Source organism: Balaenoptera acutorostrata, chromosome 12, assembly GCF_949987535.1.
Source record: "Balaenoptera acutorostrata chromosome 12, mBalAcu1.1, whole genome shotgun sequence".
Classification (NCBI taxonomy): Eukaryota; Metazoa; Chordata; class Mammalia; order Artiodactyla; family Balaenopteridae; genus Balaenoptera; species Balaenoptera acutorostrata.
In genome coordinates, this window is record NC_080075.1 from 75824799 (window position 1) to 76401514 (window position 576716).

Consider the following 576716-nt stretch of genomic DNA (forward strand, 5'->3'; position numbering starts at 1 on the left):
CAGGCGGACTCTCAACCACTGCGCCACCAGGGAAGCCCGAGAGACTAATCTTTAAGTACCTACTTCATTTTATCCCTATGCCCAAACACCTGAAAATTTACCTCTTGGCTATTTTTTAAAATACAAATTCCCTCTCTTACCCACACAGTCATATGTCTGTTATGTCCTAGGCACTATGCTAGACACGTGATACACAGGTGACATATTCTCTATCCTTAAGGAGCTTACAGTCTGCTAGGGGCGGTTGGTACAGATACTAGTAGTAATGATTCAGTGGGTTAAGGGCTGTAATAGAAGGAACACAGTGTTGTTCAGAGTTCTAAGAAGGGAACCAATTAATTCTGTTTAGGAATGGAGGCAATGAGGGAAGCCTTCTGAGGGAGCTGGCATTTTATTTGCCCTTTGCCTCTACCTGGCTTTTCTACAGTCTAGTCCCACTTTACCAAAACTTTTTCTTAGTTGCTTGTGACCCTTCATATTATATCGTATCACTTTCACCACCTGGAGTATCTTTATGTGTTGAAATCTTGCTCATATTTCAGGAGTGGGCCTAGATTCTACACCAATAAATCTCCCGTACGGTATCATTCATCCTCAGAACTTAGCTGTATTTTGTACTGTGTAACATAGTAAATTACTAGTGTTATGTAAATCTTAGTAATTTATTCACGTGGGAAAGGGGATACAAAAGAAGTATTATATTTTATATTCCTTGCAGGAATTTAAAACAATGCTGGACGCATAGAAAATGCCTAATTCTTTTTGGTTTAATTGACATAGAACGCTGAAACATCTAAATCATCCTTTCATAGATTCAACAAATACATAGTAAGTGCCTACTGTACGCCAGGCACTGTTGCAGGAGTTGGAAATAAAGCAGCCAAAAAAACCCCAGAAAAAGTCCCTGTCTTCATGGAGCTTAAGTTCTTTTAGATGTAATGTGCCAGATTTCTGTCATGGTTGATCAGGGTTCAAACTATTTTTTTAAAGTGTTCTTTCTTTAAGCATTGCATGAAGCACTTTTATTAAAAATTTGCTAAGAACTCTCCTTTTTCCTTTTTGCTTTTCTTACATTTTCCATCTTATGAATAAAACCATGTCCATCAAGTATCCAAATCCTGTCATCCTAAATTTTATCCTCTTTATGGTGCATCTCATTCTAATTGTGCAGCATGTTCTGTTGATTTTTTTCTCCCTCTAAACTTGTCAAATATCCATCACCCCTTCTCCATCTTCATTGCAGCTGACTTAGTTTGGGCACTAATCCTTTAGTTTGGACTAGCGTAAAAGTCATCAATTTGAGGGAAAGTAAACATGGTCAAGACATCGTGTCTATCTTCAATGAGATTGTTATAACATACTTATATCACATTTACTAGGTGCCAGGGACTGTTCTGAGTATTTTACAAATACAGATAGACACTTTAATCCTATGAGAACCTTATGAGATAAGTTATTATTATCCTCAATTTACAGGCCAGGAAACTGAGACATAAAGTTAATTTGCCCAAGGTCACACAGCCAGGATTCAAAGGCAGGGAGTCTGGCTCCAGAGTTGATGCTCTTAATCATTATGCTTGACTTCTTGTATGGGTAGACGGACACACAAATGTCATTTCAGTGTAACATGGCATGTGTGACAGTTGAGTTCTGCATAAGGCACTGTAGGCGTACAGAGGAAGAGCATGTAGCCCAACCTCCGAGAAGCCTTCCTGAGAAACCTGATGCCTGAGCTGAGGCATCAGGATAGCAAAGGCCTTCCAGGCAGAAGGAACAACAGAAGCACAGATTGAGAAGTGAAATAGCATGACAGCTGCAAGGGAAAGTACAAGAAGTTCCGTGTCACTACAGGTCAAAATTTATTTAACAAATTAATTTGAGCAACTGCCACTTGCCAAGCACAGTTCTTGGCATTAGAGTTACAGCTGAGGACAGGACAGCAAGGTCCTGCTTCTCTTGGAGCTTACAGTTCAGTGGGCAAAGAGTAAACAAGATGTTATCTAGTAGTGGCCAATGCCTGGGTGACAGTATGTCTACTGGCATCACCCTGTAGTAGTAATAGCAAACATCTGCGTGTTAGGTACTATTTTAAGAATTAACCATTTAATTATCACAGCAATTATATGAGGTAAGAACTGTCATTGGTTCCGCTTAACAGAAGGGGAAACTGAAATAAGGAGTTGGTTAAGCAACTTGCCCGAGGTTACACAGCTAATGAGTGTTAGCTGGGGTTCTGTCTTGTGTCGCTTCAGAGCTTGGATTCTTACCTATCATTAAGGTGAAAGAGAAATTCACTTGCCCTTATTCAAGTTTTTCTCCCTTATTAATAAACATTTTTTAAACTACAAAATACTACAGAGAATAATATAGTGTGCATATTCCCACCATCCAGAATTAAATGCTAACAGTTTGTCATAATTGATTTTGTTCTTTTTTTAAAGAAAAAAAAAATTCTGGATAAGGTTGAAGTTCCCTTTCTACTCCTCCCTAGTCCCATTCCTTTTCTTTCTTGCCCAGAGGGAGCCACTTTGATGCCTTTGATGAACATCTTTCTTGTCTGTGTTTTTAATTTATTATTTGAGAAGGTAATAGTATGGGTGCTGAAGCCAGACTGAGTTTGAATCCTAGGTATGTCCATCCTTGGCTCTGTGACATTCTGCAAGTTATTTCACCTGTCTGCACGTCAGTCTATTTGTAACATGGAGGATAATGATAGCACTAAGCCCACGATGGTTATTGTGAGGATTATGTATTTGAGTCAACATATGTAAAGCACTTGGAACAGTACCAGGCACATAGTAAATGTTCAATAATTCTTAGTCATTACTGCTCTGATTATACAAATATTATATTTGTATGTACCCATAAAAATGGTTTTGGTTTTTAAAAAATGTATGTAAATGGAATTATTTTACATCTTGCTTTAAAATTTATTTTTAAATTGGAAATGCAGATATGTAGTTTAAAGGATAAAGTAGGTCTAGAAGCCTTGTTACACAAACCAGCAATCCCCTCATTTCCCCTCCTTCCCACAAAGAGAAAGTCTCCCCAGAGCCAATTGTTTTCAGCACCTGAAACTAATTATTTGGTATGCATCTCTGTATTTCTACATAATATTCTTATACGGCTGCTTTTTTATTTTCCAGTTTTTGCTGTTATCTTTTGATTTCCCACCCTGGAAGGGGACAGTCACACCTGCCACCGGCATACACCCACACTTCTTGTTTTCCTATCCTCCCAACTGGTTATCATTTTCATTAGATCATTATTCAGTATTTACATTATTGTAACTATGTAAAAACTATTGACAGCTGAGCTATTTAGTATATTATTTTCCTTTCCTGTACACTTTTTGGTTAATAAGTCTTTGTTATTATTTGCCTAGTTTTCTATGTATTAACCACAACTGGTCCGCAAATTCATCCCCAGTAGTCCAACTCTCTTTTTGGTATCTTCAAACAAATAAGGTATGCTAGTGTTTCATCTTCTTGAGAAAATGTCTCCTGGAGCATTCTAACCTTTTCCAAATTTGCATTGGCATGTACCAAGGTCTTGCACAGCCATTTTCTTGGGACCTTATTCGCTACCATCCTTTGCCTCTCTCTTACTGTCATTTGTATCCTGTGTTGCTGTTGAGAAGTCCAATGTTATTCTGATCCTTGACTCATTTTCCTGATACTGTTTTCCTTTGCCAAAGCTTTTAGAATCTTCACTCTTTCCCTAATGTTCTGGAATTTCACAGACATGTCTGGGTAGGTGTCTGTGGGCTAGAAATCCATGGGCTTCTCTACTCCGCAAACTCATGTCCTCATGTTCTGAGAAATTTTCCCGAGTTATTTCTTTATAATTTGCTCAGCTTTGTTTTCTTTGTTCTCCATTTCTAGAACTACTGTTACTCAGATATTGGCCTGCCTAGACTGTTCTCTAAATTCTGTAATTGCCTTTCAGGTTTTTATTTCTATATTTAATTTTTTTTAAAGCTATTTTGTTCCCTTGACTTATTTTAAGTATCATTTTGTTATTGTTTCATGGATGCAAAATCAGCTCATCTCTCTGAGGATATTAATAACTACTTTTTCTTCCTTAGTTTTTCTTCTACCTGCATAGACTCTTTCCTCCAAGTTGCTTTTCTTCTTTGTTTTAGCCCCTGTTTAGTATTACAGCCTTTTTTCAAATGTTTGGTAATTCATTGTTATCTGCTCCTATTTAAGAGTGGGAGACTAAAAAGCCACTTTCAGAACATAGGGAAAGTCTCTCCAGATAGGAGTGTAACAGCCTTCTCTGGGAAATACCATCAGCCCAACAGGAAAAAAGCTAAAGATAATAACATTTGGGGTTCCTTTATGAAACCATCTAGCCAGGGCACCTGCCAGAGTTGTATGGATTAGAAATAATAAATACAAAGTTGGATAAATGTAGGCTACTTTAATATTCTCTATTCTTTCGAGAACTGACCCTGAAACTGTGATTTTGTTGGTTATCCCAACAGAAGTCTCTTAGAAGGAATGCCTTCATTTTTAGATTATTTTTACAAATCATTTTGAGATTTTTGAATAATCATTTGTACTCCTTTTGTTTGCTCCCATCTTTGCCCTCCTAACCTCATTTTCCTTTCATTAGGCCAATGTATTAGCTACAAGAAATCAGAGAGAATTGAAGTGTTCTATGGAAGATTTTGCACTGGGGGCTTTTCCCCCTCTCAGGAGCAACAGTTATCTTCAGAGTGAGTGCTTGGAGGTGATGGAGTTAGGCTTTCTCCTTTTCTTTGACTTCTATTAATGCCAACTGTTTACCTGACAGCACCTCTTGTTCCAGAATCAGAAATGATTGGTCTGTGTAGGACCATTTGGGCTAATAGTCCTACCATTTGATGAATGGCTAATGTGGCAGGTCCGAAAGGTCACACACTAAAAGTCATGACACCGTGATTTTCTTACTGGAATTTTTATTTCTTTCTGAAATTCTGGCTATTTAGAACTCTTTCGGGTCAGTGTTTTGATTAACAGAAGAAGCATAGCTTCAGGGAAAGAAGTCCCATATTAGCTAATCCTCTCCTTCTCATCCCTGATGAGTTTCAAGCCAAGAAAGATGAAAGAAGCCTGGACTGGAGAAAAAAAGGTGAGTAAAGCAGAAAAACGTTTAGTGTTTTTCTTACATATGTGATGTCTTTTACAAGTTAAACAAAAATTTATCTTGGCCTTTCCCCCGCTAGCCATTTACTGGAGATAAGGAAGTTAGGATGTGACGATCCCATCCAGGTATCCATTACAGCAGTGTGTTTAATATCACACAGCATTGTGGATTAATCACTAGTGAGTTGCTAACAAAGTTTTGAATTTAATAGGCCAACATTTTTTGGGTTGTACTGGTTTTGGGAGGTAAGGGTCAAAAAGTCAGTTTGGAAGACTGAGTAGACTTGTTTAGAATTAAAGCTATATATGTATATATATATATATGGAAGTATAGTGGAAGATAAAGCTGTGTGTGTAGTTTGGGGTCTTGTTATGGAGGACTAGGCTTAACATATTTGTACTTTATCATGTGACAATCCTTGAAAATTTTTGAACAACACCGTGGCATGTTGAAAATGGAACTTTAGAAATATTAATTTGCCAGATACATACAAAATAGAAAATTTCTTTCTTCAAGATATGTGGACTGCCTGTTATATGCCAAGTAAGTGCTAGACACGGGAGTTAAAAAGCTAGGTAAAACAGTCCCTGCCCTTGGAAATAAATATTCAGTAGAAGATGGCATAGTAAGAGAAAAAAATGTTTTAAATTAGGTAAGTGCAATGATAATGGTTTAGCTTAGGTGCCATTGGAGCATAGAGGAAGGGAACTCAACTCACCTAGGAATTCATAGGAGGTTCTTCAGGTGGATATGATATTTTAACAGCATCTCAAAAAGTGAAGGAATATATGCAGTAAAAAACTGGGGGAGAACATTCCAGGAAGAGGGAACAGTATAACAAAGGTATAGAGACAGAGGCAAACATGTTAAGTTCAGGCAACTATGGGCACTTCTAGTTTGCTCTTTCTAAAGCAAAGTAAAGAAAAAAATAGTATTAGAGGTTAACAAGGACTTTATATGCCTTTCTTGTATTCCAGGTAAGGGATGCTGCAGGCCTGAACTTGGGAAGTTGAAAAAGGGACAGTTTGCAGAAAATGTAGAGTGATTGTATTTTGGGGATGAGGATAAAAGAGGAGCCTGGAATTGCTCTTAGGTTTCGGCCTGGGTAAGCAGATAGATAAGTAATGCCATTAGCTGAGAATGAACCGGAGAGAATAGCAACTCTGGGGTGAATGCAGTATTGGACATTTTTTAAATTTTATTTTATTTAATTAATTAATTTATTATTATTATTATTACTTTTTGGCTGTGTTGGGTCTTCATTTCTGTGCGAGGGCTTTCTCTAGTTGTGGCAAGTGGGGGCCACTCTTCATCGCAGTGCGCGGGCCTCTCACTATCGCGGCCTCTTGTTGCGGAGCACAGGCTCCAGACGCGCAGGCTCAGTAATTGTGGCTCACGGGCCCAGCTGCGCCACGGCATGTGGGATCTTCCCAGACCAGGGCTCGAACCCGTGTCCCCTGCATTGGCAGGCAGATTCTCAACCACTGCGCCACCAGGGAAGCCCAGTATTGGACATTTTGACATCCAGGCCCAGCAGACATTTAGATAAATACATCTGAAGCTTGGGAGAGTTCAGAGCTGGAGACTTTTGGGGTTAGCTGCCATAAGTGTTATTCAAACTGTGAATGTGAATCAGACCACTTAGGTGGTGCTTTAAAGCAGAATGAAAATGGTACATAGAGGAACAAAAATGTATAAACAGCACTAGAGGATGTCTCTTACAAAGGAGACTGATCATACCTTATCAAAAGCAGCACTACCAAAAGAGTGGTGTCACCAAACTCAAGGAGAAAATTTTATATTTAAAATGGACAACAGTATCAAATGCTCCAGTGGAGACCAATGAAATATATACTAAAACATTGCCAGTAGATATGACAGTTTGGTAATCTTTGTTGTTTTCAGGAAAAAGGGAAGGAGTGAGAGCATAACTAGAGAGGTACACAGGGTTGAGGAAAGGATTTTGATAAAAGTGAAAAAGACTGAGCATGTTATACACTGAAGGAATGGAGATGATGGTAGCAGTGGTGGAGGTAGCGAACATTTATTGCAAAGGTGCTGGATTCTGGGTCCTCTTCTGAGGGCTTTACACCTGTTAACTCATTTACTCTTCACATCAACCCTATGAAATAGATACTGTTTTCCTCATTTCACTGATGAGGAGAGTTAATCACAGAGATTGTTACTGATGCATGACTGACAGCTAGTAAAGAGCAGAAAGAGAATTTGAACCCTGGGATTCTGACACAATAGCGCAGTTACTTACCATTATCCTGTATTGCCTCAATAGCAAGGTGGAGGTCGAAGATTTGGAAGAGGTGATAATTAATGGATCAAGATTTCAGAAAAGATGGGGGGGGATAAAATCAGAAACATAGGTGGCAGTGTTGGTCTTGAATAAGAGTAAGGATTTTTTATTCTTGAATACCAGAAACTGGGGATACAGATGGACGTGGTAAGTTTGGGGACTGGATAGGATATCGTGAAGCTTAGGAAATTAATACCTGATTGTGTCAAACTTTTCCTATCAAATATTTATGTATGTATTGAATTTATACCTTTTTATTATAAAACATAACAGATATGGAAAATTGCTTAAAACAAATGTGTAGCTTATCATAAACTGTTATAAGTTGTAACCACCACCCAGGTAAAGAAAATAACACTTTGTCAGCCAAGCCAGAAGCTTTCCATGTGCTCCATTCCAATTAAAACCCTCTTTTTCTCCCCAAATGTAACCACTATTCTAACATTTATGATGATATGTTTTTGCCTTTCTTATAGTTTTATCACCTGTGTGTATTTCTAGACATTTAAGTTTTTCCTGCCTTTTTTTTTCTTTCGTCTTTAAAATATCTTAATCTACATTTAAGTTTTTCCTGCCTTTTTTTTCCTTTTGTCTTTAAAATATCTTAATCTACAGATTCCTCCTCCTTCTCTTTTTTCCTTGTCATTAGTTTGTTGAAGAAACCAGTTTTGACCTGTTGAATTTCCCAGAGTCTGGATTTTGCTGATTGAATCCCTTTGGTGAAGCTAACATGTTTGTTTGTCCTCTGTATTTCCCATAAATTGGTGCTTGGATCTAGAGCTGTGCTGTCCGATATGGTAGCCACTAGCCACATGTGGCTATTGGGCGCTTGAAATGTGGCTAGTCCAAACTGAGATATGCTATAAGTGTAAAATGCACACCTATTTTAAAGACTAATTTCAAAAATAATATGAAAATATCATTGTTTTCATATTGATTGTATATATATATATTTTTTTTTAAATCAATTTATTTATTTATTTATTTATTTTTGGCTGTGTTGGGTCTTCGTTTCTGTGCGAGGGCTTTCTCCAGTTGCGGCAAGCGGGGGCCACTCCTCATCGCGGTGCGCGGGCCTCTCACTGTCGCGGCCTCTCCCGTTGTGGAGCACAGGCTCCAGACGCACAGGCTCAGTAGTTGTGGCTCACTGGCTTAGTTGCTCCGCGGCATGTGAGATCTTCCCAGACCAGGGCTCGAACCCTTGTGCCCTGCATTGGCAGGCAGATTCCCAACCACTGCGCCACCAGGGAAGCCCCGTATATTTTAATGATAGTACCTTGGATATATTAAATGTATTAAAACATAATTTCTATCTAGTTCTTTTTTCTCTTGTGATGTGGTTATTTGAAAACACACGTGTGGGACTTCCCTGGTGGTCCAGTGGTTGGGACTCCGCGCTTCCACTGCAGGAGGTGTGGGTTCAATCCCAGGCTGGGGAACTAGGATCCTGCATACCACATGGTGCAGCCAAAACAAACAAACAAAACATGTGGCTTGCACTGTGTTTCTATTGGATAGCACTAATCTAGAGGCCTAATCAGATTCTGGTTTTATTTTATTATTTTGTGCGGGACTACTTTATAAGTGATAATGAGTGTGTTCTTCTGCTTGGAGGCACATAGTACCTGGTTGTCGTTCTTTTTGTGATGTTAGCAGTAATCGATACTCAACGCCTAGATACCTTAATTCATTAGAGTTTGCAAATGGTGAGTTCTAATGAAATCACTCCTTACTAATTTATTATTGCCTTGTCTATTATCCGGTTATTCAGTAGTGCAAATCATATAGGAAAGGTAGGATTATTGTTTGATTCTTTTTTTAAATTTTTTATTTATTTGGTTTCACCAGGTCTTAGTTGTGGCAGGCGGGGTCCTTAGTTGCAGCTCGCTGGCTCCTTAGTTGCGGCAGGTGGGCTCTTTAGTTGTGGCAGGTGGGCTCCTTAGTTGTGGCATGTGATCTAGTTGCGGCGTGCATGTGGGATCTAGTTCCCTGACCAGGGATTGAACCCAGGCCCTCTGCACTGGGAGCATGGATTCTTATCCACTGTACCACCAGGGAAGTCCCAAGTTTGATTCTTTACCTTTATTAACCAGTTTTAAAGATGAATGATGGGGGCTTCCCTGATGGTGCAGGGGTTAAGAATCCGCCTGCCAATGCAGGGGACACAGGTTCGATCTCTGGTCCGGGAAGATCCCACATGCCACGGAGCAACTAAGCCCGTGTACCAGAACTACTGAGCTTGCACTCTAGAGCCTATGAGCCACAACTACTGAAGCCCACACGCCTAGAGCCTGTGCTCCGCAACAAGAGAAGCCACGACAATTAGAAGCCCGTGCACCACAATGAAGAGTAGCCCCCACTCACTGCAACTAGAGAAAGCCCGCGCAGAGCGACGAAGACCCAACACAGCCAAAAATGAAAACAAATAAATTAATTAATTTAAAAGAAATGAATGATGTCCCCATCCACAGGTAAAGAATTTGTTTTCTTAGTATCATTATGAATTCATAGATTTAAGCCTATTTAATATATTTCAATGCACTGCCATTATTATGCTTATTCCTGCTAAAATGGTCCAATCTCTGGCCTGTGGGAACCTTTTCAAGTTGGTTCCTGAGTCCTCTGGACACAACCCTATTATATTAGTCTTTGTTAGCTTTTGATCTCTGTTGTGTCTGTAGCACTATCTCCTCTTTTGTTCCTGATATTGGCAATTCATGTCTTTTCTCTCTTGCTCTCTTTTTCTTTCCCTTGCTCAGTCAGTCTGTTTTTATTCATCTTTTCAAAAAACTAGTTTTAGGTTTCATGGATTTTTCCTATTTTTTCCATTTTCTCTTTCATTTTTCTGATTTCTGCCCTTAAGTTTATTTCCTTCCTTCTTCTTCTTTTGTGTTTAGTTTCTTAAACTGAAAGTTTAGATTATTGGTTTGAGACTTCTTTTCTTTTCTAATGTAATCACTTAATGTTAAAAATTTATAAGCACTTCTTTAGCTGCATCCCACACATTTTTGAAATGTTGTATTTTCCTTTTCATTCATTTCAAAATATTTTCTATTTTACCTTGAAATTTCCTCTTGACTCCTGGATTATTTAAATGTGTATTGTTTAGTTTGCAAATATTTGGAATTTCCCAGATTTTGTGTTAATGACTTCTCATTTAATTCTGGTGCAGTCAACATAGTCAGTATGATTTTAATTCTTTTAAATTTATTCTGGTTTGTTTAAAATTTGATCTGCCTTCATTAGTGTTTTATGTCGACCTGAAAAAAAATGTGTATTCTATCATCGTTGGATGGAGGGTTCTATAAATTTTAGTTAGATAACATTGGTTGCTCATGTTGTTTAGATCTTCTGTATCCTTGTTGATTTTCTGTCTACTTGTATTAATTACTAAGAGAGGAGTGTTGAACTCCCCAGCCATAACTGTAGATTTGTCTATTTCTCCTTTCAGTTCTGTCAGTTTTTGCTTCTTATAGCTTGACCCTCTATTGTTAGTTGTATACACATTTAAAATTGTTATGTCTTCTTGGTGAATTGAACTGCTTATCATTATGTAATATTCCTCTTTATCCCTTGTAATTATCCTTGTTCAGAGTCTTCTTTGTCTGTTATTAATATGGCTACTTCAGTTTTTTTTTAAATTTGTGTTTTTATGGTACATCTTTTCCCATCATTTTACTTTCCTTTGCCCTGGCCTGTCATCTTTCCATATATGTAACTTCCTTCTCCAACAAGAAAGATAGCTCCTTTATCCTGAATATATGTATTTATTTTCTAAATTCTTAATTATATAAAAGGTAGTTAGATAAGTTAGCCCATACTACCAAAAAAACCTCAAACTACTAAGTAGAGTTCAAATTCTGTTTATAGTGCTTTTTGTCTTTAGCCTGAGGGCATATAGTCTAAATACTGTGTTCAAAAGTTACTTCGGTTAATCTCCTCTATGCCCATCTACTCTGGTTGTGTTATTCTTTGAAATATAGTTAGGTTCTTTTGGGTTTTTTTGTGTGTTCAGTTTTAATGTCCCTCTTATTCTTGTTGTTTATGTGTTTTAGTATGTAAAACATTAACATATTTACAAAAGTCATGACTGTGCAAAATAGTTAGATCCAGAGAAGTATCACTGCTCCTATCCCTTCCACTATGGAAGGTAAACAACCTCATTAGTTTCTCTTTATCTGCCTGCTGTTTCTTTTGCTAAAATAAAGTTGCATGTATATTTTCTTATTTTCCCCCTTTATTCTTACACAGAAGGGAGTTGTTATAGATATTCCTTTGCACATTGCTTTTTTAAAAGAAACAATAGACTTTTGTGTGTGTGCAGTTTTAGGTTTAGAGAAAAATTGAGTGTAAAGTACAGAGTTCCCTTATATCCCCTTACCTACCACCCCCATTTTCCCATTATTAACATCTTGCATTACTGTGGTACATTTGTTACAATTTATGAGCAAATATAGATACATTATTATTAACTAAAGCCCATAGTTTACATTAGGGCTCACTCTTTGTATTGTACTTTCTATGAGTTTTGACAGATGTATAACGACACGTATCCATCACTGCAGTATCATTAAGACTAACTTCACTGCCCTAAAAGTCTCTTGTGCTCCACCTGTTCATTCCCTGCTCTCTGCCCAGACAACCACTGGTATTTGGAGTGATATGCTTTGAAGATGGAGGAAGGAGCCCTGAGCCAAGGAATGCAGGCAGCCTCTAGAAGCCGAAAAAGGGAAGGAAAAAAGATTTTTTTCTAGAGCTCCAGGAAGGAACACAGATCTGTTGACACCTTAATTTTGGCTCATAAGACCCATTTAGACTTCTGACCTCCAGAACCATAAAATAATAGATTTGTGTTGTCCTAAGCCACTAACCTGTGGAAATTTTTTATAGCAGCAATAGGAAACTAATACAGCTCCCTATGTGCACCATGCAGGGGCCGGACTAGCAGGACGTGGGGGTGGCCTCTGCTGTAGTTTGGATCTCACAGCCTTTGCTCCGCTGATCCTGGTCAGTTCTATGCATGTGCAACTCAGGATCTCAGACAGTAATTTAAAGGGCCTCATTCTCCATTCCCTACTCTTTGTGATCTTCTCCCTCACTGTCAGTTTCCCCAAAGCCCCCTTTTCTGCGTATCTGGATAGAAAGAGAAAAAATGTCACCATCACTGCTGCCATGAGGAGGCTGATTTATTACTGAGGCTCACCTGGGTTTGGGTCTGGAGGATGTAGAGAGACCATTTTTCTTCTGAGATTCTGGTTTCCCTAGTGTAAGCTGGGGGATATAGGTGATAAAAGGCAAACCAGGGAACTCACTACTATGTGGGTCATTGTTTGAGTTTTGAATTTCCCACTGAGTTCACATGCTTTGTTTATTTTTCAGAGCCCTTAGCAATTAATTATATTGTTTTATGTGGACTTTTAGTTGTAAACAGTGGGAGAGATACAGTGGAGTATGCTTACTCAGTCTTAACCAGAACCAGGAATGTCTTCATTTCTTTGTTACTTTAAAAAAATTTCCTGGGCTTCCCTGGTGGCGCAGTGGTTGAGAATCTGCCTGCCAATTCAGGGGAGACGGGTTCGATCCCTGGTCCGGGAAGATCCCACATGCCGCGGAGCAACTAAGCCCGTGAGCCACAACTACTGAGCTTGCGCACTAGAGCCCGCGAGCTACAACTACTGAAGCCCGCGCGCCTAGAGCCCGTGCTCCGCAACAAGAGAAGCCACCACAATGAGAAGCCTGCGCACCGCAACAAAGAGTAGCTTCTGCTCGCCACAACTAGAGAAAAGCCCGCATGCAACAACGAAGACCCAACCCACCAAAAATAAATAAATAAATAAATTTATTAAAAACAAAAATTTCCTGCCTTTTCTTCCCTTCTGTTTGTCTTAAGGCATTATCTATTTTTTTTAAAATAGACTCTTACGTTCTTTCTACTTTAGTGTACATTTCTAACATGATTTTTTTTCTGAGTTATTTCACATCCTTTGTAAGTTTTTCTGATTTTGGTTTACATTGTTCTTTCATTCTTCTATTATTTTTTTTGTTCTTTTGCTTGTTTTGAAATAGTAGGTTATAGTTTTCATGTATTTTGTAGGCACATTTCTCTGGAGGGCCTTTATTGCCTGTAGGGGTAGCTTTCTCCTTTTAAAGTTTTTTCTTGTAATATATTTATGTGGGATTTTCCCTCAATCCACACAAAAGTTCCTCATTTTTTATATGAAATTACTTTCCTTGAACTTTTACAAGGAAGCCTGAATTTTATGGCTCTAGAGCTCTCCCGTTATTTCTGTGAAATCTGCTTGCTTTGTTCCCCTCCCCTATTTTATCTGGATTTCTCTTTTGTCCCTGTGCTGTTCAATTTAGATTCTATCCCTAGTAGTTTTGTCTTAGTATGGGGTTTGGGCCTGAAACGGGGCTTTGGCTGATTCGTTTTGAGAATTTTCGCAAGGCTAGTAGTTCCCACAGAACACTTAGCCTCACCTGAGAACTAGAGGGTGCAAACTCCTCTCAATGTCAGGTGCTCTCGTCAGTGCCCCCCCTCACTCCCCGCCTGAGTACCTGTGCGGGTTCTTACTTTCCTTAGATGCCAGTGCCTCTCCTCTGCTTTCGTCCTCACACATGTACCACAGTCCCGTAGGTGTCAGCGGTTTGACCCCACTCACTTGGGATTTGGAGCTCTGGAGATTCCTTGTTACTTAGTTTTGTTTTAGATGCTATCCACGAGTCTTTGAATGTTTTACCCTGGTTTCTCTGTTTGTTTGTTTATTTATTTTTGGCTGCGTTGGGTCTTTGCTGCTGCGCGTGGGCTTTCTCTAGTTGCTGCGAGCAGGGGCTACTCTTTGTTGCAGTGCGCGGGCTTCTCATTGCGGTGGCTTCTCTTGTTGTGGAGCACGGGCTCTAGGCACATGGGCTTCAGTAGTTGTGGCACGTGGGCTCAGTAGTTGTGGTGCACGGGCTCTAGAGCGCAGGCTCAGTAGTTGTGGCGCATGGGCTTAGTTGCTCCATGGCATGTGGGATCTTCCCGGATCAGGGATCGAACCCGTGTCCCCTCCATTGGCAGGTGGATTCTCAAGCACTGCGCCACCAGGGAAGTCCCGGTTTCTCTGTTTTTAATGGTCAATTCAGGAAGATTTAAAAAACTGTATTGTCACTTGCCATCATCCTCCGCATTAGTTATTTCGATGTAAAGTTGTGCTCTTCTGCTAAGAGTGAGGGGTTCTAAGTAAGAAATTTAAGGGGGAGAAGTGAAGGTTTAGAAGTCACTGATGGAAAGAGGGAAGGGAGTTCTCCAGGAACAGATGAGAATAAGGTGAGGGCACAGGTGAGTGTGGGCGCCATGTATTAGCAGTGGTGCCAGCCTATGTGAATGTGGGTTTTCCCCCCTTGTAGGTGTCACCCCGAATGAAGCCTCAGAGGAGGCTGATGGTTGGATTAGGACTATAATTAGGCTTGTTGGTCCAACTGAAGGACCAGAATGTTAGGGGGATGAGGTAACTTTGGGGAGAGGAATTCCGTTCCTGGCTAAGAATGGAAATGAAACCAAAGTGGGGTTACTAAATTGGGAGACAATGGAAAGGATCTAAGGACTGAATGTCTGAAATGAAACTAAAGAGCAAATACAGTGGGAGGAGTCGTGAATGTATTGGATGGAGACTTTTGTCAGAGCACAGAGTTTAAGATTTCTTAGGTAGAACAGGTTTTTTTTAAAAAAAGGTCTAGCGTCAGGTGCAGTTTAATATGTTGGATCCCTAGTAAGTTATTAAATGCTCTCAAATTTCCAGTTTCTCAACAAATGGTAACTCAGTAAGCATTATTCCAAAATCCTATGTTGTCACAGTAGCTGAAGAGCCATCAGTAAAACCACAGGTTTAAGAAACTTTGGTGCTATTAATTAAAAAAACACATGAATAGCCTGAGTCATATGTCTATGGCTATCTATGTAGAGTACAGAGCTTTTCTAATGTCTCATTATGGCAAAAAAGCAAAATTAATTTTGATATGAGATAGCATTATTTCTAAACATTGTGTAGAGTTACTTTGCTTATATCTTAAATTTCCTTGGGAAAGTGTTGGAAATAATTACAAATTTCTATTTTAGCATTTTAATAAGTGCAAAGTATTTTAACAAGCCTTTGCAAACAGAATGTCCTTTTAAAAAGAAATGTGACAATCCACAAGTAACATTATACTTAAAATGTTACTGAAAAAGTTATTTGTGGTGGGAAGTCTCAAATTACTTCACATATTTAAAGGAAACATCAGTAAGCTGTCAGTTGTGTAGTTTACCATGGTTTAATAAAGAAATTTCTTTAATGAGATTGTTTTAAATGGAGTTTGTAACAAAGAAAGGAGTGATTGCCTATCACACTGTAAAAACTCAGTTTCACATCGTTGGAATGTTTTGTTTACACTTAATTTCCACATTGTTTGAACTTAAACATATATCCACAGAAACAAAAAAGCAGAAGATCATCAAAAAGCTCTTTGTTTCTGAGACATGCTCAAGATTTTATAGCTGGAATTGGATGAAACTTTGTCTCACTATTAACACAAATGTTAATCTAAACAGATATTAGATAGAAAATTTTTATGTTTTAATATATTTTAATGAGAATATTGGAATTAATGTGAAAGTTTTGAATTTTAAATATTGATGGGACAAATGATGGATGTCTTTGTTCTCTGCTGCAGCTGACTTGTTGAGAAGATTGTCATGTTATTCAAGATTAATAAAATACAAAATGCCCAAGAGTCTTTTCCAGAAATTGTCAGGTCACACTTTTGCAACTATCATTAGATGTGTGGGTTGGGTACTTTAGTTGTGTAGAATGGTTATTGTGTGATTATTTCCATTTTTTCATTGTTTTTACATTGCAGTGTAAGAGATGCTAAAGTCTTTTTGGAACTTAGAAAATTGTGGTGAAACATGTTTTGCTGTATTCAGGAAAAGTATTTTGTTCATATCAAAGAATACTGATCTCATGTCTTCTGCTACCATATAAAAATGTATCAATTTTTCTTAAGAAATATTTTGACAATTTTAAACTAGAATTTGCTTCAGAATATTTCACAATATTACCTTTACTTTCTGATGTGCTTCTTTCGAAGATGAAAGACAGAATGTATTGACCCCAGAATCCCATGTAACTATTTGAGCTTGTGTCATAATTTAGTAAAGAAAAAAAGTTTTCTAGATTTGGGAGGTGGGGGGCAATTTGTGGCCAAATAAGCTTGGAAAACCCTATCTTGTGTATCCACTTCAGTAAAATTGTAATGACTGTTACTGTGTTCTTTTTTTTTATATTGGAGTATGGCCGATTAACAATGTTGTGATAGTTTCAGGTGCACAGCAAAGTGACTCGGCCATACATATACACGTATCTATTCTCCCCCAGTGTTACTGTGTTCTTGACACAGAAGTTCTGTCATAAAGAAACCTGTTTAACTTTGTTAAACCCAGCATTTCCCAAATTTATTTAATCTCAGACCCTTGTACACGATTGTTTATAGCTGCATTATTAATGGTTAAAATGAGGCAGGAACCCAAATGCTGATCAATTGGTGAATGGTTAAACAAAATGTATCCATTTATATATATATATATATATATATATATATATATATATATATATATATATCCCTTCAATGGAATATTATTTGGCCATAAAAAAGGAATGTAGTACTAGTACCTACTACAACATGGGTGAATCTTGAGAACACGATGGTAAGTGAAAGAAGCCAAAAATAAAAGAACACATATTGTGTGATTCAATTTATATGAAACGTCCATAATAGGCAAATCCATAGAAACAGAAAGTAGATTTGTGGTTGCCATGTGCTGGGGGTGGGGGAAATAGAGAGTGATTGCTAATGGATACAGGTTTCTCTTTTTTTGGAACAGAGGAAAGTTTATTGCAGGGCCATGCAAGGAGACGGGTGGCTTGTGCCACCAAAACCCTGAACTCCCAGGTTTCTTTCTGAGATGATAAAAATGTTCTGCAATTAAATAGTGGTGATGGTTGCTCAACTCTGTGAATATTCTAAAAACCACTGAATTATATACTTTAAAAGGGTGCATTTTATCATATGTGAATTATATGTTAATAAAGCTGTTGTTTAAATAAAACCTATGAAAAGAAGATATAATAGCAAAACTAAGGAGAAATAAGGGCTTAAAATAGGGCAGTAGTAATAGAGAGGTACCAGAGAATGTAGGGAGTGAACTGAAGAGCTTCAAGGACTGATTTTTACCACCAGGGATGCAAAGTCGACAGGGCTGATGGATCCGGTGGTGCCTAGGTTTGCGCTAGCAGTGGCTAGCTTCTCCAAGAATGACGGAAATCTATACACACGGTAAATAAAAACCCTTTAACAAAAACTATTGTTTCTTTAGTCATCTGTAGATAACAGGGATGGCTAAAGCAGTGCACAAAATTGTGGCCTTGCCTTTATATTTTTCATAACTCAAAACATTTTTCATGCTGCCAATAGAATCTGGCTGTCACTACTCATCAGGGTGAGGTGCCCTGTGGGGGAAGGTAAGAGGACATGACCCCTGCCTGCAGAGAACGTAGTCTTATTGACCTAGTTTGATCCACTCAAAGGCTGTACTCACCTTTCATGAGGAAAGACACCCAGGTGACTTGCCAAGTGTTACATAGAGGGCAGCAGAGCACATGGATTATAAATTTGGGAAGATAAACACAGATTTTTGGATTGTCTAATTTTTGCCATCATGTGGAAAAGGCAGACTTCTTGGAGTTGGGTCCTCATTTTAGTCAGCTCTTTGACCTTCTACCTCCTTGGGTGGCAAGGTCATGGTATGCCCTTTGGGACTGAGGATGGTGCAGCCAGTGTTAATGCTGTTCTCCCCTTTCCTTTACTCTCCCTGACCAGGTTTATGGTCAGCAAGAAGGTAAGGAACTCCTTAAGACTTCACAGCAGAGTGAAGGCTCACAGGAGGAGTTTCAAATGAGGCAGAAATGATATCTTAGTCAGAGGCCTCTTTCTTTCCCCCAAAGCCAAGTTTCCTGTGTAAAGCCAAGCCTTCAATGGAGGAAGCCAGTGTGTTATTGAGACTCTAACCAGGTATTTCAAAAATTGCTTCTAAAGAGGACTGTATCTAACACAGAGCTGAATGTCTCTTATAGTCACAGAATTCTCTGTTTTCTTAATACAGGTGTCTGAGGTAGCTTGGGGAGGAGGAAGGAGCCTTAGTCTTGGAGCCATAAGAGCTACACAGTTCCAGGCAGCCTTGAAGAGACCGTATGATGTAGCACAGCCTCTCTGGAGGCCCACTGAGCAGGGTTTTGGATACTGATGTGCTTTAGACGGACTCTGCTTCACGTCTGGAACCTGTGGTCTCACCTGTGCAGCAGGGATAACCATCCTCTGCAGGATTGTGACGAGCATCAAATGCGATAGTGCATGGAGAACACCTGGGGCACAACTATTACTGCACAAATCACTTAACTTTCTTGATATTGTTTCCTCTTAAAGAGTGAAGATGATGCCCTATGCCTTTTAGGGTAGCTGAGAGGATAAAATGGAATAATGCATGCAATTATGTTATATATTATTGAGGTTTAATTAGAAAAGAACTTCACAAGGATCCTGGTAACCTATTGCAGAGTTTTGCACTAATACATGTATCCTTTTGTTGAACTAGAATTTTTTCTTCTTTATTGTTGTCTTTTTCATCCTTCTTGACCTTCCAAGAACACAGGGAAGTGGTGGTGTTCATTTGTTTCATGCAAATCTTCACGCACTGAAAGATATAATCCATTCACCCCTAGCCTTTAGGTTTTAAAAAAAAGTCTTGATTATTACTGGAAATCTATTTTCTAATTCAAAATTCTTTGTTACATTATTCTGAACCCTTTTAACTTCTCCATTGATTATGGTGTCCAAGATAGGAATTGATCTTTGAGAATTTCTCAGACTAAAATATAGGAGAAAGATTACTTTCTGTCCTTCATTCCCCATTAAAAAAAATATATATATATATATCTATATCTTTATTATAAAAGTAATGTCATCACTTTATATACATTTTGGAGAAGAGAGAAAGAAAATTGCCCACAATTCCATCAGTTCAATTAATAGTAGTTTTATGACTGTACATCTGGTCATTTTAATATACACATTTTACATATCTTTGTGTGTGTATATATATAGCTTATATATCATTATATACATATCTTACATAACCACAATCATATACAAATATGAATCTTCCTTTTTCCCCCCCTCTTCTAATGTTTTCTATATTGCTGCATGTCTTTAGTACCTGTCTAGTAGAATTATGAGGATTCAGTGCTTTAAGTGCTTAGCATGGTGTCTGGTAATAGTGTCAAGCGGGAGCTAGTTGTTATATGACTTTTTCCATAGTTTGCATTATTTCCTGATGGACGCCCAGAAGTGGATTTACTGGGTCAGGTACTCTTTAGGCTCTTGATACATGCCTGCCACATGGCTTTCTGAGACCCATTTCAGTTTACAGAGCCCTTGGTGCTACACAGGAGTTTCACTGCTCTTCATCAGCGCCCTTCACCCCTCCCTTTATTTTTAGGTTTAGGAAGCTCATTTAGTTAGGTAAAGATGTTACCTAATTATTTAACTTTCATTATTTAATAATTATCAATGTTGAACTTTTTGTTGTATGTTTCCTCTTTGCAGGGTCTGTTCATGACCTATTTAACAGTTGGAATCCCTTAACAGTTTCTAATTGAATTACATGGCCTCTTTAAGAAAGATATTAATCTTTTGTCATATGGACCGCAAATATTTTTCCTGTTTTCTTATTTTAGCATTGAGTTTTTTTTTTTTTAAGTTCTCACACACACACACACACAGTGTGATCCATCTCCTGTTTGTGGCTGTCACAATGAATTTCCTCACCATCCATGCCAGGTCTGATGGTAGTGCCTTGAGTCCAACATGAGAGACTCTGAGCCCCATGGTTACACGGGTGCCTAATAACAGCAAATACACATGCCTTCTATGGTAAGTACACAGACTCTTCATAGACCCAGAGAACATATTTCCTTTGATTTAGGCAAATAGAGTAGAGAAAGAAGGAGGTAACAAAACTATTGCTTGGTTTTTTTTTTGTTGTTGTTTTTTCCTAATGAATTTATTTATTTATTTATTTTTGGCTGCGTTGGGTCTTCGTTGCTGCACGCAGGCTTTTCTCTAGTTGCATCGAGCAGGGGCTACTCTTCATTGCGGTGCACGGGCCTCTCATTGTGGTGGCTTCTCTTTGTTGTGAAACACGGGCTCTAGGTTCGCGGGCTTCAGTAGTTGTGGCACGTGGGCTCAGTAGTTGTGGCTCACGGGCTCTAGAGCGCAGGCTCAGTAGTTGTGGCACACGGGCTTAGTTGCTCCGCGGCATGTGGGATCTTCCTGGACCAGGGCTCGAACCCGTGTCCCCTGCATTGGCAGGTGGATTCTTAACCACTGTGCCACCAGGAAGTCCAATTGCTTGGTTTTTATAATTTTAGCTTATAATTTAGCTTATAATTTTAGCTCTTCGTTATTGGAATCTTCTAGACATTCTTCATCCTTTCCTCTAGGACTGGTGTTGTGAAGGTACCAGTGCAGATATTTTTGGCAAGTGTGTGGTCCACTCATCATAAGGCCTCAGCCAAGTTCTCTGAGAACTCCCAGTCCCACCCACCCCAACCTACCTTCTTCCGATTTTTTTCTTGCAAGGAGGTACTAGGTCTTGGTGAGATTTGGGGATTAAGGGTGTGGGGCTCTTCCCTTGGGTAAAATGCTGGTAAATCTACCTTCTCCTACTAATCCGTTAAATCTAAAGTCTTTCCATGGAAGAGAGGGAGCAATCCCGTCTGGTGTTCTATGCTTTTGCCCTGGGCTTTGCGTGGGTATCCTTAGGAGAGCAAAGCCGATCTATACAACAGGTTAGAGAACAGCCTCAGGCGGGACTGAAGAAGGCAGGGAGGCCCCCCGACTGGATTTTAGAATGGCAGTCACAACTTGTTCTTCCTGAAGGAAGGGTGTTGCGTCTCTTCTCAGGCTGATGGCGTGGAGTTGCCATGTGGATTTGTCACAGTTCTCCAGGACAGCCTCTGGCACAGGAAGCAGACCAGGGGGAAGCTAACTTTTTGAAGTTTTCAGTTGCACAAGTGTAATAAGAGCACTTAAACTGAAGGGAGATCCTCAGAGACGATGCCAGAGTGTTTGCAAGTCCCTTTCAGCTTTGACCTTTAATTGCCCTTTATTCTTGCCTTTCAGCCCTGTACATTCATTCCCTCGCTGAGGAGTCCTATCCTTTATGATCACCAAGATGTGCATTCAAGTCTGTAACAGAGCCCAGACAGCTGATGGGAGAGGTGGCACAGGCCTGCACTGGGGTTTCTCATCTCGGTGGCAAGGACAGTGGCACACAGAGGCATTACATTGGCTTCCGAGTCTAGATCTATAAATATATTTATTATAACAAGAACTTAACAATAAACATATACTATGTACAACACCGTTACAGAGAACCCTGTTTTATGTCATTCACAGAAATAGCCAGTTTTGCTCCAGTGTGATAACTGAGGAGAGAACAGGATTTCAGTGTCGTCTGTGTTGAGTCTCGCTGACCACTAGCACCTCCTTTGGAGGTAGACGCCCACCAACGCTGACATGGCCCTGCCCCAGGCAGTTAGACACTTGTGCTCCAGTCCTTGGGTTCACACTTGCACCCTGTTTGACATAAATACTTTAAATGACATACAATGTATGTAGTTTTGTGCTTATTACTTTTTAAAAGAATAAATAATAATATTAAAAACTGCATAACGAAGCTCGGTATCTTGTCCAGGTGGGAGCCACACTTGTCGTGCTAGAAGTTGATGCCCGACATCGGGACTTTGTGTCATTAAATACTGAAAGATGGAGAGCGTGTCCTGTCCTTTTCTCCTTATAAGTGGTTTTTATGATGAAATGACGGCAAGTCGACTTACCAGGTATAAAAATGGTAAATGTGTATTTGGTACCAACTTCAGCGAAACAGCACAGCAGTGGCGGCTGCCTCCTTCGTGCCCTGGAATGGAAACTGGTCACCACGTGAGGTTTGAGGGTCTGAGGACTAGAGGGAAGGCCTTCCTCTGTGAGCCACGGGGTGGCCTCCCTTCTGGCCCCCCTGCTGGGGTTAAGATGCTACTAGAAGAGCGATTCTCCTCTTGCCCCTCAGGCCTTGGCTGTCACGGCTCGTCTGAGAAGGCTGTCCCCATCCTGAGAGCTCTTTGTGGCAGGTGCCTTAATATATAGCTATAAATATCAAAAATAGTCTCCTGTGCTTTGTAGACATGTATTCTCCCTCCTTCCCTTCCAACCTGGCCTGGGTCCTCAGCTTTACCTCATGGAGGGAGCTGAACTGGTATCACGAGCCAGAACTGGTTTCCTTCAGGAGCAGAGTTGTCTCTCTATGACAGTGCTTCCGCGAGGCACGGCTTTTACGGGGCTGTCTGGGAGTTACTTTTTTCTAAAAATAAAACGGGGGTATTCACCCCCCACCCAGGAGAGATCCTCTATTCTGAACATAGAAAAATTAGAGCAAATGCCCCACTCTGGCACTACCTACAAAGAGCTTTGGGAATTCCCGCGTTATCCCTCTCGTGGCCACCTCCTTCTCTCGGTACTTAAAAATAGCCTTTTGTTTATCAAGAAAATGCCTTGGAAATCTAAATAATTCATAAGGGATAAGAGAAAGCTAGCACAATCACCTTGTCCTTCTCCAGCAAAAGCATGGTAGGAAACCCTGTGAAGGGACAGACGGTTCTCCCTAGCTGTCCCCATGGCTGCCGCCGCTCCAGTCACATCTGGCTCCGCAAAGAGCCTGGACTTATCTTCGACCCAGTGGGGGACCAGCAGCCTCCTAGGCCTCGGGCCCCATACATAGTATTGTCCCTTGTTTTCCCTCGGCCACTGAAAGCGTAGATTGGTTAAAAACAAAAGTAGGAATCAAAGTGATAAGGACACTTTGATCTTATTCCAAGAGAGCCTGACGCCTAATATTGTCATAGGATAACTGATCTATGGTTGGCTGGGGATCAAGCTTGCCCTGCAGGAAGGAAAAAACGGCTTCTCTCTCCCAGTTGAAAAATATGTGAAACTATTGCACCGGGCAGAGTGAGCGCCTCCGTTCAGAGCAAGTGCCTCTGCAGGAGCCCCGAGGCCCAGCTCGCTCGCTCGGTCGCGGTTCCTGCTGCCCGGAGGCTACTCCCTCATTTTCCCCAAAGGCGAGGATGATTTCCTACATTCAATGTAGACGGTATTCAAAATGTGTAGCGTAGTGAGTTCCTTGATTGTGTTGGTCGGCCTCTTATTGGTGTTGCTGAAAGTTGATCTTTGTGAGTAGCATTTGCCTCACCAGATGTGTCTGTCCACAGTCTCGGCGTGGGCTTTCCGCTGATGTCAGCCACTTTGAATATATTTCTTTATCACGACGCAGCCGTGTCTGAACACGGGGCAGGGCATGTGGGGGAGGAGGGCCCACGTGTTGGTTGCAGGCTCATAGGCTTCCATGTTGCCCAGGGCAGGCCCCTCACTGCTAACAATGCCTCCAGTTGCATAAATCTTGCCATCGAGTACCACAGCACTGTCAGAGAAAGCGAGGAGAGACTTAGACACTGGATTTCCACCTGGGACCTGGAGATAGATTCCCGGCACCCTGTCCTGTCGCAGGCTGACTCTCCCCTTTTGCAAACGTCATGTGGGGTCTTGCTGCTCTTCTTTGCCCTCTGACCTCAGCGGGGGTAAGAAAAACACCTTTCCTCCAGGACCAATCAGGACGCCATGCTATACTACCCTCCAAGCTGTGGGCGACACTGATGCATACTGGGTGTCCCAGGACCTGCCCGGCTGACTCAGGTCGGCTGGGAGATGAGCAGCCTCTGTGTACAGGCGCTTGGCTCAGTTCACTGGGTCTCTATGGAGCATCTTTCTGGTGTTGCTGGGACAGAGCCTTCCTACCACTCAAATCCAGTTGGGAACATGACGCGCCGGAATGATAGCAGACAGGATAATAAGGAGCTAAGTTGTAACTGAGCATCAGTCACTCGACTGGGAATTTCACCCTTGCCCAGGTGCTCAGAGTCAGAACTTCCTGCTGTGATTCCTTCACACGTGTGACCTGATACTGCCGCCCGCCCGTGGCTGCAAGGGCCCCGTATGCTCTCTGCAGCGTCACGACGGTGGCCCGGGCACCTTCCCTGTGCCACACTCACGGGCTTGGTCAAGCTGTCTCGGGCAGCTCTCTGCTACTCTGCACTTACTATCTCACTGCATCCCAGTTACCCCTTCACACGGATGCCAAATCTATGCTTCCAGCCCCGAGTTCTCTCTCATTTCCGCTAATGGCCATTTCTTCTTGGCTGTCCCCTGAAATTGAACAGAAACCCTTCCAAAGTCTCCACCCATTTCTGAAAATCTGAGCCTGGACAGAACATGTGTATCTAGACGTCCTCCCAGACACTGAAGCCCCCAGCTGTTTCTCTTGCAGCTCCATGCCGTCTGGGCCCCTCACACTTCTCCCCTTGTGGCATATCCTTTCCCTGCTTCTCTTGCAAGACCCAGCTTAAATCTCCCCTCAGGCATCGTCTCTCCATGCCCACACTCCGACTGTCTTTATCACTGGACAGTATTCTCAGAGTTGCCCTGCACACGGCCACCATGCAGGATATGTGACATGAAAGCAGGGCTCAAGAACTGTAGCATCTTCATACTAATAGGGACTTAGCACTCATCTAGTCCAAGGGCGTGTTTCATAGGTAGAACTTCCCCAGAGAGGGGAAGTTATTTGCCCAAGGTCACGTAAGAGGTCAGTGGTAGACTGTGGCTTTCCTAGCTGTGCCACACAAACAGGAGGCACTCAATAAATGCTTCATGCTCTTGCCACACCGAGGATTCAGGGATCACCTCTGCACAGGTACAAGATGTCTTCAGGAAGGCTCTGTTATGGAAATGCTGCAAATGGGGTCTCTGCGGTTCCCAGTTTCTCCCTAGTTCCTCTTAGTCCAGGAAAGGGTGGGGCTAGAAGAGCAGGGTGTGTGTCTCGCTGCCCAGGGTGGTTAATTTTTCTGGGCCAGAGCGCCCCGGGAAGCAGGCCACACTCCGACCTCTACCTCTCTCTTCCTGGGGGGCTGGTCTGGGTGTGTTTCTGCCCAGTCAGCTGCGGGACTCCAGGGCAGCTGTGCCTTGTGCCTCACTGGGTCCAGCTCCAAAGAGCCATCAGGATCATGCGTGCCATCAGGGCACTCCCCCAAAAGCCACCTGTCCCATGTAGGGTATCACACAGCTCTGGCCTGTTGCTGCCTCTCGTCTGTGACCGGGCAGGCGGTCCTGGGGGGAAGCTGACCTCATAGCACCACCCTCACCTCTCACTGAGAGAAGGTGTGGCCTTAAGGACCTGGGGCCGGTGTCTGTAGGAAGCCCTTCCTGTGCAGCTTGGAGGCGGGGTCAGCTGGAGCTACAGGGTCAGGCTTTTGGGGCGCCTCACACTCTGCACGAACACCCACACCCGCGGCTGGCGGAGGCTGGTGCTGCTCTGGGCCCAGGCACCGCCTTGGTCATCGGATGGTGGTCAGTCATCATGCACCAACCCCTCCTGCTGTCCCTTCCCCCGCCCTCCTCCTCCCCGGCCCAGCCTCCTCACCTGCAGAACTGGCGAGAGTGATTCATGTTGGGACCCGCCTTAATGTTCCCTTTGTCAGGGTCATAGATGGTGGTGGCTCTGGCATAAGCCCCACCCAGGATGAAAACGAAGCCATTGAGGGTGACGGCGGGGGCGTACTTGTTGTCTGCAAGGAGAGCAGAGCAGGCAGGCAGGTCAGGGCCCTCCGCTGGGCCCCCTCCCCTCCTCCATCCCAGCAGGCCCTGCAGGGGACGGGAGCTGCAAAGACCTCCAACATCACTGGTTGGCCTGAGAACAAGGCTGGGGCCAGGAGCCACCTGGCACGGACCAGCTTGCCCTTTGTCCAGGGAGTGGGAGCTTCAGCTGCACCTGAGCTTGGGCCTCCCCTCCCCTCCCACCCCCCTGGATTGGGTCTGCAGAACCCCTGGGCTCAGCCCGCCCTCTGGGTTTGGGAATATTGACACCGACTAGAGCGATGAGGTGGGGCCGCTGCCCTGATCCTGGGCCGAGGAGGCAGCTGGTTCTCACCAATCATCGGGGACTCGATGAAGCTCCATGTGTTGGTCTGTGGAACGTAAGACTGGAGCACGCCTGCAGCTCGGCCCGCCTCGTTCACGCCCCCGAACACGTAGATCTTGCCTCCACACACTGTGGCTGCTGCCGAGTGCACTGCCTTGGGCAGAGGGGCCACCGCCTCCCATTGGTTGGTGATGGTGTCGTACCTGTTGAGAGGGGAGAAGAAGAGCCAGAATCAGAGATGGGCCTCATGCAGGGCAGGGGCCCCAAGCAAGGCAGCAGACACGGGGGAGCCCCACCACCCACTTCCTGCCCTCGGTGTAGCCCGAGATCACACAGTGGAGGGCACTTGGGATGAATCACTCAAGGCTACCCAGGATCTAGCCCAAACCGGCCCTCTCAGCCTCCCTCCTGAACCTCAGGGGGGCTCCTGTCTGTCTGTGGAAACCTCTATCAGCTCCCCAGCTTCCGGGCCTCTTCAGCCCTCTCTGTCCAGCTCAGTCCTACTCTTTCATTCAGCAGCCTGGCACTGGGCATCTCCTACATACACAGCCCATGGGCTGGAAACTGGGGGAATAGTGGCCTGGACCAAGGAAGGAGGTGGGAACAGAAGGAGAGGTAAACTGATAAGGTTTAGCATGAATTGATGTCTCATTTCAGGGAGTCGCTGAGGATGCCTCAGCGTCTCTGGCTTGGGAAACTGGCACTACTCATGGGACAGGGAATCGAGGTTGGGAGAGTTTTGGGGAGGAGGATGATTTTGGTTTTATTCATGGGAAGTTTAAAGTATCTGTGGGTAACAAATTGGGGATGTGCAGGGGTAGTTGGCATTTAGGTCTGGATTAAATATTCAGCTTTGGGATCATGGGCACATAGATGGAAACTGAAGACGAGGTAGTTCACAGGGAGCGTGTGGGGTGAGGATGGGTTGAGGACACTGAGGAGATGCCGGCCTGTATGAGGGGAGCTGAGAGGAGTCCAAGAGGAGTGGTGATGTGACAAGAGGCAAAGCTGCAGCACAGAGGATGTGACAGGAGGTCAGGAAGTCCCCAACAGGTCACTGGTGGTCATGTCAAGGGCACCATATGTAGAACGGGAGGTGCAGGGCTATTTGTGTATGGAGGAGGGAGCGGGAAGCCAGGCAGTGGAGCTGGCTGGTGGAGACGTCTCTTGGATGAAACTTTGCTGGGGAGATGGACAGAGAAGGTGGGACTTAGAAAGGACTATGGAGCTAAGAGGGGTTTTGCTGATAAATGTTTAACAACCAGCTCTCCAGGGAAGAAAGTCCTGGTGTGTAGCATTTGCTGATTTCTGTAATGTAAATCCTTTCATCATGGCTGATTTCAAGCTACCAATGGGACATCACTGAATGTGGGGTTGGGAAGAGATGCCCAGTAGTGCCCCAGGATACAGAATCTCCCCCACGTACAGATGCAGTGGACACATACAACCTCCAGAACATAGGTAGTAGTAAAATGTAGTAAAAAAATTAAGACAGTGATGAGTTTTGAGTATGGATTACCTTTGTTTTTAAATAATTTAATTCTAAGTTTATATGACTTAATTTTTAATAATCTCTGTAGCTAACAACTGACTTGCAGAGTTCCTGAAGATTTAACAGTGGGCTCTAATGAACCAGTATGAACCAGCTCCAGCACAGCATGGGTTTTATTTTAATTTGGGGGGGGAGTTTTAATTATGTTTACATGCTGATAGGAAGGAGTCCAAGTGGATAAGGAACGATGAACTATATATGAAAGAGAGGGGAGAGCTGATGATGGGAGGCTCCTGGTAGCTGGATGCAAATTGGATCCAGAGTAGACAGGGAAGTGGTGGCCATTTAGGCATGAGAGAGGAAGGCAAGGATGGCATGAGCATAAGGACATATGCAGGAGTAATGGCAGGAAAAAGAGAGAGTTCTTGATTGATGGCTCCATTTTCTCTGTGAAGCAGGGAGTCAAGTATTGGAGGAGTCTGTGGGGTAAGAGCCTTGAGGAGAGAGGTGAAGATGGGAGACGCACACTCTTGAGAGTGGGAGAAACGGCTGACAAGGGAAACACAAAAAATTCCCTGCACCATGAGGATCCAGTAGAGGTTGGAGGACTTCAATACACAGTGGGGCCAATCTACAAGACCATGTGATTTTCTCCACCAGCAATCAGCCCCCAGAGGGCAGGCGTGGTGATGGTAAAGGGTAGGATTGAACAGGCTTGACCAGATCTCTAAGATCTGTGGTGCAGGACAAAGTGGCAGAGTCAGAGGATGGAGAAGTGATAGAACATGAGTTCCAGGCAGGGCAGGGAAAACGTGAGAACAGACACAGCTGATGGCAAGAGTAGACTTGGCATTAAGCAAATGGGCCACTGAACCGGGATCTTTGAGGTCTTTCTTAGTGGGGCAGCTGTGTCTCTCAGTTGTTCCCTGAGGGCCACCCTCACAAGCATTCACTCTGGATCTTCCATCTACGGCTCACCACGCTGTTCACTGCTCTTTCGTGGGTTCTGGACCCAAGGCGGGGCCTCCGCCAGGGGCTTGCTGCACCACCACACTTGGGATTCTCCCAGCACACCTTTCCCGGGAAGCACACAGGGCCCACTTTTCCTTGTGAGCCTCCTTGGGGCATGAGCCATTGCATGGTCACAGCTAGGTGACCCAGGAAGATGGTATCTCCTAGCTGGTGCCCCTGGCTGTGAGACGTCCAGCTCTGTGCTTGCACAGACTCAGGATTTGAGAAGAAGCTCAAGTACCTGAAAGGGGAGCAGGGGCTGATTCAATTAAGCCCCAAACGAATGATACGTGGCTAATAGGCAATGGAATAAGTGCCTTTTTGGACAGTGGCAGAAGTTCAGATATCTGTTTTTTAAGCCGATGTGGCAGAGATCCAAAGAGCTCCTGCAGAAGGAGCTGGGAGACAGTGGAAGATTATGTGGCTGTTAGTCTTCAGGCTTTCGGTATAATGGCACATTCTGCCAAACGTGAATTTCTTGTTATTCCAGGTGGCTGATTGCCAAGCCACAAGCCCTCCCGTCAGCTCAATCTGTCAGCTTCCTGCTTGAGAAGGATATGCTAATGACATGCAAATGACCCCGCGGAGTGCGGCGCTCTGCTATCATTTATCCAGTAACCACAGCTACTGCAATATATTGCTATAAAGTATTAGACCCAGTTATTTATATAATGATATAATACAGGTTTGTATATTACACTGTTGTTTTAAACTATAATTATATAATCTTGCTCTAGTCCTGCAATACAGTAAGGTAATTATAATGCACCATACATCTCATTCATTATCAATATAAGAGCAATTTGTACCATTAGTGCTTCCTGGGGAACAAAGTGTCCTCGTGTCTGTCCCCATTCCCCCGACCTTCCTGTCACCCTGAATTCTCATCATTGCCACTGTGTGGCACAGAAATTGACTTGACCAAAGGGGGTCTAGCTATGCTCCTTGGGAAGCAGTGGGCACCCCTTCCATGTACCCACCACCCAAGAGTCTTCAGGTCTGTGTCCTGTCCATACAAGGACGGCTGACAGATCCCAGTGGACTAGGGAAGGCCTCAGGGCACCATGTCCTGGACTGCTCCTCCATCTCCTGGGCTTCCCAGGGTGGTCTTGCTCATTCTGTGCCCCAGCTGATGTTTTGCAGCGGAACAAAGGCCTAGCCAGCTGCCAGGGCAGGCTGGTACAGGCTGCTCCTGGGCATTGGCGAACTGCTCCTGGGCCCAACAGGAGTGGAGTTTGTTCCCCTTCTTTGTGCATTTGATCCTTGAACAAATCCCTGTATTTATCAACAAGTTTGCAAAATGAGTAATCAGCATCTTAGGAGATTAAAAATAGCTGACAAGAGCAAGACAGGATGACAGATCTCGCTCAGTTTACTCCTACATAGAAAATGTCTCATTTTCGTGTGTGTATAGTGGATCACAAACGAGTGGAACCTGGTGCTTCTGGAAAGCTTGGGGAGTGATGGGTGTGCAGTGGGTCCCACTGAAGGCTGTCGGCATCAGGGCTGAACCAGGTTCAACGGCAGTATTAATATCTTCATAATCACACGGGGATTCCCCATTATCTTCAGATCAATATGACAATTAAATGTTGTTACTGAGCCATCTCTGAGCTCCACTTGGGGGAGTTAAAAGCCCACAGTGAAAATCCAGAGCCTGTCTCACTCTGAAACCATCTTTGCCGTAACATTTATCAAGTGTCCAATTAGCCTTTGAGGGAAAAATACAAACTGAGGGGTTTGTGTGGCTCTACCGGCGAGAAGCTGTCACACGGGAAGATGTGCTTTTCCACGGCAGCTGATGACGGGGGCCGGGGGGTGGGCCAGGGTGCGGGAAGAATGTGGGAAGAGGGCTCCGGTGACCTGACCCGTGACCCCCTGGGTTGGAACTTGGGGCCAGTTCAGCCTAACTTGTCACTCTCTGGGGCACTAGATTCTCCAAAAGCAGGACTGCCCTGCAGTTTCCCCCATCCTGCTGCTGACTCACAAAGCTGTCTGAGCTCTTTCTACAGTTTCTCTCCAAGGTGTCTGTTCTCTGCATGATCCATTTCCCCGTCTCAAAGGAAAAGACTGTTTCCACCCAGAGAAGCGCCCGCCTCCAGCCTATTCCCCTCCTGCCTACACATGATCCCTCCACTAGGTGCAGCCAACTTTAAAGGGCCGAGGTGAGGAAGCCAGCCTGGAGCTTCCAGCAGAGGGCAGGCTTTATACACATGACTTACATTCTAGAATTCTAGAGAATTCTAGAGGGTTGGCCAGGCCTGTGTGCAGTGACCCTTCCCTGGGTTACATGCAGATTTCCTGGGATGTGTGGGAGGGAGGGAGGAAGGGAGCTCCCTCGTGTGTCACCTCCACGTGGCAGGAACATGAAGGCACAGCCACTGGCGTGGTGCACGTTTGGACCATTGGTTCCAGCTTAGCCCTACATCCTGGCCAGTCACTGGGCTGCTGCTTCCGGTCCCAGTAAGTTCCCTAACTGCCTGGTCAGGGCATCCAAGCCCATCCTGTGTTTTTGCACCATTGGCTCTCATGCCTCCAGCTTGTCTGGCCCCCTGAATGGGACAAGAGTGTCCCGTCTCGGTGGCTGGGCAGTTGTTACCCTTCCTGCTTCTACTCCACCATCCCCGGTCCTCTCCCTTTGCTGTGTGTGAAGAGCCTGGGACTATGGCCTTTAAATGTCCAGCCTCAGGACTTCCCTGGTGGCGCAGTGGTTAAGAATCTGCCTGCCAGTGCAGGGGACAACGGGTTCGATCCCTGGCCTGAGAAGATCCCACATGCTGCGGAGCAACTAAGCCCATGCACCACAACTACTGAGCCTGTGCTCTAGAGTCTGCGAGCCACAACTACTGAGCCCATGAGCCACAACTACTGAAGCCCCCGTGCCTAGAGCTTGTGCTCCGCAACAAAAGAAGCCACCGCAATGAGAAGCCCGGGCACCGAAACAAAGAGTAGCCCATGCTTGCCTCAACTAGAGAAAGCCTGCGCACAGTAATGAAGACCCAACACAGCCATAAATAAATAAATAAAAGTCCAGTCTCCAGTGGGTCTTAATTGGGTGGGGTTTGGGGAGGAGGAGTGATGTGCTTTTAGCTCTCGGGGAATGTGAGAGGACGCCCCTGTCGTGACTCTGGCCTCCTTACCTCTCCACGTGGTCCACGTTGCCTGCCACGCCAAGTCCCCCGAGGGTGTAAATCTTCCCATCATAGACAAGGCTATTGTGCCGACAGCGGGGGACCGTCATCCTGGAGACGAGGTTCCAGTTATCGAGCAGGGACATGTAGCACCAGACATCGGCCAGCGTCACCCCTGATTCCATCCCACCTGTGGGCAGTATGGGAGGTCCAGAGAGTGGGCAGGGAGTGAGGAAGGGTCCCAGGCTGTGCAGGCGCAGCCCCGGGGGGCAGGAGGAGAAGGCTTCCCCTGCAAAGTAGACACCTGTGGCCTTGGCCTTCCTTAACCCTGGTGTGGGGAGAGGCCCCCTGGGGAAGTCTGTGCCCGGTCCCCAGCCCAGCCCTGAGGGGCCTCACCTGAAAGGTAGATGTTGTCCCCGGCACTCACTACACTGAAGAACTCGCGGTCATAGAAAGGCAGTGAGGCCAGGGGGTACCACTTGTTGTTCTGCGGGTTCCAGCAGGTGACGGCCACCAGCGAGCGCTGGGTCATCCCCACCATCTGACGGCCCCCAACCAAAACGATGACCTCGGCCACACCTGCAGGGACACGGATGGGCACCCTTGGGATAGCCTGACACTGTGTCAGCATCTGTGCCTGGCGCCTCCTTGGGGGACCACGCAGAGCTGGGCTGACGGCATGGTGCCTGCCTTCGGGGGTTCGGGGCATATCCCGCCGTACCTGCTGAGAGGCGGGGCCGCGTTCGGGGCGTCTGCATCTCCTGGCGGGCGTGTGGCAGCATGTGGTAGCGTTTGGCCTCGTTGACCAGGTCCCGACACGCTTCCGATGACTTGATCAGCTCCTCGTTGTCAACCACGTTGAGCAGGTAGCTGGGGTGGATGAAGGGGAGGCGGACCACGGCCAGCAGCTCCGCCGAGTACTGCGGGGTCAAGGAGACATGGGATCTTCTTAGATTATAAGGTGGCGCCGCCTCTTGTGAGTCGTGTTGAGAAGGAAGAAGGGAGAGGTGTGGGACTGGGCAAAATGGGTAATTCGAGTGTGCGTTTGGCTCGGGAGTGTCGACACTGCTCACCCCAGCCTAGGCAGAGCTGACGGGCGCTCCCAGCAACAGGAGGCGAGGAGGGAAGGAAGGGGGAGGTCTGACCCTGGGGTGGACCATCCATCAGTCTCTTGAGCACCTTCTCCCTGACTCCACCCAGGTCGTGGGCCTCTGCTTCACACCAGGCTGCAGCGGACTGAAATGAGGATCCTGATCCTTGACGAGGTGGGGCAGGAGCTCAGGAAGGGGTGGGAGGGCCCAGGAGAGCGGATGGTGATCATCGAGCTTGCGAGTCATAACCATCAGAACCTGTGCCTCCCCGTCACCGGCAAACCCCTTTCGTGGCATCCCATTGGATGCCCTCACCTGCATTAAAGGCTTTTCATGGACTGATGTGAATCTCCCTCTTGTCTGTCAAACTCTTTGCTCATCACTGTATTTTAGTTTCATCCAACAACTAATTGGTGACCACTCTTTGCCACGCCTTGAGTGTGCTATTGGGGGTGCAAAGACCAATAAGACCTGGTCCCTGACCTCCAGGTATACACAGTTTAAGGGTGGGGAGGGGATCCATCGCATAAAAGGACTCTTCCCAAAGCAAGAGTCTAGTTAGGGGTTGTGGGAGTGCAGGAGAGGAGGCTCCCCAGAGTGGATGCCATCTGAGCCTGGTGTGGAAGGATTGCCAACTTTTCCAGGCCTAAGGCGGAGCGGGGGTGGGGTGGTGGGGTGGGGGGGGGAGGGGGAGGAGGAGGGATTCAAAGCACACGCAGAGGCATCGGAGTGTGAAAGAGAGTGTTGCATTTGGGGGATTCTATGGAGCTGGATGCAGAAGGCTTCTGCTGGGTGTTGGGCAGCAGACAGGGAGAAATGAGACTGGAGAGGTCAGCTAGGCACTGGCCTCCACTGACCTCCTGCCTTGTTTGCCAAGGGCTGTGTAGTGTTTCCTGCAGAGTGGATGGGAGCACTCATGAGGGGTTTTACTTTATTTATTTTTATTTTTAAAAGTTTTATTAAAAAAATTTTTGGGAGGCCGTGCCACGTGGCATGTGGGATCTTAGTTCCTGGACCGGGGATCAAACTCGTGCCCTCTGCAGTGAAAGCGCTGAGTCTTAACTGCTGGACTGCCAGGGAATTCCCTCATGAGGGGTTTTAAACAGAGAAATTACAGGACCAAACATGCTTCTAGGAAGACCACCAGGTTGCAGGGTGGGAATGAATTTGGAAGGAGGAGACTGAAGGCAGGGAAACCTCTCAGGAGATGACTGCAGTCATCCTGGTGAGATCAGGGGCCTTGAATGGGGAGAGAGAGAAGCTGGCTCTCGTAAGAGGAGGCACAAGTGGCAGTGGTGTGTGGCCAAGTGGAGGTGGAAGGTGTGGGAGGACTCTCAACTTCTGCCATGGGTAATGGGCAGAACTGAAATAAGGAACACAGCAAGATGTGTAGGTCTGGGGGTTTATGAATTAGAGGGGCTTGGGGGACATGGGCTGGAGGTGTCCAGTAGACAGTCAAAGGCAGAGGTCTGGGCTGGAGACAGATTTGGGCATTGTGGTGGACGGTGGTGGTCATTATTACAGCCGCCCAACCTGACCTCCTTCCTCTGAAAATGAATCTTGCCCCGTCCCCGCCTGATCAGTCAGAGGACCACCTTCTCCCGGGCCCAGTGGCTGGGGCAGGGGTGGAGAGCCATCTCTGCATCCTGTATCCACCCAAGGCTGTGGATGCCCGCGCCCGCCCCATCCCTCCCTCCCTCATGCCTCTTCTTGTTCCACACGCAACAAAGTAGCCCCTGTCATGTGTCACTCAGCTGCCTCAGCTGGTTTTGGGCTCCTGCCTCCCTGACTCCGTCCTCCCATTTGCTGCTCTCTGGGGGGACTTTGAGCTCTCCTAGGAGCTACCTGTGTGTCTGCACTAACTGCCAGGGGCGCCTCACACGTTAGAACCAAGGTAATGCCGTTCTAAGCAAGGCCGTCAGCCGGAGATCCTGCTGGGCTGTGCTTGACTTCCTGTAACTCAGGGGCCCTCCTGGGGACCCTGCCCTCTTTTCCTTCTGCCCTGGACTCCGGCTCTGATTTTTTCAGCTGTCCCCCCCGAGGGACTCACCCTCCCTCCCATCAGGCGAGCAGTGGTTTCCTGTCTCCAGCGTGGTTTCCACTTGTCCGGGTGCTCTCCACCCTCTCAACAGCCAGAGCACGGGTGGGGCTCCTCCTGCTGGGTCTGAGCTCACGGGAGCCCAGGGCACCCTGGCTCAGGCACACGCTTCTCTCCCTGCAGGGCCCTGGTGCTGCCCACCTGGCCCTGAGGCCTCTCGGTTGGCTTGGGTCTCCTTCAGGTGTAATGCCAGCCCTAGAGAACCCTCTAGTGCCCGATTTCTCATCTCTCATCCCCTTTCACCTCTCTGCACCCATGGGAGCTGGTCCAGCCTCCCTACCCGGGCCTGCTGGCTCTCAGATGCTCCCATCGCTGGTCAGACCAGGCAGCCCTGCCTCCGCTAACTTCCTGGCCCCTTGCTCCAGACACCATCCCTGTACTGTGAGGGAGAAGGGGCAAGCCGGGTGGGGGTGGGGCAGGCCCTACCTGGGCACGGGACACGGGGTCCTTCTTGATCCACTTGATGACGGTCTCGTACACTAGCTCCTCGGCCTTGGTGTTGAGGCTGTCATTGGCGATGTAGGCGATGAAGTCATCCTTGGAGATGTTTAGGATCTCCTCCTGGGTCGCCACCTCGGGGAAGATCTGCAGCGCAAAGGCCTTGGCCATGTGGTAGAGCTCGCCGCACTGCATGGCCTCGGCCATGGCCAGCACCCCCAGGCAGTTGCTGGCCGTCAGCTGCTTCTCTGGGGGCAAGAGCACAGGACGGGACCACTGACTGCAGGGCCCTGGAAGGGGTCACCATCACTCTGGATCCCTCTCTGAGCTCATGTCTTCGTGACCTGCCTTCAGCATTCAGAGTCCCCACAAGCCCATTTCCCGTGTTCCTGGATCTTCAGATCCATTTTCTGGCTTTTTCTCTGCCCCGGCTCATACTGACTTCCCCGGGGCCCCCCTCTGCTCCGGCAGGTCCCGGCAGAAGGACCGAGACTGAGGTGTGGAGTGTCAGTGCCAGGCTCGGACCTTTTTCAGTGCCTGTGAGTGAAAGAGGCCTGGGCTTGGGGGGGGGGGGTCACACTGAGGCCTGGGGGTCACACTGAGGCTTATGGTGTCTGCCATAACTGTGACAGGCACGGCTGGGGTCACAGCCTTCTACCTTAGAGTCATGGCAGCAGTGACACCCCTTATAAGCCCACCCACCACCTCCCATGGGTCTCGGCCTCACCCAACCTGACCTCCAGACCTGGGGTCAGTCTGGCCAGAGCTCCTGAGATCCGACTAATGGTTATTCTAGTCTAGACGTGTCTGGGTCCCAGGAGGCCCATCACTTTTGTGGGCCCAACTCAGGAGCTGTGGTTCCTGACTCTTCTAGATGGCTCATTCCCCCAAGGTCACATCTCAGGCCCCTGGCCATCCCCACCTGGCCTGCTCCCATCCCCAGCTCTCTCACTCCACACCCAGGCCGGTTCTGGTGACTCCTGTCTCTGTCCCTCCCTCTCCCTGCTCTCACCAAACTGGGCAGCTCCAAACTGTAAGTGAGTGTGTTCTCTGGGGTGGGTCTAACAGAAGCAACTTTGTTCAGTGTTCAGAGAGCAGGGCTGTGAGGCCAGGGCACAGGCTCCCCATGAACAGACCGTTCACGCAGCCTTCTCGGTCCATTTGTCCTCGCAAGGCTGCCCGGGGTCCCAGTGTGGCCTCTGCGGCCCTCAGAGGAGCAATGCAGAGAACATCTCTGTCCGCCAGTGAGCAGAGGCCTTTGTGCACAGTTATCCGAATTACCACCTTAAAACCGCTGTGGAATCCAGCTATCCCCCGAGGCGGTCTGGCCGGGCACGCACAGCCCTGCCCTCTCAATCCTTTGCTGCTTTTGAACTGTTTGCACATCAGCACTGTTCCCCGCGGCTCACCGAGAAAGGACACACAGACTTTGCAGAAGGTGTGGAACTGGAACTTGCTGGCTGCCTCCAGCAGGGTCTTGGCGTTGGCCGAGTCGATGACCAGGGAGCCCGTGTAGACAAACTCCAGCAGCAGCTCAAGGACGTCGGCCTGCAGGTTGGACAGGACGAGCTCCAGCTTCTCCCGGCCGCACTGGCTGCCGTCTTGCACCGACCTAGGTACAGAGACCAGGGTGTCCTTACCTGCCGCCCTGCGGCCACGGCGCCGCCTCCTCACAGGGCTAGGTCTCCCTGCACACCTCGGTCACGCCCTTCATTTTAGGACTCAAGGGACACAGCAATGACACACCTGAACCTAGCGACCTTACACGGGATCTGAAAGAGAAGAGTCTGACCAGAGATGCCCGGAAGAACAGAAAACCCTGCTTATCACTACTCGGCATGTCCATGCAAAAAAAAGATGCAAATCAAAAAGCATGAGCTGTGGATGGGGACGAGGACCAGGACTGGCCTCAAAGGGAAACAATACGGTTCGACTCCACTGCTGGCCCCAGCGTCTCCGCCAAACAAAACGTGGCCAGCAGGTCCCAGGCCCCGGGGCCTGTCTGCCTCTAATGGGAGAGGGTCCAGCATGACTGAGGCTCCCAAACGTCTGTGATCACAACCAATCCCTTGATTGCCCCGAAGGCTGAGGGCCCCAAGCCGTCCCGGAACCCCGACTCCAACCCCACCTCTTTCCAAAAACATATTGTTTCCTTTTAGGCATGGAAAGGAAGCCCTTCATGACATTGCTTGGAAACTGAGGACGAGACGAGATAGACGGACAGAATGGTTAGAGCCAGGAGGAGGGGAGGGAGAACAACCAAGGACTTCCGCCACAGACAGCCAGCAGCCATGACCTAGGACCTGGCCCGGGGCGGGGCCTCCTGCCACATGGAACACGGGGTCAGAGGTCAGAGTGGCCTGCGTGTAGAGTGTGCATCGGGCTTGTGAACTGGGGGAGCAGGGGAGGGACACAGATATATAAATATGTTTATATCTGGTGTCTACAGAAATACAAAACCATTGCAAAGGCTCCTAAGGCCTGGCAGCCGCGCCCTAAAGCTGGACCTGGAAGGAAACAGATAAGATGAAGCAAAAATAACACCAATCGAGAAGTGACCAAGAGGAGAAACACCCAGAGAGTTAAGAGGGAGGAGGCAGGGTTCTCAGAGGCGATCAGCTTGGCACGCGGTCTCGGCCGATCTGACCTGTCCTGCTTCCCGCACTGAGCCTGGTCCTGCCCGGGGGGCTGAGTTCAGCCATGTGCTGGGAAATGATCTCTGCATTCCTGGCCCTGCCTCCACACCCTGTCCTGAGGAGGCCAGGGGCCAAGACTCTTGCGACTGGTCCCTTGGATGCACCTGTGGCTGGCAGTGGGGGTGTGGAGTGTCCGGTAGCTGAGCAGGCTGGCCCCAGAGAGAGGCCGACTCCCGTGTAAGCAGGGAGTTAGGGGACCTGGGTGCCCCAGCCCTGCCACCGACAGGCGGGCAGCCTTGGTCCCTCTGGCCCTCAGGCTCCTTATCTGCAAAACAGAGGACTGAACTGGATGAGGTCCAAAGTCCCACAGAGTTCACATGACAGAGGCTGGAAAACACCTTCCCGGGAGACTCTGCTCTACACAACAGAACCTGGAATGCCACCGTTTGAGCAACATTCTCTCCGGTTAGGCACTGGCCTCCCACGGCTTTTACAATACAAATATGACCTGGCAGGGAACAGGTGAAGCAGTGAGCCTGCATCCAGGCCCCCCTCCCAGGGGTGCCACTCTGCACCTCCATGTAGGATGGCTCATCTGACCAGGGGCCTGAAGGCTTCATTCTGCCTTGAGCCCTGGGCAAGCCCAGAAAGCTGACCGGAAAGGTACAGGCTAAACAGAGGGTCTGAGCAGAGCCCCTTCTCAAACCCATAGATGTACACAGTGTGTGTGAATTTTAAAGTGTCTTAACACACCTAGTGTTCTGCTGTCAGGATGGAGTCCCATGCTTGGGTGACTTTGTTAAGTATAAAAATGGTTTATTATATGATCACTTGAAACCACAGACATTCTCCACACCACAGGCCTCCGGGGCCATCTGGTCAACCTCTTACTCTACTCTGCCTTCCTTCCTACCTGCCACTCTCTGGCCTCCACACCCTCACCCCCACGCCCTTCATGCTCTGCAGAGGTCACGTTGGGCCACAGCCAGGGCAGGGCTGATGAGGCCAAAGTAGGGCTGCTCCCCTTCTCCCAAGGCTCACAGCCACTGCTGACTCCCGCTCTGGCCAGCTCTCCAGTCTCCCCACGAGTCCTCAGCACAAAATCAGTGAAGAGCTGAGGTGGGACTTTAGGATGTGCACACACATGTGCACATGCACGCACTGAAATGCATGTGACTTGTGACCCTGAGAACCAAGGAACAACACTGTGAGGAGGGGTGTTGGGTAGATGGAAGGCCAGTGGAGCCCCTGGCCCCGAGTGAGAGGTCTGATGGGACCTGCATGGCTGCACTTGTGGGGAGATGTTGTCTTGCCCAGAGCCTGAGCCAGGGAGAGGGCCCTGGGGACAAGGTGATGCTCGCATGGCTAGGAGCCAAGGGGTTGCTTGGAGAGGCTCATGGGATGCAACCATTGCAGGTGCTGTCCAGGGTTGAAGAGGACCGCTGCTCCTGTGATGCTCGGCTGAGGCTCTGCCCCTCCAGACCCCCCAATTCCCATGGGGGCAACCTGTGGAGAGGAGGGGGCCGCTGGGCAAAAGACCTGTGGGGAGTGGCTGGAGGCCCCTGGGGCCAGATGCCAGACACTGTGAGCTGACCGACCATTCCTCTAGGAATGAGGAACTCTTTTGGACAGGATGGAGACTTTGTCACATGACTGAGTTCAAGATCTGGAGGAAGAGAGGCCCCCAACAGTGAGGCCTCGTGCAGCTCCCCTGCACAGGCATGTTTATGGTCCACACAGGCATTCTCGTGTGGCCGGACAGCTGTGGGGGCAGACGGAGGCCGGTGGCCACTCTCCAGCCCTGACCATCAGACTGTCTTGGGACGGGACCTCTGTGCTCCTTAGACCTCTTCCCTCTGAGCAAGGACCTCCTGGGAGGTATCGCCCTTGATGGGTGGCCCTGGTCACCAGTGGGGAGTTGTGTCCTCCCCAGGTAACCATTCTGTCCCTGTCCTGAGCTGGCTCTGGGGGTCTGAGCATCCCATTTCTCTCAGCCCCATGGAGTATCTGGGGAGCTGCTGGGCAATCAGGGTCATGACATGACCTTGGAGAAGGGGGGAGCAGGGCAGGATCGGGCAGCCCTAGCCTTATCAGGGTGGGGCTATGGACCTGACAACTGGGGGTCAGAGCATGGGAGTGAGGGTCAGGCTGGAGCTGCCCAGTCCACACAGGGCCCCCAGGTTCTATCAGAAGACTAAGACTTCCTGGGGTCACCTTCTCCCAAGATGGGGTGTGTCTCTAGGGTGTGGGACACAGCCTCTGCTTGGCAGGCCTAAGTCTGTGGATGTGCTGGGAATGCCTTAGCCCCAATATTAGGATGTTTGCGACCCCACCATTAACAATTCACTCATGTGGGATAAGAACTGCCTTCTCCAGAATTCAGGACAGAGTGCCTCATCTACCCCTCGCACACCTCAGTGATCAGATGCTTTCATTTTGCAAGCTGGACCTGGAACTGTTGGGGCAGTGGTGGGTGGGGACAGTCACGGAGCAGGGATGAATGTGTATGGTACCCTGCTCTGCTCAGGAGGGTGACCCCACCCTCCTGACGTGATGCCCACCCTGCCCCACGGAGGGGCATTCAAGCGTGTCATCAGCTCCGGGGCACAAACACAAGCACACACCAGACTCATTGGGTCTGAGGACTTTCCTGGCAATAAGTCTGGCTCATGTCATTCTGCCAGTATTAGAGATGTGTGACTATCTGCTCTTCTAGTCACACTGCTCTATTCTCCCAGAAAAAGGGGGCAGACTGCCACCCACAAATGCCCAGCTTCTCGGGGAAGGAGGGCAAAGGCATATGGCTTGACTACTGCATTAACGTCTGTTGGGCTCCCCTCTATCTCGGGTCTGTGCCACTCAATTAGAGAGATCCTTTTAGCTTCCTCTGGAGAGGGAGCTGGTGTGAGAAGCCCAGAGTCTACACGTGGGGCTTGTGAAAATCAACCTGCACGAAATCAGTTTGTCCATCTGTTTTCATTTACTATGAAAAGAGGATATAGTTCAAACACGTCGGTGGCTCCAACAGGCTTAGCGAGATGAGGGTTTCCGCTGGAAGGTAGAATGCCAGGTCTCTGTCCCATTTGGTGGGACCAGAGGGCAGTGCTCCTCTGGGGCTGGACATTTCCTCCCACACTCTCGGCAGGGAGGGCAGTGTCCCTGCTGTCTCTAAAGAAGAACAGTCCCGTCCCCTCTGATGGGGCCTGCAGCCCGCCCAGCCAGTGAGGGCAGCCAGTGCCCCTGGTGGCACCAACCATCCTCCAGAGCTCCTTGGCTTCTGGGGGACAAGTGAAGGGACTTCTCCTCCATGAGCCCAAAGAGAAAGTCCAGGGCAGACCTAGGTCCTGCTTGCTGGGGTTGAGAAGTGACTCTTGTGACTTGGGGGCTGCATCCCCAGGACCCCACTAGGTCTAGTCTGCTCAAACCTATCCTCCTTCCTTCCTGAAACCTGGAAGGAGGCTCAGCCCACAGTCTTCTCCTCCACTCAGTCCTCCTGGGGTTCCCCCTCCAGCTGGGATGCAGGTGAGGCCTGGTTGTTACGCAGCACTAGCCTTCACATTATCCAAAGACAGAGCTGCAGCTCCTTTTCCTGCCAGGTTTTCACCTGATTCATAGGGACTCAGATGGGGCAACAGATGGATGATGGGGCAGCCCAGCTGTCTCAGCCTGGGCTTTGCTTTGAGCTTCCCCATGGCCTTGTGCGCTCTTCTCCCGGCCTCCTCGAGCCTCTTCCAGCCCTCACTCAAGGGGACCCGGCCCCTCCTGGGTGTGAGGGAGAGGTCCTGCCACTTAGGTACCTGTCTCGGGGGGGATTGTGTCTTCTCTTGGGCAGATCCTGTGGCCAGTTTACAAGTGTTTCTAATAGATCCACACGCGTGCACGAGTACACACACACACTCTGCGTCTCTTTTCCTTGCATATCTGTCTACACTGTCAACACTGAGATTTTATTTCCCTTCCTTACAAACTTTGTGCACAAACAAAAAGTGCAGTTTTGTTCTTTCCTGGGTTAGCAAATGGATGATGGTAAGAGCATGAGCTTTGGAGTCAGACCTCAGTTCAAATCCCAGATCTACTGTTTACCTAAAGTTCTCTTGTCTCAATCTCTTTACCTGTAGAATGGGGGTACTAATGGCACCTGCTCCTCAGGGTCAGTGGGAGGGTTTGCAGGATGACATTAGACGTCTCAGCAAGTCTCCCTGTGGGCTGAGTCTTGCCCTTGTCAGAGGAAGAAGACTAGAGTTTGAAACTAAATAAGGGAAGACGAAGGGCAAGGAGCTGTTTCAGCCTCAGCAAAAGTATGAGCACAGGTGAAGGAGGAACAGGTGGACACAGTGGAGGTCGGCCTGGAGCCTGGAGAATGGGGCTCTGGGCAGGAAGTCTGCACGGCCACGGGGCTGGTGGGGTGGGGGGGCTGATGGGGGGCTTATGGGCCGAAGGGGAATCAGAGGCTGGTTCAGAGAGCACTCTGAGACCCAGCTCTCCCGCTCACCGTCCAAGTGTCATCTTTATGGATTGCAAGTCTGACCATGACACCCCAGGCTTAAAACAGAACCCCATGACCCGGCTCCCCCCTCCCACGCCGCCTCATTCCCTCTGTCTTCACCTCGCACTTGGCGTTGCAGGGACACCAGGTCACTTGCTGCCTTCAAAACCTGCTGTCCCGAGGACCTGCCTGGCCAATTCCCCTCTGGGTTCAAAACCCAAGCCAGATGCCACCTCTTCCCAGGGACCGTCTCCGAATGCCCCTCCCCCTGTAGAGTCAGTCACTCAGCCTGGGAACTCCAAACCTCCACTGCTACCCTCATCCTGCTCTCCCAGGCGCACTTCTTTACACTTTCTCCCCCACCAGACCGTGGGCTCCCTGAGGGCAGAGACCCAGCTCATCCAGTGATTCTCACAAGACCTGTACCTGGGAGGGGCTCCTGCTTGTCTGCTGGGCGAAGAGTAGGGAATGACTGCGCTCCCTAGGTCTGGCCTGCGGCTCCAGGTGAGGGCGTCCACACTGGGGCTGGGGCTGGGGCTGGGACAGGGTCCTCAATGGGGCCAAAGCGGTGAACGCATCACCCGCCCCAGGCTAGAGGTGGGAGGGAGTCCAGCCCGAGCCTCGAGGCCTGGGGGTCCCAGGACGGCAGAGGTTGGGCCCCCCACCTCTGACAGTGCTCACCTAGGCCCTCACGAAGGTAAGGACCAGCGTGTCATGTCCCACAGCTCGTCCCCACACCCTCTGCTCGTGTTAGTGCAGCTGCCTGAGAGGGAAGACCCTGCCTGGGGTTCGGCGGGCAGGGCCCTGTCTCCCCTGCTGGGCCATTTGGGCCACTGCACGTTAAGTCTCCAGGGTCACAGGTTTGGAGGCTCCACAGTCTCGAGGAGACTGAAATGACATGGCAACATCAGCTGCTACCCGATCACTAAGAATGTGAAATTCTTGAGGATTTTACACAGCCAGAAGGAAATCACCTTCCCGAAGAGAGTCTGCTTTCCTCCCCATGGAAGGAATCTGTTTGCAGCTATCGGCAGAGATGGTGACGGGTGCTCATGGTTAGGACGAGAGAAGTAAAATTTAAATTGGCTGCAAATGAAGCTTGTGATTTTGAACTGAAGGGGCGCCTTTGGGCTCTGCTGTGGCCAGCTCTCCCGCTGAGTGACCCTCCCGTACGCTGAAGACACAGCCCTGTCTCCGCAGACCTCAGACCTCTCTGGGTTCGGATCCATCCGTCTGGCTGCCTACCAGGTGTCTCTACTTGGGTATCTTCAGGCTGCTAAAACTCGACATGCCAGACGCTCAATGCATCACCTCCCCCTAGCTCTCCCCTGACCTTGGTCCATGGACCTGCCTGTCTGTGACTTCGCCCTTCTCATGTCCCCGTGCTTGCACTTGGGAAGCCCTGCCCATCCCCTTACTGTCACCCTGGGATGTCAGAGCAGGAAGGAAACCTGGACATCATTCGAACCAACCTCCTCTATTACAGATGAGAAAACCCGAGGCCTGAGGGAGAGGACGTGACTTGCCTGGGGTCATAGGATAAGTGGCAGAGTCAGATGTAGAACCCAGGTCTCCCAGCTCCCAAGAGGCTGCCCCCTCTCCTCCGGTGACAGCCTTTCAGCCCCTGCACCCATCTTTTCCCCTTAGGGTTACTGAGGCACATCCTGCAGTTCTCCTGCCTGAAGGTGGGCATCCCCACTCCACTTACTCTGACGGCCTCCACACCCTCAGACTGAGCCCAGGGCCCTAGCCTGGAGGTCAGGGCCTGTCTGCCCATCCCAACCTAGCTCAGCCTATCTCTGAGAAAGCCATCTCCCCATCCCCACTGCTCATGACTGTCTCTGTCCTCAATTTTTTATTCCGGGCAACCCATCCCTTGCCTGGAATATTCTAAAACATTCCAGAATATTCCTTGCATTCCAGAACATTCCCCACAACCCATCCTTTGCCTGGAATGTTCTTCCTCCTTTTTGGTCTGTCCAAGAAGCGTTTACTACTTTGGGTTCCCAGCTAGTGGTATCTCTTCTCTGTTGTGTGCAAGGTTTTGGTTTACATGTTAGGTCTCTGAAGACAGTCAAAGAGCTCCTGTGCTCTTCTTGCCCACATCTTTCTAGCCCAGGGCTGGGCCATTGCTCAGTGCCAACTTGTCCCTGCATCCTGCCACCGCTGTGCTCTCCAACTGATCTGGATCAGGGACCAAGGCCTAAGATGCCACATCTGCAATCCAGTGGCCAGTTGCTGGTCACTGTCAGTTGAGAATTTGCCAAGAGTGGCAGCACAAAGCCCTCCCTTGGTCTGAAGAAGCCACTGGCCGTGCCCCTTCACCCCAGAGCTCATGCCCCTGACCCCTGTGCTCGGACAGAGAGAACCCAAGCACTGGGGGTGGGAGACCCGAGCTGTCCGTGAGACTGGAAGTCACAAAGAGCCTGCCCCGTCCTGCGTGGCTGGGGCCAGCGCGGCTCGGCGGGGCTCGCACGCCGGGCAGCTCAGCTCTAAGTGAAAGGACACAACAGATTGGAAAGGAGATGCCAGCCAGTGTGCCATCCTGAAACAAAACACAGTCACTCTGGGGTTAGTTGGCAAGTCCAAACACAGCACTGGGAAGCAAGCAGAGGTTCTGTCCTCCCACTCGGAGCACAGTCCCGGCTCAGCGTCCGCCCCGGAGAGGCTGCAAGGCAAAATGAGCAGCGGCATTAATCTGCTGATGGGTGAGAGAAACAGGAGCATTACCCTGGGCCGGCCCCCTCGGCTGCTCTCCCTCACCAAGGCGCTAGAAGGTGGCCCCTAACGTCTTTGCAAGGGTATGAAGCAGACAAATTTAAAAAATCAACATAATGGAAAAAAAAAAAAAGATGCTCATGCACCATGAAGACTCATTCAGGTAGAAATAGCCAGGGCAGAGGGCAGAAGGGGAGGGGAGCAAAGGCTGAGAGAGACCGTGTTTAGGACACACCTGGTCTGTGCTCAGATAGCGCTGGTTTTAGGCTCCGAGTACAAGTATCAAGACATGCAGCGTGAATGAGGCTTTAGCTACAAGTCAAGTCTCCCCGACTCTGGCTGGGGAAAAGCGACCCCTTGGGTGCCTCGTGCTCCTCGGTGGGGGATGATCTGGTCGATGTGCTTTCCTGGCATTAAGTTCACTATCGACAGCAGTGACGATGGTGCTGGGGACCCGTGCTGGCCCAGTGGGGGCAGCGTGCAAGTGGTCCCTTAAAGTGGAGTCTGCAGTCCTCCTAATCTCAGGGAGGGCTTGTGAGCCACTGAGAAAGCGGGATCCTCGGGGGGTGGGGTGGGGTGTTGTCTACTGCTGGCAGAGGCCCCTGGAGACCAGCAAAGCTGTGTGGGACGGGCTGGGGACAGTGAATGCTCTGAGGCTGTGTGTGAGAGGGCGCTGGGGAGGAGGAGGAGGAGGAGGAGGAGGAGAGATGGCTACTGGCTCTGTGACAGGGAGTCACGCTTCAGGAACCTGCAAGAGAGGGGAGGAGAAAAGCGACACAAAAGCGTCCTACAAAGGAACAGACCCGACCACAGCTGGAAGGAAGGCAAACCTTTGAATCAGGTCCTTGAAATACAAGCTGCAGGAAGCTAGAACATTTTGGTGGACTTCAAACTCTCTGCCTTCAACAACAATTTTCAGGTCTGTAAACGCTTTCGCTCTGCGCTGCTGGTTCAATTCCTTCAACATTTCTGCAGAACAGAGAAGACAGACAGGGCCAGGTTCCCATTAAGAGTTTTTTTTTTTTTTTTTTAATTAAATTTTTTTTTTCAAGAAGTAGAGAAATAGGAGAATACTTGACACTGTTTCTTGGCAAGACTGGCTCAACACTGACAGTCAAAAGAAGTCACAAACATAATGCGTAAACAAGCAGCAACTGGGAGGGGCCACATAACCAAAGGAATAACGACTTTCAAAAGCAAAAAAACAAATACAGAAAAACGAAACAAACGCAAAAAAACCCCCCAAAAAAACCAAACCCAGAAATTGAAAGTCTGGGAGAAAAGATTCCCATACTGACAACCGGAAACAGAGAGAATACATCATCACAGACAACTAAAAACTGTAATTTAACTATGGAACAAGTTCTCCAAATGCCAATGAGTGCCGATGTATTTGATACCAAGTAAAGCATGGCATTGTGATGTAAGATGGGCTGGATATGGTTCAAAGGAATAAAAACCACAAAACCTGCAAAAACAACATCCCTTATGTTAGACACTCACAGCCATGGCTGGGGCGAGCTTCTTGGGGAGGGGCCCCCGAGAAAGCAGGGGTGAAGTGGGGGCCTGACGAGCACTTCCCTTTCACACTTCCAGAACAGATGCAGGGCTGGGGGGGTAGGAGGGGAAGCAAGCAAGGGGCAGGGATGGTCTGCACCTCCTCCCACTTCCTGGGTCATCTCAGGAGCCCCACCCTTCACCTGGGTCTTCAGCACAGGAGAGCCTGGCTTGCAGCCCCAGGAGGTCCGAGGAAGTGGCCTCAGGGGCCTTCCCACCCTGATGCACACCTACCTTTGCCTGGTGGCTTGGCCACCTGGGGCCAGCACAGAGAGTGCCCCAGGTCCATGGGCTCCGAACCTGGGGATGTCAGAAGCTTCTCCCAGACCCACATCAAGGCTCAGAATGGGGAAGGAGGAGAGCCTGACAGCTGCCTTGCTCAGTTTATATAAACTCTTTCACTTGCAAAGTTAAGGCCTTCAGATGAGCAATGCTCCCAACAGCCTCGCCCTGCCGGCCCGTCCCCCCACCCCACGGGACCATGGACAGAGCCTGCCCTTCGTAGTGCTGGTCGCCGGACATCAGAGGTCCAGATACTTGGGCCAGAATGACCTAGACTGTTCAGCAGGTGAATGGGAGAGGGTGGTCTGCAGAACTGAGCCCCACTCTCTAAGTCCCCCACCGGCACCTCAAGCCCTCCGAGTGGGTGTTTGCTGCACCCTAGCTGGTGTTCCGGAATTACCCTCCAGTGTGCCCTGCTCCAGCCTGACCCATCATCTCTGTCCTCTTGGGCCAGCATTGGGTGCCTGCCAAGATGCCCTGCGGAGCCCAGCTCCTCCTCTGACACTATGACTGTGGACAAGCCCCGGTACTTCCTGAGCCTCTGTTTCTATGTCTGTAAAATGGGGATGGAGGCTCCCATTTTATTCCCAGAGCTGGGTGAAGATCAGATGCTCAGGCCCGGGGATGGCCAAGGGCTTGTGGGCTTTGAGGTCAGCCAGGCCCTTCTTTGAGAGGACACACTGGGCTCCAGCTCTGCTGAAGACCAAGGAAGATGGTGGGAAGGGGTGGGCCCTGGAGCACACCCCACATGGGGGGCTGAGGTGTTCGGGCAATGCTGAATTGCTGTCCCCACCAACCCCACATCAGGCTGAGCTGGAGTCGCTGCAGGACACATGCAGGGGTGTGTGTCTTGCGGGGGCATTGGCTGGGGTCTCTAAAGGCTCCCCGTGGAGCCTGGAGCAAGGGAAACCAGCAGGACCCAAAGCACAAGTGGAGGGTGTGGAGGGCACCTGTGGGGTAGATACGGGGGAACAGACTCAAGGGCTGGGGGAGAGACAGAGATGTGATGGGTGGGCAGGAGGGGTCAGATCCCAAGAGCCTTGTGAGGGGGCTCGAGCTTAATGCTATGGGCACCAGGGAGTCAGCAGGGATTCTGTGCAGGGGGGGTACAAGGGTAGACTCCGGCAGCTATGGCAGAGGCAGGATGGGGGGCAGGAAAGCACCCTGCGGAGAGCTGGGCCTCAGAGCCAGGCCTGAGGGAGAACCTGAACTCTGCCTCCTATCAGTTGTGTGACCTTGGGAAAGTTACCCAGCATCCCCAAAGCCTCAGTTTCCCGCTCTGGTGAAGGTTAAAGGAGCTAGCCCGTGGTAAGCTGTTAGCCGTGGGCCCGGCACATAGTAAACACTCAACGGTGGTAGGTTTGATGTTTTTGTTGATGGTGGTGATCACTCTGCAATCCAAGTGAGAAGTGACAAAGGCCTGAATGACAACGGTGACGGAGGGACAGAGAAAGGCAAGTATTTAGGCCGTGGATGCCATGGCTATCCGTCCTGGAGGGACCGTGGCGGGGTGGGGGGTGTGTGAGGACCATGTCCGGGCTTCTGGGGGGGACATCGGGAAGGGAGGGGGTGATGAGTTGAGTTGTGGGCCTAGGGTTAGGGCCGTGGGATGCCTGGGGAGAGGTGGCAGTGGGGACATGCAGCACGTTGCTGGGGTGGATCCCACACAGGAAGAGCCTGCAGGGTCAGGCTGGGTTAAGGCTGAACTGCTGCGCTCACACATCAGCTCCAAAAAGAGCCACCAACTGAATTCATTCCCAAACCATGAGCCAGATGGATGATGTCATGTTTTTGAGTGAAATCCCTTGGGGGGAAAAAGAGTTCTGGGCTGGAATTCCTGATTTTTGTTCCAGCTTTGCCACTAATTGGCTGGGTGATCCTGGGCAACTTCCTCCAGCTTTTGGTGCTCAGTTCCCTCAAGCACCCATGGGCACCTGCTCTGGTGGCCCCAGTTGTCACGCTGCACTGAGTGATGGATGCAGCCCCACATGCCTCCTGAGTTAACTGTGCTCAGGACACTGGGAGAACACAGCGCTACACAGAACACCACTCCTTCTGGGCCCAAAGCACTCTGATTGTTTTGGAAGATTTTATTTCAAACCAAGTTTCCAGCAATGATTACATCTGCAGCCCCAGACCCAGCCTCAACGCCTGCTGCCCTGGGAATCTCAGGCCGGATCTGAGAGGTGGTGCTTGGAGATCCAGGTCATCATAACTGTAGGCTCTTTCTACTCTCATTTTGTGGAAATCTGGATTTAATAGCTGGGCAAGATTACTCAGTTTCAGAAGAATTTTTCAATTTATGAAAGGGCTCACCAGGGGATTCCTTTTCACAGCAGGGCCCCAAGTACATTCAAAGTATTGATCAGCTGGTATGTGCTTACTGTTGCCCCCTGAGTGCCCAGCTGGAGAGCTGGCATTTCGGGACATTACGACCAAGGATCCACAGAGGAAACCAGTATTGGCTCCAGGCACAAACTGCCCTCCTTCCCACCCCATATTGGCAAGGACAACTCCTTAATGTCTGAGGGGCTTGGAGACCTGTGGGTTCCTGGGGAAGCCTTTGGACCAGCCACGCTGGTGCCCAGGTTGGACAGTCTGCAAGCCTCAGGGCAGAGCTTGGCAGGGGCTGCGTTTTCAGAGAGGACCCCAGCCGCACGCATCCCAGCACCCTGCAGAATTTGGCTGCCTTGGGCTTATGAAGGAGGAGAAGTCTTGATCTCAAGGACCCTCCCTGTTGGCTGGTATCAGGGAATTGTTTTCTGGTCTTCCCTGCTGTGAGTGGGACCCCACACCCTTGCCTTGCCCACCCAAGTGGCTGCCCTGTGCCCTTTGCCTTGCCCCTCCTTGGGGAACTCCCCTGACTCAGACCATCTGGCAGAAAGCTCACACCCACCACTTTACTAGGCTTCTCCCTGACCCCTCCCCACCCAGTCCTGCCTCTTTTACCACCTAGAAATCTCTGCATCGATTCTCCACCAGCGCCGTCATCCCTCACCTGAGTCATTGCAGCAACCTCCAAGGCTGTCTGCCTGTTTCTGGCCTGTTCCCCTCCAAGCTCTCTCCATACATCAGCCTGACCATCAACCTCTGCTTTTTTTTGTTTTAAATATTTATTTATCTGGCTGCGCCTGGTCTTAGTTGTGGCATGCGGGATCTAGTTCCCTGACCAGGGATCGAACCTGGACCCCCTGCGTTGGGAGTGCGGAGTCTTAACCGCTGGACCACCAGGGAAGTCCCCATCAGCCCTTGCTTAAATAAACTTTGCAAGGCTGGGTAGTGGGAACAAGGCCCTCTGTGATGCCTCCCCCAACAACGCCCAGCTCCTCCCCTCCCCGGTGGGCCCTTCACTCCCCACTGAAGCCTCACTGCACCCCAGGCAGGTCCCCCTCCACCCTTCACTCATCTCTCTGCCCCTCTGCCCAGATCTTTCTTCATCCCTGCTTCTTCTGGCTAATTACCATTTTATCTTGCAACACCAGTTAAAGTATTATTTTGTCCCAGGCCTCTTTGCCTCTTTTCCCTATTCCTGCCAGATCCCCTTGCCCTCCACCCACCTCGGTGTCCTGTGCTTACTTATTTAGAGCATACTATGTAACTATTTATTTATATGGATGTCTCCTGCACTGCATTGTATTTTCTTTTTATTTTTATCTTCAACACTTAGCACAGGTCCTGGCGTGTATATATATAGTCCGTACGGTAAATTGCAAAAATTCTTTGCAGCCCCTCCCATCATTGAAGGGTGGAGTTATTTGCCCCACCCTTTGGATCTTGACCGGCCTTATGACTTGTTTTAGACCCCAAAACATGGTCGAAAGGACACCGTGAGTCTGAGCCACAGCCTCAAGAAGCTTTGCTTGCTTTTGCTCATTTTCTCGGGACCCCTGACACCACCACCATATAATCATGCCTGGGCTAGTCTGTTGGAGGATGAGAGATCACGTGGAGCAGAGGTGAGCCCTCACAGATGAGCCGCTTACACCAGCCAGCCCCTCACCAATATCAGCTGAGCCTGACCCAGATCAGCTGAGCCCAACCCAAACTGCATAATCTAAATAAATGGTTGTTGTTTTAAGCCACTAAACCTTAGAACTGTTTGTTATGCTGCAAGAGCTAACTGATATCAAAGGCATGAACAGATGATGAACTCAAGTGCTCAGAGAACTTCCTCTGTGTCAGTCTCTCCTTTACTGGTGCAGTTTGAAGTTAATTCTTTTTGTTGTTGTTGTAAGATTACCATCCTAATCATTTTTAAGTTCAGTAGTGTTAAATACATTTACACTGCTGTGCAATCAATCTCTAGAACTCTTCATCTTACAAAATTGAAACTCTGTACCCATTAAAGAACAACTTCCCATTCCCCTCTTTCCCCACCATCTGGCAATGACCATTCTACTTTCTGTCTCTAAACTCGACTACCCTAGGTATCTCATATAAGTGGAATCATACAGTATTTGTCTTTTTGTGACTGGCTTATTTCACTTATCATAATGTCCTCAGGGTTCATCCATGTTGTAGCATATGTGAAAATTTCCATCCTTTTTAAAGTTGAATACTATTCCATTGTATGTATTGATCACATTTTGCTTATCCATTCATTTGTTAGTGGGCACCTGGGTTGCTTCCCCCTTTGAGCTCTTGTGAAGAGTGCTGCTATGAGGCTAATTCTTAACCCCACACAGACATCTCTAAACACCCCTGTCTCAAACTCCATTATATGTGGTTAGGGTAAACCAGCTCTGTGGCTCCAGCAGCAAGTGGCATCAGAGGGAAAGGAGACACTAGGAAAGGTCTGCCTGGGGCTGGAGGCTTTGCTTAGAGGAGAGTGAGGCCGCAAACAGAACCAACACTGGAGATGAAGTTGCAGCCAAACTTCTGCATATTTTTCACCAAACGACACAAGTTATTTGTCAGAGACTAATGGGCTCGTTCCAGCTGGACCAGAAGGGCCGTCTGAGGTGGTAATAAAGAGGAAGAGATGTCAAGTATTAAAAGGCAACGAATTCAGTGGCTTTGCAGCGGAGTCCATTAAATCAGAGCCCCGAGAAAGGTTGTGCAGCCAAATAATTTTTTTCAGAGCTCAAGTAAGAACCCAGCTAGGTGATAAATGCACCCGACTCCACTAGTATTTATGACACCTATTTGATAAAGGACCCGAAAAAATTATAAACTCAGAGCAGTTGTGAAATATACTGAGATAGCACAGCGAAGACCCTCATGCACACCCAGAGGATAATTCATTCGGGACCAGGAGCCTGACATGCGCCGGCAACGTGGGGACCAATGATGGCTTCACACAAACAGAGCCTCCTGCTGCTTCTGCCATAGCCGGTCAGGGAGCGGTCAGGCTGCCAAGCCGGATGCTGCCCTTCTTCCTCCTCCCTCCCCCACCCATCAGATATACCCAGCTCCCCTTGCTCCGCTTCCAAAGAAGTACTGGGCTCAGAATCAGCCTGGAGAGCCAGCTGGGCTCCAGCTTCCTGGTAAGATGGGATAAAATCCGCCGTGGGCTGCACACCCAGCCTGAGTCGGAGGGATGGGCCTTCTACTGGGAAGTCACCCAGTCCCAATCCCACCAACCTGCGGGCAAACCCTCCCAGGAAACGGGGTTCTCTAGAGCAGGGAAGCGTGAAAGACTCAGGCTTCTTGCCTGACTTAGCATTTTAGTAAGGAGACCTTCTGGTTGTCCTGCTGTCCGAATGGAAATTTCTGCCATTTATCTGAAAGGGAACAAAAGCCCTAAGAAGAGTCACCCCCTCTCACCAGCCTGCCTTTTCTGTGTCGTCCAATGCTGGGTGACAGACCTATTTCTCAAGCACCAAAGGTCCTTTCTCTTCCTCAGTCCCTGCCCCAGGGCTGCCCACCAGTGGGTGCTCTCTAAGCATTTGCTCAGCAGAATGAAGCTTACATTTCAGTTGGAACATTCTTATGCCCTCCAAGATGATATAAAAATCATTGAAATTTTTCCCCTTCAGTGTCTTTGAAACCCACCTAAAACTAACAGAAACATCCCCCTCTCTTCCTCTGTCTCTTAGAGTCAAGGACTGACCAGAGGCAGCTGCCAGCCTGGGCATGGGGGCAGCATGACCCAGAGACCTAGATCAAGCTGCAGAATCACCATGACTGCCTCATCTACAGGCCCACCCAGGCAAGGAATGCCTGATCCCTCATTCCTAAACTCCTGCCCAGTGGCTCCCAGAGCCTTCTAGGACCTATTCGTAACCTTTGTTTATAGCTTCACTTCTATTCATGTCCCCACACACCCCTCAGCCCTTTCTCTAAGTTCATGCCCGCTATATCCTGTTCCTTCACTTTGGTTGTTTCTCTCTGCCCCTTTGGCCAACTTTCCCCCAACACTTGTTTCTTAGGGTCTCATCCATCCCCTAAGCCTCAGCTTAAATTCCATCCTATAAGAATTCTTACCGAGTTCCTGGATCACAGACCTCTCCTGTGGTCCCACGAGACTTTGTTGGTGCCTCAATTGTAGTAGAGATCCTTGGCTGCCTAATTTCAGAGGAATGTCTGTCTGTCTGTCTCCTTTCTAGGCTGTGATCTCCTGGAGCGCTTGCTTCTCTGCCCCCTCCCCCTCCCCCCCCCACCCCCCCTCGCCCCGACACCTGACACCATGTTTTCCACAAAAAGTTCCTTTCTGATTGGAATTCAGGGTGTGTTACAGACCAGATGCAGACATGTTCTGGGTGGTAAGAATAACTTCCCCAAAACATGATCCAGAAGAACCATTTGAAATGTCACACTTGTGTGGAATCAGATGGAAAGAATGCAAAAATCAAGCCCCTTCTAACTTCAGGAGACACCAGTGTTAATAATAATGATGATGACCCCACACTTCGTATGGCATGTATGGCTGCTAAAGCATGGTTACATTGATTAGATCCTCCTTGGGGAAGGATTTATCTATTCTGTTTAGTGCCAATGGCTTTGAAGAGCCTAAAAAGCCCTCTTGGGAAAGACTGACCACCCCACCAGCTCTGCTGAGCACAGGTGCAGCCTGGAGCCCTCAAGGCAACTCTTCAGAACAAGGGGCTTCACACACAGTGGCCAGAGAGAGGTGGTCTTCTCAACTTTCCAGGTTCCCAGCTGCCTGGATGGTAAGACCTGCCCACATGTAGGCCAATAACTGGCCACCTTCACTGACAGCTCTTGCCTTGTGACCTTGGGGTAGGAGGCAAAGGGAATGGTATTTTGTTTGGGGAGGGATGGGGGAGGCTGGGGGACAGAGTGTTAGGACCCCAGCACCAGCCTTGAGGAGCCTGGCCACAGGGTGGTCACTGCAGAAGTGGGGGCAGACCTTTGGCTGAGCAGGAAGGCCACTGGGCAAACCCTGAGGCTGTGGTTGGAGGGAAGTGCCTGGTTAGGTCAACACTGGCAGCTGTTAGTCCTTCCTGCCCCAGTAAAGAAGGTTCTGTCTGGCTCCTTCTCCTGCTTTGAGGTTGGAAGCTGAGGGGGGGAGGCGGGAATGCTCTGAGCAGGAGAGGGTGAAAATGTCATGGTGGGAGGGGGTCAGAGAACTCTCGGGAAAAGGCCAGGGCTTAGGAAGCTTGGGTGGGAAATGAGGTCAAGACCAGTGTGCAGAGAGCTCTGCAAGGAGCTGGGACTCCAGAGTGACACGCTGGAGAGGGGAGGGCTGATGCGCAGTGAATTAAGCCTCCAGGTGATTCAGGTCAGGATGCTGAAGGTGGGGTTCACAAGGGCCTGGTGGGAGGCCAAGGCAGATGAGCTGGGAGCAGTCAAGTGGTCAAGGATTTTGGAGGGAAGGTGGCCCCCTTCAGGGGCTAGAACTTGGTTAGAGCTCCCTCAGGGAGGCGGGTGCCCGCAGGGGCCTTTGTCCTCAGGATCAGGGGAGGATGAGACTGGGTCTGGCAGCAGGGACAGAGTTGAAATTGATGTCTGGGGTGGGGGTGGGGAGCACCCCCTCCCTCTGTGCTCTCATAATGCTCTGTGCCTCTGTGAACTGTGTTCTGCCTATAGTATATTTAGAGACACTGTTTCTTCTCCACCAGAGCGTAGATTCTTGGAAGCCGGGGCTGGTTCTTGGCTACAGGGACTAGAGTCAAGAGGCCAGGACAGATAGTTGGGGCCAAGTGAGAGAACCAAGTTCAGCACCTTGGAGAGCTCTAAGTGTCCAGGGGTCAGGGCAGAAAGCAGGGAGGGCTTTAGAGAGGTTAGGGGTGCCCTAGAGGAGGAGACTAAGTCCACAGCTGAATGAGGCTGAGGCGTGGACATCCCCTTTCAGAGGCAGACTCTGGGAACTTCAGATACCTTGTGTCTGTCCCATTCATTTATCCATCAAAAAGGTGTTGTCTCCTGTGTGCTGGTCACTGGGTGGGGTCCCAGGGACACACATGAATGCATATGTTCAGAGACCTGGGGAGCTGACTGTTTAACGGGGGACACACTAAGTAACTGTGATGCCGGGTGAGAAGTTTTAGTGGGGCACACATTGGGCAGAAGAGGAGCAGCGGAGGGGGCTGGCTCTGCCCCATGGAGAGCAGGGAGGCTTCCACGGGGCTGTGATGGTTAAGGGAACGCTGGAAAGATAAGTAGGAGCTGACCAGGTGGGCTGGGGGGGCAAGGTGTGAACCACATGTATGTACGTGTGTGTTTGAGTGAGTGGTGTGTATAAGTATGTGGGCAGGAACATATGGCGTGTGTGAGCATGTGATGTGTGTATGAGCACGTATGTACGCATGCATGTATGTGTACGAGCATATGTGTGTATGAATATGTGTGTTTGAGCATGTGGTCTGAGAGGCAAGCCCATATCAGGCTGTGAAAGAAACAAAGCCTCCTGAGGTCTTTATCCCACAGGAGACTGGGTGCCGTGGGTGGATTTTATGAGAGGGAGCGAGAGAGTCAGTTTTATCTCCTACACTCAAAAAGGCTGCTCAGAATCAACCGTGAGGGGTCCCACATCCCACACCGGGGCCCACATCTTCACACTGCACCCGCCCCCATCGCCCCCGGCCTTTTGCACACCATCAGGCATTCCCTTCTTCCCGATGGCCACTCTGCTCTTCCAACCCATTCTGATGCCCTCCTCTGAATTTCCCAGGTACACAGTCAACCAGCTGAAGCACATTTGTCAGGTACCTTCAAGCTGCAGGGCACAGGGCTGCGAGCTGGGGTCAGGGGTGGGAGCTGCAGAGGAGCCGGGGCAGTAGATGAGCCAGACCATCCCCGTCCTAGGGGAGAGTGAAGCTCAGTGGGGACACAAGGCGCCCATGGTGAGGAGCCGGGTAAGAGCTACATGGCAGTCAGCGGGGGTGCTGAAGTCCTCCTGAGGAGGGAGAGACGGGTGGCCCGGGGATGACCAGGAAGAGCAGGGGGTGTCGGGTGATGGCTAGCTATGTCACTGTGGAGAACCAAAGGCACACGAGGAGAGGTATTATTCTTAATTTAGCTCACAGTCTAACACAGGTTTACTGAGGACCTACTATGTGCCAGGCCCTGGACTACGAAGATGAAACCAGTTTCCATCCTCAAGGAGCTCACGGTCTGATGGGGGAGGTAGACGCTGCAGTGAACACAGGTGAGTTTGGTTGCTTGGCGTTGGAACCCCCTTTCTACTGGGGAGAAACCCAAGATGCCTGGGGAACTGGGCCTTGTCCCTGTGGGAGTAGAGTGGAGGCGGCTCTCTGGCAGCTGGCATGCAGCCGGGAGACCTGGGCTCGGCTGGTCTGATGCTCGTGCCCTGGGCTTGGAGGTTCCAGGGAGGAGTGCAGGGCCAGCCAGCGATGGTGACTGTGGTGACCGGCGGAGTCAGTGGCTCAGTGGCACTTGAGCACCGGCGGGGGAGATGTTGCCAGTGCAGAGTCCCAAGCAGACAGGCCCTGTTGGGGACCGGCCTGTGCTGCCTCCGTTCCTGCCCCAATTCCCAGCGCAACTCCTTAGCCTCAAATAAAGATCTGCTCTGCTGAACTCTGTCAGAGCTGTAGACTGTGGTTGGCGTCCCAGGACCCGAGTGGGACAGACATGCATGCACCCATGTTACACTGTGTCGTATGCGGCGTGATGAATGCCCCCTTAGCAGAGCCGCCGAGGGCGTGGGGGGAGCACAGGGTACAAGTGGGTGAGGGGAGGTCTGTCTGTGCAGAGGCCTGGAGCCCCATGACAGGCTGGATAAGCTGTGCTTAGAACCTATAGACTGTAGGCCTGGGAGGGAAATTTAGAAAAGCCGCTCCAGTTGCCTGGGGCACAGAGGGGTGGGATGGATGGGGGGCAAATGACTGGAGGTGGTGAGACCCTGCCCCGAGGGGTTGCTGCTATTGGGCAGGTGAACGGTGAGGGTGAGGCCTGGTCTGGAGCCTGGAGGACGGCGGAGGGGGCTCTGAGGTCTAGGGGAAAGCAGAACCACGGGGCTGTGAGAGCCCATGTAGGGTTGGGGCCGAGGGGAGGATCTCTGACCACCGTCCCTGACTTCGGAGCTCCAGGGTCCCCTACCTCCGGGTGAGGCCTGGGGCATGGCATTCAGAAACCAGGTGCTGGTTGCTGCTTCTGTTCCTTCTGCATCGTTGGACGAGCCCCTCGGACAGATGGTCTCCAGGCCTTGCCTCTGGGGCTGCGAGGACAGAGGCCCTCCTCTGATGAGGAGCCATCAGCCTTTGTGCTATCCTGGGCTCTGCTACTACCATTTCACAGCTTTCTGTTTTACCTTTCATTATCTTAGGGGCGAGACGTCAGATTTCTGAATACATGTGAGAATCTGTAGCTGGGGCCCGCCAGAGAATTTGAGTAAGGAGGTGTCAGTCCCGCGTGTACCCCCAGAGAGTCACGAACTCAGAGCTCAGCTAAGCAGTCATCCTCCAGCACAGCCCAGCCTCCAGCAGAGAAGGTGTGACTCCAGGTGCCCAGTCTAAAAAATGCGCCACCTGCTTTCTTCACCTGGGGCAAACGTGGAGGGTGCGGCCTACCCTCCACCCCTGGCCAGCAGGCAGCCCAGGGCAGGGGGAGCTCACAGGGGGCCCTGCTTCCCTCCTTCACTGCCCTGGAGTCCCAGAGGGGCCTGGGCTCTCTACCTGGACTGGCCACCGTGATGGCCCCATCCTGTTTCACCCAGAGGCCCTGCTGACCTGCCTTCCACCAGGCTCCTGGGAAGCCTGGGTGAGACAGCTGTCTGTGTGGGTGAGCAGAGGGGCTGGGTGGGGGAGAGGCGAGGGAGGGGCCCCAGAGCTTCTGCACCCAACACTGCAGACCCCAGAGGAGGGCGTGCTTTGGAAACAGAAGAGCAACAAGGACCCAGGTGAGGAAATGATACCTCAAATAAGGGATGTAGAGCCCAACAACCAGACACAGTCCCAAAGCCTAAATTGTCATGGGCTACATCCCGTGGAACCTTGCTCTGTCGCAAGCTTCCTGAAGGGAGTCCCTCAAAGGCTCCGGCCGGCTGGGCTTTGGGACAGTCAGCCCCCTGTCCGAGGAAGGGGCAGGACGGCCCAGAGAGGGGGAGGGAGGAGGTGCTGGGGAGGATGGGGGACCTGACAGGAGAGAGAGACAAGGAGCGGGGGACTCATGGCCCTCCCCCACGGTTCCAGCAAATAAATCAATCTTTTAAAAGGATTTGTGAGAATTAGTGACCCGGAGTTGGGAGTACAATCAGCTCAGTTACCCAGGTAAAGAAGGAAGTGAAACGGAAACCCTGGATGCCAGGGCCTGATGGCAGCTCAGAGCTCCGTGAATCGCATCGCAGGAGAAGAGAATTCACAGGCCGAGAGGACTTGGGGTGAGGAGGCAGCGCAGGAGCGTGCGTGCGTGTGTGAGTGCGTGCGTTTGCGGGAGATGGGGACCCCTCTCTGCCGCACTTGTCCCTCTATGTTCTTCTTGGAGGGGGTGTCTCTCTGTGGCCGTCTGCCCCTGGGTCTCCATCCGTGCTCACCCCTCCTGAGGGCCTGGGCAGGGTCAGGTCTGGGGCAACACGTCACCTCCTGTCATTTCAGGGGAGGTGAAAGCCTAGGCGATATTTCAATTTTCCTATTGCTGATGGTCTTTAATCGCCACCATCATTCTAGGAAAATTAGAAAATTAGCATAAATGAAGAAAGTGGGGCTGTGCCACTCAGGAGATCAGGGGCCAGCTGCAGGGCCAGAGGGCCAGGTCTGCCTTAGCATGCCTGGGCCAGCCCCGGTGTCACACCTGAGAGACACCATGGCCACCGGGGAGGAGTCAGTCCCAGCCCTGCCTTGGGTGGGCCCACTCTCGGTGCCCCATCTACCAGCCAAGTGCCCTGCACTCCTGCCTGTCACACTGGCCATGGGGTCCTGGTTGCACGCAGCCCGTGGACGAGGCACCCCAGTCCTGGTCCCCGGAAAGGTCTCCGGGTGGGCTCTCTTGACACCCCCTTCGACCCCGCCTTCTGCCTCCAGCTCAGGCTTCTCCCCCCAGCTCAGGCTTCTCCCCTGGCAGGCCCTCCCTCTTCGGTATGTGATCTTCGCCTGCTGAATTCTGTCTCTGGTTAGACTGTGAGCTCTGGTGCCTTTCATTCCCCGAATTCCCAGAGCCCGGCGCAGCCTCTGGAACCCACAGGACTGGGTCCCGGGGTGGCTCACGCATGCTGGGCTCCAAGTGGCGACATACACAGCAAGACCCTGATGCAGGAAGACAGTCCTATCTGGATACATGTGTAGGCCGTGCTCCTGGACCTTCTGGGTTGATTTCCCTGACACAGGACCTTTCACACTGTTCTCATGATTTCAGCTGAGCTGTTGGCTTTAATGATACCCCTCTCTGCCTGGTCACTTCCCCACAGGTATTTAGCCTGACAGTCTATTTTTCTTGAGAAGCTGAACCTATTAGACTCTATAATAAAGCCAGAGTACTGTTTTTACAAACTCTCATTGGAAGTAATTACCCAAGAGAAGCCGTCCTGCGCAGACAGGGCCGGGCTTCTGTCTCGGTTGCAGTTCTGGATTCTGGTGTACCCCTGCTCCGGGCAGGCTGGACACAGGGGGTGGGCACCCTGGGCACCTGCCACTGTGCTCAGAGGCTGACTGAAGGTGGGCACGAGGGGCGGCTCCACCCCCTTCATGGCACAAAGGCTGAGAAGCCCAGCCTAGCCCAGTCTCCCGCATGGGCTGTGTCCAGCAGGAATCAACCTACAGGAATGGAGTGTCTCTGTGTGCAGGTGGGGAGGAGACCAAGGCGACCCCGCTGTCCCACTTTCTGCCCTCGAGAGCCTTCTTGGCACGAGGTGCAACTGCACACTCGCTGGGGGGATGATGGCAGTGACGGGTAGTGAAGGGCGTGGTATGGACTTGGAGGGGCAGCTCCCAGCTGCTGTTTGGACAGGCTGCTCCCTTCCCTTCATCGGGTCCTCTTCCTCTGCAAGACCCGTCTACCCATCCCATGAGACCAGGTTCAGGTGCCGCCTTCTGTCCCACCACACTGGGCTCACTACAGAGCCAAGGTTATTTTCTCATCTCTCAAGCCCTTGGGTGTCCACAGATGGGACCCCAGTGTGGGGGACTGGGAGGGGCAGGGGGGGTGTTTGCTGATGGAGTGAATGGCTTTGACCAAAAGGGGAAGAAAGCAGGGTCCTGCGGGATTCAAGGGTTTGAGACCTGGCAGCCTGGCCACGTGGAGGGCTCCTGACCAGCTGGGTCTGCAGTTCCCAGTGATGACACAGAACCGGATGGAGAGTCCTCCTAGGCTCCAGCAGTAGCCTCCTGTTCGGGCCCAGGGATGGGGAAGGTGATGCTGGGCCTGACCTGGGAGTTGTCTCTGCCACCTGTGGGCCTGGAGCTTCTACAACTCTCCTACAGTGGTCTGGGCTGGCTCCTTCTTGGGGTGAACGTTGCCTTGGGTGGGTGGAGGTGAGGGGGAATCCATGGGGTAGGAGGGTCTGGGTGGGTACCTACAGCCCTGGGCCCAGGGAGAAGCATCCAGGCCCTGGGGCAGGCTGGGAAGAAGGCTTTCCCCAGCGCAGCTGACCTGGACTTGGGCAGGTCTGCAAATCAAGCTATAGAGCTCCCCGAGGCCTTGGGAATGACCGCATGTGTCCTAGCAAAGGTGGATCCAGGGCTGGCTGGAGTGGGCTGGCTGCCACCAGAAGCTGCTCCTTCAGCTCCCATCTTCTCCCCTCTACCTCCTGGAGGTTTTGAAACCAGCACTTCTCTCCTTCCTCAGGCTCTGCAGGCCAAGGTATGGCTGTGCCTGTCCCCTGTTAGCAAGACCTATGTTGTCTACCCTGAGCAGCTCTCTTACTGCGGTATGTCTGCACAGCAGGAGGAGACAGGAGCTTTCTGTTTCTCTGGCAGTTGCTGTGGAGGAGAACGTAATAGATTTTGATCACTGCTCTGAAAAGCTCCCACTGCTAAGAAAAGCTCTCAAAAGCAGAGCTTGGATCTGACTAGCCTCTGTACCCCAGTGCCTGGCATAGCTTCTGGCCCCAAACAGGTTTCAGGTAAGGTCTGAATAAGTGATTGAGGGAATGAATGAATAGTTGCTGGATCAGACAAGGTGTCACGGAATAGGATGCACTGAGCTGGGTCTTGAATGGATAGGATTTGAGCCAACAAATCCTGAGTCCTTCCGTGGAGGAAGTGTGGCCCCCAGAGTGCACGGCACAAGCAAAGGCACAGAAGTAGGAAAGCCCATGGAGGGACCAAGGACTCTACGGAGTCTGGGGCAGCGGGCTGGTGGACGGGCAGAGCGATGGCATCAAGCAGGGAGAGCGAGAAGCCGCAGAACCCTGGGAACAACTGCACCGAGTATGGTAGGCATTTCCAGATCTCCAGCATCTTTCTTCCCCCGGCAGCACCCACCAGGGAAAGAAAACCCTGCAATCCCCAGCACTTGGCTCTCTCCCAGCCTGAAGAGAGGGTGGAGGGAGGCGAGCAGGGCCATGTGGGCACTCTCTAGAGCACACTCTCTCCCTTGCCAGCACCCACTCTCCAGGCATCTGAGCAGTGACGGACCACCTGCCTGGAAGTCATCTAGAAGAAGAAAGGACCATGCACGTCATCCAGAACAGACGCAGGCCCACCCTGGAGCACTCGCTATTCCTAGGGGTGGATCAGAGGCCCAGGTGGTCCAGGGTGACTTGGGTGGCAGGGCCAGAAGGAGCAGGCGGGTCTCCAGGTGCTCTGGTTCTGCATGATGACACTGCACAGAGATGGTGATGATGAGGAAGGGCATGGCGACCTTTCACTGAGAGCCCGTGTGTGCTGAGATGGCCCTTCACACACGTCGCTGCTCTTAAGTTTCGAGTGTCTTTTACATATGAGGGAGGCGAGGTGAGGTGTCTCCAGCTGGAAGCTGAGGCGGGTTTGATCTGACACGGGCCTGCCCTGCCTAAGGCATCAGTTCTCAACCTTGGCCTGTGCATCGAAGAACTCATCTGGAAGCTTCAAAAAAAAAATACTGATGCCTGGGCCCCACCCCCGGAGTGGGTTGGGGGTGATCTAGGCACCAGGATTTTTAAAAAGCTACCCAGGAAATTTTAATGTGTAGCAAAGTTGAAAACTTCTGGTCTCCTGCCCCAGTGCTGTTGTTTCTGCTTTTTTGTTCTCATTACTGAAATCTCCAGAGCTCAACGAAATTTAGTGAAAAAAATAAAATAAAAATAAGGAATGACAGTTCGAAGAGCCAGGAATTTATGCAAATGAATGCAAATAAACACACACTTCCATACATATGTTTATGCAAATATTCTTGTGGTCCTTGCAAAGCATTCACCCGCCTGCAAGCAGCTGTCTGTGATTTCTTGGTGAGAACCCCGGGCAGGGTGCTCCGGTTAGTGACAGGTGGTATCACGACCTCCCAGAACAGATATCTCTATTAGCAAACTCGTCCTAGAAGTTCTCCACTCACAGAGCCCAGCTTTGTGCACCAAACCCCCGTCCCCAACTCGCTCAGGCCTCAGGGCTCACTCAAGGCCACAGACCAGGAGGGTTCAGGAGCAGTTGCCTGGTGGGTACCTCAAGGCCACCAGCGCTGTGGGCAGAGAGAGTGGGGGCCTGATAGCTGCTGGAGGACAGCTCTGATCGCCGAGGGCCGGGCCGGTCTAGGTGCACTGTGCCAGTCTAGGCGGGCTGGCCTGTGGCTGGGCACTCGACTCCGCCCTGTCAGTGGGTGCCCCATGTGTGCTGTCTGCCCAAATGGTCCTACAGCTCATTCGCATAAACCCAGTGGAAGACATTGGACTTCAGAAGACAACTTGCTTGGTCAAGATGAGAGACTGGCACTGCTCACCCACATCCCCTCAACGGGCGCTAACTGTGCCTCCTGCACTGGTTTGCAACCCCTTCTCCCAGGCCTTGTCAAACTGTTATGGCCTCTGTAACTTCAGTCTCCCTTGTTTTGCTGCCTCAAGGATAAGCCAGTTCTGCACCCCGCTGGCCTCTGGCTCTGCTCCCCGAGAAGGACCAAGAGCAGCGGAAACCTCAGAGCTTCCTTCCTGCAGGCTCAGCGCTCATCAGGACGTCCTCCCTAAGCTGGGCACACTCCGCCAGCGGCTGCCTGGGGTAGAGGGAGTTCCCCAAGGGGACCTGGGATGTGAGCCTGAAGATCCACCTGAGAACCAGGCCCCGGCACTTTGGGGTCCCAGCTCAGCCTGCTATGCACGGCCCTGGAAAGGTCACATCCAATTTCTTATTTCTCTCGCTGCTGAATCCAGGGGCTGGAGGCCATAGCCATTTGGGAGGCTTTGGGGAGGCAGAACGTGAGCTCTGTGAGGGCAGAGCATTCTGCTTGTTACGCATGGTAGGCACTCGCTACATGTTTGTCGGCTGAGGGGACAAATGAGCCTTCCCCCCACAACACCCATGCCTGACGACCTTCCCAGTTGTCCTTGTGACTTGTGCATGACTTGGGATGGGGGCGGTGTGGCCTGTCCCCATGAGGGTGCTCACCTCTGGGAGGGCACCTGTAGACAGTGCCCCTCATGGACCCAGTGCACAGCCCAGGTCAGGAAAAGCTTCCCGAGTTGAAAGGCCAATTCACCTGAGCACACTTCTCACTTTGGGTGGTGCTGGTGGTAGGGAGGTGGCAGAGGGGTGTCAATCCTTCCAGGCCGTGATGGAAACCCAGGGACTGGTGTTCCAGTGGGGTGCCAGAAGTCCATTCAGGTATGATTCTGTCTTAACACAGAGCTCTTACGACGATCTCCCCAGCAAGGACAAAAGCCTCTGAGCCCCTGGTGACAACCTACCCACCAAGCTCTTATGCGCCCTGGGAGTCCAGTCCAGTGAAGGGAAGTCTGCCACGCTGTGTTGGGAGACAGAGCTCAGCCTTACTGTTCATCCTCCCTCCACGTGCTGCCCTCAGGGGTCACTCTTAGTTCTTGTTGGTCCAACTATCCAAGAGAAAAAGGAGCTTTCACACTCGGAAAAATCTCTGCTAGAGTACCAGCTGGCTTCAGCTCAGCTCGCAGCCTCCGCGGATTGCTGCCTGGGCACCTGAGAGACCCCCTCCCCCGCCTGCTGCCCCCATCGGAGAGCACTATCTCCCTGCTGCCTGCTTCACTCTTGCTGGCTTGAACTGAGCTTGTAAAGGGCTTTTATTCTTTAATTTTATTCTTTAATTATTTCGGGCTAACCCTTCACCTCCTCAGCTTTTCTGGGCTGTTAGGGAGATTCTCTGTGCTTCCAGTCACTCAGTGGCTGTGTGATAAGGGACAAAGGAGATAAAGCCATCTCCTTTGGAGGAAATGGGGAGAGATTAGCCCTGGAGCCTCCATGGCTGGTTGGCTGTGGGCCTGGCCAATGAGTGGCTCTGTTCCATGGTAGGCTGTTGTCTTGAGGTACCAGCCTTCACCCATACGCTGACCCTAGGGCAGGCCAGCCATGGCTTCCCTCCTCTTTGTTGGAAACTGGCTGGAATGGTCAGAGGTGAAGGGAGGGCAAACAGCATAAATTTCTGTGGACAACCTGATCCACCAAGCTGACAGCCAACTAAACCAAGACTGTTAGGAAGCATCCGTTCCCTTCTCTTGGCTCTCTCAGCACAGATGTGCTGTGGGAATCATCTCACTCAGGTCCCAGGGACCCAGCGTGGGTCATCCAGAGTCTAGAGTTGAGAGGGTAGAACCAGTCCAGAGCCCAGGACCTAGAGCAAACTGAGAATTTACATCTAGAGCCCAGAGCTTAAAATCTAGAACTTTAAGCCCCAGCCAGAGCCCAAAGTTTAACACAGAGGCTAGATTACCAATTTAAAAACCTGAAGTTCAGACAACTGGACCCAGTTCTGAGAACCCTCCCAGTACCAGTGTGCTAGAAAGTTCCCTTCGCTGTCTCCAGCCCTCTGATTGGCACCTGACAGTGTGTGGAGAATTAATTATGGTCAGAGCTTTTCAACATGCAATAAAAAGCCTTTTAAACCATTCTGATGGGAGGTGATTAACTCTATTAAGTGGCATTATGGATCTTCCTATCTGTTGCTTTCATAAACATAGTTGTAGGCGGAATGTTTTATTATGGGCATAAAAATGCCCCACATTACAATGCATAAGCACATATTGATGTTATATTTCTTTACTGTGCTGCACGCCCCAATCCCCAACCACTCCGAAAAGAAACTACAGGTCTTAATAATTTATGCTCCAAGTTTTAACCAGGATTATCAATGGCAGCTTTTGAGCTTTCTCTTTTGGCAACACAATAGATCATAGTAAAAATGCACCGACAAGCGATGTGTCCGTTTGATTTTTTCCACCTGAATCAGCAGCCCAAACTCCAGACACAGCAGTTTAGGGCAAGCAGCACACTGAAGAATTTAAGTCTAAGCATTTAATCTGTTCTTTCCATAAATTTCTGCTGCTTGTGCTTTATAATGATTCTACCAGAGGAAGTTTATTTATATCGCAGATTTTCAGCCTCAGCACATTGAGAACACAACGGCGATCGCTCAGTCAATAGCTTACAGCCATGTATAATATCACTCCGGAAATCAAAAGCCCATTTGAAGAAAAGAAGCCTCAGATTAAAGTCACTTGAAGACATCAATAACTTGGAACTCGCTGAAGAGAAGTTATAAATATCCAGCCTGCGCATATGCAAATAGGCGTTCGCAGACGCGCCACCGCCCCGCGCGCCCGGGAACCTCCCGTGGTCCCTCCCTCCCCGGCGGCACGTGCGGGGGGCGGGCCCGGGCTACGTCACTGGGGGCGGGTCCTCCCCTCTCCCGGAGGCCGCGCGCCCAGGTCCGCGCGCGGGCACCTGCACCCCAGTCAGCGACCGGCTAGGTCTGGGTGTTGTGCTGGGCTTTACGGCCGGCGAGGAGTAGGAACCCAACCTTAAAACCCAAAGCTAGCCCCTTTCTGGGTCGTTTACCACGTGTCAGATGCTGGGTCTAGAGGCACTTTACATCTGCCGCCCTCAGCCATCTTACTGATTACTTAAGTCATGTATACCCAATGGCCACCCCGCCCCCCATCGGCTTCATCTTGTTGAGGGGAGGGGAGGAAGCACCCGCACTTTGAAAAGCCGCCAGCATGCATGCTTCCTGCTACCCCGCTGAGATGCACGGATTACGTTATCGCTTTTTATTCTCCCAGCAACTCTATGGCTGAAGGTCCCCATTTCACAGATGAGAAAAATGGGGTTCAGAGAGAGTCCCTGGCCACAGAGTGGCAGAAGCAAGATTTGAATCAGACTCTGCTTAATTCGAAGCCCTGCATTTATAATTTTAAGTTGCTGTAGTTCGTTGTTTCCTGCTTGCCCTAGCTACCTTTCTCAGGGCAGGGCAGGGCCTGCCCAGGGGCCTAGAGAGATTTAGGGGTCATTTGGGAAGGTGAGGCTCAGGGTCCAAGGAGCACCATAAACGGTCATGCTGTAGACAAAGGAGGGGGATGTGGGTGATCAAGGCTGGGTAGAGCTGGCTGCGGAGGCAAGCTGGAGGGCTGGCTAGTGGGCCTGCTGGGCAAGATCCTTGCAAGGGGCCCTGGGGCGGGATGGGAGGAGCCAAGGTGAAGCCCAGGCCTTGGATCTGGAGTCAGCTGGGGGCCTGGGCTCTGGACTTGTGGTGAGGGGACCTCAGACTTTCAGGAAGGGAAGGCAGAATGGACCCATTGGGAGGGGCCGGGACCCCAGGTGGTGCTGGTGAACTCAATGGCCACAGACCAGAAGCTGCACTACCCCCAGGTAACCCTAGAAATGGCCAAGGCCTCAAAATGGCCAAGGGCCTATATGGCCAAAGCCCCTGAGAGCACAACCACCCCTCAGGAGAAAGAGGAACTCTGCTCATTGCCGAGGAGCGTGACGTGGTCCTGCACAAGGTAAGGCTCCATCAGAGAGTGAGTTACCGATGGTCAGTGGGCCGTAATAAGATAATAAGGTTAAATCCTGCAAAAGTGGAGAGAATGTGACAAAGGGCGGAACATTTGAATTAAGTTATATAAAATCATAGAAGGTGACTGAAAACGGACAACTTTCTTCAGGATGACTTCTGCCTTAAAGACACCCTAACTCTGGCGCCACCTCGATGCCTTTACTCAAGCTGTCCCATCCCCCCAGGTTCCCACCCTGTGTCCACAGCACTGCCGTAAGGTTTATGCTTCAGTACTGTGAGCATAATCGATCACTTTCAGCTACACTCGTTCATTCCTTCACTCATTCCATTCACTCGTACATTCAACAAATATTTATTGAGCACCTACCATGTTCCAGGCACTGGGGATACAGCAATGAATGAAACAGACCCAAAGCCCTGCCCCCACAGAACACAGGTCCTAGAGGATCTTTGCTGACCTCTCTGTCCCTCCTTCTCAAGGGCTGGTGTGGTTCAGCGGGCTCTTGAGGGCTGGGCAGCACAGCCAGGCCGACAGGCATCCTCACTCATGCATTTGGCTGCAGGTGGTCCCAGCGCTCCCAGCAAATGGCTTTTCTGAGCCTCATGCTGCACTGACTCATCTTCTCTCTGCCCTTCTTCCTAGCCTGCTGGGGAGGTTGTTTCTTTGGAGATCCTTCCAGGCCAAAGGTCAGAGTGTGTGTGGGGTCTCTACTCCCAGATGGGGAAGACCACATCCTTCCAGATAAATGACCTAGTCCTGGGATGGGGATTATACACCCATGTTCCCCTCTCCCCCTGCTCCAATGCCAGGAGGACTCCAAGCCCAGCCACAACTAGAGCCTGGCAGGGTGGAGGACTGGCCCTCTGATGAACGCGGGCGGAGGCCTTGCACACGTGTGCAGGTGCGTCCGTACAGGTGAAGCCTTCTCAGGAGGGTCTCCTGGATGTATAGAACATTCAGAGCTTGGGCTTCTCTCCTTCCTATTGACTGACCAGGGCAGAGGCTGGCTGGATGCCCCTGATCAACCACCAACTCTCATTCCGGCCCTAATACTACCTGCTCCCAGGGGAGGAGCTGGATTCCCAGGGGGCTGGAGCCTCAAGGCTTGGGGGCTGGGGGACAGTAACCTGAGATCCTCTCCCCTTTTTGGCTGCAGGAACCAGCTCTTGTTGGGAAGGAATGCTCCGCTTTCCTGGAATCCTCTGCCCTTCTGGGAACTCTCGGGCAGGCACGTGCATACTCTGTTTTCTGTAGTTCCTCAGGAGGGCCCTCTGGTTTCTGTTAGGCTGCCACAGGGGTTCTGGGGATGGTTGCTGGGAATCCCTGCTGAGGCGACACCTGACTTTCCCCAAGGAGGATAAGCTGCCTCAGCTCGGGTGGAGGCCCCAGCATGAATCCGAAGAGACGGGGCCAGTGCCGGCTGAGGCAGCAGGCGGCAGGAGCTGGGGCTGACCAGAGCCACACCTGGGGTGGCTGGAGGGGGCAGTAGCCTCCAGTGACGGGTGAGGGAGCTTAGTGAGAAGTGAGGACCACCGAAGGGTTTTGACTAGGGCAGGGCCTGCTCAGACGGGCACTTTAGAGATGCTCTAACTGTGGAGTGGAGAGGGGGCAGTGAGGGGGCAGGCCTGGGGCCGGGGGGAGATGAGGAGGCCGCATGGCCGCCCAGGGAGCCCTGAGGGACGGGTGACAGAGCAGAGCGGGGGAGGTGAACAGACCACACTGAGGCTGACGGGGTGGGCAGGAGGGCCTGGATGAGGGAGAGGGTGTGGAGGGTCGGGTGGGCTGAGGTTGAAAGGCCCTGGTGAAGAACGGCTGACAGGCCTGAAGTCCTGCTGGAGGTTTGGGGCTCCCCAGCCCTGGGCACAGCTTGGGCCCACGTCTGGGCACCTCCTCGGGTCTGGCTGCACGGCAACCTGCCTCAGCTACCGTAGGGTCTCCGTGTCCCTGAACCTCTGAGACTCTGCATCCAGCTCCTTATTTCTCACACGGGGAGGCAGAGAGTCAGTGCGGGGGTGGGGGGAGGGCGGGGGAGGCTGGACTAGGCTGGAAGCCAGGTCCCTTCTGTGTTGTTCCAGAAAACATACACTTGCTGGGCATCCTCGTGGCCAGATCCAGAATTAGGTGCCGAGGATATAACAGTGCATATGGGGCAAAGGGCAAGGCTCTGGGACCAGACAGTCTGGGTTTCCATCCCAGCTCTGTCCCTGAGCAGTTGGATAAACATGGGGAAGTTACTTCATGTTTCTGAGCCCAGGTTTCCTCATCTGTAAATAAGTCATAACAGCACCCACTTCAGAGGTTGCTGTGAGAACTAAATGCGTCAACAGGAGTAATATGCCCAGAAGGGCACCTTCTAAGGGTGGCGGGAGGTAATACCCTCTATAAGTTCCTAACAGGCTGCTCACGTCGCACACGGCACACCTCCAGGGGGCGCCATTCACCTAGCATCATCATAGATGTCGTTATTGTGACAGTTTTCTGGTAGGTGGCAGGCAAGGGTCTTGAGAAAAGGGTATCTTTAAAAATTTCACATAAAGTTGCTAAATCTAAAGTCACTCACAGTCGAATGTGGAAGACAGACATGAAAATAGACCATCAAGATGCTTGCTGGTGAGCCGGGCGAGTGAAGTCTGCGCGTGCCGGGGTTAACTGAGGAGAGGATCTGATGGGCCTGAGCTCTGTTTCTGGCTGAGGCTGGTGCCTCAGAGTTCTGACTTGAAGGCTCGGGTGTTGTAGGAGCCCCAGCCTCATGGGAGGCCTGAGGCTGAGGACAGCCTTGCTCCCAGGCCCTCCGACCATCCTGTCCAGACTTTACTGCCACAGGTGAGGCCATGAGGCTGCTCTGAGAGGCCCAACTCCCTCTCCTCGGCCTCAGATTGTAAATGTTCCTCTCCGTCTGCGTTCAGTTCTGCCGTGGGAAAGGCAGGAGAACACAAAATAAATAACCAGAAGACCTCTGCACACCAGGCTCCCTTGGCTCTGCGGTGATTCCTGACTAGCTCATAATTCACCTCCTACATCCCACAGCAAGGCTGGCCCACAGTTCCTGAGGTGGGCCTCCTGCCTGGCCCACCTCCCCTGCTGTCAACCCAGGCAAAACCAAGTCCCTAGCCTCTATCTGTAGAGAGGACATGTGGCCTGGGCTGAGGACACCGCCCCCACCTCTGCTGCCACCCCTCTAATCAGCCATCAGTGGAGGTCAGACCCTGTCACCCCCAGACTTAGCAACTTGTGCTGATGGGGCATCTTCCCTGGTGACCAGGGGTGAGGGGTGATTTCTGAAAGGGAGGGGCCTTCCTCACAGACCCTTGCAGCTGAGGCTGGGGTTCGGCTCTGGTGGCACAGGCTGTTGAGCCCTGGAAGACAGAGACCCTCACCCCCGTGCTGGCCTTTGTCGGGGAGTGTGGGACCCTCGGCGGGAGTGAGCAGGGTAGGGGAGGAGGGGTGAGGGGAGGAGAGGCCAAGTGTGAAGGTCAGAGAAAGGGAGATCTGTGGGCCCTGGTTCCAATGGTGATGCCACCTGTACAAACCTCCCCAGGCACCTCCTGGGCCTTTTACCTCAGAGGCCTGATGATCCCTGAGGGCTTTTGTCCGGCAGCTGAGAGGCCAGGGAAAAAAATGCATCTTTAGCCTCTTGGCTTCTGCACCTGCCAGAGCCTGGAAGCCTCCAGAAGAAGGACACCCAGGTGACCAAGCAGCTCAGGTGAGCTGATCCGGCCTGTGTGGAGCCCGTCCCCTCCTCAGTGCTCCAGGGGAGGCTGGGCTCTGGGGAAAAGGAGATGCCAGCCAGGCCTGCAGCTCTGTCCTCGAGACCCCACAGAGTCCCCAGCTCCCTCCCAGAGAGGGCCAGTGCATTTTTCCGGCTCTGCTGAGCTCCTTCAAAGATATCAGCACATGGTTAATCTTCCTTCTGTTCAGAAATGCAGGGTAATTTGCTCGAGTGGGGATTTCTGCATATTTATACTAATGTCTGTGTTTAAAGCTTATGAGACAGAGAATTGCGGAGAGATGTCCATTAGCAATATATACAGGCTGCAATTATTTCTTTATGGTGTGTGGTTTGACTGCGGAATATTTTATTTCAATGGAAGCAGCAGGCTTTGCCTACTGTGTTTTCTTATGTGCCCAAAGAAATCAATACGAACAAGAAAGAAAAGAAAAGAGGCAAGAATAAAAGGAGTGTGACCTTTTAGGATTCTGGGAGCCTTGAATATGCTATTCCAGGAACTGCCTTCGTACTTGGAATCTAAATGCGTGCACCCAAGTGCGGGGAATTCAGTGCATTTAAGAACATGGATGAGAACTTGAGAACCTTCCCCAGGACAGAGGCGAAGCTCTCAATTCATTCACCCTGGATGAGCTGGTGGGGGCTGCTGTCAGAGACAAGCAGGAAGGGAACAAGGGGTGTCCTCAGAGGACCCCACTTCTGACCTCCAGCTCCTTTCCCCCATGTCCACCCCATGGACAGAAGCTAAGAAGGAGAGCAGGCTTTGATTTGAAACAAAATAAGCCTCAAGCTGGAAGGTTCACTGACCAAGGCTTTCTGGAATCTGCTTGGAATCTGGTAGAAACCAACTTTTTCCTGGGGTGGGGAGGAGGGAGGGAGAAGGAGCAGGACTGTTTCAGAACCAATGAGCTGAAATTTCCAGCATGTAGACCAGGAGGGAAGAGCCTTGCTGGGGAGTTTCGGTGAGTGGGGGCCCAGCCTGGGAGAGTGTGGCCAGGAGGCCGGGGAATCCCTCCTCTGCAGTCCCACCTGGTGCTCACCTCAGCTCCACCTCAGCGCCCACCCCTCCTCTCCTGGCCTCTCCTGTGACTTTTCCATATTGGTGCCCAAGAGCTTAAGGCAGACAAACGCCCAGCAGGCCTCACAGACAGATCGGACCCCCGTGCGCTCTGGAAGAACGCCTCAATTACCAGCCACTGGGAGGGAATCATTGAGCCTAAGGTGGTCCCCAAGATGCAGAAAGGGATGCTGTACTAAAGGGCTTTTTGGATAAGAAAGGCTGGACAAGCCGGGGTGGATGGTTGCAGACGGGTGACTTCTGGTTTTGTGCAGCAGCAAACCGGTGTTGACTTTTTCTTGCCTCCTCCTGGGCCCCCAGGGCCTCTCGGCCCTTCCCCTTCTGCCCTTACACCTCTCTGTCCTCCCAGCCGGCCCTCGGCACAGCTGGAGCATCTGGGCAGCACCAGTGGGGCCGCTGCCCGCCTCCTTCCTGTGGTGCCCTCCATCTCCTGGCCTCCACAAAGCCAGCTTTCATCTGCTGCCTCGACTTACCCTCGGTGGGGAGGCACCATTCTTTTCTGGCCTCAAAATAGTTCCCTGAAGTCAGTGTTGACTTCTCACTGCCTTCTTGCATAGAAATCTTTTCCAAGAGGCGCCGGGGTCCAGAAGAGGGACAGATGGTCCCTTTCTTTTTATAACACGGCCAGTCTTTTGAAGTGAAGAGCTATAAACACAAGTTTTGCCTTCAGCAGATGTTCTGTGGGCACAACAAGTATCACTTTGTGCTCTTCAGCAACTGTGAGCGGTGTTAGCTGGGGAGGAGACTGAAATTGGGCAGAGCGTCGGTATGTATTCAGGGGCCCAGGGGCCATGGCGTGACGGGCCCCGTTCCGTCTGAGCCAGAACTTGTCTTTCTGCTCAGCCAGTTACAGGTCTGTACTTCCTGGAAATGGTGTCTGCTCACCTTCCCTGAGCCCAAGGACCACCCAGCCCAAGACCCACCTGTGCAGTGGCTGGTTTTGAAGGGGTGGCCCTCTACCTGTGTTCTGTGCAGCTCTCCAAACTAATCCTAAGGCTGGGTCTAAAGGGTTTAAAAGCTGTGGGCCAGGGCGGATGCTCTTCAAGAGATCCACGGTTCAGTTTGATCACTTTCTCCCTTGAGCTATTTACCATACGTTGTCCAGTCCCGGTGGCTGTATTGGGGTGATTCAGGCAAGAATGGTCGGTCAGACATATCTGTTGAGCTCCCAAGGAGGTGAAGGCTGTGCTAGATGTCGGTGGGAAGCCAATTCCCAGAGCTCTACCCTGGTGGCTCCTCGTCCACTGGTGACCGACATATGAGGTGTCAATAACTACTTCTAAATGGATGTGCTGCTATTTGGTGGACTTCAAAAATTTCATTCATTTAAAAGGGCATAAGCTCAATAGACCTCATTAACTACAAGGATGTATCATCTTTGCACGGAACTGGCTCTTTTGTAGGATGACGGGCTCCGTTAACTTTATTGCGCTGGTAATACTTTGTATAACGTGTGGGAGATGTAGCGACAGGAAGGGATCTGCTTGACTCTCAAGCTCCAGCGGCTTCTGTGGTGGCCAGTGAATGCCCTGTCTTCGGCTTCCTGAAAGGGCCCAATGTGCCCCGTAATTAACTTTGGGAATTAGGTCCAGCCATCCAGTCACCCATCCATCCACACGACACTTTTGGGGATGAGGAAAGAACCCAAGAATCATCAATTTATATTGAGAAATATCAGATGCATGACCCTCGGGGACATAAGACAGCCACTGTGGGACTTGCCCATCCTTAGCCCAAACATGCCTAGTGACAATATAGGCTGCAACCGGAGGCTTCAAGCTGTGGTGCGGTGGAAAGGGGTGGGCATCGGAGGCACGCAGTTTTGATATGACTCCCTTCCCGTTCTACCACTTATGCTTGGGCCTTGATTATATACCCAGGCCTTGATTTTCCACCTATGAATTTGCCTCACAGGACAGCTGCAAGGATTACATAAATACAGAGTGAATAGATGACGAAAATGAAACATCCACTTCCCACTCTGTGCCCTTCTGGAAGGCTGCATCTACCAGCGTTGCCCACCAGCCCCCCTGGAATGGCTGAGACCACGCAGCAGGGCCAGCCTTACAGCCCGGGTTGGTGTCATTACTGCAAACACCCAGGGGGAGGCCACAAGTCTACTCATTCCCTGCCTTCTGGGACGAATGACATTAAGTTAGGAATTCTGGAGTCACTGCCCACACCAAAAAAACCTTGTCTCATAAATAGCTGTTGGTTAGTCTAAGAAGGTAATGAATGTCTCCATATAGAAGAAAGACTGAAAATATAGGCATTATTTTTGGATCAATGAGAATTTCTGAAAGCTGCCTGTTCGAATGGCCAGATGGTCCAAGAGCCTTAAGAATCACCACATGGCGGTTCCTAAACTTAGGGACCTGAGGTCCTTGGCAACAGGTTCTGGGGTTTGAGCAAGAGTAAGGCATCCTGGGCATGTGAACTGGGCCACTGTTTTGGTTCTCGAAGGTGCTCTGGACTCTAATGGACAAGCATGGCTGACCGCTAAAGGTGTTCATGCTTCTAGGAAGGAGCTGGGCTCTTTAAATGGCCTCAACTTACTGAAATAACCACAGTGTATCAGCAGTTTTGAAAGCCCCCAAGTTAAAAAACAAAAACAAAAACCACCTAATAATTGTAGAGACCTGGAGGGTGGGACTCTGCTCAGGGGAGCACTAAGCAGGCATTTCCAGGACAAGCCCCCAGCCACGGGGGTGATGGGGTGAGGGCCCGGAGCCCGAGTTACACAGCTTCCCCCTGTCATCCTTCCCTCTCCTTGCTGGACAGCGTCTCCTCCCCGTCACTCCCAGGGCCATCATGGACCGTGCCCATGTGATGCCATTATGACGTGGCCCCCCTTTAAGTGTGTGGGTGTCTTGTCCCTCCTCCTCCTCCCATTCAGGCCTGGTGGAGCTGCCGGTGAGCACAGCATTCTTGTGGCCCGTGACGCTTTGATCACAGTGGCCTGGCAGTGTGTGTCCCCTGGGCAGGGCCTGGAGAGGCACGGTGATCAGGCCAAGTGCAGCCAAGGCAGACACTGAGCCTGTCTCTATGTGGTGTTCAGTCTGCAGAGAGAGAGAAGATTCTAGGAAGAAGAACTCCTAGCAGCAGATGATCCTAGGGGATGGGGGAGGTTTCACAGGGAATTTGCTAGAGGCAGTTTCTTGCGATATCTCAGTGACACCTCTGAACCTCAGCTTCCCCACCTGTAGCATGAGGGGGGCAGGTCTCTAAATGAGCTTTAAGGTAATGGCCTACTCTGAAATTCACTATCGTGGTGGAGGAGGGAGGGGAGGGGTGGAAGGGAGGGGATGGAGTTGTTGGGAGAGCACAGCTGGGAGGTGGGGCTGCGGTGGGCTGGGCTGAGATACATCTAACACCTAGGCGCCAAAGGAAATAAGTTTGAAAACTCGGTGGAAAGGTTAACTTGCTGCTATGGCCAAGACTGGGGGCAAAAGGGTGCAGGAATGAAGGGGGGCTCAGAGGAATGACCAACAATCCCGAGCCTGATGAGAAAGAGGAGGGAGGAGACCCCAAAGAACCAGTGGAGTGGACAGCAGGACTTTTGTGAGATTTTTTTCTTTTAATTTGGAAGTTGGAGTGTGTGTGTGCCTGTGTGTGTATGAGTGTGTGTTTTATACAAATAAGTCATGATCGTTACAGAAATGTTAGACTATCTGCAGTGTGATGCTCAGGACCAAGGGGGTGACTGTCCCCTGTCGCCTGGTGTCCCTTTAAGAGGCCCTTTGACAAGCTGGAGCATGACCAGGGAGGACCCCAGCATGGTAAAGGACCGAAGGACCCATAGGATGAACTGCTGAGGTCACTGGAGATATTTGTAGAAAAGGAAATTCTGCCACCATCACGGATCTGAAGGGCTGTCATGTAGAACAGGGGCCAGCTTTGCTCTGAGGGCCCCAGAGGGCAGGACCATGGAAGTTTCAGGAAGACAGCTCTTGATCATTTAACAGGATAAACCATCTAGCTGCGGGTGGCCGTTGCTTAGTCCCCAGTGGTGGAGGGCAGATTCCTGCTTCCACTGGATGGCTCTGAGATCCCTCCCAGCATGAAGGTTCTATGGAATTCAAAAGTTAACCCCAAATATGGATGATTCTAATAATGGAAAATAGAGACAGTGCTCACTTAACAGGGAATAGGTGAGCAGCTTGAAGTTAAACTGGTAAAAATGATGATAGTAAGTTTATGAAAAGGTTCAGCTAACTATAAACCATTGAAAATATCCATAGTTACACTGTAACTATCTAGTAACTGTGCTGTGGTAAGGGGCTACCCTTTGCATTTGCCAACAAGACTGGCACATAGCCTGTTACAGACTGAATTGTGTCCCCCACGCCCAAATTGCTATGTTGAAAGCCTAATGCTCAGTGTGACTGTATTTAGAGATAGGGCCTTTAAGGAGGTAATTAAGGTTAAATGAGGGCATAGGGATGGGACTCATCCATTACGACCTTATAAGAAGGGATTCCAGGAGCCCATGCACAACAGGAAAAGCCACATGCGTACACAGTGAGAAGACGGCCATCTACAAGCCAAGGAGAGAGGCCTCACCAGAAACTAATCTGCGGGCACCCTGATCTTGGACTTTCAGCCTTCAGAACTGTGAGAAAATTAATTTCTGCTGTTTAAGCCACCCAGTCTGCAGTATTCTGTTATGGCAGCCTGAGCTGAGTAATACATAGCCCATGAAATTGGTCCTGCAGAAGGTGGTAAAAAACTAATATGTATTTGCCTGGGACGTGTGTAGACCTGGGTCTGAGACACTGAGCCAGTGCAACATTGAGAGGTCTTTTGGGAGAAGCGACGAAAAGGCAGTGAGAGGCCAGTGGGCAAAACCAGACAGCTCACGGCGCTGTGCTTGGTCATCCAAAAGGCTGCAGGGAGACCTAGAAAGTGAAGAAGAACATTTTCTTGGTGCTGCACCGAAAACGCTTGGGCTTCCCTCTAAGATGTATATTTTTAAAGAGAGGTACACTAAGAAAACAGGCAATGACAACAATTTCAATAGATGGCAATCTTTTGGCCATTGTTTTCGTCAAGCAATTTACACAATGTTGTGTGTTCCTTACCTACTGTGCTTGTATTATTTTTACCTTTTACATTTTTAGAATAGTAAGTGTGCTCCTGAATGGCATGCAGTTTCAACCGAATGGTCTGAGTCAGGTTTGTGCCACGGTGTCATGGTTTGGTGTACTGTTACCTCCCCATCACTCAGGGACAGGAGCAGATGTGTCACACCTGCCCAGCTCTCCTCCTCTCGAAACTCATCCCCAGCCTCGAAAACTGAAAAGCCCTAGGGGTCAGCCCAACGGGACATGACTTTCCTAGCAAGACGGCACATGCTGGCTGTTTGAATAGTGATCAGGCAACAGGAAACTCGCCATTAATGTCTCTTACGATAGGAGAGAGAAAGGTTTACCAAGACTTCCTGGGCCCTGGGTGTGCACCGATTCCCCAGTTGGGGGTTAATGGCCCCCAAGCGCTTCCTCCCCAGATGAAAGCCCCTGAAGACCAAGGGGTCTTCACCTTGTGAGACCAGAATGGCCTTGGGGACTGAGGAAATGGACTCTCGCCCAAGATCCCGGATCCTTATAGCACCATCACTGACGGGGGTGTGGGGGGCTAAAGAGAACAGCCAGCCCGAGGAAAGCCCAGGCTGTCTGGACTTTAGGTGTCAAGGGTTCAGAGAATGGACTTCACAGGCATAAATCAGTATAAACCACAAGCTGAACCTGTCTCCAATCAGGACGAGCCCTGAGAACCATTTGAGTAGAAGCGTGTGCGTGTAACTCTATGGTAGGGAAATCACAAGTCTGGGTCCCTGGCACTTATCTCAAACATTCTTCCTAAGATCTGGCATTTGTAGCACTACCTGCCTTCTGTTTGCCTCCTCTGCATCATTCTAACCGCCTCTAAAGGCTCAGTCCACACTGGCCTCTCTTTTCCAGCCCCTTAGCTCTTATTACTGCCCCCCGCCCAGTGGCCCCCTCAAGTGGAGTTCAGGCTCCTCCAGGGAGACCTCCATCCCTCCCAGCGCTCGGCACAGTGTCTGGAACACTGTGGGCATCACCACAGGGCCTCATGTTCAGTAGGAGCTGAGACCTGTACGGGGCATGCAGCTGGCACATTGCCTCACATCTTTTGCCTGGGAGAAGCCAAGTGTGGACTCTTCACACAGTAGGTGCCTAATACTACACATCAGTTGCTCAATAAATGCCTGGTGGTGCAGCACAGAGGGCGGTAACATGGCTCAAGCCTGTCAGTGACTTCTGATTGTCAGTGGTCTAGAACCTAGTGGTCATCCCTGCTGGTGTCTGCTTGGGCCACCACTCCTGAGAGAAGACAAGGGCTTGGGACCAGGGCAGCTGGCTTCCTGCTGTGGGTCAGCACCATTTCCTGAAACCTCTGGAAAGGAAATGTTCCCTCCCTTTGCTCCCATTTGAAGAGCCCCCTCATTCCAGTCGGCACCTGGACTCCTCTGGCCCTGCCTGTCAGACAGTTAGGGCCGGAGTGGGATTTCTGACCTGGAAGTTGCTCAGCGGAGATTTGGGGCTGAAAGCCCATGTGCCACTCCCAGCTCAGTGAGGAGAGGGCCCAGGGAGTCTCGCTCTGCCTGTGCCCTGTTGAGCAGTGGGGTCCGGAGAGGGACATACACAGGCTGGGGCTCACGGGCCACTTCCTGCTCCAAGCATGACACGATCTCTGGGTGGTCTAGCCGCCTTGTTGCATCTTTCCGCTTGCCTGGTTCATTCATTGTCAAATGATCTGTTAACAAAACTGTTAAGCCCTGGACAATCCTCCAATTAATGATTAACAAACCCCTCGAGGACAGAGCCCTGTGAAGGGAAGGAGGGCCTTCCAAGGCAGGCTGGGGGCAGGTACCATCCACGCGAGGAGGGAAGACCTCGTGTAGACGGACTTTCAAATTCCATAGGCTCTGAGACACCTATTTCCTGGGGGGGAGTGTGTGTGTTGGCGTGGGGGCTGGAAAGGGGAAAGTTAGGGTGATGGTGGGACTGGGGGTTTGGTTCCAGATCTGTGTTGAGTGTTTTGTCAGCCAGATCTGGGAGATTATTTTGAACAACGTTGCTTTAAAAATAACGGAAATCTTGAGCCAAAGGGGCTTCAGACAGTATTCCCCCCCACCCCAAAAAACTCCAGGATCCAGGATTCTTTAGAATTTACAGTAATGGTAGTAATAACAACAGCTAACATTATTGTGAGCACACTATGTGCCAGGCACTGTGTTAAGACTTTACATACATTATTAAATCCTTAAAGCACATCTAAGAAGATGGCACTATTATTATCTCTATGTTACAAATAACTTAGAGGCTTAGAGATACCAGGTTTCTAGCCAAGTTCATTGGGTTAGTGGGTAGTGGAGTTTCAATTCTACCCAAGCAGTCTGGTGCAGAACCTGGGCTCCTGGCCACCTTCCATGCTTCCAGCCACATGCTCCTAACCCCCTCTTCACCTGCAGCCTTGGTTGGTTGGTCTGCATGAGTGACATAATTCTATTTGTCCCATCTATTGATATGGCCATGGAGGAGGACCCCTGAAGTATCCTTGGCACCCCAATATCAAGCTGAATGTCAAAGGATGCTGAGAGCCCCTGTGGGTAGTTAGGAGGAGTCCTCCCAAGACAAATAGCTCCTGGAATTAGGGGGAAGTTCCCAGCAATGGGCTGGTTCCTTCTGGTTGCTATTGTGATGGTGGAGGATTTTAAAATGTTGTGATGAGAGAAGGCAATTTTCTTTTGTACAAAGTGGACCTCCGGGAACTAGGTACTTCGAACATCATGATGTTAACGCAGTCTCCTAAGACTCTGGAAGGCAAACTGGTTTTTGGCTTTTTCACATTACCCTGGGCCCCTAAAGGGCCATGGACACTGAAAGATGGTTCTGGTACCAGGAATGAAAATAATCATAGCAAATACTTTTATAGTAATTACAAAGTACTAGGCACTCTTCTAAGGGCTTTATGTAAAATAACTCGCTTAATCCTCACAACAGTAAGAAGCAGATTCTATTGTTATCCCCTTGATATAGATGAGGAAACTGAAGCAGAGTTTCAGATCCCATATGCTCAGGGGTAAGTATTTTGGTGGAGGTGCTTGGCTACAGGAGGAACTTTGAAATAGATGGACTTCTGTTCCCAGAAGCATGGGACAGGTATGGGGGGGGGTGACCATGAAGCTGCAGAATGAAGTCTCACCCGGACTTTTCTATCTGCCCGGACCCTCAAGTACTAACCTGCTTTCACCACACGAAGGGAGGAGGTGGTTGGAGAGAAGTCACAGGACCTCGCTGGATAATTCCCAGCCCAGTGCTCTGTGCCTTCATTCCCGAACTCTTCTTGAGCATCCTTTAGTGCCAGGCACTGCCTTGGATACTGGGGATGGAATGGGATGGAGTCTGTGCCTGCCCGCAACCCAGGGGCTCGCAGTCTAGTTGGGAGAATGGCCCAGGCAAACTGTATTGCAGGCGCTCAGCCAAGGCCCAGAGCACAGCTGGACAGGAGAGAACCCAGGCCGTGGAGTGGCTACAGGGCAGTCCGCGAGCAGAAGGGTAAGAGCTGAAGTGGGGTGGCCGGCAGGAGCTGGATCCCGAAGCACCATGTCAAGGGCTGGGTTCTGTCCTGAGAGCAGTGGGGCTGTTGGAGTCCTTCACCAGGGAGTGACAGGACCAAACCTGTGTTTTGGAAAGATCACTCTGGCTGCAGCATGGACTCTGGATGGGAGGGCTTGTACTGTGGGTCTGGTGATGCAGGCCTGGAGTGATGGCGGCCTGAAGGGAGGCGTGGGGTGGGGATGGAGAGGAGAGGGCAATCCAGAGGAGGCAGAAGCAAAGGCGTTTCCAGACTCACTGCATACGGGCATGAGGACCACCACAGGCTTTGACTCTGGACTCCTGCCTGGATTCGTGGTGTCATTTCTGAGACAGAGACACAGGGAGAGCAGCTCTGTGGCAAGATGATTTCAGTTTGGACATTTTGTGTCTCTGGGCTAACCATGTGTGGGCAAACAGCGTTATCATGCATCCCCAGCTTCTTCCAGAATGTTTATTGAGGGAGCAGTGTGCCCTGGCATGTCAGAGGCTGGCGCAGGGAGAGGTGAGATCTGTGCTGGGTGCCAGGGCTGGGGGGAGCAGTCCTGAATCCCCCAGCCAGGAAGGTGACTCATCCCACTCCCTTTTAGGGATGGGGACGTGACATTCCCATTAAGCAGCTTGACCAGGGGCTGCCAGCCCTGTGAACAAACTTGGGCTTCTTGCATCTCCTCTGCACTGGGAAGAGGCCCCTGCTTTCTGCCCCTTCACCAGCTTCTCTCTCTGCTGAACTCCCCGGACCTGGGGCTTGTGTCGGCAGGAATAACTGTTTTGATGTCAAGTGGGTATAGTGCCATGTACGGTCAAGCCCACGATCTCATTCAATCCTCCTCTATGCCCGATGATGGTGGTACTGTCATCACATTTTCAAGATGACGAAAGGAAGGCTCAGAGAGGTCAGAAGACTTGCCCCAGTCGCACAGCTGTTCACTGTGTCTCAAAGTATCTTTACCAGATCCCGTCTTTGCCACTTGTGGAGGCCAGGGCAGCTGCTGTCCAAGCAGAAGGTGGCATGAGGACAGACAGAGTTCTGCAGGGTGGAGGTCCAGGGGCAAGGGTGGGATGGGAGGAAATGCAAAACCCACAGGGAGGGGCTACACACACCCCACCGCATGACTCCCCAGCCCTGAGAATCCTCGTGGCCCCTCACCCTGGGCCTGTGAAATCTAAAGTCAAAAGCGACAAGCCTCTTCACTTCCGGTCAACTTGGACTTTGCTTTTCGGTTCAGAAGCAAGAGGGAGCAGGTGCCTCCTGGCTCCTCTCTCCCTGACATGCAGGTGAAAATATAATAGCCTTTCTGCAGCTCACCACTAGGCCCAGCATCTGGGGCTTTAGAGGGTCTCTGACCACCCTCCTGGCCACCAAAAATCCTTTGTGGAAGAAGGTAGGGGCTAGAAAGAATGACATCAACAGCCTGCACCTCTGCTGTGACACACACAGCTGGGCTCATGTGGTACCAGTGCAGTGACACTGGACTTCGACGGCTCACGAGGTCTGACGCTGGCCACCACCTTCGCCCGCGGATTAGCTCAGGGGTTCCAACGCAACAAGACCAACGGCTCAGGTATTTTATAACAGGATTCAAGCGGAACTAAATCTTTGTTCCCCTCTTATCACTTTGTACACATAAAATCTATTTTAATCAGCTTTCAATATATAACCTAAAAAAAAAATGAAAAGAAATCCTACAGATTCCTCCCACCCCCAAACTGTTCTTAGAGAAAGAAAGGTTTATCTTGTAAGTTTCTTAAGAAAAATCTATATGTGCTCATTGCATTGAAATAACACTCATTACAGTGAGCTGCATGCAAGCCGGCTTCTCTAGTCAAAGATGAGAGACAATTGCTTGACCTATTGCAAATCAAAAAGCATTTCCACACCACCTTTATTTTTCAACTGGTTAAGTTTTAAATGAAAGCCCCAGCGCCCTTTCTTGGTAAGGCAGACTCACAGAGCCCCAACTGAAATTTCAGCTCAGTCGATGGGAAGATAATTACAAGAAACAAAATGTGAAGTTTAAAATCAGGGCACTAATGAAGTCTAAAAATACCAGAGGCCCATCCTTCTGGCTGGCAAGACCTTTTCTTCATGGAGGGGATCTCTTCGTAATTACTCAGCCCCATGAGAGGCCAGGTTGTCATGTCAAACAATAGTAGGAAAAATCACGGGACTTTAATGAGCTAGATCTCAAGGAGTTCTATGGTGGATCTTATTATAATGCTGGGCAAGCTTTCAAACAGGGAACAGGAGAAAAGGAAAGTTCTTTTTTTTTTTTTTAAGTAGAGTTCTGACTAGTGTTGATGCTGTCACGCAGGGCCTCCTGGTTCCCGCTCAGAGCCAGCTGCCTGTCATTTAGGAGTGTGAAATCAATTGGGCTTCGGAGATGTAAAATCCCTAGGGGCAAAGTTAAAAGTGACCCAAATCCAAACCCACGTGGTCTTGTCAGGAAGATGAGTCTCACATAGCAAGTTTCAAAGATTTGGTTTCAAAATTCAGGTTTCTTATTTAAAAAAATATGCAGTTGTTTGACATTAGATCTGACAGACAAATTATAGCTTTGGCAATCAAGGCTTTTAAGATTAGAAATGAAAGGAGAAATTACCTAAAAAAAAAAAAAAAAAAAGAAAAAACCCACCCAGGCTTGAGTTGGGAGGCATTTGTGTGTGCATGCTTCATTGTCTTTCTTCACCGTAAATATAAGGGGATAAATCAGCTGATGAGGGCCATAAGTAGAGAAGCAAGTTCAATGTAATTTCTGGGGAAACAACCAGCTCACCGGAAACCTATGAAAATCAGCGTGATGGATGGGTCACCGGGTCACCGGCTGGAACTGGGGGAATCTAGCTAGGTCGCCGGAAGGCGGGGCTGTGAACACTTTCTAGGCCCACACCATCCCTGGCCCTCACCTGGTGCTGAATATACACCATAGGGGCTGGAAGAGCACACCCCACCAGGGGCCCCCTCTTTACTCCCCTCCTGTGCGTGGGCTCAGGCCCACGATAGAGGATGGTTCACGCCGTCTGATGATGTTACAGGCGTGGCTCTGTAAGGGCCTGCAGGCCCAGCGCCAACAGGGGCGCAGCAGGGACCTGCCTCTACCACCTATATCTTCTTGATCTTAGGGACTCAGATGCTTAACAGCGATCAGATGTGCCGACGCCTGACAGCTTCCGGGAGGTGGATCCCAGCTCCGTGCTAAGCCCTAAACCAGGGAGCAGCCCCGGCTGGGCCAGTTACCTTTTTACACAGAACAACTCCTTTTCCTAGGTGCATGCCTGACATTGGCAAGTCAGCAAGACCTTTGCTCAGTCCTAGGAGGCCCCCTGGGATGCGGCAGTGGGATGGGGTGGGGAGAGGGAAGCCCACCCAGTGCCTCAGGCTTTGGCACAGCCTTGGGAGCAGCTGGGACACCTAGTGCCCAGTGTGTCAGAGTTGGCGGCATATAAACTGGGAGTGAGTTTTTGTTTAAAGGGGGAGGGAGCTTAACCAAAACAATTCAAACAAACAAACAAAAATCAATTTAGTCAATTTTTAAAAAAAAAAAAGATCTTAAGGCAAGAGTTTACCAAAATGTAGTGTGATTTTCTATAATTTTGTCATTTAAAACTAGTGTTGATTTCCAAAACAAAGGCAGTCAGGGGCGCAATCAGATTGGGAATTAAACCCAGCAGAGATCTAGACATGGCTTTGGTGGTGTTGGGACGCTTGACAAGGCCTGGAAGTTGCTCGAAGGGATAAAGATAGAGAGCAGGCTGGACAAGCGTGGCTGGTTGGCGTCCTTGCTCTGCTAAGACTCTGCTTTGCAGGTGTCGCCACCCCCCAACTCTGCCATCTCAAGTGGTTGTAAGTAGGGAGGCTGAGAAGTCACGCCCGAGATCCACACCTCCTAGACTATCTACTCCCCTTTCAAAGGAGGCCTGGATGCCCAGCAGGGCAGACCACCTGTTAAGTATCCTCTTTCCCCCACCCAGATCCAGGGCTCGCTGGCCGCCCTCTCCATTCAGCGGGAGGAGAGGCCCGGCTGACTGGACCTGGAGGGGATAGACAAGCCTGGGGCAGATAAGCCCCACCAGCCTCAGCTGCGGCCCCGAGACCTCCCACTCCCCTCCTCATTCCAGCTGGCCAGATCCCTTAGACAGTTGCCAGGTGTGAGGCTGGTTTGCTGACGCCCTTCGCACTGACCCTCCGGCCGGCGCCCAGCCTAAAACCACATCCTGGTGTCCTCCCCACCCTGGCTCTGTTCTCGAGGATCTGCCTTGGAGCTCCCCTGAATGAAAACTGCCCTGGGCTCGGGGAAGGGGGGGTTAAATGAAGGCCAAGGCCAGACGTGCTCTTTCTTGGGGCCTCATAGAGCCACCCATGGGACCTCACAGAGCCAACATTCAGCTGGCTCAGGGTGGTCTGGGAGTGGCTCCTGGGCCTCACCTCATGCCCCTGAGCTGCTCTCACCCAGCGGCACGGCAGTAGATGTTTTCCGGAGTGGGGACGGGGAACACAGACAGTTCATGTTCTGGCTGTCCTCATGAGTGGAAATGGAGAAGGCCCCCAGAGGGACTGTTCTGAGGGAGCCCGAAGAGGAGCAGAGGATGCCTGCTCATCTGCACGTGGCCTGGCCTTGGGTCAGAGGGGAGAAGGGCCCAGGGCTTGGGCTGAAGGCGGAAGGCCCTGGACTTTGCAGGCTCTCCCCTCCCCTCCTCTTCCTGTGCACTCACATTTCCCCGCCTTCCTTGTCCTGCCCTCCACCTTCCCCTCTGCCTCCTTGGTCTGAGGCCAGGCTGCCTTTGGCAGGGAGCCCCACTGTAGCCTGCATGAAACCAGCGAGAGACTGCTGGAGAGCACGGAAGCCAGGAACCAGACTCCTGTCCGCGCTGCGGTAGTGACCTTACAGGGAAGCACAGATGCGGGCACGCAGGAGCGTGTGGGCAGCAGGACTTACCTTTGGGGTGCCCGGGGTCGGTGAACTCATACTTCCCCACGCCAATGGTCCGTAGCATCTGCAGCCCGTGGGCCGAGTCTGACGTGGGGGGCCCATTGGTGGCAGGGGCACCGCCGGGGAGAGTGGCAGACGGCTGGGCCGGCGGCGGTGGAGGCAGCAGGGGCCCCGCCATGTGGCCATTGCCCACAGTGGTGGGTCCTGGGCGGGCCACCTGCCCGACGCCGGGCAGCGTGGAAACAGCCAGGGGCTGCGGGCTGGCATACAGGGCCTGGGCAGGCATGTTGACCACCACGCTGCTCAGTGGCTGAGAGGGCGGCTGTGGGAGTGAGTAGTGGCCTGGCATCAGCGGGAGCTGGGGCCCCACGTGGGGAGGCAGTGAAGGGGTCACCCCAATGACCGGGGCCTGGACGTTCACAGCCGGGCTGAAGGTGGGAGGCTGGGCCACTCCGTAGGAGTGTGCGATCAGGGCAGACTGGCTCCCGGCGGCCACTGTGGTCACCCACGGCCCTGTGCCTGCAAGGGAGATGGAAGAAATGTCACCCGCCAGTTACATCTTCACTCAACAAACACCGACTGCCCCTGGCCCTGGGCTGAGTGCCGGCGTCACAGAGGTGAACAAGAGGCCTGTGTCCGGGAGCTCACGGACTAAGAATCCGTGGTTACAGTGGCACAAAATAAGTGCTTTAGGAGTAGATAAACATGGCGGTGGGGTCTCAGAGGGGGGAGCATAACCTGCCAGGGAGAGGCTGAGAAGCAGCAAAATAGAGAGGAGAAAGTGGAGACCTTCCAAGAGACCTGGATTCACATCTTGGCTCGGCCACTTACTACCTAAGAGCCCTAGGCAGGTCGCTTATCATCTTTGAGACTCATTCTTCCTATCTGTCAAATGGAACTAGCACCACCCACCTCATAGGCCTTCCGGGAAGAACTGAATGATGAAGATGTATTTGACAAAAACTCCCCAAATTAGCAGAGTGTCTGGCATGCGTTACGTGTTCCATAGATGTGGGTGTTTTTCCTTCCTTTCTGGAGAATCGCTGTCTGAGAAAGGTGGGGAGAAATCCGGATTGTGAAGATAGTAGGTGTTTGCTGGGCAAAAGGGGAGGGCCAGAGCCTGGAGCCCTGCAAAGGTTCTGTGATGCAGGAAGGGAGAGCCAGGGGTGGGGGCAGTGGGGGGAGGCTGGCAGGAGCTGCTCTCCACGGCCTTGCTGGGGGGCCAGGGTTTGTCCTAAGCAACCTCTGCATGGCCAGCCCTGGGGGAAACAAGAGAAGTCCATTTTGGCTGAACAAAGGGGTCGGTCACACCTCCTGAGACCCCAATTTAAGATGCAAAGCCAGCCGTGCCCAGGTCAGGCAGAGCAGGGCCCCCTGAGCTCAGCTGACATGGAGGTGACCCAAGTGGGCTTGTGAGTGAAGCTGGAAGATGCTGTGACCGGGAAGGTCAATCTGGGTCACCTCTGATGAATAAGTCTGAGTCTAGGACTCTGTCTTCTGAAGGCCACCTTGGTTGTCATGATGCCTGGAGTGGCGGCATAGTCTGAGGAAGGAGAGTGGGAACCAAGGGGTACTCAGGGCCACCAGCTCCAGAGGCTAGAAGGTGGGGCTTGGAGCTCTCTCACAGAAGTACAATTTCGAGGCAGGGCAGGAGCCAAGATGGTGGGGTGACTCCCTAACCACCAGTGCGTACTGTCTCTGAGGAGTCCAAAGGGGGAGACACTTGGCATGGTGGTGGAGAGCCAGGCTTGGCTTCAGACAGACGGTATTTTAGTCCCGGGTCTGCCCTCACTAGCTGAGTGACCTTAGGGCAAAGCCTTCCCCGAGTAGTTTCCTCATCTGCAGTGGGACAATAATGCCAACTTCGTAGTGTTGCTGTGAGCAGTGAGGTGACACACAGAACAAGTGTGGCACATAATAAATGTGCAATAGATAGTTTTGATTTCGATTATGAGAGAGGCTGGAGAAAACTAGAAGCCTACAAATGTCAGTGAAGCAGTGCCAGCAAAATTATAGAACTGGCTGCTAAGGGAGATTGTCCCCAAGCCTGAAGAATAGGAGGTGGCATCAGTGTGAGCTAGCCTGGTGTCTTAAGGACAAGGCATGCCATCTGAAGCTCAGTCCTCTGCAGGATTGGCCAGGGAGCCTGGAAAAATGCATTAGAACTTCAGAGTACAGCTGGCGAGCTCTCAGATAACTCTGTGGTGAACATATAGAGAGGTAGGGCCACAGAGGTGATTGATTCGTGAGCCGGGCAATGGCCCAAAGGATGCTGGAGACATAAAGGGAGGTCTCTAGTGATATGCTCACCATTTTTTATCAATGATTTGGATGACAATATGGAAGACATGTGACCAAGTCTGCAGGAGACATCATATTGGGAAGGTTGGGTAAAGGTCAGTAATAAAAGCAGGCATCTAAAAGATGCTGAGAGTCATACAGGAAGATAGTGACAAGGTCTTGCCCTTGGGTCCCCACACCCAGCTGCTTAAGCCAGATTGTGAGGAGATGGACAGGGGTCAGAGAAGCCGCCTTGACAGTCTTGGGGTCTTACTGTTGAGACACCATGCGACGCGGCTACCAGCAGAGCAGAAGTGATGTGAGGCTGCAATGATCAAGGTAGAGGGGCTGAATGAAGGAGGTGCTACAGACCCCTCGTGGGTTCTTCGTTTTGGGTTCTGGGCGCTGAAGGATGCGGAAAGAGGAACAATCCCCAAGAAGGTAAAGGGATTGGAAGCCCTGGGCTTGAGGGTGTGGCTGAAGACTTGGGGTGTTCGTCCTGCAGAAGACTTGGAGAGGGGATGAGCAGGGCTCTTCAGATATCTGTAGGGCTGTGGTGTGGATGGCCAAGCCCACGTGTTCTATGTATCCCAAGGGGAGGTCTGGGATCCAAGGGAGACAGCAGGGAAGGTTTTTGTTATGGTCAGAGCCGTGTAAAGAAGGCCTCTGGTGCTGTAGAAGGTGGTGAGCCCCCAGTCCCCGGGGCGGGGGAGCTTCTCAGTTCTCACGTAACTGTTGGCAAGGCAAGACCTCACTGGAACGGGTGATTTTGGAAATTTATGAATCAGAGTACTGAGGTTTAGGAATGACTAACTATTCAAAATAACTCGAAGCAGATTCAGAGTCACTCCTATAATGTCACTCTCACTCCCTTGTCCTTCCCAATATTTTCTTGAGAAAGGGGTAGAGACACAGCTACTGCCCAGGGAATTACACACAGTCACGCCCCACTCCCCCGCCCCCGTGCCCCTGCCCCCAGTGCAGCCTGAGCTCTGGGCTGCTGCAGGCCGTGGGTCAGGACCCGCTGAGGAGCTGGGGCGCCCAGGAGGTCTCAGACACGTCTCGCCCTCCCCTCCGGCTCCCGGCGTAGGTGGCTCTGTCTGCCTGCAGTACACACCTGGGTTGTCGCTCTCCCTCATCTGTTTGGAGGGCGGCTCATCAGTGTCCCAAGGCGTGGACTGATTGATGGGCGTCTGCCCCCACCGGATGCTGGTCGTGAGTCCCTGGGACTGACTGTCTGCTTTGGAGATGCCGGGGGCCTGGGGAGAAGCAGAGCAGGAGGGTGAGCACAGCCTGGTAACGGTCCTGCCCTGGCGCCCATCCCCCGCAGTACTCCCGCTGCCCGAGCCCCGGGGCCAGAGGCAGAGACCGGGCCCTGCACCCAGTACCACGGGAGAATGGCAGGGCGTTTTGGTGCAGTAGCAGCAGCCGTGGCCTCGGCTAGACTCCCGCCTCCAGGGACACCCAACCTAACCCGGTGCCTCCTCCACCACCCACTCTACCTGAGCCATCAAAACGGAACGAGCGCTCTGCGCTATGAGAAATGACATCCCCCCAGTCCTTGAGTCATTAATAAGCTGCAGCAATATGCGCGGGCGTGTGTTGAGCACCAACTGTATACTCAGCCCAGGCCCAGGACCACCATGTGCTCAGCCCTTTGACATGTGAGGGGACGGCTCTCCAAAGCATTACCGTCAGGCCCCATCCTGCTTCCACAGCAGCCTCCGAGGCACCAGACTTCCCTCTCCACAGAGGAGGCGTGGGAGGGGGTGGACTGGGGCCCTTGGGAGGACAGTGCAGGTCCTGCTGCCAGGGCTGGAAGGCAGGGAGCATCTTCACTGGGACCTTTGGATCCTCCCTGCAGGAAGCAGGCAGGCTCTCTACTCCAGGATCTCACTTGCTAATTTAGGTATTCAATGAGAAAACAAACCTCAGGGCGAAAACAAACATTAGGACAGCACTGGTCTCCCTGAGCTACCACCTTACCATGGAATATTATATAGGCAATAAAAATCATGTTTACTGGGCTTCCCTGGTGGCGCAGTGGTTAAGAATCCGCCTGCCAATGCAGGGGACACGGGTTCGAGCCCTGGTCTGGGAAGATCCCACATGCCGCGGAGCAACTAAGCCCGTGTGCCACAACTACTGAGCCTGCGCTCTAGAGCCCGCGAGCCACAACTACTGAAGCCCATGCGCCTAGAGCCCGTGCTCCGTAACAAGGGAAGCCACCGCAATGAGAAGCCAGCGCACTGCAAAGAAGAGTAACCCCCGCTCACCGCAACTAGAGAAAAACCCGCGCGCAGCAACGAAGACCCAATGCAGCCAAAAGTAAAATAAATAAATAAAAAAAAAAGTCTTTGGAGATTAAGACTTGTTTAAAAAAAAATCATGTTGACTAAGAATTCCTAATGAGGTGGCAAAATGCTTACGCTATAATGTTAACTGAGAAAAGCATGACATAAAATGACATGCATATGAACTTATCATGTAAAATAATATGTGCAGAAAGGAAAAATCCCAAAATATTAGCAGGAATGTCATTCTTGGGTGAAGGGATTAAGGGAAACTTTTATTCTTTTTGTCTATACTTCTCTGTATTTGCCAAATTTTCTACTGTGGCCATTACCATTATTTATGATATTATAATATTTATAATAAGCAAAAAAAAAAATCCCCAAAACACATTGGAGGGCCTGGTACTGGGATAACTGGGATGTGAGGGGGTGAGAGTCTCAAGAGAGATGGTTCCAGGAGCAGTGCCCACAGCTTGCAGGAGTGTAGCCGGAGCCCAGCCAGGTTTGGGGACAGTCACAGAAGGGCAAAGGAGCCTCCAGGGTCATCTGCAGGCCTCTCTCAGGTGAGGCCACAGTGCTCTTGCCTCCTATTGGAAGCTAAGTCAGTGATCCAGCTGGTGGGGGGCAGTGCCCCTTTCTGGGCATCTCTGAGCGGCGGGACTCTCCTTGCCAGGCTGGCTGGAGCGTACTGGCAGGTGGGAGGGGGTATGGACTTACTGGGGCTTTGATGCCTTATGCAGATGACAAACAGTGCCTGTATCAGGGCCTGCTGGGAGAAGTGGGAGCGCATCCTATTAGGACCATAAGCTGCGCTGAGCTAATTGCATTAGGCCGTACTTTATCTCCGGCCTGCATTTCAGATGCTTCGCTTCTGTGAACAGCGCAGGAAACAAAGGAAAAGAGTTAATCTCCTGAGGAAAGAACAATTCTGCGGACAAGCTTCCTTATCAGAGGCCTCTGCCCCGCTTCTGTCTGTGGGACAGATGAGAGCTTAGGGTAGGCGAGGAGGTTGGGGATTTAGCCACACTCACCAATAGTCTTAGGGAACTTATGAAACAAAAGCGTGGCTTCTACAGCGTTCTCTGAATAGACAGCTTTCCAGTGTGCCGTGTCTGCAGCCCCCTCTGTATTCCCAGGCTCTTGGGAAGCTGGTGGGCTCAGAGGTGCAGAGGTTGCTTTTCCCACAATAAGGGGCATCCGGGGGGAAGAAGCCAGTGTGATGTCCCATTCGGGGCCCTGTTTTGGGGTGAAGTTTGAATGGGGAGACCCCGGCCTCCTTACCCCTTCTGCCAGTAGGGGGTGCTGCAGCCCCCTGTCTGCGGCCTGGAATTCCCGGAGGCCTCCCAGGCCAGAGGCAGGTTTGGTTTTCCGGGTCCTCCTGCAGTTGCCTTTGTCCTGGCTGAATCAGCACCCAGGCCTGGTAACCTGACAGGGTGGGGAAGGGCTCTGTGAACTTGGAGGCCCTGGGCCTGGTCCTGAGAGCAGCCGCTGCCGCCAGAAGAGGTGGTCGGGGTCTCCTGCTTGAGAGCAGGTAATCAAACTCTAAAACTTCAGGTGTTCTGGGTTTTGCCCTAAAATTGGGGGAGTTTCTGAACTTGAAAAACTGCACACTTTTCCTCAGGCCCTTGATTCTAAAACACTCCTGCCAGCTCGCTCACTTGTGCCTTTGCTGGTCAGGGGGTTTGCCCTTCAGTACACTGGGCCCCTGCTCTGTGGCCGGCCCTGCCCAAACTGGGCCCCCTGGGCTGGGGACGGGCAGTCACTGAGACTCAGCCCTGCCCTCGAGGGGCCGCTCCCACCTATGAGTCACACTCCAGAAGGAAGCTGGGGGTGCAGGGGTCCAGGGGGTACTCGGGCGGGCCCAGGGCTCCGGGGTGATTGAGGTGTGGCTACAACAGGCCTGCTCTCTGCCTGTGTCTTTCATGACTATGACAAGCGAGCTCTTATGTACAAGAAAGAGGTTCTGCTGTGAGAAGGAAAGCAGCCTATTTTTTTTTTTCTTTAGGAAAGATAAATAAGGACACTCATTCTATTTGGCACTAGCAACTTCTGAAGCTGTGAGCAACTTGTGGTTCAGGACTTTTTATTCATTTTATTGAAAAAAAGAAATGAACATTCCTCCCTTCACTCCCTCCAGAAAAAACACGGACACGGGTTGTGCGCTTCGCCGAGGCGCCTGGACGCCCAGGTGGTGAGGAATGTTGCAGCTGGTGATGCGAGTCAGCTCGGCCTGACCAGAGCCCTGTCCTCCTGCGAACGGGTTCCAGGCCCAAGGTAAACTCGAGGTTCCCAGGTTCTGGAGGCTTCTAGGGGACCGTGTGTGGGTTTGCGCCTCCAGCTTTGAACTTGGCTCCTACTAAGCCTTTCCGCCTTGGTTCAGAGTCCCCAGAGGTCCACAATTCCACCAAAGGCTCTCCAGGCCACCCCACTAGCCCAAATGCCAGGCCTCCTCGAGTTTCAGGGGGCTGCCAACTCAAGAATGTACAGACACCAACCTGGAGAACAGCCTGGGCCGGGGGCGGGGGGAGGAGGGCAGGGCTGAGGGAGCCTCCCCTCTCCCTGTCCCACTGCCATCACGGAGGACATCACCGAAGCCACGAAGACATCTGGCCTTTCCCCGGTGTCCCTGGCCTTGCTTCTGCTCCAGTGACGTGATGGCACTCGGCACAGAGAGGCAGCTGAAGAGAGCCCTCCTCCTGCCCGGCGCCTCCGAGTGGCCCTATCTGCCCGTCATCGGCCCAAGCAGGCTTCTCTCTGCTTCCCTTTAATGAGATGCTAATGGGATGCATCATTAACGCAGCAGCTTTTAAACCCCAAGCTCTTGTAAATTTTCAAAGGTCACATTTGTATGGTGGCTGACAGCATCCTGCTTCTTTCAACGGCTGAAGAACACCAAGGACCCCGATCCTTCATGGATGACGCTCTCTGTGAGGGGCGCCGTGGGCTGAAGCGCCTGCTGGTCGGGGGGCTGGGAAGCTCCACCTGCGACAAGCCCCCCTAGGCCCCTGGGTTGTGCTCTATCAGCGTGGGGAGAGCCAGTTACACGTCGCCTACAGAGCGGCGCTGGGGACCCTGCTCCACTTAGGGGTTGGCGTGCGGGGCCGCAGGTGGTGCCCGGTGCGAAGATGCCTGTGCACCCGTGGAGCTGTGACAGCCCGGAAGGGCTGCTTTTGCTAATTTGTCCATCCAAAGGGAGCCCTTTTTTCTACTTTGCACAAGGGTGCAAAGGCCATATAGGCCAGCAGCATCCCAGGTGGTCAGGGAAATTTGAAAGATGATGGGATGGGACTCTCCGGGGCCTTGCCACGCCTCGCTTGCTCTCACCCCTTGCCCTGCACACGTGAGGATCACAGCCTGGGGACACTGCCTTTCAGGGCCGGTACTGACCTGTACTGGTGGGTGGGCTCCATGATGGCAGGGACCCGCACGGTGCCTGGCCCAGCTCCTGCCGGCCTGGTGCAGGCGCCCAGGGAAGGCAGGGTCTCTGAGTTACAGTGTTGGCCAACAGTAGGAGTGTTCATCACTGTTGGTTCACGAGTGCGTGAATGCATGGCCTACACTTCAGGAGAGGGAATGATGGGAGTAACAGAACAGAGCTGTGGAATCGCCTAGTGCACCTGGGAAGCCTGACACAGTGAGTTCCTCTCACTGGGGAGATGACGTTTCCAGACCGTGGGGGCCTCGTGTGCTGGGACCCCCAACACCATTGCCCTGAGCGCTGCTGGAAGCTGCCTGGAGGCCTAATACCCCAATCTGCTGACCCCTCGCCCAGTGCCTGAGCATAGTCGGGGATGTGGGATGCTGAGGTTGACTCCTGCCTCGACGGGGCTGCTGGAAAAACCAGAACTCAGCTTCTTCCACTGTTCACCCAAGGACGTCAGAAGAGAGTGCATCAATGGAGCCTGGAAGTTAGGGAGAGCTGACGTTGGACCACAAAAGCTGGGCAGGGTTCAACAAGGCAGATGATTCTGGCCAAGGTCGCCACCAAAGGACCCCACAGCAGCTGGTGCATTTGCAGTGGACAGAGCCAGGCTCCAGGGTCCACTTCCAGGGCTCACGTGGGCCTCCTCTCAGGGGAATGACAGTGCCACCGTCCAAGTCCTTCTCCTGCCCATGAACCTGCCTCCACAGATTGGAACCTGCAAGTCGTGACACTCTTGTCACTCATGTGGTGTGACAGTGTTAGCAGGGACTGCCATCTGCTGAGCATTCCTGAGTACAGCTGCCCCTATCCCTCACAGCAGTGAGCCCCTTCTCCCAAGGGAGCCCAGAGTCCCCTCCAGCCCTCACCTCGCTTTAATCGATCAGACAATACTCCCATGCTCACTCTGGGCCATAAGTACCACTGGACACCAAGGCACACCCCAGCCGGGTGGGGGGTTGGGAAATGGCCTGTGATGAAAAGAGAAGCAGCAGGGAGGACAGCAGTGGGAAGCCTGGAGCTGACTACACTCTGAGCTTCACCTGCAGCCTCATTTTTATCTCACTGCTTCCCGTGATTCCCACCTAATTTGGGAAAGACAAGCTTTGGTGAGATATCCCCACAACCCCTGGCTCTGGATTCTCAGAGCCCCTTCTGCCGAGGGACTGCTGATGTGGCCTGAGCCCTGCAGTGGACCTTCGGCAAGTTTTTTCCTGACTGCCTGGCACCTTTTGAACACCCCCATCTTGCCCCCATCTTGAGGTGGAAGCCAGAACACGTGCTCTGCCAGCTTCCCTTGCGGCTGGAGCACAGGCACGTGCCCGCCTGCTCAGACACACAGGGGTGAGGTTTCGGTCTGGGGGTCGGGCAGGGTGGGGAAGCCAGCACAGCTCCGAGTCCGTGCTCTGCAGAGGCTGGTAGCAGAGGCACACGGATTTGGGAGCACAAGCATGATGCAGGCTCTGGTGTCCCGGGCCCAGCGTCAGTGGTGAATGCTCTCGTCTCCTTTTTCTTCTTACTCTGAAGCATTCTCAGGGCTCCTCTTGCAGGTTCCCACAGGGCTCCTAGCAGACATGAATGCCCAGGCATCTCTGACCACCAAACCCTGGGTTGCCCTGGGAATCAGCTCCTGGAGGCTGCCAGCTCCAGGGCTGAGCATAGCTGGGCAGACTGCTCCCTGAGAAGAGTGGCTGTTTCACCTCCTTTTCAGCATCCCTCTTCCTGCAAGGCACTTAGGGGCTTCACGGTGCCCAGGTCCACCTGTGGGGACTGACAGAGGCCAGCTTTTGGTAAACTTATTCAGACTGGGGTGTTGGGAACCTCCCAGGGGCCCTCACACTACAAAGGTGAAAGCCCAGGAAAGCAATTCTTACTTAAAGGAACGGTGTTGTAATGGTGGAAATTCAGGCTGGGGGTAAGGGAGAGATATTTTGGTGTCTGAGTTTTTTAGATTACAGCTCCGGGGTTTATACCTAGATGTCTGGCTTTCTAGGACTTGCAGGTTATCCATGAGAGCATGGCTTCCAAGATCACACAGGTAGAGCATGGACCACCTCTATGGCAGGGGCCCTCTGACTTGTGTGAGTGCACATAAGAAGATTCCGGGGGGCAGGGTGTTAAGAATTCAGGCTTCAGGACCCCACCTTCAGAGCTTCTGATTCAGTAGGTCGGGGGGGGGACCCCAAAATGTGGTTCCTTAACAAGACTACCAGGTGATGCAGGCTGTGGACCTCACTCTGGTGGGGGTAAGGACAGTCTTGACGTTCAAGTTCTCAGACCCCTGTGCCCCAATGTGGGGAACCTAGGAGCTGATCCTGCTGGGCAGGTCCCGATCGGGACAGACTTTTTGGTCCTGCTCATGTGGCTCATGGGAGCCAGACAGGTGACACCGTCTTCATGGACTCCTGTTCCCAGCATAGGTTCTAGGGGTCAGAAAAACGTGTTGACAGACACCAAAGCTGTAAGTCTGTGACCTCTGGGAAGAGCAAATGACATTTATGGGTCTCTCAGTTCTCATTTCATGATTGCTACTGAACTACAAACAAGAAAATAATCGCAGTTAAATCCCCACTTGGGGCCGGAGGAGGCTCTCCTGAGCCCCTCCTGCCCTCATTAAACAGGCTGCCCTCTCTGGCCCCCTGAAACCAGGCCGCGCCCTCGGCACCCCCTTCGGTGCAGCACCATAATGCGCTCTGGAGCCCGATGAAATTTCTAATAATACTAACCAATGATGTGTTAAATTGAGACACTTCTGGCTCACATTCTGGAAACTGCACGATGGTTTAAAGGACCAGTGCTTACCTTTCTCTATCAATTTGCTGCTAAATTACTGCTTTCGGAGCAACTTACAGAAAAGTAATTCTTTATTTAAATTTTAATTTCAAACTTGTCATTTTAAATATATATTCAGGGGCTTCCCTGGTGGCGCAGTGGTTGGGAGTCTGCCTGCTAATGCGGGGGACGCGGGTTCGAGCCCTGGTCTGGGAGGATCCCACATGCCGCGGAGCAACTGGGCCCGTGAGCCACAATTGCTGAGCCTGCGCGTCTGGAGCCTGTGCTCCGCAACAGGAGAGGCCGCGATGGTGAGAGGCCCGCGAGCCGCGATGAGGAGTGGCCCCCACTTGCCGCAACTGGAGGAAGCCCTCGCACAGAAACGAAGACCCAACACAGCCAAAATAAATAAATAAATAAATAATTAAAAAAATAAATAAATATATATTCAGATTCCAATCATATTCTGGAATATGATGATGTCTCTGGAGGGCAAGTGTTCCTGCCAGGAACTGGGTGGGGGCAGAGGATGTGATGGGAGGAGGGGTAAGGGAGCAGAGAAAGCAGATCTCCACCCCAGGGGGCAGTGTGGCGAGGGCCACCATGTGCTGGGGTGGGAGACAGCACTGCAGAGGCCAGTGGTCAGCCTCTAACCTGGCCCTGCGATCCCAGGCAAATACTTTCAGTTGAAACCACCAAGCACTTCCTGTGCCCTCTTTCTCTTACTGAATCACCATGAGGACCCAACAGACAGCAGCCATGAATGGATTCAGGCACAGATGAGGTGGGGCTGCCCTGCTTGCCCCCATCCTAATGGCTCACGTTTATTGAGCGCCCTCTACATGCCAGGCATGGGCAGGATGTGATTTCTTTCCCTGAGGAAATCTGTGTTCTCACCTTCATTTTACAGACGAGAGTAAGAAGGCCCAGAGAACTTCAATGACAGCTACAGCCTGCCAGGCTTGGGGCGCTAAGCGAGGCCTGTTCTATCCTAAGACCCTCAGAAATGCTCTGTGATGGCTGGAATGTTCCCAGGCCCCTCCTGCTGTGGTTGACAACTCCATAAATGGGCGTAGTCCTATCAAGCCCGTGCCTCGGGCCCGTACCCACACTACCTTTTTGGGGTTACACTTAGAATCCCTCCTCTGGTGTCACAGGAGTACCAGCCATGGCCTCTCCTTCTCCCACCGTGTCCAGCCCAAGTGGGCCTCCTGCTCTGACCCCGACAGCACCCTGGGTTTGGGGAGCCAGATCCACTGGTCCTTCCATCATCTCTCCCACTCCCTCAGACCCCCAGACCCTAACCCACCACTGACATGTTCCACCAACCCCTGCCAGTGAGGTCTCAGCCCTCTCCAATGGGGCCAGTTCTTCAGTCTCAGACCACGGCAGCACAGACTGACATCTCCACCCTTCTCCAAAGCCAGCAATGCACTCCCACCCTTCACGTCCCCTCTCCCTCCCTCTGATCAGCCCCTTTCCCTTGGCTGTCCATCACGGGCACTGAAAAATCCTTGTTCGACCCCTTCACCTGCCATTCCAGCATCCATCTACCTTCCCTGTCCCCCCTCCACCCTTTGTGGTCATCCCCTCCATGGGATTCAGGACACCTGGTACCCACTCCTGTTTCACCTCAGCTTTCACTGTTTAACTCTTCCCACCCCTGCACTTCAGTGAAACCATCCCCTTTAAATGGACAGTCATCTCCTATTGCCAAACCCAGTAGCGTTTCCCCCTGTTCTCTCTGATTCCTAACACCAGCTTCCTCCTTCTTCCTACTTGAAACTCTTCCCTTCAGTTTCTGTACCAATGCTTTTTCTGGTTGCTGTGTTGTTCACTGGCCTCTTCTCTTGCTGGTTCTCCAGCATGGATGTGTTCCAGGGCTCACACCAGTGTCGCTCTGGCTCTGGCCCCTTCTCTCAGGTCCATTTGGGCCCTATCTTCTTTCATAATTATTTTTCTGATATGAAACATCTGTGTGGTAGCCATCATCTCTGGTAGAACCCAGCTTCCTATAGTATTCTGGAAGTATGTTTGCTATTCCCTGTTCCAACATCAAAGTCTATACCTTGGAAACATTTTTGCTGAAAGATCAGCTCAGATGGCCTCCCTTGCAAATGTAAAGCAACTGCGGCTGGGGCTGGTTTTTGCATCGTGCTCCCTCTCGTGCCCTGTCCAGGCCCCCAGCCCCTTCCCCCAGACCTCCTCCCAGTGGATGGGCCTCACGGACAAAAGAAATGACAAATCTGGCGGAACCTTACAACTCAAAGCTTTCAACTTTCCTCTAACGACGTTTAACGGAAAACTTCTTAGTCCCATTTCCAAGTAACTTTTCATCCATTACAAAACCCCACAAAATTTTCAAAGGGGCTTTGAAATAAGATCACCTAGAAAATAAAAGCCCATCACAAACGAAAGTCTTTGAAAAAGAAAGAGGCCTTTCCTGTGCTTCAGCTCCCCTCTGATATCAGTTTCCCTTTCATTCTGCTGAAAGGTGCAGGGCAGGCCTGGCCCTCAGCAGACGCCTGTGATGTGAGGGAGCCAGTGGCCCAGACGGATGGATGGGGACGAGGAGGAGAGTGAGGGACACCTGTTCGCAGCGCTGGGCCAGGCCTTTCATCGCCCCCTTCAATTGGCCCTCACGGCTCCCCTGACAGCTGTGTTCCTTGGAACCTGCCCGGCCTGCTCAGAGGCCCAGCTGCCCTGCTTGTTCCCGCTCAGCTCCACGCTGGTGACAGCGCAGCTCCCTCCAGAGCACAGCGATGCATCTTCATTCTTGCCACCAGAGTGGGCGGGAAGGTAGGTGAGGCTGGGGCGGCCCTGCTCTGATCTGTGGTGGACGTTTCCCAGATGCTGGCCCTGCAGGCGAGGACTCTGGGACCACCCCTCGACCTCCCAGCCTCAGAGCCTGTGACCCGCTCGTCCTCCCAGGGGGTTGGCTCCAGACTCACAGACACACATCACACAAGAGCCATGTCAGAAGCCTTTGTTATCTTCAGATTTGAAATCCTCAGTGAGTCTGGCGAGGAAAAGTCCTCTGCACAGGGCAGCTGAGCTGAGAGTGGGTGCGGGGATACGCGTGGGTCTGTTGCTGACCCGGCCGGGCCCTCAGACGCCTGTACTCTGAGCGCCCGATATTCATTTGGGACCAGGCCTTCCTGGAGTTGGCTCTGAACCATCCCAGGCGGGGGAAGCAGCAGGCTCTCAAGGACGGCTTGGCCAGGGGCCAGCCTGGGCCCTCTGCACCCCAAGGCCCTCCCAGCCCCTCCCCAGAGAGCATTCTAGGACAAACTGTGCTTTCCTTGCATGGAGGACCCACTGGAGCCAGAAAGAACCCCAAGAATGAGCACTAGCCGACTGTCTGCGGCTTCCCTGGGGTCCTTTCTTCAACAAACACCTGACACTCCTATTCAAATGCGCCGTCCACCTTTTGAGTCGTGGGTCTGGATGGAGTACTCCTTGTTTGTTGTTACAGACAAAGGCTCGCCGCCGGCGAGAGGGAACAGTTCTGACTTCTGAGCCCTCTGCCTTGTGACTCTCTGGGCAGAAATCGACTGAGAGCTCGACTCTCACGCCTGGTAAGACGGTCCTGACACAGACATCTTCGGCGACCTCGTTAGAAGCCTAATAAGAGAGAGGATTGTGGCAGGGCCACCCCGAGGCCAGGCAGGACAAAGAAACAAACAACATAGCACAAATGTCGCTGCGAGACGGCTCCTCAGACGGGGTGGCACAGCTGAAGGAGCTGTTTTCCTGCCAGGACTTCAAGACTCATGGAAGCAAGTCAGTGCCCGAGTGTGCGTCTCAGCACTGGAGCCTAGATTCAGAGGCAGTATAGGGCTGGGAGCCCGGTGGGGTGACCAGCTCTGCGGTGGAATCTTCCAGAACGCTTGAAGAGGCACTCGGTTGGCATGTTCCCGCTGCCTGGTGCTTTCTCTTTGCTACCTCCTGCCCAGGCTCTCTGTGAGAGCAGTGTGCGGCCAGGCAGTGTCCTGAGGGAGGGGTGTGCCCTCTGGCCGTGGTCCAGCTCAGCTACGTTAGTTCAGGACTGAGGCCGTTCAAGAGATTTTTTTTTTTTTTTTTTAAAGGAAATGGCATCATTCAGCTCTACCCCATCTTTTCAGGCTTCAGAAAGCTTGCCGGGGCAGGCAGATTCTATCTAAACTCATTGGAGGTCCAGGTGCGAAAGGGAAAGTGGTGAAATCCTTAAGAGGTGGTGGAAGGGCGGGAGAGACAGGGAAGCAGCCCCTCTTGGGGTAGACAGACAGACAGATAGGCTTCTCCAGAGGGGTGACATGGGAAGAGGAGTAGTGACCAGAGCAGGGTAACGCTCTGGCCCTGCCCTGCAAGAGGATGCGGCAGGCACTGTACCAACCCCTGGGGCCACCGGGTTGGACCCATCATGGAGACGGCCTGAGAGGCTTTCTGCCTGTGGCTGCTTGCTGTGGATCCTGGGTCACGGAGAGGGTCCCAGACAAACCCCATCCACTGGCACCCCTTCCTCAGCAGGCTACCTGGGCCAATGCTCCCTTCCTTTCACCTCCTTGCAGGGCTGCCTGGATACCACAGCTCCATCCATTTGGTGCTGGGGCCCATTGCCTCAGATGCATCATTCATTCACTCATTCATTCACCCACACTTACTGAGAAGCTAGCGTGTGGTTGAGACAATGAGAGAGAGTCTCTGGCTCAGGGGAGTGCACAGGCTATAGGAGAAATCATAATTATAACAGCTAACATCTGTCAAACCTTGAGATGAGCCAGTTTACAACACTCAAGTCCCAAGAGTTCTCTGAGTCCCAGAAGAGTGTGTCCACCTCCATTCTTCACTGTATTAGCTTGGGTGGCCGTAACGAAATACCGTAGATTGGGTGACATAACAAGAGAAATGCTCACAGTTCTGGAGGCTGGAAGTCTGAGAGCAGGGTGCCAGCATGACAAGGTTCTGCTGAGGGCTCTGTTCCTGGGCTGTAGTCGGCCACCTTCTTGCTCTGTCCTCACACGGCAGAGAGAAAGTTCTAGTCTCTTCCTGTTCTTAAAAGGACAATAGTCTCATTATGGGGGCCCCCATCCTCATGATTTCATCTAAACCAAATAATCTCCCAAAGGCCCCATCTTTAAAGACCACCTCAGTGGGGGTTAGGAACTCAACCCTATGAATTTGGGGAGAACACAGTTCAGTCCCTTGCACCCACGTAGCATGCACGCCATGGATGCTGAGAAAACGCTTGCCGAGTTGAGTTGAGCTCTATCTGCCTGTTGCTTCTCTGCCCCACTCTGTCCACCAGACTCCAGGGGTGTTTAATGGAGGGCCACCCACAGGCCTGACCAGCGTTCGCTTGGTCCTCCCACCAGCCTGAGCTCTAATTTTCCGGTGGTTTGCTTTTTTCTCTCACAACATAATCTCCCTGATCTCTAGTCTTTCCCGAATGCTGTTGAAAGCCTTGTTGTATTTATCTCCGGAGAATCCGCCATGCCCTTATGCAATTTTCCATTGTCATGGTTCATTTTAATTTCCTCTAAGGCTGTTGGCCACTCTCGTGTTCAGAAATAGCTTGTTCCACTTAATAAAAGCGCTTAAATATGCAGACATGAGAAGATTCCTTTGCTCGCCCCTAAACATCACAGTAAGTGGAGATGCACGCCCTGCCTCGTGCAGTGAGGCTGAGCCCATGCCAGGTGGCTTCCCAGGAAGAAGGAGCTCGGAATCAAAGGTACAAGGGCAGAAGCAGGATCCGAAAACTTCTGGTGGAAACCCAGCCAGCCTGGGTGGCCACCCATGGAATCATCCAGCTGACAGCACAGGGTTTCCTGAAGTGCCTCCCATCTCCATAACGATCAGAGCTCTGGCCCCGCAGGTGGGAGGTCTGGGTTCGAGGTTGGCACCACGTCGAATCGAACTTGCCTTGTGACCTTGCACAAGTCAATTTACGTCTCAGAGCCCCTACCTCTTCATCTAGACAACTGGCCTGGTAATCCTCCTTCCAGAGACTGATTTCAGTGAGGAGTAGAAATCCCCCATTTCCAGGGCTTATCACAGAACCTGGGGCAAAGCAGGGGGCTCAGCAATGGCGGCTATTATTGCTATTGGGGGAACCCAAGAATGCAAGAAGGATGCCGTGCTCAAGGCATCTGTCTTGCACATCCATTTTCTCTGGGTTGCTGGAGCCAGAGAATCCCCCCAGTCTATGGATTATCAAGAAAAGACACAGGAGAGGAAAGCAGGCTGGATTGTGAGTCACATGCCACATCTACCGAAGCCTAACCATTTGGCCATAAGACCAAAGCCAGGGTATTACAAGCTCTGGTGGCAGCTGGTCTGACTTGCAGGTCAAGGTCTCAGAGCTGTGCTGGGCTTGTAGACCCAGATAGCCAGGCGGCAGGGTCCCAGGACACCTTTCTTTGGCTTAAATAACAGCAGTGAGGAACCAAGAGTCTAGGGTGACTGGCGGATGAGAACAGGAAGGGAGAGGCACAGGCACTGACTTAAAATCCCCGATAGAACGGCAGCTGGACATTCACGTGGGTGCACAAGTGTGCACACACACGCACTTGCCTACCTACACACACGCCTTCCACATTCCCCCACAGACCGCCCCCCCCAAACCCCAGCCTGCTTGGGCAGCTGGGAGACTCCAGCCCCCGACAGGGCAGGTGATGCTGGCAGACACCCTCGGCCTGCCCCACGGAATCTTTTTTCTCCACCAGTTCTGAAGCACAGAGTCCCCCATGGCCACTTTGAGCTTCCCTCCCAGACACTTTTTCCTAAATCCGTTTCCAATCTGACTCATTTCAGTTTTAAAACAAGAAAACATCAACAAACACGAGGAAGGGAAACAGATGGTAACAATTACAGGAGGGAGAAAACAGCCCGTTCCCTCTACGAGGGGCAGGCAAACAGATTGGTCCCAGACAGTGCATCATTCCCAGGCCACAGCTGGGTAAACCTGGGCACAGGGCTCCAGGGCCCGTCCCCACTGCAGGGCACAGGCCAGCACTGGAGGGGCCGCAAAGGCCTCCAGGCACCACAGGGCAGGCCCACTGGAACCTGGCAACGGCCAGTTCTCCAGGGAGGGAGGGAGAGACGTTCCAGCACATTCCAGGCAACCTCACTACCTCTGACGCCCTGTCTGAGGCCTGAGATCTGTGTGGGATGGCTTTCTCCCCTGTACACTGGGCCCGCTGGGACAGCAGAAGTCTGTCTTACCTACCAGACTGTGAGCTCCTCAGGGCAGCCTGGGGTTTCTCACGGTTGGGGGTAGTTAGACCTGGGCGGCCTGGTTCAAATGCAAGTCCTGCCACTTACAAGTGCGGTGAGCTGGGGGCAAGCTAACGGACCTCTCCATGCCCTCCTTTCCTCACCCCTAAAATTGAGGTAAGTCTAAACCTACACCATAGGATTATGAATTAACAAGTGCAAAGGACTTAGACCCCTGCTTAGCACACAAGGGCGGTGGATGCCGTCTTATTGGTATTACCCATGCGGACAGCCAGCTTCTTGTCTGGCACTCAGATAGCCTCGGGAAGGCCTGCCGAGTAGAGGGATGAGGAGGCGGGCCTGAAGCTGGGTCCTGAAAGATGCAGGCTTTCCAGGCAGGGGAAGCCAGCACTGCAGTTAGGGCTGAGAGGATCAGCCCACATTGGAGTGGGCTTTCCAAGGGTCTGGGAGCAGACGGCTAGGTCCAGGGTCCCAAGCTGGAGTTCGCCATCCTCCCTCTCCTGGGACCACCATTTGTCCATCCTTTATGGTTCAAGTAGGACGAGGACTATGCCCTCCAGCAGATCAGACTGGCAGAGAGACAGGCAAGGAAATGGGTCCAATCTAGAGAGATCAAGTGCTGTGACAGAGGGGGGCACCTACCCCAGCCGTGTGTGTCCAGGAAAGCTGCCTGGAGGAGGGGGCTGAGTCCTGAGCCAGAGGAGGAGGGGCGTGTTGGGGGTGAAAGCAGGGGGTGATGTGCTATTCTGGGCACAGGGAACACGATGCCTTTGGGGTCAGAACATAAGGTCGTCCAGAGTGGGGAGTTTGGGTCCCTGTTCTTTCATTTCCGAAGTCCCCCAGGCAAGGATGGAACGTTTCTGAGCCTCAGTTTCTCCACCTGCACAAGGAGAATGATATAGTCCCCTCCTTCCCGGGCCTGAGGAGGGGTCTGTGTAAGGATGTACAGCGAAAGTGCCCGGTTGACTCCTGGCACTGTGAGGTGCTCACCACAAGGGGCCGCTGTTTTGGCCTCATTTGCACACACAAGCTTGCACGCGGCATAAACACTCCCTAGCGCAGCCGTAATTGCACTCCTCACACGCGGCTGTGGACTGAATGTGTGTGTCCCCCCCAGAGTTCAGATCCTAACCCTCATGTGATAGCATTAGGAGGTGGGCCTTTGGGAGGAGATTAGGTCATGAAGGTGGAGGCCTCATGAGAGGGACCGGTGCCCCTAGAAGACGATGAGAGAGCCTGCTTCCTCCCCCTGCTCTCCGCTGTGTGAGGACACATGGGGCAGTCGGACCCCTGAAGAGGGTCCTCACCAGAGCCTGATGGTGTTGGCATCCTGATCTCAGCCTTCCAGCCTCCAGAACTGCGAGAAATACGTCTGTTGTTTATAAGCCACCCAGGTTATGGTATTTCGTGACGGCAGCCGAGCTAAGACACACGTGAACCGCCCACAGTTCACACACACGGGTACAAAGAGACAGCAGCTGGCACGCACTGATGCCCCGTATCTCCCCCTTTGTCCTGACACGTGCTCCCACCTCCCCCAGCCTGCTGGACTCTGCTGAGCCTCTAGCCCTTGGGGATGTACGGTGGCCGCCCCTGTGCCAGGGCCCTGGGTACCAAGAGCTGCGTTTAACCATCATAGAGTGACATCATTCTGGGCTCATGTTGAGTGTTAGGCAGAAGGAGGCTGCGGAAGTTTCAGGACGAAGGGGAGGAGGGTAGGACTTTACCCCTTTCCTGTCCCCTCCCAGGGCCTGTTACTCATAAATGTGCATCAGGCAGCTTGTCTGGTGAGCACTCCCCAGATGCACGGGGGCAACTTTTGCTGCACATTTTTTTGGCGGTGCCTTCTGTTTTAAAATGCATGAATGCTCCCCTTGTTGTCCTGGGGGTTCAGCATTTTCACATTCTTTCCAGGCTGCCCATTTCCCAGCCTGGAGGAGTCGTTCCCATCAGCACCGGGGCCCAGCATGCTCCTCTCCTCCCAGATGCTCCAGACGCGCACGGTCTTTCCCAAGCTTCCCCCGGAGGGCAGCAGCCTGGGAGTCGGGGGGCCTGGGGTCTGGGTAACCTGGACTAGACCCTTCTCCCCTCTGGGTCTCACTGGAAAAATGGGCAGTTGGAAAGCAGCAGCGTCTTAGCCTGGAGGCCTCTTCCATTCTCTCCCCTGGGCCGCCTCACTCAGGTGGGCTGAGGGGGCGCCTGGGGCTCAGTAGCTCCCTGAACGCGGGTGCCATGATCAGGACCAGGCTTGCCCATGGCGCAGTTCTCATGCACGGCGTACACTGGCCTCTAGGTCCACCTCTGTGGGCTTGGCCTTCTCTCTTTAACTGTTGGTGTTTCTTGGGGTTCTTTAACATTCTTCTCATTATCGCCTGGTTGCCAAATCTTTGCCACCTTTAAATTCCAGACCGCACATATTCAAATGCCTCCTGCACACCTCCACTGTGTGTTCCACCTGTACCTCCAACCCAGCGCGTCCCCTTGGATTCCCATCTCTGCTTCCCCAGCCCAGACCTGCTGTTTTTGCTGTGTGCTCGGTCCCAGATCTGGTTCTCCCACGCACTGTGGTCGAGGCGGGAACAGGGACTCAGCTTTCACAGCCCAGTCCCTGTCCCTATGCTCTCCACCCGCCAGCAGCTTTGCCGAAGCTCTCCTCAATATTTCTGTAGCAGCCCTATCCCCCTGCCCCCCGCTTCCGCCTTCCACCTGGCCTTCCTGTCACTGTGGGGTCTGCCTTACCCTGATCCTTGTGTTGCGGGTGTTTTTCTAAAATGTAAATATGACCACATCACCCCTCCCTCTAAAACCCTGAAGTCTTGAAGTCTAAGGGGTCAAGTCCAAACTCCCCGATGTAGTTCCCAAAGCCTCCCTGGTGTCCTGGATGCCATCTCTCGTCACTCCTACCCTGGCACTTTGCTGCTTCCTATCTCCATGCCTTGGCTCAAACCCTCCCCTCTATGTGTCCGGTGGGCTCCCCTTCATCAAGGCTCACTCCATCTCACCCTTGAAGACTCAGCTTGGGCATCCTCTCCTTGGAGAAGCCTCCCCTGGACAGTCTCCTTCCCCAGTCAGGCCACATGCATCACCTGGGGTCTTCTAACACCCTCTCCAACCCTCCCCCTTGCGGGGATGGAGCCCCCATGTGCCCCTGGATTGTAATTCTTATTTGCTCATCTGTTCCCCGATAGACCATGAATTCTTGGAAGTCAAGACTCTGCCTTATCGCCAGGATAGGGTCCAGCACATAGTAGGTCCTCAGTAAAGATTTGAGGGGTGAATGAAGGCTTATTAGGGAAGCTTCTCCATGATGTTTGAGAGGGGAGGCTGGGGATGGTCTGCATTTAATGCAGTTGCTGGCTTCACCAAGGGCCCAGAAATGCCTCCATCTGTCTCTTCCTGGTATGATTCCAGGGCAGAGTGAGTTTCGAGTCCTTCCTAATCAAGCTGTCAATAGGGAGTCCTGACACCAGGCATTGATTTTTCGCCAAAGGGGAGGCAGCTTCCCCTCTTCATTCTGCGTCCCGGCAGTCAGTTCATATTTGTAGATCGTAATCTCTTCTGTCATCGCGGACCATGGCCTGTTTCTGACCACTGGGACCAAGTTTTCTAAAATCAGTGTTAGGGTTCCTGTCACTGGGCTGCTTGGATTTCAAGAAGAGCCACAGCCAAGGCCTGCAGGAGTGGACCCATTTCCCAGATCCATTTCTCCCATGCCCCAGTCACGTTGAGGCCCCAGACCCCTCTTAGTGCACCCACTGCCCTCAAACTATCCCACTGGCCCAGGCCGGGACCAGGCACTTACACTGCAGGAGGAGTGAGCCCCAGCTCTCAGCTCAGCCCTGGCGATGTCCCTAGGTGTGACATATTAGACTCAGAGCCTCACCTGTGGTGAGGACAACCACAGACCCATTATTTTAAAGCATGCCATTCACATTTTCCTTTCCCTTCTAGCAGGGGGTGAGCAGAGGGGCAGTCACTGAGTCTAGGGGCCGAGGACCAGGGGCTCTGGTTGGAACTGGCCTCCTGCAATAGAGAGGTCAAGGAGCTGCAGCTGCTGCAGGTGTGTCTGAACAGCCTCAGGTCTGGTCCAGGGACAGTGGGGTAGCAGGCAAGAGGTCAGAGCAGAGACCTGTGAGCACATGGGGTGCGGCCGAGCTACCACATGTATGTGGTTGTGCAGTGCCCTTCTCTGCTCACTAAGCCATGTGTCTGGGGCAAAGGGTCGCGTCCACCTGGAAGGGTGTCTGGGATGGTTAATTTTATGTGTCAACTTGGTTGGGCCATGGTGCCCAGATATGTGGTCATACATTATTCCGGATGTTCCTGTGAGGGTGTTTTTAGATGAGATTAACATTTATCATTTTTTCATAGAGTGTCAAGGAAGTAATTAACATGGTATAGTTCATAAGGTAGCAAGTAAATTCTTAACACAGTTGGCCCAGGGTTTCATTTGGTAAGTCTATGTCCTGACCTTACGGCTATGAAATTCCAAGTTCGTGCTTGAATAGACGACTAAAAGAATAAGAATGAAATGACCAACAGTATGTACCATTTAAACTTTTATTAATAAAGCAGAAAACTAAACTAACACCCCCCCCCCCAAAAGTCATTTAAATCAGCAGACTTTGAGTAAGCAGATTGTCCCTCTCTAATGTAGGTGGGCCTCTTCCAATCAGCTGAAGGAACAAAAGACTGCCCTCCCTGAACAAAAGGGAATTCTGCCAGCAGACAGCATTTGGACTTGAACTGCAGCATCGACTTTTCCCTGGGTCTCCAGCCTGATGGCCCTCCCTGCAGATTTTGGACTTTCAGCCTCTGTAATCTCATGAGCCAGTTCCTTAACATAAATATTCACTATATATATACACAGCCTATTGGTTTCTCTAGAGAATTCTGACTAGTAAAGCACGTTTATCGAAATTGCGTAAAGGCACCACAAGGAGTAGTGGGCACTGTGCGAGGGAGATCTGCCATTTGTACAGGGCATACACTGCATCTCCAGTGAAGGCCTGGCCACGCCCTGGCCTGAAGGGTCCTCCTGGTGGGAGGGGCCCCTGTGATGTTCTTACAGGGAAGAATCACTGCTGCATCCCAGGCTGTGACTTTCCAAGGCAGGCAGCCCAGCAGGCCCCCCTAAGCGTTCAAAAAATGCGAACCTGGCCATGCCACTCCTGCTTCAAAATCCTCAGGGGCCTTCCACTGTCCTCAGGTCAGAGTTTGAGCCGGCCATGCAGCTGACGAGTCCTTACAGGACCAGGCCCCAGTCTGGTCTCCAGCCTCATGCCTCACCACGCTCCTCACACACTCTTGCATCCTCTCTCTCGGTCCCCAGTCTTTCTCTTTCTTGTCTCTCTGGCTTTGCATTTACAGTCCTCCCTGGAGTTCTCTGCCACCACCTCTTTGCTCGCCTAAGTGGAACTTAAACTTCAGCACAGGCATTACCTCCTCCAGGAAGCCTTCCCTGACCACTCTGTGTGCCAGACTGTCTCTTCCTCCAATGAGCTGTGATGGGGCTCAGGACTGTTGACCTTGGGATTCATCACAGAGGATTGCCTGCTTCCTCCTCTAGGCCGTGAGTTCCTTGAGGGCCTGGGCTGGGACATAGCTGGCATAATAAATGTTTGTTGAATGAATGAATGAGGGTACAAATGAAATAGTTACTTCATAGGGCTGCTCTTGGATTTTTCCCAGTTAAAACGTTTCAGTGGATCACTCAGACTTACTTTTTGCACCATTTTCATGGACGGTATGATGTTATTTGCTGAGTCTCCAAATCTTGTGGGTATTAATATAACTAGTGAGAAGGGCTGATGATCTAAATAGGAAAATGATAACAAAATTTCATTGAGCACTAACTTTATTAAGTACAGAACCAAATTCTTTACTTCATAATCTAATCTACTCCTCATAACCAGGTTCACAGGTGAGCCTCAGAGAGGTTACTTAACTTGCTCAAAGTTATACAGCCTAACAAAGTAGAGTTGAGACGTGAAGCTGGGTCTGATTAGAAAACCTGTGTGCTTAACTGTTGAGCTATAAAGCCTGGCAGTATTTTCATTGCCTGGGTGGGCAGTAGAATCCGTACCAACTGGGGCCCCCACCCCATATGGACCCCATAAACGAACCCCCAGACCACAACTGACCATTGGGTGTGAATGCCAGGTGATACCCAGTCTCTCAGGCAGGACTCTCAGCTCCTCTCAGTTTCCAGACCAGGGTCTGAGCCCTGTGGCCTCTCCCTGCCCCTCCCACCAGCCCCAGGGCCCTGTCACCTGGGCAAAAACAGAGGCTGTGCAGGTAGAAAAGAGTCAGGACCTCTCTGTGGCCAAGGGCCACCTGGGGAGATGCAGTTAGAGAGAGGACAGCTGCCTGAGGGTGCCAGAGGGTTTTCTGTTTTCCTACCAAAGGAGTTCTGAGGACGTGGGAGGGACTCTTCCATGGACCTGGGTCTCAATCATAGTAGAAGGGTGTCAACAGCATGCGGATCATGTTAGCTTTTATTTCTCAGAGTTTAGCAGGACCATACCCACCCCTGGGAGGCCAGGCCGGCTGGGAGTGGGGGACATGGAGCTGGGCTTGGGTATCAGGCCAACTCTGCTTGAGTCCTTTGTTCTTTCAAGGGGCATTCTGGGCGGGAGGAGCTGGGAGGTGCCAGGTGAAACAGGCAGGTGAGGCCGTTTCCCTCCCCCTCGTGTTGCTTTCTCCTCATTTCCATTCATGGCCTCTGATATTCTCAGCAGAGAGGTGTGGCCAGAGAGCTTTCTGGGGCCACTGGCCACATACTGAACACTTTGGGGATTCAATGACCCTTTTCTCTCATAGTGGACACAGCTGATATGGTCAGGTTATGAATTCAGGAAAGATTGTAATATTTCAGTCCCTGCTTTATTAATACCATGTGTATTAGTCAGTCAACGTTGTCCAGAGAAACAGAGCCAATAGGAGATTGATTAATTAATAGGGAATTGGCTCATGTGGTTATGGAGGCCTAGAAGTCCCGAGATCTGCAGTTGGCAAGCTGGAGACCCAGGGGAATCAATGCTGTAAGTTCTGGTCCAAAAGCTGGCAGGCTCGAGGCCTAAGAAGAGCTGATGCTTCAGTTTGAGTCTGGAGGCAGGAAAAAAACCTATGTCCCAGCTCAAGTGGTCAGGCAGGAGGAGTTCCCTCTTATTTGTGGGAGGGTCAGCGTTTCTGTTCTATTCAGACATTCAACTGATTAGATGAGGCCCACTCACATTAGGGAGGGTCATCTGCTTTACTCACCCCACTGATTCAAATGTTAATCTTACCCAGAAATAGCCTCACAGACACACCTAGAATAACATTTGGCTAAATATCTTGCCCCCAATCCCTCCCCGGCCAAGTCAAGCTGACACATAAAATTTACCCTCTACTACAACTTCCACAGTCATATCACTTCTTGTTGCAATTTTTATATGAATCTGTCCTCTGGGTTGGGAGAGTCCAGGCAGCAAAAAAAGCCAAAACAATAAGAATGCGGAGCAGGGCTTGAGAATTCCTTCCATGATTACGGAACTGGAACTTTTCCTCCGGCTCTCCCTTCCCAATAAATACTGCCCACTCCCAGGGGAGGCAGGGTCTGTCTGCCTCTTCTCCATCCCCCTGCAAATAAAAGGAATAATGCCACTTCCCAGACACATCTACTCCCACATCTCAGCATATGCCCCACCTTGCTTGCTTCCGAACTGTTCAAACTATAATGGGCAGTGTCTTTTGTGCTTCCAACACCCTTGGGTACCTCTCCCCTCTCAGCCTTCCCAAGCTGCTGCTTTATGCATTACCCACGACATCAAAAATGTTCCACTGGTGGTTTCAAGATTCCTAAAAAATAGATTCAAAACATCTTTAATACTCTCTGAAGAAGCAATATGTCACAGAAAAAGCTGTAACCTTTAGTATTGCTGATATTATCCAGACTGAAGGCTGATTAGGAAGGTAACTGCTGCCTGTTCTTATTCTGCGTGGCTGCTAGAGGTGCACTGTAGCCCGTTCCCCCACCGTTCGAGCTCCCAAGAAAGGAAGCTGCTGAATTTCCAAGCGTTTGCCTAATGCCCTTTTATATAACCTTAAAAAGAGTCACAGGACTTGAAGGTGATATTTTCCGAGAAACAGCCTTCCCCTATTAACACAACATGCCTGAAAATAAGACTGACCGAACGCAAAAACAAGTCCTGAATGGAATGCATTTTCCCTCCTTTTTTTCCCATTACAGAGCCACGAGCATGGAGCTGCGGCTGAGCCTTGCCAAGGCCAGCTGGACCGAGGGAAAGCTAAATGAATTGATACATGTGCGAGCTTCACGATGACCAAAATCCAGCAAGGGACTCCCTTACCCCGAGAGCACGAGGGGCAGGCGTGGGGTGGACATGAGGCCCAGGGAGGCCTCCCTGCCGGGTAACTCCCGAGAGGGTCTGTGGCAGGTGCCACTGCCTTGTCTGAGAAGGATGCAGCCGGGAAATCAGATACTTGGATTTGCCAGCTTGTTTACTTTCGTTTCTTTCTGAAGGTTAATGTTATGGGCAATCAAAGCGAGCGGAGGGGAGGAGACAGAAGGCAGAAACATGGAAACCCTTCAGACCAGTGAAAGGTTTCGTTTACCTTTGGTAAATAAAAGTGTGCTCCTATTTTCACAAGGATATTTCTGTTTCACCAGCTTAGGATTCAAACTGGGCTGGGCAAACATACTGTGATATGGTCACAGCCCTAACCCAGAGAGGAAGCTCTGAAATGGGAAGCAGAAACCAAATGTAGGGATCCCCCTGTGGTGCTCTCTTAGCTTCGGGAGTCGCAGCGGCTTCTGGCCACGGAAGCTCCGGTGTGGCCTCTGGCCGCCTGCCTTGGTCTGAATGGGGTTCCATCACGAGGGACGGTGAGGACAGTGCCAGAGCTGCCCACACTGGGTGCGAACCCCAGACCCACCTCTCCTGCGCGCTGTGTCCTGGACAGGTCGCCAGGCTTCTCCAAACCTGTCTCCTGATCTGTAAAAAGGGGATGGTATCAACCTTTCAGTTCATGGGGTGGGTGAGAATGATGGATGGTCAAACCCACAGCCCGGGGCCTGGCATGGATTCAGCCCCTCCAAAATGATAGCTTTTATTATTCTCATTATTCCAGAAAATGTCTGTGTGAATTGTTTGCTTGGTGATTGAAACTACGTCTCTTTTTAATAAAATCTTGATTTAAAAAAGGCCCGGAGGCACCTCTATTTTCTTTATTTAGCGGAACAGGGAGCGCGGGGAGGACAAAGTTCAGATACTTGGCGAATCTCTCACTCTGGCGTTCATTGCCACGTCTTGTTTCTCCTCCTTTCATCTCTCCTTCTTTCTCCCAATTTAAGAAAGATTAGTTTAGGTAAAATGAGAGTGGCGAGGCTCCACCAAACTCCGTAGCCTTCCTGACACAGAATTAAAGAAGATGATGAAGCCAGGCTGGGTGTGAGCTTTCTGCAGGGCTCAGTAGAGGAAGAGAAGCTGGGTCAGAAAAGAAAGGCTCCACAGGGCTGCCTGGGGAGGAGGGTCAGTGGGGGAGCCTGGTGGGACGGCAGGGTGGGAGGTGTAACCCCCGGATGTGCTACCAGTGGGGAGGTGTGGACAGGAGCACAGAGGTCCACTCTCCCTACTGGGACCCACAGGCCCATCGAGGTCATTCTCATGAGCCCCGAGGGGACTGACCTTGGGAACCCTCATGAGGAACATCAAGGTCACCAGTCCTGGCAGACCAGAGGCCACAGTGAAGCGGTTCCCAAATAGAAGCAGAGGTGGGTCCTGCGGCACCCGGAGCAGGAGCGGGAAAGTTTGCGGACAGGGGACAGAAATGACCTTGTGCTGAACGGGGGGATGGTGATGTCACTCTGCTGAAGGCCAGTGCAGCTGAACCAGACTGACTCGGCCACTTCATTTAAACACAAAACCCTCCGTGCCAGCTGCGTCCATGCAGTGACCCCCAAAGCATGTAATCATCCGGCTGTAAATGAGAGCGTGCCGGTGCCCGTGGGTGTGAAGCCACCAAGACTGGAATAATGGGTTTTCTCCCAGGAGGAGCCGGAGCCGGGGTGGGGGCCACGCAAGGTGCAGCATCAGCACTGTTCCTTCCTGCCGCGCCTGCTGCACTTGTGCAGATGCGCTCAGGCTGCCCGGCCACTCAGCCCACACCCGCCCGCCGGTAGATGAAGCCTGGTCCCACAGAGCCTGGGACCTCCTCCCTGGAACGACGCCCCTTTCAGCAAGGTAGCCCTCAGAGCAGAACGCAGTAGACAGAGGCCCCTGGACACGCGGGCTCCCGGCCTTGGGGCACGAGTGTGACCTTCTCTGAAAGCTCCCAATGGCTCTGAAATCAAAGGCAGGGGTGGGGAAAGGGGTAGGTATCAGGATGCTGAAAACATACCAGCCGCAAGCATGAAGCGTCACGAAAAATACTTGGACTTTTCTGCTAATTTTATTAAGGCATAATAGGATTTCAAACCATGCTCAACTTTTGTGCAAAGCCCAAGGATGTGGGAAGAGCCAAGACTGATGCTCTGGTGGCCACCTGGACCCACAGTGGTTTCCAAAGCACCGGAGAACCCTCTCAGCAGCTGTAACTCTGCTCTGGGGTGTGGTGAAGGGACCACGCCCTGGGGGTCAGAAGACCTGGGCAGCTTCCCCCAGGGACCTCGACTGATTATGTTTTCGGAGCCTTGGTCTTTCCAACTATAAAATGGGATAATAATACCAGCCTCATTCAATCCTTCATTCGCCAAATATTTATTAAACTCCTGCCACAGGCCAGCATTGTTCTAGGTAGCTGGGAGACATAAATGGAAAACAAACAAAACCTGACAAGGACCCCATTCCCACCCTCATGGGTCTAGAGACAAAAATAAAGCAAGATGATTAAATACACAATACTTTACCAGGTAGTGATGAGTGTTCTTAAGAAAAATGAAGCAGGGTAGAGCTTCAGAGTAATGAATGCGGTGTTGGGTTAGCTCAGTTTTGCTCCATCCAGGTCCACCCCCACTTCTCTGCCTTGCTGTGTGTTGGGGAGGATGACCTCTGAGGAGTGCATCCCTGGGCTCCCAGGTGGGTTTGGCTGGTGGAAGTATCCGCAGGAGATGAGAGGGCAGGGAGAGGTCGGGGTATTTACTCTGGCTCGCTCCTTTGGGCTGAGGTTGGTGGTGGCTGCATTATTCTGCTACAGGCCGCGGCTCTGGGCATGGCCCCCTCCTACAGCTACGCTCCCCTCTGTGCTCTGATAACCACACTCCTTCCTAGCCTCTTCAGGCCTAAGGACGGTACCAGCTTCCTGCTGTGCTCACACCGGGGATGCTTCACCGTCCCTAACCTGAAGCATACCTCTGTAAGTAGCCCTTCATTAAGCAGTCTCCAACTGCCCTCTTGGAGTGTGCCACCTGTTTCTTGTCCAGAGCCTGGAGCACAGGTGTGACTTCAGATAGATTGGTCAGGGGAGGCCTTCCTGATGAAAGGCCATTTGGGCTGAGCACTGGGCCTTCATCTGCAGACACCTGGACTCAGGGCAGTGTTCAAGTGGGTGCACCCTCAGCGTGTGAGAAGGTCAGGAAAGAACCCAGGGAGGCTGAGGCGCAATGAGCAAGACTGAGGGGTGGGAGATGAGAGTGGAGGAGCAGGCAGGGGTCAGATCTTATAATCGAGGGGAGGAGTCTGGGTTTTTCTTCTGAGTGAGGTAGGGAACCATTGGAAGCTTTTGAGCAGGGTAATGACATGATCAGATTTATGTTTTAAAAGAATCTCCCTGGGCTTCCCTGGTGGCGCAGTGGTTGAGAATCTGCCTGCCAATGCAGGGGACACGGGTTCGAGCCCTGGTCTGGGAGGATCCCACATGCTGCGGAGCAACTGGGCCCGTGAGCCACAACTACTGAGCCTGCGCGTCTGGAGCCTGTGCTCCACAACAAGAGAGGCCGCGATAGTGAGAGGCCCGCGCACCGCGATGAAGAGTGGCCCCCGCTTGCCACAACTAGAGAAAGCCCTCGCACAGAAACGAAGACCCAACACAGCCATAAATAAATAAATAAAAAAAGTTAAAAAAAAAAAAAAAAAGAATCTCCCCGAGCCCTCCTACACTGTTGATAGAAATGTAAATTGGTGCAGCCACTATGGATGTACCTCAGAAAACTAAAAATAGAGTTGTCATATGATCCAGTAATCCCACTCCTGGGCATATATCCGGACAAATCTATAATTCAAAAAGATACATGGGGGGCTTCCCTGGTGGCGCAGTGGTTGAGAATCTGCCTGCCAATGCAGGAGACACGGGTTCGAGCCCTGGTCTGGGAAGATCCCACATGCCACGGAGCAAATGGGCCCGTGAGCCACAACTACTGAGCCTGCGTGTTTGGAGCTTGTGCTCCGCAACAAGAGAGGCCGCGATAGTGAGAGGCCCGCGCACCGCGATGAAGAGTGGCCCCCGCTTGCCACAACTAGAGAAAGCCCTCGCACAGGAACAAAGATCCAACACAGCCATAAATAAACAAATAAATAAATTAAAAAAAAAAAAAAGATACATGGGGGCTTCCCTGGTGGCGCAATGGTTGAGAATCTGCCTGCTAGTGCAGGGGACACGGGTTCGTGCCCTGGTCTGGGAAGATCCCACATGCTGCGGAGCAACTAGGCCCATGTGCTACAACTACTGAGCCTGCGCGTCTGGAGCCTGTGCTCTGCAACAAGAGAGGCCACGATAGTGAGAGGCCCGCGCACCGCGGTGAAGAGTGGCCCCCGCTTGCCACAACTAGAGAGAAAAGCCCTCGCACAGAAACGAAGACCCAACACAGCCAAAAATAAGTAAATAAAAATAAATTAAAAAGATACATGCACCCCTATGTTCATAGCAGCACTATTTACAATAGCCAAGACATGGAAGCAACCTAAATGTCCATCAATAGATGAATGAAAAAAGATGTGGTACATATATACAATGGAATACTACTCAGCCATAAAAAAGAATGAAATACACTACCATGTGTAAAATAGACAGCTAGTGGGAACCTACAGTATAGCACAGGGAGCTCAACTTGGTGCTCTGTGACGACCTAGATAGGTGGGATGGGGGTGGGTGGGTGGGAGGGAGGTACAAGAGGGAGGAGATATATGTATACATATAGCCGATTCACTTTGTTGCACAGCAGAAACTAACACAATGTTGTAAAGCAATTATACTTCAAAAAAAAAAAAAAGAATGAAATAATACTATTTACATGGATGGACCTAAAGATTACCATACTAAGTGAGGTAAGTCAGAAAGAGGAATGACAAATACCATATGATATCACTTATATGTGGAATCCAGAATATGACACAAATGAACTTATCTACAAAACAGAAACAGACTCACAGATGCAGAGAACAGACTTGCGGTTGCCAAGGGGGAGGAGGGGGGAGGAGGGATGGATTGGGAGTTTGGGATTAGCAGATGCAAACTATTATATATAGAATGGATAAACAACAAGGTCCTATTGTATAGCACAGGGTACTATATTCAATATCCTGTAATAAACCATAATGGAAAAGAATTAAAAAAAAGAATCTCCCTGGCTGTTATGTGGAGAACTGACTGTGGGTGGGAAGAGTGGAATCAGGCAGACCAATTAGGAGGCAATACCAGCAGCCAGCTAGAAAGCACCTACAGCAGCCCAGCTAGAAAGAAGGTGTACAAGGTGGTGCAGGGTAGGAGTGGGATGTAGCTGGATTTGGGATCGCTACTGAAAGCAGAACCAGACAGATTTCCTGGGCTGCGGGGCTCGACCAAGACTCTGTGGTTTCTGACTTGAGTGACAGGGATGGAGGGTTCTTGGGGTGCACAGACCGGGGAGTGTCAGTGAGCACACTGTGGACTGTAGAAGGCTTGCCAGTACAGGGGCTAGAGCCTCATCCAACCTCAGACTCCTGAGCAGTGCTCTTCTCTTCCTCCTTGGGGGGAAGACTTGCCTTGGGAGATGGGAACAAAGGTCACCAGAGAGCCTCAGCCTGGTTAGAAAGATGAGACTCACATGCAGCAAAAGCAGAGGTCAGTAGGGGACCTTGAGTGACATGCGAGAAACTGAACAGTGTGGACCACACGTCCCTGAGGGCTGGAGCCGGCAGAGGAGGCCCAGTGGGGAGGGGGGATCTGAACTGGGCCTGGGAGGCTGGATGGGGAAGGAAGAGAGAGCTTCTCCTCTGCCTTCCCTGGACTGGAGGCTGGGGCTGGACACTGGTCCCCTTGGCGTGACCAGGATGATGGCAAGATTTGCAGAGGAGGATGGTGGGGTTCCTGAGTCTGCCCTGGAAAGGGCTACAGCACTGCCACCGGCAGCAATGGGAAGTGCCTGAGGGAAGTGTTGAGGGTCCTCGCTTGTCCTCTGGGCCCAGAGATACGGACAGGGTGGGAGGAAGAGCGGGGACCCCTGGAGGTGGCTGCCCTGGAAGCTGGGTCACCAGCAGGGCCTGGTTCCAATTCAATCGGAGGGTCAAGTGAGCATCTGTGAAAAGATGGAGTTTACAAAGGAGCAAAATCTCATAAGAGTTTTCCCATCTGTCAGATGGTATAATAACACCTACCCCTGGCCCCCACCCCCCGGCCCTCCCGCCAAGGCTTGCTAGGATGAGATAGAGCAGCGGTCCCAAACGTTTTGGCACCAGGGACTGGTTTTGTGGAAGACTATTTTTCCACGGACAGTGCGGGGGAGATGTTTCAGGCGGTAATGCGAGTGACGGGGAGCGATGGGGAGTGGCCAATGAAGCTTCTGTCGCTTGCCCGCTGCTCACCTCCTGCTGTGCGGCCTGGGGCTTGGTGACCCCTGAGATAAAGTACCTGAGAAGGCCCGGCGCATGGCAGATCCCCAGGGCATGTTCCATAGACACTGGGTTTAGTGCCTTCCCTGAAAAGGTGGCTGACAAGACACAGAGGAAGGCTGAGCTGCGAAAGGGTGTCAAGATCCAGAGACGAAGGGAGACTGGAGGGGCTAAGCAGACATGGACAGGAAGAAGTAACTTGAGGCCTTGAACAGGATTTTGGAAGACATTGGCTCCTGGTGTTGATGGAGCCAGCCGGCCTGGCTCTGTAAGGAGCAGCAGCCCCTGATTCCTGTCAACCCCGGGCCGGCCCCGCGCTCCCCCGTGGGGACAGTACAGCCCACGTCTTCTCCCCGCTCCCAGCTCCCCCTGCTCCTGCCCTGCGGGGCCCGGGCTGCTTCCCGACCAGACAGCACGTGCATCCTCAGGCCCCGAGCCTCTTCTTCCCTCCGGTGTCTGAGTCACGCTCTTATGTCCTTCTGGTCTCTGTTCAAACGCCACTTCAGTGAGGTCTTTCCTGACCCCATTATTTAAAATGGCATGCCCAACACTCCATACTTATTCTTCTCCGTGGCGCTTATGCATATTGTCTGTGATTCAAAACAATGTGTATTCCCTAGTTTTTGTGCACGATATTCTATACCTGTCCATTAAGACATGCTTACTAATTGCATCCTCAAATTTTGTATACCCTCACTTTTGTTTTGTTTAGAGAATGTGTTTAGAGAATGTATTAAAAATTTCCCACCGTGGTTGTGGATTTTTCTATTTTTTTCCTTGTAGTTCTATCAATTTTTGCCTCATACATTTTGAGGCTATATTCTTGTGCACACGCAATTATTGTATCTTCCTGGTGAACAGAGGTTTTTTTTTTTTTTTTAATAATTATGAGATGTCCTTTAACTCTATTCTTAACTCTAAATGTACTGCTTTTTGTCTTAAAGTCTACTTAGTTTGATATTGATGTAGCTACACTTGCTTTTCACATGGAATCTTTTTTTTCCCGTCTTTTTACTCTTAATATTTCTATATCTTTTATCCTTGAATGTGTTTTTTACAAACAGCATAGAGTCAATTTTCAAAAATCAGTTTGAAAATCTTTCTCTTTTAGTTGAAACATATATATTTGATGAACTTACTGAAGTATTTAGGTATAAATTTATCACTTTATGAAATGTTTTCTATTGGTCTCACTTGTTCTACATTCCCCTTTCTTTGTTTCCTTTGCTTTCTTTCAGATTAAATATTTTGCATTGTTTCATTGTAATATCCATAGACGTTGCTACCTGTATCCCTCACTTATTGACGTCTAAAGTTAATTGATATTTATACTCTTTTCCTTGATCAATTCAAGGGCCTTAAAATAATTTAACTCCATTTACCATCCCCTCTCCCTTCCCTATGCCAGTTTTGCATCTATTTTTTTCTCTCTCTGTGTTAAGCTCCATATGAGAGTATTTTTATTGTTTTATAAGCTAATATCCATTTAGACATACATTTTTACATTTTTTTTATTGCTTTTCATTCCTTCCTGAAACGCCAACTTTCATCTTGAATTAATTTCCTTCTGCCTGAAGAATATACTTCAGTATTTCCTTTAGTGTGGGTTTTCTGGTGTTGAATTATCTCAGCTTTGGTTTGTCTGCACATTAAGAAAATCTCATTTTTGTTCTTGAAGGGTATTGTCACTGGGTATAAAATTCTAAGCTGACAGTTTCTTTCAGCACTTAAAGGATATTTCCATTGTCTTCTGACTTCCAAAATTATGTGTTTAATTACTGTACCTTTGAAAGTAATCTTTTCCCCCTGCTTTTTGGATTTGTCTCTGTCATTAGTTTTCAGCAGTTTTACTATGAATGCCTCAGTATGAACTTTTTATTTATCCTGCTTGGAGTTTATAGTGCTTCTTGAATCTGTGACTTGATGTCTTTTGAAAGTTTAGGAATGTTCTCTGCCATTATCTCTTGATATACTGCTTCTAACCCATTTTCTCTGAACTTTCTTTGGAATTCCAATCATACATATCTTAGACATTTTCACTGAAACTTCAATGTCCTTACCTTATTCCTTTTTTTGGGGTATTTTTTTTCTCTTGTCTCTCTCTACTTAATGCTGGTTATCTTTTCTAACCAATCTTTCAGTTCATATTCCTCCCTTTGGTTGCATCTGTTAAACTCATTATTGAGTTCTTAATTTTGGGTATTATGCATTTATGTATATTTGGTTCTTTTAAAAAATACAGTTTCTCATTCTCTGCTGAAAACTCCAATTTTGTCTTTTAACACCTTGATCATGATAAGGTATAATTATTTTAAAGTTTGTGTCTGTTTCTGTAAACTCTAATATAACTGGAGCCCCTGTGAGTCTCAGTTTCTATTTTTTGTTGTTTCTACTGATGTTTGTTCATATTGTCTTCTTGTGTCTCCTTGTCCAGGGGATGAGGGCTCTCCACTGCTTCTGGCACCAAGTGAGCCCCAAGGGACTGTCTGATGTATTTGTCACACCAACATTCATCTGCTTACCCCATCCTCTCTACCTGAGTAACATACTTCTCATTGCCAAGTCACTGAATATAGTAGTAGGGACCATGGGCTCTGAAATCAAACTGGGGTCTGGGTTCAAGTCCAAACAGGAGTCTGGTTCACAGTTGCCACTCAGATTAGTGGTGTGCACAATCTTGGGCCAATTATTTAACTTCTTTGTGTTTCAGTTTCTTCACCTATAAAATGGTGATAATAAACTCTGCTTCATAGGTTTTGTTTAAAGCTTATATCAAATAAACATGTAAAGCACTTACTATAGGGTCTGATGAATAGTAAGAACTAATTAAATACTTATCATTGTTATTTTTATCACCTGTCCCCACTGTTATTACCGATATCCAGGCCACCATCATCATGAGTTTCTGCATCTGGTGGTCCTGCTTCCTGTCTCATCACCCCACAGTGCAGCCAGCGTGAACATTCCGAAGTGCACACCTGATCACTATTCCGATAAACCCTCAGTGGCTCCCCGCTGCCCTCAGGATATGGTCCAAACTGACCTCTCCAACTCAGGTCCGATTGCCACCCCTGTCCAAAATTCAGTCCTCTGAGTTACCAAGCTCCTTTTTTTTTTTTAGTCACTGGGGCTCTCCAGGGAGCTCTCTCTTCTCCAGGGGCCAACTTTCCCCTGGATATCTCCAACTCATTCCATAGGTCTCAGTTTAGACAAAATACCCACAAGGAAAGCTCCCCCATAGCGTGAAGTACCTACAACTGCCATTGCCAGCCATACCACGTTTAACTGTAATAGACACACACCTGTCTGTAGCCACCCCGGACCTCAAGAGTGGGGGCTATTCTAGTTACCATTGCATTCCCAGCATCTAGCACTCTGCCTGGCATACACTTAATACATATTTGTCAGATGAATGAGTGACTAACTGATCACCATCAGGGGAACAGGTTAACAGAATCACAGACAAAATAGAACCCTGTGACCAACCTCAACTCCCAGTTGAAGAATCTTCTGAAACCAGCTCTCATACAAACCTCCTTGTAATTATTCTATTCCTGTTCCTAGTGCAAGGCTTGCTAAAAGCCCATAAATATGTTGTTTCCTAATTGCTTATCTTCACCTTAATCACATAGTAGTTTTATTATTATCATTATCGTTATTATTAACAGTGACAAATAAGACAGAGCATAAAAGTACTTCCAGAAAAAAACAATGGTGTGATTTAGAATTTTTAATTAATATGAGTTGAGGTTTGTATTGAGTGCTCTGTGCGAGAATGGATAATCCTCAGTACCTCCCCCAACGGGTTTGGTATCTCAATGCTCCATATTGTAATTTACATGCTGAGGGGCCCACGCCACTTAGAAAACCATCAGTTCTCCAGTTATCTTGTTCCTATCGGCATCGCTTTCTCAAATGAATGCATTTCAATTAAAGGAAGAATTTACCAGAGGACATGTGAGGTGTGTATTTTGTGAATTATAGCTCTAACTTTGAATAAACACAAAACAACAAACATATTCTGAGCTCCTATGATATCCCAGGGATTGAAGATAAGACAAAGAGAAAGAAGGCTGGGCTCTACCTCCAAGGAGACTGCAGTCTTGTTGGGGAAGAAGGATGTATACAGAACCAAAACGTTCAATGTGATTCGGGGCAATAGGGGAGCGATCATCACAGGGTGTATGGGAGTTCCTGGTACAGACAATAAGCTATAGATATGTTCAGGAGAAAACGAAATAAAAGACTAAAACTTCACTAAAGCAGATACTGCCATTTTCACGTTTACAGACACAGTTTTACTCCCTTCTGTATGTGGTAACATCTTCCAAATTATTTCTGGGCATTGTCTTTTTCTCTCTCATCATACCAGGAACAGAAATGGATATTACTATCTTTCTGTGGACACCAAAAGGTGACATTTTTGGCCAGTTACTGATAAGCTCTAGGCTGGAGCCTCACTGCCCCTCCCTCCCCATCCTGGGTCAGTTCAAAGGCCCTGAGAAAGAGGGGTGTGTGAGAATCTAAATTGACTAAATGATAAACTGGAGAATGGCAGTTCACATTACGATAGAGCCTTGCTCATCGAAGAAACAAAGTTAAGAAAGAAGTACCAAGTCTATATATATTCGGATATAATTCTATTTCAGATATTCAATTAAAAACAACACTCCCATTAGGTCCAAGACTATAAAACCAAAGTGCATTGCTGGGAGTCCTCCACCTCCTTTTCTGCATTCCCCCGGTGTTTCACAATCATTTTGCCATCCCACCTCATCCCTCTAGGCATCCCCAGCATGCGGCAGGGGGAAGAGATTCTTCTCTGGGGTCAGAGGACTCCCTTTCAAGTCCCCCACTGATCTCTGTCTCCTGTGTGCTCTGGGCAATTGGCCAGCCCGCTCTGAGTCACCATCTCCTGCCCGCAGGACGTGAAGGACCACCCTAACTACTCCTTGGGCAGCTGAGGTCCCAGGACAGCGTCTGCCCTTTAGTGGGCGCTCAGCAAGTCTCTGGCTCCCTCCTTCCCTCCCTGACGTGTCCACAAGCGCCCAGACCCTCCATGGGAGACTCTCCTCTTCCCCTCTCCTCTTACTTCCGTTTAGCTTTGGGAGAAAAACTCTGATAAAACCTACTCACTCCAAGCAGTGAATGATTCGTTCCCTCAGCAGGTTAAAACGGTTAATTGCATTTCATAAGAAGAGGAATTTCATAAAGTGAACCTTTCTTTGTTAAATTGGTCAGGCTGAACCCAGGATTTTGGGTAGATCCCTTTAGGATCTGTCAGGCATTGCCTAACACGGTGCATTAGATCTAGCAGCTGGACGGAATCGAAAATCAGCTAATGACAGAGCAAGTCACAGGATGGGCAGCCCCACAAGGGGATCCTAAACAAATGAGGTCACAGGGACCCCTGCATCTCGCAGCAGAGCCTGCCGGGGGGCGGGGGGGGGGGGGAAAGGCCGCCTCGCCTTCCTCAGCACCCATTGTGCACAAGGCCTGCTTTTGAAGCTGAAGCGTGGTTTCTGCCTACACCACCTTCCTGAGTGTCCAAAGAATGTTCTGAAATCCGCCCGCCCCTCCCTCCACCATGCACGCACTCACACATACACTCAAAGTTTGACCCTGATCCTGACCCCTGGATACTGTAACTTGTCTTTCAAGGAGTTTTCCTGAAGTTCCTGAAGATTTGGTAGAATTTCAAAGTGCTGAAGAAGAAGGAGGGTTTTGGATAACTTTCCTGCTTTTATTAGAATCCCTCTTTCTTTCAGGCCCAGAGGCTAGGATATGTGTCAATTTGCATGGGCACTTTAATCAGTAAGGATTTACATGTTCTGAAACATGACCAAAATTTACTTTATATCTCAACAAAACAGAGGGAAGATGCAGGGTGAGGGCTTCTTCCATGCCCCTCGCAGGCAGCGGTTTCTTGGGAGCCAGGGACCATGCTCTGTGCAGGGCCTGCTTGGACCCCGCGGGGCCTCTCCATCAGGGACACAGTGCTGCGTGGAAGTCACCCAGCAAGAAACAGGGTCATGTTGCCCTCCAAGGGGTTGAGGACTTACTCCAGGGTCTTACAGAGTAAGGAGGTCAGGTCAGGCTGGATCAGGCCTCACTCCAGCACGTAGGGCAGAACCCTCAGCTGACCGTCCATAGGACCTTCCTGTTTTACCATCAGAGAGGCCTGGCCCTGGGTTCTGCAAATGGCTGAGAGGACAACTGCTTCCGGGCCTTGGCTGCAGCCGTGGGTGAGGGCAGGGAGCTGTGTCAGGATGGGACCTATGTCCACAGCCAGCCAAGGTGCAGAGAAGAAGAAGTGTGGGAGGGTGGAATGCGGCAGCTTCAAGGAAGGGATCCTCTCTAATTTCAGAGGGTGGCATGGAATCCATGCATATTTTAAAGTCCTTCTCGCTGTTCTTATGGCTGTTCTTGCTCCTCTCTCTCACCCCCTCTGATGAAATCAAATGACCCAAAGTGACTTGGTCTTTCCATTTTGCAGATGAGGACCCAGTGCTCCAGGGGCCTGAGTCCTCAGGGCACGTTCAGTGTCAGAACCAGAAGGAAAAGCTCTCAGTGTCCACCTCCAGGGCTCCAGCTGCTGCCTGGAAAGGATACTGTTTCCCAGGAAATCTGCCACTTTCATCCCTGTCAATTCTTTCCTCTGGTGTCACCCACGTCCCAGTGGGACCACTTGTCAGCAGGCCTTGTAACCAGCGGCAACTGCCTCAGTTACAGAGGGGGAAATGCTCTTCCAGCCGTCCAGTGGTCCTGGGTCCAGATGCCTCATGCTGGGTAGCAACAGGGGCCCGCTGGACCTACCGCAGCCCCTGGGCACTGAGGACCAGGCTTGCAATAGGTCTGCCCACCAGACACCCAAGCCTGAGCCCGCGGAACTGACCTCACGGCACTGTGGCCACCTCACCCCAAATCCAGGCACATCCTCTGGGTAGAGACCCTCGGAGGACATGGGTACAGTGCTGAACGACCAGGGGGGCCCCCTGGTCGTGGAGCTCAGACCCTTTCCTGCCCTGAGCTCCACGCTGAGCTGAGTGCAGACTCCTTTTCCTTCTGACCCTGAATGCAGCTGCATCAGAGCCTCTGATAATGAGCCCACAGGCCTCCACAGTTGGGCGCTGCTCCCCAGGGCGGATGGGGTGGGGACTCAAATGTGTCCATACGCTTTCCTGGACCCCAGCACCTGAGAGAGGACAGGGTCGCACCTCCTCCAATAACCTCTTTCAGAAAACCAACCAGGGGACACTCTTCTTCCATATACCCCAGGGCCTTTTTTTCGTTTGGCCGTGCCACACAGCAAGAGGGATCTTCGTTCCCCGACCAGGGATCAAACCTGTGCCCCCTGCAGTGGAAGCTCAGAGTCCTAACCGCCGGACCTCCAGGGAAGTCCCCCCAGGGTCTCTGACAAGGCCTGGTCCTTGGAGCCCACCTGTAAAATGAGTGGCTGGGTGGGAGACCCTGAGGCTCCTTCAGCTCTGGAATCCCAGATTTGTAACCTGAGACATAGAGTTCAGGGGCAGCTCGAGGTCTCCAGAGACTCCAAAAGCCCAGGGCCAGGCTGAGGGCACACACCCCTGTCCTGACCCCCTCCACCCAGCCACAAGTCCCGGCCCGGGAAAATCCTTGATTGCTGGTTGGAGCGGGGGTCCAGCCAACCGTGAGGGGTGAACAGGGGCTTGTGGGGCTGCCTTTTCTGGCCCAAATCACCCCGAGGTGTGTACAGCAGACCTGCAGGTACCAGAACTCCCATGGGCTGAGCATTCCCCACTGTTCTAGGTCCTGAGAATTCCACCCAACTTTATCTCTGACCTCAGACCTGCTTTCCTAAAACCTCACTTTCGCTCTGGGGGCAGGGATCACTGTCCTGACTTATGACCTCACCCCAGATTGCCCACTACCAAGCGGGGCACAGAGGGCCACTCACTCCACAGTCAGTGTCTCATTTGCCAATTGGCAAGAGTTGTGATGTTGTTTCCTGAGAAATCAGGGGGTCAGTGAGCTGCAGAATCGCTGGCTAATCCAAGCTGGCCTGGGATGGCAGACCCTCCCGTGTCCTGATGTCTCTGAGCCAATGGGGTGCCGTCCCCAGGGCCCAGGTTCACGTAGCACCCGAGATCCAGCCTCACACCCCTCCAGGAATCAGACCCTCTGGAGAGAGGACCTGAGTTGACACCAGCATTTTCTCTTAGAACAGTTGCCTGGAGCTGTCCCTTGGCTGGGAGGGACAGTCACTTGCTTATATGCCATGGCCACGGCTTTCCTGACCTCCTAGTGGCTTCCCAAGGGTGCTCCACCGACCTCACCCAGGACCCTGGGCAGGGGGGGTGGACATGCGGACTCAGGGTCAGCCTTGGGACTGACCAGGACAGAATGTCTCCAGGAGGCCTCTGCGCGGCTACTGTAGCCAGCACTGTTACTAAGAAAAGCCCAAGGTGAGAGGGTAACACAACACGCCTGCCTGGGACAGACCTGAGGTGGGAGGAGGGGTGGATGACTCAGGGGACGCTCCGGAAGGCACAGGGATGGCGTCATGTCTAACCCACCGGCATGCGATCCCTTTGCTTGTTAGGGTGAGGAGGCCCTGCACTCTGGTTGTCCCCAAATCCTGCAGAAACCAGGCATGCTCCAGAGGGGCCCTAGAGAGTAGACATCCTGCGCTTGTCAAAGGTGCTGAGGACCAGCGACGCACCCGGGAGCCCTTGCTGCTGTCCCCTGCCCCTGGGTGAGTGGGTTTCTCCAGAGCTGTGATTGCCACGGCCACTGGACTCTGCTCTGTACCCCCTGCCTCAGCCTGGCCATTTGTCCTCCTCTGGACCCAGAGCCCCACGGGCTTCCTTCTCTGGGTAACACTGAAGCAGCAGCTCTTAACTGAGCCCCATGTGTGCCCGACGCCGGGGAGGCTAGGTTGTGTATCTGGCGTGGCCCATGAAAAGTTGGGACATAAACAAATGACATGCTAGGATATAGGGTAGAAATCCATGAAGACAACATAAAAAAGTCATCAGGCAAGACCAACTTGGGCAGTGCAGTGGGCTAGCCTGAGAACCTAAAAGGCAAAAATGCACTATGTAGTGAGGAGGCCGTTATGGACTGAATGTTTGTGTCCCCCCCTTAATTCATATGTTGAAATCCTAACCCCCAACGTGATGGTATTAGGAGGTGGGGAGTTTGGGAGATAATTAGGTCATGAGGGGAAACCCTCATGAATGGGGTTAATGCCCTCATAAAAGAAACCCCAGAGAGCCCTCTTCCTGCCATGTGAAGATACAATAAGAAGCTGGCGGTCTGTAAGCTGGAAGACAGCCCTCGTCAGAACCTGACCAAGCTGGCACCCTGATCTTGGACTTTCAGTTCCCAGAACTATGAGAAATAAACTTCTCTTGTTTATAAGCCACCCAGGCTATGGTGTATTTGTTATAGCAACTAGAACTGAGTAAGACAGAGGTGCACTCTTGTTTTTCACTGGGCATCTCGGAGCTAAGAGTACATCCTCTCCCACTCCAGTGGTTTTGCCTAAAGGAATTTGCTCTTACTCCAGGACTGTAGAAGCTGGAAGGAAATCACAATGAAAAAGGGAACTGATAGCTCTCATAGAGCCTGGCTCGGTCCTGAATTCCCACCCTGGGGACTGAGGTGGTCCCTAAAGGGTCTGCCCTTATCTGAGGGCATCAATCACAAGCACAGCATGGTTTAATAAGACCCCAGACCTGCCAGTGCTTTCCTGTGGCAAACCACTGAGAGCGGAGTCCTGAAAATATATGCCTGTTCCAGCGTGGGATTTTGCTTCCTTATAGCCACAGAAATTACTTCACTTCATTTAACTGCCATTAGCAAATTATTAATCTAAATTCACACACCTAGAGTGAAATCACTGAACTCAAACATTTTACTCTCAAGGATGCTTTCCTCCCAACCAAAGCCCTTTTAAAACGTATGTGGATTTTAGCAGCTCAGCAAATCTTGCTTCCCCTCTTGCTGAGCCTCTCAATAGCTCTTGCAGGTATTTATAAGCCCTTCTCCCCTTTTTAATGATGTTTTTTGTCTAGTTTTCGAGCATGTGAATATTTATGGGTTGGTACAGTACAGTGGAGTGGTCAGGAGCCCGGACTTGTGGGTCAGACAGATCCAGATTTAAATTCCAAACAGTTTGAACATTAGCTAACTGCAGATTAACTTCCCTAAGCCTCAGTTTTATTATCTGTAAAATGGGAATAATGGTACTTATGTCATAGGGTTGTTTGAGACTTCAGTGGGATGATGCAGAGTGTTCAGTGCAGCGTCAGATACACTGCAGGCAAGCAGTGACGATGGCTATCATTGTGGCTGTTGTTATTCTCAGCTAAACACAGGTGGACAGCGCCAAATGTGGCCTCTTCTGTTCTCTGACTCAGGGACAAGAACTTGATCAGTGGCCCAGAGCAGACTCTGGCAGGGAGGGTTCTGTGAGAGCCAGGTCTTTTCCCATCTCCCAGCCTGACAGATCCCACTTCTTCCTTGAGCTCCATTCTTTCTGACTGGAATCTCCCATCCAGAGAACATTCCATTTAAGAAGGTCTCATCCAGGAGTCAGTGGAGGCAATGTAATCAAAGGGGCAAAACTGTAAAAGCTGAGCTGGTGGAGGAACAATGCTCCCTACACAGGAAGGCCCGGGAGCCCTGCCAGGTAAGCGTGGATGTCTGCTTGGGATCCTGGGACAAAGATACTCATTAGACAAGAGATCGGAGCCACAAACACCCAGTGCCCAGGTTGGAAGACCAAGGACTTTCCGCCTCGGTAGCTGAGTCTTTAAGCTTCTAACCCTTTCACTCGTTCTCCACTCCATGTTTTAACAATAATGCTATTTAATATGGGCCAGTCTGAAGAACTTTATTCTTCCCTTAGATCTATGCCTATAAAAGGATGCTGTGTTGTCCAGACTGCCCATAATTCATTATGCTGAATTCCCTTCCATCTGCAGACACATACAGTTGTTGAAAAGCTGTCACTATAACCTATTGTCACTGCAACCTTTTATGAACCAGCCTACATTTTTATGTCAAAAATTTATCTGAATGGCCTCACAGCCCTTACCTCCAATTATTTCGGTGTCACCAACCTCCAGCCTGGGCTGTGTTCCCGCTAATATGTGGGAACTAATTTCCTCTTTGCTCCTAACCTGGTCCCACACTGGAAACCTTGTGGATAATGTGGCATATCCCCTCAAGTGGCATATATATATATTCACTGCGGAATGTGAGGGAGGGCCAGGACCTTTGGGGGACACCTTAAGGAAGGCAGTGGAAGGCTGTGGCTGAACCCAGAGGAGCTCTATGGAACCAACATGCGGCAGGAAGCACAGAGGAAGGACCTGGCACCCAGTGGCACCTTGCAAAGAGGCTGGGCTCATTTTTCTCCTTTGTTTTAAAATTACAAACAGTAACACACACGTTCTCTGTTCACACAACAGAAAATGCTAGAGGAAAAAAAAATCATGGGTACTATTAAGGATGAGTATCAGTAGCCTCATTTAGAATGCTTCTTGTTCTTACTTTTCCAAAAGACATATGTGTATATGTACATGTATATATGTGTAGATATATGAATATTTCTATATGTAAATATAAAAATATATTTTCTATATTAAATGTATATATTATATATGTTATAGATATTAAAATATTTACAGCTATTTCACTACTGTAGGAGTCAATGATAATTGAAAAGGTAGCTAAAGAAACCAACATTTCCTTCCCTGTCTTCTAATGATTACTGATGGGAAAAGCCCTGGCTTCCTCATTCGGAGAGCTCCTTGACATTTTCTACAACTACCTGTGGCATATTCAGGGGTACTGTCCCCACTTAATAGGTGAGGAAACGGGGACCAAGACACACTAAGATACTTAGGTGAGGCGGGGGGGACACCTGGGCCTCGAATCCAGGGCTTAAAGCTCAGCCAATGTCCTCACCAAGAGCTTCAGACGATTCTGCACGATGCTCTTTTCTCCTCACTCTTGTCTGACATCGAGAAACTGAAACATTCTCTCCTCTCTTGCCCCTGCCTGCCCCAGTGTAGCTGCTTAAGTCATAAACACTTCTTCAGTAGGAAAGAATGCTGGGATAGGAATGTGGGGCTTCCTGTGACCCTTCCCCAGGCAAGCTGGCCTGAGCGCTGGCAGCTCCTAAAGGGCTGCACTCCAGGCCCGGCTCTCCCATGCCCACTCCTCTCCCCCAGCCTTCTCAGTCTGAAGAAGGTCACCCTCGGGATCTGGCAGGCACAAGCCCTGCAGTTCTGTACTCTCAAGCCTAATTTCAATATGGCCATTTTGAGCTATCAGGCTCCCCGTGGCACTTACTGGAAGGAGGACAGCCCAGGGACCCAGCATGATGAAGACTCCCCATCACAGGCAAAGCGCACTGCAGCCCAGGCCTCTGCCAAAGCCTTCCCCTGGGCCGTCGTGGGGTTGTAGGCAGGCACTCTGGGCATTTTCTCTGTTGCAGACCCTGCTGTGCTTGTGAGTTTTTGATCTGCCCTTGGAGAAGGGTGATCAGTTCTTTCCGTGACTGTGTAGTGATAGTTCCCACGCAGCCATCCGTGGTTGCAGGGGGAGCTGGCATCAGGGAACGTGGGTGCGTCCAGGACTGGGCTGCGTGTGCCCGTGTGCAGCCCACGTGCGAGTGTGCACGTGTGTATGCAAACAGTACAATGAGCGCCACCGGAATTTTCATTTTTGCTTGAGGCGAACACAGGGATGTTAAACTCTTACACACTGTCTTGGAGTCAGGTGAGCCTGAGTTCAAAATCTTGGAATTTTACTTACGTTGCAAATAACCTTGGCAAAGGAGATTCCCACACCTCAGTCTCTTCATCTTAAAGTGGGGATGCTAATACCTGCCTTACAGGATATGATGCAGAATATGTGCAAGGCACTTACTGATGCCTGGCAGGCAGCAAAATTCAATAAATGCCAACCACCATCACCACTGTTTTTATTACCAAACTCCCATGCACTCAGCTTGGTTATTATTGTCCTCGTGATGTGACGCCACGTCCCCCACGCCCTGCAGAGCTGCCCAGCTGCCTTTCTGACGCCTCCAAGTCCTGCAGAGCCAAGTGTTCCCCAGATTGGAAAGGAGCCTTACTTCTGGCACCAGGCCCAGAGGAAGACAGGGCCCATCCCTTGACACCCAGGGGAGGAGAAGCCCTCCCAGCATGAGGGCCCAGGGCTCTGGGGCAGGGTGGGGGAAGCGCCTGGAGGATGCACTTCCATGGAAGCCCCTGTCTCTTTTCTTTAGACGAACCTGCAAGGGCTCCCCATGTCCTGCCCTGGATTGGTGACATGTCAGGGCCAGAGAAGGCCTTACAGATGCCGGTTTTAGAGATGGGTGAAGGGGTTTACAGTAAGTTTGTAGCACAGCCTGGAGGAGGTCCAGGGCTTTGAATCTCAATTCCAGGACTGTTTCCCTCCTTCAGATCAAGCCCAACTCTCATCCAGGCATTTGTGGCCCTGCTCCTTCCCCCTTTCCCTTATGCAGCCTCGTTCTCCCCTGCCGGGTGGTGTCTGCTCCTGCCAGGCTGGTTTCTTCTGAGCCATCCTGCTGCCCCTTGGCCTGTCCGTCCCAGTCTCTGCCACCCAAACCCATCGGGCCCAGCCTCCTTCAGGACAGCCGCCGTGTCTGCTGCAGCCAGGAGCCTAATTACAAGTGGCCCTTATCTTGTTCCCTGACCTCCTCTTTGCCTAGCTCTCTCTGTGCAGCCAGAATGAGGGCAAGCGCTGAGCTGAGCTGAGCAGACCAAACGATACCCCCCTCAGAGGCCGTGTGACCTCAGGCAGGCTCCTCAGTCTCCATGCTTCAATCTCCTCCTCTATAAAATAGGGGGAATGCTAAACAAATGCCTAATTGCACATTTTTAAAAAGGAAGCCTCCCCCCAAATGTCTTTTTAATGTGCGGGCCTGGATTTCAGGGGAAGCCCATCTAACAAAAACGGACTCTACACCCTCGCCCTGGTATAATGCAGCAAGCAATCCAGCTCTGAAAGCTATTTTATTTCCCTTTTCAGTGGGAAGAGTCTTCGCCATTAGCTCTATTTGATTCTAAATGCAGCCCTGAGACTTTCTGAGTCCCCAGGCACCTATCTGGCTGGTACCAATCCAGAAGTACCACTTACGTTAGTGCCATGAGTAAGAGGGAAGAAAATCTGAAAAATGGGTAAAGTATGCATCGGGCATTTCCTATTTATTTATGTCCTCCTGGGTCTGAGACAGAGGAAAGAATTTCACCATTCTAGGTAAGAGATGGCTTTGTCCTGGTATCGAAGTCTTCCTATGTCCCTCATTTAGAGGGAGATGCTCACAGGGGAGGGATTGAAGATGAACTAAAGAGGTATATTCCTGCTCCGGCAGGGGACTTCCCCCAACACGCTGAATCCCCGCTAACGCAATCTCATCTTCTGTTATGGAGGATGACTCAGCGTGAGCTCTATTTTCTGCTTAGATTTAAGCCACGTTGTGTGCAAGGACAGTGTGGCATGGCCCCTGATTAATCACGCCGCACGTACCAGTGACTCTGTCTGTTCCGGGCTGACATGAATGCGGTTACTAAGTGGGCTCCTTCCTCTCCCCGGGGACACAGCCACCAGGGCACGAAGACCTCTGCCTGGAGACTGAGTCTCGCAGGGGCTGCTTTGTAGCTGGAGCCTGGGTGAGAACTCAAGAAACCCCCTGCAGAATGAAGCTGGCGTCATTTAAGTTTAATGTGTTTTTAACCTGCTGATAGCCTTAAGGGATGGGGATGCAGCCGGCTGGCTGGGTCAGAGCAGAGGGCGCTGACCGCCCAGGGAGAGCACCAGGGTGTGAGGCCGCTGCCCTGCCCTGCTCCGGCTGTTGGGCGAGGGCCTCCTATTGCGCGTAGCGCAGCTCAGACCACCAAAGGGCCCAGCTTCTCCATGGCAACGCCAAACAACCTATTCATTCCAGAGGCTACGCTGGCAGCAAAAGTGGACCTGGTGCCATGGAGTGGTGTCCCTGTGACAGATAATGTGACAATCGTTCCTGATTGACCGTCGGCTGCCTTCTGGGAAGGCTTCCGAGAATGAAGCCAGCCCAGGGACAGCCAGAGATGGCCCTGGAGAGGCAAGGGAGAGAGATTTATAGACAAGGCATCGTGGGTTATGGATGGGAGACGCTTCCCGCATTGGAGAACTCATAATTTACTGACACGGCCGCCTCCCTGAAAGAGAGAGGGTCTAGGCGGGAAGAAAAGGCGGCGGGGATGGGAGAGACCCTGGGGAGGCGCTTCCACAAGATTCAGCGACGCCAGGGTATCCAGAGGGATAATCCTGGCTGTGTGCTGGGGACACGGCCTCTAGGCAAGACTGGGGGCCTCTGCCCCCTAGACAATCAGGATGCTTTTCCCGCTCCACTAGGATGCACACGTTCACTCCCACGGCCTGGCCAGCGGCCACTGCCCCCCACCCGTCCTGCCTGCTTCTTCCTTCTCTGTGTTCCTGCTCCCACCCATGCTGGCCGCAGCCTCCGTCTGCCTCTGCCCAGGCCTGGGTCCTGATGCCTGTCCTTGTAGGAGGGAGGGAGAGGGGCTCAGCCTTGGGTCAGACACGTGTGGATCTGAACCTGTGGCCTGGATTTGAGCGGCCTCGGGTAAGTTAGCTAACGTGCAGGCACCTCAGTTGCTTTATCTGTATAGTAGACACATAATGCTGGCTTGGGAAGGGTTTTGTGGGGCCCAAATGGGGTAAAACATGTAAACGCAAGTGATACCGCGTGAGAGAAGGGGTTCATTTCCCCTCCCCCCATTCCTCCCTCTCCACGCCCCACTGCCCTCTTCCCTCCCGGACTGGTGGCAGCGGGTCCCTGTTTCTGGGCACCTGCACAAGATGACCAAACTTGGGAAAAGTGATCACCAAAGGAGACGCTGCCGAGAAAGTCCATCAGGACGTTCTGAATGTTCTGTCTCTGTTGTGGTAAACGATGACTTTAATTTACAAAGCAGACGAATACTAAATCTTCATGAAATTAAAAACTATATTATTTATGTGAGCGGAAACTGTTCTGTAGCTAGCAGCGATCCGGCTTTGTAGGAGGAACACTAAAATAATTAAAACCACTCGCGCTTCAGTAATAAATAATGATAATAAATAAATGTCCTGACCTTAAGCGAAAATATAAAATTAAAACCCATTTGGTATGTAAATTCATTCAGGACGCTAGCAAGTCTCCCAGCCTAAGACGATATGGGATGGAAGAAGCGTTCACTACATGAATTTTGAAAGGAAAATCAAAGAACAACAGAGTTGTGTGTGTATCGACTCATTATTCTCCTTTAATTCCATCTAATGCTGTGTGGAGCCTTGAGGCTGGGACATTAATTTCCTGCTTTTTCTGTTTCACCAATTCCTCATGGAGACCAGGAGAAAGAATTTCAATCCTCAAGGCTGAACTCAGGGGAGGCCAGAAAATTGCAGGAGGGGTGGAAAACTGAATCTCGGAAAGGCAATTTTTAACGTGTTTACAGAAAGGAGATGAAAAGGGTCGGCACAGAATGGCATCGGGGCTGCCTGCGGGTGCATGCCTGAGTGTTTAGGGCACACATCTTCCTGGGGGAATGAAACGCCCCTGCTCCTGGGTCCAGGTGGGAACCATTCCAAGGCCTGGAGAAGCTGGGCAGGAAGACTGTGGACGGCCTGTGACTTCAGGAAAACGCCTATCAGTTCCAGATTGTGCATCTACCCGCCTTGACAGCCCAGCGCCTGGCTTTACCGTGAAACTGCTGCTCAATCCATGAAGTCTGCGGCTCCCTGGGCTCCCAAATAAGGCCAGCCCAGGAAGCTGCAGGGCAACGTGCCGGGCAGAAACTTTCAACCACTGCTGTATAACAAACCTAGAGACACCCTTTGCATTTTTGTCCCGCCTCCAAGGCCTGTCACACCCAGCCTCTCATTTTAGGCTCCTAACTACCCAGTGAGGTAGGCAGCGCAGGGATGGTTATTCAGAGTGACAGGCGGGGCAGGTGAGGCATAAAAGCTCGCAGGAAGTGGACGCAGGGAAAAGGGCAGAACCCTGCTCCAGGCTGGTGTTCTTGTGTAGCTGGGGACCTCTCAGCGGGGAGGGAGGAGATGGAAAGGAAGGCTCACTGGACCTGCCTGGTAAACAGGACTCTGGTCCTGACTCCACGGCCCCTGAGGGGTCACTGCTGCCCCAAAGGAGTGGCGGAGAGGCCGTCCCATGGGAAAGAGGGACCCGCACACCCTGCTATCCAAGGGGACCCAGAATCACCAGCATCCTGCGGAGATGGGGCCTCAGAGAGAGTGAAAGCCCTGTGGAACTATTCAAAGTAGACATCCCTGTTCACTCTTCTGACATGACACACTGTTCCTGGTGGAAAAGAAGGGGAGAATCCAACCCAAGTCCTTCAGTGTCTGAATGGCTCCAAACCATCCAGGCTTTGTAAACAAAACACTGGGATAAATGACAGATTTTCTCTACTTTTGAATCTCATTAGAAATCACCGAACTGTCAGCAAGCCACCAGACCATGTACCCTGATAACTGAGAGGTTCTCCATCCCTGCCAAGTATACCTGGGGGCCTGGGGGAGACCCTCCCTCCCACAGGACATGTGTGGCCCACTCCAATTCAACCAGGGCATTCAAGATCCCCTCCCGATCCTGCTTGCTAGTTTCTGTGTGACTCCATGATGGGCACAAAGACAAAGAAAGCCACAGCACTTGAGCAGAGAAGGTCCCTGAGAGAAGCAGTGGGGTAGTGGGGAAAATAGCCTTTTAGAAAAACTTACAAAAACCAAATGATGAAAATTTCCTTAAAAAAAGCTTCCAGGTCAGGTATAAAGTCCTGGACCAGCGTGCCAGCAGGGCAGGGCCGCTGGCTTACTTGCAGAAGGTCAAGGAGGCTCCCACACAAAGCCCTTTAGGGGCCAGAAGATGGTCCCTTTCTCCCAAAAGATTCGTGCAGAATCTTGTGTTCTTGGCTGTCCCCGAGAAACAGCAAGGTCACCTCGAGCTCTCTGTTCTTCCTTCTTTTCTGGGCAGATAAGCTACATCCCTGGCGTGTCCACTCTGGAAAGGGGATTGATTATTCCTGCTAAAATGTCTATTTTAGCAAAGCAAAGGCTGACCTTAGGGCACACCCGGGCTGCAGCCAGCCTGGCAGGGCCCTGAACAGATCTCCGTGCTCCTTAAGAGGGGGGCCTGTTGCCACGTGGAACCTGAGCCACTTCCTGGGGGGCTTACCTACCAGTCCCTGCCCTGCTCCCCCAGGTCAGAACGTGCCTGTGCACCTGCGCTATAGCACCCATGAAAGCTCCCGGGGGCTGAGTTCAGAGACACTGGGCTCAGCTTCCAGGACTTCTGGGTCTTTGGTTCAAAGTGACCTGGAGCTTCGGGTGGGCAGCATGGGGCTCGGTGTGGGAATCAATTTCCTGGGACTAAAGAACCCCACCCCTTCATTCCTGCCCCCCTTTGTCCCTAGAGCCGCCATCATGCAGCCTAATGCCCTGGTTCCTAACACCCTCCTGAGCTCCTGGCCGTGTCTCTTTGCCAACCCACGGCTGCCACACGCCAGGTGGGATCACTGTCCGTGATGAGGATGGGACCCTCTCCCCAGGGGCCACTCTAACGCCTCTCCTTCCGCAGCAGTGAGCGAGCATCGGCTGCCTCAGGAGGTGCTCAAGAAAGGCCCACTCACCAGCCCAACGGTTCCTGCACACCTGCAGTGTGCCCAGCCCAGTGGGCCCAGGACAGCTCTGAGGCTAGAGTGACCAGGTGCTGAAAGAGGACGTTGGGGGACCGTCAAGGGTCCTCATTTCTCCATTTGACCCTTACCAAGGACCTCTGCGTGTCAGACTCAGGAGAGAGAGAGGAGGGGAAGGTCAGTCCCACTTGCAGGGGTGGCAGAGGTTGGCCAGAAAGACTCTGGGGAGGAATGATAGGGCCGGGTTTTGGGAGATGAGGGAACACTCCCCAGGTGGGAGGGGTAATGCGGGCGCTTCAGGAAGAGGAAGGCGTGAGGGCAAAGGCTGGGATGAACCTGCACTGAGAACCCGCCGCTCCCCTCGCAGGTGGCCACCCAGCAGGTGCGGTGGAGGGTGAGGATGAGCAGATGGGGCTGGAGCCCAACGAGGAGGCAGTTTTACCCCGGGAGAGGGGGAGGGGACAGGCTGGGGGGCAGGGTGGGATGCTGGGAGGCCATTTGGAGGCCTGTGATCCAGGGGGGTCTGGGTGAGGGGCTTGACTGGCATCCAGGCCTTGGGGATGGAGAGGAGGGGATGGATGACAGGGATAATTTAACAAGGAGGTTGATGGTGATTCGTCATGGGCTGTCGGGGGAAGGGTGAGGAAGGAGTCAGGGATGATACTGGGCATGGGGGTCTGAGTCCGGAAGCCCAGCCGGGGGCTGAGAGCTGAAGGGCTGCAGGAAGTGAGGCTGAGGTGTCCACGGGCAACCAAGGCTTGGTCCAGAAAGCAGCTGGCTGTATGGACAGCGAACCCAGAGAGAGGGCTGGCCTGGAGATGGGAGGGCATGCGGGACCTTCGGAGCCGTGTCCTGGCTCTGCCCTAGTCCTTTCAGTCCCCTCCCTCACGAGGTGGCCTGAGGGGCCCAGTCCAAATGCCCCGCGAGTGGCGGTCTCTCACACGTTCCTTGCACAGGCCAGGTGCACCTCCACTTTTTCATCCCTCCGCCTGGAAGGTTCTTGCCCCACCCCCCCGCCGTGGCTCCCCCCCACCTTCTTCAGGTCTTTGCTCAAAGGTCACCTAAACAGGATTTTAAAACGGCAGCATACCTCCCTCTCCACCCTGGCACTCTCTGACTTATTTCTCTGTTTTATTTCTCTGGAGCACTTTTCACCATCTGACATTTACTTATTCATTTGATGATCTGTCTCCATCCATTAGCATGTAAGCTCCATATAGGCAGGGATGTTTGTTTTGATTAGGCACACAATAGGTGCTAAATAAATATTTGTTTATTAGTGAGTGAATGAATAAGTTAGTCTCCACTGGGTGGCCTCACTCCCAACACCACTGAATCAAGGATGCCTTGATTTGCCGCTAACTCAGGGTTGTAACCCTCCTAGCCTAGCTCCAGGTCTGGGAATTGAAGGCGTCAGGTCCTAGAAGGGCTACTTGGGACCCTCTTTCTAGGCAGCCTGGACTTCGGATGCTGCCCTGCAGTGTAGGGATGGAAAGTGGCCTCCCTGTGGGTGGTGATCTTAGCACACTCTTGGCCACCCTTGGGCCTCACATAACTCTGGAGAGGAATGCTGAGCTTGGGCAGGATGCCTGGAGTTGGATGGAATTTATTGCTCCAAAGGCTCCCTGAGTTTTAAGATCTTGAACATCAACCCACATATTTTGGCGGGGGCAGATGCAAAAAATAAAACCCAAAACCTACAGGAAACAATCTGGGGAGAGCTGGAGGGGGAGTGTGAAATGGACAAAACATATGGGCCAAAGCCTGAACAGAGAAGGCAGAAGGGCCAGCCCAGCCTAGGGCCTTCGAGAAAATTTAGAACGCTGCTTGGGAAGGCAGAAAATTCCCGAATGTGATCTTCCTTCAAGGCTGCATCCTTCACTGCTACCAAGGAAGGTAAATTATAAGAGGAATCAAACAGAAAAGGTGACAAGAGGCAGGAGGGGCCTGGGGGCCAGGAGGCCCAGCCATACAGTTAGCTCTGCCATAGATGCTGTGCCACCTTGGTCAAGTCCCTTCCCTCCCCAGGCCTCTGTTTTTGTTTGTAAAGTGAGAGGTTTGAACACTGGGCTTTCTGGCTCTGCTAGCTGCTCCGTTTCTTGGTATTCTAGCAGCCTCCTTCAAAACAGCCAGCTGGGCTATTCCAGAATGCCAGCTGTGTTCCCTTGCAAGTTATCACAATATGGCAGGACCCAGAATGGAAGCCCACAGTTGTTCAGTGCACAGCTTGTGCAGCTGTACATGGCAGCCTCATCTGTCCTGAACTGCGGACACTAGCACCCATTTTAAAGTTCATCAAGCCCCAGTATTTGGGAAGGCTCCTCTGAGAACTTCTCTGGGAAATGAAAGTACTGGATTTGGCTTCTGGGCTGTGTAGCATCCAGATGGCTGCTGGGCTGGCCCTGCTTTCCTTAAGTCAAATTTTCCTCTGAAGCAAAAAAGAAAAGCTTGTTTCCCTGTAGGTCTCAAATGTGCCTTCTGTCTGCTGACCCTTGAGCTGCGTCCAGGCGGGGTTTTAGGAGTTCTTCACTGGAGTCCTGCACCAAGGCTGCTCAGAACTGGGCTCCCGCTTCAAGTGAACTGGGTCACCACTGCCGCGTTCCCCATCTCTGTCTGCAGCAGCGCAGAGTGGAGCCGAGCTGAGGGAGGTGGGTGGGTGGGATTCCAGAGTAACCCCGCAAGGCCCACAGCTCCAGGGCCCCCCCCACTGGCGCGGGGCCTCACCTCTGCCAAGCCACTCCCGGGCCGCCCTGCTAATAGCCCAGCTGCAAGCGCACTGCCTCCTTCGGAGTTTCCATCTCACTTGTACTAGGTCTGGCTGTCCCAGGGGAGACGGCTTCCTTGCAAAACAAACAGCAGAATCAATATTTCCTTCACTAGGGGAGGTGTAGGGTCTTCAGGCGGCAGGTCAGGCCCTCTCCCCATTCCTGCTGCTTGGGTCCAAAGAAAGGAGCACACAGGCCGCCCACCAGGCCCTTTTCTGCCTCAATTCAGCGATTTGATTACATTCAATTAACGGACATTTATGGAGCACCTTCAACGTGTCAAATGCACTGGGTGTGAGGGCGATAAGGACGAATGAGAGGGGCCTGGGCCGGGAGGAGCATGCGTGTCGCAGGAGACAGACCCCTGCACGGAGAGTTAGGGTGGGTGCGTAAGCGGGGAGGGCAGTTTGAGGCCGGGAGGACCAGCGTCTGAACTCAGCCATCCTGGGGCACGGTCGGCGTCAGACACGAGGGGAACTGGACCCGGCAGGCCTCCCAGCGTGCACGGGCTGAGCGTGCAGAGGCCGACTCCACGGTCCTTGCTGAGGCAGCACCCCCCACCCCCTCCCCAGGCCTGACGGGGAGCTCTGGGTGAGGCGGCTCCTCCCGGGGACGGAGGGGCTCCACTTCTCTCTGCGTCCCCCAGTCCACCAGCCGCGACAGCCAGGAATAACGTCGGCCTCCACCCTCCGCGCAGAAGAAGTCCCGGGAGGGCTTGTTAAAAAGGCACATCTAGGCTCCAGCCCCGGCTATTCAGCATCAATCAACTTTGGTTGAGGGAGGGGCGGCGTCTGGGAATCTGCCTGATAATCGCAGCTCGGGGACTGGCCGTGGGCCTCGTGAGCAGGGGCCAGGGGGTTCCTCTCCCGCTTAGCCCCTGCCACCCCCTCCCCCTCCCCCACTCCAACACACACCGCCTGGGGTCAGTCAGCATGTGATGAATGAAATGTTGTAGGATGATCCTCCCAGGGAGACAGGGGGTGCAGAGCTGACCCCAGGCCGCCCGACCTCTAGGGCTCCTTTCTCCACGCCACTCATCTGCATGTCCAGCCCTGGCTCCGGGAAAACTTCCCTCATGTTCTACCTGGGGGACCTTTCCCAGCTCTGCCCTTACAGTCCTCAACCTCAGTGGAGCCTGAGTGTGGGAGTATGTGTATGAGTGTGGACTACGTGTGTGTTTTATCAGAATCCTGGGTCCAAGAAGCATCCAAATTCCACATGCTCCGAAGATTCGAATACAACCCACCCCCCTTCCCTCACTTGTTGTTCCTCAGGTATCTGATGGGAACAATGGCCCCCAGACCTACAGTCAGCCGTGTACTCCCTTGAGGGTTCTTTGATTTCTGTGTGCTGTTTAACCTGCTGGCCGGCTGGCCTGTCCGGACCCCCAGCTGGGCTCCACTCTGGGCAGGGTCCAAGTCGGACGCATCCCCGAGGTGCCCCGTGCAGAGCCGCACTGGGGACTGGGCTCCGGCTGGCACCTAGAGGGCCCTCAGCAAACATCCCTGCTGACTGGTCGCCAGGCGCCAGGCTGCCCCAGGCTGGCAGGCGCTGAGCATGGTGACTGGCCTCACAAGCAGTGTGCACGTGGCACGGATGCAAGGGGGAGCCTCTTGGACGGAGGCCAGCCAGGAATTTGGGAGTCAGAGTGTTCCTGCATTTCAGGGGCGTGGAGACACTCAGCATACATGGTATCATTTTGTTCACACGTGGGGGTCTGTGTGACCACCAGCAAAGGACAGAGGCCGTTGCTCCATCTCCCCTAAAAACAGCTCCATGACGACAGCCTCTATCACCAGAGAGCCCCAGCAGGACTGGTCACGAATACCACCCAGAGACACCACTGTCACTGTGTGGGGGAAAAGACCACCTAGACGGGGAACCAGAGCTGCCTGTGGCCGGAGCATGTGTCTCCAGGGCCCGGGTGGGGAGGGAGGTGGGGGTCGGGAGCACCCCGTGGCGCTCCGGCCTGGCAGCTGGCGGGAGGGGGTGGGGGTTGAAGCTGGTGAGCGGTGCTGAGACCCCACGACTCTGCCTCCTCGGTCTGCTCCCCGGTGGGCGGGCGTGCTTTCCCACTCGGTGAAGGCAGAGGCCCGGGCCTCATGTGGCCTCTTACCAACTCAGCCTCCCTCCCAAGACCCACCTGGCATCCAGCTCTGTGCCAGGCTAGGCGGAGGGGAGGCCAGAAGGAGGAGCAGGCCCTGCCACTGGGTCCCCACAGAGGGGACAGGACAAGCCGGAAGTGCGTGGTGGGGACTGGGACATCCAGCACCGCCTGAGGTCTCTGGGGAGAGTGACCGGAGGGGGGTGCCCAGGGGGGGTTGGAGGATGGGGGAGGGCTGGGATGAGGCGGCTTTGCAGAAACAAACCACCACAGAAGGACAGGCTGGAAGACACCAGAAGGATGTTCCAACGGCGCCAGCACATGGGCTGTTGCTTCTCTAGCCCCTAAATTTTCGGTCAAGAAAAACGAAACCACTTTCCCTGCCCTTGTGTCTGGATTCATTGTGGCGCCAGAATGAGAAAGACTACTCGGGCTTTAGACCCTGGACACGGAACCGCTTAGCTGGCATGTTTCAGGATAATAAGGGCGACGAGTGGAGAAGTGATGCTTCCTTCCCCCAAAGCTCCGATTAAACGCTGGAATATGGGTGACACGGCCCAGTCAGAATTCTGCCAGCAAACATTCTAAAATATTCATGCAACACAGGACCAGGCCTGACTGCTAACACTGCAACCGGTTCCCGCCAATGGAGTGACAAATGGGCGCCGAGCACCGTCATCTGTCCCTCTGATCTTTCCAGGTCCCACCAGAGAGCGGAGGGGGGACTCGGCGGTGGCCCGGGGAGGCTGCAGAGGAGGGGGCCGGAGCCGTGCTCTCCTGGTGGCTTACTTTTCCATGTAAGAGGGCGAGAGAACAGCGCATTTCTTCGGACTATGAGGCAAAATAATAGATTCTCCAAGTCTTACTCCATCAAAAGTGATTAGTGGGGGGGCCCTGGGGATTCCACTACACCACACTGACCTCGTTTGTGAAAGGAGCATTGTTATATACACAAATCTCAACGCATGGCACAGGCAAAAAGCAAAATGGCTAAAAAAAGTAATTGGCCTTCGAAAGAAAATAAGGAAAAAAAGAATAAAATGAACTCCTGGCTTCCTTGGTTAAGAGCTTCTTCAGAGCTTCTAGACACGCTGAGCAGGAACCACAGTGCAAAACTGCTGCAATTTAACAGGGCATCTAATTAAAAGGAGTGACATGAAGGGCCTTTTCTTCCTAGTCTGGGTTTTGCTTCTTTCTGTGCAGGGTTCAAAAGTCTGACAAGTGGAGGACAAAGAGTTATGTCCCCAAACAATAAAAAGCAGCACATCGGCTACCGAATTACTGGTTTTTATATCCTTCTGTCCAACAAATGTTGCCGAGGCTTGCTATGTGCCAGCTGCTATGCCAGGTGCCGAGGTCACAGAGAGCAGCCAGACGCTGACAGCGCCCGAGGGGGCGGGAGAGGGTTTAGACCACTGAAATACGCTCCGGGGTGTGCTAAGGCTGTGCAGCACGCGGCCTCCTGGGAGGGGAGGGGCACCCAAGCACAAGGCCCTTCTTCCCCGCACTGTGTCGGCAGGGTGGACATTCTGTGAGGCCATCCTATTACCCTTACTTAAAAAAAGTAGTGCGTTCAGGGAGCGGGGGATGGGGAGTGCCTGCCGAATGGGCCTGGGTTTCCTTCTGGGGTGATGCAAATGCTCTGGAGCTGCATAATTATGATGGTTGCAAAACCCCGTGACCGTACTGAATGCTGCTGCATTGTGTGCGCTTGAAAATGGTGAATTTTATGTTGATGTATATTTTAGCACAATTTTTGAAAAGTAACGTTTTCTGAGGTCAAATTCAATTTAAGCTCTGTTTACAACTTCAAGGGTGACTGGGCAATCCGTGAGATGGGGCAGGGTGGGGTGTGGGCACCCCTAGACAAGCTGCATCCTGCACAGTCCTGGCTCCCGGCTAGGCTTGAACATCCGAGACAGGAGGACCCATCAGGTCACATCACAGCCGCCCTCCAAAAGGCCCCCGAGAAACTGCTCCCAACGGCATATTCTCTGGAGCTTTGCCAGGTCTAACTGTAATCTCTCTCCTGTGGAGAGAGATTGTCAGACTTTTGAACCTTCCACAGAAAGAAGCAAAACCCAGAGTAGGAAGAAAAGGCCCTTCATGTCACTCCTTTTAATTAGATGCCCTGTTAAATTGCAACAGTTTTGCACCGTGGTTCCTGCTCAGCGTGTCTAGAAGCTCTGAAGAAGCTCTTAACCAAGGAAGCCAAGTAAAGTGCTCCTCATCCTCCTGAGAAGGGTCGGTCAGTGCGTAAAAGTCCCCTTCTGGGAGGGTGGCTGGTGGGTTGGGCACAGACTCCTTCCCGTCACCCCTCGCTGCCTCCCGACTCCGCCCTCCTGTCTCCAGTTACGAGTGGTCCCCTCCTCTTGGTGAGGGAGTTCACTGAGCCATGGGTCTGGGGAGGCCACCGGGGGTGTGGGTGGTAGCAGGCGGGGGGAATGAGAGGGAGGAGGTGGAAATGGAGCTTCCTCAGAGTTGACAGAGACCCCACACCAGATCCTTCCCTTGGATTTGAACTAACCACCCAGCATTAAACTTGTCACCTGAGTCTCCCCTCTTCTTGTGACTGTGCAAATATCTATTTCACCTTCGTGCAGCCGGCAGTCCATCTGTTAACATGCTGGCCAGACCGGAGCCTGGTGGCATGCAACTGACCCAGAAGTAGGTATAATCCTCTCTTCTAAATGTGCTTAATACCACTGATAATCCTGTCACCTAAGTCTCCCGGTTAGCAGTGAGCTGCAGCCATCGCCAGAGTCCAAGAATCTTTCAGTAACGGATTCCACCTCCTGGAATCTATCTCCTTTATTATACCGATTTCAGCTGCCATGTTGCTGAGAGCTTGGGAGAAATGCCCTGATCTTTAACAGCCCCATTTTTCGGAGCAGTCTCTGGCAGACGAGGCAAACGGAACCCATCCATTCATTTGTTTGGCCTTCCTGAGGAGCCCTGTCGTCCCTCTGCACATCTGTGCCCACTGATGCCCACTTCCCACAGTGGGGTCTGGCACCACCGTCTGCATCTTCCACTTAATCTCCTTGTTTGAGGCCAAGTATAACTTTCCACACCAAGTGGTACTGCCCTTGACTTTCTCTGTCCCCCACAGTCATCCCCCAGCCTCCGTGCCTCCAGCACTGCCCGTTTGGAATTGCAGTGTCACCAAAGGCTTGGAGGGACGTGATTAGCCGAAATGGCTCAGATGTTCCTCCAAAGAAATTAAACCTGAGTCCGTTAAATCACTTCCCAGACATAAGATACCAGTGTGAATACCACTGGGCAGAGCCAATGCTTCCCGAACATAGATTCTCTACTCCCAGAGTTCCTGCCACCCTAATCTCCAGAGGGCAAATCTGGGAGGACGCTGCCTTTGTCCAGGACGACGGTACACAGCTCTGCTTCCAATCCCCGAGGGGTTGAAGAATAAATATCCTCGGAGCAGCAGTGACGCCTGCCCTACTACGGGCTTTGGGCTGCCAGCGACAGCTGGGTAAACAACTGGGTTGCAATCTGATTTTATACCCAGATTCACGCAAACAGCTGGAGAAAAGACAGAGAACACGCCCGCTAGGCTGATGATCTGGGGATCTCTTGCCTTCTGAAACAGGCCCATAAGCCACAGCTTGCATTTGGGTCTAAGCAGGTAAATGGGTTTGGAGAGGTCTTCTGCCCAAGGAGGTCCCACCTTGGATTATGTGGATTATAGCACCAGTCTTGTAGTTTTGTAAAATGATCTGCTAGAAATAACATGGTCCAAGTGCCACCTTTGAAGATGAGGAGTGGCCGAGACCACGGCTCCGGCAAATTCTTCTCCTTTCAATTACAATGAGATAAAGAGGAGCAGAGATGGCAGCAAAGGGAATTTTCTTCTGAATTAAAGTTGGTAAGAAGAGGGGAGCGGTTAGTGCTTGGAGCTTTTATTTGACTTGTGTAGGTTTTTGATTTAAAGAATTTCCTTGATGGCTCTTTGAGTTTGATCAAGAGGCTTCTTCCAGAGGAATAACCAGCAGAGCCTGTCCGTTCCCATTTTCTTACTCCAGCTCAACAAGAGACCCGACGCAGGCTCACTTTACATGGAGGCCACAGTGAAAGTCTCGCCCCGCACTCACACATCCGTACCTATTTTGTAGACACCAACACATGTCAATGTGCCCCGTTGCCTGCAGATTCTGAGGGGACACTGCCGTAGGTTGTGAGGGGGAGGAGGGCATGAGCGGCTCACTTTAACTGCCCTTTGAAAGTTTTCCAAATTGGAGCCCATATGTTACAGGAAGCAGGCGGGTGGTAAGTAGAAAGCTTATCGAAACATTTTTTGACATCGAGGAAAAAGGTGTGATGGTGTTTCATTTTAACTTGGCGGAGAGGAGGTCAGTAGGCCATCCTGCTCTGGGATTAAACTCTGAGCATCAAGGGTAAACTTCGCAAAGAACCCAGCCCCCACTCAGGTGGGCTTTCTTTAAGGAGATCTGGGGAAGAGGGACTTGCATGCAGTGTAGTAGTTTCCTAGGGCGGTCGCAACAAATTGCCACAAGCTGAGTGGTTTAAATGACAGAAATGCATTCTTTCTCAGTTCTGGAGGCCGGAAGTCTAAAATCAAGGTTTTGGCAGGCCACTCTCTTTCTGAAGGCTCTAAGGGAGAATGCTTTTTCATCTCTTCCAGCTTCTGCTGGCCACGGGCATTCCTTGGTTTGTGGCAGCATCACTCCAATCTCCGCCTGTCTTCACACGGCCATCCCCTCCGAGTGTCAAAGCTCCCTTTCCTTTCTCTCAAACTGACACTCATCGCTAAATTTAGAGCCCAACCCGATCCAGGATGATCTTGTCTTGAGAACTTCACCTTAACTACATCTATAAAGACTCTATTTCCAAATAAGCCCACATTCGGAGGTTCTGGGTGGACATACAATTTGGGGGGCTACTATTCAACCCACTTCACAGACAGGGCCCTGAAATTAAAGTCCTGTCTATCTAACTCTGCTTTCTCATGGATTCAAATGTTGTAGAGATGAGATGGGTCTTTTTCGGAGGAGGCCTGTTCTTAACATATAGCTCAAATCCCTACCTGGTGGGGCTGGGAAATCTCGGCAGGTTCACAAGTGAGCATAGCACAGGTTTGGGGCACAAAGCCCAGATCTCCCAGTTGCGTTCTCAGCTCACGAAACAGACGGCTGACTGGCATCCCGAGAAGCTCCCTGTGGGGCAGGGCCAGCTCAGGCAGCAGTGAAAGCCACTGCCCGTCCCCAGGAAGCCCCCCAAGTCACCACCCTGAGATGGAGGCACCGTCGGGCCTTCTCGCCCTGCACTCTCCACCCCCACTCCGGGCTCAGGGCTGGTGCTTAGAAATGTTAAATAACAACAACAATAATAACACATCTGCGTGTGACGCTTTAACAGCCAATCTGTCACTTTCCTACTTTATTCCTGAGATTTTAAGAACCGCGCCCTTCCTGTGCAAAACATCAGGGTGCATTTGTATTAAAAAATGAAACTAATTAAAATGTTTGAAAACCGTAAACCACACCACCATAAAACAGCAGCAGCCCTATTTTTCCAGTCAAAAAAGATTTTTCTTCCTCGTTTTGTGGCCCGCCCCGGTGAGCAGACTGCAGGAGATGGGAGCCTGGAGGCGGTGGTGCTGCTTCTGAGTGAGGCCTCTGGTTCCCTGACTCTGGCAGGGCGTCTGAGGGAAGCGAGGCCGGGGCAGCGGCCAGAGGGCTGGACTCGGATAGGAGGGGCTGCGGGACAAGCTACCCTTTAGGTCCTCAGAACTCAACCCACTTAATGAGTGCTTGTGTCTTGGGAGGGTTTTTCAAAGGCGAACACCAGTGCTTAAACACACGGTGATGCTGTCGGCCCCTCAGCGCTGAGCTAGGCAGGGGCGGCTGCAGGGGGACGCTGACGGGCTGTCACTGCCTGTGACCGGCACGTCCTTCCCCACAAACGGGATGCCCCCGACGGGGAGGGACGCTGCCTTCACAAAGGTCCATACCAAACGGCTGGGCCATCGAACCAACTCAGTAAACAAAGTGGACACATTTGCTGAATGACTGCAGGAGGGAGAATTCCAGCAATGTCCCCCATGTGGGAAGGCAGGCAGGCCGGATGCTGGGGGCCAGGAGAGGACCAAGCACATACACTAAAAGGCCAGAGTTTCACTCAAGCTGCCCCACGAGGCAAGAGGTGTCGGCTCCCTCTGAAGAACATGGGAGAAACCAGCAAGACGTCAGTGTTTAAATGCTCACACTTTGTATTTTCTCAGATGAGAGTCCATTTCTCTAAAAAAATTAGCCCCCAGGAAATTCTCTGTAAAACTAAACTCATATTTTACACACTGTCACTACCACTTTCAGCATTTACTGAGCACTTCCTGTTTGCCCAGTGATGGGCAAGATTTTTTTTTACCTGGAATTTCCCAGATTCATACACAACTCCTGTAAGGTAGTATTGTTGTTGTCCCCATTTTACAGATGAGGAAAATGAGGCTATATATTGGTTAAGCAACTTACCCATGATATGAGCCCAAGGCTGCCTATCTTTAAGTTTAAGGCTTTTGTTCTTTCCAGTTCGTGTTCTGCCTCACATGGTCCCACAGGCCCACATGCATGCCCTGGCCGAGCTCACCTGCATCAGAGTTGGGGCTTGTAGCTGATGCTGGGTTGAAATGTGGGACATGAGGCAGGTGGAGGTGCAGACGTGAGAGACGAGGCTTGGTGAGGTGAGTGGAGGTAGGGTCACCAAGGGCCTTAAGCCAGTTTATCTTCAGGGCCAGTTTGGGGTAACTACACTCTTATTTGTTTATTTATTTATGCTGTGCCTCGTGGCTCGCGGGATCTTAGTTTCTCGAACAGGGCCCAGCCCGGGCAGTGAAAGCACTGGGTCCTAACCACCGGACTGCCAGGGAATTCCTGGTAATTGCACTTTTAAAAGCAGAGGTGTGACAAGATCAGATGTGCAGGGGTGAAGAGAATGGATGAGAGGGAGTGGACAGACTGGAGGCAGGGAGATGGGCAGGGAGGCTGTCTCTTTCCTCAGGTGAGATTTGATGTGGCCTGGACTACGGCAGTGGAAGTGGAAACCGAGGGAAATGAGTGGACTTGAGAAACATCTGAAGGTGGACCTGATGGGCAGTGTTGGGGATGCTGAGGAGAGGTGATGAAGATGGTGATGGAGAGGTGATGGGGATGGTGAGGAGAGGGGATGGGGATGGGGATGGAGAGGTGATGGGGATGGAGAGGGGATGAAGATGGTGATGGAGAGGTGATGGGGATGGGGATGGAGAGGTGATGGGATGGAGATGGCGGGGGAGAGTCCCAGTGGCTTACACAGCTGCGTAGGTGGTGGACCTGGCCCTGAGCCAGGAGTTCCAGAGTTAGCAACCAGTTTGAGGCTGAGGAGGTGGGGTTTAATTCTGGGCATTTTATATTTAAGGCTCCTGGCAGATATCTAAGGGCAGACATCCAGGGAAAAGGATTGGGAGTCAGAGGCATGAGCTTTGAAGTAAGAAAGGTCTGAGTTCAAATTCCACTTCTAGCACTTACGAGCAAGTTGCCCAGGCTTTGAAACTCCGTCTCCTCGTGTGTAAAATGGGGATAATTGTGGGCCCACACGGAGTTGTTGTAAGAACGGAGGCAAAACATGTCAAGCTTTTGGCATGGTACCTGGACCTCCATAAATGGTTTAAAAAACAAAAGAACAATCACCACCACAACAAAAACGCAACTGTCACCACAACCACCCACAAACAGAAAGTGGGTTGGAGCCCAGGACCGTTCAAGGCACAGGGTTCTGGATTTGAGATCATCAAATGCAGGAGATGATTTTTCATTTCACGGAAGCACAGTAATTGCTTTGTAAAATGCCCTGCTTTGGGACCCCTTGAATCAGTGAGGAGCGAGTGTATTTCAAAACGCATTGATTTATTTGTAGCTATTGACTACAATCATGGAGATGCCGCATGAAGAACTACAGGCAGTCATGGCACTTCTCTGAAATGAGAATATATGACCGGGCTTCCCTGGTGGCGCGGTGGTTAAGAATCTGCTTACCAATGCAGGCAACACGGGTTCGAGCCCTGGTCTGGGAAGATCCCATATGCCGCGGAGCAACTAAGCCCGTGAGCCACAACTACTGAGCCTGCGCGTCTGGAGCCTGTGCTCCGCAACAAGAGAGGCCGCGATAGTGAGAGGCCCGCGCACCGCGATGAAGAGTGGCCCCCGCTTGCCACAACCAGAGAAAGCCCTCACACAGAAACGAAGACCCAACACAGCCAAAAATAAATAAATAAATTAATTTAAAAAAAAAAAAAAAAAAAAAAAAAAAAAAAAAAAAGAATATATGACCGTGGAAAGGGGGAATACGATTTTCAAAAGTGCACAACTATTTTTTTTGTAAAACGAGCGAATTTCCACAACTACACCTTCTTCGAACAATTCAACTTAATAATTCAACACATATTTACTGAGCACATAGCAGGCCAGTGTGAGGTGCTAGCAATGCAAAACCTAAGAAGACAGGATCTTTTGTCTCAAGGACCCACATTCTAGAGGGAGAGAAACAGAGAAGGGAGGCCACACAAGGAAGACCATGGTCATAATAACAGATCATGCCTACAGGGTGTGTAATAGATACCAGACACTTGCATTACTAATTCATCTAATCTCCTCCACAACCCAATGAAGTAGATTGTACTATTACCCCTTTTGATAGAAGGGGAAACCAGGCTCTGAGAGGGTAAGTAACTTGCTAAAAATCACACAGCTAAAAAGCAGAAGAGTCGGGATTCGAACTCAGGCAGTTTGAAACTGGAGTCTGGGCTCCTCATCCCATCACTGTGCTGGCACAGAGGTGTGTCAAGTACTTCTGTATCTGGTGTGCTTATACATCGGGTGTCCCGACTAGGATTGATTAATGTGGTTGGCTAACCAGCTGACCATTTCACGCTCCATGTGAAAAACCTTCTGGCCCTGACTGCCTATTTCATTGCACATCCAGCTTCTCTCTCTAGTCGCCCCCAGGCACTCCACCCAACAGACGTCAAAGTTGAAATCCTGAAACAACACCACTCATGATGAAGGGGAGTCGCTCATCTACCAGTGACCAGCTGCTTCAGAACTGCCCACAAACTTAGCAGTGGTCACAGGAGAATTTCTTCAGCCCCCAGAGTCCCTATATGGGGCAGGGTCAGCTGTGGAGGGGCTTCTGAACAAAGCCAGAGACACGGGATGAATGTCCACCAGCTCTGCACTTGGGGCAAGTGCTCGGGGCTTCCTCCCCTACTCTTCTTTCAGATTTTTCATGGGGGCAGCCACTCCACTGCTCCAAGACAAGTTCTTGGCTTTGATAGCAAATGATCGAACCTGGCATTAGCCAGGAAGCCCCATTTATCTCTCACAGGGCCATGTGGAGACACCAGGGGTGGCACAGCCAGCAGGTGATGGACCTTTCGGGATGGCAGAGCAGGACCGAGAGGTCCACGGGAGATAGGTGTCGCTGGCCAGGGCTTACTCCACCAGGGCTGAAGTGGCCGATGCTTGACTGGCTGCCTGACTCTGGATGTACACTCTGGGTGTTCAGATCTATGCCACTAAGACAGCCAGAGGCGGGCATGAGATGGGGTAGGAAGGCTGCTGCTGACTCAGTGATGCCATTAGAGCCACCTGGGCCCCGGCTGCCAAGCCAGAGTTCCAGGGACTGGAGGAAAGGGACAGAGAATATCTAGACTCTGGAAGATTTTGCTAGAAAAACCCAGTGTCTAGTGTTGGATGTGGCAGTTACGTATTTCTGCTGGGAGGAAGAGTCTTTTCAGAAGCATAATTCTCCTTTCGTGGTGCCTTTGGACCAGCCACATGCAGACTTTCCCCATAGCTGTGTGAGCTGTCAGATTAAGGCGGCCCCATCAGCCTGGGGAGGGAACGGCTGGGATCTCAAAAATGGATAAACCCAAATTCTGAGCACCAGTTTCTTCCTCAATTATTTACAAGGAACACGATGTGGTGGAATGGAATCTAATTCATAATGCCTCATTAATGCCTTTATAACACAATATTCACAATATTCCCTTCTAATCTCAGCAGATGACAAGTTGCTACTATCGAATTCCTGTTAATATGAATTATGGGTACAATATATTTTGCCCAATATCCTCTCCTCAGCCTAATATTGTGGGAGAATAAAAAATCACACCCTCGGCATGTTCCTGACGCATGAGGCGATGGCAGCGGGGCGTCTGTCTGCTCCTGGCTGCAGTGGAGGTGCCCATGCAGAGCAATCGGCGGGCCAGGCCCCAGCGCTCGGCCGGGGCGCTCGAGGCTCCCCCCCCCCCCACCGCTCCCTTTCCAGGATCGCACTCACCATCGGAACTGGGCTGTTCCCGCCCCATGGCAGGCCTGGTCTCCACATCATGGCAGCATCACGAGGAGGCAGGAAGCTGGACGGCAGTGGGCTTGCAGTGTAAGCCTGAACACTGCCCACCTTGCTGAGTTATATAATGATCACGGCGCCCGCCTTGTACAACCGCGGTGGGATGCAGTGGGTTAATGTGGGCGAATACACTTAGAACCCTGGCTGGCCCATAGAGAGTGCTCAATAAACACTAGTGACCCCAAGGACATGTCTAGGGCCCTGGCTGGCCAGCAGTCCTGAGTTGCTTCCTAGGATGGCTTCTGAGTGTACGAGGGAAGGTGCACGCTTGTGCCAGGGAGGTCCGTGTGTCTAGCGTGGAGAGCACCCTCGCTGCCAGCGAGATTTATAACCGCTGCTGAACGCAGCACAGCTGAGCCTTCACCTGCAGCCCCAGCTCTTTGGGTGCTGGAGAAAATGACCACAGATAAACCCTCCACGGCTCCAGCATCCCCCAGGACCTTCCTTCTCCAGGGCCTGGCCTTTCTGCTGTGCTTGGCAGTCACCTGCTGCAGCTGCGGGGCCGGCATCTTCCCAAGGCAGCAAGGCTGCCATGTGAGGCCGGACAGGGCTCCTCTGTGACACCAGCCCCGCCGTCACCCAGGCCGCCCTCCCGCCCTTTCCTCAGGGGTTCTTCCCTACATTTTAATCAAGCCCATGTCGGTCTGTTTTAAGTGCCATCATTTGATTGGTCTCCATTCTAGCCACCATGATTGGCACTCCCATTTCTCTTAATAAAGGAAGTTCCATAATGAGTCAGCTCTGCCTGGATTTACACAGATATTTCCTCTCTCTCTTTTGACCGTGGGGCATTTATTTATTTTTACTTTTTTTCACCGTGGTCCAATATCTATGATATAAAATTGGCTATTTTCGCCATTTTTAAAAAAAATTAATTTATTTATTTATTTTGGGGTGTGTTGGGTCTTCGTTTCTGTGCGAGGGCTTTCTCTAGTTGCGGCGAGCGGGGGCCACTCTTCATCGCGGTGCGCAGGACTCTTACTGTCGCGGCCTCTCTTGTTGCGGAGCACAGGCTCCAGACGCGCAAGCTCAGTAGTTGTGGCTCACAGGCCCAGTTGCTCCGCAGCATGTGGGATCTTCCCAGACCAGGGCTCGAACCCATGTCCCCTGCATTGGCAGGCAGATTCTCAACCACTGCGCCACCAGGGAAGCCCCATTTTCGCCATTTTTAAGTATACAATTCAGTGGCATTCATGATGTTCAAAATGCTGTGCAACCGTCACCACTAACCCAATACTTTTTCGTGACCCCCAAACAGAATCTGTACCCATTAAACAATAACTCTCCATCCCCCACTCAGCCCCTGGTAACTTCCAATCTACTTTCTGTCTCTGTGAATTAGAGCATTTATGTTTATAAAGCACTTTTGCTTTGCTATTTCATGTGGACCTCACAACAGTCCAGTGAAGTGGACCCTGTTGTGTCCAGCTGACAGGTAAGGAAGCTGAGTCTTGGAGAGCTTAAGTGTCCGGCCTTGAATGCCATCTCCTGACCCCGGCCTGGGGTTCCCCCCCCATTCCCGGGAGAAATGCCTCCCAGAAAGAGGACGGTAACGGTTACCTTCTCCTGCTTCTTTCTGTTCCCCAAAGCAGTGCTGAGCTTACAGGGAAGGCAGCCACAAGTCATGCCTGCTTCAATCCTGCCTGATATTAAGGGTCAGCCCATGATTCTGTGGCATCTCCAGTACTTAGCCTAGGTTTAAATCCAGGGGAACGCCTGAGGCACCCACAAGACAGAGCGCCCCCTTGAGTTTGGGTATTGCTCCAAGCCCATCCAGCAATACCTGCGGGCAGTTGTGATGATCTAGACTGGCCTTCTGGGGTGGAACAAGCCAAAGCAGTCTGAACGTAGCCACAAACGTGGACACCAGCCATGCACTGTGTTGTGGACCAAAACAAGAAACCCTGAGAAAGAGAGAGAAGTTGTGGCCTTGTGGCTCAGTGGTCCCCAAGATCCTGCATCTGAGCAGGGTCTACACCTCCCACATGGCCTGGCTGTTAAGGGAAGAAGGTCGGGCCGTCACATCTGGGAGGTGTGGGGCTGGACGACGGAATCCTACACTTGCTTTGGGCCTGACATCTGCAGTTGTTTCAAACCGCCGATGAGCTCAGCTGCTTCACTGGGGAGCCCGTGCTATCTCTTTAGAAGATGCCGCTAACACCAGGGGAAGATGTTAATGGGAAGATGTTCAGCCAGTTGCTCGTTCAACAGATTTCACCGAGGACTGTCTGGGTGGGGCCTGTCCGAGCTAGATTCCTGGACTCTGGAGCTGGACTGCCCAGGGGTGAGTCCCAGCCCTGCTGAGTGATTGTGGGTAAGTCACCTGGTCTTTCTCGTTCTAAGCGGTGGTTGTCATAACGACCTCAGAGGGCTGTGATGAGGATTTAAAAATTAATGTTGGGCTTCCCTGGTGGCGCAGTGGTTGAGAATCTGCCTGCCAATGCAGGGGACACGGGCTCGAGCCCTGGTCTGGGAAGATCCCACATGCCGCGGAGCAACTGGGCCCGTGAGCCACAACTACTGAGCCTGCGCGTCTGGAGCCTGTGCTCCGCAACAAGAGAGGCCGTGATAGTGAGAGGCCCGCGCACCACGATGAAGAGTGGCCCCTGCTTGCCGCAACGGGAGAGAGCCCTCGCACAGAAACGAAGACCCAACACAGCCATAAAATAAAAATAAATAAATAAAAATTAAAAAAAAAAGTTAATGTTGAGCAGTGCCTGAAACAAAGTAATGACTACACAAGTGCCTCAAATGAAATAAACAAATGCGAAGGCTGCAGAGAATTACAGGCAAATGGGAGAAAAATCCCAAGGAGGTACTAATAGTTGAGAGATAATGTTGTGATCCCATGACTCCAGATGCTTTGGGAGAGATGGGAAGAGGCGCAGGACCTAGGGCAAAGGCCTCGATGTGGAAAATCTGTGTTGCCAGTGTGGCTTTGTTAGCTGCACACAGGTCCCAAGAGTGAGCCCATGAGGGCTTCAGTCTGGCTCACATGCAGTCGCCATCTTCATCCTCACCATAGGCACCCACAGAAATTACTCTTTTTTGAAGACTCATCAACCACGTAGATAGGTGTAGGTAAAGACGATAGGTAAAGATGACATCAAAGGCATTCATCCTCCCTACCCCAACAGTAGGTGCTAAATAAATGAATATTCATATGCATAAACTCATTCATTCTGTCCTCAAACACTTATTGAGAACCTTTATATGCTTGGTATCACATGTGCCTTATTCCTATGGAGTTCACAGCCTAGAAGGAGACATATTAATAAATGGATAAGTACCATATATTATAGGTATTTACAGGGACATAAAGAAATGTGTCATGGGAGAAAAAGAAATAATAGCATTTTTTTTCACCACAGAGGTGTTGACATTTAGGGTGTCGGTTGTAGGATGAGCAGGAGTATTTCTGGGCAGGCAAGAGAGGGAATGAAAATTCTGGTAAGAGGAAGTGGCAAGTGCAGAGGCCCTGGGGTATGAGAGGACCTCTCATGTTTGGGGATTGTGGCATAAGTGGGTGATGGGGGTGAAGCTCTCAAATGACCCATGGCTCAGGCACTCCAGTGTGTTAGTGGATTTCCCTTGGACAGAAACATGGTCCCGTGAAGTGTGAGGGTCATAAGCTACGCCCTGGGGTTGGCATTCAGGGAAGCAATAGAGAGCAGAATCCTTGTACACAGCAGTGAGCTGAAATAAACGAATAATAGGTAGAGGGTACTCACAAAGGCTGCTGCAGCCATTTTTAGCAAGTCAGTGAGCCGGGTGAGGTCTGGGAGAGGGAAGAAGGCATCCAGCTTGGGAGCTGTCTGTGCAGTGGAGGCAGTTTTTTTTTGTTTTTTTGTTTTTTTTTTATATATTTTTTTTTTTTTTTAAATTTTATAGCTACTTGATTTATTTATTTATTTATTTTTGGCTGTGTTGGGTCTTCGGTTCGTGCGAGGGCTTTCTCTGGTTACGGCAAGTGGGGGCCACTCTTCATCGCGGTGCGGGGACCGCTCTTCATCGCGGTGCGCGGGCCTTTCACTATCGCGGCCCCTACCGTTGCGGGGCACAGGCTCCAGACGCGCAGGCTCAGTAGTTGTGGCTCACGGGCCCAGCTGCTCCGTGGCATGTGGGATCTTCCCAGACCAGGGCTCGAACCCGTGTCCCCTGCATTAGCAGGCAGATTCTCAACCACTGCGCCACCAGGGAAGCCCGGAGGCAGTTTTAAAAATCATTTTTTTAATACAACTAGTAAATGCATTATCTCAGGTAACAGAAGCCCAGAGGAAGGCAGGGATGCAGCATTAGGACTCTAGTTCCATATTTCTGGAATTCTCTTGTTTTTTCTATTCCTTGTGTGTTGGCTTCATCCTGAGGCTTGTAGCATGATGATTATAGCAGTTCAAGGCATCATGTCCAGACACGACAGTGTCCAGAGGAAGAAGGATTTCTTCTTTCTTGTGACTCTTCCTTAGAAGCAAGAAAACCTTTCCCAAAGCCCCCCGATAGGATTATCCTCATGTTCCACTGGCCAGAATTGGGGACCCTTCCTAAACCAGTGATGGGGAAGGGGAAGGGGATTACCAGGCCTGTTTTTTTTTAACATCTTTATTGGAGTATAATTGCTTTACAATGGTGTGTTTCTGCTGTATAACAAAGTGAATTAGTTATACATGTACATATGTCCCCATATCTCTTCCCTCTTGCATCTCCCTCCCTCCCACCCTCCCTATCCCACCCCTCTAGGTGGTCACAAAGCACCGAGCTGATCTCCCTGTGCTATGCGGCTGCTTCCCACTAGCTATCTATTTTACATTTGGTAGTGTATATATGTCCATGCCACTCTCTCACTTCACCCCAGCTTACCCTTCCCCCTCCCTGTGTCCTCAAGTCCATTCTCTACATCTCCACGCCTGGTTTTGAATCATCATAATCCCAGTGGGGACTAGGGCTCGCTTCCCCTAAGCGTGGGAGGTGATGGACAGCTGAACAGAACTGAGGCTGGGGAGACAGCCAGCAACCCCCAGGACAGGCCTCGAAGGTTGCTTTGTCAAGCCTGGAGTGGCTCTCCAGCTTCTGCACGCCCCCAGTGAGGGCCACCTGACTCACTTGCAGGCTTGGCCATTCTACCTCCCTATTCCTACCTCCTATCCCCTAGCCTGATGGCCTTAGGGCCACTTTTCACCTGGTGAAGGAATTCTTTAAGGAGTAGGTCAAGAGTCTGGATCATATTCAATGCCAGTCTGGCGCCGAGTTGAGCAGGGCAAGAAGCACTATACTTGCTGGCAGCCCAGGGAGGGGCCATGGGGAAACTCTTGTGGCCTTCTGGGAGCAAGAGAGGACAGCAAGCTTGATTGAGCTGCCTGGGCCTCCAGAGCAGGCCTGGCAAGAAAAGGCTCGTGTGGTGACAGAAGAGTGTTTTTCTTAAGGGACCATGGCAGGCATCAGCCGGCAGTTTAAGTCAAGAGAGGGACGTGCTGAATACTGGCCTTCTGTGATCGGAGTGGGCACCTTGCTTCTTTCCCAGCTCCCAGGACTCCTGTCATGGTGCCAGAGGGTCCAAAGTATTCACCCGTCTTCTCCATGAAGCATCAGGAGAGGGGAGACTGGGAAGGCAGGACCCCTACCCTGATGAAAAGGCAAGGCGTGTGGAAGACGTCTCTGAATGCATACTGATGCTCTGCTGAGTTCTCACGGCTATTTATTTGCCAGAGGAAAATGAGGTTTCCTGCCTACGGGTTCTAAAGATGCAGATTCCCAATGCAAATGAATATGTCTGGACCAGTGGACACGGCAGCAGAGCTGCACAGAGAGTTCTCCTAAGCCTTCATTTTAGGGCAGCGAATGCGGTGTTGAAACATTGATAATCTGCTACTTTCCAACAGTGTAGCTCTGCAGGGACTCCACCGTGACTCTTCTCAGTGGCATGATGTTTTGGGAGGACTCAAGCCAGTGTGGCCGCCTGTGTCATGAGAGTGAATAAAAGAGGGATAGGGTCTGTCTGGGTTTGGAGGAAATTCTCGCTGAAACGAAACTAAATCTGTAGATGTTGATGGTGAACAAATGATACCGAGGGGCATTCAACTCTCCTTTTTATGTTTGTTTCCCTGAGTTATTTTTAGTATTACAGACAGTTTCCAGTTAAAAATGGGTTGGGTTCTGAAAGTTCATTTGTAATTTGGCTGTTTAGATTTTGGAACATACTTTCCCTATAAAAAAACAATGTTATAAATGGTGATGAGATTCCCAGGCTAGTTCTCTAAAGCCTATTTAACCCATAATGTAGCTGAAATACTGTCCTTCTGCAATGAAAAAAAAAATTGTTTAATTGCAACATGAGTAATTAAATGAAACAGGGAAAACCATTAAAACTGAATAAGAAGTAGATTTATGTTCATCTTGAATGATGCTGTTTGCAGAAAACCTAATTTAATTTAAGAAGAGGCCTTTCCAAGGGCTTTTTGGGAATGGCACAGGATTTGTCCTCTTAAGGAGAAACAGCCAGGACTCTGTCTGATCTGCAGCTACTGAATATTTGCATCCTATAACTGGCTCCCTTTCTTGATTTTAGGCTCATCAGAAAGTCTTCCGCTCTAAATTTCTTTTCTCGTGTGGATTCTCACAGGGAGAGAGTCACGGCACGAAGTCCATGAAAGTGGTCTCCTTGGGGTGGAGTTTTGATTCTCAATCAGTAGGTTAGCATCTGTCCTTGTGAATGTCCCGGGAACAGCAGTGTCCCAGACCCACCAACTCTGGGGCAGTGACGGGATCAAGCGTTGGAGCCTTTAGGACTGAGGTCCAAGTCCTGGCTAGTACCCTACAAGGTTCCCTGGGGGCCAGCTGCACTGCCTTCTCCCTGGTAACACAATCTTCGCCAGGTGTCTCCTTTCAGACCTCCCTAGGCAGCTCTTGGTGTGGACGGCATGAGTGTCACCCAGGTGTGTATAAGTCACAACTGTCCCCTGTTGATTCTGTCTACCAGGCCACGTAGATTGATTGACTGATTGATCAGATTGATCCTATTCCTTCTGTCTGAGGCACGCGAGCCTTGGCCGGAAGCTAGAGGGTGAATAACTGTGTTTAAACAAGTGTGCTGGCAACACTGGGGGGCATATGGCAAAAATGACCACAAGTGCTTCCCATCCTTGCATGCCTGCCCCTTCGCAATGTGGTGTAGCACCTTTTAGCCAGAGGCAGGGTTTTATTTTTGCCCACTCCTTGAATCTGGCTTGGGCATGTGACTGCTTTGGCCAATAGGATTTTAGCAAATGTGCCTCAAGCAGAGGCTAGAAAGGCACTTGTGCACCAAGCCTTGCCCTCTTGCTGCTCCCGGAGGCCTGAGACCCTCATGTGTACATGCCTGCGACAGCTGTGTGGAGGATGACAGGCCACTCAAAGAACGGAGACACCTTGGCTGACAGTCCACTAAGCACAGATGCGTGAGTGAGGCCATCCTAGATCATCCACCAGCCACTAGCCACCATGCAGCTGACCACAGACAAAGGAGAGAGCCCAGCAGGGATCAGCCGAGCCCACCCAGCCCCAGAACTGGCAACCAGCCCACAGAACTGGGATGGTTTTAAGCCACTAAATTTTGGGGTGCTTGTTATGCAGCAAAAGCTAACTTATATACCCTACTGGCTCCAGTCAAGCACATCTTTTCACAACCTTCCTTTAGAATCCACAGCTATCTTTTATCCAGACTATGGCTCATCCCTTACAAACATGGGAATTTATATAACCTTCTCCCCTCTTTTTGCCCCCTTAATCAGAAATCTAAGAAATCGAGCCACTCAGGTCTACCCTCCCCAAACTGTAGGCTTTGACATGGATGCTTGGTCAATCATGACATTTTTCAATTTTGCATACACTTTGTGACCAATGGATGGGTTTTTTAAGTCAATGAAAATACAACCCAAACTGTGGCTGCCACTTAAAGTGCAGGTCAAACCCATTAGCTGGGCACGAACATGCACAAGTTGTCTTATGATGCATTATCAGTGCCTGATAATGTATCACAAGGGAGATCACAAATTCTCATTCATGGGGCAAGAAAGAGCCTTCTAGAGAGAAGCACGCACAGTCTGGAAATGCACTACAAACGGGGCTTGAGTGATTTTCCCAGCTGAGCCCACTCAGTAGCCTTTGGTTTTCAATGTGAATACAAGAGGAAAGAGAGGTCTGCTTCTCACTTTGTGCAAAAGCCGCCTTTATCCATTCTTGGACCCCCCAGAATCACAGGAGAGGGGGGGACCCCGCTGCATGGGGCCTTGTGGTCATTCACATGATTCTCCATAGAAACCCCAGATCATCTCCCCCAAGAGGAACAATCCTCCAAAGAATTTAGGATGCACGAGGAAGACGTTGTCTCCAGGGTCGTTGCTATGATGACAGGCATTCCCCTTGAAAGCCCCAAATGCCCACAAATGTCAAAAATCTGGGTGTTTGGTGCTCTGAGGATGGAGCCTGCAGATGCCATGGCCCCTTTCGGTTTTCCCTGGGCCTGTGACACTGGCTAAGTTTCTCTCTTCCCGGCCCAGATTTATTTTCAAGGGCTTAGCTTCGGGGAACGATGGGAATGTTTCAGCTCCCATCAGGGAATGAGTGCTCCTGACCACAAGGAGAAAAAGCCCCCAATACATTTTACAGACATTGGCGAGGATCTGCAAAGTCCATTCTTTCAAGAACAAAATTGTATTTTATGAAGCTGTCCCTTTTCTGTTTCATCTGTCAAGCAGGTTTGCTGAGAATAATTTAAATTTCATGCAGCAGCAACTGCAGGGCAGCGGTGTTTCCTTTCCATCCCATAAACAGGCCTGGCTGCCGAGTCTCATTTCTGCTTCTCAGCAGCACCCACCCCCTGGAGCCATGACCGCCTGGAGCCCAGAGTGCCGGGCTCGGGGGTGGGGGTGGGAACAGCCAGTGAGCTTCCCTTTAGCCTGCTGGCTCCAACCAACAGGTGGACTGGTCTCCCCCAAATGTATGGATATTTGGTCGGACCCAGTCTCTGATTTACCTTTTTAAAATGAACTTTTATTGAGTGTTTAACAAGTGAGGTACTGTTCTATGCTTTTCTACGCATATTAATTTAACCAATCCTCACAACATTTCCATGAGAAACGTACTATTATCATTCCCATCTTATAGACAAAGAAACTGAGGCTTAGAGACTTACTCAGTTCCTACATGGCAGAGGTAAGATTCAAACCCAGTTCTGTTTGACTCAAGGGCTTGAAGTTCTCACCAGCCGTGCCATGTTGAATCGACATAATCTTTGGCCTAAATTTTTCGGCGTATAACACAAGATGTATATATATATATATATATATATATATATATATATATACCCATTTTCTTGCCAAAATTCAGTGTTTGCTGCCAGCTAGGTGGATGAGAGGATGGGAAGAGTTACTATAACAATGCTGCAATATTGGTTACCATGGTGAATGCACTGTGCCAGGCAGCCTGGGGTGGGGAAAGGAGCCAGTCCAGGCCGGTTCTTTTTCTCACTCCCTGGGTGACCTCTGCAAGTCTTTCTTTCTCCAGGTCTCACCCTTCTTTTTTTTTTTTTCTTTTTTTAAACATTAGGTTCTGGTTTCTTTCTTTTTTAAAAAATAATTAATTAATTTTATTTTTGGCTGCATTGGGTCTTCGTTGCTGCACATGGGCTTTCTCTAGTTGTGGTGAGCGGGGGCTACTCTTCGTTGCGGTGCGTGGGCTTCTCACTGCGGTGGCTTCTATTGTTGCGGAGCACGGGCTCTAGGCACATGGGCTCAGTAGTTGTGGCTCCCGGGCTCTAGAGCGCAGGCTCAGTAGTTGTGGCGCACGGGCTTAGTTACTCCGTGGTATGTGGGATCTTCCCAGACCAGGGCTCGAACCCGTGTCCCCTGCATTGGCAGGCAGATTCTTAACCACTGAGCCACCAGGGAAGTCCTAAGTCTCACTCTTCTGATCTACAAAATAGAGGGGCTGGGTGGCATGGCTATTCTACTCCTGGCTCTGGGAATTTGTGTCCTAGAGGATCAAGAGCTGATCTAGGCCCCAGGGAAGCAGTTTATTGGTCTGAGCAATGAGAGAGTGTGTGTGTGGTGTGTGTGTGTGTGTGTGTGTGTATGTGTGTGGGTTCATCTGGCCAGGCCCTCCTCATGCCTCAGTGGCCCAGGAGTCTGTGCTCGTCCAATTGGCCTTTTGGCCTTTCATCTAAAACATGCAAGAAATCCTCAGGCCCCGGAAAAAGGAAGAAGTCAAAATATCAGCTCAGGCCTGAAGGCAGCAGTGACAGAAAGACTTGTCATCGCTTCCCTAACTAGCTGCTGGGAGCATAGCCAGCCCCCCGCCCTGGAGATGCCCGCAGCCCCCAGAGCATGTGATGCTCAGCCCGCTCCACGCCCAGCCCACTGGGGATGCTAAGGCTGACAGTGTTGACACGTTACCTTGTTGCCGACCTTTCCCTGAGTCCTCAGGGGCGGCTCGCGCTCACATGGGGCACTAGACTCTTCAATGAGGAAGCCAGGCCAGTGCATTCAAGCAGCCTTTACTACACGCGGGCAGCAGGAACACACAAAAGGAAGAGGAACACACAGCCCTGCTCCTGGCTTCCGTGCAGCTTGCTGTCTCCCCCAGTCTTCCACCAGAGGGGGGCCTTGGCCCTGTGTAGATACTGGGCTTTCTTGGAGGAAAGGGTCCACGGCTGACAAAGGCTTTTACACACCTCCCTTCTGTCATCTATCACCAGGCGGTGCTGACTCAGTTTCAGTTTGAGGCCCGCTAGATGCCCTCTTCCCTCCAGCCCATCTTGCTGCCGTGTCACCTTGGTCATGTCACAAGGTCAGCTTGAGGCCTAACCACTCACAAACCCAATTCCTCTCCCCGCCTGCTTGGGGCCTAGCTCCTGTTTCTTATCTGAAGACTTACCTTTTCCTCTTGGTGAGGCCAGCAATGATCACCTTTCCTTACAGGGGCATGGCCTTGTCCCATAGGCCTCCTCTGGGTGACTGTGACAATGGTGATGACGATACCGCCTCTATAGGACTTACTGTGTGCCGGGCTTGGCTCTGTTCTGAGCACTTTACACGAGTTTTAACTCACACAATCCTCACAACAGCTCTGACGGCAGGTACTACCACCTACTCCTGTGTTACAGAAGTGAGGCCCAGAGAGGTTCGGTAAGTCATCCAGGGTCACTCAGCAAGCACGAGATAGTATGGAATTCAAATCTAGGCAGTCTGGCTCCAAAGTCTGTCTTTATCCACTCCATGAAGCTGCCTCTGTCCACAACCTCAATGGGAGAGACATTCTCAAGTCATTTGTCCAGGCCACAGATTCATTATATTCTGGCCCATGAGCTCCCCGAGGGCGAGAGCCTGCCCTTGGCTGCTCAAAAGACGCAACTTGTTGACCGGGGAAACCGCAGATACCTCCGTTTGGCCTGCCTGTCGCTTAATGTGGTCCTCGTGTAGGGTTAGACAAATAGGCTGGGGACAGGCGTCTGGGGGGTCGGCAGCTAGGCCAGAAGGGCAGAAAGGCACCACGGCCCAAGTTCAACCACAGTGCCCTGGATGGAAGACACTGCTGCCTGCTGTCCTTCCTGCCTCCACACACCCAGTTCTCCTGAGCACCCCGAAGAGTCCAGGGCGCAATCAGGCACCTCTGCTTGACGGGACAAGCCCCTGCAGGTGTGAAACTGGGCTGGAGGTGGCTATGGGGGCAGGTGTGCTGAGGAGCGGGCTGTCCTCACAGGCATGAACTTTCAGCCCCTGTCCCCTCCCAGCCGCTCAGCTCAGTCCTTGCCCAGCTGTTGTTTTCTGTCTGACGCTGGGTTCCTTTCCTCCCATGTGCTGTGGTTTGGAGCCCAGCCAGTTAGAAATGATGAATATTGAGCTGCTTGGGAGCAAAGCCGGAGCTGCGTGGGCAGGGCGGGCCCTTGCCGAGAGGCCTCGCCACTTCCCTTGCTTGGCGGGGCCCAAACCCCTGAGGCACAGCCTGATGCCGTCCCTAAAAAGGCCTCCATCCTTGAGAGGGCAGAAACCATCAAGTGGGCTCCCAGGTCCAGCTCCTCTCTCTCCACCTGGAGCCCCCAGCAGTCAGCTCCAGAAGCTGCCATCCTCCAGATGGCCAACAGCTGGCCTAGCTGAGTGGCTGCCAGATGTGGCCGGCGGGGCAGCCGGCTGGGTCCACTGGGCAGAGGTCAATGCCTCGGAGCAGTGCTGGGGGCTGGCGCCTGGGAAGGAGTGTGTTTGGCTGGTCTGGGGGGTATCATGCCCAAATCACCCTCCATCTCCTCTCCCCCGTCCAACATAGCTTCCCTCCCCACCTCAGTGAGGCGGTGTTTTCATAACAGGAAAATAAAATCAATAAGGCACTGCAGAAGACGTCAGTGCACTCCGAGCTGGCCTCCAATAGCTCCATTGTCTCGGGCCTCGGCCGGCAGCACTCACAGTTATTAATGGGAAACGGGGCTGAAAGGGAGTTTTGAAAATCACCGAGACAAAGGCGCGGCACACCTGGAGCGCGACTTTCCAACACCACGGCCGCCTCACAATGGCTGGGGCCGGGGCTCCCTGACCTTTAACTTCTCCCGCAACTTTTATGAAAGCAGAAAAGAAAAGACTAGACAAACACACACACACACACACACACGCACGCACGCGCGCGCACGCTGGCCCTGAGATGCTGAGATCGCCCCTAGGATGCGGCTCTGAATGGCTGGCAGAGGCAAAGTGGCCTGCAGAGCCCCTGCCGGCCCAGGAGACAGGACGGCAATGAAAGGGCTTCCTGCCACCGGCCTGGGTCCCCCTGTCCCTTCAGGGGCTCTGAGCAGCGTGAGGGGGTCCATCCAGCTCGTCCGGAAGCTAAGCAGGAGCCTTGGCGACATTTTCATTTTGATATGGTGGTTGGTAAAACAGACTGCTTTCTGCTGTCGTTCCCCGGGCTGTAGCCGCCTCCAGAAGACGGGGAATGACCTGGAACTAACACCCCTGAGGCCTGGGTCCCCGAGGAGGGCCCACCGTGGACCTGCTCCCGCAGACTCGGCGTGCCTCCATGTACTCAACTGCCAGGCGGGTGACAAAAGTACTGATGCCATGCGGTTGTCTGACGCTTGGAGGAGACAGTGACGTGAGTGTTCTCAGTACTAACACTGCTGAACAAGCAGCAGAGTTATGCCCATTTAGGACTGACTGCTGCTCAGTATCTTCTTCCAAACCCAAGTAACCGGTGCCCCAGGGGGCTTGTCTGGTTTACAGGCGCCTAGTTAGGAAACCTGTACTGCCGACCTGGAGTCTCATGGTCATTTCACCGGTTAAATGCCCTTCATCAGCATGGCAGAGGACAACGCGTGGCCTCAGCCACCTGCTCGTCTTCCCATGTTAGTCACAGAGAGAGGCTTTATGGCAAATAAAACCACATGCACTTTAACTTAAACAGGTGCCCGGCGCAGCTCCAGGGCTGCCTGCACTCTGGAGAAGGCAGCGTCCAGGGAACGGGCTGCGGAGCTGGCCCAGGGCTTGGGGGGGGGAAGCAGGCCCCTCTGCCCGGCTCCTGCTCACAGCGGACGCCAGGGAGGTCTTACCTTGGTGGTGACGGCGGAGGCAGAGCTGGCCACGAGGCTGGGGATGGCCTCGCTGCTGCCGGTGGTGCAGGGCGCGGGGGCCGTGGCGGGTGTGGGCAGCCGGGAGGGCACCCCGGGTAGCGGCAGGAGGCCGGGCCGGGCGCTGAGGCTGCTGGCTGTGCCGCCACCCGCCCCGGTGGTGGCACTGCAGATGCCGGTGGTCCCATGCGTCCCGTTGGCACTCCACTCGCGGCGGTCCCAGCCCACCCGGTAATCTCTTTCGAAGCGGCTGTGGTGCCGGGACATCTCGGTGGGCCGCAGCTGCTCCTCACGTGGAAACAGAGGCCGGACCTGCTGGCACAGAGTGGAGAGGAGGGCGATTTAGACCAACGGCAGCCCTGCCAGGACCCGAGGAGGACAGCAACGGCTTTCAGCGTCCATTAAGCGCCTTCTCTATGCGCAAGAAAAGGGCTCTCAAACCTTAGCTCATTTCATATTCACAGCAAGCCCACAAAGCATGGACCATTAGCCCCATCACAGACGAGGAATAAATGACTTGTCCGGGATCACGTGGCAAAAGTATAGTCAACGAGATCTGAACCCAGTCACAGATTAAAGTAATCCTTTCTGGTCGGGAGCACCACATTGCCCTGGACGATGCAGATGTGCGCCTCCTAATTATGCCTTGGGATTTTATCCCTCCATCCCCACTGTGAAAACAAGATCCCGTGGACCCCCCAGGCTGCGTTTTCCTCAACCCTACGATGGGGTGAGAGCAGCCATGTCTGTAGACTCACTTTGTGGTGAACAAGGCCCTTGACATAGATCTCATTTGATCCTTGGAGTGGCCTGTGAGGTGGCAGGGTCATCCCCACTTTACGGACCAGGGAGCTCATTAAGAGTAAGTGATTCCCTCGAGGTGAGAAAACTAGAAGATGAGAAAGTGGCCAGGATCTCCAGCCTCCAGACCATGGCTCAGTATACGACTCAAGTCTGAGAAGGTTGTTAAGCCTCCGGGACTTGAGAGTTTTCTTTCATAACCTACAAATCCGTTGCTGGCACCAGAGCCCCACCCCCTGCTCCCTGGCCTCTGTCCACCAGACCTTCTCCCACACAACTTTCCCGAATATCCGAACATAAGGCCCTCAGTGTTGTCATGGAGACCTAGACACACCAGATACTCCGAGGGCCTCCTGCATCATCGGGGATCATATGTTGCTCAGCACGACAGTGACTTGCCTGGCTCCCTGCCAGCCACCCTCAGTCAGGAAAGATGTAAAGATACAGGAGAGGCTGTTTCAGTTGGAGCGGCCTCAGCGAGGCAGAGGCAGAGGCAGAGGGGAGAACATAGGCGGTGCCGGGACACCGATGGGGGTGAGTGTGGGGTCTGCCTGCACTTCACATCCCCAGCCCTGCCCCGGCTCAGGCACAAGGGATGTGGTCATCTATGACTCTTTTCCATTCTCCACCCACCTCCTGTCTGGGGTGTGAGCTCCTGGAGGTCAGGGACAGCTCCTGGATCACTTTCCTATCTCACCAGTCCAGCTCGGCCTGGGGACTCCGGAATTGTTGGCTAGTGAACTGACCAGTTTATTTTTAAAATTTCTATTAAGCCTGATCCTAGCCTGGTCTTGGCACATCCAGAACTAGTGGCCAACTTCTAGCGCCACGGAGCCAGAGCCAGGGTCAGCCCAACCCGGGTTGTGGCTGGCGGGGCCCTGGCAGCCACTGTCCCTTCCCTCGGCACTGTCCCCTCTTGCTGGGCCCACGACCCCGAGGCCCGGGCTCAGCCTGCAGGCCTACCTGAAGCAGAGCTGACCGCAACCTCTTCAGTTGGATGGTGGGTGCACTGCTTATTTCATCACTATGCTTCACGGCTTACACAATGCCACAAAAATTGTTTTTTCATCTATTCAATATTAATATCATAACAATAAAAATAAATATCCCTTTGATCACCCTCACAAACTTTTCCGAGCGAGGTTCTCGGGAGAGATGTCTACACTGGGCTCTGGTCACCTTCCCTCCTCCAGGTCACACTGCAACCTGCTGCCGTGTGGCTCTCCCTCTGGCCATTCCTTGGGGGGCGGTTCTCATCGAGGTCAAGAAGGACCTGCTCGTTCCATTCAGTGGGACATGGATGGCCGTGTCTTCCTTGAACCCCCCCCTCCACTTGGCGTGGTTGATGTCCTTCTGGAAAGCTCCTCTCTGCGGTTTCTGTGACGTCGTGCTCTCTCACTTTTTCTCCTTCCTCTGCTCCTCCTTCTCAGTCTGCATTGCAGGCTCCTCTCTCTCAGCTCTTGCTTGAGCGCCCCTACTTCCTGCCCTTTGTTCACCCTACCCGCTCTCCCTGGATGACCTCATTCAGCTCTCCCCTCTTTACTGACGACTCCCAAGGCCACGTTTCCAGCTCCCTCCTTCTCCTTGCGCCACGCCCACCATCCTACTGCCTGAAGGTACCTAAACCTCTTGGTCCCTAAATAAACTCATTGTTCTTCGCCCAAACACGCATTCTCAGGAATTCCCTCTCTCTGAGAAAGCCGCGTGTCCCCATGTCCATCCCCATATTTCACAGCGGGGTCTTTGCGTCTGTTGCTCTAGTTGTTTTTCAGATCTGCCCCCCTCCATCTGCACATCCATCCCAAATCGAGTCTCCCATGTGGATTATCTCAATGGGTCCTCTGCCCCCAGCTTCACCCTTCTTTGTCCATCCTCCACCAACTACCCTAATGGCTTTTTTTTTTTTTAACATCTTTATTGGAGTATAATTGCTTTACAATGGTGTGTTAGTTTCTGCTTTATTACAAAGTGAATTAGTTATACATATACATATGTCCCCATATCTCTTCCCTCTTGCATCTCCCTCCCTCCCACCCTCCCTATCCCACCCCTCTAGGTGGTCACAAAGCACCGAGCTGATCTCCCTGTGCTATGCCGCTGCTTCCCACTAGCTCTCTATTTTACGTTCGGTAGTGTATATATGTCCATGACACTCTCTCACTTTGTCCCAGCTTACCCTTGCCCTTATGGCTTTTTAAAGCACAGGTCTGGTCACCATCCTCTCCTCTCCTGCTTTAAACCCTATCCTTCAGAATACAATCCAGACTCCTCAGGGTGGCCCAGAGGACACTTGAGCATCTGGGCTGGCTCACTTTTCTAGCATCACGGTTCACTCTTCCCACCCCAGAGGCGATGCCCGGCCATTCCAACGCCGTACAGTTTCTGAGGGCATCGTGCCCTCTCTCACCGCGGGGACAAGCCCCTCCTGCTCCTCTGTCAGAACTGGCTTCCCCCTCCCCCTGGCTAAGTCCTGTGTGTCAGTTATGACCCAACTCAGGCACTGACTCTTCTCAGAGGTTGCATTGACCCTCACCCCCACCCCAAGTCAGGTGAGAGGTGCTCCTCTGTCCCCCTGAACATCTGTACCCACCATCATCCCAGCATCCATGGATGGCTGTTGTACGTTTACTACCTTCAGAGTAAACTCCAGGCTTATTTTCTCTGTAATCCTAGCACCTAGCAATGTCTGGCATAGAAGGGTGTTCATGAAATGTTTGCTGAATGAACAAACACATGTTTATTCCTTCTTAATTGCTCAATGTTTCAGGAAGGGACAAACACATTTGTGTAAAGGGAGAACCTCAGACACAAACACCTTGAGTCTTCCAGCTGGAAATTCTGTGTAGGCACTGGAGTTAGGAAATGTCCTACCTTTCTAGGAAATCAGAACTGGAGTCTCTAAGGACAGCTCTGAAAGGAGAATCTACGTGTCCAGGGTCAGCTGGACCCCAGAGCTTAGACTCTGGTCTCCTGAGATTCACCTGCCTAGGCAGGGCTCTGGTTAATTACCAGTCCCCCCCGGGGGCGACTGCTTCCCTAGGTTGGATCCTAAGCGGGGCAGAGATGATGCTTCCAAGTTCAAAACACTGTGTCCTCTTTCTGCTCAGCCAGAAGACCCGTCCAGCCTCCCTTGTAGTTAGGTTGGGATCATGCACCTGAATTCAGGCAGACAGAATAAGGGCGGAGGGGCCCTTTAAAAACATCCTGTATGATCCTGTGGTTCTCTCTGCTTGCCGTGGCAACCTCAGAGGCCATATCTCCCAGCTGGTGCAGTGATCTGACGGGAGAGGGTTGTTCCCGCAGCGCTGGACTTGGCACGATTGGGACATAAAGCTTTATCGTGTTAAGGCACTGAGATTGGCAGTTTGTTACCTAAAAGTCTAGTCTAGCCTGGTTGATACACGAAATCAGCCCCTACATTCCTACAAAACAACACAACCTCACATATTGTCAAGGAACCATCTCCTTCCAGCTGGTGAGGATGGAGATGAGGAGGGCTGGCATTCAGGTGGCCAGCAACCCTGCGCCCCTGAGACGTGCCCAGAGGTGGCAGAGTGTGCTTGGGATCAGGTCAGAGGGGCCTCCTTGGCTCCAAGGACACCACTGATGCCGATCATACCTCTCAGCTCGCTGCCTTGGGCTGGGCCGCCTGCTGGACCACGCTGTGGTCCCCTCCTCCTCGCAGCCCCGGTGTGTGGCAGGAAAGCTGGCCCAGCAGCTGCACCTGCGGGGGTCCCCACCCCGCTGCTCATCCCTTCAAGTCTCCTGAAAACGCCGGAGAGGAGATGGAAACTCAGGCAGCTGGAGGCCACACAATCTGGTCTCAGCCTCATTAAGTGTATCCAAAAAAAAGGTCAACTATTCGCATGGCAGGTTTGGGTTCAACTTCATTCCTCAGTTTAATTTCCCCTTTCAAACGGATCGAAAGGAGAGTGCTGCCTGGTGTACCCTGGTGAGACGGCAGAGTGCCAGCACCAGAGGTGGCCACGTCAGTACTTCCTGCTGGGCTGTGGCCCCTGTGCCCACACGTGCATCCCGGGCGGTGGTGGGAGAGGCATCAGGAAGTGCTCCCTGGAGCGGGAGGAGGCCCCCAGCGCACGAGGCATCTCAGACGAGACTGGTCAAGCAATCACAGACAAAACGTGTAGAAACGCTTCCTTGTCACGGCGCGCACCTGGTAGGCGGCCTATGAACTGGCAGAGCCTGGCTCGGGGCCCGGCACCGAGAGAGGAGGGAGTCTGGCCGCAGCCATTCCCGAGCGTGTGGGGCTGTTTACCAGGAACCAGGGCTCGCACCTGGGTGGGGTTAGTGTGTGGCCAGCACCTTTTCAATTCCATGCACATGTGTGAAGAAAGAGCTCTAGGGTCTAGAAAATCCTATATTTGTGGGTGGAGGCAGGTCAGGCCGAGGTCCAGGGTAGAGATGTTTCGGGGCAGGTCCTGGGTTAAATCTGAAAAGTCGCCCAGAGGTGGGAGTTTTGCGTGTGAGACTTGGCTCTGGCCTCTGGGATCCTGAGTGGCAAAACTGTTTCTCCACCACGAGTGCTGTCCTCTGCACCGTCCCAGGGATGCTGGGCTGACAGAGAGGAGGGGATACCCCTGGGGCGGGGGGAACCCCATTTTTCCTTGCCTGAAGCCACATGCCTCCCAGTTGCTAAAATGCATGCACCTCCACCATCTCACTTGGTGGCCCCCTCTGCAGACACCTGGGTTTTCACTTTTCAGAGCCAGACCCAGATCCAGAGAGGCTGAGCCTGGGCCCAGTGCACCGCTCGGGAAGCCGGTCCCAGCCCCTGGTTCCCAGTCCCTTCTCTCTGTACACACCTCCCCTCCCCCCGGGGAGAGTGAGGGGAGCAGAGGCCCTGCCTGCAGAATCACAGCAAACGTGAAGAATGGGGTGAGCACGTCCCTCTGGGTTGCTCCTGATGGGCCAGAGTGCTGCTGTGAATGCACAACCATTGTTCCTGCACCACCCCTCCCCCACCCCCGCCCTGCCCCCGTCTCCCCGTTCAGAGCCTCAACACACACGGGCACACCCTGAGCCTAAGGACAGAGTCCCCCCCAGCACCCCAGAAATGCAGCAGGGCCACACTGACCAGCTCCAGGGAGAATCACCACAGCCAAGCCCAACTACCTCAAAGCTGAGATGATACCTTGGAAGCGTTACAGAGGCCACCCTGGTGTGCCCGGTTGCATCCCCGTGCCCCGTGAGGAAGGCCTTCTTTGTCCAGGGCTCCTCTCCAGGAGAGAGTGGAGGGTCTGTTCTTGCCGCCTCCGGTCCTGCGGGATGAGGTGCCAGCTCCCGTGGGGGCTCACCTGCTCACCAGAAAGGGTGTGTGCTCCCCTGGGAGGGGCCTTGGCCTGGGACCTCCACCCACAAGCTTCACCCTTGGGCTTCCCTTCTATCCGCAGTGAATGGAAGTTGGAAGTCGGCGTCCCTGCCAACTGGGCACTGGGGACAATTCCTCAATGTGGCCAGCACCACTAGAGCACCAGGTGTGCAGGGACACAGGAGGGACCACCCGGTCCCCAGGCTCTTTCGATTCCCTTGGAGGAGTCGGCCGGGTTGTTACCTGGGATGAAAACCAAATGACAAAGCTGCCCCAGCCCCTGACTTCCAGCTCCTACCCCAAGCCTCCGCCCACTGCCTATCCCTGGAACCCTTATCTCCCTGCCTCTCTCCTTCTCTGTGCTCCTGATGCCCAGATAGAAAACATGTCCGGGGCCTCCAGTCTGCACCCATCTTCCCTTGTCTTAGTTTTGCTGCAGCTGCTGAAAAGGAGTAATTCCACCTGTCTGGAATTTGATCCAAAGTTTCAGGTGCTGTTTATTTTATTTTTACATTTTCTGTGCTGTGGTTAGGTTACCTCTATAATGATGGAAAAGTTAATGTCTCTGCTTCGGAGTTGTGTAAGAAATAGTCCGGTCCCATGGAGCCTACCCTATGCGTCCTCCCCCGCTGGGAAATATGGGCTCCACCCCAGTCGGTGCCTGGTTTAAGGTCCAGTTCAGACTCTGGAAAACATGCATAGAGCTGAACCCTTCCATGCTCAATGCTCCTGTCCGACCCCGAGAGCTGGGCAGGCCCCTGGTGTTCGGCACCTCTCTGGCCCTGTGCACAAGCTGGCCATTGAGCTGTTGGGTTCCGAGGCTTCTCTGCAAAGGGGCCCACACTCATTGTTCTGTTCAGGGAAGCCATACTTAACTATCTGCCTGAGTCCAAGTGCTGGGCCTGGCCCCTCTGCTCTGCCAGCTCAGCCCTCGGTGACCACTCCAGGACTCAACCCGGGGCCCCTGGGCAGTGGAAAGAGAGCCGGGTAGAGAGTCAAGAGGGTTAAGTTCGACCCCCAGCACCACCCCTTACTAGCCCCAGGAACTTGGGGATGCTGCAGGTTATTCATCTGGAAAGCGGGGATGGACAGCCCTACCCGCCCCCGGGGCCTCTGTGAGGACCAAACTGTACATCCTCTGAGCCCTCTGCACACGGGGAAAAGCCCTATCACTGGGTAACGAGCAGATCTGAGTTACAGGGCAGAAAAGGACAGGCCTGCAACTCCAAGGCCAACAGCAACCTGGCAAGTTTCTGGGATGAGGACAAAGGACGCTGTGAACTACGAAGCTGTGTGGGTCTGTGTCTCACAGACTCCCCGAGACCCCCTGTGCTGGGGGGACGGCCAGGACCTTGCAGGGTGCTCCGTCACCCGGGGCCACTGGGAGACAACACACTGGGGTGGAAGGAAGGTCATCCTCAGCTGAACATCTGTGACCTAGGGGATCTCCTACTGCAAACCCTACAGCCTGCCTTGATGGATGGGCTTCTGCCTGAAGCTCAGGGGTGCCATGATGGACCCAAGTCCAGGGCCCGAGGATGGCCTGGAGGAGGGCAACCGGCGGACACCAGGCTCAGCCCTGCTGCCCGGGCTGTATCTCTGTAATTCAGTCTCATGTACACTTGCTGGATACCAGGTCAGCATCCTGCCCCACAGACTTGCCTCAACATGAATAATGCATGAATAAATAATTAAGTACTGTGACTGTCACAGTCCTTTCCTTTGTATTGTCCATGTGGGGCTGGGGCCCAGGGGCCACTGTCCAGGAGCCCACGACACTCCTGAGGCCCCCTGCTCGAGGACCAGCGTGCTGTGCAGCCCTGAACTCGCTGCAGGACGCGCTCCGTGCCCCCCACTATTGACATGCCCCGTGTGCACACGCTGTACCTGGGATCACAGGTGACTAACGACCCTTCCCTCCTTCCTATCATTAAGGCACGCGGAGGAGTGGGCGCTGGCTGTAAGGACCTGAAGGCGTGATTAATCCACAGGCCAGTGGGGAGTCCGCACCACCTCCGGACAGGGGGCTGAGCGATGAGCCACCGCCCGTCCGGCCCCGTGGGAAAACGAGTGAGTGCCTCATCTGGGGGAGACGCACTGCCCAGTCGGCTGGAACAGTCGGTGCCCATCTTTCTTATTTTCGTTTCCCTCTCTGCATCTTTTAGCCTTTCTTCTGGAGCAAAATAATCACCAGCAGCCGGAACACCATCTTGGCAAATACAATACAAAGGAATTCTACAGATGCTTCTGGAGAAGCCGGCTTGGCCCTGACTTGGCACAGATGCCAGCAGGAGCTGGGGGCACCCCTCGGAAATGCCTCCCGGCTTCCTGGGGCTGCCTCGGCTCCCACCGACCCCCGTCCCCACCAAGACCCCACTGACTTAGACGACTTGATTCTGGCTGAGGCTCGGGGGTGGGCCTGCTCCAGCCCCTCCTGCAGGAGGCGTCCCCTGACCAGCCCTTTCTTCTCTGAGCTCCAGAGGCAGGCCAACGACCCAGCGATGGGCTGGCACGTTCCACCGCCCAAGTGAGTGCCGCTCCTCAAGGGTGTGCTCCCTAAAGACAGGACACCCCCCCCTCTGTTTTCTCCATGGAGCTGACTGGGCACAGGCTGGGCACCTGGGGATGGGACACAGGAAATGCTCCCAGATCAAAGTGGCAAGCCCTTTCCAGCTCGGAACACACTCTGAGGCAAGAGAGGTGCCCAGGGTGAAAAAAGCAAGGAGGCCACCCTCTCAGGTCTGGCCCTGAAAGCACGGCCTCCTTACAGATTTCCTCATCTGTCTTATCCAGTCCAGTTCCTGCTCCTGGGGGGAGGTATTCCTCAGCGGGGAACAGGTATTCAGCACCTCCAAGTGGATATAAAATGTTCGGGTAGTGGGGGCCACGTGTAGGTGCCAGACTGGACCCAGGGCCCTGTTTCAAATCCTTTGGACCAGCTCAGAAGCCAAGGAAGCTCTGGAACATTCACAGGCTGACACCAGCCTCTTCCTGTTCTCAGCCAGAGGAGTGACCTAGGTGTGGTTTTATTGTTAGCTCCTTTCCTTAAATACCAAGGCCCCAGTGAACTGAAGACAGCCATTGCTGTCATATTTCACCCCTGCTCTGAAAGGGCCTTTCCCTTCCACCTGCTTTGGGCATCCAGGAGGGACTACTGTCCTCCTGTGAATACCACCCGCCCCCGTCCCCCGCCCACCCATCACTGGTCACTCACTCAGCAGGGTAAGTGTGAAGGCTTCCCAGTCCAGGTGCCAGGCTGGGGTGGCTCATCCCAGCCCCGCTGCTTAGCTGCTGGCAGGTTCCACCAAGACCTGCTGCAGCTCCAGGGCCTGGACCCAACCAAGCAGCTTCTACCAGGCCCTCCAGGCTGGGGGGAGAAGGGAGTCAGGGATGCGATAGCTCAGATTAGAAACCAGGGCAGTGACACCTGACCTCCGCTTCCCTTCCCCAGGGGGCATCAATCTCTGTAACAGAGGGCTTGAGGGTGTCATCTTTACTTTTAAAGGAAGACAGGGAACCTGCTTTCTCCACCACCAGCTGCGTGTATTTCCTACATCCTGGCTCATCCAAAGCTTTGGGGGAGACACAACTAAGCAGACCCCAGACCAGTGAATGGACTGGCTCAGGGGAGGGCAGGGAGGGAGCCCCTGCATTAAAGGTCCAGTGGTGGTCACGGCAACAACCGCATGACCTTGTAGGGTCACAGTGCTTACCCTTCACAAGGGTCTTCAAAAGCACCACATCATTTCCTTCTCACAACATCCCAATGGTGTAGGCAGGGATGTATTGACACTGGCTTTTATAAGTGGGGGAGATGAAGAGGAGAGGATGAAGATGAGGGCCTGGATAGTGGCCTAAGCACCCCCTGCCCAAGTGCAGTCTGTGGATCTGCAGGATTGGCTCCACCTGGGGGCTTGTTAGACTGCAGAATCCCAGGCCCAGCCTCAGCACTACCGAGCTGAAATCTGTGGTTTTCACAAGATCCCCCAGGAGGACCTGAATGCAGGTAGAGCCTGAGACACACCAGCCTAAGATCCGCCCATTAGCAGGACCAGAGTCGGCCCTAGGACGCCGGCACTCTGTTGCTCCTACGGTGCTCGCCACTGCACTGTGGTCCTCGGATGGCCCCGGGGGGCAGAGGTATTTTGGAGAAGATCCACATTCCATAATTACAGGGCTTAATACATGACCTAAAAAGACAAATGTTTCAAAATGCTTTTCTGATGATAGGTTTCCAGAAAAATGCCACCAATTCCTTTTCTGGGCCCAATTTCTAACGCAAAAAGCAATCTCCCTGCCTCGGAAAGGTGTTTTCCAGTGCCTGTGTTAGAGGAACAATATTAAAAGAACAAGCCTGCCACTTCTGTCCCTTCCCATGTGCACCTTTACTTTGAGACATTCTGGCTGTGGGTTTTGATGCAGTATTTTTTTTTTTCCAAAAAGGCACACATGATTCAGAGCCTTTTCTCATGGGACTAATTGACTAGGCATTTGTGCTATTGCTACTGGTGTAAATCATTATAATGGTGATAATGAAAAATAAAAAAGATATTGGAAATGACAGTTGGCAGCATAATATCAGCATAAACTGAGGGAAGAAGGGAGGTGTGTATAAATTAGGGGCTCGTAAACACCAGGATCGATGAGGCAGCTATGGCGGGCGGGGATGGTTTGATGGCATAGAGGACAGTTATCCAGAGTTATCATGACGAGGAACCATCTTTGCTCCTTCTGACTCCCTGTTCTTGGTGGCTTCACAGAGAACGGAAACACTAGGGTCTGGAGCCTGCTTTCCCACGGTCCTGCAAACACACGATTGCAGAATTGGGAGCTAGACTTTGCAGTTACTTCCCTTCTCTAAGCAGGCCTCCTGCTCTCTCACAGGCTGCCTCTGGCACGCCTGATTATTCCGAATCTTGCATTGACTAATTCAACAAGATGTCTCTTCACAGCAAATGGTGTTCATCAGTGACCCAAGCTGATGGATGAATCCTACTCGGTGCCTGGAGCCAGACCTAGCAGCAAGAGTTGCGAAGAAGAAAGACTAATACTCGCTCTCTATTTGGCTGCCAAAAATGCTCTTGCAATTTGCTCTCTTCTAGACAAGGGTCTATTCAAAAGTCTATTTGGAAACATTAGGGAACGGCCGTCACATGGCCGGCAGATCATACTGCCTGTGACAGGATATTATCTTCCTTGGGAGAGACTTGACTGCTTTTTTATTTCACTGAGTAAGTAGTGTCTGGGCTGATGGCTGCAGAATTGCCCCAAGGGCTGGGGACATTAAAATCCCTGTCCAGAGTGAATGCAGAGCCAACAGCCACTTCAGCAGCAGGACTTGTGGCACCTTCACCGGCGCTGGCGTGAGCACGCAGCTCTCTCTTCTCCATCTCTGGGGGCTCCTGCTTATCCAGAACCCCTTCCTGGGAAATTAAGAGGTAGCCTGTTTTCTCTTCTGGGGCTCCACTTTCACGAGTCAGGACTCTGCCCCCTTTTCCCTCCCAAGCAACCCCTTAGGCATGCTCTTGATTAATACAGGTTCTGCCCTTTCCTTGTCAAGTCGTATCAAATTTACTGACCACCTCTTGCCTTCATTATGCCTGGCTCTGTGCAAGATCCCGAAAGCAGGCAAGGATGGGGCAAGGTTCTGGCTTTCGTGGAAAGTAGCACTGTCAAGAGGAAAGCACACAGTAAGGATACAGAAAAGCACGAGCACCTCCCATGGGTCACCTCCCATGGGCTCATGGGAGGGAGTGGTTGTTCTGGGCTGGAGCAGGCAGGGTGGCTCAGGGTGGCGCTGGAGCCCAGGGTAGCTCAGCTTCCTGGGGCTTCATTCATTTCAGAGAACAGACTGTATTTGAGCTAGGACAGTGTGAGGGTGGGCATGTGGGAGAGGAAATAAATGCCAAGGATGGAAGTCTCAGCTTTGCCCGCCATGCATCCGGCCCACTGAGCTCATCCCAGACGTGGGCTGTAACACCCTCTCCCCAAGAGAGAGAGGTCCCTAAAAGGCCTTTGCTTCGGCTTTGGGAGCTGAGGGCCCACACTGCTCACTGGGGCTTCCTCCATGATCAACAGGGGAGGGGAGGAGTGTTTTGGGCCACTTGGGAGAGACTTCTGTCCCCTGGTTCTGGCCGCTGACGCTTCGCTCCGGCCACTCTCCTGCTCACCTCCCTCTCAAGGGCCTGGCTTATCTCAGACCTCAGATCCTCCTCTACCTTCGTTTTGGGAGCTGCTGCCCTAGCTTGTTGCACTTGCTTCAGCTTTTCACTGTCTTTATTCTATGTCTGTATTTTTAATTAAATTAAATTAAAAGCAAACAAACAAACAAAAAACCCCAAACAACTACCCAGACCAGAGGGCAGCCTGTTTCGAGGTCGTGTGTTTTATCACCACCCAAGCATGCAAACGAGGCAGCCTCTGTTGACAAGTTCACGTCTCCAGTGCAGAGCTGGCTGTTTGAACAGCTTGTGTGCAGTAATTGAGACATAGATTTTTGTTGCTTTTGTGTTTATTTTTAGATTAACCAAGCAGGGACACTTGGCTTCTAGGCTGCCACTTCCACCCTGTTGGGCACCCTGGGACCGCTGGCCCCATGCCCACCAGCAGCAGGGACCACCATGTTCCCTCTGGGTTCCCCCTGCCCTGGGTTTGTTCTGCTTCTAACTCTGTGTTTGACCTTCACCGTGACCCTCAGGGCTCAAGGCAGGGAAGCTGATGAATGCAGGCTGACTGCTGGCTGTTCCCTAACCCCCAAGTCCCCGAAGACCGTCTCCCCACCAAGCTGGACTCTCACAGCCACTGTGTGGTCAGACACCCCCTTGGACAACAGTGTTACCCGAGGCACAGAGCATTAGGGCAGAGATGGAACTAGGATCCAGACCTGCCATTCCCAGGGCAAGGGGGCTCCAATGAAGGAAAGGCCACAGGGCTCGGAGAAGACTCTCCCAGGGTTGGTTTTCTATTTGGGCCACTTAAAAAATTTATGTTTGCATTCACCTGGATAAGTGAGTTAGGCTACGATGATAAATAGCCAATCTCAGTGGCTTAACGACAATTGTGTGCTTTTCACTCATGCTACCCGCTCACCACTGGTCACTTGGGGCCCCTGCTCCAGGTCATCCTTCTTCAGGACCCAGGCTGAGAGAGTGCCCCTCAGCTGAGCTCTGCTGGCCACGGTGGCAGAGGAAAAGAGGGTTTGGGGAATCACACACACTGGCTCTTAAAGCTGTCCCTTGAAAGGGACATACGTCCTTCCTGCTCTCATGTCATTGGCCAAAGCAAGCCACGTGGCCATGTCTAACTTCAAGCAGGTGGAGGAGTGCAGCCCTATCATCTGCCCAGAAGAAGAAACAGTTATGGGGAAAAGACAGAGATGAAAGGGTGTGTGTGTGTGTGTGTTAGAGTGCCCAGCCTGGGCTAAGTTCTCCTCCTCTGAACCCTACAGCATCCCTGAATCCCTCTATCTCACCAGGAGCCACATTCGTTAGACACGCTACGATTTTTATCTTCTCATCCCACAAGGCTGGCAGCTCCCTGAGCGCAGAGCCTGCCTCCTCCTCCTCCTCCTCATCTCACTGTCCCAGTGCCCCCCACCCCAGGCTGGGCATAACGGAGGGGCTCCCTGATGTTTACTGGGCTGAACTGTCCCCAGGGCTGCAGCATGAGCAAAAAGGACAAGACATGTACAAGGGTCCTGAGACCACTTACTTCTCCCAATGGTGTATCTCCACCTCTGCATGGCGTGAGGCCTTATTCTGTGCCACCTCTTCCCGGAAGCCTTCCTGGACCATTCAGGCAGCAGGGATAGCTGCTCCAGGCCTCCCCGCCGCCCACCCCTGCACTCAACACTGCTCTTCTTATTACAGATCCTGTGAAATGATAATCGTGTAACAGGCTTATTAAACAGGTTGAACTCAGTGGGATATCAGTAGCAAACAGATTTCTTTTTCTCCTACTACTTCCCTTCAAATCTACCCTGTCAGACCCAAACTGCCTTTTTTTTTTTGGTCACTTTTGGGTGCTACTTCTATTGTTATTACTGCTGCTGCTGCTACTTCTACTACTGAGAGCTGATGCGTACTGAGCATTTACTGTGCGCCTGGCATTGTACTGAGGGCTGTCTACGCATCAGCCCTTTTAGTCCTCAGAACAAACCTCTGAGGGGGGTACTTATAATGTTTAGCTGAAGCACAGAGGGGTTCAAGTAGCCTATGTGGTCACACACCTAGACACTGGCAAGGTCAACTCTAAAAACAATCTCATCCTCAGCTTCTCCTTAGCTAGGTCCAGTCTTTTATCGGAACTTTGATCTCATAGCCAGTTCAGTTTCTCTCCTCGGCCCAGCCCCCGATGACCCAGGCTCAGCATCCTGTAATGGGGGTGGGGCGGGTGGGATGTGACACTCCCCGGGTGCTGCCTCTTTGTCACTCACTAACTGCTGCTTCTGGCTTCCCCAGAGTGCCCAGGAGGGAGGCTGAGAGGACAAAGGCAAGGTGTGACCAGAGCACTGCAAGCCTGCGGAGGTGGCCTCTGGGTGGCGGAGACCCAGTGGGCACTGCTGTGAGTCTTTTTGCCGGAGCTGCCCGGATGGTCTGGCTGTGTTCAGCGTGCTCCCTGAAGGGCTCTGACAGCTCACCCCCTGCTGGGCTGTCCTCCTGGGTGGCCTCTCCCAAGACGGCTCAAATCTGACTCCCTTGTGCATTGTCCACTCTGGAAACATGAGCGGGACGTTACCTTGACCGGCCACCTCTGGCCTTGCAGAGTCAGGCACAGTGCTGGTGTCTGGTTACATCCTCCCAAATGCTCCAGTCTCAGGGCGGCACCAGGTCCCGAGGAGGAAAGGCTTGGGTTGATGGCTGGGGGGGGGGGGCGGGGTACGTCCCCAGGAGGGGAGGGAGAAGCCTCAGCACCCCTCTCTAGGGTAACGCTCTTCTCAGGAAGGATATTTCCTGTAGTCATCACAAGGGTTTTTAATTGTGGGGCTGGGAGAGGTTGGGGGGGGGGGTCCTGGGCTACCTAGCTCCCCTTTTAACGTGGGGGTCCTGAGCACATTTCACGCTCAATCTTGTGCCTCATCTGCGACTCCAGGACAACAGGAATGGTCACATCAAACATCCTGCAGTACCTGATTCAGTCCTCCTCCAGCTCAGTTCTGGTCTCCAAAAGGAAGCCTTCCTGACGACGCCAGTTACTCTGCTGCTTTACCCTTTGGCCCCGCTCTCTGCCAGCCCTTGTTCTGCAGGGTCCCATGTGCCTGGTCACATACTAAGCTCTGAAAACACTCAGCATCGGGCACTCCCCATCGGCTGCCCGGGTGGAAACCCTACTTAACCCACCCTACTTTGCCCCCAGTCACATTTGTGCAGACCCCAGCTCTACGGGGGCTCAGTCCCAGGGTCTACTGAGGGCAAAGGAGTGGGCATCCTGAGGACAAATGGGGATGACAGGGTCCGGGCCACTGAATGGGTGCTGCAGAGCTGAGCTGTCTGTGGGCCAGATCTCAGCTGCAGAGGCCCCTGGGGAGGGAGTGAGATGACCATCTGTTCCTGGCTCCACCCAGCCCAGTCTGCAGGCACAAGCAGTCCATTAACAGAGGGCTGGCCTGTAGCGGCACCCAGAGCAGGGCTGACACCCCACTGTCTGGGGTTCAACAAAGAATGCTGCAGAGGTCTGGGCTTGGATAGGGAGGAAGTGGGGGGAGTCCCTGCCTGAGGCTGGGGGGACTCTGGTGTCAGATACCAGCCTGGCACCACCAGGATGGACTTCTGCGGCCAGAATAAAAGCAGCTCAGTATAGCTCAAGCCAGAGAAAAGGGCTGACCTGGCATGCACTCCCTGGCTGCCCAGAAAATGATCTGTCCCGGGAGCAGCGTGCTCACCCCACAGCCTCCAGGGCTGCCCACCCACGGGAAGTACCTGGTGACTCTCACCGTGAAGCAGAGACACAGGTGCCAACACCCCCTGTGACTGCATGGGCATCACTTTCTACACCCCTGAGCCTGTGCTGGAATCAGCCTCTCTACACCCCTGAGCCTTTGCTGGAATCAGCCTCCTGATCAGGGGACCCCCTCTGTTGTGCTGACCCTTCCTCACCCAGCTGCAAGGAGACAGCAGGGAGGAGAGGCAAGGAGCATTTATCGAGCACCTGCAGCATGCCTTCACTCTGCAAGCCACTTACAAGCGAATCCTAGCCCTGCGTCTGCTTTACAGAGGGGGAACCATCTCTGAGATTAGGTGGCTTGTTCAGGGCCACAAACGGAGGACGTGGTGGTACCACGAGGAGAGCTCTTGTATTTCTGCTCTTTCCACATCCCCTCTGGGCCTCACTTCTGGACTCAAGCTCCCTGCCAGCCTGGCCCTGCAGATCCTTTGCCTCCAACTCACGACGCTTCTTATATGTCCAACCGCCTTGATTGATGGCTCTGAGTTACCTCCTGACCCCACCACTTCTCCCCATCTCCATCCTGGCCACCCTGGTCTGAGCCGCCATCGTCTCTCACCTGGGTTTCTGCCAGAGCCTCCTAGCTCAGCTGCCTCCTTCATCTCCTACCCTCACTCAGCGTATTCTCCACACAGCAGCCTGAGTGATCCTGATAAAACCTGAGTCAGACCATCTTTCTCTTCTGTTCAAGTCCCTGCAACGGCCTGCATCTCACCCTGAGAAAAAGCCAAACCCTTACAAGGTCTGTGAAGCCTGGGGCCCACTTCCCTCTCTTACTTTATCTCCCCCACCCCCACTACTGACAACTCTGCTCTAGCACACTGGCCTCCTTGCTGCTCTTCCAGCACCTTAGGCCCCTCCTGCCCCAGGATCTTTGCACATGCCGCTCCTCCTCCACCTGCCCCACTCTTCCCCTGTTAGCCCCAGGGCTAGGGCTCTGCTTTCCTCTAGGTCTCTTCTTAAATGTTACCTTCTCAGTGAGACTTTCTCTAACCAACTTATTTTAAAATGCCAAGTTCTTTTCCTGTTTTATTTTTTGGTAGCTCTCATTGCCTTCTTTTAGACTACATCATTTACTTAGATTTCTCTGTCTCATTCACATTGGAATGTAAGTTCTATAAAGGCAGTGCTTACAGATATTGATTCATTTAATCCTCATAACAATCAGCTATTACGATGGCCATCTCCCTTTTCCAGATGAGGAAGTGGGGGCACAGACAGGCCAAGCACCTTGCCCAAGGTCACCCAGCGAGGAAGTGGCAGAGCCAGGATTCAAACCCAGGCAGTGTGGCTCTCAGCCACCATGCCCTCTGACCACCAGTTCTAGTCACTGCTGGATCGTGGCTCAGACAGTGCCTGGCCTCTTGCAGGCACTCAGTAAAGAATGAATGAATGAGTGAATGAATGAGTGAATGCTGCAATTCCATGTCAGCGTGGCTCCCATAGGCAGAGAAATCCCGGATGGGGGACTTCCGTTGTCCCCTCCTGTGCTGCCCCACCCACCAGGCCGCCCACACCTGATGGCGGGCTATGTCAGTCAAGGTCAGTGAAGAAATGAATCTGCCCTGATCTTAACGTGGGAAGCACTTCTGCCCGTGGCCGCCGGGAAGGGACAGGTCAGGCTGGTTGGACAGATCCTCTTCCTTAGAACTGTGATCAAGACCCATATATCCCATCCTCTCCCCTGTCCAGTGCCCTCCACAGGGCCCTGGAGAGCTTGCTGGGGTCACATCACGAGTGCGGGGTAGGTAGACTGGATGGGCTCCTGGCCCCAAGCATCCTCTCGTGATGCACGGGCTCCAGGAGCACTGAGAGCGAGCAGCCAGTCCTCCCTTGGGGGCAGGCACATCCAAGAAGCAATTCCTTCCAGGAAAATTACTCAGGCAGCCATTTATTAAAACACAACTGCTCCTGAGGAGGCCTTTCGGCAGCGGAAATACCAAATAGCTTTAAAGCGCCCGCCGTCCCCGCAACAGATGAAGCAGGCTTCTAGGCACTATCTGACTTTTAATCTGCCTGCTCTTTCCCCAACTGGAAGGTCTAATGAAATGTTACACTGCAAGGAAACAAGGAAATAAGCAGCTTCAGAGGTGAGGGACATGTACTTAATTTCTTGCCTTGGTCTACCATTTGCATAAACCTCAAGGGAATAACTGGTAGAGGAAAGAGAAGAAAAATAACAATATCTCCACGTCTCCGGGGCCAGGCCCTGTGCTGGGAGAGCCATAGCATCTTACATTTAACCCTCACGGGCAGCCTGGGGAGGAACGTCTTATTGTTGTCTCTCTGGCAGAGGCCACTGGTATGCCCCATGTCTGTGTCCCCCTCTTTCTTGGGGTCCACAGTGGGACAACACACCCCAGTCCCGCATGATTCTAGCTGGGGCCGTGGGAGTGATTCGGGTCCCCCCCAGCCCTATGTGGTTGTGAGCAGGGCTGCCTTCTTCTCCCTCTCGTCCCCTGTCCTTGGCAGGGCATGACAAGGACCAGGTGTCAGAGACACAACGTGGAAGGAGCCTTGGTTCCTGTCGGAGCCACGGAGCAGAGCTCCTTCCTGGAGGCCCACCCCCACTGTGGCCAAGAGAGAAAGAAGCTTCTATTGGATTAAGCCACTACGATTTGGGGGTTGTTTGTTTCGGCCATCAGCCTCCTCGAGTGCAATCTTAACTTTACAGGTGAGGAAACAGAGGCTCAGAGAGTTGAAAGTGACTTTCCCGAGGTCCCCAAGAGCCTGGATCCAGCCAAGCAGGAGCTGTTAACTAAGAGCGTTAAATAGACCTGGTTCCTCCCCCAGGTGTCCCCAGTGAGAGGCCCAGGCAGCTACTCTGAGCCCATCTTCCAAGTTCAACTCCCAGTTCCGAGGCTGAATCCCTGAGGATCCAGGCAGGAGACTGTCCCTGTGGGATGGTCCCTACCCTGCCTCATCCTGGGGAGAGAAGGCAGGAAGGAAAGAGGCTGTACCCTGGCTTCCTGAGGACTCTCTTCTTCCAAATGCCTGGGCAGCCCTGTGCACGGCACATGCTTTGTAGGAAAGGTGAACTCCAGAAAGCAAGACTCAGCAAATCTTCCAATAGCCAAACCCTGAGAGCGGGCCGCCCCATCAGAGAGCAAGTGCCTCATGGAAACAGAAGGAGATCAGGTTGGCAGAGGGTGGGGGGCACCTCCCCTGCAGACCTGGTTACAGCCGTCGGGCCCTGCCGTCTGCAGGAGCGTCTCTGGGTGTGCATGCCTCCAGGCGGGTGGCACTATTGAGGCTGAAATACGTCCTCTAGAAGCCTAGAGAATTTTTGTTCCTCAATGAACATGTGCACAGAAAAAGATGCGATTGAAGGATGGAAAAAGGACTAACAAACCAGGGAAGAAATATGACTGTTGACTTCAGAGAGGCTATTTTAAACCAGAGATTAAAGGGATGGAAATTAAAACAGAGCAAAACAAAGCACTGCTCGGCCCTGGTTGCCTGAGCCATTTAGGCTTCTTAGTGCTGCTTCCCAAGGCCACCAGCATGGCGACATCGTTGACAACACACGGCCCACACCCCAACCACTCCCAGGAGTGCTAATTACTTCCCAGGATTAATTCTTCAGTTTACTAGACAGTGCCTGCAGCCGTGCCAGAAACAAGAGCTCCTGGATGGAAGACACACCTACTGTTTCCCAGGAGCTGGACTTTGGGCCAAAACCCACACATCCTTTTGCACAAGAAGAAGGCACCAGCTCTGCTGCTGTCTGCCGGGAGCATCAATTATGTGGATTTTTTGGCTTGGACTTTTTTTTAAAAAAACATGTTGTATAGGAAAAACTCTTTTTCCCAGGTAGGGGAAAACTCAGTTCTTCCCTACTGTGGATCTTTATCCTGTGGGTCTCCTGTTCTTTTACATAGAACACTTATTTCTGACACTTCCGGTCACCAAATGTGTGGGGATTTTCCCCCCACCTAACAAGCAAGTCTCCAACAGCAGCCAGGTGTCCTACAATTCAACTCACTTCTGACACTGTCTACCTGGAGACAGCCTCAGTTCCCACAGGTCAAGGGCTCCATCCTACAAGACTGACCTCCCACTCCCAGTTCAGATGCCAATTGCAAGTCCAGGTTGTCACCTGTGCTTCTGACTGACCAACAATGGATGGAGTTTCCCATGACCTCCTCCTCTGGCTTGATTAATTTTTTAGAGCAGCCCACAGAACTCAGGGAAACACTCACTTATACTCACCACTTTACTAAAGGATATGATAAAGGCTGTAGATGAACAGCCAGATGAAGAGACACACAGGGCGAGGTCTGGGAGGGTCCGGAGGGCAGGAGCTTCTATCCCCATGGAGCTGGGGTGCATGCTCCTCCCGGTGTGGGTGTGTTCGCCCACCTGGAAGCTCCCCAAACCCTGTATTATTGGGATTTTATGGAAGCTTCATCACGTAAGTGTGGCCAATTATTAAGTCCATTTTCAGCTTCTCTCCCTTCTCAAGAGAATGAAGGGTAGGGCTAAAAATTCCAAGCTTCTAATCATGGCTCAGTCTTTCCAGTGACCAGCCTTCATCCAGGGGCCATCTGGGAGCCCACCCAGAGTTGCCCCTCTAGAACAAAAGACACTCCTCTCACCCAGGAAATTACACAGGTTTCAGGAGCCCTGTGTCAGGAACAGAGGTCAACGACCAGTATTAGAACAAGAGATGCTCCCAGTGTTCTTATCTCTTGGGAAATTACAAGGGTTTCAGGAGCTCTGTGTCAGAAATTGGGGGCAGAGACCAATATATATTTTATATTATCTCACACATGGTTTCAATTGTGAGGGGCTTGCATAAGGATGGTGAATGCACAGTGTCTTCGACCAGAAATCCTGGGAGACTTGCTGCCTCAGACACCGGAATAACACTGCATGACTGGCCAGCTCCTGTCTTACTGTCCCTCTAAAACAAAAGACGCACAGAGCCGCTGCCAGACACGCAGCCCACTAGCCAGCCCTGGTTGGCACTCAGTACTCTGCCAGGGGCTGTGAGGGGTGCAGAGATGCTCTCAAGAAGCCCCCGTCTGGCAGGGCTGGACCAATCCTCAAGGGGATCTTAGACCAGCAGACAGGAAGTGGTGCTTCCGCTGGGCATGCGTGTGAGCCCCTTGAGTTCTGGGACCTGGTTCTCTCCTCTTGCCTTCTCCACAGTGTTAGCTAAGCATGTGTGTATCCATCCTTCCATCCATTCAGTCATCCCTGCACTCACCCACCCAACCACCCCTTGATTTATTTATCTATCTATTAATGTATCAACTCTTTGTTGAGCACCTGTTTAGATGCTTCTCCAGGCATCAGGAAGATGACTGTCAAATGGAGACGGTGAGAAAGGCTCTGAGCAGAATTGAGTAGTGAAATCTGTTGTTGTCTGATATCCAGTCCTCGTCTTCATGTGGTAATAGAAGATTTTCCATGTGGAGCCCATTAAATATGGCTTGGGTGTTCTGACCCACCACTGGGGTCGGCACGTGACCAGGCCAGGCAAATCAGTGCATTCTATCCTCCTGGCCATAATTGCTGATTCAGGGTCCATGGCCCAAACAGACTCAGATATTTTAGATCTGTTATGTGAACTCAGAAATCAAGGGTCTCTCTTCCCTTGGGATCAGGAACAGTATGGACATTGTGAGCTGGAACAGCTCCTGGCCATCTTCCCCGGGCGTGGGGAGGAAGAAATGTGCACAGCAGAGAATGAAGCCAGCCACACAGAGAAGCAGAGATTAGAGCCTGAAAAGAGTTCTGATATTACATGAACTCCTGGGTGTAGCTATGACGGGAGCTGTTGCTGAAATTTTCAGTTACAAGAGCTGACACATTCCCTTTTTTGTTCAAATTAGTTTGAGTTGTGTGCCTGTCTGCTGCGGTCAAAGGAGTTCTAATGTGTTCTTATACATTCTCTGAAGGACTAGGCACTGTGCTGCTTAAGACGAGGTTTGGGATGTAAGGAAACTTCTTTGTGACTCTTTGGGAGGATTCAGAGAGAAGGAGAGGGAAAGAAAGATGTTAAAAATGAAAGAACAGGGCTTCCCTGGTGGCGCAGTGGTTGAGAATCTGCCTGCCAATGCAGGGGACATGGGTTCGAGCCCTGGTCTGGGAAGATCCCACATGCCGCGGAGCAACTGGGCCCGTGAGCCACAATTACTGAGCCTGCGCGTCTGGAGCCTGTGCTCCGCAATAAGTGAGGCCGCGATAGTGAAAGCCCCGTGCACCGCGATGAAGAGCGGCCCCCACTTGCCACAACTAGAGAAAGCCCTCGCACAGAAACGAAGACCCAACACAGCCATAAATAAATAAAACTAAATAAAAAAATAAAAAAAAATAAAAAAAAAAATGAAAGAACAGTGTGGACCAGCACTGTCCAACAGAATTTTTTCTGCAACGACGGAAATATTCTACAATCTGTGTTATCCAATATGGTAGCCACTAGCCACATGTGGCTATTGAGTACTCAAAAATTGGCTAATATGATTGAGGAACTGAATTTTAAATTTTATTTAACTTTAATTTAAATAGTGCATCTGGCTAGTGGCTACTGTATTGAAGAGTGCGGGTGTGGACAAAGGCCTCCGAGGAGAAAGCGTGAGGAAGAGGAAGCACCTCTGAAGGACTGGGGGCAGATATGAGGGGGACAGATTGGAGGTGGAAAACTGGAAACAGGTATGCAAATGGCCCAGAGGGGGATAGATGAGGGTCTGAGCTGCTGCAGAGGAGACAGGGAGGAGCCAGAAGTGAGAAGTTACAAAGGGGAAAGACGCCAAAGCCAACTCCCAGGATTGGGTGATGGTGAGACCATTCACTGAAATGAGGAATGCAGAAGAGGATGGAGGTTTGCCAGGGAAGTGAGGATTTGGGTTTGGGGTGTGTGGACTCTTAAGGTGGGAGGACATCAGGCTGAAAGTCGTTTAATCCGAAGTTGGAGGCTGGAGACACAAGCTTTTGGAGTCATTAGGGCTTAGGGAGTAATCGGTCAAATTGTAGAAAGATTAAACATATAGCAAGGCTAGAATTGTGGAGAATACGGCCATTAAGAGGCCAGAAAAAGAGAGAAAAAGGAAAAGAGATCTGGGATGTAACCAGAAGGAGGTAGAACAAGAGTGGTATAGCACCATCCACATTCACCAGGATTATTAGTGAAAGTCTTATTTTTCTTACATGAAGACATATTTTTGAGATAAATGAAATCGAGTCCTTTAAATCCTGAATAAGAACAAAATATTTTAGCCATTGTAAAGACAAAATATTCTGAAATACACTGCATACTTCCCAATATGCTGAACAGAATTGAACGTAACAGGGGCACTGGGCTGTTCAATCGCATCATGCTTAGGACCGAAGGACCCTCGTAGGACCCAGTGTCCCCACACTGACTGGTCCAGACTGTGGTGTTTCCTAACAGTTCATGTCGAATTCCAGAGTTTTGCAGCTGCTTCATCTCCGATTAGCTTCTAGCAAACATTTCTTGCTTCTGTTATCTTTCCAACCCCTCTTCCTTACTCTTGCCAGACTGGGAAGTTGCAACATTTGCTTTGAATTTTGAATCTAGGTAATCAATCTTATAGTCAATTTGTGTTTTTTTAAGAATAGTTCTGAATTAAAACCCAACGGGTGGATGATGAAAAAAAAAGAATAAGATTTGGGTACACAAACTTGGTGATCTCTACTTGTTTTGCTAGCCTTTCAGAGCTGCTTTCTGGCCTTTTCTCAATCTAGGCTCTGGGTAGGAGGTTTCCAGATAAGAGAGAAGTGGTGGAAAAAGCAGAGGCCCTGACAATCTCCGCTGAGAACCTCTTATTCTGATGGAGATCCATGGCACACACTGTCACGTCACCATAAATGTGGAGGGCAGACACTACACAGGAGACTTAGTCAAGCTGCAGCCCAGGCAACTCACAAAGTGATGTATCTCGCAAAGTGTCCCTGCCCACGACCAGAGACCATTTTTCACGCTTTACTCACACAAAGCCACAGGCACACACCTCCCAGTGTCTGGAATGTACTTTTTAGACGTGATTCCAGCTTCCTACAGGCCAGAGAGCACCAGGATCTGGGAGCAAGGAGCTGACAAAGGGTGACACAACAACCTACTTGTTGGGGGTCTAGGCCAAAAGCTTTTCGACCTTGTGGTAAAAAATAATAAATCAGAACAGGAATGGAGCTAAGCAGGTATGATGGAGAATTAGGAATTCCAGCTTTGCATCCAAACTACTGGCCTCCCTGCCAGTGAAGCTGACCGCAAGCATCTTTGTTTCCCCCAGTGTGGTCCTGGGGCCAGCCGTGCCCGCATCACTTGAGAGCGTGTTAGAAATGCAGAGTCTTCACCCCAGCCTACTGAATCAGAATCTGCATTTTAAGAAATCCTCAGGAGCGCTGGGTGCACACTGGGAGTGCTGCCTTCCCCAGCTCAGAATACGTTTAGGTGATCAAAGAACTGTGTTAGGAATCAGGAGAAACCTGGGTCCCAGCCTTAGTTCTGCCACTTGTTGGTGGTGTGAATTTGCATAAGCCCTTTCTCCTTGCTGGCCTCTGTTTTCCCAAATGCTAACTGGGGTCCAGCCCAATGGGCTCAGCCTTGCACTTGTTTTCTAACTGGCAAAGTGAGGTCTGTAGGTACCCTTGGGGCCAACAGAGACACTTTGCTTTACAGACAAGAGCAGCCTTCTTCCTCATGGATAATTCTCATGGGATTTCAGAAGTGTTTCTTACTGTCATGAAGCCTATGGCATAAATCCTGACATCCTCTGGACACGTTCCAAAGCTTCCAGCAGCCCAAAATACCAAACCAAAGTAGCACCATTAGAATTCAGCCCTGGGGTCGTCCCCGGTGGTTCAGTGGTTAAGACTCTGCACTTCCAATGCAGGGGGCACGGGTTTGATACCTGGTCGGGGAACTAAGATCCCGCATGCCATGTGGCATAGCCAAGAAAAAAAAAAAAAGAATTCGGCCCTTCCATCCTGATCAGGAGCGTATGAAGGTGCTGGGCTGGCCTGAGATCTTCCTCTCCAGCTCCCCTTCAACATGCAGCTTCTTGGAGGTAGCCAAGCCCTAAATGCCTAGAATCCCAGCAAAGAGGCGATGGACCATCCCTTCCCAAATACCCAGATGGGGCGTCCTGCTTCCCTTCCTTAGTCCCTGTAGTCCTGTGCTCTAAATTCTGCCAACAAATGAATCCTGGTATATTTTATGGTTAAAACAACTCTGGGGCTTCCCTGGTGGCGCAGTGGTTGAGAATCTGCCTACCAATGCAGGGGACACGGGCTCGAGCCCTGGTCTGGGAAGATCCCACATGCCGCAGAGCAACTGGGCCCGTGAGCCACAACTACTGAGCCTGCGCGTCTGGAGCCTGTGCTCCGCAACAAGAGAGGCCACGACAGTGAGAGGCCCGCGCACCGTGATGAAGAGTGGCCCCCGCTCGCCACAACTAGAGAAAGCCCTCCCACAGAAACTAAGACCCAACACAGCAAAAATAAATAAATAACAAACATTTAAAAAACAAAACAAAACAAAAAACAACTCTGTGTTCCAAGCACTAATGCAGCTGACATAATACTGGTCATGAGTGCTTAAACAGATGCCTCCTCTTGATCTGCTATAGGGGTGTGTGTGTGTGTGTGCACGTGTGCATGCGTGTGTGTTCAATTGTGTTACATCTAAAGCATCATGGAGTCCATGTTTCTGCGCACTGCAGGAATCTATAGCTCAAAGCCAACTGAGAAGTTACTCTTTCTTCCTAAGGGACTTTAAATGCCCTTCTCTTCACAGAGGCATGATGGAGGGGACAAAGAGGGGAAAGCAGACCCCTTCCCCCAGGTCCACAGAGTGTCCAGTGAGGCTGCAGGCTGCCCATGGGTCCCCAGGTGCCCATGGACGGCACCCACAGGGAACTCGGAACAAATGCAGAAGCCGATGGCAGGAAGGTGATCGCTGGAGGGGGCTGGTGTGGCGTGGGAGCAGCACACACTCATCCAGGCTCTGCAGAGAACAGGAACGTAACAGATGAAAGGGGATGCCAGGCAGGTTCAGAACAGTCCTTCCCACCATCCCTGGTGTGCGTGCGTGTGTGTGTGTGTGTGTGTGTATGTGGAGTGTTTTGGTTTCCACTAAATCATCCGGCAGGAGGAGAGACTCAAAGTTTGTCTCAATGTCGCTGTCCTCGTTTACCACGTGTGGGATGTATTTGTTCATATCCATCCGAGGGTAGACAGTATACGGTTTCTTTCCACCGAATGGGCTCAGGCATTTTTGATGGATCCTCCCTTTGTTCCCTTCAAGGCCTGAACACAACATACTCTTATGGAGAGAGATCAGGTCTCAGCATTCCGGGTTTGTTTGGCAAACAAAAAGGTCAGCAGCCCTTGCAGAATGCTGCTGTGCCCAGATGGTCTCTCCTCTAAGCGCGCAAAGTGTTAACACTGAGTTTGAGGTGGTGATGGGTGCAGCGTTATGACATTCAAGGGACAAATCCAATCTGGTCCCCCAGGCAGAGGTGGGACAGTCAGCCTCCTTAAGTCCTCAGCCATGTGGCTGTTTGTGGCTGTTTGAGGGCCCGGCTCCCTGCTGTGGCAAGTGCTGAGTGTCACTCCGCATTACAGGCCAAGAACGAACCCACCCTGACAGCCAGGCTCCTTGCACAGAGTGTGCTCTAATTTCTGCAGCTTGGGGTCTCCGGGTCTTGAGGACTGGGTCACCCCAATTATAATGCTGGGAGTTTCCGGAGTGATAGAGGGAAATTCACCTCTCAGCTGTCAGGTTGAGGCCAAGCATTGCTTGAGAGAGTCAACAAGAGGAAATCAAGTTAACCCAGTGGTGTGAGTGTGTCTGTCTCGACAAAAAGGACCCCAGCATTCAGGAAGGACGTTTGTTACTCTAAAAGGGCGTGCACTCGGATTTTAAGAAAGGGGTAGGCATCAGATGGCCTCTGTTTCCTTCTGCTTTGTAGAAACCCAGTCCTTAGCCAAGCATCGCCTCTGCAATATGAGATGTCAAAATTTATGGGGGTCAGAAGGCAGGCGGAGGCCTTGGATTGTTGCTGTTCTTCTTCTTAAAAGATTTTTTTTTTTATTGTACCAGATATTTTACTTTTATTTATTTATTTATTTAGGCTGCGCTGGGTCTTAGTTGCGGCACGCGGGATCTTTTAGTTGCAGCATGCAGACTTCTTATTTGTGACATGCACGCAGGATCTAGTTCCCCGACCAGGGACGGAACCCGGGTCCCCTGCATTGGGAGCGCGGAGAATTACCCACTACCACCAGGGAAGTCCCTAAAATTGACCATTTTAAGCATATACCTCAGTGGCATTAAGTACATTCAAAATGTTGTGTAGCCATCGCCACTGTCCATCTCCAGAACTTTTTCACCTACTCCAGCTAAAACTCTGTACCCATTAAACTCTTAACTCCCCATTCTCCCCTCTCTCCAGCCTCTAGTAACTTCCTGTCTCTATGAATTTAGCTACTCTAGGTCCTTCCTGTAAGTGGAATCTTGCAATATTTGTCCTCTGGGGTCTGGTTTATTTCATTTAGCATAACGCCTTCAAGGTTCATCTATGTTGCAGCATATACCCGTGGATGTAGTAGTTCCTTCCCTTTAAAGGCTGAATACTCGTCCTCTGTGTGTATACACCACATTTTGTTTATCCATTCATCCATCCATGGACACTTGGGTTGCTTCCACCTTTTGGCTATTGTGAACAACACAGCTACAAAACATGGGTGTGCAAATATCCGTTGGAGGGGCCTTCAGGGTTTACAATAATGTTAACTCCTCTCCCGTCTGATGAGAGGTGGACTCTAGTTCAGGGTTGAGCGAGGCTGCAAAGCTGAGAGCTAGCGCTTGGCTGTTCTTCAGTGGCAGGCTGGGGTGAGGTCCAGGGGGGAGGGTGGGGAGGTACCCCTGCACCGAGGCTGAGCTCAGGACTGAAAGGATGACAATCCCACAGATGCAGAAGCTGCTCTGTCCCTCTGTCTCTTTTCTCCCAGAGAAATCCTGGGACATCCTAGCTTTAGCCACACGTCTCAGTGCCACCTCACCCACAGTGGGAGGGGAAAGCACAAAGACCAGAACAGGGCCCTCCACCTGGCCTGTCTAGCTGGGTTGCATTTTTTTTTAAAACTAACTAATTTGATGGAGGTAAAATTTCCATAAAGTAACTGCTCAGATGTTAAGTGTACAGTTTGACAAGCTCTGACAAATGTATGCATCCGCACAATCACCAGCCCAATCAAGATACAGACTGCTCCATCAGCCCAGAAAGTTCCTTCGTGCCAAACTGCAAGTTAGCAGCTTCTTTTAGAGCCAAATTGCTGCAGCATCAAAAGGGTTAGGGGACTTAGAAGAAGCCTGTGGGGGGGTTCTAGGCTGTGAAACCCCGGATGTCCTCGGCTCTGTGTCACCACAAAAAGCACTTTCTTTTCCTTTCTAATTTTGCAGTTCAGAGCCACCCACAGTTGTCTGGCAAGGGATATTTTGAACCATTGGAGCCCAAAGCAGACTGTGGGACCTCAGTTTCACTCAACAATTCAAAACCCATTCACTCTACAAGCAGGTCCTGAGCACCCGCTCTTTGCCCTGCCTGGGTTGAGTGTGACCGTGGCAGGTCAGGGGTAGGAATGGCCCCAACGTGCAGGAGGGGAGACACCGAGCAGAATGGAAAGAATGACATCTGGGCGGGAATACAAGTTTGCAACTTGGGATGCCACAAAGGCATCCAGTATTCTGGCTGAGGCCAACGAGGAAGGCTTTTTGGAATCAGGGGCACGCAGGCTAGCCTTTTCAAGGATGCATAGCTTTTGAACAGAAGGCAAGAAAGAGAAGAAGATTCCAGCCCGGGAGGACATTGCGTGTCAACAAGGGCACTGACACATAAGAACTATCATTTACGATGTAATTTATTATTATGTGCTAAGCATGGGGCTCAGTGTTTCACATTCATGATTTTGTTTAACAAAAATTAAAGAATAATGATGAGGAGTACCTTACGAGGAAAGTTCTATCAGGTGCAATGTGGCTGAGTGACTGTCCAGGTTCACAAAGCATTGCACCTGGATTCAACCCCGGGTCTGGATGTTTCCGAAGCCCTTGTTGTTCTGCTGTTTACTGTTACATGAAATACACGAAAAGCGAAGCACTGCCTGTTGCACGCACAGAGGGGAAACAGGAAAGGAACCAGTCAGTGTTGCTTTGAAGGGCATTCCAAAGACTGGGGATTTGGGTGGTTCCTCACTTGGTTCGAATTTCAATTGAAATGGTGGGAGCAATATTACAGTCACAAAAAGAGCTCTGTAAACTCTGCATTATGCACACATATATCTCTGGGTTTTTTAATGCCATAGGAAAATCTCATTTACTTAAAACAGTGGGGGCTAATTAGCAATATTATTTTTTCCTAAGAGCAGTCTTATTTATACAAAATGGCCCATGGGCTTCCCTGGTGGCGCAGTGGTTGAGAGTCTGCCTGCTAATGCAGGGGACACGGCTTCGAGCCCTGGTCTGGGAAGATCCCACATGCCGCGGAGCAACTAGGCCCGTGAGCCACAATTACTGAGCCTGCGCGTCTGGAGCCTGTGCTCCGCAACAAGAGAGGCCGCGATAGTGAGAGGCCCGCGCACCGCGATGAAGAGTGGCCCCCGCTTGCCGCAACTAGAGAAAGCCCTAGCACAGAAACGAAGACCCAACATAGCAATCAATCAATCAATCAATCAATAAATCTTAAAGTGTACAGTGGTTTAAAAAAAAAAAAAATGGCCCAAAGCAGGCTCACAAAGGTTGCAAACACAGCTGGCCTGTAACTAGCACTGGCTGTCCAGGAATGGGCCTTCTAGAGAGTGTGATGGCAGGAGGAAATTCTGTTCTCTTCATTACTGTGGATGCCCCCATTCTTATTATACTGTGAGTCCCTGGGGGGGTGGTCCTCAAAGTATTACAAACGTCATTTCTCTTCCCTTTACCCTAAATGCCCCACCCCATCTGGAGCTGCCACGGGGGGAGTTTTCCGGGAGCTCCCGGGTCTACCTGGCTTTTCTCCGCGGGCTAGGTCAAGGCTCCCGAGAGGCCACACGGAAGCTGCGGCTACGACCTGGAGCTCTTTGCATTGTATCCGAAGCTGAGCTCCCAGGAGAGGCTCGTGAATTCTCTGACACCAAATGCTGCCAGTCCTGAGTCCTGCCGGGCAGGAGCTGCAAGTCTCCTCAGCGCCCAAGCCCAGCGTAGCCTCCCAGTGGGTGCGACAGCAGCCTCGGAGGGTGGGGGAGGCTCAGGCTGCGGAAGTGCATCTCATTTCTCAACTGTTTTGAAGGATGCTTCCAGAAACGCACGGTCCCTGGATGCACAGTCCGCATTAAACCCGCAGCCCCGGGGCAGCCAGGTCACGAGGCACAGCTTACTTGTGCACACGCAGATCTTCGTGTACGTGCACACACACACTCAACCTACACACGTACACACATGGTTTCTTCACCGCCTCTGGACAGCCAGGGCTGCCGTATGTGCACACCACGCCTCAGCCTCCCCAAGTATCTCCAAAGCACTTTACGTGCACGGAGGGACCGAGAGCCACCGTCAAAAGGAGGAGACCCGGTTGGCAGAAAGCCTCTTGAGCTCCCCAAAGACCAGGTCACGCTGCCCCTCGTCCTGCTCTCTGAGCTTGGGGTCTCTGAGTTGCAGAGACAGGGAGGGAGCTCTCCCCTGGGTCCGCGGGGCTCCTCCCTGCTGGCCGAGCTCCTCCTCTCTGCCCACGTGCACACACAGCTGCAGGGCTGCATCCTTTCTCGACAAAAGTCCATCTCTCTGCAGTTGGTAGCCTGCAGCCAGGCCAGTACCCGCCTTCTCCCCGAATGCTCCTGGATTTGCAGAGGCCCGCAGTGACCAATGAACAACCTCCCTGCCCTGCCCCTTCCCCTGGTGCAGAGGGTGGCGTGGGTGACCCTGGGGACACACCTCCTCCTGCCTGACACACATTCTGATCCCCAAACCACAGGCTCTCCTCCCCGAGGCTGTACCACACCTCGTAAGCTCATCACTCTCATGGCTCAGTCTTGAAAGAAGTGTTTTAGCCTCGAAAGCAAGCACAGTTTAGGTTTTGACATAAGAGCCAGCCAAAGTCTAACCTGGGCCCTGTGGATCCCGTGACGGTCTACTCGAAGGGGCCTCGCTCTGGACCCAGGAGCAGGAAGCCGGGCACGGGTCAGAGGGTGTGTGGTCCCCGCATGCTTCACCAGCTCCCACCAGCCTCCATCCTGCTGCAAGCGAAGCACATTGCCAACGAGAGTATTTTTTCTCCTTGTCAGTGATCTGTTGCTGTCTGTGTATTCCAAGAGGAGGCCATTACAGGGAGTTAATAGAGTTTTAAATTTGTTTTTAAATTTTATAATGCAATTCATCAAATTCAGCAACTGAGCACAGCACTCACGTTCAGACCAGGCAGCATATGTCAAACTGGCCCCAGCCTTCCCCTACCCTCCCTCCCAACCCCAAAATGAGGAAAGGTTTAACTCTTTAGGGTAACTGCCAGGCACGGCCCCAAATGGGGTGGGAAGAAAGGCAGCAGAGTGGGTTCTAGTCTGCGAGGGTCATTCTGGAATTGGCCCATGGAAAGACTAGTGACTTACTTGAGGTGCTCTGGGCGCCTTTCATGGTCAAGCGTGCTCGAGGCTGCCTGAGGCCTTGGTCGCCTGGCTGAGGTGGCCACCTGGGGTCACCGTGACTTGGTTCTTTCAGACACACGTCTGTTACGGGGCCAGGTGTCAGTGAGAATGGGGCAACACTCAGGGCACGGACATGGAAAGCAAACGGTGAAGTCTGCTGGTCAAGACAAATGGGAGCTCATTTCTGCTATTTTTCACCCTGAAGGGTTTCCTTTAGGGATGTGTTTGGCTGAACTTAGGATCATTATTGAAACTAGGGACCTGTTGCTGCTGAATTGGAACTAAGTGAGATTTAAGGGACCACGGTTTTGCGAAGAACATATTGGATTTCAGGACTTGCAGCAGCTCTGTATCATGAATGGCAGTCAGTCATGTCTTTTCTTAAGCGTTAATAAGTGACTTCGGTTCTAGGGAAAATTCCAGAATAGATGTTGCCAGCAAGTGAAATCCTGTTGGTCCCAGAGCTGACCGCAATAAAAGCTTCCTCCTGCGGTCCCGACAGCAGGACCTTCAGCTTGTGGAGGCCACAGAGCCCCACAAGGGAGTGGAGGGTCCCCTTGCCCAGCACAGCCTGGCAGGGGGTGGGGGGTGGGGGCATAACTATCAGAGCACAGCACAGGCCTGGTCCTGGCGCTGGTCGGCTTCTGAAACCTGCCTGTTCTCAGTTAACAGAACCCACAGAGTGGCTGTACCCTGGTCCCAGCTCTCTGGGCACAGGTCAGTAGTGGCCACCAGGTGGCAACAACTTGCGGTCACTACTGATTGGTGGCCCTGCCTGTGCTGGTGACAAGCACGAGGCTTCAGGCCGGCTTCCGCTGAGTCCCAGAAACCATCCTCCTCCACCTCTCTGAGCATCCAGGTACCAACCTGAGCTTTGTACCTCCTGAAAGGAACAGATTGCAAATAGAAAGCTAACCCTTCTTTGAAGCCACACCCAAACATCCTATACTTACTTCTCCACTCTTGGGTGACTTTTGCCCAATATTTTGTGCCCTTCCAGCTGGAGCCTCCGTGCTCCCATTCTACATAGCTTCAGACATCCTGCTTCTGATTTCACACGAATCGAGATGCCAAGGTGGGGTGGTGCCAGAACCCTGCGTGGCCTTGGCTCTCCTGAGCAGATTCGGAAGCAGATGCTGAGGACTGGGCACAGATGGGATACGGGACTGGGGTGGAGCCGGGCTTGGCAGCCGGCGGGGGCAGGGGGTGGGCTGGGATGGAGGAAGAGCATCTTGAGGTGAGGGAAGTCTTTTTGCATTCAAGGGCTTGCCGGCTTCCAACTTGCTACTTACTGCATTGACAAATATTCCACACGATTGAAGAACTATTTTCCAAAACAAAATGCTGGTATTCATCAGGAGGCGCGGGTTGTGCAGTGTGAACAATTCACTTTCGTTAAGTACCATATGGCCGCTGGTAGGAAAACGCTAACATGTTTCAACAGTACAGCTGGGGTAGGGTTCCTTTATTCGCCGTGCAGATGGCTCTAATTGACATCTCTCCTAAAACAGGTCTCCAGCATTTCTGCAGGATCATTAGAGTAATTAGTTATTAAATACCATCACCACTTTTAGAGAGAGGGTCTGATCCCTGGCAACATTCCACTGTGATGGAATTGACAGGTCCCGGCGGAGGACCAGCCGTGGGAGGGCCAATGGGAAGGGCATGAAGGGCATGCTAGCTCCTCCTCCTCAGTGGCAAGGCCAGGGAAGGACAAAGACGTCGCTAATTCCAGAACAGCGCCTGGAGACAATTCGGGCAACCAAAGAGTTCTGGACCAGTGTTCTAGAGCCAGGCTCATCTTTTCTTTAGCTGTGTGACCACACAGCGTCAATCACTCAGCCTCAGTTTGTTCTTCCCTTAAGTGGGGCACTGCACTGGGGATCACACCGGGGTTGGGGGAAAGAGAGGGGTCCCAGGAATGCATGTGTGCCTAGGAGTTGTTCCAAAAAGTAAATACATGTATCCAGAGGGCAATATGGATGGAGGAAATAGCCTTCACTCTGAGCCCTTTCCCCACTGATCGAGGGTTAACGGTATGACATTATTAGTTTAATTTCACAGTCTAATCAGTTCCCTGCATTACTGATCAAAGGAGTTGGAGCGATTGTAGTTTTGTAGAACTCTCGGCTAAGGGAATAAGGCTAGGAGGCTCTCAAGCTCAGGGACCATGAGAGGGAGTGCTGGCCTCGGCACACAGTTCTCCTAAGAGGGACCATTCAATCCACAGGTAAACTGTCCTCCCACTGCTGAACCACGTGGGGGATCAGAGTGTGCAGACCCCACACAGGCTGCTACCCAGCATCAGAAATGGGGAGCAGCCTCAGAAAAAGCCCTTCTCCCAGGCAATGCTGGAGCCCAAATCCACCTCGAATGCCATTCTGAGCCCCCAGCCAGCCTGGGGCTTCATTGTTAAACACCCTCCGTCAGCAGGGCCCATCTGTGTGATGGAATTTTTTAATTTTTTTGTCACTTTTTCAAATCAGAATAGAAACAATTTTTAGTCTATAATTATCATTTCTTTTCTCAACAGACAAATGTTTCCTTTTAAATTGTAGGGCAGAAAAAGCAAAGAACAACATTTTAAACCGAAAAGAAAGACTAAAATTAATTTCCTCTTTACAGAAAAATAAAATACAACAGCTCTAAGAAGCCAGGTTTTTCTTTTCCCAAAAGAGCAAAAAAAGCAACAGTGTATTCACTGCCAGCATTAATGCCCATTTTTAAGAGGCAAGTCCTCGAGGGACAGTGGTGATGGGGTCTGCAGACCTGTCTCTGGGGTCAGGCCTTGGATCTGATCCCCTGGGGGAGGCTGGACTGCTCCTGACATCTGAGCTCACTTGGGATGAACCATCTGAAGCCCCCAGTTCAGGGAGCCAGCTCAAGATGCAGGGTCCCAGGAGTCAGGGTCAAGGCTTGGGGTCTACCAGTTGGCCCTCAGTTTCCTCATCTCTGAAATGGGATTTTACATTTTACATTTACATCTTACAAGCTTGTTGGAAGGATCCTTTGGGCCAACTGCTTTGTGACTCTGAAGCATTGAACAAATCCTGCTGCTTTCACCACGTAGTGAAGACTAACCAGAATCACTGTTAAGAAAGCAAGCCCCGCTCAGATGCTTTCTCTGCCGGCGAGCTCCTCTGCCCACCTGGAAAAGCCCCCCATCCCGGCTCTCACGCTTGGCCAGCATGTAGTAGGAGAGCTACGGGCAGGTGTGCGTTTACTGAGTGCACCCTCAGTGCCAGGTTCGGATGGAGGAGAAGCAGGCTGCGTTTCAGATGCTGAAAGCAGTTCAGTGTGGCCGGGACAGAGCCTGCTCAGGCAAGGCAGTGTGAGTTTCCTCCGGGTGAGGAGGGTCAAAGGTTTCCTAGACCACGTTAAGGAGTTTGGTCCTCAGAATCGGCCAACAGATGGTGAAGACGGCTCAACTCTCTCGGCCCAGGGCCACTCCCACGTCCACCCTCCAGCCTCCTCAACAGGGAAGGAGGCATGACCCACGTCCACAAATACTCTCTCCCAGTTCAGTGTGGTCGCGGCTGACCCCACTCTCACTCCCCAGCGTAAACCCCTTCAGGGGCTCGCCATCACCCAGGGCTGTGCTGGTGAAGGTTTAACAGCCGTCTGCGATGGCGATGAGGGATAAAACAAACAAACCAAACCAGCTAGACCCTGACTCCTAGCGTTTGCCAGTCTCTGTTGGACACACATTCCCACTTCGATTTCAAGCTACCAACAGAGTGCCACCGAGGACAGAGCTGGGAAGAGCCGTCAACATCGGGCTCTTAGGAGCCACCAAGCCAGCCCCAGCTTACCGCAGCCTCGGGACTTGTGAACGGGGTGTGGAGGGCGGGGCCACAAAGATGCGGCCCCAAGGCGTCTGCGGCTGCTGCTCTGTGACCGGGAAGACGCCACGTCCTCCCGGCGGCAGGGATCACAGGTAGCCAGCACCCTGCCGCACTCCCCTGCCTCTCCCCGCTCTGACCCCCAGCGGCTTCGATCCCTCAGAAAACGTCCAGACACCTCACCTGGTATCCAAGGCTTTTCACACCGGGCACCGCCTCGTGGGCTTTCCAGGCTCTTGTCCTTCTGTCCCTGCAGAGCCCCCTGTTCCCGCCTCACTGTCTCCTTGAGGTTCCCATCACAACTTGGATGATCCGGCGCACAAGTTTTCCTCTGCTTGGCACACCTGCCCTCCTGTATTTCCTGATCAAACCTTGCCCGTCCTTCAAGGCTGAGCTCTTCTTCTGAACGCCCCCAGCTCCCTGCATCTGTTGGCAATGAACCCCAGGGTGCACACAGCATGCCCCAGCCTGACGGCACGCGCTGTGCTGCCGCCCAGTGGATCCACACTCCTCATGATGGGCTCCCGAGTCAAGGTTCTTCCTGACCTGACGTTACTTTCTGACCTTTGAAAACTCCCTCTCAAGGAAGCAGAGGAGGCCAGGCATTAGTGCCCAATGTCCATGCTTCCGACCACAAAACGACTACGGGCCCAAAGACTCACTTGCCATGGCCGGGCGAGGCGGGAGAGACGACTGGGTTAATCGGGAAGGAGCTTAGTGGCTGCCCTGGTCACAGTGAGACTCACATGGCAGAATAGGCAGGGCCTGTGGCAGAGACACAGGATCCCTATAATGACCCCAAACAGGTGGAAAAAGCAACTGGGTGTCCTGCACACCTGATAGCTTTCTAAAAATAGCCGGTGGGCCCTGGCTCTGCAGGCTTGCCTCTGGGTAGGGGCAGGGGCTGGGGCTGGTGGCTATTTGATCACTAAGTTTCAGAGGAGAGAGGCAAGTTGTACCTTACCCTCCCCGGCCAGGCTGAAGCTGAACCTCAGCCAGACACGCAAGCTCGGGACTGGGGGTCCTGGGCCTGGCCCATCGCCTCCCCCTTAGCTCTGCCCCACTGCCTGGGGGAAGGAACTGTTTCTTGTCTGAGGATCATGTGGAGGAGGAAGGGAGACAGGCTGGAGCAGATGCCAGCAGGCTCCGGGCACCATTTATTCTTGGCCAAGGGACCCGGGTACAGAGAGATTCTCCTCAAACCAAGGCACTGACAGCATCGAACAGAAATGTCATGGTCTGAAGCCACGTGGCGTAGGAGGAAGCAAGAAAAGAAGAAAGGAATTCTCCAGGCCAAGCCCCAGAGGTCTCCTCTGCCCTTCTGTAGGGCCAGGCTCAGGGACAAGCAGTGGACAGTGGAACAAAGGGAGAGCTCTTTTCTTTTGGGCGCAGGCCTTTTGCAGCTCCCAGGACCCCGTCTCCTCTGGTCCTCTCCTCCCTCCTCCGTGTCTAGACGGAATACTTAGCTCCTGGCAACCTGACGTCGTGCATTTGGCCTCCGGTCCCCAAGGCCAGCACTGTGGTTGCACCTGGGCGCTCCACTGGCTCAGGGAAACCTTTTAAAAACAAATCTCACAAAAAAGCATCTAAAAAAGAGTGGATACATGCATATGTATAACTGATTCACTTTGCTGGACAGCAGAAACTAACACAACATTGTAAATCAACTCTATTCCAATAAAAATTAATTGAAAAAATCCCACCCATTAAAAGTAACAGTATGTATTCTTAGGGGCCCGAATGTCAGCACATTTTGGAGATCACTAAGTCACCCAGCTGGGAACCAGTCTGAGAAGGTTTAAGTAAAGAACTATAGGGAGTAAAATTACTTCCAAGTAAGATCTCTAGCGAATATAAATTGTGTCCCCCCCCCCGGCCCCTCCCACACTTGGAATATGCCGTTCTAATTCTTTTGCTGAGAGGCAAGGCAACTGGGAGGCTTGCATCTTCCTGGAACATTTTCATTCCAAGGGTGCTCCTCTCCTTGTGAAGTCCTTCAGATACTCTTGACTCTTAAGCACGGTTTTCTTACTGGGTCTTGGGAGGGACACACAGCATCGCTTATTCTGAAAAAGCTGGCAAGGCCAGCAGAGGAATGGAACGCACAGAACCGGAGAGACTCCCGACACTGCCCGGCCCCCTGCCAGCCCCCAGCCCCTCTCCCGGCTGAAGACCGCAAACGCCGGGCGGGCCCACGTTTCCCCTCACTCTCCAGGCCGAGATCATGTTGCTGAAATGCAATGCTTGGCCCTCTGACCTGCCAGCTGCGCGGCCACCCTGGCACCAGGGCCCCGTGAGCTCCCACCTGTGAGCCGCGAACGTCTATCACCGTGACTCGGCAGCTGCGGCCCCGCCGTGCCCCGCGGCACCTCTTACGCATCTAGGGCGGCGCAGCCTCTCCTGCTTCCTCGGCCCCTCTGAGCACCAGCTTCTGCAGGGAGCCCAGGCGGACCCGGCTGGCGCCTGTGCCACTGTGGTGTCATCTGCCCTCCCAGCTGGCCTGGGGCTCGGTGGAGTGGAAAGAGATGCAGATGAAGAGCTGGGCACTTGGCTTAGGGGGGGCGCTGCCACTCCCTCGCATAGCACATGGGATGAGGAGCAGGTCACAAGTCACCTCCCCTCTCTGGCATGTGCTTCCTTCTCTGTGAAATGCGGAGACTCGGGGCAGCTCTACCTACCTCACGGAAGTGTCACCGGGAAGAAAAGAAATGCCAGCTGGGGAAGGAATTTGGAACAGTGCTAGTAAAAAAGTTCATTATCATTACAGAGTAGGGCTGAAGGTGTCCAGGCAAAACTCCCAGGCAAGTCTTCCTCTGCGAATCACCTCTTCATGAGATGAGTACTGACTGCAAGGTTCCTGTTCCCTCTTTGCTAATAGGAATTGCAGAATCGTTGCCAAGTCCAAGCGGTACAAACAGCAAATAATCACTTGGATGAGAAGCCTGTTGAAAGGAGTCTTTGCTGGGGAAGAGGTCAGCTGGCAGCTTGGCCCATAAATCAGGGTTCCCCGCTCAGCTCATAGGCTCTCGCAAGGAGATGGACTCAGCTACACTCTGACGTTTCACAGCTCTCACTACGCACCCTGCACACAGTAGGGATTTTGACAATGTTTGTTGAACTGATTACTGCAGAGGCAGCCGGAAGTGTGAGAGGGCAAAGCCCTGTCCACTCAAATTGGAGACTCACTCCATCACGCGAGGCAAGGGGACAAATCCTAGTCAGACAGGACTTGAGGCTGTAATGGGCAGGGCATTTCATTCTGCAGCCTTCGCTGAGAGGGATTTCAGGGGGCAGGGGGGCTGAGGGAGGTTGGAATGAACATACTTACTGTATTATGTTGCAGCAGTGATAAGACTAAAATTTTAGGATTTTCTTAATGAGACTCCTGTATTCACTGGTTTTCCTTATCAGCCCTGGCAAGAACCACAGTTTAGCATTTATGTCCTCTGCTTTAGAATGGAAGAAGGATCATAGCAGGGATTCGAAAACTCACTCTGGAGAATAACTATATGCATCCCTTTTGCTCTCCCAGAGGAATGCGGGTTCTCTGGCCCCGGCCCTGCCCCAGATGCGCTGTGCTGTTACCCACCGGATCCAGGCGGCAAGCTTTTCCAGTTTGGAGTTTACTGAACGAAACGCAAATTGGGGCTGGGGAGGGAACCAGTGGAAGTTAGAATGCCAGGCAGCTCGAAGTGCCTCTGCCCTCCCTCTCCTGCCCCAGGCTTGGGAAACCATCCCCCTTCCCCACCAAGTGTCTGTAACCACCCCCGAGGGGCAGGTGCACAGGTTCTAACACTCTGCAGAGACATTTCTAACACCTGCCATGGGATCAGCTCTTTGAGGGCTGCAATCAGGGCGATGGCAAAGTCAAGGCCGTACCACAAGTCCTCACACCGACGTGGCACTTGCTGCCTCTGTGGGGTGGTGCAGGCACAGCAGCACACCCATTTCACAGATGTGCAGCCTGGTCCTTAGAGATGGTAGATGCCTTGGCACCACCTAGAGAGAGCTAACACTGGAGTCAGGAATAGAAGCGGGGGGTCCGGACTTAGGGCTGGGGTTAGAGGAGATCAAACCCCCTTCCCAGGGCCTGAGCCTCGGTTCCTCCTCTTGCACCCCAGGACCTTGGATCCCCTGGGGGGCAACCAGCCCACTCTGTAGGGAAACCTGAAAGGCTTGCCTCACCTTCCCGTCCCACCCACTTGGATGACTATCCAACCCTGCAAAAAAGCATTTTTGTTTTTTTTTCTGATCAGATTTCAAAAAGTTGAAAGTTCTCCAGTCTGCCCAGAAATCAGGAAGAGCCATCCTTCCTTTATCCTAAACATAGCCACAAGTCAAGAAGCAATCAGAGCCTTAGAACAAGCAAACCAGATGGCATCGTACTGCAGAAGCTCCTTGTTCACGGGCAAGTCCCAGCATCCTTGTTTGTAGCCTATGAATGCTTCCTTTGCACATAATTCTAACAAGCAGATCCACAGCAGGTGAGCGGGTGCTATTGCCTCAGGCAAGACAAGGACCAGAGCAAGTTTAAAGGCTGAGAATGAGAGGAGAGGCAGAAAGACTGTGGTGAGCAGGGGCACAGCCTCAGCAAGCGCAGCAGCCTTGAGTCATTTAGTTCAGGGACAAACCTCCTAACTGCCTCCACGGGCCCGGACCCTGGAGCATCATGGCATCACTGCATAACAAACGATACTCTTAAGGCGGCAGGCTTTGGAATCCAACAGAGCCTTATGTCCTGGCTCTGACATCTATCATCTGCGTGTCCTTGAGCACTTGGCTCAAACTCTTGGAGCCTCTGCTTCCTCCCAGGCAATGGGGACGCAGGGAGCTCCCACTCTCAGCTGTGGGGAGGCGGCTACTGTCAGGTGCTTAGGGGACAGCGCCTGGGGCACGCAGAGAACGTGCCCTGACATCCAACATGCTGCAGGAGAGGGGAGCTTGTGAGCCATCCCTTCGGCAGGATTTACCCAACATGGTTAAGATAAAAGAAAGTGAGGGCTTTACTAGGGGTAAAAGTGGCAGGGAGAAGACCCAGAGGAGAGCGGGAGGGAGCATGGGTGGGCATGAAGGCAGGCCCCGCCCCCGCTGCTTCCGCCCCATCACCTACAGAACACCTGTGGTGGGCGCCAGGCCCTGGATAAGGTGTGTGACGGGTTACTTGATTCCATTCTCCCAGCTGGGCTGTACCTCTTACAGAACTCCATTTTACAGATGAAGGATCTTACACAGGAATGAGGACACGTTCCTAGGGTTACATAGCTCGTCAGTGGGATTCAAATACAGGTTTATCTGAGTCCAAAGCCAGTTACTTTCTCAAGCCCTACACGGCACAGGAAGGAAGCATGGGCTTCGCAGGAAGTCCACGGGGGGAGGCATTTGCAAACGCCAGGGAAGAGGCGGAGGGAGAGAGGAGCAACCGCTGGGCCTGAGCCGACTGCCCAGCTGGCCCCGATGCCAGCAAACGGGCCACAAGGGCAGGCGGCACGGACAGCTTCAGTGCACCAGGGAGAAGGCCTGACCCTGAACCCCCCCCGAGAAGTCTGAGTGTCTGTCCTGCCTGAGGGGAAGCAAGTCCACCTGGAAACTTCCAACACACCCACCTCTCACCTCCAAGGCTGCCCTATAAGAGCCCTTTCCCTTCCTCCTGCAGGTAGGGCCAGCCAGGAGGCCTTGGGACCACAGCCTTCTCCAGGGGTCCCTCTGGATTGCCAAAAGGAGGGTCCTCTGGGGGAGCCCCCTGCATCAGCCACCTCCCCCACTACCGCCCCTACACACCCCCACCCCAGGCTCCTTGCCCCAGATGGCCGGCAGGGAAGAGGACGGAGGGCACAGGAACCCTCCGTCATAAACCCTCCTAATTCTCATCACCTGAATTGTGTGTCCAGAGAAGAAACATACCTACAAAGAAAAGGGAGGGAGAGGGGTCTTTGTAAAATGCGGGCAGTAATCAGAATTTGTATCCAGAGAGAAACGACAATTGTGAAAACCCTATATGCAGCCTGAACTCTGGTTTATGATAATGTAACATTTCCAGCAATAATATTCGGGGAAGAAAGAGAGATGAAAATGAACTGAACTTTATTTGGGGATCTCATTGCTATGGGTATGGTTCCTTTCGCTAAAATACAGTAATATCTATAATGAGGATTCATGTTATCCTAAGGAAAAAGTGTGTGAAAAAGTGACCTTAAAGCATGGGAAAACATTTATATGCTATAATACAGAAGCTTGTTTCCCCCTAAAGAGCAGAGGTATGTAAATAGCTCCCTGAAAGAAAAGACTTGTGTAATTAATCACCAGCATCTACCCTTTCCCCGGGCATTCTGGCGGTCTCACGGTCTCGGGACCGGGAAATAGGAGTCAGGGTAGTGGCCTGGCCTTGACCTCCAGCAAGGGGTGGGGGGTATGCCAGTGAGCGCACTCCTTGGATTCCAGCACAAGCAAACAGGCGTGCTTTGTCCTCCCTCTTCCCATCAACCACATCCAAGGCTTTGTTTTGGTTTTAACTGTTCAGTGAATCAGAGAAGGGCAGACTGAAAGGGTCCGGCAGCCTCTTCTCCCTCTAGCCCTCCCATTGCACAGATTAGGAAACTGAGGTCTTGGGAGGCACAGGCATTTGCCCGGGATCCCAGGGAACTGCAGAGGACAGGCTTGAGAAGATTACCACAGTGGACATCCCCACCCAGTGCCCCATTTCCAGGTGGATTTGGCCCTGCCTGGGCTGGCATGCGTTTGACCGAGGGCTTCACCCTCCCCTGGAGTGGCCGCTGATCCCCTTCAATGAGATGCAGAGGCCTTCAGCTCTACCCTGCTCTTCCTGTGTCTCCCTTACCTGGCTACTGTCCCAGGTGGGCGATCCTGAGAGGTGGATTATGCTGACACCCCCTCTGCTGACAGCCCTCAGGCTGGGTGACACCCTGGTTCTGTCATGGGGCCGGCCTGGTGCTGAGCAGCTGTCCAGAGGCCATGGCACACTGGCCATCAGGGAGTTAACAGAAACCACAGAAGGCGTATTCTGGGGCTAAGCTAGCAGGTGGGAATGCCCTGGGTTGGGCGGGGAAGGAGGAGGAGAAGCGGGGGGAAGGAGGGGGGTGAGCGGTCAGGGGTCAGGGGCCCTGGGGATCTCAAAGACTGAGGATGTGAGAGCAGGAGCTGGCTGTCCTGGATGGAGGGCTGGTCTGGAGTGGATGGACCAGGCCTGACAGCAGAGGAGGAGCAGGACACAAGGTCTGCTGACCCGGGGGAAGAGGCACACCCCCCAGCCTCCCCCGCCCCCCGCCCAACCCTGGGCCTGGCGACTGCAGCTCCTCCCACAGGCTCTGAGCACAGGCGGCCATGGAGCCTCGAAACAACCCTGTGCCCTGCAAGTGCACCCAGGGCGCTGTGTGCAGGACCTCTGAGACGAGCTTGCTGTCCACACGCTGCCTGGCGGCGGTGTCCCTCGCTAGGCTCACAGACCAGGCCTTTCCCTGCGCCCAGGAGTCACTAATTAAAAGAAAACATTGCTCTGGGAGCTCAGCGGGGATGGGGCACTTGGACTGCTTCCTGACCTGCCCTTAGAGTTTCAGCTCCACACACCAACCAGAGTCAGTCTCTGGGGAGACAGTCACTGGATTCATGATCGGGGGGCAGAAGAAGGGAGGGGAACAGCTGTGGGTGGGTGTGGGCCAGAGCTGGGAGTGACTGCGGAGGGCAGGCTGTGCCCAGGGCCCAGAACCAAGGACATGGCTTGGCTGGGCAGCTCTGGCTGGGAGTGACAGCTGGTCGGGGGCTAGGAGGTGTCCCAGGCTCTGGTGCAGGCCAGAGGGTGCCAAGGTGTGGGACACAGCACCCCAGGAGGGCTGCACTGGGGGCTGGGTTTGGGGGGGCCCACTCTGGGATGGAGGAGACACAGAGGCAGTGGAATCCCATTAGGAGAGAAACGGAAACCAGGAGAGTCCGGTATCCACTCTGTGTCTGCCTGTGGAAAAGATGAGAGAAGAACTTGCAAAGGCTGATAATTTCACATTTTGAGTTTTAAAAAAAATTTCTGCCAATCTGCTCATATTGCTAAGTTTAAAGAAAAAAGAAGTCTGCAGATGGCAGGGCCCTGGGCCAGAAGAGAGAGACTAGGAAAGGGTCCTACTCACGCTGGCCCTTGAACACAGGGGCACGGGAAGCACAGCCAGCACACCGTGCATGCCTCCCCCCTGCGGGCCTTGTAGCCTCAGCTCCACGAGGCAGCTGAGACGGGACGGGCAGAGGCACAGTGGTCACCAGCCCGCCCCAGCCCACTCTGCCTCTGGCTCCCTAAGCCCTACCGTCCACTGTCCTAAGAGCCACAGGTTTGGATGCTCATGGGTCAGGAAGACCTGGTTCCAGACCAGACCTCGGGGGTACTGGAACCAGGGGTTCTGTGCCTTAATTCCTCCTCAGAACCCCCAGGGCCCAGACCAGGCCCGGACCAGGGTCCCCGTGAATTTGGTGATTGGCCAGCTGGCCTCAGGGTCCACTTCTCAGGCCCTGGCTTGTAAGCAGTTCGGATTCCAAAAAGTCTGCTGGGGAGTCAGCTGTTCGCAACTCAAGATTGTATCAGTACTTCCCTGCAGAGTCAAAGCCATCAGTGGTCATGGGCCCATCTGGCTCCACCACAGAGGCCAATATCATAATCTAGCTTGCTGAGCAGTGGCACCAGAGCCCAAATCTGTCCCTGGGGGGTGTGCAGGGTGGGTGGGAGGAGGGAGAGAGGGAAGAGCTCCACTTTGTTTCTTGGTGCTGGCAGTGAGTTTGGCCAATTTAGCATTCGTGTGTGTGTGTGTGTGTGTGTGTGTGTGTGTGTGTGTATAAGTGAACTAAGGGGAGACTTGTTGAAATCAACAAATCTGGAACCTGTGACACTTGATAAGTGCGATTTCCGGGCTGCACGCAGGGTGCCGTGTGACCAGCTGCTCCCAGTTGGCTGCTCCCACGGCCCCAGAAGCTCGGGTCTCCCGGAAGTGGGGCCCTGCCTTGGCTTCTCTTCCTACTTCCTCCACGGCTCTGCTGGCCAGACTGGACAGGGCAGGAGGGATCCATATGTTACCCTGAAGCTCGGGTCCTGGAGCCTCAGAGTTACGCTAAGTGAAATAAGTCAGACAGAGAAAGACAAATACTTTATGCTATCACCTATATGTGGAATCTGAAAAATGCAACAAACTAGTGAATATAACAAAAAAGAAGCAGACTCACAGATATAGAGAACAAACTAATGGTTACCAGTGGGGAGCGAGGAGGGGGCAGGGGCAATCGAGGGGTAGAGGATTAAGAGGTACAAACTATTAGGTATAAAAATCAGCTGCGGGCTTCCTTGGTGGCGCAGTGGTTGAGAATCTGCCTGCCAATGCAGGGGACACGGGCTCGAGCCCTGGTCTGGGAAGATCCCACATGCCGCGGAGCAACTGGGCCCGTGAGCCACAATTACTGACCCTGCGCGTCCGGAGCCTGTGCTCCGCAACAAGAGAGGCCACGATAGTGAGAGGCCCGCGCACCGTGATGAAGAGTGGGCCCCGCTCGCCGCAACTAGAGAAAGCCCTCGCACAGAAACGAAGACCCAACACAGCCATAAATAAATAAAAATAAATAAATAAAATTTTTAAAAAAGAAAAAAAAATCAGCTGCAAGAGTATATTGTACAACATGGGGGATATAGCTAACATTTTATAATCACTATGAACGGAGTATAACCATTAAAAATTGTGAATCACTATATTGTACACCTGTAACTTATATACTATTGTACAGCAGCTATACTTCATTAATAATTAAAAAATTATTAATTAAAATCATTAAGGGTGATGGGGGTCCCTGCTGTCCAGCTCCGTGTTTATTAAGGCCGGGGCTTGGGCAGTCAGAGCAGAGCTCACAGCCTGAGAATTGCAGCTGATCATTTACCTCTTCAAGAAAGCATGCTTGACTAGTCGCATCCTTTGTGGGGCATAAATATCAATCCCTACGTGAGGCCAGGCCTCTTCCGAGCTGGCTCACTGCCGGAGCCTCCCTGAGGGACACCTGCTCTGTGCTCAGATACCGCTGGGGCTGGAACTCCTCAGGCTGAGCCCTTGCCCACAGTGAGTGCTCAGGTCCTCAGCGGGACAGGCTGAACGGGCGCCTGACCCACGGGCTGCGTGCAAGGACCTGGTCCCCGACTGTGCAGGGGTGTGGTTTTGTGGGAGAGCCGTCTATGAGCTTGCTGCAGCACGTAGTCGTGCACCATCAGGGCTTAAATGAGCTCTCTGCCCGCCACGTGTTCTTTGAGCTTTAGTGCAAGTTCCATGTAGAACCACGTTTATGGAACCCCTTGTATGCGCTGGGCGCTGGGGATGTTAAGACAGACAACAGAGTGTTTCTGCTGTTGTAAGAGTTATCACAGGGGAAAACACCCCAAGGCCCACAGGTATGGCTGGAAAAGGCTTCCTAGAGGAGATGGTTCTGAGCCGTCTCCGAAGGGGAGAAACCAGGTGAAGAATGGGAGGCGGACGTTTTAGGCAGAGAAAACTGCCTTAGCAATGAAAACAGAGGCAGGAAGCTGCGTGGTGTGTTGAGAATTGAGAGGGGCTTGAGGAGCAAGATAGGTGAGGGGAAGGGAGGAGGTGAGGCAGGGGGCAGAGACCAAGACATAGCCCCAAACACAACCACGTCCAAGAGTGCTGGGGGACTGATGGGGGCTCCCGCTGAGAACAGCTAAGGGCCCACCCGAGGGCCGTGATGGTCGGGATGGGGAAGAGGGACAACGTGGAGAAATTGTCAGGGGGCGATGTTGGTAACTGCCTTGGCTGTTGAGTTCATTCATGAGAGCCCTCTGTGTGCTGAGCTAGCACCGGGGTGGAAGAGAGGAGAGGTGTCTGGGATGAACCCCAGTTTTCAGGTTCGAAAGACTGGAGGCTGGTGGTGAAATTCTACTGCGATTGAGAATACTGGAGGAGGAACCAGTTCAGGGAAGACTTTGATGGAAGCGGAGGAACGTGAAGGCTGGGCGGGTTCTACCCAGGTGCAGTGAGCAGGATGGAGCCTTCCAGGTGGGGGAGCCAACAGATCAAACGCCGTGCGGACAGATGGAGCGTGGTCCATTTCAACAAGGAAGAAACTCGACCCTCCTCCCAGATGTCTGAGTTACGAGGAAGAGGGCATCCCCACCGCGCCCCAGACGCGGCCTCTCTTCCCAACACTGCCTCAAAGAAATCAAGCGACACCAGCGATTCATAGATCCGCTGCGTATCTTGTGTGTCAAGATCCGGGCTCCGTGACCAAGTAGATTCTTTTCCAATTTTGCCGACAGAGGCACCAAGAATTCTGCCAGCCTCTGTCTTTGGACCCCCGCTGTCGGCCCTCACTGACGAAGCTGAGTGGGCACTTGTCAGGATGGGCGAGACTGAGTGAAGAAACCTGCAGGGACCTCTGAGGCAATTTCCAGAGAAAACCATCTGCCCGCTTCCTGCAGGGCTGCGGCTGCCTGCCCACCCCTTGCTCCGCTCCCGGTGGCCACTTGAGAGCTCTCTGATCCGGGGCACCATGGCTTCGAGGCCCCTGCTGCTTGTCCCCCGCCACTCAGGTCTCTGAAGGAGCCTGGAGGTTTCCAGGAACGGGAAAAGTGGGAAGCCGGGTGCACCCACAGCTCCTCGGGTGAAAAGCAGGTGATTGCATTTCACGCTCCTCCGAGGCTCCCGAAACCCACTCCCTAGCAGCATAACTACAGATGTTTCCCTCCTTACAAACCCTTCCTACGCACTGCATAAAGGAATACAATTTCTGGCTCTCCAAATTACAAGAGACCATAACGCACAAAAGCAATAAACACAGGTTCTAACAGCAATCAGATACCACTTATCGTAAACAATGGTTTTTGTGATTTATTGCGTTTGAAGCAGGTTCAGCATCACTCCTTAGAAGATTTGGTTATTCTCGTTTTCAAGCAGAGTTGCCGGCAGCCAGCTGACGTCGGAAAAAATTGCTCAAGCGCAGCAGATTTAAAAATAGGGCCAGTGTGGTGTTAAAATAATAATAATAGAAGAATTGGGGTGGCTGTAGGCTGATGCAAAAGTCTGAAGACAGGGCCATTCGGGCTTTGCAGGCTCCCTCGCCAAAGCCCAATGCATCCTCAGTGGGTCCTGCCTTTTTACTTCCTGAGGCCCAGCACTTCTGATTCCTCCCGCTGTACTGTCCCCTGAGAGATGTGGGAGGGAGGAGGAGACTAGTAACCAGAGTGGGACAAAGGACAGTCTGGATGTACACTTCAAGCTGTTCAACTTCCCCGCTCAGGCCTCAGTGAGCGCTGGTAGTCGGATACTGGGAGAGTGCAGAAAAGTCAAGTTCCAGCAGCGCAGTTGAGCCAAGAGGTCTGCAATGATGATCCAAAAGGACACTGGCCCTATGCTGGCAGGAGTGGTCCCTCCTCTCCTGGACACTGTCCTGTTTGCTCTGCAGGGGAGGGGCTGTGGACACGGTCAGGAACAGAGGCCAGCAGCAGGGGATGAGCTAAGAAAGCAAGGAGGATGCCCAGACTGGAGCAGGAGTTTTCCATCTGGGTTCGGAGACATCTTAGCATTCTGTGTGGGATTTTCAGGGGCTCCAGAAGGAGGGCACCCCACTTTAACCAGGGAGCTCTGCTTTTATTAATCGTCTCTAGTGCATTTCCAAAAGATTGTTTGCACACAAAAAAAACTGGATTAGAGAATTAATCCACAAATAGGAGTCAGTGAGTTCTGACACTTTGACCTTTTCCCCTTCTCCTCGAACTCAACATTTCACCATGATTTTAAAGTACAGGCACAGGGAAGAACTCGCTGCAGACGGCGTCACAGGGAGACCCTTGCAGAAGTACTGTGCTCCCAGTCGGGAGCGGCAGAGGTGCCCTCTGCCCTCCTGGAGACCGTCACACGTGGAGCCCGCTAAGGGTGAGTGACGGTGGACTGCAGCGGGCCACCTTGGCCACATCACAGCCCGGGCATGGGGACTGGGTTCTAGGGGATCCCGGGGCGGAGTGCAGAGTGTGCATTGGGGCCACTGCCTCACAGGAAGCGGAGCCCCCAGTGCACAAACAGAAAAGTCCTCTAAACAGGCTGCTCGTTCCCAGAATCTCCAGGACCTGGAAGATTAACCGACACACAGCTGCTTTGGGACTGAAGGCGTACGTGCACACACATGTGTATACACACACGTGCACACACGGCCCACGGCCCCGCCCCTTGTAGGATAGCCAAGACCTGCACAAATGACTGAGGCTTCATTTCAGCCTGGGGCCGGGGGGTGAAGCTCTCTTGCCTCAGCTTGGAGCAGAGAGCAGAAAAATCACTGAGCTATAGAGATCATGATAAGGAAATGGATTTGTTAGTGACTAGCCAGTCCCTAGAGAACAACCATGATATCTTGTTTGAAGTAAATCTCAGAACATCGCTCGCCCAGGTGGAAAAAATATATCGATCGCTAACGTTTATTGCATACTTGTATTCCAGGCGCTCTTTGAAACTCCTTTCATAATTAACCTACTTAATGGTCACCACAGAACTGTGCCAGAGGTATTATTATCCTCCCTGTCATGCAGATGAGGAACCCAAGGCACAGAGGAGGAGGGTGACTTGCCAGGTGACCCATCCAGTAAGTGTGAACACTGTTCCAGGTCCACAGGACTCACTGTGCTTCCTGTCATTTCCAGGCCTGACGTATTTCTTTCCGTGTGGTCTCCTGTCACGTGTTCGCTGGCCGGGATAAGTACACATACAGGAAGACAGGCGGGACGAATGTCACTTAAAGCCATGACATTAACACCCGCCCGCTGGAGTCAGAAGCACCAAACCATCCCGTCTGTCGTTCACCGGCTGAGTGGCGCCACCGGCCACAAACCTCCATCCAGAGAGATGAAGGCATCCCAGCCACAAACCACACAGAACGCCCCAAACCTTGAAGCCAGCAGCCCTCTGCTGAGCACTGATGTGTCAGGCACAGATATCACAATCCAAGACGGCAAACAGCAATTCCAGAAAAAAACCCAAATTCGCTTTTTGATAAAGCCAAAAGTGATACACAGCTCAAAATCTCGAGGGGCTTGAGAAGGCACCTCTCACCAGCCCCATGCCTGCCCGGCCTTGGGATTCAACCACAGCACCTCTCCCAGAAGACAGGAGTCACCCTTCCCCTGCAGCTGCTCTCGTCACTGTCATACCAGACACTCACTAGGCTCTGCTCTCCAGGGCCAGATGCCACCCAGCTCACGCCACTTTCTCCGGGAGGGTGTGACTGTCCTCCCCGCCGCCCAGAAAAGCCCGGCATCATCACCTGAAAGGCCTGGCTGGTGACAGACCGGGGCCGTGTGGGCAGACCCTTGGGAAGGTGACGTGTCTGCTTGTGCAGGCCTCTGTCTGGGAGATGTGCAGACTGGCAGCAAGGCCTGTGGAAGCTCTGCTCACAGGGACAGCTCACTGTCACCCCCCCCCCCCCACCAAGCCTGGGGTGGCCCCAGACAGCAGCCCATATAAAACTCAGGTGCCAGCAGCCGGGGCTGAGCTAAGGGAGGGGCTCCTGGGACACCAGCCACAGGAACTACAGTAAACTCTGTGCGCCAGACGAGGGGGTGGTCTGCCCCCAAACCTCAGCAGCCACGGTGCACATCAGTCATGCGTCTTAGTAAAAACTCCTCCCCCTTCTGGACATCTTGTGTGTTTCTCAATTCATCCTTTGCCACGACGACTAGAAATAAGCCTTTCTGCAGGCAAGATTTAAACGAGCTCTCCTCTCACGGGGCACATGGCCTCACACTGAATAAAGGGTCTTTAGAATGAGCTCAGATCCACTCTCTTCTCATTTCCTTCTCTCCTTGATCCTGTTTTCTCCCTGGGGTAGGGGGTATGCAGCCAGTGTGATTAACTCAGCTGGGACTATAATCTTGGGAAGGAATGGAATGAAAATCATTTTTGGAATATAAATCAAATAGGATTTCAGTTGAAGTTATTTAAAAGAAATTAATTGACTTGTACTCGCCACAATACACTGATAAGAGTTCACTGCCAGGCCCATCAGGAGTAATGAAAAAACAGCTAATAAAATTCAGCTGTCAAAAGCAGCCTGCGCTGGGCTTTCCAGGGACGGCCCACAGGCCCCGGGTCGCAGTGGGTGGAGCCCACTGGTTTGCCGGGGCCAAGCGCAGGCTTTGCTGTATTTTTCTCTCGTGTGGGATAATTCGAGTTTTAATACTATAAGATTCTCAGGGCTGAGACTTTTTCCCTAAGCTGCTTTGTATTTCTATACAGCCCTGTGCATATTCTAAATCATAACCCAAGGAAGGATGTGGGCTAGATAAGAATATTTTTTGCATTCAGTCATTCATTTTTTTTTTTTTTCCATTTGCAAGGCCTTCTAAAGAGCTATTTCTCCTTCCCCTTATTGACTATAAATGACCTTAAGAAGGAGGGAGTGGCAATATTTAATTAAAGACAACTTCGGCTCCTCTCTGCCACTCTCTCCCAAAACCATGGACGAGAATAAGTTATGAACTTAAAAAAAACCACACGCATGCCAAGAAGAAGAAAGGTGAAATCTCCACACTGCAGCTCAATGTGAGACCTTGGACTTGGTGGCCGGCCCATCACCCCACACTGCACTTCCCTGCCCACGTGGGTGTGATTTGTCATTCTCATCAAAGACATGAGTCCTTGCAATGCAGCGGCAGAAACTGCCTGTGTCCCCAGGACTCCACAAACCACAGTCATCCCAGACACCCAGAGCAGCTGCTTCCTGCCCTGGGCTCCTCTCCCAATTATTTTCATTGTATTTTATAGTGGTCACCAAAGGCCAAGCACCATCCTAGACATGTCCCAAACAGCGATTCCTTTAACCTTCACGGAAGCCCTACAAGGAGGTGCTTTCCGTGCACTGAATTGGGTTCCCTTCAAATTCATGAGTTGAAGCCCTAACCCCCAATGTGATATGTTTGGAGGTGGGGCCTTTGGGAGGTGATTATGTTTAGATGAGGTCGTGAGGTTAGAGACTCATGGAGTGAGCCGATGGGATTAGTGTCCTTATGAGAGACACCAGACAGCCATGTGAGGCTGCCATGTGAGGACAAAGTGAAAAGGCTGCCATCTTTGAGCCAAGAAGAGAGATCTCATCATGCTGGCACCTTGATCTTGGACTTCCAGCCTCCAGAACTGTGAGAAAATAAATTGCTCTTGCTTAACCATTCAGTCTATGGTATTTTGTTACGGAAGCCTGAGCTAACACAGGAGGTACCATTTTTATCATCCCTATTTTATAGATAAGGGAACAAAGGCACAGAGACCTTAAGTAATTTGCCCAAGGTCACACAGTAAGTGACAGAGCCAGCCCTGGAACCAGCAGTCTAGCTGGTGTCTCTGTGTTTAGCACTACATGGAAGCTGCCTTTTACTGTGCTAGGCTGCGATTTATGTTAAATGGTCCCACAAAAAAGTCATTGTCACTGGGAACTGGCTTGCAGAGTTGCTTGTATTAAACCACGGGCCACGGGAGCCCAGGCTGGGAATCCCAAATGTGGTCAGGCTCGAGGAATCTGCTCAGAACAGACTCACGAGCACCTTATCAAGGCTGTGGGTTTTTATCTGCAAAATGGAGAGGCCTGCAGCAGGGATGCTGTGGCAGACTGTAATCTCATGCCCTTCTAGAACCTGGAGCCTCCTCCATCAAGAACCTCCCCCATTCCCTCCTCTGGAATCCAGGTGGACTTGTGATTCCCTTGTAACCGACAGAATGGAGCAGAAGTGACAAGGCGAGCCTTCTGAGGCTAAGTCATCAAGGGATACACCCTTCCCCCCATCCCCGACCTTCCATGTAAGAAATCCACCCTCCTGGGCCAGCGCACTGTGAGAGGAGAGGTCATACACAGACGCTCCGGAGGACAGCCCCAGCAGAGACCCATGGGCAGCCAGCCTCCACACCAGCCACGTGAAAGAAGATGTCTCTGGATGATTCCAGGGCCCGCAGTGGAATCGCCCAGCCCGTGAGTGTTCCCAGCCAAGGCCACACTCTCCCTGCCATGCCCTGTCTGAAGTCCTGACCCACAGACTCTGTGAGCATGACAAAACGCTCGTTTATACCTCGAGGTCTGGGGGTGGTTACACAGCAACAGTGGCCCGAACCGATGCCAGGTCACTCCGCCTCTCTGCTTCCTGCCATTCCCCGCTCCCGCCCTGTGCTCAGCATCAGGCCACAGGGGCTCAGTCCGGACCCCTGCTGGGGAGCTGAGAGTAGCGGCCTGACAGGCCCGTGGACAGATGGACAAACAGCAGCACAGGAGCAAACCTGCTGCTCTGGGTGGATTTTCAAAGGCCAAGTGTGAGAGAGATGGCTTCTCAGAACTGCTCACAGCGATGCGCAGTTTGGGTCCTCAGTCTGGGCTTTTCGAATTAAGAGATGGGCGAAGTCACATGCAGAGCAAATGCTGAAAACGTAGGCTTAAAAATGCAGCCTCTTCCCAGAGGCTCCACAGAGTCAGGAAGCTGAGTCCCTGGTGATATCAGATCCCCAAAGCGAGTTGCTCCTGTGGCTGTTCTTAAGGGTGGGGAGCAGGAAAGGAAGGACGCATGTCCTGCCGTCACACTGCTCCGGACCCGGGCCGGCACTGAGCCCACTCACGGTGGGGATAAGGAACGCGCAATCCTATTGTCCGGCAGGTCAGAGCATACAAACAGGCCTCTGAAAGACACACTTCTCCCTCACGAGTTATTTCTTCCTCACGGAAAGCGTTCTGCTAGTCCTGGCTATTTCCCCGCCCCTTATGTTGTAGGGTCCTGACACTTGCGGTGCTCCCAGGCCTGGATCCTGGACCAAGAAGTCGGGGACCACGTGCACGGGAGCGCTCGCGTGTGCAGACAGCTGGCCCACGTGTGGAACCACGCCCAGAAAGGCCACCTTCACAACTCGGCTCAGAACCCCAGGGTCGGCCCCATGCTGGCTCCAGTCACGGCTTGTATAAAAAGAATCGAAAGGATTTGAGTGTGGAAGCTTCTCTGACATAAACTCAGCAACCTCCTTTCCCTGAACCCCGATCTGGGGCTCCCATGCAGCTCTGGAAGAGAGAGACTCTGCCCCCTCCCCGCAGGTGTGGGAGGTACAGCACCCATCGGGGCCAGAGGCAGAGAGCGGGCCTCGAGGGAGCTCTGCCTCCGTCTCGCCGGCTCCTGAGGGTCCTTTGAAGAGTTAGCTGCTCAGGTCTGAGCTCTGGGTGCGATGATGGCGTCCGCTCTTCGGCTGAACCCAGGAAAGAAGTTGCTGGTGGTTCCTGGAGGAGATGCAGATGCCGGGGGTGGGGGGGGCCAGATGGTCCAGTGAGGTGATACTCTTTGTCTTGCTTCCCTGTTGCTCTCCCATGGCCCTTGGTGAAGCCCCTTTACATGTTCTAGTACGATCGCAGTGGCCACAGAGAAGGGAATGGCCCCGAACACCCACACTTAGGCCAGGGTGGCATAAAGGGAGTAGGTAGCTGGAGTCCTTGTCCGACAAGGGGGTGGAGCAAAAAACACTGATCAGAGCCGCCTGCAGGACAGGTGACTCAGGGGATGAGGGTGGGGCTGAAGGACCCTGCCGCGCCTCTCCCGCCGGGACAATCTCCAGCATCACGTTGGAGGGTCTGCGGGTCATTTTACCAACAGAGGCAGCACTGTGACAAAGGCACCCAGGGGGATGCGGCTACGCTGACGTGCGGCCGGGAGGTCAGGGCGTGTGCCTTCCCAGTCCTTCCAGCGCACGACGAGAAGCAGCTCCGTCTTCTAACGAACGACCTGTTAACAAGGGCAGCTGCCCAGCCTGTTGGAAGATGAAGCACCAGAGGCAGGAGAAGACTGCAAATCATGCCCACCTGGAATTCGTCTGGACAATGCCCGCCACTCCCCGGGAAATCTGCCTGTTTTCTCATCATTGTCTCGAAAGAGGAGATGAAAGGATGGCGGGGATTCGCCTCGCACAGTGCTCCCGTGGCTTCAGAGGGCAGGGCGAGGCTGAGTAATGATGCCCTTCCTCCTAACTGAGCCGGCCCGTGGCCGCCGCCTGGCTGGGCTGCATGAGGAGGGGAAGCCGACCTAATTAGCTTGGCCGGGAGCTGCCTGGCTTAGGCAGTGACAGACAGAAGGTCCTCTTCAGAGATCCCAGGCTGAGAGGCTGCTCCCAAACTGGGTCAGGAGCCCTTGGCTGCCCACCCTCCAGGGAAGGGCTGGGAGGTGCTCGTCATGCAGATCCAGCGGCAAATACCAGCCCCAGCGCCCTGGCCTCTCTTCCGGCGCGTGTACTCACAAGTCTGCAGCCGTCCAGGAGGGCACGTGTGCCGCCCTTGAAAAGGCTCCTTCCCATCACCCAGGTTGCCTGTTCTCTGGATCTGCCTGTAGGAGGTTCTTGGGGATGTTTGGGGGAAATTCCTTTCTGGACGATGGGGCGCAGGGTAACAGACCCAAGCTGGGGTTTTGAGAGCCTGTTTGGGGTGCAGGGTGAGGCAGGACAGGCAGAGTGGCACCAAAGCCAGCGTCTGCCATCTTGAGAGTCACCCAGACAACGCGACTGAACGTCCTCAGGAAGAGGCAGAGGGACGAAACCGAGTGTGGACAAGGACGGCCAGGAGAGTGGCTTCTGAACGGAGGGGAGAATCCACCCCGGGCCTCACGCTTCTTCTTAACCATCCAGGAGGAAGCATCCCCTGCACACAGCATGCACCCACGTGTGGGGAAAGCGGTCACTGGGGCGGGGGGACCCTCAGGGACCGACCTGCCAGCACAAGGCTAGTGTCCTGATACCCTGAATCCTGGCTCTGAACCCCTCAGTGCCTGGGACTCAGTGTCTCCACTTGCAAACAATGGTGAACAGCACTTACACCTTGAAGGGTGAGAAATTTTCAAGTGTAGTGTAGAAAAGGCCAGTGGGGCAGAAGACTAAGCATTCTAGCCGAAGGGAGGAGCTCCATTAAGGGTGTTTGTTCCCTGTGGGAAGATTAAAGGCAGAAGGACCTTCTGGAAATGACTGCCTCTTGGGGGCAGGTTGGCAGATCAAAGCCACGCTGTGCCCCTGAGGTTTGAGTTAGCCACCTGGGTGGAGACAAGGTCACCGAGACCATCAGGGAAGCTGGGGGTGTCGGGGGAGGGATGGGGGCACACCCACTGGCCAGGGCTTCAGGCCACAGGCCGGGACCCTCAGGGACACTGCTGCCCAGCTGGCCCAAGGGCACGTGTTGACCCAAGGGCAGGCCTCCCTGGGGAGCGCCAGAACCACAGGCTGAATCCCAGGCCAGCCCGCGCTAGAACCAGACGAAATTCAGAGTCCAGCCCCTTACGACCCAACTAAGGCCTGTCCCTCCTCTAGTTCCAGCTGCAACAGGAGCTGTGACCCCCTTTCAAGGAAGTCCCTGAGCCTGGCTCAGGGAAAGCTGGCCCTCTGTCCCCAGCCCTCTCTTCCCCGGCCCCGGCCCCCAGATGTAAACCCTAGGAACTGCCCCTGGGGTTCCTGAGGGCATGGCTGGCCAAGCTCGCCTTTGCTGCCCACTGGAACACAGAGCTGAGTCCCTGCCTGTGGCCACAGGCCTTTCACAGCTGGCGCTGGAGAGGACTGAAGCAGCCCCCACTCCTCAGCGAACAGGGTAAGCACGAGTGTAGACACCCCACGCCTGCTGTTTCATTTGCCCGCAGGTCCCGTCGGTGCCGCAGAGACCCCTGCTCCAGAAAGCTCAGGCTGGTGGGCTGTCAAAGCATCACTCTCTGTTTGAACTTTTTCCAAATGAGTGAATTTTCCAGGGAAATGACATTTGTCACTTTAAGCACCGAATATTAATTTAAAAAAAAGATTTTTTGGGCTTCCCTGGTGGCGCAGTGGTTAAGAATCTGCCTGCCAATGCAGGGGAACCGGGTTCGAGCCCTGGTGTGGGAAGATCCCACATGCCGCGGAGCAACTAAGCCCGTGAGCCACAACCACTGAGCCTGCGCGTCTGGAGCCTGTGCTCCGCAACGGGAGAGGCCGCGATAGTGAGAGGCCCGCGCGCCGCGATGAAGAGTGGCCCCCGCTCTCCGCAACTGGAGAAAGCCCTCGCACAGAAATGAAGACTCAACACACCCAAAAATAAATAAATAAATAAATAAAGTTTAAAAAAAAAAAGATTTTTTTGTTTTTAACAAAAACACTTGTGACATGTATTATAAACTTTTTTGGCCCTGAATAGAGTATATGGAACGTGATATTTATTCTCTTCCCTCCATTCCATGACCTGGAATTGTTCTCAAGAAAATGCATTACTGGCCTGAGCTGTCACGGGGCAAAGCCTCCAGGGTCTCCTGACATGACCTCTGGCCTTAAGGCCCGAATGGATGGTCCAGAAGAATAGGGCTTGGCCCTGCTCTCGGGGACCTCCCTGGTTGGTTCAGAGAGGACTTTTCTGAGATGCTCCCAGCCCAGTTGACTCTTTTGCGCTGGAAGAGGAGGCTCCCAGTGGAGGAGGGGGAAGGATGCAGGCACACAGAGCATTTTATAATGTACACGGCCTCGAAGGCTAGCTCCATTTTTTTTTTTTTTTTTGGCTGTGTTGGGTCTTCGGTTCGTGCGAGGGCTTTCTCCAGTTGCGGCAAGCGGGGGCCACTCTTCATCGCGGTGCGGGGACCGCTCTTCATCGCGGTGCGCGGGCCTTTCTCTATCGCGGCCCCTCCCGTTGCGGGGCACAGGCTCCAGACACGCAGGCTCAGCAATTGTGGCTCACGGGCCCAGCTGCTCCGTGGCATGTGGGATCTTCCCAGACCAGGGCTCGAACCCGTGTCCCCTGCATTAGGGGGCAGATTCTCAACCACTGCGCCACCAGGGAAGCCCTAGCTCCATTTTTTAAACAAAGAAAGCAACATGTGCAGGACCAAGACTGCAATGCTGCGCTCCGAGATCTCTTGTCTGCTCGCTCGTCCTCCTTCACTGGCAGCTGCTGCCTCCTGGGGTCGGGGCCCTCACTTCTCACCTGTGGCCTCGCATGGATGGGGGCGGCTCCTACAAAACAAAGTGAAGGGGCTTTGCAGCCACGGGCCTCCGAAGTCCCTCTGGCTGCCTCCATTGTGGATAACTAAGGCCGCACCATTTGAGCATGGCTGGCGGAGCTGCTGGGTGCTGGTGATGATACACAGAGTTTGCACAAACCATAGCCATCAGTGGGACAGCACGAACTTCTATAACGTCCTCTGTGTTTTCTGGGCTGAGTCTCTAGAACCTGCTAAATATTCACCAGTCTAATTGGCAGTGATCACGGCAAACATGTAAGTTACCAGTGATATCAAAGAAGTCACAGAGCCACAGAGCGTCAGGCTGGAAGTGACCTTTTAGTTCAACCCTCACTTGAATGGGGCAACGGAGGCACAGGCCAGAACATGATTTGTCAACAGTCAGAGTGACAACAGAGGCAGAGTGGGGACCCGGCCAGAGCCCCTGTATCCCAGTCCAGGGCTGTGCCCTGCGTCCCCCTCAAGGGAGCACCTCCAGTTCTGCTCCGCCTTCACCTGCTGCAGTCCCATGCATCTTAATCATTCACATCTTTAATTCTCATGCCTTGGGGTAATTTTGCAAAAGGCACGACTGAGACATTCAAACAAAGCACATACGTTCGTTCTCAGGTTAGTTTTCCTGATTTAAATCCTTACGATTAAAGAGGAACATACAATTATAGGTAAGAGAAGAAAAAAAAAAAAAAGAAAAAGAATTTTTCTAAGCTTGGTCACCCCCAAAACACCTGAATCCTGATGGGGTTTTAATAATCAAACCAAAGAGGTCCAGCACAGAGGGCCGCAGGGGAGAGACCTGACCTCGAAGGGGCATGAAGCACGCCACAGCCTGGCTATTTGTTCACTTTTGTCTTGCAAGCCGGCATCCTGGCTGCTTCTATCTAGAAGTGTCCACGGTGCCTAGCAGAGCCTGATGATGACTCACCGGAAGAGCAAGGGTGAAGAGTGGTTGGGAACCTAGCACAGTCCCCATAAGAATGTGGAGTGGCCATCAGCATCACGGGAATAAGACTCACGTTGCATCTGGGAATTCCCTGGCGGTCCAGTGGTTAGGACTCTGCGCTTTCAACTGCCGAGGACGCGGGTTCAATTCCTGGTCGGGGAACTAAGATCCCGCATGCCACATGGTGGGGCCAAAAAAAAAAAAAAAAAAAAAGACACACACTGCATCTAAAGAGGCAGCAAAGTGGCCAGACCACCTGAGGCTAGTGACAAGAGCCGGAAGGGCTGAACACAGATGGGGAACCCACCTGGCAGACAGGTGGGTTTGCAGGAATTTTATTTCGTGAGGGTCAGAGGGAGGAAGGGGCACAGAAGCCAGAGCCACCTCTATCCTCTGCCAGGTCCCATGGGAGTCACCCCCTGCTCAGGAGCCAGGAAGTCTGGGGCAAAAAAAAAAAAAAAGGAGTGGTGGGCGTGGGGGAAGCTACTGAAATACCCGACTCCTTCCCCAAAGAGCCGCCCACCAGCGAGCCTCCCAGCTACACAGCAATGTCTCAGGAACACACCGTTCTCTTTGTTGGGGCAGAAATCTGTTCGCTGCTGATTATGCAGCCCGATGACTAGGCCTCTCCCTGTCTCCGTCTAATCTGGAGTCTTCCTGCTCAGCAGGCACAATTGCATGCAAGCGATCCCGGAAAAAGCACAGAATGAATTTTCTTGCCATCCTCATTGTTCTGCAGGTATTGCGAATGTCTGAGATTCCAGGTATGGAGTCGTGCGGAGACACCCTCTGGTTTTGAGCCAGGGGCACTGCAACCTCTGAAGAATGTCTCCCTGGGCTGGTTACGGTAGGGCACACCGTGTGCCCAGGAGCCAGCAACCGACATTCCTCCGAGAAAGGAGCCCTTTTCAGTTTCAAAATGCAAGTGATGTTTTCAATTAAAACATCAAATGAAAATACTTCATAAAAACAAACCCTTCAGTGGCTGCTTCTGGAGTAGGGAGGTTGACTGGGAAGGGGCACAAAGAACTTTCTGGAAATGGAAATGTTCCTTTTGTTGATGAGGATGTGGGTTACTTGTACGTCTGCATTTGTCAGTCAGTTTATAGCTGATGGAACTGTACACCCAAGAGCTAGGTATTTCCTTGTTTAGAGTTACACTAAACTATTATTTAGAGAGGAACTTCGGGCCGGGGTGATAGCAGTAAGGAACTCCAGATCAATGAGTTTTCCAGATAAAAATGGTAGCAGTTTAAAACTCAAAAATATTTTTAGCTTTGCAATTTTGAAAGAAAAGGATCATGCTGCCAAATTCTAAAACTTAGAAAACAAAGAACACCAAGGTATTTAAACTCTTGCTGACACAAGCTCTTCAACCTGAGCACCAGCGATCGGGCTGAAGGAACATGGAACGCAGGTTGTGGCCCCAAAGCTGCCCTCTGTCCACTCCGCAGTGCTGTCTCCACCGCATCTTAAATCCACCTCCCGTGCCTGTGACCTCTTTCCCCGCCGCCAGCAGTCGCTACAGTGCCTCTAAATTAGGTTCAGTTCAACTTGTATCAGCCCCTAGCCCTCCCTGGAGAAGCTCACGGTCTAGCAGAGAATGGACCCAAGATCCCAACCTGCACCAGAAGGGAAGCTGGCTACGTGTCCACGCTGGGCGGAGCTGGAGATTCTGGACTTAACTCTGGTCCGTCAGCCACTCTGAGTCTCAGAGCTGTGCCTGCATCCCGGATCCCTGAGATGACCCAGTTCATCACAATACTGACACCCCCAAACTACTGCAGGAAGCAATTTCAGCTAATCAAGGCGCTCATCAGCTCTCCAGACTGGGCCACTACTTTTCCAGACAGCACACACAGGCCGGGAGGCGCTCCGCGGCAGACAAGCAGATGCTATTTCCACTTTTGTTCTCATTAAACAGTAGCACAATCATGATTTATAAAAATATTCAAATCTTGAAAAGCATGTCAAAGTGCAACCTCGTCAACTGAACTCGAAAAAGTGACTCATTCCATACGCATGATCTGAAATCTGATTTTTTAAACTAGCCTCAAAGAGATGTGGAGATGGGGAAAGTAATCAGGTTTTAAAACTCTTTTCTAGGAAATAGTTAATTATGTTTCCAAGCTCAAAATAGATCAGTTATCCTATAAACCTAGAAATCAACTTCCAAAGCTCCAAACAGGTTTATAAATCGGAGGAAATGTGTTAAGAGTGGCTTCAGAGTCTCAGTTGCTTGGGCATCACATAAAAATCATGTCACCGCTATCAGAATCCTGTCTGTTTCTACACCTTTCTGCCCTGGGAGGAGATGGGGAAGGTCAGGGGGCATTTCTAGGTAGTAAGGGCAGAGTTTTTCCCTAACATTGGTCCCAATTGCTTGAGTCACAAACCAGGATCTAATAAAAGGACACCTGGTGGTTTGTAAATTCAAAGGTTTAAACATAGCAAGTATATACCCAAAGAATTGCAAATTATAATAATAAAATTTTCTCTGTGGCTTCCCACTTACCTATTTCTTTTCCCACCACCACATCTTTGTTCCAAGTGTTAAAGACCCCCTGCACTCTTTCCAGACATCTGAAGTCTGCTACTCATTTCAAGCCTCAGCTTAAGTTTCTCCTGGACTCCCTGTTTTCTGCACACCAGTGTCTGGCATGACCACACCACCCTGCGTCCTTCTGAACACTGTCTGAACATCTTGCTCCTTTCTACCCCGAACCGTGCTGGAAGGAGTCTCCGCTTTAGGGCAGAGACGATCTCACTCACTGTTCCCTTGCTGGGGGACAGCACAGGGCCTGCCATACAGTTGGCATCAGTACATATTTGTGGCTTAAAGGAGAGTCCTGTATAAATTAATGAACTCTCACGATACTAAACCCAAAGCAAATGCACTTCAACTATGTAGGCTTCTACCCTAGGAAAAGTAATCATCTGTTCCCACCCTTCTCAGCCAGTGGACAAGCCTCTATTTCTAGCAATTGAGCCTCAGAGAGTAAGGTTTCAGAATCCTAAGCGGTCCAGGGAGAAAAGATGTGTCATAAACACAGTGAGATTGCTGAGCTATTTCCCTCGCCCCTCCATTATTTCCTGAGACCACACCAGGGATCTGGGAAATTCTGCATCTCCAAGTCCTGTTCCACTCGACCCCCTCCTCCCCCAAAACTTGCTTCCTCTGGCGGGCGGAGGGTGGGGGCGCCACAGACCAGGGGCTGGCTCCACGTCCCCCAGCTCTGACTCGCTCCAGCTGTCCCCTTTCTCCTCAGCATTCTTGTCCAACTCTGGGAAGTGTGATTGCTGAAATCAGGTGGGGATTCTGATGCCTCCATCAGTTACCCCAGAGCCAGGGCACTTGACCAAATCATCGAAAATCCAGCTGCTGCTTGGGCCTGACAATTCTGGAGCAAGAAAACAAATATCTATCCAGGCATTCCGAACTTACACCCAAAGAAGGCAGGCATTTTCAGTGGAATGTTGATCAAATTGCTCCCATCTGCCCATTTTCTGTAGGCGGTGGCAGCCAGCCCCTTGATTCCCTCTCCAATCTCCCCCCCCCCAGAAAAGTGAGAGATGTGGGCAACTCGAACTGGTCCCCACCACCCTGGGCAGGAGGGAATGCCCAGCAGTCAGAAATCAAACGGTAAGTGGGAACCCGGGTACGACTTCAGTGAATTTGCTGAAAATCCAAAAATAATGAAGCCTTGCAAAACCATTTCCTTTGACAGAAGAAACTTCATGCAGCAAGCAAGAAAGGGCTTTGGGAAAACCTATAGGATCTTCTCCTGTGCCTAATACAATTTTAACCACGAAAGGAAACCTCAGCCACAGGGACCTCTCTGTTAAGTGTTCAGCCCGTTCAGATTTTCAGGGTAATTTCTCTCTGACAGCTCTGTTTGCTCTGCCACTTTGAGGCACAGAAAGGGACAAAATCAAAGATTTTTCTGGAGTCTTGGGAGGCATGGGGCAGCCTCACTCAGGCTCTGCCTTGGGTCTTCTAGGGTCGTGTTGCTAATACTGTGGCCGCTAGTCAATGTGGTTATTTCAATTAAAATTAATTTTATTTGAATAGATTAAAAAATTCAGTCCCCCAGTCACATGAACCACATTCTGAATACTCAACAGCACTAGATAGCACAGTATAGACTATCTCTATGACTGCAGAAGGTTCTGGGCAGTGGGCAGTACTGTTCCAGGGAGTCCCTGCCCTGATCTTTCTGAATTTCCTAATGCCGGCGCCAAGCAAGAGAGCAGTGGCATGGCGGGGTAATGGCTACAGCAGGATCAAGTTCTCCTTCTAGTCTGCTCGCTCTCCTTCCCTCCAGCCCCTCCTGACCCTGCCCAGAGGGGCTTCTCCCCACCCAGAGGCCTGCAGCTCCCGGCTTTGCAGAGCACGCTGAGGCCCCAGGCAGCAGTCTCCTGCCTGGCTGGGCATTTGCTCCGATTTGCCATATCCACCTGGATGTCAAAGCACCTCACTGGCACTCCAGCCCCCGGCCCACTTGGCCAAGCGAGGGACGGAAGAATGGAGTCTACATGGGGGTCTCAGAGAAAGGAGACTTACTACTGCCTCTCAAACCCCAGACTTCCAGATTGTCAGGGGGATCCTTGCCTGCTTTCCAGATGATGACTTTTACATTAAAACAAACAAACAACAACAGCAACAAACACTATCACGCCCAGCATTTGAGTTTGAGAACTCATGGGATCTTGCTTTCACGGCCAGTGTATAAAACCCTAGGGTCCCGGCCTGAAATCCGGAGTCAACCATTCCCACAGTCCATCTTTGTCCCCCTGGACATTCTCTGCTCAGTGCTCACGTAACACAGGATTCCTTTGCAGAATGGCATCCACATGGCTGGTTTCCCTTGACTCCAGTGCTGAGGAAATGGCCCCTGGCCCGCACCTCTGACCTCAAGCTCAGGTCACACGCACATGCACACCAGCCTCAGCCCAGCTTTCTCTCTCCACCCAGCTGGCATTTCGCTCTTCTCCATAGACCTCAAGACTGTATTGTTTGAGGATCCAGCGTTAGATGCTCGAGGCTAACAAACCTTCCCCGACTCCTCCAGCCGTCCGCTTCCCCTCTCTGAGATCCCTGCAGTACCATCCCGCCTGGCCCTGTCTCTCCGGGCAGAGGTGAGGTCTTGTCTCTTTCTGCCACCTCTGTTCATCCTGGCTGAGTCATTGCTGCACCATCCCCGACACAGGCCTGTGTAACTAAAATGTTTCTGGGGCGGTTAGGATAGGGGGAGCATGTGCACATGTGCACTGCCTGAGGTGCTGAGCACGGCTCTACCCTAGGAAACCACTGGAAGGAGTAATGGAGAGAAAAGAGGAAGGAGAGAGATGTAAATGGACAGCAGCCGCCGGAGAGGCAAAACCATGGGGAGATTGCCAGGGAGGGAAAAAAGAGAGATTTACTTTAATTCTGTTTTCAAAGTAAATTTTAGTTGCCAAGAAAAAAAACAACCTGCCCAAAATATGTGAGGACCGAAGGGAGTCAGTAATTTCATACCAAGAGAAACAGCAAGGCCGGGTAGAGGTGGCTGTGATTGGACATTAAGTCATTCTCAGAGGGCTCAGGGTTTTGTTTTCTTTTGTTTCCTACCCTGTGGAAAACTCGTGGTTCATACGGTGGCAGAACAAATAGAACCGTGACTTAACGTTTCTCAATTTACAGAGCTGATATCATGGGCTTTCGACAGGAATATGATATTTCTGACAATCACAATTCTTCTTGATGCTGGAGTGTTTGGAGGGCAGATGTCCCATATGCCACGCTCTCTGATTTGTTTCTAGGGCCTTCCAGGTATGTGAGAAACTCTCATAGAAATGCAAATTGATGGCGTCTATGGATGCAGAAGTCTGAGCTCCTGTGTCTGCCTGTTGTAAATAACCTTGCCCCTGCACGGCCATGGAAGCCATCAGAAGAAGGGGAGATGCCAGAGAAATCAGCAAAGGAGAGTGAGCTCCTGCCTTGTCACCTTCCCTGGATTCCACAGGACAGTGGAACCTCTGGCCACTCCTGCTGGGCTGGAAGCCGCTTAGTTCTTGCTTCCTGGCCAGGTTCCCGCTGAAGGATGGAGACGCTGCTGCCTCAAACTGGGGGACTCCTGGGGAGAGGTCCTTGTCCTCTGGATGGTGACAAGGCAGTGGTGGGAGGAGAGAGGTGTTCTCCTTGCAGATACCTTTCCAAATTTAAGGGGTGTTGGAAAGAACTGTGGAGAAACAGGTCATGTCAGTAGTCTGGTACTATCCTAGTTCTTAAGTTCAGAGGTGGGACCATGTGTGTTCATTTTACTGCCAGGTCACAAAAGTTATCTAAATGTTGCATGTACTATTTTGAATCTATCTTATCACATCAAAAATTGTACGTGGTACTCAGGGATGTCCAATATCTCTGGATGCAAAGTGAAATCTCTAAGACAAGCCTGGCTCTGAGAACTGCTGCTATCAAACCATCTTAGCAGGTAAGCAAAGCCCTCTCTGGGACCGAGACTGGCCCTCACTGGCCCTCTGAGACCTGGCAGTGCCACCCAGGCTGTGTGAAGGACACAGGCGGCCACGCAGAAAGGTAACTCACCTGAGGTCATGCCGCAGGTGACCGGCTGCAGCTTGGGTTGAGGGAGGAGTGGGGGCCAGCCGATGCAGCAGCGGCTCCAGGATTTGGTTTAAAAGTAAAAACAAGCAGTGGGGGAAGAACAGCTGGTATTGAGTCTGGCGCTAGGATTAGTCTGCAACGCTAATCACAAGAAGTGGAAAAAATTAGGAGGTCCTGCCTGCCAAGGAGGTTTTCAAACACATGCATGTGCTGCAGTTGCGGTGGGATTAGATTCTCCCAGCGCCAGAGAGCCCGGCACCCGCAGCCAGGACCAGAGCCCGTTCCTGGGCACCACACCCCAGAGCCTGGCTCTGAGAGGACTCGAGAAGGGCTGGTCCCCTCTCTGAGGCTGTGAGGACAGAGGGGATACTTTGGAGAAGGCCAGCGCTCTAAGCTTCTCTGTGATGTCCTGGAGAGAAGCTGGGACCAATGGGCAGTGAGAGAGACGGAATGTCCCTGATCCCAGTGGATGCAGCAGAGTTGACCATTATACTCGCTGCCACTAAGAAGATTATGAGCATCCTACAGGCTGAAGTGGGGTAATGTTCAGGACATACACAAAAACCAGGGGAAAACCCAGACATCAGAAATTGCTTCAAACACCTGTGGAGCAATATTATCATGTGCCCTGGGCCAGGTGGTGCAATGATCTGGACGCAACTCACCAACAAGCATGGTAAGGGGGTAGGGGGAGGGACAATATAGGGGTAGGGGGTTAAGAGGTACAAACTCTTAGGTATACAATAAGCTACAAGGATATATTGTACAACATGGGGAATATGGCCAATATTTTATAATAACTATAAGTGGAGTATAACCTTTAAAAATTGTGAACCACTATATTGTACACCTAGCTTATATAATATTATTGTATATCAACAACAACAAGAAAGCATGGTGAGGGGGTGACTGGGGAGCACCCTGTGACCTCCTATGACCTCTTCCACTGCCCTCAGGGCTCCCTACCACCTCCTAGAATGCCACTACAGGGAGGCTTCCAGTAGCCCCTCACATCTTGGTACAGTTTCCTTTAAAAATGGGTTTTCCTTCAAACAGAGAACTGAGGCAGCACTAAAGCGCCAGGTACTTGGGGCTGGAGGTGAGAAGAGAAGAAGAGATTAGCCCAACAAGATGCAACAAAGACTTCAAAACTGCTATGGACTGAATTGTGTCTCTCCCAAATCCATATGTTAAAGCCCTAACCCCCAATGTGACTATATTTGGAAATAGAGGCTTTATGGAATTAAAGTTAAATGAGGTCATAAAGGTGGGGTCCTGATCCATTAAGATTAGTGTCCTTACAAGAGACACCAGAGAAGGCTTAAGCTCTCTACCCACCTCTCTCTCTGCCACGTGAGGACACAGCAAAAAGGTGGCCATCTGCAAGCCAGGAAGAGAGCCCCCACCAGACCCTGACTATGATGGCTCTCTGATCTTGGACATCCAGCCTCCAGAACTGTGAGACACAAAGTTTCTGTTGTTTAAGGCACTCAGTCTTTGGTATTTTGTTGTGGCAGCCAGAGCTAATACAGAAACTAAATTCATGCAAAGCAAGGCCCATATGAGATGCAGGAGAGACACCCTGATGGCAATGAGTAGTGGACAGAGGACCAAAAGTGGAAGAGAAAAGAAGGTGACAGGTCACTAGAATCCACCCTGGACTAGATGGGAACTGAGGGAGTCTTTAGTGGTCTTCAGCTTCAGGGTCACGATGAGGGGTCACTCACACCATCTCCAGCCCAGTATGAGGGGTCACTCACACCATTGCCAGCCCAGGATCAGTGGTCACTCATACTATCGCTGGCCCAGGGTGAGGGGTCACTCACACCAGTGCCAGGCCCTTAGGCTGAAACAAACCCTGTTCTCAGAACTCTCTGGAGAAGACTCAGCAGCCTTCGGCCCCTCCAGTCCTGTATCTTGGAAGTGTGCCCCATGACAAAGCACGTGTCTCTGTAGCAGCGTGGATTGGTTTTGTTTCAATTTGGACTGCACAGAGCTGAAAAAGATGCTCGGGCCAGTAGTGTGCCTGTTCCTGAGAAACTTCTTGTTACGATAACAGGAAAGCATTTCTGGAGAAGCTGCCGGTACAGATGCTCCCCGATGTCCTTCCCACCTCTCCCAGCAACCCCAAACCCTCACTTTGGTGTTCCTATTTGTTTCTACAAAATGTGGAGCTTTTCAAAAGACATTCAATTTTCTTTGTTGCTACTCAGTTGCCATAGTCAATTAAAATCTATCAATGCCCCTGAATAAATTTGTGCTAGGTGAAGAAAGAGCCTCAGTGCAATCTCCCGACATGATCTCTATTACCTTATGTTACTTTAATAGCTAGAGTAATAGTTTGTTATTAATGGAATTAAGCAATTTAGTTCAAGCTTCCCAGAGGTCTTATAAGACAACTATTATAATTTGTATTCTCAGATTTTCCATTGAGTAGATGCCATGTGTTTTACATTACTTGCTAATGTTTCGAGAGATAGCAGTAGTATATTTAATATCTGGCTTTGTTTAATGATTTTAGAATCATTACCTCTTTCAATGTAGGTAAGTGCTGCTGGAATTTTGAGCAGTTTAAAAGTCTACGTTGTACAAATAATTATCTCGAATATTATTCAGCCGCATTTCAATTTGTACTTTGACTTTGTCAGCCATCCATCCTAAAGATTTGATCCAAATGTGTTTTTCCATTTTTCTCACTGAGAACAGTCTCCTGTCCCTATGGAGAAAACCAGGAAACAAGCTTCTAATGAGCACATGTCTCAGACACACACGTACATGCAAACACACATACACATACGGCACTCACACCAGTTTAGCATATTTATTCATATAAATATGAATAGTCATATTTAATCAAAGATTAAAAAAATTTTTTTGATGGTTGCAAAACCTGTTTTTAGAAGGAATAAATGTATTCACTGCATTATGAAACAGCTTGAGAAAACAAGATCTTACAATGTACACCATCTCTGTATTTAAATAGTTTCATTTCTATTCATGAGCTCCCTGATTAGATACATGGAAAATATCATCAGTAGAATATGAATAATTCTGACAAATTAATAGCCGATTTTTTTTAAAAGAATGAAAATATGTGTAAGCACCTCATCTTCATTAGATAAAGCTGCTATCAGGGGTGCACGAAAATCGTGGCCCGCCTGGCCACGGCACAAATCCCTGGCAAACAGCAAGCAATGAAAGAAAAGGCGAGGGGCCTCCAGGGAATTGAGTAGAAAAGGGCAGCGCTAGTTGCAAGAACAGGTTGGGGCAAACACCCAGCTGGCCAGGAGTGTGGAGTGTTCTACCTTACGTCATTCCTGTGAGGTAGGCAGGGCAGAGATGACATAGCCATGGGATTTTAGAGCAGGAAAAGACCTCAGAAATTGTCCAGAATCATCCAACCACCCGTTACAGGAATACCTCGGAGATATTTCGGGTTTGGTTCCAGACCACTGCAATAAAGTGAATATCTCAATAAAGCAAGTCACAGGTTTTTTGGTTTCCCAGTGCATATAAAAATTATGTTTATGCTATACTGTAGTCTAGTAAGTGTGTAATAGCAGTCCGTCTAAAAAAATAGGTGTATACCTTAATTACAAAATGCTTTACTGCTAAAAAATGCTATCATCTGAGCCTTCAGTGGGTCGTAATCTTTTTGCAACAGTCATGTCAAAGATCACGGATGACAGATCACCATAACAAATATAACAACCATGACAAAGTTTGAAATATTGAGAGAATGACCAAAATGTGACTCAGAGACACAAAGTGAGCAGTGCTGTTGGAAAAATGGTGCCAATAGACTTGCTCGACGCAGGGCTGCCACAAACCTTCAGTTTGTAAAAAATATAGTATCTGAGATGCTCCATAAAGCAAAGTGCAATAACATGAGGTCTGCCTGAACACCTTAGCCTATTTCCGTTGTTGCAGGACATGGAGGGAGGAAAGTGATCCACCCAAGATAACACAACCGTCATGCAGAGAGGCAGGACCTGAATTCTGGCTTTTGGGCTCAGAGTCCAGGGCTTTTTCTGCTAGGCTGTGTGGAAATTAAATCATACCCATCAGACACTCGATGCCTGCGTGGTGCTGGAGCCCGTGGTGGGCAGTGAGGGCACCGCAGTGAGTGAACATAGCTCCTGTCTTCCAGGAGCTGACAGCCCCAAGTGGGAGACGAGGGAAGAGTGAACACACTGTGAGGACGCAGCCAGTGCTGAGGAAGGGGGGCTGCTGTATGTGAGAAAGACTGGCCCACATCTCGGCTCTCCCGCTTCCTCGCCCTTGACCTTGAGCATGTTACCTAATGTGTTTGAGCCTCAATAGACTCATCTGTAAAAATGGCAATAATAATAATACCCGCTTGACAGGCTTACTGCAAGGCACTCAAAAGTAGACATTCTAGGACCAAAGAGAACACACCCACACCAGCTCATGTGAAAGGGAGGACTCTTGTGAGACCATGGTGAGGTTTCAGAGGGAGCCAGCAGGTGGGCAGAAACAGCAAGAGCTTCAGGGACCAGCCACAATGAGCTCCATCTCTTGCTCAAGGTTCTGCTTCTCCTAGGCCATCATCTCCCTTTTCCTTTCCTTCCCTATCACTGCCTTTGAGACTGAACCTTGACAGGCACAGAGCTCCAGAATAATTGCTCTTGTGTTGCATCTGTATTACCATTCAGCTGAAGTGCCCAGCCCTAAATGGAACACTCTCTGGTTCTCTGGAGAGAGATCCTATTGGTCTAGTGAATTTTTAAAAGTCAGGAGCCATCAGTCCTACGTTGCGGGCCAGCCGATGGAAGGGCACCCTTGAAATCAAGACTCTGCCCCTCATCCAGTAAACTGGAGGGGTAGGGTTGCATGACCTGCTATCAGCAGCAGGGGTTGTGGGTGGGTGCAGATGTTTCCAGAAGCTGGAGCGGGCAAGGCAGGCAGCCCCAAACTTGTCTGATACAGAAGGCCCTCAAAGGTTCATTTCTTTTCCTGTACTCAAAGTACAAACAGCATGTCATGGTAAAGAGAGAATGGCTGGTTCTGCCTTGGGAGGAGGCCTAGGTGGGCAAGTCCAGACAGGGTGACGGGAATGGCATTCCAGGTAGAGGAAAAGGCATGGAAAATGCACCGTGGTATAAAATACAGAGTGTGATCATGGGTCGTGCTGCCAGCACGGGGATGGGGGGTTCCAAAGGCAGATGTCTGGATCTTATCCTACATGGACGGGGGGAACTGGCAGTGTGGTTTGCACCCTGGAGGATCATTCTGGAGGCCAGTGTGCAGAAACGGGAAGGGGGCAAAGAGGGGGAGGGGGGAGAAGTGAGGCGGGAGACCACGGTGGTCCCGCAGGTTACAAGTGGTGAGCACCTGCTGAACCAAGTCAAGAGCAGCAGGGATGGAGGAGAGGGATGGGTGGGGAGAGGTTAGCAGACACAGCTTAGCTCCAGGGCTTGGGGATGGGGAGTGACGGAGGAGAGGGCTGGGGGCACGCCCACACTTCTGACTTGGGGACTGGGTAGATGGCATGGCCATTCCCAGAGGTGGGGAGCACGGGAAGGGGAGTGGGCTGGAAAAAAGATGACGAGCTCTGTGAGGTCTTGTGGCACCTGGGGATCATCCTGGGGAGAGTAGGAGGACATGTTACACACACCCTGGGGATGGGTCTGGGAGATGCTGGTGTATAGTTGAGGGGCAGGAGATCAATAGCACCTAGAAGGCTGGAGGACAGTGATAAGGGCTTCACGCTGCTTGGATGGGGATGAATGAGGCAGAGTGAGAGGGTCAGGAGAGGAGCTGAAGGCCCAGCTGGGTGGGACGCTGGCATGAGTGGGGCCACCAGCCCTGTGATGTGATCGACATCCCCCATCACCTTCAACCACCGACCCTTCCGAAGAAGAGCCCTAGTGCAGGTAGGGCCCTGCCACCGCTCTCCCAGAGGACCTGGGCCTCACCTCCACCTTCTCCTGAGCAGGAGTAAAGCGTCACTGGAGAAACTCCTTCTGAAACCCCAAGCCCACATGTCCCTGCGCTGAAGGTCTTGAGCTCTGGGCCCAAGAACAGCAGCGCTAGAGGCTGCGGTGGTCCACACACCCACCCACCTGCAGAAGGGTGGGAGCTCTTAGGGGGTGCAGGGAGAGAGAGGGACTTTTCTGGGCCATCAGAGGGTCCTCGGCCCTATTAGGAGCAGTGAACTTTTGCAGAGTTTCGGGGAGAGCTGCTGGTCTTCCCACAGCCTCTTGACAAAAAAAGGGCAGTGATCTTCACCTTAGAATCTAACGTGAAGGAAGGCGGGGAAGGGTGCAGCCCGGCTTCCTAGACTGGCACAGCTGGTAACTGGACTGGGCCCAGGATGCCTTCGCCACCCTCCAGAGGCCCCTATAAACCAGCTGCTGGCATGGGGGGTTCTGGCCGAGAGCCCACCCATTTAACCAGCCCTCGGTGTGGGTGATGCAGTAATATTGAACGACTACCACTCTGTTTACTTTTACAAGACCTAACTTCCCATAAATCCAAGTCAGAATCAATCTTCTTCTATGGAAGATATTAATGGCAATTCCATTATTTAAATCCAATCAATGCTTTTTTTTTTTTTTTTTTTTTTGGTCCCTTTGTGCTGAGGCAGAGTAGTTTGGAGGGGGCTTTTGACCAGCCAAAGGGGAAAAAAAAAAAAAAAAGTCAAATGACATTGCTCACATCTCAGGATTGCAGTTAGATAACTGCTTAGGAAAAAAGGATTCAGTTTCTCTCCATTTATCCGACAGAATCGGAAGGTTTAAATTCCACTGGCCTAGGAAAAATAAAAATTCTTCTCTCGCATTCACTGCACCCTGCCTGAGTGCTGTCAGGGACACTCAGCGTCGCTGCTTTTTAAACTCAGAACTTAGCTGCGATCTACTGCTTTCCAATCAAATTTAAATTTTTTTTTTTTTTTTTAAACTATGAACCCATCTCTTCTAGGAACTGTCTTCAATGGACTACAAAATAGCTAAAACAAGTGGGGGTTATTTGTTCCCAGAAGTAAAAAGGCACAAAAACGAGACAGAAACCTAGAGGTCTAGGAGATCACAAGGCCAACAGATCCCCCTCCAGAATGCTCTTGCCCATGGGGGCTTCTCCCACTTGTATGCTCACTGAAAAGTGAAGGACAGTGTGAGGGTGTGGGACTCCAGACTCACCACCAGCAGAGGCAGGCTGGAAAAAAATCCGCTTAATATAGAACTGTAACTAAGATTAATATAAATAATATAAATATAACTAAGAGAACGATGTTTTCAAACCCAAACCAGGTACCCGGAGGGGAGGAGATCCCTCCTGGTATCCGCCTGAAGGCCTGTCCTTTTCTTCCCGGCGGACTCCCTCCCTCCTCTGGGATTTAACGTGGGTGGGTGGGTGTCACCTCCTTCTGGAGGCTCCCCCAGCTCCCTGGCCAGCTTCCATCCTTGCACTTTTCCCCGTGTGGTGCTCTGATCCATTCGCACGCCCACCTCTCCCCTGCTCCTCCCCCGGTTCACTCAGCAGCCTCAGGGGTCACGTCAGTGCTGTGCCCGAAGCAGGGGCTCTGCCCCCACCAGGCCCTCTGCCTCCAGGGATGGAGCGTCGTCTCATGCCTCAGTGAGCAAGCTGTCCTCTCAGAGACTCCGCTCGGGAGGGATTCAACAGGGCAGGCTTCTGAGAACGCTTCCTTGTGGCAGGAGGTACGAAGGACTGCTGGCTCACCCTGCTTTAGGAGGCAGCTGGGGACTAGCTGTTCTCCATTTCCATTCAAAACAAAACAAAGGAAAACGGGCTTAAATTGCAGCAAGGGAGATTTAGGTCAGATAGAAGAAAAGCCTGTAGGAGCCATCTCAATGGGGACTCTGGGAGCTGATGGAATTTCCTGCCCTGGAGACCTGTGGGAGAGGCTTTAGTGTGAGGGCTGAGCCATCCCCAGGGCTCGCTGGAGGAGGAGGAGGAGAAGGACCAGGGCAGGCCTAGCAGGTCCCCCTCTGCGTGTGTCACTTAGCAGCCCCGCAGCACGCCCTCACTGAGAACAGAAGGACAAATTACACGTGAGCACACACGTAATAGAGCATCGTTTCTTGGGGGCTGTCGGAGGTTGTACTCGTTATCTGTCAGAGCCCACGGAAATGCCATGCTCTCTGCCTCGTGACAAAAGCTGATTTCTCTCACTCCTTTGACTGCCGGGGCTGAGTACTCCCCCTCCCCCTCCCTAAATGACAGTTTTGCTTTCTGTCAATCCGTCCACAATGGCACGGGGCACGGGAAGTCTCGTCCTGATGGGCTGGAGGAGCCCGGCCTGGAAGAGGGAGGTGCTGGGACCCCCGTGGAGCGGTGCAGCGGGTCTCAGCTTGGAGCTGCCAGAGGGAGAGCAAGTACCAGCCCCAGGGAACAAGGCCCTGAACAACAGGGGATGCGTCCCTCCTTTCGGGATAAGCAAGAGGTAGATGTCTCACATTAGTCACTGGGATCCCCAGGTAATTCCCAGTAGGAGCCCAAGGTCAGAGGCACCGCCAAGCCTGCAGGCAAATCTGTGACCCACCTGTGACAAACGTTTGAGACTTCCTAGGGGTGGTTTCATGGAGACAGCATGCCCTGCAACACTTGTTTGTCTCCCTCCTGCTTTTGATTTGCATTGTCTTACGGTCTCCTTTTAAGTCACCTTCAATCCTTTCTGAACTCAGTGAGGTGAAAACAAGCAGAACCGAAAACTTCCTGCGTTTCTCTGGCTGGGCCCTGGGCAGCCAGCTCCCACCCCGTCAGGCCTCCCGGGAGAGAGGGTTGCAGACCCCCCTCCCTACGCATAGGTGCCAGGCCAGAGCCGTCGATTCTGGCGACCCCACAGTGGGGAATTGCAGCCACTTCTGCCAAGAGCCCTCCAAGGCCCGTGAGAGAGGCTCGGTCAGTTCACAGCGCCTGTGTGCTGACACGGGACTGGGGCAAAGAGGGGACCGACGGGGTGGTCTGTCAGAGCATCACTGTGCGCGGGACGGTGGCTGTGCCACCCTTGTCTGCCCTCCTTGGCCTGTGAGACTCGGCCCCATGCTGAACAACATGCTGAGATCATCAGCCAAAGGCAGGTGATGCCCAAGGGTGATCTTCCTCCACTTCTGGATGCAAAGTTGTACAGGAAGGGGCCTTGGGATGTAGGTCAGTGTGGGAGCCTGACCGGCAGGACAGGACCAGTGTCTCCTCAGGGAATCCTTCTCAAAGGAGATGGGAAGTTTCCATCTGTTTCAAGCTGTTCTGGAACACAGCAAGGGACCACTTCTCCTGGCCTTTGTGTCCTCCAGTCCTGACCACCCCGCTGTCCACAGTAGGAGAGGTGAGAAGGCTACAAGGGGCCTCTCCCAGGGCTGGTTACCATAGTTATTGAGAAACGAGCACGCATGGGACCGCTGTGGCTTCCCCCACGACACGGCCTGGCCCAGAGGTCTGTGCAACATTCCAGATGTGTGACAATTCCAGGGCCCAGCATCCAGCAACTCCACCCTGTTCCTCACAGCTCCCAACTCAGGGTGGCTCTGGTTGCCTGAGAAGTGTAACCAAGACCGTTCATGACTGCAGGCCCTGGGGACGCTGGTTGTGGGGGTGCTGATGTGTCCTTGTGTGCCCCGACCCAGGAGAAGCCAAGAATGGGCAGTGGGAGAGACTTCACCTCTTTTTCTTTGGGGTCTCTCCCTGACTGGGGGCTCCTGGGCAGGACTTTGTAGTAGTCCTGCAGATGTAGGGCAAGCAGCTGGCCTTGCTGGTAGGGCGACGGTATGGGCAGGAGAGGAACAGCTCTTGGCAGGGCTCACCCAGTCCTAAAGACCAGCCCATACAGCCGGGTTTGCCCCATCTGGGCACAGAGCTCCTCCCCCAGGATGGAGAAGTGTGGCCCGAAGGCTGTGTTCCTGATAAGTAGAAGTGTACCAGGCCAGTGAGAAGATGGGAAGTTCAGATGAAGACATCCCCTCCTACTCCCTGCCCCAGTGCCTTTGGTTTGGCCTCTAAACACCACTCAGGAGTCTAATTATACCACTAACTAGTCAGCCAGCCAGTGAGGCTGGGGTCTGCAGTCTCTATGAAACACCTCCTGGGCCCCCCGCTTGGTGAGGGAGACCAGTGGGGGAACACAGGCTTCCAGGGCTCCCAGTTTAGCTGGGAGGGCACAGGTCACACGGACATAAAGGCCAGACAAGGGATGAGAGATTAAAACTCACAGTAGGAGGGGGTGGGACAGGCCAGCTCAGAGCCAGAGCTGACCTGAGTCCCAGACCGCTCGTGCTCTGACCCTGGGTAAGTTATTTAGCCTCTGGGAACCTCAGTTTACTTCTCTGTAAAAGGGGACAATAATAGTACCCATGTCCGTCCATAGGGTTGTTGGGAGGATTCCAGAAGAAAGTACATGGAAACTGCTCAGCATAGCCCTTGGCCCTTGGTCAGCACTCAATACTCGTCCTTGTTATTCCAGAGACTAAACCCTGCTGAGCCAGGGGAGGGGGTGGGGAGGGAGGGCTTCAGAAAGGCCAGGCCTGAGTCCGGCTCATCAGCAGGACACCGGAGGCGGGGAGGGAGCTGCGTCACCGCGGCTGCACGTGCCCCTGCCAAGCCTCATTCTAAATGGATTATTGTTTATTGGCGGCTTATCCCATCTCTGGGGTTATGAATTATTTACCAGATGAGGACCTCAGAATTGTTAATGACAGATGCCCCAAGGACATGCTGACGTACCTTCTGAAGCCACAGTGCTAATTGTGGAGTCCCCGAAGCCCTCATGTGGTCACATACAGAGTGTCACTCCTAGGGACACTGCCTGACTGGCCCCTGGGGATCAATCATGAACCCAACCCCCTCATGACACAGACAAAGAAACTGAGATCCAGAGAGGAGCAGGGACATGCTTCCCGGTCCCAAGGCCGGCCAGTGGCAGCCCTCGATGGGGCAGGCCCCAGTGCTCTGAGGGTCACTTGTCCGCTGTTCGGGTTTAGGTTGCTGGGGCAGCTGTGGGCTGAGCAGGAGTTCAAGTCCTCTGTGATGGGTGCTGGGAGATCCCCGACCAGAAGCGATGAGGAGGGGCCCCAGGACCCTCTGCCGTTGTCCGTGGAGAATCAGTTTGCAGCCCAGCGGCTGTTTGGGATCCCTGTGGTCTGAGGAGGGCCACCTCCCTGGGAGCAGAGGTCCCCTGCTGACTGGATGTATTCAGCAAGCAAAGGCCACAGGGTGACCGGCATGGGGGCGGAGGTAGGGGGTTGGCCTTTGGTCCTGAAGAAAGTATGAATTAAGTTCATGAGTCGGCTGGGGTCCCAGCCCTTAGGATAATGACAGCAAACCCTTGTATTAAGCTATGTCTCATGCACTATTCTAGGTGTTGTATTATATGAACTATTTAATCCTTTCAACCACCCCATGAGGTAGGTATATTTATAATCTCTATTTTGCAGGTGAAGAAACTGAGGCACGAGGAGGTTCAATAACGTGTCGGAAGTCACACAGCTGGTGTGGGCAGGGTTGGGATTAGGACCCAGGCAGTCTTGTTCCATCATCTGTGCCCTTGACCACTACACTACACTGCTTACTACGAATGTTCCCCAAATGAATGAATGAACGAATGAATGAATGCTGTGAGGTCCCTTTGAATATGGGACCTCTTTTTCAAAAGTGTTTTAAATGTTAAATTGAGCATACTGAGACCCTGGGTTCCAGCAGGGTCTGGGAGCCTGTCTTCCTCTTGGACTGGGGACTGCGCTTGGAACAGCAGAAAGGAGAGCTCTGGCCTGGGGTGCTGGTGCCCCAGGGGCCATGGCCTTGGAAGGGCTGGGTCAGTGCATTGTCCTCACTGCCCTGAGGTGGGCAGCTGTGAGCTGCTCTCATGGGCGCGGCAGGACCCTGAGTACACGCAGGTGAGACAGGTTAAATGAGATGTTTCTGAGTGAGGCACACATGCCACTCACTCATTCCATAACTGTTCCAGAGCCTTCTTTGTGTCAGGCTGTGGGGAGGGACCCAGTGACCAAGACACTGTCCCTGCCCTCAGGGGACTCCCAGCTGTCTCCCAAGGCAGACAAGAAAACACCCAGCTGCCAGGTGAGAGGGTTCTGTGACAGAAGGGAAGCAGAGGGGCTGAGGGACCCAGGAGCACCGCGAGAAAGCCGTGTGAGTTGACCTCCTATGATCGGTTCCTTTACAGTGTTGTATGTGCTCAGCTCTGAGCTCACAGTGGTCCGGGGATGAGCCCTGAGCACACTAGACAGTGAAAGGACTGCACTTGACCCCAAAAGAACCAAATGGGTGCCGGGGAGAGTAATAGCATCAGGAAATCAGAGGAGAAGAGAGAAAATTCCCAGCGTGGGTGGCCTGGGAGCACTTTGCCAGGGGATGGGTAGGGATGGGAGAGGCACTCCTGGGAGATGCAGGCTTAGCAGGACAGGTGCTCAGAGGTGCGATGCACACAAGCAGGGTCAGTTAGGAGCACAGGGTCCGTCTGGAGGGGAGCAGAGGCCGTGTGTGAGTGCGTGGGGCATGCATGGGTGCAGGGGTGGAGGTCAGGGGAGGTGAGTTTGGCTAGCTGGTATGGGGTCAGATTTACTTTATCCAATTCACAGAGCCACTAGTGCAGCTCTGTGCTCACCTGTGCAAGATGCAGAGCACTCTGATTGCATTTTAGAAAGCCGTGAACTGGTGCTAAATAAGTAATCGTACTGTTTATTCTGGGTTGGAGAAGCAGGACGCCTCCTGTACGTGCTAGTGGGAGGGCGAGGCTCTCTGGCTGGCTGCTGGGGGCTGCCTTGTGCACGTCCGTGAGCATGGCACTGATCTGAGAAGGGACCCTGGGTAGAGCCTCTCCGTGTCCCGACTTTCATTTCCCACTTTCGGCACCTGCCTGTGTACCTGGAGGAGGGGGGATAGGTTAATTGTTACCTCCTATGCTGTTACTAGGTTACTTTGTAAAAGCAGAAATATGTTTTTAATGATTTTTTGTTGTTGTTGCTACCTCACAAACCAGATGCTTTTATCTAAATGAGTTGCTATAAATCAAAAGAAGGGCCCGTGAGGGTTGCTAGGCTGCATCTGTCTTACACAGCGAAGCTCTAGCTCTGTGAATGAGAATTAAGTCTCCCCCATCCTTTTAGCATCCAGCTCCCTTACAAGTGAGAGTGAGAACATGCACAGGCAGCTGTAATGAATGTGCCTCCGAGTGGCCTGGATGAGAGGATGCAGTGAGTGAGCGGTCTCCAGCCTGCAATGGTAATTCCATTCGCTGTTCAACTTGGTGTAGGTGGGTGATGCCTGGGCCTGGCTGACTGTGGTCTTTGGGCCTCTTGGGTCACTGTGGGTGGGAGGAAGGAAGGAAGATGTGATTCTTCCAGTTTTTTTCCTGGGTGGGGGTGGGACTACACTGAGGCCCAGAGGATGGTCATTCAGTGCTGGGCTTGACACATAGTAGGTGCTCAACTAATGTTTGTGGAAGACAGGCAGGCGCAGACTGACACTCGCTCAGAGGTCTTAGGCTTCAGTCTAAGGAGTAGCAGTTGATGTGGAGGCAGGAGGGGCTCTGGATTAGGAACCAGGAGACAAGGACTCTAGTTCCCACTCTGCTTTGACTGGCTGTGTGACCTTGGGCAAGACACTGGCCCTCTCTGGGCCTCAGCTTGTTTTGCTCAGTATACTCAATGGCAACAATAATCCCTCTCTATCTACCTCCTAGGGTCTCCCTTATGACCAAGTAGATGAAGTTATGTGAAAACACTTTGCAAACTGAAAGCACTGGGTCATGGGAAGAGGTAAAGTAAGTCCTACGGTCTTAGTCTTGGACGTTCTAACAAAGTGAGGTTGGGGCAGTGGCTGCCCTGAGCACGAGGCTGCCAAAGAGTCTCCGGGGCTCAGGGAGTGCACGGGGAGCTTGGCTGTGAGAGTGCTCTCTGGCCAGTGCTCTGTGAGCCTTCAGCTCTGTTTCCATTATCTGAGAGGGTGGCTTCTGGAGGCTTAGCATGGCACTCAATGCCCATCACAGCCGAGACCCAGTTGCCTTTCCAGCCACATCTCCCAACTCTTAGGTCTCCCTTAGCACTTATGCTTTGGGCTCTCCTGTCCCTTTATACCTTCAGGCCTTTGCACAAGCTGTTTCTATTGCCTGAAACACTGCCTATGTGCGCGTGTGCACTGACACACACACACACACATTTCCAGCTTGAAGTTACCTCTTCTTGTAAGCCTGTGGTTTTGATCAAACTAGTTTAGTTGCTGAATACTCTCATGGCCTCAAATGTGTGCTCTGGGTCAGGGATTTTGTCTCATATGGTCACTGCTGTACCCCCAGTGCCCGGAATACAGCCTGGCATAGAGCAGGTGCTTAAGAAATATTTGTTGACTGAATGAGTTCTTCCATAGCACATTGTATAAATTCCTATTGTTGTATTTGTCACATCTTATTGTCAAAATGTATTTACTTGCTGGTCTCCCCACTGGACTGCCAGCTCCTTGAGGACAGGCTTTTGTCTGACCTCTCTGGATCCCGGACCTAGAACAATATACAATGTGGTTGCCAGTAAGTGCTTGAGTGAATGAATGAATGAATGAATGAATGAGTTTTACCGTGTGCTGGGTATTCTTCTTACAGCCCCAATGCTTCTGGCTCTATCTGTCATGTTGCAAGAGAGAGAGAGAATTTATGATAAGCAGACAAAAGCCTAAAAGTTCTGAGTGACCTGTGAATATATGAAACTATCAGTAAGAGCCAGAAGCTCACAAATCAGGAGCATCCTTACACAGTCACTGGACAAATGCGTGCATGGTGCTCTCCCAGAGCAGGACTCTGGCAGGGCCACTACCAGCCTATTCAGCATTTTTGTGCAAGTTAGAAAGAGGAGCCCCTCCCTCTGAGCCCTCACAGGCACAGCAAAGCTTGCACAGCACAGGCTGGGTGTCAACTCCCACGCCCCCCTGGGGCCAGGTGCCCTCCTGTAGGGCACAAACCCACAACTGTTCCCATCAGCCCTGGTCTCTGGGGCAGGTGCAAATTAAGGAAGGAGACAGGTCACTTGGAAATCAAACTTGGCCACAGAAATAAACTCTGAGGTTTGCAGATAAGCTATTTCTAGCCCAGGTGCCAAACAAGATTTTGCAGCTAGAGTGAACTGCTGTGTGCACCCCACCCCCATTATCCAAGGGGAAGCACCCTCCCTGTGCATATGCTGCTTCCAACAACTCAGCTCCAGAAATGGGGGATCCACCCCTGGGGCATCGCCTACCTTTGGCTGATGATCTCAGCATGTTGTTCAGCATGGGGCCGAGTCTCACAGGCCAAGGAGGGCAGACAAGGGTGGCACAGCCACCGTCCCGCGCACAGTGATGCTCTGACAGACCACCCCGTCGGTCCCCTCTTTGCCCCAGTCCCGTGTCAGCACACAGGCGCTGTGAACTGACCGAGCCTCTCTCACGGGCCTTGGAGGGCTCTTGGCAGAAGTGGCTGCAATTCCCCACTGTGGGGTCGCCAGAATCGACGGCTCTGGCCTGGCACCTACGGGTAGGGAAGGGGGTCTGCAACCCTCTCTCCCGGGAGGCCTGACGGGGTGGGAGCTGGCTGCCCAGGGCCCAGCCAGAGAAACGCAGGAAGTTTTCGGTTCTGCTTGTTTTCACCTCACTGAGTTCAGAAAGGATTGAAGGTGACTTAAAAGGAGACTGTAAGACAATGCAAATCAAAAGCAGGAGGGAGACAAACAAGTGTTGCAGGGCATGCTGTCTCCATGAAACCACCCCTAGGAAGTCTCAAACGTTTGTCACAGGTGGGTCACAGATTTGCCTCCAGGCTTGGCGGTGCCTCTGACCTTGGCCTCCTACTGGGAATTACCTGGGGAGTGTCACAAAAATACTAATGCCTGGGTCCCAGCCGTAGAGATTTTGATCTAACTGATCTGGTGTGTAGCCTGGATATCAGAATTTTAAAAATTTCCGTAGGTGACCTTAATATGCAGCCAGGGTTGAGAGCCACTGTTTAGACGTAGAAGAGGCAAACAAGGAGCTGATCTGTTACGACATGATCCAATATGAGATACTGTGATGATGGCTCAGGAGAAGATGCCTATGCTGAAATCAGAGGCGCTGATTTCAGGTCCCAGCAAAGGAGTCACAGTGACAGGATGGACATTAACTGCCACAAAATCCTAAATGTGGGGCTTCCCTGGTGGCGCAGTGGTTGAGAATCTGCCTGCCAATGCAGGGGACACGCGTTCGAGCCCTGGTCTGGGAAGATCCCACATGCCGCGGAGCAACTAGGTCCGTGAGCCACAATTGCTGAGCCTGCGCGTCTGGAGCCTGTGCTCCGCAACAAGAGAGGCCGCGATAGTGAGAGGCCCGCGCACCGCGATGAGGAGTGGTCCCCACTTGCCGCAACTAGAGAAAGCCCTCGCACAGAAACGAAGACCCAACACAGACATAAATAAATAAATTTTTTAAAAAATCCTAAATGTGAGCATATCTACGTGCTCCATAGGAAAATAAGATCTTCTAACAGCCTGCAGGGTTCATGTAAAAGCATTTCGGGGTGGGGCGAGATGAACAGGGTTGACAGAGTGCCATTAGCCGTGGTACCCAGCTTTCAGAAGCCTTGACCCAGGGGGTAGATTTTAGAATAGCTTAAAGAGTAGATAAATTACATATCATACAGCAATTTTGTTTTGCCAAATCTCCATAACCTCCATCCCAAATCCTCAGGGCTTAGAATCCAGGAATTTGTTAACACTTTTGAGTTGAGAGTATTGGTTAAAACTTTAAGATACACAGATGCCCATCCTCATGAGAACAATGAAATTAGAAGGTCTGGGGTAAGAACCCAGGCATCTGTATTTTTAAAATCTCTCCAGGTGACTGCAATGTTCACTGAGGCCTGAGCACTGCTGGCCCAGGTAATGTCATTTTACCTCTGAACCTGTCTACCTTCTCCTGGGAGCTAGGAAGGTCGGGGGCGGGGGGGGGGGGTTATTCTACATTTAAAGCAGAGGAGATGGAGGCTCAGAAAGCTGTATGGGGCTTGCCTGGCATTAGTGGTGGATTTGGGATGAGAGCCCAGTGGCCTGTCTCTCAGTCCAGCGTCCCTTCTACCACACTGCCTGTGAGGTCATCTGTCCTACAGTCCTGTGATCTCTGAACTGAATAAGATCATCTGATCTCATGATGGGGAGATAAAAGAATGGTCCCTGTCCTCCAGAAGCTCATGGTCCAGGAAAGAGGATGACAGGCTCAAGACAAAGGGGACAGAGGTTCACAGCCTAGGGAGAGGCGAGGGTTGAGGCATCCCTAAAGGCTTCATAGCAATGAGGTGGCTTCTTTTGGCCAGGTCAAGGCTGAGATGCAATCAGACCGGTGGGTGATGGATTCTCAGAACTATGGAGAAGCGGTCAGAACCTTAGGACAGAGGTGCTGCCTGAGAATCAAGCCCTGGGGACAGCTGAAGCAGAGGGAGTAGAGGGGCTGCTGAGAGACAGAAAAGCTGAGGGAAACCCGGTAGCACAAACACCTTCATTTACAGGCAGAAGGAGGAAGAGGGGCTGGAGTGGCCAGAAAGACAGAGAGATGCAGCCCACCCAAGCCGAGGGTGGGAGGCTCCATGTCTACGTGAAACCAGTAGGGAGGTCTTTTGCTGAACCTGAGGAGGACAGGGCTGGCTGGAGGTCTTGAGGACAATGGGGAAGGCAGGGAACAGTTGCAAGGACCGGAAAGGGAATGGACCAGTGATGCATGAGGGATGCCTGGGCAGCACTGAGGCTTTGGCTAAGGCTCCGCTAAAGGATCTGTGCCCAAGCCCCTTGGCGTGGTTACACGGCCCCCTCAGGCGTCTGACGGCCCAGAGGCCCAGGGGAGGTAGGGGCTGCAGAAGTTTCCAGGGCGGGCCAGGACAGGCAGCAAGAACAAAAGACAAGTGGGTGACAGCTTGGATGTGCTGGCGAAAGCAGCATTAAAATGCCAGCCCATGGGTCCATCCTCAGGGTGGAAGCCAAAGGGCGATCAGAAAGAGAAGGAAGGAGGAGGGGCCGGGGGTCCAATGAAGCGAGGCTGTGAAGAGTGAGGGAGCGCAGCAAGGCACAGGATGTGTGTGGTCAGCAAGGGCACCTTTGGGATGGCGTTGCCGGGTGAAGCTGCTGTGAGTGCAAAAGTCTAGGGCACAGCACAAGGTGTCCTCTAATGGCACAGCTCCAGGTCCCATTAGTTCTGGAGACATCTGTAATGTCCTCCCAGGATGCAGGGCACCCAGGGGGACTAGGGGCCTGGATAGGCAGCACTGAGACGGTCCCAGGATGAAGGCTGGGGATGCCGCACAGGGGCATCCCCGGCACCGATGGGGATGGGCACTGGCCCTTCATCACCTCTGAGCCTAGGTGTCTGTTAATGCCATTCTTGGCTCAGTCTTCAGTTCTGCACGAATCAGGTCCTCGGCTTTACCCCTCAACTCTTCAGCCCCACCCTGGCCACGGTCGCACACTGCAGTGCTGGCAACAGATTTCCCTCCTGCTGGCTGGTCCTGGTACCATGCTCTTGGTTACACAGAGGATGCTCATCAAGCCACGGACAAGCAGAGAGCAGCCCCCCATGCTCTGCATCTGAGCAGAGCCCGCTTTGTAGCAGGATACATGGAGCCCAGTGACCTGGCCCAATTTCCACAGGAAAGTGGTAGTTCTTCCACTGGTCACCAGGGGTCAAAGCAGGCCGTGGAAGCTTCCTATCTTCTTGGGGATCTGTGGGAGTCCTGCACGTGAGGGAAACGTATAACCCAGCTCCAGGCCATATGCTATGGTGGTTCTCCCAGGAAAGGCTGTGTGTGTGTGTGCGGTGAGTATTTATTGAAAGCCTCGGCAGGCGCTGGGTGGGGTGGTGGAAGGGAGCACAGAGAGAATCAATGATTATCCTCCAGGGACTGGCCAGGAGGTAGGGAAGACCGGCATGAGTTCACAGTGAGAAGACCAGTCTGGTGGGTACGGAGATTTAAGGCCCACAAGGGGTGTATCCTCTCAGATATGCCTGGGGAGATAACCTTCAAGTCCCTCCCGATCCTAAAATACATGCTTCTCAAAGGTTGAGATTTAAGGCCCACAAGGGGTGTATCCTATCAGATATGCCTGGTGAGATAACCTTCAAGTCCCTCCCGATCCTAAAATACATGCTTCTCAAAGGTTGGGATGAACAAGAGCCATGTGTCACCCTGCATCAGAGGCAGGGAATAGAAGACCCCAAAATAAAGGCCATTAAACCCATTGCCCTGGGTCTCTCTACCCCCTTCACCGCAGCCACACTCACACTCACACTCTAAAACTTGAAGGCGTATTCTTGGAAAGCTGACTTCTGTGAAGAGCATCTCCTGAATCTTTTCTCAGACACTTAACTCCACCTTTGCCCCCTCCAAGAGCTGAGAATGCCACGGTCACCAAATCCAAGCTTCACTGTCTAGTTTTCCAACTCCCCTCCTCTGGCCCGACAGTCACAGAAGCAAAGCATTCCCTAGTGTCCAGGATGAGCAGCCAGCTGGCCAGCCAGTCAGTGACGTCCTTAGGAGTGTGCCAACAGCCTAACAACTCTCAAGGTCAGGAGCCCATCTGTCCCCACTGGCCGCCCCTACTGGACTGCTGGGTGGCAGCAGGCTGGATGCACACGGATGTTTCTTCTATTTCGGTAGCTGATTCAGGCCCAGCCTAGAGCCTCCTCCTGCTTCCTGCTGACAACCATGTCTGCCTGCAACTCAGGATCCCTTCTCTTTGTGCGAGGGCTCTGGGGGTGCAGCGCATCCCCAACTCCACTGTCTCTGAGTCCAAAGAGAAAGCTCTCTGACCAGCAGACAATCAGGACATGGCAGGAACCTTGTTGGTCAGCTGCTGAGACCCCTGCTGTGGAAGGAAGCTGGAGTCCAGGCTACAGGCTGGTCCCAGGCAGAGCCCCTGAGGCTCCTGGTCAGAGGGCACCAGGGCATGGTCCTGCTGAGCACGCAGCACCTGAGCTCGCCCAGCACCAGCCCTAGGAGTGATGCAGAGGTGGCTTTGGCCCATGGACTTCTAAAGGCTCAAGTGCCATCAAGACATGCTAGCCTAGGCCAGCTCAGCCTCAAGTGTCCTGAATCCCGGTGCCTACACCTCCAACTCCCACCTTCATTCCAGGCCCAGCTCGCTGATTTGTTTCATCAGACTCTGCCCTCACAAGGTTAGGCCATGTTCCCCCCAACTCTCCTGGCTGCCTGGTCTTCCTCATCTAGGTTGCAGATTCCTGAATCAAAATTTTAAGGCTAACCTCTATAAATTTAATCCAAGGAAATAATCAAATGACTATGCAAAGACATATATACAGAAATGTTTGTTATAGTATTATTTGTAAGAGTGAAATATTAAAAATACACTAGATCTCCATTATTAAGGCACTGGTTAAGTAAACTGTGTGGCTTATTATAACCATACAATATGAAGCCTTTAAAAATGCTATAGAATTGTATTTGCTGACGTAAAAAGGTACCTGCAACATATTGTGAAGTCAAAATAATGGATTACCAAGTAGTACAGACAGTGTGACCTCATCTGTGTTGTGCATGTGTGCGTGTACACTTTATGTATATGCTTAGGAAAATAGCCTGGAAAAGGACACTAAAATGGTCATTTCTCGGGATTATAATTATAAGTAATTTATATAATTTTAAGTGTTATCTTTTAAAATATTTTTACAATGAACAAATAATATATTATTATTTGTTTTAATACTAATAATATCAATAATATTTTAATGATATTTAATAATACTATTTTAATAACAAGAAAAGTTAAATTACAAAAGAAGAATTGCAGTTTTTAAGGAGCTAAGTAGTCACCTAGCTGCTGGCCACCCCCAGATCCAACCTCCTGGAGGACCAGAGCCCCAGGTGACTGAATAAGAGTGACAGCCATGCTCGTGTGTTGATTCCAGAAGGGTGGGGCCCAGGTGGCTTAGCTTGGCTCTGGTTACCAGTTAATCCCATGTCTATGGTAAAAATCTCACTGACCAAAAGGGTGAGAGGACCAGCTACATTTACCTTACTTCCCCGAGGAAATCAGTGGTAGAGAAGATGCCTTTCTGATTTCCAGGTGAGCTGACCTACCTTGCACCGTCCGTCTCTGGCAAGCTCAGGATTCGTCCCCAGGATGCAAAATCCTCGATGGCCACCAACACTTAGCACAGTGTGAGCATCACCAGGAGGCCAGGCCGTCTAAAAAGAGACAGAAGAGTGGGGGTGGGGTAAGGAAAAGGTATCATCTTTTGCAAAAAGATCTCTTTGGAATTCCCCCATCTTAGATGGTCCCCACCTTAAGTGGAAGCTTGTCCCTATCTTGGATTTCCCGGTATGGATGATCTCACACAGGCCATGCCCAAACTCTGCCCCGGCACACCAAGATAAGGGGATCCGAGTGGGCAGCAGAGGACCCCAAGGGGCAGACACTAGATCTCACCCCTCCATCCCGCAAACACAGAAAGCCCTAATCCCCATGGTAGACCCATTAACACTCAATAAGAGAGAGAATAATGGCATTTCCTTCCATCTAATCCAAACCAAGAAATTCCAGAGATGGGGAAAAATAAGAAATGTAAGTCTTCTTTAATGCTGAAAAGAGCACAGGACACAAACTCTGGAACTACAAAAGCGCATCATTACTTTTAGACAGTGGACAAGAAAACCTTGAGGAGGCAAAGGATGGGTTCCCTGCAGAGAAGGTTTTTAAAAAAATATATGGATTTACTACCTCGTAGAGAGAGGCTATCGATTACGCGGAGGCAGGGCTATCCCTAGTTCCCTCTTTCAAATATAATATATGTGAAAGCCATCTTCACGACAGGAAATGACATCCTTCACTGCAAAAAACGCATGACTGTCATTACCTGGGAATCGATATCTTTTTCTAAACTGAATATATCATTACCAATTGATTTTCCCTTTTCCTCCTAGCACTCCAGAGTCCTGGATAGCAGGGAGAAAGCTTTAATGTGATATGAAGCTTGTGGACAGGTAAATAAGTTATTGTAAACTAATTCCACCTTATGACGAGCTTCTCTCCGACGATGCAATGGGTCCTTCTCAGAGCCTCTCAACTCAAGCTTTTTCAGCTGCTGCTGACAGACACACGCGGGCCATATCAAATAGTCATTTTAAAGCTGAAGGTGGCAAAAATATTATTTTTCCCAAGGATAGCATGTTCCCTTTATGATTAAGAAATAACCTCAGTGGGGAAGCAAAGTAAGCCAAGGTCACCATTTAATTTTGACACAGAATCAAAGTCATCAGTACATTTCCTCTACCAAGCTTATGTGAAGCAGACAGTTAAATTGATCTCTTTGGCCACAAAATATTGACAGTACTGGTGATAATAAACGATCGATGTATTTCTGGGAAAGAGCCTCGGCAGATAAGTGTTGGTGAAGAGAGAGGTCTAGCGGACAGTGGTCAGTCCGTTTTTAGATTCTTGAGGATCTCATTCATTTAATTACCCATTCATTCATTCATTCAATACATATTAAGGGCATCCCCGTTATGTGTCAGGCAGTGTCTAGGCACTGGGAATACAAGTGAACAAAACAGGAAAAAAAATTCCTGCCCTCATAGAGCTCATCTTCTAGTGGATGGAAACACAGAACAAACAATAACCTTAAGAAATAAGTACAGGGGCTTCCCTGGTGGCGCAGTGGTTGAGAGTCTGCCTGCTAATGCAGGGGACACGGGTTCGAGCCCTGGTCTGGGATGATCCCACATGCCGCGGAGCAACTGGGCCCGTGAGCCACAACTACTGAGCCTGTGCGTCTGGAGACTGTGCTCCACAACAAGAGAAGCCGCGATAGTGAAAAAGAGGCCCGCGCACCGCGATGAAGAGTGGCCCCCGCTTGCCGCAACTAGAGAAAGCCCTTGCACAGAAACGAAGACCCAACACAGCCAAAAATAAATATAAAAATAAATAAATAAATAAAAGATTACTATTAAAAAAAAAAAAGAAGTAAGTACAAATTGTACAATATATTAGAAGGTTGTCAGGACTATTTATTAGAGAAGTAGAGCAGAAGATGACTGTGGGAGATTGTGGTGCAGTTTAGAGAGGGTGGTTGGGGTAATAAGCCTCACGAGAGGATGGCATTCGAGCACGCTGGAAGATGATACGGGCCTGGGCTGTGCAGGTGTCCGGGGAGAGCATTCAGGGCAGAGGGAAGAGCCAGTGCAAATGCCTCGGGCGGGGCGTGACTGTTGTGTTCCTGGATCCGCCGCTGTGGCTGGACATGGGAGACTATAGGACATTAAGCTGGAGAGGTGAGAATTCAGTTAGCGTGGGGCCTTGCAGGCCACTGTAAAGGCTACTAACTAATTGAGAGCCCAAGACCCTGGCCAGCAAGCCTTGGAAAGAGCTCTCCCTCTCTTGAGGCAAACCTCTTGGTTGCCAATGTCAGGTTAATCCACTTCCCTTTTCTGCAACCCAGATGGCTCGACTCTCCAGATTGTGCCAGATGAATACAGCACAGTCCAGACAGGAGGGGGCTGGGTAGTGCAGGGGGGCGAGCCACCAGTGCTGTCTAAACTGTTCTGATGACAATGGCCTCGTCCTTCCTCCTTTGTGGTCCCCAGAGGCCACTTCTAGAGGAGATAACCGGAACAAAGTTCCGAACAAAAATAAACCACATGCACAGCTGAGTTCTCTGGGACCGTTCCCTAACGTGCTTATGAAAAGATCCTAACGTGAGCTGACGTGTGAGACATCACAGGCTGTGCTGGGTATCTTCTGTTCGCTCCTCCAGATCGGCTTTCCATCCGGTTCTGTGTCCTGGGAGGCTCACCCGGTCGGCAGAGGGGGTGTCCCTCCAGCTCTGAGACCCTGCAACTTCCAGTTATGTTCAGCCAGTGCAGACACCAGCAGGAGACAAGGGATTGGGGTGGGGCTGGGTGTTTATTCCCTATTTCCTGCCTCCTTGCTTGTCTTCATGGGAGGGCTGTGACTCTCTACTGAAGGTCGTGGCTCTGGTTGGTCTTGGGCTGCACACAGGCCTCTCTCTGCCTTCCAGTAACAGCTCCCCTTGCCCTGATTATGAGCCCTGGGGTATTGCCCTGTTGTGGTCTTATCCTACTGTGTCTACACCTTTGTGAATAGTCCTTTCATTTAACTCTCTTCAAATTACACATTTGAATGTGTCTGTTTCCTGTCAAGACCCTAATGAATACATTCTCAGAGGTGGTTAGAAGCAGGACTTTGGAATCAGACATCCGAATTAGAATTCTAACGTGGCCCTTAGTTTTGTGACACCGGCTAAATTATTTAATTTCTATGAACTCTTGTTTCCCATTATTAATGTATCAGAGAAACTGGTACATAATTATCATCCTCAGCAAAAACATCAGCATGAGCATCTCACTACTGCCATCATCCACTCACAGTCCCAGGGCAAGTCACACCTCCTTCACGACATCTCTGCCCACCTCAACCAGATGCTCCTCCCTTGAGGGGTTTCTAGCTGTTCTCAGCTCATATTTGGTATTAGTTTATGTCTCAGTAATTTCATCTCTTTCCTCTTCTTGCTCTTCTTTCTCCCACCCAACCTCTACTCCTTGTATTCAAATCCTGAACATCCTGAGAACAGACGTTATCTTAATATTTGAATCTCTGGCCCATAACACCCACCACATGGGGGTGTATATAGACCCTTCATTCAGTACCTTTTCTTCTTAGGAGGCCTATAAGCTACATCCATCAACCTAAACACATCCTACCCTAATGAGATGCATGGTATTTAAAGTGATTTTAAAATAAATGACTAGAAACTGATTTCTAGTAATAATTTCATTCCCATGATAACACTGTAAAACCTTAAGTTTCCAAAGATCATGGCCTGGGGAAATGAATCTCAGGAAAGAACCCGGGAAATCACAGGGAGGTAGGTGTGGTTTTCTATCCCCAGGGGAGATGAAGGTACTACCTCTGGAGCTGACCTTTGACATCTCTGGTCAAACTGACCCTTTCTCTTCCACTAATCTCATCATCAAAGGGCAGCTTCCAGGCTTAAGGAAAATAAAATTTAAAAAGCCAAAGGATGAGGGACCTTTTCTACTTTAGTTTAAAAAATACGGTAGGTAATAAGTCAATGCCTGTGAAATTGGTCTTAAGTCCTTCACCTTCTCAAGGCCCTTAAGAGATGCTAATTGAATTTAACAGAGCATAAAGGCCCATATGAAACCAGGACCCATGAATAGGCTGTTTGGGTTACATAACTGCCTAAATGCTGGGAGATCCTCAGAATTAAACTCAAAGAAATTTTTGAGACCCATTCTAACTCTAAATCTTCAAATAAAGATGGTTCCTGACATGAACCAAATTGATAGCCAAGAGAATAATAAACAAGGGCCCCAGGATTTTTTTTACTTCCCTATAAAAGATACCAATTTTTTGGAGAGAAACTGCCTTAAGAGAGGAAAAACCAATTAGGGAGTCTCCCGTTTGATGCAGGATCAGAGAGCAGCCCTGCCTGGGTCTTGACCATGCTACCCAATTATGATTCCAGCGCCCGGGTAGCTCACTACCCCTCAGCCAACTAGGAAACAAGGATTCTTCCTTCCTTGGAAGGAAGAAAAAAAGCAAAGGAACTGGAGGCTGTAAACTATAGTGAGAAAACCAGCTCCCACACCCACCCTCCTGTCAGCCCAGGTGCAGAACCCTCTGGCACCCCTGGCACAGGCTTGGATGTCTGCTGTGAATGTATCCTGCAAGGGGAACTCTCATTCACATTCTCCTTCTTTTAAGAAGAGAGAAAACCAGGCCATCCATTAATAATATCAACCATGGGCTCACCAAAGCTTGTAGGCATGTTGCCAACCCCAAAATAAACACTCTCTCTGAGTGTTTATCCATCAGGTTCTTGACAGTTCATGGACCAAGGGGTCCGGAAGGCACTGCTTTTAAAAGGGGAGAATTAAGATGCAAAGATGGAGCACAGCCGGTTACGAGAGCCCACCCAGCACAATGCTCAGGCTTCTTCTTTCCATTAAGGAGCCAGAATTGGCCACTGATGAGATCCATTACATATTCTCCACGATAGGGATGCACCACCTGGCAAGCTTTTCTACGGGCACGTGTTCTTCAAAGAAAGATAGGATCTTCAGAGGCCATGACTCCTGATTGAGGGAATAATAATAATATTTTCATAACGTTTGACGTTGACAAAGCCTAGTCGTTCACAGTTTCTCATTTACCTTTTCTAACAAGCTTGTGAATACTTTACAATTATTATTCCCATTTTATAGATGAGGAAACAGGCTCATGGACAATGAGAATTACCTAAAGTCACATAGCAAGTGAAAGTGGGAGGGAGCTGGAAGTGGAGCTCTGGATTTGTGCCCCCATCCCACGTCTCTGTTCTGGATTTCGGCCCCCTTGTTCCTGGGATCCCAATCAGTGAGGAGCTTAGAGCTGTTCTGTGTTTTCTCTGCAGTCACCACCCTGGGCTGAATAAAAGCACAGGTGTCGGTGGACGTCCGCATTCCAGTCAGGTCCTGGTGAGCCCAAACTAACCCTACAACCCGACTGGCTGTCCTCCCCACCACCATTGCCCACCTCTCGGCAGCTCCCAGACGCCCCGGAGGTGGTCAGGTTCCCAAGTGACCCCCTGACCCTGAGCAGAGCCTCTCACAGCAGAGAAGCCCAGACGGCCCCAGCCCCTACCGCAGACCTCTGTCGGCAGGACCGCAGCTCACCCAGGTTCTTCGTTACTGTTAACTCGCTGTTTCCCCACACTGTTTTCATCATCACCCCCCACCCCAAGAGAAAAATTACGTGAAATTCTTTCCAATGAGAGAAATTCAATTCTAAGGAGTAGGATTCTGATGGGTAGGGTGGAGCTTTGGTGGGTCAAAACCACTGCACTGAGGTTTGCTTGCAGCTTCCCTGCTCCACCAATCCACGCCACCCCCGCCTGCCTGAGACTGCGTGCATTTGGGGCTGACCTTCCTCCACAGCTGCTACTGCCGGACCCTCATCTCGGGGCCCTGCACTGCCGCCTCCCACGGCACTGCTCAGAACAGTTCTCTCCACTCTCTGCTATGGCTGCCTGGGGCGAGGCCTCCCCATCTCTCACCTGGCTCACAGCCCTGCTACTGCTAAGGGGTGGTGCTCAACCCCAGAATGGGTCAGATCACTCCCTGGCCTGAGTCCCTCCATGGCAGGGGCCCCAAAAACCCAGGCCAGTCTGGACTCTTCCCAGTGTCCTGCCATGTCCAGCCTCCTGCCCCGGACAGCCCCAGCTCTCCTCCACTTCTGTGATCAGACACACACCTGCTCTTGCTTCCTGGACCTCCTCCCCCTGCCTTCACCCCTTCTCCTCCTGAAAACTCCTCTCCAGAAGGTTTTCTGCACTCTCCGGAGTACAGACACTCCTGGGCGAATCCCTGGAGAATATCAAGATAAGGACACAGTGTCACCAAAGGAGGCTTCGCAATGGCCTATCTCCTGGTTCCGCTCGGCTGGCTTGGGTGAGGAGAATGGGGAGATAAGGACGACGGGGTGCCCGTGGCCTGACTGGATCCTAAGTTTTGCCACGACAGGGCTCTGCCAGAAACCTAGGCTGAAAGGTTTCAGAAAAAAAAGGTGGCAAATCAGCTCCCCTGACACAAACTCTTTTCTTGTTGCAAGGCAGACCCACTTCAATTAACTAGGAATCCACCAACTCAGTCCCACCACTCAGAGCCTGCCACAAATTTATAGAGGCTTTCCTGTCACCAGATCCAGAACTGGGAAGACCTTGCATTTCCTGAGGGCCGCAGGCTGGAGAGAAGGGCAGAGGCTCCAGCAAATCTGTTACACCCACTCGCCCATGGCGGCAGGAAGATGTGGGCAGGGCGTGCAGCACCTGGCACGTAGTAGATGCTCAGTAAGGCTCTGCTGAAGGAAAGAAACCGCCTCCAAGACTCAACTCACTTTCTACAATTTTGCTTCGAACATTTGGACATTCACACCACGGCCGCATGACTGGAATACAAACCAGTTTAAAAAAAAAAAAAATCAGACATTGCTTCCAGATTTCGCTCTTATAAACAGGCCTGCATCCTCCCTTTAAATTGTAATAATTCCTTCCCAGATGTTGCTTCTCCTTCAGACCTGTAAATTTAAGCTTTTCATGATGATGCTTCACATTTGCCTGGTGCCCTGGGCTCTTTGTGGAGTGTTTCTGCATCTTCTTTCCCTCATTAGACAGCCACGCGGACCCCAGAAGAGGCAGGACAGGGGCCGGCATCCCTAATTCACTGACAGGAAGGCCAGCTGCTGAGGCTGCGGAGCTGGATTGCGGTGGGTATGGGTGTCGCTCTCCTTCCTGGTGCTGAGAGCCATGGTACCTTCCTCTCCAGCACCGTCCAGGCGGCCATGTGGGTGGGGCAACTGTGGAGTCTCCACCCCCAAGACCATGCTGCCCTCTTAAAACTCTGACTCAGATGTGAACAAGTCTCTTCCCTTGGTTCTCCCTGCACTCCTGGGGCCAGGCTATAACATCTGGATAAGACTTATCTAGAGTCTTGGGGAATAAAACAGAACAATACGCCAGGAGGGGTGAGAGCAGTGGAAAGAGGAAGTAGAACGTGGCCTGATAAGCTGGCGCCCCAGCTGTTCTCCAGGAGGTTCCATCCTGGCTCCATGGGGCAGCCCCCATCTTAGCATTGAGCACACCTGGAATTCACAGCCAGGCAAGAGCCCACCTCAAGTCTGGACCCACAAGCAGAGCCCAGAGAGACTAGGACTTCCCTCTTCCCTCCCACCTTCCCTGTTCCAATTTCTTCTCTGAGGCTGTCCCTTTCCTGGTGACAGACCCTGGGGCTGTTTGCCTCGATTCTTCAGGGGAGCCTTTGACCTGTGTCCCAGGCACTCAGGTAGCTACCACATTGGTCCTCTAGGGGGCCCACAGCTGTACGTGTCAGGGGGTGGGAGACAGCCGTGGGGACAGGAGAGACAACTACCAAACACGTTCATGGATTCAGCATCTGCTCACTGCCAGGGTCTGGACTGAGCCAGGTCTGGCTGATACCTCAGCTGCCAGGGCTCAGGGTTGCTCGGCATCCCATGCCCCTTTGGTCCTTGGCCTCTTGACAGCTTTAGAGAGAAGTGATGGGGAAAACGCGGCTTCACAGAGTAAAACAAGGTGGGCTTTTAGACTCGGTGGGTTTTTGGTCTCCCCACGGAGTTGCAGAGAGGTTTGGGAACCCCTTCTCCCAAGTCTGAACCTTGCAGCCTCGCTCCATGGCACAATCAGAGCTTCACCTTGGATGTTCATCTTAGTCCCTGACACACCTGGTTCAGGGGTTGGCTCAGCCTGGGTGGTGGTCAAGAGCATGGGAGATTGATAATCTTAGAGACCTGGGTCTAAATCTCTAAGTTTAATGGCAGACCCTCCATGCCACTCCCACCTCCTGCCTCAGTCTCCTCCTCTGTACAATGGGGATGATATTTCTGAACATCCATGTTTGTTCTGAGAGTTAAATGTTTGGGTGTAAGAAAGGCACTTGGAATAGCCCATGGCACATATCAGCTGGTGGCTATAACATTATTATAGCCTGCCAACTGAAGCACAGAATAGGTATCCCTGAAGTACCTACAGCGCCATGGGGAAGGTGAGGGCCTTCTTTCCCACCACCTCTCCACAGAAGTGAGCACACAGAGGACAAATGAATGGGGAGGGATCTTCCTTGGGAGCTAGCTGACCAATGGGCTGACCGTGTGTGTAGTTGTCCTGGGTCTATCCGACACTGGTCAGTTACCGCTTCCTGCTCCCTGCAGCTAATCTCCCTGAATTTCCTTTAAGAGGACACTTTCAGCCTTTAACAGCCCCTCCCCTCCTCCTCCCCAGCAACTGCTAAACTCCAGGCCTGAGGGCAGATGCTTTCACAGCTTCTACTCCTCTCCTCTGAATCCAAGCCATAGGGCCAGCGGCTGAAAACCCCTTCCCAGCCCCAAGTGGGTCGGAGAGGCATTACTTCCTCACCCAGTAGAAAACTATTTTATTTGAATAGATCTGAGGCTGTTTCTCAGAGAGAAAAAAAAAAATTGTGAAAGAAAAGTCTTTGGAGATTACATTACTTTTTTACCCAGATATGATGAGTTATCCATTTAAAAATAAACCACAGACAGGCAAGTTTCTCCGTACCCAGGCAGACAGCAGTCATTACCAGGAATTTCTGTAAGTTCTCTGCTTTTCTTGGCCAATATAGAAACAGCCTAGGAACTGAAAATAGAATTAGAAGCTAATTCTGTTTTCCTGGTCTCTACCAAAGCGTGCAGGCAAGTGGCTTGATCACACCAGAGCTTCACGTTCCATCTGAAAAAACATGGAACCATGGCTCACCAACCTCATGGCAATTCTGCAAACTAACCCAGAACCCGAGGAGTCCGGCCAGAGCCCACAGCAGTCAATACGAATGCACCAAATCACTGGGCCACAGCCTGGCATGGCTTGATGTCCAGATACGGGCAGGAAACCAAAGGCAAGACCAGTGAGTGACAAGCTCAAGGTCACACAGCTGATTAGCAGGAGAGCTGGGACCACAAAGCTGGCTTCCAAACTCTCTGGCCGCTGCCCTTTCTCACCCACTCATCTCTCTACAGTTTAACTGTAACTGAAGATTACAGGAAAGTCCCCTAGAAAGGTTAAGCAACTTACCCCAACCCAGTTTTCCTTCCTGCAGAAAGTCCCCCTGTCTTCACTCTCCTTTCCAGTGAGCAGTAAATCAAATATTCCCCGCTGTATTACTTTTCAAGCTCGATGTTTCTAAATCCAAAGACATCTATAAATAATACATACTCATTTATATGTACATTTAAAAGATTAAAAAAAAGCCATAACAAAGATACCTGTAGATTCTCCTGAATACTAATGGACTACTTAAAACACAGTGGAAGCAAATGGCTAATGAACACAGGTACCCTCATACATGAACTTCCCTCCACTCCACCTCGGGCCCATACCCAGTGGGGGAGCCTCTGTTCTGAACCCACTCATTCACTGCTTCTCTCCCACGGTCACATTTAGCCATCTGCTGCTTCTTTTATATGTGGGACTGTGTATTTCTTTTTTTTTCCTCTTCAGTTTTATATGAAACATTTAGCAATGAAGTAGCAAATAAAAATACTACATATCATCTAGAATTCACATAAAATTGTGGTTGGCTTTAACGCATCTAAAGGTTGATAAAAAGAAACACATAGATGTTTCTTAACGGCTTGTTTATATTTTATTATACATTACACACATCTTACTCCATTGAGAAAATTTAGAACTTGATGTGGTTCTCTCTGTCACAAGCAGGCATGGCAAAGATGACCACATCTAGAGAACATTTTTCCCTTGGAACACAAGGTACTTGCCATGCAATTACCCCAGCAGACAGAAATGGCGCAAACAATCCAATAGCACTCACATCAATCTCTGGAAGGAGGGGTTTCTGTACTTGTTTTTCCCCCACAGTGTTGTCTGGCTACCCCATCCTCCACCCTGCTGGGCAGCTCTGCTCTTCACTCCAAACTGAGGCTGTGGCTGGAGGACCATCATGTCTCAGACAGACGTGCAGGTCAGCTAGGCGCTGGCAAAGTTGGTGTCTGCTCCATCACACACCCACGTGCAGAAACAGGGGAGGTCCCAAGGCTGTAGACAGCAAGGGCTAAGTTAACTCTGCTGGTGGAGCTGAAGGTGGTCAGAGGAAGCAGAGCTCCTGGGTGCAGGAAGCTCCATGCCAGGCCCTAATCTAGGTCCCGGAGGATGAGCGCATCTGAAAGATCAACCTGAAGACGTTCAGAGGACAGGCATCTTAGTTTGAGTTCCCCTCCAAAGTGGCCCCTGAAACACTGATTTGGATGTAAGTGGGGTTTTTTGTTTTGTTTTTTTTAAAAGAGTAGACCCAAGGAAGCACCATGAGGAAGTAGGGATGTGAGAAAGGAGACAGGGAAAAGTCAGTTGAGGAAGCATTAACCAGTGGGTTCCCACTTGGGCAACTGGGGGCTTATTCCTACTGGGGATGCTCTGAGAGGCTGGGTAGAGCATATCTTAAAGTTGTCCCACCAAGAGATGAGGAAGGAAGCTGGGGTATTGATTCATTACCTCCCACCTCTCACTGGCTGACAAGTGCTTTGGGGTATCAGTCCCCCCAGCACGTCCAGCCTGCCCCATGAATGGGCTGGGCACTCCCACACAGAGAAAGGCAGGAAGCGAGAACTGTCAGCTGGCGAGCCCCAGGCTGGGGAATGGGCGTGGCATCAACAACCTCTGATAGCGCTCATCAGCTCCTGCGTACTTCCGGGGACTGCAGCCTCAGCACCTGTTCAGGTGCCTTGGTCTCAGGGACCCTCCCCTTTTGAGTGAGAGGGAGACACACACTGCTTGCCACAGCAGACGACCTTGAGGTTGCTCATCCCCACATTCCATGCTGTGTCACATGTGTTCGTAATGGGATCATCTGCTATCTGTCAGCCATGGAGAAACCACGTATGAAAAATAACATTGGGGAGCAAATTAAGTGATCTGTCTGCAAGCAGCCTGTTTAGATGAGGAAGGGTTGCCATTGACAAATCTATTAAAATTATACATAAATTTCTAAGAGCACACAGATTCATGCCCTGAGGACACCGATTATGGGCATTTAAAATAAAACCCGGATTAAATCATCTTGTCTCACTTGAATGGGGTAAAAACAATTAAGAGAAGAGGGAGAAATAAATTATATCCATCACCTTCCTGACCAAAAAAAAAGTTCAGAGTTTTCGTTTGTCAGCATGATGATGCCTTAAAACTCTAAGACTTCTGTGTGCTGCCAGGTTAAAGGACAGAGGGATCCAAAGAGGCCTTTGGGTGCTCTCCAAGTCGGAAGGGAGAGCTGGGGGGCCAGGTGTGCCTCTCTTGGGAAGCAGAACCCACCCAGACAAGGATTGAGGCAAGTGGTTTATCTGGAGAGTGATGCCAGAAAGCTCAGGCAGGTGAGTGGGGAGGTGAGACCGGTAAGTGAAGGAAGCCGACAGAGATTGCCCTAGTATGCAGTTCTCCACTGTGGGCACCTGGGCCAATGTCCCTGGGGGCCTCTGGGGGACAGAGAGGGACGTGTCTCAGTGTTGTCCCACCTGAGACGTGAGGAAGCTGCAGTATCTGCCGCCAATTCCCATTTCTCATCGGCTGAGAGCTCCTGTCAGTGAATTAACTCGTAGGCACTTCAGGTCTGTCCCTAGAGTCCAGCAAAGGCTCAGGGGTTACCGGGCTGGGGAGGACTCCAGGAAAATGAGCCTCCAACATGTGCAAACATACTGTGCTGGAAACTCATAACCTCTGATTACTTGGATGGAATTCAATTTGCCACTTTCAAAAGTCTAACAAAAACAGACCCCCCCCCCACCCCCATGTAATCACTGAATAATATTATAATCATTCTGCATGGAAATTGCATTCTTTCCCTGATGTAAGCATAGGCTTTGAACCTCTCAGGGCTTCACCCACTACATTATTTTTCAGAGTATGAAGTAGCAGGTTCCAATTATCTGAAAAAAATGTGGAACAGTCACAGCACAATACATAGTATGATCCAGATAGAATACACATTCTCCAGGACAGGCACCTTGATTAGTGCCTGTGACTGTTAAACACATTTCAGGTAATACAGTGATAATGGACATTAATAGTAGCAATAGTGCTGAAGTGCTAGAATATAATGATTTCTGATTATATTACTATTTCCTTTTGTGGAGCACAGCGCATATTTCCAAACGACTCTATGCTCATTAAACTACACAAAAGCCCAGCGACAGGTCAGCAGAAAGGTGGCCAGAAGGGGCTTGCAGTTACGTACTGGTGTTTGGGAAAGATGGCGGCCAGAGTTCTTGGTGGGGCAGCGGACCCAGCACCATTTTCTGTGATCTGGATCCATCAGACATGTCTGCCTACGTTGACAGACATCAACTACTGAACAGCCAGCAAAGAAACGCTCCTATGTGCAATGTCATAAGCTGATGGGTGTTAAAGGAGAATTTGATAAATTATAATTTTTTGTCTATGCTCAAATATATGACCTTCTTTCCCCTGCATCTCCTGTTATCCCTCAGAAAAAAGGGTGTTCCATAATGGAAAAGAATATAAAAAAGAATGTATATATATGTACAGTCACTTTGCTGTACAGCAGAAATTAATACAACATTGTAAATCAACTACACTACAATAAAAAGGGTGTTGCCTTAAATTCAATATATCCAATATCCAATTTGATGGATTCTACATCAATAAAAAGTCTCGTTTTATAGTGCACTCTCCCACCTGATTTAGTTAACACAGATGCAGTAATTACTCTTGGGATTATGACTTCATTATTTCAGTGTTTGGATGTCATTGTAAACAAGACTTTTAAAAGTCACTTTAAAAAGAAACCCAACAATGGTTAATTGCTGCAAGAGATCATGAATAGCCACCTATAAGGCAAGTGAAAAACAAAACAAAACATAACTGCCTCAATTTATGGGAATTGGGACCTGTGGCTTGGGATACAATTTTAAAGGAAGACATAATCCACGGATTCAAAAAGTGCTGTCTCTGCCGTCTCTTGAAAACGTGGATGCAAGTGAGGCTCACAAGCTCTGGAAAACTGTCAGAGGACTCAGAAAGCTGCTCTAGGGATAAAAAAATACACTGGGAACAAAACACACTCTGGAGTTGAAACTGCACCTGACAGGTTTGGATAGAGACTCATGAAATATAAGTGGGAAAAAGCACTATTTAAAAATTGACGGTTTAGATATTTTGTAATTTTAAAGATGTGTAACTAAAGTAATTAATTACATATTTTAAGTAAACAGTTTGTTGTTTCATTTATACTGTATTCCAAAAATATTCATATATTCACATACTGGCTAAAAAATTTTCCAGAGCCCTTTTATTTGGGAACGTGGGCAGCTGCCTTGTATTTGGGTGTAAAGTTAGTTTTCTTAGCACTGTAGGCGTACAGTTGCTATCCTGGCAAAGGCTAAATTTAATCTACAAATCAAACCCACTTAGGGACATGAGAAGGTCTTTCTTTAGTGCAACAGTCCCTTCATTGGGCAGATGGGAAAACTGAAGCCCAGAGAATTTTCTGTTCTATCACAGAATCCTTAAAGGAAGAAGTAAAATGAGAAGAAAACCTCAAAATAAGAACATGACTTTTAAAAAATTGCACTGTAGTTGATTTACAATATTGTGTTAGTTCAGGTGTACAGCAAAGTCATTCAGTTTTTTAAATATATATATATATTTTTTTTCAGATTTTTCATTATAGGTTATTACAAGATATTGAATATACTTCCCTGTGCTCTACAGTAAATCTTTGTTGCTTATCTGTTTTATATATAATAGTGTATATCTGTTAATTCCATACTCCTAATTTATCCCTCTTCCCCCTCCCCTTTGGTACAGTAACAGTTTGTTTTCTATGTCTATGAATCTCTTTCTGTTTTGTAAATAGCATTTTTTTATTTGTAGTAATTTTTAGATTCCACATATAAGTGATACTACATAACATTTGTCTTTCTCTGTCTGACTTACTTTACTCAGTATGATACTCTTAGGTATGAAAATCTCTAGGTCCATCCATGTTGTTGCAAATGGCAATATTTCATTCTCTTTAATGGCTGAGTAGTATTCCATTATATATATATACACCACATCTTTATCCATTCATCTGTCGATGGACACTTAGGTTGCTTCCATATCTTGGCTATTGTAAATAGTGCTGCTATGAACACTGGGGTGCATGTATCTTTTTGAATTAGAGTTTTTGTCTTTTCCAGATACGTGTCCAGGAGTGGGACTGCTGGATCATATGGTAGTTCCATTTTTAGTTTTTAAGGAACCTCCATACTGTTTCCCATAGTGACTGCACCAATTTACATTCCCACCATCAGTGCAAGAGGAGAACATGGCTTCTTGCACGGACACCCCATGTGACAGCAGCTGGGCCTGGGCTCTGCATCTATCAGGTGGGGATACTTTGGGGCTGTGAACTCACTGGTCATAAGCCAACCTCAAAGAATCCCCTGGTAGCGGGTTACTTGCTGCACTGACACCTGCCTTCTCTTCTGAAGGGTATTCCTTCTGGATTCCAGACCAGTTTGCATTTCCTCTGCCCTGCCAGAATGTTGCCACTGCTTTAAAAAAATGAAGTCACATTTATTTAAAAGCATACGTAAATACGAAAACGCATCTCCAGTCTTCTTTCTAAATGGGAGGAGCCCTGCTAAAATGTGCCAGGCGGGAGTCCTCTGGTCCCACCTCTGTCCACACCCTTGACCTCCCTGAGCAGCAAAATCCTCTCCTCCCCTCTATCTGGGGTGCAGTCCCTTCCACCTGCAAGCTCAGCCTCCAGCTCTTTCTGTCTGTCAGTTATGGGCCAGGGGCTGTCACACTCGACCATCCCTCCTCATTGGAGGAGGAGCCATTGTAATTAAAACCCAGGAAAGCAGGATCTGTGCTGGCTAATGATGTAGCTTTGGGCCCTGAGACCTACTTTAAATTTTATTAGTCATGCAAATCCACCTACCCCCAACACCCAGCAAAAATAGAGGAGAAAAGGTGCATTTGATAGTGAGGTGGGGTGTCCTGATAGGGGAGTTCCATGAGGTTACTGGGGTCCACTTAATAGTCTCAAGCAGCAAAGAGCGAATTTGATTTCCCAGAAGCATGTGTTTCTCTTTCCATGGGGGCATTTCAGCTATAAAGTGTCTGAAAAATTAACAGCTACATGAGAACTCCTAATCAGGAAGAATTAAACTGGCTATCTTAAGGCCACACTTTTCAAAGCTGCAGGCATGGAATTTTTGGAGCAGCTGCAGGGAGAGCTGGAACATATGAATTATGAATTGACACCCTGTGGACTCTGCAGTCTGGTTCCAGAGCCCAGACCCAACTTGGGAGACCGGAAGAACCACAGGCTATCTCACACTTGTGCACGAGCCCAGTGTCAGTCAAGGGCTGGCTCCCCCATTCACAAGCTTCTTGACCCCTCTGCCTCAGTCTCCTAAGCTGTATAATGGGAAGAAGAGCACTTCTGCATAGGGCTGCCAGATTAAACGAGGTAATTCAAGAAAGTACTCAGAAACCTACTGATACACAGTAGGTTCTTAATAAATGTTAATGGTTATTGTTTGCTCTTGTCTGCCACCATAATGATCTACCTAAGACACAAATCTGGTTTCCTCTCATTGGAAACCCTTTAGTGGCTTCCCACTGAATAGACAAAATCCAAAATACTTGGTATCAGTGGCCTCAGCCCTACTCTAGCGACTTCAGCCTTACTGGCCATGGGGCCCCCACCCTGCACTACTGGAAGCTTCTGAGCGGGCATCTTGCCCTCTCATTTCTGTCCCTCATCTCCTGCCTGGCCAGCTCCACAGTGGTGCCTAAGTGGTCAACCTCTGAGCTCCTGCAGTTACCATTTACTGAGGCACTTTTCACTCTATTCACGTTTTGGACCGATACTCTTTGTTGGGGGGCTGCAGGATGTTTACCAGCATCCCTGGGCTCCACCCACTAGATGCCAGTAGCACCCCTACTTTCCCCCTCACACCCCCTGCCCCCAAGTTATGACAACAAAATATATCTCCAGACATTGCCTGGTGTCCCCCAGGAAAGGGAAGGGGATAAAATTACCCCTGCTTGGTAACCACTGCACTAAACTATAAGTCCCTTGAGCACATAGGCTATAACTTATTCATTTCTCTATCAGTGGGACCTAGTCCAGTACTTGACAAACAGTAAGTGCTCAATAAATGCCCGTTGAAAAGGAAAGAAGGAAGTAAAATGAATTCAGTGCTCGTAACATAGTAAATATCTCTGCCAAGGATGAGATAAGCATGTTGGATCAAATAATGAATAAATGAATGAGACAGATACAAGTTTGGTAAGTGACTATATACACAGAAGGCATGTTGAACAAATAAGTCCCTCTCATCATTTAACATCTCATAGAAAAATTTCAGTTCCCCCCATTCCCATCCCCTTCCGGCTTCCCCTCTACCTGTCCTACTCAGCTCCTCTGCATCCCAGCAAAACTTCTTCATGGGTTGCCTGGGTCTCCTGTCTACTAACTCACCTCCCATTCCTTCCTCAGCTCACTCCTCAGCCCGTCACTCCACCTCAAGTTCTCTTGCTAAGGTCACCAACGATATACTCGTGGGTAAATCCAATGGAAGGTTTCCATTCTTCATCCTGTTGGCCATCCCAGAAGCCTTCCACACTGATGATTGTTCCTTGAAAGCAGGGATGGTAATCATGATGTAAACAACTGGCATGGCATGGGCACACACTTCCTTCCCAATCTCGTACATTTTTCCCTACTCCCTTGGTTGCTATTTCAGTCTATTTTGCAGGAACACTCCTCTCTCCCTGGCTATTAAATATCAGAGTTCCTTGAGGATTTTCTCTAATCTCTCATCCTTTTGCTTTACTCTCTTCTCTTGCCCCAGTTTATCTAATCCATGCTCAGGGCGTCGATTACCCTCCATATGCTGATGATTCCCTAAAACATATGATCTCCAGCCCCTACCTTTCCTCTGAGCTCCAGATCTGTACATCTCACCTGCTTATCCGACATCTCTAATTTGATGTCTCAATGGCAACTCAACCTGCCCCTTCCTCTGACCCAAACAAAACAAAGCATGAGGGACTTTCCCAGTGCTCTGGTCTCAGTAGACAGACAGCATCGCTAACCATCCAACTGTGCAAACCTGACACCTAGGAGCCTCTCCCTCCATCCCCACACCATCAACGCCCCTTCTGAAATCTTTATCTTCATCTACTTCTCTTTACCCCCATTGCCACTTCTCTCTCTCGCAATGGTCCTTTCACGCGGTTCCCCTGAATCTTCACTTGCTTTTCTCTGATCTGTTCTCATGTTGCAGCCAAAGAGGTTTTTTCTCAAAATGCAAATCTGATCCTGTTCCTCCCCCGCTTTGAGCCTCCCCCCAAGGCTGTGCATGGACTGATTATTACTTCCCATCCTGCCTCATCTTACTCCTCCTCTCTGTCCTCTTCTACACTCCTCCACACTGGCCTTTTTTCAGTTTCCAGAATGTTCCATACTCCTGTCACAGGGCCTTTCCATGCAGTGTTTCCTCTCTCTCTTCACCTGGTTAATGCTGATTCAGAGCCCAACTCAGGCATCAACTCTTGAGGGAAGCCTGACTTGACCTGAGACTATATCACACCCCCATTTATAGAGCTATGAGAGGTTCTCTCTCCTTCAAGCACCCGTGTTCTAATTACAATTTATGTTTGCGATTATATGATTAATTCCTGTCTTCCTTGCCTAGAGTGTAAGCTCCATACAGACAGAGACCATGACTACTTTTGTTTAACTGTGTCCAATCCTGGTGTGTGTGGGGGGGCAGCTAACTGTGACCTCTGGGCCAAATGTAGCCCAATGCCTGTCAATAAAGTTTTACTGGAACAAAGCTACACCCATGGGCTTATGTATTGCTTACAGTTGCTTTTGCCTTACAAGAGTTGGGTAGCGGCAACAGAGACAACATGGCCCTCAAAGCCTAAAATATTTACTCTACAGGAAAAGTCTGCCATCCCCTGCTCTAGGCTGGAGCGCTAGCGCCTAGCAGAAAGCAGACATTCAATACAAATTCACCAAATGAAGAGTAAACAGGCAAGGAACAAATAAGTTTCTAATAGATGCCTTGTTATCTGCTGAGTGACTGAAATAAACCCTCTCTAGGGCAATGCTGGCCACTGCAGGCCTGCATTAGAATGATGCGGGCAATTATTAATGAGCTGACCCCCCCCTCTTCTCCCCAGGGGTGGGGATCCTTGAATTTTCTTTGGATTCCCAGCCGACTGGTCACCACAGGCAAGGAGGGGGCCATTCATCTGACTATGGGGCCCTTGTTTCCGGTGCTTCAGAGATAGGGGAACTCTTACTGGCTCCCCCATGCCCGCTGGATCCTGTCAAAATCCTGTGACAGCCCTAAAGGAAGAAGAGGGGATTTCCGAGCCACCCTAGCTCAGGGACACTGGGGGGGACTCCACGGGTCCAAAGAAGTCTCAACCACACAGTGGGGGTCCTGGGCGGGGAAGGAGCCCAGAACACAGCAAAACCCCTAAAGGGACAGACCCAAGGACAGAACTAGTAACCCCTGGCTGTCCCTCCCTCCTGTTTGCCAAAACCTGCAGGAGCCTGCAGCTCAATGCAACCACCACCCAGAGTAAAAGGTCGCCTTCACTGCCCCAGCCCCCAAAGACCTCGCCATTCCTTGTTCAGAGCTCATTCTGAGTTCAGCCTTTTGTCAAACATCGTCCTATAATGGTCGCTGTATCCCCTTCTCTCTACCCTGCACTATCGCAGAGCAGGGCCTGCTTTACCCTCCTCCTGCCTCTGTCACCACCCCTTCCAGCTCCAACCCCTGGATCAGGAAGGCACAGCGCAAAGCACAGAGGTGGGTCTCAGCAAACACCTGGGAAAGGCCAACAGGCCACGGAACACGCTGGATCCCAGCTGCACTGCCCCCGACACCTGAGGTGCTGATGGCCACCACTCAGCTCCCTTCCGCCCAGGGCCGCTTCTTCTGTGGCGAGTGTGACCTGCAGTGACCTTGCCTCCCGCCTCCCTGCGTCCAGTACTGGCTAAGCTGGGCCCTGTTAGCACATTTCAAACCAGCCTGGGTACATCCAGCGGCCAGCCCTGGAGGTTCCTGGACTACCATGCAGGCTTCTTCTGGAGCTGCCATCCTGGTGGGGGAAGACTCCAGAATTTTAATACTCATCAATAAGTTGTAGAAAATTCCCAAAGCAGTGATAAAGCCGCATCCAGGCTGAAGCGTTAAATGTGGCAGGAACAGAAAACGCAATGTGAACATTACATCCAAGCACAAACAACCAGAAACCCGCAGAGCTGGCGTGGGAGAATGTTTCCGGCTCTTCCCTCGTGGGTGCTAGACGCAGGCACCACGTGGCTTTACGAGAGAAAGAGTCTCAGATTTAGTGCTCAGACGTTTTGTTAAGATCCGTGGAAAAGAGAAGGAACACTCCTGCACAAAGCCCCAGTCACTGCTCCAAGGATTCTAGAACGCCCTCCTACCTGCATCTTCCTGGGTCCCTGGCACGGCTCTAGGAGCACTGGGCCACCAGGGGGACCCTGCTGGGGGTCCCGCAGAGGCGGCTCCCCCTCAGCCCTGCCCCTGCCCCTGCCCCACTGCGTCAAGAGCCTGGGGTCTCCTCTTGCCTTGGCTTCTCCACTTACAAAAATGGAGGGGATGCTGGCTCTTGTCATCACGCTGGAATCTGCTCAGAAGTGGAAGCCTTTGAAATAGGCTTGGTGGCTGTCTCAGTCAGCTATGGCTGCCATGACAAAATACCACAGATGGGGTGGCTTAAACAGCAGAAATTAGTTTTCTCACAGTTCTGGAGGCTGGAAGTCCAAGGTCAAGGTGCAGCAGCTCTGGTTTCTCCTGAGGCCTATCGTCCTGGCTTGCAGATGGCAGCCTTCTCGCTGTGTCCTCACACAGTCTTTCCTCTGTGTGTGCACACATCCCTGGTATATCTCTATGAGTCTAAAGTTCCTCTTTTTCTAAGGACACCAGTCAGAATGGATTAGGGTCCATCCATATGACTCCCTTAACTTTAATTGCATCTTTAAAGGTCCTATCTTCAAATACAGTCACATTCGGAGGTCCTGGGGGTTAGGGCTTTGACATATCAATTTTGGGGAGACATAATTCAGTGTATAACAGGGGCTAACAAATGAGCCGAAGAGCATGCCTGACCATGTCATGGTAGAATTAAGGGAAGCAGGAGACCGTCCCTCCACGGATGCTTCACCCAATGACGCCCCCGATGGCAAACTTGTCTGCCCTCAGAGGAAGTTCTTGAGCAGAAAGATGAATACAATTCATAACCAAAACTATCTTACGTTCACTGGATTTCTATTTATTTATTTGGTTTTAACCAAAACCTTCCCTGAAAACAGATGGGCAAATCAGTGATGATGACAATGATGATAGTAACAGTAGAACAACAACAACTAATCAAACTAAGCAAAGCTACAAACACTTTTAAGTTAAAATAGGCTAAGTTGGGCTTCCCTGGTGGCGCAGTGGTTGAGAGTCTGCCTGCCAATGCAGGGGACACGGCTTCGAGCCCTGGTCTGGGAAGATCCCACATGCCGCGGAGCAACTAGGCCCGTGAGCCACTAGGCCCGTGAGCCACAGCTACTGAGCCTGTGCGTCTGGAGCCTGTGCTCCGCAATAAGAGAGGCTGCAACAGTGAGAGGCCTGCGCACCGCGATGAAGAGTGGCCCCCGCTTGCCACAACTAGAGACAGCCCTCGCACAGAAACGAAGACCCAACAGAGCCAAAAATAAATAAATAAATAAATTTTAAAAAAATAGGCTAAGTTGACAAGCCTTGTTTTCGACCGGAACTGTAACTCTGAATTACACGGCACTTATAAAATATATATTTAGTTAACTCTTTTACAGACTGTTGTAAATCGGTCATAAAAGGCCAGACTTCATAGAAGTGGTCTAACTTTAGGGGTGAAACAAAACGTTGTTACTGATTATTTAAGGGACTAAAGGCAACAACTCTACCAAAAGGAGCAGACCCGAGAAGCGTCTGTTCTGGAGGCATCAAAGGGAGGTCTTATTAAATTCACTGTAAGTTTATCTCCAGAGACCACAAACTGATTGCACATGGAGTGTGGACTAGAGAAAAAAAATAAATGGGCCCCCACCTTCTGCTTCTATAAGTTGTCAAACTCAGCATAAAACCCTTAGTTCTTTTTAAGTGCCAGGCTCTGTGGAATGTGATACTGAGAGAGAGACAGCCTTGCTGTTTCTTCCACCCCTTACACCTGGCACTTGGCATAGTGTCTGGTGGGCAGCAGGCACCAAGAAACAGTGGTCGTATGGAATTTAAAAAGCACACGCGGGCTTCCCTGGTGGCGCAGTGGTTGGGAATCCGCCTGCCAATGCAGGGGACACGGGTTCGTGCCCCGGTCCGGGAGGATCCCACATGCCGCGGAGCGGCTGGGCCCGTGAGCCACAACTACTGAGCCTGCGCGTCTGGAGCCTGTGCTCTGCAACGGGAGAGGCCGCGACGGTGAGAGGCCCGCGCACCGCGATGAAGAGTGGCCCCCGCTTGCCACAACTAGAGAAAGCCCTAGCACAGAAACGAAGACCCAACACAGCCATAAATAAATAAATAAATTAATTAATTAAAAAAAAATTTAAAAAAAAAAAAAAAAAAAAAGCACACGCGTTGTGGAAGAGATCTGGGAAAGAGGGAGGATTGTAGAAAAATGCAAGAATAGAGGGAGAGCAAAAATCAGAGACGCTATGAGCAGAGCATCCTAATAAGCATAAGAGACTGTGCAAATGAAATAAGTAAATCATTGTTCAGTTGTCTGATATGATTAGAAAAGGGAACAGAAAAAGCTGAATAAATAACTGCTTTAAAATGTATAATCTGGGCTTCCCTGGTGGCGCAGTGGTTGAGAATCTGCCTGCCAATGCAGGGAACACGGGTTCGAGCCCTGGTCTGGGAGGACCCCACATGCCATGGAGCAACTAGGCCCGTGAGCCACAACTACTGAGCCTGCGCGTCTGGAGCCTGTGCTCTGCAACAAGAGAGGCCGCGATAGTGAGAGGCCCGCGCACCGCGATGAAGAGTGGCCCCCACTTGCCGCAGCTAGAGAAAGCCCTCGCACAGAAACGAAGACCCAACACAGCCATAAATAAATAAATAAATAAATAAAAATAAAATTAAAAAAAAATGTATAATCTGCATCTTTTCAAAAATAAGCCCAGGCTTTTTTGTAAAGAATGTTTATCAAAGTTATACAAAACATCAAGACTGTACATTTTATAGACCAATTGAAAACCTGGGGGTTTAAATAAAATCCATCCCACTAAGCATAAAAATAAAGTTTTTTTGTTTTTTTTTTAATAATTTTAATTTTGTCCTTTAAGTGACTATTTTCTTTTTTATTTATTTATTTATTTATTTATTTATTTATTTATGGCTGTGCTGGGTCTTCACCTCTGTGCGAGGGCCCTCTCCAGCCGCGGCAAGCGGGGACCACTCTTCATCGTGGTGTGCGGGTCTCTCACTATCGCGGCCTCTCTTGTTGCAGAGCACAGGCTACAGATGCGCAGGCTCAGTAGTTGTGGCTCATGGGCCCAGTTGCTCCGCGGCATGTGGGATCTTCCCAGACCAGGGCTCGAACCTGTGTCCCCTGCATTGGCAGGCAGATTCTCAACCACTGCGCCACCAGGGAAGCCCTAAAGTTATTTTTAAAACAATTACTATATGAAATAAAGAATAAACGTACTAGCTTACTCTTTTACAAAGCTCACTGTACACTATAATCCAGTGAGTCTCCACCACTGTGTGAATGGGAGGGAGGGGAGGAGGAGGGAGAGTCTGATACCTGAGACTGCAGTCAGAGCCTAAAGGGCCTGGCCGCGCGGTTAAGGGTTTTGTACTTTCTCCTCCGGCAAGGGGGAGCCAACAGAGGTTTTAAAAGAATTGGCTCCATCAAATTTGTATTTTCAAAAGATGACTCACCGGTTAAAAGCCCCTAATGAAAAGAGTAGCTATCAGCTGAAACGAATACAAAACAATTAGGCACTGAACAGGCCCTTCAAAGCACACATGTTCTCCTAATTTGCCATCTTCATTGGTCAGTACATGGCAAGTGGGCCTTTGGTCCCATGTTTAGGGCTCACTGCCCTGGTTTCAAGTGCTGTAAAATCCCCGTGACATACGTCTTCTCCCCAAATGCCGTTCTAAGATATCTTCCTTCTTAAAGAGTAAATGCAGGTCAAGTAAAGAGTACAGGAGTTTGCCCATTGTAAGAGCGAGCCTGAATTTTCTTCGTCAAAAAAAAAAAAAAAAACCCCAAATACCAAGTCCCTCTTATTTTATGATCTTCTTTTTCTAAACATTCGTATAAGCTGACCTTTTCAAGGCATCGCCTGGAACTGAAAACATGCTGGTAATAAATCGTGTTTCTCTGGCTTAAACGAAGCAGTGTCTTTGCCATGAGTCAGGAGTGGTTTCCATTCCTCGAGATGCTCAGAGAACTGGCGTGCCAGGACGCGGCAGGGGCTCTGGTTCCAGGGGAAATGCCCCCACCACTCAGTGAGGATCTGTGTGTGTGTGTGTGAAAGGCACTACCTCTGAATTTCCCATCTTCAAATCCTCCCAAGTGTTTTCCTGGGAACTGTTAGTAGAGAGTAACCAGGGGTCATGGACACCTTTGGCAGCCTGGTGAAAAGCCTGTGGACCCCTTTTCAGAATAATGCTTTTGAATACATAAAATAAAGCACATAGGATGATAAAAGAAACCAGTTACGTTTAAGTATAGTTATCAAAATATTAAAAAACAAAATGTTCATGTAGTAAATGCCCTTCTTTATGAATGCATTAAATAATGAAGTCTAGCATCATCTTTAAAACTACTGCAATTTCAAAGTAGTGACGAATGTAAATGATATTTTGAGGCATGTGCAATAAGGAGGAATATATTAATATCTGTGATTCTTACGGGTGATCCACATACTACTGTGCTTTGTCGCCTACATTCGTGAATCGAGGGAGTGCCAGCTTTCACTGGGAAAATAAAGCCACATATTCCCCCTATTTACACTCACAGATGTCCTGCGCTAGACCAAGTGTGGAAAACAATTGGCCCACGAACGTGCCCTGCAATGCTCTAAGGTGGGGACGCTACTTCCCAGCCCGATTTAATCTAGAGCATCTCTTTGACCTTTGTGGGGATGCTAATGCTTGAACTCCGTGGGACTGTTGTGCAGATTTAATAAGTTCCTGCCCTTATTTTTGAATGTTAAGAAAGAAGCAACCAATGCGAGAGATTAGGAGTGAGTGCACCCAAGGCCTGGACCTATACCCCCTGGAGACTTGGGCCCCTGTGACATGCTCCTGACCTCAAAAGGATGCTTATGAGACCCTGGTGGGAAAATGGGGCCACATGCTTTGCCCACCATGAAGGATGGTTCAAAACAGAAAGAAGAAAGACTGAACTTTGAAAATGATGTTATTCTGTGTTTTCAGATGTGGCTAGTATGGCAGGAGTCCTGGTTCCACTGCTACTAGCCGTGGGACATTTGAGGTTGTGTTTCTTTTCTGTGCCCCCATTTCCTTATTGGCAAATGAGCATCTCTTCTTCATAGAGTTTTATAAAGGTGAGATGAAATAATGCTACGATGTTTAGAGCAGGGCCTTGCACACAGTAGGCACTCAGTAAACGCTAGCCACTATATTATTTATTACAGCCCCATCTCAGGCCATGACGATGCCTTGGTTACGACACCAAATGCTTCCTCCTTCATCCTCTGAGTGCCTGAAATGAAGCAAAGGCCCAGAATAGAGGGTGGGTTCTTTTCCCAGAGTTCCCACATGGCAGGGAGGAAACTTTTATTTTCAACAGTATTTCTGCAAAGTCTCAATATGGGAGATGCAGTATAAGCAAACAAAATCCTCAAGCTTCAGAGAAATCCTGCCTCTCAGCCCTACGCTGGCCACTGCTGCATTTTCCTGTCATCTTATACAGCACAGGTGGTTCTGGGGGCAAAAGACACCGCTGGATAGACATGAAGACTAAGCCATGGGGGTGGGGAAGTGTTTGCAAGACAATTTCCAGAGACACCGGATGGTCACGTCAATAAGAGAACGCTGTGCGCATAGATAAGAAACATTTAAAAATTTTTACTTATTTTATTTTACGAAACAGACTCCTATAAAAGGAGACAACACAGTTCTTATTCTTTAGAAGTTTACAGTCTCTCAGGGGAGACATGGAGAAGACATAAAAACTCACAAAGAAACCACAGTCCCAGTGTAAATGGGGTGGTGACACAGAAATGCTGCTCTAGCATTCTGGGGTGGGGGAATCCGTCTTCTCAGAGTCTCAACAGAGTTCACTTGGTCTCATAAAATTCTACCCACCTGGAGATGGAAAGACGAATACTTCAGAAGGAAGTCAGTAAGTATCTCAGGCTTGAGGGATAGATTTCCCTTTATTTTATCCTGTGATCTTTCTAAGGGTGTTTGTGTCATTTTATGGTTAATAATATTAACATTAATGTATTACTGCACATTGGCAAGTAGGAGCAAAGGCAGAGTGGTCCCTTTCAACCAGGGCTGTGATTATACTTACCCTCTTCCAACTGCAGAGTAGAAATACTGAGGATACAAAGGGGAGACCCTCCAGGTGACATTCCCAGAACTATTTTGAACCTCAGAGCCCGAAGAGGGGCCATCAGACTGCCTTGGGAAGAGGTGGTGGTGTGCAGGAGGCTCAACTCATGGGTGAGGACTTGCAAGGCACACACAGGGTTACCCAGTCCCTGGGACACAGGTGCAGCCCCTGTGGGGAGAGCTGTGCAGACTGCAGTAAATGTTTGCTGAGAGAATGCAAACAGAGAGGCAAGCCCCCCAAACAGAGCTAGAAAGGTCTTCAGGGACAATCAGGACAAGAAAGATGGTAAAAACTCACATTTACTGAAGCTTGTGTCCCAGGCACAGCTCAAAGCTTTTATGTGTTAACACTGGAGCACTCTGCATATTAAGATGGGGAAACCGAAGCTCAGAGCGGTCAAGTCATTTGCCTAAACCCACACAGCCTGAGGGCTGTGGAGTCAGGATTCAAACCTACTCATCTGCCTTCAAAGGCAAAACTTGAAAAAATTACCTTGCTTAACTAAGTGAAAGAATCCAGTGACAAAACACTACATATTATATGACTCCATTCATTTGAAATGTCCAGAATAAGGAAATCTATAGAGACAGAAAGTAGATTCGTGGTTGCCAGGGGTTGGGGGGAGGGGGGGAACGGGGAATGACTGCTAATGGCTGTGGGTTTCTCTCTGAGGTGACGAACATATTGATCGTGGTGATGGTTGCACCTGTCTGTGGATATATACTAAAAAACATTGAATTGTACACCTTAAATGGGTGAATTGCATGGGATGTGAGTTATATCTCAATAAAGCTGTTAAATTTTTTTTTTTTTTTTTTTTTTACTTAGTTAAAATTAATTTCTTGAGAAGCAAACCAAGGAGTACACAGCTCTGCTTTCAACTGGGGGTCTGGGGAGACAACTAAGGGAAACGGATCCAGATGAAAAACTGGAAGGAATACCTGTTTTCCTTAGAGTCTTCCAATATCAGAGCTGCTCCCTGACCCTCAGGCCCAGGCCTGGGGCAGCCCCTCCTGCTCTGCAGGGAAAGGGGGACCGAAGGGTCCGGCTGCACAGGGACCTCGGTCTCCGCTCTGTCCTCCCAGCACAGCCAACGGGCAGCACTGCCAGGCTATTAAATATGGATTAAGAAAACGTCAGATCTGCCTGCCGAAATCTAAGCTACGGAAAAACAACCCTGACCCTTCACATGATCCTGCCGCGCGGGCAGAGCGGCCAGCGTGACCCGGGAAATCTTGGGAGAGATGCGCCGTCTCACTGAGAAGCCAGATGAAAGCTGAGGACAAGGCCGGCGCTTGGTTCATGATTACCTCGCTCGTGTTCTCCCCACTTGTGCTCTGAATCGCAGAATTGTTTTCCCTGGCATTTGTCACATTGAGGACATGAGCCTTTTAATTGGCGAGCGAGCGGACATGCTGCTTTAGATGTCAAGAGACTGTTTTTGTTGAGCAGCGGCTCGGTTAAGCGGAGGCCCTGAGTTAAGGGCTGTGTCTCCGAGTCAGCTGGTCAGTCTGGCCTGAGCACAGAACTGAACCAGCCAAAAGAACAGGCAATTTAGTTTATGCAGGACATTGCCGGACAGCCCCTGGGGGCTGAATTGTGCATTAGATTGGATGCTGTGGGCTTCCAGAAGGCTTGGCGCTCCATGCCTCCCTTGGAAAGCCTCTAAGCAGTGCTTTCTATGGTACCAGGTGCATGGGCTTGTCTGAGAGGTTAAATATTGTGCCTAAGGTTGATGGCCCCAACTGATGGCCTCCCTGAATCCACACCCTTTGCCCTGGAACTTTGTAGTACCCTTTCCGCCATGACCCTGAGCATGGCCATGGGACTTAGTTTGGAAAAGTACAAGCGCATTTCCACTTTCTCACTTCTCAAGAACTGCTATAAGAACATGCTGGAAGACGAGAGACCACCCCACCCAGCTAGAGATCTGTCAGCTAAACCCAAGTCTGAGGGAGGCCAGCCAGGATAACAGAGCCACCTAGGTGACCTACAGCTGACCACAGAGATATGAAGGAACCTGGCTAAGACCAGAAGAACCAGTTACCCTACAGACTAGATGAGCAACGCTAGATATTTATTGTCTTCAGTCACTGAGATTTTGGGGGACTTGTTGCATAGTACTGTTGGGTCAATAGGTAACTGATTGACCCAGCCAGTACAGGACAGACAGAGATAGTCCAGGGCATATGAAGATCATCAATCTCAGCCCCCCCAAGTTCAGGATCCAGTGCTAGAGGCCCCCTTTGAACCATACAGACACATGGACCAGTTGTAGACCTGCGGAAGGAAGAGAGCACAGAGAAGACACGTCATGGTGGGCCAGCCAGGCCAGGCATGAGCTCGTGGAGAGGCAGTGGAATTTACAGAGCTTAGACTCTGGAGCCAGCCAGTTTGGCTTCAAATCCTGGTTGTACCACCTCCTGCGCCATCTTTGGGAAGTTAGTTAATGCACGAAACCATACATTGGCTCAGCCAACATCCATTCAATCTTCCTCCTGTATTTCAAAGTCAGGAAAGCTAAAATGGCCTACTCCCTTGCACCTCCAGGGATCGAGATGTGTTTTAGGTTCTACCAAGCAGATGTGCTTGTATATGATCTGAGAGGCCTAGGAAATGAGGTGGGGGCCATATGGCCATAGATTCTGCTGTTCTCCTGCCAAACAGTCACTGTCTTTGTGGGTGTGTTGGAAAGCAGAATACCCACGGAGCAGGTACAACTCTGAAGCCAATGGTCTCGGTGAACCCTCCTGGTCCACGGATGGCAGTGAAGGTGGGTGTTTCTGAGGTCCATAGTTCCCATAGTGGGGTCCTGATTCCCAACCTTCCCACCTGTGGAAGCAGCAGCCCTGGTGGTCCAGTCTGCACTGAGTTGGCAATCATTCCTAGAGGCTGAGCCTAGATCCTGTCCTCCTAATGATTTTGGAAACTCCCAATCCCCTCTGGTAATCTCTGCTTAAATAGCCAGAGAGGTTCTGTTTTCTGGCTTCTGAACTGCAATAGATACATTTAATCTCTCTGGGACTCAGTTTCCTCATCTGTAAAAGGATAGGGATGTTTTATGCCTCAAAGAGTTGTCACAAGGATTTGGCTAGATAATCCACATTAGGCAATTAGAACAGTGCCTGGCATATGGAAAGCATTTAAAATCTTAATATCATTAGATTTCTAGAAACTTGCTGGTATCAGGGCACCCAGCAATGACAAATTATGGGGACTGTGAGACATCCAGTTACGTTCTGATTTGAGGACATTTTTCTAGACTTCATGCATGTCTTGTGGATCTTCCAGGGATGAGGAAGCTCTTATATATACTGATTGGGTTTGGATATTTTCAAAGTCTTGGGTATCATACACTTTCACTCCTCCTGGCGTGGGTCACTTGTCTCCATGAATTACCTTGTCAGTCACATGGAGTGAAATTACAGGCATCTCCAGCCTCTGGTTTTATACAGGTCACAAACCCTTATCCCAAATCCCTGGGACCAGATCTGCTTTGGAATTCAGAATATGAATGCCACATACCATGGTACTTCCAGGAGGTTCTGGAATAGCACCCAGAATCAGACATATTAATATTCTATAGTAAAAGGTATGGATATTTACATTTACTGGGATAAATAAGGACTCTAAGTGGCCTCATGTCAGTTTAAGCCAGGTTTTGCTGTCAAATGATTTCTTGTTTCCAGAGCTTTTCCTACTTCAGATTTTCAGATAAGGAAAAATGGGTCTTCGCATAAGGAATAATGACATGACAACGGCCTAAGTGCTGAGACTGAGGGGCACGTGGCTAGCCACAGAGGGTCAGCTGGGTCTGAGCCAAGGCAGTTGTCAGTGTTCAGAAGACACGACAGGCTGATGTGCGACTTTTTATATTTGCAAGGATGCTTGACCGAATGCAACAAATGCAGGCACCTCCCAAGCAATGACTCCAGCAAAGCTTTTCAAACACTTAAAAGAACAGGAAGACGAGACACCAAAGGAAGACACGTCTGGAGGGGCAGAGGGCAGTGTCATCACTTTGGGAAGATGATGAGTGTAGGAGAACACAGGAGGAAGTTGCATGCTTTGATCTAGCAGTTTCCAGTGTTCAGAAACTACTTCGGTGGCAGGAGTTTAATTCTGAGGTTTATTTTACCTATAGCTCTGGGCCTCCCCACGGAGCTGTCTTGGGACCACGGCTCCCCTCTCACTGTGTCCTCTGCAGAGCCTGCACCATGAGTGCAGCCATCTTTCTCAGCACCACTGAAGGGCAAGGTCATGTTCTACCCACAGGACTGATGTCACAGGACACTGTGATAAATAAGATAAAACCAGAAGGGAGAGAATGGTATAGTGAATACTCAACACTATCCTTGAATTTCACAGTGTTTTTTTCTGAGCACATCCCTCAATATAGGACCATGATGAGTCTCTAAAGGGCTGTTCACCAAAAGCAATTCCAGAGGGAGTCCTCACTCTGGGATTCTGACACACCTGAGAGAAAGGTGAATGAATTTATGAAGCAGGAAAGCAAGGTCGATTTCATCACCTAAGGTACAAGCAGAGCCCAGGGCTGGGGAGACTGGAGCAAGGGAATTTAAAGGGAATGAGGCAGCTGAGACTTCCTAGCTGTGGTGTGGTCTCCACACAGGTTCAAAGGGCTGCTGGACCAAAGGAGGAGGATCAGGAAGTGAGGGAGATAGAGACCACATGGTAACAAATGCCAGCAGAAAGGTCTGCGTTTGGTCCACCAGGCAATGCAGCTCTCACTCCAGTGCAGGCCCACGATGGCAAAGGTGAGTCAGGGTGCAGATGTGTTCAATAAAGTCAAACACGAATGCCTCAAGCTGACTTTAGTCACTAAAAACACTTGTCTGAAGCTGTATCAGCCTTTGAAATCCTTCTGCATTTATTCCTCTCTGATCTAAACTGGTAAGATTTAAAGGATGAAAGCTGCTTGACCTGGAAGCAAAGGTGTTTTTCTGCATTAGGTAAACCTATCAAAGAGAAGTTCCTTCGAAAAGTACAGTAAATCTAGCCTGAAATCAAGGATGGTGCATTGTTTACATATTTCAGCAGTGCAAAACCATCCCTCTTGTGATTCCCTTCCTTCCCTTTTCCTTCGAAAATATATCCCTCTGCTTCAAAACAGTTTGCAAAAATGCATTAAAAAAAATACAAGTAAAATAATGTCAGGAAATCAGGATAAATACAGGGAAAATAAGATAAAACCAGAAGGGAGAGAATGGTATAGTGAATGCTCAACAATACCCTTGAGTTTCACAGGGTTTTTTTAATTAGCACATCCCTCAATATAGGACCACGACCAGTCGCTAAAGGGTTGTTCACCAAAAGCAATTTCACAGGGACTTCCCTGATGGCACAGTGGTTGAGGATCTGCCTGCCAATGCAGGGGACACGGGTTCGATCTCTGGTCTGGGAAGATCACACATGCCACGGAGCAACTAAGCCCGTGCGCCACAACTACTGAGACTGCACTCTAGAGCCCGCGAGCTACGACTACTGAGCCCACGTGCTGCAACTACTGAAGTCCACGTGCTCTGGGGCCCATGTGCCGCAACTACTGAGCCCACACGCTGCAACTACTGAAGCCCGCACGCCTAGAGCCCGTGCTCCACAACAAGAGAAGCCACTGCAGTGAGAACCCCGCACACCACAAAGAAGAGTAGCCCCCGCTCACCGCAACTAGAGAAAGCCTGCGCGCAGCAATGAAGACCCAATGCAGCCAAAAATAAAAGAAAAAAAGAGAGCAACTCCACAGGGAGTCGACATAGTATAGACTGGTACATGGTACCTAAGTGCCCATCATGACCAGGGAAGAGCTCTCAGAGCATCCACCCCTGAGGATTAGATGCACTGGCTATTCCCTAGACTCTCTCTGTTAAGTACTGTTGCCCTTAGCAAAGCTGTTGGTACAATTTGGGTTGCTGAGAGTCTGCTGTGATGTTTATCACAGTCTGATCATACAGACCAGCAGCTACTCCATGCTGAGATTAAGTGGTTAGTCAAAAGCTTTCATCCTCTGGGGTTGGGCTGACCCTGGACAATGGAAGGACGTGACAGAGACACACCTTCTCTCCACCCAGAGGTGGGTCAAGGTGATCTTCACGAATCTCAGGTCTGACAGATGCGTGAACAGAACAGAAAACTGGCAAGTAGACCCAAGTACGTGTGGAAATTTGGTATATGATGAAGGTGGCATCTCAAACCTTTGGGGGAAAGATGCATGGCCTTTTGGAAAAACCTAAATTTGAATCTATATCTCGTACCATTCATCGGAATAAACTCTGAATGGATTAAATGATCTAAATGGACAATGGAATTACACGTGAACTAAAAGAAGACATGAGTGAATTCCTTGATAACCTGGGAGAGGAAAAGCCTTTCTAATTTATGACTCAAAATCCAGAGGTAATCCAGAGGTAAGATTGATACATCTGTCTACATAAAAATAAGACAAATGCATGGCAAAATACAATAAGCAGAGTCAAATGACAAAACTCAGAAAGGAAAACACTTGCAACTTTTATCAGAGACAAAGGTCTAATCTCTCTAATATTAAAAAAAAAAGCTCTGAAAATTGAGAATAAAAAGACCAAACGTCTGACAGAAAAACAAAGGATGTGTACAGTTTACAGAGAGAAAGGGAAATGGCCCTTAGACCTGAAAAAATGCTCAACCTTACTCATAATAAGATAAATATAAATGAAAACTAAACTGGAATTCCATCTCTTACTCATCATATTGGCAAAAATCCAAAAGTGTGACAAACATTTTGTGGTTAAGGCTGTGGAGACCCAGGCCTTCTCACATATCACTGGGGGAGTGCGAAATGGTCCAACGCCCAGAGAGCAGAATTTAGTGATACCTGGTGAAACTGCATGTGATTTTATCTTTTGACCCATGAATCCCACTTGAAGATATACCTTCTCCTGGGTGAGAAAGCACATGCTAGAGATTACTTATTACGGCATTGCTGGTGAAAGAAAAGATCAGAAACCACCCAACAGCCCATGGGTAGGGACTGGCTGAATCCACTGAGATGACGAGGTGCATCACACACAGGGAGAAGGAGGACAGCCCCAGTGGGCTGCGGTGGCGTGGCTTCCAGGCGGCACGAGAAGCGGACAAAACAAGGTGAGGGACAGCACAGACACTGTGCTACTGGTGTCTACGGAAGAAGGGGAAATGAGAGCGAATACAAAAAAGACAAGCCAGAAGCTAACAAAAGGGTTCCCTATGTTGGGGGATGCGATGAAAAAGACAGGTGTGGGGGCTTCCCTGGTGGCGCAGTGGTTGAGAATCTGCCTGCCAATGCAGGGAACACGGGTTCGAGCCCTGGTCTGGGAAGATCCCACATGCCGCGGAGCAACTAGGCCCGTGAGCCACAACTACTGAGCCTGCGCGTCTGGAGCCTGTGCTCCACAACAAGAGAGGCCGCGATAGTGAGAGGCCCGCGCACCGCCATGAAGAGGGGCCCCCACTTGCCGCAACTAGAGAAAGCCCTCGCACAGAAACGAAGACCCAACACAGCCATAAATAAATAAATAAAAGTTAAAAAAATATATATGTATACGAAGTATTGTCATAAAATTAATTTGAAATTAAAAAAAAAAAAGACAGGTGTGGAATCAAGATTTCTGTGAGGTTACCTTATTACACAGTTTTGACTTTGAAACCATGTAAATTAAATTTTTTGGGAAAATGTAAAACATTTAAGAGGATTAATTTAATTTAAACCTTATAATCCAAATGTCAACAAATGAAGCTGTTTATCAAATTGATAACATAATCACACAGAGAATGACTTTCGAACACAGTACTCTGACCGTGCTTTCATAACAGGATCTAGTCTCAGGTCAAAACAAATATAAAGAGAAACGTCACTCAGCAGTTTTATTGTTAGTAATAATATTGGTCTTACAAGATGAAAACTATTTCACGTGTGTATGTGTATTAGGTACAAAAAAGTAAATATGTTAATGTATAGGATTCAAAAGTTCAGTTTGAGGAGATACAAATATAAATAAAACTAAGAAGAAAAAAAGGCTTGAGTATTAAATTTGAATTGGAAATATCAATTTGAACCACACAACTTGTTAAATAAATATATTTCCTGGCTCTATGCACTAAATGGCCTTAGAATGAGCACCCCTAGGGCCTAAGATGGTGGTTTTAAATTCTGCACTAAAAAGAACCAGGGTTCCTCAGGAAAATGGCTGATTCTAGGTCTGGAACAGTGAAAATACAAGGTCTGTCCGGGACATACTGTGCCTAAAATCAGGGAGGGGCTAATTTCAGCTAATAAATGTAGAAAGAATGATAGAATTAGAAAAAATCACCATTCTACACCTGAAATAACTGGCTTGGGTAAGGGTCCTTGAGGGATGCAAAAGCCATTAGGCAAAAAGTTACTGGAAACAGTCTATTTTCCCAGTGCCAAAATATCACCCCAAAAATTACTTGCAATTACAGAGGGAAAAACCTGCCTCTGCAACGATGTGATCTGATGGTCACCACTTTTAACCCAGTGATTAAACGTTAACTTTACCAATAGGGGATGCCTGACATTATGTGCCTCTAAGTGTGAGGCCCATGCGAAGGACACAGCATCGTCTATGAAGTTTTCTTGACAAAAGTGTCAACAAACCTGAATCCAGTCAAGCCTTGAAACTCAATTTCCAATTTACAGGAAATACGGTGGCTAGAGGAACAAGTCAGACACCACTGGGAGGAAATAACTGGGCAACACTAGGATGTGGGACGTTCCCAACACAGCTAGCCTGGTCTCTTCAAAAAGTCAATGTCCTGAAAGGAGAAAAAAGGTGTGGGGTTGTTTTAGAGTAAGAGATTAGAGATGTCCACCTCTCTAATGTATTAGAGATACATAAATGATATGTATGAAGGGAGTTTTAAAAAGCTATAAAAAACATACGTTTTGGCCATTGGGGAAATTTGAACATAGACCAAATGTTGGGTAATAGTGGGGAATTATTAATTTTCTTAGCTGTTGATAATAGCTGCGTGGTAATGTAGGAGAATGTCCCTATAGTTAGGACACGTATGCTAAAGTATTTAGGGATGAAGGGTTGTGATGTCTGAAACTTTCAAATGATTCCACAAAAAAAACCCACCTCTCTCCCTATGTATGTACGTGTGTATATATGTATGTATGTATCTATCAATCTATCTATCATCTATCTAATCTATCTATCGATAAATATGCACACACATATAAATTAAGCAAATATGGCAGAATATTAACAATGATCGAATCTACGTGGTAGGTATCCAGAAATTCATTGTACTAGTCTTTTAACTTTCCTCTATGTTTAAATTTTTCATAATAAAAATTGGGGAGAAGAAAAAGAATATTAGATTAATTCCAACACAAGGTCCTAAAGTGCTGTCCCATTCAGCATGGCAGTAATAATTTTAGCTTGAAATAACTATAGAACATAGATAACTAAATGCTCACCTTGACCAAGGAAAATTATGATAAGGCACCATAAAATATTTAACTTTGAGCAAGATAACTTCCTGATGAAAACCCCAGGATATTCTGGTTTGTAAAATGCATCCTGATTTGAAGAGTAAGCTGTTACCTTGGTGAACCCCCAATGAACCAAGGCTCCCATATTCACTCTGTGTACATCCCTCCCACACTGACCCTGGGCTTGGCCATGTGCATTAGTTACCTATTGCAGTTGTAACAAATTGCCACAAACTTAGTGGCTTAAAAAAACACAAATTTATTACCTTATGGTTCTGGAAGTCAGAAGTCTGAAATGAGTCTCACTGGGCTAAAATCAAGGTATAAGCAGGGGCTTCTGGGGGCTCTAGGTAAGAATCCATTTCCTTGCCTTTCCAGCTTTGAGAGGGCGCCTGCATTCCTTTGCTCGTGGCCACTTCCTCCATCTTCAAAGCCGACCTCTGTGTTACTCCAAACTCTGCTTCTGTCCTCACATCTTTTTCTCTGACACTAACTCTCCTGCCTCCCTCTTTCATCTACAAGGCCCTTGTTATTAGATTGGGATACCCATATAATCCAGGATAACCTCTCCATCTCAAGATCCCTAACTTTTAATCATATCTGCAAAACCCCATTGCCATGTAAAAGATAACATATTCACAGTTTTGGGGGACTAGGATGTGAACATCTTGGGGAGGGATGGTTATGCTGCCTGCCATACCATGTAACTGGTTTTAGCCAATGAGATATGAGCAAGCATGACACAAGCAGAAGTTTGTTATGTCCTTGCACTGTGGGGTTGTCCTCTGGGAACTTTTACTTTTAAGATATTTCCTCTCAGAACCCAACCACCATGCTATGAAAAACCCACGCTAGCCACATGGGGAGACCACAACTGAGGTTCTGGCCAACAGCCCCAGTTGAGCTCCCATCCATCAGCCAGCTCCATGAGCCATCTTAGAAACGCACCTTCCAGCCTCGGTCCAGGCATCCTAGCTGCCATCATTAAGAGCAGAGATGAACTGTCCTGGCTGAGGCCTGCCGAACTGCAGGATCCTGGGCAAATAAATGACTGTTGTTCTTTTAAGCTAAGTTTTGGGGTGGATTTTTGCCCAGCAATAAACTGAATATAAACTGAGACAGGATGTTTGCTATAAGCCAGTGAAATACTGGAGAACATATAGCAAAAGTGTTGACTTTGGGTTTAGAAAAATTATTCAGCAGATGTCTTTATGATAATAATTAGCAGAGCCTGTCCTTTATTAGGTCCTTTCTGGATCTGTGAAAACAAAACCATGTCACCCACATAAACGATGGCGCCTTTCATCCTAGTCTCTCTAGTAAAAGGGATGCTTCCAACTCATCCAGAAGTGGGATTAAGTCATTAAGGACCACATTAAAATGAAGGAGGGCCAGACCAAAATGCTGCAGGATTTTTGCAATTGCAATCTGATGTATCAAGAAAACAACCTTAATCTCATGGCATTAAATGAGATTCTGAGATAAACTGCTGCTCCCAGATGAACTAGAGTAGGATGATTGTTGATGTCACCCAAATCTGTTGTTTCAGATGCTGGTTCCCATAGACTTGGCCTACTTACTACACCTTGCCCACACATTCTGCCGAACTAGGGCTTTCAATCAAGCTGGTGACCCAGCTAAACCATAGTGCGGGGGATTGACTTTTTAGAGTCTTGATCTTGTGATGAGATTTTGCTACACCAGGTGGAACCTGGTTACTGTCCGGATTGTGGGAATTTGTGTTTGCAGTTTTATTCCTCTTGGAAAATATGCTTAAAATCATTCATCCTCTATCCTCTTCCTTCTAGTCTACAATGTTCCTAGCAACTGCAAGAGAATAAACAGACCCAGCTTCTCGTCAGAAAGATGGTACCCAAGTCTAAGGCATATTTTTAATTTATAACTCTGGGCATGAAAACGTTGACCTAGCAAGACATGGGCTTCAATGGTGGCCCCCACAGCAGAGAGCAGAAATCATTCTCATTTGCTCCATGGCTGTGGAAGCCTGGCGGCATCTCCACAGCATTTTCAAGTCTACACGTAACGAACTTGACCGGAGACCCTGAAAATCATCAAGGCTCCTCTTCCTGCTTCCCAGCACTGAATGCACACCTGTGGCTTTGGCTCGCTAACGACAAGAGCCACCACCCAGCAGATCCACACCTGTGACTCACCTGCTTTTCTCTGTGAGGCACTCGGTGTCCTGGATCCACAGACAAGGAGGAAAGGCAGAGAGATTCTGCTCCGGGAGCACAGGCGTCCACAGGGCCGCGGGCAATCGCCAAACAAGTAACACCACACAGAAGGGAGGAGGAACTGGCTCTGCAGCATGGCTTTGGATCACCAGCCTACCAGACACTGAAAGGTAAACTCCTTTGACAACGGAAAGATAGACAGAAGCCTGTCTACCTCTCTTAAATCCACTGGTGTTTACTGGGTACGGACAATATGCTCAGCGCAGTGCCAGGCACTGAGGGTCACGCCAGAGGACTACAAAAATGTCCCCGTGTACTCGGCTCCCCATCTGCAGTAAAGCTATGGAGGTGGAAGGAACTGGAAGGAACCAGCCAGTTAACAAGAGAGACAGCCATCAAAATGGCCATACATTTTATTTTAGGAAGAGTTGTAGATCTGAAAAGCTTGGGGCGGATTAGAAATAGGAGCACGAGAGTGCTAAAAGCTCTACAACTGAGAAATGACAGCTGGAAGCAAAGAAGGGAAGAAAGAATGGGGAGGAAGTAATAGACTTTTTTTTTCTTTTTAAGAGAAAACCCCCCGATCTAGCAAAGAACAGCCTGGGGCCATTCAGTGCTGGAGCAAAGGGTCCCAAACACCTCCACAGGCCTTGAGGCCTGTGACGATGAGGACAGTTACAACTACTCATAGCAACTGTCCCATCAAACTGCGGTTACGTTACGTTCTACTTCTTTGCTGAAAAAGGCAGAGGGTGATGTTCAGTGGTCACTGTTTAGAGAGCCTTCTTCCAAAAAGAGTTAATGTAAGTCTGGGTGCTTAAATGAAGAAACTTAGTGGAGTAGAAAGTTGATTTACATGTGGCAGCAGCTCATTTCCCAAACTTGGGAGTTGAGCTTGACTTCTCCTTGACCTTGTCACCCAAGCTGATTCCCAAGGCCTGCTGATTCTGTGCCAAGGCCACTAGGACTGTCCTGTCCACCTGGGCGGTGTGGCTCCCAGGGGCCTGGAGCTTCTTTCCGATCCAGCCTAGCTTCAGCCTGCACTTGACAGACCCATTTTTCTGGTGATGCCATCAGTCACGTGCACAGAAGGAGACAGACCTCAGGACGGCCTGCAGGAGTGCCCAGAATATGACCAGCCTACCTCCTCAGTGCCACCTCCCAAGGCCTCACTTTGTGCCCTCGACGTGCACCATGCATTTTCACGTCTAAGCCTTTGGTCCTGTGGTTCCCGCACCTCAGAACGCACCTCACCATTCCGCCAAAGTTGCTGACACGCCTCATTCCAAAGGCCACACTCAAAGGCTGCCCCCTTTTAGGGTGGGTCCCCAGTGAATTAATCATCCCCTCCTCACCCCTCCATCACACCCAGTTTCCCCCTCACACTAGCCTCCAGTACCTCGCGCTACGGGGTGATGTTTCCATTAGCTCTGTGAAGTCTTATTTATGGCAACACCTCAGCCAGCCCCAGCCCGGCCCTTCTCCCCACTTCCCAGATCCTCCCTCAGGCAGGTGGGAAGACAGCCCATATCCACAGACACCCCCACTCCAGGCCTTGAAAGGCACAGCCGCCCAGACCATACGATGGCGGGATGCTTGTGTTCCGCTCACAGCTGGACCCACAGCCAGTGGGCCCCGAGGAAGATGAGGATCTAATCGCGGTAATGGCTCCGTGCAGCCAGTCTCGCCCCATTAAGGACCACCGTTTCCAGCATGTCAAAACCCAGCCCCCTGCAAAGCCACTTCATCTGTCCCACATATTTGTCCTTTTGTGAAGATGTGTATAAAACCCCAGTAACTGGTTCACCAGAAATAGCCTGGGGGAAGGAATCTTAAGCTCTTCCGTGTCTTTCTTTCTTCCTTCCTTTCTAAAAGGCCTGAGCATGAAATCAGGAGAACGTCAGTCCACTCTGGAACTGTAATTTATTGACGGCTTGAAGTTTTAATTAGGATTGCATTCTTGACTGGTACCTTCACCCGATGAGGGGTTTGGGCAAGGCCTCTCTCTCCCACAGAGAAAACAAAACCATGGTTCTGCACTTTGTCAAAGCACAGAGTTCCTGACTTTGGACCATGCCCCACGGGCCTGGCTTTTTAAAAAGACCACAGGCTCGCACACACCCCACTACACACGCACCCTCCCCACTATACACGCACCCTCAAAGAGGGAGAAAACTTACTGCACTTTAAAGGTAACATTTTTTATCTTTTAAAAAGATATCATCATCACTGCTCTGTAAAATCTGACTGGCAATCTGTTCGCCTTTGTGATGCGCCTCCCATAGGGTCCTTCTCCTCCCAGTTACTGCAGCGGATGCAGTTTCTTCCCAGTCCCACATCCCACAGGTGCCAGGACACACTGCGTGGCGACGTGTGAGCCTGTGGCCCCCCACCTAACCCCACGCTCCCTCCTGGGGACAGTCGGGCAGCAAAGTCTTAGAAAAACAGGATCTGGGCGGCATCCTAACAGGTCTCTGGCCTCCGTAATTTAGGTGTCCTGGTAACTCTGTAAAGACATTTCAGTACACACTTTGCAGGCTTTCTAACCCTTCTGCTGGTGGAAACAGACTCAGGCCCGGCACAGACGTCCATCCTGCAGGGGGCAAGAGAGACCAGCAGGAGGGCAAATGCTGGTGGGCCTGAGGGTGCTCTGAACCCCACAGAGGGAGCTGGCCAGTTCAGGAGGCCTTCCCTTGGCATCGTCTAGACAGCTCAGGGCACTGACTCTGGAAATCAAAGGGGAGGCAGTGCCAGGCTCCTTGTGGATGAACCTAGAAGTCTCCTTTGATTCCTCTCTTTCCCTGCTCCTCCCTCCAGCCCCCATCATCATGTCCTGTAGGTTCCAACTCCAAAATAAATCTCAAATCCTTTCCTGTCTCTCCATCCGCCTGCCACTGCCCTGTCACATTGTTCCCAGAAGGAAATCTACACACTGACTGCAGCCTTTGGGTCCCAAGTGCTCCGGCCCCGCCAACTTCTCCGGCGTCTTCTTAGACCAGCTGTCCCCTGCTCCCTCCGCTCTGCCCCCTTCCCCCTCATCAGCCACTGCAGTCCCTCCTGTCTCAGCCCCTGTTCATCTTGCTCAGTCCCAGCTTCTTCTCTTGCAGGTCTTGGCTCAAACACACCTCGTCAGAGAGGTCTCCTCTGACCTCCCAGGTCCACACCAGCTCCCACACCTGCTCCCTCCATCTCTCCATCACATCACACTGTTGATTTCGTAGAGCACTTCTCACAATCTGCAGTGATTTTGTGAATTTACTTTTTTTTAAATGAACCATGTCCCTTTTCTAGAAGTGCTAGGATAGGGATCTTGTGTACCACTGCAGTCCTTGCATGTAACACAACGCTGGCATATACCAGGAGCTTGGTAAATATCTGTTGGAATGAATGAATAAATCAGCTTCACCGTTTAAAAAATACCCAATGAATTAACTGGAGGTAACTGGGCAGTACACAAAGATGTGTGCAATGTTCATAGGGCAAAGTCGGAAAATAGATAGCCAACAAAAGAGGGTTGTGTAAATCAATGTTTTGGCATTATTAATTACTGAATGCTATTTAACAAGGATGAATTAGATCTTCAAGCACTGACATGCAAAGGTGCCCAAGAAACTCTAAGTGAAGAAAGCACGTTATAATATACACAAGCATGATTTTATTTATGGTAAAAAAAAAAAAGCCCTATAACACCAAATAGCATGTTTATAGGTACATAAAAATCTTAAATGAGAGCATGAAGAAAGAGAAAGGAAGGATGATCTGGAATTGATACCCGCAGTTTTATACTGTGGTTATCTTTGGGGTGGCTGGTATTATGAGGTATTTTCATTCATTTCTTTTTGGTTCATATTTTCCGATTTTTAAATACTGAGCATATATATTGCTTCTGTAATAAGAAAAACATAAGGGCAAATTTGAAATGAAGAATAGTCTTCCACCATCCCTATTCATGGCAGCCACTGAGGAGCAGCTGCAGTTAGAGGGGACGAGGGAGCAGGGCCAGCTGAGGGCCTGTCACACAGTCTCCCGAGAGGAGAAGGTGGAGGTGGGGCTGCAGGGAATAATTATTCTTGCCCCATTTTGAGCCTGCTTCAGAGAAAATACACTTGCTAGATAATAAAAACATAAGCCTCCAGGCATACTTCCTTCCCACAGAGAAAGACCAGCTGTGGCTTCCTTCCACATTATTCACTCCATCCTGAGCTCTGCACACAGGTCACAGTTGTAGACGAAGGACCCATCTGCAAACTCGGGGCACCCGTAAACTCAGCTCTAGCCCCTGGGGAGTCAGAAGAGCCGAGGGTGCCTGGGCTCCAGTGGACCCCTTGTAAATTTCTGGAATAGGATCCAGGATCCGGCGCCTTCTCCAGTGGCTACCCACACGGGTGCTAGAGGGCCCTTGGGCGAGATGGTGGCAGTGGCTCCAGGGGCAGTCCCCAGGCCGCTTGGCAGGGTCGGGGGATAGCTGCCATACCCCATCTATCTCAAGTCTGTGTGCTTTGGTGTAGGGATATCCGGGATGTCATTTTAAACAGTGAATGTACATCAACTAGAAGGTCAAAAAACAAATCTATAGCTGTCATGAATTAATTCAAAATGGAGTTGATAGGGACAAGTGTGTTCCAAGGCTCTGTGTGGCCTGGGACAAGTCTCTTCACCTCTGAGCCTCCGTTTCATCATCCATATAGTGAGGGGGCTGGACCAAGTGTCCACCCAGGGCCTTGCAGGGCTGCCAGTCTGTGCTCCGGTAACTGAGGATCAACCTCCAGAAGAGAGAATTCATTCCTAAGTTCTAAAAGAGGCCATCAACCACAGTAACACCCATGTTACTGTGCTCAGCAAGGAAGAGATCCCAAAGGGCTGGTGCAGGCAGGGTGGGCTTCCTGGTGGAGGTGAAAGCTGAATGGTGCCTTAAAGAAAGGGACAGATTTAGGTAACTGGAAACAGTATTGGGACTGATGTAATGATCCAAGGTACTGTCACTTTTGGACCAGATGGAGGACCCAAAGAGCCCTTCTCAGGGAGGGATATAGCTGTGGTGGTTTTCCTGGGCTCTCAGCTGAAGACATAGTTTGTGAATGCCAGGGCATCAAATAATCAATAGATTGCTTTTAAAGAACATGCACCATACCATACCATGTAGCTGCTAAAACTGATGTCTGTGAAGCCGAAGAGCAACATAGGGCAATGCTTTCAGAATGAGTAGGGGAATCAGGACGCAGAAATAGGTCTGCATAGGGAAGCACTATCGACCAGCGCGGTGGTTCTCAAAGTGTGGTTCCTAGGCCAGCAGCGTCAGCATCGCCTGGGCGTTTCTTACGAATGCAGAATCTCAGGCCCAGACCTACTGAATCAGAAACTCTGGAGGTGCGCCCAGCAACCTGGTGATTTTTAAATAGGCAACACTGGAGAACCACTGTGCTAGAGGAAGGAGGGGAGGTTCTGGGGTCACAAGGCAGGGGTTCAAATCCCAGCCCTAGCAGCTAAATATCCTCAGCAACCCACTCAACCTCCAGTCAGTTTTCTCTGCTATAAAATGGGGTCCATTAACACCTAATCCAGCCGGAGCATTGCGAAGATTCAAGTAGTTAATATATGTAAAGTGCCTAGTTCAGTGCCATGCGTGAAAAAAATGTCAAATACACGTTTGAAAAATCACTAGAAGGAAACTTACAAAATGATAGTGGCAGCTGCTGAGGAAGTGGTGTTGGAGGTGTTTTCCCTTCCCTGCATCTCCAGTGTCTAAACTTTTGGTGGGGCAGTTATATTAGTTATAAAGCAAAAGAAACATTTATACAACGCGGTGAGAACCCACAATGGGAGCGCTGCTCTATCCTTTGGGGCTGAATGGCGGTTTACATGGCAAGGAGCACAGGGCAGCTTCTCCCAGGATGTGCGGCTGCCCAGCCCCACTGCCAGCAACCACGGTTCCCTGGGCTGCACAGAAGGGACTCACATGGAGAGGACAGACCTTGAGCTCATTGGTGACGGATCAGGATCCAGCTGAGCACGTATGCACACCTGTGTGTTTGTGTGTACATATGTGTCCAAGTGCAGGCTTGTGTTGGTGAGAAGCAAACATTCACAATCAGAACCCAGAGTTGGTCATTCGTTCCAAGCCCCCTCCTTGTGCACGTGGGGAAGCTGAGGCCCAGAGAGGAGAAGGCACTTGCCCAGCCAAGGTTACACCCTGAGTTAGCAGGAGTCAGGAATAGAGCCCAGAGCCCAGCCTCACTCCAGCCTGGGCTGAGAGAGGGAGCCCAGAACTTTCCAGGGATTGCCTAGAGAGGTGCCTTAAAGAGAAAGAGTGAGGCATTCGGAAAGCGAATACAAGAAGTATTTGGAGGCCCTACTGGTTCTGTTGGGGGAGCTAAAGCCCTCAGATCACTCCTTCCATCTTGTGAAATCTTGTGAAATTTCAGGGTGTGCTGAGCTGTGATTAGGCTCTGGGGCACGAGAGGAGGGTCCGTCCTCACAACTCAGCCCTGTTCTCCTGTTTGACTCGTTTTCAGCCACTTACACTGAGGATTGATCCCAAGTCAGTCCAGGGAACGTAACATGATACGTGTGAGGGGCATGGGGGGCAGAATGGGCTGCCCTTCTGGACCCCCAGATAATATAACCCAGATGCACCCTGGCAATGGTGGCTGCACACAGAGTCATTGTTGTCACGGGCAGGTAAGAGACGAGACACGGACACTCACATAACATAAGACAGGTTAAAGTGGTTACAGAACACAAGGAAGGAGGGATGCAAGTTAGGTAAAACTAGTAAAATCCTATGCCCACGTCAGACCCTAAGCATCTAAAAAACATTTCTAGGGGAACGTGGGCCTCAAACTCCCAAACCCTACATGCAGGGGACAGAGAGACATGGCAATGTGTCCCAGAGTCGCTGCTACCCTCCACTTCTGTCCACGCAGAGTCCTAGAGGCTGCCCAGGGTGGCACTGCAAGGCTTCCTGCAGACACAGCCCCAAACTCTGTTCCCTCTGCATGGCCTGTCGTGGGTGAGGTCACGAGGCAGGTGCTCTGTCATTCATCCAGCCTGCAACGCTCCATCTGGGTGTGACATATTTCAACACCAACCAAGACACAAGCTTGTGAGCATGCTGATGCTACATCAGGGCTCCAAACAGGGACACAGTCTGGTATGCTTGTTAATGGCATCCTCTATTAAACTGAAGCCACCCAGGTATAAAATAGCCGCCCAGGTAGGACCCTCCATGAGCACAGGAAGGTGGGCAGACAGACAGCTGATGGGCTCCCAACACCGTTTTACTTAACCACAACATGCCAGAATATTCCTTCCAAACAGCTTCCTGTGTTTAAGAAGATGTCACAGAACTGACATCAAGGACCTCGCTCGTGAACCAACAGGATTTTACATTTTTACCTTTAAATATTTCCCAGTCGGTGAATTACCCAAATTTGTCAATAATAGAACCCCACATGACTCTGTTTAGCCAGTTGAGCGTGACACCAAAATGCCTGACCGCACGAGCCATCTCTCCTCAAAGCCATTGTAACGTGACTGTCCGCAGGCGCGGAACGTTTGCAATTTTGCTGTGACGGTGGAACGCCGCGGCTGAAGGTTACAAACTCACAGACATGCGTGTGGACACGCAGAACCCGCCACCCTCTGCGCCTCATGCAGAACTCAAAAGTTACTGTTAATACCTAGAATGTTTAAAAATGTTATTTCCACCAATATCCATTTTTCATCGGGACACATCGCTCAGAGCATGACTTCCTACTGTGATAGACTTTGCTGGTAACTCAGGTTAAAGAAGTCATTCAGTAAAGAGTGATTTCTGACAGATTAATTCATTTCCTGTGATAACGGCCATATTGTGAAGTTCATCTCCATTTTGGTGTAAACACAGAACGCTGTAAAAATATTCAGCCTAGAATCAACTGGATGTACTGTCCTTAGAAGAGGCTCTTGCACGATTATCCTGCTGTGTAATTAGCTGGCGCTTTCTTGTCAAATTTCAGGGGACCCTGAGCTCCGATGAGGTCCTCGGGAAAGAGAGAAGGGATTTCCAGAGGTGCCTCTGGTGGTGGTCACCTGGTCGGCGAAAAGCCAGGTCAAGAGGCCTGGGTATCATTAAGTAAATCACAGAATGTCTCAAGTCCATATCACTCTGCAAAAGAGTGATAGTACTTTTCTGTGGAACAGAAAAAGGCCTTGGACAGAAACGTTCTTTCTGAACGACACATGTGGTCCTTTTAGAGGTGAAATTCCACCACCCCTCCTGCGTGCCTCACCCCCATGCCAAACTGCACGGCCCCCACTAGAACATAGAAGCTTCCAGAAGAGCTGTCAGCTGCAACTGGGCTCAGCTGCTCAAAGAGATCTTGGCACAAAGAGCTGGCAACCCCACCCTCTGCTGCCTGGTCATGGCTCCAAGCGCTGCATTTGGTTCTCGGGCCGCGCCTTCCGTGGGATGTGGACAAACTGCAGCCCATTTAGAGATGCGTGACCGAGATGTTAAGAGGATGTGAAACGTCTGTGTGAAGAGCCGGGGAAGGAGACATTATTGCTGCTTTGGCGTTTATCTGCGGCCACGGGGAGGGTGTGGTCACCATCTGCACCTGTGCTGCAGCGGGCAGGCCAGGTGTGCTCTGGGTGACCCCAAGGGGCAGAAGGAACTGGAGGCGGAGGGAAAGAGCTAGTGGAGCAGGGCCTTCCCTCCGACGGGCTGTGCCTGGAGGGATGGACAGCCACGGGGGCAGCGCGCTCCTGACCCTGGAGGGGACCAGCGGCAGCCGGGAAGTCACTTGGCAGGGGAGCCCTTGGGGAGCTCATGAGTCAATGATTCTATAAATAACAGTACCTGGGATTGATACATTTGAAGATGGGCTATGGCAGGTCAACCAACTGGAATAGATACAAATAAATGTTCCTGCAGGATGGGTCACAAAATACCTACGGAGCCCCGAACACAGTAGATGGTTTCTGCTATTGCCTGAGGTAATCCTCTGCCCTGAACATATGCCTTCTCCCCAGCCGGTGCTGCCTCCCCGAGACCAAGCTGTCCTCCCGCACGAGAGCCTTTCCCCGTGACCCTGAGGCCATCTCCCAGGGCGTGGCAAGGGCACAATCATCCTGTGATCAGTACCTTTTAAATAACATGTACTTTTGAACTAGACCACTTTAGAAGATTCCCTGAAGAATGCACACAAGGGATCCTCTTGGGCCACCAGGAGGCTGTGTGCAAGCCTCCTCCCATCTCTGGGCCTCCCTGTGGCCCCCATACAGAAAGAGAACTGGCCTGGGTGACCAGTGCCCTGTGGTCCTTCCAGCTCTCACGAATGGTGCAGAGGATGAAATCCTGCCTCCCTGCTATCCTCCTGCCAAGCCACCTGACAGCCTGTTCTCGGAAATGATGTCACCTGCACCTTGTCCACCCAGTCTAATCTAAGGCAGGCCGGCAAAGCAGCTTAGCTGGGGATTAGCCTCGGGATGCACCTTCCGGGGCTGCCGTCTGGGGAGACACTCACGTCATCGGTGGCTGCAGGAACAGGGTTGGGTCCTGCTGCCCACCTGGGGTTTTGGTCTTTGAAGGATGTACTTTTCATTGTGACTTAGTTTCAGGAAACAAGAGGTAAAGGTAACACTGATAAGTGCCCTCCCCTCTGACTAGCTTTTGGCATTTGCTGTGGGGACGGTCTCTGGAGGGTGAGAGTGACAGGGGTATGTGCCAGAGCCCAAGCAGAAGCTGCACACTGTTCCAGGCGGGGCCAGCCCCTCCCTACCCTCACCACCGCAGCTCGCCTCTGGCTTCCCTCTTCCTGCTCGCTACTGGGAGTTCCTGGGTTTTGTGTCTTTAGATTGGCATTTCTAATCCCATTTTTGACTAATGAACTCTATTCACAGTAATCTATAATTTCACAAACCCCCTACAATTAGAAAAAATCACTTTATCATTTTTGCATGGCTAACAGTAAAAAAAGATTTTTAGTTAAATAATTTATATGAGTATATTATTCAAAGATTTTATTAAATGAGCATTAAAAGACAATTTTTAATAATGTTCATTATATTTAAGGACACATTCCAACATTTAACAAGTTATGCACAACATTTCATTTCTTTTAAATTAGTTGTGCAAGGAAAGACTGAGTTGTTGACAAAACAACAACATTTTGGTTCTGAGACCAACATAGATTTAAAACATAACTGAAACTTAATTATATGCATCAGCTTCAAAAATAGATAAAAACTGTATTTTGTGACCTGATCTTTAGAATTCTCACATTTTGAGCTTAAGAAAAATCAACATTATTTTTGTAATGTTCACATGTTATCTAAATAAGATAAAGCAGGATTCAGAGAGAGATTTATAAGTTCTTCAAAATAACACATTGCTGGTAATATTTTTTCCAATCAATAAAAAGACAAGCAATTAAATTTGCTCTATATTTTCTGTGGACCCTACCCCATCCTTTTTTGTCATCTCATTTGACATACTAAAGACATTTAGAAGACCTATATAAGAACTTGGATCAGATGATCACCACTTATGAATCTGGAAGAAATGACTGAGGCAAATTTGCAGAACTATCATTCTTAGGCTCCTCATTAACTTGGAGTGGTTTAATATAAATGTTCTTTATGTTTTCTGTCTTTGTCACTTTTTATAGCCATACTTTGGCTGTACATGAAACCATATATGACAAATAATAAAAACAATTTAAAAGTCTATAGCAGTCAACTTGATCCAAAGCCATAAAGCTTTTGGTTACTGAGAAATGAGCACAATTGTCTGATCTTCGCTAGCCATGCATTCTTCCATGATACACACATAGGCACACACACATGTACACACATGCATGCACACGCTCAGAGGTCCCCCAAGTTCCATGTCAGGGAAAATTACATAAGTAGTCACTTACAGATTTAAAAAATATATGATTTGAAACAAATGCATTTACCACTTTTAGCAACAGTAAGCCCCAAGCACTTGTTCTAGGAGTACTGGTTCAACCCACCCTTAGTTAGAGAAGGAGAAAGGGTGGTGCTTTTATCACAAGAAAAGCAGTGGGAGTGACACAGACTGTCCTTCAGGGAGCTCTGTGTGGAGGGGACAGCAAGTCGGGGCCATGGGGGTGAAGGTGGACAGCTGGGAAGGAGGTGAGTGAGGAGAGAGGGCTGAGTCAGGAAAGGCACTAGGCGTGGTGAGTGAGAGAGGAGAGTCTGAGCAGTGGTCTTTTTGGGAAACTTCCAGGAGGTCAGAGGCTCCAAATAGGATTTGGAGAACGCACCTTGGGGATGTGACACGTGGCATCCCACACAGCCCTTTTGAGGAAACCCATAACAAAGCTCTGCCTTATTCTTCAGGGAGAAAGATGCTCTGTTGTTATTTCATACACATCACTGCTGGAGCCATGGGGGGACGTAGCTATGCTTGGGCTACCTGCCTGGGACACTCCAGGATGGAAAAGGAGCTCAGAGGGAGTCCCTGAGCACAAGCCATGGCCCAGGAGAATGAGAAGCTCCAACAGCCCTGCTAGTGAAGAGCTGGATGACATTCCCCTGAGACCCCCCCTCCTCCCACTGAGGCTAGGCCTCTCCTGATGGACCACCAGCCACAGACCCGCCAAGCCAAAGGGGAATCAAACACTCCAGAAATCACCAAGGGAAACACAAGGGAAACACGAGTCCAGAGTTCTTCTTCAGGTCGTTGGGGAATTTCAGAGGCAAAAGCATCGACTCTGCATCTGCTTGAGAAATTCTCAAAGAGGTTTGAATGCAAGGGCCAACAGACCCCTGGAGAGCCCCAAGGAGGGCAGAAGGAGCCCCTTCTGTGAAGGGAAGCGACCCCGGGCTCGAGTAGCTGTACACAGGGGCGTCCATCGGTGAGGTGACCATGTAGCGGCAATACCACCTGGGCAGCAGGCCCCAGAAGAGGCCCGCCCACTGCAGCTCACACGGCAGTTTAGGAGGCTCACATGGGCTTTTTAAACATTCGCAGAGAGAAGAGAAACAAGAAGCAGGTGGGTGAAAACCACTTCCCAGGACGTAAGCAGCTTCTCTGGGGACCACCTGTGGACCCAGCCAAAGCCACTGGCTCAGCCGGGGCCGGTGGCTCCAGGCCGAGGCAGTGATGGAGCCCAGCCCTGCCCTGCCCTCTGCACCCAGCCCGAGGCCCCTGACTCCGGACGATGCCAGAAGAGTGTGTCGGTATTACCCGCAGAAGGGCCCCTCATGACCCCCAAACACACCTCCAAGGGATGTTCTCACCGGCCTCTTGCACATCTTTCCATCAGCAGGACTAACCCAGCCCAGGGTGGAGCTTTCTCAAATCCTCTCCGGGTCCCCGCCTGCCCCTCGGCACAGGCACCACCGGCCAGGCACCGGGAAGGGCGATGCTCATCAGAGGCCTGTGCTCACTCCCGGGTGAGCCTGCGGGACCACTGGGAGCCCGGCCCCCGTGGCCCCTGGCTGCTGGCCTGGACCCCGGCAGGGGCTCCGGGTCTCAGAGGCCAGCCCCCGGCTTCCGAGAGGCGAATCTGCCAGACCCATTCATAGGCTGCTTTGGTTGAATGACTCGAGCTTTTCATTTTCTAAGAAACAGGGACAAAAATGGCTTGTTGGCATTTTACCGACAGAGGTGTGGGCGAGCGACTGGATCCCTCACAGGCTTGGCGCTGGACGGGAAATGACAGGCTCCGGGAGGGCGCGCAGCGCCACCTGTCAGGACCTAAGGCAGCGCCCCTGCCTGCTGCCTGCCTACCTGTGTGTGCACGCGCACACACTCTCACACCCAGACACTCACACTCACACACGCAGACGCACTCACACACAGACACAGACACACACAGTCCTACACACAGAGACACACACTCACATATACAGACACACACACACTCACACACACAGACGCACTCACATACAGACACAGACACACATAGTCCTACACACAGAGACACACACTCATACATAGACACACACACACTCACACACACACACTCACACACGCAGACGCACTCACATACAGACACAGACACACACAGTCCTACACACAGAGACACACACTCATACATACATAGACACACACACTCACACACGCAGACGCACTCACATACAGACACAGACACACATAGTCCTACACACAGAGACACACACATATACAGACACACATACATAGACAAACACAGACACAAAGAGACACACACAGACACACTCACAGAGACACCCAGACACACACACTCACACACACAGACACACTCACAGAGACACCCAGACACACACACTCACACACGCAGACGTACTCATATACAGACACAGACACACATAGTCCTACACACAGAGACACACACTGATACGTACATAGAGACACACACACTCACACACACAGACACACTCATATACAGACACAGAAACACATAGTCCTACAGAGACACATACTCCTACACACAGAAACACACACTCACATATACAGACACACATACATAGAGACACATGCACTCACACAGAGACACACCCAGACACACTCACAGAGACACCCAGACACACACACTCACACAGAGACACACATGCACACACACTCACACACTGATCTAAAACTTTCTTCCTAACATTCAGGACAAGCAGAAGAGGCGTTGCACCAGAAATCCTGTGCTTCCTCCCTCAAGGAGAAGACATCTAGGCAGAGGACAAAGGAGAGGCGGAGCTGCCAGGAACCTGACCTCCATTCAGACCCATTCCACAGGTGAGCCCTGAGGGTGCCCTGTCCCGCCCTCCGGGTGCCGACCTGACCGTTTAACCTGGGGAGGAGCAGACACACCGTGGGCCATGGACAAACCAGAGATCGCCACAAGACAGGCTCCAAGCACTGTCTAGTGTTGTTTAAGGGAAAACAAGGGCTCAGGGGCTCAGAGGCGCTGAATCAGGATGGAAAGAACATGGGATGGCGGTCATGGGGTGGAGTTGAGCCTTGGCTGCACCACTGAGCGAATCATGGGACCTTTCTGGGCCTCAGTTTCCCTTCTGTGAAGAGTGAATACAGCTCCCAGAAGGCTGTTGTGAGGACTGAGCTGAGGGAGAAAACGTGGCTGAAAGCACTGGGATGGGGCCTGGCCCCCACCTCCACGCGGGCTCTGTTGAGTGGAGAAGAGAAGGAGGGACCCTAAGGGGCTTCTTGCAGGGCCTGGGGTCCATGCTGGGATGTGAAGGTTCAGTAGGGTTTAGGTGGGAGGATGGGCTCTGTACACGCCCTCATGCACCCAGGGTGCTCTTACGACGCTTTCTTGCCCAGAGCCCCGCTGAGGGACGTGGCCTCAGCAGGGCCACTCCTGGCAGGACGGTGGACACAGGTGGGACTAAAGATGGGCCCTTGACCCAAAGGCAGTCAACACTCCGTCCAGCAGGTGCTCTGCGGAGATGCCCTGGCACAAAGAGCTCTGCCCAGTGGGGCAGCGCCAACTCGCTGAGCCTGCTGGACTCCGTTCCTTTGGAATTCGCACCAGAAAACCCACATGAGGCATCAGCGGATCGCAGGAAGGAAAAGAAGAAAGACAGGAAAGGAAAGGCTGGGCCTGAGCAGGCAGCGATCGCTCTGGGTACAGAGCCCAAGATGAAGGCGTGTGGACACCCACGCTGGCGGGGAGGACACAGTGGGATGATCCGGTCCTTGGAGCCAGCAGTCTTCAGTCCCCATGGGGTTCGGACGCCCTTCAGGGAGCCTCCGACCCTTGTAGCCGGAGGGGCGAGAGACAGCAATAACACGGTCAGTTTGCGGGCAGCAAAGAAAGCGAGGAGACTGGGGGCGGAGGGGCAACCAAAATGCCAGGGGAGTTCCAGCTGGGGACAGCTTCGATGGCTGAGGAGATGGTATTTGTGTGCTAGAGTGTGGGGGGGTCCATGAGGGTCAAGGGGCAGGGTGGACAGGGGGGCACGGTCAGAGCTGGGGGGGGCTCCTCGAGGTCAGCTGGCCCAGTGTGTCCCAATGGTGGGCCACTGAGACTGGCCCAATGGAGGCGATGGCTACCGTGTGCTGTCATACGGGCCCTCGTCCCTGGCGGGTCACCACTAGTGGCCTGAGTCTCTTGTTCCGCCCGCGTTCCATGGGTGAACAAACGGGGAAGTGCTGATCTAGCCTCTGTGGCGTGTTATGTGTGAGGCCCCCGAGGCTCAGAGAGGAGAAGGCAGCTGTGGGGAGTCACCCGGGCGGTCCAGCGCCGGCTGGGACAGGAGATCATGGGATAACGGACTGGCCCCAAGCCCTTTCCGCGGAGCCACCTCGACCTGCTCGAAGGTACCACCTCGGGCACCGACTGGAAACCGGACTCCTCATGAAGGCCACTGGTGTCCCAAAGACTAACTCTGCTCATCATTTTCAAGGGAAAGGGCAACTAAAAATCTATTCTGAACAGAACAAAGACATACTTTTAGGATGAAACTGAGACGACGCCCTGAAAATAACATAAACCATCGGAGTCCAGAGTGATTAAAAGGAGATAAATTAGCTGTCCCGCTCTAAGGAGTCCCTGCCATGGGCCGTTTCCTGGAGCCGCAGGAAGGATGGCCCTGGGGCTGCCTGGGACACTGCCAACCTCTTCACAGTCATGCCCAGAGCTGGCACAGGAAGCGAGGGTCAGGGGAGGGGGAGGTCACACTGCCATAGTCACAGGGTCACACTGGTGGTAAAGATCCAGCCACAGCCCAGGCTCCCCCAGAAAGTGTGGGTGAGCAGACCACCCAGCAGGTCATGCTGTGGCCATACCCACCCCAACCGGGACCCATCAGGCCAAAGGGAGCACCTAGAAGGACAGGGCTCTTCACCCAGCCTCCACCTTCACTGACTCCAGACACAGCAAAAGTGATGGAAGAGAAATCGAGAAGAAAAAGAATGAGACAGTTCTGAGCTGGTTCCAGGGTAGAGTCAGTATCTGCAGGGTTCAAAATTTCAAGCCACGAATTTGACTTCATGGAATCTCTTCTTTTTGGATGAATAATACTGGCCTGGGAATCTGGAAGCCTGGTTTCTTCCAACTCTACCCGTTTAAATTTAGTCAGTAGGACAATTTACTAGTAGTAGTCTACAACTCTAGACTCTAAAAAATACTGATGGGGAATGTGACAGGGCAGGAGGCAAAGGCAGAAATGCCTTATTAGGAGAAAAGAAAGCCCATTCATGACACATCTATTCCGTTACACTGAAAAGTACCATCAGGCACCTTCAGTTACCATGTCACAACAAGCCAAACTTCACATGGGTACTAAGGGACAATCAAAAGGGGATAAATATTTATTAAAGGCATATTATGCATCAAGCACAGTGTGTTACATTCTTTCTCTTTTGATCCTCACAACAACCCTGAAGGGGAAGGTATGGTTATTGCAGTTCACAGCTGAAATAGCAGAGATGCAGAGGGTGAAGTTGCTACCAAAGTTAGTGAGTGACAGTGAAGGTGTCCCTGATACAACTGTAGCCGCCAAAGTCCAGCTTTGCCTGCCACCCCACACTGCTTACTGTTTAGCACAGGCTGAAGTCTAATCAACAAAGAAAGTTCCTGTGTCAGCAACAGTCCGTGGAGGAGAAAGTGAACATTAACAAATGCCTGATTACTGTAAACTAGCTCAGAAATGCCAGGGCACTAAATCATGTTGAAGGCTAACATTTCCAAACCACAGCACTTCATCTGCTTCCTGCCTTGTCCCCCTACAGGCCACAGTTTGGCTGGAAGGGGCAGGAGGGAGATGGGATCTGCCCTCACACCCAACAGTGGAGTGCCAGCCTCAGGACACGTCCTCCCAAGAGGGTTCCTAAAAGAGCCTGTGCCCACACCATCCCATACAGGGTGGATGGCCACAGAGACCCAGGGGGAAGAGATTTGGGGGTGGGGCTGGGGAGAGAGGCTGGGTCCGTTTCAGAAGGTGCCTGTGGGATGTCTAGGGGAGATGATCCTCAGCGAGCTGGTTTTATGGACCTTGTGGTCAGCCGTGGGGTCTGTGCTGAGGATGTGGATCTGGGAACCACTGTCTTTGGCAGTTTAGAACATGACTCAAGGAGAATACGTAGAGTGAGGAAAAGAACGAAGATGGAGCCCGGGAGGGTGGGAAGTGAACCTGGCAGGGAGGGTCACTGTGTGCATGGCTGGCAATGTACGGAGACACTGGTGACTCCTGAGAGGCCACAGTGGATGAGATAGCAGCTTTTCCATATTCAGTAAATGCATGGAGAGTCTGCAGCATTACGGATGGAGAGTTGGGAATACCCCAAAGGACAGGGTGCCATGAACGTCACAGGCAGCAGAGGACTGCGGTCCCTCCGCCCAGGGCTGTAGCTCTATGGAGCACCTCTTACATTTGCAGGAACAGAGCCTGGACTTCATTCTGGGCTCTGCCACCAACTCACCGGCCAGGTGACCTTGGTCAGTCATTTGCCTTTTGCCAAATGAGGAAACGGAGGTTATGCAGCTGTTGAGGACAACACAACCTGTCCTGTCCATCCCGACAAAGGCTAGAGAAGGAGAGAGAGAGGGAGACAGAGGAGGAAAATGCTCACAGCCCCAAGATACCAAATCCCTGAGTCAGGTGGGGCTTGGGTTGCTCTGGCTGTGTTGCCAGTAGCGGAGCTCTGGGGGGTTAGGGCTTCTGAACCTGGGCTCCGTCAGTGTCTGGAACACAGCTTCCTTCCAGCCTACAAGTGTTAGCAGAGAAGAAATAAATGAGGCTACCCAGGGGGTAGGCATGTCCCCAGGCATCTGGTACTGTGACGGTGTACCTCCTACAGGCACGTGAACAGATTCTCAGGGGTCCTGGATTATTTTGGATCTGCCTCTGGAAAGCTGTTCTGGTCAATTTCAACCCAACAGGATTACCAATTCCTTACCGGCTGCCGATTATGCACTTTTCCATACTTTCTTATTCACTGCTTGCTACAGCTCTTAGACGTGAGGATTATGACCTTTATTGTACATATAAGAAAATGAGGCCTGAGAAATCTGACACCACTCACATGAGCCCTGGGATTTGGACCCAGGCTGTCTGGCGCCCAAGTGCATCATCTAAACCCGTGGTTCCCAGTCTTTTGGGTTTCATGGACTACTAAGCTTCCAAAACATTTGGGGACAAATAATAGGCTGTCAACTTCACATTTTGCCAATTAACAACGTTTTAAATAGCAAACAAACGAATCGCCTTCACCTCACAAAAGAAAGAACATTTTTACCAAGTACACGCACAAGCAGACGGGCACGTACACTCAAGGAGGGAAGAGACACAGGAGAGATTCCCGTCATTCTGTTTGGCTCTCGGCTCCTGAACCCCTTCCGAAGGAGACAAAACCCGCCTTCCACGGAAGACGTTGAAAATGGCAAACACACCAACCTCTCTTTGTCCACTAATCAGACTCATCGACATCCACTTTTAATCAGAAGCCAGTGAGGCACAGAAGTGGGGATGGTGCAGAATCACTGCAGTAGCAGCACCCACCGTTTGGAGCTGGCAGTGCTGGTGGCATAAGCTAGAGGTCTGACCCAGCAGGGCAGCTGTGGGATCCTCACTGGGTCAGACCTGGGCACGGCTGGTTGTCATTCCCGGCTGTGTGGCCTCTGAACCTGCTTCCCCACCCTCCTGGAGACTCTGGACTGCCTAATATCCTTTTAATAAATCCCTTTTCTTCTTCAATTAGCCAGAATTGGCTTCTGTTGCTTGCTACTTAAGACTTTTTTTTTGAAATTAAGAATTTTATTCAGGACATTTTTGAAATATTGTTTTCAAAGTTTTAATAAAAATACCACAAAAGCAACTAGTCACATACAAGATGTCCAAGAGCATATTGCCTATGTTTTCTTCTAGGAGTTTTATGGTTTCATGTCTCACATTTAAGTCCTTAATCCTTTAAAAAAGTTTTTTTATTGAAGTATAGTTGATTTACAAAGTTGTATTAGTCTCAGGTGTACAGGAAAGTGATTCAGTTACATATATATATATATATATTTTTTTTTTTTTTTTTTTCTTTCTCAGACTCTTTTCCCTTATAGGTTATTACAAAATATTGAGTATAGTTCCTGTGCTATACAGTAGGTCCTTGTTGGTTATCTATTTTATATATAGTAGTGTGTATATGTTAATCTCAACCTCCTAATTTATCCCTCTACTTAGACTCTTGACTGAGAGAACATAATCTTAGAATAAAGGACAGCACTTTAAATGGAAAGCATTTAGCTCCATTAAAGGCTCACTATAGTGTCTGTGTTCTTCTCGTTCTATGGCAGACCAGTCTGTGACGGGCAGGAGGGGACCTGTAGACAGGAGTTTGGGACTACACTATTCTGCCGGCCCACCCTTCCTCAAGGGGTTACACACAAGAACCAGGAACCCCATAATGGCCACTCCCTTGCTGAAGCATCACCAGCGTGTCCTCAATGCCCACAGGTAAAGGTTAAAACTGATCTCTCCAGCCCCATCTCCCTACCTCCTGCTTTCCCTCCAGAGATGCTTTAGCTGAGATGGTTTCTGCCCAGCCTGCAGGATACAGTCAGTATATCCCCACTTCTCGTCTCTATTCATATTGCTATCCACTCCCGCCCCTTGTTTTCTGCTTTTAAAAGTTCTGCTCGTCTTTCCAGCCCTCCTGCAGCCCAGCTTCCCGGCCCTTGGAGATCTCTCCTCCTCCCACCGTCTTACAGTCTTATCATTTCTGTTAATTTCTTGCTTTTTAAAATTTTCTTTCACAGAGAGGGCTGGGATATTGCTTTCTCCCACAGCGTCCCCTCCAGAGCCGCCCACCCTCCGGCCCAGTCTGCCTGCACCCTCCAGGCGGGGAGCTCAGCGGCAACTTTGCTCGCGCCTTTGAGATCCACTTTGTCTTCTCTCTCTCGGTAAGATGGGGAACAGCATCCTTCAAAGACAATTAAGTCCCTCCTCAGCCTCTTTCTTCTGAAATGAAATTCTCCCTAATCCTTTACCCTGTCTTCAAGAGCCCTGTTTTCCGGTGCTTTCATGGAGTGGACTCCATCTGAGGAACACCACAGCTGGGAGGGCTGAGGAGCTCAGAGGTGGGGTTCGCAGGCATCTATGAGAGCAGCGGTCTCTTTTCAGATCACTCGAAAAGTGAAATCACCTGGCTGTTTACAGCCTTGGCTCCTTATCTCTTTGGCCGATGCCATCTCACCCCACAGCAGGGCACCCACTCCTCACCTGGAATGCATGAGGAAGGGTGGGAAACCATACAAAGGGAGGGAGGGTAGCTAGGACAAACCCAGGGCCTTGAATGCCAAGTTCAGAGCACTGGATTTCGGTGGAGAGCAATGGACAATTTAAATAGGGAACTAATGGGAAAATTAGCAAGCTTCTAGGGACGAGCAGTTGTACATGACCATGAATCTGCGCCTCTCCCTGGTAGGTCGATGGTTTCCTTCAAGGTGGGGACCAGGTTATTCTGAATTCTGCCTCCTGCAGTGGTATAAACTCAATTTTGGCATTGGAAAGGGGGTGGTTTATTTTGCGGGGGAGGGAGGTGGATCTTAATAAGTGAGTGGGTAATTACATGAAATCCAATTAGCAATCTCTCCCCAGTAATGGCAGTTCTGGCTCAGTGGAGTGGAAAGACAATATTGCAACAACCATGTCCATGGGCCTGGAGTGATCAGCCCTTGGCCACAGAGGAAAAGATCACACAGCATGTGGGCATTGCTAGGACAAAAGCCGTAGGCTAGGTGCCACCCAAGTGCCTTCCCCGGCCACGGGCTGGTCCCATGGTTGGCTTCTGCATGGAGAGGGCCTCTATGGCCAACTCAGGGGGAACGTGATTCTGCAGATGAATAATTTTTACTCACAAATGATCCCTAACACAGGGTTGAGGAGTTGCCTTGATCTGTTTAGGAGCAAAAGCCCTATAACTCAGCCACACCCTCCAAGTTCACCAGACCCAACACCTGGCAGTTCAGCCACTTCATTACCTGCATCCTGGGTCTCATCTTTCCCCAAATGAAATAGAGAACTGCAGGCATTTTCTTGAAGGCAAACAAGAAAACTGCCCAAAGAACCAAGTAATCTTCAAACGTCAAAGACATCCAGTGCATGAATCACGCTTAAGTAAGAGCAAAGGAATTTGGCAAAGTGACAAGCAGTGGTTTACAGCATTAAAGGTGACTTGGAAACAGTCAAACAGTCAGAGGTAGAGGGAGAAGGATGTCTGGGCCAGCCCGAACCGGCCATCTCCCCCGACAGGCCCAATACCTGCCCATTTTCCCATTTGTGAAAGGGCACTCGAGCTCCGAGTTTCTTGAGGAGGAGACAAGTTATCCTTGGAGCGTCATGTGGACCCCAGACAGCCTCAAAGACCTGGTAGAAGAGTTCTGCAGCACTGCTTTTGACTCCTGAGCAGAAGAGACCTGGGCAGGTGCTCATGCAGTGGCCCGAGCCTGGTACCCACCACCTTCTCCCTCTACCAAGTGCGGGATGATTATCTTCTGAAAGAAGCTGTGAAATCCTTTCATTCAGTCCCAGCTGCTCAAAAGAGCTTCAGAAATACTTCTATTCCACAATCATCTCCACTTCCTCTCATTCTCACAGTGTTGTCCTCAGCTCTAGGGGTTGCAGGCCCTCTTTCCCTCAAGACGATGGTCTTCAGGTCCTACAGCCTCTCCCCAGCCTCGGAGGGCAATTCAGATTCAGTGCACGCAGCTGCTTTTCTATATGCTGGTCAAACTTTGAGCTCTGCAGTCCACGGCCTGTGATGCTGACCCCATCTGCCTTATCTCCAAAGAACTTCTTGACTCCTCACCTTCCTCTGCCCCCTGGTGCTGACAGCCAACTGGGCTGGGTGTTTAGTAAAGGGCAGATGAGAGCCTGGTCCAGGAATCATCAACACTGCTTGGGACCTAAGCCAGAGCAATGGCAGGGATTTGTTTCTATCCCTTCTGTGAAATTCCTCAACTACTGACAAGCTCTGAGCAGATCCATGTGTGAGCTGGCTACCCCATGACCCCACTGCACCCCGATCCCTGGATCTGTTTAGAGGTGCTGGAGGAAGCCCAGCCCGAGCTGCCTTAGGTCAGAGCCCTCTGACATTTCCTAAGGAGCCTGGAAGTAAGACACGCCTAAAGGGAACTAAAGGTCATTCCAGTGAGAACGTGAGTCAGAAAACATCCCTGACTTAAATTTTGGTGCCTCTGGAAGGTTATTAGTTATTAGATTGGGCCCAAGCACAGGGCCTAAGTGACTCAGATAGGAACTTAACGGGTCTTAATTCTGCCAAAAAAAAGCCCAAGAAGAGCCTCAGAACAAACCACTCAATGGTGGGGATCTAGGGAGCTGCCATTTTCGTCTGGGAAGTAGAGGAGGCAGCACCAGCAGTACCTGTTAAGACTCCAGTGCAGCCTTTCATTTCCCAGTGCGAGAAGAAGGATATTTTTGTCTCATCTCCTGACAGCAGGAACGGATAAGGCTGAGAAAACTCTTCTGGCGCACACAACGAAAGGAAATCCGGCTGAACTGCCACTCTCTTCTCCAGGGCCTGCGTTACCTGAATGCTGCTCACCTGGGCAGCTTAGTCATCACCCCCCCATCTCCCTGGATCTACCCCTATTACCTGGGCCCGTCCACCCCAATCACACGCACACCTTTCCAACACACATATGGTATATTCCACTCATGGAAACCATTTCACATTTCCCAAATACCTCCTCTGACCCCAAATGCCCTCACTGCCCCACCCCTGCCCTTGGATACATGTCACACTCACCCCAGCCCTTTCCTGGCTCCAGGGAATAGGCTCAGCCCTCTCTTGGCCTCATATGAGATTGGGGACATCCTTCTATTTTAGCATTTGTCACATCAACATGATAACCCATCTCTTCTGTCTTTTGTCTCTTCCCCTAGACTAAAAGTTCCCTGGGAGGGGTATGACTATTTCTCATCACCATTTTTATTCATGCTACAGTGTCTGGCACACACAGGCATACCCCGTTTTATTGTGTTTTGCTTTACCGTGCTTCACAGATATTGCGTTTGTTTGTTTTTTTGTTTTTAACAAATTGAAGGTGTGTCAACCCTGAGTCCAGCAAGTCTATCAGCATCATTTTCCCAACATTGTTTGCTTACTTCCAGTCTCTTCGTCACATTTTGGTAATTCTTGCAATATTTCAAAGTTTTTCCTTATTATATTTGTTATGGTGATCTGTGATCAGTGATCTTTGATGTTACTATTATAATTGTTTTGGCATTTTTTAACAATCAAGTATTTTGTAATGAAGGTATGTACATTTTTTTTTAGACATAATGCTATTGCACACTTAACAGACTACAGTATAGTGTGACATAGCTCTTACACGCACTGGAAAACCAAAGAATTTGATTCGCTTTATTGCAGTTTCTCTTTATTGCGATGGTCTGAATTGAACCCACAGTACCTCTCATGATGCCTGCAGTAGGTGTTTCATAAATATTTATTGAACGTATGATTGCATAAGTGATCTTAAATTGAAACAGACAATGTTCTTCTTGGCTCATGTAACAAAATGATCGGGCAAGGTATTTTAAGGCTCATCATTCAGAAACAAGGGACTTCGGGGAGGAAAGGAAGGCTCAGGACAAAAAAGGGAGGGGACCCTGGTTCTATCTTGTTACTCAGAGACTCACCCTGAAGGGCGGGACCTATGAGCCTGGAAGGCAAGTAAGTTTACAGATTGCCGAGATGTGTGGTTTCTCTGTGTTTATGCCCTTTTTATTAAATCCAGTGTTGACTCAGGCACATGGTGGAGGACACACAGGAAATCTCCTCCATAACTGGGAAAGCACCGTCTCTGCAAGCCAGCACATGGTAGTAGCAGGGGGCCCCAAGCGGACTAGGTCTGGCTGGCTGGCTTGTCCCTGAGGTCTAAGATTCTTCTTCCTGAATCTAATTCGCATGGTACCTCCAAATGTATGTCTCTGGCCCCCATCTCTCCTCTGAGCAAGAGCCAGACCCACATGTTTAACTGCTACCACTGCCATGTCTCACGAGGCCTCACACCTGGCCCTAAAAAAACCTCAATCTTCTCCAACACACCTGACCCCCTCCCAGTGTTCCCAATACCATTAATATGACCACCATCCATCTGTTCCTCAGACCAGAAATTTTGGTGTCACCCTTGAGACAACCCTCTCCTTTATTTCCGCACATCCCACCCACCACCGAGGCCTCCCACCTCCACCTTTTAAGTGTCTCAGACTCATTTACCTCTGTCCACCTGCACCATCACCTAAGCCCCAGCCGCTGCCATCAATTCTCACCTGGACTCTGGCAACCATCCCCTAACCGAACCCCATATTCTTCCTCAGCACTCTTCAGCAGGTTCCCGCATGGCAGCCAGGGCCATCGTTTAAAAAATGCCATTCCCGGGACTTCCCTGGTGGTCCAGTGGTTAAGACTCCGTGTTTCCAATGCAGGGGGTGTGTGTTTGATCCCTGGTTGGGGAACTAAGATCCCACATGCTGCATGGCGCAGCCAAAAACAAACAAATAATAGTTCCCACCTCTTAAAGACAAAGATATGTCAAAAGAAAGATAGGCTGTAAAGTGTTTACCACAGTGCCTGGCATAAGGAAACACCCAATAAATGCAGAGATATAAATAAATAAATAAATAATAGACAAATATTTATTTAAAAAATGCCATTCCCTTGCTTAAGAACCATCGAAGTCAGGCAGTATTCCTGCAATAAAGACAAAGATCCCATATACGGCCAACAAGATCCAGCCTGCTCTCACCCTACCTAATTCTCTGGGTTCTTCCTGGACCATACTTGCTCTTGCTTTCTCAGCTCCAGCCTCTCTGACTTTCCCTCTTCCTGAAAAGTGTCATACTCTCTCCTCTACTGGCTACAGTCCCTCTGTCTCCTCTGCCTGCAATGCGCCATCCCCTCCCCAGCTCGACCGCCCTTTAAATCCTGAGGTCGAGCGTTCCTTTACATCTCAGCTCAGTCATCACCGGCTCCCTGAACCCAACATGCAGTGAGGCTCTCGGCAACAGCCCAGTATGCCTTCTGTCTGAACTCCCTGGTAAATGTCTGTCTCCCCGACTAGAGTAGAAGCTCTTTGAGGGAAAGACTCAGGCATGTTTCTGCTCACCATTGAGTTCCAACGCCAAGCACAAAGACTGGCACACAGAAGGCGCTCAGATATTTGCTGAAGCACGAATAATGGGTTTGGGTTTTACTGAGGGAAGACGCATTGCCTTACAGTCTGGCTTCATAGGAGATAGTTACAACATAGAGGACTTGGGGATGGCAACATATTCCTTCAGAGGGAGATTTTCAAGTGGGAGAAAAACAACCTTCTCGAACTGGCATAAAAATCAAAGAGTAAAAGAAGAGTTGTCCAATGGAGGAAGTGCACACCATCGGTACATTCACAAGCTGTCTGTGCGGGGATGTGGGGAGATTCCGCCCACACCCCCAGCCATATGCTAGGGAGAAGCCGGGGAGGAGAAACCTTTTCCTTCCCCACAACCGACAGAAAGCCTTAATTTGGAGAAGACAACAATGTAATGAGAGTTCTGCAGACCTGCTGAGAATCAAGTGCCTAGACACTACAGTTACATCTCTGGCCAGACTTCTTCTTTTTTTTTGCTCACTTGGAGGGGTTGTCTGTGTGCTGTGAATGGAGATCTTGAGTGTCCTTCAGGGCTCAACAATGCGACAAGTAGTGTCTGACTGTTTCTTTATGCTCCAGTTTGTCTGGCTGTGAGTGTACATCTAGGTGAAATTAAACCTAACATCAGTAACAGCAGACTCTACCCAATTGGTCTGAGACATAGGCCCAAGGCTAACTCCTGCAATGTTCTTTATGACAGGTCCCTCCCATCCCCTCCACAAGGCAGGGCTGTGAACCCCAGACTCCTAGCTGAACAACTGAGCCCTTCAGCACATGAGTCACTATAGCTGCCCATCCTTCAGGAGAGGCCTACAAGCATTGCATGCTGAGACGGTACGCACCAAATAAATTCTATTATGGACTCAGGCTTAGCGTCAGAAAGAAATTTCATAGAAATGGTAGATAGGACACAACGAGATGCCATTTTCCTCCAAATTAATATAGATTCTTAAATATGATAATATAAGCTCTTCCAGATACTATTGGTTGTAGATACAATCTTTTGGTAAAATGATCGGCATGTTTGGAAAGCCTTACAGAAGTCCATTAAAAAGTTCAATAACCTGGCAGGGTACAAAATAAATACATAAAAATTAATGGCTTTCTCAGTAATAAATAACTCAGAAAAATACAGAAAGATCTCACTCTATCTGTATGTAGCATCTAAGAATGAAATTTCTAAGAACAGTGCAGAGCTAATATGAAAAACACCACAAATATTTACAGAGAGATATGAAAGTAAACTTAAATAAACAGAATACGAGAGAGTAAATGGAATAGCATGTTTTTGAATGAGCAGACTCAATATTGTAGTCAGGATGTCAATTCTTTATAAATCAATTTATAGACATCATCTAATTCATATGATATCATGTAAAAAAAAGTCAACAGAGACTTTTTAGCATGTTAAAAATGATCCTAAAGTTCACCTGGGCTATTAGATGTGTTGGAGATAGTAGCTAAAAATATTTTGGAAAATAATAATAATGTAGTTGATTTGTATACCAGATTTTAAAACACAATATAAAAGCATCTGTAATTATAACAGTGTGGTATAGCACTAGGTCAGAGAGAGAATGGAACAGAATAAAGAACCTGGAAACATGCTCGAGCTAAAATAAGTATTGAGTGTTTAAGAGAAGTAGCATTTCAAACTGGGAGAAAAGAAAGATCATTCAATAAACAGAACTGGAAGGATTATATAACCATTAAGAAAAAAGTTAAATTCCTACCTTACATCTTACAACAAAACGAGATAACTTAGAACAGGATAAAAATTTGAATCTATAAAATGAAATCATGACACAGGTAGAAGAAAATGTAAATGAACAGATATCTAAAGCCAGGATAGGAAAGGATTTTCCAAGCATAAAAAAATGAGAGGAAACATCAAAGTGAAAAAGGCTGACAAATAGGACAACAAACAAATTGAAGGGTTGTATACAATCAAGAAACCATAAATGGATTTAAAAGACAAATGACAAACTGGGAAAAATATTTCTAACATGACACCAAAAGGTTAATATTCTCTTATGCATAAAGAGCTCTTACAAATCAATAAGAAAAGATGAATATACATAGAAGAATAGGCAAAGGACAGGAATGTCAGTAAACACAGAAACAAATGCTTTAGCCCACAGGTAATCAAGGGTGTGCAAATTGAGACCACGAAGAGACTGAGATAGTTTTAAAAATTGTAATAGATCCGCGTTGGGTAAAATAGGTGTTCACGTGCTATTTATGGAAGAGTAAATAGGCGATGTGGAGGTACAGGTCAATGTCTTCTGTATGTTCCTACCTCTGATCTGGTAACACCTCTTCTAGGAATTAATCGTAAGGAAATAATCCAAAATGTCTGCAGATATTTACGTTCAACAACACCTGATTTCAATATTATTAATAATAGCAAATCATTATCTAAATATCCAACAATTAGAAGTTAAATAAAATATGGCACATTAATATAATGGAATATAATGAAATGCAGCCTTTTAAGATGTTTCTGAATGTATAATGACAACGGAAAATCAATACAAGGTTAAGACGGAAAAAGCAGGAGATAAAATGATATATATTATAGTACAATCCCAATTCTACTCAAAGTGACAAAAAATGGATTCTGAAATGTTAACTGTTTTTATCTCTTAGTGATGAGATTAGGCATGGTTTTTCTTTTTGCTAAAATTTTCCATAAAGAACATTATTCTTATAATTAGAAAGTTACATAATTTTAAAAGATCAAACCTTGGTAATTCTATTTCTAGAACTCTATCCAAAACATTCTCTCATGTAACTCTCACAACCGCCCCATAATGCTGGTACTAGTATTTCCACGTGACATGTGAGAGACGGAGGCCTGGGTGAATAACGTGATGAGCCTGATGTTAGCCTGGGCCTTGTCAGATCTGTCTGACACCAAAATTATGAACCAAAATGATACACAAGAGGGTTATAATAGGAGAAAAAATGTATACCTGCTGGGTGGAATGGCTGAGTAAACCAATTTGCAGGCATGACGAAATACCATGTAGGCATTAAGAATTGATGTTTAGGAATCATTTTTAATGACGTGGGAAACTGTTCTAAAGTTTAAAAAAGCAAGATGCAAAATTTCATTTGCAACATGGCCCCAGCTACTGTAAAAATGCAAAACAAAAGGAAGACTAGAAGAAAATATGATAAAATATTAAGAAAAGCCATCTGTAGACAATAGGGTTTTAGAGGTTAATACCTACTTCATTTTGCCCGAAAATACTACACAATGGGTGTTACTTTTATTACCAAAAATGTTCCACATTAACTGAAAAAAAACGAACATGCCACCCATTATCCTCTTCCTCATACCTATCTATACTTTAAGGCCAAGTTGAAGGCTCACCTCCCCCAAGAAGCCCTCCTTGATTTGCCCAGCCCATTCTGCTCTGACCTTTCAAAACATGTCTTTAAAGTTGAGTTTGGACTCCTGGCTTCAGGAACTGTCACATGGGTCTCTAAGAGCATCATAGCTCCTGTGCTGAATTCTCTACCAAGTATCCTAGAATCCCTGGGGTAGGAAGCACACCACCACCTTCTGCTTTTGTGTCTTAGGCGTGGCTGTGAGCGGGGCAGGCTTGTGGAACTGATGTCAACAGAGCTGCCATTACTGTACCTTGTGTAGCTTGGGCCTGTCTGGGGACAGGGTAGATGATTACCATGAGCAGGACCAGTCCATGGAAAATGAGAAAACTCAAGAGTATGTAGTGAATTTTCTAAAACACTAAGTTTATTCAACTCTTCCATATTCTGGGATTATATCCTTCCTACCCTTTGGTGTTAAAACATTCAGTGTTCTTTGAAATGATGGGGTGGAGTAGATGGTAATTTTAAAATGTTATTTAACAAACTAATAACTGGCAACTTCATGTTGCTTCCCCCATTTTCATCATGTTTCATGGTCCATAAAATACTAAACATTGCAACTAACTTTTCTGAAGAAGGGAGTTTAAAGAATTTATTACCTTTGTAATCTAAATAGTACTGGCGCCCATTGAACAAAACTAGAATATTATTTGTTACCATTCAGAGAAGTATTCCTAACTACCCAGTCCCATATAGCTACCCCTTTCCTTTTCCCAATTATTGTCCCTCATAGCATTTATAATTATCTAGATTATATTCCAGTGTTTGTTTGTTTTCTTTTTTAATGCTAAGTCTCCCTATGGAGAATGTATGTTCCACGAAGACAAGGTCTTAGCTTGGCTCACTGTTGACACACATAGTAGGTGCTCAATTAGTATTTGTTAAATAAATAAAGGAAGGACCTTGGAGCAGGAAAGGGTGGAGGACTTTGGTCGGAGTCTTAAAACACTAGAGAATCAAATTTAAAATTTCAAATTTAAAATTTAAAGTCATTGATGGGTAACATACCTGTTCGGGACCTAATTCTAGCTGGGTACTAGCTATACTAGCATGAGGTATCTTGTATCTGGAGAAAACTCCTGTAAAGGTTTCCTTTAGTGTCCAGTCATTCTGGGAATAAGACATTAAAAACAGAGTAAACACACTGAGCAGAATTCCTGGCCAGTAGCACTGGCTCATGCATTGGCAGGACATATTCAGTGGAAACATACATACAACTCAATTGCAAGCAGCTCTCCATCTCCAGTTGCTGATTAACACTCTCCTTCCCCAAGGCCTCTCAGCTTCTCTTTAAAAACAAATCATTTTTTACAGTAGTTGATGAGAAAATGCCCTCTTGTGGGCGTGACAGTGGACCTCCTCGATAGTGCCAAAGATTTCTGAAAATGTGGTTATTGAAGAGAACTCCTTCATTAGAGTTAAAGATTTTTAAAAAAATTTCAAACATCAACCCTTTGTGAAAGTGAAAATGCATTTTCTAAAAGGCCGTTAAATACTCGATTCACTTCTGCATGTCTACCTTAGCAATGCAAGTTCTGATTATCTTGAACAGCATCGTCACAAAGATAATTATTCTCCTTTCTAAACTTCTGTATGATCTGCTAATGACTGGGTGGCTTTTTTTTTTTTTTTTATCATCATCGCCCAGAATCTGCCTCCTTTCTGCTCCCAGGAAACCATCACCTGAGATTGACAGGCAGCAATTGAAAATAATAAAATTATGTAAGAGTAGCTTGTAATCACCAGCATTTCACAAGCAGCAAAATGCATTTCGCTCTGGCTGAGGAAAAGAAAGTTTCTTCCTCATTTTAAATCTGTATCAGAGGTAAAGCCTTCTATTAAAACACAATTCTTGGTACACTTAGAGCCTCTGGCAGACTGCCAAGGAGACGATCATGGAACTATTGCTGCAGAGAAGCAGGCCGTCAAAGGCAGGGAGGCGCGTCCTGAGAAAGGGGCAGAGTCTCCGGAATTCTTGGAGGGTTCTGTTCACAGTCGTCCTCACCCCTCTGGCCAGGCTCCTCTGCCAGTGGAAACACATGCATGCACGCACACACACACACACACACACCTTTCTGGAGGGGTATGGGGTAGGTAAACATTCAGAAAATCCTTCCCTGTCTTTTGCTCTACACTTCACACACACACACACACACATTTTGGGTTTCTTCTTTCCTTTCTCACTCCTTTTTGTCCTATGTAACTGACATCATCATTATTATTAAATTATAAACCCTGTGGCTCAGGATCTGGTTAATTGCAACCTTTTTGCTGGATGTAATTTACAGGGACAAGTGACCACTTGGGGGCACAGTTATTTGAGAAGGCTGGCACTCAGCTAGCATGCAGCAAGGCAGGCTTTTCAGGTTTGGCATCTGCTTTAGCTTGGTTGTCTCTAAGAAGAGAGCCCCCCAATCTTGGATCCTGCTGGAGCCCCAGGATGGAACAGAACCCTGAGAGAATTGTTCATTTAAGGTGAGTCTGAGATTCACTGTGAAGAATATTATATATGGGATTATATGAAATTATTTTGTTCCTTCCTCCCTTTAAAAAACTGGTTGTTTAAAAATCTCTTCCACGTTGTGGCCTGTCCTTGTCGTGTTTTCATCAGTATTTGTGTGGGCGTGTACACAAACACCATGCTCACTATGAAGGTGGCAGGTGGCGAAAATTAACCTTATTAGTATAGTTAAATTTCTTTACCCTGTTAAATGTTTTTATTCCTTTCCATTATGAAAAATATGCTGATTGTTTTTTTAAAAACCTATTTTTTAAATAGAAAAATTTTAAGTAGAATTTTAAAAGTAGAATAATGACTACTGTTAACATTACGGCACATTTTCAGTCTTTCGTTCTATGCTCTTTTTTTTTTTTTTTTACATACTTGACGTCATAGTATATATATAATATGTCCCCGATTTCTTTTCATTAACCAAGTTTCCTTTTAAAAAACGATTCTCATGATAAACAAACTCATGATAAAGTCACTCTAAAAATTTTGTTCTCAATGCCCAAAGAAGTGTTTTGTATTTTTCCTTGTAGTCTCCTGATCAGCAGAAAGGCAAGGAATGCTCTTCATGCCACCTCTTTGCCAACCCCACCCCAGTACCCAAACACGTACTCTGAGGACAGATTTTCCCCTGAGACAAACCAGGCTGTGTCGGTGCATCACTGGGCACAGGGGAGACACAAACCCGGGTCGGGGGAGAAGACAGTGGAGGGGGGTGGTGCGCACGGGCAACACCCGGGAGCCAATCCAGGCTGCGCTTTCACCAGTGACCCCAAGCCCCGAGGCCTCCAGATGAGCACACGGGTTAGTGTCCTGGGAAGATTCGTGTGTGGTGCGCAGGAAAAATGGAGCAAAGATCATCTTTTGTGGCTCAGATTTGAATGCACAGTCATTTCACATCCTGGTGAAGGGATCCCTTATCTAGTCACACATTTTAGGAAATCATCCCTGCTTGCATGTGACAATAACCAAGGCAGAGAGAGAAAATTCCCCGGGGTTTGCACTCTTTCACCCAGCACGGCTTGAAACAGCACAGGATTCACAGGAGAGGATCCCGCAGCCAGACCCGCCGCTCCCACCCCTTCTTGCACACTCGGGATGCTGTTTCCATGTTCTAGGATTTGGGGTTGCAGCCCTAGCTCTGCCTCTCACTGGCACGTCTGAGATGGCATTCCCCTGCTCTGGGGCTCACTCGATCAAACTGTGACATGTGCCCAGCACTGGCCTAGGCTCTTAGAGGAAAATCAGCAAAGGAATATAAACGCAAGGTGAGGCGATCAACCCTCCAGGAGCACACGGTCAGCTGGGGACCCCTAAGAAGTGTTTACCTGGAGAACCTGGGTCACGGGCTCATCCCAGAGGAAGCCATGAAGGACGGGCAGGATCTGAGCTGGGCAGAGAGACGGACAAGCCTTCTAGAGATGGAAGAGGGGAGGGGGGAGCCAAGGGTGGCCTCAGCCCAGCCAGAGAGGCTCCTCAGCCAGCTGACAGTCCCTCTGTCCCCAGCGCACCTTCCTCCTCTCCAGCCACGTCAGGGGCTCGGTTCCCTGTGCCCACGGGTGGGCGGGCACGACTCATCAGGCCCTGGCTTGCTGAGATGGGCTCCATGCCCCATTCCCCTGTCCCAGGACCATCAGCACCATGGGCTCTGGCCAGGGAGCCGACCACACGGTCGTGGGGCTCGCACGACTCCCAGCTGCACCACCAACACTTCTCAGAGGTGAATTCAGAGCAATGCATCCTTTAGAAATCACAGTGCAAACCCAAGCTGGCCTTCCCAGCTTACCCCTCACAGGGGAGAGTAGATTTGTTAGCTGTATTGAGCTTGTGAGCTGGTGGACTGGGGACGGGGGTCCGGGGTGTTCAGAGGGAGGCACCTGAATGGAGGGAGGGCGACCATCGCCAGCACACCTGCCCTGGGAGGTCCTCCAACTGCCCTGCTCCAGGGGCCTTCCCAGCGACCACCACACCCTCATCGGCCCGTGTTCCCACAGCTCTCTACTGGAGGCAACAGTTCCAGTAAACACCCCGCACTCTCCAAGTCACGCAATGAGGCATGGCCCAGGAATGTGGACACATGGGAGACAAGTGGACACAGGGGAGACAAGTGAACTCAGCTTTCACGCAGATGTACTTTGTGTGCATTCCTGGAAGTCAAGAATTACCTCGCCCCCCCACCCTTCCAGTCCTGTTACGGGCAGTACATAGGGCAGCAAAGCTATTATTAGTGTCATTATATGAGGTGGCTATGTTCCAAGAGATGAGGTAACTTGCCTAGGATTTCGCCATTTCTAGGTGGCCCTGCGAGGGTGCTGAGGCCTGACCTCCATGGCAGCAAAGGCCACGGCTCGTGAGCACAAGGCCTCACGGCTATTTCAGGAGCTGAGATGCTGCCCAGAAATGTGGAAGTGGGGGACACTGATCTCAGAGTCAGACTGCAGACTCACTGGAGAATGGGTCACAGCAGAGAGGGCAAGGTCACTGTAAGGACAGCTCTTGCAAGAATAGCTCTTGTGCTACAGTCTCAGACTAAAGGCATTCACTCGGCTGCAGAAAGAACGTGACAACCAGCTCTGAGGCTGCAAACCAGAGCGGAAGGGGCCGAGCTGGGGAGCGGTCACCCTGGCCCCTATTCCCCCCCCCGGTATCCAGTCAGTTCTGCAGGTGGCCGCCTGAGCTGGGGAGGTGCAGTCACTGCTCAAGGACACTGACCTTTAAGACCGTCCACCGACTCCCTGTCCCCAGGGCAGAGTCACCAAGCAGCCTCCCGATAAGAGACTCAGCTTCCTGTGTGACGCGCCTTCAAGGGAGAAATCTGTCCAGTAGCAACACGAGCATCTGGTCCAGCGGGTGCCATACTTTTAGTGCAAATCACCCAAATGCCAGGACCTGGAGACTGTTCAACTCCGGGTAAGCTGCCAGTCTCGTAGGAAACCCCCCTGCACGGAGAGCTTGGATGACAACCCCAATCTGTGGGGACACTCCCAGTTGGCCAGCTAACAGCCTCACTCGCTGCCAACTCTCCCCAAACACTGCAACACTCAATGTCCATCCACAGGAGCGTGGACACACCAACTCCGGTACACACCACGGAACACTACTTAGCAATAAAAGAACGAACCACTGGGGTAAGTGTCAAGATGGGTAAGTGGTGCCCGGGGTTAGGCTGAGTGAAGCCAGAGGGCACCAGAGTACACACCACATGCTTCGGTTCATACAAAGTCACACAGCAGGCAAAGCTCATCTCTGATGACAAACGTCAGAAAATGGTCAGGAGAAGAAGGGGGATTGCTTGGAGGGGGCATGTGGGAACTTTCTGGGGGTGACGAAAACGTTTTACATCTTGTTTTGGATGGTGGCTACACAGGTATATACAGTTATCGAAACTAAGTGAACTGAACACTTTAGATCTGTGGATTTTATTGTATTGCTTCAACTATTATACCGCAAATAAAACACATACATATATACAATGCCCAGCGAAGGGCAAGGTACACAGCAGGTGCTCAAATTGATGAACTGTTGAAGTAAATGCCTTTTTTCCTCCAAGCAAATTGTTTAAAGAATTTATTAGGAGAGCCAGTTTGGAATATGTTTAGAAGTCTTTTTTTTTTTTTTATTGTGGTAAAAATACATAACGTAAATTTTACCATCTTAACCAGTTAAGTGTAGAGTTCAGCAGCATTAAATATAGTCACACTGTTGTGCAAACATTACCACCATCCATTTCCAGAACTTTTTCATCTTCCCAAATTAAAACTGCACCCACTAAACAACACTGGGTTGTTTAGTGGGTACAGTTTTAATTCCCCTCTCCCCTAGCCCTTGGCAACCACCATTCTATGTTCTGTCTCTATGAATTTGACAACTCTAGGTGCCTCACAGATGTGGAATCATACAATATTTGTCTTTTTATGACTGGTTGATTTCACTTGGCATAATGTCTTCAAGGTTCATCCATGTTGTAGCATGTGTCAGAATTTCCTTCCTCTTTGTAAGGCTGAGTAATATTCCGTTGTATGACGATATCACATTTTACGTACCCATTCACCCATTGATGAACACTGGGTTGCTTCCACCTTTTGGCTATTGTGAATAATGCTGCTATGAACATGGGTGTGTAAATATCTATTTGAGTCCTTGCTTTCACTTCTTTTGGGTATATACCCAGAAGCAGAATTACAGGACTGTATGATAATTGTATATTTTAATTTTTTGAGGAATCTCTATACTGTTTTCCTTAGTGATCACACCATTTTATATTGCTATGAGCAGCACATAAGGGTTCCACTTTCTCCACATCCTCACCAACACTTTTTATTTCTATTTTTTAAAAATAATAGTCATCCTAATGGGTGTGAAATGATGTCTCATCATGGTTTTGATTTGCATTTTCCTAATGATTAGTGGTGTTGAGCATCTTTTCATGTGCTTGTCAGTGATTGGTATATCTTCTTTGGAGAAATGTCCGTTCAAGTCCTTTGCCCATTTTTCACATCAAGCTGTTTCTTTGTTTGTTGTTGAGTTGAAAGTAAATAAGTTTTATTTGTAACTTTGTGCAGGACTGAGAACCCAGTCTCGCCCTTCCCACTGTCACATGCTCAGTCCCTAGATGTCAATCTCATGTCCCCGTCCCTACCCCCAATGGTCCCTTGGTCACACAGAGCACAGGAGCCAAGAGTCAGACAGGCAACTGCCTGACCCTTTTCCTAGGACCAAGGAGATTATACCTGGCCTTGGTGTCTATCCCAGATATCAAAAAAATGTTTCTGAAGACCAGATGTCCTGGGAGGCACACCTGGAATAAAAACAGCTGACAGTTACAGCTCTTGAACTGTGACTTCACAGGTCAGTGAGTACCCACCCCACCCCTGTGACCTCCCCAGGAGTCCTCACCAACAAAGAGGGCTTTTTGTGCTTCCTGCAGAATCTGGGAGAGAAGTTTTAAATTCCTAGGTGGGAACCTGGGCAGGGTGGTGGCTCTGGAATGCCCTTTTCACTCGGGGATGTGAGGGAGAGAGCATGGGCGAGGCAGGGGCTGTCACCACAGCCCATCTGGAAATGCGGGGCTGGAGCCCTTGCCACAGGATAATGGTTTGTGTGGCTTTATCTTAGCCCGAGCTGCTTTCCTATTAGTCTCCCCACTGCTGCCTGTGACCTTCCCCTCACGTCCCAGTCCCCAGTCGCTGGTGTCTTCCGGGTCACACAACCCACATCCCCTCCCTCCAGAAAGCCCCGTGGGCTTCTACACTGTCAGGCCTCTCCCCCAGGGGTGCCAGAGCAGACCCTGCTGGAGACCTGGGGCCAGTGAAACAAAATGTCCCTTCAGTTACCAGACAGGTGGTGAGTTCATGGAGAGGAAAAAAGTGACTTCCATGAAGCATGGTTTCCATGAAAATCATTCTTCTCCTTGGGGGCAAAGGAGGAAATTTTAGATCTTAGTGCCATTTAATTGTGGAAAAAGGCAGTTTTCCCACAAGGCATGAAGCAACCGAGGTATTCCTCTTTTTTTCCCCCTGCAATGTGTTGCCATAGATCAGTAGATTGAGAAGCTTCAGAGCTTCTACTTGGCGCACCTAGGTTTCAGCAAGAAAAAGGTTCCTTTCACAGTTTGAATATTATTCAAGTTTCAATGATTAAAGCTGGTTGGAACAGCATGAACCGAATAGATTACAGCACTCCACTTACAGCAGGCTCTTCGCTAGCAAGATCAGCCAGACACACTTGCTGCACGCAGCCTCCGGGTCTCACTAATCCGGCTTCCGAATGCGGCACTGACACTTCCCAAATTCGGTGGCCCTGGCTTTTGGTTTGGAAAGCCAGAATCAGAGTATGGTCATCTTCTAGTTCTTCAGATCAACCAAACAAGCTAGTTCAATGGCAAAATAGCCTACCCCAAACAAATAAGCTAACTCAATGGCAGAAATAACCTACGCATGGCTCAAGAAGTCAAAACAGTGCAGAATTGCAACAAAATGGCCTCATACGAATGTGGGTATGAGGTTCCTGAGCTAAGACCCTGAAGCTCTCACTCAGCATGAGGGAAACGACTGGGGATGCACATAAACACAGAGCAGACGCCCCTCTTCACAGCCCACCCAACATGGTAATCATTTTCTGGACAGAACAGATCAGGCAGCTCCCCCCGCTACGGTGAGCACTGACGGACTGGCCAAAATTCAGTCCGCTTGTTGTCCCAAAGGTGGCAAGGTTGGCCCCACTGATGAGGGATTCTAGATCAGAGCTTTAGAAAATCACTGCACGTGCTTTGGCAAGACAACTGCATCTAGGCTCCCACGCTGCCCTCTACCCCTGTCTGTGGTGAAAGACCAGGTTTGGGGGTTTTATTTGTATCTCCAATCTGTTAAGAACCGAAATGTGGTCTTAGCATGCACGACTAGACCACAGCTCACACCACACACTGCAGCGCACATGGGAGTGTGACGCGGCCCCAGACTGGTCCACACCTTCAATGAGAGAAGCCCAAGGATCACGCTCTTGGCTGTCAAGGCAGTGCCAAATGCAACAGAAGTTTCTAAATGCTTACTCCCATTTTATCTTGTCTCAGGCTGGTAACCGATTTGCGGTCTGGCAGCATGAGGACCAGGGCTAGAGTAGCATCATTTTCTACTGGCCTGGATAGCCTGGCCTGCAGCAGCAGTGCCCAACCTAGGTGCCCGGGTGGAACTGCGTGGATGCCCGTGGCAGCGTTCAGGATCAGGTTCTTTCCCTGTGGTCTGTCTTTCAGAACGTCACAGGAAACTGCTGGACTAGACCCTCATTGATCTTCTTCCACCTGCTCTCCACATGCCACGGGCTTCTGAGTTGACTGGGAGCTCATGGTCGGGGCCACATCTCAGGGCATCTGAACAGTGAGTACCCAACATGTGTCAAGTCCAAGGCCAAAAGACAAAGCTGGTCCTTGCCTTCAAGGAGGTCGTGATTCCCAAAATGAATCCAGAAATAACCACCTGTTCACATGATTTGGAGCAGAAACCAACCCACCCATACACGTAGACAGCAGTTACGATATGCCTGGTATTGTTCTAAGCACTGTAAACAGGAAGCCATTTAATCCTCGAATATTTGATTCTCATCCATGTAAGTCAGGGCACCCTAAGAAGCCTTCTGACCACAAGGATAAGTAGTCAGTTAGACCTAAGCCTTCAAGATAAACTCAGAATCGAACTTTTGTTCAGTTTACAAACGATGATGGCAGTGTGAAGGAATTTGAAATCATATTGACGGGTCTCACTTTCAGGTTTATTTCAAGCCTTAAAATAAAATTAGCTGGACCTCAACTTATTGTGTCAACTGTGGTAATCAGTGAGCAATGTGGCTAAGTGTGTATATATTGTTATTTTAATAAGCAATTTATATTCTGTATGAAAGGGAATACTGGCTCTCTCCCTTCTTTAGAGGTTGGCAGTCGTCTGGAGGCCAGGTTTGTGCATTCCTTTAACCCACCCAGCCACCCGTGTTTGTTGATCTGACCTCAGGCAAATGCTCTGTCTCTCTAGAACTCATCTGCAAAATAGGAATAATGCCACCCACATCACAAGGTGAGCAACAAAAGAGATGCCGCATGAAAGGAACCGTTCTCTTCATTGTACCTGCTCAGTAAACAGTTACTGAGTCTATACTTGCTTAAAAGCACCAGGAGATGAATATATCATTAAAGTTCCTTAGGAGGCTAAGTTCAGCTGCAGTTTTGATCCAAAAGCAAATGCTTAAAGCTGGAAATTTGAAAAGAGAAGATAAAAGAGAAAGGTAAATTTTTGTTTTGTTTTTTAAAATGCACGTTTCACCTTTCCCCACTACTTCTCAATGTTGCTAAACATCCAAAAGGAAAACAGGGATGATCTGGCAACTGTTAGGTCTCTAATTTGGCCTAAGCATTTGCTTTTCACAAGACAGAGAGTTCTCTTGTCTGTTCTTGCTTCATTGTCCCCACCACTGACCCTGCTTCTAAGAGCTTTGCAGGGATGCCTGAAGAAACAGAAAGCCTCCTGCCTGATTTTACCTTGAGGGGAGAAACAAGTCCAGGAGTAAGGAAGGGGGAGGTGCTGGAGCTGAGCTGCACCCTCACCCAGCATCATTTCCTGTGGGATCACTCAGTTACAAGTTCAATCAAAGGCACTGTAGCTATGCCTTTCTCACAGTGAATCTCAAACTGGAGAAGTCATTCCTTGCCTGAGTGAGGGTTAGAAGAGTTAAAACAGGGAGCAAACACATCTTTGTGGTGTCTGCCCCAGGTTCTGTTCACATCCTCTTATCCATCTCCAAAACCAACCAACCAACCCGCTCCCCGCCAAAGAATTCAAATAGGACAGAAATTGGAAAATACAGTGTTATTGACCTTTCATAGTGGTCTCTATGATTGCAAGGTGTTTTATTTTCCCTTAAAACAATGCTTTTATGAAATGCCACAAATTAAAAAATCTAAGTAGGGACAACACCTCACAAGTAAGTGTAATATGAAGGACGGACTAGGACGGACTTTGCGTCGACTCTCACAAGTGCCAAATAGATTCGAGTTATCACTGGAATGAAGAAGCTCCAAGAAAATTAGTCTTCAAGTCTCAAGTCATAAATCCTAAAAGATTCCATTTAGATTAGTCAGAATTCATCAGCAAGCATATTTAATAGATATATGCCCAAATACAGCATCTAAAATTCCACACAATGAAAAGCCATGAAGATACAGCTACACAGCTAACTGAGTGAAAAGGAACTCCAAAAAGTAGCCTTTGATGTCTATTACCTGACACCTTCTCTGGGCATAAATTTATCCAGGCAAATAGTTTTACTATCAAGTTTTGTGCCAGGCACTGTGTTAGGCACTGGGATTCAAAAGTGAACACGTCCAGATCAGTCTTCAGCCGTCCTGGATGTATCCTTAATCCTCTCTACATTGTTTCTACTCCTTACTTCACTATTTAGTTATTACACTGGCTCAACGTGGAAACAGCTGCCATTCAAACATCTAAAAGTTTTTCTCCTTAGCGTTCCAGGAGACAGAGGAAATGGAAGCAGGTAAGCAAATCCCAAAGTACTGTGAATGTTGGACCTGGTCAATATTCTTATTAAAGTTCACGTTCCCTCTAGTAGAATTATTTTACTTAAAATGTTAATTAGCACAGACAGTGCGGTACCTGGTGCATAGCGGGCAGCGTGTAGTGGTATAAATGCATCAAGATCCAGTCTGGAGTCTCACACCTGCCCCACCATACACACACCGAAAAGACAAGACAGACTGGTAGTTGACGGATGTGGGTTCAAACCCAGATGTACAGTGAGGCTAGATTCATGACCTTGGGCCAGTTGATTACGTTTCTGAGCCTCATCTTCATTTGCAAAATGTGGATAATCCCTACCTCTCATCGTTGATATGAGGATTAGAGGTAATGTATGTAAAGTACTAAAATATAGTGGTCAGCCATAACTGGAAGCTATTATTATTATATTATTGGGGCTTGATACAGGTTTGGTGATTGAATAATAGATTAGCTGACCTCTAAAATCCACATCAACTCTAAAATTATGATACTAACAATGGAATTAAAAGTTCATATATCAAATCCACTCAAGGATATTTTTAACTATTGTAATTGTGATGCAAATCTCGTTTCAGAGTAAGTCCTGCTAATGAGACTCACAGAATACAATGTATTTATATACACCCTGGCATATTATGAAAACATGTATGATCAAATTTAACAGGATAGGTGTCTATGGTTTCTGAGATCTCCAGGGGTTGCTGCTGCCTTTTCTATCACAACTACTTGACCGAAGTTCTCCTTTCTAGAGCACTTCTATAGGCCAGACAGACACTGTGATGCAGGTTTTACCGGAGTTATCTTGGCCACGATTATTCCTTCCACTTTCATAAAAGAAAATGGAGGCTTACTGAGATTAAGGATCTTTCCAAGGTCACACAGCTAGTAGGCACCAAGCACTGGACTTCAACTCTGACACTAAGCCCATGCCTTTACCCACTGTGCCGTATCACTGCAACTCAGGCAAGCCCTAAAAGCAAAACATAAGAGATTGGAGAGACTTGTGAGGAAATGTACCCACAGAAAAGGAAGAACAAATGTCAGTCACATCTACTGCATTCTTCCTCTGACTGTATTCTGTTGACTACATTTTCACCATGTCTCTTAAACAGAGGATCAGTGTAACATATCCATGTAAAAAGTGGGAGAATCCAGCAATCCCTCTTCTGGGTATATATGGAAAAGAACTGAAAGCTGGATCTTGAAGAGATATCTGCACACGCACGTTCATAGACATGTACTGTAAGATTTCCCCTTACATGAGATATCTACAGTAGTCAAATGTATAGAAACAGAAAGTAGAACGGTGGTTGCCAGGGAATGGGGAAGGGGGAAACGGGAAGCTGCTGCTTAATCGGCATAGAGTTTCAGTTTTGCATGATGAAAAAGTTCTGGATATCCATTGCACATCAATATAAATATCAGCACTCCTGAACTGTACACTTAAAAATGGTAAAGATGATACATTTTATGTTATGTGTTTCTTTTTACCACAACTTAAAAAAATAAAGTGGCAGAATACATATTTGTATATATGTGTGTATATATACATATTTTATATATATTTGTATATATGTGTGTGTATGTATATACACACACACACATATATCCTTAAAAAAGTCAATGATTTAAAAATTTCAAAACTCTAGAAAATAATTACAAAAAATTGACACCTGTGGGGCCAATGGCAGCCATCGAATGTTTGGGGAGCTGACCACTTGGCCCAACCCAGATCATTTTCACAATGCTCAACCATCCCTGTTCTAGTTTCTGAATCATCATCACCTGCTGCAGAGTCAAGAGTCCAAACCATGTGAATTTCATGCAGCTATCCTCTCTCATGGGAAATGAGAAATCTTCCCTTTCCCTCCCTAAAGGTGGAGAAGCCCCAAGACAATAAAGTTTATTTCACAAATAATCGTGTTGCTACTTCCAATGATCAACCTACCTCATCTTTTTTTTTTTTTTTTTTTTTTTCAGCTTCAATTCCCCTGGTTTCAAGTGATTTCCTTAAAGAAAGCAGAGACTACCTTTTTGACCTAGGACTTCAGGAAAGTAAGCGGGTAGCTGTTGTAGGAAGAACCAGAGTTTGCTTTCAGAGTGACCTTGATCTCAGCAGGCAGGTAAAAAATTCTGACACACTTTTCCTTCTTAACCAAAATTATTCAGACTATTTTTTTTTTTTTTTTAGCATGTTAGGAGATGAATCCCGATTTCCTGAGTAATAACAAACGACCATCTTCTGCATAAACTACATTCTTCCAGTTTCTAAACATTTGGGTTTACATGTGACTTATCTGTCTGCAAAGAGATTTCTTTTCTTTCTTTCTTTCATTTTTTTGCCGCGCCGCTTGTGGGACCTTAATTCCCCCACCAGGGATTGAACCCCGGGCCCCCGCAGTGAGAACACTGAGTCCTAACCACTGGACCACCAGGGAATTCCCTGCAAAGAGATCTCTTATTCTCCAGTCATCCCACATGGTTTCTGCTTTGGTTTAGCCTCACCCACCACAACCAAAGGCTGGATTTCTTATTCATGGTGTTTATTCTTCCCCCTACCCCCAAGTAAGCACTTAGCTGACCGATTACAGAATCACAAGATTGGTTATGATTCCGTTTCTCCATCTGACTTTGAACTTAAGTGCTCCAATTATTTTGCCTGATCCTAATAAGTCAGTAGCGTGCTAATGCTTGCCTTGATATTTCTGAAATATACAGGGTGTGATTAGCATGGGACTGCATCATTAGAAAGCAAAGTTGAAAGCGGGTGAGCAAAATCATCACTCGCATTTAAGCAAAGCTTCCTGTTCAGTGAACTTACAATGTTACAATGATCCTAGAGACACTATATGCTGTGACTAAACGTATATCGTATTCAGAAAAAGCCTCAGATGCTCCAGAACCTTCTGTCTTTGGCTACTACCGGATGAGAAAAGATCCTAGGAGGACAGGCTTGTTCCAGCACAAAAAGTCCAGAAGTCTGTTTAAGCCAGATATAGCTGAAGACATAAAGAATCCTTGAACCATAACAGGGTAGGAGGGGAAAAAAGGAAGGAAGGAAGGAAGGAAAGAAGGAAGGGAGGGAAACCTTTAGTCAATTCTGCTGGGTTGGATTGACATCTCCAGGCCATAAAGTGAGAAAGCTTTAGGGTAAGCCTGCTGGAAGAAAAAAGAAAAACAAACAAACAAAAAAACCCCATGCACACACACATATCAAATGAGATGCTAAAAGACTACATTAGCATCAGTGGTGTTATTTGAGTCGATTAAAAAAATTTAACCCTTTTATATCTGTGTGCAACCAGGAATAGTGTAAACTTTTGGGAACTAGCAGACAGAGAGAGAAAAAAAAAAGGAAACGCTTTAAATTGGGAATGATTTGCAGCCAAATCAATTGATAAATGAAAGAAAAAAAGATGGCACAACTGAAATTGACGCCAAAGATTTATAAGGTTGACTAAGTAAACAAAAATGGAACGGATCACCATGGAAATGCATGAATATTGAAACAGGCAAGATCTGAATACACTAATGATATGCCTCACTTAGACTGACAGGTGTTGATAACAACTGTCACAATCCACAGCAACATCCACACTTCTAACATGTTTATTCCTAGAAAACACGGGCTGGATTTAAAGGTTCCTTTTCTTTTAGAAAATAAATTTTCTATTCTTAAAGGGACTAACTCATTTCTCATCTACTTGAAAAACAAAAAAGGTTTTATCCATTTGCTTTTTTGGATATGAGGAGCTGCAGTTAGCAGAAGTCATTCTCTTGGGCTCTACTAGTCTTTGTTCCAATAAACCTCTCACAAAACTGAATTCTCAGTCTTGTTTATCTCCCGCATTGAGTACTTGAAGTATGACCACCACTCATTAGAAGCATAATTAAAAAGACACAACCTAGATTCCTCGCTTCCGTCACATACACATGAAAACCAGTAACCCTTAATCTATTTGTTACCATGGCTACCATAGGATATTTTATTTCAGTACAACTCTAGGTATTTCGTTTGGATTGTTGCTTGCAAATGAAAGTTGGAGACCTATAAATTTCTGTTAACTGTGCTAGAAATGGAGAGACTGAACAGAAGAAAATGTTTTTCTTAATCATGGACAAGTACGGTTTATAAGATGCTTGGGCAGAAAAGTTATTAAAATTGGTTAAATACATCAGCCCATAAACCAATTTAAATGCCATTAAATTCATATAGAGTTTAAGGACACATACGCTAGTAATTCCCTGATTTATAGCAGGATGATAAATCAACTGCACTCAGAACAATGTACCGGACGGAGACTATATTCACCAGTGGCACACAGTTCCATACTAGTATAAATGCCAAGAATATGTGACTACTCAAATACATACATGCCAACCAGCCTTTAAAGTATTCACCTGTGAATTACCCGACGTTTTGGCCAAGAGTCGGGATGAACAATCAATAAAGTTGTTCATCATGCCCTCCCCCCCCAAAAGAGTGAAAAAGTAGCTCTGCACTCTCCATTGTAATTTTTAAAAACATCACGAATGAGGTGGGCTAATTAAATCTGCTGTCATTCATCCTAAACCGAAATAATTCCTTAAATCTGCCCTCCCAGGGCTGAGTTGGAGATAAGACCGCACGGCAAGAAAAGGAACTCTGTAGTGAGTAGACGGTTGACTTTAAAGCGACTGAAATTAGGGTAAATACAGCTGTAACCAGGACAGATCTGTCACTGCAAGAGGAGTCCGAATCCCAGCATAGCTCGGCTGGTGAGAGGCTGGAGCCTGCAGCAGTGGAGCCTGACTTTCCCTGAGCTGACGAAGTGGAAGTTTCGCGGACAGCAGCAGATCGGCGTCCTCAGCGGTCCCGTCCCTCCAGCGCCGAGGTCTCGTCTAATGCTGCATAAATACCTGCGTCCATGATTCGCCCCGGGCGCGCCGCGGCGCAAGCACCGTAGAGAGAGAGGAGAGCGTTTGCAGAGCGGCAGGGATGGCAAAGGCGGCGGCTCCCTAGGGACCCGCGGGGGGGACTGACCAACTGACCGTGTCTACCACTGGGTTCCAGAGCTCAGGAACGACAACTGGCTTCTCAGCTAGCGGACCCAGGCATCCGAGACTCGCGCTTTGGCCCCATCACCGTTGGTTGCAGGCAGGCAGCGCGTCTCCGCCTTTCCCAGCCAACGCAGACCCGACCTGCCCGGGAGCTGCCTCGGACCTATCCGGGCTCTCGACTCTGCTCTCCCGACCCCGGGCAAGCTCTCCTCTCCCTCGGGGCCCAGAACCCGCACTGCCCAGCGGCCGCACTCGCGCCGCGACCGCATATAACCCTAGCGCTCTCGGCTCGCTCCAGGCCACAGAGACCCGGACGTGAGCCCTCTGCCACCTGGCACCTCCCGCGGCAGTCGGGGCGCGCGTCCACGCTCCCACATTACACATCTCCCCGTCCACACTATCCCGCACATAAACAACCCCTCCCCACCCAACACACATCCTAGCCTCTTCACCAGCCCCGTACGCTCTCCTTTCCGCGCCCCCCCCAAAACACGCTGGCACCCACAAGGTGTTAAGGGAAGGCGGGTCACAACAAGGTCTGTATGGGTTTCCTCCCTGTGGTTTTCACGCTCCTCTACCTCGAAAGTTACTTGGGATTGAGTGAAGAGACCAGAGCCCCAAATGCGGGTCTGAGGACGGGAGGGGTCAGAAACCCCAACCTGGCTTCCCGCTGCACAGAGGCGCGCACCTCCCCAAAGGCCGGACGCGTGGCCGCCCCCAGGGTCCAGCCCTCCGGTGCCTCTTCCTGGCCCCCAGCCCGGCTCGGGCCCTGGGCCGCTCAGGGGAGGTGGCTTGGAGAGGGACGCATGCTGTCGGGCCCAGCCGAGGAACTGCCTCGGCTGGGGGGGGGGGGGTCACACTCGCTTCCAGGACCCCCTACCACAGCGACATTGGCCCCGGGCAGCCCCTGTGCATACACACCCGGGGGCAGGAAGTTTCCCCCCCCCCGCCTTTTTTCCCCCCTGGAGCAGCGCAGGCGCAAGGGCTCCTGCAGCCTTGCGAGTCCAGACGCGGGAGGCTCCTGCCGCCGCCGCCGCCGCGGGAGCCGAGCCCAGCGTTCCGGGTACTCGGGCCCCGCTCCCAAGCCCGGCCCGGCCCCACGCAGCCTCCAGGACCTTGGGTCCCCGGCGCCGCATCCTTGGCGCCCTAGCCTGGCTCTTACCTCCGGCCGCGCGGCTCTGGCCCCGGTCCGACGCGCAGAGAGCCTGAGGTCGCGAGTGGGCGCAGGAGGGCTAATGGATAGGGGACGGCGCCTGCGGGTAGCTGTAGCTGGGGCCGTTCGGGTCCTGGCCGGGAGAAACGGATCCAGGTCCACCTCCTCGCGTTCCTGCTCTCCGCCTTCTCCCCCTTTTCCTTCTCCTCCTCCTCCGCCGCCGCCTCCCGGCAGCCCAGGAAGGATGCCCGAGAGAGGGAAGTCAGTCCTTCTGCCTGTCAGCCTGTGCGGCTACGCGCGGCGCGGCGCGGCTCTCACCGAGGCGGCGGCGGCTCCGGCAGCATCGCCCCCCCGCTCTCCCCGCAGCCGCGGCGGCCGCGGGGCTAGGGTTGGCTCCGGGCTCGGGGCTCGGGCTCCGGGCGGGGGCTGCACTCAGGCGCGGCGGCCGCCGGGACTGCGGGCGGGCCCTGCGGAGCCGGGGCCGGGGCTGGAGCTGCAGCTAGATCCGCGGCGGCTGGGACGGCGGCGGCGCGGGGGCTGGCGCGGCCGCGGCGCGGGGACCATGCTCCCTTCTGGCTCGCTCCGCTCCGGGTACCGTCTGCTTTAGCTGCGAGGGAGGCGGGCTGCGGCGTGCAGCCAGGGGCGGGCGGAGCCAATCACGGGCGCCCGAGTGGGCGGGGGCGGAGAGTGGGGGAGGCGGGGCGCCCCCGGCCGGGCACCCAGCGCTGCTCCCCGGGCCCGAGGGATACCCAGCAGCCGCGCGCCGGGCCGGGGCGGAGTGCTCGTGGGTGTGTCCGTCCTTCCGTCCGCCGCCCCCGCCCCCCTGCGGTGGCTCCCGGCTCGGCCCGCTCGGCAGCCGCGCCCGGCAGATGCACGGCGCGTGGCCCCGGCTCCTGGGCCCCGGCCTCCCGGCCCCGCCCGCCCAGGGTTGGCGGAGCGTACCGAGGCGAGCTCGCCGTCCTCTCTCAACACCTGAGGAAACTGGCGGAAAAGTTTGAGAACGAAAAGTCCAATCGTCTTTCAGCTTCCGCCCTCCCTATGACACTCCAGCCACGGTAAGGAGCAGGAATTGTCCAAATCTCTGAAGAACCACGGCTAGCCCTGTAAATCCTGACCACCGACCCTCGACTCTCCTCGGTGTACACGGACTTTCCTGTCTACACTGAGCCTCTTGAATCCACAGGACCTCTGTTTAGACAGCCTCTACCCAGGCCACCCCAGCCTTCCATGTCTACACTGACTCCCACCCTGTCTACACTGACTTTCTTAGTTCCATCACTTCCCCGTCTCCACACGCTGTCTACACAGACCCTAACTTCAACCTTGATAGGAAAGGTTTGGCTGGAGGCCCGTGGCAGCCCCAGTGCGGGCTTTCCATTGTGCCAGAACATTTCATTTCAGCACCAGTCTTCCCTTCTTTGGTAGATCTAGATCTGGCTTTTATTCCCTGCCCTCTCCCTCCTCCCCTACCTCCCCCTCATTTGGTTTTGAATTTCAGAGGAAATATATCTTTTTCCCCCATCCCCCATCTCTGGGCTTCAACAACCCTACCCCCCCCCCCCCCCCCCCCCCGCCTCCCCGGCGAAGCCGCTGAGACTCGAGGCCTGGGTAGAAATTGGGGAGGTGGGTGTGGAAAGGTAGGGAGCTGCTTGCTATTTGGCTTGAACTGGGCGGAGCCAGCCCGGGGCGGGCTGTGCCAGGCCCCGCCCCCCATCTGCCAGGACATGGGGAGGGTTTGTTGGTAAATCTCTTTCAGCTTACTCCTGTGATATCTGAATCCAGGCCTCTTCTCTCCTTGGCTGTAAACTCGGTGCAAGGATTGTGCCTTCTTTAATATCTTGTGGGAAGCAGAGTACAGTGTGGCGGCTGATAAATAATAAATAATAATCATCTACTGAGAGTAGCAGGAGGACCATCAGTGAAAGGGAATGAGAACACCAGGGAAAGGGCCCATTGGTATTAGAGTAACTGCATTTTCTGAAAAAAGAAAAAAAATCGAATGAAGTTTTGGTGTGTGAAGCCTGGCGGTGGGGAGAGGACAGAGTAAAGCACTGCAGCGAGGAATCCCCCCCCTTGATGGTGGGGTCAGCCAGGAGAAGTGGTGTGTCTTTAAGCGAGGGTGATCGAGGGTGCCTTGAAGGGGGAACAGGTGGGAGTGAGGGTACAAAAGCTCCTCCAACAACCTGAAGAGGAACGTGAGATGTGGTTTGAATGCCACGGTCTTAACGTGGTATATGAAAAGTGATTGAAGGGTAATGTAGATGGGAGACAGGAGAAAGAAGGATTACTTGGGGTTTTAAAAAAAGACTCAGGTAACACCTCAAGCACTGAATGCAAAGAGAACAAAGGCACAGGTGAGTCAATGTTCATTCATGTTGTAGGAAGCTGTCCTCTGAAATGATCTGCATGGGTCCACCAACTGTGAGCTTGTGGGATCCACCAGGCTATATTCTGGAGCAGTGGCACATAGGACAGGTGTAGACATTATGGAAATGTGGCTAAGGTTTGCAGGGTTAAGGGATAGGTTAAAATCTGGCAATTTGAGGCACTCATAATGTCTGACGTGATTTTGAATGATCCTCAAATGAAAGCAGGAAATACACACTCCAGGAATCCTTCCTCAGCTACATCTCTAGGTGAAGGTGTAAGGATTCTCCCAGTTTCCCTGCTGGCATTATCAGAGAAGAGAGACTGTGCTGAATCTGCATCCACCCAGGTGATGCCAAGGGTGCTGGTTCTAGAGCGCTGCAACGCCTTCAGGGTTGGATCTTGATAACGGCTCACGGGGTGGGGGTGGGGGGGTGGGACGGGGGTGGGGGTGGGGTGCCAGCCTGTCAGGAGAATGAGAAAAGCTGTGTGAATTACAATCACAGTGGGTGGGCTAGTCTACCCCCTCCTCACCCCACCCTTCTTTCATCCCCAGAGCCTGAATGGAAATAAGGATTTCCAGAGTCTGAAGCTGAGATCTTCCTCTGCAGTGGGGCTCCGCCCAGCTAGGAACTGTTGGGTTTGGACTTAGGAAGGGTCGGCTCTGGTCTAGACATGAACTCCATTTCACCTGAAGTGCTGTTGTTCATGTCATCTGCCCCTGTTCCCCCAGGCTCTTGGTGACATACAGTGGATCTGCTCTGTGTTGTGTAAGAGATCTCTCTGTGTAGACCTTGCCCGTAGCTGGGATCTGTCCTGGGTTATTCACTGCCCTGCTTTGTGGTATTTGGGATAAGCTTCATGGTTAGCATGGATCTCTCTCTGTGGTAGATGCGATTTGTTCGGTGTTACACGTGAGAGCTTCTTCAGCCCCGGTCAAAGATTTCTCCATGAAGCACGGGATCAAGCTCTGTAGAGTGAGCTTCAAAAGCCAGCCCTCCCTGTCCTGACGAAGATGCCCCAAGCTGGGCTCTGAGATAAGGACTAATGTGTCTGCTCCAAGCAGATGGGTTGTGAAGGAGTGGACTTGTGAGGCCCAGGGAGGTAGACTGGAATGCTGCAGAACATGCATTTCCCACTCAGAGCATAGACCATTATTTGCGCAGTCCATCAGACAAGGACTTTGTGCTGGAAAGGCTGCTGCTGTCACCTGGAGAGGCACCAGAGGAAGCCACAGCATTACTGTCTGGGAGCGCCCATTGTGGCTGAGACGGACTTCCCTCCCTGTTTGTATTTATAATAGCAATCACAACAAAACGATCGTTTACTCAGTGGCTGCAATGTGCCAACCGTTGTACCAGGTATTCTACCCACAGTACCTGGTCAATGATCATAGCAACCTGTGGAATTAGTGTTATCAGCCCCAAGCGCTGAGTCATAGAGAGGGTAGGTGATCTCCTGAAATCACACAGCCAGTAAATGGCAGAGCTGGTATTTAAGTCTGGTTGGTTGGTTCCAAAGCCTTTGTTCTTTTCACCATCCTCAACACACAAATGCAGTCTCTTTTGTCATTAACCCAGTGCTTTTCCCTTGGAGAAGACACAGTGGATGCTGATTTTGCCTCTCTCAGCAGCCAGTCCTGGAGTCAGGACTGGAAATCAGTCTTAGGACACAGAGGGCTGATGTAGAAGAGGGAAAAGCATCTCTTTGTTTACTGAATGCACAGGTCACTTGGAAGAGTGGACGCCTCATCAGAAACCCTCAGGTCTGAGAGGACATCTGTTTCCAGGAGCGAAGTGGGTATAAATAGAGCAGGAGCCAGCCTCTCTGCTGGTCTGGTTTTGTGTTTGCTGTTTTGTTTTTCTAACATTCTGCTCCACTAAAACCACCCCCATTTGGCATCAAAAGCATGAATAAATCCCACATAAGTCACTGTCCCTCCAGTGGCTAATCAATCCATAAAAATCTATTTAGCACCTACTGTGTGTCCTGCATTTCAACCCCGTGGTGTTGATTAAAGCAGGAAGTAAGAAGTCACAGCTGCTGTATTTTCACTGTGGCCACCCTGCTCTGTGGATGCGTGGCAAAGGCACATGCTAATCATGCAATCAGCCATTTGCAGAGGGCCTCCTGCACGCTCAGCCTTGTGCTGGGTGCTCTCAGGAGTATAGGGAAGGTACAAGGTGCTTCTCACTCTGCTCATGTTTACCCTTCCTGTTCCCCAAAAGGGGCTGAGGCATCCAAATACAATACAGAATTTTCCCCCTCCCCCTTATCTGCGGTTTCAGTTACTTGTGGTCAACCCCAGTTTGAAAATATTAAATGGAAAATTCTAGAAAGAAACAATTCATAGGTTTTCAGTTGCATGCCATTCTGAGTAGTGTGATGAAATCTCATGCCATGCTGCCCGTGATGTGAATCATCCCTTTGTCCAGCGTATCCATGCTGTGTACACTACCTGCCCATTGGTATAGTAGAAAAGTCAGTGCTTATAGGGTTTGGTACTGTCTGCGGTTTCACGCATCCACCGGGGCTCTTGGGACGGATTCCCTGCAGATAAGGTGGGACTACTGTACTTGGTTCTTGTTCTTGACAGAGGCTAAGGTAACAACAGTTGTTATCAAGAAGCATAACTGAGTGCTCAGATGTGGGGAAAAGACTCCAAGTGTTGTGGGATGCAGGGGATGATCTGTAAGAGTGGGGCTGGTCAGGATGGGTAGGTGGGTGTCAGACTGGACCTGAGGAATGAGGAGGTTTTTCCTGGGGGGCAGAGGAGCCCAGAGCAGCCAGAGGGGAAGGCAGGGGCCAGGAGGGTAGAGGAGTAGGATTCCTGGACTGGGGGACTCATCCCAGTGTGAGAGTTTCTGAAACACTGCTTGCTGGTAACAGTCATTTCCTTTGGGTGAAAATGAAAATGTGTTTTCCTTCTTTGCCCAAATCAGTGAACTATTAGATTCTAAGATTCAGAGTGAAACCGGTGGTGTCTTTTTTGGCATTTTCAATGGCGGGAATGCAGCAGCTTTTTTTAGTACCAGTTTGCAGGTGGCAGGAGTGCTAATTAGACAGAGCCACTAGCAAATTTCCTGGATGGTTCTGACTCCCAAACCGACAGGAAACCTGCTCGGGCGATTCAAGAGAGCAGTTTCTACTCTCCCCATTGATAAAGTGATTCTTCAAACACGGTGGTCAAAGGAATGGGTTTCATAGTTGCTCAATACATATTTATTGGGTGTTGAATTGTTCACAGTGACCAAAATTCCACTTTACTTTTTCGACGTTTAAGAAGGGCCTGGTGTTTCTCTATTAGAGAGTGTAAAAAGAAGACCCAAATGATTGGGAGGATAGTTGAAAGGAAGATTTTATTTGAGTGTTAGAGGAGTCTTGCGATCATTGAAGGAGGTTTTCACCAAAGGGAAAACTCAGGAGACTTTTGAGAGAAGATTGAATCCTCATAGTTCTTTGCATACATATTTTTTAAGCTGTTTTTAAGAGGAAAGAGGTTACGGGCCTGCTGGTTCCCCGTTTGACTCCAGAACCCACTGGTGCCAATGTCTTTCATCTCCCTCGGAGATTTCAGTAGAACTTGGGGCCAGGACCATGTCATTAGTGTGGTCATTTTGCAGCCCTGAACTGGGCCAGAAGCAGAACAATGACCATGCAGGGCAGGTGACTGCCCTGCTCTGTCTCTAGGACGGAGACCCTTGTGCTCTCTGCTCTCTGCCTGGACTCAGGCTGCCCGAGAGAGTGTCACAGTCCCCACAGGCTGTTGGGGGGAACACAGCGGGAGGCAGAGGGACCACCATGCAGAGCCTTTGGCCACGAATCTCATCTTCATCAGCTGTTTCATGAACACGGCCAAGTCCAGGACACTGTCTCAGGAGTTATTGTTTATTTCCGTATCCCCAAAGCTAGAGGCTGCCTGTCATGTTCATAAGCAAAAGGCAGCCCGTCCTCCAGGGAACAAGTTCACTATTCTCCCCAAAGACGGGGGTGTTGGGAATCAAGCTGCAGGCACTCTTGGAGTCTGAGATAAATCTCAGTTTGCAGGGTAAAGTATCTAATGGTTTCAGCGATTTGGGGTCTTTTGGAATACGTGTCCCCGTATTTTATCTTCATGTTTACCCCTACTCGAATTTGTGAAGCTGCGTACACTTTATGTGCAGTGTGTCTGGAAGGAGGAATTTGTGAGGTCATGCCCGATGGAAACATGACTGTCAACACATTGGCCCCGGAGGCTCTGTCCCCAAGAAATCAGAGGTGACAAGGAAGAGAAAAGTAATAGGGCCTGAACTCAGGGTACTTTCTGAATATTTACTAAGGGTCGTAAAAATAGCCTAAGTCTGTGATAAAAATCACCATCTGGTCCAGGTGCATCTTGATATAAGAAAATATGATATATGAAAATTCAAAATGATAAAACAGAAGGATTTGCTAGTTTACATTACAAAAGGATGCATGAGCTGCCCATAAGTGAAGCTTTCCCCTTTGATATTTAATGTGTGGCTGATTTAGTAGACATTCCGTTCATATACAACTGGTCAGAAACACATTAATTTATTTTTATTTATTTAAGGCTTGTGACCTACCTACTTTCAAGACGTCTTGAGCAATTTACAGGTTAAAACATGGGGCAAAAGGAGACATTTGGGAATGAAATAGAACAGATAGAAACCAAAGGGAGGATGTGGGGTTAGAGGCATTAGGCACACAAGATGAATGGGTTCTACAATTAGGATCTCTAAGGGGAAAAGGGGCAAATGCGCCAGGTTACCTGATTGTATAAAGAAAGGCGCATTTGTATCAGGTCATAAAAGATGTCTTGAATAGAAAGTGTTTTAAAAAATCAGAGATTGCTATAAATGGAAGAATGTAGTATTATTGAGATAAAAGTTTTCTCCTTTAGACTTTGGAGACAAATGCTAATCGTGGAAAAGTGTAACACTACAGATCTTTGTGTTAACTTTTTTTTTTACTACTTCTAAACCTTTGAAAAATATTTACCAGACGATTTCATTTAAAAAAACATTTAAATTCTTTATAGGTTTACTTTTTGCCAATTCAGGAAAAGCGTTGCAAATTGGACATATTTCATTTAGGTGGTTGTGAGTTTTCCTAGAAAGCAACAGGTAGGTATCTTCTAGCTTAATTCTAAACCCTTGATAATTTCAGTGTAGCTTCAGGTCAGTTTCAAAATTAGCCAGAGAGTTTTGGCTAATGTAAAATTTCATTAGAAATAACCAGAACTTAGCATTAGAATAGCAGGTTTAGAAAAACCTAGGACTTGGAAAGAGTCAGAGCAATATTTGGAATCTGAGATGGTTATATACCAATCTGCAGATAAATCCTATTAATGAATTTAAGATTTTAAAAGGGTTGCAGATATAAACTCATCATTATAATCAGGGCTGTTTTTCCTGGGAGTCAAGATTGACATGTGGCAGTAGATGTGTATGTATTGTTCAAAAGCAACAGAGATGTTAGTTGGGGTGACAGTATATAAAATAATGATGTACCGATGATGAAAATATCAATAATAGCTGATATTAGTTTAGCACTATGTGCCAGGCACTGTTCTAAGCCTTTAATTTTCTTTAAAATTTTTTTCTCATACTCCTTACAACAAAGGATGTGGGAATTGATGAATCCTGAGTCTAAAAATTTTAATGCAGACACATAGAGAGAGGAGCAGATGTTCTTTCATCAGGAGGGAGTGTGATACAATCCATTGGCTAGAGGGGGGATGTGGCTGGCTCATTCTGGATGCACGTCTCCAAATCAGAATGGAAGTCTGATGTCGTGTTGTGCCTTTTCACTACGTAAGCGTATACCAGGTGCCTTACACTGGTAAGCTCTGGGCATCCCCAGGCTTTGGTCATACCACTCATGCCACTGAAATCTGACCTATAGGACACTGGAAGTTAAGATTCGAATAAGAGAGAAGCCCCCAATTGTATTAGTAATTTCCCCAAACCTTAGCAGCTTATGCAACATTTATTATCTCACCCAGTGCCTGAGGGTTAGGAATCCAGGAACAGCGTTGCTGGGTGGCTCTGGCTCAGGATTTCCCATGAGGCTGTAGTCAGATGTCAGCTGGGGCTACAGTTATCTCAAGATTCCACTGGGACTGGAGGATTTGCTTCCAAGCTCACTTACATGGCTGCGGGCTAGAGGCCTCAGTTCTTTGCCATGTGGGTCTCTCCACAGGGCTGCCTCAAGACATGGTAGGCTGGCTTCTCCCTGAGCAGCAAGTGATCTGAGAGAGAGAGGCCAAGACAGAAGCTGTAATGTCTTTTATAACTTAATCTTGGACAAACAACATAGACCAACAGAGGTTTAATGTGAGAAGGGACACAAAGCTCTGGATACTGGGAGGTGGGCTCATTGGGAGCCATATTGGAGGCTGACTACTACAACAATTGTCTTAGATTCCATGGGTTCAGGGAGGGGAAGAGTGGGCATGGTAGGAGATATTCACTGGGTTTCAGGTTTTCAGGCTTCTGAAGGTCCCCAAGAGATCAGGAGACATTACATGAGATTCCGAAAGGGAAGATGGCTCAAGAACTCTTGTTGATAGAACTCTTAATGTGTAGTTGCCAATGCTCTTGAAGAGAAATAGTCAGGTGGGAATGGGTGTTGATGAAACCAGAGTGACCGTGGGAAAGTTCACCTTTGAGTGCAGCTGGAAAAAGGACAGAAGGGACATAGATGTCGTTGAGTTACACACACCTAATGAGGTCTAATTAATGAAGGCAGCAAAATGGTCAGGATTACAAAACAGCTTTTCTTATTTGACATGAGCAGAAAATCAAGAAAGGATCTGATTGGTGATTGTGGTAAGATGTCTAATACTGCGGGTTTCTGTGGTGCAAACTCTTACTGAGTGCCACTGTGTACCAGGCAGAGTGCCAAGGGCTAAGGATACAAAGATAATCAAGAAAAGGTCGCTGCCCTCGAGGATCTTCCAGTCTAATGCGAAGACACATATAAAGGAGGCCATGATCAATATCATAATGAGATTCAGTACAGGTAGCACTGGGACATTGGGAAGGTCACTGCCAGTGCTACTTGGGAGCAGGCAGGTCGGGGAAGCCTGTACAGAAGAGATTACACTTGAGCTGAGTCCTTAAGGATGAGCAGGATTTCGCCAAATGAACAATAGGAGGAAGGGCAGGGAGAACAAGAATCGCCAAGCACACGACAGGCAGGGGAAGCTGCTGGTGCTTCATACGATTAGAGCAGGGTGGAGAGTGCAGACAGGGCTCGAAAAGAAAGAGGAGGCCATTTCACATGGGGCCTCAGAGACTCTACACTGGGGATTAACGGGGCAGTGTTGCTCAAAGTGGGGTCCTACATCAGGATCACATGGGAGGCTGATTCCTAAGCCTAACCCTACATCCACACTGACAGATAGTTCACCATAACCGTGTTCTCTTCTTCCTGAGCTAGACTACATCTCCCAGCGTCCTTTGCAGTTGGACTACATCTCCCAGCGTCCTTTGCAGTTAGACTATATTGCCTAGTCTCCTTTGTAGTTAGGTGCACTCATGTCAATGAAATATGAATAGAAGTCATATGTGCCATTGCCAGACCTGACCCACTAAAATCTGCCCTGCATTCTTTCCATGCTCTTTTCCCTCTCTCCATGTTGATGCAGGCAAACACAGGAATCTTGGAAGCCGCATGTTAAAGACGGCAGGGCAGCAAAACCCAGGAAGCTCTGGGTCTCTGAGTGATTGTTTGGAGAGGGCCAACCACTGATCTGGAACACCCATTTTGGGGCTTCAAGAAAACAAGAAATAAAATTCTATTGTGTTTGAGCTGTTTTATTATTTTGGGTTTGTTTGTTTTTGCAGCTAGTGTTACCCTAATACAGCAATTGAGAGGGGAATTCTCTGGAGAATTTGAATTTTTTTTTTTTTTTTTTTTTTATGGCTGTGTTGGGTCTTCGTTTCTGTGCGAGGGCTTTCTCTAGTTGTGGCAAGCGGGGGCCACTCTTCATCGCAGTGCGTGGGCCTCTCACTATCGCGGCCTCTGTTATTGCGGAGCACAGGCTCCAGACGCGCAGGCTCAGTAATTGTGGCTCACGGGCCCAGTTGCTCCGCGTCATGTGGGATCTTCCCAGACCAGGGCTCGAACCCGTGTCCCCTGCATTGGCAGGCAGATTCTCAACCACTGCACCACCAGGGAAGCCCGAGAATTTGCATTTTTAACAAGCACCTTAGAGGAGTTGGAGAATCCCTGTTGGAGGCGAAGGGGAACCAGCCACTCATGGGTTTAGAGTAGACCAAGTAACGTGATGCTATTTGCCTTTTAGAATGGCAGCAAAAAAACGGGATTTTACCTCCTTTTTCTTTGCTGAGGAGAACAATCTACTGACTAAAAAAGAAAAAGAAAACTGTGGTAAGAGAAAATTGAAGTTCAAGATGAGTAAAGAGATTGTAACAAGCACCAACCTGCTGTAAATGAGCTCAAGTCTCATGGCCAGGACAAATTACACCCCAGGGAGTAGAGAGAACTCACCCCCGGAGCTGTAGAGCCTCTGCTGATAATCTTTAAGGAACATGGAGAGTGGGAAAGAAAATGGAACGCTAGAGATGGGAAAATATAGCTTTTATTAGTAAAGAGGAGAAAAGATTATGTAGACTTCAAAAGTGGGGATATTCTATTCACCCTCATTAAGTTGATTATTTAAGGCTGATTTGTGAGCATATGAAAAATGGAGAATTCTCTAAAAGCCTGTGTGGCTTCTTTAAGAGCAAGCCACAACCAGGGAACTGTATTCCCAGTTTTGTGATAGGCTTGCTAGATTATTATGTCAGGGAATTGTGTTAGCAATGGTAGACACAAAGCATACCTCAGACTGGTATTTGTCAAGGAATCTCATGATAAATTTGTGTGCAAGATAATTTCAACTGCAGACTAGTATTTGGGTAATACATACCCAAAGATGCTAATCACTGTCAGTATGAAAGTACATTTCTAGTGAAAGGCCACAGCCATGGTTCCATCTGATGTTTTTATTAGTGATGCAGACATAAATGACTTAGTTAATCCTGAAATTTTGAGATGATGTGTAGGGAATACATTGGTTGGCATAACAAGGCCTGAAGAATAGGCTCAAATATTAAGCTACATGTAATGATATGAGATGAAACAGACAAATGATAGGATTGAGCATGTGGGTCCAAACAGTCCCCTGCACAAGTCCAGGGCTAAGAGGCAGCAGTTGCAGTTTGAGAGGCACCAAAGATGTTGTTCAGCTGCCCAAAGCCCTGTACGGACTCAGAGGTTAGCTGTGAAGCCTCTCGGGTTAGCTGAGACCTGTATGCAGTTATCTGAAGGGGTCTCAGGAGCAGAGGGACCCAGGCAGACTTCAAAGGCCAGATGGGAAGATTTCAGGTCCACGTGAGAATGAACCCTCTCCAGCCATCTCACAGCTGCTCCAAACAACAGGCTGCTCAGAGATGGGAGCACCTGTCAATGGACATGAGCAAGTGGAGAGAGAAAATCCCTTGTTGGGACTTCAAGGAAGGGATGAAGGCATCCCTTGGGTGTTTGGCCACAAAGAAACCATTAGAGTCCCTCCAAATATTAGTAGCTACTATTACTGGCTACCATTTAGTGATAACTTAACATGTGACAGGCACAGTGCTAAAGTGGGCTCCAAAATCCTGTACTAGTTTTTGTTGTTGTTGTTGTTTTGTTGTTGTCTTTTGTTTCTTTTGCTGCTGTAACAAATAACTACAAAATTCGTGGCATAAATCAATACAAACATATTATCTTACAGTTCCAGGGGTCAGAAGTCCAAAATCAAGGTGTCTGTAAGGCTATGTTCCTTCTGGAAGCTCTAGGGGAAGATCCTTTCCTTGCCTTTTCCAGCTTCAAGAGGCTGCCTGCATTCCTTGGCTTTTGGCCCCTTCCTCTGTCTTCAAGGTTAGCAATGTAGCATCTTAAATCTGTCTGTCTTCTGTCTTTCTCTCTGCTTCTGTTATCATATCTGCTCCGACCCTGATCCTGTTACTTCCCTCTCAGAAGGGCTCTTTTGATTATATTGGGTTTGCCCATCTAGATTCATCTCCCCATCTCAAGGTACTTAGTTTAATCACATCTGCAAAGTTCCCTTTTGCCATATAAGGTACCATATTCACAGGTTTTGGGGACTAGGATGATGACATTTTTGGGAGGGTTGTTATTCTGTCTACTACAAGCCATTTATATATTATCTCATTTAATTTGATCCCTCACTGTCTTGAAGAGTTGGACATTATTTCCACTTAACAAATGGAGAATTGGAGCTGTGGAACAGTTAAGTAACACACTACACCTCCGTGAAAACAGTGAGGCTGGAATTCAAACTGGGTTCTGACTCTAAGAGCTGGGAATCTCACCACTCTGACACTATACTGCGCATGTTTTTATTATTCTCAGAGCCCATAATTCTAAGCACTAATAATTGCTTTTCTTTAATGGTGTTAATTTAGCGGTGACATTATTGCAGCTTGTTTTTCTGAAATGTTACATAAGTCAGACATTTCTGTCTACCTATGAAATTTAAGTAGCCTCCCCTGCTATATTTCCTTAGCATCTTTAACGCACAGCTTTTGCCCCTCCTGGATTTTGTCACCTTGGGCCTTCTCAGCAACAGGAATTTGGAACAGTGTTATTTTCTGAATTCAGATCTGACAATCTTTGTAGACTAAAGGCTACACAGCTGTAAAAGTTTGTTTTTAACCCAAAGTAACAGAGTTGTCAGGTAGAGTGTAAAAATATCCCAGAAATGCAGGCTAAAAACATAGTGATTCAGTGAGGCAACAGGAGCAGAATGATGACAATGGCATTTAGGCCCCAGGGCAGATATAAAAGTGGTGGCATCTGGTTGAAGCCCACTTCCCCTGAAACTAGAGCTCAGGCCCTGCTGAGGTAGGCAGTGGAGGAGTCTCCTGTCCCTCTGGGCTGGAACATTTCTTCCAGCATCTGCAAAGCTGAGGGAGAAAGCCAATGCCCCATTTTACGGATGGGAACCCTGAGGCTCAGAGCTGTGCTCAAGGTCACATGACCAACTCATGGTGGAGACTGGGTCCAAAGTCAAGGGCCCTGGGCTCTAGTCCTGGCTCTGCCGCTCGCTGCTGCTCTGGGACAATGGGCATGCCGCTGAACATGCACGTCTTTTCTCTGGCCATCCTTCCAGCGTGCGGCACCTTGACCATTTGGAACCGCAGTGTGTCAGCCTTGCCCACCATCCATCTGCCGCCAGTTCTCATTGTGCTTCGCTGTGCAGGGCTGGGCTCCGGGTCAAAACTGAGCTGGATGTGGGTTGAGCACAGCTTGGCTGGAGAGAGGCCTGAGGCACATGTTGGGGGGATGATCACTGATGACGCCAGGCTGTCTTTGCCAGCAAGAGATTCCAGAGGGCGCAGGAAGCGGGGTAGAGGCTGTGATCTGACTGTGACGTTGAGTGGTAGCTGGATGGTGGGAGAGGAGGGGAAGGGCCTTGGGTCCACTGGGTTCAGTTCCTGTTCACTTGTTGGGACCCAGCTCACCCTCCTGGCAGGTGGTTTCTAGATGGTTCACACGGCATGCCATGGCATGAAAATGCCATGGCAGCTTTCATCAAGCCTATGTTATAAGGTTGGTATTGATTGAGCACCTGAGAGTCTAGAAGGGAAGGAAACATTTTGAACACTTTGTTTATGTCAGATACTCAGCTAAAAAGATAGGAACTGCCCTTGCTAAGCACCTATTTTGTGCTAGGCACTGGGGTTTTCACTGACTCTGGGTACAAGGAAAATACAACGTAATTCCTGCCCTTGGAGAGGTCAGAGTCCAGGATACTAACCTTTACTAGACAACGTAAGGACTAAACAAGGTGGTAACTAATGAAGATAAAAGGAAGTAGCAGGAGCAGCAAGTGAGGAAGCGCTGGGTTTGGGAGTACCCAGGGTCTGTTTTCCTGCCAGAACTCTGGTGTTAAGGCATGAGACGTGCTGCCTTTAGAATGTTTCCTAATAGGGGGCTTGATTTCTTAAAAATAACATTCCACTGCTAACTTGTGTCCATTGTTCATTTTGTGGTCTGCTAGGACTCTTGGATCTTCTTTTCCCCATGCTTGCATCTCACTTTTGTGTAGTTGCCACCTTTCCCTGGAACACTACCTTCTCAACACTCAGCGTTTCAGTGACAAGATTGGGGAAACAGAGGAAATTATTTTTTAAATATTCAATTGATTTTATTTTTTCCCTTTTTTTCCCAAAACAGCTTTATTGAGTTATAATTCACAGACCGAAACATTCACCCATGTTAACTGTGCAATTTTAGTAAATTTACAGAGATGTGCAAGCATCCCCACAACCAATTTTAGAACATTTCTCTCACCAGAGGGAATAATTTAAGGGCACAATACAAGAAATATGGGTTAATTCATACTTCTTGAACATGCATTTCTGAAATTATTGTATGTAAAATCTGTCAGCAAATTTTGAGTTACTTCACAGTATACTTTTGCAAAAAAAGCAAAATGAAGTGGAAGGAAGAATCCCTGTGCTTTAAATCTTAAGAAATCATTATCCATTTTGCAGATCACTTCATTAATAAGCAGATTATTATAAAAGTAATTATTTTAGAGACGGCAGCTGCTGTTAGCTAATACTATGTTGTTGTCTACTGGGACTTATAAAAAGTCTTTTTAATTTGCTCTTCAAAAATCACTTATACCCACACAACCACTTCAGTCAACGAAATAAATCTAGGTATGGGCAGACCTTAGTTACCATGGCAGAAACAGCTTTACCTTTTTAATTTGTTTCCAGTCGAATTTTCTTTCTTCTCCAGAACTCCCTGATTTGTGGAAGGACTCGTCTAGGGAATCCCACCCCTTTGCAAAAGTGGCCACTCTCTGGCAACAAAGGCACCATTCAGTATCCAACCCTTCAAGGGTGAAGAGTGTGCTGAATAATGGATGCTCCAATGGTTTCCCTTGTAAATCCCCATTTGGGAACAGCCAATAGAAAGTTCAGAAGGTGTCGCTGGCTCCTCTGTTAGGTACGCCATTGCTTATGTGGGCAGGTCCCTCTGATAGGGCTTATTGGTGGAATCAAAGCCCCTTCCTTCTCATCTCACATTCCATCCTCCTTATGCTGTAGATCCGTCAGATACAGAGAACTGTTTATTCCCAAGCAGAAGGGGAATCATTTTTCCCCAAAAAAGTATAGGAAAAGCACGATCCTAGGTTGGAAGCCCGTAAAATGCTCTCAAGTTCTATTTGTAAGAGTATAAAGGGGTTAAATATTGTATTGCTGTCTACTATTTATGAAAAAGAGACAGCTGCCCAGGAACAAACTTGCATCAGAGACTTATTTAGTATTTATTTGTAAGTTAAAAAAATTAAGTTATCGTACATTCAGTGAAATGCACAATCTCAAGAATCCTGATAAATTTTTACATAGCGAGCATACTCTGACCAGGGTAGAGAACATGACCCACACTTCCAAGGCCTCCTGGTACACCCCTCCCAGTCATTACCTCCACAAAGTAATCGACATCTGTCTTTGATGCCACATGAATTGAATCACACAGTATGGATTTTTTTTTGTATATGACTTTTTTCACACAACATTAGTGTCTCTGAAATTCATCCATATTGTTTCCTGTAGCAGGAGTTCAGCTTTTACATTGTTGTATATAGTATTCCATTGTATGACTACCATGATATGGTCATCTTTCCTACTATTGATGGACACTTGGGTAGCTTCTAGTTTTTAACTGTTTGGAATAGTGTCTTTATAAACATTCCTTACACATATTTCTGTGCACCTAGGTAGGCATTTCTATTGGAGTAGAATTGCCAGATCATGGGAAAGCAGTGTTCAGCTTTAGTAGATAGGATGATTAAGACTTTCTAATTCTTCCTGTGTCAATATTTTCAGCTTGTGATTTTTTTAAAAAGAATTATTAATCTAATTAATCTAAATTGTCAAATTTATTGTCATAACATCTTCTCATTGCCCCTTTGATGTTTGTATGAATTCCAGTGATGGCACATTTTTTTAAAAAAGAAAATCATTGAGATTAGTAGTTTGTTCCTTCTTTTTTTCTTGAGCAATCTTTATAGGGATTTGTAAATTTTATTAGTCTTTTCAAAGAACCAGTTTTTGGCTTAGTTGTTATTTCTCTATTCTATTTTATTTTTTCTTATATTTTTATTATTTATTTCCTTTGCCTTAAATATGATGTTCTTTTCTAACTCCTTGAGATAGTCATTAGATCACTGATTTTCTGTTATTCTTTTTTTTTTTCTAAAATATACATTTAAAGCTATACATTTTTCCCTTAAGTCTAGTTTAAGCTCTGTGCTACAAGTTTTTAACATGTTGGCTTTTCATTATTATTCAATTGAGAATATTTTCTAATTCCCATGCAGATTTCTAAGTTCTGATTCGTTTTTTGAATCACGGATTATTTAGAAGTGTTACTTAGTAATTTTCAAACATTTGAGGATTTTTAAAGTATTTCATATTGATTTCTAGGATTTTTCAGCTCTAGTAAGAGGACATACTCTGTTTAATTTCAGCCCCTTGCACTTTATTGAAATCTGCCGTGTGACTCAGAATACGGTTTATTTTGTCAAATGTCCCCTGAACGCTTGAAAATAATGTAATCCTGCTGTTGTTGGGTTCAGTGTTCTGTATATGCCAACAAGGTCAATTTTGTTTATCATGTTGTTCAAATCTTCTTTATCTTTACTGATTTATTTTCTGATTGCTCTATTAGTTGCTGAAAGATGTATTTGAAATATTCAACTATAATACTGGATTTATTTGTTTTTCCTTTTAGTTCTGTCAGTTTTTGCTTTGCATATTTTAGGTTTTGGTTTTGGGGGCATACAAGTTTCAGATTATTAAATATCCCTGCTGAATTGAATTTTTGCCATTGTGAGATCTTCCACTTTATCTCTGGGAATACTTCTTGCCTTAAGTCTTGCTTTGTTTGATATCAATATGGCTAAGCCAATATTTTTTTTTTTTTTAAATTAATTAATTAATTTATTGGCTGTGTTGGGTCTTCGTTTCTGTGCGAGGGCTTTCTCCAGTTGCGGCAAGCGGGGGCCCCTCTTCATCGCGGTGCGCGGGCCTCTCACTGTCGTGGCCTCTCTTGTTGCGGAGCACAGGCTCCAGACGCGCAGGCTCAGTAATTGTGGCTCACGGGCCCAGTTGCTCCGTGGCATGTGGGATCTTCCCAGACCAGGGCTCGAACCCGTGTCTCCTGCATTAGCAGGCAGATCCTCAACCACTGCGCCACCAGGGAAGCCCTAAGCCAATATTTTTTTGGTTAGTGTCTTCAGGGCACATTGTTTTATACTCTTTTATGTTTTATACCCTTTATGTGTCTGTCTGTTGTAAGCAACATATAATTGGGTCTTGTATTGTTTTTCCAGTCTGACAATGTTTTAATTTTGATTGGATTATCAAGTCAGCTTACACTTAACAAATTCCTGATTTTTTGGTGTTAATTCTATCATCATATTATTTGTTTTATATTAGATCTACCTAATTTTTGTTCTCTTTTCCTCTTCTTCTTTATTTTAATAAAGTGCTTTTTGTTATTCTGTTTCCTGCCTTTACTAGATTTTAGCTATAAATTCTTTTATTATTTGTTTAGTGTTACCCTAGGGCAGGAGTTGGCATACTTTTTCTGTAAAAGGTCAGATAGTAAATATTTTAGGTGTTGAGGGACACTTACAGTCTCTGACTCCCCTCTCCCACCTCCTCCCCCTTCCCCTCTGCTTCCTCCTTTTCCTTCTCCTCCCCCTTCTTTTCTTTCTTCTTCAACTATTCTTTAAGAATGCAAAACCATTCTTAGCTCCTAAGCTGTACAGAATGGGCTATGGAACAGATCTGGACATGCGTGATAGTTAGCCAAGCTCTGTTAGAGATTTACCATATGCCTTTACAGAATCTACTTTTTAATAATTTTACTCATTCGTGGACAATAAATGGACCTTACAACACTTTAATTCCATTTACCCAACTTTCTTCTTCCTTTTATGCTATTTCGATCATGTATTTTACTTCTGCATGCATTTGAAATCCCAGAAGACATCATCATTTTCACTGTTTTAAATAGCCAATACTCATTTTTATTTGCTCTTAAATTTACCATTTCTGGTGCCCTCTATTGCATTCTGCATTACTGTTCTTCCAACTGGGATCATTTTGTCTGAAAAACTTCCTTTAGTATTTCTTTTAGAGTGTGTATCTGTTGACAATACATTTTCTTAATTTTTATTTGCTTGACATTTTTGTCTTAATTTAAAGGATATTTCTACTGAGTAGACTAAGAGTTTTAGACTAACAATTTTCCCTCTTCTCTCAGCATTTTAGCTTTGTCATTCTACTGTCTTCTGGCTTCGATTGTTTGCGTTGAGTAGGTCTTACTGTTGCTCCTAACGTATCCTTTTCCCTCCTCTGGCTATTTTATGATTTTTCTTTTTGTCTTTTGCTTTTTGAAGCTTTACTATGATGTGCCTTTGTGTTGGTTTCTTTGTTTTTATGTGTTTGATTTTGTTAGAGCTCCTTGAATGGGAGCTATTATTTGGTTATTTGGTTATTTTCTAATTTACTAATTCTCTTTTCTGCTGTGTCTAATCTGCTATTAAACCTATCTATCACCTATTTATTGAATCCTTCATTTTTGTTATCATATTTTTCGATTCTCGAATTTCTATTTGTTTCTTTTAAAATAGATTGCAGTTTTCTATCTTTTCATGTATTTGTCTGAACATATTAATACTAGGTTGATAAAGTCTTTGATAATTACAGTATCTTTGATAATTACAGTATCTTGTATTTTTCTAAAGTCTTTAGCTTTTTTTTTTTTTAACTTGGCTTTATTTCCTGTCTCTTGGAATGCTGGATAATTTTTGATTAAATACTGGATATTGTAAATGAAAATTTGTCAAGGCTCTGGATGGTGCTACCTTCCCTTAGAGAGGATCTTTTTTCCCTAGTTAAAGAGTGGGCAAATCACCTTGATCCTGTCAGAAATTGAGATATTTTAAGGCTGGATTTTGGGCTTTCTGAGGGCTAGTCTCTGTCTGGCTTGTCTTTTCTCTTGGTGTATAATCCTTTAGCTGTCTCAATGAAAATCTAGGTTATTTACCAAAACCTCTCCTCCTTGGTGGGCCCCAAATGTCAGTATTTTTTCTTTCTAACACTTTGAGATTGCTGAAACTCTGATGGGTTTCCCAGCCTTTTAGAAGCTGTTTACTGCTTAGTTTCTTGCCTATCACATGGAAAGCTTATGAATGAGAAAATTCCTTGAGGGGAATTCAAATGTGGAGTGCCTGGCTTATTTCTATATGGGACCTTTCTCCAGGATAAGGGTTCCCTATGTTCTGGCTTCCTTGGTAGCTTTGAATTCCAATTTTGTCTTCTCAGACCAGCAAGGCTGCTGTGGTTCTAGACTTACATTTCTTCTCTGTCTTGATGATGCCCTTTGAGAACTGGCAAATGCCCTGAAGGGAAAACATGAGGGACATTTAGGGTTTACTCACTGCATTTCCCTTTTCTCCAGAATCTTGGCCCCTGAAGTCCTGGCTGCTTTTGTTACTCTCCTATGACTCCAAACAGCTGTTTTCTGCAATATATTTAGTTTTTATAGTTGCTCTCAGCAGGATGGTTAACCCGATACAAGCTACTCTGTCAAAAACAGAAGCCAACATCTCCAGATATTTATTTTTAAAAGTGGTTTACAGCACATGTCCTGAGGCCATTGCACATTTAACTCTATCTCCTGCATTACTTTGAGGCATCCCCAACTGAGGGCTGGCAAGGTCTTTTGGCATCTTCAACACCATTGATAATAAATTATTAAGTTGTGTTTAATATAGTTTATAATTACTATTTTTTAAGTATTTTGAAATTGAGATTAATGTGCTAAGCGTGATCGTTCTCAATCAGATCACGCAGTTTACCATAATGCTGATTCTCTATATAAATAAATAAAGTTTTCCATCTTTACTTTATAACCACCCTCTTCCCACCCCTCTGGGAACCCTGACCTGAGCTGATGTTCTGAGTCTCTGAGTCTGCTGTTATGTTGCCACATGACCATGGCCAAGCCTCTCCCAACCACGGTCCTCAGCTTCTTCATTTGGAATACAAAGTCGGCGTGGGGAGTGGGATGGGACCAGGCAAGCTCACAGGGTCCTTTGGCTCTGATGGTCAGTCTGTCTTCTATGCCTTGGTTTGGGGAATCCTTGGTGGAACAATCAGACACTCAGACAGCTCTGAGAGATGGATCGTCCCTTCGACCACAGAACTTACTCCCTTAGCCAGTCTCGTGACTGTGAGGCCAGTTCTCTCTGGGACACGGGAGCTGAATGGACCGGGCTGGGGCTATGCTCCTGGATGGGCAGGCGCCCTGGGCAGTGGGCCTCCCAGGGAGCTGCACTCCAGTATGAATGACAGAATGAGAGACAAATCTTACGCTGCACCCCGGCCCCCCAGCGCTGCATCATTCAACCATCTCAGACAGGAATTTCAGATCTACAGGTGGTTTCCTCTCAAGCTTGTTCAAAATGTCCCCCTCCTGTTTTTTCTGAATATGCAGTATTGTAAGAAATGTCTGAAAAAGACTGACCCCTCCTTTGCCTAGTAATAGTTCAAGAATCTTCACTTTGGAATCAGTCTCTGAGCTGTACCTGAGCCTGTTTCCTCCCTTCCCCTGCTCAGCTCATGGGACAGTGATGCTGGCTGCTCTTCCAGGCTCCCCTGTGAGCAGGCTCCTGGCTGGGTCTGGCCAGTGAGAAGCCCTGGAGGAGAACTGAGGGCAAGAAGAAGGGAGAAGCTGGCATATTTCCCTCCTTTTCTCTTTGCCTGGGGTTGATTAAGTCCTTGGCGGAAGCTGCAAGTTCCATGGCCCCAGCTCCTCATGGATGGGCTCACTGTGGTTTTCAGCATCTACTGGGTGGCCCCAGCTCCCAGCTCAGTAGCTCTGTGGCTTTTCCTTATCCCTCCAGCTGAACACTGGCCATAGTTTCCGCTGCATTCATCTCTAGGGTCCTTTACCATTCACTGTTGTCTTCTCAGCCTCTTTTCTCACGTGGAATACCAATACGTGTTATTAAATCCCCTGTGTGTGAATACTAGGAGGGCTTGCGGCTTTCCTGTTTAGATTCCAACTAATTGAGTTGCTAAAAACTGTACCTCAAGCATCTTTTTCTTTCATGTGTATCTAATTTAAGTGCCACCGAAACACATTCACCTCCATTTCCTTGATCACCTCCTAAGGTAGACAGAATTCATTCATTCATTTCTTCAATAAATATTTAGTGAGACACTACTCAGTACCCTAGCCTAGGACTGTGCTCAGGGACACAGCAGTGAACAAAACGGGCAATGTCTCTGGCCTTGCAGCGCTCACAGCTTTGTAGGCAAGACAACCTGAAATCCTTAGAACAGAGTGTGTTGAGAATGAGACCCTATTGTAATGTGCAGACTTAGGAGGTGGACAGAATTGGGCTCAGACCTCAACTCTAGGCTCTATGATGCGGGCCAGGGACTCCCTACACCTCCGTTTCCTCCCCTTTAAAAGAGCACTCAGTTATTCGGTTCACAACCACTTTACATGTTCAGTGAGGATGCTGTGCTACTAACTTCATAGGATTGTCTGTGATTAAATGAGTTGCTATTAGAGAAAGAGACAGGCACCCAGGAAATAAACATCAAAGGTTTATTTTTAAAAGCAGCTTCTGGGGAGCACACATTCAGCACTGGTGAGAGTCAGGTCAGAAAGGTGAGGTGGGGATAGAAATGCGACGAGAAGGGGTGAAGTCCGAAGCTTGGATGGAGACAGTTGCTGGGAGGAGCACCGAGTCACAAGGTTGGAATTATGTCCTTGACGATTTCTGCTGGCAGCCAATGCAGAGCCGCACTGGTCTGCGTACAAGCAGAAGTAGGTCCCTTCTTTCCGCTCTGCTTGGCCAAGATGTCACTGCCTCCGGGAGGGGCTCACTGACTTCTGGTCCAGGCTGGGTCTCCCTGTGCGTTTCCTGTCATTGTTGTCATCACGAGCATCGTCATCATCTTCTTCTTCGTCACCATCATATCACCCCTAATGTTTGTTGAATGGAATACCCGTCGTGTTCCAGACATTGTGCTATGGCTTCTCGTGGCAGTCTTGGTCAATTCCAGTGCTTTTGTTATTTCTCCTCATCATTAAGACTGAAACTTCCAGTGGTTTCTAGAGGGGGAAAGAGAGGGATGTGTGTGTGTGTGTGTGTGTGTGTGTGTGTAAATTTGCATGTGCCACAATAATTTAAATTTGAGGCAGGACATTTCAAATCATCAAAGATTCAAAACTAAGCTATGCTGAATATGATTTCAAAATTAATTGTGTTGCAAGCTTTTGAAAATTTAGATGCCACACCAGTTAAAGGTGCACAGGTGTCGGTGGTAGTCAGAGTTCAAAGGGCCTGGATTTGTTACTTGTTCTTTGTTCTCATCCTCTAGGCTGCACGTGGCAAGTCTCATGGTGGGTCCCTGCAGCTCTGGGCCCATTTTCCTGCTGCCTTCTTGGCTCCCCTGTTTGACCTTGCTCTCAGTCCTCCTTGTGGCTCTATCATCTTTATCTGATGCTTTTTTTTTTTTTTTTGTTTGTTTAATTTATTTTATTTATTTATTTATTTTTGGCTGTGCTGGGTCTTCGGTTCGTGCGAGGGCTTTCTCTAGTTGCGGCAAGTGGGGGCCACTCTTCATCGCGGTGTGGGGACCGCTCTTCATCGCGGTACGCGGGCCTTTCACTATCGCGGCCCCTCCCGTTGCGGGGCACAGGCTCCAGACGCGCAGGCTCAGCAGCAGTGGCTCACGGGCCCAGCTGCTCCGTGGCATGTGGGATCTTCCCAGACCAGGGCTCGAACCCGTGTCTCCTGCATTAGCAGGCAGATTCTCAACCACTGCGCCACCAGGGAAGCCCTCTATCATCTTTAGATTCAGATTTAAATGAATCACTTACTTACATTTTACTCACAATTTTTAATCATTCTACAAACAACATTCTCATAGCATTAAATAATTGCAAAATCTAATAAAAACCAGTCTTAACCTCTGGAATCTCATTAAGAATAGGGCTGCTCTTTGTGCTAAATTGTTGATGATTATTTTGTCTGGTTCTGTTTTGTTTGCGCTGCCCAGGAGAGCAGAGGCATAGATGGGGTCACGGAATGTGGGTTCACACACTCAAAAAAATTTTAACCCCACCTTCCTAAATTTACAGATGAAGAAACTGAAGTCCAAAGAAGGGAGGGGACTTTTCCAAAGTCACACATGAAACTGTGGCCCCTAAGAACCAGAACTCACGCCTCCTGCCCCTTAGTCTAGCACCTCCCCTGCAAGATCTGGGCTTTGGGCTCAGGCATTGATTTACGGATTTTGATGAGCGTATCATCAGTTGAGCAGATCACTAGCTCATCAGGCGAGCACTCCTTCACCCAGCAAGCCTGCAGCCTCGGGATGGACACTGTTGGGTTTGAGAGATGCAGAATAAACAGGCCCTGCCCTCTGGAAAACTGACAGGCCTCCAGGGATGAGGTTTACATGTAAATGATGAGATGCAGTCTCCTTAAGTGCTTGCTGTGGTCACTGCTGCTCACCCATCCTTTTCACATCAGCCCGAGGGTGGCATCTCTTCCAGTTCTGTTCAGTACAGGCAGGTGTTGACAAAGCCTTCCCACGGCCCCGACACTGGGACAGCCATGAACTCCTCGTCCACTATAACGAACAACCTCTCCATCAAAAGGACTCATTTGTTAGGACTGGGAAGTTCACAAGCCAAAGAGAGACAAGGGAAGAAGGCTCAGGCGGGAAGCGTTTTATGATTTATGAACGCACAAATGCTGGCATCTCTCTCTCTCTCGAAAAGAAAAAAAAAAATCCACCGCTAATATTAATAATTATGCCAGCTTTTGTACAGCACTTTGCAGTTGACGATGTGCTTTTGAATCCATTATCTCATCTTGGTGTGTCTGTGGGAGATTGGGAAGTGGGAGAGCACCGAGGGCTGGCATCTTTGGGGAATTAGCAGCCTTTGTTTCCCTAGGAGTCTAGCCCGGCAGGTGGGTGGGCACTATCACAGTGGGTGGGTGGGTGCTGCAGTTATTCTTGCTCTGAATGTCCAATCTAGGACGACCCCCTGAGTTGCTATTTCCCCAGGGAAACTTTAGTAAGTCTCTCCAGACCATAAGCTGGAGTCGGTCCGAGTTGTCCTGCCTGGAGCTTCATTTCTCCTTGAGGTGAATGCTTGGCTCATGCTGGACATCCTTCCTGGCCCTTGCAGGCCACTCTGAGAAAGGCTGGGCTCTGTCCTTGTGTTTGTAGCTGTGGATAGAGTCCTCCTTCAACACAGCTGGACCCCCACTGGGACAAAGTTGCTGCCCCTAATTGGACTTTGCCAAATACCACAGTCCCGAGATTCCTGCTGCCTCATGCGTCCATGCGTGACAGGCCCTTTAGACGCTGAAGGTGGTGAAGGGGCTGAAATGTAACTGGCAAGTATTAGTATGTGCAGGAAAAGGTAGCTTTAAAATTTTTTTTCCAGAACTAGTTTCAGCTTGCTTTCTTGCTGATGGCAGGAAAGACAGCAATAATAAAAACACAAATATCACCACCACCACCACCAAAAGCAGTCTTTAACCTTGACAAGGAAGATAGCATTATTTCTTCTAGTTGACAGAGTGCCCCTCCCCCTGCCCCAGTAAATAAATCAATTAAAATACATGTTCTCCTTCAGGTCTGTGACTCCCCTCAAGCGGGCTCTTTTTCCCTTCCTCCTCCTGCCAACTTTTCTAGGAGGATGCCTCGTTCAGGACATCTTCATGTCTCCCGCTTTGATGGGCTTGCCTGGTCCCTGCACAGTCCTCCGGCTGACCTGCTTGCCCACTTGTCCCTGGGGTGGCCTCTGGCCTCACCAGCTCCACCACTGAGGCATCCGCTGCTGGGGGCGGGGGCTCATGGTCTACGTTTTTGGCACAGGCAGAGCGTGGCAGTCGACTCTGGGGCTTGGTGGGAGGGAGCTTCTCGGGTCCTGATGCAACACTCCTAGGACAGCAGGAGATGAGGAAGGGGTGCCACCTTGGGCCAGCTGGACCACTCCTCAGCCGCTTTCTAATTTCCCACCCTGTACTGCGGTGCCTAAGAGATGGTTTTTCTGCAGGCACTCTGATTTCCTGAGACGTGCCCTGGGAAGTCAGAAGTAAGCTGCGCATGCTGGGATTTCCCTGCAAACCTGTCTGGCGGCCCTACCAATTTCTCTTCTGCCTCCGGAGACTTCAACGGTTAGAGGGGGCCAGTGACCTCTTCCCTGTACTTTTCGTCTCTCTGTGGGCTCCTCCACTAGCAATGAAGGATGTTCTACTTCAGTTTTCAGGTCACTGGGAGCATCTTTATGTCACACCCTGCCTCTCTGCTCTATGACCTTCTCTGAAGCTTTTTTCCACCTTCACTGGGCAACAGACTGTATTGTCTAGCCTGGCAGAAGGGATGCAGGGAAAACAAAAGAACCTGGACCCATGAAATTACACTGGGAGTCATTTCCAAAAAAATCACAGCACGTTTTAACATCAATATTGCCGTGGATTGCCGAGCCCCTTGGACCTTGTAATTCAGTCACCTACTTTGGATCAAGTCCCTACAGCCCAGCCCTGCCCGGCCAGGCCCTTTCCTCTCTTCATGCGGCCTCCGTGTGAGCGACCCGCAGACACTTTCCCACCCTCAGCTTTTCTTATGGGCCCAGCCTACTTAAAACAGAATTCTTTGCCAAGAATTGGGCTGGTAATTACTCTGAATCGAATTTTGGCAAGTGGATAAGGTTTACTATCTTGATTTCTGAGTCTCTCTTTACATACACTCAAACCAGGAATCCAGAAGGTTCACCCTTCAGATATGTTTTTAAATAAAATAACATAACAAACACGCTTTTGTTAATTCGGGGACTAACCTTTCACTAAACAGTTAGAGCCAGAGGTGGTCTTCACCCTGCAATTTGTGCACCGCTTATGATCTTTTAAAATAAAGATGAGCAGTGGGCAATAAATGCCACGGCTTCCTGAGAATCAGTTAACCTGGGGAACTGGAGCGGGGAGAGGGGTGCTTGTGCTTTATTTTGGGGTAGAACTGCATGATTTGTTAACCTGCTCTCTCTTTCTCCCCACGTATCTATATGGTTGAAAGCTTGGCAAAGGAGGGCAAGGCATGCATTCTGATAAATTGCATTACAATGTTTAGCCAGTGTGTTTAGCTATGTGTTTGCAGTGAATGTGGAGTCAGGACAGGGTTCAGTGGACCTGTTGCAGGGTTTCAGGTGGGGTCACAGGAGGCAGATGTACCTACACAGCTCAGGTCAGGTGAAATCTTGCCTGAAGACAGAGCTCCTCCTGGAGTTCACCCACTGCTCTGCCTGCTGGGTCCCCACCCTTGCCCTCTGCATTCTACTTACACTGGTCTGCCTGCTGCCCCCCAGACACATCCTCCCTTCCAGCTTTGGAGCTGTGCTTGAACCCTTTCCCTGCACACCCTCTGTCCTCTGAATCCTCTGGGACCCTCCCAGCTTGAGGTCTCCTCTCCTCTGTGCTTGCCTGCACTGCCCCTGCACCGTGCTGTCTCCCTATGAGCTCCTGCAAGGTTGAGTTCTGCCTTATTTGGCCTTTGGTACATGCAGACCGGCTTTGCTGTGAACTTTGCACGTGCTGTTGTCTTTGGTTTTTCTGAGACTAGGGCTGGGTTTTCCTCTCCTCTGTTCTGGCATCATCCACCTTGGGTCTTGACCCATCGTCACGATTGATAACTGCTGACTGGGTGATTGATGACATCTTTCTTTTCCTCCTGACACTAGTTCATTTATATCTGAATCACCCTTATCATTCAGAAATGATTGGACAAAGCTACATTTGAGCAAATCCATGCTAATTCCTCCTTCCCTAACTTAGACTGTGTCTGCCGCCTACGCTTCCCCCATGGCTGGGGCCCCGGGGCCGGCAGAAGAGGCTGAGTCACCCTCCATTCATAAACAGCAAAAGTTGGAGTTGTCTTTGCCTCTGGAATGGGATTCTTGAGAAGCCTTTTATTTTCACCCAGCTCTTCCTATAAAATCATGAAAACGATGTGATTGTGTCTCAGAAATACACCAGTGTTTCTCAATGGGCCCAGCGCAAATTTTTTTATTAAAGGCTGATTTTTCAGAAAAATAAAACTTGGGAGTTTTTCTGTAGATTTTTACTGGACAAAACAACGTCTCTTCTATCAGCAGAGTGTTGATGATGATGGTGAAGATGAGTGTGCGTGGGCGGGGGTGGTATATGGATGGTCAAAACTGGCTGGGCTTCTTCCCTCCCCTTTGTACCTGATTGTGGACACACAGAGTTTCCGTTTCTTGTTTTAAGCCCTTGGAGCATTATCCCAGTCTTGTTGCTGGTCAGTAATGGCTGTGCTGTAACATTTCTGCAGCAGCAGTGACCTATTGACGTGCAGTCTAACTGCTTGATAGGAGCCTGTTTTCCCGTTTTGGGGGCGAGCGCACTTGCTGTCCTGAGTCTGGCCAGCTGCCCCAGTCTCCTTTGTTCTCATGTGGTCAGGGGGATAGGCGCGGTTTGTGTATCTGCGCACACGCGATCAAACCTGTGATTGACTGCAAGAAAAGTTGCTCAATCAAACTTTTATTTACTTGGGACCAAATGGCCAGAATCATCTGTGAGTTTTTTTCCCTTTCTGAACTGACAGAATTGACTTATTGTTTTGGCACCTGGGAGGCAGATATAGAGAAAAGCTTCAAAAGCTTCAGAGATCTCCCCAGGTGATCTCATCCATACCCATGCCTTGAAATGCCACCTCTACTCTGACAGTCCCTAATTTGCATCTCTAGAAAAGCCTCGGCTCAGAGCTCCAGGCTCCTATCCAGTTGACAGCTTGACCTCTCCAGGTGGGCGTTACACAAGCATCTTAAACCAACTGCGTCTCTAACAGAGCCCTTGATATTTCTCCTAACCTATTTCTTCTCCACTCTTTTCCACCTCAGTAGATGGCACACTAGCCTTTACCTAGTTCCACAAACCAAAACCTAGGAGCCACCTGTGATGTATCCCTCTTCTTTATGTCTTCTCTGCAGCATGACTCTCAGCGCCTTGCCCGTGACAGGCATCCCCTCCTGGACCCTACGAGAGCCTCCCAACAGGGTTCCCTGCCTCTTCTCTGGCTCTGCAGTTCATCCTCCGCACAGCAGTCTTTTCAAAACTTAAATTGGATCCCATCGCTCTCCTTTCCAAAACTTTTCACTGAATCCAACTGCACTGAAAATAAAAACCGAACTCCTTATGTTGGTTTGTAAGGCCCTTCCCGATCTGCCCCTGGGTGTCCGTGCAGCCCTGTCTGGTGCCTCTTGCCTGTCCCTACGTTCCAGCCACAGTGGCTTCCTCCTGTTCCTGGATCACACCAGGCTCTTTTGCTCCCCAGAGCCCCTGCTCATGCCATTCCCTCTTCAGGGAACAATCTCCCTCTGACCACATGGCTGGCTCCTTCTTAGGGTTGCAGCTGAAAACCCCATCTTTAGGGAGGACTCTCCTGACCGCTCCTGGGAGTATGTTCTCCACGCACTTTGATATTCTCCATCACTACTCGCTCTTAGTTTTATTCCCAGCACTTTGGCTTTGGGGATTACTTAGTTGTCTACTTGTTTAGTGTCTGGTTTCCTCTCTGGGCTGTGAGTTCTGGGAGGGCAATGCTGTATGTATCTTGTTCACCTGGACTCATAGTATTTGACTTGTAACAAACATTTGCTGAAGAAACACTGAAGACCTGCAGCACAGGGTTAGTAATACAGCTCAGGCATTACCCCACTGGGTTAAAAGAGATCACGGGTATGAAAGTGCTGGGCAAACCAGTTAATGGTATTGGTGATGTCAGTGGTTGACTGAGTACATGGCTAATGAGCATGGAGCGGGGCGGAATAAGACTCCATGCTTGATGGAGAACCAAAGAGCAGCTCTGCTCTCCTAACTCTAGGAGAAGAGTGAGTGAGGGAGCTGTTTCCAATCCAACAGTGATACCAGCGGGACAGCAATATAATGTACATTTCTTTATACTTCCCTTTTTGCCTTGGCTGTTAAGAAGCTTGCGGGTAAATTGAGACTCAATTGTCATGCAAAAATGAGCTCAAAATTTTCTGTCAAAAACAGATAATGTTTTGTGAAAGTCCCTAGCACCCTGTCTGAGACACGGAGGAAGTTCAAAATTAAACAGTAATATGCGAATAGCCTTGGATTTGATTGTAGCTTTGCCACTTTTAGGGTAAACTACCTCATATCCTCTTCGGAGGCAGGGGGAACATCAAACGGTTTTGGTTTTTATTACTAGAAAAATAATATTATTTGTAAGAGCCCAACGTGGAAACAACCCAACTGTCCATCAACTGATAAATGGATAAACAAAATGTATATATCCATACCATGGACTATTATTAGGCAATAAAAAGAAATGAAGTTCTGACACATGCTACAACATCGATGGTCCTTGAGAACACTATGCTACATGAAAGAAGCCAGTCACTAAAGACCACAAATTGTATGATTCCATTTACATGAAATGTCCAGAATGGGCAAATCCATGGTGACAGAAGGTAGACTGGTGGTTGCCTAGGGCTGGGGGATTGGGAGGGGATGTGGAGTGACTGTGAATGGGTATGGAGTTTCTATTTGGGGTCACGCAAATGGTGGTGGTGATGGATGTACAGCTCTTTGAATAGAGCAAAAGTCATCGAATTGCACTTTAAGTGGGTGAATTGTATGGTATGTGAATTATACTTCAATAAAGCTACTAACATTGATATTAAATTAGAGTAAGAGCACCCCTGGCTCTCTGATGATGTCATGACTGGACAGGCCAATAAGAGTGGGTGTGAATCAAAAACCAGCTTTGATTGGACATGAATAATAGGTCCTCTATCCCTCTCTCCCTTCTCTCTTCATCCCTTCCTCCCTCCCTTCTTCACTTAAGTCTTTTCTCGGCATTCTTCTGGAGAACCCCACCCAGAGATAAAGTAGACAGGGCCTTCCTCCTCAAGGAGCAGAGCAGGGTGAAGAGGAGGTGTGGAAAGGATGAGCACAGTCAAGACTGAACGTAACTTCCTCAGCACAGATCGAGTCTCCTGTGGATTCTGGCAAAACAGATCGTCTTTGTGTAGAGGAACATCTTTTGTCACAGCAAATGCTGTTCTATTTCTTCATTCGTACATGAATTCAACAGACAGTTACTGTGCGTGGTGCTGAGGATACAGAGATGAATAAGAGAGTGCGTCCCCAAGGGGTGGGTGGGGCACGTGACCCAACAGTGGTAGCTCATCGGGGTAGGGGCTGGGAGCGGGCTGCTGGCGATGGGGGGGGGCGATGGGGGGGGTAGGGGTGGGGCAGGTGGTCCTGCGAAGCTTCTTGCTTCAGCCGTCAGTGCTGCTTGGCTTGGCAAAGCAGCCCGGAGACCTTGTAGAGGTCTCAGTTTGGGGCAGGCCACGCAGCTTTCCTGGCCCGTTACTGGCCTCACCCAGGCAGAGGGCAGCTTGGCGGCCTCACCCCGGGTCAGGGGATCTGCTGCAAACTCCCGGCTGGGAGCGGCTCGAGGCCGGAGGGGCTCCTCCGCTGTGGCACGGACCTCCCTTTGGCCCAGGTGAGGCGGCCCTGCTCCTCAGAGCTGACCGGTTCACCGCTTGCACTCGGGAGACGAGGACAGGAGCGCGGTCCCCGGGGAGCGTCTGCACGCGGGAAGGGTCGCCGGCAGACGCGAGGCGCTGTGCGGGAGCTTCGCCGCTAGAGGGAGCGCCGCGTCGTTCTCCGTCACCGGCGCTGGGCTCCCGACTGAAGCCAGGCTGGGCGGCAGCCAGGGCTCGGGGGGCGGTTCCTGGGAAACTCATTCTTTTGCCCTTTCCCATTTAAAGATTTCTCGGGAGCAGCTGGGCTCAACCATCCTTAGTGTTGTTTGTCAGGAATTTGCAGAGCCCTTCAGTCCCGGATGCGGCCACAAGCCTGTTGCAAATCCTGGGGCGGCTGCAGCAGGGATTCTGGTAGCTCACAGAAGCTGTCCTTTGCTCCTCGCACCCGAGGACCTGGGAAAAGGCCTCTGTTTGTCCCCCGTGGGCAATCTGGACTGGCCCTCAGAGCTGCAAAGGACAGGCCCCTGGGTTCTGGGCAGTGCCTCAGCTCCGTGCCACCTGGAAAAAAGTTTAATGCTTCATAGGAGGGGGAGGTGGGGAGCAGGGCTTAGGAAGAAGTGAGGCCGGGCTGGTAGGACATGTAGCTGGTATGAAGACCTGGGGACATGGTAAGCTGTCTCCCGATGTCTCGGACGTGGAGCCAGTGGAGCTGATGGGCACGGTGGGGAGGGTCAGAGGGGCAGCACCCAAATTTCGCAAGAATGGCTCAGCTGCGGCTTTTTTGGCATGGCCCTTAAGTCAAGGATGCCCCAAATTCCTGCCCTGAGGGGCACCCATAGGTTCAGGTCAGGCTGGCCTCCTGTGGTGACAGCTGATGGCTGCCATCTTTGAAGACAGGGCTGGGACAGGACAGGGAGTGCAGGAAATAAGCCCTGGTCCTTGGGCACCACCATCATGGCCACTAAGATCTTGGGCCACATCCTCGACCTCTTCTGACTCAGGTCCTGCTGATGGTGCAGGAGGCTTAGGGCCGTTTTCTCCCTCCAGCGTTGACTCGTGGGTCTGGTAGACAGACCATCTTTTGCAGCCCCTGGGTACAGGCAGCAGGGGTACGAACTGGGGACCGATGTGCTGCAGGAAGCCAGGACACCATCTGCAGTGGGAGCAGGTCAGAGCTGGCTTGCTGAGGCTCCTGTCACTGCCGTGGTTGATGCTGGTGATTACCATGGTTACCCGAGGCTGGAAGCTCTGACAGGCAAAGGCAGAGCAGGAGAAGGATGTCCTCTCCCTGCTTGGAGCCACATGATTGCCTCTGCCTCCCAGGCAGTATTCTCCTGGCAAGTATAAGAGCCTGGACCAGGGAAGTCATTCCGCCACGGTTCAGCCGATGCATGCATCATTGATCACCAAGCATCGGGGGGCCTTTGGGGGGCCCTGTCCTGAGCACATTCAGCGTGAGGGAAGCAGAGGGAGTGTCTGGACCCTGCCCTCAGTCTGCTCAGTCTTGGGAGGACAGAGAAAGAGGAAGAAATGGTTTTCGGGTCCTCTGGGAGCTCAGAGTCAGAGGAGGGAAACAGAGGAATAGGTGGAGAATTCAGCATAGACTCTTGAGGATACAGCCATGACCTTCTGGGCCTGTGCTTCCAGTGCCAGCTTGAGGCTGTGACTGCACCCTCTCCAAATAGGGCACTGGCCGGGGAGTCAGGACACCTGCTTTGCCAGCGGTTATGAGCTCCAGCTCCTGCTGGGTCCTGGTTTCTCCATCTGCAAAATGGGGTTAATGATTACTAATCCCCCACCTACTTCAAGTCTGTGGGGAGGAGTTTTTAAATGAATAATTTTGTGCATTGAAATGAGCCAACAGATTTCAAGTCTTTGGAGAAAAGGCCTTATTTATTATTATCATCAACTCACTGAGCAGAAATTCCATTTGTCTCCTTTACCCCCTCTCCAGTGCTGCATGAACTGAGAGCCATATTACCTCGGTGAGATGACAGGGCTCTGCACAGCCGCCCAAATCCCAGCCCTGGGGATTCCTGGGGGACTGGGGAGGCCGGGTAGGGCTTCTTCTGAGCTCCGAGGGGATTCCAGGGCCAAGAGCAGAGCAGGAACTTCACGTCCAAACACTACAGCAGAAGTCTGAAGCTTCTCCACCAGGATGCCTAGCCTGGGGTGTGAGAGCTGGGAAAGGAGGAGGCCTGCTCTGAAACTCTTTTTCTTTGGTTCATTATCATTACATGTTGACTTGCAAAATGAGAAAAGAGAGATAAGCAAGAAGAAAGAGAGAGAATGAAGAAAGAAAAGTAAATCACTTTAATTAAATTCTGATGCTCAATTCTGGTAAAGTGTCTAACACAGAAGGTCCCCATAAATATCCAAGGGAATGAATGAACTCAGAAGACTGTGATCTGTCTGATAAATATCGGCTAAAGTTTTTAAAATATAAAGATTATATTTTTAAAGAAAAAAACCTGATGTGAATTTAGGTTCACTGCTAAGTTGCGAGGAAGGTATGGAGGGTTCCCACATACTTCCTGCCCTGCCACCTGCACAGCCTCCGCCATGATCACCAGAGGGGACATTCGTTACAGCTGATGAACCTACATTGATGCATCATTATCACCCAAAGCCCATGGCTCACATTAGGGTTCACTCTTGGTGTTGTACGTTCTGTGGATTTGGAAACACGTATAATGACATGTACCCCCTCTTACAGTATCATACAGAGTTTCACTGCCCTAAAAATCCTCTGTGTCCTGTCAGACTTTTTTCCCCTCTGTTTATATGCACATATAAATACTCTGCCCCTTATAGTAATAAATAATATATTTTTAAAGATAGGATTATACCGTACATATTGATTTAAAACCTGTTTCCTCCCTGAAAAATGTAATGAGGATAAGAAGTTTGAAACACCTCCTTCTCGATAATTTGGGTTTGACCCTTGAAGTCTTTGTGTTATTCAGACAAGACCAGGAGGCTGAAGTAAGGAAGAAGGATACGATGGGACAAAGGACAGAGTACCCCTGAGGCTGGGCGGGGGAGGAAGCAGAGAAAAGCAAGGGGTGAGTTGGAGCATCCTTCAGTTGCATGGTGCTCTCTTTATCTCTGTCCCCACCCACAAAAGCTGTGCCCGCCTCCAGGTGTGGGTCTCAGTCATTACTTACTTTTCCAGAGCTCCTGGCTCCTTGGGAGAGGTCACTCACTGAAAACAAGATGCGTTCTGGGGAAGATACATCTGTATCAATATCTCTATCTATCTATACATCTGTATCTATAGATATCTGTATACCTATATGTATCTAAATATCTCTATTTCTATCTCTATTTTTTTTTTTTTTGGTCAGGTGAGCCTTGCCTGGCCTTCCTTGGCTCCTAGCAAATCAGCAGGTGTCTCCTGCATATCTAAGAGCCTTCCTGCACATGGGCTCAGGAGAGAGTCCCAGGTAACTCTAAGCCTCTAATTGTCCACGGCATCTCCTCTGCCTGCTTCATCTATGCTGACAGCTTCTCCTTTATCCCCCGGGTCAGATTCTTAAGTGTCCTTGCCCACTCAGCTGTGCTCGAAGGGCCCCCTACTTCCTCACTAGTCCTCTGGTCTCTGCCCATCCTATCCGCATGGTCCAGACCCATGCAGTGACCCATGGGGATGGCTGGTGGAGAAGGTGGAAGCAGTGCTACCCCACTGGGCAGAGCACCAGCCCACCAAGCAGGGGTCACACAGACATGTTGGTGAGTCTGGCAGAAGCACGGCACAGAGACCTCTTCCTCCCGGTCAGACAAGACTCCAGTGGTTTCTGGCTGATTGCAGGCAGGCTCCAGCTCATCTGGTTAGGACAGTGCTTTGCATTTCTGTTTCCCAAGGGTACAGTTTTATACCCCTGTTGCTCATCACCCAGGATCTGTTCCTCAACATTGGGCTGGGTGTTTAGGAAGATGAACCATTTGTTCCTGAAAATCATGGCTGCTGAAGGCTCTGCTTTTAAGGTTCTTCTGTCAGAGTTTTATACTTTTTCTATCTCAGTTGATGTGCCCGAGGGCTCTGCTGTTCACCTGTTAGAGTCACACTTCCTCCTGGTCTGGCCTGTGTTGGTGGCACAGAGCTGCAAGGAAAAATTGGCTGTTGGCCGACAGGCTGGACCAAGGGGCCTAAATTTACAAAAAGAAACTCATTTGGGACAGACATCAAGTTCTCCAGCTGGGCCTTCTCTCCACCAAGGACTGCATGGATCCACGTGCACGGATGCACACACTCAGATGCACACACTCGGATGTACACACTCAGATGCACACACTCGGAATGCCAGGGATGCTGCTCCGGATCCACGTCACGTCATGCCCTCTGCTGCTTAGAGCACATCAGTGTCTTCCTACTGTGCTCAGAATAAACTCTGCTCCCTTCACGGCCAACCAGACCTGCTGACACTCTGCCCGCTCCTTGTGCCCCCTTCGCCACTCACCAGGCCTGGCCACCTGGCCTACCTTCACATCTCCATCCTTCATCCTGCAGGGCCGCATCCTGCCCAGTCGGCTTCCAGGGCTCCTCCCTGCCCTCTTCCTGTCGGCCTTCTCCCCGGGCTTCAGGATTCACCTCTTTGGAGGGGCCTTCCCTGGCCACCGTATCTCATACAGCTTTCCCTTTCCCTCCTCCCATTATCTATTCTTTATCTTCATAGTTTGTATTTCCATTTTCTTATTTTTTGGTCTCTTTACTTATTTCTTATCTGTCTCTCCAAGTAGCCTCCATGAGAGCCAGAACTACGTACGTCAACCTTGTTGACCACAGTGTCCCCAGCACCTCGCAGGATGCAGGCTGTATCCTAAGCACTCCATAATTGGTTGACTGATGAATGGTTTAGCAACACATGTAAGACTGTCTTGACTTGAGATGACTTTAAGCTCAACCTGAGGAAGACATATGAGTGGTTCTTGTCTGGTGGATGCTGGCTCAGAATGGGGGAGAGGATTGCCTTGCTCTGCTTATACAAATGTTGTGATTCTGGAGCTCTGGTTCCCAACATGAGAAGTGCATTAACAAATAGCATGTGCCTGGAGGAAATTGTGACTCAAAACCATGGGCTTTGAGGGGAAGACACACAGGGCCTTTCACTTGGAGAAGAGAAGGCTTAGGGGATACCTAAGAGCTGGCCACTGACATCCGAGGCATTGCTATACTGGAGAAGGAGACTCATTTTGTGCGCTTGGAGTGGGTTGCCTTGAAGAAAGTGATCTCCCTGTCACTGGAGCTGTTACTAGAAACTTCTTGTGGTGAAGATGTAGGGCTAGATGGCATTTAAAGTCGCTTTCAGTCCCAGATCCAAAAATGTCTTTGTTGAACTGCTGCAAACAGCCAGGGGCAGGTGGGAAGAGCAGGCAATTCCTATTTTTCAGGACTGTTGCCTTCCTGAAAAGCAGTTCTCTCTGACCTTGTAAGTCTCTCTCTCTCTCTCTCTCTCTCTCTCTCTCTCTGTGTGTGTGTGTGTGTGTGTGTGGTAGAGAGGATTGTTGTTGAACAAATATTCACTCAATATCCCCTCTCTCTTCCTCCTCAGGATGGTGTATGCTTATTTGCCTCACTCACTTCCAGCATGGCCATGTAAGCAGTGCACAGAAGTGGGGGTGTGCCCAGGCCTCAAATGTTTGGGCTTGTCCTCTGGTGCTCCTGCCTTCACCGTGAGATGTGTATACACTGTGTGAGTCACAGTTCTACAATGGAGAGATACATGGAGCAGACCTAACCCAAGCCTAGCTGAGTTCAGCCAACCTGCGGACCCAAGAGTGAAAAGAAAGAAATGTCTGTTGTAAGCCACTGAGATTTGGGGATTATTTGTTACACAGCAGTATCACAGCCAAACCTAACTAATGAGTGTTCATGGTTTTTTTCATTGCATGGAACTGCTCCAGTACTGAAGTCTGAGATGCTCACTCTGATGCATATCATCAAGGAATTGAGGTTTAGTGAGCAGTTTTTCCCCCCTCCAGACTCCTTTCCATGACCTTTTCCTGGAGTGTGCATCTCCTACATTTATAGGACAGTTAACCACATGGAAGAATTTTGCCTCCTCCCCAACAAGCCATTCCACAGGCGCTCAGACCCGCCTGTCCCTGACAAGGGCTGTTCTTGTCGTGGGCAGACCTCAGCTTCTTGGGGACAATGATGAGGCTGGAGCTCAGAGAGACGGAGGAGCCGCTGAAGCTGCAGCAGCCGGAGCAGAACGCACAGCTGCACAGCCCTCTGGAAAGAACAGAGAAGAGAAGTGGACGTCGCAGACCTGAACCGGGATGTTCTCTGTGATGTCAGGTAAGCTGCGTCTCTCCCTCCAACCTATGCAGCACAGACACGCTGGAAAGTGGCTTTTCAAATGCCTTTGACTCTTATCTCTCTTACATCACCCTCTGAAATGAAATCTCAAACACTTTCGTGGGGTTTGATGTGGAGAACAGTAAGCAGATAGAGGTTCAGGCAGAAACAGAACAGGAGTCAAAAGCCCTGGAGAAAAGCATGAATGGGCTTGGAGAGGACATATAAAATAGCAGAGACATTTATACGGGTCTCCCCTACCTCAGAACAAAACAATTATGAGATAAGAGAGGCATGGATGGGAGGAAATTCTTTCATTTTTCACATTGCAGGCTAGAGAGATCCAATAGCCTGTTTATGAAGAACAATAAAGAAGATACATGAACTCAGTAAAGAGGTTGTTACAGATATATCGGGTGGCTTTGAAAGGCCAGGGTTTTCTCCCCCCTTTTGGATAAAGCTGTCAACTAAGTATTAAAAGATTTTTTTGCTTTTGCTTTTTTTTTTTTCTTTCAAAAAGCAATAACTGGCACCAGCAGTTTGTTACAATTGGCAGAAAGAGTTATCACTTTTATTTAGGATTTGGAAATGCAATCAAAGAGAGGCAGGTTGGAGCGTGAATTAAATGAAGCTTAAACAAGCAAAAAGAAAACTCTCTGCTGGTCTTTTAAACAAACAAACACAAAAATTACAGCTCCTTGTTGTTAATTTGAAGCTATAAAAATTTTGACACTCACACTTGATAAAATGGTGCCAAAGCAGAATGGTTGCTACTTTTGTGTGTGTGTTAAGTCCTGAATGTTCCGATCGTTTTTAAAAGTAAAAAACCCATTGTTTCTGGAAACTCTTTGGTGGGATCTGACTAGCTTATTGCCTGGGAAGTCACAGTGAAGATTCATTCTTTTGGCTTTGGAGGAAATTATTCTTCCTAGGATAATTTAAATAGACAAGAAAGCTAGGAGGATTGGTTCTGTTTAGCTGCCTGTTTTCACAGTTGTTGTGTTTTGTGATTCCTGAATACCAAATTGCCCCCTGAAGTTGTGAAAACATTTCTACCCATGACTTGCCCTCTGTTGTGATTTCAATTTTGTTTGACTCATCCTCATACAGAAAGTCTTCATGTTGTCTGGTAACTTGCCTTATCTAGCTCACAGCTCTAAGAATCAGAATAGATGCAAAAAAAAAGTTCCCTGTGAGAAGATAAAAGAGATGTCACAAAATATTTGCCCTACATCTCAAACATTTTACCTCCAGGTCTGTGGATTCCTTCAAGGTTATTAAATTCCAACTAGAGTAGCACTCTTGTTTTTCAAACCCAGATTGAATTAGAAGTGAGGAGAGGTCCTTCTGTGGGCAAGGGCAGTGACCGTCAGCAGTGACAGCAGACAGTCTGGTAATAAGAGACAGAAAAACTACAAAACAGATGCAAAAATCAAAGAACTCAGCAGTCTGGTTCTACTTAGTAAAGGGGTAAATACTTGCCCAAGTGTGATGTTTAATTTTATGTGTCAACTTGATGGGTCATGGGATGCCTAGATATTTGGTCAAACACTATTCTGGGTGTGTTCTGGGTGTGTGAGGGTGTTTTGGATGAGATTAACATTTGAGCTGATAGACTGAGTAAAGCAGATTGCCCTCCCCAACGTGGGTGGGCCTCATCCAATCAGCTGAAGGCCTGAATAGTACAAAAAAGCTGACCCTCCTGTGACGAAGAAGGAATGCTTTTCTTCCTGACTGTCTTTGAACTGGGACATTGGCCTTCGCCTGCCTTTGGACTCAGACTCAGACTGGAACTTACACCATTGGCTCTTCTGGTTCTCAGGCCTTTGAACTTGGAGTGGAACTTTACCATTGGCTCCCCTGGGTCTCCATCTTGTAAATTTGCAGCTCTCGGGACTTCTCAGCCTCCATAATGTCATTAAGCAATTCCTTATAACCTCTTTCTCCATCTATGTATCTATCTATGTATCTATCTGTGTATCTATCTACCTATCTATCTATCTCATCCTATTGGTTCTGTTTCTCTGGAGAACCCAGACTAACAGACCAAGCCTTACTTTGGTCTTGGGGCTGCACGTGATGGACTGACAGTGCTCACCTCTGCCATGAAGGGAAGGTACAGGGCTTCTCCTCTTGTCACCTGGGTCTTGGATCAGCTGTCCCCTCCCCTGGACTCTGCCCAGCACTGACACCTGTGTCTGTTCTGTCTGCTCAGGGCTGTGCCTAACTGGCTGTTTCAGACTTTGAGCACCACTTCAGCTTCTAGAATGTGGGCTCTGAAGGACCATGAGTGGCTGGTTCTTTTTGTCTCCTTGTACCTACACACAGTGACTTATCATATATAAACCCTTGTTGGATGAACGAATGTTCTCTATACCCCTTCATAATGGCATTGAGTAGAAATAGTGGAAGAGTTTTTTCAATAGTGAGAATTTTCTAAGAAGTGTTAATGTTCAGAGAGAAAACTCTCGGGCTTTGTAAGCACCCCTACCTTATCCCTCAGCGGCCCCTTCCTTATCCCTCTCCCTCCCCCCATTACTGTGAAATGGTGCACTTGGGCATGTTCAGTTGTAGTAAAAGATGTGGTTCAAGGGAACAATGCCAATTGGATCTTATTTCCTCAATGAAACAATGCTACGATAAGGGGTACATTCCTTATTCGTAACTTTTTATAGAAACACTTGGTATTTAAACCCCGAAGTAGATGTTGGCTTGGAATCAGAGCTGCAGTTGAGTCCTGCTTCTTCCAGCTGATGCTTTGTAACTGTGGGCAAGTCCCTTAACCTCTATAGGTCTCAATTTCTTCATCTGCTAAGTAGGAAAAAATACCCACTTCACAGGGAAGTTGTGAGGATTAAACTCAGTAATGTATGTAAAGTACCTTGTGTATTACCTGGAACATAATAAGTGCTCAATAAATTTTAATTCCCTTTCTCCCTTCTCCTTTCTCCAATTCAGTCAAGGATTATGATAGATGTGTTTCCTGCACAGTGTAAAGCTTTTTAAAGTGCATATAAATCAATTAAATAGGCCAATGCAATAATTGAACATATAACATTTGTTTAAGAGATCCTGGGGAGAGGGACAGAAGATTAGGGGCTTGTGGAAACCTTGAGAGAGCTCCTAGGAGGGGGCTGTTCAGATGGGGGATCCTGTACTGTGGCATGTGCACCTCTGCTCTAAATTCTGTGAGAAAGGGCTGGTGGTGTCATGCACTGTGACTTACTTATAATTCAGAAGAGTGACCCTGAGTGATCCTGGCTGCTGGGTGGGCCCCCATAGGTAAAGGTAAAATGATCTGAGGAGTCACTGAAATGGCCATCTGACCTGCCTTCTGAATGCAAGGTTTGTGAATTAATCTTCTCAATGAGGGCAGAAGATAAGCCAGGTGACCCAGTTCTAAATTTCTCACCACTTGCCTGTTGTGAAGAGAAAGGCAAATGTGCAGGCCCCCTTACCCCTCTGGCTGCTTCAGGGCGTGAACCTGGAGGGCAAGACCCTCCAGGCTGTATTTGGAGAACTCTGGGGATACCGTTACCGCCGGGTGGAATGCCATGTGCCACAGACAGAGTGGAAGGAGATTGGGAGCTGTAACGGGTGCTCATTCAGTGGCCAGAGAATGGCCTCGAATGTGATTCAGATTCTAGGCAATCTTAAAAAAACTCTAGAGCATCTTTTTCCCTGGAGGAGGGCAGAGGGAATTCTGTTTGCTCACGCACGGTTCCTTGCCTCTCTGTACCCTGGCAGACCCATGTTTTAAAGTGGAATTACAGAGGAATAGAGGAGGAATGGTGCAATAGAAGAGGCGTTCTTCAGGACGAGCCAACCATAGCGTGAGGTTGTCTCTGCCATCCCTCAAGATTAGGCACGAGGGCTTTCTCTTCCTGAAGCATCCCTGCCTGCTCTATCCTGTGCTCTCCCCAGGGGCAAGATGGGAGCTGTCTTGGGAGGGTAGGAGTCTATCTCTCTGCAGTTTGTGAGTGTTGGGAGATAATTCTCTGGGGGTTTCTTGCATTCCTGCAAGTCTTGTGAGCAGAGGCACTGACGGCCTTTGTTCTAGATTCTGTCTTTGGGGATATTTGTATAGCACGCAGCCTTGGAAGAAGCAGACAGTGTCTCCCTCTGGGGTGAGGAACAGATGGCAGGTATTTTTACCCTCCAGTAAAGACAATAGCTCCCTCAGGCAGGTTTATGCCCATTTTAAAAGGTTCAGGTTTCCTAAGCTTGGATTCCGTCCGGGGAGCAAACCCACTGTGTGTGCAGCGTCCCTCTGGGCCCCTCCACGTCGTCCCCGTGGGTGGACCAGAGGCACCAGTGCAGACGCGATGCTCGTGCTACCTGCTGGACCGTGAGGGATAAAGAACTTTGTTTCTGATCCAAGAGTCTCATGTCTTCTACCCACGTCTGTAAAACTGTGGCTAACTTGTGAGCTTGCAAGAGGATACAATCTGGGACCTTCCACAGATCTTGGTAGCGAACTCCTCACAGAAGGAGACTAGTTTATTAAAAAAGAAAAAAAAAAAAAAGAAGGAGACTAGTGACTGTCCAGGGCTGGGGGCAAGGCTGGATCCGCTCACAGGAGGCCAGTATCATGCCTGGTAACAACCTGGGCAGCAACTTTCTCTCAGTGAACTCTGCCTCTCTGTCTGCCTCTGTCTCTCTGCCACTTTGTCTCCTGGCCTCCCCTGTACCTCCTCCTGTTAGGATTTTCTGCCATCTGTGGGCCTTGTGAGATGACCAGGGGGTTTTATCTCCCACCCCTCCCCACCCTTTACCTGGGAATGGATCTCTGGGCTCCAACAAGCTCTGATGTCCTCTGCTCTACAACGAGCAGTTCCTGTCAAGGTTTCTGGACCTAACTCCTTCTCCCCCCCAACTCTGTCGCTTCCCTTTTTTCTCTCATGCATGTGTGGCCTGGGGCTTCTTCTCTTCCTTCTAATCCAGTCCTTGATGGCCCACTTGCCGGCATGCCTGACTACACCTCTTGTTTAGTAATCTCCCACCCTCGGGGAGAGAAGAATGTTCCAGGGATGCCAGCCCTCCCTGGGCTCTTCCCAGCCTGCCTCAGTTGCAGTAACATGATTTACTGGCCTTATAGTGCCCGCCAGGCCTGGGCCTGCTTATTCCGTGCGTCCCCTGACCCGGCTCTCCGTTTCCACCAGCCAGTACCTATCACCGTGCCTGGCCCCTCTGGGATGCAGAATGATGCAGATGAACAAATAAATGGGACCAGATCCAAAACATCTGCAGCAGGCAGCTGGCACCGTCCCTCACTATTTCTTCTCTATTTGTACTCACGTCTTTATTCTTCTATGTCGTGCGATAGTACCTTTGTTAATCTGCCCTCCTGTTGAAAAATACTGTTCCTATAATCGTGATCAAGCCAAAAACCAAGTAGGCTTGACTGAGGACGCCTGGCCATGGATCTGGTTATGGTGATGCTGGCGACAGCTGGGAGCTCACCTCTCAGGGGAGCGGGGAGGAATAGCAAGGGGACAGGCCCCCACGGTGACACAGTGAGCGAAGGAGAGGGAGGCTTGAGCCAGGCCCACTGAGCCCTCAGCTTTTGTCATTTGTCGGTAGCAGACTGGAAATCCTAGAATTTAGGGTGTCAAGACTTAAAGTGGCCTCGCGTGGATCTGCTCGCACCCTTTCAGTGTCTGAAAAGATATTTTGGGGTCCTCTCCTTCCCTGGACCCTTCTTTGGTCAATCCAAACGGCAGATGATTGCATTTGCTCGTGGTTTTTTTCCCCACAAAGAGGCATGCATTTCCCCCGTTTTAGGTAATAAAAGATTCTCCCTCTAAGGATGAATGCAGTGGATTAAGGAATGTGAAGAATTCTGGAGGCTTTCAACCTAGATGATCCTTGGGCCCCTCTTAAGTATCCATCCATCCATCCTTCATTCATTCATTTGACTCAGTGAGTATCGCTTAATGAATCTCTATTCTGTGCTGGATTTTGTGCCTGGCCTTGTGCTGGGCACTGTAAACAGAAGCAAACAGAAGAGGCATGTCCTCGCTTTCAGGGAACTTGCAAGCTAATAAGGGAGACAAATAAGCCATAAATGCAAATGCTTTGCAGGAAAAGCGCAGGGCGCTCTGAGAGTGAATCATAGAAGGGCTCTCTTAAATTGGGTGGCCAGAGACAGCCTGGCTGTGGAATTGACGTTCTTGTAGAGCTCTAGAGAGTGAGTAGAATTAGCTGGGTGATGAGAGGGAAAAAAGCATTCTGGGCAGAATATAACGTGCTGGGCGCTATAGTGCAGGGATACCGTCAGAGGAACGAACATAGTGAGTGGAGGAGGATAGTAAACAAAAACGAAAACGTCACACCAACTAACCAAACAGATAAAGAATTCCTTAGTCTCAGGAGGACCTGAGAAGTGATCTGGGTCTTCCTGTGTGAGAGATGCACTGAGTTTCTTGCCCCCTACTTGGCCCCAAGCAGTGGCTCCCCTGTGGGGAGGCCAAGGAGGGCGTCAGGGCTGTGAGACTGGACGATGAGAGATCACAGGTCGTTTGCCAGGCCCCCAATGACTATGGAGTTCTCATCCCGTCTTACCTATAGTACACCTCTTACCTCTTACCTGTAATATAGTTTTTGCAAATGCTTTGCCACCGTGGCCTCCCTGGACTCAGCTGCTCCTGGCTGAATGTTCGACTGAGATGTGCCCACCATGGAATCGGGTCTGAATCCCAGCTGCAGAGTTCAGAGGCCAGGACACCTATGACAGACGGCAGAGGGCAGAGGGCAGAGGCACCTGTCATGAATATCAGTGGCCATGGCGTGTGATACATAGCAGCTCTTTGTGCCACGGTTGGGAGAAGCTCATCTAACGTTTCTTAACATCTTCCCAATTGAATGCATGGTCTGTGGGTGCCACGAGAATGCTCATCTGTCAGTTTTGACAATATAACAGAGTGTACAGTATTTATGCTAAAAATAGTCTCTACAAAAGACGAGGCTCCAATGGCAGCACCAATGAAGTCTTACGCTTCTGGCAGACCCCCTCCCTCAGAGGTGATTGACAAAGTAACTTCTGTTGTGCTTTACTAGACCAGAGCACATCATCCACACCTGCAACCTTTGCAGCCCAATGATACCAGTCAGGCCTTGTCTCAAAGCCTCCTACGTGGGGTGGTCCACTGTCATATCCTGTCTCAGTAGAACATTTTGGGGCTGGTAGAGTCCAGAAACAATGGTGGCTCTTGGGTACTTGAGTCCACTTTTTTACTCCCTCCATCAGGACCATGGTCATAATAGCTGCCATTTATTGAGGGCCTACTCTGTGCCAGGCCCAGGCTGAGTACTTTACTTGAATGATCTCGTGGTTTTCACATCCATCCTAAGCTGTGGGTACTAGTAACATCAGAGGAAACTGATGCTTCTCCAGGACTCAGAGGGTAACTAGTCACTCCTGCATGCATCTCGGGGAAAGGGGCAGGGAGGTCTGATTCTGTGAACTGCGGGCTAGACGCTGATTTTTTTTTTCATGGTGTCAAATTTGCGAGCAACAGGAGGTGGAGAGGATGTTCTCCAGGGGGAGAGGGGCAAACTGAAGAGTTCCAAATGGTTGCTGCATGTTTTCTGAAAGGCTGTTGAAGGCACCTGCTTTTAAATTTGGCTGCATCACCCCCAAATCTATGCTGTGTGTTTCTGTGTGATGCAGAAAGTGGAACAGAGAAGCTTTGGTTTCAGTTTATGTGAGATGAGACCAGCTCAGGCAAGCTGCCTTGGCCCTGAAACTGCAAAGAGTGTAGAGTAGCGCACAGTAGGTGCTTACTGGTTTGTGGAATTAATTTGAGTCACTGCTTAGGGATGCACCCCTGCCCCTGCACATGTGTTTCTGAGGACAACGTGGCATTCCCATGGTCCCGGTCATGGCATGGCCTTCACAATCTCTCATGTAATGCTTTTAAATGGGTGTTTGTGACCCAGGATCAACAGGCACAGGGGAGTAGATTCTGTCCTCAGAAGGGACCTGCCTGATTTACTTGGAGGCTGTGGTCACAGATCGGAAGCCAGGAGTTTGAGGCTGGCCTACATTGGCTAAAGATTCACTGGTTCTCCAAGCATCTGCAGCTCAGGGTCTCAAGGGAGCTGCAGTATCTTTTTAATGGTGTTCTTGGACAAAAGGAGTAGAAGAGGGGCCTTGTTGCTGGCTGTGGGAAAGTCCAGTTTTCATTTTCCCCCTTCTCCACGCGTCAGCTCGTTTGAGAGAGCAGGAGGGCCAGGCTGGCTTCCTGCAGAGGCCACATCTCCTGCCTTCACCCTGCATTTGACTGCTGGCCACGGGTCGTGGCCTGATTGGAACTGACTTTCCCCCAGGCGCTCGGCGCAGGCCTATTAGGCTGACAGTCTGTAGTGTGTAGGGAGAGGCCCTGAGTTAGTGCTGCTCCCAGGTAAGCCTCTCTGTCCCTCGTGGGCTGAATCACAGATGCCCCCTGACACCTGCATTTGCCTGGATCTGTGCCAGCCTGAGTGGGGGCCTCCTGGAGGGCCGGCCTGAGGCAGAGTACTGTCCAGGATGACCTGGGAATCCAGAGAGGAAGACTGTCCGGTTCTCGCCAGACCCCAGGGCAAGGTGGAGATGGGCAGGAGGTCAGATGATCTGTACTTGCATCCTGGCCCTGCTGTCAACCAGCTGTTTGGTCTTGAACAAGTCTTTCTGGGCCTCAATGTCCCCATCTGTAAAATGATAGGATTGAACTATAACATTTCTAAGAGTTCTTCTCTCTTTGATATTCTAGTTCCTGCTTATCCCTCAGCCCCTCTTCTGCCCCTGCTCTCAGGCCCAGCATGGAGCTGATCGTTGCATAGACTCTTGTTACTCAAAGCAGCACCATCACTTGATGCTGTTAGACGTGCAGGATCTGCGCCCCACCCCAGGCCTACTGAAGCAGAATCTGCGTTTTAACAAGACCTCCAGGTGATTTGGATCCACAGTAAAGTTTGCGAAGCCCTGGCATAGACCATTCTCCTCAGATGTGAGGCTCCGGGCTCCCACAGCCCCTCCAGACCCCATGGCCATTATTAGCCTTTTAGTGATACACCTGTTCTTGCTGAGGCCTGCAGGGGAGAGTGCCAAGGCTGAGGGTTGACTCCCTCAGTGAGTGTCTTTGCTGAGAATGGCTCACATAGAACCAACCCCCCTTCTTTGGACCCTCACCCTCAGTTATTTGCAGAAAGACTTCCAAAATTTCAAATCGAACAATTTAAAAAAATCCCTTAGACTATGCCTGAAGAAATGTAGCTCAACCTTTTCCTTATAAACAGACACGTATACTCGGAGAGAGAGAGAAAGAGAGAGAAAGAGAGAGAGAGAGGGAGAGAGAGAAATAAGTAGGAAAGCCTTTAAAAAAGAGATTGCCTATATCATGGGTTCTTAACTAGGGTCTTTAGGGTCTGTGGTTGGAGCTTCCGGTGGAGTTTCTGAGCCCCTGAATTAATATATGGAATATGTGTTTATGTGCATTTTCCTGGTGAGAGAGAGGGTCTGTGCTTTTCCAGATTCTCAAATGAGTCTATGACCTAAAAAAGTCAAAGAACCCTTGGTCTCGGTCCAAGTCTGTTTCTTGGGATTTACTGAATGCCTCGCCGTTTGGAGACAAATCAGGGACTAACTGAAGGGTTCTTTATGAAAACAACTTCAGGGCTGCCTGTTAGGCATGACTTGTTTCCCTCTCTCTGCTCCTCTAAATTTCTCTTTGTTCTTCCTATTATCTCTATCAAGGGCTATTTTCAGGGCTGATTGGAAACGGAGAGCGGGTCTGGTGGCACAGCGACAGGAGAGCATGTTTGCCGGAAAAAGCATGGGCTCTCGTTGAGAGCAAAGGCAGTTAGCCCTCGGAATTGGACCATATTCCTTCCTTTCCTTTCCTTTTTTTTTTTTTTAAACAAGTGAAACCAGTGAAGCCATTTCTAGAAAATGGCCAAGAGCAGATTCAGAGCTGCAGTTTCCTTGCCTCTGCCCAGATGGCTGTTCTGGGACAGGCGCCGTGTCACTGTGCTCTGGACTGAATGGGCTGTTCTGGTCTCGGGCTGATTCTCTATTCATCCTCCGAGGGCTTTGCTGTACCATGGCTGGGGGGCACCTCGGGGGTAAATCTGTCCCCTGAGGCCAGCCCCACTGGGTAGAAGTGGGTCTGCCACTCTCAACACTGTTTGCCCCCAGCCCCCTGCACCTTTAACCCATGTAGCTGCAGGAAGACCACTTGTGACATGGACGCTGCAGCCAGAAGCATTTCCAAGGACCCCCAGCCTGGCTCCTGCTTCCAGGTTCTGATCCCGTGGTGGCCTGACCCCTTGTTTCTGGACGCAGATAGCTGGCTCCTGGCTCTTAAAGGCAGAAATTGAGTTTTCTCTCTTTGTGCCATGACTCTACTGAGAGTGTGGCACTCATTTCTCCCTACCTTTCCCACCTTTTCAAATCTTCCTGGCCACTTCTAATCACTGGTCCTCTTAACCCGACCCCATCACCTTGCTAGACCTTGCCCATTGCAAGGGGAGATTTGACCAACACAGGGTCTTTGCTTCAGCCAATCAGCTTTACTTACTACCCTCAGACACACCTGTGATCCCTACCTCTGCATCTTGGCTGACACATTTACCACCTTCCTGACCTTCCTCTTAAATTCTAGCCCTTCCAAATCCCACTTCCCTACCAGTTATAGCATCTCCCATCTGGAATGTATTTATCTAATCTCCTTTGAGGCCCAGATTCTTCTTTTACGTACCAGGGGACCCTGCAGCCTATGAACCTCTCGTGGGCCAGGGGCTCATTTACTCAGCCTATCCCATCACTGGGCTAGTAGCAATGTCTTTATGTTGAGCTGAGCTCTGCCTTGGGGTCTCCTCTCCACTGGCATGTGTCCTCTGGGATTGCACGGTGGGTAGAAGCACAGGCTTTTAGGAGTCAATAGAGTGGAGTTTAAATTTCATCTCTCTCATTTACTGACTGTGTGACCTCAGGAAAATCACTTAACCTCTCTAAGCATGAGTTTTCTCGTTGCCAACCGGGGTGAATAATACCTATTTCAGTAAGTTGTTGTGAAGATTAAAGATTTTTGAGGCACAGTGGTGGGCGTGCGTTCCGAGAATAGCAGCTCTTGTTGTAATTTTACTTTCTGCCTCCCTTAAACAGTCTCATTTGGCCTTAAATTGCTCTTATTTCATCTCATTTTTCAGGTGTGTGTCTGGTTGACTCAACTAGATGGAGCTCTTGAAGGGCAGGAAGATGTCTTCATCTCCATCCCCAGCCCACTGTGCTCAGCAGGGCTGGGGTGCCCTGTGGACTCATCAGTGGGTGGTTGATTGAGTCAAACCAATAAGAAAACACCTGCTCCATATGTATTTGCATTAAAGAAAATGTGCAGGTAGTTCCAATTCAACCTCGATTAACCAAGCTTGGTGGATTTGCACCGAATGGGACAGTGATTATTCCCCAGACCGCCTCTTCTTTCCCCACATGGCCCTGAAAAAGCAGAAAAGTAGGGCTCAGTCCCCTGAAGGAGGTGGGGGACACTCCCAGTGCTGTTCTGAAGAGCGTTGCATTCAAAGCTGTGGCCTTCATCCATGAGTAAGCCTGGCAGTGGGTGATGGCACTGCCAGTCTGCAATCCAGGGGAGGACTTGGGGACGCAGCAGCTCCCTCCCTGGAATGGGATGGGAGGTACTGGGAGCTTGTCGAGGTAATGCTGGGGTGGGGGTCAGTGCGGAGCTCTGCTCACAGCAGCGTCTCTGGGCCACATGGGCTCTCATAGGAAGCAGGTTCAGGGAGCTGAGGGCCCACTGATCAATTCCAGTGGTTAGAGGTGCCTGCTTCCAGCTCCTTTTACAGGCCACCATTCTCACCGTGGACCATCTGGAAGGAGACTTCCTGGGCTGTCGAGACACACAGAAAACCAAACTCCAGGGGGAAGCTGCCTGGACCACCCCGCCTGTTTTCCTCCAGGCCCCAGGCTGGCTCTAATGCTTGTGATGCCTGATGCCTGTGAGATCCATTGGCACTGGGGTTTATTAGTGTCTGTCCCTCTGGGAATGAGCTCCCTGAGGCAGAGGAGGCTGTGGTTGTCCTTCCGCATGATCAAGGCAGACTGTGGGGAAGAAGAAAGTGTGGAGATTAAGGACTGACTGCTTTGACGAAGAGCGAATCTTTCATAGTTTGCGCCACCCAGGCCCCTTGCAGTGAGTAGGTATGCATTCAACGAAAACACTTTTATTTATTTATTTATTTATTTATCGCAAAGGAAATTGGATCAGGGGAACATTAAAGGTGGGGAAGCGAAATGCAGAAAGCAGAGCTCACAGCAAGGCATGACTTTGAGCCAGCAGTGCTCACAAACCAAGGAGGAAAGGGACTCATTAGAAGGTGGTTCTCCCCGGGTTCCTGGATGTGAATCTCCCCTCCTTCTCCCACAGGACTGCCTAAGGGAAGCAGAACTCCAGTGGGGCAACAGTTCTGGGGAACCAGCCGAGTTCATCGGCCTCACGTGTTCCGTGCCTGCCTGGGAAGGAGTCACTCCCCTGGACAGTGACACTTCAGCCTGGCCTTGGTGGTAGGAGGCTCAGCTCACCAAGTATAGGAGCACCAGCCAAGACTAGAACCCTAGTCAGTTTCTCTCCCTGTAGCCTGGGGTCTTGTTTCAAACCCAGCAGCTCATCTCGTGTCAAAGGAAGCTTATTAAGATGGAGCGTGCAGGAGAAGCCCTCCTCAGAGTGGGCCTGAAGTAACGTGAGATCGTCCATAAGGACTCCAAGGAGATCAGGTATTGCAAGAGCTCATGCTAAACAGACCAGCGGGGGGAAGACCTGGAGGAAAGCATCCCTGGAGTCTTACCGAGGAGGAGAGGGCAGGAATGATGACAAGCTTTGGCAGGGGATCCGCCATTTTCTTTCCTTATCCACCGCCAAGTAGAGAACACTCCAAGGAGCTTTGCACGGAATAAGCTAGGATGCTAGAAGGAGGGGCTCTGGGTCTCTGAGTTGCTGTTTGAGAAGAGCCACCCGCAGAGCAGTGCTGTATGAGGGGGTCATGAGAAACGAATGTTTACTGTGTGAAGCCACTGGGATTTGGGGTTGTTTGTGAAAATAGTTAGCGTATCCTGCCTGATACAATGGCTAACTGCTTCTGACTTTTCATTAGCCCAGCCCGGGGACAGGATTTATTCAGTCAACAAACATTTTTTCAGCAACAGTTGTGGGCTAAGCAGGCAGTGGGGGCAGCCTGACGAGCCTAAGCAGACAGGGACGGAGAGGATTTCAGAGTAAAAGGACAGGGGTGAAGCCCACCAAGCTGGCTTAGCACACACCTGGCCCAGGTTCCAGGGAAGAGACATTGACCTTGCTTTGTTCAGCTCTGGGTCTGTACCTGTCAGCTCTGGTGGTAGGGGTGGGTGGTGTGATTAGTCTGGCCGACAGACTTGAGACTTTATACAGCGTCCTTGGAAGATGTCACATCCCACACCCAGCAGGTCACCCTGGCACCTGGGGCCTGGATCACTTGGAAAGCCACTGGAGAGAAATGAGTGAGGCTTCCCCACATTTTAATGATAAATACAGTTCTTTCACCTCCTGGCTTTTACATGGGCAAAGAGAAGTGTGGATAAGGAGAGAAATGACATTATACCCTCGGTGTGCTTGGTGGGAAGTGGTGAGGACAGGCAAGGGGAGTGCTCGCAGTGGTCGACCAGATGCCCCTCTGGAGGTAGCGCTGGCACATCTCCTCTTGCGCCGTCCGCCGGCTTCTCCCAGGGCTACCCGGCCATTGCAGCACATGCATCTTTAATTTTTTCAATTAACAACAATATAGAACAAATGGAGTGGAGTTTTAAGTATTCATAATTCATTTAGGAATAAAATCTCTGTAAAGGAAAGGAAAGGAAGGGTCATATTACCTGTTCTTAAAAAAAAAAAAAAAGAGCAGTGAAAGAGGAGGGAAAATCTACTTATATTGACCTGATTTTTCTAAAGCTTTCCCTTTGGTCCGCGCAGTTAGAGACAAGAGAGATAAATGGGAGAAAAGCACCTTCTGTGCTGGCAGGTCAGAGGGCTGCCTTTTACCCCCACTCTGGCCTGGTCACTGGTGCACTGTGTGACCTACAGCCATCACTGTCCCTTCCTGTGTCCACCTGACCTGTCCTTGCCAAAAGGACTGAGATGAGTAGGGCCACTGGTGCAGAGTCAGTTTAGATCCTACATATTGACCAGTATTGACAAAGTACCTGCAGGGTGTGCACACACCGTGGGTTCCAATGGGACACCAACAGGACCCCTGCCCACCAAGAACTTACAGGAAGCCCTCCATAAACATGTGCCTCTATACAAACATATATATCTATACATATGCATGAATGCACATGCACCCACACCCAGAATAGTTATGGAATCCTAGGTTAGGAAGGGAAACTAGGACATCTTTGGGGTCTAAATTTTACAGTCTAAGGGTCTGGGTTCAGAGAAGGGTGGCCAGAACACAGACATCAGTCAGAAAAGGCTGCTCCTGGAGTCAGCCTCGAAAGATAGGGCTTAATAAAGGCAGGAAAAAAGGGAGGGCATTACAGGTGAGGGATGTGCAAGGGCAAAAGTGCAGAGGTGGGTGGGAATGAGACTGGTCCCAGAGGGCAGAACATCAGTCCATAAAGGGGGTGTGGCTGCACGTTGGGATCTGTGTTCTGATTCCTCCCCTCAGCCTATCCTGCCGCTGCTCAGGTTCAGACCAACATCATCTTTTGCCTGGTCTCCCTGCTTCCATCACCATCCAAGCATCTCTTTGAAGCATCTATTCTGGGGCAACTCTCATTTGCTTAACTCTTTAATGACTCCCCATAATCTCCAGAGTTGAGTCTAAGCACTTGCATAGGGTAGACCAGACCTTCTGTATATCAGCTCTTCGTCCTCCTGCCTGTCATGACTACAGTCACCAGCCAAGCTGAACTCTCCAGTCCCAAATCTGCTATTCTTGTACCATTACACATGCTGCTTCCTCTGCTCGCAGGTACCTCCTCCTCATCTCTGTTTGCCAGAAGATCTCATCCATTCTGGAAGACTCATGTTAAATGCCCGTTGTCTGTAAGGACTTTTTTTTTTTCTTCCTCTCTGTATTCAATATCCTATATGAATTTGATGCTTGGTAAAGGCTTGCTCACTTGAACTAATTTGAGATTGGCTTAAGAGGGGTGAAGAGCGTAGGTAGAGGGTAGCATGAGATTAGGTTGGATTAGGAGGATGACAAAATACATCAAGATTCTTCGTTATATGTGACAGAACCCCAGATCAATTGCGTAAGTAAAAGAGGGGATATAATGGTGCCTGTGGTGAACTCACAGAATAGCCGGGGGTTGAGGCAGCCTCAGAACTCTCTCCTCCTTACCCTCTTCTTTCTTCCCTGCTTTCTTCTGTGTGAGAGTTTTATTTTCTCAAGCTAGCTGTTCCCCTGAGGTGGAACCAAGGATACAGGTAAATCCAGCTTAGATCCTCATAACCTCACAAGCAGAGAGAAGAGACTTTCTCCACCGAATCTACTTAGAAAAACTTCTCAGAGAAGGCCTCTGACTGGTCCAGCTTGAGGCACGTGCCATGCCTGCATCAGTTATGTGGCTGGGATATGGGAAGCTATGACTGCTCGGCTTGGGTCATCTGGCCACCCCTGTCATGAGAGGGAGAAGGTTGTTTTGCCAGAAGAAGCCTTTTTGGGTGGTGTAAAGTTTCCTATGGCTGCTGTAACAAATTACTATATAGACACCTGGTGCTTAAAACAACAGAAATTTATTCTCTCACAAATCTGGTGACTAAAAGTCTGAAATCAGTTCATAGGCACGAAATCAAGGTGTTGACCAAGCCTTGCTCCCTCCAGAGGCTCTATGGGAGAATCGGTTCCTTGCCTCTTCCAGCTTCTGGTGGCTACCAGCATTCCTTGGCTTGTGGCTGCATCACTCTAAAGCCAGCATCTTTAAATCTCTCTCTGCTCCACCTCACATCACCTTTTCCTTTGTGCATGTCAAATCACATCCTCTTATAAGGACACTTGTGATGGCATTTAGGGCCTACCTGGATAGTCCAGGATAATTTCCCCATCTCAAGATTCTTAGCTTAATCACATCTACATAGACCATTTTTCTATATAAGGTAACACATGTTCCAGGGACTAGGGCCTGATATCTTTGGGGGTCATTATTCAGCCCACTATAGTCTGCTGGCTGGGCCCTAAATATTCATATCCATTCCTCATGTGAAATGCAGTCACCTCATCCCAGGATCCCCAAAGTCTCAACCCTTTATAGCATCAACTCAAGTCCCAAATCTCATTTGAGTATCATCAACTCAGAAGTCCCAAATCTTATGATCTAAATCAGGTATGGCTGACACTCTGGATATGATACATCCTGGGGCAAAATTCTCTATCTGTGGACTTGTGAAATTAGGAGACCCGTTAGCTACTGCCAAGATACAATGGTGGGACAGGGAGGAGATAATAGTTATCGGCATTCTTATTCCAAAATGGGAGTATATTGAAGGAAGAAAGGAGTCACCGGGGCAAAGCAATTTGAAAATCCAGCAGGGTACATTCCATTAGGTTTCAAGACCTGGGATTTATTATTTGTGGCTCAACGCTCAGTCCTCAGGGTCCACAGCTCCACACTCTGGACTGTGGCTCTGACCTTGGAGTCATTCTTCCTTTTTCTTGAAGGGTAACACGTGTTTGCAGCTGTGTGGTTTTATTAGCCTGTTTCCTGCCTGTAAAGTTTGGCGGGGGAAGTGTGTCTGACAGTCTTCCTTTATGTCATCTTGTCTCTGTCCCTTTCAATGCAATCTGGCAGTATTTCTAAGGGTAAGCCATTCTCAAGAACCTTGTGAGTCTCCTGTGTACGTCATCACATCATTAAACAAGGGAGTCCTCCACAAAGCTTTCCTAGATAATCCTACCTCTATTCCTGACTTTGGCTGAGATGGTTGAGGGAATCCATGAATCATATGCCTAATCTCTTCAGTACTAGAAAAAGAAAATTGTCCAGTTATATCCTGAGCCTTTTCTCCAGAGCAGATGGGAACCTAGGAAGACCAAAACAGCAACAACTACAACAAAACTAATATAGGCTAGATTGTGGGGCCCTTGAATGCCATGATATACGATGATGTTTCATGTGTAGAAATATCCATACTGTCAGAAGCACCTCAGTTCACCCAGATTATGTAACAGGGCAGCATCCATCAGGATGAGGCAGGTGGGTTTTCCCCAAACCCTGTTTCTGCCACAGGCAGCTCTATGGAGTGCAGGAATTAAGATTTATTAAGCACTTAGGTATCAGGCACTGGGCCATCTGCATTACTGACAATGTCTTCCCTAGTCCTCACAACAATCCCACCAGGGTTTGTGATTTAGGGAGGTTAGTATAAATCAGGTTTCAAGTCAGCGTTTCTATCAGACCACACCTGCCTCCAGAGGAAGGCAGGGAGAGGGCTGTCCATGGGTTGGTGATGGGCAATCAAGGAGGCCTTTGAAAATTAGCTGGGGCCTGCAAAGGACCACGTCCTTACTGTGGACCTTAGTTAGTTTCTGACCAGTGTGTCCAGTTCTGATTTGACTGGTGGGTAGGGGAGATGGTAGAAGGGGCAGTAGAGATTGAAAAGGGTAGCTGAGGACAGAGAAATGCCTTGGAACCCTAACCTTGGGGGAAATGGAGTCAGCCCTACACAGACACTCATGTGTACTATCTCCCACACTGTTCTACTCCAGCCCTTCCCCTCTAGAAAGCCTCTCAGCCTCACACGCTGGCCACTGCCACAGCACGGACAGACGACACAGCAAGGAAGACAGCTGAGAGTCACAGCTATCCAAGCCCAGACACAGGGGCACTGTCTGTAAAGCACAAAACGTAGGCTCAGAGACTGAGTCACAGACCCAAGAAGGTGCCGCAGAGACAGAGTCCCCCAGTCAGGCTAGGTGCAGGCCTGGGCACAGAAATGCTGTCACAGAGACGTGGTCACGGATACCCCATGGTGGGTGGGCCCTGAGCCATGGTTGCAGGCACAAAGAGAGTCCGTCATCCCACAGACAGACAGACATGGTCATAGACATGTGGTATGAAGACTGAGACAGAATCCCAGGTGTGTGACCACAGAGGGAGCAGCAACAGGCAGCAGACAGAAGTCTCAGAAATGGTCCAGGCAGAGGGACAAAGACATTGGGAACTGGATGGGAGTGGGGTTTTCCCTGTTGCCCCTGAATTGTCAGCTCAGTCCAAAGTTGAGGAAGAGGGGCTGAGTACCCTGCATTCTAAAGATGGAGTTTGCCAACAGTGGGGACCAGACATCGATCCCCGAAACCCTGATGCTGGCAGTCAGCACTCTCACCTGCCCCTCTGCCTCCAGCCTCCGTTTCCATGAAAGAAGACCGGTCGGGAGAGAGGGGCCCTTGCTCAAGTTGACAGCAGTGCAGAGTCTGTGACAAGAAGGCTTCCCTTCTGCTGCCCACTCCCTCCCCCAGAACCATGTGAGAGTTCTCCATAGGGTGGCTTGAGAACACTGGTGTCTTGGTCATCAGGGGTCAGGACTGCAGAGGGAGTAGGAGAGGTCTTGGGAGAACTTGACCCTTCAAGTTTCAGGGTCTTCCTGACCATAGTGACTGATGCCTGCTTGCCCACTGGAGATTTTTGAAGTCAGCGGGTTCCAAGAAGGGATCTGGGGGGGGGGTGCGCATTTGAGGAGGAGGATGAGACGGGGGCTGTTGCCTTCAGTTCTTCTGGGGACAGGAAAGGAGGCCTCAGCGGCTCCTGTGGCTCCCCGGGAAGGAGCATGCAGATTCGGGTGTGGGGCCACCGGGCTCACTGATGCCCTTTGAAGGGCTATTGGGCTGTGGACTGCTGCTGGGGGGCCAAAGGAGCTGTCCTCAGTGATGGAGGAGGCTGTGGTGACACTGGTCACACACTCAAGGAAGCTCCAGCAAATCTACCCGACACATATTACAGCCACAACCAGTGACCAGTGAAACCTGATGGAGCCAGGGCAAAGTCAGGGTCCCCGCAGCCCCATTGCCACAGGTGACCGATCCTGTGAGAGGACGCCTGCCATCTTTCCCATCTCCCCTCCCGACTTCTGTTTCCAGACAAGAGATGAGAGGAGGGGAGAGAGAGGCTGTGCTCTCTCTTCTCACAATCCTGTAGCCTGTCTTCTCTGGGTTTAAATCAGACATACCCTGAGGGCTGGACCAGACTTCCAATAACTGAGAGTGACTGGGGAGCAGTGGGACCCACTGAAGATGTCGTTAAATGACAGGGAAGGGTTATGACAGAGCATGATTGAAGGCAGCGATGGAAAAAAATAAAGCATTTTTGTGACTATACGTCACCGAATTGAGACTGCTCAATAAACTGTACGGTCTGGCTGAAATGCCTCAGCACAGCCATACCAGTTGTTCACGGAGAGCATCTGTTCTAAGCAGTTGGTGTTGGACTAGTCAAATATTCTGAACATCACCCCCTTAATCAGGTGTAATCACAATGGTAGGAAACATTCACCAAGACAGTTACAATCAGAGTAACTGATACTGTTTGAGTATACAGGTATAATCAAACAATCATAATTCTAGGAACAGACAATAATTATGCACAGACGTAGCTCGGAGCCTGGGAAGTCACGGGAAGGATCACAGATACGGTCAGTCTTGGACAGTCCTGGCTCAGAGGCACAGGCACAGTCCAGAGCACGGCTCGGGGCTTGGCCAGTTGTGCCCAGACAGGTCCCACAGTCACGGAAGAACTGCAGGAAGGACAAAGCCTCAGATGCAGACACCCACGGATGCTGTCTCAGACATAGAAACCAAACTGCCCTCGACCTTCCCTGCCTGATGCTGTCGGGAGATGATATTTCAGAGGAATGAGTCTTTTTATATTCTGGGGAATAACAAAGGAAACCCAGCGCTTTCAGGTTCGCCTCTTGTTCCTGGCTCCCTGGCTTCATCCAATCCACAGGAGGCCGTCACGTTTACTCCAGCGGGTACGGAGGCATGGATATTTCAGAGACAAGTGGTCATGGGTGGTAGGCGCTCTACGGAGGGGCAGGGGCGCAGGTGAGACGTGGGGGAGGAGTTCTGTCTGTGGGTATCAGCGCTGTCGGCGCTCGTGCGTGTGTGAGCAGGTTCCTGCTGAGTGGGTGATGGAGAGCTCTCAGACAGAAAGCCACTGTGCTCAGGTGGCTTCTCGAAGGAGGCCCTGTCCCTGGCTTTGCTCATTCTGTGAATAGTGTCCTCAAGTGATGTCGGTGCTCACTCAAACCACACATTTGTCAACAGCATATGTGGAGGAGTCGTCTCATTGAAGATATTAATAGAGATGAGTTGAGCAGAACGTAATGAGAAAGATCTAGACATGGTGACCAGACAGAGAATATAAGCATGCTTAGCACAGCAGATAATATCGTATTGAGTTGTTACTAATTTGTAATTCCTTCTTACTTAGATAATAACCTCTGCTCTGGTACAGTTAAGGTTCTTCACTTCTCCTGGGTGTCTTTTGCTGTCTCCCATCAGCTCCGGATTTTAGAGTTTTGACCTGGAGAAATTCTCTGTTCCTACTTCTGCACTTGCTCAGAGGTCTTTAATGGACTGCATCTTTGTCATTCCATTGCTGAGGGGCTGTGCATCCCTTGAGTCCCCTCCGCATGGGGCTGCGATCTGCCTTGTTCAGAACCGGACAACGGCTTCTTTGCCTGTTGGCTTGATATTGCCACACTTCACACCTGAAGGCTCTGCGTTCACTGGATAAATGTCTACACGTGAATAAGCTATTGATAGAAGTTCAAGCTTACAAAACATTCCTCCTTTGGCAGACGGGGTCATTGTAGCAATTGTTGTGTACACCACTGAATGTCTTCACTAGCATCCAACACTCAAAGGTTTCCAGTTCAGCCATTCCACTTCCAGTATCATCTGGGCTGCACATCCACTGGGGTTTATCTGTGGATCTGTGGCCCCAACTTCTCAGAACCTCTATTACATACTCTTAGGTCATGGCCATGACTTGCAGTGAAATCCAGGGAAATGTATGGATACTTCTGATTTTCTGGTATATTGGTCAGCTTCTTGATTTGCTAGGGATCCCACAAGGACACTTTTCTCTCTCCAAACTGGTTCTGTAAGTCTAAACTGTGCTCTTTGGACCCAGAGTTCTTCTAGGGAACCAGAGAAACGTTTATCCAGGACAGATGTTTCTGCATGATTCTGAACATTTGTGAGCTGGTAAATGCCCTTGGGGTTGAGGGTTGCCACTGAAGGTGTGCCTGGGCTCATTGAGGTTTTCTCAGGCATTTAAGGTTCTGCTGAGAGAGAAGAAAGCCTTTGTTTATGGCCGAGCTCACCAAAGCCTCACCACTATTACCTGTGAACCATGTCTGTGCATTGGTGACATGACTGAGAGATACACCTTGGATAACAAAAACCAGGAATTACAAAACTTGAATGGATCACCTGGGTTACCTTGTCCGTCTTTGGCATCCCCCCTCCCTCACCTTGCATCTGGCACATAACAAGGCAAGGTAGGCAAGGGAGAAGCTTAATGATACTTGGAGATCCTGCTTTCTCTCTGAATCTCTTATGATGATCTCAATCTCTTTCTCCTCTTGGTTTCCAAGATGCTCCCTTGAGAAGTGCCCCAGACTATGCAATATTATTTATTATATTGATCACTGGTAACATCCCCCAAAGGCTTGATGTAGAGGGAAGTGACTGGTCCTAATGGCCCAATTAGGTTGATTATTTTCTGGCTCCAGATGTAATGTTTGTGCTGCAGACTCTGCAGCAAAGGAAAGGAGGCTGGCGTGGGGGAGGAGCCAGGATGGGGCATCCAGAGGCCAGAGTGTGGTTCTAGCTCTGCCCCCAGCTCTCTGTGTGACCTTGGGTAGAATTTTCCTCTTCCTTGGTCTCCTAATTCTAAAAACAATACAGAACAATTATTGAGTCACGGGGCAGTGGGCTAAATGCATTATATGAATCATCTCATTGAAATCTCCCAACAAACCTATGAAGTACATACTATTATCAGACCAAGGTGAGGAAAGTGAGGCTCAGAAAGATTACGTGACTTGCCTGACTTCTTACCGCTGGGAAACCATGGGCTGGGTTTGAACTTGAGATGTATGAGTTTAGAGCCAATCCTCTGAAGCCCCCACTCTCCACTCCTCAGCCATCCTGAAGAGACCTGCTAACCTGGTAAGAGAGGTCGCACTTGTCGCAAATCTTGATGCTGTCCCAGCAACTCCTGCCCTCTGCATCAGGTTCGCGAACACGGCAGAGGTCCAGCCCATTGGGTCGAGAGTCCACCTAGCCCTTAGAACGTGTTGCTGAATTCAGAATCTATTGACATTTCTGTTATACTTGTGTTTATAGCCCTTTAATAAATATAATATTTATATGTATAAACATCTTTATCAATACTATTTGGTAAGACTAGTCCCTCCCCATCATGCCTCTTGCTTTTCTACCTTTTGTGCACCTGCCTGCCAGGTGGGGGCTGCCACCTTGGACCAGCCCCCAGAGAGCCTCGCTGGAGCTGAATATTGATCCTGTTTGCAGTGGTGGCCACTTGACGTAAGGAAATGGGTGTTTATGGAGCATCTCTGGAGGCGGTGCGGAAGAAGTTTGGAATAGGGAGGGTGAACACGGGAACAAGGTGGGAGATGTATTTGAGATTCGTTTTGGAGGTAGAACCTCAAAGATTTAATTTTAATTTAATTTTATTTTATTCCCTCTGGTAGTTTTATGTATTATATTTTTATTTTTATTTTTGCATTTTTTATGCAAGTTTAAAAGGTTACTTTCCGTTTACAGTTATTACAGAATATTGGCTCCATTCCCTGTGTTGTACAATACATCCTTGAGCCTATCCTACACCCAGTAGTTTGTACCTCCCACTTCCCCACCCTTATACTGCCCATCGCCCCCGCCACTGGTAACCACTAGTTTAGAACCTCAGAGGTTTTAGCCAGAAACTTAGTTGCTGTCTGGTGCTCAGCTCCATGCGGGACCCTGCTTATCGCGGGTTCACTTGACTTTGGATTCTGGGTGCCTACATTTCCATCCTGGCCCCCTCTTTCCTTCTCTCCCACCCCATTTGCTGGCTTGAACACCAGAAGCCCAATCCAGGTGCATCAGGCCTGGGACTGTGTTTGTGTTGGAATTTCTGGCACGCTTCATGTTTGCCCTTGCACTTTATCCTGCTATAGTATTATCGCCTCTTGAATTCGGCATGCACATTTATCCCAATAAGGGTGGCCTCTCAAACTGTAAGAGAATCCTGAGAGCCCCTGGCGACTGGTGACCGCTGTGACAGTCCCAGATCTGGAGCCCAGGGCTGTGTGGGGGAGAGGGCGGGCGCTTTGTCCCGGTCCTGGAGCCTGGGGGGTCGGACCAAGGGCTGCCAGGTGTGTTCTAATGATTGTTTTCGCTGAAGAATTTTGGACTCAGTGCTATACAATTTTCATCCTTTTTGTAAAATGGATGATAATTTGAGTCTGTCTTGACTGCCGGTTTTGCATTGCTAATATTGGTGGGAGGAGGATTTTTGCCCAAGTTCTCTTAAAATATGAGAATTTCAGTCCAAAATATGTGAATTTTTAATTGCAATCCTGGCAGCCCTGGGTGGGTTTTGTGTGCAGCATCTGTTCCTTCCTCCGTGCTCCTCCTGTAGTCTCTGCCTCACATCCCTTTTCCTTTCAAGCTTTTCCTGGGCTGGGGCTGCCCCCGGCTCCCCTACCCACGCCCACCCTCAGCAGCCCTGACCCAGCTCTGCCTCCTGCCTGGGGCGGAATCAGCAGCCCAGCGTTACCGCTGTTTCCATTACAAATGCTATTTTCCAGGGGCTCTTAACCAAGTTACACATATTTGTTTGGGCTTGGAACCTGGCATCCTGGGCTGGGTCTCGGCCCTTGCACAGTCTTGTGGTTCTGTGTGAAATCTGTCATTTCGGCCATTTTTCCCGGTTGAGAAGCTAGGCCGCGGATGCATTCAGATGCCATTTATTTGTCATGTTTGCATTGCAGGGGCAGCAACTGTTAAACACCCTCTTCTCTGATCCTGCCCACCCCACTAGTGATCAAACACAAAATGTGCTGGTGGCATCAGGATGCCTGAAAACGTATGGTTTTCCCAAGCTCCTTAGCTTTACACAGCGACGTGGTCTGACATTTAAAATTAATCTACGCGGTAAAGTTATTAACGTTTGACTGTTAGCCCTGGAATATCCACAGTGACCTCTCCTCCCACACTGGTGTTTGTTTGATAAGGATTCCCAGGCTCTGTCAGAGCCGAGAGTAACACAGTCATACTTGCTTTTTATTATTTTGGATACTGGGCCTCACCTTGGGTCATCTCCAAGTGCTCTGCTCAGATTTCTCTAGGCAGTAGCTGGGGGCGCCAGGAGCCAGCTATCGCAAATGCCAGATAGGCTTCTTCTACCCAGAGAGACAACGAAGACCCAGAGAGAGGCCAGCTGGAGTTTTCATAGCTGCTGGGGGACCATTGTTCTGGGGCTGGAGGGAACAAACAGAGTCCCATGGTCGTGGGGCGTGAGTTCACACCCACACATTTCTGTGTCCAGGTGGATGTGCTACTGCACATTGTGGCTACGGTCTGACTACCAGCTGGCCAATATCTACCCACAGTGACGAGAGGAAAGACTGGTCCATCTGGCTGTGCCTGTACACAGCATGGCTTCATGTACACACGTGTTAGCTTCTGGGTGACTTCTTATTGATGGAGTCATAAGACAGACTTAGGGAGCATGTTCACTGACTTCTCTGGCAGGCAAGATAGTCCAGGCAGGGCAGGCATTCCAGAAGGTGGAACAGCATGAATAAAGACATGGTGGTAAAAAAAAAAAGTAGGGGAAATAAATGGCGAGGAAGTGATTTAGCTAGTTCCAGGGTATCTCTATGGGAGCAATTACAAGATGAGGGTGGAGAGTTTTGCAAGAACTGGTTCGCCGAGAACCTTAATACCAGTCTAAGATGGTAGAGTCTTTGGAGCATTCTGACTAAGCAGAGGTCATGGTCACAAATGCACTCACTGAGGATTAACGTGACGGTGGATTGGAGGATGAATGGATGGGGCACTGGAACCAGCTATGTCCAGGTGACATTCTTGCCTTGAGCCTTCTCCTTCCTTAGTCTCCGAGCTCCTCCCCCTGCTGTTTTTCCTGCTTGTCCTTCTTCACCTGCTTAGCCTTATAGATTAGTGTTCTGTACGATTCTGCCCTCTTGTTAACAGTGTTCTTGCGCTGCACACTCTCCCTGGCGACCTCACCCGCTCTCACAGCCACAGCGACCACCCATGTGCTGTTGACATGCAGCATCCCATCTCCTGCCCAGACTTTGCTCTGAGCACCAGTTCTGGGTACCCAACTGTGCATTTACCTGGCCCACCCCCTTGTGGAGCCTCACTGACAGGGATGCAGGATCCACATCTATGAGCCACCCTGGAGGGTTCAGTATTTTTCTCTCTGACAAACCTACTCTGGTTTTAGAAGACGCCCTATCTTTTCTCCTCCTGTGATGTATCCAGCATGCATGAATTTCCCCCTTTTTTGTGGATCCTTAGACTTGATAACACCTCTTGCATTTCTACCACCATCCCTCTGTTCATACTCTTCATATCTCCCTTGCATGCCATCCTTCCCTTTTATCTCTGCCTTTGCAGAGACATCTTCTTTGAGCCTTTGCTGCTCTGGTGACACCCGTAGCTTCCAGGGGTTGGGCGGTGTGCATTCAGAGGGAGGCATTCCAGAGGAAGGCAGGGGTGGCATGTGGTCCAGCCCTGTCACACTAGCCCCCCTCCCAAGATCCTTTCTGGGAGCAGAATTTGCAAAGTGCTAGGTGTTGTATTTTGAAGACGGCGACTCCCTTACAGCAGAATCGATGTGAGGCTCCTGAAGATCAGGAGCTGAGCCTTTGTCATCTTAACTGAGCCCAGAGCCCGAGCACTGATCCTCTCTCTGAGCAGACCCAGTAATAAATGCCTCTTATTTTCGTCCCATCTTTCCTTCCCCCTCTCCTTCTCCCACTACAACACACAGATTTATTGTGGGATGAATATAATTTACCAGTTTCAAAACGAAGGTTCAGGGAGAAATGGAAGTCTCTGCACTTTTGCAGTTAATGACTGTGTGCATGTGTGTTGGGGTGTGTGTGTGTGTGTGTGTGTGTGTGTGTGTGTGTGTGTCCATCTGTGTGTATGTGAAGGAGGGAGGGTAGAAAAGAGGAGCTTTAGGGGTGAGTTTAATGGCCGGATGGGAGGAGGGAAGCCCGCCCTCCTGCCCTGGACCACAGCAGTCTTCACCACCCAGTTTGTCTCCATCCTTTATACACGTTCCAGCCCTGGGCCCGGGTCCGCGTTTCTGGTCTGTGATCCTAATTCAGCTGTGGTGTTGCCGTTAGGAGGAAGGTGGCTTTGGGAGGGAGCAAGCATTTCCTCTCCCCCTTTCCACCAAGTCTTTCTTTACAATGTGTTTTGCTTCTGTTCAGTGACAGGCTGTAAGCGTTCTCCAGGCGAGGAGGAGTGATTTCCTTGACCCTCCTTCCTCCCTCAGTATCGAGCTATGTAAATGGCAAGGCCCACCCCCCTTAAAAAAAATTCATATATGAGAAAACATTCCTATCCATTTTCATGCTGCTCTGGAAAATGTTCAATCAAAATAGCTTTTAGGCTTTAATACTTAAGGCTTAAGATTTCCCTTATAGGGCTGTGACTGAAGAGTGAAAAATCCCCTTTTATATGAAGATAAAATTATTCAAGTTATTATATAAAATATATAACACTCAAGATATAGATTTATTTATGTACCTACACAGAAACACACGAAAAGGCAGCGAGATCCAAAATCTACATTTTGTCAGCCATCAGTGGGCTCCACGGGGTACTCTAGCATGTTACTAGGAGAAAGCCTCAGTTTCCATTTTAGACCCTCTCATCAATCTGGTGATGGGTTTAATTTTGAAGTTGCCTTTCAAAATGTGAGCTAGTTTTTATACCGTGCTTGTTTATTTATTTAGGTGGTTATGGCAGGCTGGGGAGTATGGGAAGCCTTATGAATCCATGCATTCGTAGCCTGACATGGGGATGTGTTGATTAGTTATTTAATATGGCTACAGTTCTTTCCCAAGGAAAAAAAAATGCACAAACACAACAAGTAATTGCTATTAATCTTAATTATTATAATAACCTTCCTATAAACAGTAACTCTCTGGCTACCCTGTCACATGTTTATTTCATTACTGACAAGAGAGATCTTTAAACTCTGATGATAAATTAATACTTTTACCATTAGCTTAAGTATGCTGGCCATGGGGAAGAAAAGTCATTGCTCAGTTTACAAAGCTGTTGAAAAAATTTTTCTGCTCCAGCTCTTATATTCTAGATTTCTCGTTTTAATACAATGCTTGTTTTTTTAATTTCCTTTTCTCCAAACCTCTTCCCAATTTTGATTTTCTCTGTTTAAATGACTTTTGTTTCCTCCTTGCCCAGAGTGAATGCATGTGTCTGGTTTGTAACGATGTTTACAAGAATCCTCAAAGGATTTAGTGATTGGTCTCAATGATACAAGTGCCTGTGCTGTTGATAGATTTTTTTTTCTGCCTCAGGCCACAGTAGATCATGCTTAGCCTTGTCTAAAATAACTAGGCGGATGTGTTTATCTAGCATCTCCAGATTTATTGTCAGCAAACAGAGAGGTTAAGATACTTGCCCTGAGATACCCTGTGAATGAGTTACAGAAACAGGACCAGAATGTACCTATAAGTGGGTTACTGAATGCTGGATCCCAAAATATCACCATGACAACCTGTAGGTAAGCAAAGCGGAGTTTATTGCCTACCATGGTAAGAGAGCCCCAGCTTGACAGAGTCTAGTGGCATCTCACTGAGGCATGAGCAAAGTTGGAGTATTTACTGAGAATTTCAAGTCTGGTTTAAGGTGGACCTTTCAATGCAGAAACTTGGTGAGGAGCATGTAAGAATCATGATTTTATAGTTTAGGATTGGTGAACACAACAGGCGAGGAGTTTGAGAGACGGGTTCAAAGGGTCTTGGGGGATAAATGGCCATCTGATGCTTTCTATTCAAGAGTTGAGTCTTTCAGAAAGTTCCTGGTTTGAACAACTTTTACCTGCCTGAGCAAGATTCCCCTAGAAAAGTGAAGTCATGTTAATGTGGACAGAATCATGTGGATCGTTTGATTCTCAGCGTGTGTGTATTTAGTTATTTATGCATTAGTTAGTTTTTATTCATCTTTAGATGTTTGTAGATTTTGTACTTGCATCACCAAAGGCTACAGTCTGTTTCATATTAGCTGTCAGCATAGCAGTGAACACCAGTGAGCACTCTGAAATAGAAACAGAAATTTCAGCCCCTCTTGACCCTGAGCCATAAAGTCAAATTTGACTTTTGCAGAAATACTTCTCTGTGTGAATGAAAGCTAGAGTTACCCTAGCTGAAATTACTCCTTGACTTGGAAAAACTCACTAGGGATGCTTGGGCTGAAGCATTTTGTGCTTGGGTATTTCTAACCTTTGAACCAGCGGTCCTCAACCAGTGTGCCCTGGTACCCTAGAAAGGGACTTGTGAACCATTATAGGCGAGTAGCCAGAATTTTGAGCAGTGCATAAAATGAACTTCTGTAACCACCCACTCTGGTGGGGCTCGGAATGGAATGTTGAGCTGAATGGGATGGGTGACACAGTGTAGAGATGATAGAATATATTGCAAGAATGATAGCATCACAACGCATCTGAGCCACAGAGCAATCACATCTTCACTGCCAAATGCAAGTACTTTGCCTCCTTTTACATGTAAAAGAGCAAGTAAATCGATCCACTTAGGCAGTGACACAGTGCTGAAGTGAGCAGAGTGACAATTTGCACAGACTGTAGTCCCTTCAAGTGCACTGACAAAAATACTAACATTGGAAAGTGTGCCACAAACAGAGAAATTAGAGAACACTGCTTCAAATGGCCTGCTAATATGTTAGTTAGGGTAACTCTGCCTCTTGACACACACTGTCGAAATTTCAAAGGCTTAACACAATAAAGTTTTATTAACACAATAAAGGTTTATTTCCTCCTTCATGTAACAGTCTACTTTGGATGCTCCTGGCTGGCAGGTGATGTTTCTCCAAATGGTGGTTCAGAGATCCAGATAATTTCCATCTTTAGGCTCTACCACTGCCTAAGACCTCAAAGTCTTCTGCTTCCAGCTGCCAGAAAGGGAAAGAAGAGTGGAGATGAAAACCCCCCAGCTTGAAAGTGATATACATTTCTTCCATGCACATTCTTCTGGGAGGAGTGGGGACACATCTAAATGCAAGGGAGGAGCTGGGAAATGCAGTCGCTGGCCTGACAGCAGCCTCTCAGTGACAGCTCCACACAATGGAAGAGGCAGTGTCAGTTGGTAGACAGCTAGTCATCACTGCCACGGTGTGTCCCTGGATAATAAAAGCCTGCGCACACCCTAATTCTCACACTTCAACTGTCCTCACTGCTCCCCAAAGTTAAATTCATGCATCCAGCTCAAATTCCTGGAATTTAAACCATCAGGTGTGGATATGACTCATTATAACCTAGTAACTGATGAACCAAAAGACATGCAATCTGCCGCCTCCTTCTACCTACCCGTGTGCATGGTGGAGCAGCACAGCAATGTCTCCCATTCACAAGAGAGAGGAGTGGGTGACACAGCAGACACTGGTCCATCGTGAGAACTCCTGCCCAGCTGTGGGGAGGTCCCTTCGCGAGCCCTGATTCTGTTTGAGTGAAGGAACTCTTGTTCGCTCTTCCCACGGTTGCCGGCTCCATTCTCTGGAAGGTATTTCCTTGTCCACCATCCTTTATCTGAACACATCTGAAGTCGGCGAGTGTCCCCTCCTTGCTTGCTTCTTCCTGGTGCAAGATGAAGGGGCTTGAGGATTATTTAATTAACACAGGCTTTTTATAAAAGTCCAGGATTATAGTTTCTTTGGCAATACAATTTTGTCAAAAACTTAACAGGCTTCTGATCAACCTGCTTTTTACAGTTGCAGGTGTCCATAACTTCACCCAAAGTTCTTTCCTAGATATAATTATTAAGCCAGCCTTATTTTATTTCTTCATCCATCTCTGTCTCAGCATGATGGCAGCTATCTTGAGACCATCGCAATCAATAGGCTTGGGTGGGAATCCTTAATTTACTCTTTGCTACAGGATTGAGTCTTCCTTTTTAACCAAGAAATCTTAATGGACTTAGTTGCCTAAAGAATTTTGCAGTCTTATCTGCTACTGTTTGGGGGTGTAGCAGGTGGGCCCTATTATCTGGATTCTCTCTATTCCCTTTCATTTTCTGCTTGCAAACCAGCCGATATTTCTCTTGAGTGCATATCTTTTTGTTATGCCTTGTAAAATGCATGGAGGAGCACCCAACACATAGTAACATTCTGGCTCTTTCCAACCATTTCCTCTAAGCCATACTCAGTAGGCACTTGGTCTGCATCCCAAGTAATGATAGGTGACAGTTTTGAATGTTTTGCCGTTGCATATCGTGGGTCCCCATCTTTCCAGCCTCTGATCTATAGCTTTACCATCTGCTGCCCCACCACTAGGGGGATGACACATACTTTATGTGTTTTGTTTTGTGGCATGCCACTTGTTCTGCTGTCTGACTCTGCGCCAGCTGAGTTGGCTTTCTCCATGACCACTCCCGACCACTCTGGACCACACTCGTCTCTCCCTCCCATGGCTCCTCTGTCTGAACACAAGTTTCTGGGCTCCCTGTGATCTTTCAGATGCTCCTGGCATTTTTGTGATGAGTTTCATTTGGTTATTAGCCACAAATTATAGGTATTTTTTCAATTGATTTTTGCTGCTTACAAAATGTGTTGTTAATTAACACAGTAGCCAAGCTACTGCATTCTGAAAATGAGGGTGGACAAAGACCCTGAATGTGAGCAGTTCACGACTGCCCAGTTCCGACTGGTTGAATTTCCATGGAGATTGATTGATTTTAACATCAGTCAGGGAAACACATTCATAAGAGGACAGGTTGCAGCAGCCATTCTTTTTTTTTTTTTTAACTTTTTTGGCTTTATTTATTTACTTATTTATTTATGGCTGTGTTGGGTCTTTGTTTCTGTGCGAGGGCTTTCTCTAGTTGCAGCAAGTGGGGGCCACTCTTCATCATGGTGCGCGGGCCTCTCATTATCGCGGCCTCTCTTGTTGCGGAGCACAGGCTCCAGACGCGCAGGCTCAGTAATTGTGGCTCACGGGCCCTGTTGCTCCGCAGCATGTGGGATCTTCCCAGACCAGGGCTTGAACCCGTGTCCCCTGCATTGGCAGGCAGATTCTCAACCACTGCGCCACCAGGGAAGCCCTACAGCAGCCATTCTTACGGTGAAATCAAGGGGTGCACATTTTCTGTGTCATGTAGTACACAGTAGCATTAATTTTTTTGTAGGTAAATAATTGAGCATGTCCACTTCAACAGATAAAATACCACTGAACATAAAATAAAACATTTATATTCTATGGTTGTAGTAGACCACCTTTTGGTAAATTGCATTTAATTAAGGTGTACGGCATGATGTTTTGATATCCATACACATTATGAAATGATTAGCACAGTCAAGCTTATTTTAATACACGCATCACCTCACATAGTTACACTTTTTGTGTGTATGTGGTGAGAAGGCTTCAGATCTATTCTCTTAGCAAATGTCAAATATACAATACAGTATTATTAAAATAGTTACCAGGCTGTACATTTGCTCCCAAAACTTACTCCTCTTATAACTGAAAGTTTGTACCCTTTGCCCAAATTTCTCCTTTTTCCCACCGCACAGCCTCTGGCAACCAGGGCTCTACTTTGCTTCTATGAGTTCAACTTTCAGTGTTTATAGTTAGGCCAGGAGGGTGTTTAGTAAAGTCTAGCTTTATGGTAGAACTTCATATGCTCTTGGAGTCCTACTTGGTTTAACCAGCCAATGTCCAGAGTTCGCTGAGAATTTTTGTTGATGACTAGAGTTATGGAAAGATGGGAAGGTCTGTATTGGTCAGGATAGGCTATACTATGCTGTGGTGATGACCAACCCTCAACTCTAAATGACTTGACCTGAAAAAGGGTATAATTTTCTCTCATGTCACTGTCTAATGTGGGTTGAGAGGCTCTTCTGGGAGCTCTGCCTCAGGTAATGACTAAGGCATCCAGACTTCTTCCATCTTGTCATGCTGCCATTTTCAGTCCATTGCCTGCATGGCTGCTGTGGAAGGGGAAGAGAGAGTATGGACAATTGTTCGGGAGTTTTATGGCCAAGACTGAAAATCTAATATACAATTTCTGCCCACAATCCACATCGCCTGGCCCTGATGTAATTACAAGGAAGTCTGGGAAATGTAGTCTTCCCATGGGTCTAGGAAGGAGAACTGAGAGTGGTGAACATGTAGCCAGTTTCTGCTTTGGAATCGTAATGGTGTCCCTCTAAATGTGATGTGGGGAGAGGGGACGAGGAGGAGGGAACAGAAAGGGGGCAGAGTGGTGTTGAAAGTGGAGTCCGCTGGCCTGTGGGAGTAATTAGATGTTGAGTGTGATGAAGTACGAGGCAGTTTTTGTGCTGAGCTCCTGGGAGGAAGGGAGAGGACTGCTTTTGCCTGGAGTGGAAAGGAGACCAAAAAGTCCCCAATGTATACAAACCCTTGTTCACGTCTCTCCTCTGACCCCACCTGTATTTTTTTCGCATTGTGAGAAATTGGCCTTTCACGCACTGACATCATTTTAAGCCTGCAAAGCGGTGGTCTCAAGGCCGTAAGAACGTAGAGATAGGTTCTAACGGCTTGCTGGGCTTGTTTTGCCTGCAGCGTGTGTAGGGTTAAGATTTTCCGCTTCCTTTGGGTAAATTAGTACCCCTGTGCAATATTCAAACTCCATTTCAGTTTTTAGAAGGTTCAGTAAAGATGTCAGGCCATCTTTGCTGAGCTTAAGTTTTCTCATATAATTGAACTATTGAACCAGCATTCACTGATCAAATCCTCCTATGACTGAGAATGAAAAACCTTTTCTTCTTGATACTATGAATTAATGGTCAATAAAATACATCTTTGTTTATTTTCCAAAGTGAGTGCATTGTTGCTGCCTGCATAGATCACTCTGCAATGAAAATGGGTTATTTGGTCCTTATTTGGTAAATTTGAGTCTTTCTGGTAGCTAAAAGGATATTTGGCCAATAAGCACATGAAAAGATGCTCCATGTGGTTAATCATCAGGGAAATGCAAATCAAAACCATAGTGAGATATCATGTCAAACACATTAGGGTAGCTAAAAGGATATTTGGCCAATAAGCACATGAAAAGATGCTCCACGTGGTTAATCATCAGGGAAATGCAAATCAAAACCATAGTGAGATATCATGTCAAACACATTAGGATAGCTATTATAAAAACAACAAGTGTTGGTGAGCATGTGGGGAAATTGGTACCCTTGTACACTGCTGGTGGGAACATAAATGGTATGGAAAATGGTATGGAAATTCCTCAAAAAATTAAAAATAGAACTACCATACAATCCAGCAATTCTACTTCTGGATATATACCCGAAAGGTTGAAAACAGAGACTTGAACAGATATTTGTACACCCATGTTCATGGTAGTATTACGCACAATAGCTACAACGTGGAAACAACCCAAGTGTCCATTGAAGATGAATTGATAAACAAAATGTGGCACATACATATGATGGACTATTATTCAGCCTTAAAAAAGAGGGATAGTCTGACACATGGTTCATCATGGATGAACCTTGAAGACATTATGCTAAGTGAAATGAGCCAGTCACAAAAGAAAAACTACAGTATGATTCCGCAAATATGAGGTACTTAGGGTTGTCAGGTTAATAGAGACAGAAAGTAGAATAGTGGTTGCCAGGGACTGGGGGAGGGGGAAGTGGGGAGTCAGTGTTAATTGGGTACAGGGTTTCAGTTTGATAAGATGAAAAATATTCTGGAGATATAGATGGAGTAGATGGTGATGATTCCATAGCAATGTGAATGTACTTAATGTCATTGAACATTAAAATACTTAAGAATAGTCAAGGCTTCCCTGGTGGCGCAGTGGTTGAGAATCTGCCTGCTAATGCAGGGGACACGGGTTCGAGCCCTGGCCTGGGAAGATCCCACATGCCGCAGAGCGGCTGGGCCCGTGAGCCACAACTGCTGAGCCTGCGCGTCTGGAGCCTGTGCTCCGCAACGAGAGAGGCCGCGACGGTGAGAGGCCCGCGCATCGCGATGAAGAGTGGCCCCCGCTTGCCACAACTGGAGAAAGCCCTCGCACAGAAACGAAGACCCAACACAGCCAAAATCAATCAATCAATCAATCAATCAAACATACGCATCTGATTCAAGATCCTCATTAAAAAAAAAAAAAAAAAAAAAAAAAAAAAAAAAAAAAAAGAATAGTCAAAACTGTACATTTTGTGTTCTATGTACTTTACCACAATTAAAAAATATTTGTACTTATTTTCCGTCATCTAACACTTGTGGAGCCAGAGAGGTGGGTTCTGGGTGACGGAGACCCCGAGTGAAGATATAGTGCAGCTGTAATCCTTTTTCGGTTGGCACCCACATGTCAAGCTACCTATCTGTAAACAGGGCTCAGCTCTCTTCCGCCTCTATCTGTAGCCATAGATGTGGGCCGATGGAGAAGTACCAGTGCAATAGCAGTGGATGACAGGGTTTGAGACATCTGCTCATGCAGTTTACTTGTGCCCTCTGGCTCTGGTTCTGCCCTGTCCAAATGTACCACTTTGATCTTATTATGGATTGCTGCTGGGCCCACCTGACCTTATGATTTGATGGGTCTGACAGAACCAGTCTATGGTGGGTGGCTCTGCCCACATAGTCTTCTGATGCCTCAGGATCAGATTCTATCCCTGCCAGAGCCCAGTATCCCGCCAGAAGCTACTTTTTGAGTGGTGTTTAGTTCTCTGGGGCAGATGGTGTGGCCTTGCTCCAGAACTCCAGGGCACTATGCTGGGATTCCCCTGCTGGAGTGTGCTGTAGACATCCCATGGTGTCTTTTCTCTCCACTCTTAACAATCAAGATATATGAAGGTACATATCAGAACAAAGAGGTAAAAGATATGGGAGTGTTGTCACTTGAGATCAGGACTGGTGGATGAGTGGAGATGCAGAAGGAGATTTCTGTTCTCCCTTTTAAGTGTTAGTTCGATGTGAGTTTTATTTAGACCGTGTGCCTGTATTATTTTGATACAAACAAATAAATATTATGATCACTTTTTCCCTGTGATCTAGACATTCATTTATTCATGCATTCAGGGCAGCCTTTATTCATTTGTTCAGTCATTCAATAAATATTTCTTCAGCTCCTTCCTCCTCTGGGGCAGAAATTGGGCTGGGGCTGGGGAATGGGGGTGGGGGGAGGCAAAGGATCATTGTCTCTTGACTTCTCGTAGTTTGAGGCTTAATTGAAGAAGACACAACCCAGGATGCTCAGTGCTATAACAGCACGAGAATGGAGCCAGCAGCTCTGGGGAATTTTCTCTTGGCACCTTCTAGAAGAGTACCCTCACCCCCAGCCTTTGTTCAGGCCAACTTAAATATGTAAATCCTGTGGTTGGAGGGTCTGGGTGTCTTCCTGGGTCGGTGTCCTGGGAACGTGAGCTGGCAGAACTGAGCTGGGAGCCTCTCTGAGGCATCGTCTGGACCTGTCTTCAGATCAGGAGGTTGCGATCTCCTGCTCGCTGTCTGAGCCAGGTATGGGGAAAAAGCCCAGGTAGAAGAGAAAAAAGAGGGTGAGAGAGAAGGAAGGGGTGTGCTGAGAGGGAGAATGGGAGGGAGACAGATGTCACTGAATAGAGGCCACCACTGAGGGGAAAAAAGGGACTTTCGTTGAGACATTGTTTTCACATACCGTTGAAGTGGTTCCTTTGTTTTTATTTTCCGTCTCGATGGAAATTTTGTTATTTTTACGCTGTCACGGAACAAATGGAACTGTGACTTAGAGATCACAATGTATGTGGCTGTTTTGATGTGTTTTTGACAGTTCTAACACATTTCCGACAGGCAGTATTTTTTTCTCCCCTGGGATATCGGGAGTGGGGGACAGGCTCCCCGGATGTTCTGCTTTCGCTCAGGGCTGTGCCCTGGTGTGAAGGCCCTTTGCTGGGGCTTGCAGAAACTTCTGAGAAACTGGCCCCAGACCTTGGGGAGCCCCAAGAGCAAGGACCGGGCTCCTAGGAAGGGGCGAGGCGGGGAGTGAGTTGGAAGCAGTGATGGGTTTTTGGGGCCATGGGGTGGGCAGCAGCAGCCTCTCAGGTGAAATCCAAGTCTGACTCTGCAAAGTCACAGTAGTCGTGGAAGGAGAGGGAATTAGTGAACTGAGTGGGAGGCGGCAGTGGCAGGGAGGTCGGGGGCCCAGCGCTCTCTGAAGAGCAGTGCATTGAGGCTGGAACCTCGGCTGTCTGCACAGAGGCGTCCTGAGTATCCTTGGGCCTGGCTTCCCTTGTTTCCTATTGGGATGAACAAGTGTGAGTCCTGGAGCAAGGGTGAGTAGAGAAGGGGGTGATCTTCAGGCAGAAAAGCTTGCCTGTTGAGTGAATGAGTGTGTGAGTGAAGGGACTGAAGTCAGGCACCAGCCCTTCTCTAGAGAAAAGATTGTCCAATTTGATCTCCACTGGTTTTACATCTCTTATTCTGCGTTCTAAATCCTTCAAGCAGCCTCCTGACCTGTGAGTTGGCCTTTGAAGCCTTGAGATATCTCTCTAAATGCCAGGATCAAATAGGTTTTCCAAGGTGCCTGGGAGGAGAGTCCATCATCAATTGTTGCCAGAAGTGTTCAACCCAGAGGAAACCCAAGACTGGACCAGTCCATCCTATGAGGTCTTTAGGAGGGATGAGAGGGGGTAGGTGAGAAATGGCTTCCGGGTCTAAAGAGTCACTTCTATTGTCCATGAGATGAAGTTAATTTTAGTCATCTGTCCTTATGGTCTGGCTCTTATACAGTGGCCATGCTGTGACTTGTGCAAAACATGTAACCCACTGCAAGTGGTTTCCGTGGGATTGATTTACATCCACATAAGACATATACTGGACACCTGTGAAATACCAAGCACTGTGCTAAGGGTTCTACAGGGTTTACACAAGACAGTCAATTCAGGACATGGGCTAAGACCCCATCTTCTCCCAAGAGGAGGCATGGAGGGGTGGTTGAGTGTCTAGCTCTAGAGCCAGACGACTTGGTTTCAAGTCCTGGCTCTGACTCTTGCTGGCCATCTGTCCCTGGGAGAGTTACTTATGTCCTCTGTGCCTTGTTTTCCTCAGTGCAAAGAGTCATTTTCCTACCATATGGGGCTTTAATTTTTAAAAACTTTTAATTGAAATATAACATACACACAGAAAACTGCACAAATATAAGTGTACAGCAGATTGAATTTTCACAGAGTGAACATACCCATAAAACAAGCACCAAGTTCAAGAAACTGAATGTCACCCGTACCTCAGAAACCTCCCTCATGCTTCCTCAGAGCAGGAGAGGATACATCTGTCCCCATCCCAAGGATAACCATCAACCTGACCTCTAACTCCCTAAGTTGGTTAGTTGTGCCTGTTTGTGAACTTTGAGTAGATTGAATCATACAATAGGTGGTCTTTTGTGTTGTTTCCTTTTCCCAATATGTTTGTGAGACTCCTCCATATTGTTGTGTGTCATTGTACTTGTTCATCCCCATTTAATTTGGGGGAGATCTGGTACAGTAGTGCTGCGATTGTACGTGTCTCTGGTGCACATAGGCACACACTTCTGTACCTAGGAATGGAGTGGCTGGACCATGAGGTGAATGTATATTCAGCATCGGTAGATCCTACCGAGCAGCTTTCCACAGTGGTTGTACAACCTGCAGTGACGGGCATTTTCAGCTGCCCCATGTCCATATCAACACTGGCGATTTTCACGGTAGCTCTGGTGGGTGCACAGTGGTGCTGCACTGGGGGTCCAATTTGCACATCGCAGCGTGTCTGTTTGAATAATTAAGATACATCGTCGATGCATGTAAGGCCCTTTGCGCCTGTGCAGAGTGAGCACGGGCCATCATGCGCCCAGCTCATTAGGTGTTTTAAGGTCAGGGATGTCCCTGAGGAGTCACGGTACACATTTCCTGATTCCCCCTTCCAGCACGAGCTGCGGTGTCTGGAGCTTGAGGTTGTCAGTGATCACAGCTGGGATTCTCAGAATTGAGTGATTGAGGAGTCTGAGATCCCCAGTGACTGAGTGATGAGCTAGGCGCTTTGCTTTCCAGAGTCTCTTAATGACTGGTGCCCCCAGGAGGGATTTCTTTCCTGACTACCCACCTGGGCAGGGGAGTGCCGGAGCGGGTGTAAGTTAGGATTTAAAGTTTTTTCTTACCAAGAAGCTCCAAACTTGAGTCAGCATGAAACACTGGATGTTGAGGTTTATCTCATCAGCATCCTGCAACCTAAAGGTGTCCCCTGCCACACAAAAACCAGGGTTGAGAAAGGGCAGGGAGAGGACACTGGGTTTCTGTGGATAGGGTCACCCCTGGGAACTGAAATGTCAGCCTGTTTCCCTGGAGTCCTTCTTCCTCAGATTTTATAGATATCCTTCATCCCTGCATGCAACTGGTGGCCAAGGCTGGTCTCTATTACCTTCTAATTCCTTACATCCATTCTCACAACCTCTGCCTTGGATCAGGCCAAGATGGCCTTGTGCTTGAACTCTTGGGACAGCCTCCAGCTGCTCCCAGAGAGCTCTTTCCAAGAGAACCTGACTGTATCAGTCTGCTGGGGCTGCCATAACAGAGTACCACAGATTGGGGGGCTGAACCAACAGACATTTATTTTCTCACAGTTCTGGAGGCTGGGAGTCCACGATCAAGGTGTTGGCAGGGTGAGTTTCTTCTAAGGCCTCTAGTCTTGGCTTGCAGATGGCTGCCCCCTTTCTGTGTCCTCACGTGGTCCTCCCCCTGTGCCTGTCTGTGTCCTAATCTCCTCTTCTTATCGCGACATCAGTCCTATTGGATGTTGGCCCACTCATAAGACTTCACTTTACCCTAATCACCTCTTTAAAGGTCTTATTTCCAAATACAGTCACATTCTGAGGTCCTAGTGGTTAGGGCTTCAACATACAAATTTTAGGGGCAGGGGACACAGTTCAGCCCAAAACACAGACCATGTGACACATGCAGGTCACATCTCCCCAAACATGGTTTTAATTTGGCTTTCTTGCCTTTGCTCATGTTGTTCTCCCGGCTTTAGTTTCTCCCCTTAATCTTCTCTTCTCCAAAGCCTCCAGCTCAGTCCTCACCTCCACCAGGAAGCTTTCCATCCTCACAGACCGCCCTCCTTGCACTCCTAGCACGCTTGCCATCTCATCCACTCGACTGAATGCTGAATCCCAATCTTCTCCTGTTCTCTGTTGTTTCACAGAGTGTGGTGTGTCTCTTGCACTTGACTCTGTGCTCCCTGAGGATGAATCTCATGTCTTTCATTCACCTTTGCATCTGTTCCGTGCCAGGCATGCAGCTGATGATAAATAATGTTGTCGATTGATTAAAAACCGCCTTCCATAAACCCTGTGAGGAGCTCCTGAAATGCCAAACAAAATGCTTCTGCGGCGGGGATGGTGGAGGTGCTGTCATAGGGAACAGCTTCCGGAGCCTGTGGCAAAGGCGCTTCCCCTTTAAGAGGCAATGACTCAGGAACCCGGGAAAGGTTTAAACACGAGTCTGAAATTATTTGCTCAGCTTTGATTTTTACTTTACAAGATGCTGGGACAGTGCTGGGAGCTATTTGCAGAAGGGGTGCGTAAGAGAGATGAAGAGAGAGTGGGAGTGGATTTACCTAGATGTTGCCTCATAGAAAAATATGTATGCACCGGGCAGGGTCTTCTCTGATCCGAGGCATGAGGAACTCCAGGTTCTGCCCCGGGCTCACTGGAGGGAGATTTGATTTCTGGTTCCTGCGTTCTTATCCCTCGGCCGGGGAAGCACTGAGCTAAGCCACTGTTGAGAATGACCCCTCCGAGGAGGCAAAGGAAGATCAGCTATTTATAGGCTGAAGTCAGACGCGACCCACCTTTTCAGCCTGTAATTTACAGCATATGATGAGAAAATGAACTTCTATTGCCGCAAGAATGTGAAAGGACAGGAGACTGATTTTTCAGCAGCTCAGGGTTTGGCTTATGTACTTATGAAAAGTCTGTGAAAATGGCCACTTTGCTTTGCCAGAAGTCTCTTTCCCTGGTCCACAGTCATTGATACAAAGGATGCCCCTATCCTGTCTCTCTCAGGGACTGCTGGCAGCTTCACAGCTGTGTGGGTGGTGGAGGGAGGGATGTTCTCTACCAGGGACAGGGAAAAAGAGGGACAGGAAGAAATGAGCAGGTGTGTGGGGTCTTATGATTTAAGACAGTGCTCTGGTTTTACAAAGCAGTACGTGCAACATCCAAGAAGTGGCCTCACTGGGGGTTGGCTTAGATTGATCTCTTGATTGTGATCTTGGCTATTGTTTGGGCAAGAGCTCCTGGCCTGAGTCAGAGCCCTTGAGGAAGCTCAGAGATTGATGATAACTTTCCATCCCTCAACAGACTGTATTTCTAGAGCTCTCTAGAGAACATGCAAAATTCAGTGTGTGCTCAACAAAGTAATAAACTTTTATCAAATGTCTATTAGAGGCTAGGCACTGAGCTAGGTGTAGAAGTGAACAGGACACACGTGGTCCCTGCTCTGGATTTAGAGGGAGACTGTCCACCTTCCAGGCCTTCCAGCCTCCATCCACCGCCATGCCCTGGCATTCACCGGGGTGCTCACCGAGGAAGCCTGTGGGCTGTACTTGCATCCGTGCTGTCTCCTGCACTAAACCCTTGCCTCCTAAACTTGCATTTCTGACATAAACCCATGGTGTGAAATAAGGTTGTCAGGGAGACTGTGTGGAATGGAATGAGAAGAGATGAGGACAGAACCTTGGGAAAAGCAGCAGATGAAGTCAAACACATAAAGGAAACAGTGAATGCGCAGTAAGAGAAACAAGAATCTAGCGTCATGGAAGGGTATTTATCAGACAGTTTCAAGGAGAGTGTAACCAACAGTATTAAAAGCAGAACCATAAGGATTTGGTAACTGGGAGGTCATAGGTTACTCTTGGGGCCACTCTTTCAGAGGAGGGCTGGGAGTGGAGGCAGTTGGTTGGAGAGTGGATGGGAAGTGAGGAAGTATAGACAGAGAATGTCTAGACAGCTCTCTCTATAGATGTTCATTAGATCAGGTTTTTAACTATGGTATTAAAATCTATACCTTCGTTAATTTTTGTTCTCCTTAATGCATTAGTTATTCGGAGAGGTGCTAAAATTTCCCATTGTGATTGCTGGTTTGTCAATTTCACATGGCAATTCTGTCAATCTTTGCTTTGTATATTTTGCAATTATATTCTTAGGTGTGACCAGTGTTAGAATTGATATATCTTCCTGGGAAATAATTTTTTTTATTAATGGAAGGTGAGCATCTTTGTCTCAAATAATGCTTTTCCCCTGAAACTCCATTTTATCAGGCTTCTTTTGGTTGGTATTTATCTCGTATATCTTTTCTCCGCCTTTTAACATGCAATAGCTGTCTTTTGTTTTAAGCATGTTTCTTGTAAACAGCATGTAACTACATTTAGTTTTTCTATCCAGTCTGATAATCTGGGTTTTAATGGCTGAGTTTAATCCATTTAATTTCTTGTGATTACTGATATATTTGGATTTATTCTATTCTTTTCCATTGCTATGATTTCTCCTCTCCTTTCCTATGTTCTTTGGATAGACAGCATTTTCTTTATTTTTCCTTATCCCTTGTACTAATTTGAAAGTTGTATATCCTTTTCTCATTTTTTTTTTTTTTTTTTTTTTTTTTTTTTTTATAACTTTGAGCCTGGCCAACTACACAGCCTGAGTGGAAATACTCAGTCTTTGCATCAGGCCAGGTGCGCAAGCTCTAACTTTATTTTTTGATTTTTTATTTATTTATTTATTTATTTATTTATTTATTTATTTATTTATTTATGGCTGTGTTGGGTCTTCGTTTCTGTGCGAGGGCTTTCTCTAGTTGCGGCAAGTGGGGGCCACTCTTCATCGCGGTGCGCGGGGCCTCTCACTATCGTGGCCTCTCTTGTTGCGGAGCACAGGCTCCAGACGCGCAGGCTCAGCAATTGTGGCTCACGGGCCTAGTTGCTCCGCGGCATGTGGGATCTTCCCAGACCAGGGCTCGAACCCGTGTCCCCTGCATTGGCAGGCAGATTCTCAACCACTGCGCCACCAGGGAAGCCCTTTTTCTCATTTTTTAATGGTCACTTTAAAAACAATTTTATGTATACCTTACCAAACGAAGTTAATCAATAGCTCAATCATCCTCCTGAGAAATACAAAGAATTTAGGAAGTTTTAACTCTCATCACAACCTTCCATATTACAAGTTTCTTTTGTCCAGTATTTGTAGTTTTATCTTGATTTTTATGATCCCCAAATTAATCATGATTTTTTTATCATTTATATTGTTATTGTTTAGGTTTATACACATGCTTACTCATTTCTTGCTCACCATTTTTACATCTTGCTCCTCTGGTTTCCACTTCCATTTTCCTAATTTTCATCCTTTATATTTGGAGGAAGAAAATTATTCTTTCAGCAAAAGCCTGTTAGTGGTAAATTCTTTCAGTCTTTACTCTTAGTCTTCAGTGGTAACTTAGCAGGGTATAGAATTCTAAGTGGACCATTACTTTTTTCTCAGGTCTTTGAAAATAATATTCTATTGTCTCCTGTCTTCTACTGGGACTGTTAAGATGTTTGCTGATATTCTTTGCAGATAATGTAAACTTTTCATCTGGCACTGTCTCATGACAGTACATTACCCCCAAATGCTATTTTTCATTAACCTTCTAAGAACATTACCCTGAATTTTACATGATTGAAAAAATTTTTGACTCTACTTATTGAATTATGGCAGAGTTCTACTGAATTAGTGAAACATAATTTTACTTACATATTTTTAGATAAAATAAATAAAATTAAGATTCTAATATTTTATTCCTACTCCCTAATAGATCATCTTGTGAATATTGTGTGGTTTTAAGAGTAGAGCATGGACAAAATCATCAATTTTAGGAGGCTTGCTATCATTTTAAGAAGCTTGGCTATAAAGAAAAGGATGGGAGGGTGGAGTTTATATAGATTTGATTTTCTTAATATAAGAAATAGGCTTGACACTTTGTGATCTGTGAAGAAAGAACCAGAAGAGAGGAGAATCTGAATATATAAATAGAGAAGGGAACACTGGTGAACGGAGATTGTGGAGAGCTTGACAAGGAAGCAGAACTTCTTTTCCTCTGGGATGGGGATTCTGTATTTTCTTCCTTGGATTCTTCAGCTTCTGTATCTTTCTTCTGAAGGCAAAGTTCATGCTAATTCCAATCCCCCCACTCTGACCCTGGCCCTGATCATGCTCTTCAATAACTTCTTGTTGCCTAATGAAAAATATCTAAGCTTCCAAAATGGCATTCAAAGTCCTCCGAGACTTTGCCTTTTCTTAAATTAGAGCATTTCCTAAATGGTCTTGTCTCTCACTTCTCCTTTTCACATACTCTGCCTAGTGAAATTCATCTACTTGCTGTTTTCTGAACATGCCCTGCATTTTCTCATCTCTCCATTTTTGGTTCTGAGTCCTCTCACCCTGGCATAGTTCCTTCCCATTTTCACATATATCCAGACATCTCTCTTTCAAGGTCCAATACAAATATTTTCTCTTCTATGGTTACTTTTTCCTGATTCCTCCAACTACGAGGAATCTCCTTCCTCTATGGCCCCATAGCGCCTTGGGCCCTCCTAGGGGATAATTCTCATGGCCTATCTTGTATTCTGCTATTGAATACAAGTTCCTTCTATTAGACTAAGAACTTCTGAAGGCAGAAAACATGTCTAATTCACCTCTGTGACCCTCAGTGTACCTCATGCATTAGACATGAAGGAATGTGAAAGGGATTTTCATCTACATTGGTATAAAAATTGTTGTCAGGAATTATGAGGACTCTCTCTGCTACCTGGTTGCCCCGCAGGTCTCATGTCTGTGAACCCTAGGGTCAGAGTGGGCCTCGTACTGGGCTCAGCCCTCTTCTGTGGAGGGGCCACAGAACTTATTCTGCAAACTTAGGTAGCAGGGAAGGAGTGAGAGATTTAACTGGGAGAACAACCCTGTAGCTTCATTGCAAGAGAGAGGAGCTCCTGACTTTGGTTACTAAGATGACTTGGCCTAGGAGTAAGAAATGACCCAGCAGAGGCCCACTCCCACCTTGAGATTTCTGGGAGGATGAATTTGGCCACTGCCCTTTTCTGGGACATCTACAGACACCGGGAAAGAAGGAATGGATTAGAAGATCTCTAAGTGACGTTCTACTCCGGGAGTCTCTAGAGCCTCTCTCCAGAGAGAGATAAGACAGGACCCTTATCTCTCATCTCTCTTTCTTCCCATTGCTTGATCCGTTGACTATGTTTGGCACCTCTTGGATATTCAGAGAGGATCAGCCAATTAATCTGTCCACCTGGTCCCAGTGAAGAAAGACCAAGAGGCTGGACATTCATGAGCCTATCATCAGTTTCTAGTTTCTCTTAACTTCTCCAAATGAGTGACACAAAGGAGCTGGTGGAAGCCTGAGATTTTTCCAGAATCTGACAAAGATAAGGAGTTATCTTTGCAATGAAGGCAAGAGCCTCTACTGTCTGGGGCATCACTAAACCCAAGGATGCCTTGTCATCTACCTGTAATTCAAAGCTGACAGCCAGGCAGGAAATTTCTAGGAATTTTGTGAGATCTGATACAGAGTAAAAACTGCAAGAAGGTGTCACACACCCACAGTTTGCCCCATTAAAAGCGAGCACAGTAACTTCTGCATTTTTCTTTCCAGTGCTCAGCATCGCTCAGCTATTCAAGGGGCCATCAAAGACACTTCACCCTCTTGACAACCCCCTGGCATAGGGTAGGTCCTCGAGAAAAATTTGTGCGTTGGTTGGCTGATACCTCCAACCTTCCTGAATGCTCTCCTTCTCATGAGGAACAGCCAGGGAAGGGGGAGTGAATTTACCTGTATATATGCCCACCACATCCTAGGATCCGTGCCGAGGGCTTGATGTGCCTGGTGTTCACTACAGGGAGGTTCACGCCGACCCCTGTCCCCTGGGAGTTCATGATGAGAATGGCAGCATGAAATACACTAAGCTTCTTGCCACACAAATTAAAGGCTTTGTTCTAAGAACAGCAAAGGCCATAGCCTCCTAGAGCAACTTCCAGCAGCTTCTCTGTGCCCGGAGTCTGTGTGCAGAGCAAACTGCCCACAGGGGACAGCGGCCTTGGCTAGGGAAACTTTATATGAATGGTGGGGTGGGGTCAGACCCTCAGCGGCTCGGCACCCTGCCAGGCCTGCCGAGCAGCCAGCCCTTGGTTGAGAGCAAGGCTAGCCGCAGTGCTTGTTTTCTTCTCTTTTTTTCTGAATTGCAAAATGTGGCTGAATCATGGCTGGGATGGGGAAGAGCAGTCTGGGACCTGAATTCTTGGACGCTTCAGCATGTTGGGGGTTCTGGAGGGCAGGGATGTCTAGCCAGTAAGTTTTGGGGACCCATTCTGGGCATTAGGGAGACAATCTCTTACTAACCCTCTCCTGTGTGCCCGAGCAGACCCTGAGCTGTTTTTTGTCCACGTACCAAGATGGTGCCTTCCCCCTAGGATGCCCTGAGTCTAGTGGGGGAGCCGGAGTTACTCAGGGAACTGAGGCAGAATGTGAACAGTGTAGTGCAGTGTGTCTCAGCCTTTTCAACATATGTCTCCTGTGGAGAAACATAAATCTTGAAAATTTCTTTAAAGTTTGTGTTTCGAAAGCAATAGAGTAGGTTTTTTTTTTTTTTTTGGTTTCCAAATATGAAATTATAATATTGAATATATTTTAAAAACTACACATGTCCTCCATGAGATGTTTTTCAAAAAAATTTTATTGAGGTATAACATGCATATATAGTATATGAATTTTACATACATATGCATTGGTATGAATACCACCATGGATAGACATGGAGTATTTCCAGCACTCCAAGAAGCTCCCTCAGGCCTCTTCCAAGTCAGTCCTCCTACCCCACTCATCCAGAAGTCACCACTCCTCTAATTTCTATCGTGTAGATTAGCTTTGCTTGTTCTTGAACTTCATATGAACGAGTCACACAGTTGTGATTCGTGTCTGGCTACTTTGCCTATATTACGTGTTGGTGCATGTGGCAGTGGTTTATTCTTTTATATCGCTGGGTGGTATTCCATCACGTGACCCCCCCCCCCCATGGTTTATGTCTCCATTCTCCTCATTTTGAGAATCACTGGTATCGTAGCACAAGGTGTGTCTTCGGAGCCAGACAGACTTAGAAAGTCACAACCTCCTTTTTTAACTCTCACGTGACCCAGAGCAAGTCAGTTCACCTGGAGCTTGGGTCTCCTCACTTGCAGAATGGGGGTCGTTGTACTTAGGAGCCAGCGTGGGAGAAGCCCCCTGGCACAGCACCAGGCTCATAGCAGGCGTCCGGTGGGTGGCGGCAATGATCACAAAGGGATGTGAGAGTCACCTGTTTGTTGCTGTTCGTGCACGAAAGCCGAAGAGCTCCCTTCTTCCCTTCAAGGAAGGCTTTAGCCAGGCTCACAAAGTGGGTTGCACTGTAGTCAGAGGTGCCCTGGGAGGCATCATGTGAGCAAAGACACGAGGGGCTGAAAATGCAGGGCGTGTTGGAGGGACCACCCCAAAGAGAATACGAAGAGGTGAAGCTGTGGGACCTTTACAGCAGAGGGGGCTCCACGGGAGTGAGGAAGAGCACGGAGTCGCGGCACAAGGCACTGTTCAGGGCCGAATGAGAACCCTACTGGCCTGAACTGCTGGAGCCCTGAGGTGGAGAGACTCTGTGTGCTAGAGAGTTCTGGAAAACCATCTGGGAGAAAGTGGGGCTGGAGCTGGCCCTGGAGTGATGGGTGGAGAAGAGGTGGGAGGCATCGTGTGGCATGGGCAGGAAGGCTGTGGAAGTGGGAAAGCTGACACGATCCGACCCCTGATCCCCACCGCTGCTTCCACTGCCACTCTGACCGGAGTGTTTGGAGCACTCACTACGTGCCAGGCACTGTGCTAAAAAGAACACGGATATTCTCATTTAATCTTCATGTGGTTGAATGAGATAGATCCAATTCTTTTCTCCATGTACAGATGAAGAGACTGAGGTTCAGGGAGGTTAACTAGCAAGGCTGAGGTTCTACAGCCATTTCCTCCGGGGTTTACTTTTCCTTTTGGGAGCATGGAGATCTAACACATTGCTTCACATCCCCTGGATGTGTGGACACAGCTGAGCTAGCGTCTCTGGTGGTGGCCATTTATCTCTTTTCAGTGTCTCGGAACTGGGCAGCCTCATATTTGGGCGGACAGTTGGTTCCAGTTCTGTTGCCCTAAAGGGCTGTGGCTGTGAGGTTGGGGTGATCCTGAGATATATGTGAGCAATTTCCACATTCTTAGGAGAGATTGAAGCTGGGTGTTTATTCTTCTGTTCTGGTTACTGGTCTGGTCTGACTTGAGGAGAGAATCTGGGACAGGGTGTGTTATGGGCTGAATTGTATCCCCTCCACATTCATGTGTTCAAGTCCTGACCCCCAGAACCTCAGAATGTGACTGTACTTGGAGACAGAGAATTTCAAGGGGCAGTTAAATTAAAATGAGGTCATTAGGGTGGGCCCTAATCCAATGTGACTGGTGCCCTTATAAGAAGAGACACACATAGTACAGAGGGAAGACCAGGTGCATATACAGGGAGAAAATGACCATCTACTTGCCAAGGAGAGAGGCCTCAGAAGAAACCAACCTTGCTGACACCTTAATCTCCAACGTTCAGACTTCATGACGGTGAAAAAATAAATTTCTGTTGTTTAAGCCCCGTAGTCTGTGGGACATTGTTATGGCAGCCCTAGCAGAGTAATACAGGGTGTCATTCAAGTCATCTGAAGCTCAGAGAGGAAAACTTAAGGTTTTTAAAATAACAACACAACCATAATGTTAATCATCATTGTCAATGTACTTTGCATGTGTAAATATTGAAAGGCCATTTTGTCAGGGATGTGACGGGTATAAACAGGACGATATGTTTCTTATCAATAAAGCTGAATTTCTTTTAAAAATCTCCACTGTGACAAAGTCCCAGGGAGTATTCAGTTGTGAGTGCTGCCTAGTGATACTAGTTCATCTATAGATCATATAAACACAAAATAATTGACCTCGATTTACCCACTTATATTCTGAGGAAGGCCCGTGCCCCTTTCCGCCAGCCGTGGGGAGCAGGGCTGAGGAGTGCTGGAAGGGAGCCCCATAACAGGCCTCAGTCTCCTTCTTTCAAACATCCTTTGCTATGAGATGTGTCTAGACTCCAGGGGCAGCCAGAGAGCTCATGGAGGAGGAGCTCTATCACAGAGATATATACCCCAGGATGGTCATAAATGTCTCAGCTTGTGATGCTTCTGGGTGAGTTACAGAACCAATAGTTTTGATCGAGTGCCCAGCTCTACTCGATTAGCAGAAGGATAATGAGAATTGAATAGCAAAGGGGGGCAGGAGGGGAGAAAGTAGGGCAGCCTGGTGTGGTGTGGGGAGCCGAGGAGGCCTCTCTCTATGCTTCCTGGGTGGGGCCTGACCTCTGGAGGGTTGGGGTGTCCTGGAGAAGGCTTCTCAACACTCATAACCCCTCTCTCTGGTGAGGCTTTCCGCTTCTGAGGCACTGTCACCTGTATCCATCCTAGTTCCTCCTCCCGGGAGCCCGTGGATAGAGAGGCAGGAAAGTGAATGTTCATTTCTCAGGTGAAGCAGCTGGAGCTGGAAGTAGGGAGGGGAGGGGGACCGGAAGCCCCCTGATGTGGGTAGAAGACAGGCGAGGGGTCAGGAGTCAGCCAAGTCAAGCTCTGACTCCCAGTGGGCATTCTGGCTGCTGTGTGGAGGCCCCTGGCCTTGGTGCTTTATTTTTTCTCTCTTTCTATTTTCCCTTCTCAACTCCCCCTCTTTCCTTTTCTTCTGTCCTTCCTCTTTCATCGATGCTCTTGTTTCCTCCTTCTCTTCCTCTCTGGTCCCTTTCTTGTAAAACCCCTTCCCTTTCCTTTTTCTTCCCTCCCCTTTTCCTTTCCCCTTTTCATTCTTTTCTTCTCCTAATTTTCTCCATAACATTAATAATTAATTACTTCTTTAAATTAACCTGTGTTCGGGTTTGGCATTCGACACACACCAGGTACTGGGGACACACTGAAAAAGAAGAAGTGGTCCTCACGGAGCTGAGGTCCAGAGTAGAACGCTGATGATTAAATAAGTCATTGTTATAAGGCGGAGGTCCAATGAATAACTCTCATCTTTCTCACCCAATCTCTGGGCCAACTGAGAAATAAGATGAAAGGTTAAGGCAGCTGGCAAATCAAAATAGCACTGAAATCCACGGGGAAGCTGCTATTGGAGAATGTAACTCATCTCTTCAGGCATGTGGGCTGCCTGACACTGAATTACAGAGTTTGCCCAGCTTGGCCACCAGCCAGAGGCCGCCTGGGCCAGGGTAAAGCATCTGGGTAAAATCCACTGTGGGCGGAGCGGTGGGCAGGGGATGTGCTTCCTGCAGGGAACTTGCTTCTGAGAAGGAGGAGGAGGTGGAGGGCTGGGTCCTCCAGGCTCAGGCTCCTCTTCACCTTCCCCTTTATAGGAATCAGTATAAACTCAGCATAGTGAGTGAGAGGCAGAGAGAGAGGCCAGGAGTGTGATATTAGTGCAAGCACACCTCATGCGGAGGAAGACACCAGGAGTAGGGAAGACGTTCCTCCCCCATCCCCTCTGCTCTGCACCACCACTCACAGGAGGGGTGTGTGTGTATGTGTGTGAGACAGTGCCCACAGGAGGAACCTAACCCAGTGTAGGGGCAACGGCAGACCTCACGTGGGAAGTAACATTTAATCTGAGACTTAAAAGATTGCTGCCTACTTCGATGTGATGAAGTGCCAAACGTAATCCAGAACAAATTAAGCAAATTTACTTCTCTCCTTCCTTCTCTAAGCTGCTTCTTTATAATATAAAACTCTGGGGAAGTGTTTCATTCAGTTATTCTGTCAACAAATATATATTTAATGCCTATTCAATACAAGCCACTTTACCAGGCAGGAGCAATAGAAAGATTAATCGGATGTGGCTTCAGCCCTGCGGGAGGATTCATATTGGTTGCCAACTAAGACATCCTCATAGACAGCAGACACGCGCAATCGGGTCTGGGGTGCTTGTTGCTCGTTCTTGAAACAAAGAGCTCTAAGTGAGCTACCTGAGGGGTTTTTTTTTGGTTCAAGTGGAGAAGAAGAAACTTTCTGTTAAAGGGAGGAGGTGGTATTTAAGCCAAGCCTTGAATAGAGCATAGGCTACAAACAGATAGTGCCTTGGCCTTCCAAGTAGAAGGAACAGCCATCGACAAAGGCACAGGGGCAGGTAATCAAAGGAGGGATGTTTGCAGGGATCAGCAAGTAGTCCAGTGTGTCCTATATACTATCTGGGAAGAAAGAGGCTGGAAAAATCAACTTGGAAGAAGAGGTGGGGATCCAGACTCCTGAAAGTTAGTGTAAGGGTCTCTCCGCACTTTGATCAACAGTGGTGCTGATGAAAGTTGCTGAGCAGATATTTAAAATAGATAACCAACAAGGACCTACTGTATAGCCCAGGGAACACTGCTCAATACTCTGTAATAACCTAAATGGGAAAAGAATTTGAAAAAGAGGTGATACATGTATAGGTATAACCGAATCACTTTGCTGTACACCTGAAACTAACACAACATTGTTAATCAACTATGCTCCAAGATAAAATAAAATTTTAAAAAAAGCAAAAAAAAAAAAAAAAAATTTGCCGAGCAGGAGTTGTGACCTGATTCAATGGGCATTTTAGAACAATTGCTCTCTGGATTGGAGGGCACAGAGCTTGGAGACAGTAGGGATGTTGGGTAGCTTTGGACTAGTCCAGGGTAGAAGTTCTGATTGTCAGCAGTGGAAGCGAGGGTGGAGAAGTGGTTAGATCGGAGGGGTTGCCCCATTCTGTGGCCTCCCCAGCAGTGCTCCAAGGCCTGTGAACACAGGAAGAGAAGAAGCCAGGAAGGCGCTTACTCATGATGGGATCTGATCAAGGTAGATGCAGAGGAAGCTCATCGCTGCGGAATGCAGGCCCCGGAGGGAGAGAGCTGTGAGATTCCCGCGGGACAGGATCTCAGGCTAAGTCCTGTGTGACTGGGGAGTAGAAGGGGTGGTAAGAGAAGAAAAGACTGGAGCGGGCAGGTTGGTGCTCAGTGAGGCCCGTGGGTCCCATAGGAGCCTAAGGGCTTGTGAGCCCTTATCTCATCATGTAAAAATTAGGTTCTACCAGAGGCAGAAACAATAAGGAAAGCAAGACCCAGAGAGACAGACTTAAAGACAAACTCATGATCCTGAAGAAGCTGCAGCAGAACAGTGTTCTGAGCCTCTGTGTGCAGGTCTCTCCTCCGGGATGTCCCCTCCCGAGGTGCCAGCATTCCGCCCGTACGGCTTGGATTTCATGACTTTCTTGTTCTCAGAAAGAGAAAGGAGCTTATTAAGTGAAGTGGCTGCCAAGTGTATTTTAAGATGAACAAAACCTAGATCATTTTTTTCTCACCACATACCATACATAATTGCCTGAAGGGCAGGATTTATTTGGTTTTCATTATGTTTTTTTTCCCTAAGCTTAATTACAGGGTTAAAAAGGCAACTGCAACTTGAAAGAAACAAGCCTCCATGGTCATGGAGACCAGCATGACCATTTTGGGTTTGAAACACACTTTCTTCGTGAAGGGAATTAATTGTATGAGAAACTTTGGGACTTATGCAAAACACATTTTTATGAAAATAAACTTGAACAGTCATTAAAATGAATAGTTGTTTTAAATAAGACTCAAACTGCATGGCGGTGCCAAGGAATTTTAGATGGCTTCTTTATTGGCTTTGTTTTGGGTTCAACTCTGCATTTTCTAAGACAATATCAGGGCCCTGGAGGTAAGTCTTAGCTTATAATTGGGAATCAGATGTATAATTCCAATGATAGATTATTAGGGGAAGTAAGGGAATGAAAAAGCTTGAATAGTATTTAGGTCTAAATAACTTCATGAATAAGTAATTCTATATTGGAGAATCCAACGTATCAGCAGGAAGTGTTGCCTGATAGTTTGGCCTCAGACCAATGAACCAATTAATAGACCTCAGCCTTCCAGCTTTGGGACACTCCCTGGGCAACCTATAAATCAGAAATGTGAGAGATGATCCCCACTTTCTCATCTGCCAGCATTGACAAAGAATGTCTCTGGCTTAGAGATCTGTGTAGTTCAGGGACAAGTCCAGAGCTGAGCTCTCAGCTGGGCTAATCTATTCTGAAACTTGAGTAGCTTAAACAATGCACTTCTCTGGGGGTTCATCAGAGGTGGGAAAAGTGGCCGTGGACTTAGGCAGCCTGCACGGCTGTGTCTAGAAAGGTCAGAGAGGGTCAGGCTTAGATACCTTTGTGCTTAGTATTCTCTCCTCTCTTCTTGGGAAGCTGGAGCTGGAACAGCACTGCTCAGCTGTGTGGGCTCAACTCCTGTTCCAGGGCAGATGGGAAAGTGACATCCTTTTTAATTGGTGGGAACTTGAGCTCATGGTCCCCAATCCTTGGAAGAATGCCTCACTGCTTTCCACCCCCCCACCCACACACACATGGTCCCTACCCCACCAAATCACTAGCATTTCTCCTCTCCTTAAAGGCATATATTTTCCTCCCTGCACTGAGATCCTTGTAGATATTTAGATGAAAACCTGCATAAGGGGAAAGAAGGGAGGCTCTTGGAGTTGCAGTTAGGATGTATGAGAAGAGTGTCTTCCTCTGGTTTTGTACTGAGGTACATAATTCAAGTGCTGGACCATTGGCTTCAACTCCAGAATAGGTCATGACACCATTTTGTATTGAGGTACATAATTCAAGTGCTGGACCATTGGCTTCAACTCCAGAATAGGTCATGACACCATTTTGTATTTCCCACGGGGCTGTTGTGAGTTCTCAGCGATGCACTGCCTCATCCTATAGAGCAGTATGCTTCCCTACCCACTTCTCTGATTCCCTGTTTCTGGTTCTTACCGGGATTGAACAGAGAGACCCAGTGGCAATCAGAGGCCTCCAGAATGATGGCAATTTGTGTAGTAAAGTGAAAGAGCCCAGGTGGTAACCACCAGGCAGCAGAAAGTTCTCAAGGTGATGATGATGTCTCTCCTGTAACCTCCAGGTGCCAGTCTAAGCTGCTGGAAGGAGGTCTTCACTTCTGCAGGGGGTACTGGAAGCACTATTACCACTGCCGGCCTCTGGGCACATTCCTCCACCAATTTGACTCCATCTTCCCACCATGGTGTAGACTGTGGTGTGATGGTCTCAGACACATTGGTCCCATGGCAACTACAACCCGGGCCCCTTGGAACAGTAAAGCTGCTTAGGTGGCTCTCCCCTATCCTTAGGTGTGGGGCTGACCGCCCCCCACCATGTCCCCACAGTCAACTGAGAGTAAGGACCAGGGGGAGGGACCCAGGGAAATTCAGGGAACATGATAGGTTCTTGGGAAGACTTGTCCAATGATTTCTTTTTCTTGACGAAAACACATTCGAACCTAGAAGTTCTGAGGTGCCTTTTTTGGTGTGGCCCCCAAAAGCACGACTGGGAACATGAAAGCTTGACACTTCCCTTCTTTTTCAGCGGCATGGCTCAGTGAATCAATTCAAACCCATTAAGATTTTCAGAATGACAGGAGGAGAAAATCCTTCCAGTGAAAACTCTTAGGATACTGTGACCGAACACCATTTCCTTGGACCTGGACCATTTTCTCGTTTTGAAAATCCCATCAATTGCAATCCCTTCCTCGAGGCTGAGCATCTGGCTTTTAAGTTTCCTATTTTTTGACGCAAAATCCTATAGCAAAGGCTTGTAGATATATGAATTACATACTTGTTAGTAACACTGTGTTGCCCCATGTTTAAGAGGTAATGTGGAAAGAGTTTTCAATTTTTCTGGGTTTGTAAATCTAAAGAGATAATTATCCTTCAAAAGAATGGGAGCGGCCACCAGGGTCAGGAAACTTGGCATGCAGACCTGGACTCTGCTCCTAACTAGTCCTGTGATCCTTGTTCATAGGATTCTCAAGTGAAATTGTGTGTGTGTGTGTGTGTGTGTGTGTATGAAAGATGTCTTAAGCAAACTGTTTTTCTGTGGGAGCACAACTGAATTTAAAAAAAATCTAAATTAAGCACATCTTCTCCAGGAGCACATCTGTTGCACAGAGTGAGGTCCATTCCATCAATACAGTTGCCTGCAGAGCAATGAAGTCATCCCCATCTAATTCCCGAAACCAGAAATGAGGATAACAAGCCAGTATTAAATATTAAAGTTTTTCACATTTTGCTGTTCTCTTCCAGAGAACACAAAGAACACTGACATATTTTTCCAGAGCTCAGGTGGATAGCTAATGGACTGGAGAAGCTTTCAACTCAACCGGAGCGATACATAAAGAGAAAACTTAATTACAGTTAGGATTCAGTGGGTTAGCTGAATAAACAAGTAGCCTCTGTATTTCAAAGCATCTGAGACATTATAGATTTTAAGATGCACCATTATTTTATGTACCTCTGAGGAAAAAAGTACTGCCAATTAAACTATGACCACCTTGCTTTATAACTTAGAATTGTAATTTTGTACTTACTGAAAGAGCTCTTTAAGGCTTAAGTAGACATTTGTGCATACAGTAAAATGAGAATATAAGCAGAATACACTGGCTGCAATATTCCTAAACTGTCTTCACAAGATGGGCTTTTCTGAATGTCTCTCTGACTTAGGGTTGCTGCTGTCTGTGGTTCTCTACGCCTCCCTCCCTGACATTAAGAGCAGTGATGATGAGCTTTTCTATCCCAGAGCACTACACTGTTGATCTGGTGTTTTCTTCCCTCACCCTGACACCCATTTACAAGTTCTAGATCTGGTGCTCCTTTGATCTTACCAGAAGGGAAGAACCCAGGACTCATTTTTTTTTCTCAAATGGTCCTTAAGTAGTTTGTCAGCTGAAAGACTAAGGTTTGCAATTATGTAACCTTGCCACCAGAACAACAGCCGCGTATGCTCATGTGTGGGCTATGACAATGCCATCACCTCCACCTTGTTCAGCAGTAACTGTAAGATGCCATCACCAACACTATGAGGGCTTCCTGGTAGACTGCTTCCTACTTCCTTCCTCCCTAATCTCAGCCTTTATTTGTAGGACGGTCTCAGGTATACAACTCACCCAATGCAATGCATGAATGAGGATGCCTGATATCCTACATGGCCATGCCCTGTGAGTTTATGCCATGGAAATGAGAAGCAGAAGAGAGGGTGGAGCATAGATTCTTGCCCTTGTGGACCAGTGACCGCACCCACTGGTAATATGTAGTTCAAGGAAAGATCCAGTTTGTAAAGCTCCTGCTCCTAAAGCCTTAGTCAGTACCCTTTCTGTCTTAACATAGTACCTTGTACTGGGCTCTGTCACAGCATGTCTCTGTTTATGTGTCTATTGTGACCCCTTTGAGAGCAGCAACCATATCTATTCATCTTTGTAACCCAGTGCCTCGTGCAATGCCCAGGCCTCAGTAGACTTTGGCTGAATATTTGTCAAAAGACTGAGGACGGAGAGGATGGGGCAGGCCAGGTCAGCCAGGTTTAGAGGTGATGGAGTTTTGCTGTTTGAGGGGGAGGGTGTGTGACAGGAAGCAGTGGAAAGTCAGAGCATGAGGGGAGGCTGGTATCAGTCCGTAGAGGGCCTGGGGTACCACCAGGAGGAAGCTTACTGGGATGCACAGATCCCAACAAAGACGATTTCAGAACACCTAAGTGTACTGGATGCTGAGTCACAGACGACAGTTCATGTGGCAAAATGAATTGGTCAGTATTAACCATGTAGCAGGTGAGATTATCCAAATAGAGAACCTGACACACCTGAAACTTCAGTAAAGTAGGTTGCTTTTCAATAGCAACATTCATTCATTCATTCATTCAAAGATTCTACTAAGATTAATACAGTGACCATGGGCCAGGCACTGAGGACATGTGGATGAATAACGCATAATTTGTCTTTGGGCATATAAATATGTAAGGCGTGTATAAGATAGAAGAATATTTGGGTTTCAGTGTACTTTATTCAGAGTACTATGGGGGCACAAAGGAGTGTTCATCTTTCCATGGGTGGGTCAAAGAAAATTCCATAGGGCCAAGATGATTCTTAAAATATTTATGACCAAGACAGAGATAATTGTCCGCTATAGAGGTGTTTCCTGCAGAAGACTGGTATCCCTTAAAAAGGTGGTTAATTAAGTTTAGAAATGTTTCACACTCCATTCCCATCTTGGAATTCACAGTGTGCGTTAACATATTAAAGCTTCTTCAGGATCAGTAGTAAAAACAAATAAATAAACAACAAACAAAATGCCAACGTATTTGATTTGGTTTCATCTACCATTTTCCCAGTGTTAGTTGGCCACTGAACCTTTCTGTGGCAGAACACCTTTTCATATCTTAATATCTTAACACCTATTAATATCTCATACTTCTTAATATCTTCACATTATAGTTTAGAAAACATAACGATGCCTGGTTTGTGTGGGAGCTTAGCTGAAAACAGTGGGCATTGGATATCCTTTCTAATACCGTGAATTTCTGCTCTTAAGAGTTCTCATGAAGAACTGATATTTTTGTTATATGTGAGTGAATGCATGTGTTCATAAGCGTGGTTTATGTCTTTCGGTATTCAAAATTCTGTTTACAAAGACCAAAAAACTGTATAGTGTCTGCCTGAAAAGCCATATAACTTTGAGTGGGAATAACTACTGTATTGATATCAACCGTTGTTGTGCTACGAAACACAAATGATATTTATGAAATAACTTAGAGACTGGAAAAATGCATACACTTTGGACACTGTCCTTAGTGAGTACTTCTGCTAAGTAGATTAAGGGCTTCTAAGACATTCTGGCTAGTTTCAATGCTTTCTTAGACTTTACTTTTGTATGTAATTTTGGTATCTATGCAGAAATCACTTGTCAAATTACCTGGAGATTTCTTTTTCATCTCTGTGGCTGAATATTGTAACGCTCAAGATAAAATGGACCCCTATTGTTATAATGCAAAAGTTCAGTTTGAACTGAGCAATAGAAATAAATGTTCACCAATAAACTCATTCTGGAGATTCTATTGTGCCCTGAAGGTTTGAAATGACTTTGGCTTTTTGATGACCAGTATTCTGCATTGGGACATACCCATCTAACTTGTCTATAAAGTAAAATCTCATATCCCAAATCCATGTTTCCAGTTTAACCAGAAATATATTCTGATTAGTAGACCCTTAGGCAATGTTCAATTTCTGTTTATTGATTGATTAGCTGAGAACACTAAAATATGGACTTGGTCATCTGTAGTCTTCCAAATGCCCATTCCCCTTCTTTTACCCCAGGAAGCGATTATAGCAGAGTTTAGCAAAGCATCGCAGCCCATGACCAGAAAAACATCACTAGTGGTTGCTCTGTGATTGTTTGAGATGTGGCTTTAGGACTGACACTATTTCCTTTGTGTGTATTTGGGTAAAGAGAAATTTTTCGAGAACTGTTTGGTAAATGAATTTGGTAAATGAATGGATGCACGCATGCATGGCAGGTCACTGTAAGTGACACTCAGACTTGAGCTTTTTACACATCAGAGGGCAGATCTGTGGATTTCTGGGGCAGGACAGCACCCTCCCCTTGACGTACACACTCATCATAAACCTGACCAGATGATATTCAGCGAGTCCTCAGGATAGCCAGACTTGAAAAACATTTCCTTTCACCTTCCTTCCAAAGTGTGTTCCCCTCGACAGCCCTCCAGCCAAGCCCCCTCTGCCTGGGAAAAGTGCCAGGAGGGAGGAGTTGGTGAGCAAGGCTTGAAAGGCATCTAAGGGTAATGAGAAAAACACGTCTCACTGCGCACACAGCTCCTTCTGCCTTGGCTTTGCCTGTGTGAGCTCGTGGGAGCGGATGAAAAGCACATTCCTTAAAATCCTGGCCCTTAAAAGGAATGCATCTTGGGCTGAAATGTCAGCTTGGCGCTGCCCGGACTGCAGGACAGTTCTTTTATCGCTGACTCTTTGCCATGGTAAAACCCAGACCCTTCCCTGCACCCTGGGGATGGTTCATAGAACTGATGAAATTTCAAGCCCTCACTCAGTCCAACTGTATTGGATTTTTATCACAATACAAAGATTTTACAAATTGCATTTCTATCCTTCCTCTTTGGCTTCCTCCCCCTCATCTCAAAACCATGTCTTATCCGGAACCAGTCGCATTAGATGTCCAAGTAAGCCTTTGCTCTGGACCCTGGGGTCAGCCGAGTCACATCCATTTCTCTCTACCTTTTAAAAACCCAGTCTGAGCCTGCACCTCGCTTGCCTGCAGCAGGTTGGGTCAGATTGTGGGTGGCCCGAGGATGAGCTCATCCCCTTGTCTTACTGCCCAGCTCACATCTCATCTTGCTGAACTGTCACTTGCTGAGTTAAATCTGAGTTCCTAAAACATCATTCTTCAGCTATTTTCATCTTGGGAGATTTTAAACATTGCTTCTTCAAATGTATTGCAACTTTGTTTGGAAATTTGGTTTTGCTGACTTCTGACCTTACACTGGGCACCCTGTGATTAATTGGCTGATGTTACTTTAGAACTGACCAGACATTACTGCTTCCCTTTCCTTGCATTTGGAAAGACAAAGTGTGACTCTTACAGACAAGGGGCTTCTAACTGGCTTTGCTCATCCTGCCCTGGATTTTCGTAGACAGACTATGTGCCTCTGAGCAAGGGAGCACATTGATCCAGCTGGTGAGTTTCTCAAAGAAAGGGCTGATCCAACATTTCAAAAGACAGACGTTCACTGGATAACTAACTTATGAAAGATACTCAAAGGTGGTCTGACAAGACCACTGCCCATAACGTGGGCAGTAGAACTTGTTGTTTATCCATTCTATATATAGTAGTTTGCATCTGTTTATCCCAAACTCCCAATCCATCCCTCTCCCACCCCCTTCTCCCTTTGAATTTCTTTAGTTTTTCAATAAGAATAGCTTTGTGTCCCTGTCACAGAAGTGGGCTGTCACTTAGCTCTTGACACAGACCAGAGCTCAGGTCCCGCTGGGCCTAGGGTGGGAGTGGAAGTGGAAGTGTCAAGACGGTAGGTAAGTTGTCTCTTATAGGGGGTGCTGGAGTCAAAGTTGACAATTGAGCCTAAATGTGTTGTCCGTCAGTTAGCTCCAAGGAAACCATGGGAGTCAAGGTGCAATGCCTCGTGGGGCTGGGGCATGGGAGAGGGACATCAAGGAAGCAGGGTCACTGTAGTGCTCATACCTGAAGGGGCTTTCATTATTTCTAGGCTCAATTTGCACAGGTGGGCTGATTTATTTAAGGGGACTAGGATGGAGTGAGTCCTGGACCTTTCATATTCCTTGCTGGAAATGAGGAAATCCAACATTTTCCATTAACGAGCAGTATGTTTTCCTTCCTCAATGACATGCCAAGTGTTCCAGAATGAATCATTTAAAATACACTTAAACCAGATCCAGAAGATTTTCAAGTAGAGGTGGGAATGCAATACTTTCTCGATAGGATGTACTCAAGGACCAGGGTTGCTCAAGGGTAGAGACAGTTGAGACTTACATTATAATCCATGAATCCCAGAAGAGTAAGACTCACTAAGGACCCCAAAGTGATGCGAATAAATCTATATCAAGTTCAAGTGTCAAAATGGTGACCGAAACCAATAGCCTAATCATAATCACTGAAGAGATGCTGACAAAGTTGTGATTTCTGGGAGGAAAACATGTCTTAGTCAGCGCATCTGTCCTCTGGTCCTATGATCCATGTAACTCTTCCTGGTAACTAATTTGGAGTTTGTGAAGGTTGGAAAATGTACCAGTGTAACTCTTCTCTCCTAATCATGCGTTTTCCATCCATCCGCCGTCCATCCACCCATCCATCCATCCATCTATCCCACCCATCCAGATAGCAAACATTCCCTGAACACTTACTCTGTGCCACGTGCTAATCTAGGTGGTGAGGATAAGATCATATAATGGACACTTATTGGTTTCCTCCTCAGGATTTAGTCCCCTCATTTCTTCTTTCAAAAGGAAATTTTCTATGGATGTAGTTTAGAAGGGGTTGCGTCTATCTCCAGCTGTAAGTGTGCCCCTGATTAACTGGATCGGTGAACCCGATCAATACCACACCATCCTCCCAGCAGCTAGTCACAGTGATTAATTTGGTGAGGGTCCTGTGACCTAATTCAGGTCATCAAAGGTCATCAGGAGTCAACCCAAAGACTTTTGTTTGAGATATCAGGTATGTGGACCTCTCTCTTCCTCTGGATTATAACCTGGAAACACATCCAGGGAGCATGAGTAGCCATCTGGTAATGATCAGGGAGACGTTGCTGAGGATAGAGCCAAGGCCAAAAAACTTTAGCTGAGAATTTGAGAGTTAGAACTCAGGTCCTGGTCACATCCCTTAAGCCTTTGAATCAAGTTTTGCCTGAAGCCACACTTAATTCTGTTATGGGGGCCAATAAATCCCTTTTAATGTTTAAGCCAGTTTGAGATGAGTCCTATTACTTACAACTAAAAGCATCCCAACAGATGCCTAGGCAGCATTCATGTAGAGGTTAAGAGCTTAGATCCCTGGATAAAAAAAGAGCTTGGATCCCAGGATAAAAAAAGAGCTTGGACCAGCTGCTTGGGTTTGAATCTCAATTTCACCACCCACTAGCTTCAAAGGCCTCTTCATGCCTCATTTTCTTTATCAGTAAAATGGAAATAATATTCCTGCTTCACAGGATTGTTATAAGGATCAAGTTAGAATTTAAAAGCACTTAAAATGGTGCTTGGCACATAGTAAATGCTACGTAATATCTAAAAAACAAAAAGAGTAAATAAAATAGTGAAAAACACTCGGTGTCTATTCTAGAGAAGCTTAGTTTCCCTTCTGGCTGCTACCTCCGTGGAGAGGTGGCACCAGATGATGGTAACACCAGTCACCACAGGGACTTCTAATCGGAGTAAAGAGTTCTCAGCATTTATTATAAGGACTGTTTGAGCAAAATGCAAAACTTCTCCATCGTTTAAAGCCATCACTAAACTTTATAACAATGTACATGTATAGTATCACTTTCATCATAGTGGAAGCTATCAAGCTCACTTATAACAATAGCACAGTAAATTTGTCACACCACTTTTATGTGTCTTCTAGTTGCTAAGGTGTTGTTTGCATACAACGGCCTATTTCTCTCTCTCATGTTGATCCATTGTGTCTCTATGTGATGAAGACATGATAAATGTGTGCCATGGTCATGCCATGGTAGGTTGTCTATAAAGACAATGCAAAAGATGTCATATCTGTCACTATGACATGGTGTCCCTGACATAATAATTGGTATACTTGTGTGTCACCAAGATAGATGGTACCTGTCTGTCACTATGACATGAAGTACCTGTCTGTCAAGATGTTATTAAAATATTTTTCCATCATGATGACATTGAATGTCAGTTGTGGTGACCTGGTATACCTGTCATATACATGGGCTCATCTGAGTCTCTCCCCCTTCTTATTTCCTATAACCAATGAGTCACCAAGTCCCATGGCATCACTTCCTAAATATCCCCTAACCTGTCCCCTCCTTTCCGTTCACACTGCTTCTGTTAGAGCTATGGCTCTAGACTCCCTGACTCCAGAACTGCTCCTAGTGAATCCTTTCTCATCTCTACATCAGACTGATCACTCTAACACAGATGGTTAATGTCAGCCCTTTTCCTAAGATCTAGATAAGCAAAGGCACTTCATGTTTTCCAAATACAACAAATTCTCATATTCTCATTCTAGGTTCTCCAGGATTTGGTTCTAACCAATTTTGTCCCCTAGCTTTATTGAGATATATTTGACATATAACATAGCATACATTTAAGGTGTACAGTGTGATGATTTGATATATGCATATTTTGCAAAGTGATTATCACAAAAAGGTTTATTAACACATTTATCACTTCACATAGTAACCGTTTTTATTCGTTTGTTTGTATTTTTGTGGTGAAAACATTGCTACTTTCTTAGCAACTTTCAAGTATATAATACAGAATTGTTATCTATAGTTATCATGCTGTACATTAGATTCCCAGAACTTACTCATATTGTAATTGGAAATTTGTACCCTTTGACCAATATTTTCCCATTTTCCCCACCTCCCAGCCTCTGGCAACCACCAATCTATTTTCTGTTTTTACGGGTTTGGTTTTTTAAGATTCCACATATAAGTGAGATCATCCAGTATTTATCTTTCTTTGTCTGACTTACTTCACTTACCTTGATGCCCTCAAGGTCCATCCATGTTGTTGCAAATGGTAGAATTTCCTATTTTTTTATGATTGAATAATATTCCATTGTGTACACACACACACACACACACACACACACACACACTACATTTTCTTTATTCAGTCATGCATCAGTGGTCACTTAGGTTGTCTATATGTCTTGGCTATTGTGACTAATGCTACAATGAACATGGGTTGCAGATATTTATTTGAGATAGTTATTTTATTTCCTTCAGCTATATACTCAGAAGTGGAATTGCTGGATCATATGGTAGATCTATTTGGAAATTTTTGAGCAGTTTCCATACTGTTTTCTGTAGTGGTTGTAGCAATTTATATTCCCACCAACAATGCATAAGGGTTTCCTTTTCTAAACATCCTTGCCAGTACTTGTTATCTCTTGTCTTTTTGAGAATAGTCATTTTAACAGGTGTGAGGTGATTGATATCTCATTGTGGTTTTACTTTGCATTTCCCAGATGATTAGTGATGTTGAGGACCTTTTCATGTATCTGTTGGCCATTTGTATGTCTTCTTTGGAAAAAATGTTGGTTCAGGTCCTTTGCCCATTTTTAAATTGGATTACCTTTTCTTTCCCTATTAAATTGTATGAGTTTGCAAATATTTGATTTGCAAATATTTTCTTAGGTATATGATTTGCAAATATTTTCTCCCATTTCATACATTGCCTTTTCATTTTGTTGATTATTTCTTAGGCTGTGCAGAAGATTTTTAGTGTGACGTGGTTCCACTTGTTTACTTTTGCTTTTGTTGCTCATGCTTTGATGTCATACCCAAAAAAATTCATTGCCAAGACCAATGCCAAGGAGCTTTCCCCCTATGGTTTCTTCCAGCAGTTTTACAGTTTTGAGTCTTACATTTAAATTTTTAATCTCTTTTGAGTTAATTTTTGAGTGATGTAAAATAGGGGTCCAATTTTCTTCTTTTGCATGTGAAAATCCAGTTTTCCCAGCATCATTTATTGAAGAGACTATCCTTTATCCACTGAGTATTCTTGGTTCCCTCATCAAATATTAGTTGACTGTATATGCGTGAATTTGTTTCTGGGCTCTTTATTTTGTTCCATCGTTCTGTGTGTCTGTTTTTATGCCAGTATCATACTGTTTTGATTAATATGGGTTTGTAGTATACATAGTTTGAAATTAGGAAGTGTGATGCCTCCAGCTTTGTTCTTCTTTCACAGGACTGCTTTGGATATTCAGGGTCTTTTGCGGCTCCGTATGAATTTTGGGATTGTTTTTTCTATTTCTGTAAAAAATGCCATTGGAATTTTGATAGGGATTGCATTGAATCTATAGATGGCTTTGGGTAGTATGGACATTTTAACTCTTATAATCCATGAGCACAGGCTATCTTTCCATTTATTTGTGTTTTACTCAGTTTCTTTCATAAATGTTTTATAGTTTTCAGTGTTTCAATCTTTTGCCTCCTTGGGTGAACTTATTCCTAAGTATTTTATTGTTTTTGATGGTACTATTGTAAATGATATTATTTTCTTTAATTCTTTTTCAGATAGTTTGTTGTTAGTATGTAGAAACACAACTGATTTTTGTATGTTGATTTTTTTGAAAATTTATTTATTTATTTATTTATTTTTATTTTTTTTTTAAAGAAATTCACGTTCTTTTATTTATTTATTTATTTATGACTGTGTTGAGTCTTCGTTTCTGTGCGAGGGCTTTCTCTAGTTGCGGCAAGTGGGGACCACTCTTCATCGCGGTGCGCAGGCCTCTCATTATCGCGGCCTCTCTTGTTGCGGAGCGCAGGCTCAGTAATTGTGGCTCACGGGCCCAGTTGCTCCGTGGCATGTGGGATCTTCCCAGACCAGGGCTCGAACCCGTATCCCCTGCATTGGCAGGCAGATTCTCAACCACTGCGCCACCAGGGAAGCCCAATTTATTTATTTTTATATTTATTTTTGGCTGTGTTGGGTCTTCGTTTCTGTGCGAGGGCTGTCTCTAGTTGCAGCAAGCGGGGGCCACTCTTCATCGTGGTGCGTGGGCCTCTCACTATCGTGGCCTCTCTTGTTGTGGAGCACAGGCTCCAGACGCACAGGCTCAGTAGTTGTGGCTCACAGGCCTAGTTGCTCCGCGGCATGTGGGATCTTCCTAGACCAGGGCTCGAACCCATGTCCCCTGCATTGGCAAGCAGATTCTCAACCACTGTGCTACCACGGAAGCCCTGTATGTTGATTTTATATTCCACAACTTTACTGAATTTATTTGTTAGTTCTAACAGTTTTTTGGTAGAGTCTTTTAAGATTTTCTGTATATAGCATCATGTCATCTGCAAACAGAGACAATTTTAATCTTTCCTTTACTATTTGGATGCCTTTTATTTCTTTTTCTTGCCTGATTGCTCTAGCTAGGACTTCTATTACTATTTTGAATAGTAGTGGTAAGAGTGGGCACCCTTGTCTTGTTCCTGATCTTAGACAAAAAGCTTTCAGCCTTTCACTGTTGAGTATGGTGTTAGGTTTGGACTCACCATATATGCCTTTATTATGTGGAAGTATGCTCCTTTTATACCCAGTTTGTTGGGAGTTTTTTATCCTGAAAGGATAATGAATTTCATCAAATGCTTTTTCTGCATCTCTTGAGATGATCATTATTTTTATCTTTTATTCTGTTAATGTGGTATATCACATTTATTGATTTGCATATGTTGAAGCATTCTTGCATGCCAGGGTTAAATCCCACTTGATCATGGTGTATGATCCTTTTAATGTGCTGTTGAATTTGGTTTGCTAGTATTTTGTTGTGAGTTTTCACATCTATATTCATCAGGGATTTGGCTTGTAGTTTTCTTTTCTTGTGATGTCCTTATCTAGCTTTGTTATCAGGGTAATGTTAACCTTGTACAGTGAGTTTCTGGAGTGTTCCCTCCTGTTCAATTTTTTGAAAGAGTTTGAGAAAGATTGGCATTAATGTTTTATTTTATTTTATTTTTTTTAAATTAATTAATTAATTAATTTATTTTTGGCTGTGTTGGGTCTTCGTTTCTATGTGAGGGCTTTCTCTAGTTGCGGCGAGCGGGGGCCACTCTTCATCGTGGTGCGCGGGCCTCTCACTATCACAGCCTCTCTTGTTGCGGAGCACAGGCTCCAGACGCACAGGCTCAGTAATTGTGGCTCACGGGCCCAGTTGCTCTGCGGCATGTGGGATCTTCCCAGACCAGGGCTCGAACCCGTGTCCCCTGCATTGGCAGGCAGACTCTCAACCACTGCGCCACCAGGGAAGCCCAATGTTTTATTTTAATGTTGCTCTATTGTTCTCTACCACCTGCTTCTGGCACAGACCTGGTATATAACGGCGATAAGGTGGTAAATAAATGTTTTGACATGTAAGCTTATAGCTTTCTTAATAGATTAGAGAAAACTTGGTGGATGTATTATTTATTACCCACCTTCGTATCCAAATTGGAGTCATAATCTGAGTATTTATGAATAGATTAACTACTTGGAAATGGGCACATTTCTGCATATTTACCTTGATGTATATGTACTAATAGCAGCAAGAACCATTAGTGAGTTAATTATTTTTGAATCCAAGTTGCACTTCTACTGCTAAGGTTAATTATTGATTTGTTTTATTCTGTGATTAAAGCCATTAGCCATTATTAGCAAATGATGATGTTTATGCATGTTTGAATATCAGCTGGGTTGCATTTCATAGCAGGAGCCCAAGCCTAAATTAGTATTCTCTAGGACTGACATCTAGAATGGTGATACATAGACTTGCTGAAGGTAACCAATGATTTTTTCTTGTTATAGAAGGATAAACAATGCCTGATTGTCTTTGCTAATTATTCTTCCTGAGTGCAGACACTGACCGGAATTTAGTTTTAGTTGAATTTGGCCTCTGTCCTTTCTGATTTTGAATAATCAGAGACTTCTGAGCAGGACTTTGAGGGAGGCCAAGTACCCTGGCTCTACTGCCTGAAGATTCTGCTTTTTAACTTCCCTTTATCCAGGAAGTGGAATGGGCTCATTTTCTCCTTGAAATAGCTGGGAATGGAATTTGCAGATCAACTTGACTTCACTTGGGCACTGCTTCTGCCAGTGAGAGGGAGACACTGGCTAGAGTGCTGAGTGGGTCACATCACCCTAACTGGAGGAGGATTGGCCTGAATATACAGGCACCAGCAGAACCAAGTGGACAGAACTCTCATACATCCAACTGCAAGGGAAGGTGGGAAATGTAGCCTGGCAGCTCTGTCTGGCAAAAGAAGAGAAATAGTTTGGAAAATAACAAGCCAGTGTCTGCTGCAATCTCCTTTGCTTCTTTCTAGCAGGTGAAACTAACCCATGCTAAGAGGGTTTTCACACCTGGGCCACTTTCTCAGCCCATGATCTCTTTCTTTTCTTTTTTAAATGTCTTTTTTGGAGTATAATTGCTTTACAATGGTGTGTTAGTTTCTGCTTTATAACAAAGTGAATCAGCTATACATATATCCCCATATCTCCTCCCTCTTGCGTCTCCCTCCAACCCTCCCTATCCCACCCCTCTAGGTGGTCACAAAGCACCAAGCTGATCTCCCTGTGCTATGCAGCTGCTTCCCACTAGCTATCTATTTTACATTTAGTAGTGTACATATGTCCATGCCACTCTCTCACTTTGTCACAGCTTACCCTTCCCCCTCCCCATGTCCTCAAGTGCATTCTCTACATCTGCGTCTTTATTCCTGTCCTGCCCCTAGGTTCTTCATAACCTTTTTCTTTTTTTTTAGATTCCATATATATGCGTTAGCATGCGGTATTTGTTTTTCTCTTTCTGACTTACTTCACTCTGTATGACAGAATCTAGGTCCCTCCACCTCACTACAAATAACTCCATTTCGTTTCTTTTTATGGCTGAGTAATATTCCATTGTATATATGTGCCACATCTTCTTTATCCATTCATCTGTCGATGGACACTTAGGTTGCTTCCATGTCCTGGCTATTGTAAATAGAGCTGCAATGAACATTATGGTACATGACTCTTTCTGAATTATGGTTTTCTCAGGGTATATGCCCAGTAGTGGGATTGCTGTGTCGTATGGTAGTTCTATTTTTAGTTTTTTAAGGAACCTGCATACTGTTCTCAATAGTGGCTGTATCAATTTACATTCCCACCAACAGTGTAAGAGGGTTCCCTTTTCTCCACACCCTCTCCAGCATTTATTGTTTGTAGACTTTTTGATGATGGCCATTCTGACTGGTGTGAGGTGATACCTCATTGTAGTTTTGATTTGCATTTCTCTAATGATTAGTGATGTTGAGCATTCTTTCATGTGTTTGTTGGAAATCTGTATATCTTCTTTGGAGAAATGTCTGTTTAGGTCTTCTGCCCATTTTTGGATTGGGTTGTTTGTTTTTGTGATATTGAGATGCCTTGTAAATTTTGGAGATGAATCCTTTGTCAGTTGCTTCATTTGCAAATATTCTCTCCCATTCTGAGGGTTGTCCTTTGGTCTTGTTTATGGTTTCCTTTGCTGTGCAAAAGCTTTTAAGTTTCATTAGGTCCCATTTGTTTATTTGTGTTTTTATTTCCATTTCTCTAGGAGCTGGGTCAGAAAGGATCTTGCTGTGATTTATGTCATAGAGTGTTCTGCCTATGTTTTCCTCTAAGAGTTTGATAGTGTCTGGCTTTACACTTAGTTCTTTAATCCCTTTTGAATTTATTTTTGTGTATGGTGTCAGGGAGTGTTCTAATTTCATACTTTTACATGTGCCTGTCCAATTTTCCCAGCACCACTTATTGAAGAGGCTGTCTTTTCTCCACTGTATATGCTTGCCTCCTTTATCAAAGAGAAGGTGACCATATGTGCGTGGGTTTATCTCTGGGCTTTCTATCCTGTTCCATTGATCTATATTTCTGTTTTTGTGCCAGTACCAAACTGTCTTGATTACTATAGCTTTGTAATATAGTCTGAAGTCAGGGAGCCTGATTCCTCCAGCTCCATTTTTCGTTCTCAATATTGCTTTGGCTATTCGGGGTCTTTTGTGTCTCCATACAAATTGTGAAATTTTTTGTTCTAGTTCTGTGAAAAATGCCAGTGGTAGTTTGATAGGGATTGCATTGAATCTGTAGATTGCTTTGGGTAGTAGAGTCATTTTCACAATGTTGATTCTTCCAATCCAAGAACATGGTATATCTCTCCATCTATTTGTATCATCTTTAATTTCTTTCATCAGTGTCCTATAATTTTCTGCATACAGGTCTTTTGTCTCCTTAGGTAGGTTTAGTCCTAGATATTTTATTCTTTTTGTTGCAATGGTAAATGGTAGTGTTTTCTTAATTTCACTTTCAGATTTTTCATCATTAGTATATAGGAATGCAAGAGATTTCTGTGCATTAATTTTGTATCCTGCTACTTTACCAAATTCATTGATTAGCTCTAGTAGTTTTCTGGTGGCAGTTTTAGGATTCTCTACGTATAGTATCATGTCATCTGCAAACAGTGACAGCTTTACTTCTTCTTTTCCGATTTGGATTCCATTTGTTTATTTTTATTCTCTGATTACTGTGGCTAATACTTCCAAAACTATGTTGAATAATAGTTGTGAGAGTGGGCAACTTTGTCTTGTTTCTAATCTTAGTGGAAGTGGTTCCAGTTTTTCACCATTGATAACGATATTTTCTGTGGGTTTGTCATATATGGCCTTTATTATGTTGAGGTAAGTTCCCTCTATGCCTACTTTCTGGAGGGTTTTTATCATAAATGGGTGTTGAATTTTGTCAGAAGCTTTTTCTGCATCTATTGAGATGACCATATGGTTTTTATCCTTCAATTTGTTAATATGGTGTATCACATTGACTGATTTGTGTATATTGAGGAATCCTTGCATTCCTGGGATAAACCCCACTTGATCATGGTGTAAGATCCTTTTAATGTGCTGGTGGATTCTATTTGCTAGTATTTTGTTGAGGATTTTTGCATCTATGTTCATCAGTGATATTGGCCTGTAGCTTTCTTTCTTTGTGACATCTTTGGTTTTGGTATCAGGGTGATGGTGGCCTCGTAGAATGAGTTTGGGAGTGTTCCTCCCTCTGCTATATTTTGGAAGAGTTTGAGAAAGATAGGTGTTAGCTCTTCTCTAAATGTTTGATGGAATTCGCCTGTGAAGCCATCTGGTTCTGGGCTTTTATTTGTTGGAAGATTTTTAATCACAGTCTCAATTTCAGTGCTTGTGATTGGTCTGTTTATATTTTCTGTTTCTTCCTGGTTCAGTCTCGGAAGATTGTGCTTTTCTAAGAATGTGTCCATTTCTTCCAGGTTGTCCATTTTATTGGCATAGAGTTGCTTAGTTTAATCTCTCATGATCCTTTGTATTTCTGCAGTGTCAGTTGTTACTTCTTTTTCATTTCTAATTCTATTGATTTGAGTCTTCTCCCTTTTTTTCTTGATAAGTCTGGCTAATGGTTTATCAATTTTGTTTATCTTCTCAAAAAAGAGCTTTTAGTTTTATTGATCTTTGCTATTGTTTCCTTCATTTCTTTTTCATTTATTTCTGATCTGATATTTATGATTTCTTTTCTTATGCTAACTTTTAGGTTTTTTTGTTCTTCTTTCTCTAATTGCTTTAGCTGTAAGGTTAGGTTGTTTATTTGAGATGTTTCTTGTTTCTTGAGGTAGGATTGTATTGCTATAAACTTCCCTCTTAGATCTGCTTTTGCTGCATCCGATAGGTTTTGGGTCATCGTGTTTTCATTGTCATTTGTTTCTAGGTATTTTTTTATTTCCTCTTTGATTTCTTCAGTGATCTCTTGGTTATTAAGTAGTGTACTGTTTAGACTCCATGTGTTTGTATTATTTACAGATCTTTTCCTGTAGTTGATATGTAGTCTCATAGCATTGTGGTTGGAAAAGATACTTGATACGATCTCAATTTTCTTAAATTTACCAAGGTTTGATTTGTGACCCAAGATATGATCTATCATGGAGAATGTTCCATGAGCACTTGAGAAGAAAGTGTATTCTGTTGTTTTTGGATGGAATGTCCTATAAATATCAATTAAGTCAATGTTGTTTAATGTGTCATTTAAAGCTTGTGTTTCCTTGTTTATTTTCATTTTGGATGATCTGTCCATTGGTGAAAGCGGGGTGTTAAATTCCCCTACTACGATTGTGTTACTGTCGATTTCCCCTTTTATGGCTGTTAGCAGTTGCCTTATGTATTGAGGTGCTCCTATGTTGGGTGCATAAATACTTACAATTGTTATATCTTCTTCTTGGATTGATCCCTTGATCATTATGTAGTGTTCTTCTTTGTCTGTTGTAATAGTCTTTGTTTTAAAGTCTATTTTGTCTGATATGAGAATTGCTACTCCAGCTTTCTTTTGATTTCCATTTGCATGGAATATCTTTTTCCATCCCCTCACTTTCAGTCTGTATGTGACTTTCAGTCCCTAGGTCTGAAGTGGGTCTCTTGTAGACAGCATATATATGGGTCTTGTTTTTGTATCCATTCAGCCAGCCTGTGTCTTTTGGTGGGAGCATTTAATCCATTTACATTCAAGGTAATTATCGATATGTATGTTCCTATTCCCATTTTCTTAACTGTTTTGGGTTTGTTATTGTAGGTCTTTTCCTTCCTTTGTGTTTCCTGCCTAGAGAAGTTCCTTTAGCATTTGTTGTAAAGCTGGTTTTGTGGTGCTGAATTCTCATAGCTTTTGCTTGTCTGTAAAGGTTTTAATTTCTCCATCGAATCTGAATGAGATCCTTGATGGGTAGAGTAATCTTGGTTATAATTTTTTACCTTTCATCACTTTAAATATGTCCTGCCACTCCCTTCTGGCTTGCAGAGTTTCTGCTGAAAAATCAGCTGTTAACATTATGGGGATTCCCTTGTATGTTATTTGTTGTTTTTCCCTTGCTGCTTTTAATATTTTTTCTTTGTATTTAATTTTTGATAGTTTGATTAATATGTGTCTTGGCGTGTTTCTCCTTGGATTTATCCTGTATGGGACTCTCTGTGCTTCCTGGACTTGATTAACTCTTTCCTTTCCCATATTAGGGAAGTTTTCAACTATAATCTCTTCAAATATTTTCTCAGTACCTTTCTTTCTCTCTTCTTCTTTTGGGACCTCTATAATTCAAATGTTGGTGCATTTAACATTGTCCCAGAGGTCTCTGAGACTGTCCTCAATTCTTTTCATTCTTTTTTTCTTTATTCTGCTCTGCAGTAGTTATTTCCACTATTTTATCTTCCAGGTCACTTATCCGTTCTTCTCCCTCAGTTATTCTGCTATTGATTCCTTCTAGAGCATTTTTAATTTCATTTATTGTGTTGTTCATCATTCTTTGCTCTTTAGTTCTTCTAGGTCCTTGTTAAACGTTTCTTGTATTTTCTCCATTCTATTTCCAAGATTTTGGATCATCTTTACTATCATTATTCTGAATTCTTTTTCAGGTAGACTGCCTATTTCCTCTTCATTTATTTGGTCTGGTGGGTTTTTACCTTGCTTCTTCATCTGCTGTGTGTTTCTCTGTCTGCTCATTTTGCTTAACTTACTGTGTTTGGGGTCTCCTTTTTGCAGGCTGCAGGTTTGTAGTTCCCATTGTTTTTGGTGTCTGTCCCCAGTGGCTAAGGTTGGTTCAGTGGGTTTTGTAGGCTTCTTGGTGGAGGGGACTAGTGCCTGTGTTCTGGAGGTTGAGGCTGTATCTTGTCTTTCTGGTAAGCAGGACCACGTCCAGTGGTGTGTTTTGGGGTGTCTGTGACATTATTATGATTTTAAGCAGCCTCTCTGCTAATGGGTGGGGTTGTATTCCTGCCTTGCTAGGTGTTTGGCATAGGGTGTCCAGCACTGTAGCTTGCTGCTCGTTGAGTGGAGCTGGGTCTTAGCATTAAGATGGAGATCTCTGGGAGAGCTTTTGCTGTTTGATATTACGTGGAGCCGGGAGGTCTCTGGTGGACCAGTGTCTAACTCGGCTCTCCCACCTCTGAGGCACAGGCCTGATACCCAGCTGGAGAACCCATACCCTGTTCTTCAGCGACATGGCTCAGAAGAAAAGGGAGAAAAAAAGAAAGAAAGAAAGAAAAAATAAAATAAAATAAAATAAAGTTATTAAAATAAAAAATAATTATTAAAAATAAAAAAATTTTAAAGTAATTAAAAAAAACAAAAAAAAAAGAAAGAAGAGAGCAACCAAACCGAAAAACAAATCCACCAATGATAACAAGTGCTAAAAACTGTACTAAAAAACAACAACAACAACAGAAAAATGGACAGACAGAACCTTAGGACAAATGGTAAAAGCAAAGCTATACAGACAAAATCACACAAAGAAGCATACACATACACATTCACAAAAAGAGAAAACGGAGAAAATATATATATATCGTTGCTCCCAAAGTCCACCTCCTCAATTTGGGATGATTCATTGTCTATTCAGGTATTCCACAGATGCAGGGTACATCAAGTTGATTGTGGAGATTTAATCCGCTCCTCCTGAGGCTGCTGGAAGAGATTTCCCTTTCTGTTCTTTGTTCGCACAGCTCCCGGGGTTCAACTTTGGATTTGGCCCCGCCTCTGCATTTATGTCTCCTGAGGGCGTCTGTTCTTTGCTCAGACAGGACGGGGTTAAAGGAGCAGCTGCTTCGGGGGCTCTGGCTCACTCAGGCCGGGGGGAGGGAGGGGTACGGATGCGGGGCGAGCCTGCGGCGGCAGAGGCTGGCGTGACGTTGCACCAGCCTGAGGCGTGCCGTGCGTTCTCCCGGGGAAGTTGTCCCCGGATCATGGGACCCTGGCAGTGGCGGGCTGCACCGGCTCCCGGGAGGGGCGGTGTGGAGAGTGACCTGTGCTCGCACACAGGCTTCTTGGTGGCGGCAGCAGCAGCCTTAGCATCCCATGCCCTTCTCTGGGGTCCGCGCTGATAACCGCAGCTCGCGCCCGTCTCTGGAGCTTGTTTAGGCGGCACTCTGAATCCCCTCTCCTCATGCACCAGGAATCAAAGAGGCAAGAAAAGTCTCTGCCTCTTCGGCAGCTGCAGACTTTTTCCCGGACTCCCTCCCAGCTAGCACCGAAGCCCGAGCCTCAGCTCCCAGCCCCCGCCGGCCCCGGCGGGTGAGCAGACAAGCCTCTCGGGCTGGTGAGTGCTGGTCGGCGCCGATCCTCTGTGCGGGAATCTCTCCGCTTTTCCCTCTGCACCCCTGTGGCTGCGCTCTCCTCCGTGGCTGCGAAGCTTCCCCTCCGCCACCCACAGTCTCTGCCCGCGAAGGGGCTTCCTAGTGTGTGGAAACCTTTCCTCCATCACAGCTCCCTCCCACTGGTGCAGGTCCTGTCCCTATTCTTTTGTCTCTGTTTTTTCTTTTGCCCTACCCAGGTACGTGGGGAGTTTCTTGCCTTTTTGGAAGTCTGAGTTCTTCTGCCAGCGTTCAGTAGGTGTTCTGTAGGTGTTGTTCCACATGTAGATGTATTTCTGATGTATTTGTGGGGAGGAAGGCGATCTCCACGTCTCACTCCTCCGCCATCTTGAAGCTCCCATGATCTCTTTCTTTGTTGTCACAGGAAGGATGTTCAAGCGCATCCCTTTCTGCATAGTCTTCTGCTGTCTTCAGACAAAGGCAGAGAAATAGCTTGAGGGCAGAGACTGCCACGATCCTGAATTCCTGGAGATCCCAGCAGGGTGTGGGGTGCATGGTAAACACCTGTTGAGCGATGACTAGCTGACTGAATGATTTTAGGTGAACCTAAGGTTCTTGTCATCTGACTTTGACATATATTCATTTTAGAAGACTCGCCCCTTTACCCTTTGCTCAAGCCTCTCTGATTGTTATCTACAGTTCATCTTTCCCAGGGAGATGGTTCAATTAAGACAACTCAAAATGAGTCCACGATTCAAAGGTACAGCTGACTGCACTCTGATTAATTTCCTACTCATCAGTCACAGAGATATATGATGGGAATTACCAGGGCAGGCGGAAAAGAGGGCAGGCAGGCTAGTGGGGAAGGGAGATAGAAGAGGCTGGAAGATCAGGGTTTTGGGGGGTACAAAGAGGATGAGAAAAGTGCCAAGAGGAGGGTCCCCAAGAGGAGGAGAAGCCTGGAAGACAGCAAGAGATAGCACACAGTCTTCTAGGAAATATAATTTGATGTCTTAGCATTAGTGTGTCTGACTCTAAAGTTAAGTTGAAATTTCTTATGATGTGAAAGGGAAAATAAATGTTAGATGGTAGAAAAGGCCGATGACTCAGAGGCTCAACTGAAGGAATTTTTGGGGCCTTGCATTCCAGCCTCCCCTCGGCTACGTGATCCCAGTATTTACTTGAAAGCATGAGTGATGGTGCTTCTTATCCAGAGAGGCTGCTACTCCCCTGTTAGGGGTTAGAATTGTAGGAAAGACCTCACGCGCTCATGGTTTCATTACCAAAGATATGCTGAAAACAACCCCATACCCAAGCCCATACCTGGTGCCAGATCCTTACATCCCAATGTCTACCAAACATCTCACCTGAATGACTAAGGAGCAGCTCCAGCAGAACATGGGGAAAACTGAGCTCTTCCTCTCCTCCCTTCCCCTGTTGCTCCTCCCCCTGTGGTTCCTAGCTCAGGGGACCACAATCTGCACTATCCACACAGTGTCCAGAAATGTGGGCATCCTCTGTGACCCTCTCCTCCCTCTCACCTATTACGTTCCATTGCCCGCCAGCTCTTACAATGTCACCCTCTTAATTTCTCTCCAATCCCGCTGCCACTTTCCTAGTTCAGGCTACCAGGATGTTTGACCTGGATTATGGTACCCGTTTCCTAACTTGGCTCCTTGCCTCCAGCCTTGCCCAACTCCAGTCCAACTTATGCACATATGACAAAGTGATCTTTCCATAGTGAAGTTTGCTTAAATCTCTGGCTTCCCACTGTCTTTGGCACAAAGACTGATCTTGAATCACTGTGTCTGACTGCCGCTCATTTCTCCATCCTCATCTCTGGCCAGTCTTGCTTTCACTCTCTGTTCCAGCCATATGGAAGCTTAGTCCTCAGAAGGCAGCCTGCCCTTATTTCCACACCTCTACTGTTTCCTCTGCCTGAAGCCCTTTATCCCCGGCCTGCTCTCATTTACCCACAAACATCAACTCCTTTCTCATGAGGCAGGGTAGACATAGCCAACCTGGGACCCTTCTTCTCGGCCTTCATAACACTCTGTGCTTTCTCCTGTGTGGACTTACCACATTGCACTGCATTGATATATTTCCTTTTCAGTTTTCACTACCTGACTACTCCAGGCTACTGTGACTTCTCTCACCTGGACTATTTCCACACTCAACCCAGAGCTGGACTTTTTGCTCCTAAACCTAACTTGCTCCAATTTAACCTCCAGAGCATTATTTCTGAAGCACAAATACAAATTAGATCATGTCTCAGCTTAAAACTCTTTAAGTTGTTTCCCCTTGCCTTTAGGATAAATTAAAAAATAATTCTTAATGACTTTTTCATGATCCTTTACCCATTTGCCTCTCCAGTCTCATTTCCCCCACTCCATTTTCACTGTGGTTACTCTGAGCTGGAGCAGCTGTAGTTCCCCAGATATTCCCAGCTTTCTCTTGCCTCACCTCTAGACCTTTGCACTTGCTGTTCCTTATGCTGGAAGGTTCCTCTCCTCCACTTCCCCATTCCTCCTGCAGCTAATAACAGTTTACGCTCCAGTTCGACCTCACTTCCTCTGTTAAATCACCCCCTAAGTCCCAGGAGTATCTCACAGTTCCCTGCCCCATCACAGTGGGTGAGTGGGAATTGAATCTAATTCATTCTTGCATCATAGAGTCCAACACGGTGGCTGGCACCAGAGCCAGCTTCATGGGTGTGTGACCAATGCAGCTGCAAAAGGCAAAAACCCTATGTTCAGAAGAGCTCTGCACTTGGGGTTAAATGCTCTGTGGTTGCCGACTTGACGGTCTTAATAACATTATCTTTGAGCTTGTGTTTTGTAAGTGAAGTCCAATGGAGCAGTGGAGATACCCTGGGGGTCCCACACCCTCACCACATCCCCAGGACAGGTTCTTAGCTGCTCACTCCTTTGTCTTGACCCAGCAACTTCAGCCACCCTCTGCTCTCAGAAGGGACCTGAGCAAGGGTGTGGTACTGAGTCACAGAGCGGGACCTGTGACAGACAGCACTTGCCATGGGAGTATCTGTAAGGCAGGCCCATGCCAGTAAGCTGCGGGTCTCCTCCCATACAAAACTTTGTCTTGAGGCCTTCCACTAGCCTTGCTGAGCCTCTGGAAGGATGCTGCAGTCCAGAGAGACGGAGAGAGTAAGGAACAAGGGAACAGCTTTTCCTGCTTTCAGAACAAGTGGCCCTGCATTTCCTGTATTTTCATGTTGCAGTGAGCCATGTAAACTATAGTTTGCTGAAGACAAACTATACGCCTGGCTATGGTAGGTGCTCAGGGGTGGCTCGGTCTTACTCTTTTTAAATATCTCTCAAATCCACACACCTCCCTTCCCTTCAGCTTCCACGATCTTAATCCAGGACCACGCTGTTTCTTTGGACAATTTCAGCAGCCCCTTGTTGGTCCTTGTATCCCAGGTGCCTAGAAGAGGGTTTGCATGGAGCAGGACCTCAGTAGGTATGTGATGAATAAATGAAGGAATTAAATAAATAGGAAAAATAGTCTTTAAAATAGCATGCTGTCAATTCTACAGGTTAGAGTGCTTTGGTAAAGTGCCTCCCAGGGGCACCATTGATAAATAGCCCTGGGAATTATTTAAGCAGTTCTGCACTCTGGCCTCTGCCAGGAGCTGGTCAGAGTCCTGGGCTGATCTACCTGTGTGGACAGGTACTGCCTCGCCCTACACCTTCAGAGAGCCCAGCTTCAGGGAGCAGATGCCCAGCTGGGGAACTACAGAGCCTTCAAACGTTGAAAGCTATTTCTGAGCTGCTTCTGTTTGAATGACCAAGGGGCAGTGTTTATTGCCAGAAACAAAAGCCTGTTAGGTCTTCAGTGAATATTGCAGGCCGTGCGTAGATAATAACAGCTCTGCTGAAAGAGGAAGCGATATGGCTTAATAGCTTACACATGAAGGGGAGAAGGTGTTGAGAGTGTGGTGCTAGGTTTTGGCTTTACTCCCCTGCCTCAGTTTATCCAATGGGGCATTTTGCCTATGGGACTCCGGGAGGTTTGCTGTGGTATATGAGAAAATTGCTCCTGAAGAAGTTGTGCAAGGTCGCTTGTGTTCTGGCTGGTTTAGTCTCTGCCACTCTGGCTTTATTAATCCTTTAGTGCAGACTCAAAGGTCCATTGCGCTGACTCTGCTTTGCCTTTAAAGACACATCACCCAATCTAGGTTGCCACCAACACAGGCATAGAGTTTATGCCCACCCATCACCGAGTGGGTCACATCCTCTAATGCTTCAGTAGCTCTTACCATTGGGCAACAGTCAGGAAATTCATCGCTATGATGTGCATAACAGCACACACCACTGCTAGCACATTCTGCTGAAAAAGTGCCCAGAAGTACATTTAGTGGCCTTTATAATAACACTGGAGTGTTTTATTGGAGCAGGTATATTTTTCTGTGGTTAATGCAGTTCAGAACAAGGCAAGATATACCTGTCAAGTGTTGTTTTGACAGGTGTCCTTGCAATGGAGGGCAAGTATCGTCAGTGCGTGGAAGGCCTTTCAATGGTGTGTGGTTCCGTCGGTGACTCATGGTGAGAGGAGTGAGATCTGCTTCTGGATTAGTGCAGCAGCCCTAAGCCAACAAGGAATAAAGGCATCTGCTTTTCTCCATCCACTTCCTTTATTAACAGGACATAGAATTCAGTTGCTGTAGATAATTTGGAGATTCTTTCTGAGGTCTTTATGGGATCTACCACTGTATTCACACTAAGGTCGTACTTCCTGAAGGCTGCTTCCAACCAATGACTAAGCAGAGCACGGGTGCTAAGGCAGGCCCGTTTCAGCAAAATGCAGGACTGCTCCAACAGGTGAATTTGGCTTGAGTATTTCCAATGGCCTTGCAGAATCTTTCTTGAAACTGTGCTTCAGTCCAAGGGCTTTCCTCCTGAGTCCTCCTTCCTTCCCTCTTTCCTTTCAGAATTGTCAGATCCGCACCATAATCTGAAGATGCTCCCTTCATTCCCCTGCTCCCTTCTGCAACCAGTCTCTTGCATGTCTACTCGTGTTTAGATATCCCCTTCTCAGGGACCTAAATGAATGCAGTCCCTTCCCCCATCTATCCATCCTCAGGGATAAGTCAACTTGCAATCTCTGTGTTTCAGGATAATGTGAGCAGGGGGGTCGTTGGTGTGAGGGATCAAGCCATTCTATTCAAGAGGTGGATTGATTCACTTTGTTATAAAGCAGAAACTAACACACCATTGTAAAGCAATTATACTCCAATAAAGATGTTAAAAAAAAAAAAAAAGAGATGGAGGAGATATAATTGGAGAATGGAGATTAGAAAGGGGTCCGGGGTTTGGGCGTCTTTGAAAATTTTAGAAACTGACACTGCCTCACATGCAGGGGCCCAGAGAAAGGAGGGTAGAGAAGCTTCAATAGCAGTGGTGGAGGTTTCATGCCCAGCCTGCTTTCAGTTAGTAACATTACGGTAAAGAGCCCACAGAGGTGGTGGTGATTAAGGAGAGTAAAGACCAGATTCATATTCGACAACCAAAACATTCTCCATTTTCCAATAAAAATAAAAACATGACAAATCAAAATTTGTGGGATGCATCTAAAACAGTACTTGGAAATATATAGCACTAAGTGCCTCTATTAGAAAGATGAAAGATCTCAAATGGATGATGTAAATTGGGAATTGTCAAATTACGGCAGATGGGCAAAATTGAACCTGCTGCCTGTTTTTACAAACAAAGTTTTATTGAAACACAGCCATGTTCATTCATTTATGTATCGTCCATGGCTTCTTTTAGCAATAACAATAGAGTTGATTAGTTGCAACAGAGATCATATGAATCTCAAAGCCTAAAATAATTATTATCTGACTCCTTATAAAAAGTTTTTGCTGGCCCCTGATCTAAGCTTTAGAAGATGCTCCCTTCTAGAGGAGCATTAGAAACTAGAAACTAGAAACATTAGAAACTAGAAAAAGAACAAATGAAACACAAAGTAAGCCTAAGAAAGAAAATAATAAAGATAAAAGCAGAAAACAAAAACAATAAGAATAATCAATGAAACTAATATATGGTCCCTTGAGAAGATCAACAAAATTGATAACCCAAACCATATAGAGCAGGAAAAAAAAAAAAGAAAAAGAATACAAATTGCCAATATCAGAAATAAGAGCGGGAACATCACTAAAGATTCTACAAACATGAAAGTAAAATACAGGAATATTATGAACAATTTTATGACTGTGAGTTTGATAATAAATTATCAATAAAATGGATAGGCTCTTCAAAAGACACAAACTACCAAAGTTTATTCTAAAAGAAATAGATAACTTGAAAAGCCCTATGTCTATTAAAGAAATTGAATTCGTAGGTAAAAAAAATTCCCACAAATGAACTCTAGGTTCAAATGGCTTCACTGGTGAATTCTAGAAATACTTAAGAAAAAAAAAACGGTACCAATTCTGCACACTCTTTCAGAAAATCAGAGAATGAAATTTAAAAAACCAACTCATTCTATGAGGCCAGAATTACTCTGATACCAAAATGAGGGATAGATATTACAAGAAAAAAAATTGGTAGACCAATGTCCATTATAAAAATAGATGAAAATTTTTGAGTTTTAGCTAATTATATTCAACACTACATAAAAAGAATCATGACCAAGTGGGGTTAAACCCCAAAATGCAAGATTGGTTCAACATTTGAAAAATCAATCAGTGTTATTCACCATATTAACAGACTAAAAAAAAACCCCTCTGTTCACCTCAATTGATGCAGCAAAAGCATATGACATTCATGATAAAAACTTACAGCAAACTAGAAACAGAAGCAGACTTTCTTAACCTGATAGAGTGCACCTATAAATAACCTATAACAAATAGTATACTTAATCCTGAAAGAATTAATGCTTTCCACCAAAGATCAGAAAGAAAGCAAGAAAGAAAGAAAGAAAGCTTTCCCCAGTTCCACTCAACATTGTATGGGAGAAGCTAGCAACTGCATTAATGCAAGAAAAAGAAATAAACATCTAAACTGGAAATAAATGTACTTTATCTGCAGATGACATGATCATCTATGTAAAAATTCTAAGGAATTTACAAAAAAAATCTATAAGAACTAATAAGTGAATGTAGCAAATAGTTCACTATTCAGGATACAAGATTGATACAAAAAATCAATTGTATGTATTCTATACATTACTATATATGCAACAATAGCAATCAGAGAATGAAAATTTTAAAAACAACTGTATTAAAAATAGTACAATATGTGTGAAATGCATAGGGATAAATTTGACAAAAATTGTGTACCCTGAAAACTAAAGGGCTTTGTTGAGAGCATCAAAGAAAACACAAATAATTGGAGATGTAAACTATATTCATTGATGTAAAGATACAATAGAGTCAAGAAGTCAGTTCTCTTCAAATTGATGTATAGATTTCAATTAATTTCAATTAAATCCTAGCAGTATTCTTTTTCTATATATTTATAAGCAGATACCAAAGTTTATATGGGAATGCATAGGATCTAGAATAACCAAAACAACTTCAAAAAAGAGGAACAGAGTTTGATTTCGAGACTTATAAAGTGACAGTAATCGAGGAAATGTAATATTGACATACATACATGTGTGTAGATTAGTGGAACAGAATAGAGACTGAAGATATAGATGCACATGTATTTGGCCAACTGATTTTCTATAAGGCTCAATGCAGTTTAATGTTGAAATGACTTTTTCAACCAATTGTGTTGGAACAATCACAATATGCAGAAAAATGGATCTTGACCCTTAGCTCACACTGTATACAAAAATTAACTTGAAATAGATCATAGACCTAAATGCAAGAGCTAAACTACAAAACTTTTAGGGGAAAACATAGGAGAAAATCTTAGTGCATTTGGGCTTGGCAAAGATTTTATAAATATGTCCAAAAAAAGAACAAATTTTAAATATAAAAGTTCAATAATGAAAAATCACCAAAATTAAAAACTTTATTCTTCAAAATAAAAGGCAAGCCATAGACTGTAAGAAGATATTTGCATAACATATATCTTACAAAGGACTTTTATGAAGAATGTATAAAAACTTCTCCCACTCAATTGTAAAAAGACAATCCAATTTTAAAAAGGGGCAAAAATTTTCACATAGTCTTCACCAAAGAAGATACATGGATGACAAATAAGTACATGAAAAGATGTTTAACATCACTGGTCATTAGGAAAATGCAAGTAGAACCACATGACAATCACAACACACACTACAATGGCTAAAAATAAAGAGACTAACTACTAATTGTTGGCAAAGATGTGGAGCAACTGGAATTCTCATAAACTGCTGGTACAATCATTTGGGAAAAATTTGGTAGTTTTTTAGTAAGTTAAGTGTACACCTATTATGCAATCCAGTCATTCGACTTCTAGGTATTTACTCAAGGGAAATGAAAGCATATATCCACACAAAGACTTACAAGAAAAGTCTATAGAAGCTTTATGTGTTATAACTCAAACCTAGAAACAGGCTAAATGTCCATTGCCAGGTGAATAACTAAATTGTGGTATATCCACATAGTAGAATACTATCAGTAATAAAAAAGAATAAATTACTGGTGCATGCAACAATATTAATGAATCTCAAAATAATTTTCCAGAGTGAAAGAATCAAGACAGAATGGGTACATGCTATTTGTTCTCATGTATATCAAATTCTAGAAAATGCAAACTAATTTATAGTGGTAGAAAGATCAGTAGATAACTTGAGATGGGGAGAAGATGAGGCAAGCCTGGATTACAAAAGGACATGAAGAAACTTTTTGGGATGATAGCTATGTTCATTATATTGATTTTGGTAATGGTTTCCCATGTATACACATAGGTCAAAAGTTATCAAATTGTATACTTTAAATATGTCCTGCTTATTGTACATTGATTCTACCACAATAGAACTGTAAAGAAAGCAAGTTACTACTGTTAAACTGGAAACAAAAATATGTGAATCAAAATGGATAAAACTAAAGAGAGAAATAGACAAATCAACAGTCATAAATTATTTTAACATCCATAACTTAGTCATTGACAGAACAAACAGACAAAAAGTCAGTTAAGGAAATAGGATGCTTGAACAACATCATCCAAATTAACCTATTTGATGGTCATAGAAAAATCCCTCCATATTATTTGAGTGCACATAGAATATTCACTAAGACAGATCAGGTCTGGACCATAAAACAAGACTCAGTAAATTGCAAAGGATTGAAATTAAATATATAGAAAATCCCCTATTTTTTGGAAATGAAACTGCACTTGTAAATAACCAAGGAATCGAAGGAGAAATTACAAGAAAAATAAGCAAATATTTCAATGCAAAATCACCAAGGAAATATAACCTAACAAAATGTGTGAGATATAGCTAAGCCAGTTCTTAAAGGAAAACTTGTACCTTTAAATCTTGTATTAGAAATGAAGAAATGTTTGAAATCAGTTATTTAAGCTTCCATCTAAAGAAGCCAGAAAATGAAGACCACATTTAAATCAAACGAAGAAGAAAGAACATAAAAGAGATAAAAGCAAAAATCAACAAAATAAAAAACAAATAATAAAGACAATCCAAAGAGCTACAACCTGACAAGAATATAAGAAGAGAAAATTGCAGTCCAATATCCTTATATACAAGGACACAAAAATCATCAATGAATCCAATCTAACAATATGTAAAAAGGGCCAATTGTGGTTTATTCCAAGAATGCAAAGTTTCTTGACCAGTGTTGGTTACCATGTCATCAGAGTAAAAGAGCCCCACAGGATCATCTCAGTAGATGCAGAAAATCAACACCCATTCATGATAAGAACTATTGACAAACTAGAAATGAAAGGGAATTTTGTCAGTATGATAAAGGGAATCTATGAAAAACCTACAGCAAACATCCTACACAAAACATTAGACATCGTACAGTGAAACAATAAATGCTTACTTTCCTCCAAGAAACAAGGCAAGGATATCTACCCTCAATGTTTCTAGTTTACATTATGCCAGAGGTCCTATCCAGTGCAGTAAGATAAGAAAACAATAGATTGGAAAGGAAGAAGTAAAACTGTTTTTCTTTGTAGATGTCATGATAATATATGTTGAAAATCCTAAGAAATCTATGGGGAAAAAACCCCTACTAGAACAAATAAGTGAATTTAGTAATTCTGCAGATCAAAGTTTAATATGCAGAAATTAGTTGTTCTTGTGTATTTTAGCAACAAACAATGAAAAATGAAATGGAATAAAAATATAATTTATATAAGTTAAATTAAAAACATAAAATACATGGGAATAAATTTAACATCAGATGTGCTAGCTCTTTGACTACTATAATATATGAAACAGAAATTAAGGAAGACCTAAGAAATGGAGAGATATGCCATATTAGTACATTGAAAGATTCAGTATTATTAAGATGTTCATGCTGCCTAAATTGGCCTGTAGATTCAACATAAACCCAATCAAAATCACATCAACCTTTTTTTTTTTTAAGAAATTGAGAAGCGGATTCTAAAAATTGTAAGGAAATGCTAAGGATCTAGAATAGGCAAAACTTTATGAAAAGAAAAGAAGAAAGTTGGAAGACATATACCTGATATCAAGACTTATAAAGTTACAGTGATCAAAGCCATGTGTTATTTTTTTAAGGTAGACAGATGGATCAATGGTACAGATTTGAAAATCTCAAAATAAATCCACACAAATGCAGTCTATTTATTTTCAACAATAATGACAGTGTGATTTAATGGGGAGGGGAAATACTGTTAATAAACAATTTTGGGACAATTTGATATCTATATATTAAAAAAAACGCTGTAAACTTTAAACCCTAATTTATACTATGCACAAAAATTTATTCAGGATGTGTACACATTTGAACATACAAGGTTAAACGATAGGGTTTCTAGAAGAAAACATTGGAGAATATCTTCTTGACCAGTAAGCAAAATTCATTTAAAGGACATTAAAAAGCACTACCCCTAAGAGAGAAAAAATTGATAAATTGGACTAAATGAAAGTGAAAAACATTTGCTCTTCAGAAAGTTCAAAGGCAAACTGCAAGCTTGGTGAAAATATCTGCAAAAACACTTTTAAACAGACCCTCCCAAAGAAACATATATGAAATGCTAATAACACATTAAAAAAAAAGCTTACATCATCAGTAATTGGATAAGCATACATTAAAACCACAAAGAGACACCACCTTACACACACTTAGATGGTTAAAATTAGAAGTCTAACAATATTGGAGAGGATATAGAACATCTGGCATAGTTGGTGGTAAAATGATATATCACTTTGAAAGCTATTAGGCAATTTATTATAGGGTTATATATTCAACTACATTATATCCCAGCTAATCCATAACTAGGTTTTTACCCAAGAGGGATGACAGTATACTGTACAAGAATGTGTATGGTGGCTTTGTTTGTGATAGGCAAAAACTGGAGACAACTCAAATATCCATCAACAGGAGAATGTATAAGCACACCATGGTATAGCCATGGAATATTACTCAACAATAAAACATAAACTACTCATATGTGCAACACCACGGATGAATCTTAAAAACATGTGTGTGAAAGAAACCAAACACATATGACTCCATTTACATAATGTTCTAGAACAGACGATGGAAATCAAAATGATGGTTGCCTCTGGGGTCTGGAGAGTTGACTGAAAGAGGCATGAAGGAACTTTCTGGGGGTGGAGGAGATGTTAAATACTTTTTTGATTTGAGTAGTGACTATGTAGGTTTACACATTTGTCAAAATTTGTCAAACTGTGTACTTAAAATTTATGCATTTTATTACATGTAAATTATACCTCAATTAAAAACAGAGTATGGGAGAAAAAATTAAATAAAATTGCTTCTCCCTGTCTCCTTTGCCTTTACTTTCAGAGATAACCACCATTAACCACATACATCATATTATTTAGTTCTGTTATAGCACTCCTCCAATTTGTTACATATGTATGCATGTGTATGTATAAGTATATGTATATATAAAATTGTTTAGCTTCCATTTAAATGTGTGGGTTCAGTGCTCATTATAGGTCTCTTTTCTTTTTTTTTTACCACAACTTCTCATTCATTCTTGTATGGCTAGATTTTGTCATCAAATTTTTTCTCCTAGGGGATTACTGGGTGCTGTATTTCCTGAGTTCTTGTGAATCCGTGAATGCCTGTCTGACACCTTTACACTTTTTTTTTTTTTAAACATCTTTATTGGAGTATAATTGCTTTACAATGGTGTGTTAGTTTCTGCTGTATAACAAAGTGAATCAGCTATACATATACATACATCCCCATATCTCCTCCCTCTTGCGTCTCCCTCCCACCCTCATTATCCCACCCCTCTAGGTGGGCACAGAGCACCGAGCTGATCTCCCTGTGCTATGCAGCTGCTTCCCACTAGCTATCTTTACATTTGGTAGTGTATATATGTCCATGCCACTCTCTCACTTCATCCCAGCTTACCCTTCCCCCTCCCCATGTCCTCAAGTCCATTCTCTATGTCTGCATCTTTATTCCTGACACCTTTACACCTGAATAACATTTTGTTGGGCCTGCAATTTTTGGATCACACTTTTTTCCTTCAGAAACTCACATATGCTTTCCCTTCTTTCCCTGTATTTTAATGTTGCTATAAAGAAACATGAGACTAGCCTTATTTATCAGTCTTTTAAGTAAATTTTTTTTGTTTCCTCTTTTCAGATGCCTAAGGAATTCTCTCAATTTTTTTTTTTTTTTAATGTTCAGTAATTTACCAGGGTTGATCTTGGTAGTGTTCATTCTGTCTCAAATTTCCTACAACATGGTCTACTTGGAATATGCTTTTAATTATGGAGATTTAGTTCTTCCTTCATTTAAGGGAAAGTTTTTTTTCCTATTATATCTTTCATTTATTTTATACCACTTGTTATATCTCTACTTCAGGGATACCAGTTATCTTTGTTTAGTGTCATCATTGGAAGATATCTATTATCTTGCAATTATTTTAATGCATTTATCCTAAGTACCCAGGTGCCAGCTCTCTGCCTGTCTCCCATATCGTGAGCCCTAGGGCCTCTGATAGGAGGCCTTGCAGACCATCCAGAATGATAGGATCCTGCCCAGGCATCACCATATCTGCAGCGGGACCTCTGCCTCCTGCCCCTGGGAACCAGCCCAAGCTCTAAGACCAGCTTTTCAGCAGCAATGGCCTCACCGTGGGCTTGGCCAGGTTTTCCTTTGTCCCTCAGCCCTTCATTTCAGCTCCCGTTTCCTATAGGTTCTGTTCTCTTTCATGCCAACTCAGATCTCAGAAAAGGATCTGGGATTGACCACCAAGCCCCCTTCTCCTAAGTTGCACTTCTAATTTTTTAGGTCCCAAACCCTTCCCTGTGTTTGCAGACCTCAGACCAAGCTGTGGGGAGTTGAGGGGTTTTCCCACTGACTGCACTCATGTGTTGGGTGGTCAAACTTACTCATCTTGCCAATTCCTTGCAGCCTATTGGTCTCACATCTCCAGTCTCAACCCCTATGGCCCTGATTCCTGGGAAGCACCTGTCTTTGTCATCCAAGGGGGGGACCTTCAGGAGTGCTGCTCCGTTCCCTACCTGCCCACTCACTTCCCTACCTGCCTACTCTGAAGGGCACCTGGTTCCTCACTCATCAGGGTTTCTCCTCTCAGGCGGTTGGTGCTCTGTGGAAGAGTCTCTCACTCTCAAATGAGCTGTAAGTTTCTAGTTTATTGGAAACATCTAGTATTTGTATGAAACTTGATAAAGTGTTGCATTGTTGGGGAGACATCCACAGAGAGCTTTTCTGTTAAGGTGTAATTGCTTTTATCACCTTTATGAAAAAAGTGCTCGTTAGCCTAGCTACTTGAAATGCACTTTTCCCCCTTCAATTTATTTTAAGGATCATTGAGATTTTAAAATATCTCTTGCAGTGGCTAAAACTTCCAAAACTATGTTGAATAATAGTGGTGAGAGTGGACAACCTTGTCTTGTTCCTGATCTTAGAGGAAATGATTCTAGTTTTTCACCATTGAGAACGATGTTGGCTGTGGGTTTGTCATATATGGCCTTTATTATGTTGAGGTAAGTTCCCTCTATGCCCACTTTCTGGAGGGTTTTTATCATAAATGGGTGTTGAATTTTGTCAAAAGCTTTTTCTGCACCTATTGAGATGATCATATGGTTTTTCTCCTTCAATTTGTTAATATGCTGTATCACATGGATTGATTTGCGTAAATTGAAGAATCCTTGCATTTCTGGGATAAACCCCACTTGATCATGGTGTATGATCCTTTTAATGTGCTGTTGGATTCTGTTTGCTAGTATTTTGTTGAGGATTTTTGCATCTATGTTCATCAGTGATATTGGCCTGTAGTTTTCTTTCTTTGTGACATCTTTGTCTGGTTTTGGTATCAGGGTGATGGTGGCCTCGTAGAATGAGTTTGGGAGTGTTTCTCCCTCTTCTATATTTTGGAAGAGTTTCAAAAAGAGTCATGTACCACAATGTTCATTGCAGCTCTATTTACAGTAGCCAGGACATGGAAGCAACCTAAGTGTCCATCGACAGATGAATGGATAAAGAAGATGTGGTACATACATACAATGGAATATTAGCCATAAAAAGAAACGAAATTGAGTTATTTGTAGTGAGGTGGATGGACCTAGAGACTGTCATACAGAGTTAAGTAAGTCAGAGAAAGAAAAATAAATACCGTATGCTAACACATATATATGGAATCTAAAAAAAAAAAAAGGTTCTGATGAACCTAGGGGCAGGACAGGAATAAAGACGCAGACGTAGAGAATGGACTTGAGGACATGGGGAGGGGGAAGGGTAAGCTGGGACAAAGTGAGAGAGTGGCATGGACGTATATACACTACCAAATGTAAAATAGGTAGCTAGTGGGAAGCAGCCGCATAGCACAGGGAGATCAGCTCGGTGCTTTGTGTCCACCCAGAGGGGTGGGATAGGGAGGATGGGAGGGAGACGCAAGAGGGAGGAGATATGGAGATATATGTATATGTATAGCTGATTCACTTTGTTATAAAGCAGAAACTAACATACCGTTGTAAAGCAATTATACTCCAATAAAGATGTTAAAAAAAAAAAGATCTCTTGCAATAGTTATTTCCAACGTTGGTTTTATGCACCCAAAGGTAGTAAGATGGGTGGGCTTGGAAAGTCGTATTTCCTTCTCTCCTCAGGCAGAAGTGCTGTCTATTTTAGAGAGCCTTCTCCTGTCCTGTCAGCCTTAGTCACTGGTTTCTTATGCTCACAGCAAACTTTTTTCTTTCTGATTACACCCAACCCCATTGGCCTCATCAGAAAGTGAGCCGTTTACATGCCTATCTCTTCATCCACTTAGCTGATGATATTCTTACTGGCACCCAGAATTACGTAGGGCCCAGGGAAGGCCCCAGTGTTTACTGAATGTTCAATGCCTTTCTAATCATCCGGGGGGAAAAAGCCCTTTTGAAATGCCTAGGCTGCCACGGACTGGTTATTGCAACCCAATTCCTGGTTTTCTCCCTTCAAAAATAATGCTTTGTTTCTGACCAGTGTTTTTAAAACAAAAATCTCAGCCAGTCTGACCTTCAGACTGAATATTTCCTCATTTATATGGTTGACTTGTTTGAAACACAATACAAAAGTGAATGGAATGATGATTTTTAAGTAAAGTTCTACTGACCCCAGTTTGAATAATTCTTTCAGCCCATTGGATGACAGAGCCTGGATATTAAGTGTCACTCAAAGGTAACTTGCAAAGCAGATAGATTACTATTGCTGGTAAACCGTAACTTTTCATTCTTAAGCTGTGTCACTTTTAAATTCTTAACCCCAATGTCATAGCAATGTGTTGCCTTGAATAATAATTGTATTTCTCATAGGACGTTACCAATGTTTTTGCCTGACATTTAAGAGGAGCAGCTTTTTGATTTTAACCAAAGTATTTCCTTTTGAACTTTAAGGAAGAGCTTCTCTTAAGACTTTGACAAAGAGACACTTCTACCTGAGCCAAAGGTTGTTCACTATTTACTAGAGTGGACCTCATCTCGGGTATTAATGAAGAGACTAATGGGAACAAATTGATCTCTTCAAAATTGTCAAGTGAAGTGTGGCTAGCTGAAAATTTCATTATCAGCACTGTTCTAAGGGAACTGTAAGAAAAGAAGTTAGCAAGAGTCAGTTTCATAAAGTTCCGTTTCAGGGTGAGGAGGATTCTTGGTTGTCATTCATCAAAGAACCTACTGCAGTTTCTATGAGGCTGTAACAAATAAAAAAGTGATTTGTGAAGTTACTCTCAACTCCCTTTGAAATGAGGGAGAGCCTCATTCCATTTTCTGAAACTGAAATATGATTTAAGGAGCAGCATTAAGAATTGCTGCTCTAACTACTAAACTACGATGTAACCACACATTTATCGACATTGAGAGATAGTCACATTATGTTAGTGTGAAAAGTGGGTTACAGAATAGGATATAAAGTATGATCCGATTTTTGTTTTAAAAAGTATGTGTATTTGGATGGGAAAAGTCTGGAAAGACATACTCGCATAATCACAATAAGAAATAAATAAGGAAAAGGATAAACACGCCAGCAAAAATGAGCGAAACATATCAACATATAATTCATAGAAAAGAAATGCAAATACACACAAAAAAGTAAGTATTTTATACTTTATTTGTAATCACAGACACAATTTAAAATGATAATGAGATACCTTTATTTTTGTTGATCAGTTTGGCAAAAATGTTTAAAATAAAGGAATACCCAGTGTTCAGAAGGGAGAAGACAAAAGGCATGCCCATACATTCCTGGTGGTGGCTTATTTTAGCACAAATTAAAAAAAAAAAGTTTTGTTTACAACTTTATTGAGGCATAATTAACACAGAAAACTGCACACAGCACACTGTGCATAGCTTAGGCAAGGAGTACTCTATTTAAAGTGTGTGATTTGATAACATTTGACATATGTATATACTCATGAAACTACCACAGCCATCAAAATAATGAATGTACCCATCACCCTCCACAGTTTCCTCCTGCCCTTTGTAATTCTTTCCTCCTGCTCCTCCATGTCCTACCCTATCCCAGGCATCCACTGAGCTGCTCTCAGTCAATATAGATTGCATTTACTAGAATTTTATACAAGTGGAAACATACCCTATGTACCCTCTTTTTTGTTCTGGCTTCTTTCATTCAGCATGATTATTTTGAGATCCATCCATGTACCTATAATTCCTTCCTTTTTATAGCTGAGTAGCCTTCCATTATGTGAATATTACCACAATTTTTTTTTAAAACTCTTGAGTGTTAGGTTCTGTTTTTATCCCAATTTACAAGAATAGGAAACTGAGTTAGAGAGCTAAATTCACCCAAGGTAACTCAGATAATAAATGATGGAGACAGAATTTGAACCCAGACACCCTTACTCGAGAATTCCACATTCCCAATCACAAACTTTAAAATACCGTTTATATTATTTGGAAATGTCTTAAAGGCTCATCAACAGGGGAATGAGTTAACCATTTTACATTTATGTAATAAAATTTATACAAGCATTTAAAAATGATCTTGCAGAAGAAAATTTGAAAAAGACTTTAAGGACACATAATAAAATAACACTGGTTATCCCGAGTGTTATGAAATCGTAGGTAATCTTAATTTTCTTCTTTTTTTTCCCCTTCCTTAAAGTTTTCAGATTTCTTGGCTTTGCTCATAAAGAAAAATAAATAAATAAAAAGGATTGCAGCCCCCGGTGCTTGCATGTACATTAGCCATGAATGAGTTCTAAAACTGGACCTTTGGCCTACATTTCTGATGTTTGCAGCTTTCTTTTTCTTTTCCATTCTCACCTTTTCCATCTTTCCAGATTTGACTCTATCCTTTGTGGTCCAGCTCATGTTCAAACTTTCCTGGGATATCTTGTCTGCTTATATCTACCACCATTTTTCTGCAGCACATAGCAGTCTGGATAGGAGCTTTTAACCAGTCTAACGATTGTCCTTGGGTGGTATGCCTCTCTTCCGAGTCTGATTATGAACTTCTTGAGGGCAGTGCCAGACTCTGCGTGATCCTATTCCCTCTTCTGTGGCCTGGGGCCATGGGGAGCACATTGTGATGGTAACATACCTTCATTTGAGCATAGGACCACACAGTGACAAACTGCTTCCTTGGTTGTTGGTTCAGTCATCCCTTTAGCAAACCCTCTGTGGTGGTAGTGGTGGGGACGGGAGGTCTGATAACCTGTGTTTTGCTGGGTAAGCCTCGCTGGGTAAGCAACTTCCTTGAATACCACAACTAGCAAGTCGCAGAGCAGGAATGAAAATACAGATATCCCTAGATATGCCAGCCATGGTTCTTTCTACTCTTACAAAGGCTGTTGGAATAGTCATGAAGCCTGGATTCCCAGCCTGAGCTCTCCTGTTCCACCCTTCTCTTGTCTGATTTCAGCCTCTTGTCCTGGCTGCCTCTGACTGCTTGTTTTCCAGCTTGGAGGTGCACACATGACCCTGGAGGCCATCAGTGCTTCCGTGGCTTATCTCCCCAGTGGGTTGGAAGAATCTGCTTTTGAAAAATAAGCCTGGCCTCTATCATTGGTTCACTTTCTCCAGGCCCCAGGGAGTGAATTCTTAATTTCCCTCTGCTAACTTGAATGTCCTGGGCCTATTTATTTGGTTTCCAAACCCAAAGGAATGTGCAGCTCAGGTCTGTGCTTCCCTGGGCGGCGTGAGGCATGCTTTTCTCTCCTCTATGAGTAAAGAGCTTTTCCACTGGAAGTTCCTTCCTGAACTCCCCGCTGTTAACCCCACACATGTCCAGTGTGGTGCCACTGACCCTGGAATTTATAGATGTTAGAAGTCTAAGTGGATACTTTTCTGGATCCTGGGAGAAAGTGGCCACTTGTTGGGAAAAGAGCTGCATGTCTCCAGTGGTGACCCTGGTAGATTGGGCAGGCTGACAGCAGACAGAATAAGACACTGGGGCCTCAGCCAAAGAGGTGGCTCTAGGAAGAGGCAATAGTTTTGGTTCCAGGCCTAGTTTTACTGGCTACTCACCCACTTTGCCTTTTGGAGCTCAGCAAGGAGGAGAGCTCACACTCATTCACCTCTTTCTCCTGGAACTTTGGCCTCCCTGCTTTATCCTCCCTGGTCTCTGTAACTGCCAACCCATGCTCAGAAGCACCTACCTCCTTATTTTGACTCATCCTTCTTTTTTTTGTTTCTTACCACCCCCGACATGGAGTCTCCTCTCCTCTCTTTCTGTGTAGCCCACCTGGCTCTCAAGACTTTGCTCCACTGTTCCCTCAACTTCACAGATTCGAGTTCTGCTCTTGGTGGCTTACCTCAAGTTCCTACTTCCTCCAGGAAGCCTTCCTGATAACTCCTACCCCATCAGTCTTTTCCCCTCCAGGGAACTCATCTGGTGGTTATTATATTTGGTTGTCACTTTATCATGACACTGCTTCCCTCCCTCATTTCCTCATGGTCAGGCAGCACATGTCTAAGACTCAAGGTCAAGGGTGTTTCTGTGATGCTCCTCACAGTACACCTGGTGATTGATCAATGGCTTGAATTTTTAAGGTGTTGTGGAATCTCTTTAATTATAGCATCTCCTGATACTACAGTTCAGATGAGAGATACGAGAACTCTAATCATGGGGTAGAGAATAAGGTATTCAGGGATTAGTATAGATAGTGCTTAGAATTCATGGCTATTGGGGAACAGAGGAGGGGAGATTTGAGAATTATCCAGGTTTTGGCTTAAGCAGCTGGGAGCTTAGTGAGGCCATTCATTGACTCAGAGAATATAGGAAGAGGAGTTGTGTGTTTTTAGCATAAGTGTGTGTGTGCTCTGTTTTATGTGTGTGTGTGCAGGGGATTGTGGAGATGGTGTGTTCCATTTTGGTCATGTTACACTGGAGGCACTTGCAGCCCCAAACCTCCCTTGGGCCAGGAGTCTTGGACAGAGAGTTGCTCCTCAGAGATTCCAGCTTCTTCTGTGCGTTAGCCAGGAGAAGAAAGAGCCAGAGCAATAAGCAAGCCAAAGTCTTAGTAATGCTGAGAGTCAAGTCAGGAAAATCAATGCATACTGTGTTCTCTGGCTTCTCTCCGAATCCTCATGCAAGTCACCTTTGACAGGCTGGTCATGGGCTGCTGGCCTCTGATATATAAAAGAATGGCTTTTTCCTTGGGACAATCAGCCATATTAGTTTTAATATTATTAAAAGGTGACATATACATGGGGAAATTTTAATTCTTACATGCACCATAAAAAACGTGCCCAAGGACTTCCCTGGTGGTGCAGTGATTAAGAATCCGCCTGCCAATGCAGGGGACACGGGTTCGAGCCCTGCTCCGGGAAGATCCCGCATGCCGCGGAGCAACTAAGCCCGTGCGCCACAACTACTGAAGCCCATGTGCCTAGAGCCCGTGCTCCTCAACAAGAGAAGCCACCGCAGTGAGAAGCCCACGCACCGCAAAGAAGAGTAACCCCCGCTCGCCGCAACTAGAGACAAACCTGCGTGCAGCAATGGAGACCCAACGCAGCCAAAAATAAATAAATAAGTTAATTAATTAAAAAACAACAACAACAAACAAAACGTGTCCAAGAACCTTTATTCTGGTATGTTCTATCTTGGATGAAATATAGTACTTTTAATGAAGAGTTAGTTGAGTTACGATTTCTTTTTTGAGTCTAATGGTTAAAATTCAAACAACTCAGCAATCATTCCTGTCACCTCCATCTAATTTCATATTGCAGAAGACAGTGTTATCTGGAGGGAAAGCAAATACATAATTCACGTTTAAATTTAATAGGGAATAGAGATTTGAAGATGAAGGGACATTGCAATAGTTTGTGTCTATAGCAATTCAAGCTTTCTCATGAGCTAGGGCCAGGCATGTCTGAGGACAGGAGGACAGGACACAGGGGTTCAGCTGGATGACATTCTGCATGACATGATACCATAAGCACTGCCCATGGAACTCAAAGTTTGAGTCCCTGAATTAAAAATGAAACCTCTCTGCTCTCACTCTTGGATTCCTGTGGCACTCCAAATCACCATTCTGGAATTTTTCAGCCCTGTGGGCAAAAAGCCCCCAAGATGAGGAATATAATCTTCAGCCATCCTCACAATCCCTTAAAGACAAAAGCCAAAGGCACAGGGTGTTTATGTCAATCTTCTCTAGATGAGCATAAAGCTATGAACAAGCAAGATAACCAGCCCCAGGGAACAGAAATCATATTCTGGTTATGTTACTCCATGGTGTGGTCCAACTGGTAGAGAGAGAAGGCCAAACCCTAGAAGGGTGCCAACTTGCCCTTGGCTAGGGCCTTATTGGTATCGTGCAGCCTGATGTGGTCACTGCTTTTCAGTAATATGTGTCCAGAAACCTGAGCCAAGTGGCCAGATCCTCAGAGGTGAAGACACTAACTGTGTGAGCCTGTTGTGTAAGTGGAGAGCAGATCATGCATTTACAGTGGAAACACCTAGATGGTGACTAGAATGCTTCAGCTCGTCACTCAGGGCATTTCCATCTCTGGATAGCATTTCTGGAAGGATATCACCCCAATCTGCTATGTGACCAAGGAATTAGAGCCAAGGGGGAGGCTTAAGCTGGGCCCTGGTGGAGTCTGATGAACCATTTTCAGCTCACAGAGGAGGACACATCCCTGGTGGCTAGACGTCCAAGCCCCAGGTGCTGGGCCTCCCTCCCAGGCACTGCTGGACACACATCCTGATCTTTGAGCCGTCATTTCATAGCCCTGGCTCCCTGAGGCTACACCCAGTCATGTCCGTGACCTGTAGCATCTCAGCCTCCACCTAACAAATTGGATCCTGACTTCCTTCTGTGGCTGGCTTACCTCTTCTCTGGCAAACTGACTTAGGTTTGTACCCAGAAATTCTCTTTATTTACAAATTTAAGGATAATCTGAACTTTCCCTACTCTTAAATGATGATTATACAAATCAAGACCATTATGACATGGAAACTGTAGAAACTTGGAAAAAATACGAAACAGATAGTAATACCATAAAAAAAGGATACACAGTTTTATGTAACCTCTTATGGCTCTAAAAAAATGTGTGTGTATATGGATAAGAAGGACCAGGGATTATGGAGAAATGTGAACTTGATATGATTTGATAGTGGAATTTTATGTGTCATAATTTCTCCTGACATTATAAACATGTTTTCATCATCAATGACAAAAAAAATGCCTTGACTTTATATGCATGAGCTCCAACCAGCCCTGAGGGAGCAATCAGTCCATCTGGGTCAGAAGAGGCTGGAACCGGCTTCTGGAACCAGCTTCTGGCCTCTCCTTGGATTCCAGCCTCTGTGATCAGAATCTGCACTTTTTGCCTAAATACACACCCTGCCTTGCTCAGACCCCACTGGGAGCGTTTCAGGGTTCTTGGGAACTTGGTTTGCAGACTCCAGCGCTGGGTATTCTGATGGGTCTGATGTCAGTGCCTCACCCAGAGATCAGTTGATTTCTATTTCAGACAGATTCTCAGGCTTGAGCTCCTCAAATGAGAGATCATGATGGGGAAGTTGGCTTTCAGCTCCCAGCTCCAAAAAGGAAAAATATGTTTCACTGAGCCCCATCCATGTTTTTGAATCTCTTTTTCTGATGGGCCCTTCTGTTATTCAACACTCTATGACTTTTCCATTCCTCTCTCCCTAAACAAAGAAACCTTTCGTTTATTTACTCGATCAAGTGAGATAAGGTCAGTGAAAGTGTTTTGTAAAATGCGGAGTGATGCCCAATGTAGAGGGTTACTCGTGGTTATTTTACCAGAACCTATTTTGAAGGATCTAACAAAGGCATTAAATTTATAAAAGAGTTAACACTGTAGAGTTCTAATATATGTCTGCTCATCAAAGGAGGTGGGAAGTGAGTTGGGCAAAGCAGAAAACAGACTCCGTGTTGAAAGATCACTCTGGCGCGTTAGAGCTTTGAGCGCGTTGTTGATTATGTGGGTGACTGGCGGTGGGGCGGGTATGGGAGACCTCCTGGGGTGGTGTCCGGAGAGAAGGACTGAAGCATAAAGGTCTCTTAAACACTCATGCCTTCGTGTCCTCCTATGTCAAATGAGGGGGTTGTCTGGGTGATCTCCGAAGGCACTCCTATGTGTCATGTTTGTGACTCACAAAAACTTAATTGAGGTATTTGGTTCCCCTGGTCTGACATTTCATCACAGTGAGACACAGTAAGTCACATGTTGCCTTTGTATAATAACCACAACTAAGAGTTGAAAATCGAAAGGAAGTATTGTATGGTGAGGTGTCTGAGATTTGTGGTTTCTTCTTTATTGGGAGGTCTGGTTTGTAACAGAAAGTTACGAAGGTACACTCTGAGGCCAGTGCCCCCAGCATACAGAGAAGTTCATATTCATGCCTGGTGGGCAGGCGGAGAGAAGTTGCAGCATGAGAGATGGAAGAGGTTGAAGACAAGAATCCGATGTGGTGAACACAGAGCTCAAGTTTCTGCCAGGAGAAAGTTTGGCCTCTGAGGATGCACCTGTGGCCTCAACCCATAAAATGATCACAGAAATCTAATTCTAGTACTTTTCATGGGTCTGAGCGTATAATGTCTCCTCACAATAAAGATGCCCTAGAGGAGAAAAACCAGGGTGAGTTCCTTTATTTTTATGCATTGTGGGTCCTCAGCCCAAGAAAGCTGCAGAAATTATGGGGTTGGTTAAACTTAAATTGTGGTTAGGAATTACCCACAGATCAGAACATTAACTGATGATTCAAATTCCCTTGTGTCCTGCTGAATGGGGCTTTGATGGATATGGCTGAAGAGTGGTCTGTTTCATTGCATGTCGTTCTAAGGCCATACCTGGGCCTTATATTTAATGTTATGTAGAATAAAATTATATACAAGCTGATTCCATGTGTCTATAAAGTGTTAGGTAACATCAGTTGGCATGTATATAGGTATACACAAATATATATGGTAAGTATAAATACAATAAAATTTGGAAGGAAAAAAAGTTCAAACATGAACAAGGTTTAAAGTCTTATTTAAGCTTTATAGCAGGTTTACAAATTTCTTTGTGCCCCTCTTAACAGCTGTCCTTGACTATTGGAGGGTTGGGTCATTGGCTGAAGCTCCATATCCCCCGTCCCAGGCTCATGCTGCATATGGCACTGTGGAAGGGCCAGCTGTGGCTGGAGCTGAGATGGTCTGGATAAGGCTCATCTTTCAGAACGTAAGCTTGACTGCAGGCACCAACATAATGTCTAGACCCCAAATCTCAGCATTGTTACTGTCTGCTGACAGCATTGCAGTAACAAAAAAGATCAGTTCCGTACAAAGATGATTAGTTGAGAACCAGCTATTGACAGCACCTATAGACGATTTCAATGCCAGCTGTAGCCCTTAACCTAAGGAATTTACTGTTTCTGAATTCTGGAGGTTGCATAGTGTTAGTAAACAGAGTTAGTAGAGAGAAACGTACAGATGATGGGTCACTGGAGGAGGAAGGGGAGAGAAAGATTAGGGAACAGATGACCAGGAAGCCCAGATCTGCTACTGGGGGGAGGCTGCGGGCATCCATCGTAATTTTGAGAATTTTTCTAAAGCGGAAGATTGAGAATCCAAAGTAGGGAAAGAAGCAACAATGATGCAGGAGTACAAGTACATTTCTAGTAAAATAGTATAAATATGTTTGCAATTCAGTCCATTTCTAGGTTTTTAATCTGATTATCCTCTGGGATAGAGCTGGACCATGGTGACCATGAAAGTTTGGTCTCAAGTCTCTGAGGGGTGGGAGCCCCAGCCAAAAAGCCTCAAACTGATACCCAATGCTTCTGATTCCTTTGAGTGGCTTTTGGGATAGAGCCACAACAGGAGATTTTATCATATAAAAAGATCTTTCGATTTTGTTATTATTTATTTCCAAATAGCCTTGGAAACCCAAGAGTAAAGATCATAAGCATTAACAAAATGCCAGGAAAAAGTAAAAAGAAACATAAAATTCAAACACTTACCAAGCATCTACTGTGCCAGGTACCATGTGCAACATGATTCACTCCTTATAATTATGTATGTTGCATGTATGAGGTATGTTTTATAGATTAGTCATTAATTAGGACAGCAGCCAAAATGGAAAGCACAGCTAAACAGGTTGAGAGCTGAACTGTCAAACATGACACGCAGGTTAATGGCAGGTTATTGATGGATATTACCTGGCTGATGGGTCTTCAATAAACTCTTTTTTTGGCGGGGTCTTCGATAAACTTTGCATCGACTTTGGCTCAGAAAAAAAGTCTTTGGTGAAAACAAATTTATCTGAAGTAAACATCGCGATATTATGTTTTAAGTCTCATGTATAAAAATTCAAATACAGAGTACACATATAATTTCCCCCTTCTTTTTAGGTCTCTTTGATTTTAAAACTGCTGTAACAATCACAGTCAATTTTAAAGTGTTGATGATAACAATACCGTCCTGAATTTTTATAGAGACTTTTTTTCTTGCAAGGACCTTGAAGTGCTAAAAATGTTGTCATCCATATAGGCAAACCTCGGGAACATCTAATTTAGCAAAAGTCAGTGATAAATTCTTCTGGTGCCATTCTCCATGTCTTTGAATATATTAGAACACCCTGGAAATAAGAATGTTTATTCTACAGCAATTGACTGCTGGTAATATGGTTAGATGGTATAATTCCACTTGTATTTACCATTTATCTTTTAAATAGCTGTTGGGATTAAAAGAATCCTTTCTGTTTTCTTCCTATTTCTAAAGTGGTAGGTATTACCCACATTTTAGTGCTTTCTCCAGGTGGGCGAAGGAAACACTGTCTTTAGCTAACTTCATCTTTATGCTGCTGAGCACCCTTTCACAAACAAAACGTGAATTCGAATAAAAATTGGAATCTTAAAGGCCGAAACACACAGTTCCTGCACAAAGGAAAGCAGCAGAAACCGTGAGGTCACGTACATGAGTGAAGGATGCCAGGAGCAGATATGGGCCTCCCTGGGCTCTGCAGAGCCCACTCACCCATTAATTGCCCAGCCTGGTCAGAAACTCCTGGGAGGAGACTGAGGGTGTCCCATTGTTTTTTTTGTTTTTGTTTTTTTTTACAGATTACAAAGTCATTCTGTTTCACTGGATGATTGTGAACAGTTCAGTCTTTGCGTTTTATTTCAATTTTCAATGACTTAATCAACGACACTAAACTTCGTCCACAATAGCAGCATTATGTTTAAGAGTCAATCAAATGCCAGACAGTGTCATTAAATGGAACAGCACAGATGGCAGGATCTGTGGGAGCTGGAGAGCGGGTGTGAGGTAGTCCGGGCTTCTCAGGGACGTGGTCAGGGCCTGACCTCGGATCCCTGCCCCATGCCCTCTGCTGCCCGGTTGCTGATGGCCAGTTCCTCACTCTTCCCTACATCAGTGCCATCACGTCCCTGGGCCTTCTTCCCGTCCCTCCCACTGATCTAAAGCCTCCCTATGCTTTAAGTTCCAACTTAGATCAGTTCCCTCACAAGACCGTCTCCTATTCCCTGCTCATTGCTAGCCCCTGGTGATGACAAGAACCCCAGTTATACTTTGGAAATAACTCTTTGTTTCTGTATCTGAGGGTAGATCTGTTAAGCCTCAGCCCAGGCAGGATCTAAAGGTAGAGACATGTCTGGATTACATTTGAGGATGAGGCTTAATTGCCAAGGTACTGGGGAGCCTGAGGAGAGAGGGGGAGGGGGCTCATCTCCAGGAAGCTGGCTAGGCTCTACCTTGAGGGGGCGGGGTGGAGGGGTGCTGGGAGGCCGGTGGACCCCCAGACCACGGAGACAATGGCAAATGTGCTCAGTATGGGTGGCTGGTTGCACAGCAACCTTGGGCTGAGTGATGTCCCACATCCGCAGTGATCTTCTCCTTGGCTCTCTATTCCTAATTCCCAAAGGGAGGACCTGCTTGCACTGTGTAAAGGCCTCTGATCCGGGGTGTCTTTTCCAGGTGGAGCTTGGACCCATCAGGAGAGTCATGGCTGAAAGGCATGGAAGGGTGGGGATCTGGTCCTGTAAAATTCCAGAGAATTGGGATACCTGTTTAATTTAGTATTCAAACTGGGACACTTTGGGTGTTAATGATTATGCTGGGACCAGAGGTGTAAACCTGGACTGTCCTGGGCAAACTAGGTGGGTGACACCCTGACCCAGAAGCCACCTAGCATGATGACCGTTCACAGCCTCTCTCTGGCTCCTCTGTACTGGGTCACCACAGGTTTAAATGTCACACTGTGCAGAGGAAGAAATGAAGAGAAAGGAACTTGCGAGAGGGTCCTAGAATGGTTGATGGATACAGATGCAGCCATGAGCTCACACCCATGTCCCAGCTTAGTGATGAGGATCCCATCGGCGTCACCCCGAAGCTCTCCTTCAAAGGAGCCTGTTTCAGTGCAGGGAACTCTACTCAATACTCTGTAATGGCCTATATGGGAAAGAATCTAAAAAAAAAAAGAGTGGATATATGTATATGTATAACTGATTCGCTTTGCTGTACACCTGAAACTAATACAACATTGTAAATTAACTATACTCCAATAAAAATTTTTTTAAAAAGGGGAGGGTTCTGTTTCCTGGAGGTGCCTGGGCAATGCTGCCTGTCTTGGAGCTCGAGCCAAGGGCACCTTCAAAGACACTGCCCCAAGACAAGGACTCAGAGCTCCTTGGAGCCCTGCTGATTTGTGGACCTGAAGACCTAAACTCATAAATGCGACAGAGGGTCTCTTCCGCTGTCCACTTGCTCGGCCCACAAAATTGTGCTCTGGTCTAAAAGCAGGGTGCTATCTCTTCCCCTGGGGCGTGGGGGCGGGGTTCCCCATGCTGTTGCCCTGTTTCCCCCTGAATTCCTACAACGTGTAGGGCCTTCATGTCATCAGAGTCACTTTCCAAATGAGCAAATTGTGTTTTCTTCTTCGTTGAACCTGATATTTGAGCCAATCTGTGCAGGCGATTTCCTCCTCTTTGTTTTCCTGACCCTGAGCACTCCTGGCCGCACCGTAATTATTGGGCTGCGCCCCCCGCTGGGAGCACAGCTCCTGTTCAACAACAGTAACGATTTCGCTGAACATGAAAAGAAAAAGGCCCAATTCTGGGATTTTGTCTCCCTTTTAGATGTTGGTTATTTACAAGAAGTCTTCATTTCAGTGTTGAGTTAGCGTTTCTGGCATTGCTTGGGAAGCCACAGCCTGAGACGTGTCCTCTGCTCTACCCCCAGAAGAGAGCCAGACGGCTACCCAGGGGTGTGTGTGGGGACAGCAGCCCTCACTCCACGCATTTACATCGAGACAACGTGGAGTCACTGCCCTGTGGCTGGGGAGGGAACAGAGGAATTCCTATCTTGGAAAGCCCGTCTCTTCCTGTGAGAAAGGGAAGGATGTGGTGGAGTAGAAAGGGCCCAGGACTAGGAAAGAATCTCCTCACCTGTTAATCCCACCTTTTGCTCAGGGCCAAATATCTTTTCAGCAGCCTTTCTGTTTTCTATCCATCCATCTGTCCATCTGTCACCTCTCTCTGTTCCACCAAGCCCAAAACATTTATTAAGCACTTAGGCTATTAGTGGCTGTTTCGGGCTGAATTGTGTCCTCCACACAACTCATAGGTTGACATCTTAAACCCCTGTAGCTCAGAATCTGACTGTATTTGGAGATAGGGCCTTTAAAGAGGTAATTAGGTAAAATGAGGTCATATGGTGGACTTTAATCCAATCTAACCGGGGTCCTTATAAGAAGAGGAGATTAGGACAGAGACATACACAGAGGGAGAACCATGTGAAGACACAGCAAGAAGATGGCCACCTACAAGCCAAGGAGAGAGGCCTCAGAATGAAATCAAACCAAGTCAAACACCTTGATCTTGGACTTCCAGCCTCCAGAACTGTGAAAAAATAAACTTTTGTTGTTTAAGCCCCCCAGTCTGCAGTATTTTGTTCTGGCAGCCCTAGCTGACTGTTACTGTGTCACTTCCAGGTAATGGGGACCCAGTGATGAATAGAGATTCCTCAAGCTGCTCAGAGCCTAGCAGGGGACCTGGAACCCTAAAGAAGCACAGGCGGAAGGAGGTAGGTGGGCAACTCCCTGGCTTGCCCTTCCTTTGCATCATCCATCAAACAACACATAGGGGAAAGAAGGGTCTTGCGTGAGCCATCAGAGTGGTGGCTGTGGGATGGATCCTAGCAGGACAGTGTGGCCAATGACAGAACCACTATCCTGGTGGCTTCACAAGACAGAGTAGAGGAACATAAGATGGGACATTCCCAAGGACATGCTTAGGGGGCTAAGTTAATGAAGCAAAGTTGATTGTGGTTGTGTGACCCTAGTTTGTACTCATCGTTGTGTGAAGCTGGGGCACATTGGTTCTATGAACACTGGTCCACATTTTTGACATTAATCACCAAGTGTTTATTAAGCAAAGAGCCTTATGCTTTGAATGGGCTGATTCTGCTGTGGGAGACAGAGGAGGAAGAAACTGAAAAGACCTGGTCCTGCCCTTGAGGACACTACCAGTCATGAGAGAGGAGACTCATCCATGAGAGGATGGGAAGAATGTTCCGGACAATGTGCAAATGCCCAAGTAAGCGGTTCAGACTATGGCCACTCTATGAGGTCAGAGCCGAGGAAGATCAATGTGGACTAGAGCAGTTCATTTAAGTAGCAATTAGTTATAATTAATCAATTATGTGATTAAGTAGCACTTAATTATTTACTGCCTTGTTCAGTTTTCCAACTGCTCACAAGCGTCGGCTTTGTTTCCCCAGCCAGAGCCGAGCTCCCCGAGAACAGGGACAGGCTCCTTCATTGGCATCAGATGGGGCCAGGGTCAGATTCTCGCGTCTAAGGACAGTGATCTGAGGAAACAGAAAGCATGGGACCATAACTTGAGGTCAAAACTTCAAGATTATGCCAAGAAATGACTGTCGAGTGAGTCAGCCTTCAAAACAAACGCAGAACAGTGAGGAGCAAATGCAGCTTAGGTGGGTGTGTGGTTTTTCAACTGCACTTGGGCAGAAGGAGTGCCCCGGGAGGACAGGCCCTTCCGGAATGAATGGTGACAAGTAATGCTCCTGCTAAGTCTCTGGTGTCTGAGGCGTGTTCTCACAGCTTCTCTGGCATGAGGACGTCGGTCCCGTTGATGCTTCCGGAAGGGTCCTACGCTGACCCTCTGAGCTGACACCCAGCAGGTCCATCTGGTGCTCTGAGAGTTAGCACCAGGGGCTAGAGAAGGGTCATGCAAGCTCCGATAGAGGGCTTGAGCTGATTTCATCTCACGGGTTTTTGGTGCTCTAACTGTGTTATTCTTTGGGAGCTGCTTCTTGGAAGCCAGATAGAAAATCAAGAGTAATGCGATGAATGGCTTCTTGAAAATAAGTGTAGGATGTCCCAGGAATTCAGGCTTATGGGAGGCACTGCTAAGCCCCAGCCATATGGCAGCCAAATGAGTCGGAAGCTCCTTAAAGGACACATTCCTATAGTTAATGCTTAATGGGATCCTGAGCTCTGTGTGGGAGTCCAAACAGGGTGACCTCCTAAATTCCGGGTTTCCCTGGCTGGCTCAGGTCTGGCTCATTTGCAGTCAAAGATGGCGCCTCCTCTCCCTCCACGAGGTCAGTGGGTGTTATTACCTGTATTCACAAATGGGGCAGAACAACCTGAGACTTGCAGACTGATTACTTTCATTAACTTTAATTGGATTCTTTCGCACTTGGAAAGAGAAGTGTAACCAGGGTTTAATTGGAAGAGCATCTCAGGCCCAGGGTGGCACAGGATTGTAAACATTAAAAGTGCTACAGCTGCATTGGTAGGGAATGTTGAAGTCACTTATGCTGTTTGTAAGAATAGCTCACAGACCTGAGGATGTTAGGAAGCTCTGGGCATGTCAAATTCAGGGATTATTTCTGTGCTTGTCTAGAAAAAAAGAAATGTGAAATCAGAGGTGTGCAAATGAGATTATAGAAGAGACCAGACACATTCCAACTGTGCCGTGTGCCAAAAGAAATCTACAGAAGCTGGGAGACCCTCAGTGTAGGTCCAGTCTCTGAGCTGGCCTGGGGCAGCCTATGAACTCTCTAAGGTTGGATTCAACCTTGCTAACCCTTCTCTCAGCTCTGTTGCTTTATGACTATTATGTCCTCTGTCTGGGATATTCCTCTCATTTTCTACATGACAAATTCTCACCCAACCTTTCAGTTCCGGCTCTTATGTCACAGTCCTGAAGTCTTGGCCAACAGCTCTACAGGATTTAGTTCCTCTGTGCTCTCCACAGAACTTTGCTCATATAAGGAACACTCAGCAACCCAGAGAATAGATAGAGAGCAGGGGAGGGAGAAAAGAGCGGAGGGAACACAGATTCAGGATTCCAAAACTGGTTAAAACACAATTAGTTGTGGGGAAGATTATCTTTTTTTAATTGAAACATAGTTGATTTACAATACTGTGTTAGGTTCTGGCGTACAGCAAAGTGATTCAGTTATATATATATATATATTTTTTTCAGATTATTTTCCATTATAGGTTATTACAAGATATTGAATATATATTTCCCTGTGCTCTACAGTACGTCCTTTCTGCTTATCTATTTTATGTATGATAGTTTTTATCTGTTAATCCCGTACTCCTAATTTATCCCTCCCACCCTCCCTTTCTCTTTTGGTAGCCATAAGTTTGTTTTCTATGTATGTGAGTCTGTTTCTGTTTTGTATATATATATTCATTTGTATCATTTTTAAAGATTCCACATACAAGCGATATCATGTAATATTTGTCTTTCTCTGTCTGACTTCCTTCACTTAGTATGATAATCTCTAGGTCCATCCATGTTGTTGCAAATGGCAATATTTCATTCTTTTTTATGACTGATATTCCATTGTGTATATATATATATGTATATATACCACATCTTCTTAAACCAATCATATGTTGATGGGCACTTGGGTTGTTTGCATGTTGAGATGATCTTTTTAAGAAGCTAACTGGGACCTTGGTGTTTAATATGCATCTGTTGGACATGGGAATACATAGGTTGATTGGTAGCCCTAGGACTTGCCCTAGCAAGTCACTTAGTCACTTAGCATCCACTGCTGGCCTTATGGAGGTGGGTGCCGGAGAGGTCAGGCCAACGTTTGGCTAGCAGCCTGCCCTGAGAGAGAGAGCCCAGAGAACCATAGAATGGGTTAGTGCCTGAGTTGCCACCTTAGCCCTTTGTGCCTTGTCCTGAGCGCTGGGCCCGACACTGAGAGGCAGTCAGCAACATTTGCCCACCACACCCTGTCTGCCATTCTGTATTCTTTCCTGGACTTTCCTTTTTCAGGACCCGCATCCAGATTCCTTCCTCACTCTGGGGTGACAATAACTGTCTCCTCCTGAGGTGTCTTAAGTGTCAGAAGTGCTAACAGTGGCATTGCTGAGCCCCATGAGGAGGTGATAGGGGCCACTAAATCATTTCACGCATTATCTCGTTACTGCTTCCTGGTCCAGGAGGTGCTGAGCCTCCTGCACACCCTGGATTAGATTTTCAAAGAAACGTCTCCAGCACGTGTTCCCACTTACCCCTCCAGGAGCCTGCTTTCATCTCCTTGCTCTCCGGCCAGCTCCCCCACTGACCTGGGGAGGGCTAGGTGGATGCAAGCGGGCTTGACACTCACCTTCCCTGGCGGTGATGAGCTTTCCTTCTGGAGGCCAGTGCTCCTTAAGGGTGAAGTGCACACACAGGTCACTGGTGAGGAAGCCGTTTCCCCCTAAAGATCTAAAGATTATTCTTTGATTTTAAAAATAGCCTTTTCTAATTCACATGAAGAAATAAAACATCCTCTCAGAAATTTTATAAAGGGAGTTAACTGTTTCATCAGGACTCAGAACGGCCACTCAGAGAGCAGATCCTAGATAAGAAGCGAGGTCCGGCTCACTGGGCTGCGGGGAGAGTTGGCACCTGCTGCCCAGCCAGGTCCTGTGGGCACAGAGGCTGGCTCTCTTTGGCCCACTTCAGACTCGTAGGTGAGGGACACTGGCAAATACCACGGTGGATACCGGCATCCAGGCCTGGTGTCTGGGCCTAGTCTAGGACATCACAGCTGGGGATGGAGGACTTGGAATGAGGTCATTTAGTCTGCACTGTTCAAAAGGACGACCAGGAGCCACACGTGGCTGCTGAGCACATGACATGTGACTGGTCCAAACGGAGACTCGCTATGTGTAAAACATACATAGCAGATTTCAAAGACTTAGTCCAAAGAAAGAATGGGTGACGTCTGTTGAATAATATTTTATGTTGATTACATGTTGAGATGATCATATTTTGAATATATTGGGTTAAAGAAAACATACTATTGAAATTACTTTCCCTGTTTCATTTTACTTTTTTTAAGTGTGGCTACTAAAAATTTAAAATCATATGTGGCTTGCATTCTTTTCCTATTGGTCAGTGGTGGTCTATGTCCTCTAAGAACAGTGAGGGTGAGGGTACTTGGGAGGGCCTTGAGCTGGCATCAAATGTGAGAAACTGGATGGGGCCAGAGACCTTGAAGACATGGTGCATATTTTGGGGAGATAAATATCTTTTGGTAACTTGTCCTAAAAACAACTGAGGTGAGGTTTCCCTTGGAATATCAATCCCCTTTTCAGATCTAGGGCTAGTATAATATGAAGCAGACATTTTCATACAGAATTGGACCTTCTTTAGACCCTGTTCTGGGAGAGAACCAAGTTGAGTTGATCTTCCTTATTTTGACTACAGTTGCCAAGGTGAGTTTCCCAGGTTGAGATAATCCATTGATAAAAATTCCCAAACCAGTTCTTCAACTCTAGCTGGATAATAACCACAAAGTGATTAATTGAGGACATTCACACTATGAAATAAGAACTCAGTAGAGTTTACAAGCCAGTTAACCTAAACCTGAGCACACAGAAGTAAATCTGTTCACTGTACATTTTTGGGTCTGATTTAGCTTCCAATTTCTTTTTGGGGTGGAATCGATGAATCTCTTGGAAACATCTGACTAGGGCAAATCTCTCCCTCATGGCTCCCCCTTGTTCTTTATCTTTTAACTGCCATGGTTTTATTTCTGTATCATGAACACATCTTCTTTGTTCCATGTGCTCCATGCTCTGTGCTAGTCTGTGCCAGAAAAGTCATTTTAAACTTACTGGTTTCAACGAATATGATTTCTCAGGGATATATGTATATTTAATTCAAACATTTGAATTAAATATTTTATTATTATATTATATATTTTGTTATATTTTATATATTTTAATATACTTTATTATATTTGAATTAAATATTTTATTACATTGTTCACTCTATAAACTTAGTTGTAATCATATACAGTTCTTTGTATATTTATACTAATGATACATTGGGTTTTTAAACATTTATTTATTTATTTTTTGAATTTTATTTTATTTTTTTATACAGCAGGTTCTTACTGGTTATCCATTTTATACATATTAGTGTATATATGTCAATCCCAACCTCCCAATTCATCCCACCACCACCACCCCCGCCACTTTCCCCCTTGGTGTCCATATGTTTGTTCTCTACATCTGTGTCTCAATTTCTGCCCTGCAAACCGGTTCATCTGTACCATTTTTCTAGGTTCCACATATATGTGTTAATATACGATATTTGTTTTTCTCTTCCTGACTTACTACACTCTGTATGACAGTCTCTAGATCCAACCACATCTCTACAATTTCGTTCCTTTTTATGGCTGAGTAATATTCTGTTGTATATATGTACCACATTTCCTTTATCCATTCGTCTGTCGATGGGCATTTAGGTTGCTTCCATGTCCTGGCTACTGTAAATAGTGCTGCAATGAACATTGGGGTGCATGTGTCTTTTTGAATTATGGTTTTTGCTGGGTATATGCCCAGTAGTGGGATTGCTGGGTCATATGGTAGTTCTATTTTTAGTTTTTTAAGGAACCTCCATACTGTTCTCCATAGTGGCTGTATCAATTTACATTCCCACCAACAGTGCAAGAGGGTTCCCTTTTCTCCACACCCTCTCCAGCATGTGTTGTTTGTAGATTTTCTGATGATGCCCATTCTAACTGGTGTGAGGTGATAAACCTCATTGTAGTTTTGATTTGCATTTCTCTAATAATTAGTGATGTTGAGAAGATTTCCATTTGCTTCTTGGCCACCTGTGTCTCTTCTTTGGAGAAATGTCTATTTAGGTCTTCTGCCCATTTTTTGATTGGGTTGTTTGTTTTTTAAATATTGAGCTGCATGAGCTGTTTATATATTTTAGAGATTAATCCTTTGTCCATTGATTCATTTGCAAATATTTTCTCCCATTCTGAGGGTTGTCTTTTCATCTTGTTTGTAGTTTCCTTTGCTTGGCAAAAGTTTTTAATTTTCATTAGGTCCCATTTGTTTATTTATTTTTTTATTTCCATTACTCTAGGAGGTGGATCAAAAAAGATCTTGCTGTGATTTATGTCAAAGAGTGTTCTTCCTATGTTTTCCTCTAAGAGTTTTATAGTGTCCAGTCTTACATTTAGGTCTCTAATCCATTTTGAGTTTATTTTTGTATATGGTGTTAGGGAGTGTTCTAATTTCATTCTTTTACATGTAGCTGTCCAGTTTTCCCAGCACCACTTATTGAAGAGACTGTCTTTTCTCCATTGTATATCCTTGCCTCCTTTGTCATAGATTAGTTGACCATGGGTGCGTGGGTTTATCTCTGATCTTTCTAGCCTGTTCCATTGATCTATATTACTGTTTTTGTGCCAGTACCATACTGTCTTGATTATTGTAGCTATGTAGTAGAGTCTGAAGTCAGGGAGTCTGATTCCTCCAGCTCCGTTTTTTCCCCTCAAGACTGCTTTGGCTATTCGGGGTCTTTTGTGTCTCCATACAAATTTTAAGATTTTTTTGTTCTAGTTCTGTAAAAAATGCCATTGGTAATTTGATAGGGATTGCATTGAATCTGTAGATTGCTTTGGGTAGTATACTCATTTTCACAGTATTGATTCTTCCAATCCAAAAACATGGTATATCTCTCCATCTGTTTGTATCATCTTTAATTTCTTTCATCAGTGTCTTATAGTTTTCTGCATACAGGTCTTTTGTCTCCCTAGGTAGGTTTATTCCTAGGTATTTTATTCTTTTTGTTGCAATGGTAAATGGGGGTGTTTCCTTAATTTCTCTTTCAGATTTTTCATCATTAGTGTATAGGAATGCAAGAGATTTCTGTGCATTAATTTTGTATCCTGCAAGTTTACCAAACTCATTGATTAGCTCTAGTAGTTTTCTGGTGGCATCTTTAGGATTCTTTATGTATAGTATCATGTCATCTGCAAACAATGGCAGTTTTACTTCTTCTTTTCCAATTGGTATTCCTTTTATTTCTTTTTCCTCTCTGATTGCCATGGCTAGGACTTCCAAAACTATGTTGAATAATAGTGGCGAGAGTGGACATCCTTGTCTTGTTCCTGATCTTAGAGGAAATGCTTTCAGTTTTTCACCATTGAGAATGATGTTTGCTGTGGGTTTGTCGTATATGGCCTTTGTTATGTTGAGGTAAGTTCCCTCTATGCCCACTTTCTAGAGAGTTTTTATCATAAATCGGTGTTGAATTTTGTCAAAAGCTTTTTCTGAGTCTATTGAGATGATCATATGGTTTTTATGCTTCAGTTTGTTAATATGGTGTATCACATTGATTGATTTGCATATATTGAAGAATCCTTGCATCCCTGGGATAAATCCCACTTGATCATCGTGTATGATCCTTTTAATGTGTTGTTGGACTCTGTTTGCTAGTATTTTGTTGAGGATTTTTGCATCTATATTCATCAGTGATATTGGTTTGTAATTTTCTTTTTTTGTAGTATCTTTGTGTGGTTTTGGTATCAGGGTGATGGTGGCCTTGTAGAATGAGTTTGGGAGTGTTCCTTCCTGTGCAATTTTTTGGAAGAGTTTGAGAAGGATGGGTGTTAGCACTTCTCTAAGCGTTTGATAGAATTCACCTATGAAGCCATTTGGTCCTGGACTTTTGTTTGTTGAAAGATTTTAAATCACAGTTTCAATTTCATTACTTGTGATTGATCTGTTCATATTTTCTTTTTCTTCCTGGTTTAGTCTTGGAAGGTTATACCTTTCTAAGAATTTGTCCGTTTCTTCCAGGTTGTTTATTTTATTGGCATAGAGTTGTTTGCAGTAGTCTCTTAGGATGCTTTGTATTTCTGTGGTGTCTGTTGTAACTTCTCCTTTTTCATTTCTAATTTTATTGATTTGAGTCCTCTCCCTCTTTTTCTTGGAGAGTCTGGCTAATGGTTTATCAATTTTGTTTATCTTCTCAAAGAACCAGCTTTTAGTTTTATTGATCTTTGCTATTGTTTTCTTTGTTTCTATTTCATTTATTTCTGCTCTGATCTTTATGATTTCTTTCCTTCTGCTAAATTTGGGTTTTGTTTGTTCTTCTTTCTCTCATTCTGTTAGGTGTAAAGTTAGATTGTTTATTTGAGATTTTTCTTGTTTCTTGAGGTAGGCTTGTATTGCTATAAACTTCCCTCTTACAACTGTTTTTGCTGCATCCCATAGGTTCTGGATCATCGTGTTTTCATTGTCATTTGTCTCTAGGTATTTTTTGATTTCCTCTTTGTTTTCTTTAGTGATCTCTTGGTTATGTACTAATGTATTGTTTAGCTTCCATGTATTTCTGTTTTTTTCCCTGTAATTGATTTCTAATCTCATAACGTTGTGGTCAGTAAAGATACTTGATATTATTTCAATTTTCTTAAATTTGCTGAGGCTTGATTTGTGACCCAAGATGTGATCTATCCTGGAGAATGTTCCATGTGCACTTGAGAAGACAGTGTAATCTGCTGTTTTTGGATGGAATGTCCTATAAATATCAATTAAATCTATCTGGTCTATTGTGTCATTTAAAGCTTGTGTTTCCTTATTAATTTTCTGTTTGGATGATCTGTCCATTGGTGTAAATGAGGTGTTAAAGTCCCCCACTATTATTGTGTTACTGTCTATTTCCTCTTTTATAGCTGTTAACAGTTGCCTTATTTATTGAGGTGCTCCTATGGGTGCATATTTATTTATAATTGTTATATCTTCTTCTTGGATTGATCCCTTGATCTTTATGTAGTGTCCTTCCTTGTTTCTTGTAACATTCTTTATTTTAAAGTCTATTTTATCTGATGAGTATTGCTACTCCAGCGTTCTTTTGATTTCCGTTTGCATGCAATATCTTTTTCCATTCCCTCACTTTCAGATTGTATGTGTCCCTAGGTCTGAAGTGGGTCTCTTGTAGACAGCATATATATAGGTCTTGTTTTTGTATCCATTCAACGAGCCTGTGTCTTTTGGTTGGAGCATTTAATCCATTCACATTTGAGGTAATTATCGATATGTATGTTCCTATGACCATTTTCTTAATTGTTTTGGGTTTGTTTTTGTAGGTCCTTTTCTTCTCTTGTGTTTCCCCCTTAGAGAAGTTCCTTTAGCATTTGTTGTAGAGCTGGTTTGGTGGTGCTGAATTCTCTTAACTTTTGCTTGTCTGTAAAGCTTTTGAGTTCTCTGTCGAATCTGAATGAGATGCTTGCCGGGTAGAGTAATCTTGGCTGTATGTTCTTCCCTTTCATCACTTAAAATATATCACACCACTCCCTTCTGGCTTGTAGAGTTTCTGCTGAGAAATCAGCTGTTAACCTTATGGGAGTTCCCTTGTATGTTATTTGTCGTTTATCCCTTGCTGCTTTCAATAATTTTTCTTTGTCTTTAATTTTTGTCAATTTGATTACCGTGTCTCTCGGCATGTTTCTCCTTGGGTTTATCCTGCCTGGGACTCTCTGCACTTCCTGGACTTGGGTGGCTATTTCCTTTCCCATGTTAGGGAATTTTCGACTATAATCTCTTCAAATATTTTCTTGGGTCCTTTCTCTCTCTCTTTTCCTTCTTGGACCCCTATAATGTGAATGTTGTTGTGTTTAATGTTGTCCCAGAGGTCTCTTAGGCTGTCTTCATTTCTTTTCATTCTTTTTTCTTTATTCTGTTCTGTAACAGTGAATTCTACCATTCTGTCTTACAGGTCACTTATCTGTTCTTCTGCCTCAGTTTTTCTGCTATTGATTCCTTCTAGTGTATTTTTCATTTCAGTTATTGTATTGTTCATCTCTGTTTGTTTGTTCTTTAATTCTTCTAGGTCTTTGTTAAACATTTCTTGCATCTTCTTGATCTTTGCCTCCATTCTTTTTCCGAGCTCCTGGATCATCTTCACTATCATTATTCTGAATTCTTTTTCTGGAAGGTTGCCTATCTCCACTTCATTTAGTTGTTTTTCTGGGGTTTTATCTTGTTCCTTCATCTGGTACAAAGTCCTCTGCCTTTTCATTTTGTCTATCTTTATGTGAATGTGGTTTTCCTTCCATAGACTGCAGAATTGTAGTTCTTCTTACTTCTGCTATCTGCCCTCTCAAATTTATTTTTTATTTTTAAAAATTTTTGGCTGCACTACACAGCTTGCAGGATCTCAGTTCCTCCACCAGGGATTGAACCCAGGCCACAGCAGTGAAAGTGTCAAGTCCTAACCACTGGACTGCCAGAGAACTCCCTACATTGGTTTTAATAAGGAATATTAGAAACAGTTTAAATGTTTATCAATAAAGGAATGTTAAAAATGCATTACCAGTTCTATGGAATACATCACATAACCATTAAAAAGTAATTAAAAAGTATTGCATTTACATTGCATGTAATTACCAATAGACTTCATATTGTTTCAGTCAGCTTGCACTTTCTCCTCTTTTCACCTGTTTAATGTTTATAATTTTTTACTTGAAGTTTTTCTTTTTTTAATAAAAACTGTGTATATTCAAAGTATACAACATGATGTTTTCATATACATATACCTTGTGAAATAATTTCTATAGTCAAGCTAATTGACAAATTCATCCCTTCACATAGTTACCTTTTTCTGTGGGTGTGGTGAGAACACTTAAGATCTACTCTCCTAGCAAATTTCAAGTATACAATACAATGTTATTAACTATATTCACAGTATTGTACATTAGATCTCTAGAACTATTCATCCTACATAACTGAAACTTTGCATTGTTTGACCAATATCTCCACATTTCCCCCAATCCCCCTCCCTGACCTGCTCCTGGTAACCACCATTCTACACTCTGCTTCTATGAATTCAACTTTTTTAGATTCCACATAGAAGTGAGATAATGCAGAGTTTTTCTTTCTGTGTCTGGCTTTTTTCACTCAGCATAGTGTCCTCCAGGTTCACATCCTGTCACAAATGACAGGATTTTCTTCTTTTTTTAAGGCTGAATGTGTGTGTGTGTGTGTGTGTGTGTGCATCTGTGCACATGTATAATATGTATACAAGTATATATATGTATATATATAATGGATACAATTTCTTTACTCATCTGTTGATGGATACTTGGTCTGTTCCATATCTCAGGTATTGTGAATAATGCTGCAGTGAACATGGGGTGCAGATGTCTCTTTGAGATACCAATTTCATTTCCTTTGGATATATAACCAGAAGTGGACTTGCTGAATCATATAGTAGTTCTGTTTTTAATTTTTTGAGGCACCTCCATATTATTTTCCATAATGACTATACCAATTTACATTCCCGCCAACAGTGCAAAATGGTTCTCTTTTCTCCACATCCTTGCCAACATTTGCTATTTTTTGTCCTTTTGATAATAGCCATCCTAACAGGTGTGAGGTGATTTCTCATTATGGTTTTGATTTGCATTTTCCTGATAATTGAGCATCTTTTCATGCATTTATTGTCCATTTGTAAGTCTTCTTTTGAGAAATGTCTATTCAGATCCTTTGCCCATTTTTAATTGCATTATAAATATATGAATTTGGATATTAACCCTGTGATATTGTGATTTATAAGAAATATATATTTGATCCTTCAAGTTACCAAAATATATTTTTTATATATATTTGATCTTCCTCCACTGTTCCTGTCTCAGAGCTCCCAAAGTCCTTGGAATTTCCTAAGTGTTGAGAGTGATAAAGGTATCTTTTGTTTTATTAATGAGGTGACTTTTGGAAAACACCTAAGGATGAGGGCTGGTTTATCACAATCACCTTGTGATTGGAGGGTTGGAATTTTCAACCCTCACCCCCTAACCTCCTGTGGGGGAAGAGGGCCTGAATCAATTGCCAATGGCCAAAGATTTAATCAGTCATGACTATGTAATGAAGTGTCCATAAAAACCCAAGAGGAGTGGGTTCAGAGACCTTCCAGGTTAGTGAACACATGGAGATTTGGGGAGAGTGGCTGATCCTTTCCCTATCACTTGCCCTCAGCATCTCTTCCATCTGGCAGTTCCTGAGTTATATTCTTTTATAATAAATTGGTAATCTGGTAAGTAAAATGTTTCTTTGAGTTCTGTGAGGTGCTCCAGCAAGTTAATGGAACCTGAGTAGGGGGTTTTGGGAACCTCTGATTTATAACTAGTTGGTCAGAAGTACAGGTAACAACCTCAACTTTCGACTGATGTCTGAAGTCCAAGTGAGGCAATCCCACTTGTTTATTTTGCTTTTGTTGTTTGTGCTTTTGGTGTCATATCAAAAAAAATTATTGCCAAGGATAATGTCAAGGAGTTTTTCCCTTTGTTTTCTTCTAGGAGTTTTACAGTTTCAGGTCATACATTTAAGTCTTTAATCCCTGTATATGGTGTAAGATGGGTCCAATTTCATTCCCTTGCCTGTGGACATACAGTCTTCTCCAAACTATTTATTAAAAAATCTATCCTTTACCATTGTTTATTTTTGGTGCCCTTGTTGAAGATTCGATGACTGTATATGTGGGGGTTTATTTCTAGGCTCTAGATTCTGTTTCATTGTTCTATGTATCTGTTTTTATGCTGGTACTCTGCTATTTTGATTACTATGGTTAATTTGAAATCAGGAAGTGTGATGCAGCCTACTTTGTTCCTCTTTCTCAAGACTGCTTTGGCTATTCAGGGTCTTTTGTGGTTCTCTATGAATTTTAGGATTGCTTTTTCTATTTCTGTGAAAATGTTGGAGTTTTGATAGCGATTGCATTGAAGCTGTAGATCATATTTGTCCTGGGTTTTTCATTTTGAGGAGGTTTTTAAATACTGATTAAATCTTGTTATTTGTTATTGGTCTGTTCAGGCTTTCTACTTTTTCTTGATTTAGTTTGGTAAATTGTCTCTTTCTAGATATTTATCCCTCTCTTTTAGTTATCCAGCTTGTTAATGTGTAATTGTTCTTAAAGTCTCTTATGATTCTTTTTACTTCTGAGGCATCTATTGTAATGTTTCCTATTTCATTTATGATTTTCTTTGAGTCTTCTCTCTTTTTTTCTCAGTTAGTCTAGCTAAGTGTTTGTAAATTTTGTTTTATTTTTTCAAAAAATGAATTCTTAGTTTTCTTGGTTTTTTTCTACTGTTTCTCTATTTGATTTATTTCTGCTCTAATTTGTATTATTTCCTTCCTTCTCCTAACTTTGGGCTTAGTTTGTTTTCTTTTTCTAGTTGCTTGAGGTGTAAAGTTTGATTGTTTATTTGAGATCTTTTCTTTTTTTGATGTATTTTTTGCTAAAAAAAACTAAAACTTCCTTAGTACTGCTTTTATGGCATCCCATAAGTTTTGGTATGTTGTATTTTTGTCTTTGTTTATCTCAGGATATTTAAAAAATTCCCTTTGATTTCTTCTTTGACTCAATTGTTATTCAAGAGTGTGTCATTTAGTTTCCATGTACTTATGAATTTTTTCATTTTCTTGCTGTTACTGATTTCTAGTTTTATTCTACTGTGGTCTGAAAAGATACTTGGAATTATTCTATCTTCTTAAATTTGTTGAGACTTGTTTTGTGACTTCACTTATGATTTAGCCTGGAGAATGTTTTGAGAGCACTTGAGAAGAATGTGCATTCTGCTATTGGGTGAAAAGTTCTTAATATATCTTTTAGGTCCATTTGGTCTATAGCATTGTTCAAATCAACTGTTTCTTTACTGATTTTCTGTCTGGATGTTCTGTCCATTATTGAAAGTGGGATAGAGAAGTCTCCTGCTACTGTTGTATTGCTGTCATTTTCTCCCTTTAGATCTGTCAATATTTGTTTTAATATTCAGGTGCTCTGATGTTGGGTGCATATATATTTGTAATTGTTAGATCTTCCTGGTGAATTGACCCTTTTATTATTAAATAATGACCGTCTTCATCTCTAGGACAGCTTTTGACTTAAAGTCTAGTTTTTTCTGACATAAGTATACCCACCCCTGCTTTCTTTTGGTTACCATTTGCACAGAGTAGCTTTTCCATCCCTTCACTTTCAGCCTATGTATGTCCTTAAGTCTAAAGTGGGGTGTTTATAGACAGCAAATTGCTAGATCTTGCTCTTTTATCTATTCAGCCACTCTAAGCCTTTTGATTGGGGAATTTAATCCATTTATATTTAAAATAATTATTAATAGGCGAGGACTTAACTATTGCCATTTTATTAATAGTTTCCTGTCTGTTTTGTTCTTGTTTTATTCCATTTTTCTTCCCTTGCTATCTTCCTTTGTTATGTGATGATTCCAGGGTTATATTTAGGCTGTATCTTTATTGGCTACGTTTGGTTAGCTCTAGTGACACTGGTCCGTATTCAGGTGGCACTAACAGAGTATCCTTTTTTCCAGTAAGTGATCAGCAAAATGCCTACCATAGTGTCTGCTGCAGAAGTTAGAAATGGCTTTTGACCCTCTAATTTCTGAATCTCTTGTTTTGCTGCAGCAGAAACAGGAGTTGTGCAGTTGACCCTGGATTCTGTTGGGAGGAGAGTAACTTCCATGTTGAGTGGATTTGAAACATTTTTTTCCACTGCACAGAAATCATTGACCCAAATACCCTTCCTGCCTTCTGGGTGAATGAGATAGGCAATTGTCACCAAGGTATGGTTTGAGGAGAATTCTGAAAACCTTCTTATTAAGACTATCTTTGCCTTGGGTCTTCTGCAAATATCTCAAAGTCTCACAATATAGGCATTATTTTCAGTAGAGTTGTACTTGACAGAGGTCTAAGCTAGAGGAAGTCATGAACACCTTATTGTGAGTTATGTTATTGTGTTCTTTTCTCCTGCCAATGCAACCTTTAGGGGACCAAATGCTAAATAGATAAAATAACCCTTGATATATAATTTAAAATAAAATAAACACTTAACCATGAAACAAGTATAAGAAGGTCCAAGAAAATTCTTATTTCCCCCCAAATGATTACTTGGATGATTTTTGAAGTATTTGAAAAATCAGATGTGTTCAAACATATATTTTGGTGCTTCTGTTTTATCAGTGCCTTGATTTCAGCTTAGACTGGCTAATAGATGTTATATCAGGGCTGTGGGGCATGAAACGGGAGGGGCAGTATGAGGGAGAAAAATGTCCAAAGGAGGCAGTGAGAACTTCACTGATGGCCCCTGGTGTGGGGTCTCTGGACTTGAATTTCAGAACTTTGGGGCTGGGCTCCAGTTCCTGTATAGCTATGGGTCAGGGGAGGCAAATCCCTTGATCTGAGTTCTATTCCTATGTTGTGTTTAGTGACCTATATTAGAGTACCTGTTACTTATATAGTGCTCATAACGAGGGCAAGTTCTCACAGTCTACCCTGAACAATACCCTTATTTTAGAGTGAGGAGAAAGAATACAATCTACAGAGAGCTGGTGATAGGGTCCCCTCTGAAACCCAGAGGTCCTCCTCTGGAACCATTTCCCAGAGCCCCTCCCAATCTGTCGTGAGTACAGAGAAAGTGTATCCCAAGATGTTCCTTGCACAGTGCCTGCCATATGGTGGACACTCAGTAGATTTTTTGCTGATCAAATGAATGATTTTATCCATGATGGTTTCAAGCCATACGGCATCCTTCTCAATCACACATTGAGACTACCAAAGCTTTTAATATTAGGCTAAATCTCTTGAAATGATGGTAGAGACTAAATATTTACTTATCTCTTAGATTTTTAGAGCAGCATTGTTCATTCTAAAACCTCAGGGTGCATTTGAATAAAATTACAAATAATTAAAATCTTTTAAAAAACCATAAAAACCTTAAAAGCAAAAATGATATTTTATGGTTAATAAAGCTAGAATATAGGCATCATTGTAATGTTATATAATCATGTATGTAATTATTACATAAATAATATATAATCATCCTAATAAACCGTGTAATTTCAGCCATTCCTTCCCCTGAAGCTTCTCTATTTATAGGCCTGATGTGGTTGGCAGGGGGGAAAAGATAGATTTAGGGGAGGCTTGAGGATTAAGCACAGTGTGTAACTTGGAAGGGCCTGTGGTTTACTAATTTAAGAGAATCTGCATCTGAACTGAACAAGGAAAACCAGCTTCAGGCTCAGGGGACCCTTGAGGGAATCACCTGGACCAAGTGAGCTGGTCCTTCTCCATCCCCCTCCCAGCTACCCTGCTTCCCTCGTGGGTGCTCATCCTAGGAACCCCTCTCCAACCACACACAGGAGTGCCCTTCCTCATCTCTGCCTTTTCCCATCCAACTTAGGTCCCTGGAGACTCATTGCTTTCCTCCCCATGCCCTCCCACCCCCAGCAGTGACAGTCACTGAGCCAGGCCAACCAGTCACACATTCTGGGCATCTGTGATCCTTTGCCAATAGTCTGTGGATGGTGTTCTTGCTCTTGTTTAACTTGAACTCCTCCCAAGGCCAGGACAGGGGATGGGTCCTTCTCTTCTCTGTGTCTGACTCATCTCCTCATCTGTCCCAGGCCGAAGAAGGCCTCCTGGGCTAAGCAAGGCAGTAGCTGTCATCTTGGGATGGAGACATACCAGACAAGTCACAAGTTCCTTTGAGCAGTGGTTCTCACACTTGAGTGTGCACTAGAATCACCTGTGGGGCTGGTTAAACACTGCCTTCTCTACCTTCCTCCTCTCCCCCAACCAGGATTTCTGATTCAGTGAGTCTGGGTCTTAATCATTTGCATGATCAAATTCCTAGGTGATCACAAATTTCTAGGTGATGCTGGTGAGGGGACTGCACTTTGAGAACTACTTGTTTAAGGAAAGATCATATGGGCCTGTCATGCTTTCAAGACTCTGACGGCTTCCAACTTGAAAATGATAGTTATCTCCTATAGCTGTAAGTGGTTTACTGTTCACAAATGCTTTCTCATGCGTTCATTCACAACCTTCCCAGGCAAGGGACCGGATTGGTGTTGTTTCTTTTCTAATCGCAGAGAGGTTGAGTGATGTGCTCAAGGCCTCGGGCTGACAAACAGGGGAGAGGGGAGCTGGGGTTTGAGCCCCAGCCCCTTCCCCACATACTCCAGTGCTTCCCAGAACTTTCTCTTTGGATGGGACTTGTTCTGTTGGTTTGAATTTTCAGGGAACTCTTCTTCCAATGATGCAGGCAATGGAACAAAATGTTCACTAGCTTCCAGAAGGGCTGATTGCTCCACCAGTCTTGCAGAATCCCTCATCCCAGGCTCTTTTCTTTGATCAATAACGCACACTCCTCTCATGTGGGAAAGAAACCAGGCAATCACTGGCAAGATGAAACACCCTGAAGTTTGGGCCCATCTCTGGGGTGGTTAGTAGCAGTTGTGATGTCAGGAAAGCAGCTGAGTTTTGCCGTTGCTCACTGCCCCTCATCCAGGTGGCCTTTCCAGTGGTATCTCCCTGACCTCAGGTTCTGGAAGACCAAGGGCTGCTGCTCAAATCACTCACATGAGTCAAGCAACAGCAGGTTGGTCCTTTAAATCTATACAGCCTGTGCCCTCATCTAGGAAGGAGAAGTCACCCCAATCTCCAAGGGCCTTAGGTAATGGTAGGTTCCTGGGAATAGATGCATTACCAACTCACTGTCCATTTCAATCCAAACTACACATTCTGTCCTCAGATAAAACCTCTTCCTTTCTAGCTACTGTTTGTAAAATCTGGATCCATTTTAGTAGAGACATAATGTATTTATGACAGATTTCTCTTTTCTGTTAGGACAGAAATGCCATATCTTGGCAGATTATTGCCTAGGGATTCCTTCTTATAGCTTTTCCATCGTATCCTCCTCCAATTTTCCATTACGAGGTGCTCAGGAAGCTTCTAGGTCACGGTCAGCTGGCTAAGTCTTCAGCTCCTGGAGCAACACTCAGAAGGAATAGCTGAGATCGGTGTTTTATTTTATGGTTCTACTTCGTCTTATTTGGAAAACAGCAGTAGTGAAAAGAAGAATGTCTCAGAGACATCTGTATTTTCAACAACGATTCTCATAGCACAGAAAAATCTAATCAGCAGCTTCTGTGTGAAGAGAGCTTGGGTTGAAAATAATTTGAAATGTGGGAGCCCAGTCTGAGACCTCTGCTTTGGAGGGGACTTGTCCATTGTTTCCTGGGCATTGATCATTTTGAGGACTCAGTGGTTTTAATTGTTGCAGTCACTCTGTCCCTTCTTGCCTTTCATGGTGCAATGGATGCTGAGCTGTGCTGGCTTCGATGATGTCTTTTTTAGGGCTTGTTTATCCTTGGGGCTCTGCGGGGAGCTGATGGTCCTTTCCCGGGATGCACATGCCTCCAGGACCACGGCACAGGATGGACAGTCGATGACCTTGTGGTCACTGCTGTCCTGCAGAGGGCAAGACTGGGGTTATTCACAGCTTCGTAATTGGCCCCGATGCTGAGATCTTCATCCTGAGCAAATGCAGGCATTGGGGGGCAGTTACAGATCAATGCAGGGGCGCTGAATACACAGGCCTCAGAAAAAAATACCAAAATCAAAAATGGATTTGTGTTTAGCGTGTATTGTATATCCTGGTCTGGTTATGAATAATTTAGCCTTCCCCAGGCTGAATAGACTATATTTAGCAAGACTATTTTGCTTATAATACGTCCTATCCTTTTATGAAGAAGCATAAAGCATAAGAGAAGTGCTCAGAATTAGGGGGGATTTAATTTGGTAGGAGCAGGAGTGTGGAGGCATCCTCACCTGTAGTCCCAGGCTTACCACGTACACCTAGGCTTGCCAAGGTCAGAGGGCTCCAGGCACGTGGAGTTGGAAATGGCCTCAGGAAGTGTATCTCCGAGGGCTCCGGGCACGTGGAGTTGGAAATGGCCTCAGGAGTGTATCTCCGAGGGCTCCGGGCATGTGGAGTTGGAAATGGCCTCAGGAGTGTATCTCCCTGATTGGGCAGGGGACAGGGCTACTCTGCCTGTGTCATTGGTGGCTTCCAGCTGGGTCGTCTGTCCAAGAGGGGGGAAGTGGCAAGAGATGAGGGGTGCCGAGAGGTTTTACTTTCCTTTTGGACTGTTACTTTCCCAGAGGGAATAGGATGGCACACGCAAATTAGGCAGTTTGATGGGACTTTAATAGACTGTACAGAGGTGGAGGCAGGATGGAGGGAACCCACAGGGAATAATGCAGATTCCTGGGGCAGGAACAGCAGGGCTCCTTACCTCTCCTGGGCCTGAGCAAGCAAGGGTGGGGAGCAGTTCCTCACCCCAAGAAAGGGAGGGCTGTGTGGACTTGCTGTCTAGTGGGAGTTCAGGCTTTGGTTGCTGGTGACTCCACCCGTGGTGACTCCACAGGAAGGGCGCCAGAAGGATAAACACCGGAACTGCATTCTCCTCCCTTCTCTCATCTCCTGGGGGTGTTCCCTCATTGATCAAACTCAGTAGAAAGCTAGAAGCGAGGGAGCCCCTCATGTAATCCTCGTAGGTCAGCCTCCCAGGGAGAGAAGAATGGAGAGTGGGTTTGGAGGTGCCAGTGGAGGATCCCAGTGCCCTCATAACACCTCTTGTAATGACACTGCTGCCGTGGGTCGCACCACACTGTCTCTAGAAAGTCCCTATTCACTTCCAAATATCTAACCTTGGGACAGTGATGGCTTAGCCATTAGTAAAAAGTCTGGATGTCTATCAAATTGGTTGGCTACCGGCCGTTCCAGGGATGGAACACAGGACAGGTACATTTCATGGGTAAGGCGGAGGCTAATGGTGCAGGATCGGGTGGCCCAGGGAGAAGCCGTCCAGGCAGGCTCTCCAGTGGGCGCCTTTGTCTGTGTAACTTCCCTGGACACCTGAACACCTGAGTGGTGGTGGGAAAAGGGGCATGAGGGGCTATCGATATGGAAAATGGAAGTCACTGGCATTGTTTTAGGGTCTGCCAGACTCTGAGATCCTTGAGAGGCAGATACTCAGTCCCACTGCTGACTGCCAGGGTATCCCAGGAATTCATCCCCAAGTCAGTTTTTTTTTTCAGAATGTGAAACATATTTTCCTGTAAATAGTAATTCTATGAAAACTGATTAAGATTCTTGACTGCTCCTCAAAAGTCTACTTAAATGCTAGGTGGGAAGTACAAGGGCGTTTGTTAAATTATTTTCTGTTTGTTTGTTTTTTTTTCTGTATGTTAAATATTTCGTATGTAAAAATAAAATAAATTAAAAATTCAATTTAATACATATTATTCTGACCTCCGTGCATCCTGGGAAGAGGGTCAATGGAGGTGAGGGAGGAGAAGTTAAAGAAGGAAGAGAATCCTCTTTCCTTTAGTTTTTTTGGGCAAAACTTTGAAACAGGGGAGATATGTCCTTGGCTTCCTTCCATGTTCCCTTCTGCCAACTCACCCAGCTCTCACCTCATCCAGTGTGACAAACCCACACCCCCAGGGCAACCCTTGAACACAGGGCTTTCCTGTTCTCCCCCTTCAAAACTATGGTGTGGCTATTCTTGGGAAGGGGTTAGAAAGTGCTTCAATTATCTATTGATGCTCAATAAACTATCTTAAAACTCAGTGGCTTAAAACAACAAGTGTTTTATTTGGTCACACTTGTGTGGGTCAAGAATTTGAATAGGGCATGTGGGGATATATCGTTGACAGTTTGTGTGTGATGCATGATGTCTGGTTTTGACTGGAAAGGCTCACATGGCCAGGAGCTGGATGGGGCAGCTCAACTGGGCCCTATGTTTGGGGCTCCGCTTCTGGCTGCCAGCTGGGTTCTCTGGTTTTCCTCCACGTGGCTGCTTTGTGAGGCCAGCTTGGGCTTCCTCACAGCATGGTCGTCTCAGAGAGGTTTGACTTCCTACATGGTGTTCAACGTCCCCCAGAGGAAGTGGAAGCTGCTGGTCCTTAGAAAGGCCAGGCCAGTTACTACAAAGTCACTCTACCTCATGCTGTATTGACAAAGTCACCCCAGATCCGAGGGGAGGGGAAATTAGATGCCACCTTTGATGAGTGAAATGACACCTGTGTAACAGTGGAGGAAGGGAAGGGATCAATAGTGATCATCCTTGGAGGCTGACCTTCCCACAAAGAAATCAGCCTGACTCAAATTTATTCCTTGAGTACCTGCGAGGTAACTCCAAGAAATCATCTAGCACATTGCCTGCCTTATAAATGTGCAACAATTTACAGAACATGAATCTGAGAACATGCTCATTCAGCAGACATTTATTGAACAGCTAGTTTGTGAAACCTTATGTTAGGTGCCAAGATTCAGAGAATCCTTGGGAGCAGAGAATGTCTGTACAGGTGTATCTCTTGATTAGTTTATATCCAGTTTCTATACATACAAGGTCTCTTCCGATTTGAGGCTGAGAAAGAGGGTAAACAGTCATGGCTTGGAGGAGAAAATTTCATTCCTGAATTGAAGCTTCATCTGACCTCTCACTGCAAGGAGCACAGGGCACAGAAAGGCCCAGGGGTTCTATGTCAGGAAAAGTTTAACATTGAACAGAGCAACTAGGAACATGGGGATGTGGGGTCAGATTGCTGGGGCCCAAATCCAAGATCTTCCACATATTAGCTAATGAAATAATGATCATAATAGCCACTAAACTCATGTGATTATTATGAGCCTTCAAGCTGAGTGTCAGGCACATTCTAGTATTTAGTCTAGACTGCTCAGCCCTGCTGATAATGATGATATTGTTATATTATCATTGTCATTACACTTAACCTTGAAATCTCAGCCTAGACATATACAGGCAGGTTCTGGGGCTAGGCTGTTAAGCTCTTAAATGGGAGGCATAGGCATTTTGTCCTATAGACAAAGGGGAATTTCCAGCTGGGGAATGACAGGATCAAGCCCCTTCTCCCTCCCTCTCTCCTGCTCCCTCTGCCCTTGCTTTCTCATTTCTTCTTCTCTCCCCTCCTTTAAAATGATGACAGTATGTTCAAGTTGTGCAAGTCAAAGGAATAGATTAGAAACAGGAGAATAAATGTGCTTAGCAGACCCAGGAAATCTCCAGGGGATTGGAATTGATTACCCAGTGCATAATATACAGAACCATCGTTTTTCTGCATGTGGTGAACAATGGGAGTGAAGTAACCTCCCTCTCCAATCCCCCTAATCCGATGGGGTTTTCTCAGTGATGTTATGGAGTCACAGGGGTGAGCAGGCACGAACTGGGCCACCTCCCGGTGGCCTTGTTTTCTGGAAAGTTTGGCGGAAGAGGAAGATTAGAACCCTTTCCAGTGCACTTATTTATCTGGTTTAATTTGGAGAGGACTTTGCTTGTCTTGGGAGATGCTTGGACCTTGGGAAGTTGTGTGGATGAAAAGATTGATGCTTTATATCAGAGGCTTATAAAATATATCCTGTTGCCTTTCCCCATGTGAGGAAGGACCTCTTTATGTGGGCTCTGTGTGAACTCAGCATGGCCCCATTGTCGTCTGGGGTGGTCCTGGTACTGGACTTAGCTGGATTCAATAGGACCAAATTTACTTCAGTATTTGGAGAACCTTGATTGTAGGATGGGTGCAGGTTAGAGAATGTCATGCAGGCTGTGAGTTTCAGAGTTTTGTTTTGCAATTCATTTTAGTTTCAGTTGAGATTGGCCATGAGAACTGGGCTTTCGTGAGTTCAAGTCACTATGGGAATGAAGTCACCGTTTTGGTTAAGCCGCTCATCCATCTATCTGGAAGGGTAAGATTCTGATTTTCATTTGCTGCTCATCTTTTTTTCATCCTGAAGGTTGGAATTTATTTGAATAAAGGGATGAAGGTAACATGAGCTGCCAGCCTATATGATATCTTTGCATGTATTAGAAAAAAGCACCCTTTCATGGCGTATGTAGCATATTAAACTCATGACTCAGGAGCAAGCAAAGCCTATATTTTAGCCCCCTAATTATCTCCTGATCAGGGAGAATTTGTGTAGTGCCCAACTTGCACATCCAGATGTGGCAGCCCTGAATAAAGGAAAAATTCATAATAATAGGCTGACCCAGTGCTTCAGAAGAATGCCTGAGCCTGGGCATCCTTTCTGATTTAGTAATTTCTGGTTAGTGGTTTAGAGTTGCTGATTTAGTAGGTCTGAGGTAGGACCCAAGAATTTGGATTTCTAAAAAGTTCCTAAGTGATACTGATGCCCTTGGTCTGGGCACCATATTGTGAGAGCCACTTCTCTGGGGTGTAATTCCCTGACCCAGATTTTCCTACTTCCAGGCATTAATTACCTGATTTGCTCATCAAAACCAAAGATGCTTTCTTATTTAGTGGTATAGGTTGGTCCCAAATAAATGGCTTCACTGGAACGTTCTGGAAGAGGGTCTTACCAGCTCTTTTCTCAGCAGTTCTCTGTCTTCTAGGAGCCCATTGATAAATTTGGTGGGTCTGCAGCACCTCAACCAGCTCAGCCATCAGCATCAGAGTGGAGTTGAACCGGTTCTTCTTTTCCAGACCCCTCACAGCCTTCATAATTCTCTCCTAGAATACTGTTTCTTGGACTCAAATGCTGCCTGCTTGATTTTAGTCTAGAGATCTATTTTTTATAGTCTGTAGAAAATATGCTTTGTTAGTTTTTTGTTACCTAAGTGTGAAAAACAAAACAAAACTTAGTGTACTAGGAAATTATGCAGAGAGAGTTTAATACTTACACAACTTAAAACATGTGTGCACATACACACGCATGCACGAGTGATGATACAGGCTTTTCCAGAGACATCAGTGAGTGAATAATGGGCTGTCTGGGCACTTAACGCAGAGCCAATGAAATGTAGTCTTGCTGGGGTTTGGCTATTGGTGTTAACGACGCTCCCTCTGGGCCATAAAGGAGTGAGACTGGGACGCTCATTTGTGGAGGTGTTGGAGCGTCAAGCTCTTTTGCGGTCTTGGCAATGGGCTTTGAGTGCTTTCATGTGTGGATGGCTTTCCCACTGACATCTTGCAGGACCACGGGACATTTTTTAAAAGGTTGAGCACCAAGTCACCACATCTTGTTAGTGGCAGCAGTTGCTTTATTTGTGAGAATAACTGTTCTTCTTAGCGTCTCAATTTGTCACCTGTGCAGTGATTTATTACCTTCCAAAGCTGCAGTAATTGTATAATGATGCAAAAATAATGACAAGCCATTCTGATAAACTTTATTACCTGTAACATCTTATATTTAAACTGTATTCTAGCATGCTCTGTAGGATTACAGAGCACGCCCGCGGGGTGACAGGTAGAAGGGAGGGCGGCTTCTCAGGCCTGAGAGGAAAAGAGAAAAAGAAACAGGACTCAAACTTCCTGAACAGAGGCTGAGAAGAGTTGGGCTGGGGTGAGTCGATTCCATTTGGGGCACATGTCAAATGGAGCTACCTTCATTTTTATCCCAAGAATGCAGTATTCACTTACTATTTTAAATTGGGAATATAGAATTGGCTCTTAAAAAATCTTTAATGAAATATATAGTTAAAAGAATGTATATAAATGGTGTGCAGTTGAACTCCTGTTTTTATCTTTAACGCCCACATTTGGAGCTTCTCCTTTTTATCAAATGACTAAGTTTTCAGCTTTCGCACAGGCTCAGACATATCTTCACTTGAGCTGGGTTGTAAGGCACTGTACAATGTTCTAGTGCTAAGGGTATAAAGGACTCAAGAAGGCTGTCTTATGAAGTAACTTTCAGATTTGCTTCTCATTTTGCAAAAATATCTGAGGTTAAAAAATCTTTCACGTGGAATTGAGAACTGAGGTACGAAATCATAATCGAGTGTGGCTGATAAGAGAGTTCTTTTAGTAAGTGGAACTTACCTAATTTGGGTCTATAGTTGGAGGGTCAGTTCTTCAATTTTTTTCCTGACCCAAAGAGTAATGAGGCCCCTTGTATAGCTGACTGTAGAGGCAAAGGTAATGGATAAGGTTCCTGTGCTGTCTTCCATCTCCTTCCTGAGGACCCGCCAGTGACCTCAGGCAATGCCTGTTTCTTTTATGATGGATTCTGTTGGGATTGTACCAGTGGACTTGGGCCAGGCCCATGTCCTGAATGTGGGGCCTTGAAAGTGAGGAAAAGTAGGGACTATATCAGAGTACAGATTTTGTCACTGCTACCAATACCCACTTTTCTCATCTTTACAGGCTCATAGTTGGATTACATTCCCAGCCTCTTTTGCAATTAGATGGGAGTGTGTGACTTGTTCTGGCTAATAGAATGTAGGTATTTCCAGGACTGGCCATAAAATCTCCCATGTGTGATCCTCCCTTCTCTTTTTCCACCCCCTGCCACCAGAGAAGGCCAAGGCCAGATAGAAGAACTGTAAATGGAAGTGGCCTTTGAAGGTTGGGTTACTTCTTGAAGGAGAGACTCCTAGGATTCCCCTGGACCGTGATGTGAATGAGAAATAAATCTTTTTTGTGTTAAAACATTGAAATTTCAGAGTTAACTTGTTAGCATAGCATAATTTACCCTATTCTGACTTCTTGGCTGTGGGAATCCATAGAAGAGGTTAGTCCTATGCCCACAGCTATGCCTGGGCCTCCTGGAATCTGCCCAAGGTCTTTCTGATTGACCAAGGCTGTATTTTCTTCTTCTGAGTTCTCAAAATTGGGAAGTGTCTCAGTGTGAGAGTCAAATTGGTGATTCCAACTCTGGAGAGGCCAGATCTGTAGATGCTTCAAGGGAGGTAGTGGTTTCAAGGTGAGGGCTAGGCAGGGCTTCTCAATGTTGGCACAATTGACAGTTGGGGGCTGGATATTTCTTTGTTGTGGGGTTGACCTGTGCATTGTAGGACGCTTAAACAGCATCCATGGCCTCTGCCTGCTGGATACCAGTAGTGCACCCCACTTCCCCACCAACTGTGACAATCAAAATATAATCTCTCAAGACATTGTTTAATGTCCCTGGGGGAGGGGGGAAACATCACCCCTAGTTGAGAACCACTGGGCTAGAGAAAGGCAGATTCCCAGCTTGAGCTATCAGGAGCATGAGTTTTCCTTTCTCCGTGGCCAGAGGAATGCTTTCCTGTTTCTTTTCCCTACTTCATGTCATGGGTTGAAAGATTCTTTGCTTCCTCATAAAACATGAAGACCAGAGCTGGCTTTTTGCCATTCAGAGCTCTCCATGAGTGGAGCATGTTGCCTCCACTGGCTTCCTTCCTTCTCCCATGTTAGTTATCAATAGCTGCAAAATAAATTACTCCAAAATTTAGTGGCTTAAGGAAGCAATAATTTATTATATTACAGTACCTGTGGGTCAGGAATTTAGGAGTGGCTTTGCTGGGTGGTTCTGGCTGAGGGTGTCTCATGTGGTTGCAGACAGAATGTTAGCAGGGGTGTAGTCATCTGAAAACTCAACTGGGAGGATTTGTTTCCAAGATGGCTCCCACGACATGGTTGTGGGCAGGAAGCCTCAGTTCCTCGCCATGTAGGCTTCTTCAAAGGCTGCTTGGGCATCCTGACAACATGGCAGCTGACTTCCTAAGAGCAAGTGATTCAAGAGAGAATGAGAGAAAACAAGGAAGAGGCCTCAGTGTCCTTTATGATCTGAGGTCATATGCCATCACTTCTGCTTTGCTCCATTCATTAAAATTAAGTCACTAAGTTTGGTCCCTATTCAAGAGAAGGAGAACTGGCCTCCACCTCTTGAAGGGAGGAATAACAAAGGATCTGTGGACATATTTTTGAAACCATCACATCCCTGCACAAAGCTTTCTTTGCTTAGATACACTGGGCTGCTCACCAACCCCTGCCACATGAGGCATGTTCCTAGATTTTGAACTCCCCTGCAACCCTTCCCATAGTACTTTCACCCCATCTTCCAGACTTCCAATTCCCACTGGACTGTAAACTCACCCAGGGGTCCCCTTCGGAAAAGATCTGATAAACTCATTCAGGGAAGTTGTAAAATAAAAAAAGATCTGGAGTGGCCATTCCCAGAGATATCTGCCACTTTGTAGGAACTCCTAATATTGCTGAGCCCATGACCCAGAGACTCATCATGTTAATGGTGGGATTTCAGACCCTATGACAGGGGTGTGGAGGAGATTCTTGAGAAAGGCTCTTTAGTGATGGGCACTTGAGAGATGACTGCTACCTCCTTTCCAATCTTAGCCCAGCTCCACCAGTGACCACCTCGCCAGCAGCTCTTGACCCCGATCAGGTAGCATAATGATAAAGAGGACAGACTCTGGAGCCAGGCTACTTGGGTTTGGATCCCAGCTCCAAAACCATGGCAGAGGTGGCTTGCTGACCACCCTAGGTTTGTGTTTCCCTCTCACAGTGTAGAATGGTGATTGGAAGTGGTTGCCCCACCAGGGTCAACATTTCTCAGCCTTTACTTGCCTCCAAGCCGGTCCATGTGACTGAGCTTGGGTCCTAGAAGGTGGATGGAAGTGATATATGCCCCTGTGGGCATGGCCCATAAACACCCCCCATATGACTCTCCATGTCCACCCTCCCCCATCTGCTGGCTGGAGGTAGATGCCCAGAGCAACACTGAATGTCACATGGTGAGGAGGGCAGGTGTCACCTCTGTCAGTAGGGTCCTGAATGACTCTGTGGGGCTGACCATCCACTCCTCCCACCAATGAGACTTTCCATGAGTGAGATACAAGTTTCTAATGTATCAGGCCTGTAAGATTTCAAGGTTTATTTACGACAGCAGCTAGCATTACTTAATGAAGATAATCACTTTTTAACTGTATAGTGTTGGGAAAAATCACTTAACCATTCTTGCCTCAGTTTCTTCATCTGTAAATTGGGGATAATAAAAGTTATTATCTCCTAAGGTTGAAATAATGGATAAATGAGCTCAATCCACATAAAGCACTTAGAACAGTGTCTGGCCCATAGAACATCCTTACTAAGCTTATCTATTCTTACTGTTAATTAGAATAAATAATTACCATCTGCCTGAGCTCTGTTATGAGGGAAAGCCTTTTTGCTCCAAAACGGTTTTCCCTCCTGATTTATGGAGACTTGCTGGCATCCAGCTGGGACACAGCTACAAGGTAAAGCTCTTGTGTAGCCTGGCTCAGGAAATCCAGGTGGGCAGAGGAACCAGGACTACGTAATTGTTCTCTGCGGTCCTAGCTGTCCATAGGCTTGGGAGTTGCTCTGGCTGTGGGCATAGGAGGCATCCTTACTATGCAAACAGCTGGCGGTCAGGCCATGCCCAACCAAGGCACGGGGTGGATAAGTGGCCTCAGTGGGGCAGGAGCTGGGCAGTATCCGCAGAGGCTACGCAACAGCTTCCCTGGATTCTTCACCTTCCAGCACGGAGACAGCAGGGTTTCGGTCCTTGCTAAGCTCATTCCTAAAATCAAAGGAGTAAAGCATCCTGCCTTCCCTTAAACAACCCTCGTTCCTGTTTAGCTCAGCCATTTCCCTACTTGCAGGACCATCCAATGGCCATCTTTGTTTTAGTGGCTGAGCTGGGGTGGGAGGACTTCACTTTGACTTTGCATCATGCCTCAGTTTTACTCACTACCATGTTTCTATTGGGATGTGTCGGGCATGCTGGGGGTATTTGTAGTAGTCCTCACCGTATTACTGAGCAGAGAGATGCACTTGGGGAAGCCTCCTCTACCTCAACATTTCGGATCCATCTGTACATGCTGAGGATTTACTGAGGTCAGCAATCATCAGAGGATCAATAAAGCATTTCCGATAAAACTCCATTTTGCCTCCAGCAAATTCCCAGCGTTACTTTGCCTTTGTAAACAACATCTTAAGCAATGCTGATTGTAAATCATCTCCAATGGACCTTTACATCCCCCATGCCATTTGTTCTCCCTAATAATTTTTTTGCGGGAGGCAAGAAGGGATATTTGTGCCAATGAAGAAACCGAAGCCCAGAGGATTCAGGTGACTTGCCTGAGGTCACCGTGAGTTGGGTGGGTGCAGATGAATCCTAGTTTCTTAGCTCTGGCCAGGGGCATTTGCCCCTGCTTGGCTTAGTCTCAGTTCCTCAGTTAACTTGGGGCTTGGAGGTGTTCCTGACCTGACTCCAGGCCCCCTGGGCGGCGGACGAGTGCTAAACAGTGGGTGGGCTGCAGGCAGCCACAAGTTCTTTAACCTTGTCAGAGCTGAAGGCTTACCTCACCCGCTGTCTGGGCAGGCTGGCAGGTGATCACATGTTCCTCTGGACCTAATTACCTGAGAAGAAAAGAAGATATCCTGTAAATTCCTTGAACTCCCCTCTAAGCAGCCTTCAGGCAGATGTAAACTGAGGCTCCGTCTTGCCCCAGGAGGGAAAAATCCAAGTGTGTGCGGATGGACTGATGTAGCATGACCTGATGCTGGCGCGTGGGTCCAGAATATGGGCTCCGTAAGTTTCTCATCAATCCAGAGAGAAGTTCCTTCCAACCTGTAGTTAGTGTGGTGATGTCAGTGCACCTCTGGACAGGGTGATGGACGAGGGCGGCTGGAGGACAGCGCCCCATTCCTGGGCCAAACAGTGGTGTGAAAGGGAACTAAAGTGCACATCGCATCCTCAGAACTGGCCTGAAGGATGCAGGAGGTGGGGCTGAAGCTCCCTTGGGGTCCTTTTACTAACCCTACAGATGTCTCAGGGAGCCAGCACGTTCCTGCATCCAGCAAGGATTTCCCTGAGGTGCTGGCAGGCGAAGGGATGTGTCCCGAGGTGGCAAGTACTGGGACCCACTTTCGTACCTGAAATGGCTCTGTCCCTTATCCCAAGCTACCAAGTCCCCGTCTGGAGTAGACAGAGGGGAGTTGTCTAGCAGCACGTACAGGTGCCAGAGCAGGTCCCAAGCGAGCAGAGGAGAAAACCTGCCGCAGGTGAGAGGGCAGGCATATAAGGCAGCCAGTGAGCACCGTCTTGATTTACCCTGATCTAGGGTTAAGGGTCTGCCCTGATGTCACTAAGGGCTCAGTGTGCCACAGCCAGCTTCTGGGCACCCCTAATCATCTCAGGTGCTTTTCACGCCGCCCCCTGAAGCAGGCAGTGCTGCTAGCTCCAGGCCACCAACAAGGAAGGGCGGCCAGCTGTGCCCCAGTGCCGCAGCTTGTAAGTGGCAAGAGAGGGGTCCAAAGGCAGGTCGGCTTGGTTTCAAAGCCCAGGCTCATAACAGCTCTATCGCACTGTCCCTCCGTCACAGGGACAGGCAAGGAAATGCCACGGTGGCCAGGAGTGAGGCACCTGCAGGGTTCGGAAACCTTCAGTAACGAGTGTAGCAGTAGCGCCGGTACAGAGCTTTTGAGGTGGCTCACTGTGTTTGCAATGGACACTGAGTAGGAAAAATAATATTTTCTACATATATTGCTTGCTTTTTGTATTAGTTTGCTAGAGCTGCTGTAACAAAGCACTACAAACTGGGTGGCTTAAACAACAGAAGTGTGTTGTCTCACAGTTGTAGAGGCTAGAAGTTCAAGACTGAGTGTCAGTGGGTTTGGATCCTTCTCAGGGACATGAGGCAGAGTCTGTTCCAGGCTTCTCTCCTAGCCTCCGGCGGCTTGCTGGACATCTTTGGGCTTCCTGGGCTTGTAAAAGTATCACTGAGATCTCGCCTTCACCTTTATATGGTGTTCTCCCTGTGGACATTTGTTGGTGTCCAACTTTCTCTTTTTTATAAGGACGCCAGTCATATTGGATTAGGGCCCACCTTAATTACCTCAGCTTAGCTAATTATAACTTCATTGACCCTGTTTCCAAATAAGGTCACATTTTGCTGCAGTAAGGTACTAGGGGTTAGAACTTCAGCATATGAATTTGGGGGGACAATTCAATCCATAACAAGTGTGTTCCTATTAGCTTTCAAACTGAGAAAAACTGTTTAAGGGAAATCTTTGTTCTTTCCATTTCTCGTTATAAAATGTTTTTTTTTTCTGTACTGCAACTTCTGATCAAAATGAAGTGGACACGTGCTCATTCTTCTGAATTGATTCCCGTCTCCTAAACATCATTTAAAGCAACTCCCTGGGTCATCTGGGTACATCTTCTTCTGATTCCTAAGGGCTTCTCCAGGACTCGTTCTTTGGATGGGGTGAAACCACAGACAGGGCCGGTGCTTTTCCTTCCCCAGTGATCTGAGCTGTTTCCCTCCTAGACCCCAGAGTTTTCTTCTCTAGTGGGCTTTATTTTGATTCATATGTTCTGAATATTCTGTGCTCTGCAGGTGGAACACCCAGCGCAGATGAAATGCTTTGACTAGTTCTGGCCACACTGGTGCTGCTGCTAATTGGGCTGTTAGAAGCTTTGCCTGAAGTAGTGTGGGCCGCTGAATGGAATAAATGCTCTTCCCAGACGTAGGCGGGGTGTGGCTCCTGAGAGAAAGGAAGATAAGCTTTGTTTGAGAAGCGATGCTGCCTATTCCTAAGGTGGATGGGCTACAAGAGGGGTGGGAGGGGAAGAGATACGGGGGAAGGTGCTTAGCCTTGGTGCGACTCCCCTTGAGTGTGTCCTCACCATGTTCTGTCTCAGGCACACACCCTTTAGGCCCTGGAGGACCCTCTGGAGTCTCCCCTACCCAGCAGCAGATGCTGCTCTTTCAATCATGGTCTAAAATTCTTAGGGGACACATGGTGATTCCCCAAACTCAGTCTGAAACCCAAATATTTCTCCCGAACTCCAAGATCAGACATTTCCATTTGATCTCATCATTTATTCATCCATTTCTTCATTTCACCAAGGACAAGATTGGCTAAAAAGGGGGGTAGAGTGGAGGAGGGGAGAGCGCTCTGGGAATGGAGACAAAAGGCCAACAGTTCAAAGGTGGTGGAGAATGTGGCCTGTTCCTAAAAGGAAAGAAGGTGGATCTGGCTGGAGGGGAGGGTGAAGGGGAGTGAGTACAAGAGATGAAGTGGAGAAATAGTTGGCACTCATGTCAGGAAAGTTCACGTGTGGAAGACTGGATTATCCTGAGGGCTTTGAATGGTCTTAAGTATGAGAGTGTGAACATTAATAAATAGAGACCTCAATTAAAATAGAGTCGGGAGACCAGAAGGGGGAACTCATATGCCCTGCGAGGATGGCAGAGCCCAACAGGAAGAAGAAAGGCTTCCTCTTCTTGCCTGGCAAGAGCTCAGCCAACGAGAGACTGTCACAAGGCAGCCAATGAAAAGCCACTATACTTCAAGCTCTCGATTCCTCCAATGGGCTCTTTGTTTACTGCGGGCCTCCCAACTTCCTTTTCCCTTCTATAAAAGCGTTCTGCTCTTCGTGCTGCACGAGACTTGCACGTGGCTCACCGTGGTCACAGTCCCCGAATTGCAGTTCTTTGCTGATCCTGGGTAAACCCATTTTTGCTGGAGAAATAAGTGGCACCCTATTTGTTTAAGGTCAACAAGAGTGACATGAAAGATTACTCTGGAAGTATGTGGAGAATGATTTGGATAGAGGTGAGATTAGACTCAAAAGACAATTTCCAGGGCTGTTACAATCATGCACATATTCACGCACGCACTCACTCACAAGTTCCTAAGTGTCCTCCCTGGGTTTGTGGGAAGTAGGTGGAGTGAGCGAGGGGTGTGATGCCTTCATAACCCCTACTTACAGCCAGTGGAGGCTGCTCTCTCTTCCCTTCACTGGGACGAAGCAGCTACTGGGCTGGCGTGCTCCAGACTGAGCTCTGTGCTTTTTTCCTCATTCTGAAAAAATGCTGGGAGAGCAAGAGGCTGTCAGCTGTGTTTCCTGCTTCACAAGGAGAGCTTTGTTTGGAGAAGTTTCAGAGTGCAAAAGTCAGATTGAATACAATGGAGACACAAAATGAAATTGCTCTTTGCAAGAAATACAGGTGCAATAAAATGGAGATACACTTGTTTTAACACCGCAAATGTCCTGAGGATTTCTAAAGGCTACTGAGTAGGTTAAGCAAAAGTGCCGTTAGGAAAGGAAAGGGGTCAGAGAAGTTGGTGGGGGGGAGTGTGTGTGCACATGTGTGGGAAGCATGGATTGGACAGACTTGATGGAAGTGCTTTGAGCACCAATTAAAAACCCAGCATGGCGCAGAGGCTACATTGTAGCGAGAACCAGTCTCTTCCCTGCCCAATTCTCTCATCCCACCAGCAGTTCTCTCCTCTGTACCCCTTTTTTGGGCACTGCCTCCGTACAGAGAGTGTGAGCCTCTTCCCAAGGACCAGTGGGTTCACAGATACCTCACATATGCTCTGGGTCAGAGACCATGGGAGAGAGGGGTGAGAAACAGAACACTCCATATACTACATCTGCAAAAGGGCAGAATCACTCCCTGAAACAAGACTTTCTAATCCTCTTTTGGGTTACTTTCTATGACTCAGTACTTGGTACTTTGTAGCCAACAGCTATTTATTAAGTGCCTGCTATATTGCTGCACTGATATAGGGGCTAAGCTTGCAATCAAGACTTGAACTGCAGACTGGCAGTTTGCAGATCTAAAGTGTTTTGTTTGACTTGACCGGTGCTGGCTGTTCATTTATTATTCATTCATTCATGTCTGAATGCCTTTAGATGGAGCAAGCGCTTGCCAGTGAGTTATAGTTTTCTTACACCCAGTTGTTGTTTTACTTGCAATTCCTGTGAAGAGAAGAGACCCCCACACGTGAAACAGCTGTATCCCTTCAATTCAAGGTGTGGATCAAGTTTTTGGTTGAAGAGAGTCTGAGACCGCAGGTACCTAAGAGAGCCGAGCCACAGGGAGCATCTGGGAGGCTTTGAGGTAGCACCCTTGCTCTCTGAAGTCAAAATGGTTAAAGTGCCATTGAACTTCTTTTGTGCTTGACACAGCTTCTATTTGCAAGAGCTTTGGACTTTGGTCCCCAGACAAGTTGGAGTTTAGAGGAAACAAATGATTGGAATGACTAAAGAGGATGCTTTCAAAATGTGTTTCCTATGTTGGGTCCAAATTGAGATGAGGCAAGGGTGGAGCCCACTTACGCAGTCTGGGCACCCTCTCCTAAGCTGACTTCATCCTTCCTCTGATTCATTCTCAGCATCACCCTACGCTGAGGCTAGACTGCAACCAGTGTTTTGAGTAGTTAACTGGGTCTTACACTTCCTGCTTGTGAGTACTCATGTTCTTTTATTCATTTAGCCATTCATCCAGTAGATTATTGGGCACCTAATATGTGCCAGGCACTGTCCCAGATGCTGGGATACAGCAGTGAACAACGCAGACACTAACTCTTGCATTCATGGTACTTACATTCTGGTGTGTGTGTGTGTGGGGGGGGGGGAAACAGACAATAATATAAATCAGTAAATTACATGGTATGTCAGGAGATAAAATGCTATGGGGAGCAGAATAGGACAGCCATTGGGGCAGATGGGGGAATGATGCAATGTTAAACAGAGTGGTCAGGGTAGATCACCAAGAAGGTGACATTTGATGCAGGACCTGAAAGAAGTAAGGGATAGTAATGTGGCTATCAGAAAGAAGAGCATTCCAAGCAGAAGGACTCTTCACTGCAAAGACCCTGAGGCAGAAACAGGCCTGCTGCGTTGGAGGAACAGGGAGTAGGCCAGTGGGATGGAGACAAGACAGGAGAGCAACTGGAGGTGGAATGTGTAGGGCCTTGTAGGTGACTGTGGGGACTTTGGCATTCACTCTGAAGAGGACAGGAGTCATTGTGGGGTTTTACATAGTATCATGATCTGCTTACCTTTTATTAGGATCATTCTGATAGACTGTGGGGGGCACGGGTGGAAGTAGGGTTTCACTTTGGAGGCTGCTGCAGGGGCCAAGGTAAGAGGTGATACTGGTTTGGACCGGAGTGGGGCAGTGACCATGGTGAGAAGTAGCTGATTTATGGATCGATCTGAAGGCAGAGGGACCACTTATCTCCTGGTCGCTGTGGTCTCACTGCAGGGTGGGTAGATTGGGAATTTATTCTGCCTGTTACGTGCTAAGCACTGTCGTATATACTTCACATACAGCATCATCTCATTTAATCCTCTGGCATCCCGTCAAAGCCTGAAGATATGACTAACTGACCCACAATGCCTATAAAGGGTAGAAGTGGGTGTCCCCTTGGCACTGAACTCGCCTCTCTCCCCCAGATTGAAGAAGGCTTGGTTCCAGTGAAAGACGCTGGTGCTCTGCCTGAATGAGATCAGCTGTGACTCAGCCAGGAGTGTCTGAACAGTAGAGCCTTCGCGGAGCCCTGGAGGTCTCCCGGTGTGTCCACATGTTAGGTGGTTCCGCAGGTGGGGCGGCAGGGGCTCCTCTGGTGCTTCCTTCACTCCCCTCCCAACTGGGGCTGGGCCCACCCTCTGCAGCTGTGCCCTGAGCAGCTTTCTCTTGCCTGGTTGTAGTTTTGGCTAGCTCTTGAACTTCACTCTTTAACCAAAGCTTAGACCAAGTAAAACCAAATTCTACCCTTTTCTAAAATGTGAGCTAAGCTCCAAAGAAATAGAAGGCCAGTTTGGACCCAAATCTAAACTTGCACACATAACAGGAAGTTGAATGGATTTTTCTGTTGACCCAGAATTGGTGACTGAGGCTGAAACCGAGGACAAAGAGTTGCTAAGTTCTGTACATGCTGGAGAGAATCAACAACATCTGGGGTCAACACTAGTCCTGCTGCCATCAGTTCTGGGGTAGGCCCTTCCTCAGTTTGAGAGGAGAGGACACCATGGCTGAAGTCATTGTCACACATGGTTCACTGTGAGCAGTCAATCCCTCAGCTTCCACCCTGACCCCCCCAAGTCAAATGAGGGGGAATCAAGAGAATTGGGGGTTCTTCAACAAGAATATGAAGCTCATATTCTAACGCCAGATTACATGTCTGCTTAGTTTGCCAACTTTCGGATCTGACCTGATACCTGGAAGAGCAGGAGAAGAGAAAACAAGGGAGAGAGGGCAGCATGAACACAGAGCCGAACAGGGAAGAGCCTCTGTGTGTGTGCTTTGGTGTTTCAAGGGGGCATGAGTTTTCCATGGGTCTAGCAGACAGTGCCGAGAGGGCGGGGCTGGCAATGCCCTGCCTACCGTGCCTGTTGCCTGATGGGTGGTGGCGGCCAGCAGCAGAGACTGGGATGTGTGGTGGCACAGTGTCTTAGTCCGTAAGTGCTACTATCACAAAATCGCCATGGACTGGGCAGCGTAAATGACAAACATTTGTTTCTCATAGTTCTGGAGGCTGGGAAATCCAAGATCAAGTCCCCTGGCAGGTTAGGCATCTGAGGAAGACCCATAGATGCTGTCTTCTTGCATGGTCTCACGTGGTGGAAGGGATGAAGGAGATTTTGGGGGAGGGCTCTTTTATAAGGCACTAGTCCCATTCATGAGGGCTCCATCCTCATGAACTAATGACCTCCCAAAGACCCCACCTCCTAATACCTTCCCATTAGGGGTTAGGATTTCAACATATGAAATTTAGGTTGCGGGAGTAGGGGGGACACAGACATTCCATCCTTAGCACACAATGAAAGATAAGAGCTGGAATTGGACTTCTCATGTCAGGGAAGTGTGCAGGGGAGGGCGTGGCCCCAAAGAAGTCCAGGTATAGAGAGCTGGGACCACCAGCAGAGTTAAACAGTGATGATTGCATTCTTGTTCTACTCTTTTCCCAGCCCAGCACAAGAGTAGCCAGACCTTGAAGGGCTGGGAGGACTAAGGGGCTAGAGTCCCCCTCTGGAAGCAGTCAAGGTCACTGTCAGCCTTGCTTGGAAGGAGAGGAGCAGTTGAGGTTAAGTTTGACACAGAAGTTTTAAATGTATCTGACTTTTAATAACCAAAAGTGATCAGAAGGTCGTGAAACTTGAAGAGGGTGTTGTTAAGGGACGGGAATGGGAGAGATTGGATGAGGTTTGATTAAAGGCAGTGAATGGAGAAAACTCATGTGTATATCCCATCGTGCTGAGTGAGATTGCTCAATAAACAAGTCGCACACACTTAAAAACATCATCAGAGCAGAACTAATATCAGAACACCATCAGTTATTCAAATCCACCCCTGCAATGACCTAGATGGCGGCACTTCCTAGACTCCCTCATCTGAGTGGGCTGCGTGGAGCCCTTGGAGTTCCTCTGGCCAAAGTGCAGAACTGAACGTCACCGAAGTCACAGAAACAAGCGGAGAAGCTCTTTAAAAACATTTAGTGAACACCAATTGATTGCATGAATAATTAAAGTATACACACCAAGGAGGAAGTCTCTCCTAAGCATCTTGCAATTGGGAAAACCCCAAAGAGGCAGCAGGCAGCCATCATCTGACATGAGCCTCATCTACACCGAGAATGTTCTTGGCCAACTCTTTCCGATTGTGAATTTTAAGGACTATTTGGAACAATGACAGCCGTCAGGGCTGCCTGAATTCTTAATCCTCTGGAGTCAGGGAACGTTCCCAACAGCTGGGAACTTACTAATGTAGGGCATTCTCGTATAGAAACCTTCTTATAAAAGCACTGAGGACTTTTTTTTAATGTAAATGGAAGCCCATTCCTAATTCCCCCCAATTCCTTCCTTCCTAACAAAATATCTGTCTTCTTCTTGGCATATGTTGTGTTTTGGCCACAGCATATATATTTTTACACAGCTGTAATGATAGTGCAGATCGAACTTGGGTCTCTTCTTTAACTGTAAGCATAGCCTTCCAACTACTCCTCTTCAAAGCCATAGAATATTTTACTGTCAATGCGTGGGCACATTGGACTGTTCTCATAAGCTGATTAGTATTTTTAAGATCTTATATGCTATTGCATCTTCATACAGCTAGAGTTTTGTCCTCTCGAATCATGTTCTGAAGATATCTTCCCAGAGGTGGGATTTCAGAGTCACACTGAGTAGCTGTTGTAGCCCATGGTGATGTTTTCCTGTGCGTGGTCCTGACTTACACACTGTGCACCATGTAACAGGGGTGTTCCCTGGAGATGTGAGTTGCCCCATGAGTATACCTCATGAGCAGAGCCATACTGCACAGGAAAAGGAAATGCTGGAATATTTGCGGGCAGCCTGTGGACCAGGATTAAAAGCTTTGCAGGGACTAGGTGGGCTTTTCATGTCTTATATTTATTTATCTCTTCTACCTACCTACCCATTATCATTATGGTTAAACTCTTGAGAGCCTACTTACCATCTGTCACTATAAACCCTAATGGGCCCCAGGTTAGACAGAACCCAAGTCATTTATTCACCTTAAATCTAGTTTAAGAAGTGATCCCCGTGCCTAGACCTGGGTGCCTAGGTCTCACGGGGGAGGGAAAAGGTGGAGAACACATAACCATGGCTTAGACAAGGCTTCCTTTCCTCCTCTGGACATTCTCTGGGTGCTGCTGTATTGCCATCCTCCTCCTCCTCCTCCTCCTCAGTCACATATGGGCATTGAGCAAACCACTGCCTATATTTCACCATCTCATTTCACCTTCCCATCGATCCTATGTGATTGTCCCTGTTTACAGAGACAGAAACTAAGGCATAGAGGGCACATAGCTAGTAAGTGGTTGTATTGGGCCACGAAGGCGGAAAGCTAAGACAGAGTTTCCAGCACTAATGGGCTTGCGATGTGTGTATGTGTGTGTGAGTGTGTTTGTGCATGTGAGTGTGTGTGTATGTGTGTGTGTGTCTGTGAGTGTGTGTGTGTGTCTGTGAGTGTGTGCATGTGTGTGTGTGTGAGTGTGTTTGTGCATGTGAGTGTGAGTGTGTGTGTGTGTGATATAATGGTACATAGTTAGGACAAACCTTGTACTGATACTGACAGCTCAGAAGGGGACACCTACCCCATGCTTCATGTGGCAGGTGGTCAAAGAAAGTTTCCCAGAGGAGGAGATGACAGCTAAATACTTAAGCAGAAATAGGAGTTAAATAGGAGAAGGTAATTCTGTGGTTAAAGAAAGACAAGATTTACTCAGAAAAGATTAAATTACAATATAAGACTCATTAGGGTGACTTCCCTGATGGTCCAGTGGTAAATAATCCACCTTCCAATGCAGGGAACAAGGGTTCGATTCCTGGTAAGGGAACAAAGCTCCCACATGCCGAGGGGCAACTAAGCCCGTCTGTGCACCACAACTACTGAGCTCGTGCGCCTCAACTAGAGAGCCCGCGTGTGCAAACTACAGAGCCCACGCACCCTGGAGCCTGCGCGCCACAACTAGAGAGAGAAAACCCGCACGCTGCAACAAAAGATCCCACATGCCGCTACTAAGACCCGACGCAGCCAAAAAAAAAAAAAAAAAAAGACTCATTAGGGTCGGGGCAAAAGGCGAGCCCAGGGCACTGTGTTGGAGTCCTCAGCCACAGGGGCCAACATATCCGTTGAGACAGTAGAGAACACGGCAGGAGCCGTTCCTGAACTGGGCAGGGTGGCGGGAACGTGGGGGGAGAGGGATGCTGGGTTTGTCGTCCCACCGTTGGTGGAGCCCAGGCCTCTGAGGTGGTCAGCAATGGGTCAGACAGGCTGCCAGAACATTCCATCTGTCAGAGAAGGTATGGCGATGTCTCTTGTTTTCTTCAATAAACACTCATTTCTTGTTTATTGATTATGAAGGTTATGCTGTATTTCCTTGATGCTAAGACACCATTGATGTTAGGGACTAAATGGTGTGCCTCCCAAATTCATATGTTGAAGCCCTAACCTCAGTGTGACTGTCTTTGGAGATGAGACATTTGAAGAGGTAACGAAGGTTAAATGAGGTCATGAGGGTGGGCCCTAATCCAACATGACTGGTTTTGTAAGAAGAGTCACCGAGGATGTGAGGGTGCAAGAGGAAAGGCCGTATGGGGACGCAGTGAGACGGCGCCATCTACAAGCCAGGGAGAGAGGCCTCAGGAGAAACCAAACTTGCTCACACCTGGATCTTGGACTCCCACTTCCAGAACTATGAGAAAATAAATTTCTGTTGTTTAAGCCGCTGTGTCTGTGGTGTTGTGTTATGGCAGCCGAGCACATGAATACAATTGACTTAAGACACACCATCAATTTAATAGCACTTTGGCGGGGCGGGGTGGTGGTGGTGGTGGGGAAAACACTTCATGACATGCGTATATCAAATACAAGTGTGCATCCAAATTTCAAAAATATCAGAATGTGAGAAATTGTGCAGAATTCCCAGATTTGTAACTAGTGGAGTAAAGGATGTAAACATTTTTAACATTTTTATGATTCTTGAGACAGTGTGAAAATTTTTGGGTAATGCTATTATTAGTCCCTTTCCTAACCTGGACATTCAATTCAGATCTGATATGACCAGCAGATGTAAAACAAAACTATGATTTCTCTCTCCTGGATACAATAGACAGGTTAATGCGGTAGAAACACAGGGATATTTTTATCTTTTTGCGTTTGTTTTGATTTTAAGCTAGAAAGTAACGGCTACCCTTCAGAAACAGAAGTGATATAATGTGTAAGACGCAGTTCCGTTTTCCCAGAATTTGTGATGGCGTTGCTCTGCAGGTCTGGGTGAGGTGTGGGTTTGGACTGTATCATTCAGACCATTATACAGGAGCCCCATGGTCTCTGCCAGCTCAGGACCCCATGGGGACAGAGGGCATCTCATCTTCAGCCCTCACTGGGGCTGGCTTGAGTAATGCAAGACTGCAACATTTATGACCAAAGACCTTGCGATCTGAACATCTCGGCCACACCTATGTCATTGCTTACACTGCCCCCAGCTCCAGGAAATCAGGTAGAAGAGTGTGCAGAAGTCTCCCTTAGGAAAGGCCTTCCTCACTGTGGGTGGGGCCGCCATGCCCTTTGCTTCTCCTTAAGAGGTCCTTCATGTTACATTTCAGTCCCCCACCCAGGACAACATAATGTTTTTAAAGAATTAGCATATGATGAATTTCTGGAGCCATCGCGGTTTTAAGACGATGAGCTGAAAGGTAGGGCTTGGTGTTTTATTTGGACTGTGCTTTGCTTTAACCTCGTTCTTGGTACAATATCTTTAATATAGATCTATATGTCACGTACATTGATGTTACATTGTTTTCATATAACCATATTTGACACCCCACTTGACAGGGTCAACATTCACAGTGGTTCCTCAATGCATTTGACAGTATGAGCCCTTAAAATGTTTTCACAACACTTACATGTAAGCACATCTGACAGGATCAGCAGTTGAAATGTTCCACAAACCTATGTATTCATGGTTTCGAATACCAGCAGCTACTGCTTTCACAATAGCTCTGCATAGTGACTGTTCATTCAGCACACTTTTTCCTTTTTTTTTGAGAATTTATGAAACACCAGGCTCTGTGACAGGCTTTTTTTTTTTTTTTTAATTTATTTATTTATTTATTTTTGGGTGTGTTGGGTCTTTGTTTCTGTGCGAGGGCTTTCTCTAGTCGTGGCAAGCGGGGGCCACTCTTCATCGCGGTGCGCGGGCCTCTCACTGTCGCGGCCTCTCTTGTTGCGGAGCACAGGCTCCAGACGCGCAGGCTCAGTAATTGTGGCTCACGGGCCTAGTTGCTCCGTGGCACGTGGGATCTTCCCAGACCAGGGCTCGAACCCGTGTCCCCTGCATTGGCAGGCAGATTCTCAACCACTGCACCACCAGGGAAGCCGCCTGTGACAGGCTTTTTTGACATTGGGTACAAAGATGATTAAGATTTAACTGACACTTTCATAAAAACTTTTAGTTTACCAAAAATCAAATAACTAGTAACCAGCATTTACTGAGCACTTACTAGGTGTCATGCATAGACCCAGAGGCTTTCATACAGCAACTCACTTAATCCTTCCAACTACCATGTTCATATAAGGTAGTCACATCAACCCCATTTTACAGATGAGGAAACTGAGGTACTAAATGGATAAGCAGTTTGTCTGAGATCCCTCAGCTAGGAAGAGACAGGACTGGGATTTGAGTCCAAGCAGTTTTCCCCTAGTGCTCTTATGCTGTCTCTCCTCACTCTGTACTGTATGTTACATCATAATTATTGCAATAGTGTGTAACAAATAGTGTGGGCACAGTGTTTTGGGAGCAAGGCAAAGGGCCATCCACTGCCTGGTGATGTTGAAAGAAGGCTTCAGGAGAGGAAATTATTTGAAGAGACTTCAAAGTTTTAATAGGAGTTGGGTCAAATGGAGAAGCTGGGAGAATGCAAGAGTGTGTGTAAATTCTAGGAGGCACTTAGAAGTTAACAGTGGTTTGAGAACCAGGCCAAATTTAGGGGGGGAGCTGGAAAGTGTGTGTGATAGAGGCAAGATTGGGAAGGACTTTGAATGTGTTGGGGAGAAAAAACTTTTCCTCTACCCTCTTAGGTTCAGTTCCTGGGGAGTGTGTATTAAACTAACAAAAGACGGATTAATAGAGGAAAAGGCATATCATTTTTATTAATATTTATATGCATGGGAGTTCACAGAAAGAAGCTAAACTCAAAGAAGTGGTTAGACTTGGATGCTTATATACCATTTTAACAACAGAAAAAGGGTTTGGGCTTGAAGGAACAATAAACTGTGGGGAAGTAACTAGGAAATACATGAGGCGACTCATGGAAGATAAGGGTTATTATAGTGAGGTCTGTTTATGCAAACTCATCTCAGTGTTGACTTTTCATCTTCAGTGATAAGAGCTTCTCTCCCCTTCCTGGTACAGGGGTAAGCACCTTCACAAAGGGAAATTATGCCCTGTTTTTAGGCAGATAAGGGGAGGGCAGAGAACGATTCTCAGTTGCCTTACATTCAAAATAATCCTTATTCCAAAGTGGCATATTTGGGGGTAGCATATTCTGCTCTCCTTCAAAAGCCACACTTGAGAATTTGGGCTTTATTTTATAAGATGAGGGGTTTAAAGCCTTAAGTGACATGGTCTGTGTGTTTGAGAGCTCCTTCTGGCTGCAGTGTGGGGAAAGGTTTAGAAGAGGAGACGCTGGAGGCATGGAGACCTGTCCCAGTCTGGGTTCCATCCCCGTGGGGAAGAGAGAGAGAAAGAGAGAGAAGCCTGCACTGGGATTCCCTCCCTTCTTTACGTCCCCCTGAAGGAAAGCTGGGATTTCAATCTTCATCCTCCTGTGCGGCTGCTATTTGGAGGTTGCTGCATCTGTGCAGGGCTTATCGCTGCTGTGGCTTTCCAAGACGCAGAACCCCAGGGAGCCTCTTGAGTTCTACAAAGCCCACCTGGGGAGCGAGTGTGCATCCATCGCCCCAAACCTCTTGAAAAATCTCAGCAGAGGCTGCACAGGAGAAGCTGCCTCTGCCTCGTGCACCGTGGCCTGGTCCTTGGGGGGTCTGTGTTGTTCAGCGCTGGCTGCTACCAACGTCCTTCATCCCTTTCTTTGCAAACATTTAACTTCAGAGATCAGCTGCTCCTGGGTGACAAGCAATGGGAGCTTCACCTTTCTAGTTCATTTTACAGCCTGGGGAAGCACCCACAGACACCTGAACCAGGGCAGGAGTAAGGAGGGGATCCCCTTATCTTCCTCTCTCAGCACAGACAGGGAACACCTCCCTGCTCACACCTGTGCAGCCCCGGGAAGCCAGCCAGCCCTTCCTCATCCCCCCTTCCTGCTCAGTGTCTCTCCTCCCCGTCCCCAGGTTCCTGGGAGGATAACAGCTCTTTTCAGATCTCCCTGGGCCAGCGCCTCCTTTCCCTAAGAGCATTTCTCTCCAGAACCGGTATCATAGCTTAAGGATGTTCCTCCAATAAGGGGAAGGTAATTGATTGTTAAGTTAAAGTATAAGTTGTAATTGAATCCGTCACATTTCAGTTTATCATTATCATGTGACAAGTTTCTTAGAGCATTTGCAAGGACTGCAGGGATGGGGAAGGGGTGGAGAGTGAGAAGAGAACAATTGTCCTGCATTCCCATATCCAGTGTGGCAGGTGTGCCTCACTGAGACTCCTGTACACACAAGAGTGTGTGTGGGTCCGCACACACCTGTGCACAGGGCCCAGTGAAGCTGCTCTAAATGAGGTGAAATGCTTCCAGGCCCTTGGCTGGATACGTAGGTCTGGTTCAAGCTTCAGATTTGTATTTGTAGCTTCCTATCGGACATTCAGATTCTAATAAGCTAATACTGTCACAGGCATCATGCCTGGCGTGTTCACTGTTTTGGTCTCATTTACTATGAAAGAGGAAGTATAGCATGATGGTTAGGAACTGGGCTTGCCAACCAGGCTGCTTGGATTTGTCTAGTCGTTCTGCCACTTACTGTGTAGCCTTGGGTGAGTTACTAACCTCTCTGTGTCTCTGTTTTCTCATCTGTAAAATAAGGATCATAATAAATATTTACTGCTTAGGGCTACTGCTTAGACAGGGTTAATTTAGGTAAAGCAGTTAAAAAAAACACATGGTATGGAAAAGAATTAAATAAAGAATATATATATGTGAATATATATATATATATATACACACACACACACACATATATATATATATGTGTGTGTGTGTGTTTAACTGAATCACTTTGCTGTGCACCTGAAACTAACTCAATATTGTAAATCAAGTGGACTTTAAAAAGAAGAGAAAAAAGTACATGGTAAAAACTCAGTAATTATTAAAAATTACTAGTATTATTCTTTTTCTGAAATAAGCTTTGTGTTCGTATGAGCCTGGGTACCTAGCAAACAGAGCCTGAGACCAAGCTTCTGTGCTCCTGTTTTATTGGGAAGGAGGGTGGGTTAATCCCCAGGTCAACAGTGAGGGGTAAAGGGGAGTGAGGCAGGGAAGGAAGGGGAGCAAACGCCAGGGGGGCTTTTGTAGGGATTCCAGTTGGCCCCGTCTTCACTTTGTTATACAGCAGAAACTAACACACCATGGTAAAGCAATGATACTCCAATAAAGATGTTAAACCCCCCCCCACCCCCCCCACACACAGATTTCTCCAGGGGGCCATGTGGAATGACGCCTCCTGGGAATAGTCCAGAGGGGTGCGGAGGCGGGGGAGGAGGAGGCAGGAAGCTTCTTTATAGATTCTTCCTAGCTCCTGCCTCTTGGCCCAGGTCCAGGTTCACTCCACTGGGCACTGTGTCCCTGCGATTTCTGGACTGTGTTACGCAGCCCCTCCTGGCAGTTGCAGGGTAAGTGAGAGCCTGTGTACCTTTCCTCAGGCCAGACCCGGGCACCGGAGCTTCGGAGGCTCCTGTCCTGGGCAATGAACAGGACGCTTTACCCCTCTACCCACTCCCGTCCCCCCAGGTGTTTAGGATGTCGGCGTGTAGGGCGGGGTCGAAATGGTGGCCGAGGTTCTCCACCGACCACAGAGCTGAGGCCTGGGGGTTGCGTAGGGCCCAGTACGGTTTCCCTGGGTCACTCAGATCAACTCATACCCTCTGAGGACCTTGTTTTGTTTTGTTTTTTTAAAACGTCACATGAGGAAACAATGCCCTGACTTCTTCCGCGAAAGGGAAAGGGCTGTCTCACTCCTTCAGGGACTGTAAGCCCTATAAAGGCAACAGCTGCACTGTGGACCTCATCCTCTTATGCCCGTCTAGTGGTAAAGTGTCTGCCACATACAGAGGCTCAATAAATATGTGGAATAATATCCTTCCATATTTTCATCCATTCATACTTTATGGATATTTACATAAAATAAAATGCATGGATCCTAAGGGTTCAATTTGATAGGTTTTGACAATTGTATACAGTTGTGTAATTGACACTGAAACAACATGTAAAACATCTCCATGATTCCAGAAACTTCCCTCATTCAAAGTAATTCCTATTGTCCTGTTTCTTTGTTTTGTTTTGTTTTTAAATTAATTAATTTATTTATTTTTGGCTACATTGGGTCTTCGTTTCTGTGCGAGGGCTTTCTCTAGTTGCAGCAAGCGGGGGCCACTCTTCATCGCGGTGCGTGGGCCTCTCACTATCGTGGCTTCTTGTTGCGGAGCACAGGCTCCAGACGCACAGGCTCAGTAATTGTGGGTCATGGGCCTAGTCGCTCTGCCGGCATGTGGGATCCCCCCAGACCAGGGCTCGAACCCGTGTCCCCTGCATTGTCAACCCCTGCGCCACCAGGGAAGCCCCTATTGTCCTGTTTTGAAGCTCACTAATCCTCTTTGCTTCTTTGTCCAGTTCGTTTTAACCCTGTCAAATGACTTAGTCACTTCTGATATTGTTTTTCTTATTTATAGCATTTCCATTTTGTTCCCTTTTGTAATTTCCAACTCTCTAATAAAATCCCTCATCTTTTCACACATACTGTCCATGATATCTTTTAGGTCCTTTAACATATTTATCATAGACTTTTTGTGTGTGTGCAAATTCCCTGTATAATAAATGCAATATTTGGAACGTCCCTTATTCTGATTCCATTGCTCTTTTTTTTCTTTTGACCATGGGTCACATTCTCTTGCTTCCTTGTTTGTTTCCTAATTTTTTTTTTACTGTGTGCCACATTATATGTATAAAAAAGGACTGAAGTGGTAGAGGTAAATAAACTTTACCTCTAGAAAAGAAAAAGACCCATCTTCTGTCGGGCTGGTAGTTTGGAAGGATGAGTTAATCTGATATGTTGAGCTGGGCCTGAGTTTTGTCGCGGCTTTGGTTAGATTCAGTTCACTTCTGGCTTTAAATATTCGGAGTGTGTGCTCAAGACTGTCCCTTCAGCAGGGCCTGGGATCTGAACAGAGGTGAGAGTAAAGAGATCTTTAAGCTTTATAGTTTCCTGAACAATGGAAGGCTCTGTTCTAAGAGCCCACCTGCCAACTTTTGTCTGGATACTTCTCTGTTTTCTTCAGTCCTGCTGCTGGTTTTCTATTTCTTGGGAAGTTTCTTTCCATCCTGTTCCCCTGCTCCCAGCCTTTGCAGGGCTACGCCGGTGCACTCAGCAAAGACCTTCAGAGCCTTGAAGGGATTGCTCCCGGCTCCCCTGCCCTGCGCCTGTCCCAGCCTTCAGTGGCTGCGCCTGGGCATCTAGTATGAGCCCATGGGGTCTCAGGGAGATTTTCTCAGCTCTCTTGCCCTGCCTGCACCCGGCAGTGGGTCCCTGTCTTGCACTTTGGGAAGGTCTTGTATGCTGTGGGAGGGGCATCTCTTTCAGGTCTCTGCCCTGCCCCCAGCCTTTAATATACTACTATGCCCATATGCTTGGTGAAGGCCTATGGGAAAGATAGGGGGCATGGATGCTGAGTTGTTCAGTGGAAGGGATACCATGGGCTTCCTATCTCACCAGCTCACACAGGCCATGGGAGATTTATGAAACGTTTGTCTGGTTTTTCTGTGCCTTTGTCTCTATTGTCTCTGAATTCCTCCTTTCCCACCACTCCACCAATGATGCCAGTAGCTCTGAGTCTCTACTTTTCAAGGAAGGGCTCGTTGCTTTCTGGAATTTAATTCATTTAGGCTTATTGATATCCTCAGCTGTCTGATGAGTTTAAAAACTATAATTTTACAGCTTATCAGGCTTCTTCTAATGGTAGCATGGAAGCGACACTCCCTTGTGACTTTCTGCATTCTAAAGCAAACATCCATGTTTTATAGCTCTGCTCCCTGGAAGTCTTCCGTGGGGGCAACAGCAAGTTTCATATCTGGACAGCCAAAGATTATTAAACTCCAACCAATGGCTCTTTTGTTCTTCTGACATCCAAAGACCCATCCACTTAGATGCAGACATCAACCCTCTGAAATAAAGCTTTTCACTTTTCCAGGTCATTGCCCCTAACATTTGGAAAGCAATATCGGGAAGCAATATTAATCGGACTAGGCTGATTTTGGTTAGGGGGGTTTAATAAAGTAAATATTTTCTCTCTGACTTCGAGCAGTGGTTCAAACCTTCCGCAGCACGATAGAGATCAGAGCCTCCCCCTGTGCTCTGCTAGATCTAGGCCTGCTGTCTGGGGGCCGAGGAGGAGTTTCACAAAGTAGAGGAGCCATCTAGTTCCTCCGCTACTTTCATTTTTTTCTGTCATCAGGGATGACTGCTCTGAATGATCCCTAGTATTCACCACCCACTTGACATAACACCTTCTACTCTGTCTGGGGTCTGATTTCTTCTGGAGGCTCAATCTGCCTTTGCTTTGGGTTCAGGGCTCCACTCCTCCTCCTGGTACCTTGACATCCCACAGCGTCCTTTGCGAGGAGTGCTGAGAAATCACCAGACATTGACAAGGTGCCTTGGAGGGCAAAAGGGCTCAGTAAATTAGGAGGAGGTGGTGAGTGTGCACTTTGTCAAAAATCACAGCTACTGCAAAGAGTACTGCAGTTGCTGTAAATCCCTGGGCTCTGTAAGGTAGAAACACTGTAGGCATGGTTACAGTGCCGGAGCTAATGAGCCATTTTTCCAAGCATGGCAACAATAAGTTTAATTAATGAAGATGGCTCTTCACGCTCACAGGCGACCACACGCCCTGATGCACTCGGGAGCATGTGCATCTAGGGGCAGGCAGGCAGGAGAGGCCCCTCTTTGCACTTTCCTATTCTGTGGTTCATGGTGTCAGGGTCACTCTCTATGATTTGGGTTTGGCCTGTGATGATGAAGCAGGGAAAGCTAACTCCAAGGCGGATTTCTAGTGACGGATAGAAACGCTTTCTTTAGTAAGATATCTAAACAGATCTATAAAAGCTTAAAGTGGCATGTTTCCCATAACTTTATCATAAGATTGTAAAAAATAATTGTTCTGGAACTGTTAGTACAATATGATTAAGATCCTGGTGATATACAGTGTGGACCCCGACTCCTAGGTCAATGTTGCCACTAGATATGGTGGTGGTCAGAGTTATTATAAGCAGCTTTGTAGATTTCGATCTACTTCCATTGACTTTTTGGGGTTCTTGAGGAAACCATCAAGGAAGTTTCTATTTTCATAGGTATCGTCTGTAGAGTCATACATGATATTGCCACTGGGTGTCTAATACACAATTCAGATTTGACAACTTCAGTTATAGAACTCTTGATTTTTCAGTAAACCTCATGCCTCAATCTTCCTCATCCACCTGTTTTAAAGCCACAAATCTAAGCACCCTCTCTGATTTTTTTTTCTAATTTTTCATATCCAAACCATTTGCAAATCCTATTGCCTTTACCTGCAACACATACCCCAATCTATCCATAGTATGAATGCATACGTGTATCTATGCATGTGTGTGTGTGTGCATGCACATATATGTATATGCATTTATGTATGTATACATGTACGTAGCCTCTCTTCCCACCTTCCCAACTAGCATGTGAGCTGCATGAGAGCAAGTATCTTGACTATCACCTTTGTATTCTTAGTGCTTAGGACACTGAATACTAGAATGAACCCTGAAAGAAAACATCTAGAATTGCAATTGGGAATTAAATATCTTCTACACAGAGGGCACCAAGCTCCAGAGAGGCAGAATTATTTACTGAATTTCACTGGAGAAACAAGTTCTTGGTCCAAATAGATACTAGGGAGATGCCTGGTAATGATAAAAATGATGGATTCAATGTTCTTTGGAACAAGGTTGCCCACTGATGACCTGACTTCCATCCAGATCTGGCCTGCATAATATTTAAAAATTTTTGAATTGCTTGACAGCATAAAATGAAATCGATTTTCTACATCTCTTGAAAGTCTGGGTTGTCTGGCAACATAGGACTTGCATTCCACTCCAGCAACACACTGATGAGATTGGAATTGAGAAGTGGCTGCCCTCGAGCCAGGATGCATGCTTTCCAGTTGGCCACAGAAGGTTCTTTTTCAGCCCATTTCCCTCATTTGCATCTCCTACCTGGTCTCCGTAGGCCTCTGAGTTTGAGACCTTGTCCAATGTAGATTTCTACAGACCATCCTTCTGAGAAGGCACGTGGCGAGGACACTTCCCTGGCACCCTTCACTTATCACCAGCCTGGGATCGGTCTCCAGTGGACACATGGAGATTAGAGGGCCAGTGCCCTGTCCCCAGTTGGGCCTGGTCACGTCATACCACAACATAGCATCTTCCTTGTTCTCTGGCTATTTCCCAGACATTTTCATAAACGCACGGTAAAGACAGGGTGAACGCTCGTGTTAACCAGAGCTTCCACTCCTGAGGAAATGACTCAAAATTCAAGTCCTGCTGATTTGGTGTGTAGGGTCATCTGCCTAAAGACCACCTATTGACTGGAAGAAGTCATGACCCGAGTGTCATGCCCTTCTTTGTCACCCATGGTGGGAACATTTCCTCTTCCACTTCCCCTTGAACAACCCAACACTCCTGTTAGTCAGAAGGTTCTTTGGAGTCCAGTCCTTCATCATTCTCACACTTGTGCTCTGGAAGCTGCGGCCCTTCCAGGAAAAGAAAAAGCCTTCCTGGGTGAGAATTGGGGTGTCCCTCATCCTGTGTTCTTGTTCTCTCGTATATGTGGCCAATTTCCTGGAGATTTTTATATTTTTCAAGGGCAGCAGGAGGTCAGGCTTCTGTGAGAATTACTCCTTTAGATGAAGTTGTGCATCAGAATTTCTCTTAATGTTTACACAACCAGCATAAGCGGGGAGTCCAGGAGATTTCCCTTGGGTTAGAAATGCCTATTCATTTTGTTATGTTGGAGGGTTATTTTTAAGTTACAGAAGGAATATCAGTAGACAACACCAAACTAGCACATGCATGGCATAAAACTTGGGCTCAGGCCTCTGTGTTCCACATGGTGGTCACATCCCAGTTGTCTTCTCACTTATCCAATTGTTATTTTAGGACATTCCGATGATCAATAGGTTTAACTCCTGTCTGGGAGGCTCCAGTAAAGAACAAAAGGTATTGGCCACAGAAGATTCCACTTTCTATGATTACGAGCAATTTGCTTGTTTTCTCAGAGCTTAAGAGGGTTTCATGAAATGTCTGCTTTCAGAATCATTAACCATTGATTAAACTCTGCATGCTACTTTGGGCAAATTTTGTTAAAGACAAATAGCAGGGTGAATAAGTCCACTGGGCAGTCACAAGACAGTGCGGCCTGAATCCACCTGTGATGTGCTCATTCCAGGCTCTCTGGAAGGCAGAGCTGACCAGGAAGCTTTTGCCTGTCCTGGGCATCTGGTTTCTGTGACAGCTGTGTTTCACCGCTGAGGTTCATCCTTTATGTTGATTTCTATTAGTGAATTCATAAACACAGTCTGAAGAACGCTACCTGTCCCTTAGCTCTTGAACCATCATTACCATCCAGAATGGTAAATCCTTTGTAGAAGTCACCTTGGTTCAGCAGAGAAAAAAAATTACTGATGTGCTTTCAAAAGGTAGAAAGGTAGAGAGAGAGGTTTTTTTTTTTTCTTTTAAATATAGCTGAATAAGATTTTAAGAAAGCAGAATTATAATGTAGAGTGAAAAGAAAGCAAGAGGTTGGGTCAGAAACTGGGTTATCAGTACAATGCAGAAAGGGAAAATAAATGCTAATAGACTGCACACAAGCCCTTTCTGCTAGATTAGAGACCAGGAGGGCACTTGCTGAAAGCTGCGCATTGTGTGGCTGAACAGAACACAGGGTCTGGGCTATTATCCCCTCCACAGCCCCCTGTACCACAGATGGTGGTTCTCCCTTCTCTTATCGGGGCCGCGCATTCAGTCTCTGCAGCCTGATCTCTGCCTCACTCTTCTGCTCTTACAAAATGGATTGATCTGCTGAAAGAGAGGGGCTAGAAGGGGAGCCGGCTCGGGAGGCAAGGGGAGCACGGGAAGACAGCCCAAGAGGCCAGGTGCGAGGGAGGGCAGGCGGGGAGGGGGAGCAGGCCCCCGGGTGCCGCGCAGGACCAGTAGCCTGGCTTTCCCTCCACCCTGGATGTAGCCGCCTGGAAAATGGCCTCGTGCCCTGGTGCTCCGGAGTGCCCAAGCTCTCAGCTGTTGAACAAGCAGCCCGACTCCCTCTGCCGGGGATGCTGGGCCTCCAGGGCCGGCCACGCTGCCCGCCTTCACTGCTCCGTTCCCCGGAGACCCAGAGCTCTGCCTTGGAGCTGGCCGACCGGAGCTGCAAATTCAGCAGAGGTGAGTAAGGGCCGAGGACAGAGGGCTGGCGGGAGCGCTTCCTCCCAAGAGCACCTGCCTGGGAGGATGATGGGGTCAGCCTCAGGGCTGAAGCCAGGGCCCAGGTGGCTCCTGGCTACAGCCCCCGCTCCTGACCCACGTGAAGCCCTGTGACTGCGTTCACACCCTGGTTCTCCAGCCTACCAGCTGGGGGACCTTGAGAACTCTACTTAGCTTCTCTGGGCTGTGGTTTTCTCATCTACAAAATGGTGCCTAATTGAGAGTGTTACTGAGAGGATGAAAGGAGCTAGTTTGTGGAAAGGGCTTGGAACAATGAGTGGTTTAGAACAGTACCTGAGACAGTTAGCTGTTATTATTACCACTATCATTACTATTACACATCTTTATTACCATTATCTCTACTAACATTACGTATTATTATTAGTCTAGCATACGTATGTTCTATTTTATAATATGTGTATATATATTTATATATGGCATCATCTGTGTGATTTTTGGTGAGTTACTTAGTCTCTCTGAGCCTCATTTTCTGTTCTGTGAAGTGAGGTTAACAAGTAGGATTGTTGGGAGGATAATGAGATAATGACTATAAATTACCCAGTACAGAGGCTGGCACATTGAAGAAGCTCATTAAATGGGAACTAGTGTTATTTTGACTTGCCCGTGTGAGCATGTATTGCCTTTGGGCCTGTGTGCTGTTTGCATCTGCGTGTCCGGGTGGTTAGGTTTTGGTCTGTGTGTGTTTTATACATGCGCTTGTAGGATGGCCCGTGTGTCTGTGGGCAGGTGCCTGAGGGCTGGAAGCCTGAGGCTGAATTGGTCAGGTCCTGTTCGTGGCTCTCATGAACCTTTGAGCACAGCCTCTGTCTCCCTTGGAACTGAGCTGCCTGGTGTACCTTGAAGCCTGGAAATGCAGCTTTGGTCAGGGAGCTAAGAGGCTTAAGTTAACCCTGGCTCCCTGGCTGGGCTAGATGAAGCCCAGATCCCTCCCAGCTCTGCTACAGATTGGTTCCATGATTTCTAAGTTCTTTTGCATCTCTGGTCTCTCCTTTCTGTATTTTCCTTACCCCTGAGACTTCCAAAGAGTCCTTCTTCTCCATTCCTCTAGAAGAGAAGGATATGCCCTCCCAGGAAAGAATGAATGAATGGTGTGTGCCCAGGGGAATCTTATATCAGTGAAGTGTCCTGTCCTCGGAGCATCTCTGTGCTCTACCTTTGCGATGGAAGCTGTGAATATCAGTGTGAACCTAAAGGCAAGTGTCTGATACAGCAGACCAGGCTGGAGAGAGGAAGAGGTTGGCAAGAACCAAGGAAAGCAGGAGAGAAGGACCTCAGGATTCCCTTCTTTGTTGTGGGTCAGGTGTCTTTATCTGAGTGAGCACTGGAGGAGAACAGACGGGGAGGCTGAACTTCTCCAGGTCCCGGGTGCTGTGCCCCTAATTGTTAACACGGCCCTGCCTTGCCTCTGCCCGGCACAGAGGTGAAGTGTCCACTCTTGGTTGTGCACGTGCCTGTACAACCCCAGGGAGCACCATTCACATTCCTAGTCATCCTAAGTTTATAGCACCAGTATGACAATTTTCCAGCAGATGGCCATAAAGTGTCTTGAGAAAGGAAGGTCTAATTCTTCTTCTATAATGTGTGCAAGGTCACCATGTTGGCTAGTAAGGTGTCTGTGATTGTGAATCTCTTCTGCTGCCTCCATCTGTTCTCAAATCCCCCAAGTGTCCCCCTTCCAGGTCCCCTGCCACAGTATCCTTCCTCCTCCCTCACCCCCCCCACTCTTGGTTTACCCCTCAGATTTTCACTTCCTAATTGCAGGAATCAGGTAAACATTAACAGCCATGGGGAAGGTACACAGATTGAAGAAGCTACAAGGCGTGCCCATCTCAGTTCTCCTCCTGAGTTAGGTGGGCCGAGCCCCTTCCTTGATAGCTTTCACTTCTGACCTCTCCTCTTTTTGGTTTCTTGAGCCAACACCTGCCTGTCCAGTCGTGATTGTCACACATTCCTGGAGTTGAAGGACCTTAGTCTCCTCTCCCCATCCTTGTTAGGCAGTACAGTAGCTCTTGCCCCTGACTGCACAGGAGAGGGTGGCCCTCTTAATGTGTAAGCCCTATTGCTGGGCCTGGGAATACAGATGTCGTAGAGGAGATTTGCTGATGGCAAGAGGAGTTGCCAGCTTCTCTCCTTAGGTCTTTGCTAGTTCATCTAGGCTCTACCTAGGTGATCCCGGGTAGTTCTTAGAAACAAAGCCATGCTAACAACAGGAAATATTTTTAGAATGGGCATCTTGAGTGCTGAGGGCAGAGGCTCCTGGGTTTTAGTAGGTGCTAGTATATAGTTCCTTTAGCCTTCGTGAAGAAGGTCATCTTTTGGAAACATCTTGGACTTGGAAGCAGACAGAGTTTGAGTCCCATTTCTGCTGCTTTCTACTCTGCCAACTTCGGTAGTGATATAAATTTTGAACCTCAATTTTTTTATCTGTAAAATGGGATAATAGTAGGTACCTTGCTTATAGAACTGGATTTTTTGACACTAAAGCTGGATTAAAGCATGAGAAAGACTCTTGAGGGCTGTGAAAATATTAGGTGAAAGATACCTATATCCATGGCAGGAGTTCTTAAACTATCCCTTCCCCTCATCTCAGGCATATCACAATTTTGAGGCCCAGCAGTTTTGAACCAACTGTCTCCACCAAGAATAGATCAACGTTAGTTATGTTTGAGGATTTATTTTAATGCCCTTCTTTATTTCTCCAACATTTGGTGTTAAGCCCCTGCTAAACGTCACACTTGTCATGAAGAAATGTGGTCAGCACACAAAGACGATGCCCACTGGGGAAATCCACCTACCCCGTTGGGACTAACTGGACCAATGCTTGACCAGTGAAAAGATAAATCCAGTCTAAGGTGTAAGCACCTGTGCTTAATGTTGTACCATTGCATCCCGGTAACTATGCCTTTTAAGTCCTCCCTTCCCAGAACCAGCTAATTCTCACATGTCAGGGCTCTGATGGAGGGGTAAGATTTGTGTGTTGCAGCCTCTGGCCGTCCTTCTCAGCTTTCCACTCCAGTTAGGTTCCCAGGACGTGAATCTACAGATGCTCCCTTTTCCCAGATCCGGAGCCCAGCCCTGATGAAGCTGGACATCTCATCTTGCTAACTGGGGCTCTGCATGGAGGCTGCCTCCAAAGGAGGGAGCCCCTTAACTTCCCTTCCCTGCTGAGAAGAGCCAGGGGCCAGAACCCTTCAAATGATGGCCTCAGTTGGCGGCAGTTCATGGATCTGCCTGAATCATTTTTTTCTTTGATTTTCCACAGGGTCAATTGCCAAAACAAAACTGACTCTGAGAAAAGAAATTCCTCAGCATTTTGAATACATTGATACATAGGTGAAACAAATCAGTTTGAATTTTCCCTACACTTTGAACACTTTGTTTCTGAGTAATAATAAATAAGTCCCTGAAGCAAATACTATTTTGAGACTAATTTCTGGAGGCTCCTAGCAGGAAAATCCCTCTTTTTCTTGCTGTGATGTTCCTTTTAGTGTTAAAAAGAAAAGACGTAGGAGAAGATGATGGCTTTTATTTTTCAAACACCGAGCAGGTGTCTTGAGGAGGAAGCCCTGAAAGCTTTGGTGGCTGCAGGGGACAGAGCAGGGGGAGACAGGCAGAGGGGCCAGGTGGAGATTTGGGCTGGAAATTAGAATACTCCAATTCGGCAGTTCCCAACCGGTCTTGCTATAGAACCATTTGGGAAGGTTTTTTTAAACAACCATTTGGGAAGGTTTTTTAAAGAACCAGTTCCCACAGCCCTCCCTAAGTCATTTTGATTTAGCTTGTCCGGTATAGGGTCTGGGAATCATGTTTAAAGACCCTTTCTATACCTAGAGATCAGAATTACCATAGGAGAAATGGGGAAAAATTAGTTTTAAAAACTGCCCACAGTGATTCAGAGGCAGGCAGGTCCCAGTGCCCAGACATTTTCAAAAACAATTGGCCATTTCAAGGTGCTCCATCAAGTTTGGGGGGGGCTCCCTGGGATAGAGCACCCTGACACTCACTAGGGGGCCTCCCGCAGGCCCGTACACAGGTGTGGCAGGGAGTTTCTTGCTCGAGGGTGGGGCAGGGCTGACTGTGTGATTTCAAAGCCCACCTCTGACTTTGCATCGGCCACTGTGTCCCCCAGAGCTGTCTGCCTGATGTACAGCCATGTTCAGATTCATGTTCAACGTGAATGGAAGACATGGTTGGAAAGAATGAGGCCATAGCGGAGGTAGTGGTGGTGGTGGGGCTTCTTCAACCCATGAGAGCCCCACTTGTGTCCATCTCTATAGACTCTGGGAGTAAACTATAGACTTCTCTGCTTTGGCAATTTTGTTTTACAAAATCTTCCTGCATCAAACACTTTGCACATTCCTCTCTGTCTCTCCACGTGACCATCCATGAAGACTCATCTCATGTTCTGTTGTCTATGAAGCCTCCTTTTGCAAGCACATCAGGTGTGGAGTCGGGTGGCAGAAAGAGTCAGAGGGAAAGTAACAGGCACCTCTGCACAGCTGAGCCTGAGGACAGTACTGGCCCCATGAGATGGGAGTCGGGTCTTAGCTTGGGGTCTTGGATTTAGGCCAGGAGCTGGTGGTACCTGGGCCTCTGGAAGCCCCGACATGAACGCCCGCCGCAGCAGGCCTTGGTAGTGTTCAGCGCTAATGATGGCTGGCATGTCCCTGGCAGACACTAAGGCTCCACCCACATTAGGAGGCAGGGGTTAATTTATCCTCAAGGTTTGTATGTCGTGAAAACAAACAACAAAACGAAACAAACCTTAAATCCAAAGACCTAAGTTTGGGTCAAAGTTCTGTGCATTTTCAGTCATATGCCAGAGATCTTGGACAAGTCCATGTTTTTGATCATCGGCTTTCTCAGCTGTAATATTTGAGTACTAATGCATAATTGGGGTGTCAAAAACGACTGAGTGAGATTATATTCAGTGCTGTGTAAATTATAAATGTTATGGAAATGTGAAGAGATGCTATTGTTATCTAAAACTCTAGTCTTGTGACAATTACAGAAAGCTTGCATTTGAGTCAAAGGGATTTTATAAAATTTTTTAGACCTTTTTTTAATTAATTTTTTTTATTGGAGTATAGTTGATTTACAATATTGTGTTAGTTTCTGCTGTACAGCATAGTGAGTCACTTATACATATACATCTATCCACTCTTTTCTAGATTCTATTCCCATATAGGTCATTACAGAGTATTGAGTAGAGTTCCCTGTGCTATATAGTAGGTTCTTATTAGTTATCTATTTTATATACAGTAGTGTGTATATGTCAATCCCAATCTCCCGATTTATCCCTCCCCCCTCCCCAGACCTTTAATTTTCAGAAAAAATAGTATTTTTCTTTTCTCTCCATCCCCACCACCCCCTGCAAGGTACATTTATTGGATCCTTACTATGGGTCCTGGCACTGGGGAGACCAAGAGGAACTAGATCAGGTTTATGCCTTCGTACAGCTCGTAGTGTAATGAGGGAGAGGCATTAAAAAAGAACTAAAATTTCCTAAATTGTGACGCATAGTGTGACAGGAGTACCCTGGGTTCAGAGATTGGGCAGAGGAGGGAGTGATTAGGATGGAGGCAAGAAGAGCTTCTTAAGAAAACTGATATTTGCACTGGGTCTTGAAGGAATTCTCCAGGAAGATGTGCAGAAGTGAAGTATTCAGTCATTTAAAATGTGTCTGGCATGTTCTAAATGATACATTGTAGACACTCTGGATCATTCAGTTACATTCCTCGGAAAAGCGTTGGCTGGACTGAAACTCTAAACTCTGTCTTCCTTACTGTGGGCAGCAGCAAAGTTCTCTGCTCTGTTCTCTCAGTCTCAGCCGGGCTGCTTCGTGTCTGTCCCACACCTGTGTTGTTCAGGGGACAGCCGGAGATTGGGGCAGAATTTATAAGCAGAATGTAGGGCTCCCCATCCTGGGCTCATTCTCTTTTGGGTCACCTCCTCCTCTTCCCAGCAACTATGGGCGCCGTGAATTCTGTCCTCTGCTTCTGCAATCTGGTAAGACTGTGGGATTTCCACCAAGTTTTAGTTGTTCCACTTGCTGCTGACTGAAGTCCGCCTTCAGGTAAAAAAATGTAAAAATGGACAATTAACCCAGCACCATTCCCTTCTTCCAATTGTGGTCTCCTCTCTAGTTTCTTGTTTTTGACACTTTCATGTAGACGTTTTAAAAATATTCTCCACCGTTTATAGTTGTTATCTGCAGGCGGGCTGCTGTAATAGGAGATACCTGGTCATCACACTTAAGAAGCAAACTGTTTAATTAGAGAGACAGGAGTCCAACACAGGGAGAAGCCAGAGAATGACTCCAGAAACATGATATGGGCAAGTGCATCATTCACTCACATATTTATTCATCCAACAAACAATTTTTGAGCATCCATTGTGGGCAGAGCTCTTCTCCTGGCACAAGATAACATAATGTTGGCTGTAGATACACATTCCATAGTCATTCAAGCTAAGAGATTATTTAGAATAAGTTGATTTAAGAAGAGATCTGAAAACAGCCACCACCACGCAGGATTAGGCTTTGCAAAGGGGAGATAAAAATGGTCTACATTTTTGCCTTCCTGTATGGTCTCCACTAGCCCAGATAGCTATTGATCACTTGAATTGTGATTAGTCTGAAATGAGATGTGCTGTAAATATAAAATACACATCAAATCTTGTAGACTCAGTACGAAAAAATAACGTAAAATATCTCATTAATACTTTTTCATAATGTACCCTTTTGGATATATTTAAGTAGATATATTATTATAATTTATTTCACCTGTTTCTTTTTACTTTTTGATGTGTACAGTTCTGACACCAGCTCAGTTCTCCACAAATTCAACTCAATTCTGACACTATCTGGTTATTGGCAGATCCCACAGGTCCAGGGCTCAGTCCCACAAGACTGACCCCACTTCAGATGCCAATCACAACTCCGTGTTGTCACCCGTGCTTCTGACCCACTGGCTATAGATTGGAGGTTCCCATCACCCCCCTCTTTGGGTTCAATTAATTTGCTAGAGTGGCTCACAGAACAAAGAAACATTTTACTTAATAGATTACCAGTTTATTATAAAAAGTTATAACTCAGGAATAGGCAGGTGGAAGAGAGTCATAGGGCAAAGTATGCCGGAAGTGGTGCAGAGCTTCCATGTTCTTCCAGAATCCCCACGTGTTCACCAACCTGGACACTCTCTAAACCCTGTCCTTTTGCTTTTTTGTGGATGCTTCATTATATAGGCATGATTGATTAAATCATTGGCCACTGGCCATAAATTCCATCTCCAAGCCCTCTCCCCTCCCCAGAGGTCAGGGGGATGGGAAGGAAAGTTTCAACCCTCCAGTCACACAATTGGTTCACATGGCAACCAGCCACCCTCTGTAGGTGCTTTCCAAAGGTCACCTCATTAACATAAACTCAGGTGTGGTTGAAAGGAGATTGTTATGAAAATCAAGTCACCTTTATTGCTCTCATCACTTAGGAAATTCCAAGGGTTTTAGGAGCTAGGAGCTAGCTATTTAGAAATGAGAGGAAGACCGAATACATATTTCTTATTATAAATCACAATATTACAATATTCCTATTAGAAAATGTAAAATTACATATATAGCTCACATTATTTTTCTATTGGACAACAGTGGTCTAGACTAAAGGTCAGTAAACTTTTTCTTTAAAGGGTCAGCTAGTGAATGTTGTAGGCTGTGCAGGCCACAGGGTCTCTGTTGCAACTACTCAACTCTGTTGTTTTAGTGCAAACACAGCATGATAATACATAAATGAATGTGTGTGGATATGTTACAATAAAACTTTATAGACACTGATATTTGAAGGTCATATAATTTCAACGTGTCCAAAAACATTATTATTCTTTTGACTGTTTTTCCCCCATCATTTAAATACATAAAAAACATTTTTAGTTTGCAGGACCTACAAAAACAGGTGGCAGGCTGAATTCGGCCTGTGCGCCATTGTTTGTCACACCATGGTCTAGAACATCATTTTGAAGGACCTGAGAAACAATTGGCTTTGAAAAGTATCACATTTAATAAAACCCTTTCCCATAATCATACCCTTTCCCATATGACTTTGCAGTATCAGTTAGTAGGGTGGATGGGGTGTATTTTCTCATCCCATTGACCATGGGCTTGACCATGGGACTTGTACTGGCTGGTGGGGTGTAGGTAGGAGTAGCCAGTTCCAGGCTGAGGCTTCAGAGGAATTGTGAGTTTACACCTACCTTCTTGAAATTTCTATCGTTACCATGAAACAAGCTTCCTCTGAGTAGCTGTTGCCATTTTAACCTGGTTCCCACACTAAGTACTGTGACATACACCAGAGCACAAACAAGTTGAGATACACCAATCCCAGCCTGAATTTCAGCATGAAACAGCCACCTAGACAAGCCCCATACAGATCAGCAAATTCACAATGGACCCACAAATCTGAGATAGGTAAATGTTCACTGTGTGTTACAAAGTTTCTGTAAATGCTCATTACACAGCATTTGCTGGCCACTACAAATTCTATTTTCATTTCACCTCACTTTATAGCTACACATTTTGTCCTAATCAGCAAAATCCGGGCATTTTCCTGCCCATCAAAAGAGGCACCATGGCTGCTGCATTAGGATTACACTTGCTTCTAGGATTTCTCGGTGTGAAGTATTGTTTATTTCATGCTGACAATGGGAGAAAGACAGCCAGTTAATCTAGCTGCAATTGAATTTAAAAATAACTCAAATCTAATTTTACTCACTTCTTCATTCCCAAGTTACTCTTTCTGCTTCCTTTGGTTGTGTTTCAAATCATTTCCCACTGTTTATTTTTAATTTCTACTTTATTTTAATTATTTAATAGGTGGCATCTGTGCAGTGCCTGTCATTCATCGAGCAGTTTGTTTTCTGCTTCTGAAATCACAAAAATATTTAATCTGCTGCTTCAGTGGTGTCACCACCACTCAGACTTTAGACCATAGGATACCATAGGATTCCTCCTTCTCTGTTTGAAAGAACAAAATTCTCTGAGGTGACCAGGGTCCTCTGAAAAGCCAGCACCCAAACTGTACCTGAGCCCAGGGAATAGCAAGTAAGGAGGTTTCCCCTCTTTCTCTTCTGCTTTTGAGAAAATGTATATTTTCTTAAATCTTCCCAGGTAACGTGACATGGATGACACGTTGCATTAAGATTGCAATGGCCGTTTGCACCTCAGTGAGAACCAGCATGTGAGGTTAGTTGGCTGGTCCCTAGCACCATCTGAACAGAATCTGACCCTGGATGTGGGCGATTGAACATTTAGGGGAAGGGTATTATGCCTGGGAAACAGTGGTATGAGCATATTTAGTTGGGTTGCAAAGGAAAGGAAAACACATTGAGGGGAAAGTAGGGAGCGGTTTGGGGCTCTAGAAGGTTCCCTGGAGCCAAGCAGTAGGATTTCGAGACAGACCAGAACAGTCTGCCCTAGAACAGATTGCAACTGGGCTAGGAAAATGATACACAAGAAGCAGCAGGAACAAACAAGAGAGATTCCTGCCTGGGTTCCCAGCCTCCACTCTGGGCCCTGAACCATCTGTTCTGTTCTCCACAGAGCAGCCGGTGTGAATGCTGTTAAGTCTTACATCAGACTATGACTTTCCTCAAAACCCTTCCAGAGCTTTCTATCACAGCAAGAGTGGCACCAACATGGTTACCACCCTTGCTGAAACCCTGTCTCGTCCCTGACCTCATCTCCTCCCTGCCTGCTTCTTGCTCATGGCTCCAGCGCACGGGCCTTGGTTTTGTTCATCTAAGGCACCTCCCGTCTCAGTCTCGACACTAGGTGTTCCCTCCCCATGGAAACTTCTTCTTTCAGCCATTAACATAGCTCATTTCTTCACTTTTTTTCGGTCTCTGCCCAAATGTCACCTCCTCAGACTTTCTTTTATCACCTGAAATAACATCCGCAGTCATCATCTGTCCCTTGATACCACCTTATTTTCCTCCATAGCACTTATTACTACATTATCTTATGTATATAGCTATAATTTCTTGTTAGTTTATTTCCCTCATTAGAACATAGATTCTTTGAAAGGGCAGGAAGTTTTGCTTGTTTTGTTCTCTGCTGTACACCCAGTTTTGAGAACAGTGCCTGGTGTCTTGTAGACATTCCCAAATAGAGTGTTGAGTGAGTGAATGAATAGCCTCAGTGTCTGGTTGCAAGGCTGCATGCAATGCGATTAGGAGTACTTGGCTTGTTGAAATTTCATCCAGCTGGTGTACTAAGTAGGTGCTAGATGGATAGGTGGAGAGATAGATAAATAATTGATAGACTCCTGTGCCCCTGTACTGATATTGGACAGAGATAGATTGTGAGAAAGAATGAATGGAAGAGTCCATCTTAATAATATCTTTCCATTGTCACACAAGGAAATAGACCACAACCAACCTAAGGAATTGATCTCAACTTTCAGAGAGGTTGCCAGAGTGAGTTGGGGAGATGAAATGCATTCTCTTTCTCTTCAAGGATTCAAGTAGGACCAGTGTGGAGGGCTTCTAAGAGCTTATTGGAAATATTTTTATTTTTTTAAAGAAGAACTTGTTCATCAGAGTCAGAGCTAGATGAACCCTGATGTTCCTCCATAATTTTTAGCCATTTCTAGTCTCTCATTTTCATCTGAAAGCACCATAGTTTGAACTCATGTTGCTCCTTGTTCTTTTTCTTCCCTTATTTAATTTTTTCTACGCTTTATCTTGTTTTATTTGTGTCAATACACAACAGTGTTTTCAAACAGCCGATGCTGGCATACCTATAGGGCTGACCTGGTGGTAGATGCTTCTTGGCTGGATTGGACTTTATTCTAGTGGGTATAGTCAGGGAGGGCTTCTCGGAGGAGACAAGGCTTAAACTGGACATTGACATAAACTTGGAAAGAAAGAAAAGAAATTTAAGTACAGTAGTGCCAGCAAAAGGATCTGTGCCCTGGAAGTGACAATAACTCCCTCCTACCTTTCCTGCTCTGTGAAAGAAATCCTTTCTCCAAGGTCTCATTATGTGTAAGAAAGATGGAAATAGGACAGTAGGTCCCCCTCTACTTAGCACTGAGTGTCTCGTGAACTCTCTCCTTCACAGGGACAGTCACTCACGTTCTAGCCCCACCCTTCTGGGAACACACTTCTAGTAAACATTAACTCCTGCCCAAATTTCAATCTCCTGCCAAAACCTGGCCTCTGTTGGCCCCCCGCCCTCCTGCCCCAAGGGGTAGAAGAGGAGAGAAGGACATGAAACTGACAAATTGGCATAAATTTGAACCACAGTTGAGCTTATTTAGATATGTAACCAAAGTGGGCTAATAGCGTGGAGTCTTGGAAATGTAATTGGGGTAAATGGAGGTCAAATTACTGAACCAAATGTTAAAAGTAGAAATTGTAAAAAAACAAAAACCTCACAAAACCCTAAAATTTGAATTTCTGTTTTCTCTACCTATCAATCACATCACTTAACTATATTTTGGGCTAAATATGTATACTTATTACACATCTTCCATAGGGCAGAGAATGATCTAAGAGTCTTGGGTAAAAGGAGATGGTATTGATAAAGGAGCTTATTTCCTGGAACATATTTCCTGGAACAAGCGGGTAGCTGCAGCTTCTAGATGATCTAGATGATCGAGGTCAACCTAGTCTAAGATTTAATCCCAAGACCTGTAAAAAATAGAGAATGAATATTGGCTCTTGCTCCCTAAAAGGTACAGACTTTAGACTTACTGAAGGAACTAGAATTACAAAATTATCTCATCTCAGAAAAAAAGAAATGATCCTTCATACCATCTTTGCCTTTTAAAGGTAAGCTGTGTAATCAGCTGGCTTGTCAGGCTGTTTAACAAGGTAAAGAATATTAAAATATTTGTCTTGGCTTCTGCACTTTGTCAGTGCTATAAAAATCACAGAATAGAGCCTGCCAATCATTTATTTGACTGTTTGAATGAAGGAGTTTGATGGAGGCAACAGTCTGTAACTAAACAAGATGCCTGCAAAATTTGGGCGCCGGAAATACCACCTGGTGGCCGGATGGTATTTCCCAGAGTGGGTTCCAGAGCTGAATCAGAGGCAGCTTCCTCCACTGGGCAGGTGGGTGGAGAAATTAAGCTTCTGTGCTCCTTTGGAAAGTCATCAGTGATCTCTTCCTTTGCAAGGCTATTGAGGGGTGAAAACCCACCCTGGGGCTGCCATTATCACGAGGCTCATGCCGAGAATCTCCTTGTTTTCTTGCTCCAATGATGTTGTCAACTGTTGGGGTCTCTGAGTAAGCTCCCTATGAGTAGTACTCCTCTTATCTTTCCTGGCCCTGAAGAAGTTATGCACTGAATGAAGAGTAAGAATGTGTTCGAAACGTATCACTGAGGACAGCTAAGTCGGAGGTCATGCTTACAGTTCTGTAGCCAAGTGGGCTTGTTGATTCTAAGCCCCAGAATGAAGCAGGCTCACTCACTCAACCCTGGTAGCACTGAACAGAACAGGGCTTTCCACGGGGAAAGGGCTACCCAGGCAAGAGTTCTGGGAGAACTCCTGTTCCCCCTGGGCTGGCTGGTTCCCGGAAGTAATGAAGCTAGATTTCAAGTGAGCATCCTTAGTTATTTTTCTCAAATTCACCAGTCAAATGAACGATGTGTTGGGAGATGGGGAGAGATCAAAATCTGTCAACAATAGAGGTTCTCTCCACTTGGAAGGAAACTTCAGGAATGGAGAGAAAGCTTCCTCTGCCTTTAAAATCAATTCATGTAGGAATGCTCCCCTTGCTGGCAGGCCAAGTTCTCAGCCATGTCTGCTCAAGTGTACTCCATCCCGTCTGCTCTGCAGCCTCCCTAATTCTTAATGCAGACACAGTTGTTCCAACTTTAACCTACTGTGTTAAAGATTAGCGCCCATGCACCAAACACAAATAGAGGGATGCATGGCAGTGAGGCGGCTCTTAGACCCCCTCTCTGCTGTGTTTCCCAAGGCTTCTGCCAGGCTGTGGACTGGTATTATCTCCCACTTATGGGAAGGCATCTGTGTTCTCCAGGACCTCTCCCGCACTGTAATTCACGCTGCATGCTATCACCGGACTAATTTTCTGAAAACACTACTCTTACTGAGTCACTCAAACTCTCTGAGTCTCCATTTCCTCATTGGTAAAATAGATATGTTTATGTTTTCCCTGCTTGCCTATCTCATATTGTTGTTGAAAGGACAAACAAGACCATGGATGGAAAAATGCCCCGTAAATTGAAAACTGTCATGTATATGTGGATGTACCAGCCCACCTTAGGGACCTTCATTTCTTTCTATTGTCTATCAGATCGAGTTTGCACTATTGAGCTTGGTGTTCAAAGCCTTCATAATCAGACATGTTCCAGACCTCCTCTCCCCTCGTTACCCTACAGTCCTGGTTCTTTTTTCCTTCCCTACCTATCCCTCTGGGAAGCTTTCCTGATTGCTCCTGCCCTCAGGATTCTTCCTCTCATCTGAGCTCTTACAGATTCTGTAGTTGGAATAAATGCATGTCAACCACGGCTGTACATTAGAAACACCCAGAGAGCTGTTAGATGATATTGTTGTCTGCATCTCGCCCCAGAACAATTGAATTAGAATCTTTTGGGGTGAGGCCAGGAGAACTGTTTTCTAAAAGCTCTCCAATGACTCTAATGTACAGCCAAGGTAAAGAACCCCTATTGTATACCGTACACTCAGCATTGAATTGCTTTGGTCTCATGAGTACACCTTTTCCCCCTATTTGCTCTTTGAATTTCCCATAGGACAGAGGCCCTGCCCCATCTCCTCCTCCCCTCCTTCCTTCTGTTGTGCCTTTTGTCTCTCCTGGACACATCTGGCTTCCATGGGTTATCCTTACCAAATTTACCTTAGGACACATTCATCTGCCCCTCTTCTTGTCCCCCAAACCTGAACTCAGCAAACTTTAGTAAATACTGTGTGGTGGGCCATAGATTGAGTCCAGTCTGAGCTCACCAATGGAGTTCAAGTTCATTATGTATGCTTGAGTATGCGTGGTGGACTGGTGAGGCACAATAACAAGAAGTATATTTGGGACCCAAGAAGGGACCCATCAGCTCTTGGGAGAGGATTCATTTTTTGAGGTGGGGGAGTCAGGAATCAACAGAAGTGAACATTTAGAACCAGATGCCCAGAACCAAACTTAGGAGGCAGTGGGGAGGTATATTCATGGAAAAAAATTCTCTGGTGGATATATGTGTTCAGGGCTTGGGTGCTTAAGATAAATGTCATTTAGCGGTGATACTGTAGTTCACACTTATTAAATAGTACACACTGGAATTCCTTCATGTTCTGGCCTCACTATTTCCCCTCTTTGCCAACAGAAAGCTATGTGGGAGTTTGTCAAAACCTTCTGGGGATTTGGTGGTTCTAATTGTGGAAAAGAGCATCACTTAGAGCTCAAGGATGGAATTCCTGTTTTCAACAGATGCATTCCCTATTACATTTGTTTCTCATTCATGCATGAGATGAATTCATTCTCATTCACGTAGAGAGACCCTGAACATCCATGATTATACACCCACTCAAGTACAACCCTTCCTGCACTGGGCTTGTTCTAGTTATGGTAATTCTTGCAGCTTGCTCAACTCCGGGCAACTTCCAGGTTGGTTGCAGTTTTAAGGGAATGCTCCCATTTTATTTCTGTTGCTCTTTTATACAATGTTGGAGTTTGATACAAATTCCAAGCTTTATTCGCCAGGTCTTCTGCTTCCCAGGGTCTTTTTGAATCTCTTCCATGCTTAGTTGCTCTTCAGTGCACATCTGGTCTCTATGGACTATACTGAGTAATTTTGCTTCAGGACACATCTATTCTTTGGTACCTGTTTCCTAAGACACCTTGCTCTGGTTTGTGAAAAAAAAAAAGAAAAACATGAAGCTTGATTGTATTGTTCTGTTGGTGCTGAATACTGAGTATCTTCTCACAGATGCAAAAACTTCAGGCTGCCCATTGTACTTCCTTTCCAGCGTTAGCCACTACCCTTTAAATCTCTCTCCTAATCAGTCAGTTGTCATAAATTCAATAGTTGGCTTGACTTGCAGGCTCATTGTTAACAGTGACTAAGGCACCGTATAATGTCAATCACACCTGTTACAAATGTCTTAGCTTAAATCATACTGGATGATTTTGTATCTACGGAATGCCTGATGTTTTAGGACTACAGATCAGTGCCCCATAGCGAATATTGCACTATGGTATGCAGTGGGATCTTAGTCAAGTCCAGTCTGTGTTCACCAATGGAATTCAAACTTATGGTATGTGTGTGTGGTGGACTGGGGGGGTGGGTCAAACAAGAACCCTTCCTGGTTTATTGGTTGGCTCTCTGATGGCTGACTGGCTCGAATGCTTCTTGACTTGCCTTCTTCCCTAGATTTGTTCATCTCTTTCTGTTGTTTCTGATTCTTGGAAGCCATGCCCCTCTCTTGGGACCTCTGCACACTTAGAGCTCCAAGAACTTTCCTCTTCACGGTCAGAAAAGAAAGTGTTGGTGAACTGAGAACTGGGAGAGTAGTGCCTACAAGTGTTGCCAGGGCTTTGGTCTGATGGTGAGCCAGCCAGGAGGTGCCCTCCCTGATGGGAAATTTAATACTAAGTAGTCCATAGATGTATCTCCTTCACAACAGATTCTTCTGAAACAGTCCACAACTGTTTAGATTACTTCCCAGCCCTAGCTAATAGGTTTAGTAAGACATATCCCATGTACAGTTTCCCAGTCTCTTTGTGACTCAAAGGTTTTGGACTGATATGGCCATAGCATCAAGGCTCATTATTTGCCCTGACATTACACATGTGTGTGTGTGTGTGTGTGTGTGTGTGTGTGTGTGTGTGTGGTCTGCAGTAATAACAGTGTATGCCACCTGCTATATCCCACAAGTCTGCTGGGTAGCATAAGAGTATTTTTGCATTTGTGGGATGCTTTTCAAAATTGGCATTTATTTCAATAATTTCTCCTCCTTCTCTCAGGGTCAGTGGGCACATCTGTGGAGACTGTACCCCTTGTTTCCTGGCACTGGAGGAGATTAGTGAGGACACCTGGTTTCTTCTCATTTTGCACAAAGAGAGAGAGAGGCTCAAGGGTTGTGGGCTCAGTGGTGAGCATCTGAATCTCATGGAGACGTTTCGGGAAGTGTGCTGGGCTGACATATGCTTGCAGTTATTTTTCCAGGGTTGGGAATAGAGCCAGAAGTACTTTATTTCATTCATTCCTTTGTTCAACATGATTTAAGTTGCTAATGTGTGTCATTCCTTGTTTTGAGAGCTATGGTGGTAGAGAAGACAGATTTTTATAAAACATCTCTGCCCTTAAGTCTGGGGAGGCAACACACACACACACACACACACACCAGAGTTAACACAGTGACACGAGTGAGAAGAACACAGCCCCAGATGCTCATTAGGCTGGGGGCAGGGGGCTGTCAGTCTGAAGAGCTGACCCCCTGGCTACTGCCATGATCGAGTCTTCCGCTCCCTATTCATTCTCAGGGCTAACTGGTCTAGCTGAGAGCAGAAATCAGCACCAAGAAGGAGAAGAACTACTCCTGGTTTATGCTGAATGGAATGGAGAAAACGGGGGTCCATCTGTTTTGTGTCAGTGTTACAAGATTCAGACGTGCCTTTGTTGAATGGCTTTCCTAGAGTTTCTGGGGCATCTAGCTCCAAAAGAGATGCAGTTGCTGCAAATAAACATTCTTTCCTGAAATAAAAGCAATAGATCTGTGTACTCAGTGTCCAGTGACTCCAGCCCTTGGAGGGATCTGGAAGAGACCCCAGCTCCACCCAAAATTGTGCCTGGCAGGGATACTAACAGGTGGAGATGTGAGGAAGGAGAGATTTACTCAGAGGACTGAATTGAGATCAATTATTGATTCATGAAGACATTTCTATTCGGTGTGAGGGGCAAAGGTCTCTCACTGAACCTCAGCTGAGGGTGAGCTACACCAGGTGGTCAGGCAAAAGAAGCTTCAGTCAGGGGCCTTTTCCACTGGCCCTTATGCTCCCCCACAGGTAGGAGGATATTTGAAAAATAGGAAAGAGGAGAGACCAAATGTACAGACTGCATTTTTGATGGATCCAAGTGTTGTGGAAAAGAAAGAGGAGAGTCTCCCCTTCTCCATCTGGAGGTGAATCTCCAAGGGGTATCTGGTTTGTGATCTTTTATTCATGCTCATAATCTGTTTGGCTCTATCTTTGGGAAATTACTTCTATTCAGGGCACTTAATTGCTTAAATTGCTTTGGGTTTGCTGCATTTAAAAAATTTGGTAAAAGACATGTGGAAAGATTGACAGTAAAATGTGTATCAGGTGAAAGTAAACTTCACAGATTCCCAGACCCAGGTTCATCTTGTAAATACTGAATTTGGAGTCCCAGGAAATAGCTGAGAGGCTATTAATTTTTTGTTTGCCCACAAACAGAAAATAAAAGAAATAACAATCATAGTTATGAATTTTTGAACACCTATAAGATGTTAGGCACTCAGGATTTTACATCAAATTCAGAAAACAAAGATGAACGAATCTGTGGTTCTGCTCCTGTCGACTCTGTGATTCCAGGGGCCTGGTCTCTGTGACCACTTACGGTGCTCAGTGAATCCCATCCAGCCAAGTTAGGGGAAAGTTCCAGAAAGATCTCCCTTCACCCCCCTTTCTGCTTTGAGGAGAACCCTGTAATACCTTTTAGCTTTTATTTGTGGCTTGGGGACCTCTTTCCGGCAAGCCAGCAGAATTGGCACTGACCCTCAAACCTGAGAAAGTTGGAGCTGCCTAATAGCAGAGAAGTGACCACAGTAGCTTCCAAGGAGGCCTTTGAATCTTGGCTCTGTTGCAGCACTTGACTGTTTCTAACTGTGCATCTGAGGGCATGTTCCCTTTTTTGTTTACACATGGATTTACTTGATCCTGCTGACCTCTTTCCAGACAACATCTGTATTGCTTGTTACAGCAAATCAGAAAAGTGACCTGCTCATTCATTCATGAAGTTTTATCAGTTGCCTGTGGTGGATACATTACTGCAGAAGGGGCTTAAAGCAAATGCTCTGAGCTCAAATGTCCAACCTTCCTTAGCCTTGGTGTTGGCTGGGACAGGGGGTCCGAAAATCTGTAGACCACATGCTCATAGTTCTGTTCTGACCTAACTGGTTGTTTAGGAAGACTTCTTGACCTTTGGAGAAGTTCTGCCTCTGAGGAGGCCTTTGGTTTATCCAATGATGTGGACAGGAGGGGGAGGATGGGTCCTGTACATGAGGAATTGTCCCACATCCTGCATGAATTGTGAATATCTCAGTGGATGCTGATGTAGGTGAAAAACCTTTTGTTAATTAGCTGAGCCTAGGTCTTAACTGTTCTACATATAACACGAAGTGTTTTGTGTATAATGCTGACCTGCACTGACTTTCCCAGGGACTATATCTACTGTGTAAATTGAGAAAATATTGCACTTTATGATGTTCAAAAATTTATCAGGAATTTCTCACATCCTTCCCGTCATGGAAAATCATTGTCACCGATGGCAACGCCTCTCATGGTGTCGGAGTTGCCCACAGATTGTAGCAATCTGTGCCTCTAGCTGTCTCATTCCTGGTGAGGCTATGTAAAGACACAAGCGTCTGGCCATTTTGCTATGTCTTCTAGTTAGTCATCCTCCTGAGTGTTTACAGATTGAAAGAAGTGCTATTTCATACATTCTTTCCCATGTATTTCTCCATGACATTCTAGTTAGTACGTTATATTGGTATTTGTCTTTGCATGTTTTAAATTGCTGCTGCTTTTTTCCTAAGAATACAGTTCTATTGTGAAATGGGGTAAGGATGTACTTTGTTTTGCTTAGAACTTTACCAGGAGTTGCTCACCATTTTGAAAAATGAACTCACTGATAGAAACAGCACTCAGAGAATATGAGTCGTAAATACAAGACGCTTGGATTAGCTTGCATTTTTAGGTATCACCTTCATGATGATTCTTTCAGATAATGTGAACATCTCATGACTTTATGTCTTCCAGTATAGGCATGATCCCTTACATATTGAGTTATGCATTTCATTGTAGATTATTTACTTTAATCACTCCGTTTACTTAGGACAATATATTTCTATTGTAAAAAATGATGTGGGTCAGATATATTATCCATGACTTTCATGTCGTGTCATTATTGAAAGCTCGTTATAAAAAGGGAACATTGGTTCTGACAGGGCTCTGATGAGAAGCTCTGAGGAACAGCCTTGGTGCAGTCAGTTTCTGGCACAAAGAAAGCCCCTTTATGGGTCAACATGGGCAACCAACTTCCCGTTTCAGGCTTTTCCCCTAGACGGCTGCATGTCTTGGTTCAAGGTCAATTTGCTAAATATCAGTTGGAAATTTATCTATTGTTCAGTTGATCTAAAATTCAGCTTTCTTCTAAGTGTTTTCCTTTTCATTCAGTTGCTCTGTAATACTATTTTGTACCTTTTCCTCTAGAACACACTATGACATTTGCCTTACCATTCTCACTCTTTGTATATGTATGTATAGAGACACACACATTTCTCTTTTTTTTCCTAATACATTTGAGATTAAGTGCACGGGGATACCCTATTGTCTCTAAGGACTTTAGTATGTATTTCCTAAGAACAAGGACACTCTCCTCTAAGACCACATTACACCTCTTGCAATCAGGAAATTGACATTGATATCTTACTACCATCACATATACACAACCACAGATCCCATTCACAGGCCTCGCTTGTCCCAGTAATGCTCTTTATGGACGCAGGAGCCAGTTCAGGTTCACTCGTTTCATTTAGTTGTCATATGGCTTTCTGGTCTCCTTCAATCTGTAGCGGTTCCTCTGTCATCCTGGTCTTCCATGGCCTTGACGTTTTTAAGGGGGATAGGACAGTTACTTGGTAGATGGTTCCACAGTTGGGCATTGTCTGGGGTTTCCTCATCAATAGATTCAGGTTGTGCATTTTTGGCAGGAACGTCACAGAGGTGATGTTGTGTTCTTCTCAGTGTGTAATTTCAGAAGACACATGATATTGGTTTTCCCATTACCAATAAAGATAAAACAGTGAACTTTTATCACTTAGTTAAAATGGTAACCATCAGGTTTCTCCATTGTAAAGCTAATTAGGTATTTTTAAGAGCAGAGCCTGTGATACTATGTACATATACTCTTCCTTATCAAACCTTCACCCTAGGGTCTACTGGTGAATCTTACCTGAATCAGTTGTCCAATGGCAATTTTCTAATTGCATCGTGCCTTCTACACTTACGAGTTGGCATTTCTACGTAAGGTAGAACTACTATGTATGGATGTATGTACTTATGCGTTCCTATTTTATTCACTGGGTTATAATCCCTTACCATTAGCATTTATTTTGATGCCCAGGTTGTTTTCAACTTGGCTGGTGGAACACCTGTCATTCTGGATTCTGCATCTTTTAGGCATGTTCCTATCATTCCATCACAAGATGGTCCAGGCTTGGTTCCCTGCCATAGCCCTGGAATCAGCCGTTTTTCCAGGAATCCCTGGTGCCCTTTAGAAACCAGGATCTGGTGCTGGGTGTGTTCATTGCTGCTTGTTTGTCTTGCTTCCAGGCCTTCTCAGCAGACAGAGCTAGAATCGATCTCTCCTCTCTTTTCCTCTCTCTCTCTCTCTTACTACATATCTATGTCTACTGCTGTGTACATGTACATTTATCTATCTATTAGGAACTGTAACTTCACATCAGTATCCCTAAATACAGTCTCACATCGTGAGGTTTATTCTAGACTTCTCCTTTCCATACTTGTACCTCCATTCTCAACAATGAGAAACCTGGCTTGCACATTCTTACTTTATTGACTTATTTTCTCAATCACCTTGTAAGTAACCAGTCTCCCAATCACAGGAGCCATCTCCTCAGCCAAGCACTGCCAACTCCCGCTGCTCCTCACATGCTGGAAGATTCCTCCTCCTCCAGCCCTGGTTGCTTGCCACCTGAGAGTTTGCCTACAGATATTTTTGAAGTTATGTGTAAAGGAAAGATTATATTGTCTACAAATTTTATTTCAGGATAATGGGGCAGTGTTGGAGGAGGTCATTGAGAGGATGTGACTGTTGGTTGACCTTCAAGCTGGACCCGGGCAATAGGAGGCTCCTCACCCCTCCCCTGTCCTCGGAATGTACATTTCACCCCACATTCTCCCAGAGGGAGCTGGTTTCAAGGATGTAGCCTTGAGAGTGTAAGTTGTGGTTGAGACCATCTGGACTGAATACTTATGAACATAGTTAAGGCCTCTCTATAAACTTTTCAGATTCTGGCAGCTGCGTGCAGAGATCTATTCATCTTGCAGCTGCCCAAGCCTTGTATGTAAGTCCCTTGCTTTTTAAACCTGCACCTACCTGACTCTGGAGAGGTCTGCCTCTTTCTTCCATCTCTCCTTACCCTCTGTGTCAGGGGGCCAGTTTTTGAACCAACAGGCAGTATATTTTTATAGTGATGCATATATTAGATAAGTGTTTATTTTTAATGATATATCATATCAATTTTCTGCTCACAGCTATTTCCTATGTATCCTCTCTTCCATCTGATTTCAATTTTATATGTCTGAAAAGTAACTTTATTTTGCCTTTTTTCCAAAATAATAGTTTAGCTGGATATAAACACTACAAAGTGTTTTTCCTTCAGCATTTTGAGTATGTTACTCCTTTGTCATCTGGTATCTAAATTTGACTTTGGGATGCCTGCTGTCAACTAAATTTGATAGCTCTTTTTAAAGGTAGATTTTAAGATTCTTCTTATTACTTTTAATGCTCTGTAGTTTCACTATGATATGTCTAGGTATAGATTTATTTTTATTTTTCCCCTTCTGATAAGAGGAGGGAAACTTTGTTCTCAAGACTTCTGTCTTTGTCTAATTCTGGAAAATTCTCGGCTTTTAAATATTGTTTCAATTAAAGACCTAAATGTAAGGCCAGACACTATAAAACTCCTAGAAGAAAACATAGGTAGAACACTCTATGACATAAATCACAGCAAGATCCTTTTTGACCCACCTCCTAGAGAAATGGAAATAAAAATAAAAATAAACAAATGGGACCTAATGAAACTTAAAAACTTTTGCACAGCAAAGGAAACCATAAATAAGATGAAAAGATAACCCTCAGAATGGGAGAAAATATTTGCAAATGAAGCAACTGACAAAGGATTAATCTCCAAACTTTACAAGCAGCTCATGCAGCTCAATATAAAAAAAACAAACAAACCAATCTAAAAATGGGCAGAAGACATAAATAGACATTTCTCCAAAGAAGATATACAGATTGCCAACAAACACATGAAAGAATGCTCAACATCACTAATCATTAGAGAAATGCAAATCAAAACTACAATCACCTCACACCAGTCAGAATGGCCATCATCAAAAAATCTACAAACAATAAATGCTGGAGATGGTGTGGAGAAAAGGGAACCTTCTTGCACTGTTGGTGGGAATGTAAATTGATACAGCCACTATGGAGAACAGTATGGAGGTTCCTTAAAAAACTAAAAATAGAACTACCATATGACCCAGCAATCCCACTACTGGGCCTATACCCTGAGAAAACCATAATTCAAAAAGAGTCATGTACCAAAATGTTCATTGCAGCTCTATTTACAATAGCCAGGACATGGAAGCAACCTAAGTGTCCATCCACAGATGAATGGATAAAGAAGATGTGGCACATATATACAATGCAATATTACTCAGCCATACAAGGAAACGAAATTGAGTTATTTGTAGTGAGGTGGATGCACCTAGAGTCTGTCATACAGAGTGAACTAAGTCAGAAAGAGAAAAACAAATACCATATGCTAACACATATATATAGAACCTAAAAAAAAAAAAAAAATGGTTCTGAAGAACCTAGGGACAGGACAGGAATAAAGACACAGACTTAGAGAATGGACTTGAGGACATGGGGAGGGGGAAGGGTAAGCTGGGATGAAGTGAGAGAGTGGCATGGACTTATAAATACTACCAAATGGACTTATAAATACTACCAAAGGTAAAATAGCTAGTGGGAAGCAGCTGCATAGCACAGGGAGATCAGCTCGGTGCTTTGTGATCACCTAGAGGGGTGGGATAGGGAGTGTAGGAGTGAGAAGCAAGAGGGAGGAGATATGGGGATATATGTATATGTGTAGCTGATTCACTTTGTTATAAAGCAGAAACAAACACGCCATTGTAAATCAATTATACTCCAATAAAGATGTTAAAAAAAAATAATAATAATAAATAAATAAATAAGTATTGTTTCTATGCCATTCCCTCCATTCTCTTCTTCTGGAAGACTCATTTTAACTCATGTTTCTGCCTCTTATTTTACTCCATCTTTCCTAACGGATCTTCCACAGTTCTTATTTTTTCTCTCTGCACAGCCTCTGGGTAGACTTCTCAGCACCATCTTTTCCATCACTAACTTGCTTTCACCTGTTTTCAGGCTAGATTTTATCTCATTTATTGCTTTAGAAATTCATTTATATCCATTACTATAATTTTCATTTCTAAAACTTCTTACCCATTCATTTCCATATCATTTTCTTGTTTCATTTTTGCCTTTTACCATAATTTTTGCTCATCTAAAGGGTGCTATTCTTTCATTAATCCACCTAGACATACTTATTTCCATGCTTCAATAAAGGAATATAAGGGATATAGATTGCTTTTTTTGTCTCAGTGACTCCATACATTTGTTTTATTTCCTAGTGTTATATTTCTTTACATGGTTGGAATTTTGATTTATGGCTTCATTTTGAGGGGAGATCTTATTTGTTCTTTGTTATTCTCTCTTTCTCTTTTCTCCTGCTAATGCTCACTCCTATCTGAGTGGCTATGTGCTTACCATTCCATAAGCCTAACCCTGATCCTGAACAGGTCCTATAATGGTGGTATTTATTTCCCCCCCAGTTGTGTGATCAGGGAAATTACTAGCCCTCTTCCTGAGCTAGTGGGTATCTTGCTTAGTTCCTGATCTTGGGGCTGGATTCGTATTGCTTTCTTCTTCCTTTCTCAAGTGATGAGCGCGTGTGTTGCAGGGAATGTGGTGGGGCAATCCACCCTCTAGCTTTAGGCGGTGAGCCTGCTTCTAGCCCCTTGTGGTCCCAGAGGCATTGAACTCCTAGTTACCATTGCCTTGGTCTAGGTCTGTGACTTCAGAGCTGTTTATGTTTTGGAATTGCTGTTGTGTTTCTCATCCATGAAGACATTTACTTGTTTGTGAGCCCAGTGATATTTTTATGTTGTTTTAATAGATCACTGCTGCATGTTTGGAACCAGGGTGGTAATGTCAAGTGTGAACTTGCTGAGCTATTTTGATTGAAAGTTTCTTCCTTCCATTAAGCAGAAGTCACATGCTAGTAGAATACTTCTGAACTTGTAGAAGCTGCTGGCATATATTCTCAGGTCAGAGCTTCAAGAGCGTTCATGTTCATCCCTCACTGAATAGCAGAGTCCCATATGCATGACTAAGTCAGACCTTGCCTACCTCTCCATGCAGGAGATTTTCTGAGGCGAGCTGATGCCAATGGATACCTCTCAGGGTGGTTCACACATGTAAAAATCTTCTCTGGTATATTCACCTCTCTTGCTGGAGCAAAAAGGGCACGCTTGACACATGTAGTCTTAGTTTCAGAAGGAAACTCAGAGATGTATAAATCCAGCCTCCCTTCCCACATGGACGTACACATTAGTGATTCTTGGAAAGGCAATTTGATTTTTCAAAACCCATTGAATTGTTGCCCAAGGCAATCTTTATAGATCCTAAAGAGCAACATAACCCTTGCTGACATCTGCACAGAGTTATAAAGTTTTCTTACTATCAAGTCCAAGTTGACCCCCTTGTAACTGACTCCATAATGACACAAATGATACTCCTGACATGAGAGCTGTTCAGACATGGGAAGACATTCAGTTTTATACTCTGAATTTTCTCTTTTCTGGTCTAAATCCTCCTATTTCCTATAGCACTCTTGCCTATAACACAGATATCTCATTATTCTGTGGCCACCTCTTGATAGGTGTTGTGTGTTTTCTTAGCCATTTATTTGGGCTAGAGTGCTTATGCAAAGGAACAGGCAACTCTATAATTTTCAAAAGATAAGAGAGGACGGTCCAGTTTGGTATCTCAGTCCCAGCTCCCCTCAGCCATGAAAAGGATTCAGTTGGCTCCGTGGCTGTCTTCATGGTCTAATTGGATGGTGTGATTACATTTGCTTACAGCCAGCATAGGTCATGCAGCCCATGCTTCCCCCAGGCCTGTGTCCAGAATCCTAAGTTTCTACTTTGGGATGGTAAAGCATTCAAAGTAGTTCTCCAATCCTGCCTTTGCCTCTGTTATAGCCTGGGAATGGCTACTTGCAAACCACTTCTATAGACAGGGTAATGGCATATTGATTGTTGAACAGGTGGTAAGGGTGCAGCTTGATTTTTAGATATAATTCTGCTTTCTGCCTTTGGCTTGGTGCTGGAAGGTGTTTCATGCTTTAATCTTATTGTGGAATAATTTTAATGCTTGCCAATATTTTTGACTTTCATTTCCTCCTCCTCCCCTCCCCCTCCCCCTCCTCCCCCTCCTCCCCCTTCTTCTTCTTCTACTTCTTCCTCTTCTTCTACTTCTTCCTCTTCTTCTTCTTCTTCCCCTTCTCCTCCTCCTCCTCCTTCTTCTTCTTCTTCTTCTCCTTCTTCTTCTTCTCCTCCTCCTCCTCCCCCTCCCCCTCCCCCTCCTCCTCCTTCCTCCTCCTCCTCCTCCCCCTCCCCCTCCTCCTCCTCCTCCTCCTCCTCCTTCTCCTTCTTCTTCTTCTTCCTCTTCTTCTTTCTTCTTCTTCTTCTCCTCCTCCTTCTCCTTCTCCTTCTCCTTCTCCTTCTTCTCCTTCTCCTTCTCCTTCTCCTTCCCCTTCTCCTTCTCCTTTTCCTTCTCCTTCTTCTTCTTCTTCTTCTTGCACAGACTGACAGGGTACACTGGGGCCATGTGAGAATTAGGCAAAGAAAAGCTGATCTGAATCACTAAACTGAGGCTCTGGAAAGAATAGATCCTCATTCAGCAGAATGAAGTGAACCTGTGAGCTGAATGTTTTAGGGGAATATTTCCCAAAGACTGCTTCCTGGACTGCTATAACCTTGTGCAATACTCTGTAGATAAAGGGCTCCATGATCATATAACTTGGACATGATGTACAATATGCCTCCCTCTTGGAGAGAATTTTTCATCTGATCATGGGGAAGACTGTGAGACTTTCAGCAGTAAACTTTTCAACTTTCTTTAATTTAACATTGACCATGCTTATTTGGTCATGGAACTCCATGTAGAGAAAACTGTGGTCCCCGTTAACATCCTGGAGAATTGGCATTCCATTTGACGTACTAGAGGAAATGCACTGCTAGGCTATGTGGCATCCGCACGAATGTGCTCCATGCATTCACTCACAAACATGCCAAATGCTATCGTGTGCCTCTGCTGCCCAAGAGACATTTTCTTGCCTCTCACTGGAGAAGTAATTTGAGAATTCATTCCATAGGGAATATCACCAACCCTGCGGCAGTGTTGTCCCCGAATGAGATGGCATTGAACAGTTTGTGTCGGGAAATGGGGAAGAGCAGGGAGGAAAGATATCATCAGGATGAGGTGGAGTTAATCAGCATGCTATCTGGTAGAGCTTTTGAGTGAAAATTTATGAAAATGGCTGATATGGGTCACTAGGAAAGAGCATGTTAGCTGAAGGCAGCCAGTTCAGCAAAGGCAAGGAGGTAAGTAGGTGGAAAGCAAGTATGTTCCATGTCTTGGCTGATGCATGAGGGAGATTGTTGACAAAGATGGAGGAATCAGAGGACAGCTAATGAAGGATGCTCAGTCCTCACTGCAGAGTTTGAAATACAGTAAGTCCCCTACATACGAATGAGTTCCATTCCGAGAGCGCATTCAAAAGTCCAATTTGTTTGTAAGTCCAACAAAGTTAGCCTAGGTACCCAACTCACACAATCGGCTATATAGTACTGTACTATAATAGGTTTTAATACTTTTTACACAGATAATACATAAAAAACAAACAAACACAAAAAATAAAAAGACCATTTTTAATTTTACAGTACTGTACCTTGAAAAGTACAGTAGTACCAGCTCATTACCGCTGCTCTTACGCTTGCTTCCGGACATCCTGGGCTTGAAATCGAGATACTGTACTATGGTACTCTATACAGTACCGCACAGTAAAGTACACAAAAGCACAGCCACTTGTAGAGGATGCATGCACATGACAATGTATGCCACACGTGAACTAACTTATGTGACTGGACATGCGAACTCACGTTTGCATCTTTGAAAGTTCACAGCTTGAAGGCTTGTGTGTAGGGGACTTACTGTAGACATGAGTGGTGTTAGGGACCCCCATAAAGATCTCCAGGGAGGACATAATAGGATACAAATAATTTTCATGGACCAATACCTCTTTGTCTGCTGTCAGACATGTTTGAGGTGATTTCTGAGCAGAGGCTGCAGGGATGGAAGGTGGGGACAATTTGAGAGAAGAACTTGATGATTACAAGGTGCAGAGAAAAGAATCCAGTTCAACTCAATTGCTAGGATTGTGGTGACTGAGATCCAGGTGTTTCTGAAAGGTACACTTCCCCTCCCTCCTTGAAGCAACACTGTAGTTGTCAATGAAGTTCTTAGCTGGAGGCTACCCAATCGCCATCCAGTCATTAGGAGATAAAAACTATTGATCATTATTTGTCTACTACTCTTGGAACCAGCAGGCCTCCTGCTAATATCTTTATCCACTTCTAAGGCTGTAAGCCTATTGACTTTTTTTTTTTTTTTAACCAGTTGATTGGAGTGTGAGGTGCAGAAGAAATTACTTTAGACGAGTGATGGGAAATTTGATCATGAAACATCTGTAGAAGAGCATGGAAACCTTGTGATGACCCTTTTCTGGTCTAGTGAAGCAACAGGGGATGGGAGGTCTGTCCTTCTGTTTATCTTATGATCTCTTCACTTGAGACAAGCCCCAAACACAAAGAAAGTAAGAATGAAGAAGCAAGGTTCAGTGAGTAACCCAAAACTGCCCACATGATCTCCCTGGCCTTGGTTTATTCATCTGGGCAAGAAGTTAGTCAGCACGAGACATTTTCTTATGTTCTGAGGCTGTAGTAACATCAGAGTAGTGCATGGCTTCTTTGCAAAGGTTGCTGAACCCCTGGGATATGTGAAGCACAGAGTGGACCAAAGCAGCCCTTGGTTCTCTGGTTTTCTGCAACAAGCTCAGTACTGTAGCCAGCTGCAGGGAGTTCTTACATGAGCAAGCACTCAGGATCCTTCCAGAGGCATGCTCTGATTGGAAACACAGTGGTCCCTGGCAGAGGCAAAGGCCAAAAGCACAGAAGATATTCTTCCCTTTTTAAAATTAATGACATATCATCACAGAGTGAAGAGTAGCCTCATGAGGGAGACCTATCAGTGAAAGATTCATCGACCAAATAATCAACAGGTACCAACTGAGGCTTCTTGGACCCAGGCCTATGCAGGTAGAGGAAAGATCCTGATGACATGGTTCCTGGTTTCAGGGAGCTCAACCTCTATTTGGATGATGAAGATACTCTCATATAGAACAGTGGTAGTCTATATGTGCAGTGAGGGACAGAGGTCCTGAAAGGTTTCCTGCAGGAGGTAGGACTTGTTCTGGACTTTGAAGGACAAATAGATTTTGAAGAGACAGAAGGAAGGAAGGAGAGGGATGTTCCAGGTGTCTGGCACAGTGAAGATACAGGTCTGGCTCGGATAGAAGGGATCATTGTTGGGGATAATGATTGATGGCTCTTGGTGGGTGCTGGTCACACTGTGTGTGTTTTGGGGATATAGATGACATAATATAAACTTTACGTATTTAAAGTATACAATTTGATAAGGCCTGACTTATACAGGATCCAGGAAACTATCCCCATATTCAAGATAATGAACTGTCATCAACAAAAGATCCTTGGAGACTTTTGTGATCCCCATCACTCCCTGCTCCCCATGTCTGCTGGTAACTAATGATCTGCTGCCACTATAAATTTTCATTTTTGAGTGTTTTATGTAAATTGAATCTGCTACCAGGTACTCTTTTGTTTGGCTTTTCCCACAAAGTGTAAGTATTTTGACAGTCATCCATGTTTATATGTATAAGTAGTTCATTCCTTTTATTGCTGAGTAGTATTCCATTGCATGGATCAACCATCATTTGTTTATCTATTTATCAGTTGATACACATTTGGGTTATTGCCAGTTTTTGCTCCTATAAATAAAGCTGTTATGAACATCTGTGGACAAATTTTGCATGTATACATGATGGCATTGTTCAAATATTCTATAACCTTCCTGATTTTCTTTGTACTTGTTCTATCCATTATCAGAAGGTAAATGTTGACAACTTTGATTATAATTGTGGACTTGTCTATTTCTTCTTGAAGGTTTATCAGTTATTGCTTCATGTATTTTGAAGCTCCATTATAAGTTGCATAAACATTTAGAATTATTATGTGACTCTGGTAATTGACCCCTTTACCAATGACATGACTTTTCTGTATCTTTGATAAGTTTTTGTTGCTCTGAAATCTACTTCATATGCTATTAATATAGCCAGTCCAGCTTTCTTTTGATTAATGTTATATGCTCACACACAAATATGTGTATACAGTTGGCCCTCTGTATCCACAGGTTCTGCATCCCTGGATTAAACCAACTCTGGACTGGGGTTGCTTGAATCCGCAGATGTAGAACCTGTGGGTACAGAGGGCTGACTGTACTATGCCATTTTATGTAAGGAACTTGAATATCCGTAGATTTTGGTATAATGGGGGTCCTGGAACCAATCCCCTATGGATACTTAGGGATGTCTCTCTCTATATATATTTATAGACATATATATTTCATTTTTTAATTTAACCATTTATGTCTATATTTAAAATATTTTTCTTATAGGTAGCACAAGTTTGGTGTTGTATATTTTTTTATCCAATCCGGAAATATCTGCCCTAAAAACTTTTATTTTGATTTAATTATAGATTTATATGCAGTTGTAAGAAATGATACAGCGATATCCTGTGTTTCCTTTGCTCAATTTCCCTAAGTAACATCTTGCAAAACTACAGTACAATATCAAAACCAGGATATTGATGTTGATACATCAGACTTGCTCAGATTTCCTGTTTTACTTGTACTTATTTGTATGTATGTGTGTACATATGTTTTTAGTTCTATGCAGTTTTATCACTTGAATAGTTTCATGTATTTACTACCACAGTCACAATATAGAAAAGTTCCATTGACAAAAAATCTCATGTTTTCCCTTCCTCTGATCCACCCTGCCCTTTTCTTTAACTCCTGACAACCACTAATCTGTTCTCCATTTCTGACGTTCAGTCTTTTACCATAAATATGATATTAGCAGTGGGTTTTTTTGGTAGATGCTCTTTATCAAGTTAAGGTAATTTCCCTCAATTCCTAATTTGCTGAGAGTCTTTTTTTTAAATCATTAATGGGTATTAGATTTTGTCAAATACTTTTTCTGCATCGTTTGATATTATCATATGAGTTTTCTTCTTTGGCATGTTGATATGATGAGTTATATTGATTGCTTTTTGAATGTTGAGCCAGCCTTGCATACCTGGAATATATCCCATTTGGTCATGGGACATAATTCTTTTTTATACATCATTGGATTTGATTTGCTAATTTTTTGTTGAGAATTTTTGTGTCTAAGTTCATGTGAGATACTGGTCTGAAATTTTCTTTTTTTGTATTGTTTTTGTATGGTTTTGGTAATCTCTACCTTTTAGCTGGAGTGTTTAGATCATTTATATTTAATGTGATTATAATATAAATCTATCATCTTGCTATTTGTTTTCTATTTGTTCCATCTACTTTTAGTTCTTCTTTTCCTTTTTTTAAATCTTATTTTGTATTAATGGAGTATTTTAAAATTATTCTACTTTATCTTCTTTGTTGGTTGACTTATAGCTATAACTCTGTTTAGTTATTTTAATAGTTTCTTTGAGGATTACAAAACACATCTTTGTTTTCATAGTCTACCTTCAAGTAATATTATACTATTTCACATGGTAAAAATTCTTATAAGAGTAAAGCCCAGGACCCCTGGAATTTCAACTTCACCTGCTTGACTCAGGCTGTGTGCTGGGATCTGCCTAGGTTCCCTCTCCTTGGGTCATGTATTGGAGACTCTCTCAAGGCAGTAAACTGGGGCAATTCTAAGGCTCTTCTCATTTGTTTCTTCTCTTTCAGGGATCACCATCCTTCATTCCCTGATGTACTGAGTCTTGAAAACCATTGCTTCATGTATGTTGCTTGCTTTTTTTGTTTTTATTTTGTTTTTGTTTGGCTTCAGGTAGGAAGATAAATCTGGTTCCTCTTACTCCTTCTTAGGCATAAGCAGAAATTTTACACTGTTGTTTTAATATGGATTCTGTAGGCTTCATGTTAGAGTCAAAGTGTTAATCCTTTCAAGAGAGTCTCTGTTATGGACTGGAGAGAATAAAAACATCAGGGCTATAGGGCATGTAGTAGGTATTTCCCTTCAGAAATATCCAGCCCATGTACTAGAACCTCACAGCATGGCAGATATTTGCATGTGATGGTAGAACCCACTCTCCAGAAAGAGAAGGTGATTTGTGCAATGGAATTTTGTTATATATATATTTAGCCTCCATCCTGCTTATATCTTTTGTGAGACTAAATCTAGTGCCATGAAATCCCCCATTTTACATTTATCAAATAAATAACTCTACACTTTGGAGAGAAGAAAGGGCATCACATACTTAAAGAATCATATGGTCTTAGACTCTGGAGGGTTCTCAAGATTAGCCCCCTGCCTTTAAGAAAGAAAGATATATACCTTCTTCGTTTTACATATTGTGCCAACTCTGAATGTTAAGTAACTTATCCAGGATCCTGTAAAGATTAACCTTAGTTCTCTCTCCAAGCATAATAGACACCTGATTTTGCAACGATTCTTTCTATAGTGTTCCTCTTTTGCTTTCACTGACTCTGGGGTGTTTCCTTCCCTCCCCAAGCTCTGCTAGTCTCCTGCCTAGCTGGTGGTGTACCTTCTAAAGGCTTTCAGCATATTATGCCTCTCTAGATGGCGGCAAAACATACTTCCCTCTGAAGTTTCTCTTGGGAAGCTTTAAAGCAACACAATTAACAATTTCCCTGTTCATTTTCTGTCCCCTTGTGGTCCTGGCCTCTGACGGTGGATGGATGGCTGTATCATAACACTCCCTCACATCATTTGTCACATCCTGGCATGGTGACAACAGCTTCTCTGTTTCTAGAAGGCCTGGGACTAGAATGTCAGGCAGGGAAACTAAATAACTTTTCACCCTTAGGACATAACTTCCTTCTTCAGAGGGCTGCAGGCCACTGAGAGCTGGTGTGAGGCCACTGAGCTATTGAAGCATGGAGCATTTCTACCAGCCTGGAATGCAACAGTGAAGACTTTATTCGGACTATGCCTGGTCCTAGAGAATTGATTTGGAAAAATGACCAGGAAGCTTTGCAGACAATGGGATCTTTCTTCTTTTCTAAAGCAATGAGCTACAGTGCTCTGGCATCTTTCAGTGAGGTCCTGTCTGCTAATAAGGAGTTATGTATAGCCAAGAGCAACTGTAATTAACAGGGCAAAGAGTTTGGTATAGAGAATAAAAATAACAACAATATTAACATTAAACATTTTTGTAGGGATTACCATAAGTCAGGCACTGTTCTAAGTTCTATAGATATATTAACTTATTGAATGTTTGCAACAATCCTTTGAGGTATGTATTGTTATTATCCCTATGATACTGATGAGAGAAGTTAAGTGACTTACTCCAAGTCACTTAGCTAACCAGTGGTGGAGCTTAGATTTAAACCCTGACATTCTGACTCGAGTCTGTGCTCTGAATCTCAATGCTATCCTGCCTCTGATTATGAAATTCCTCTTCTTCATCAAATCACAAAGTGGAGAGATGTGTGGTGAGAAGAGTGTGGACTTTAGCACCAGAATAAAGAGGAGAAATACCTTTGTCCCAAGAATGAAATTGATGCTCAGTAGGTGGTACAGACTGGTCCTATGGAGATTTCTGTGAACTTCTCTACTTTTCTCAGCCTCCCTTGATTTAGGTTCACTACATAACTAGTTCTGGCCTATGAAATGTGAGCAGAAGTAATATGGACCAAGGTGGTTAAGTGACTTCCTATGCTCTCTTTCCCCCATCTGCTGGCTTGTGGACAACCTTGAGGGCAACCTCAAATTCATGATAAGGGAGTAACAAAAGAGAAGAGAAACCTGGGTACCTGAATCACTACGTGGAGGAGAGCAGATCAGGAGCACTATCAATCCCCATGGAACTTGAAGTGGGTTAGAAATAAACTTACTTTGTGCTATTAAGCCATTGAGATTTCAGGGATTATTTGTTACTGCAGCAAAGACGAACCTACCCTGATTAATACATAGGCTTGCATGTCCCAGCTGCCCTATGGCCTTTTCTGCTCATAGGCCCTTTCCCTTAGGAGAAGGAGGGCTATTTAGGTTTTGAGAGACATTGCCTGAGCAGATTGGAGGTGCCATTTCTGCCGGGTGTGGTACAGTCTTTTACCAGCCTCAGTAACCCCCTACACAGGAGATAGAAGTACAAGGTGAGACAAGGGAGGAGTGTTACTTTTCTAATACATAAAATAAGTTAGGGGCCTTGTGTTATCTCTAAGGGTTCTTGAACCTCTATAAGTTTGTGATAGTCATGTAGGGGGATGTTAAGTAAAACTTTTTGGTTGCTTGGAATTTCAGCTGATGCCCAAAGTCTGAGAAAAATATCTGCCAAGTGCACCCATATTTTAAAATGATAGTCTAGCCCATCTATAAAGTACTTTCAAAGGAGTTGACCCCAAACTGTGATGTCAGCATTAGCTCATCAGCCACCTCCAGGGTGTAAAGGAAAAAGGGTAGAAGGTAGGAGGCCAGGATTTAAGATGGGGAAAGTTGTCAACACGTAGTGATTTGTTCCCCACACATCCCAAGTAGGAAGGAAAGGTGGAGTCTCTCTAATCAAGGGGACCGCTCAGAAGCTTTACCTGTGTTCTCTGGCCTTTGGTGGACACTGTGACTGGACTCTGTTGGTCAGCTTGCATGAAGGAAGAAGAGAGGAAAGAATCAGAATGGCCCTGGGAATGGCCTGCCCTTCTGAGGTATAACCAGGCTTAGGATGTAAGCCTAAGCTTACATCCTTGTAGAGTAAAGAGGCTCTGAGGAAGAGGGCTGATGGGGTGCAGCTGCTCACGAGGAACCCCTGGAGAGATGAGGGGCTTGAGGGGTGTACTGCAAGGTGCCAGTGATGGAGGGAGTGCTGCAGGGCCACGGGAAGCATTGTTTTTGCAAGAAAATGCAAGATGGGGGGTCCTCGTAAAAGCACCCCATGAAGAAAATAATTAGCTTTGGATGACATTCCCTGTATTCCAAGAGCACTAATGCTGGCTTATATCTGCACCACTCCAGAGGACCTCTCCTGCCCCTTCCTGCCCCTCCCTCTCCCTTGCACTCACCCCTGTGGAGCCACAGATCAGAGCGCGGAGTGGGCAGGAGGGAGCAAAAGAAAAGAACACAGGCTCTGACTTCTCCCCTCAGGCCCCCAAGACTGTGATGGGCCTAACTGGTGAAATCATAAATTAGAGGAGATTTTAGAATTTTAACATTACATAGCACTGGACTTTTTAATGTGCTTTTTATCTGAGAGTTAACAAAAAATGTGATGAGACTGTTGGGTATTCATTTAGGAGCAGGGAGTAATGATCCCATAGAACAGGTTGAAACGGCAGGTGCGACAAAAAATTCAGTTCTTGTTGCTTGGACCTTATTGAGTCTGGTTCATTCAGTTAATCAGTTACATGTATATATTGTCTCACTTTCCAAAATTTACCCACCCAACAAATTATCAACTTGATACCTACCTGTCTATCACCTGGTTGGGTGCATGTGATCTGTACATAACCTATTTGTGCTCAGATATCATTTATGTGTTATTTCCCTTGCCGGGCCTCAAACATGGGCACTGCCTTCTGAGGACTAGCTCCTTGGAGCTCCTCTGGTGTTTACAGCTGCTGCTCTCATATTTGGAGACTCCAGGCCCCAGGAAGATCCAGGAGACACCCTTGTGATCTCTCTGGACATCTAGAGAAGGGAGAGTATCCTGTACCCAGGCAGTCAGAGTTGTTCAGGGTGGAGGGATGCTTTTGTACTTATAAGACTCTTCCTAAGCCTCATCACTACTGTCTCCCACTCATGACCCCACTTCCTCTGTTCAGCAAGGTCAGCCTCTCCATGGCTCCTCCCATATATTTTGCATTCACCCGCTTCTCAGGCTTTTCTCAGGTTTGTCTCTGTGCCTTTAACGCCATTCTCTTGTCTCCATCATCCAAGTCTTAACATTCTTCCAAGTATATCAAATCCTGTCTCTCTCTCAGCGCTCCCCACTACTAGTAAGCCTTTCCCAATGCCTCATATGAGAGTTAATTCTGTCCTTAGTCCTACTGTGCATGGTTTATGTCTCTGTGTGGTCACCATGGTCATAGTTGCCCGGATCATGTCATTTGTGATGGTTTTGTCTCTCTTACTAGTCTATGAGCTCTCAGAATAGAGACATGACTCCACTTATTTCTATAACATTGCCAGAAACCTAGGTGCACTCACTGAATATCTGTTAAATGGAATTAAATTGCAGGTTAACCCTTGTGGGTGAATTGTAAAGGATGTGTGATCTATCATGTCAAAAATATATTTTTTAAAAAGGTGGATCATAGCAAATGTTAAATTCTACTGGAATATTTCATGACCTGTGTGGATCCATAGGAAATCCAGGTGTTCAATTCTTTTAATTCATGGCTGAGCCCCCTGAATCCTGTGTGAACCGAAAGGGGCAGATGTGTGCATCCTGACTGGAAAAGAATGGGGAAGTTGATGATCTGGTTAATATCCTCCATAACCACTCTTCTGCCAGGTTAAAAACAAACAAATAAACAAACAAAAACCAAACTGATTGGGGGAAATAGAGGCCAGGTAAGGGAGGGTGGACTAGGTGTTATAATTCTGGGTCAGTGAGGGCCCCCAGTATCCCAGAGGAGAGAGTCATGTATTCCACCAAGACCTGTGGCTGGTAATAACTGGTCCCCAGCAGGCTAGGTGGGGAGTTTTAACTCAAACGCACAAATATAGCAGCTCAGTAATGAGTCAGGGAATGGCTTTGAGCAAAGTGGTATTTAGGATGACCTACTTGTCAAGGCCAATATTTCCCCTTTTATTAGGGGTAGGGAGTAGGGATGCTAAGTGAATCTCCCATTCAATACAGAAGCACAACCCAGTTGTGCTTGGCACTCTGCTTGGGGGTGGGCAAGGCATTGAAGGCAAAGTGGCTGGCAGTCTGCCAAGGTACATGGCTTCAGCTTTAACAGGGTCAGGCTCTGCTATTTTGCTTGCTTGCTGCTCCTGATCATTTTTCTCTTCTGCCTTTTATTTTTCCCCCAGACCTTTTGGTACCCAATGATTTTTGATTAATTTATTTACCATCGTTGGGTGATTGATGCTGTTTGGTGCTGGTACTTTGTAACTTTCCAATTCTTCTAGTTGTCAATGTGACAGCCCCCTGATGATTAATTAGACCCTGTCCCTTGCTCTTTTCATTCTCCCTGTGCGCCAAGGCTCTTGGTTTTCAGCAAACATAAATATTTCTAAATGCAGATGTAATGATTGAGAACACCCAACAAAATCCAGAAAGATCCATGATACTTTCACTCTCCTTCACTTTCCCACTGAAATTTAATGCATTGTGTTTTTTTTCTCTGCCTGCTTTACTTCAGATTTTGAGAATCCTCTTGATTTTTGGAATCTCCCAGGCTATTTTCCTGTTCTTCTGGTATCTCCATCTATGCATGGTTCTGTTGTCTTACTTTCTCATCTTTTGTCACCTCCTTGCTTTAAGTGAACTCAGTTTCCTCTACATAATGCGAAAGTTTGGGATGGTGGTGAGAAAGGGAACTGGTATTTATTAAGTCTTTATTTATGTATGTATGTATGTATGCATGTACAATGAGAGGCACTTTTCTCATAAAATATTTATTAAATACTTATTATGTGCCAGAAATCCCTCCTAGAATAAACATCCATACAAGGTAATCACCTTTAGCTCTATTTTATAGACAAAAAAATTGAGGCTTTGGGAGAATAATCAATACGCTTTAAGTGATACAAACAGGAAATGGCAGAACAGGGATTTGAAGCCAATCTTTCTGACTTTATCAACCTGTATGATTTTCCATGATACTATTCTGAAGGTGATCAAGGATGGATGAAGGAATTCCTAGAGCCTCAGAATCTGGAAGGGAGTATAAACTTTTTCTATACAGGTGGTTCTCAAACTTAGATAATTAGATCCATGCTTGATGAGCTACCTAAAAGTCACTTTGGGATGCTTATTAAAATATAAATTCCTGGGTCTTTTCACAATTGTTAAAGAAGTCTGGATTGGTCTAAAACTGTGTATATTTAAAACACTGCCTACATTATTCTAATTCTCAGCCAGGTTGATGAACCAGTGCTGTCAGCCAACCTTTACCTAGTGCAGGACTTTTCTTGACATCTTCTTTGAGAGATGACTGTCCAGCCTCTGGGAGAGGGAGCTTCACCCATGTAGTAGCTTCCACAAGGGAGCAGCCCTTGATACTTTTGGAAAATTCTTCCTCACATTGATCTGTCATGCGGTCCTCTGTCACCACTATCTGTGATCCTTGTAACATAAATGATAGGCACTGCCTATTAAGTGCTCACTGTGTGCCAGAGACTTGCTAAATGCTTTAGATCTATTTTGCCACTCAAGTGCCACAGCCACTCTCTGAGGTTGGCATTATTATTAATCTTCCCGCACTGCAGAGGAGATGATTTCATTCTGGAGATACAAACAATATGTTTATTCTATCTATTCTATATCATCTCTCCAGATATTTGCAGATAACATCCTTCCCAATCTCTCTACATGTTTATAATTTAATATGACAAAAAATTCAACTGCGTACTGACTGTTTCCAAGGCAAGGTGCTAACATTGCAAAGATGAAGAGGTCCCTCTCCTAAAGGCTCTACAATCTAGTGGGGAAGACCCATATGAACTTAGACTCTAACGTAGTTTTGTGTATGAGCCTTGCCTCTTCCAGTAGGCTGAGAGTTCTTGGGGGCAGAGCCTATACTTTCTCCTCTTTTCTTCTCTACAGTCAGAGGGGTGGATTGTGATGGGGAATCGATAAAGCCACATTGTCATGGATTGATTGAGACTCTTTTTTGGTCTCCATGTTTCCTAGGTGAGTCCAGTGATTGGGCAGAGAGAAAGTCAGGAGGCTCTCTTGGATTCCTGGAACATGTATCTTTGAGATGCCTCATGAATTTCTTTGGAGTCCACGTATCTGTGAAGTGGAGAATGTCTCCCTGGGAGACAATAGCTGTGACGGTTAATTTTGCAACTTGATTGGGCTAAGGAATTGCCCAGATAACTGGGGAAATGTTATTTCTGGGTGTGTCTGTGAGGATGTTCACAGAAGAGAGATTAGCATTTGAATCAGTTGACGGAGTGAAAAAGATCCACCCTCACCAATGTGGGCATCATCCAATCCACTAGGGACCCCAATGGAAAAAAAAAGTGGAAGAAGGGCATATTCGCTCTTTCTTCTTGAGCTGGGACATCCATCTTCTCCTGCTTTCGGATATCAGAGCTCCTGGTTCTCTGGCCTTCGGACTCCAGGAGCTATACCAATGGCCCCTCTTCCATTTCCCTTGCCTCCTTTTTCAGGCCATTGGACTCGAATTAAATTATATCACTGGGTTTCTTGGTTCTCCAGTCTGCAGACAGCATGTCATAGCATATCTCAGCCTCCATAGTCACATGAGCCAATTCTCATAAGTCCCCTCTTATATATCCATATGTATCCTATTGGGTCTATTTCTCTGGAGAACTCGAATATGATAGTTGCCTACAGTGTCCTAAAATCAATAGATAAAAATGCAGGATTTATAATCAAAAACATGCAGGCATCCTGTCCACCTCATTGACTTTCTCCGTGATCTTAGATCTATCCTTGCTCCATGCCTTGACTTTTTCCATCTGCCAAATGAGAATACCAATTCCTTATTAGTTCTTAAGGGTATGTAGAAGGAAAGTATTAGTTATTATTAATGTACTTCAAACTTCTTGGTGACACTAGCTGCATAAATATAGATCTTTCTTGTTTTAAACAAGTGATGCTAAACAAAACCAAGGAATATTAAATTATGAATTACACAAGAGATAAATTATGGAGGTAGTTATTATTTAAATTGCAGAAATATTTCTCATTTTCAGCCCAGGATTCCTTTACAAAGCAATCTGTCTTGTGCTTTTAAAAAAGTAATTCAATTTGCAAAAATTTGATTTGCATGCAACTTTTTAGAAACATTTATCATGTAAAGTGAGACATCATCTGACTAAATTAGAGAATTTACCAGTATGTTTTGGCTTAGGATGAATATCACTTCCTCCAAGGTTGAGAATATTGGCAAATTGAATCTCACTTCTCCCCTTCTCAGACAGAGACCATCCAAGTCCAGTTTGGAAGCATCTGGTCTGAGAATTAGTAGTCATGGTGGAAATACTTGGATTCATACTCTAGCTTTGTCAATAAATTACTCATATCTCAAGGAGGAGAACCTCACGAGGCCTCAGCTTTCTCATCTGGAAAATGAGATTATTGGAGTTGATAGTCCTTTCTAGCTTTAGGGTTCATTGATGTTGCTCATTGCCCAAAGAACTGACCTGAAATCACAGAGAACAAGAGCTGGCATACTGCCAAATGTGTAATAAGTATTTAATCAATGGATAAATAAAGTTTTGATCCTCATTTCTTTCCAAACTGATTCTGAAGATTCCAGAGTTTAGGATTAAAACAAAATCATTTCAGGAGAACCTTTTCCTTAACCTTCACTAACTTGACCTCTCCTTAGGGCTTTTTGCATCTTTAAGTCTGGTGAGAAAAAAGATACTAGCTCTGTGTAAGTACTGGGATTCGCATTTCACGTTATGAAATGGCAAATGATGGTTGCAAGTATGTAGAGATACAGAGATGCAGTGGCCCCTCTTCTCTCCTTTTGCACAGCCTCCCCGTACAGCCTGGCACCTGCCTTGGCATTTGCTGCCTGTGTCTTGCTACCAGCCAGCGTCCCACTCTCCCATCGACCTCAGATATCTGCGCCTCCCTCCCCGGCCGTGCATCATCAGAGGTGCTGAGGCTTCTCCAGCTTTGTGTTACTGGTAGAGGTGTTGTTTCCTCCTAAAGGTGGAGGGAGAGAGTTGCTAAGGAACACATTAACATGCTGACAACACAACAATCTCGGGGAGTTTGGGCCTCCAACGTTTGACTCTAATCGGGAAATCATTTTTAGAAGGATTTGTCGGTGTAAGAAAACAAGCTCCTGAACTAAATTAGGATCTGGATTATTTTTTCCTTCTCTCCCAATCTGCCTCACATGGCAGATTGGTGAGCCCTCGCAGTTTTCTGTGTGGCGAATTTGTTTCTGTTGTGCATTTTAATTCGGAGCTCCTGAAGGTGTCTGTGTTTCTAAGGACTGCATGTTTTGGAGCAGCACCCTCGGAGGTATGGGGCTCGCCTCTCCTTTCCTCAGACTGGTTGGCTTTCTTGGCAAGGCAGCCCAGGCTTCAGGACTCTTTCATCTGATTGTCTTTTCTTTACTTTTTCTTTTTCCCTCCCAGTAATGAATGCACCACATGTCTCTGGGAAATTAAGGTAATCCATTATACTGTTGTCTTCCTATCTCTGCAGCAGGGATAATAGTATTTAACCCACCTTTGCAGTATACTGAGTGGCCTGTCAAGGTCTCTTCTTTAGAAGGACAACTTGAAAACATTTTAATAAATGCTCCTTAACTATATGCTTTAAAAATACATGGGGCCAAATGGCAAACGACTCAGTAATAACTAGTTGGGCAAAGCAGACTGGCCATTCATCACTTTCTCTGCGACTTCGCTTCTCTCCTCTTCCTCTCTCCACATCCTGCCATTTCTCCAGGGACACGCTGTCTCTATTTGGGGTTAGAATTTTGGGGAGAACCTAGAGTTTTGGTAGTTGCAGTCCGGTCCCTGCTGCCCATGCAAATCCAACTGTCTCTTCAGCTGGGAAAACAGTTGAGTTTCACACCCTGTGGGACTCCCAACGGACTGTGCTTCGGGACAGAGGCATGAGTGCCCAGCTCGGTGATGTTGCAGAAAGACTGGGTGTGACTGGATGCAGGTCCTCCGTTATATGCCTGTGGTTTCATTCCCAGTGCAGGTAGGGACCTAATCTAATCACACTCAGGATGTCTTGTCATGTCATGTGTGTGTCAAGCTGACTTACTCATGATCACTCTAGTGGATATGTTTGTTCTCATGAACCACAGGCCTGAGGTCTGGAGGTCATTCCTGCAGATCAGGGGAAGAAGTACTTTCTAACTTTATCTTCTTGTTGCATTCTCTGTGATGATAAAGGTGGCTGCAGACATTCCGTGGAATGGGAAAGTGCCCATCAGAGTGCAGTGTGAGCCCATTGTAGGGGTCAGAAGAAAAAGTCAAGGGCTAAGTCCTTGTGTGTTTGCAGGGCTGGCTCCTTGAGGGGACCTGGCAGTTAGTTTTCCCAGAGGCTCTAGTCATTACCTCCTATGTGCACTCAGAGTACCCAATATTCAACCATTAGAGATTCATTCCTTTGGAGTTGGGGGCTCTGTGGGAATTTTCAGAAACACCATGATGTTGGCTCAAGAAGGCTATTCCTCCCGACTATTTCTGCTGATCCTGCATGCTCCTCTTGAGTGAAGAGTCCTGTGTTGATAAACGCCCTCAGCCCTCCTGAGACAGAGACTTTCTGGATAAAAAGACCTTATCTGTAAGAAGATCCCATCACCAGATGAGCATCCAGGTTAATCTGAATGTTCTCATTTCTGCAACTTGTAAGAGACAACATGGTTTAGATGAGTTGGGGAAAGATGAGTTTAGACGAGCTCTCTATGAAAAAGTATGTGATGCAGGAATTGCTCTTGTTCTACCTCAAAACAGTCACATGTGCAGGATTAATCAACAAGTCAAGCCTGAACCTCCCAGGAAACATAATCCTTGTTTTCTTATGCTCTGAGCTCCCAGGATACATGCTTTAGAGAATCTATGAGCAACTGAGTTCTATAACTAAGTTACCAAGCTGGTCAATGAGCGCTTGCCTCATCTGCATGGTGAGATTAGGAGAATACATCTTCAATTTCTCAATCCTGGAGGAGCCCTCGGTGGATTCTGTGTGTGTGTGTGTATTTAAGCAACAGAAACCTTGCCCCCCTGCCCCTGCCAAACAATATCTTACGTGGAATCCCAAAATATTGAACAGATACAGTGGACATGGGCATGGGGGAGTAGAATCTTCCTTGTCTGTTCATCTCTCACATGGACCCCTCCCCTCAGTGGCTCCCAGGCACTTTTGTGGAATCTCAGGGCTAAACCGCCAATCATGCTTAACCCCTGCCTTTAACAGAGGAGGTCACTGACACTCCAGAGGTAGTTTAGCCTCACATTGCACCAGGCACATAGGAAATGTCCAATAAATAAATCAAACTCATTAAAATTCTTACTAACAGATGGAAGAGTTAAACTAAAACAGCCAGAGAGGTGCTGTGGCCATGAGCTTCTGCCTTCCCTGGAAAGGAAGAGGACTTTTTCTGTCTCCTCAATTTTTCCTGCTTTTAGGAGCCTCTTGTTTCCTTCTGGGCCCTCAGTGTCATTTATGTACGATAACCTGAGTTGGGATGAGCCTGCAGGAAGGGATTCTTCTTCTGTGCTAATGCAGAAACGGACATGACATAGATCTATCTGCAATTCTAAGCTCAATGTGTTTCCCTTAAATTTTTAGAAAAACCAAAGGTACTTTGCAAGTGCAATAGAGCTTCCAATTAGGCATTTAAGCTCCCCATTTCTATTTCCCTAATGACTTGACTTGCTCTCTTGCTTTATGAAATGAAAATAGCTTTATTTGGGCTCGAGGATGCAGCTGATTGCATGCTTAATATGCTTTTGCAACCAGCTCCTGCCTGTGTCCAGCATGTGCAATGGGCAGAATAATACATTTCCATGCTTATTTCCCCTAAGTATCCTTGGCCGTTTGCTCCAGTCCTATCCCTGTGCTACGATGCAGTCTAAGTAGAAGTGTCCAGAAGGCTGGTGTTTAAGTCTCCAGAAGGAAAGGTGTCCTTGAAGGGAGGACACTGGCCCCAGGGCCCTGTTTGTGGGGGAGGGTATGGAGCTGTGGACTTATCAAGAGCTGAGAGGTGGAAAGCAGAGATGGGGCTGGTGCAAATCCTGTAAAAGAGTTGGAACAGAGATATGGAGGACAAAGAAAAAGCACTGGGAGGACATCAGCCAAGTTATAAGAAAGAAATAGCAGGGATGAAGAATCAAACTCTGTGAAGGTATAGGGTTAGGGTTTAAAGAATTCTTTCTTCATTGGGGAAATAAAACTGAAAATAAAAGATATACCCACTTCCAAATTTATCTAGTTGAATACTGGGCAGAGTCAGACCCCGAGGTTCTAGAAAGCCAAAGGTCATCTTGTCTTTGGCTTTCTGGGTTTCAGAAAACATTGAATCAACTATGGCCCTGAGAGTAGTTCACGTATCTGGGCGGCACTTTGGAAAACCACTTCAGAAGATGTTGGTGCTCTCATCTCTGCCCAGATCTTGCCCTTCCTTCGAGCTCTGTGCAAGCGCAGAAGCCTTCTGAGGCCATCCCGGCCGGTGCTCTGTGTACTTGTTAATGGTCTCAGCTGTGCATGCACAGGGTCATGGGCTTTTCTTCCCTGGCCCCCAAGGTGAACAGCTGTGCACAGGCCAGTGTTCCCAGAAGGCTTGTCAATTTACAGACAGGAAGTGGCAGTGTGGTTTGAGGAAAGCTGGAGCTAGCGCAGCCCTTTTTGGTCATCTGGGCTGGCAGCAGCAGGTTGAAAACACCCTGTTGCTACTGCCTGGGGGCCAGCAAGCTTTTCACATGGATTTTTTTTTTTTCGCATCTTTATTGGAGTATAATTGCTTTACAATGGTGTGTTAGTTTCTGCTGTATAACAAAGTGAATCTCCAAAATATACAAGCAGTTCACATGGATTTTTAAATGCAGAGCCCTCCCTGGAGAAGACCACAGCAAGGCTCTGCTGTCTGGGGTGCTTTGCCAAGTGGGGAGTAATCCGTCTCTGCGTGGCCTGTGGCTGCTCTTGGCGTTCTTGTCTAAGGTGCCCTTGATTAGACCTGAGATTATAGAGGGGCCTGGCCATTGCTGTGAGGCAGCCCTGGCTAAAAGATAGACAAAGGAAAGGAGCTCTCACGTGGGGCTGCTCCTTTTTATTTCCAGAAACACTCTGGGCCTTCCTTAAAGCACATCTCCTGCTCAGCAGTGTTGCCTGGCCCACTGATGGGAAAGCCTGCTTTCCAAGTCTGAAGGAGACCCTGAGGTCATTGCGTCCATTCCCCTGCCTTCAGGCAGGATTAGAGATAAGCTGCCCTACCAGAGGATAATCTCTTCTACTTGTAAAAGCTTCCAGAGCAGACCCGAGTCTCTCCCCAGACCATTCATTGCCACTTTTAACAACCTTCACCATCAGGAAATTCTCCCCCTTAGCTATCCTAAATCCCTTATGCTAGGGATTAAGTTCCTTTCCTTATTCTATCCTCAGTAGCCACTGCCAAGATTTAGCCTGCACTGCCTAAGAACTCTTCTGATACCTGAAGATTGTATTAAATCCTGCCTGCCTGTTTTTTCCCGATGAATAATCCCAGCTTCTTTTTCTCCCAGGCCCTGCTGCCCGGTCTGCTTATCACTTTTGAGGCTGCCCTCTGATCCCTCGCTAAGTACCAGTCTCCCTGGAGGGGAGCCCAGAACCAGAACTTGGAGTCTAGTTAGTTCTGACCCATCTTACTCCTAATGAGAGTCTTTCTTGAACCCATGGCATGAACATTACCTTCCTGTTCACATACCCAAGTGGGGCTTGTGTGCTGGTGACAGTCTCACTCATAGGCTGATGGTCACCTTTCAGCCTACTAGCATACCAGATCATTTTTCTTTACTCCCTTGGATGTTAAGGGCAAAATATATCACATCTACCACCAGCATCACTGTCTCATTTTATCTGCACCAACAGTGACCACTACTGGAAGTAAGGAGAAGCGACAGTGGAGACAATTCTCTGACTGGCTCTTTAGGCAGGTTTGGACAAAAAGCAAGTAGCCTGTGTTTGCAGAGACAGACATTGGTTGGATGCGGGTCCTCACACCACTCTGATGACGACCAGCTCTCTTGGTCCAATTGCTTTCCTTCCTCTCCTTTTCTAGGTCCGCTGTGACCTTCTGGCCTCTGTCGCCTTTTCACAGGTGCCAGGGCCTCATATTGTGCTCCAGCTGCCTGCTCCCCCGCCTCTCCACCCCCTGCTGCCACCACCCCACCCTGCATGCTTCACCCCACGACTACCCCACCCCAGGCCAGCTCCCATTTCCTGCTTAACAGCAGGTCTCAATTCCAAAGCACCAAGCAGGTCCCAGAGGTCCGCACAGCCAAAATGCGCTCCATCTGCACTGGGTGGAGACAAAGGTGGGTGAAACGGCCGCCTTTCTCAAGGAGAGTGAAGGTGAGACAGGAACCCGAGACGCAGGCATGGTGAACTGCCAACAGCACGCAGGACTTTGCCTGATGCTCCACAGTAGGAGAGAGGGGTCCAAAGGCAGCCCTCTGAAAAGGGCTGGATGAGGCGGGTAGGCGTTCAGTGCACAGGACCTCAGGCTGGGGCAGAGGAGGCTTCCTGGGGGAGGTGGAGTTGGAGGGAGGTGGGTCTCGGGAAGTGGGTGTTGGACAGGCCGAGAGCAGAGGGAGGTGGAAAGTACTTGACTGGCTCATGGCTTCTGTTTTGCTCTCGCCACCCCAATTCTTTCAATTCTTTCCATCTCTAGTTTCCAGGAGAGATAGCCCTCTTCCTTTCATTCCATTAATAAATGAAAAACAAATTAATGAGCATCTGCTATGTGCTGGAACTAGTCTAGGCCAGAGGCTTCCAATACTGTGTGGTGGCACATTGGTGGCCCGTGGCTGGGTTCAGGCATGTGGGATTCTGATTCCCTTGTCCCTGGGTTGGACAGACAGGGCCGGGGCTGGTCAGGGCTCCTGGGCCTGGGGCACCTCTAATTTCTGAGCAATGCTGTTGCTTTCCCACATAGTGCTATGCAATATTTTCATTGTCTGCATGTTCTCTGTGTGGTTGGAAGATCTGTCCAAGGCCTTGAGGTGCAGAGATAACAAGGCAGGCAATGTCCTCCTCAAGTGGGGCATGGTAGGCAGAATTCTAAGTTAACCCCCAAATTTCCACCCCCGGCATACCTGCCGGCTATAATCCTGTCCCCTGGAGTGTGGATGGGACGGGACAGTCGTTCCCTGGATCAGGTCATGTTATATGGCTGACTTGACTTGCAAAGTGATGGTCCTGGGTCCACCGGACGTAGTCAGGCGATCCCTTCGTGGGGACTGGGCTTTTCCTAGTGGGGTAGATTCGCAGCGTGAGAGGGTCTCAACATGAGGAAAACTCTGTTGCTGGCTTTGAAGTTGGAGGGGCCCCATGACAAGGAACGGGAGCGGCCTTCAGGAACTCAGGGCTGCACCTTGCTGGTGGCCAGCAAGGAACTGGGAACTGTAGGCCTACAACTGAAGGAAATGAATCCTGCCAAAACCCCACGGGCCTGGAAGAGGACCGCAAGCTCCAGACGAGTACACAGCCCAGCCAACACCTCTGTCTTAGCCGTGGGAGACCCTGGGCAGAGAACTCAGCCTGTCTGTGCCCAGACTTCAGACCCACAGGGCTATGAGCTAATAAATGGGTGTGGTTTTCAGCTTCTAAGATTGTGGTAATTTGTTTTGCAGCAGTAGAAGACTAATATATCAGGGAATACAGAAAAATGTGACCAGGAAAGATTCAAATACTGGTAAAGGTTGTACAGAAAAATGACCCCCAGGCGTGAAACGGAGAAGGAGCCCCGTCGTTACTTCAGAAAGGGGAGTCAAGGGAGCATCACTTCGCTAGGGTGATGCTTAAGCTGCATGTCAATGAGGACCCAGTTTGGTGAAAATCAGGGGCCAGAGCCATCCAGGAGGAGGGAACAATGAGGACAAAGGCCCTGTGGCTGCAATAAGCCTGGTGTTTTCAGGTGCAAAAAGCAGGTCAGTGTGGCTGGATCCAGTCTACAGGGACAGATACCAAATCATGAAGGGCTTTCCATGACTGAACATGGAACTTGGATTTTATTTTCAGTGTGAGGGAAGCCAAGGAGGATTTTAAGCAGGGAGTGACACAGCTGCACAATCTGATTTTATGTTTATAAAAGCCCACACCGGATCCTGGCTGGAGATTGGATTGCAGTGGAAGCGGGAGTGGGTGTTTTGGTTTAGGGAGGCTGGTGGGAAGGACATTGCATTGTCCCGGTGAGCGCCCTAGGGCCTGGGGCCAGGATTGTAAAGGAGAGATGAGAGATGTGGTCGGGGATGGCTTTTCTCTTTCCTTTTCCCTTCCTTCTCATTTTCTCTTCATTTCTTTTTTAACGCATTCCTGTACTTCTTCCTCCTCTCCTGATAAATGTGCACACCCTCCTCCAGCTATAGCCTCATGGGACCAGAGTGGAAGGCCCATTCTTCCTCCTGCTGGGGGCTGAGCACTCGGAATGGGTATCTGGAGTCTGGCATAAGGCAGAGGAGGGAGGACATTCCCCAGGGCCCAGCTCCTCAGGCTGGAACTGTCCCCACTCCAAGGCTGGCATCTGTGTCGGGCACCC

At 47.9% G+C, this 576716-nt stretch overlaps 1 protein-coding gene and 1 long non-coding RNA gene across 4 annotated transcripts in view; one reads left to right on the forward strand and one right to left on the reverse strand.

The window, feature by feature from the left end:
* Nucleotides 1-21874: 21874 nt before the first annotated feature.
* Nucleotides 21875-337348, reverse strand: KLHL29 (kelch like family member 29). Of its 3 annotated transcripts, none has more exons than XM_007183458.2 (14): nt 336774-337348; nt 252691-252798; nt 166506-166835; nt 89543-89684; nt 86152-86664; nt 46535-46673; nt 37274-37476; nt 35853-36112; nt 32959-33157; nt 32634-32816; nt 32247-32427; nt 26613-26806; nt 26106-26250; nt 21875-24050 (listed from the first exon to the last, which is right to left on the reverse strand). In XM_007183458.2, the coding sequence occupies exons 3-14, from the start codon at nt 166788-166790 to the stop codon at nt 23867-23869; spliced, it is 2628 nt and encodes an 875-aa protein (XP_007183520.2). In that variant the 5' UTR covers nt 166791-166835; nt 252691-252798; nt 336774-337348; the 3' UTR covers nt 21875-23866. The 3 variants fall into 3 exon arrangements, with proteins under 3 accessions (XP_007183520.2, XP_057414604.1, XP_007183521.2); XM_057558621.1 differs by having other exon boundaries at nt 166506-166838; XM_007183459.2 differs by lacking the exons at nt 252691-252798; nt 336774-337348 and adding an exon at nt 202266-202477.
* A 36021-nt stretch (nt 337349-373369) lies between these two features.
* The window catches only part of LOC130709419 (uncharacterized), a 313571-nt gene continuing 110224 nt past the window's right edge, over nt 373370-576716 (forward strand). The window contains exons 1-2 of the long non-coding RNA XR_009009969.1: nt 373370-374112; nt 476770-476861. This is a non-coding gene — a long non-coding RNA (uncharacterized LOC130709419). The remainder of the gene's footprint in view (nt 374113-476769; nt 476862-576716) is intronic.

Excerpts from the sequence above, each read along its gene's own strand:
- KLHL29 (XM_007183458.2), bottom strand. The coding sequence starts at position 166,790 with ATGTCCCGGCACCACAGCCGCTTCGAAAGAGATTACCGGGTGGGCTGG. Across the intron at positions 86,665-89,542 it reads GAGGGAGAGCGACAACCCAG|GCACAGGGCCGTGGGTGACC; the intron begins GTGTGTACTGCA and ends TCTCCCTTGCAG. Across the intron at positions 32,428-32,633 it reads GGACAACATCTACCTTTCAG|GTGGGATGGAATCAGGGGTG; the intron begins GTGAGGCCCCTC and ends TACTGCCCACAG.